Genomic DNA, 576,716 nt, shown 5'->3' on the forward strand with positions numbered 1-576,716 from the left:
ACTCATTTTGGTATTCACAGAAGGCACTTACTCATTTCGGTATTCACAGAAGTTAGGAGTAAGCCTGGGCGTTGAACTACGCTCCTTTCGCGGAGCTTGCAAAGTTTAGGTAACTTTGCGATTCGCGTAGAGCGTGAAGTTGAAGATTGCTACACAATCTAGCACGTAGCGTAGTAGTTTTGCTTCCTCGCGCGCTCAATATTCATTCTCGCGCACGCGGTAACGTCTTACCGTGATTCTGCGATCGTCAACTTGCTTTTCTGTCCATTTGAGATTTGTAATATGGCTGCCCAAGCCCGCGAGAGTGTGCGAACGCGAACACGTCATTTGGGCGCGCGAGCTGACTTCCGGCGGCTGTCTTGGTAAGATCGCGATCCCGAACATGCAAAAACTACAATCTGGCGAAGAATATCTCTCGAGCTTCATAAAACCTTCTCTAAAAGGATACTTTTGCTCAGAAAAACTCCTCAGATTGTGATTTTGCTGTAGGCTTTTGTGTAAGGAGGAGTCCTTTCATTTTTTTAACTCTTTTTTTCAAGACGAAGGAAGTGCCCCTAAGTCTACAATTTCCTGTTCCTGTCCAGCAGCCTCCTCCCAGTGCTTTGTGCATGTGCTATTCACTTTCATTTGGATTTGGAGCTGGAAGGATCACTTTTTGTGTCTGTCTGCTGCATCATACCATTGGATTGGATTTATTTGAGGACTTTTTGATTTGAGATTTAATTTACTACAAGTAAGTTGGAGAATTGGTGTATTTGTTTCATTGGGGCTTGTTTGTACCTACAGTTTTTCTGGGATTTGCATTGTTTTTAAAAATTATTGTTGTGGCGGGTGGCCTGTACTTTCAATAGGGGCCTAGTTGTTTTTCTCTGCAATTTCAGCCAGTAGGGTATCCATGGGTCCATGTTTCGTGGTGTCGGTAGAATTTCAACATCATGTAGGGCATGGATGGCATAGGAATTTGAAATGCTAAATGTGGCTATGGTGTATTTCACTGTTGGTGTGTGTGTGTGTGAAATACCTTTGTTGGATGTGTGTCCTTGATGTGTAACTTCTTTGCAATCCTTTCGTAGCCCTGTTGATTTTCATTTTTGTATTAAAGCTGTGTTGTTTAGCAGGCCTCTTTTGTCCGGTCATATATTATAGGCCTGCTTCAGTTCATTGTTTTCCATGGCCTGTTGTGACTGTGAGTGCCCATGTGGCTTGTGGCAATTTTGTGGTGGTAGTTTAGTAGTGTGTGCTTCTTTTTCCATAAAGCGGTACAAAAGGGGGTGGTGATGAACGGAGCATCAGAACCAATCAAACACTCACACCAGTCAACAGATCTGGGTTTGATCCATCACCGTTCTTTTTGCATAAAGGCCTGCATTTCTTTTCTTTGTTCCCCTTGGCTTATGCTTGTTGTTGTTGTGTCCTCCTGGCCATGTGTGTGGCGGCCATTTTGTGAAGGCAGGCATTACATTGACTGTTCCAAGCTTGTGGCCTAGTCTGCCAGTACCGACAACACGGACTTACAGTTTTCGTCATTTTCGCGCTCTCAATATACGTGTTCGTGCACGCGATAAAGCCTTTTTGTACAGTTCGCGATCCCGAACACGCAGCATTTGCAATCTGGCAAACAATATCTCGCGAGCAACATAAATCCTTCTCGAAAACGCTGATTTTGTGCATTTTGCTAAAAAAACTCCTCAGGCTGTCATTCAGCTGTAGTTTTGGAGCACGGAGTCACTTTTATTTTTTTCAAAATATTTTTATAAGAGGAAGTAAGTTCCACAGACACTACAACTTCCTGTTCCTGTTCCTGTCCTTTGTAATCACTTTTTGGTTATTATTGTGGTGGGTGGCCTGAGCATGTGTGTGGCGGCCATTTTAGGAAGGCAGGCATTGTGCTTTTGCCATAGGCGTACATTGACTGTCTTCCATTTCTTGTTGTTGTGGGTGTGTGGCGGCCATTTTGTGGAGCCATGCAAGCAGTGTGCTTGCTTTTGCCATTCTATTCCAAGCTTGTGGCCTAGTCTGCCAGTAGGCCCAGAGGTAGTCATCCTCAAATCTTTGGTGCATTATTAAAATTTACAGTTTGTGTTGTCTGTTGATTTTTTTTTACACCATGGATGGCTTTGGATTTCATTGCAAAAGGTGTTTTTTGGGGTGGGATAGCAGTTTTTGGGTGTGTGTTAAATAAATAGGGCTTTTCAGCCAGTAGGTAACCCTAGGGATTCAGCTCGCGTCCTTTCGGTAACTCTGCACAGCGCGACAACGCGGACTTACAGTTTTCGTCATTTTCGCTTTCTCAATATACGTGTTCGCGCACACGATAAAGCCTTTTTGTACAGTTTGCGATCCCGAACGCGCAGCATTTGCAATCTGGAAAACAATATCTCGTGCGCAACATAAATCCTTCTCGAAAACGCAGATTTTGTGTATTTTGCAAACAAAACTCCTCAGGTTGTCATTCTGCTGTAGTTTTGGAGCACGTAGAAGCTTTTATTTAAAAAAATATGTATTTTTAGGAGAGGAAGTAAGTCCCACAGAGACTACAACTTCCTGTTCCTGTCCTTTGTAATCACTTTTTTGTTATTATTGTGGTGGGTGGCCTGAGCATGTGTGGCGGCCATTTTGTGGAGGCAAGCATTGTGCTTTTGCAATAGGCCTGCATTGTCTGTCTTGTATTCCTGACCTTTTCTTGTTTTTGTGAGTGGCCTGGCCATGGTGGCGGCCATTTTGTGGTACCAGCCACTGTGCTTTTTCCATAGGCCTCCAAGCTTGTGGCCTAGTCGTACAGTAGGCCCAGGGGTACTACTCATCACGGGTGCATGGAATTTAAACAACTGTTTTTGTGTTGTGCGTTAAATTTCAACCTCATGTATGGCTTTGGATTGAATTGTAAAATGTGGGCTTTACTTTTTTTCGGGGATACATTTCACTTTTTGGGTGTTGTAAATAAATGCCTTTAGTTTTTATGTGTATATGTTCGTTGATGTTGCTCCCTGATGCTGCATCCATCCCATAAGATGCACACATTTTTATTTAGGGCAAACAGGCTACACTACATTTATGTTTTTGTTCTTTGCTATTCTTCTTCCTGAGTATACACATTACAAGTACACCAGGAGTCCTGGCCTTGTCAGTCTCTTAAATGGCTATACGGTTGTTGTTCATTGACTTCATAAAATTTAATAATTGTGACCACCCACCAGACACTAAGAAGTTATATATTATATTATTGATGTTCTTCTGGCTTTTTTGCTTTTAGGTGCACAAAAGACAGAGGAGGTGTGTCATCATCATCGACCGTTGTGGTGCCAGACCGACGTCCTGCTGCTGTACACGACGTGACGTGTGAGTGACCTGACCAGGCATCGCTGCAACTTGTGCAACTGAGTGCTGTTTTGACATCTGAAGAAGATGCCCCCAAAGAAAGCAGGTAGCAGGTCCTCCGGTACAAAGAAAGTTGCCATGGAGAAGAAGGAACAGAAGAAGAAGGAAGTGTTACTTAAGTCTGGTGTGCCTCCCAAAACCTTTTTTGGGACACCAAAAATGACGCCTGCAGCAGCGGTGTTGGGGGGCCAAGCTGGGGGCAGCACCTCCACATCAGTGGACCCAACCCACCAACCCAGGCCCAAGCAGATGAGTGTGGAAGAGGTAGCCAGCCTTATGGTGGAAAGCAGTGATGCTGAGCCTGAACTAAACTTATCGCTATCTCAAAGAAGTACACAATCAACGCAGAAGGGAACACAGCAGATAAGTGGTCAACAGCCGCAACCACCGCCTGTAATAGTAGCTGTAGTTCCTCCCGAAGTAGGGGCAGTTCAGGAAATTGAGCCTCATGCAAGGAAAAGGAGGGTTAGTACATCAAGTTCTTCACCAAGCCCCCCTTCTGATGATCTAGATGCCACTTGGAAGCCACAAACTTAGTCTGAGAGGGAAACACGTCACAAGAGCAGGCATGGGAAAAGGAAGGTTCCAGAAAGCCTTACACTTATGGAGGTTGATGTAGAAGAACAGGATGATGATGATGATGAGCCAGTCATCACGAACATCACTCCCGGGCCTGAGGAGATGGAGACCAACATTTTTACACTATCCAAAATGGCTGCGAGGGATGTAGCACGCATACCTCCAGCACAGGTAACACCAACACGACCTCCAGCTTCCATATTTACATTAGCAAAGGGCCGGCAGCATCCTCCATCCAGCACAAGCACCACCTCAGCAGAAGTAGGTAGTGGTACTGCACAGAGTCAAATTTAACACACACCCTCCAGTTCATCCGGCATTGGAAGTGGGAGTGGCACCTCCAGCAGGAGACAAAAGTTAAGCTCCCCAGTGTGGGACTTCTTTACAGTTAGCGGAAAGGAGGAGAACATTGCTATATGCTCCGTTTGTCATTTCTCTGTTAGTCGTGGTAAGCTTGGTACAAACTATGGTACCGGAGGCCAAATGACCCATCTGAAAAAACACCACGCAATCCAGTGGGAGGAGCACCTTTGTCGCATTAAAACTGGAACCATTGCTGTTGGGCATAAACGAGTAGAAAGTCCGTTCACGGTGGAACAGGAAGAAGCGGGAGACATTCTCTGTGGTAGTGGTACACAGAGTAGCCCTGTCCCCAGCACTGCAGCGGTAACGCCCACATCCTCAGCCACATCTCATTGGCACAAGAGTAAGAGTCAGCCTGAGACACCAAGGAGTACTGCTGGCCCAAAAAGTGCGACGTTGACCACAGGAAGGAATACCATGCAGCCTACCATTCTTAGCATGTTTACTAGGCCGGAGGGGCAGTACGAACCCAACCACCCAATAGCACGTTTGTACAATGCGAAGCTGGCTAAAATGTTAGCACTGGACCTTCTCCCTTTTTTCTTTTGTTGAAGGGGTGGGTTTTCTTGAATTTGTGACCACCATCTGCCCAAAATGGAAAGTTCCCAGCCGCTACTATTTCGCAAGAGTTGATGTTCCAGCACTACATCACGACGTGCTGGAATTGCTTGGAAAAGTCTTAAAACAGAGTGCTGTTCAGAGTATACACCTGACAACAGACATGTGGACCAGTTGCCAAGCCACTGATTACATGTGCATCACTGCACACTGGGTTTGTTTTTCGGGTGTTAAAGATAAGATATCTGACGGTGTTGTTGACACCGCTGAGATTTTTAAAGACACTCGCAAACATGCAACTGTAGCCATGTTTGCTATGGAGAAATCTCATACTGCTGCAAACATTTTGGATGAGTTTAACAGCAAGGTGTTTGAGTGGCTGCGACCAAGAGGGCTTACCATTGGTTTTGTTGCCACGGACAATGGCAGTAATGTAGTTAGGGCCATGAAAGATGGTGGCTATTTCAGGGTCCCATGTTTGGCACACTGCATTAACATTGTTGTTCAAGACTTTCTGAAAAATGAAAGCAAAGTCAGCAGCTTACTGACCACCTGCAGAACAATATGCACACATTTCAACCATTCTTTTAAAGCCCGGAAGCAGCTGAGGGTCATTCAACGTGAGCATAAAATGCCAGTCAAAGCACTCATCCAGGAGGTGCCAACACCTTGGAACTCAACGTATTACATGCTTGAGCGCCTGTTTGAGCAGTACATACCACTTAATGCTTATGTCATGAAAAGGTCAGGAGATCCTACTGTGAAAGGCATGACCGTTGAGATGGCCCAATGGGACCTCGTCAAATGCCTGACAGAGATGCTACTTCCTTTTGAGGTCTTCACACGTGAAGTGAGCAGGGAGGACTGTACTATGGGCCAAGCTATCCCATTGTTGTACATGCTATAGCAAGAGCTGAAGGAGGTGTCAGAAATGTACGCAGGTGTGGATGACAAAGTAGACGCATATTATTTGGCAGACACCTTAGTCGCTCGCTTATCTGACAATACAAGGATTCAAAATAACATTGTGTCACATCCACATTACATTACTGCCTCAATTTTGGATCCACGTTACAAATTATTGCTGCGCAGTTATGAAGTAATTCCTTCTTCAGAAGTGGATGTTGCCCAGTACAAAACTTTGATAGCTGAGGAAGCCACTGACTTTGAAAACGAACCGATCTTAATTAGAGGCCCGCCTCACCCCAGGGCAGAAAAAGTACTGCAGGGCACCCAGAGTCAAGTTCTACTTCAGAGGCCGAGAGCAGTGTGTTTGCCTCCCAGCAGTCAACAACACTGCCAACAATAACATCAACAGCACCAACAGGATCATCAGGCACATTTAAAAAAACGGCAGGTGATTTGTTTCTACGGAAAGGGTTTTGTACGGCCATGACTAATGCAAAGGCAAAAGAGGCCAAGCAAATCGGAGCACCCCTGAACATTGAGCGGATGGTTCAGGCCTATCTAGATGACACAACAGAAGTCTTCATGGAGCAAAGCCCAATGGTGTATTGGTATGGGAAAAGAAGCCAATGGCCAGTGCTCAGCAGGCTGGTGATAAAGTATGTGGCTTGCCCTGTTGCAAGTGTCTCTTCAGAGCGTAATTTCAGTGCTGCTGGTGCCATTGTTACTGTCAAAAGGACCAGTCTCTCGCCCGAAAGCGTTGAGAGGTTAACCATGATCAAAATGAATCAACACTTTATACCACCGGAGTACAAAATACGTGAATCACAGCAGGAAGAGGAGAGCGACTTCGATGACATAAGTAGTGGGTTGTTAGACGTACTTCTGTCGGAACCACCAGAGTTTGAGGACGAGCTCCTCTTCCCTGACAACTAGGCTTTCAAATTGTTCTCCCTTCCTTTATTTGTGTCTGACTGTGTATCTGTTTTTCTGGTTCAAAATCTAATCACAACAAATCCATCAACAGTCTCCTCTTTTTATTTCCCTATTGGAGTTGCACGTCTGTGCATAACTGTCCACTCCACTCCTCAGGGTCCTGCTCCATCTTCCTTACTCTCCCTAAATACATTTCAAGCAAGCCAGACATTGGATGGAGATGGAGAATAGTACAATACATGTTGCCTCTAACAGTCCCTCCATAAGAAGTGAAACGTGACTCCAGCTATATTCCGTTTTGTTTCCAAGCCAAAAGAAACTCATCATTGACTGTCAGAAGACTAGGCAGGCATCAGATCTGATAGCCAAAGAGAACAGCAAGACAGGTAATGAGTGATTATTGTGAATGATGGCATGCATTGCATTGGATGCTGGCTGACTACGAATGAATATGCATGAAGTAGAACTATACTAGTTTATCGACAAAGTAAAAGTGACTCAGGTGAGGTGACAGTTAATGTTTCCTTGTTGTTTAATAACCACATTGTACTCCTACCACTGCAGGTGCCGGCCAATATCCATTGCAATTTTGTAATATGGAATATATTATAAACGTAATCAGTCACTACAGACTGAGTTGGTGTCGGAGAAATACGTACCACACGGTCATCATCATGATGCTGCTGCGCGAGCATACTATCTTTGCACACAGTCAGTTGGATCGGAGATAATTGATGGAATAACTGCGTTTAATGGGCTGACTTAAAAGGTAAACAGTTTGAACAAGAACCACAGCAGACCTAGGCTACATGTCCGTGTAGTGGTGTGGACTGGAGTGTAGTGGTATGAGGGACAGTGGCTAATTGATTTAGTCACTTTATTTGGAAAATGCTAGGTTGCTGCAGTGCATATGACATTTATCTGGCTCGGTCAAAATGTAAGTAAGGGGTAGGGTGCCTGGCCTGTGCCGCGGTTCTCCTGTTCTGTGGCTGTGCTGGCTCCAGAGTCCTGTTCCGTTGTTGTTGTAGCTTAATGCTGTAGAGTAGACACTATTTATCCTATCCAAGCTGCCTCAGTCTGAAAGTGTTCTCTCCAGAGTCTTGTCTTCTCTTCTTGCAATCCACTGTAATTGAGTTTATTGTTTTAAATGCAGTAATTTTTCAATACCCCGTTTGTTTTTCCATCTACACTTACAGGCCGGCATTTAACCTGTGCTATAGTGGGAGAAACAACTCACACTTACCTTACCAATCTGCATCAGGCAGGCAGTGGTACCCAAGATTGATGTGCGGAGTGTTCATGGAAGGGAGGATCAAGAGGAATGATGAGAATGATGCAACTCCACATTTGGACCAGGATAATACAGTAACTTTAGTATCATTCTTCATTCGTCTTTAAATTTATTTGATTCCTTTTTTCTCTTCAGTCATTACGACTGTGTGTTGTGGTTTGTTTGGTAATTGATCCCTACAACTATTTTTTCATTTCCTGTGCTAGCTTGAAAAATAAAAGTAAGCCCGGTACAGCATGTAATTTGGTTCGGTCTGAGCTCTGAGGGCGGCAGACAGGCAACGCAAATTTCATATAAATAATTTCTTCCCTGTACTGTCTCATTGGGTAATAGTAGTAAGTACAACTCATTATCATTAACCATCAAGTTCTCTTCCTCAGCATGCATGCATTTGCTTTTTCTCACTTTATACTTTGATTTCTTTTATAATGGATCATGGTCGTCTTACAAGATTGTGTTTTACTTTTGTTGTGTCCATGCATACTGTCTGTTTTTCTTTCTCAATCCTTTCCCAAAACCCCACTTCCCATCCATTCATCAATCCTAACCCTCTTCCCCCGGGCTGTGTGATTTATATTGAGGTGTGATGTGACTACATTAAATGTACACCAACAATTGATCACACGCTTGCTGGGGCAGATGTGGTGAAAGCAACATTAATTGAATTTCAACTAAGGCAGGGCAAGGATCTTCTTCTACTTGCCCACCCATGCTGTAGTTTACTTTGTTCTACTACTCCTCCCACAGTCTCTCAGTCAAGTGACTTTCTCTTTCTTTTTTCAAATGCTATTGCCAGTGTCTACTACTACCACCACAATAATGGCATCTTCTCCGTTCATTTGGGAAACCAACCATGCAGCCATCAGTGTGCGGAACTTCATCATCAATCACAGGTAAGATAAGTTTGGTGGGAGGTATGGACTAGGAGGAGAGACTGACAGTACTATTATGACAATTAAAAATAACTCAGTGAGGGGTACTGCATCTATCGGTTTGTGTGTTACAAAATAGGCAGATCTTTTAAATCATACACTGACTGTGGGCATGCAGCAGCACGGAAACAAAGTAACAAACCATGTAACTTAGATTGAATTCGGAAAACAGTAACCCACCACAAAACATTAACATCGTATAAGTAAATAGTATACAATTTAATATCCCCTAACAAAAATAAACTATCCCACTCTGACCTAACCCACCCCCCTCCCTAACCCCAACCAATGTCCACAACGAAACGAAACGAAAGTCCAAGAGTCCCAATGTTCGAACGAATCCCCAATGGCCAAAAACCTACCCACCAACAAAAGGAATTAAAAAAGGGGCAAGTGACAAGGTCCTCTATAGTCGGCGGGCCTTCAGGTGTTTGTGCACCAGGATTTTGACCCGCTCCTCTAAGTTCTCCTCTAAGCGGGCCATCCGGCGGAGCAGGTGGCGGCGAAATGCCCTGCAGTTACATGCAGGGTGGGGGGCAGCAGTGGTTGAGACGGAGGCACGGCGGCGGATGGCTGCCGGACCACGGCGCCGTGAAACTGGAGGCAGGGCCTGACTGGGGCCTGGGGCATTGGAGGAGGCTGCAGCTGCAGCCGCCTCCTCCTCCTCCTCCGCCTGAGCCACCAGCCGGCGATATTCTTCGCAAATGGCCTCCAGTTTACGGCGCCGGGCCCTGGCGGCCAACTCCTTCTGAGATGGTTTTGGTGTGGATGTGGAAGGAGTATCTATATCAAGAAAGAAAAAGAACATGTTGTAGCCAATATACTCTTAACAAAACAGAAACACTAAAATCATTCAGCACATAGTGTCACAGTATAACTAGCAAGCACGTTCATAACATTTGTGATTTGGTGGTAAGTATCTCTACTCCTACTTCCTTGGACTCTAACATTTGTGGGAGTTTCCGACATAATAATCGTACTATGTACTCCGGTACACCAGTCGTGTTGTTCTTATCTGTAGTTTAGCGCAATTACATAACCTTGTTGTAGCCGGCATGCCAGCTCAGTCAGCTAAGCTTGCACCCAAGAGAAACAGATATGAGCCACATGATGCAGACTCACGTTAGTTTTATTTACTACTACAGTCTGCAGGTGGGGAAGCTCATATTATTGTATGACGCCTTACGGCCGGTGGCACTGGCCATACTCTGTCTGTTACATGAGGGCAAATGAACTATTTCACTTACACCCTGCCCTGGGTACTACAAAAAAAAAGGCTGATTATTTATCTGATCCAATGATCATTGCTTATATTCATATTATAGATGGTAATACGACCCTCAGGTCAGTAGCAGTCGGTGGTGGGAGTGCTGCCGGGCGGCGACGTGGGAAGGTGCAGGGTGGGGATAGTAAACTATGGATTAAGCACAATCACAGGTAATTAAACAATACATTAAAAAAAAAAATTGTTGCACAAACTACATCGCATTCGGCGGTGCAGTGCGCACAATGAAAATAATGTTATTTATTTTTATGTTGATTACCTGTATTTGGCAATAATACACAGTTTACTCGCCAGTGCCACCCACCCTGCCCCTCCCCATGTCACCACCAGCCAGCACTCCCACCACCAACCGCTACTGCAGAGGGTACTTTGCTTTCATTGATTGTGTAACCAATAACCATAAACAACAGATAGGCCACCCTTTGCAGGCTGGCTAACCCAATCGAAAATACATTAATAATAATAGGTAGGGAGTGGTCCCCAGAGTGGGAGGAAGGGGCTTCCGCTTGATTATATATATATATATATATATATATATATATATATATATATATATATATATATATATATATATATATATATATATATATATATATATATATTACCTACTGGCGATAGCCAGTAGGTAGTTATAGTTAGGACCACGTTTCCATAGGAAAACCTCAACATTCTATTTTGAATAACTTTGGCGCCGGTCGACGAATCCTCGCAAATTTTTCAAAATAGGTGGGGCGCTACGCTCCGCTCCTACCCTGAAAGTCTCGGGGGGATCCGTCAAGCGGGGGCTGAGATAAAAGGGGGGTCCCAAAACGCGTTTTTCCCATGCATTTTTCCATAGGACCTTTAGAACGAGCTACAGCCCGAACGGCTGAACAGAATTACTCAAAATTTGGCAGAGAGGTAGTCCCTAGGTCAAGGAAGTGCCTTTTGTAGGTTTGGTGTAAATCTGTTCAGTAGATTCTGAGAAAATAGCCTTTAAATCAATATATATATCTGAGCCAGCTTACGGTACGCTTACCGTACGCTTACGGTAAGCGTACGGTGGCGTGCGCGAGCGCGATTCTGATTGGCTCTTAGATCTTAGTAAACATTCGAATCGGCCGAAACCAGGAAGCGGCGGCCGCCATTTTGTCTCTCGCACTGAGAGTGATTTTTAAAATATCAAGCCCAAAAACATGTAAAGGGGCTGTTTTGACAACTCCCTCCCACATAGTCATGTTGAGGGAGTCCCCAAACATCCCCCAAGTGCAAAAACGGTTTTATTTTTTTTTCGGCAATTTCGCGGGGTACGCTTACCGTACGCTTACCGTAAGCGTACGGTAAAAAAATAAAAATAAAAAAAACACTATCCACACTTACCCCACCCCCTGTGCTTTTGGTGGCCGAAGGCCACCAAATGTACAGGGCTTATGTTAAGGGCAAAAAACACTATCCACACTTACCCCACCCCCTGTGCTTTTGGTGGCCGAAGGCCACCAAATGTACAGGGCTTATTATAAGGGAAAAAAACTTAGCATTTAAAAAACCTTGCAAATTCACTGAAAAAACCATAGGTTTCACACATGTTATAGTTAGCGGAAATTTTACTGATAAAAAACCAGTGAAATTCCCCCGTTATAGTTAGCGCAGGCAACTATAACTCACGCGACTGCAATCTTCTGCTGATGACATATGTGTCTTTATGAAAAAAAAATATTTGTAATATATGTATAGCTAAAAATGTATGGAAGAAGACATGGGCAAATAAGTGTCTAAATACAGTATTAGCATCAGCAGAGGATTGCGGTCGCGTGAGTTATAGTTGCCTGCGCTAACTATAACGGGGGAATTTCACTGGTTTTTTATCAGTAAAATTTCCGCTAACTATAACATGTGTGAAACCTATGGTTTTTTCAGTGAATATATATATATATGACGTGCTTGCAAACTACTGCAAGTCTACTGTACTCTGATAATACTACCTATATTCCCCTACGCTTTGCTACAGTGGCGCAGTTTCTTTTACATTTTCTTCAAAGTAAGAATCTCCAGTGACACTTTCCACCTATACTGTCTATTGATGATAGTACATCCAGGCATACATCCATTAAAGTAAACGCTTATCTTTCTTTTTCACCAACAACCACCTTGCTTCCGCTCCTTCCTTGCTTGCCTTGGCTTTGAGTTTGAATTTGAACCAAACACCGCTGATTCTTGCTATCTAGCACTATCCACCCATACTGTGTCGCCCACCCAGGCAGGCATTCTCTTTCACCTTCCACCCATCCTTCAACAACCCATGCATCTGATCTGATTACTATCAGCCACCTATGCATGCTTCCAACAACATATCCTTCTCTGCCAGTCAGTCATATTATTTATCTCGCCCGTCCTTCCACCCTTAGTTCTTTCCCTCTTTGTTCAACACATCCATCAAGGTCATCTGATCTGAGTTTGTCTTCTCCATAAAACCTTCACAGCTGATTTTGGAGTCAAATAGAAGAGGCCATTGGTTACTCAACTCACGCTGCTAATGCTAAGTAAAGGGTGTCTTCTTCAACCATTGTATAATGTTCACTACAACTTAATAAGTCGCACAGTACAGTGAAATAGTGAACACACGTCCATCTAGTAGTAATGTCAAGAAGTAATGAATATAACTTACCGCCGCCGGCCACTGCTGCTGGCTCCCCCCTGTCTCTTCTGCTGGTGCCGCCAGTTCTCCTGCCCCCTCCGGAATGGCCGCATCGCCGCTGGCCCCGCCGGCACTGGTGGATGGTAGTGTGCCTAGAAAAAAACATCACACATTTTTAGATGCATGGAAACCTCCCCCTATTTTAATAGTGTTCACTTGGAACATTAAAAAAAAAAGTTAATCCAACATACATCAGCACTAGACAGTAAGTACAGTCAGTAGACAGACACTAGTAGTGATATGGTTCCTAGGGTCATCTAGTCCTACTCTACTCTTTTGAAAGTTAGCCTGAGCCATGTGTAACCCTTTTAGATTCATCATGTCGACTACTACTCTTTTGGCGCATATTTAATTATACCTGCCAGCTTATTGACTTGTGCAGTAGATGCCTTTGAGGCCACTTGACTGTTGCGTACAAGTGAAGAGGTCGAAAAACAAGCCACTTATTGAGTTTGTTTAGTCCATATTGCTTAGCCATCACATACATGTTACACTTTTTGCCATGACTGCAAAATGCTTGCATTCACCAGTATACTATCTAACAGCTAACGCGCAGCATTTTTCTCATATAATAGGCGGAAGATTCCCTTCTACAGACCAGAGATTCACAGAGCTTATTATGATGCAAGATGATGTAACCAGTATTTCTACGTTCTACGGTGAGGGGTCTTCCAGAATTCAAAAGATCTTGGCTCTTGTTCTTGTTGTCATGCACTTGTAAATGTTTACCGTTTTAATCTTAGGCTTTTTGCTGGCTTATTGACTATGGCTGTAGTAAATTAAATTTCATATTACCGATGTACAGGGTTTGTTACTTGTTTCAAATAAACCTTTTGAACTTACACATAGACTCTGTGGTATTTGGTGTGGTGGGGTGGACTTACACAAGTGAGTGAGTAAAATTGTGTTATTATTTTCTGGGTTGTCTGTCTCAGTCATCATCAACATTGTATATCTTCTTCGTGGGGGGGGGTCGGGAGTGGGACCCTAATGTGAGACACTATAGCTAGTCGGTCAGGGGATCGTGGGTTCTTTGGACTGAGGTGTGATCAGTAAGGTCCAATCTCCCATCACCAACATCCTATTTTGTTGTGCATAGTTCTACATGTGGCTCTGCAGAATCACTAGACAATAGTAGTATCATGTACTATCTGATCAAAAATACTAGTCAAATATCTGGTTGGCCACTTTGTTTGTGGCAATTGTCAAAGCCTCAACATTGAGAAGACTAGAAGAGGACAACCCAAAGGACAGGACACAGTGGCTAGAGCTATTGGTCAATCAGAGTTTTATTATTCCAAAGAAAACCTTCAATAAAGAGTGGGCAACTGTGCAAGCTTCGCTACAGACAGAGTAATAATAGTAATAGTAGTAGTAGTAGTACAGAGAGTCATAGCAGAGGCAGTTAGAAGCAACTTAGTTAGAGGCAGGGATAAACAGAATTTGGAAACAGATAGTCAAGGTCAAAGAAGTAAGCTTTTGTAAAAAATAGAATTAGAAAGTCGAACCATAATTTATAGTTCGGAAAAAAAAAGATGCAATAAAAGTTAGGGAAATCTAAATGTCAATATCACCACTGAAGGACTTACTGGGGCCAGAAGCAGGAGCCTCGGTAGAGGGGCGGTCCTGTGGTTCCCCCGCCGAATTCGACCCCGTCTTCTTGCCCCTGGGTGGTGCTGATGATCATGTAAAATATAATAAAGAAAGAGACAAACATTAAGGAGTGCTGTGAAACAAATAATAATAAATCATTTGGAAAAATAAGTCAAACAATATTTTAGGAAACAACAATTGCAATAAAATTGACCTATCTAATCAGATGGATCGACTACTGGCTTCTTCCTGCATTCACGGATCGTCTACTTATTTATGAACACTCCAGTGTTCCATAATCATTCTGATTACAATACGAAGCCTAGTAAGTACCACCTGACCTACACCACCTATTCCAGACGGGCCAATTGTTCACTAAGTCTGCATTTCCATTTTTTTCAGCCATCAAATGCATAGATGAGATGGAGAACACATGCATACATTTGTGCATACAAACATACAATAAATTGTGGGTTGGTTGCATGATTCTGATCTAGTTCTGCTACTGACTGACCATGCTAAGCCTACCACTCACTAAACAAAGTACAAAAGGTTCTACGGAGGACTGGGGTAAGCAGCACTCAGTGACAGAGGAGGCGTCACGCAGACCGCATGATAAAACAATTTTTAAGTTAACTAATACTAACAAACTAAACCTAGTATCCAATATCCATCCACCACTATTTCACAGTAGGACAATGGAAGGACTAGAGTCTCTCTAGCAAATCGCATTACCTAACTTCAGTTCTGTAAAATAAACTCTTACATAATCAGCACAAGCTAGCGCAAACTAAGTTGCAAACAAGTAAGAGTACCACCGAGCACCTGGGTCCTTAAATCAAAGAAGATTTTGCTTTTTGGAACGTAATTTACCAGCAACGCTTGGCACGCAGCAGTAATCTTGTTGTTTGTCAAATTTAATTTATACACAATAAGTTACTCACCAAGCCCGACGACCTCGACACCTTGCAGGTCCAACAGGTCCTGCTCCCGGTCCAGGATGTCGGACCACCGGTGGGCTAGCTGATTGTGGGTGCGCCGGACCCCAGAGCACCGGAACACTGCCCGGCGCACCTTCGCCCACCGACGGTGCTGCTCCCGGATAGCATACCCGGAGCCGGGCCTGCCGCCTGCTGCCAAGGTGAAGGGGAGGTGGCGCTGGATGAAAAAAACAAGGGCGGCCACCTCCTCCTCCCCAAGCAGTTGCCGGGCCTGCACCCCTGCAGGACGCATTCTGCCGCAAGGCAGGCGGCCCTTGTCTGCTGCTCCTGCAGGTCCCTTGCCCTTGGCACTAGCTGTGCCCTTGGCCATGGTTCTGGGGTGGGTGGGAGGCAGAAAAGAAAAGTTAGAAGGGGAAAAAAAGTTAGGGGAAAGAAGAAAGAAAGAACTTTATAAAAGTTAAAAAAAAACAGTAAAAGTAGACATAAAATGCAAAATATAAACTTAGGCAAAGAGAGAGATAGATGAGAACTTAAAAAAAGTCAGAAAAAATGCTTTAAAGACAAAGGATTGCAAAGATAAAGGGAGGATAGAAAAGTAGGCCCAGAACCATAGCATAGTGTGAAAAACAAGATGGCCGCGCCCATTCGCGACCGCGTGGGTAAGTTTGCGTGATATTTCTCGCGAACATGCACTATTCATCGCGAACAAGTAAAATGCGCTCCTGAACACGTCAATGCACATCGCGAACACGCTATCCGCGACCCGGAACAGGAACAGGAAATAAGGCATCGCGAGCGGGCGGGACAATTGAAAAACAAGATGGCCGCGCCCATTGGCGACCGCATGGGTAAGATGGCGAGATATTATCCCCCGAGCATGCAAACAGCTCCCCGAACACGCTCCCCGCGCTCCCGAACAAGAAAAAGCCATCGCGAACGGGCGCCCCAAGCAACTACGCAAGCTGGCGAAGCTACGCGTAGCTCGCGTAGTGCAAGTACATCTTCGCGAAGCTTCACGAAGCGCGACTACGCGAACTACGCCCAGGGTTAGTTAGGAGTCCTAACTTTAGGACTCCTAAATGCCTTCTGTGAATACTGAAAGTCTTAAAGTTAGGATTTTTTGGTATTCACAGAAGGCATTTAGGAGTCCTAAAATTAGGACTCCTAACTTCTGTGAATACCGAAATGAGTAAGTGCCTTCTGTGAATACCAAAATGAGTAAGTGCCTTCTTTGAATACCAAAATGGTAGTAAGTTTAGGATTTTGTCTTAAAATATCCTTTTCCGCACTCCAGCGGCAGTCCACGCACCTGCTAAATTACAATGGGCAAACATAGCCCATTTTTCGTCTGCTGCGGAGTTACATGAACCGCCAGAAATTTGCCGGGCACAGGCCCTGCTTACTACATTGTGCACAGGTTTTCCTGCATCTTCTCCGCTGCGGTGACTTTCCTGGGACATTGCAGTGATTTCGCGGTTGATGGGTGACCCCGATGCGGAGGGGTGAGTTTCTGACAGGTAGGACATGGGTGGAAACACTGGGGGATATGTTCCTGTCCCCACCAGAGTGTCTGATGTGGACAGGAACCGTGTGTCAGCACAGGAGTTGTGTGTTGTTTTTGTGTGCTGAGTTGTGTATTTGAGTACCTGTGGCGTTGTCCGCGACGGTGTATTATTTGCTGGTAGTGGATGACGTGCAGCAGCGGAAAGTCTTGAAGAGCTGAATCCATAGTGGTCAGGACCAGGTGGAGGGGACCGAGAGTCGGGTTTCGCTCTCCACTGTCATGCTTCCGCTATCTGCGGGTGGGTAGATTCTCCATTGCGGTGTGATGGGCTGAGTGTGGCATCGTGATTTGTACAGTGGACGGGAGAAATTTGCACCCGCCACCGCGGCAGAGGGAGCCAATAGAGACACACCGCCATGCGGAATAATGTTCCGGCCGCTGTACAAATCACTGGACCTGGGAGAGAAAGGACCAGCTGAGGTAGAGGCATCAGTGGCTGTGTTTGCAAGATCTGGTGGTAGGCTTGGGGTGGCCTTGACTTTTCCCCTCCATCCCCTGTTGTCCAGGTGAAACCCCTACTTTGCTCTCCTGTCCCAGCTTCACATGGGTGTGGGTGGAAGTTGACATTGTGGGTGAATCTACCTTAGAGAGCTTTTTGTGCTGATTCTTTGCAGGCACCAGCTTCACATAAGGCAGGGCAACTGTGTGTTTGTCTTTGGAAGCAGGTGTGGGGATGGGAGTGCCCTTGGATGGGGGTGATTTGGATGACTATGAGGTTGAGGCCTGCTTCTTGGCCCCTGAGTGTCATGTGAAGGGCTTTTGCCTTTGCGCTCCTGTATGTCTGTTTTTTGTTTTGAGGATGGTGTCTGTGCTCTAGGCCGCTTAGAGTGCTGCTGTTGTGTGCTGCGTGTGGAGTACTTGGCGCCTGAGGGCTATGGTTTGTTGTCACTCTCGTCAGGTGGTGCCCCTGGCAGGGTGGCTGCTAAAGGGACTGGAGCTGGACTTGGAGCCTGTGGCAGCTGAATGGTTGCCGTCACTGTGGAGGACAAAGACTGGACAGTCCTGTGTAGCCCAACCACATCAGAATGAATGCCCTTCATGAAGGCAGCTACCTGTGCCAGCTTCTTGTCATGATCCTGGAAGGCATTCAGGAGAGTAGTCTGACCCACACACAGCTGGTGCAAAAGGTCCAGCACCTTCACACTGAGGGCAGCAGGGGACACAGGGGCAGGGGCAGCGTTCCCTGGGGGAAGGTCACTCTACCCTTGTTTGGGCTGCGGGCACAGCCAGCACCATTGATAGTAGCTGGGAGGGTGGGCACTGGACGATGTGTGGTGGAAAAAGAGGCAGATTTTGCACTCCCTGTGCCCGCCAACATCGAGATGATGTTGAGGTTGGTGTTTCTGGGCGTGATTCTTCAAGGGCACGCCTGTCCCCCTCCGAGGCGCTGGTCACATCAGTGTCAGTGAGCTCATGTGTATCAGTCATGCCAGAAGCTTCACCACTGGTGTCCGTCCCCTGTCCTTCCTTGCCCTCGGTAGATGCTGCAATAGACAGAGCCGTAGGTTCAGTATAGTGCCATACTCACAAACATCATATGCAAGCAAAGCACAACACTAGAATATAATACCCCCATGTTGTCCACCACCCTGTGCAGTCTGCATGTGCAACCTTAATGCAAAACTCAGAAGATGTATGGAAACATGCATAGTTGACATTAATGACCCATGTGAAGTTCACACAGCCAAATTGCTGGCTCATGCCTCCTTGTGACCTAACATACTGATCTCTGTACGCATACCTACGTGCCTGTAGGTGAGATAGATATACATCTCCAGATGTTGTCTCAGTCACATATAGAGTCACTTTAAGGGAAAAACACAGATACTGACTCCAAAATGTCCTTTTACAATGGCCATGAGCTAAATATGTCCACCATGTTATGCTTTGAAGCACAACGACCATTGCACATTGGTGTCAGATCTGTAGTTCTCACAATTTCCAAGTCAGGCACTGTACACATCGACGAAAGCACACTAAGATGATGCACACTGCTGTTCGCTGCCCGGTGATGTCTATGGCGCCCATAATGCAGCAGATGTCATTAGGCCACATCTCATCTTGCAATGTCAAGGGCCATTGTATTAAACACATGAGAAAGTACATGCAGCGAAAAAGCATGACAGGTGCACTCAACACAGAGGCCACTTAGAAGCCATTGCATTACACTAGAAACATCACAGAGCTCGGCACTGGCTCAGGGTTGTGATACATGCAGTCACTCACACCCAAAGTCACCCTTCGCAGAATACTCACCCCCAACTTGCTGCTGATGGGCCCTCAAACGTCCATCCAGCTCTGGCTGTGTCACTGCCAAGATACAGGCCATTAGTGGTGTCATGCTCCTGCGCGTCAACCTTCCAGTCCAAGGGAGCATCCCCAGCATCATCTCTGCCATGTTTTTGCTCAGCCGGCAGATGCCATCCAACATCTTGTAACAGTGTGTGTGCCATCGGTTGGAGACACACAGAGCCCACACCTTGCGTGCAATGGCCCTCCATAAGGAATAACGCTGGCAGACTTTAAGCTGCAGGCATGGAAGACAAGAAGATGAAGTTTCAGTGACACTGTGTTATGTACCACTGTGTGTCAGTACACGAGCATGCAAAAACATAGCACACAAATACAGAAATGTTGAGCTGAGGCCTTACAGCATAACATGTAGTACATTTGCATCAGATAACCGCATAGAAATGTATGCAGGTATGAGAATGGACACAGTACATGGCCATCACATACACATGCATAATGCCAGCACAGAAAGCAATGTGAAGAAGGCCCTCATCTGTGATGCAGTATGTGAGTGAGCAAGACATACAATACATTGGAAATGATGTGTCGGGTCATACTCGCTGTGTCCAACACTACACACCCCTCAATGCCCTTGGCCTGTGAATGGCTCACTGTGTCACGGAGGTCACATTTAGGGACATGAACTTACATTCTCACACTCTTCTTACAAGGTCTGTCTTGTGCAATCCTCAGGCCTAAGATAGCTCAATGAGAAATAGGGTGGCAGACAACACATATGTTTCACTCTGTCCATTTACTGATTGGTTCTTGTCAAATAGAGCAGTATCTGTGCAGGCCAGGGGGACTGACATTGAGGTTACACGTGAGCCATCAGAACATTCACATGCATGTACAATATGAGAGGGCAAACAATGCCTATACATGCGAGTCACAACACATAATGAAAACAATGGAAGGATGATATTTCCAAAGTACATTAATGTGATGTGTCAAAGGTGAATTTCCACCAAGAGTGTTACCCTCAGGCATTTGAGTCTTGTGTATAATGCATACATATCCATGGTGGCAATATGAAAATTGTACACACATCCTTCAGTACCCTCTGGACGAAACACATTTGTAATGTCACAAATGAGCATGTGAAAACCTCATGGACTATGACATCCATTAGCACAGGCAATGTTTGTTCAGACGTCCACTGTCCAATCCAGCAGTGTTACTGTATAGCTGCAAAAACACTACATGTTCCTCCCAACCTTATATGCAGCCATGGATCTGTGTAAATAATGCTACACACCCCATTTACCTGAAGTCAGCATGCTAGGCAGTGTATCACACAATTACAGTACCCAGTCTCAGACCAACGTTTGTATTGTCATTGCTGAAGAAGGGTTGTAGAAATGTCCATGTTGCCATCCTCCTCAAAAACTCAAGTGCAATATTTACTAGGCCATGTATGGAGCATCGTGTCTAGAAAATGAGGTTGCATGCACATTAACTTGCACTCACAGGCACATACTACAGCAGAGCAACATCATGTGAGCACTCTTTGCACTCTCAAACTTTCACTCTGAAACTCTTACCATTACATCAGGAGCACCATATAGCCTCCCATACTGTGAAAGCACCTCATCCACCAGGACCTCCAGCTGCTCTGTGGTGATGGGACGGGCCCTGATGTTCTCAGTTCTCGCTATCACTGGGTCCAGGAGACAAGAACAGCAGCAGTTGTTAGTGAAGAATGGCAGGCAGCAGTGTCTGGATGCAGTGGAAATGTGTGGCTCTCTCCTACACATATATAGCCCCCTGGGGTTGTTTCAGTGGTACTCAGCTGCTGCAATTGGTGTTCCAGGTCAGCTATTTTCAAATGTAACCAATGACCTGCCCCGCGGTGGCGGTGCACACCTACTACGATTTTCAAAAGTGTATTTCACTACCGCGATTGCGGTTCCAATTGGCTGCAAGGGCATGGGCATTGGCAGTGTCACACCGCTGGCCCAGGCGGTGGCTACCGCAATCGTGCATCTTTCAATTGTACCCAATGAATGGTCCCGCGGTGGCGAAGCACTCCTACCGCAATTTTCAAAAGTGTATTTCACTACCGCGATTGTGGTTCCCATTGGCGGAAGGGGCATGGGCATTGGCGGTGTCACACACCGCGGGGCCCAGGCAGATGCTACTGCGAATTGGCGTTTTCAAATTGGTGCCAATGACCGTGATTGAAAGTGGGGGTGCACGCTTAACGCACCTATGGACACATCATGCTGTAGCAATGGCAATGGCCTGTTCTCAACATTGAACAGCAGACACTTACTATGAATCATGCCACCAGATAGTTAAATTCAATGTTAGTGTGACATTTAACTCAATGATGACTACACATGCTTTGTCAGTGCAGAGGATTACATGCATTGGCATGTATTCCCTCACATGTCACTTATGATGTTGTTGTGCATGTACACAGATCTGTTGTGTGATGGACTCTCAATTATGTAAACATGTCAATGTGTGAGATGGTTAAGAAACCCACAGTAATGATGGACTGACTACATAATGTGACTATTTCACTGTGTAGATTGCTGAAATCATGTTGATACTTGATCTTTATGCACACACTGTGCTCATTGTGTTGTTAATGTGTGCCCTGTCCGCTAAAGCGGCAATAATGTTAACGCCGTTTCTTGATAATATGCCCCTTAGTTAGTAGGCAGAATGAATGCGCCTGTCCTGACACTGTCGTCCTCACAAACATGTTAAAAAAAAAAAAGGTTCACGGTTATCATTTCGTTTATTTACTGTTTTTTCAGACTACGTAGAGAGGGGCAGGTTGTGTCAGCGTTGCTTAGAGAGAAGCTCAAACATATCATAGAACAACAACATACTGTATTCATTGAATCCATTGTGTAGATGATGCATGGGCCATTGTTACAGAGAGGTGCATTATTCATTTATGGTGACCTTGTACCCTTGAGCAATCCACTCGTGCAGGTCTTTATGTAGAGTCAAAGACACTGGGTGCCGTCAATGTAAAGTAGCTCGGGGACATAATGTGTATGCTGCAGATCATTTGCAGGTCTCTAGCACACTGACCCATGATGCAGAATCGCTCTTTCATCCTTCCAAGGTCGATAAAAAGGCACTCCATTCAGAAGGCGTACGTCCAGGTCTTCCTTTTGGCATCTCTTGTCATTGCCATTGCTATCCCACATCAGAAGGCTCAATAGGGCAACTTAGAGAGCTAAAGAGGGAAAACGTCGGCCGTAGGAGCCACAAAAACTGTCTTTGGTATTTGAAGACTTTTTTACATTTTTGTAAATCGACACAATCAGTGGTGCTCTTCCAGTAGACACGTGTGACCTCATATAGACCACGGTTGTCCCATTTACTCTGTCTCTTTTGGTTTGGGCAGCAAATTAGACACCTCTCTCACCCAACATCAGAAGCACCCCCCCTCCCTATTCTGGAGGGTTCACTGTCAGCAATTACTGCTTGCAGAGCATCCTTTCTTCCTTCCATTCTCAACTCATCCAGCCACCAAACTCCCTTCCATGCACTCTTCCATATTTCCACCCTTCCATTCATCCTTTGGTTCCAGCAGTCTTCCAGTCCTATTTTCATTCATCCATCCTTTCACTCGTCCTTCCATCTTTCCAAACCTTCTTTCAGCCTTCTTTGTTTCCTCTTTTCTTCCAACCCCCTTTCCGTCTGTCCCTATTTTAATTCTTGCTTCCACACTTCCTTCTTTGCACCCTTCTTTTGTTTCACACTTCCTCCCACTCTTCCCTTCACATTTCTTTGTATTATCTTTCCATTCATACTCGTATCCTTCCTCGTTCCTTCCTTTTTTCTCTTCCTCATTTCACCATTTATATTTAGCAATATTTTTCTTTTCTTCCCTCTTTGATTTTTACTTTCTTATCTTTTTCTGTACCTCTATCTGTTTGATGCCTCTACTTTTCTGGTTTTCCACATTTTATTAATTCAGTCCTCTGTCTCCTTCATGCACTTGGCTCAGTTGTCAGCCGTAGGCCTACATGCTCTTTCTGTTCTGCAAACCTGAAGACAGACGAAGCCCACAAAAGAGTCAACATTTTAGTGCCTTTTCAGCCAATTGGCTCAGTGCAACACCCACCACACCTCTAGCTGCTATAGTAAAGTTTTTAGGCATTGCCAATAGATCTCGCCTTTGGGACCTTATAAGTGTTTAGTTATCCAGCACAATATCTTTGGTGCAACAACATCAACTGTTGCATGGCTGAACACTGATAAGGTCCCAAAGGCGAGACCTGTTGGCTATGCCAATGCTTGTTTCTTATGTAGGAGACGACCAAATGTGCATCATCCATTCACATTGCTGGCAGACATGGAGGATGAGGACATCATAAGTAAATTCGGTTTGGATCGACCTACCCTTCAAGGCCTATGTGCTCAGTTGGAGCCCCATCTGAGATCTCGCAGTACCTATCCGACTTCCGACTGCTTTGACACCAACATGTAAGGTGGTGGCGGCCCTGCATTTTTTTGCAATTGGTTTGTTCCAGTACACGGTGGCCAGCGCAGGTGGGATGTCTCAACCAATGTTCAGCATGGCGCTACGTGATGTACTGTCCACAATGATGACATACAAGGACCGCCACATCCATTTTCCCAGGAGACATGAATTGGCAGCTGTGAAGGGTGATTTTATGACCTTGCCCATAATACTAATGTTGTTGGTGCCATTGACTGCACACATGCTGGCCTGGTCCCACCACAGGCATGTGAGCACATATACAGGAACAGGAAGCATTTTCATTCCATTAATGTGCAAGTGGTATGCCAAGCGGAAATGATAATCTCCCATGACTGTGCCAGATTTCCTAGATCAGCACATGACTCCTACATACTGCGTAACAGCATCGTACCATGATGGCAAACGATGGCAAATTTGCATCCGGAGCGTGCGTGGATTGTGGGTGAGTATGCAGAGTCAAGTAGTGTGCTGTATGTGTGGCATGCTGTCTTCAGCTCCAGTTAAATTACAAAATTGGTCTGTGTATCTCACACCTAGGTGACTCTGCATATCCCAACCGGCCTTGGTTGCTGAGCACACTGAGGAATCCCAGGACCCCGGGTGAAGTCCGCTACAATGATGCCCATGGGAGGACACATCGTGTGGTGGAGCGTACTTTTGGTCTTCTGAAGTCTAGATTACGGTGTCCGGACAAGAGCGGAGGTGCACTACTCTACTCTATCCAAAAGGTATGTCAGATCGTAGTTGCATGCTGCATGCTCCACAACCTGGCCTTGCACAAAGATATCCCCCTGCTCCTGGACGATGATGAGCAGCAGATGCCCCTGCCCTGCAAGTCCACACATGTCCAGTGATGAGGATAGTGGAGAGGAGGAAGGTGTCGACCTGCATCAACAGCTCATCAACCGCTACTTCCTTTGAGTGTGAGTGACATTGTAAAACAGTGCCATTGTCTGCTGTCTTTGATGGTAATGATAAGGCCTAGAGGAGCTTTTTGACTGCTGCCTGTTGTTGGCTCTGTGCTGATGGCTGATGTTTGTGGCACAGTGTAGTCATGACCAGCCACATGATGTCTATGTTGATATTGTGTCTCATTGTAATGTGTGCTGGTTTGTGTACCTTGATGACTAGTGTTGTGTACTGGCTGTGATGCCATCACCTGACAAGTAAATGTCATTCTCTTGTGTCTTTCTAGGTCCCTTCAGCCTCTCAATGCCTCGTCACAATCAGAGCATCTGGTACATTGGAATCTGAGTCAACATTGTACATACTGTGATAAACATGGAGCTGACACAAAGACATAGGTATGTAAAGAGTGTTTATTTACCGAGTGTTTGTGACAGACGAGTGATGTTTATAAAAATAGTGCTAAGTGAATTAATGAGTTGTCAGTGATGTTAAACGAGACAATAGAGTAGTCACCACATTGACGAGGTGACACAGTCCAACAGACACCTGCCATCAACATGGCAGTGTGGGTAAGGATAGTCAACAAAGTCAATGTCAAGGTGAACAGAGGTGCCATCATGGCTGGCTCTTTGACTTGCGTTTGGCTGGTGCTTTGGCACGGGATCCTCCCGTGGTGTTTCTCTGATGGCTCATTTTGTATTTTCCAGGGGGGGGCCCTGCTGCGGGCTCAGCTGTGTCTGAGGAGTCATCCTGTTGCAGCTCACCCCTCTCTGTGGCCGCAGCTGAGGTGGTGGGAGTATCATCCTGCGGGCCACTGGAGGGGGTGGGCTGTCCTTTGGGCCGCATGACTGTCCCTCAGAACACCCACCAGCTGGCCCATGAGGTCCACGATTTGGCCCATACCCGTGTCCATGGACCTTAGCAGCAGGTGGAGCTCACGCACTTCTTCCAGAACCCGGACCATGTGTCCCTGGGTTTTTTCGTATGCCCCAAGGACTTTGGCGATGTTGTCCAGGGCTTCGGTCCCAGTGTTCTCTCGATTTTGTACCCCAGTTGCCCTCCCACCTGCCCTGCTGTCCCAGATATGTGGCGTTGCCACTCGATGCACCCGCAGACTCTCCCTGCCCTCCTCTGATTGTGTGATGGTGTTGGTAACCACTGAGGCAGGGAGAGTGTTGCAGGCAGCACTGGTGGGGGTGTTGATGGAGCTGGTCGAGGCCGCACAGGTCGTTGCAGCTGGGGTCAGCATGGTTGTTGTCGCTGAGGTGGTGGTGGTGGGGACAGTGGGCGCCTGGGACGTGGTGCACCCTGGCAGTCCGGACGGGCCAGGTTCGGGCTCCTCATCGTTGAAACGTATGGAGTCTGCATCTGAGAGTCCATGTTCCGAGGGTGGAGACTGGCTCTGCAGGTCGGTGTTGCCTTCTACAGCAGTCAATTGTTGATCCCCTGTTGAACAGAGGTGAAATGGTCATTGAAGTGCACCCCACAAGCTTGGTGTTAGACGTTTGGATGTTACATGTGATACACCACAAAGTTTACATTGATATCACTTTGTATGGCTGCAAGGTACTGCACAAAGAACAACAGAAGTGCCAATAGTGATACCTATTCAAAGGAAATTATTCTCAGGGATCACACATTGAAATCAAACATGTTCCTCAGACCTCTTTGTCCGTCTGAATTAATCAAAATGTATTTATCCAAATTACATTTTTAACGGATATCACAATTACTAAAGAATCTTAAAACCATTCAAAATCTTTTTTTCAACATTACACTACTTTCATCCATCAATTCAAATGAACTTCTTGCAACCATTCGCCAAATAACTTACAACCCACTTCTCTCCATTCATTCGACATCCAAACATCCTTATCAAACAACACTATCAGTCACCACTCAATCCAACAGCCAAATAACCAAAACAACTATGCACCAAAGAACAATTCTTAGGTGATCTCAAACACAATACTTGTTGTACACAGGCCAAAGGAACACAATATTAACAATATATGCATAGAATCCAACATAAATGACTCCAAATTCTTAATCCTTTTGGCCCCAAAACTCGGGTCTACGCGTTTCGAACCCCCTTGACTCCCGGGGGAGTTGTAGTGCAGGCTTCCCACCCACAAACACCCCTCCCTGTTAAGATGGCTACCTACCTGTTAGGTGAAGGTGAGCAATGCAATGGCTGACACATACCTCTGGCTGGGGGGGAGTGTTCCATCCTGCTGAGCTGTGGGATAAGGGGGCCTGGTGGGAGTTGTAGTGCAGGCTTCCCACCTACTAACACTCCTCCCTGTTAAGATGGCTACTTACTTGTTAGGTGAAGGTGAGCAATGCAATGGCTGACACATGGTTGTGGGTGTGGAGTGGAGTGCTCCATCCTGCTAAGCTGTGGGACAAGGGGGCTTGGTGGGAGTTGCAGTGCAGGCTTCCCAACCACTAACACCCCTCCCTGTTAAGATGGCTACCTACCTGTTAGGTGAAGGTGAACAATGCAATGGCTAACACATGCTTCTGGCGGGGGGGAGTGTTCCATACTGTGGAGCTGTCGGACAAGGTGGCCTGGTGGGAGTTGCAGTGCTGGCTTCCCACCCACAAACACCCCTCCCTGTTAAGATGGCTACCTACCTGTAAGTTTGTGGAGAGCAATGCAATGACTGACACATGTTTGTGGGTGTGGGGTGGAGTGCTCCATCCTGCTGAGCTGTAGGACAAGGTGGCCTGGTGGGAGTTGCAGTGCTGGCTTCCCACCCACAAACACCCCTCCCTGTTAAGATGGCTACCTACCTGTAAGTTTGTGGAGAGCAATGCAATGGCTGACACATGTTTGTGGGTGTGGGGTGGAGTGGTCCATCCTGCTGAGCTGTGGGACAAGGGGGCCTGCTGGAAGTTGTAGTGCTGGCTTCCCATCCACAAACACCCCTCCCTGTTAAGATAGCTACCTACCTGTAAGTTTGTGGAGAGCAATACAATGGCTGACACATGGTTGTGGGATGGAGTGTTACATCCTTCTCAGCTTTGCGACTAGGGTGCCTGGTGGGAGTTGTAGTGCTGGCTGCCTGTACACATGCCCCCATGGAAATATTGCTAGCTACCTTTAGGGTGAATCAGAGGGAGTAAATGTTGGATCTGTGAGACATGTGTTGGGGAGAGTGTGGTGCACATGAGTGCATTTGGGTCTAGGAGGTGTCGCTTTGTAGTTGTGCAAGACAGTACATAGCAGTGTATTGTATACATTTGTTGATACTTACCAGCCTCCACTTCCCCGGGTATTAGTGTTCATAAATAATAACTAGACGGTCCGCGAATCCCGCAATACTACTATTCGATCAGATTAGATAGGTCAATTCTACTGCAATTGTTTATTCCAAAAATGTTTTTTTGAGCGTTTTCTAAAATGTTTTTTGTTTCACAGCACTCATCAATGTTTGTCTCTTTCTTTATTATATCTTACATGATCAGCATCCAGGGGCAAGAAGAGGGGGTTGGTGGGAGCTGGACAACAAGACGCCTCCCAGGGCCAGGACCGCCCCTCTACTGAGGGCTCTGCTGATGGCCCCAGTAAGTCCTCTCCTCCTGTTGTTAATATTAATAATTATATTTCCCTATTTCTGTACTACTATGATTTGATTTGTATATTTATAAAGCGCGCGATTGCCCTGGGCGTCTTGGCACTAGGAAGATGCAGAGACACAGGGATCTGCCGAATCTATGTAACTAGCCCGTGTTGAATAATCAAGTTTTTATCTCTTTCCTGAATGAAAGCAAAGATGGGCTGTTCTTGATTGCTATTGGAAGCATATTCCACACCCTAGCTGCGTGCAGTAGAAAGCTTCTTCCCCCCCACCTGACCTGTTTGTATTTTGGCACCTGTATAAGCTTTGATTGGCTGGATCTCAAGGTTCTGGAAGGCTCATACAGTTTTAGGCGGTTTTTCAGGAACTGCGAACCCATCCCATGCAAGGCTTTGTAGGCCAGACACAATGATTTAAACTTTATTCTTTTTCCTATTGGGAGCCAGTGGAGGGATTTTAATCTGTGAGAATTAGGCTCAGATCTGGGAATGTCCAGTACCAGCCTGGCTGCTGCGTTTTGGAGTCGTTGCAGTTTAGCCAGATGCTGGACCTGTATCCCTGCATATAGAGCGTTCCCACAGTCCAGCCTTGATAAGGCCAGGGTTGTTACAACTGTTTTACAGGAATCATGGAGAATGAACGGCAAGAGTTTCCTTATCATTTTCAGGATGAACCAGATGTTGGATGCTAATTTGTTTGACTGTGCACCGTAGGATAGTTTGTTGTCCAGAAGGACACCTACATTTTTTACCTTATTGACTGGGGATGAGCAATTACCTAAGCTATCTGGCCACCAGTCCTGGGACCAGATTTCCATGTCTGTCCCCAATATCATGACTTCGCTTTTGTCCCCATTTAGCTTTAGGCAATTGCTTTGCATCCATTAATTAACCTTTTCCATGCATATTTTAAACTTGTCTGTCGTCATTTTGGCGTTGTTTGCGATTGACACCACAATTTGGGTGTCGTCAGCATAGGAGACAGGTAGGAAACAACAGTTCCTTATTATAGCTGCGAGGGGTGCCACGTACAAGTTGAATAGAGTGGGACTTAACGAGGACCCCTGGGGTACACCACATCGAGAGTTAAATGGTTTTGATTTAGCCTCTCCCAGCTCCACTGTGAACGTTCTGTCAGACAGGTATGAGGCTAACAGAGTTCGGGCTGACGCATGAACTCCTGAATCTGTTAGTCGGGTCAGGAGCGTATCATGGTTTACAATGCAATACTACTGTATTAATCTGTCTGTAGCTATGCTTGCCCAGTTGGCCATTCTTTATTTATTTATTTATTTATTTGTTCAACCTTTATTTTTATTTAAAAGGTTTTAAAACTCTGATTCCCCAATAGCTCTAGCCTCTGAGTCCAGTCCTTTGGGTTGTTCTCTTCTAGTCTTCATAATCTTGATAGGCTTTGATAATTCCCACCAACAAAATGCCCAAACAGATATTTTACTATTTTTGATAGGATAGGACATACTCCTACTAGTGTGTACTCTACTCTAGTACCCGATTTGTACTAGTGATGTATATGGAATATATATAACTATTTTTTCAATTTTGCTAGTGAAAAAGAATAAATAGGGGGAGGCGTATATGGCATCTAAAAAATGTGTAATGTTTTTTCTAGGCATACGGACCACCAGTGCCGGGGCCAGCAGCGGGGCAGGTGACGCCAGCCAGGAGGGAGCAGCAGATGCAGCAGCTGCCACAGGGGTGGGTAAGGGAGCAGCAGTGGCGGGCGGTGGTAAGTCATACTTATATTCCTTACTTATTGATAATAATTACACACTCGCTGCAAAGGTGTACAGTGTATGCTGAGATTGAGAGACTAAGTTGTTGTGAACAACAGTTAAAGACACCCTTTACTTAGCATTAGAGCAATAGCATTTGCGGTGGGAGTAGTAGTTGAGTAACTAATGGCCTCTTCTATCTGACTTCAACTCAGCTGGGAACATTTTAATGGAGAAGACTAAGAGTCAGATGACCTTGATGGATGGGTTGAACGAAAAGGGAAAGAAGGATGAAAGGAGGAAGGTCGGGCGAGAAGGATACGTGCCATGTGGGGTACATGCATAGGTGGCTGATAGGAAGGAATCAGATGCATGGGTGGTTGAAGGATTGGTGGAAGGTGAAAGAAAAGATGCCTGTCTGGGTGGATGAAACTGTATTGGTGATAGCAAGAATCCTCCGGGATTTTTCATGGGTCAAACTCAAAGGCAAGTAAGGAAGGAAGGACGTATGGGTTGTAGTTTAACCCCTTCTGTGCCACGCCCTTTCCCCCTCCTGTGCCGGGCGTTACATTAGTGGGTGGGGTTCATGACGAGATAGTCTCGTCATGGGCACAGCGCGACCGTGCTCCATGACGAGACTATCTCGTCATGGGCACTGAAGAGGTTAAAAAACAAAATAATAAATGTTTGTTGTTGAAACAAAATAAGGTTTGTTGAGAGGTTAAGAAGAATGATAGACATGTTTATTTTGAATGGATGGATGGCTGGATGGTATTCATCATAGCATAGGTGGGGACTATCACTGGATGAAGATTCTTTGAAGAGAATGTAAAAGGAGATAAACCGCGCCAGAGTAGCAAAGCCAAGGAGAATAAAAGTTGTATGTTCAGAATACTCCCTTGACTCACAGTAGTTTGCAAGCGCAGCATATATTTTGTGTATGCATGTTATCAAGCGCCTCCCTCCAACTCCGAGGCCCACTCACTACCTCTGTTAATTTATTTTCGACTGTTTCAGCCTGCCATTGGTGGCCTATTGACTGCATGGTTACACAATCAATCAAAACAAAGTACCTCATGCCGTCCCACACATATATATAAGCAATGATCATTTGGATAAGATATCATCTACCTTGTTGTTTTAGTAGTCAGGGCAGGGTGAAAGTGAAATTGAGCAGTTGCCCTGGCCTTGATGTAACAGAGTATGACCAATGTCACCCATAATAGAAAAAATAAGATGATTGTGTAGTCAGCTTCCCCACCTGCAGACAGTAGTAAATACAAATAACGTGAGTCTGCGTCACAAGTATGTTTGTCTTGGGCGCAAGCTGACTGAGCTGGCATGCCGGCTGCAACAAGATTACTTAATTTAGCTAAACAAGAGAGAAGAAGACAACTGGTGTACTCGAGTCCATAGATACCACAAATGCTATGTCATCTGCTTGCTAGTGCTACTGTGCCACTATGTGTACAATTAATTTTGTGTTACTGTTTTGCTAATAGTATTGGTTACAATAGTCCTTTTTCTTTTTTGATATAGCTACTCCTTCCCAACCAAAAGCAGCAAAACCGGAAGGAGTTGGCAGCCATGGTGAGGTGCCGGAAGATTGAGGCTATCCGAAATTAATATCAGTGGCTGGTGGTGCTGGCGGAGGAGGAGGCGGCAGCAGCTGCAGCCTTCTCCAATGCCCCGGGCCCAAGCCAGGCCCCTCGAGTGGTACGGCGCACCATTCAAAGCACCGCTGTCAGTCATGTTATTAACCACTTGACTACACTCGACTCGACTGAGTCAACTTCACCACTACACAGACATGTAGGTCTGCTGTGGTTGTTGTTGACTTGTTTACCTTTTATGCCACTTCAAGAAACGCGGCCCCAAGCTATTCCATCAATCATCTCTGATCCGACTGACTGACTGCAAAGAGTAATGGTCATCAGCATCATGGTGTAGTGTACCGAGTGATTCCATCCAGATTCCATATTCAAAAATTCAATGGATCAGCCTGCAGTAGAAGTACAATTTTGTCATTAAACAAGAAGGGAAACATTGACTTGAGTCACTTTTAGTGTGTAGATTAAATACTAGTACACTTTGACTTTATTCATGCACAACAACAACAACACAAGCACCAATCACTCAGAGTCAGGGTCCAATGTATGCCTTCATTACCTGTTCCTTCTCATCTTAAGTTAAGGGGCAGTCCCTCTCGGCTCGGAAAAGAAGATAGCTATATAAGTCATCATGTTCCAATTCTTTTGGAGGGACTCGACGAGGCAACATTTCTTGTACTATTCTCCATCAAATGTCTGGCTTGAAGGAAATGGATTTGGGTGAGTCAGGAGGATGGAGCAGGACTCAGAGGAGTGGAATTAAATGCACACAGCTGCAACTCCAATATGGGAATAAAAAGAGAAGACGGTGGTGATGGATTTGTTCTTATTTGAACCAGAAAGACAGAGACAAACACAATAATAAAAGTAAATAAAGAAGAAACAAAGTAACAAGTTGAAAGCCTAGTTGTAAGGGAAGTATAGCTCGTCCTCAAACTCTTGTGGTTCAACCAGAACAAGGTTCAACCAGAAGTAGGCAGTCATCTAACACACTACTTCCGTCACCTAAGTCGCTGTCTTTATCTTCCTGCTGTGATTCATGTATTTTGTAATTCGGTGGTATAAAGTGCTGATTCATTTTGATCATGGTTAACCTCTCCACGTTTTTGAGCAAGAGACTGGTCCTTTTCACTGTTACAATGGCACCAGCAGCACTGAACATACGCTCAGAAGAGAAACTTGCGACAGGGCAAGCCAGATAGTTTATCGCCAGCCTGCTGAGCACTGGCCAGTGGCACATTTTCACATACCAATACACCAATGGGTTTTGATCAATGAAGACCTCTGTTGGGTCATCCAGATAGGCCTGGACCATCCGCTCAATACTCAGGGGTGCTTTGCTGTGCTGGGCCTCTTTGCCTTTGCATCAGCACTGGACCTAACAAGCCCTTGCTGTAGATACCAATCCTGTGCCGATTTAACTGGGGCTGATGTTCCTGTTCTTGCTGTTGTTGGTGACTGCTGTGAGCCAAACACACTGGCCTCAGGCTCTGAAGTTGAACTTGACGCCGGATGCCCTGCTGCAATACTTGTTGTGGGTTGGAGTAGCGGGACTTTAATTACCAGCCGTTTATTTTCCAAGTCACTGGCTGGCTTAGCTATCCAAGTTTTGTACTGGGCAACATCCACTTCTCAAAAAGGAATTAATGTCTTAGTGTTCAGTACTGACTTGTACCGTGGATCCAGAATTGTGGCACAAATGTAATGTTTGTCTGACACAATGCTAGTTTGCCCCCCCTGTATTTTCAGCTAAGCGAAGGGCTAAGCTCTCCACCAACTCATATGCTTCTTTTTTTTCCTCCACACCTTTGTACAATTCAGACACCGCCTTCATCTGATGCTCTAGCATTTGCAACAATGGGATAGCTTAGCCCATAGTACAGTTCTCCTCGCTGACTTCACGTCTGAAGAGCTCGAAAGGAAGTATCATCTCTGTCAGGCATTTAACTAGACCCCATTGGTCCATCTCAACGCTAGTCTTTGCATGACATAGTCAGTGATTAGTCTGTACTGATCAAACAGACGATCAAGCATGTAATAAGTTGAGTTCCGACATGGTGGCTCCTCCTGGATGAGTGTTTTGAGCATTCTATGCTCACCTTGAATGATCCTCAGCTGCTTCCGAGCTTTAAAAAAATGTCTGAAATGTGTGCAAATTCTTCTGCAGGTCTTCTTTTTTCAGAAAGTCTTGAACAATGATGTTAATGCAGTGTGCCAAACACAGGACCCTGAAATAGCCACCAGTGTGCATGGCCTTAACTACTGCCATAGTCCGTGGAAACAAAACCAATGTTACGCCCTTTTCGGTGCAGCCATTCAAAGACCTTGCTGTTAAACTCTTCCAAAATGTTTGCAGGAGTATGAGATTTCTCCATGGCGAACATGGCTACAGTTGCAGGTTTACGAGTGGCATTAAAAATATCAACAGTGTCAACAACACCTGCCGCAGATTTCTTTTCTCTAACCCCCACAAAAGAGATCCAGTGTGCAGGGATGCACATGTAATCAGTGGCTTGGCAACTGGTCCATATGTCTGTTGTCAGGTGGATATTGTGACCAGCACTCTGCTGCAAAGCTTGTACAAGCAATTCCAGCATGAAATAGGACCAGCTGTAAACCTTACATTTCGGACAATTGGCTGTCACAAATTCCAGAAAACCCACCCCTTCCACAAAAGAAAAAGAGAGAAGGTCCAGCGCAATTTTTTTTGCCAGTTTCGCATTGTACAAACGTGCCGTTGGGTGGTTGCATTCGTACTGCCCCTCCTACCTAAAGATGCTGACAATGGTAGGCTGGATTTTTTTCCTTTCTGGTGCCGCTGATGCAGGTGACTTTTTGAACCCAGTTAGGCCCAACTACGTACTTTTTTTCATTGCGGTACTCTGTTTCCCTGGTGTCTGAGCCTAACTCTTACCACTGTGCCACTGAGATTTTGCTGAGGCGGATGAGGATGTGGGCAGTACCACTGCACTGCTGGGATCAGGGCTACTTTGTGTACCAGAGAAAATGTCTCCCTCTTGTTCACCTTGGACCGCGATCATATCTTCTTCTGCTTCTTCATGCCACCAACAGCAATGGGTGCAGTTTTACTTTTTTGGCCGCTAAGGTGCGCCTCCCACTAGATCAAGTGGTGTTTTTTCAGATGTGTTGTTTGGCCTCCGGTACCATAGTTTGTACCAAGCTTACCCCGACTAACACCTTGTCGACAAATTGAACATATAACAACGTTCTCCTCCTTACTGCTAACTAAAAAGAAGTCTCAAACTGGGGAGGTGAACTTTCTTGCGCTGCTCGAGGTGCCACTTGCAATGCCGGATGAACTGGAGGGTGTGCCAGGAATTTGACTCTGTGCAGAGCCAGTACCACTACCTACTGAGGTGGTGGTTGTGCTGGATGTAGGTCACTGCCGGGTCTTTGCAAGTGCAAATATGGAAGCTGGAGGTTGTGTTGGGGTTACCTGTGTTGGTGGTATCCGTGCCACATCCCTCACAGCAACTTGGGATGGGGTAATAATGTCGGTCTTCATCTCCACTGGGGCAGGAGTGATGTTCATGATGACTGGCTCGTCATCATCCTTCTCTCCTACATCTACCCCCATAACTCTAAGGCTTTCTGGAACCTTCTTTTTCCCTAGCCTTGTTGCGTGGCATGCCTCACTTTCAGACTGAGCTGGTGGCTTCCAAGTGGCATCTAGATCATCAGAAGGGGGGCTTGAAGAAGAAGTTGATGGACTAATCCCCTCCTTTTCCCTGCTGGGGATCTGGAAGACAATGGATCTTCTAAAAGAGTGGCTTGCTCTTCTTCTTCCTCTGCAGAAAGCTCGATTTCCTGAACTGCCCCAACTTCGGGAAGAACAACTACTATTGTGGGCAGTGGTTACAGCTGTTGTTGCTGCTGTTGTTGCGGCTGTTGTTACCCCCTTATCTGCTGAGTCTCCTCCTGCGTTGATTGGGTACTACTTTGCGATAATGATAAGTCAATTTCAACATCACTGCTCGTTGGCATTTGCACAATTAGACAAACTGCCGCTGCAACACTCAAGGACTTGGGCCTAGGTTGGCGGGGTGAGCCCACTGATGCGGAGGTGCTGCTCCCAGCTCGGTCACCGGACACCGCTGCTGCAGGCATAATGTTTTGTTTCCCAAAAAACATCTTGGTCGGCACACCAGTCTTGGTAAGTGTCACTTCCTTCTTCTGTTCCTTCTTCTCACTGGCAACTTTCTTGGTACTAGAGGACCTGGTACCTTTCATTGGGGCCATCTTCAGATGTCAGCAGGATGCAGTTGCACAAGTTGCAGAGATGTCACACGTCACATGACGTAGTGCGCAGCAGGACTTCTGTCTGGCAGTACAATGGGTGATGATTGCACCTCCTCCTCAGTCTTTTGTACACCTAAAAGCAAGGAAGCCAGAAGAACATCAGTGAAATGTTGCATTTGTTGCTGTGGTTCAATTACTACTAGTACAAACAAACAAATATAATATATAACTTAGTGTGTGGTGGTCACACTTGTTAGTGTTATTTTATTAAATGTTATTGACTCAGTTATTAAAAAACAACAAAACAACAGTGTAGCCATTTGTGAAACTTTGACGACAAGGGCTTTCATGGCATACTGTCTACACTCAGGAAGGATAGGAAAGAAGAACAAAAACAAAAACACAAATGTAATGGAAGTGGAACCTGTTTGGCATTAATTTGCGCATCACATCATTCAGGGAGCTGCAGCTGGTAAAGGGGATGGAAGCAGTAAGCAAGAGGAACAAAGGAAAGACATGCAGGCCTATATGGCAAAAGTAGCACACTACTAAACTACCAACACAAAATGGCCACCAACTAGGGGTGGGCGGAATTCGCGAAATTAACTTTCGCAAATTATGGCGAAAATGCTAAAAATCTCCGCAAACATGCTGGAAATATCGCGAAGACGCAGAAGTTTTTTTCCCGCCTGTTCACGGTATTTTATGCGTGATCGCGGGTCGCCAACTTACCCATGCGGTTGCTCACGGGCGCGGCCATCTTGTTTTCACTTGTCCCGCCCTCTCGCGATGCTTACTTCCTGTTCCGGGTCGCGCAATGCATGTTCGCGCCCGTTCGTGGTAGATATTTCCTGTTCACGACTGCTTTTACTTGATCGCGTTGCTTTTTGCTTGCTCGGGGAGAAAATAATATCGCGCGAACTTGCGCACGTGGTCGCAATGGGCACGGCCATCTTGTTTTTCACTCTAGTGCATGGTTCTGGGGCCTGATTTTCAATCCTCTCCAAATCTTTTCAATCCTTTGTTTCAACCCACTTTTTTTTTATCTTTCTTATTTATTATTTCTCTTACTATTTTCCAGCTTCTATATTTTTGTTTTTTGTCTCCTTTTTTTGTTTTTTAGCTACTTTTTCTTTTTCTATTGCCTGCTATTATTTATTTCCTTTACTTCTTTAATTTTATTACCTTTTCTTACCCCAGAACCATGTCTAAGGGTAGGGCTGGTCGCCGTCGCAGCCAGAGCCGAGACCGCCTTCCTTGCGGAAGGCGGCGCCCACAAGAGGTGCAGGCACGGGCCTTATTTGGGTAGGTGGAGTTGGCTGCACTGATTTTCTTTGTGCAGGGCCACCTCCCCTCAACCCTGGCAGCAGGTGGCAGGCTTGGGTCTGGGTACGGCCTCCGGGAGCGTCGGCAGCGGTGGGGGAAGGGGCGCCGGGCAGTGTCGCGCTTCTCTGGGGTCCGGTGCACCCAGGCGCAGCTGACGCACCGGTGGTCTGACATCCTGGACCGTGAGCAGGACCTGCTGGACCTGCTAGGAGTGGAGGTCCCGGGGCTTGGTGAGTAACTATTTAATTATTACTACTTTGTGTATGTTCTTCTGCTCTGTGTTATATATTGCGAATATCTTTTTTTTCTTCCAACCAGCTAGAATTTTGCTGCTTACATTCCAGGTTAATTACGTTTAAAAGTCTTCTGTGATTTTTTATTACACAGGGGCTCTTCTGCGCTACTACGAATCTTACTTGTTTGCAACTTTGCATTTGCGCTCGCTTAGCGTGATTCTGTACGAGTTTATTTTAGAGAAATTAAGTTACGTAAAGCTACAGTGACTCTAGTCCACTCCTTACTTTGTCCTGTCACTAATAGATAAGGGCGGATTGATACTTAGGTTTAGGTACTTTGTATAGGTTTCTAATTTGCTAGTGGTATGCATGATGCCCCCTCAGTTACGTGACGTGCTGCTAGTACGGCAGTCTTTATTAGAACCTTTCTAGTTTGTTCAATGAGTGGTGGTAATTGGCTTAGCACTAGCAGAACATCAGCATCAATCAATCAACCCAAAATTTGGTGTATACAAAAAATGTAGTCATGTGTCCTCCATTTGAACATATGCATTGTTGAGGAATAAAAGAAGTGGAAATGCATACTTAATGTACAATTGGCATGCCTGTAATAGGTGGGCTAGGTTGGGTGGTACGTCGTACTTAGGCTTAGTTGTAACTTAGTATTCTGGAATCAGAATGGAAGACTGAATTACTGTTGATAAATAATAACTTAGGTAGTCGATCCGCGAATCTCCCAATACTACTTGTTGACCAGATGAGATCGGTCAATTTAGTTATTGCAATTGTTGTTTACATAAGTGTTTTTTGACCATTGTTGAAAAATATTGTATTTGTTTGACACCATCCATCAATGTTTGTCTCTTTCTTATATCTTTCCTGTTCATCAGCACCCAGGGGCAGACAGACAGGGAGTGGGGGTTCGGTGGAACAACAGTCCGAACAGCACCAGGAGGACACCAATGAGGGCTCCTCTGCTGGCCCCAGTAAGTCTTCTTGTTTTTAATAATATTTCTTATTCCATAACTTTTACTGCACCATATTTTTACTCGAACTATTGTTTCAGTTACCAAATGCAATTTTTTAACCAACAATTATCCTTTGATCTGTACGGTTTCAAAAATCTTATCCCTGCCTCTGCTATGATGACTCTCAGTACTACTACTACTAATACTATCAGTCTGTCTGTACTGTAGTAGCTAGTCTTGCCCAGTTGGCCAGTGCCACTCTTTATGTGAAAGGTTGTAATATAAAACTCATATTCACCAGTAGCTCTAGCCATTGAGTCCAATCCTTTGGGTCGTCGTCTTGTACTACTTCTAGTCTTATTGATCTTGAGTCTTTGTTAATCTTGAGGCTTTGAAAATTCACAGCAACAAAAGCCCAACCAGATGTATTACTATTTTGATGTGATAGCCTATAGGACATACTACTACTGTTGTAGGGATCTTGCACATACACAGACCTTTGCACAAGAAAATAGGATGTTGGTGATGGTAGGTTGGACCTTCCTCACACACCTCAATCAGAAATTCAGCACCCACCACAATTCTACTGCTCGACTACAGTACTGTCTTGTCATAACTATTAGGTCTCCGAACCCTCACCCCAAGATACCCAACAAGTAGACAACCCAGAACATAACACACCCAACCTCTCAGTCGTGGAAGCAATGCACATGCACACCCTTACTTTAATTTGCTCACTCGTGTAAGTTAGTCCACACCAAATGCCTCCAAGTCTATGTAAGTTCAAAATGTTTATTTTGAATTGAGAAGCTCTGCACATTGTTTTATTATAAAATGCAGCACCAACCGGAAAATCAATAACATTAAAACTATAAACATTGTTACACTTATACAGTTGGGAATTAAATCATGATAACTGAACAGTGGTGGAAGGCAGCACCACCATCCCCTAGGAATTTTAGTTTACATACATTTATAAATGAAGATGTGAGTGAAGGGACCCCTCACCTTAGGAGAACCTAGTACTGGTAGTTGTTGCATCATTCAGAAGCTCTGCAAAGCTCGTACTGGTAGTTGTTGCATCATTCAGAAGCTCTGCAAAGCTCTGGTTCGTAGAAGGGAATCTTCTGTCTGCAATGCGAAAAATGAAATGATGTGCGTTAGTATATTGCAACTTGCAAGCATTTCTCAGACGTGCCAAAAAGTGTAGCATTTATGGCTAAGCAATATGGACTAACAGTACACCAGTACTTCCTAAAAAAGTGACTTGGTAATGTTTTTGTTGACCGCTTGTACGCAGCGCGTAGACTAGACAGTAGCAGTGTGAGGCAGGTCATGTGGGCTCAAAGGTGTCTTATACAAGAAGCTGCAAGGTAACGTCACATGTGCAAAAATAAAAGACACAAAGGTAAAATGGTAGCTTGGCTCGGGCTAATTAAGCAAAGGCTACAATGACCATATATAACTATTAGTGTCTACTCTACTACTACCTGATTTGTACTAGTGATGTATGTTAGTATTAACTCCTTTTTCAACCTTGCTACTGATCAATAGGGGGGAGGTGTATATGACGCCTAATAAGTGTAATGTTTTCTAGGCGCACTAACGACCACCATTGCCGGGGCCAGCGAAAGCGACGTGGAGGGCGAGGATGCGGCAGTTGCTGCAGATAGCAACGGAGCGGTAGGGATAGTGGCAGCACCAGTGGCGGGCGGTGGTAAGTTAGATTCATAATCCTTAACTATTATTGAACTTGACAGTACACTCACTGCAAGGGTGTACTGTATGTATATGTATACTGTACTGTTGAGACTTAGGGCCCCATTAGGATGGCGGGCGTATTGCCCCCGCCGGGCCGGCGGTATTCACCGCCGACACCACAGGGGCAAACCTCCCGCCATCCCTGTAGAAAAGAGTCAGACCCCCCCATATGTCGATCAGGCGGAAAAGGGTTCAATATGGCGGTGGTGTCTCTCTGAACACACCGCCAGCCATATAATCTGCATTTTGGAATGCCTTTGCATGGCGGCATTGCAGAGTATGCTTGGGGGCCCCCATGGAGGGTACCTACCTATGCTATAGTACCCCCCCTGCCTTTCAAAGCAAAACGTGACAGGCTCTGTGCGGGGCCCATCATGTTGTGCTTGGAAAAGCAGCACAACATGTATTCTTAGCATTGCTTTCGGCACCGCCAACCAGAATGTAAAAAAAACAGGATGCGCCCGCCACTGTGCCAGGCCACTTTTTAGCATGGTGGGTAGACAAAGTCCGCCCACCATCCAATGTCGTAAGTAAGTATGAGTTGTTGGGGACGTTTGAAGAGTGAACTAGAAGACTAGAATGCCTTTAATTTGCATAGGTGCGGGAGTATTGAGTAACCAATGGCCTCATCTATCTGATTTCAACTCCGCTTTGAAAGTTTTATGGAGAAGAGCACCTGGTGCACTGTTCAACTAAAAAGTGAAAGACGGGTGGAAGTAAGAAGGACAGGCGAGGTTTAAAATGTTATGTACTACTGTGCTTTATAGTGCTACTCTAGCATGCCACTATGTGTATAAATAATTAACTTGTCTTACTGTTTTTCTAAGAGTATATTTTACAATTGTCTTGTTTTTTCTTTTTGATACACAGCTACTCCTAAACTAAACCGCAAGGAGTTGGCCGCCAAGGCACAGCGCCGGAAGCTGGAGGTAATCCAGCGGGAATACCGGCGGCTGGTGGTCTTAGCCGAGGAGGAGGAGGAGACTGCGGCAGCAATCCAAGCCTCCTCCAGTGCCCCGGGCCCCAGCCACCGCCCTCCAGCGGTACGGCGCCACCGTCTGGCGGCTGCCCACCACCACCGTAGTGCCATCTCCGGTGCCCCACCCCCACTGTGGCTGCAACTGCCGCGCCCTCAGACACCGCGTCGCCCGTCTAGAGGACCAGATGTGTGTCCTCCTTGAGTCCCGCCCCACACCTTAGTCCCTGTAATTGTAGATGGAAAACCAAAGGGGATATTGAGAAACAAAGTTGAAACAAATGCAGAAGTTATGGTGTAGTGCAACAAGAACACTTTCCGAGGTGGCATGTATGCATCATCCCTAGTCTAGTCTGCTTCCAGCATTGACCTTCAACAATAACAGGAGAGAGCAGGCCCACAGTGCTTAGCAGTAGCACATCCTACATTAAGACTTTAGAGTACTTTTTTTTTTTTTTTTAAAGAGTTGGACAAAGGCAAAGCACATTATCCATTCCAAACATAGCATTTTACAGTTTAAGTTAGTAAATCAATGCACCGCAGCCATCCCACCGTTACACTCTATTCCACTTCTACAGATATTTGGGTCTGCTGTGGTTGTTGTTGACGTGTTTACCTTTAGGCTTTTAAGTTTATGCCACTCATGAAACGTCCTCCTGACTTCGTCATCATCTCCGATACTTTTACTGACTGACTGTGAAGATCGGCCTGCAGTAGTGTTGAAAGAGACCTCAGCTAGGCCTACCAGTGCAAGGGGTTCGCCCTTCTCTGCACAGAGTCCTCAGACTATTGGGAACAAGTTGGCACAGAAACTGGAATAGAAAATACAAAGTTTAATAAACCTTCATGAAGTCGAACCACATTCGCCCAGCACCCTGTGGTGCTGAATGAATGTAGCACACAGAGTAGAAGAACCATGGGTCTTTTATACCCACACAGGGGCTCAAAAAGAAGGCGGTACAAGCACACATAGGAGAGTTATATACATAGATGGTCATACAGGAATGCACAGTCAACAGTAACGGAGGAGCTAGCAGTTGCAGACTCTGGTAGAAACAACCTGATAGTTACAGACTAAAAACAGATGTATGGACAGTTAGATTCTTCTGCACATGTGCAGAGTAGCAGTGTCTAAGTATAACCAGTCCTTTAAACAGAGCACAAGGGTGAACAACAGTGAAAAAGGAAACAGCTCTTGGTGAGCACATGGCAGACAAAATGGCTGTCAGAAATACAAAATGGATTCCACAAAATGTACAGGATAGCCTCTAAATACCAGATGGATTCCGCTAACGCTAATTTAATCGCAGCCAATTCACGACAGTAGAAGTAAAATTGTTATTACACAACAAGAGTAGAAATATTATTAACTTGAGTCAGTCTTTAGTGTGTACAGAAAGATAGATTACTACTACACTTTGACTTCACTTTGTGCACAACAAACAAACAACGAAAACACAAAGACCAATCGCTCAGAGTCAAGTGTCCAATGCATGCCATTAATTGTCATTACCTGTTCCTTCTCATCTTAAGTTAACGGGCCGTCTATTTCGCCATCATCATGATGGACGGTGCTGTTGTGTCATCATACTCATTGCGCAGATATAGTGAGTCCCCTTCCTGTATTGAATTAAAAGCAATTTCTTATTTGCAAGAAGGGGAAAATTGAATTCACCTTGAGTTAAGTTTAGTGTGTTCTGTAGAAAGTTGATTAGTGGCAGTGCACAATTACATAAATTCATGCACAACAAACACAACAAAATCATTCAGTCTGCGACTCTGCGTCCAATGCATGGCATCAATCATTACCTGTTCCATCTTATTTTCAGTTAATGGCCAATCTCTCTCGGCTCTTAAAAGGAGGATAGCTATAGTAGTCATCTGATTCATGCTCCACTTCTTTTGGTAGGACTAGGAAAGTTAGCTTTTTTTCTTGTAGTATTTTACCATCATCCAATCATCATTCATGAGGGCAATGGATTTGGGCGGGAGATTCAGTATGATGGAGCGGAGGAGCTGGATTCGGAGGACTGTACTGTCAAATTGCAGACACCTGAAAATTGTATATTAAATAAGAAGAGTAGAAGATGGTGGTAATGGATTTGTTGTGATTCACAAGTTTGTAACCGGAACGACAGACACACAAATAACAGTGGGAAAAAAGGGAGGAAGACAGTAAGTGCAAGCCTAATTGTCAGGGAAGTTTAGCTCGTCCTCAAACTCTGGGGGGTCAGCCAGTAGTAGGTAATCATCATGTGACACACTACTTCCGTCACCTGAGCCGCTGTCCTCATCTTCCTCCATTGCTTCATGTATTGTGTAATTCGGTGGTATGAAGTGCTGATTCATTTTGATCATTGTTATCCTCTCCACGTTTTTGGGCGAGAGACTGGTCCTTCTCAATGTTACAATGGAACCAGCAGCACTGAAAACACTTTCGGAAGAGACAATTGCGACAGGGCAAGCCAGATAGCTTATCGCAGCCTACTGAGCTGTGGCCATTCAGACCTTTTCCTATACCAATACTGCAATGGGTTTTGATCAATGTACACCTCTGTTGGGTCGTCCAGATAGGCCTGGACCATCTGCTCAATGTTCAGGGTTGCTGCTGGTAAGCTTTCGTCCTGTTTTTTTCTGTGCATCAGCACTGTGCTTATTAATGCCTAACTTTACATACCAATCGTGTAATGATTATACTCGGGCTAATGATCCAGTTATTGTTTCTGTGGTCGATAGTGATGGTGAGTGTTGTGATCCAAACGCATTGCCCTCAGCCGACAAAGTTGCACTTGATCCTGCATGGCCTGCTTCAGTACTTCTTGTGGGTTGATCTTGTGGGCTTTTAATTAGCAGCCGTTCGTTTTCCAACTTACTGGCTGCTTCAGCTATACAACTTTTGTAGCGGGCAACATCAATCTCGGAAAAAGCAAAGAATGTCTTCAGTCCAAATTTTGCACGTGGATCCAGAATTGTGGCACAAATGTAATGTTCTTGTGACAAAATTTTATTTTGTATCCTTACATTTTCAGCTAAGCGCCGGGATAAGCTCTCCACCAAGTCATGGGCTTGCCTTTTGTCCTCTACACCTTTGTATGATTCAGACACATTATTCAGCTGATGCTCTAGCATTTGCAATAATGGGATAGCTTGGCCCATTGTACAGTCCTCCTTGCTGACTTCACGTGTGAAGACCTCAAAAGGACACAGCATCTCAGTCAGGCATTTAATTAGACTCCATTGCTCCATGTCAAGGTTCATGCCTTTAACAGTAGCATCCCCTCTTCTGTTCCAGACATATTCATGGAGTGACCTGTACTGCTCATACAGACGATCAAGCATGTAATACGTTGAGTTCCAACGTGTTGCCACCTCCTGGATGAGTGCCTTGACTAGCATCCTATGTTTACGTTGGATGATCCTCAGCTGCTTCCGAGCTATAAAAGAATGGCTGAAATGAGTGCATATTCTTCAGCAGATGGCCAGTAAATTGCTGACTATGGGTTCTTTTTTCAGAAAGTCTGGAACTATAATGTTTATGCAGTGCGCCAAACATGGAACCCTGAAATAGGAACCAAGTTCCATGGCCTTAAGTACATTACTGCCATTGTCTGTGGCAACAAAACCAATACCAATCCCTCTTGGACGCAGCCATTCCAAAACCTTGCTGCGAAACTCGTGTAAAATGTTTTCAGCCGTATGAGATTTCTCCATGGCGAACATGGCTACAGTTGCATGTTTCCGAGTACCTTTAAAAATCGCAGCTGTGTCAACAGCACCTCGTGCAGATAGCTTATCTCTAACCCCCACAAAAGAGATCCAGTGTGCAGTGATGCACATGTAATCTGTGGCTTGGCAACTGGTCCACATGTCTGTTGTCAGATGGATATTGTGAACAGCACTCTGCTGCAAAGCTTGTCCAACCAATTCCAGCACATCATGATGTAGTGCCAGAACAGCAATTCTTGTGAAATAGGACCGGCTGGGAACCTTCCATTTAGGGCAGATGGCAGACACAAATTCAAGGAAACCCACCCCTTCCACAAATGAAAAAGGAAGAAGGTCCAGCGTTAACATTTTAGCCAGCTTCGCATTGTACAATCGTGCCGTTGGGTGGTTGCGTTGGAACTGCCCCTCCAACCTAAACATGCTCTCAATTGTAGGCTGGATTACTTTCCTCTGTGGTGCTGTTTTTATTAACCCACTAAAGTTCAACGACACAGATTGTCTCATTGCGGTACTTGGTCGCCTTGGTGTCTCACTCTCAGCCTGACTCAGAGTATGGCTCTTACTGCGGTGCCACTCTGATGTTACTGAGGAGGATGTGGGCGTTACCACTGCACTACTGGGGACAGGGCTAGAAATGCCTCCCTCTTCTTCACCTGCCACCACAATAATATCGCTCCCTGATTCATCCTGACCAACTTCAATGGGTTGAGTTTTTCTACTTTCTTTTAACTTAAGTAGGTGATCCTCCCACACAAAAGTGTGGTGTATTCTGAGATGACTTGCTTGTCCTCCGGTATCATAGTTTGTACCAAGCTTACCACGCCGAACACCTTGCAGACAAATTGAGCATATAGCAACGTTCTCCTCCTTGGCGCTAACAGAAAAGAAGTCCCAAACTGGGGAGGAGAACTTTCTGGCACTGCTGGATGTGCCACTTTCAATACCAGATGAACTGGAGAGTGTGCTTGAAATGTGACCCTGTGCACCTAGACTGTGACTTTTAATACCACTACCTACTGAGATGCTTGAGCTGGATGTAGGTCCCTGCCGGGCCTTTGAAAATATGGCAGCTGGAGGTAGTGGTGGTGTAACCTGTGTTGGTGATATCGGTGCTACATCCCGCTCAGTAGCAGCCTTTCTGGATAGGGCAAGAATGTTGGTCTCCAATCCCTTTGGGGCGGGAGTAATGGGCGTGATGACTAGCTCGTCTTCATCAACATCATCACCCCCCTCTTCTACATCTACCTTCATAACTCTAAGTTTTTCTGGGACCTTCCTTTTCAGAAGCATTGTCTTGTGGCGTATATCACTCTCAGACTGAGCTGGTGGGAGCCAAGTGTCATCACGATCATCAGAAGCGTGGCTTGAAGAAGAAGATGATGGACTAAGCCTCCTTTTCCTTGCTGGTGGTCTGGAAGACAAGAGATCTTCTGAAACAGTGGTTTGACTTTGCTCCACTTTGTCTGCAGGAAGCTCGATTTCCTGAAATGCCCCTACGTCAGGAGCAACAACTACTATGGTGGGCTGTTGTGGCCGCTGCTGTTCTTGTTGCGTCCGCTGCTGTTCTTGTTGCGACTGCTGCTGTTCTTGTTGTGACTGCTGCTGTTCTTGTTGCGGCTGCACACTGATCTGCTGAGTTTGCGCCTGCGTTGTGTACTACTTTGCGGTAAAGACATTTCTTCAACATCGCTGCTCGTTAGTAGACTGGCTACCTCTGCGACACTAAAGCCCTTGGGCCTAGGTTGGTGGGGTTGGACCGCTGTGCTGCTCCCAGCTTGGTTCCCGGACAACGCTGCTGCAGGCGTAACTTTGTTGGTGCCAAAAAAAACATTGGCCGGCACACCACCAGTCGTGGTTAGTGGCACTTCCTTTTTCTGTTCCTTCTTCTCACCGGCAACTTTCTTGGTACTGGACCTGGTACCTTTCTTTGGGGCCATCTTCTTCAGATGTCAGGCAGGATGCAGATGCACAACAAGTTCTGGTCACACGTGGACGTGATGCGCAGCAGGACTTCTGTCTGGCTGGCAGTACAACGGGTTGCCGGGTGATGCTGATGACACCTCCTCCTCTGTCTTTTGTGCACCTAAAAGCAAATAAGCCAGGAGAAGAACATCAGTGAAATGTTGCATTTGTTGTTGTGGTTCAGTTACTTAGTACTGTACTAGTGCAAACAAAAGATAGTCTAGCCATTTATGACTTTTTTTTAACAAGGGCTATGTTATACTACAGTGTACAGTCACACACTACACTCTCAGGAAGGATAGGAAAGTTAATGATAACCACCAAAATAAAAATGTAATGGAAGTGGGATGGACCCTATTTGCCATTAAATTGTTTGAGCATCTCAGCATCCATGGAGCTGCTGCTGGCAAAGGGGGTGGATGGATGGAAGCCAATAGGAAAACCATGCAGGCCTATGGCAAAAGTAGGACACCAATAACTCCCAGTCCAAACACAAAAAAAGGCCACCACCCACATGGACACTCACAAATCACAAACAAGCAGTGGGCCTGGGAAACACCAGGAGCTGACAAAAGGCCTATAAAAGCCAGGTAAAGGATACATGCTAAAGCACACTGCTCTGCCTTTTTAATGCAACAAAATGGAAATACGAACATTCACAGGCCCCAAAAAGGTCTGCAGGGTGCATGCATTGCACACCAACACACCAGACACATACAACAAAAGCATGTCTTTAAGACAACCAACATCAGAAAGGCCACCCCAAAAAAACACACTTCCCCAACTCAATCCAATGCCATCCATGCCCTAAATGATGTCTAAAAATTCAACAGACCACACAGAAAACACTTAATTAATAAAGCTGTGGCTACCTGCTCTGATCCTAGTGGATGAAAAAGCAGGCCTGTTGGCAGACAAGGCCAGGCAAGCTTGCAGACCTAGGCTTCAAAATGGCCACCAGCCACATGGCCAGACCCAACAACATCAGAAAGGCCACCCCAAAAAAACACACTTCCCCAACTCAATCCAATGCCATCCATGCCCTAAATTATGTCGAAATTCAACAGACTACACAGAAAACACTTGATTAATAAAGCTGTGGCTACCTGCTCTGATCCTAGTGGATGAAAAAGCAGGCCTGTTGGCAGACAAGGCCAGGCAAGCTTGCAGGCCTATGCTTCAAAATGGCCACCAGCCACATGGCCAGGCCCAACAACATCAGAAAGCCCACCCCAAAAAAAACACACTTCCCCAACTCAATCTAATACCATCCATGCCCTAAATGATGTCTAAATTCAACAGACCACACAGAAAACACTTGATTAATAAAGCTGTGGCTACCTGCTCTGATCTTAGTGGATGAAAGCAGGCCTGTTGGCAGACAAAGCCAGGCAAGCTTGCATGCCTAGGCTTCAAAATGGCCACCAGCCACATGGCCAGGCCCAACAACATCAGAAAGCCCACCCCAAAAAAACACACTTCCCCAACTCAATCCAATGCCATCCATGCCCTAACTGATGCTTGAAAATTAAATACATTCAAAAAACACCAAAGGAACAGTTGCTTCATCATGCACACACCCATGAGGCCATGCCCATGACTAGCTCGGGCCTACTACTGACTACTACTACCCACAACATTTAAAAAAAAAGGAATGATGATAGTTACCAAATATAAATTGTAGTTACAGCAACTGCAATGCCCACAATCAAACAGACACAACAACCACTTACTTGTAAAATATCCTATTAAAAAAATCCTCAAATCCAATTGCAATGATGCAGCAGACAAAAAGAGTGATCTTTCCAGCTCAAAATCCAAAGGCAGAATGAGCAGGAGATGGACAAAGCACTGGGAGGAGCCTGCTGGACGGGAACAGGAAGTTGGAGATTCTGTGTCACTTCCTCCCTCTCCCCACCTTTTTAAAAAAGGACTCCTTGCACAAAAAAGGACAGCCAAATGTCAATCTGAGGAGTTGTTTTCATCCAAAATCATCATTTGCAGAAGGTTTCATGATGCTAGAGCTGATATTCTTCTCCAAATTGAAAATTTTACATGTTCGAGTTCTCGAGCTTCACATTACTTCCGTCGGATGTCGATGGCGTGTCGAAAATGACTTGATCGCGTTCTCTCGCTCCCTGTCGCGTTGGATATGATGTGTTCGGGGTCTCTTTCTCCTTTTCGCGTTTCGATTAGACGTGCCTGCGTCCTCACGCTCTCGCTCGCGGTGTAGAATGACGTGTTCGAGATCTCAATCTTCTCATACTCGCGCGGTGCATGATCGCGAGAAGAATGACGTGATCGCGCGACAAATGACGTGATCGTGCGACAATGCGAGCGCGAACTGTTGCGAGACAGCGCAAAATGGCTACCAACAATCCAATATCTCATGGAGAACGCAACCGGGTCGGGAAAACTTGTCAGCGAACGCGGGGATTCAGGTAAGGCGATCGCGCGCACCCGAGCATGTATTTTTTTACAGCGCGAACAAGAAACAAATTATCGCTAAGCTGCGGAATGTGGAAATTTTGACATTTTCACGCTTTCCGCGGAACGCGAAAATGCCAAATTATCGCAATTTCCGCGAATGGAACGGAATTTTGGCCCAGGCCTACTACCAAGCACATGGTCACTAACAGTCACAAGCAGGAGGCCTGGAAAACAATGAACTCAAGCAGGCCTATAATAGCCAGGCAAAGGAGGCATGCTAAAAAACACAGCTTCAATGTAAAAATGCAAAAACAAAAATACACAGGGCTAAACAAGGTTTGCAAGTTACTCAACAACCACACCACACACATACATCAAACACAGGCATTTATTTAACACACACCAAAAAAGTTAAATACCCCCAAAAAACACATTTTGCGAGTCAATCCAATGCAATCCATGCCCTAAATGATGTTTAAATTCAACAGACACCACAGAGACAGTTTTTTCATGCACCCATGAGTAGCTCTGGGCCCACTGGCTGAAAGGCATATATTGGCAGACTAGGCCACAAGCTTGCAGGCCTATGGCAAAAGCACACTGACTGGCTCCACAAAATTGCCGCCAGCCTCATGGCCAGGCCACCCGCAACAACAAGAAAGGTCAGACAGACAATGCAGACCTATGGCAAAACCACACTGCCTGGCTTCACAAAATAGCCACCAGCCACATGGCCAGGCCACAACAACCAGAAGCATAGACCAAGAGGAACAAAGGAAAGACATGCAGGCCTATATGGCAAAAGCAGCACACTACTAAACTACCACCACAAAATGGCCACCAGCCACATGGTCACTCACAGTCACAACAAGCAGGAGGCCTGGAAAACAATGAACTCAAGCAGGCCTATAATGGCCAGGCAAAGGAGGCATGCTAAATAACACAGCTTTAATGCAAAAATGCAAAAACGAAAATCCACAGGCCTAAACAAGGTTTGCAAGTTACACAACAACCACCACACACACACATCCAACAAAGGCATTTATTTAACACACACCAGTAAAGTGAAATACCCCCCAAAACACATTTTGCAATTCAGTCCAATGCCATCCATGTCCTAAATGATGTTTAAATTAAACAGACACCACAGAGACAGTTGTTTCATGCACCGATGAGTAGCTCTGGGCCTACTTGCTACCCACAATAAATTAAAAAAAATAGTGATGAAAAGTACAAAAAATTGTAGTTGCAACTTGCAATGCCCCAATCAAACAAACAACACCAATTCTCCAACTTACTTGTAAAACCTCAAATCCAAAAGTCCTCAAATCCAATGATATATAATGCTGCAGACACAAAGAGTGATCCTTCCAGTTCCAAACCCAAATGAAAGTGAACAGGACATGGACAAAGCACTGGGAGGAGCCCGCTAGACAGGAACAGGAAGTTGGAGACTCTGGGGTACTTCCTTCCCCTTACAAAAATAAATAAAAAAAGAGAAAGGACTCCTTACACAAAAAAGTACAGCCAAATGTCAATCTGAGGAGTTTTTTCCATCCAAATCATCATTTTCGAGAAGGGTTTATGCTGCTCGAGAGATATTCTTCTCCAGATTGCAAATTCTGCATGTTCGGCATCGCGAGCTTCACCAAACTTTCGCCGGATGTCTGATAGCGTGTCCGAATGACATGTTCGTGATCGCACACTCTTGCGGGATCGCGCGGCCGGCTACCAAAATCTCGTGGCGAACGGATAGGAAATTTTGCAGGGATCCCGGTAAGTCACTGCCGCGCACGCGAAAAAGCATTATGAAAGCGCGAACAACCAAAAAACTCTGCTACGCCGCGGAGTCTTTGGTAACTCCGTGTTCTACGCAGATTGCGGAGTTGCGGAAAATCCACAAGCTCCGCGAGCGGAGCGGAGCGGATTTTAACACCCAGGTTTAGTATGCAGATGCACATTGTAAGAAATTGGGTTGCTGGTTGAGAGGGGTAAAACTCTACTCAAGCAGAAACCACAATCCTTGACAGGGTGAAGTCACAAGCACACCATAAATTCACCTGTGCTCAACCACCTGGTAGCTTTGGCACAGAGCAGTCAGGCTTAACTTAGAGGCAATGTGTAAAGTATTTAAGCAACAATTCAAACAGTAACACAGTGAAAAAGCACCACAAAAGGATCCCACACCAGAACAGATCACATCGTACCTCACGAGTAATGGGAGGAGGCTACACTAGAAAGTTATTTGTTCTACGAGATATTTCTTTTGGGCATGTGAATTGCACACAGGTTTTTGAGCAAGGACAATGTATAAAAGAATTGGAATTTGTGTGGCATAGAATAGAGTGTCAGAGTGGATCAGAGTTTAATGGAGTAGAGCATCATACAGTAGAGTATCCTGGAGCGCAGTTTGATAGAGTGGAGTGTCATTGAGTGGCCTAGAGTGAAATGGCATAAAGGGCTGTGATGCAAAGTAGATTGGTTTTTGAGTCAAGTGGTGTAAAGTGCATTGGCGTAGAGTGTGGTGATGTAGAGTAGAGTGGCGTACAGTGCAGTGGGGTACAGTAGAGTGGTGCAGAGTAGAGTGCAGTGGCATAGAGTGAAATGGCATAGAGTGGAGTGGCACATAATGGAATAGTGTGGTTTAGAGTGCAGTAGAGTAAAGCTGCATAGAGTGGAGTGTGCAGGATAGAGTGCAGAGTGGAGTGATGCAGGATAGAGTGCAGAGGTGTAGAGTAGAGTGGCGTAGAGTGCAGTGACATAGGATAGAGTAGTGTAGAGTGCCGTGGTGCAGGATGGATTACAGTGGCATAGAGTGGAGTGATGCAGAGTATAGTGACGTAGAGTGTAGTGGTGTAGAGTGTAGTGGCATAGAGTGTAGTGGCATAGAGCAGTGCAGAGTAGAGTGGTGTAGAGAGTAGCAGCACAGAGTACAGTGGTTGCAGTCTTGCAGAGTAGAGTGTTATAGAGTGCAGTGTCATAGAGTGCATTGGCATAGAGCAGTGCAGAGTAGAGTGGTGTGGAGAGTAGTGGCACAGAGTACAGTGGGGTAGAGTAGAATAGAGTGGCATAAAGTGCAGTGACTTAGAGTGCAATGGTGTGAAGTCGCGTAGCATGCAGTGGCATAGAGTAGAATGTTGCAGAGTAGAGTATAGTAGAGTAGTAGGAATAGAGTACAGTGGCGTAGAGTGCATTGATTTTGAGTAAAGTTGCGTAGAGTGCATTGGAGTAGAGTACAGTCTTTTAAAGTAGAGTGGCATAGGGTAGAGTGGCATAGCATAGAGTGCAGTGGCGTAGAATGCAGTGGTGCAGAGTGGTGTAGAGTGGCATAGATTACAGTGGCATGTAGTGCAATGGCGTAGAGTAGATTGTTTCAGAGTAGAGTGAAGTGGCATAGATTGGAGTGGTGCAGGGTAGAGTGGAGTAGTGCAGGGTAGAGTGCAGCAGCATAGAGTACTGGCATAGAGCACAGTAGTTTAGAGTAGAGTTGTGCAGAGGAGGGTGCGGCAGCATAGAGTGGTGCAGCATAGAGTGCAGTGGCATGGAGTGGAGAACCACAGAGTGGAGTAGAGTGGCATAGAATGCAGGCCATGGAATGCAGTGCTTTAGAGTATATTGTTTCAAAGTAGAGTGATGTGGCATAGAGTGGAGTGGTGCAGGCTGGAGTGGAGTGGTGGAGGATAGAGTGCAGTGGTATAGAGAAGTGGTGCAGAGTGCATTGACATAGAGTACAATGACATAGATTGCATTGTTGCAGAGTGTGGTGGCATAGAGTGGAGTGGTGCAGGCTACAGTGGAGTGGCCTAGACTGGAGGGGTGTAAAGTGCTTTGGCAAAGAGTGCAGTGGTTCATAGTAGAGTGGGGTAGAATATAGTGGCATACATTAGAGTGGTTCAGAGTAGAGTAGAGTGGCGTAGAGAGAAGCTGCATAGAGTGCAGTGGTGCACATTCGATTAGAGTGGTATACAATGGACTGGTGTGGAGTGTAGTAGCGTGGAGTAGAGTTCAGTGTCAGACAGTGCAGTGTTGCAGAGTAGAGTGTCATAGAGTGTAGTGGTGTAGAGTACAGTGGCGTAGACTGCATTGGTGTAGAGTGCAGTGGTGTAGAATGGTGCAGAGTAAGTGACGTAGAGTGTCATGGGGTAGAGTAAAATGGCATAGGGTGTGATACTGTATAGAGTACAGTGTTGCACAGTAGAATATAGTGTCATACAGTGGTGTAGAATTAAGCGGTATAGAGTGCAGTGATATTTTATGGTGTAGAGTAGTATGGCGTGGAATGCAGTGGTGTGGAGAAGAGTGTTTCACAGTAAAATATAGTGGAGTACAGTGCAGTGGTGCAGAGTAGATTGGGATAGAGTCAGTGCTGTGGAGTATATTGGTTTTGAGTAAAGTGGTGTAGAGTGCAGTGGCATAGAATTCAGTGGTGTAGAGTTTAGTGGTGTAGAACAGAGTGGCATAGAGTGGAGTGGCATAGAGTGAAGTAGAGTGGAATGGTGCAGAATAGATTGCAGGGGCGTAGAGTGTAGTCGAACAGACTGTAATGGTGCAAAATTGAATAGAGTGGCATAGAGTAGAGTGTCTTAGAGTGCAGTGTTGTAGAGCGCAGTGGTGCAGAGTAGATTAGAGTGGCTTAGAGTGGATTGGCATAGAGTGGAAGAATACAGAATAGAGTGGTATAGAGTGTAGTGGCGTACAGTGCATTGGTGCAGAGTGCAGTAGAGTGGTTTAGAGTAGAGTGGTTCAGAGTAGAGTGCTGTGGCATAGAGTGCAGTAGCATAGGGTGTAGTGGCATAGAGTTGAGTGGCACAGATTTCAGTGGATGAGAGTGCAGTGTTTCAGAGTAGAGTGACGTAGAATGAAGTGATGTAGAATGAAGTGGTGCATAGTAGAGTGGAGTGGTGCAAGTTAGAGTTCAGTGGTGTAGAGTGATGTAGAGTGTAGTGATGTAGAGTGGCATAGAGTAAAGTGGTGCAGAGTAGAGTGCAGGGCAGAGAGAGCACTGGCATAAAGTGCAGCGGTATAGATTAGAGTGGGATAGCGTTCAGTTGCAGAGAGTGCAGTATTGCAGAGTAGACTGTCATATAGTGCAGTTGTGTATAGTAGAGTCACATGGAGTGCATTGGTGTGGAGTGCAGTGACATAGAGTAGAGTCGTGTAAAGTAGAGTGGCATAGAGAGCATTGGCGTAGAATACAGTAGTTTAGAGTATAATAGAGTGGCATAGAGAGCAGTGATATAGAGTACAATGGAGTAGAGTGCATTGTGTAGACTGCAGTGGCGTTGAGTGTAGTAGCAATGAGTGCAGTGGCATCGAGTGCAATGGTTTTGAGAAGAGAGGTGCAAAGCAGAGTGGAGTGGAATAGTGCACAGTGGCATGGCGCAGAGTGGAATGGAGCAGAGTAGATTGTTTTGGAGTAGAGTGGATTATTGCGTAGTTGAATACTGTGGCATAGTGTAGAGTGGCATAGAGCGCAGTGTTGTAGAGTAGGTTACAGTGCATTGAGTGCATTAGCATAGAGTGCACTGGCATAGAGTGGAGTGGTACAGAGTAGAGTGAATTGGCATGGAGTGCAGTGAAATAGAGTGCAGAGTTGAAGAGTATAGTGGCACAGAGTGGAGTGGCATAGAGTGGAGTGGTGTAGAGTGCAGTGGCAAAGAGTGCATTGGTGCATAGTAGAGTAGTGTGGGGTAGAGTGCATTGACATAGAGTAAGGTGTTGTAGAATAAAGAGGCATACAGTGAAGTGGCATAAAGTGGAGTGGTGCAGAGTAGAGTGCAGTGACGCAGTGTGTAGTGGCGTAGAGTGGAGTGACATTGTGTGTGGTGTGCAGAGTAGTGGGGGGAGAGCAGATTTGTAATTAACAAAAAAGTGGCGCTGGTTCTTAATCAATGCACAGATTAAATGTGGAAAGCATGGTGAAATAACGTATTTAGAAATTCACAAAACCGTAAAATGTTTATTTACTAGTACTAGGGCTCCATAATAGCTAAAGCAATGCTGCTTGAAAAATAAGTTTGTATAGAAAAGGCTGAATGCACATAAAAAGTTTGCTTCTTGACCACACCATGAACTTTTGTATTAATGAACAAATAGTTGCTTATGTAGTTTCAAGCATTCTTGCAGAATGTTTCCACATATATAAAGATTCTTGCTACATATGTATATATGTATGTATGTATGTAAGAAATTTGTAAAGCGCAGGCATCACCCCCACATTTTTGTCGATTAATGGGGTAATCAATAGTTCAAGCATTGAATTGCCAAGTTTAAAATGTGAAGTTGACTTTCTCACCCATTTATTTTCCCCCTTTATGATGATCCCACAGAAAATGTTTCTTTTATTGAATAGATGTTTAAATTCTTACATAGTTTACTGGTTAGAAACTGTTAATAGAAATGTAAATAAAATGGTACATATGGGAGAAAGCCAGCCTGAATTAAGTGGACTCCATGTGAAGGCATAATTGATAATGTATTATTGAGAGTGTAACATTATCATCTAAGGACCATTGTATTCGTGTGTGAAGATGAGGAGTGATCCTGTTCCCAGGAGAGCATCGAATGCTGATTGGCTGATGAAAGGATGAGATGTGAAACATGTTACAAATCTATGAAATGTGAAGTCTAGAATAGTGTGTGTTTCTAGAATATTTTAACACTCCTTTCCACCAATTTCGTTTGCCTGATTTCCCATTTGCCCAGACCCAGTCCATATTGCATTGAGACTCTACTGAGTTTCTTAAACGACTTCTTATGGGAAGTACTCCCTTTGATACTTTTGATTTATTTGAATTGATTTATTAGAATTGATTTAAATTCTAAAGCTTTATGCTTTCTCTCACTCTCTCAATTTAGAACCCTTTATGGGCTCTGACTAACTCCACTTTCTGCTCAATTCTTAGAAAAGCGATAATTCCTTTATGGAGTGCACTTTGATGCAATATTTTGACTGAATTGATTACAATTATTGATTTTATATCTCTATCATATATTGATTATTGGGATTAATCTGATTTTAACTTGTGACTTTCAATAAAAATGATGGGCCCGAGTCACAAAAGTAATCTGAGACAAAATCCTAACTTTGCGACTTTCGGTATTTACAAAAGGCATTTGGTAGTAGTAAAGTTAGGAATCCTAACTTTACTACTCCTAAATGCCTTTTGCGAATTCCGAAAGTCGTAAAGTTAGGATTCTGTCTCAGATTACTTATGTGAATCAGGTCCGATATACTAAAAGTTTTAATTATTAACACCTGTTAAACCATTTAACAACTCTTGGTATTTATTAAATCATTAGAATAGTTATTGTAATTATTGTTGATGAAATGTTTTAACCCTCTCCTTCTCAGTCACAATAACAAAAGTTCATCGCAAGAGGTGACAAAGCGGCGTGGGTTAGGTCTGTTGATGGTAAACTGTGTGTTTTAATCCCTGTTTCCACTTTAACAAGTTTGGTAGCCGTGGACAGCCTATGCTATGAGAAGAAGAGCAAATTAATTACCCTGAATTTGAGTAATGCTCGAATCTCATCGCACAAAGCCCAGAACCTGGAGACTAACAGAGGTGCAGTTTCGAAGACAGTTGCTGTATTGGAGGTGTAATTCCTGTTGATATTGTCAGTGTTGCAGTTGGATGAAATATTGATGTTTATGTGTTCATTGTGAAGAAGTTGAAGAGGTTATCTGGCTTGACGTAGCCTAAGAGGATAAATAAAGATATTGATAAGATGTAGAATACACTTTGTGGTTTTGTCTAATAGAGATTTGTGGTGTAGGTCGTAAAGTATCGTAGACTACATAATTGAGTTCGGGATCATAATGAATAGTTGTGAATGTACTAATATTAACTGATTTTCAGCAGAACCAATTGTGTAAATGGCAAAGCTGCATTGATTAGGTGATTTCCCACTGAGATGTCATTTGTATGTGTAAAAATTCTAAGGCGTGAAAACCTTAATATTCCAATTGTTGATTTACCTTTTGTCTTCTTCAAAAGAGTAGACAAAGACGTTTATTGTTGTCCGCTAAAAGTTGTTTAAAGTTGTAGAATTGTGTGTATGTGAGAACATTTTAAAAGGAGGGTGAGCAGCTGTAAGGAGTGAAATCATACATCATAGTGTGTCACACTGTGATTGGTTTGTTGGTGTACTGATGCGCTGTGATTAGTTGGTGATGACACAGAGTGCCATGCTGTTTTAGGGTAAATTGTACATGTAAATGGATACTTGTATAGCGCACTACTCACCGCAAGAGTCTCAAGGCGCTTGTACGAATACCGCTGTGGAACCCATCCTGGCTTTCCCTGTGAGGCGTCCACTCCTGGGCACCTCCAAGGTGGAGGCCAGGCATCCTTAGCGTTGTGGGGGCCGTTGTGGAGATTAAGCAAGCTATTGCCCAGAGTTGCAGAGTGGGACTCCATGATTGAAATAGGCACCGAGGCGAGAATTATCAGGTCCATGGAATTTTTTTGGATCCCAAGACCCACCGAGGCGGGGAATTGAACTCTGGTCCCGGGATAGACCTCTGCATCAGGGTCTGCCGCTCTAATCATTGAGCCACACTTCTCCACAAATTGCAGTGCAGGTGATGCATTGAGGTTGGTTAAGAGTCTTCAAGTATTAAAGCTTTTACAGGATTGGAGAAATGAATTCTAATGATTATGGAATAGAAAAACATTTGCAAAGTTTAATTATGTTGTTTGGCATCTGTTGAATATCTAAAAACATTAAATGTTTTAAAGGTTTGAAGAGCATTGTGAGTGGTGATGTGACAGTTTCTGTATGGTGAAGAGGCGCCTCTTGAAGGTATACCTGCACATTATAAGACAGCAAATGTGGGCTTGCAAACATGTTTGCCTCTTTATCATTTGTGGAAGATCACTAAAAAGGAAGGTCCTTTGAGTTTTCCAAGTTATGGTACATTTAAATTGGCAGTAATTCAAAGATTAAGGGAGAAATTATACGAGATTAAGGGCCAGATGTAAGACTTCCAATTTGCGATTCGCAAATTGCGTCGCTTTGCAACTTGCGAATTGGAATTTACAAGAGAGTCTCAGACACTGTTTGCAATTCCTAATGGGGGTCACAAATTGCCTACCCCATTAATATTTATGAGGCAGGTGCAATTTTCAACCCCATTGGGAATGGCTAGCTCTCACAGGGATGGTGGCCTGCTGGGGTCAGTTGACCACCATGTCTGTGATTGCTTTTTCAATAAAGCAATTTTTTAGGTCTCGCCTAGCGGTGCAGCGCATGCGTTGCTCGCTTTGCGAGGCATGCAGTATACACTATAGGTGAGGGAAGCCCCGCCCACTCCCCAGCCCACTTTTTCATTGGCTTGTGGCTTTTTCCTTTCTAAATGCTGACTTCTGATTAGTTTAGAGGCTGCTAGTTCTGCCTTATGATGGCTATGTCTCCTTCCACGGCTATTGGCCCCTTTACTGCATGTTTCCTGAGTACTACTTCGCAGTCGATCATTAATTTGGGCTTCTTTTTGGTAGGATGGTAGTTAGTTTTGGGCTTTGTTTTAAAGGGGATTGGGCTTGTTCCTCTTGTGAAAGCTGCTGCTGCTACAGTGCGCTCTGTGTACAGGCAGCATGGTTAAAAGGCACTGGGCACCTGGTGATTTGTAAATTTAAAATACTCCTCACTGCGCCCTCTTTCACTTTTAAATATTGAGTGTGAGGGCAGCCTTTAGTTTAAAATACTTAGTCTGAGCCCGCCTTCATTTCTACATCTAAACGCGACGGTCGCCTTCACTTATCCCACCATCACTTTTATTTCTAAGTGTCACAGCTGCCTTCACTTTTAATTATTAAGCGCGACGCACTCCTTCACTTTTAAATTGTTAAAGCATCCGAGGCATTCTGGTATCAACTCACATTACATTCATACATGGCCGTGAGTTTTGCTGCCTCCAAATCACGCCCCGGTTTGCAGCTCCCCATGTTTGGGCTTCTTTTTGGTAGGATGGTAGTTAGTTTTGGGCTTTGTTTTAAAAGGGATTGGGCTTGTTCCTCTTGTGAAAGCTGTTGCTGCTACAGTGCGCTCTGTGTACAGGCAGCATGGTTAAAAGGCACTGGGCACCTGGTGATTTGTAAATTTAAAATACTCCTCACGGTGCCCTCTTTCACTTTTAAATATTGAGTGTGAGGGCAGCCTTTAGTTTAAAATACTAAGTCTGAGCCCGCCTTCATTTCTACATCTAAACGCGACGGCCGCCTTCACTTATCCCACCATCACTTTTATTTCTAAGTGTCACAGCTGCCTTCACTTTTAATTATTAAGCGCGACGCACTCCTTCACTTTTAAATTGTTAAAGCATCCGAAGCATTCTGGCATCAACTCACATTACATTCAAACATGGCCGTGAGCTTTGCTGCCTCCAAATCACGCCCCGGTTTGCAGCTCCCCTTGTTTGTGCGCATGCTTAATATCAAAAGCATGCGCACAAGGTTTGGTCGTCCAGAGCCTCCGGCTGCAAACAAGTAAGACTGACAGTCCTCCCACAGAAGAGCAGCGTTAGTGCTGTGAAGTGCTTCGTGTTCATTTTTCGGTCCATGTACTGTCTGTAAATAAATATAGCAGGATCATGATCTAGTTTCAGCACGGTGCCCTTTCACGAGCACCGCGCTGGTTTTGCTTTCTTTCTAGTGTCTCTCTCTTCACTCGCTCCTGCACCCAACCGGTCTCGCATTTGTAAGCATTAGAGATATTGACAATGCTACAAAGGCAACTCAGAGGGAGGCTTGGTGGGGAAATGTTATGGTCCGGTGCTGGAACAGCAGAGGTGGGTTTTTAAAATTTTTTTTTTTTTACTTCTGCCAGCGCCCGTAGGCTCCTTTAAAAGAAGAAGCAGGGAATACGGACAGTTGAGAGTGGATGTGGCTTAAGAGGCGAGCTGCGTGATTGGACCTGGGGGACTAGGTTCGAGCTTAGCATGCTGTGATTCTGGGCAAATTCCTTAAGCTCCCGTACCTACCAAAACGAGTGTGTCCTTGTGTAACGTAACTGGTGCACATGTAAAGTGTTCTAATTGCTTCAGTTCGAGTTCGAGTGTGTCACGCAGTTTGGTGCTTTCTTTCCCTCCATATTAAACAATAGATGTTTCAGCACCCAGGCTAATGTACTACATAGCTAAATGCATATAAGTCCCCAAAGGCGAGACCGATGCATTGCAAATGCTTGTTTTTAAAATGCAGCCTGTTTTCCTTAAAGGAAAACGGGATGCATTTAAAAAAGAAAAATGAAACGTTACTGTTTCATTTTTTAAGAGTAGGCAGTGGTCTGTGGGACGGCTGCCTGCTCTTAAAAAATATTGTCAATGCCAGTCACAAAGGGCAAGGTACCCTGGGGACCCCTTCTCGTTTGCGAGTACTCTGCGGGTGTTTTGCAGCCGCAATGGGAAGATCTTATAAACAGTTTAAAAACATCATGGAAAGTGATTTATTGTATTTGTGACCGGTATTAATAAAGGCGAAACCCAAAACGCGTCTGCTGTCCGATTTATTAAAGGCATCTATGGAAGTCCCCATGAGACATGAGTGCCCGCTCTTTCCTTTGGGAGTGTTCTTGTATTTTGTCTTTGTGAGTCCATCCTCATGTTGCGGTGCACCCGACCGACGAGAGTTTGGCTGCTTTTGGTGGAAAGGAGAAATGGAGTTTATGGAATGCGGCCAGAACCGCCACGGCATAATGACGAATACAAGATGATCCACGACATAAGAGTCAGTGGTTATTTAACCACGGGGAGAGCAGTCATTGGATTGAGCCCTATGGATGCCATTTTACTTGGAAACACGATCAGTGGTATGGACGAGGGGAGCAATAGAGACTGAGCAGAATGATGATTGTGGGTCAACAGGAGTGAAAGGTATGCCCTCCGCACTACGAGTAACTGCATTATGACATCTGATTCATGAGGAACATTAGGGGCATCCCATACAGGGCCCTATCAATAAGGGAGAACTAAAGTGCCATGGTCGTGTGTTGGCAATTCAAGGTACTGGGGCGTTTCTTTGACATTATGAACTTATGTTTATAAAGGCAGGGCATTAATATTTTGAGAATTATTGCAAGAAAAACCAGTACTGCTATTGAGCGGATATTATAAATCACACTGAAACATGGCAGCTGTATAAATTGGTATTCACCATGGTAGAAGTGTAGTTCTCTCTTTATTGCCCTCAACAATCCTCCAATGGGAAGATCTTATAAACAGTTTAAAAACATCAGTGATTCCTTTTGTTTGTGACCGACATTGATAAAGGTGAAACCAAAAACGCTTCTGCTATCGGATTTATTTAAGCAATCTACGGAAGTCCCAATGAGTGCCCACTCTTTTCTTTGGGAGTGTTCATGTGTAATGTCTTCGTGAGTCCATCCTCACATTGTGGTGCACCCGACCAGCGAGAGTTCGGCCACTTTTGGTTTCAAGGGGAAACGGGATATAAGTACCTACTGTGGTCCGTATCCATTTTTGTGTGGGATTAACGGTGAGACGGAGTTTACTGTATATATATATATATATACATGTTGATATATATATGTATATACATGTTTATAGATACATATACATAGTGTAACACTATGGATACAAATATATATTTTGATTTATATATATTTTTAAGCTACTATTATAGAAAGCATACGTATGTACATATATATATATACATTTAAATAAACATAACAAATATGAAAACACAAGTGCAAAACATTAGACTTTATTACCAAATTAATTCAAAATATAAAAAATGTAAGATTAAAACATTATTAAGAATAGTACAAAAATTAGGAAATATCTATGTATAAACAAATAATATAAAATTAAACAAACAAAAATAATAATACTAATATATATATTTTAACAATTTAAAAAATAAAGGGGTCATTAGTCCGCATGCCATCGTATCGGATTTTGGACCTGCTGCCTACAAGGCGGCCTAACCACAATTCGAATAATGATGCGGCCGCCACCACGTCGGTCACATCACCTATCTTTTGTATTGTGGTAGGGATGCTGTCAGCAGCCCCCGCCGCAATACAAAAAATATGGTGTGTACATGACCCTGTACTACTTGGCAGGTACCATGCAGTGCCTGCCACATGGTTCAGGGTTATGTATGGGGGCACCATAGGTGCCGCCCAGGGCACATATCCCAGCCCCAGGGAATAAGGGGGGCCCACTACGGCCCCCCAAAATTCATTTCTGCCAGTCATTTTGCGGCGGATTGACCGCTGCGGAATGACCAGAGAGAAGGGATATGATAAACCCTGCAATTCATGGAAACGAGGTGAGTCCGATGGGTGGTCGGATTGACCCCGCCTGTCTGGACTGTGGCAGTCGGTCTTGCCGACACCCACACTTCCCCTGCCATCATTATATGGTGAGGGAAAAACGCTTAACGATGGCGGAGGGACTGTCACCGATAGCCTGCCGGTCCCTCCACCATCGTAATGAGGCCCTTAGTATATAAATCAGAAAATAAAACTTACACTATACCCACTTCAGTCAGTGCAACAGTAGGGAAAGCATTGGACTTCTGAGGGATAAAATGTACTAGTTCCACTCCAATCTGTGCAACAGTAGAGAGAAGGTTGAACTTCAGAGGATTGCATTTGCTATTCCCACTCTAGTCTGTGAAACAGTAGGGAAAGCATTGGAATTCAAAGGGCTAAAATGTACAATTATCCCACCCCTAGTCTGTGCAACAGCAGGAAAAGTGCTGGACATCGGAGGAGTTAAATTTACTATTCCCAATCCAGTCAGTGCAATAGTAGGGAAAGCTTTGTAATTCAAAGGGGTACATTTACTATTCAGTGCCAATACCTTAGTCGTGGTAACCTTCGTCCTGATAAAGAAGCATGTTCGGAGGTCCTGCCTGGAACCGCGGTGGAAGGGCCCCTACCAGGTGATCCTCATCATGAATACTGCAGTTAAATGTGCCGGAATACCAAACTGGGTGCACACATCACATACCCAGAGAATGAGAAATCTGTATGAAGAAATAGTGATCTATGAGCCAGGGACTAGAGCACTTGTGGCAGAACCATCACAAATTGGACATTGTGAGAAGTAATTCGGCAAGAGGCACAATAGTGGGGAGGAGAGATGGATGAAGAATGACAAGCAATCACACCAATCTAGGTACCTGTGGTTTCACATAGTGACATTGATTTCTCTGACAAAGAAAAAGAGGTAAGATGACAGCCTGAAAGAATTGTCGAATCAGCACCAATACAAGCAAGCAATTTGGGTGAAGAAACATGTACTGGAACGAGAGGAGTCTCCCGTCCTGAGCTCTGACCAACTCAATTTTCTGCTCGATTCTTAGAATAGGGATTCTTTCTTTTATGGAACGCGCTTTGAAGCAATATTTTTACTGAATTGATTAACCAGTATTGATTTTATATTTCTGTCATATATTGAAGATTGAGAATAATGCAATTTTAACAAGTGACCTTTAATAAAGATGATCTATGAAAATATGTCATTCATAAAACCCTTGAAACCTTAAATAACTCTTGTTATTGACTAAAATAATTGGAATAGTTATTGTGATTATTATTGATGAAATGTTTTAATCCTATTCTCAGCCACAACGGCAAATGTTCATCACAATGAATGACAAAGAGACAGGAGTTAGCCCTGTTGATGGTAAACTGTGTCTTTTAATCCTAATTTACACTTTAACAGTGGTAAGTGGTGTGGATTGGTGCAGAGTAGAGCGGAGTGGGGTATAGTGGAGTATGAATAGTGTGCTAGTGTACTGGCATTACAGATAGACCATTTCTTCAATTGAAATGACCATTGCATTTGCACAGACATACAGTTTGATTGGTAAAGGTATACAGCGCACACTTGATTATGTGTATTGTTTTGATTTGTTTTGATCATATTAAAATATTTGTTCCCACCACACTTCAGAATTACCAGAAAATGTGCATCATTTGTTCATTCCTAATTATGATATATTCTGAATTATCAGCACAGTCCATTTACAGACATTTAAATTTGTTGTGTGCTAGTAAAAAAAAAATCCCTCGTACAGCCTTCATCAAGCACACCCTCAGTAGCCAGGATGAATGTCAGATAATCCTCTCACTTTGAATTCAGAGAAAGAAAAGTAAACACCAATCTCCCTGGAATGTACTGCCTTAAATTTGACCTCTATCTTTAAATGCACAGCAAATGTGACAAGATAAGAACACGCACATATTGTATTGTTGCTTATTATTATTTTAAAGTACCAACCTGATCACTATATCGGTCAGTCAGTCAATAGGCTTTATTTCGATAAAATCTTATCTTAAAAAGCAGTACATACTATATGGTGAAAAAACAAACAAAAAAACAAAGCCATAACAATACAGTACAGTCGATAAAATATACCATAAACAAATGACATTAATAAGTTACCTTGAACACACAGATTTAAAAACCTCCAATTAAACAATTAATTTAAGCCTTCTTCATCTGATCACCCACGCCCAACTTAAAAACTTTGCCATGGCACACACGATTAGGGGCCGTGAATCTGACTTCAATATTCTCAAGGCTACCATATAGTGCCTAGTACCCAACTCCTTACATAATGGTTTTAACCACCTAGATCTAGGCGCTTTGTAGGCAGGGCACTCAAACAATAGTGGGCAACCTCTGCGAACAAAAAACACACAAGGGACTAGTTTGAGCCGGGATTTTCCAGCGGGCAGTCAATTCTCCGACAGGTAGAACCCCAATTCTAAATTTAATATACAAGGCCCTGTCTCCGGATTTAGAAATTATGTCGAGATAGGGTTCCCGAGATGACACATCCTTAACCAAGAAGAATTCACTGGAAGATCTACATAAATTTGGGTTAGAATTGTTCCTACCCACTACCCAATTCCCAAAAATCTTCTTCAAGGTGGATTTGGGAGGGGCAGACCTGGAATACCATGACTCCCAGAGACCCAATTCCCCCAGCAAAAATTTAACATCCCTTAACCACCCAATTTTTGACCAGCCAGGCAGCGATAAAATCTCCCTCAGCCCATCTGCATAACTCACTAATTCAGGGACTCTCCATAGGCGAGCCCAGAGGAGCAAGGGGCGAACCCTGGCCTGATCACTAATAGAGCGGCAGCCCATATCCATAAATAGAGGTAAGGACGGGGTACTATATGGGAGGGACAACAAATCTTTCAGAATTTTACTCTCTGAACATGCTAGCAGGTCAGTGTTCTGCAAACCCCATAGCTCAGCACCATACAGGGCGCACTAACCCCTCTGGCTGTGTAGATGTCCAACACAGGAGCGATGGGTTTTGAGGTGGATAATCATTGCTCCTTAAGAAGAGCCCCTATCACCCTTTTATGACTCAGCAACATCTTCTGGAGATGGGAAGTCCACCGCATAGTATCAATGAGACGGATACCAAGGTAATCAAACTCCTTGACCCTTTCCAAAGGCACCCCATTTAAAATTGGAAATTTTCCAAGTTTCTTCGGGGGATTAAGGATCAGATATTTAGTTATATCTGTATTAATTTGAAGACCCCTTTTCTCACAAAAAGTTTGGAAACTGTCAAGGAGGCTTTGTAAGCCCATCGGGGATTTGGAGATGAGCAGGGTGTCATCGGCGAATAGTAAGGTGGGTGTACTCCTGCCCGCCAGGGATGGTGAATCGGTAGGATTTTCCAAAAGATGCTCCACCACACCGTTCACATACAAAGTGAACAGAGTGGGAGCAAGCACACACCCCTGGCGGACACCCCTATTCACCGGTATTCTAGCGGTCTTCTCCCCCTGCTTGCCCCACATCACCTGTGCAAAATTTCCTGTGTGGAGCTTCATTACCAAGGATAATAAATATGCGGGCATTCCCATTTCCGACAGAACCTTCCACAAACAGCCCCGAGGGACAAGATCAAATGCGGAACGTAAATCAATAAAGGCAAGATACAAACTGCCTTTACCCAGGACAATCAATTTCCAATACAAGAGCATCAATCTAAATGTCTGCTCAATAGTCCCGGTGCCTGATCTAAACCCAGCCTGTAGGTCTGAGAGAATTTTCATGTCATCCACCCACTGAAGCACTCTCCCCAGAACCACCTTCCCCGCCACTTTCTGGGAAGAGTCAATTAGGCTTATGGGCCGGTAATTAGCTGGGTCGTCCCGTCCCCCCTTCTTGAAGATCGGAACGTCCTCAGCACCCATCCAAGAATCAGGAAGTGCTGCACCACAATATGAAGCATTTAATAGTGAAGAGATAAGTAACCCCCATTCCGTTAAGTTAAGACGGAACAGATCCCCCGGTATCCCATCTGGGCCTGAAGCTTTGTTGGAGGCAAGAGAGTTAATAACCTTCTCCACCTCCTTAGGCGTAAAAGAAACATCTTCGCTCGAACCAGGAGGGCTCAGAGAAGGTAAGACAATCATCCCACTGGTATCGTCCTGGGAGGGAGAATAAAGTTTGGAGAAATGATTAAACCACATCTCCTCAGAGATGTTACAAGTTAACAGAGAGTCAACCGGCCTGTTCCTCAACCTAACTAGGTCCCAAAAACCCCTCGAGTCCCTCCCAGCACTAGCCATTTTCAAATCACACCAGAACTTATCGTCCCACTCTTTCTTAGCGATACTGATAGCATACCTATATTCCATTCTAGCTACGCCAATCAACTCAGAACTCTTGGACTACACAGCTTCAATTAAAACCCTTTTCGCTCTCCGACATTCCTTGGAACACCATCCATAGTTGCCCCCAGATTCCCTACAGACTCTTGTTGAAGAACCCTTATTCCGTATCACAAATAACTCTCCCAGGGCTTCAATAGTGTCACAGAAAATGGAGGAAACTTCAGGGTAGGTCAGGGGGCCGGTTCCTAGTCCTAACATAGCCTTAGTCAAGGTCAGACCTATTTCCTGAACCTTCCCCTCGTCCAAAATGACCTTTTGCCACTTAAGACGCCTCCCACAGTTTGCTGGACAGATATCCCCAGTTGACCGGAAAACTGGAACTTCTTGAGAGCGAATACGGGCTGACAGCATAGGGGAGAGTGACAAAGAAAGCGGGTTATGATCGCTGTCTATAGATGGGAGGACAGCCATGTCAATCATGTGAACCCAGAGCTTAAGGTCCAATAAAACATAATCTATTCTAGAGGAATGGCCGACCCTGTTAAAGTATGTGCTCCACAGCGGTCCGAAGTTGTTCTGCCATTTGCCACCCTTAAACCATATTCCAAAACGAGGGCATTAAGCTGCATGGCCCGTTTGGTCCACCTTTTTATAGGTGCTATTGCTAAAGGTGGGATATTTCTCTTCAGATCCTCCTCTGCAATACCCAGAATGTCATCTACAGCAAGAGGCTCAAAGGTGCAATTAAAATCTCCAGCAACCAAAATATGCATATCAGGACTACACCGAATAAGTTCATCTTCCAGCCCTGATATAAGTGGCGATGACATACCACTATTACCACCTCTAACATAAATGTTGAAGATTTCCAGGGACCGCCCTCTGTGCGATCCGGTAAGCGAAATTCTCATTAAATCTGGGGACTTAGAAACCCTAGACCTAATCTGGAGGCCCAAGGCAATACTGACCCAGATGAGCAGGCCACCCGAAGGGCGACCTCTCCCTGTGATAGAGGAAATTGCTGGAACAAAATAGGTGGCATAGCCAACCTTATAACAAGGCTCCAGACACCAAGTCTCTTGGAAAATACATATTCCAAAAGACTCAATGAGGATATTCCAGTCCGGAAGGTCTAAATTTCTGGCGATGCCAGCTATGTTCCAGCTAACAATCCTTAAGTCGCCTTTGGTTTTATCTTGAGCCACTTGCAGATGTTGTGGGGCCATACTGGGCCCAACACACGACTCACATATTGTTCCCTCAGACCCTATCATCGTACAATTGTTCTCTAGATGGCAATAATCCGGTACAGCCTCATTCAATAAACCAGGAGAAGGGGAAGACAAAGGAGCATAGGGATTAGTAGGCACCATTGAACCCCCTAAATGCATCAGACTACGGCTTACAGGAAAAACAACTGGAATAGCAGCCCTCCCCGCAGTATGCAAGACTTTAGGTCAACAGCCCCACCTCTGCCAACGAGAATCTGTACCTGAAAACTTTGAAAGCAAACTATGGGAAGGAAAGGTGGATTGAGGATACAATTTAATTCATTAATTTTATGGTCACTATATATATTTGTGCAATAGATAATGGTACACTGGACAATAGCAATATAAGATTGATACTCAGTTTGCATGCAATGTATACACAGAACCTGCAATTTGCAGATGAAATTAGTAGCAAGCAAAGTGCATGGTAGCACTCTATGTGGAGTTGCAATACACTCTAAAAAACTAATAATAAAATAAAAAAAGAAATGTAAATTAAATGGGGTCAATGAAGGAGGAATAGAAAACTAAAGTACTGGCTCACCAGACATGGTTCTGAAGAATAGTTGTTTTCAGGCAGATGTGAACACGTAATCAGGCAAAATGTTGTCACTCAGAGGGTAACAGAGCCAATAGCTGAAGTGGGTTGACCCTTGCCCATGCCATGTGGTGGCATTGATGGAAGCGGAGTGAGCATGACACCCCAACAAAGCAATGTCAGAAAAAGCCTGACCCAAGGCCTCTTGATGTATGTATTTATGTGTATACATGTTTTTTTGTCAAGAATTCCTGTCATGCGAGGGGAGGAAAACGGTAACCAGCGAAAACGGACTACATCTCCCAGGATGCTTAGCGGTTGAGAGGTTATGTAAACAGGAGAGCTGTTACATAACTCAAGGAAAACACGCCCTTATGTAAACAGGAGAGCTGTTACATAACTCAAGGAAAACACGCCCTTATGTAAACAGGAGAGCTGTTACATAACTCAAGGAAACACGCCCTTATGTAAACAGGAGAGCTGTTACATAACTCAAGGAAAACACGCCCTATAAAGGGAGGAACCGGGAGGTACAACGCTGTCGGATATTGTGTTTACACCGACGTACCTGCTTAGTGAAGAGCAGTGTTCCGGAGTGGTGCTCCAGTAAGGCAAGAACGGAGGTAGGTCGAGTCGTTACTCCCTGGGCCGTGTCTTGCCCCATCGTCACCTGTGAAGGACCCGGAAGCTCTACCGGATAACCATTGAGCTTCGCTTTTTGACTCGGCTGAGTCAAAGCGCAGTGGCGCTTTTGCTGGTTGGAGTCGTACCTCCCAGCCCGACCAGAGATACAGGGACTGCCAGCTGTAACGCACACCAGGAGGTGTTTTCCGCGTTACAGACTCGGAAGTCCACAGGATCGATCGAGCGGCTGCTCTCGGTTCAGTCTTCTTTGCTTGTGATTGGGGTATCGGTGACGCATCACCAGGAGGTGACTCCGCGTCCCGGTGCAGTCTGAGGAAGAGGTTGAGCGGCTGCTCCCTTCAGGTAGAGACCCCGGCTGGGTGTTTCCCTGACTCCTCGATTCTCCCCAACACTCTTCGTGCCCCTCACAGCCTACCGATTGGCATTGTCGGCCATTTCATTTCTGTCCTCTGTTGGCATACGCCGGGATCGGCGTATATGCAGAGGACGGTTAGGACCATCCGTGCTGTGGGCTGGTAACGTACTTAGCCTGGAGGATTCCAGTGACTATAACCTTTGTTTATTCCTTGTATTATTTTTGCCTTCATTAAAATAACTAAACCTTCACAAGTGGTTGCGTTCTCATTATCGTGTCTGTTAAACGATCCTGAGACGTTCAGGGCGTTACATTTTTTTATTATTGATTTGTTGTTAGTACAAGAGCATTGCACACAACTAAACCTTTTTACCATCCTGAGAGGGTCTAGCAAAGATTATCCTAAGCAAACCTTCTACCCCCCAGATTTTTTCAAGGGGGTAATCACCACTAAAGGCCCTGTCTGTTATGCTAATCTTTGAGATTCCATATAGCAAAATTCCTATTGGCATGCTTTAACAGGGTGAAAAACAACCCATCTTTAAGGCCTATTGATTTGAGATATGGTTTTTATAATCAGTAAGTCATCCCTACTGATTAAACCATGACAGAGCAGACCTTTAGCACCTGACATAGCATTTTCCAATGGAAACGGCAGGCCTATATCTTTCAAAAGTGGCTTGTCGTCAGACCCAAGCATTAGACATACAGTCATAAAAGTGCAAGTATGTACAAAGTTACTATTCCAACGGTCTTATGGTGACTTGATATGGATTTTAACAGTGAAATTCTTCTACCCCAGAGTTTGACAAAGGTATACCCAATACTAACATGCTTTCCTTGTAATAAACTGTCAACTGTGAGGCATAGAGAACTTTTCTTGGTGATCCGACTCAGGCCTATAGCCTTTATCACTGGTTTGTCATCTTTTTAACCAACTCAGGCCTAATGTACTGAGCATAATCTTTCCCACTATGCAACCATTAAGACTACAGTTATGAAAGTTATAATATCTACAAAATTTCAACAGAAACAAATAGCACCCTCCTATGAGGGCATAACAAGGATTATCACAGCGCAAAATGTCTACCACCAGGATATACCAGAGTGGGTGTCTAATACCAGAAAACGTGCGTAATATTGTAATCTGTAAGGGCCCGATTCACAGAACTAATTTAAGACAAAATCCTAAACTTACTACTTTTGGTATTCACAGAAGGCCTTTAGTAGTAAAAAAGTTAGGATTTTGTCTTAAGTTTGACTTAAGACAGACTTAAGACAAACTTAAGACAGACTTAAGACAGACTTAAAACAGACTTAAGACGAACTTAAGACAAATTTAAGACAAACTTAAGACAGACTTAAGACAGACTTAAGTTTGGATTTTGTCTTAAGTTTGTGTTAAGTCTGTCTTAAGTCTGTCTTAAATCTGTCTTAAGTTTGTTTTAAGATTGTCTTAAGTCAAACTTAAGACAAAATCCTAACTTTCCTACTACATGCCTTCTGTGAATACCAAAAGTAGTAAGTTTAGGATTTTGTCTTGAGTTAGTTCTGTGAATCGGCCCCTAAGATTCCATGCAGAAATGCTGCTTTACAGGAAGCCACACAATATAATATCAATCCATCCTTGAAGGCTTATTGGCTTTAACATGCACTTTTCACAACAAATTTACAAGGCCTACTGCCTTTGCCATAGCCTTTTGTAATAAACAGGTGAGACCTATGGCACCAGAGATAACTTTTCCCAATTGGCAAAATCGGCTCATAACCTTTGTCATTAGTTGTTCATCATAAACATCTCAGGCACACTATACTGAGCATACACTGTTCCACGAGGCACCATTACAGTAGGCATACAGTACTGTGCTCCTCAGAGTGCCTAGTAAGGATTATCACAGTGCAAACTGTCTACCCCCACAATTTGACAGCGGTGGTAACCAACACCCAACACCCAAAACCCTTCCCTACTACAGTAATTAGCGAGATTCCATTTAACAAAATTCCTCTATATGGGCTTTAACACAGTGCAATAACAATTCTCCCGAAAATGACTATTCGTTCTATTATGTTTTTCATAAGAATACATCAGGCCTACTGCCTCTGCCATAAATTTAATAAAAGGGTCAGGGCTACAGCCTTGATTGATGAATTGGCATTGTAACCGGCTAAGTACGGCTATATTGAGAATAAGCTTTCCTGCAAGGCAAAAAGAGGAATGAATGCAAGCACTTTTTGTCAGTGAAAGTGCAAAACTTCTGCTTAGTAAAATGCTGTACTCAAGAATATCAGCAAGTGGGCTTAGGTAAAGTCTCTCTCACAGGAGAGCTTCAGTATGCTCTTTTTCTGATGATCACATACGTTACTCCAACAGCCGAGATGTCAAGCAAACCTATAACAAATCAAATGCAATTTGCTAGTATTTGTGTGCTTGCAAACGCTAAATTGCAATAGCATTGTAAAGGCAATATGCATGAAGCAAATTTCATTTATTTCCCCACTACTGTTACTTTTCACCATCAGTATTGGGCCCTGTCATTCTTTTTTTAAATAGATTTAATACATTGCTTACTACTATAGGCAGACAAACACCGGATTATAAATGTGAACATTTGAAGATATATTACTTAAATATCTGCTATTTAGAATGTGAAAAGTGCAGGAAAAACCTAAAATCTGAAAAAATTATTGTGAACGTGTACACTAATATTTATCATTTAACTGCCAAAAATAACAAACCCATTTTGATTAGTGTACAATTGTACTGAATGAATATAAAAATTTACGTCGGTTTAGAAAGCACACAGTTTAAAAAATCTTAGGAATTAATATCCCTGACACACATCTTAATTAGGATCCATTTGTGCGTTCTGATGGTAGGATTGCTTTTGCATTTACACACGACACTCCCAACATCCATGTATCATGAAACCAGAGTCTCTATTTCCATTAAACATGGTCTCCGCAGCAAGCTCAAAGGGTTTGTGAGCATCAGTACCTGTACTTGCCTGCTACATGCAGGAAGTGACTGTCAGGCATTGCCAACCGTCCTCCCACCTTACAGGATATGAGAGGGTCTCTACTGTGTGACCAGTTTATTGAGGCTGGGCTACCTCCTTGCCTGGACCCAACGGGCCTATTTAAAAAGTGAAATTTATACATGGGTACATCTATATATGCAAATGTCCTCTTACACTGCAGAAAATGTACTACTTTTGACTATTTTCTATTTCCGAGTGTAAATTTACTACAAAGTGTTGACTTTCTTCTCTCCACTCCCTGAAACCAGAGGCAGAGCCTTATTTACAAGTGTACTGCTAGTAACTTTTCACTTGTAGGCAGGGATCTCTGCCATCTTGGTGGAGATCTCCACCACTGTAGTGGACCTCTCTTTATATGGCAAAGTATAGAGGAATTTTAAAAGGTGTATAAACCTTTAAAAAAAATTGAAAACACATTTGTATGATGAATATCAATGCATAATAATTGTATATATTTATTTTAAATATAGAAAAAATAAAAATGCAACAACACTAGTAACCTAAATTTGAATTAAATAGTTATTTAATTCAAATATATTAACATAACTAACATTATTTTTATATGTACAAAAAGTACCAACAAAAGTTATAAGGTTATATTTATTTATTAGGTATAGAAGTACATGAAGTTATGTATAGACTTAATTTAAATCAATGTAATTGTTTTTGTATAAAAAGTTACATTATATTTAAAATCAAAAGAAGGTTATTAAACTATCTTTTTGATATTAAATCATATTTATATATGTTTTTTTAAGTTGAAATAAATGTATGTATGGGAGGGCGTTACAGTACCTGTGAGTGGCCATGTGTGGTGCTAGACTACGCTGGAGAACATTCATAACTGTTTTGTGGCCTTTTGGGCTGTAGTAGGTTTAGAAGTGTAGTTTGTGAATAAACCCCTAAAGCTGTCACATTTTGAAGTGGATATTCCCCATTGTCCCACCACTCCTCAGGTTCCTCCCACATTTACTGTTAGTTGCAAACTTTCAAGTGTGGAGACTTCCACATGGAAAAAATAAGAGAGGTGGAGGTTTGTTAATAACATTTTATAGTAAGTAGTACTACTTTATGGGCCCGATTCACAAAAGTAATCTGAGACAAAATCTTAACTTTACAACTTTTGGTATTCACAGAAGGCATTTAGGAGTACTAAAGTTAGGATTCCTAATTTTATTACTCCTAAACTGAGAAAAATCCTAACGTTATGGCTTTCAGTATTGACAGAAGGCATTTAGGAGTAGCAAAGTTAGGATTCATAATTTTACTACTCCTAAACTTAGAAAAGTCCTTACTTTACAACTTTCGGTATTAACAGAAGGCATATAGGAGTACTAAAGTTAGGATTCCTAACTTTAGTACTCCTAAATGCCTTCTGTGAATACTGAAAGTCTTAAAGTTAGGATTTTTCTCAGTTTTGGAGTAGTAAAGTTAGGAATCCTAACTTTAGTACTCCTAAATGCCTTCTGTGAATACCGAAAGTCGTAAAGTTAGGATTTTGTCTCAGATTACATTTGTGAATCGGACCCTATGTCTTTATGTACTACAAAATGCACTTGGGAATCGGGTTCAACGTGTTTGTACCTAGTGCATGGTACTCCATGAAACTCAGTTGAGCTCTCACTGAATGAAACCTTGGTCAGTGATGGCAGTGCTTCAAGTTACATAAATAGCTGCCCCTGCTGCCCTGCTGGCCTACTTCCCAGATTACTGCCATTCTTCTTTTATTTGTCATGCTTCTGGATGCTGTAAGCAGTGTGTCTCCAGACTAAGAAAGAGAAATTCAATAGGCATCAGAATAATACAAGTGAGTAATTTCAACACCATTTTTCACTGCCAGCCTTAAGCATGGGCAAGCTGGGCCCAGGTTCAGGTCACCGACCTTGAGCCAGATTCATCGAGCTGTCTGCATAAAGTTCATGCAGCAGTCTCCCTCTGAAATGGCTCCAGTGACTCAATCCACACTGCATTCCATAAAGTTTCTTCACATGCAGGCCACAGATGCCCCATGTCAGCATTCTCTACCCATCACCTCTCCTTCACGTTGCCCAGCCCCGTGGTCTTGTACCTACAATTTGGCACCAGCAGGAATGAGCTGAGCTATAGGTGATTCAGGCAAGAGAACAGAGGAGTCGGAATGTTTGAGTAATCAGCCAAGACCTGAAAAATAAATACGAAAGGATCCCTGTTGTTGTGTTTTATTTAGGAGCTGTGAGGAAGTCGAGGTCAGGCAGGACAGCAGCCAGCCAGGTAGGCAGTGAAGGACTCAGTCAGGAGCCCTTGAACCTCTATAACTCTAAATTCTAAGGGCCCGATTCACAGAATTAACTTAAGACTAAATCCTAAACTTACTACTTTGTGGTATTCACAGAATGCACTTACTACTTTTGGTATTCACAGACTGCACTTACTACTTTTGGTATTCACAGAATGGATTTACGACTACTAACTTTACGTCCGCACTCGGGCCGGAATTTCCGGCCCGGAGGCGGGGCTTCCGGCCCGGAGGCGGGGCTTCCGGGCCGGAGGCGGAGCTTCCGGCCTGGAGGTGGGGATTCCGGTGGGTGGCGGGGATTTAGCCATGGCCGAAATCTCTACCTCCGGGCAGGAAGCTCCGCCTCCGGCCCGGAAGCCCCGCCTCCAGCCCGGAAGCCCCGCCTCCGGGCCGGAAGCTCCGCCTCTGGGCCGGAATTTCCGGCCCGAGTGCGGACGTAAAGTTAGTAGTCGTAAATCCATTCTGTGAATACCAAAAGTAGTAAGTGCAGTCTGTGAATACCAAAAGTAGTAAGTGCATTCTGTGAATACCACAAAGTAGTAAGTTTAGGATTTAGTCTTAAGTTAATTCTGTGAATCGGGCCCTAAACATTTATTTCAAAATTGAATGCAGTTAATGGTTGCACCTTGTTTATCTTATATATCAAGTTGTAGGCAAAAGCAGGGGTGAAATGTGGGCACAAAATGGGCAGCAAATCTGAGTTTACCCATTTAATACACCTGGATTTTTTGCAATTTTTATAAAACACCTGGTTTTGGTCTTTTTGCTGTGGTTCTCTCACTATTTGTGTCTCACCTACGGTAATCAGATGGTTAATGGTTTGTACATGTTTACTGCCAGTGTTCGCCTTTGTAGATAAGCCCGCTGCAGTGCAGCAAGTGTACGGGGCACTTGGCTGTTTACACGTGAATACGTGTGCACATGCATGTGTGGGCTGCACGAATATATGACGTTACAATGCTAACAATTACAATGCATGCTTTTACAAGGTGGTTTTTACAATGCAACTACCATTACATTGCATGATTTTACAACGCATGCCATTACAACGCATTTTTTAAAACTACCATTACAATGCAATCCATTACAACACATGTAATTACAATGCATACCATTACAACGCATAATACTTTTAGGGCAACAGTAGGGTAAGTGTTGGATAATGTAGGGGCAACAATTACTATTCCCCCTCCAGTGAGCGCAACAGTAGGGTAAGTGTTAGATAGAGTGGGGGTAAAAATTACAATTCCCACTCCAGTGAGTGAAACAGTAGGGAAAGTGTTGGATAGTTTAGGGGTAAACATTACTATTCCCATCTACCCCAAAACCCATACCCACCCTAAAACTAAAAACTCTCCATTACTTACCATATAATGCGTTGTAATGGTATGCATTGTAATGGTATGCGTTGTAATGAAATGCGTTGTAGTGACATGCGTTGTAATGGCATGCGTTGTAATGGCATGCATTATAATGGCATGCGATGTAAAGGCAGTTGCATTGTAACAGTTGCATTGTAAAAGCAGTGTGATGTAATGACTGCGTTGTAATAGATGTTTCCCGGGCTGCGCATGTGAGACTGCAGTCATGCTCAGCCCGGTAACTGCGCACAGGTAGCCTGGTGCAGAGGGGACTCTGCAGGGGTTCATATTGAACTGGAGTAGGCCTTATGACATTAGGGAAAGTCAGTATGGTTTACTGTTTTGTCTGCAGTGACACCTTATTATATACATAGGGGGAAATCTGTCTTAGAGAGCATTTTTGCTTCCCTTTGCCCTACAAAGTTAAAGATTTCAAAATGGGTGAAACATGTCTGGCAAGATGGATTATGCAAGTCCCAAGCAGATATATGTATATCTTATGGGTTGTCCAGAATGTTCTTATTTCTCTATCTCAGCTCAGGATCAGAGCCCAGGCATTTTGTCGCCCTGCTGGGCAAAGTTAATTCCATTACTCCCCAGCAGAGGCCTCTAAACACAAAAGGAGTAATTAACAGTGTTTCCCTCAGCTCCCAAGGAGTAAGGGGTGGGGAAGAAAATCTGTATCTGTTAGTTACCTATCACACTGTACCAGGGCTGGAGCAGCCCAGGCCCACTGAGGAAAGGAGGAAGCCCAGACAACTGGAGCCAACACAGGAGGAGGCTTCTCTTGGAAGCTTTGGCGGGAAAGGTCCTAGCAGTGATGTCAGCGAGGGGCTGACAGCTCCCAGTGGAGATGTGACCAGTGACTCTTCAACAGCGCCATTTTGGATTGTCCCAGCTTGCTGTGCAGGAAAGTTGGGACTGGGGTGAAGAGGTGATGTGGCACCCCAGATTGGACTGAGGTTTCTGATTTCTAGAACCTTCCATCCTTATTTACAAACTCTTGCACACAGGATTTTGTGCCTTTTTATGTTGGACTCCGGACACTGAGATTGCAACGGCAACAGCAGTCATGGAATACTGGAAGGAGAAACCCCAAGATGCCCTAAGTGACTAAGGACTCTGACCTAGTTTACTCCAGTACCAGTGGGTCTCTCCAAGGGCCAGGGAGGCTGGCTCCTTAGACTCCCTGAGGACCAGTTGGGTGAAAGATCTGAACCTCTGAGGCCCAGATGGAGTAGAGGGGCACGAGAGAAGAGCTGGCACAGGGAGCCGGTGGAACCAGCTCACCACAAAGTACACCTCCTTGGGTGTATCAGGGCTCTACGTGGGAGGATTTCCTTAATTGCTGGGAGGACGCAAGCGTGGGGCACCTCCACTGTTTCAACTTTAGTCCCCTATCTCCCTGAGGGCTGGGCTAAAGTGAAGGGGAGCCCCCCACACAAATAGATAAAGGGGTCTGGGACCCAATCACTGTCCCCCCAGGCAATGAAGAGTGGGGAGAGCACTGTTGTATCTCCTCCGCAGATATGGAAGAGGCACGGGACCCCATCTTCAGGCCTCAGGAAAGCAGATTGCTGGGGAAGCACTGTCATGACCCAAAAACGATGACACGCTCATTCCTGCTTCCTGTGTCTGGGGGGAGCGGGACGGCCACCACACTCAGCATACCTTGCCTGAATGGAGCGGGCTGGGCAAAAGCACGCTGCTGGCTCTTGTGCCACAGAGGAGGAGCTGGCCAGGCAGGGAGCTGGCAGTGTTAGCCGGTGGGGGGGCTTTCTGAGCTGCTCCCAACGGTTTGGCATGCATGGTGCCCGAATATAGTGGGTGTATTGGGGACCGGGCACACCCCAAAAAAAAAAGAACAAAAGGAGGTGCACAGTGGTAGGCCAAGTACCAAAAAAACAGGAAAGCAGCTCTGCCCTATGCAGTGGGAGAGCTGTTCATTAAATATTCACCTCTCCAGAGGAAACTCAGCAAAATCCCCTGTAGGGATTTCTGATCAGCATATTTTTTTCGTGCCTTGCAGTAGGTCCTAGGATGGCAGGGGACCAACACTATTAAAAAGGAGGTGTGGAGGGTGGGGCTGCAGGAGTGCAGCAGTTTCCCCCACAACATTTTTAGAGACCTGACCCTATGTTTCTGGAGTCACCAAAATTATAAACCTCCCCAGGATTTTCAGCAGTTTTTAACCACTTTACAAGGCTGTAGTGAAAGAGTGATGATGGTTAACATTTGGCGTGTTTGTTTTTTACCATGGTGCACCTTTGATAAAGACAATAGGCTTATTTTATTTAGAGTGCTCCCCACACATTGTCATGTGCTGTCTGGTATAGGTGGGGAGTACTGTGATTTTGAAAGTCATAACCCTTCAGGAGTAAAATGCGATTTCATAATGTCATTTAAGGAATTATCAACCTCCCTTTTCTATATATTTCTAAATTAATGCATACTATTTGGTAGTAGAGCGAGAGAGAGTGTGTGTGTGTGTGTGCGTAATATAAATGTACTTTACCTTTCCTAAAGAAATAGGGCCAGCGAATGGGGATTACTAGCCACACCACTGCCCCTGTGTAGGCCTTTGGCTGCTCTGCTTTGCTACCCTGAGAGAGTCAAGCGCTACATTGGGGTGTTTGGTTCCCAGTAAGGGGAAATTGTTGACCTATTACTTGCACAAGGCTCACATCCTGCACAACTAATAACCCAATTTTCGACAATTTGTTTCCAGCCAGGGCGTGGTCTGAGCAAAGGCTAGCCCTGTCTGCTGTCATTAAAGATAAAAATGCAATTATTGCAAAAAGGTGCACTACCCTATTACAGAAACACTTGTATCCAAAGCGTCAATATTACAATGTTGTATCGTTTTTAGCCGCAGATGGTGCTCATTCTGTATCTGATATACAGCTCTCATATATGTGGTCCTAATGATTTCAATGGTACACGAAACTGTGGAGTTTGTTTTGGTTGCTTTCCCCGAGTGCCACTGTGATTATCTGCTGTGAGCATTTTAATCTTTGTAGAATTCACTGGCACTAGAATAGCACAGTATGTTTACTTTAAACTGTACGGATACAATCAGCGTCACTGCCAATACATTCATGGTAGGGCAATGGTTTGAATACATTTGCTGTTGTTTGTGGAGCATAAGCAGCAGAGAGACGATGTTGTTTATTACTGTGGAAGATGAAAGATTCGGCTGACATCCAGGAAGCCACTTCATGTCAAGAAAGGCACTTCATATGCATGGGTAAGTGTTTTCTTCTTCTAATGACTTTCTTGTCATTAACCCGCTCAAAGTTTACGATGCATCACATGTTTTTGGCATTTGCACTTGGTGTTTATTTTTTATCTGACAGCTGCAGCGCATTACGGATGGCACGACCAAAGAAATGGTCCAACCCACTCAGCACATTGAGGACAAGGAGTGACCTTGAATCGCCTGGATAAATGAACTGATATATGAGTTGATATTTTTATTGCATTTTAAAGGTCACTACTTTATGTGCCCTTTCACTTGTTAATAAAATATAAATATTTGTAAGTTGAGATATTTTTCCAAAAAGAGGTATGAACCAAGAATGGAATATGATTTTAAGATGACGGAGTCATCCAAGCCATTGTCCAAATATCTGCAATTGTGAGAAAACACAAATGTGGTGCACAGCCACGCTTTGGGATGGGGTTTAACCGCTCTCTTAGGGAGTTTTTTTCTTTCCTCACTGAGAGTTTATGTTCATATGTGCGTTTGTGTCTGAACAGTTGTATGAATGCCCTCTATTTCTGCCTAAATTATCCAATTACATTAAATCTCTTTGTATATAATGTGAGACCCTCAATTCAGTTTCCTGTTGGATGTGGATGAGAGAAAATTGTATTTTATCATTAGTGACTTCTCTTTACTGGGCTGAAATCTAGATTGTTATAAATATACATTTTACTTTTAATCAGGCAGGCTGACTTCAAAAGGATCATTACACAATGTACATTACGGCAGGTGGAAAGTACTCAATAGGTCTACAACACGGTTTGTCCCATCTGCTTTACTTTTGCTAGAATTATGTATAAATAAATAAGTGGTTTTGTATACAGTGCTTTATGACAGCTGTAAATACGAGACCTTATTGTCACTCAACTTTTAATGTTGAGCATTGAAAATAAATTTAAGTTTTGAGGTCGTAACTTTACCATCGAAGCAATTTGACAATCAATGGGCCCGATTCACAGACAAAATCCTAAACGTACTACTTTTGGTATTCACAGAATGCACTTACTACTTTTGGTATTCACAGAATGGATTTATGACTACTAACTTTACGTCCGCACTCGGGCCGGAAATTCCAGCCCGGAGGTGGAGCTTCCGTCTTGGAGGCGGAGCTTCCGGACTGGAGGTAGGGATTCCGGGCCGGAGGCGGGGCTTCCAGGCCGGAGGCGGAGCTTCCGGCCCAGAGGTGGGGATTCCGGCCAGTGGCGGAGATTTAGCCATGGCCAAAATCTCCACCTCCAGGACGGAAGCTCCGCCTCTGGGACGGAATTTCCGGCCCGAGTGCAGACGTAAAGTTAGTAGTCGTAAATCCATTCTGTAAATACCAAAAGTAGTAAGTGCATTCTGTGAATACCAAAAGTAGTAAGTGCATTCTGTGAATACCAAAAGTAGTAAGTTTAGGATTTTGTCTTAAGTTAATTCTGGGAATCGGGCCCAAAGCCTTTTGCAGGTTAAAACATGGGGTAAAAAATTTATATATACCGAATAGTTAATTTGGTTAATCTGCACGTCAAAATATGCCAGCTAGCTCCAAGGAGCCCCGACCCAAGAGCATTCTTCCTCTGCATAAAGCCAGTCCATAGAGCTGTGGTTTATCTTGAGTCTCCGGCACTGAGGCCGCGCGCTCTAGGAGTGTCGGCAGCAGTTCATGGCACCCTTCTTCCGGATTACTTCTCCCATCTCATAAGCCCGTTTTATGCCATGCAATATTGAGATCTCACTGGCTGAAGTGAAGGGCTGGAAAGACTTTACCCAATACTTGGTGCGTTCCTCTTATGTGACTTCAGTAAATGTCATGGAGATTCATATTTTTTCAACAGGAAGCATTAAAATTCACTCCTTCCAATCACAAGCTGTCTTTGCACCATCCAATAGTTGAGCTCCTCAAATGATTTATTTGCTAAGAATTGCGCATGTTCCAGTTGTAATAATCATTTTACAGGAATTCTACAGTATTGCAATGCCAAAATTCTTAGATGCAAGAAAGAAAACTGAATTTTGAAAAGATTTGGGAGTGGTGACCTGCGGACCACCCACCAAAACAAATCCACACAGCAGGTATATAAACGTTCCAGTTACTTCACTCTAGGATGATCACATTTAGACAATATGCTAGCCAGGGACTCACACTAGCATAAAGACAGTATCAACCAATGCCTTCGGTTTCACCAATCAAATTCAATAGGTTCATATGATTGTCTCCCTATAAGTGGATTAAACCTACAAATGAAAAGCCCTACTGCCCAAAACAGCATGGTGAGCTCATCTCTTGTCGTAGTGATACATGTTTTGTGATTAATAGCTGAGGTCACTATTAAACGTACACTCATAGAAAAGATCTTGTTAACTATTGCCCGGTCACAGCTATCATTCAAGAGCAATACTAAGAAGGGAAGTCATTTAGTAATTTCAGAGGCACCATCTAAACTGACACTCCCCCCTCGTAGGGTAATGAAAAATGCAACCTCCCCACGCGGTGTGGGCGCTGTGTGAATGTCTGAATGTCTGCCTGCAGTTGGGTTCTGCATTTCACTTACATCACATGAAGACTTTAAGTCTGTGGGCTGAATGCCGAACGTGTTAGGCTTCCCATGGAATTGATATTTTTGTTCAGTCAGCGAAGTAGATGATTTCAACATTAACAAGCATTGGCAAAGCCAATAAGTCACACCTATGCGAGAGCAGCACAGAGTGTCATGGAGTGGAGTTGCGTAGAGTGGAGTGTTTTGGAGTGTTGTAGAGTGGCATAGAGTGTCATAGAGTGGAGTGTCGTGGTTTAGAGTGGAGTGTTGTGGATTAGAATTGAGTCTTGTGGGTTAGAGTGGAGTGTTGTAGAGTAGAGTGGAGTGGTATAGAGTTGAGTGATGTAGAGTAGCATAGAGTAGAGAAATGCTTCGAATGGAGGGGCAGAGTGGAGGGCCAAAGAGTGGAGGGGCATAGATTGCTGTGGCTTAGAGTGGAGCAAAGTAAATTAGAGTATCATGGAGGGGCATAGAATAGCCTAGCATAGAGTGGAGTAAAGTGTCATAGAGTGAAGTGTTGTAGAGTGGAGTACAGTGGAGTAGAGTGGAGTGGCTTAGAATGGAGTGGTGTAGAGTGGAGTGGTGTAGCGTGGAGTAACATAGAGTGGAGCAGCGTTGATTGTCCGAGTGGAGTGGTGTAAAGTGTCATAGAGTGTCCTGGAGTGGAGTGGGCTAGAGTGGAGTGCGTAGAATGGAGTAGAGTGGAATGGAGTAGAGTGTCACAGAGCCAAAATATCAAGGAGTGGAGTGTCATAGAGTGAAGCGGAATAGAGCAGAGTGGAGTGTCACAGAGTGGAGTAGAGTGGCCTAGAGTGACGTGACACAGTGTCATAGAGTGTCATAGAGTGAAGTCGCATAGAGTAGAGCAGAGTGGAGTGACGAAGAGTGGAGTAGAGTGTCATACAGTATCGTGGAGTGAAGTGGTATAGAGTGGTGCAGAGTGGAGTGGCTTAGAGTGGAGTAGCTTAGAGTGGAGTGAGGTAGTGTTTAGTGGCATAGAGTGGCATAGAGAAGAGTGGCATAGATTGGAGTAGAGTGGCATAGAGAAGAGTGGCTTAGAGTGGAGTAGAGTGGCAAAGAGTGGAGTATATTAGACTGGCATAGAGTGGAGTAGAGTGTCATAGAGTTGAGTGATGTACAGTGGCAGGGAGTGCTGTAGAGTGCGTTGGTGAAGAGTGGAATAAATTGGAGTCGTGTAGTGCAGATGGGAGAAGAGTGTCATAGCGTGTTGTGGAATGTTGCATTGTAGAGTGGAGTAGAGTGTCAGAGTGGAGTAGAGTGGAACTGCGTAGAGTGGAATATGCATGGTGTGATATCACACTGCCATTACAGACAACACATTTTCAGTTGAAATGGCCATTACATTTGTACAGACACACAGTTTTACTGATAAACTATACAGTGCATACATGATAATGTGTGGAAATGGCATCACCAAGTGTACTAATTTGTTTTGATCATATCAAAATATTTGTTTTCCAGCACACTTTAGAATTACAAAAATAATTTGCTTCATTACTGCTTTTCTAATTCAGATATACTCTGAAATATTTGCACTGTTCATTTACAGACATTTAAATTTTGGTGTGCACTAGAACAAATAACATCCTACTTCCTTTCATCTCACATGGGTACCCAGCAAGCTTACCACATAAATCCTCTCACTTTAAAGTCAGAGAAAAAAAGGAGACAGTAAGCTCCCTCAAAAGACAGAGCCTGACATTTGACCTCTGTCTTTGAAAGCACAGCAAATGTGACAAGATAAGAACAACATTTAAAGGACTGTTTACAGAAAGCGAGCACCTGTGGATGTTTTAGTGGAAGAATACAAGAGGCCCTGGCAAACAGGCTATGCTATATTAGATGGACTAACTCAAGCTGGACAGCCTAAAATGGTTAAAGGCAGCAAACAGAAAGCAAGCAAATGTGACTTACAAACCACAAAGCCAATTATGAGCAATGGGCTGAATACATTCCCAGGTAAGCTTTCTGAAAGTCCCCTAGATGGCCTCTTTAGCAAACCAGCAAGCTGTGCTGTCTGGTAAGTTTGACCTAAAATGTAGTGCCCTGCCTTCTCTTAACTTTGTGATTTTTTGGGGAAAGACATCTTGTTTCTGCTACATTTTACATGTAATAGGTATACTTATTTAACAAAGTGTAGTAATTATTTATCATAATGTACAGGTGTTCCTCAAATGAATCTAAAGTATTAACCTTTGATGGGAAATGTAGGGGAGAAGGAGATACCCATAAAGAGGCGTTATTGTGCAATATGATACGAGGAAATCTAGGATCAATCTCATCTTCTACCTCCTTTTACTTCATCATCACATTTGAGAACACCTTGAAATACATCAGTTAAGGATGTGCACTGTACAAAACGCTCTCTTGAATTTACTTTAATAGGCATTAATATTGCTCAATTCAAAATAACGACTTAGGTTAAATATAGGGTACACATGACAGCTGTCTTGCCTCTTGATTTGCTGATGGCATTGTCATCCTGTTGGTCACTTTTAATAAATGCCAGTCAATGCAATAATACAATCGAACGTACTGAAAGGAAGCGTTTCCACATCTAACAAAAATTCACTTTTTTGAATCTTGAATATTCTGTGATATATGTATACATGATGGGGTATATTCACAAGAATGTGTGATAACTGCCGCAAGAGTAGCTTAACGCAACTCTCAACATTGCAGCCTATCGCGGGAAAATTACGCCGTGCCAACCAAGTATTCACAACGCGGCAGCAGCATGCGATAGTCACCAGTTAACGCATCAAATGGCTGCACAAAAATCAACTCCATGCCGCAAAAATGCGAAACGCAAAAAATCATGCGATGAGGCCAATCGCTGTACAAAAAGTAGCAAAAACCAGCCACAGGCCTGCAAATCCCACACGTCTGACGGGAAAATGCACCATTAAAACCACAGAAACAACACACCTGAAACAAGCCAAAGCACATAGCAACATGGATGCACCCTGACCAAGCGCAGAGGCCTACGCGAACCCCACAACCCCCACAGACCACCAGCAAGGAACAACGGGGACGGGAAGGCCAAGGAGAAGAGGGAGAGGAAGACGGGGTGCAGTCCGCATCAAAACCAGATCAGCGTCACTGTGGTGACAGAACACTACCATCACTGACTCACAAGTAGACCACCTGGAATGCAGTCGGAGTGCCGAGGAGGCCAATCGAGGAGGCCAAGAGGCGCTGGCATGATGTGACAACCTAAACCAGGCACAAACCCGCTGCCAACAGGAAGGCTGCAACGGTGACAGGAGGTGGCAGTCCTGCACCACAGGAGGAGCTGGAGGAAACTGAGGCCACAGTCATCAGTGTGGAGATGGTGCAAGGAGTAGGGAGTACGGACACAGCTCGAGAGGACCTGACACAACATCAACAGGCTGAGTAACGACCAGGAACTGGGGGGACAGGGGGAGATGGGCACAATGGCACACATGCACAACGAGGTGTAGCACACTGCACACCCACAATTACCCAGGATCATGTCCCTGATCCCCTTGGCACACTGCAGCACACACACATAGATTGAACAGCACACCCACATTGACGGCAACATGGTACAATGCGCAAAGCCAACACTCCAGAACAGAGGACACAACTGGCTCCACACATGCACAGAAACATGCCTACTACATCTGACAGAGCAGGAAACTGTGAAATGGAAATATACGCGTACAACCTCACATCTGTCATGTATTCCAAATGTACACTGTCCCGCAGCAGTATTCAGCACCTCCCAAACAGTCACACTATACATTGTCATACTGCCTGCATGTAACCCAGAACAATGCGCCAACATACATGTCAACACAATGTCAACGTGCATCTCCCCTTCACATTGCAGGGGGGCACACAACACCTCCAGCAGAGCACAGAAGACAACACATCTGCGATGCCAGAGAGGACCACCACACCTTCGACACCGACGTCCTACAACAGCCCATGGACATCCCACACAACCCACCAGCAGGACCCGGGCAGCCAAGCTACTTAGACCTTTATTGGCTACATTTATTGGCAGGGCCACATGTACAGTGACGCCGGTGCTGGATGTGTGTGGGGTGAGTGTAAGCCAGCCCGCATGGAGTGCTTGGTGCTGGCAACCACTTGAACAGTGGAGACCAGTACAACGGAAACTGAAAACACCTGCATAACAGAGTCAACTACTGAGCAACATGGAGGGAGCCGGAGAAAGTCCAGAGGACACCCAACATGCAAATAGAAGTGGCTGTGAGTTGGAGTGCACTGAGGTTGGGGCACTACAGCTGAGCGTGCCCATGTGAAGAAAAAGTCTCGGATTGTGTTTCTTCGAGATATTCCTGATGCAGATGCAGTGGGTGTGTTAGACCTGCATCATCTTCCTCATCAATGTCCCAGGTCTCCCACACTGCTTGAGGTGACATTGCTGTACAACCTCTCCACAGCACAAAACTCAATCAGTAACGGACGATGGCTTGCGGTGCACTTAGTCAGTGGCACTTAGAGTTCCAAGCAGAGTATCAGTCTGATGATGGCATCCACGACAGGTGTGAGCAACTCCGTAAGTCTGCCAGGACCACCGTTTCGACTCTGGCAGATGGTGTTTGGAGGTGGTCCTGCCGGTGGTGGCATGTGCCTCCTCCGGTGGTGCAACGTCTGGGTCGGTCAGGACTCGATTTGCTGTGTGAGCAGTGGTGGACCGCAGTTGAGGCAGGAGGCAGCGGACAGCGCAGGGCCACACATGGCATTGATAATGACCCTAAGGCCATCACCTCAGAGGCCATCCAATATCTCAAAAGAAGGGGTCCTGGACCTGACCAGCACAGAGTTAGTGGCCCCGGATGCACTGCAGTCGGCACAGGCACCCGGCCACGGGACAATGACTTGAGGTGCAGTCAGATGGGCCATGCGACCTGAGCGGGTCCTCATCAATGTCCGAGGTGTATGTTGCGGAGGGTTGCGGGGGACAGATGAAGGTGCCCTCCATGGCATGATGCAGAGGGTGGAAGCTGTCCAGAAGCAGCAAATGGAGGGGTGGAATGCCACGGCCTCATTTTCACCACAAAGTCAGTATCACCGCCATGATGGTGATGACAACCCCAAGTCCATGGGCTCAGTCGCCACCAAAGTCCAACCAGAAAGTGTCCATAGGTCTCGGGGAATAGACATAGTGGCACCAGGGCTAAAAGGGGATGCAGTCTGCCATGAGGCCTGTACAATGACATCAAGTCAGCCATAAATAAATCAAGGCTGAATTTGAAAGTGTGTGTGACCTATTCAACCGCAGTGTAGGCCGGGGGCAGCGGTCAGCAAGGGCCCACAGCCACGTGTCGTTGGGATGCTATGCACATGGTTACTGCCTCCTGACCGAAGGGAGTTCAGTGAAGTAGAATCTTAATTCTTGTGCGTACACGGACATTGTATGATCAAGACTCAGTTCCAAATGTGTGACCTACTTGTCCGTAGTGTCGGACGAAGGCAGTAGTCAGCAGGAGACAACAGACATGTGTCAGAAGAATGTCATGCACAGAGTTGGTGGCACCACATCGAAGGGAGTACACTGATATAAAATCTGCAATGAACATATGTACACTTCCATCATGTAATCAAGACTCAGTTCCAAATGTGTGACCTACTTGACCGTGGTGTAGGCCAGAGGCAGCAGTAGAGTACGTCAACGAGCAAGGACTAAAGCTGGCCTGTGTCGTGGAGGCCGTGATGGTCTGAGAAGGCTGCCAAGGTCACAGGCCTCGGGCGTGGAGCTTGCGCAGGCATGTGGTGGGCCCTCCTTGACACACGCCGGTGTCGGAAGGTGATCAGTGTGGCCTGGCTGCGCAGGGGCAGGCCTGATGGGTTCGGGGTCCAGCGGGCCGGGGTACGGCAGGCGCACAGGATCGCAGGCAACTCCGCTCACGAGGACGGTGTCGGCCTTGTGGCGTGGTGAGAGGCGCCGCCCTGGCAGAGACGTTGGGCTTTCCGGAAGAGGACCACGCCCAGGGTTAGGTGTTTTTTTTTCACAACCCTATGCTGGCCTGGAGTACGCGGGTCATCCCACTCCGCTCACGCTTACGGGGGCAACATAACAGGCAACATTTCTACGAACTCCCCCACTGGCTGGGCTGACATGGTTGCATCCACTGTCCACTACACTCCATACACCAGAGGTGTATGTCACCATGGATATGTTCTGCATACTGCGGTCTGTCCAGCATATCTCCACCACTCTTGGCATTGTGTACTTTCCCAATCATGGTTCTCCTGCATCCTTCACACATGCTTTGTTGCCACCTCTCCCCACATTCGGCTATTGTGTGGCTGGGGTGACATGCCATTGATGGCTCATGTTCACGGCTTGCCCAGGTTACTATTGTGAGTTGTTCTGTCTTGTCTGGTGGGTGGGCATGTTGTTTTGCATGTTGTATGTGATTTTGTGATCTGTGCATTGCCAGGGTTGTGAGTTGCATGGTTGTGGAGTTGAGGTGAGTGGGGTGTTCATTTGGCACTTGCCAAGGGGCTGTGCATTTCCCTTGGTGCCATCCTAGGAACGCTGGTGGCTGATGGACTGTTGAAGGATGGAGGTATCATGCACACTGGCTGGGTATTTGGAGGCGAGATTTGTGGAGGTTCCACGGTGTTCAGTTGTTGCCTGCACATTGATGTGAGACGTGTGCTTTCTGTTGTGGTGATTGTGTGCAGTGTCACCAGGGGGCACTGGTAGGACATGTGTGCTGTGTATTGCCCCCAACACGTGCGTGCATCCAGCTATGGCGTATGGTCCTTGCTTAGTCTCCAGCGAATCCTGTGCATTGTGTTGGATGTATAGGGACTGGGGTACCAGGCTGATGGTGATGTCCAAAACAGGTGTGAGGGACTTGGATCTGGCTGGGTGTGAGACTCCTCCGACTCTGGCGGGTGTTGGTTGGGGGGTACCAGGGGCCAACAGGTGCAGCACAGCCTGCAGCTTTGTGTGGTGTGGGATGTTGATTTTCCGCTGTGTTGGGGCCTGTTAGGTGATGATGGTCAGAATGCGTACGATGGTTGTCCTTTTGAGCCTGTAGTGGGCAATGACATTGTCAGGTGTTGGGTCCGTGAGGGTGGTGCGTTTCCTGGGGGTCCGCTGTCTTTGTCTGCGCTGCCTCTGCGGTAGCCCGGAGGGGGGGTTACGGGTGGGGTCCTGGGGTGGTGGTGATGGGTGTTGTGGCCCTCTTGGGTGTCCAGACCGCATGACCAGTGGCTCCATGGCATCTGTTGCCCTTCCAATGTGGCTGTGGGCTGGGCTCCCTTTTGTGGTGCAGACTGTCGTTCGACTTTGCACCAGGACTGAGCAGGTGTTAGTTTCCGGGTGCTAACGCGCTTTATCGCCTGTTTTGTGTTCTTATCGCCAATCTGGCTGGCCGTTGAGAATGTTGAGGTGTGGTATTGTCGCGGCTTTTCGCACGGAAACGTCTACTCTGCATCTCATTAGCGATAGTTGCGGGGGTCATCTGTGGCAATGTTTTTGCGGCTGCTATCGTGAGTATACTGGTGCTGTGGGCTGTTAACATCATCTTGCCAAGGGGGGCAATAAGTTTATCGCAACTTTGGCTGCGATAAAGTGCTGTTAACTCGGCGATAGATCCTTGTAAATATGCCCCGATATTTGGTATGTGCAACATACACTGATGTTTCAGCTCCTGTTATGGCTGTCAGATACATTAGAGGCCCTTGACGTGGCTCTCCCTAATAATTTGCTGGCTTGTCCACTGCAGTTCCATGAATCAAGCCCAAAATACTGATTTAGTGGAACAAAAAGTTTATTAGGTACAGATATCAGTGCATCTCTTGTGGTATGCACCAAGATCTGCACCTCCCACAACCCAGGCACCAACCCTCTAAAGAAATGTTGCACTTGGATACGAGTGCACACAAATTAATTGTGCACATGTAAAACATTTTGCACATGGTCAAATGTATTTTCTCAAGTAAAGCATGTGCACTTATTTCTCCATGCTCAGTAGCACAAATCAAGAATAATCTATTCCAAATCTGCACCTCACAATTCAATCTTCAAACGGTGAAGGTTGTATCTTTTCTTCTCTATCTGATCACAGTACGCACAGAAATGCTCAGACTTCCTTACGTTTCTATTTTCTAGTGAATATAAAAAGAAACAAGCAGAAATTGAAAAATTATCATCCCATGACTGGAATAGAGGAAAAATGTGGCCGCTTTTCTTGTGTCTATGTGCTGTCAACTAAGCCCCCCTACCCCACCGCCCCGTTGACCTACCGCTAGTAAAATTCAGAATGTGCAAAAATAACTTATATCAACTCAAATGAAGTCACATCGCTCTTGCTTGTGAATGATGAAAGGCAGGCCTAGTTGGCTCTCTTCCATCCATCATGCATTGTTTTTTTGCGTGCCTCTGCCTTACGACCAAAATACATCCAAGATGTGGAATGGGCCTAAAACGTAAAGAAATCTATATGATCACTCTTCATATCCCTTTTCTCTACCTGGCCAAGGGCACCTGGGATTACAGCCAATGGTACATTTAGGTTCAGTTACAGGATCCTTCTGCAGGCATAGATCCATAACACTCTTTCATTCAAATTACTAGTACAAGAGAGCTCTCCTCACCCCTTCCCCATCTGGTAACACGTATGAGAAAGGAACTCCCGAGTCTCCTCGGTGATCAGTAGTTCACCAAGGCCCGACCCCCTCCTGAGGTCAGTTTGCGGATGAACGTGAGCATTTTTGGGCAGTGAGCCTCCAGTAGCAGCACGTCTTCATTTGTAACAAATTTATATGAAAATCCAGAGCCTTTCCAAAAACCCACTGCTACAGGTCTACAACCTAAAGGACTTCCTCAGCCTCCTTTGATAATACGTCGAACTGCAAATAATGATGCACTATCAGTAGCCTGTCAGTGTCTGCTCGGCCTAAACTGCACCAATACAGATAAAGCTGTCCTTTATAGCCTGTTGACAGATGATATGAACCATGCCGCAGGATATCTGCCTGCCGTGCACGGGGGCTGATGCCAGTCACATGCTGATATGATTCTCACATGCCAGTAGCATTCCCAAAGATTTCCCAATGGCGACCTTCAAACATGTTACGGACGACGAAAGGGGAATCCTTCCTTAGGAAGAAAGGGGGTAATAGACCAGACCCTTGCCCCACCAGTCCCTACAGCCCTGGAGTCCCTTGAACATAGCACCAGACAGTACAGCAGACACCAGGGGGCCACGGGCAAGGTGGTCGTCCCTTGGTCGGACTCCACAGGAAGTCCAGTCGGCTTCCCAATATCTCGCCATCTGGTATCCACGCAGCAGTCTTAGGGCTTCCATTGCCTCAAAGTCCTTCATAGGATTACTGTTTGGGACTTTTAGGAGTAATGGGGCCAGTGGCGCAAAATTAACAATCTCAAGCAAAATGAAACGTGCACCAAACTGCCATACAAATCATACAAGTCTTCTGTAAGTCGTAAGTCCTAACCTTCCTCTTTTAAAGATTACATTTAACTACAAGGCACAATTCGGGAGCCCACCCACTATTGTCACAGAGTAATTCGTAGGAAACACATTGACTCTCTATGCTACTTTGATTTAAAAGTGGTACTACATTTCTATCTTTTCCTCTGTGCTGGCGTTCTTTTGGCAGCCTAGAACCAACACAGGGACCCGTGCGCCACGGTTCAAAGGGGCCTGCTTTACATGCAGGATTATTTGGGTGCAGAAAGAAACACATTCCTGCACAAAAAACAATCCAGAGTTGTATATTCCTCTTTCTGTGTGTGCTACAGAATGGAATGCAGTACATATAGGAAGAGGAAGTAACTAGGAGAAATTAGGATGTTTCGCCTTGTTACGCCTCCCTGGGAAGTCAAATCATTTTGGCACATTCCCAGGTTTACTAATTCTGGAATGCGTCAAAAACCATGGGAGTTGCTTGGGAACACCCATGCAACACCCATGGAACGTGTCTCTAGCGCAGAGTAATTCAATGCAGCGAATTACTCTGCATTGCTTTACTTCACATTCATGGAACCACTCAGGGCTACACGAAGTGGCCTTGCGTGACTTTATAACTCTCAATTAGGACTGACATCGCTCTTTCACCACCTTGCGTGGTGCAAGAGTGATGCAACTCTGCTCGTAAATGTAAAGGTTTGGGCCCCAATTTTACGTCAGGGGTTGCATCACCTTTTTGGCACAACCCTGACACAAAATCTCAATTGTTAAATCTCTTAATGAGTTCAAACGTACTCATGATGATAGACCTGCTAAACATGTGGGAGGTGATAAGAGCTGATGTCACTTCTTGGGATGTCATTTCCTTTAAGGTAATGGGTTGTGATGCCACTTCCCATGATGTAACTTACTGTGATTCCATGTGTAATGCCACTCGCCATGATGTCATGCGCTGTGATTGTATTGTATACAGATTTATATAGCGCAGAGAAACTGTAACCCTACGGGTATCCAGGCGCTCTGACCAGGCGAGATGTTAATTGCACGGAGAGGCAAAGTCAGGGGCTTCATGCTGCTGGGAAAAGCCAGGTCTTAAGGCTCCTTCTGAATTCTATCAATGACTGCGTCTGTCTGAGAGCGGGTGGAAGTGCATTCCAACTTTGAGCTCCGGCCACCCTAAATGCCCTCCCTCCCAGTCTGGCCCGTCTGAAGCTGGGCTGTGCCAGCAGGTTGGCCATGGATGACCGCAGCTGCCTTACGGGGGAGTACCAGGCGAATCTTTCCTGGAGTGGAATCGGGCCTGTTCCATGAATTGCCTTGTGCACCAGGCACAGAGATTTAAAAAGGACCCTCTCTCTGACGGGTAACCAGTGTAATTCTCTTAGTGCCTGGGTGGAAGATGAGTCGAATTTGCGACCAAGTGCCAGCTTAGCAGCGGCTGACTGAACTCTCTGTAGCCCCTGCAGAATGTATTGGGGGGCTCCGAGGTACAGAGAGTTACAGTAATCCAGTCTGCTGAGGATGATGCTTCTAACGACCGTGTTACGGGAGTCTGCAGGCAGCAGCGGAAGAACACGGCGTAGAAGTCGCAGCAGACCAATGCAGGTGCTGGAAGTTTTACTAGCCTGTGAAACCAGCTGGAGGTTATTATCGAATAGAACCCCCAGTGCTGGCTGGCGTCAGTGGAGCTGAGTCCGGGGCAAGCCTGAAATCCACTGGAAGATGTTGGATCTGTTTCGTTGGTGCGAAGAGCAGCAGTTCAGTTTTGTCTCCTTTGAACTGCAGGAAGTTTCTCCGTAACCAGTCCGTGGTCTGCCTCATGCAGCTTTGGAACTGCTCCAGAGAAACCGCCTGTTTACCTTCCAGGGAGAAAGCCAGTTGGGTGTCATCCGCATAGTTGATCAGCTCCTCCCCGTGCGCTTTAATGATGGAAAATAGCGGTTGTAAATATATATTAAACAGGATGGGGCTGATGCTGGAACCTTTTGGGACTCCAAAGTCCACAGGTGTGTTCTCTGAGACGAATGGTCCCATAGTCACCTTTTGATGCCTTCCCATTAAGTAGGAGCGAAGCCACTGTAGTGCCTGGCCTCCCACCCCAACCTCCGACAACCGTCCCAGCAGCGTATCATGACTCACGGTATCGAAAGCGGCTGACAGGTCTAGGAGCAACAGAACAGCGGTGCTCCCTGTGTCAGCTCGCATTCGCATCGAGTCCAGCATGGTGACTAATGCGGACTCGGTTCCGTGGCATGGGCAGAAGCCGAACTGGTCCTTGTCCAGCAGGCTGTTGGCTTCAAGATAACTCAAGAGGAATCTGCTCACCGCCTTCTCCAAGATTTTAATAGGAAACGGGAGGAGAGAGATAGGCCGAAAGCTGGCGGGAGTAGATGGGTCCAAAGTAGATTTTTTAATAAGGGGGGGAGACCACGGCCTGTTTCCAGCCGTCCGGGACCATACCCTCAGCCAACGACTGATTGCAGATCTGGCGCAACCAGGGGAAGGTCTGATAGCCGAATAGTTTCCAAGCCTTCTGGGGCAAAGGGTCGAGGGGGGAGCCCGACGAGATGCTGTATGCCGTCTTAATGAACGACTCCTCCGAAAAAGATGGAAAGAGGGTCAGAGAGCAGTTCCTGCCTGGTTTCTCGTGGGTCGTTCCCTTCCCAGGGTCGTCGGTCGCTCTATCAGTGCCCCTAAAGAGATCCGTTATCTTCGTCACCTTGTCCTTAAAATAGGTGGCAATCTCATCACATAACCTCTTGGAAGGTATAACTTTGTTTTCAAGGCAACTTGGGGCCGATAAGGAATTCACTATTCTAAACAGTTCCCTCGCCCCATTTGGGGCATGGGCTATGGAGTCCGCATAGAAGCTCGCTTTACGGTCCAGGATGAGTTGCTTATATCTGCTCTGTGCAGACTTCAGCTCCATTTTATCCCTGACAAGGAGCCCCTTCCTCCACTTCCTTTCGGCCTGCCTACAGAGCTGTTTTAGCTGTCGCAGATCGTCGTCGTACCAAGGCGCTGATGGCCTGCTCCTGATTCTTATCATCTTTTTCGGGATTATCTGGTCCAGCTCATTAGTTACAAACTTATGGTAGGCGTTATAGTTTGCCTCCACCGATCTGGAGGCTAGGAAAAGGCTGACTGTGGGAGGAGTCAGCAAGAATCCAGTTTTAGTCAGTTTGACCCAGTTTCTACCCTCTCTGTACATTGTCATGGCTTCAGGTTGGGAGAAGGTAGCTGTTAATATCAGCTTAAACTGAATACAATAGTGGTCTGTCCAGATAAGCCGGAGAACGTTTAGAAGTTCAGCCTCCTCCTTATTGGCAAACAGAAGATCCAGTATATGACCTTTTTGGTGGGTGGGGCATGTGATTAGTTGGTGGAGACCAAGGCCATAACAGGTAGATGTCAGGTCTCGCAGCTGGTTCTTGGTGCTTGCGTCTTCCCGCCAATTAAAGTCACCTAGGACAATCATTTTGGAATGTGTGAGAGCCAAATTGGTGATTATATTCAGGAGAGGTTGCATAGGAGTGTGCATCCCCGGGGGCGATAACAAAGCAGACCTGTAAGTAAGTTTCCTCTGTCACTTTGCAGCGAAAAGGCCATTGCCTCAATCCCCTCAAGCACTTCCGTTTGTAGCAGGATTGGACGAAGTTTCTCCCTATAAATTAGTCCTACCCCTCCGCTCTTACCTCCCTGTCTAGGTTTGTGTAGAAACTTAAAGCCCTCCGGACAGGCGGAGCTAATCTCCACTGCTGCGTCTGTCGTAGCCCATGTTTCTGTGAGAAAGAGCGCATCCAGCCGCAGATCTTCTAGTAATAGTGCAGTTTCAATGTGATGCTTAACTAGTGATCTGCAATTCAACAGAGCACGGTTAAGGGTGCTCGGCTCCTTCAGGCGTTTATTACCTGTTCTAGTTCCTAGGTTGGGGGAATGTGTGGCGCTCATGTTCTGAATGGGTACGGTGTGACCCATCCTCCCCCCTATCTCCAGGAGCTGTGATCTGGTATACCGATGGTGTCCCGTCACGTCACTGGCTAGGTCCTGAGTCGTCCTGCGCTCGTCCGTGGCGCGGACGGTCGCAGACGGGCTTGCCTCTGGCGCGCCTCCGGCGCGCCAGCGGCGCGCCCGCTGCGCGAGCGCGCTGCGCGAGCGCGCTGCGCGCTAGCATTTGGCCTCTTTTATGTCCTGCTCCCTTGTAATCCTGGTGCCCCTAGCAATATGGCGCCTGGCTGCAGCCTTCCTGCCTGTCCTAAGATGGCGTTTGGCACGGTGTAGGCGAGGGGGGTCCCGCTCAAGCAGCAGGTGAGAGGGTGTATTTTTTAAGGTGCGAGTATGCGGATGTGCCAGAAGATAAAATCGTTTTTCTAAAAGTACATATAATCACACAGTTAAAATCAGGATCGGACCTATGGCAAAAAGCCCCGTGTAGACTCAGTGCAAAATAGCAATAGTTAGCAGCAAGGAAACAGAATCTTAAAAATGATTTAACAGCGGCTGCCCCCGAGACGGCCTCTCGGCTACTCGGCAGAGTGCGTCTCGTCAATGTCACGCACCATGGTTTGATTTCCATACTGTCTAACTTGGTTAGACCTCCCGCTTCCTTTTTTAGGACTTGTGCCCTCTTTAACTATATCTCAAAAATAGGTGAGTCAATCCTATATTATAACTTCATGCTCACCACTCTGAAGTACTGTACCCAGTTTTCCATTTTATGAACACAAATATATGTCACTCGTAGTGTAACTTTTATAGCGTATACATAAAGTGCATGTGCACCACTTCGTTAGATTAACTCTAGTTGCATATGTGTAAAGTTCGATATGCCTTTTTCAAAACTTGTCATGTGCAACAGCATAGTCTGATGTTGTTGCACCCAAAACAATGTAATTACGAACTCAAACATGGTATGATGCTCATAGACCAATATCTATAGAATTGCAACGTTTGATATGTTTCTCCTAGATTAACTGTACATGTACCAGTATGTTTTGATCATTGATGTCTCACTTTTCCTCTCCCCGTAGCCCTTGGTAAGTAATCTCCCACTGAATGATTAGAGCACCCTAGAATATAGCAGAACAAAAACGCTGCAGCAAATTAGGATCACTTGAAACCAACCTCCTCTTCGACACACAGGACACAAACACATTGTCAGGAAATATATCAGCATCCGAGTCACACATTGCATCCCGCATTCTTTGAAGGTACCACTGTAAACAACCACCACGATTCCAATACAACTATAACTATTTACAGCAATGTAAAGACAATATCCAGGCAGACCACTGCAAGCTTCCTCTAGCCTGATTACCAGTTTCAAAGCTTTGTTCTCCAGTAATGATCTCGGTTCGACCTCTGACCCCATACTCACAAGCCTCGATGAAAGCACTCCCTACATCACAGGCACTGACTGGCAAAACACACAAAGTTAGCTGTGAACACAAATTCTCAATTTTAACTACCCACCTACACAAGCCTAGATACGGACATTCCTTCCATAGAAAAAAGAAGGCCGTAGTCACAAGCACTGGCAAAACACACGCTTTTACCAGAGAACAAAACCCCTGCATTACAATCACCTTCCCGCTTTTCTGCTTTCCTCTCACCTTGAATGCCACATTCTAAATCCTATCACAACCCTACCAAAGAGAAGACTTCAGCCTCGCACATAATAACTCGCACACCCACCATTCTGATGAATACCTTACACTTACTCAATCCCCAGATTCACTTCCTTCACTGACGTTTCCATATAAACTGAGTCAAATCTGTGAACTGTCACACCATTGGTATTGCCAAACAAAACACCAGTCAATGAGGAGGTAAGTGTAGTCCTGAAACAGCTATCCCTCTTCAAAGACCTCGTCAATTCTCGGGTCAAGTGCTCAGAACACTCAACTCACAAACAGAAAGTTTCATTCTTTACTCTACCCAAACCTAAACTCTCAACCTGTCTACAGACCTCAATTGAACAGCAGCTCCAATCCAAACAACATTTCAGCCTGTTTCATTGATGGATACTCCCCTCTTTATGAACAAAGCAGTAAGTGCATTAAGTGCAGCTGCACTCAGGAAGAAAAGACATTGATGTTGCCTTATAATCAGTCATAGACAGATAACCACAAAGAAGAAATGCAACAAAGCTATCAGAAATAACCTTATTCACATAAACTGTCTTCCTTTGCAGAATAACAAAGAACCAAGCATCTGCCTTCAAGAAGCACTAATAAACTGCGGCTCGAATTTGGCTCAACACATCAGAATCCATGATTTGGTCCTAAATTAGAAAGTTGAACTGTTACTGACTTGATGAAACTGACCAAACATCCATTGAGTAAGTCTCCCAGAAGACCTCACCCTCAAGTGCTTAGCTGCATGCTGTCTCTAGTTACTATATATGTTTTGGCCCCAGGGGATAAGATCACTGAGGCCAATTAAGCCTCGGGGAGGGGACTGCACACTCCCCTTTGCCTTCATATATATGTTTTGGCCTCGCCCCAGGGAATGGGGAGTTTGAGGACCCATACGTGGCAAGCCACAGCAGTTCACCCCCCCCCAGAGGACGTCTCGCTGGCCCAGATTTGTGCAGGTTCCCAGGATCGGTCTTCAGGTGTGTATCCCTTCCAATCCACTAGGTAAAAGAGCTTGCCGTTGACCCTTTTGTAGTCAAGAATTTTGTTGACCTCAAATTCGAGATGCCCTTGCACTCCCAGGGGAGGTGGTGGTGGCAATGGACATGAGGTTTAATAGGGAAACGTGAAACTCAGGAAGAAGTTGGTACTCAGTAGGTAAGTAACTGGGTTTATGATCTTCATGATTTGAAACTGGCCTACATGCTGAGGTTGCAGTTTACGTGGCCCTTCCAAATGTAGGTTTTTGGTTGCTAACCAAACAGTGTCTCCCATAGCATATAGTGTTTGAAGACGTGATGACAGTCAGCTTGTTGCTTCATATTGTCTTTACAGCAGCATAGAGTCTCTTGAGCTGAGGGCCAGATGTCAGCTAGGTGTTTATGAGGAAGTTGAATGACTGGAATGCAATCTTGATCTCTGGAACTGTGCAAGAGAAGAGCCTTCTGATGACATCCCAAGTTACAGTAAAAAGGAGACATACCAATGGCTAAATGAATATTATTGTTGTATGCAAATTCTGCTATGGGTAAAGCCTGAACCTAGTTCATGGTACAGTTTGCTAATAAACGATGCAAATATTGTTCCATATACTGATTGGTCCTCTCTGTCCATCGGTCTGAGGGTAGTAGGCTGAGGACAAAGGCTGTTGAATCATGAGAGATGTGCGAATCCCCAGCCAAACTGTGGAGATGAATTGACCTCCACAGTAGAAAATGATTATTGTGGGTAAACTGTGGAAGAGAATGCATGTTGGAGAAAAACATCTACGAGTTCTTTTGCTGAGGGGAGTTTCTTCATTGGAATACAAATTACATTTGTAGATTTATACAGCGTGGCTCATCACCCATGAGGGTATCCGGGCGCTGTCCATGTGAACGGGGAAATTAAGTGATTTGCTCAGAATCACAGGATGATCAGCCAACGCCGAGTCTTGAAGCCAGATCCCCAGCTATAAATACAATATTACCTACTCGCAGTCACCAGTAGGTAGTTATAGTTAGGACCAAAGTTTCCATAGAAAAAGCGTTTTTTGTTTTGCCAATAACTTTGGTGCTGCTGGACGAATCAATACGAAATCTACACAAAATGTCCCCTTTTTAGTTCAGCTGCTGTGCTCAAAGTTTCAGAGTGATCCGTCAAGCAGGGGCTGAGAAGAAAGGGTGGTCCAAAAACACATTTTCCCCATGTTAAATCTATGGTGATTTGCCATTTTTTGAACTACAGCCTGAACTGCTGAATGGCATTACACACCATTTAGCAGAAAGCTAGATGTTGGTACAGAAATCGTGACTTTTGTGATTTGGTGTTAATCTGTTCAGTAGTTTCAGAGAAATTAAAGTTTTCAAAATATGGATATCTGGGGATGCGAGTCCTTACAGTGGACTTGCAGATCCCACTAAAATTTGACTGACTGCCAACACTTCAACCAGGAGTTGTGGCAGCCATATTAGGACTCGGCTTGAAGCTGAATCCCCCCAAAAAAGTTTACAAAAAAGAAAAAGGGGCAGTGTAAGAATACCCTGACACCTCAAATATGGTTGGAGTGTCCCTCAGGGACCCCACTGGGATAAGAAAGCATTTTAAAAAAAAATTTCTGTGGACTCACGAGTGAATCCACAAATCTGTTGCAAATTTTGTTTTAAAACATAGCATAGGCTTCCGAGCTTCATTTACTATAGGCCAGGGGCTTTATGAAAATTAGGGAGGGGGGCTCACGGGCCCCCTTTCTGGGTTATTCAAAGCCCCTGGGACATCACCTCCCTGGGGCAGTGATCTGATTATATGCAAGAGAGTCTCACGGCTCCCCTGCTGCACTGGGGACCGCCACCTCCCCGGGGCAAAGAAGCTCATAAAAAATAAGGTGGGGGAGGCTCTACCACCACCTCCCCAGAGCAGTAGCTTTGCCCCACCTCCCCAGGGCACATACATTAATTAATTTAAAAAAAGCATAGGGCCTCTCCCACTGCTCCGGGAACTGCCAGCGCCCCAAGGCTAACATAAATAATAATGCGTGGGGGATCTGCCAACACACACAGCCATGGGGACCGCCACCTCCCCGGGGCACAAACACAGTTATGAAGGGGGGTCCATCGTGGACCCCGGCCCCGGAGACCACCACATTCTCTGTGCAAATGTTAACAAAGAAGGGGGTATACGTGGCCCCCCTCCAAGAGCCCTGCATGGCCCTGCAGACCGCCACCCCCCAGGGCCAGCTCCAGCAATGTCCTGGGGTGCCCACACTGGGACATTGCAGTTTGATATGGCATGCTCCCGCCATGCCATAGCAAACAGTGCTCCACTTTGAGCAAGCAAGAGCATTTTGCTCTTGCTTGCTCAAAGCGGAGCACACTTTGCTATTACACACAGGGAGCTGCATGTCAGCAGCTCCCTGTGTGTTAAAGCAGTGCCAACTCCCCCAGGAGGTGGGGAGCCGGCAGCGACCGCGGGTGCATTCAGGCTGCCTAAAATATAAAACAACTAAAAGCTGGCAACTCGCTGAAGGCCCCCCTTTCTCCACTACTCTGCAAACACGCCTCCTGGCATGCTCCTGGTTGGGGAATGAGGTCCCCTTGGCTACCGAGTGTCTTTAGGGGCCAACAAAACCTCTTGTTACCTCCAGTAAGTCCTACACAGTGGGATTGCTCAGAGGTGGTCGAAGACCATGCCCCCTTTCTCTACCACTCTGCAAAAGTGCCTCTCAGTGCACTGGTCGTTCAGGGGTGAGGTCCCCTTGCCTCCTGAGGGCCTAAGGATTAAAGTGTGTTTCCTTCCCCAATGAGTAGTACGCAAGGAGGCACGTTTGCAGAGTGGTGGAGAAAGGGGGCATGACCCCTGATGTTCTATTAGCAATCTTCCTGTGTGGGTCTTACTGGTGTTAACAGGAGGGCTAGTTGACCCCCAAAGACCCTCAAAAGCCAGGGGCCCTTCAAACCCCTACTAGTAGTGCACTAGGAGGTGTGTTTGTAGAGTGGTGGAGAAAGGGGGCTGGGCTTCCAACCAGCTTTCAGGAATCCCACTGTGCAGGACTTACAGGAGGTACCAGGAGGGCTTCTTGGTCCCCAAGGACTACTAGTTAAAAAAAACATAGAAATTCACTGAAAAAAGCAACGGTTACAGGGATGCTATAGTTAGGAATTAGTATTCAAAAAACCTTAGAAATTCACTGGAAAAAACCAAAGGTTACAGGAACGTTATAGTCAGAAAATGAAATAAAGAAAACTTAGAAATTCACTGAAAAAAACAAAGGTTACAGAGATGTTATAGTTAGGCTCAGGTTTCACTCATACAAATCCAGAGAAATTTAGCAGTTATAGTTAGCTGAGCTAACTTTAACTCACGCCCCCACAATGAACTGCTTATGACCTCACTTATTACATCACTCATGACATTGTCAGTGACATCACTGATGACATCTCAAATGACATCACTGATGACATCATCCACAGAATCTCTGGGGCATCCACTCACACACTAACATAACCATTCATACACCCACTCCAACTTCCACACTATGATTCTCAAAACCATTGACACACCCATACCAGTACTTACACACCCACTCACTGATTCATAGATCTATACTCACATTCACTCAGCCATCCATACAGCCAGATCAGTGGCAACATCCAAAATGATGAAATCCCAGGACTTTGGGAGATTTCTGTAGTTTGTAATAACCCTACTGGAGATGAATGGGAGATGAATGGGTGGATTAATTTCTGGCACAGGTAGGGCAGGAGTGCACGAGGGTTTGCACATCTTTAGACAGTGTTTCCCACCAGAGCCATTTCTTACAACGTTCCTTGGTTTTGGCTTCCCCTCGGTGTCCCACCAAAGGAGAAGAGTGGCAACATTGTAGAATTTGTTGATGTAATGATGATGTGGGCATGTACAAGCATTCATTATGATAGAAAACAGCCCTCTTTGATCAAGTTCAGAGGGTGTAGCAAACAGGTGCGACTGTGTTTCTTCTTGTATCTGTTTCTGGACGTTATCTGACTTGCAAAGTCCTATTATTTTGTCACTGGGCAGTCTGGGTAAAGCAGGATGGGTAGCCTGACCTTCAGCGAAGGTTTTCTGCATTCTGGATAGGGAATCTGCTTTTGCCTATTTTATTACTGGGCAGTAGGTTATGATAAAGTCATACTCACATCTGACGAGGAGTTAACGCTCTTGAAGATCTAAAGAATTGTAAATTTTTATGATTGGAATAGATGGTTATCATATGGCAGGCTCACAACAGATAATGACCCCATTCTTAGAAAGTGATTTTTATAGCCAAAGAGTTCCCTCTCAGCTATAATGTAGTTCTGTTCTGCCGGTAGTACTTTTTAAGAAAAGGAAGCTATAGGATGTAACTATCCCATCTACTCATCCCTTTGTGAGAGTAACCCTTCTAACGGCAAACTGAGAAGAGTCTGCTACAACAAGGAAGGGTTAGGCCAAATTCAGATGGCATAGGATAGGGGCAAATGTGAATTTTTTCTTCAAAATCTGTAAGGCCTTATCAGCTACAGGAGACCAATGGAAAGCTATTCCATTTTTATAGATTGTCTATAAATGTTTGCAAACCCCAGCAAGGATTGAATGTCTTTTATGTTGGTGTACCTAGGTCAGTTTAAAATTGCCTCCACCTTCCTTTTATCCATTTGAATGCCTGTTGGAAAAATGAAGAACCCTTGGAATTCTACTTGGTGGGTGAGGATAACACATCTTTCTAACTTGGCATATGACGGATTTTCCCTTAGTTTTTGTAGAACGGCTTTCACATGAGAGATATTTTCTTCTCCATTCTGGAAAAAATTGCAAATATTATTGTCATCGACAATGACCAATATGTCATGAAATTCCCGAAGCACTTCATTAATAAAAATCTGGAATGCAGCTGGAGCATTACAGAGACCTAAAGGCATAACATAATATTGTAATAAACCAAACTTGGTCTTAATGATGATTTTCCATTTGTCTCCTTCAAGGACATGGATCAAATGATACGCTCCACGCAAGTCCTGTTTGGTGGAGAATGAAACCTTTTTAATTTGGTCCAACTGGACTGGGATCAGAGGCAAAGGGTATCTGATTTTAACAGTTACATTGTTATGGGCCCTGTAATCTATGCAGGGTCTTAATTCCCCATTTTTTATTATAACAAAGAACAATGGGAAAGAGACTGGCCGGCATGGTGGAATGCCAAAAAAAACACAAGCCAATAACTTGACCAAGTACTCTCAAAGATGATAATTTTCTAGTTCCAAAAACGCATAAATTAGATTACAAGGCAGGCTTGCTCCAGGCACTAGGTCGATTCTGCAGTCAAATTCCCTATGATGGCTTTGACCTTGTCAAAAATGTAAGTGAATTCCTGAATCGGATCTGGCAGAGTTTCAGTAGCTTGAGATTGATTCAGAACACAAACTAAAGGGCAGCCTATTCTGTTGCTTCCTGAAAACAGGATTGTAGACAGAAACTGCAATCTAAGGTGATGGTTCTAATAGACCAGTAAATCCTGGGGTTATGTTGCTGGAACCTTTGAGCTCCCAAAATGGCTCCAAATATTGGTGTGCCTATGAGATCAAATTGAAGAGTCTCTGAGTGTCTATTGTTGCAGATTAAAATCAATGGTTCCCATTGATAAGTGATTAGACCAGAAGACAGTTCTGGGCCATCTACATCTCGCACTGGTTCGGGTACACCTTTTTGAACTAAAGAAATTTCTAGCTGCTTAGCTAAAAGAATATCTAAGAATCTACCTGTGCCCCCAGCTTCCTATAGCAGGGGGAAAATGTTCCACAGCTGATTGGAGCGAATCAGGGTAACCTTTATGGTGAAATGTCTTGGGGTTTGTGTTATTGTGTTGGTGAGATACTGTGAAATCATGTTAGATGAATCATTCAGGAAGTCAAACGCTTCCCTTCCCTAGCCCACTACTTTTCCACTTTGGAGCTCAAATGATTAGTGATCGCAGCTGTCTAGGAGTCTTGCATTTTACTAGACACTCCCAGGCAAAGTGTCATCCTTTTCCACAGAAGAGAGATAGGTTCAATTTACATCTCTTCTCTTTTAATCGGGGGACAAAGGGCCTCGTACCCCAAAATTCAGCATGGGTTCGGGTCCATCTGTTGTCTTATTCTCTGTTGTTTCTTCCTTATCCTCTCTATAGACAACCACCCTAGGTTCACCTAGAGTCTTCTCACCTTTCCTCTCTTTGAGTAGATGGTCAAGTTTAATGACTAAAGTAATAAAAGCAGGACAATTCTCCAGGGGTCAACAATCTGGGAAAGGATATCTTTCCAATTTCCTCTTAACTCTGTATAAAATAACAAAGTTTGCTTCTCCTCGGGTCAATTGGCTTCCAAGACCAAGCAATTGAAATTGGTACCATAATTAAGGAGGTCCTTATTGCCTGTCACAAAGCTAAAAACTCATTATTGCTGGCTTGTTTTTAGGTATGCTATGCAAAGAGCTATTGCATTTGTTCTTTGAACATTGGAAAATTATATAGAATCAGCTCATTTTTCTCCCCTAATGGGATTGATCATTTGAGAATGCATGAGGTTGGCAAATAAATTGTTGTGGACTTTGTTTCAGAAATATGTACATTTTAGCACTATCCCCACTGAAACGCTCTGCAGCAGCTAGTGGTTGGGATTAAGAGTAAGGACTGTTATATTCACAGAAGCACTGCTAGTACTTCTGGTGGAATCCCCTGGAGAAACTAGTCCTCCTGGTGGCCTAGTGTAGGTGGGTGAATGAATGGATTTTGAATCTTAGGAGCTGCCCCTGGACCCTTTTCCTGAGAGGCTGTATGTGGCTTGTAGTTCACAAGTTCTGACTCAAGCGCTTGATTCCTTAATTGCAGTGTTTGAGGTTCAGCCTGGATAATTGCTATGACCTGTGCCATACACTCCACAGTAGGGGTCTGACTAGCAACGGAAGGAGCCTGGGTTACATCGCCATAGGCTTGGGGATTAGAGGGCATGTTAGAATCCATTTTCGCTTGAGCAGAATCAACTTTTATGGGCTTGGCTTCCTGTCAAGAACCACTCACCTGAATGGCAGGCACTTGCGGGAGAAAACAGATTCCACACAGTCTCTGGTTAAGCAACCCTCAAAACACAGATAGCCACGTATACTGGCTGTTGCTTCCTGGGGTTTTAGGAATGTCGGGATTGGGGTAAACCTCTGGTTCTTCCTGGTCCAATCTGAATCACAATTGGCCCTTGTTACCAACAGTGAGGACTGACTAACTTACTCTAGGATTGCCCTTTCTTGAATACGTTATCTATGTAGGAAACAGCAAATAAATGCATGTTTTACTCTGCCAAACATTCAACAATATATATTCTTTACAAGTATTGTTTTATGCACTCTCAAATTATTCACCACACTCATCAAATCTGCTGTTTTGTTGGTATTGACATTTATTCTCCCACCTCTATTGTTTCATAGAGTATAAGAGAAGAAATGTATTTAAGCTCTTTTTAAATAGTCTTGTAGTTCTTGGGAAGGCTTCAAAACAAAAAGAGAGTAAGGAAAAATAGGAAGGCTACTTGTCCCATTCCCTGGGTAGTCACTGAATAAACAAATTGGACAAATCCTTGGTAGGTGTAAAGGTCATAGTTCGTGACCTATACCTACGCAGGAGGAGCGTAAACAACTGTTTTTTGTTTTAAGAAACCCCTCACCCACCTATCTAGTAGGTGGCATGCTTCATCATCGGGGTCCAGCTGGATTACCGAGTGTAATCCAGCTGTGCTTTCACGCCTGAACTACAGCGGAGCAGGTTTTTTTGTGTAAAGTGTACAGTGCTATGTGCAGTGAAATTATGTGCTAAAAAATGTCTCTAGGAAATTCCCTTGTGAAAGTTTTATTAAAAGGGTCCTAGGACATGAGTTAAAAAATATATTCACGATATACTGGAGGTTTTTAAATTGAACCTCTATATCTTATTTATTTAAAAAGGGGGGTGTAGGTCTACTAGTTTCAGCCTTCAAAAAAATGTTCAAGAGGCCTTCGTCAGGACCATAAGTGCGTGACCCAAAAGAGGGGGCACATAAGTGTGAGTATCAACGCATGCCCTACAGTGCGTTGTGAGTGTAGTGGGATCTTGTTACTTACAGATCCTATGCAGCGTATACCTGTAACGGAGAAAATGCATGGTAAAACTTGTATTGTCACATTTTAATGCTCTGTCGGTATATCATGCATGTCTTACTTGTGTAGCGCTCCTATGTGCGTAGAGTAGTGGGGACTGGTTTGTAGGAAGCATCATGCATGTGACTTGGTGGTAGCATGCATGATGGCTATTGGTAAATAACCAAGCGTGGCTACAATGTGCCCCGGTAGTGTTTGGTAGATAAAACAACTACCAAACTGGTATATGAGAGTGATGAATACGTTTTGTGTGGTGGTGAACTGTCGATAAATTTCTTACTTATGTACTCAGGATACATTACGTTTTTTTGCTCCGAGAAAAGGTACGCGTTATGGCACATCGTGTGGTGCTTTTTAAGAAAATACGTAACTCGTGATAGCGCATTATAAATCCATAGAAAACATACAACATGGAGAGACATACAGGACGTGTTAACTGACAACAAACATAGGAATGGCCTCACTTTAGTTCAGTAAGTTAACTGCCTCATGGATCCGGTTTACAAAGGTAAGCCCGATTTTTAGACCCTGAAAAAACAACAAGGTGCCAGGGAAAAAATTTGCGGGAAATATTACGGGCGTTGAAATGCAGAAAGTTAACCGAGGACGGACTCGTGTCCTTTCGGAGGGTGATACCTTGATTTACTCACATTTGTCTCCGAGCTGTGGGACCTCTACACCTACGTTGTGGTCCGGATCCCGCCGTTGTGGGATGCGGAAGTTGTGGATTGTACCAGTAGGAGGTAGCGATCACGTGAGAATGTGAATGTGTATGTGAGGCTAGTGCGCTAACCTGCGGCATTAGTGGCGCACGGCACATGCGCATTTTGGAGTAATTGACAGATACCGCTGGTGAATAGTTATTTCCTCGCTCTAGTGCGCTGACCTCCCTGGGTTGGAAATGTGACTTGGAAGGACAAGCGCACTCATGTTTAATGAAAAATGGAGGGGTGTGAATAAATATATATATATTTTTTTTTTAACAGGTTATATGGTCAGGTTAACCGACAACGGGGCATCACACTAAGTGCAGTGAAATCTTGTTTTGGGCAATCTAGATGAATGGGCACTTATAGAGTCTAATATTAATATTTGATCGGACAAATGGCAGGTGCTTCTAAAGTTGTTGTCTATAACCTCTGACAGGTGTGTTAAAATTGGGGTACTCTGAGGTTTATACAGATAATTTGAGTGAGTATGATTTAGCCAGAGAAAAAAAAGACTTGTTGAATGAATAACATCGCCTGACTATTTTCGCTGTATGCTATTCCATGGCACATTATCATTCAGCCCATTGATATGTGTTGAGAGTCTATATACCCAGTGTTGTTCCTTTTATAATAACAGATCTTGTATGTTTCTTATTTCTGAGTCTAGTTGTTCTATGACAACCCAGGTCATATCATTGGTAGTGTGTCCCTCAGTTAGGAATTGATCTGTCAGTTTTGTGCTGTTGCGCTCGCAGAGGATATTGCTTCGTGGTTCACATATTCTGGTCTTTATTTTGCGACTTGTCATGCCTACGTATCTTAGTTGACATGGGCATGTGATAAGATAGACCACATTTTCCGAGTTGCAATTAGTATGTCTTCTGATGTTCCATATTTTTCCTTGTTACAGATGTAGGACTTTAGTTGTTTTTGTTAGGTGGCAGACACTGCAGTGTCCACATGGGTAATGACCTGTGACGTTTGGTAGACCCCAGGCGTTCCGCACAGTGTTGTTTGTTGGGATCTGCTTTTTGGGGCGTGTAGAAACCAAACTGTCTCGTAGGTTTTGTGACCTTCTGTAGGAAAAAAGTTGTTTTTCCCATTGCAATTTGCCAGACGTAATAATTCTCCAATTACTCTGGATCAGTTTGGCGACTTTGTTTGAGATAGCATTGTATGTGGTCACACAAGTCAGAGGGGGTGTGGATTCTGTTTGTTCTCTGCTTTCCAGTAGGCTTTTCCGGTTCTGGTTTCTAGCTCTTTTTTGGGCTTTCTTGATGATAGGGTATCCTCTATTCCTCAGTTTTGAAGAGAGGGAATCTGATTGTGATTTGAAAACTTTTATTTCGCTGCAGTTGCGTCTCAGTCTGAGATATTGGCCGTAAGGCAAGTTTTCCCTCAGTGGTCTAGGGTGGAAACTTTCAAAGCGTAATAGGGAATTTTTCGCCGTTGGTTTGAAATGAGTTTTGGTGCTCAGACCCCCATTGAGTGCCTCTATGTCTAGGTCCAAGAAAGTGATGCTTTCTCTGCTTATGGCATGTGTGAATTTTAGGTTGGGGTCCAAGGTGTTAATCCATTCCAAGAAATGATGTATTTATGTTCAGTGTTGGACCAAATTAGGAGGACGTCATCTATGTATCTCTTATAGAATGTTATATCATGTTATATCATTTGTAAAAGGTGACTGAGAATTAAGAATATGTTTTGCTTCAAAGTTTGACACATAGAGTCCGGCCACACTCGGCGTTAACGTGCTGCCCATTGAAGTACCGTATTGTTGTAGAAACAGGGTGCCTTCATATTAAAAACAGTTATCTTTTAGTGCTAGTTCAGCACATTCTAGGACAAATGATTTTGGGGTCTTGTAGTTCCATTCTGTGTTGTCAAGTGAGGAGCGTAATACCTCCAGGGTGTCGTCTTGAGGTAGGCTGGTGTATAAGCTTTCAATATCCATGCTTACTAGGATAGATGTTGTGGGGTTGAATTGAAGGTTATTTATGTGGTTTAGCAAGTCTTTTGTGTCTTTCAAGTAAGCAGGGGTTGCCTGGACTAGAGGCTGCAGAAAAAAATCACAAAAGCGGGACAGTGGTTCGAGAAGTGATTCCTGAAACAATTAGTCTCCCCGGTGGGGGAATTTTGTTTTTATGAATCTTTGGGATTGTATAGAAGTATGGTATCTTGGTACCCCCTGATGTCAGGAAGGATGCTTCTTGTTTGCTGATGTCTCCATTCGATTCTGCCTCATTTACCAGTATGTGTATTTTGGTCTTGAGGGTGAGGCTTGGATCATGTTCCAATTTGCGGTAATTTTTTGTGTCATCTAGGAGGCATTCAGTATGGTAGGAATTTTTGTTTTGTAAAACTATGCCCCCTCCCTTATCTGCTGGTTCTATGATTATGGCCTCATTATTTTTTAGTTCTTTTATGGCGGCAAGCTGTTTGGCACTTGTATTTTTGAAATTGTTATTTTCAGTGGTATTTTCAATCCCATTATAGATAGCTTGTTCAAAGGTTAATATTTCCACTGGAGTTGTATGTGGTGGTGGGTTGAAGGTAGATTTAAGCTTAAGGGTGGTATCGCCTTTATCCATATTCTGTGATTGTGTAGATGGCTGGTTCTCAAAAAAAGCTTTTAGTCTTAGCTTCCGAAAGAATTCTGATAACTCTCAGTGAAGTTTGTATTTGTCAAGTTTGGCAGTGGGAGAAAAACCTAGGCCTTTATTGAGTACTTCTTCCTCTGTTTCTGTAAGGATATGATCCGACAAGTTCGTGACTAGTGTCTGTTTCCACTCGGTCCTGCCTGTGGTTCCTTTGTCTTGCTTCGTGTGTTGGCGCTCGGGTTCAGATCTTCTTCCCAGTGTACTTGTCCTCTTCTGGGTCGTCTCCCGCGTCCTCTCCGGCCTGATCCTAAAAAAGGAAACCGTTGATTGGGGGTACCGTATTGTGGTGGTGGTTGAGAAAAATGGGGGTTCCAGCCATAGAGCATAGGGGGACCCATCTGTGGTGGTATCGGAGGGAAATGGCCCTGGTAATTCATGTGTCCTCCTTGATATGTGTTTGGCCAGGGTTGTTGCCCTCTACCTCTTTGTCTGTTCTTGTAGTTCCCATTGTTAGATCCGTAGCTCTCATTACTGGATCCACTACTGATGGAGGATTCATCATCTGTGGAGACTGAGTGAGTAGATCTGGTAGGTGCTTTGTACTCAGCGTCTGAATATGGGTACGTTTTAACAAAAGATAATTTTTTTAAATCCTTTTGGAACTGATGGATCTTGGACTGGGTCAGTTCATCCTTATATTCTGTCATTTCTTTATTTACTTCATCCAGTCTTTTCTTGAATGAGGTTAATGTGGTTTTAAAGTGGGTCTCCGTTGCCTGGATATCGATCAAAATTGCGTCAGATAGTCTTTTAGCTGTCTGAATTATTAAAATAATCCAGTCCCTGGTGCAGTGCCAGGCAATCTGGGCCCAGTCTCTTCGGAAAGCTGCATCATCTAGGAATATGCGAGGTGCATTGGTCACAATTAATCCTTTTGGAGCTGTGTTTGAGCGCAAATACTCTGTCAATATTACGCCATGTAGGATTGTTCTGATGCGGTTCTTCTTTTTTTCGGTCAGATTATCCCAATCTGCACTTTGTGAGATGGTTTTAGCCACATTGAAGTCTGCCATAAGTGGTGAGGCTGATAGGATGTTATTGACATCTTCGTCAGTAAAAGTGAGTCCCGGATTTTCAGCGATGCTGTAGGATAGTTCTTTTGAATAATGCTTGAGTTAGATTTTAAATCGTATTTGTGGATGAGAAAATTAACTCTCACAGCTGCACGCTGTCATAATACTTCAAAACAAAAAAAGAGTAAGCAAAAATAGGAAGGCTACTTGTCCCGTTCCCTGGGTAGTCACTGAATAAACAAATTGGACAAGTCCTTGTAGGTGTAAAGGTCGTAGTTCGTGACCTGTACCTATGCAGGAGGAGCGTAAACAACTGTTTTTTGTTTTTAGAAACCCCTCACCCACCTACCTAGTAGGTGGCATGCTTCATCATCGGGGTCCAGCTGGATTACCGAGTGTAATCCAGCTGTGCTTCCACGCCTGAACTACAGCGGAGCGGGTTTTTTTGTGTAAAGTGTACAGTGCTATGTGCAGTGAAATTATGTGCTAAAAACTATGTCTCTAGGAAATTCTTGGGAAGGCACCAAATGTCTGAAATAAGTCTTTCATAACAAAACAAATTATCCCTTGTTTCCCATTAGGTTTAGTGCACTGACCTTCTTTTCCAGTTGAAGAGCAAGGTTGAGTTCTTTTTCTAAAATGTTCTTGCTCCTTTCTTTCAGATTCCAATCAGAGGAGCAACCCAGGGGGGTTGATGAACAGGGATTCCCAGCAGGAAGTTTTGGTGAACTTCAAGCATGTAAGTTCTTCAGCAATAGCTGGACTGCAAGCTCCTACTCGGAAAGAAATGCTTGAAGCCAAGCAAAGCAATGGGGACGAGGTGTGGTATTTATAGGCTGTATCCAAAGGCCACACCAAAGATGGTGGCAAAAACGTACAGGAACTGGAATTCTCGTGAGATTTTAGCATGAATACCAGATGCTTCCAACACATGGGCAACAAGGAAAGAGGGCCTGGGGGATATTGCAATGAAACTGAGGACCTCTTGTAATGTAGATGGGATGGCAGGGCCTAAGAGGGAGCATATTTCAGTTCAGTAAGGTACCAAGAAGAACCCTCATGAAGTAGGTGGTACGTGAGGGCCTAAGGTGGGCAGTACTGGGTCTGGTGCACTCCAGGACGACAAGGAGATTCAAGGGGTCAGCAAGGGAACTAGACGAGGAGGAACCATGGAACCGAGGAGTTCGGTGAAGCATATGGGGCAAAACCACAACACACACAGCCCCCCTCCCCTTGTCAATTCATTTTTGCCCCAGGGGGTGGGGTTCCCAGGGCCTAATTAGGTTCCAGAGGGGGACTGTGTACCCCCTCCTTTTTTACCGCAGAGACTCGGGAGGGGAGCCACATGCCCCCCTTAACAAAATAAATTCATACATTGCACCCCATAGGGTCTGGGCCACCCTGGGCTTTTTCTAAACCTAGCAGGTATCCAGCACTTGTTTATTTTTTATCCACAGATTTGTGGATCTGCAAATGGTGGTAAAAGAAACCAAACATTTTGGCCACTGGTGGGGTACCATTCCGGTTATCAGGGTATTCCTACGCTGCACTTTTTAGGATTCAGGACTCAGTCCAGAGTCTTAAGATGGCTGTCACCACTTCCTTGTTGATGTGGCGGCAGATAATAACATCTCAGCATGAGATCTGTGGGCCCCTTAGATCCTCTGCGAGATGTGATATATACAAACTGTTTGAACCAAAGTTTCCCTAAAACTACTGAACGGATTTACACCAAAAAGCATGGTTTCTGAACCAAGGTCTAGCTTTCTGCCAAACTGGGTAGAAATCTGTTCAGCCGTTTGGGCTGGAGCTGTGTCTAAATTTCGTATGGAAAAATGAATGGGGAAAATGCATTTTGGGACTCCCCTTTTTCTTGAAAACACCCGCCCCCCGCCCCCCCGCCCCACCCTTGAAGGATGCCCCCAAAACTTTCTAGGAAGGAACTGAGGTGGAAAAGGTTTTTTTCTGAAATGCTTAACAAAGATTCGTCAAAAGGTTCCAAAGATATAACTTAATCAAAAAATGCATTTCCTGTTGGAACCCGATCCTGACTCTAATCTGAGTGCCCCACCTGCAACTATGTCTGAATCACTGGTGCTGATGTTTGTTGTCAAGTGTATGCCACTAAAGTGGTTGATATAGGCACAGAGCCACCATGGCTCTTGAATATACACACCATTTGCAATAGTACTAATAGCATATACCTGATGACATGCTCTTGTGGCCTCAGGTATGTTGGTATAATCACCAGGATGCTCCGCCTAAGGATTTCAAAATACTGGAGTAATATACAGTGTAAATGAAAGATGACCAGTATAGCCAGCCACTATCTGGAAACTGGCCACACTACTGATGATTTACCCTGGGTAGTCTGTGACCAGATTACTGAAACACCATATTGCAGACCCATCTCTGAGGCACTGTTCATAAGAGAGCAGAGATGGGCCTATCATCTTGACATGCACCACCAGGGACTTAATTATGAGATACCGTGGCATACAGTGCACCCGTAATACTCTGGAAATAGTACCGCCGCTCGGAATTCCTGATGATCATAGTATCACTTATTAGTAGTAAAGTTTAGTGGATGACCAATGGAATGAGATTACTATCTTTTACCCCCTCTTTTAATCGCCTCCTTCAAATTCCCCACACCCGTATCTATCATTTGCACCGCTGCACTACCACCGGGTTACGATTAGATGGTACTTATTATATCGCCCATGCAGACTCCACTGTGGTGTTACCTTAACCGGGCAGCCAATTGCTGTCTCTCAGCTGGTTAACCTGGGCTGCAGATAAGCGCTGCTCAGGGTGGCTCACTAGGAGCACACAAGCCAGAGGAGCGAGTGGTCTAGCCACTCCCTGCCTGAGGACATCATCACACTACTACGGATGAGCTTCATTATGAGTCTATTTCTTACAAACATGGGTACCTGCACGATTGTGTTCCGAGGCTTCATGCCTCTAGTTATCACCATCATCATATTTGTTTACAGCTTAGGGGCACTTGTGAATCCAGCATTGGCTCACATTTTTACAGTCGAGCCTAAGAGATTAAGTTGTTCTGTTGTGGGATTGAGCATAAGCGTGCATTGTTTGCCCATAAGCGAGATTGTTGAAACCCCAAAATCTTGAGTTCACATCATGTTGGTTTACTTTGATGTTGTTGGTGTGTCTGTCTTGACAATAAATGAAGGCCTGACTTTATGTTGTAGGTCCCCTTTTTCCTGTTTCTTTTTAAAATATTTTTTGTATACTTCGGAGAGTGTTTGTATGTTCAGTTGTTGAGCAAGGTGTGAATACTTATCAATGACTGCGATTGTTCTGGTCCTGACGAATACCGAGCAACTTTATTAAGGCAGAATAGCAGCAGAAACATGTTTATCTGTCAGAAACTGGGTTCAATATCAACCTTGAGTTCCTCACACTATTTTAATATCCCAACCCAGTCGTGTCCTAAATAAAGTTTTATGCTCTCGTCTGTGGTTAGGATTTTAAATCCGCATTCACTTCTTATATGGACTCCCCAAGCATTTTAGTTCGCACTGTACACTTTTTTCACAAAGAGCTCTTGCTTTATGCTGATTAACCCAATCACCCCCTTATAACAACGATCGGGCGAGCGTAGGTTGGTCGATGGTTAAGCATGACACCTGCGTGGGTGTGTGAGGCCATACTTTCAATTAAAATAAATGATTCTCTTATCTCAGAGGACAGGCCGACACAGGACTATTGTGAGATTCTCCTACATTTGACATACTCACCAATAGCCTTACTAGTGTTAGTGTTTTTTGTTTTCATGAGTGTTGGCGCCCCTTTTTATGTCTGTATGGTTGTTGTCATGGTCGAACAGAGGCGTTGCCTGTGGATTGAGCTACCCTCATAGTGGTGAAAGGCTACTGCTGTTGCCAGAAGGTAAGTGGCACAAGCATGGTGGTGGCAGCGCACTGTGCAGTCTTCAGTAAGAGTAAATGGGCCTTTTTACCTGTGTCAGTGAAATGAAGCCTACAGGCTCATTTCTGTACAGTTCTGCTGCTTTGTGCTTAACTCACCCTTGGCCTACATAAAGTTAGCATGTAGTACTGTGCAGCGCATGTGTGTTGTGTTCATGGCCTGGATGTATGTGTGCCTGTGAGCAGTACAATACTTGGAAGATTCTAGGTTCTATTTTGGAAGACCAAGAGGTGTGGGGAGTTGGAGGAGCATGTGGAGTTAAAGAATCCACCTAGACAGATTTTTTGATTCCTTTGAACTGACTGAGTAACTGGCACTGGAGAAAGAAGAGCCAGGCTTTTCATCACACTTCAAAGGGTGCACCTTGATTCAGGGAGAGGTAACGGTAAAGGGGACAGAGCACATCTCAGGAAGGAGGTGAGGCTGACAAGAGAATCATATAGAGTAAGTCTGGGGCCCCGGGATAATCTTCTGATGCACATATCACTATGGCAAATATCCAGGTCTGAGCCTGTCGTCACTCTCATGACCTGCGCTGTGAAGTTATCAGGTTTGAAGCTAGTCCTGCTATGACAGACTGCTTTCTGGATGAAGGGCAAGTCAGAAAAGTAGGCCCTTCAAAAGGAAGCAGACCCCTAGCACAAACCTCAAAGATTCAGACCCTAAATCACATTTGGTGTCTGTAAAATGACTACAAGAAAGGGGAGCTTAAGGCCCCCAAAATTGTCAATTGCCAAGCAGCAAACTGGGCAGGAGGTGAGTAGGAGAAACTCTGCGAGGTTTCAGCCTTTGCCCAGGGCTGGTGGCTAAGGACTGCTGGTCTCCCAGCTGAGTGAGGAGATATCGCCCAGGAAAATCCAAGGTCACCTGCCCCTGGAGCCTGGAGCACCAGTGACTGCCTGCTGGCCAAGGTCAGTGCCAGAATATCTAACCCCACATATTCCAGGCATATAACGTGAAAAACAGAAAATTACGGAATACTGTACGGATTGATTTAAATACTATATACAGCGATCACAATAGAACAAATAATTATCAATGGGCACAGTTTTTATTCTCCTATTCAAATTCTTATATTCATTGTATAAAGTCTACCTCTGTGGCTGCGAACATTCCGACCTGAGACAATTTAAATGGGTCTCTGACAGCGAAGTAAAAGGAGAAACTGTTACATACGTTAGGCAACACAACAAACAAGCATTGGCATAGCCAATAGGTCTCGCCTTTGGGACCTTATAAGTGTTTAGCCATGCAGAACATTATCCTCCAATGGCATGCACACACACTGAGCATCTTGGCATAATTTTAAAACTTTTCTTCTTTTTTTAAAGTCTACACGAAACGAGAAATGTTAAAAGTAATGTACATGCACGAGGTGCACTGGAATGAAGATTAGGTGGTACTCTACCCACTTCCACTCTGTATCCTGTGCTTATGGCTTCCAATTAATGTGCTTATGGCTTCCAAGTGATGTACTTATGGCTTCCAAGTAATGTACCTGATTAAGGTGAATTGGCACTGAATGAAGATAGTGATACTCCTCCCCTTACACGTTTGCTAACACTGCCTCCCTAAAATTGCTTTGCCTGCGAACACTGAAAGATGATACAACATGCCAGGGTCTCAGGAAGGCTTGCTAAGCTGAGGCATAGTCAATTTAATAGGCAGGTTTCACTCACTGAAATGGCCCGGTCTGGTGCTTCACATGAAGCGCGACTCCGGCGGCTTTATTTTTAGCACTTTATATTTAAAATATGAGAAAGACCTGGCTTGATTGAGGGTGCATGAACAGGTCGCATTAACAAAAATTATAAAATAAAAAAAACAAGTGATCAGGTTGCTGTAAAATTAACACAGCGGGAAATATGGTGTTTCACAAGATAAAAAATGTAGGCAAATGACACTTTTCAGTAAAGAGGATGAAAGCGGGTTCAGAGTTGCACTGCATGTATGTTAATAAAAACGTGCATAACTACTATATTGACAAAAAATGGAAATGAAAACGCACGTGAGCGTATTCCGAGTTGCACTACATAAAAAACGTAAGTAACTTTCCTGGTGATAAAGCGTTTCGTTAACAAGCTGTGTAAGTATCTCCCTGAGTTGAAACATAAGAATGCTTGAGGATTTTTAACCATTTAAAGGAAGTAAAGATACAATAAAGTAACAGAATAGTAAGTCATTACGTAAAAAATGTACTTGAAATGTCATTAGGAGATGAGGGTTGGAGGCGAACAAGTGGGGGAAAGAAGGGGGAGGCTTTTTGTGTGGAAATGAACACGGCCCTGCGGCGGCTACACTGTGTCATGTTTGGAATTACTGATAACAAAATTATAAACACTATTTATCAGCGTTGGGAGCCTTTGAGAATGCAACCAATGATTAGTGCTTATCTATCTAAACCGGATTTCCATCGTCTGCTGCATTGCACGCCTAGAGCAAATGTTGTGTGCAGCGGGCGCTGAACAACCCCCTCACCCATGTGAAAATGAACAAGTTCTATAACTCACTGCAAAGAGTTAAATGCCCCCCAACAAATATTCATGACTCACAGAATGTAGTGAATAAAGCAAATGCAAGGCTAGAGACATTGTAGGCAGTGTGAACACGCAGGCATGAGATGAACAACACCTCCATACCTGCGAAGTGTTAGGTCCCAGAAGCTGCTATGCTTCTCTCTGTCATGCCTATTCCTAATGCTGATATGAAACTTTTTGATCGCAGCTCCTGGAGCGTTTTGGGACCGTTTCATGTGACCGCTAAAATCACAATATGCTGTTGAACAGCGGCCACCACTGACAGCGGCATAAATTACAGCAAAGTAAATAAAGAGGTGGGCAAGCCGCGCAGAACAAAAGAAAGGCACGTGGCGGCCATTTTTAAAGATGAAGATGCCCCCCAAAAAATCCAAAGGCACTGGAGCATTTATTTAATAATTAAAATGTATGAGCACATAAACACGTCATCACTTCCCTAACTGTGCTACTAGATTGCATTGAACAGCTCCACTGTCGGTGCCCCTTAGCTGAGACTGCAGGGAGGGAGTGTACGCACTAAAAGAACCTCTCTCTCGTTCTGCGTGGTTCGTGGCACAGGAGGACGTTAGTTAGGAAGAAGCTGCAGCACAAGGTTACTGCGACTGAATCCTTGGTGCCGAGGAGCATGCGTGGGCTGCTAACGGGGGCTGATGGTGTGAAGGGGGCTTAATAGTCTGAAGCAGAAAGGTTAGGAACTCGAAGGGAATAAAGTTAAATGACGCAAGGGAGGACGAGTTTGCTGCTCTCACCAAGGAGCTGAACCTGTACCGTGAGCAGTTGCTGGAGTGCAAGGAGGAGATCTTGGAGCTGAAGGCTGAGCGGAACAACACGAGGGTGAGTCACAAGGAGAACACAGGGCTGGCTGATGAGGCACGTGCCACGCTGCTTGGAGATTACAGGCCCGCGCGCCGGGGGAGGTCGCCTGCCTGGGAGGCCGTACTGCTGAGAGATCAAGGGGCTGCTGTGAGAAGGAAAGAGGTGCGACAAGGAAAGGGTCAGTTTTACATTAGTGAAATCAAATTTAAAAAAGCAAGTTTGACGAGGAGAGGAGGAGGCAGCAGGGGGAGGGGAGAGAGGAGGGGGCCTGCGCCTGTTTCCCTTGCGGGAGCGAGCAGAGGGAACCATCTGTTTGAAAGTTAATTACAAACAGATGGTTTCAAAGCTCACTTCTGCAAGGGAATCGCTAAACATGCACGCATTGCCATTGAAAACAATGTAATGCGTGCACGTTTTTGGGCGAAAAACCAAATCAATTTCAAGAGGTCTCCTCCTATGCAGTGCATGCACACTGCGTAGGCGAGACCTAAAAAGAATTACAGTATACTGCAACAGCCCGCTAGGGATAAAAAAGCTAATTGTCCAAACTCCTTATATTGGGTGGTTAAGGTGAGAGTATGAAATTCAATCCACTTCGAGGTAGTAGCACCGTCTTAGGATTCTTCGGGACAACCTACTTTACTTGCTGCTTAGACTGAATCAATTTAACAGTGATATGAACGAGGTTGACGCATTGGCCATTCTCGGGACAAAGGAAGATGTGTGAACTCGAGCTTAGATATCAGTCAAAGCAGTTCTCAGGAGAAGTAACCAGCCCAGAAGATATTATGAATAACTCTGGGTGGGGAACTCCGCTCTGACAGCTGAGTTTGCGGAGTTTTGCCAACACGGCTGCGAGTGCGTAGTGGGCACAAAATCTCTGAATTCGCCATGTGGAGGAGTTTCCACCCTGCCACCCACCCCTAGTCCTCCCCTTACCTGGAACTCGGCGCCAGGCGTTGTCCGTGACCGGGCTGCCTCCTCGGCGCAGGAGGATTCTTCTCCTCCTGTGGGCTGTAAAATGGAAACCCCTTCCTGCAGGACGGGCTCGCATGCGTAGTCCTCATGAGTCCTGCAGGAAGGGGTTTCCATTTTACAGCCCACTGAAGGGGAAGAAGAACTCCCCTGCGCCGAGGAGGCAGGCAGGCAGCCCGGAGTCAGGCAGATCTGCTGGCAAAGGTAAGTTTGGTGTGGCAGCAGGGCAGAGTGGAGCAGAAATCTACTTTAGGCAACTCTGCGGAATTCCACGTAGTGCCACTCTGCCAACTCTGTCCACCCCTGATTATGAAATGCCTAGTCCTGATATGTCGATATATATCCACGTAAAAAAACAGATATCAATTTTCATGAAAGGCAGGCTAGTTGTGGGGGCTGAAAATTATCATGGTTTGCCATTTATATTAGCCTTTTTGCTTGGGTACTATTTGCTGGGCACGACAGATACCTATCTTTCATGAAAATTGATGACAACACTGTGCATGCCGGGGTCACAAGTTATAAGGGAAGCCATGGCTTTACCCCAGGCCACTAATGGAACGTTTGCGCCCGCAGAAAGGGCTTCTGCAATGCAAGAGTAAGAGTAAGACTCTCGCAATTTAAGAAATCACAATTTATTGCGATTTCTTAAATTGCGATTGCATTTAAGGAATTGCAAATTGAGATTCCTTAAATGCAATGCATGATGAAATCGCGAATTGCGATTTTCCTAATAAGGGTTGCAAATTACCATCAATTTGAACTTGATGGTAATTTGTAAAAACTTTGAAAATTTGTAAAAACTTTGAAAAATGCACTAAAGTGCATTTTTCAAAGTTATAGGTTACACACACACATGCCGTTGGGGTATGTGTGTGCGCAACATGTGTGCACAGATCAATTTCAGGGGATGCAACAGGGTGTCCTTTTGACACCCTTGCACCCTTGAAATTTCATGCACTATTTGCGAGGACCTATTGGGTACTCGCAAATTGCACATGCAATTTTCCATTCTTTCCCATGGGCCTGTAGGCCCATGGGAATGAATGGGAAGGCATTCCTTAATTGCGGCTCGCAATTTGTGAGTCGCAATTAAGAAATGTTTGGGAATCGCTAATTTTATAGCGATTCCTCCATACATAGGCTTTTGCAATTTGTTAATTGCGATTCCTTAATAATCGCAATTGAGGAATCGCAAAAGCCTACATTGACGCATGTGCCCCATCGGTTGCTATCTTTTCTTTTGCAAATATCACAAACCGTCCTTCAAGGTATCTATCATAAAGGACAATTAAAAATTCAAAGTGGTATACTCAGTATATCACAACAAGCAATCAGTGACACAACAAATACATGAATATCATGTATGCAGAAACTACTGTTAGAGAATATGTGTATATACATAATACCTATGACATAGTCGCATTATTTAACCAACAAACGTATATACCAATATGTGCTCAGTGTGAAAAAGTGAGCACACAGTGCTGGTGAAAGATTAACAGACCAAATTGGAAATCAAACTAAACATAACGGTGACAGCCTAAAACTTAATTCCAATGGGCAGCAGTACTAATAGAGTGAATAGAAACCAGTTCTATTGAACTATGCATCAGGAACAGTCTCACAGACCTTTTTATATCCGTATGTGATGATGGCTCTTTTTACCCTCCAATAGTCATAAGGCAAGTGGTATTTTACACGGTGGCCATCTTTAAAAATATGTGGTTGAAGTGCTGATGCAATCGGGTGGTCCAGACATAATAGAATGTCTTGGGCTGCGCATACATGACTAAGGCTGTGGAGCATGGGGATTGTAGTCTGGAGAATGATTCTACAGAAGTACGCGACCCAAAGTGGACTAACATGGCCCCTTCAGTCCTTTAACCAGGGGAAAAGAGGAACACTTTGTGCTATGCTTTTCCAGCCTTTGCCGCGCATCCACAGCATTAGACATAGGGGCATAATAACAAGAGGGGGGATAAAATTATCGCCGCTTTAGCATCCGTATTCGGCTGAAAAGCGGCGATAATTTTATCGGAATATTAGCAAGGACACACTAGCGCGTGTTTCCGTGATTTAGCACCCGCTTTGCATCACATCGTTAATGAGATGCAAAGTAGGCGTTCCTCAATTGACTACATGGGAAAATATCGCGAAGGCAGCTTCGCGATATTTACAACAATGCCCCGGCCGGTGTAGCTATAAACAATATCGCGCTAACCGGCCATTAACGCTGGATTTTAATGTCTGCTAAAATCCAGTGTTAGGCATACTTTGCATGGGAGGTGGAATGTGGGGTTACGACCACAGGGTCGTATCAGCAAGGTCATCGCTGTTTTGCAGGGAACATCGCTGGTTTTCCAGCGATGTTGGGACATTTCCCTGCTATCGCTGGAATTTTCATCGCCAATGCGCTAAGCGTTGTAAATACAGCGCTAGCTTGGCGATGAATTCCAGTGATAGCCGGCGATAGGGAAACTCGCGCTAGACGCAGCCAGCAATAACTATCGCTGCCGCTTATTAATATGCCCCATACTGAGGTGTCCAGGCCATGTTCTTGCATCAGCATGCCCACCACGCCTCTTTTCATGGCATTGTATCCAAATCATCCAGGATATATTTTTAGTCATACCTGGAGCACCCTCTAATAAAAGGAATTCCTTTAGACTAAGGTATTTTATTATCTAGATCCCTGCTTTATCCAGGCATAAGTTTTCTCAAGAACTCCCTCACATCATGAGGTCAAGTCCGTCCTGGTGGCATCATCTTACCAGGGTGGTGTGGGGTAGCCGATGATGAAATATGTCACATACAATGTGTGAGGCTTCCTCATCCAGATAAGCTGGTTTTACCATTTGATAATAGGGTTCAGATGGGATGCCAAAGTAAAACCTATCCCCTCCTGCACACCACTTTTAGAAAGTTACCTTTTCCCTGCCTAAAGCCTCTGAAAGGGCCATTTTCATGAGCCCCAACTGACATTCAAGAGCTGAACAGCCGCCTTTATGAACTGAGACAAAGGATTTGGGTGTAGAGAGATGTCTGTTTCTCTGCCAGGATGACCAATCTGGGCAGTGCCCAGGAACTTGATTAACTTTAAAAAGGTCTACCCTGTCACAGGAAAATGTTAGCTTACACATGGGCAGGGCCCTTCTTTGTTCCCTCAGTCAGGCAGGCACCAAACCCTGTTGGAGAGAAGCTGCCCCCATAACTGGATTAGAGTGACAACAGAGGAGGAGTTGCTCATGTCCGTGTCCACAGCTATGGGATGGGCACACAAATTCTTCACAAAGGGAGAAGGGTTGCACAATCGTGTGCACAATGTTTTGCAACGAGGCACACAAGAATTGCTGCAAATGTGGGTATGGTTGCCTCTGCAAACTTTCATATAATTGGTTAGGGATGGGCCAGGAGTCACTCCATCCACTGGCAGGTGCCAGGCATAAATATGCACTCACATAACACTCCTCAAAATACTTTCTAGACCTGTGGAAGAACAGAAGAGGGCTGAACTTGTTGTCTGTGACCAGAAAAGTGCCTAGAATACTAGACCTGCTCTCCCCCTTGTATCCAGAAGAAAGAAGTGGACTCATAAGGATGGTGTATTGTTTATGATACAGGGACACAGCAAGCTACAAGAGGCTTTTCCTGCATCTGCCCAGCTGACCAGTTCCAACAGGACCTGCACTGGACCCTACTGTTGACCTCTGCTGGAGTGAGTCTTGACCCCCAAGTGCTGGCCCAAGGATCCTGCTGATTCCTTTGCTAGTGTTAAAGTGTACTCCTCCTGGCATATCCTGAAACCTGGGACTTATGAACATTTTGGCTTCAAAGACCTTCTGGAAGACCAAGACCAAACTGCCAAGCCAACCAGACAAATGGGCATTGCTGCTGGGCTAAAGATTCAGGTTGCTCATGCTTTGAACTTTTCCACTGCAGCAAATCTGATTCACTGGGACCTCACGGAGAAGGTATTTAAACTTGTCAAACCCTCTTCAGCTATTACCTGCAGCTTTGCCCTGCTTGAAGAATCAGAGCTCCAAAAAAGTGACTAAGTCGTAACGTAGACACCTTCACCGGGTGAAGGCACCAAAATTATCCGGCTGGCTAGGGACGTTCTCTGGGAGTGAAATTCAAATTTCTCCTGCTTGGAGCTTCACTGCCAAAAATAAATGACTTCACCGACAACTTGTCTAGAGGCTGTTAGACGACGTTGAGCACTATTCAGCAACAGCCTGCTGCCTTGCTCCGCTGAGGTTTTTTGAATTACATTCCAGAGACTAAGGGGTCTATTAGGATGGCGGGCGGATCGCCACCGCCCCTATGGCGGTGGCGATCTGCCCGCCATTTCCATCATTTCCGTCCACCAGCCTAACATTTCCCCCTGCCATATTACAATGGTGGTGGGGACCCAGACGGACGGAAAGACCGCTAGTTTGCCGCCGGTAGGCAATCTGCCCGATTGCCTACCGGCCAGAAAAGACCTGCAATATGGTGGCGGTGCCATCCATATTACAATGATGGCGATCTCATGCCTTTCCATGGCAGAGACTCTGCATGCACAAGGTGGCAGGCACCACTCGGTGCCTGTCACGTTGTGCATGAAAATGCACAACATGCCCTTTTAACATTGTGGCGGGTGCTGAATACAGCACTGCCCACCACAATGTTAAATATACATGATGCGACCGCCATGGTGGTGGTCGCATCCTAATTGGCACAGCGGAACCGCCGCACCACTGGTGGCTGGTCCCAGCACCACTAGGGTGGCGCCATCCTAATAGACCCCTAAGTCTGAAGATGCAACTTCCAACCAGATCAGACCTGGTTTCTGTACTCGACCCTCGCTTCATTGCGGTTGACCTTAACTTGAGCCCAGGTACCAGGAAAGTGCAATCAGATGACCGTGGTTGGTGCTTTTTGGGCACTATTTTGCACCTTAAACTTTTAAAAATGCATTACTCTGGTTTACCTTATTGGATTTTTTCTGTCTTGGTGTCATTTTATTTGTTAAAATGTACTCTACTTTTCTACATATGTGTGGGATTTTTCTTGAGTTGTGTTTTGAGTTTATATGGCCTGGTACTGCCTAAGTCCCTTCTTGTACTATAAACCCCAGATCTACCTCGGTTGAAAAGGAGCTCCCTCCCTCCCAAATGCAAGCATTTCAAACCACACTAATTTTTGGATTAAGGGGAGTGACCCCCTGGCCGTATTTATTACATACAAAAACATTAATTATTAATTTACATTTTTACACTTTACGCAGAAAGTCCAGATACATTGATAGATACATCCCAACGTAATCTAACAATGCATGTACTTTACTTTCTGCGTGTCTCCTCTAGAGCCTACGGCAAAGTCAATGACGGGCAGCCCCAGAGCTTGCTAAAGGTACTACTCCACCAGAGGAGGCTTGCGTAGGGGGTACAGCTTATCGGACGGATACTTTCCCCCAGGTCCCCCCTACACCCAGCGCCTTAACCTCCATAACGGGGGCGGCAGTTCTACGTACTTGCGCCCTGATGCGCATGCACGTGCGAGGGTGGCCACAGGCCTACTGAAAAGAGTGACTCTCCTGGCCATCGCACACCGACAGCCTACTGACCGGCTGTCACTGCCCCTGGAGTTACATGATGCTGGCTGCTCAGGGCCGAATACTAGGCTTACCAATCATGACCTTACCGCCACAGGCCTGCATAGTTGCCCGACTATCTGGCCTCCCCCTGAGCTCACTAGGAGGTCATGCCCTGAGGCCCGTGGTCTCCAGCTATGAAAAGATGTCTTCCATAAATGCCCATGAACCCCGTCTTGCAGAAAGAACTGCTCACCTCGAATATACCCATGTCCTATGGATTTTAATTTTGTCGTCCTGAACAGTTAATCAAACTTATTGTTGACCCGCTTTACTGCATGGTTCAACGCCCAAACTGATTCACCTCCCCTCCAGTGGAACATTGGGATCATGTGAGACCAGACTATGACTGCCTCGGGGCACTGTCTTGCCAACCACCCCATCTTGCTAAGCAGTTCCTCAACTAACCGTCGTCGCCCTAGGCGAGCCAAGTCGTTGCCCCTGAGGTGCAGGATCCAGATCGCTGGTGGACCCTTACTTTGTTTTAAAGCGCAGTTCACCAGGTCCCTGAATTGCCCCACGCACAATCCACACTGCCCATGAAAGACTATCTTTGCTCCTAACTTACGCACTCTGGCCTCGTGAGCCCCTGAAAAGTAAGTTTGTAAACAACACACATAGGAGTGGACAATGAGCCAAACTTCCCACTGTTGCGGGCACCAAGAGTGAACGTGGGCCATGACCTGAGCCGCCCGTTCCTGTACTGTTGACTGCCATTTGACCGTGGCTTCTTCTTATCATCATTGTGGACAGATGCAGACTTCTCCCCTGAGTCACAGGATGAAGAAACTGTAAGCGAACACAAAATTGAACAATGGTCAGTGCACCGCTATATCTACTGGTTAACACATCCACACAATGTGTTGCATAACGTAACCGTGTATCATTTTTGCGAGCTTCTTAGTTGATCTGTTCAGACCTATTGGCCTCAGCCCATCTGGCTGTGCCCCTTGCAGGCGCTGCCAACCCTTTAAAGCCTGGCGCACCACGAAATTCTTTGTGGGATCCTTTTTTCCTCTTGTCTTTGCAAAAAAGGATATGGCCATGATGTGGCGTCTAACCCCCGCTACTGTGCGCCCCTCATTCCTCAAAAAAACCTAGATAAGTGACCACCGCACCCGGGTCAGGCCATTTCTGCTCCCAACTTTCCCCCAAAAGCTGACAAAAAGACCAAAACGCCCCTTCATACGCTCTCCTGGTCCTTTGTGTTAGGCTAGCTGCCACGAGGTCCGATAACTGGGGGCACCAAGCTGCCAAAGTAGTTCAGAGAAAGGCGTTGGGTGTAGCGCTGCCTCTGGGAGGTGGGACCTGAAAGCCTGCATTTTAAAACGAGACAATGCATCCGCAGCATGATTTAATACATCAGGCACGTGTTTAGCTCTAAAAAGTGAATTCAATCTCATACATTGCAACACAATTTCTTCTAAAAGTCGCAGGATCATGCTGCACTTAGCTGCTTGGTTATTGATGCATTCCACCACGGCCATGTTGTCTGACCAAAATATTACATACTGGTCTCTCAATTGCTCAGGCCACACAGCCAGTGCTACCAATATGGGGAAGAGCTCCAGGAAGCTAATGTTACTTGTGAGTCCTGCATCCCTTCACCACCCTGGTCACCGCTGTGCAACCCATGCAGACCCCAGAATGGCACCAAAACCCTCACTGCCCGCCGCGTCTGTCATCAGACCCTCTTCGGAGCTGGACCTAGGTGGGCTAGGCCACACCACTCTACCATGTAAATCGTGCAGAAATGCCTTCCAAATGAGCATGTCCTGCTTGACCTCGTTGGATTGTCTAGTGTGATGGTGCTTCTCTCTGAGGCCAGACATGGCCTGTGCGATGGAGCGAGAAAATGGGCGTGCCATGGGGATTATGCGAAGTGCAAAGTTCAATTGACCCACTACTTGTTGTAACTGATGCAGAGTCCCCTTCTCCTTTGCTAAGCACTGCTGTACCGTTGCCCTGAAATCATCAACCTTCTCCTCAGGCAACCAGGACACCCCCTGGACAGAATCCAACTCGATTCCCAGGAATTCTATCCTTGTGCTAGGGCCCACCGTTTTGCTGGGCGCCAATGGCACCCCGAACTCCTGCATGAGTGTGCAGAACCCAGTTAATGCATCCCCGCACTCCTCTGATTTTGGTGCCCCCAGGAAGAGAAAATCATCAAGATAATGCAACACCCATTGGTGACCCGTGCCCTGCCTGAAAGCCCACTCCAAGAATGAGCTAAACTTCTCAAAATAGGCAGAAGACACTGAACAACCCATTGGCATGCATTTGTCCACATAGTACTGTCCTTGAAATTGGAAACCTAGAAGGTGAAAATCCACAGGGTGCACAGGCAACAGACGGAAAGCGGATTCAATGTCACATTTTGCTAGCAATGCCCCCTGCCTTAAGTGCCTCAGCATATCCACCGCTTGGTCAAAAGATGCATATTTTACACTACACAATGTGTCAGAAATTGCTTCATTCACAGAATTCCCCTGTGGTGCTGATAAATTGTGTATTAGGCGGAATTCACCTTTCACTTTCTTGGGCACCACTCCCAGGGGTGAGCATACGAAATCCGTCATTGGGACGCTATCAAATGGGCCTGCCACCCTACCCAGTCTGATCTCCTTCTCAATCTTTGCTGCTGCAATATTACCATTATCCCTAACTGATAATTGGTTCCTGCAGCATGCCACCCCTTGTAACCCTGCGCCGGTATCCTAAAACCGGTCAGGAACCCCTCTCTGATAACTTGTGCAGCTTCCGGGCACTTGTAAACGTTTAACCAAGGAATCATGGCACAAATGTTTATGGGGGGGCTAGCTAATTCTAGTGAAGTTCCTTCAATCCTGCTTCCTGGCACCTTTCTCCCTGGACTTTTTGAGACACTTTGACTCGGGATGTGACGCGTTACCACAGAAGCCACAATTATGTTTGAACCAACATGTGCCGGGAGCTCTGTTACAGGTCTTTTTATTGAAATCAAAACACCCCCCTTTTTTTCCTGTGTTTCCCATCCTCCCTGCGGCACCCCCCACATTGCCTGAGGGGCCTGCGCGAAAGGGCTGAAAGCTACCATTCTCTGGCACTGGTCCCCGGGAGCCCTCTGTCTGGCCCTGCACCAAATGCCTCAAATGGATAAACATGTCTGTCTGATTCCACCTTAAAGTTGGATCATGTGCCTTTGCCCTTCTAAATTCTTTATCATATTGTTTCCAACCATCACCCACCTGCGAGGCCTGCGCTACCGTTATCCTGTTCTGGTAGCACGCCATTTCTGACCCCATTTACGGGAAACGTTCCAGCATAATTGCTGTGTAAATGGTAAAGGCCTGCACCCAATTTGCCAAATTTTCCTCAACTCTGTATTTCATGGCCACATTCGCCCATTCCCGGGGGAGCATCCACTCTTTGCTTTTCCTATCTTCCTCCCTGTCTGCCTCATCTATCAACAATGAAAAAATGTTAAGATACACCCCTTTCCATATTTTTTCCTTTGTCTCTTGAGACAAATGGCGCCCCAACTGTTCCCTAGACTAACGCAGTTCTCCCAAACCTAGTGGCGGCAGGGTTTTTATCATACCTGCTGCTGCAGTGTCAGCTGGCTTCTGTGCTTCTGGGATCGGTGGCATGCCCACCGCTGCTGGACTTCCACCACCAATCACCAGTCTTGTCCCCCCAGGCATTTCTGCTCCTGTTGGTACTGCCGGCGTTGTCCCTCCTGCCGGTACTACTGGTTCTGCACTTGGTTTTGGCTTCCCCATCTGAGACATTATTTGTCTTGCCTTTTCGGTGGTATTGCCCCGCTGCCTGATGCCCCTGCTGCTGGCAGCCAGTTACCCACTGTCTCCAGCCATGGCAATACTGCCACTAGGTTGGCTAGAATATCTGGCTGGACCGGCGTAATTCCCCGCGTGCCTTCCACTGGAGGAACCCCTGGGGCTGTGTCCCTATAGGAGGAACCCCTGGGGCCTGTGGCTGTGTCCCTACTGGTACTTCAGGGATAGGGGGAGTCTCTCCGGTACCCAGCGTGTCTGGCGTGGGAACAGCAAGTTGGGATGCACTCTCTTTAGGGGCATTCCCTGTGCCACCCCTGGGCCCATTACTGCCTGACTTGGGCCTACTCCTTTTAGCCACAGACAGAGAGTACAGTCTAGGAGGTACTATAGGACGCCTGGGCCTCCCTCCCCCCAGACAGTCAACTTTGGCTTGCAATCGCGTCAGGGCCTGCCCCATAACCTGAACTTGTTGCATTAAAGCCTCCAACACAACATCCGTGCCGGACCGCTTTACAATCCGTCTCACCTTAGGAGCCATTGCGCCCCACTAAGCGCACTGTGCAATGGATGACGCGCAACCCCCCTGCCCACTGATCTGGGACACTGCCCAAATCCTTACCTGACAGTAGTTGCACAGCACCACCTGCACCGAAAGATACTCTCACCAAAAAATGCTTAGCAGTTTAGGCTTGCCGGTGTTGGCGCCCTCGCGAAAGAGTTCGACCCAGCTGTACTCCAGACGATTTCTGAAACAAAAGAGACACAAATGACCAGTATCGAGACACACAACTAGCTGATGCACTGCAGTGACTGTTAAAATGACCCCCAAATGTTATATGCAGTGCAGTACTAGCATTTGTGTAATCAGCAAAAACTTGCCTCTCCTTGCTTGCGTATGAGCGTAGTTTACGTTTGCCTACACCTCACTTGAAAGTACAGATGCTTTTAATAAAGCAAGATATATTGAAATACCAGCAACTGAAACACTCAACCTTGAGAGAAAGAGTCTAAAACCTTAACCATTCGGCCACAGCGACTCTGCAGTAATTGAAAACACCTGACTATGTGCAGAAAAAACGGTATGATGAGCGTCTAAACTTGCAAAAACAGCTGATGCCTTTTAGCGCCGCTGGCGGTACAAAAAAAGAACGCACCCAATTACAATCCCCGAATCCTGTAATACAGTGAGACACCAGGGATTGAACACTTACGTTCGAGAGTAAGGGTCTAAGACCTCCAGACCCTCCCGTTATGCTGCGGCCAGTATCCCGCTGAAATGCGCAGCCGAATCCACCCGTCCGCACAACAAATGCGCCTATTATCGTAAGCCCAGTGGTGCCAGTACACAGCTGTTACCGTGCCGCAGATAACGCCTGCACCTGAGACACCAATGCCGAACACTTAACTGATGTCTCAGCGATCTGCTCTTCCACTGGAAGTGCCGGAAAAGATTCTCCGAGGCACTCGCCGCCGCGCCACCGACAGTTCCCTTTCCGATCACGGGACTGATCCGATAGTTCCCTCCTGGTCACGGTCGCCTGAAATCGCTCGAAAGACGACCTGTAATGGAAAAAACAAAACGAATCAAGGGGCCGCTGGTGGCTCGGGTACCCCTCGGTGCAGCGGGAGAAAACAAGAGACTGCTCTTGCTCCCGCTGCCCCTTTTTAAAGGGTGCCAGGGGCAAGCCGGTCTAAACCTGCCTGCCCCACGTTGGCCGAACACGTGAACCGGAAGCACCTGATTTCATGCCCCCGGCCAAATAACCCATTGGATGGTTCTGAGGTGGGGTCGGGCCGCGTCATCAAGTGGCGCGCGACCCCCACCCCCCCCCTTTCCTCTTGGGAACTGACCGGACCGCCATAGTGGTGGCGCACGCTAGTCATCGTTCGCCTGGCCGATTACTGCATTAATACTTTTCACAATGTATCTACGTTAAGCCTGTGTTCTCTGTCCCACAGCTACCAGGGGGTTGAGCACATGTTAATTTAGTGACTTTACTTCGTCATCCTGACAAGGATTGTGGTTATTGCTTAAGGTGGGTCATCACCCCCATTAATTAATGCCCCCTATTACTTACAATAACTTTCCTATATCCTGGCTGTGGAAGGTTATATTGTAGGCACACTGCGCTTAGTGCAAGCACTGTTTAAGCACTGCAAAATATATACTTCAGCCAAGAAGAAATTAGACATTTTGTCTAGTATTCCCGATTGCATCATTTGGAATTAGCAGGGCATAACCATCTTACTCTGGGTCCCACCTGCCACAGTTCTAATCGTGCCATGCTGAGTTAGACAAAAGTCTTTCTGGCTCGAACTGCAAACATGAGTACATGTGTCCCACACCTTACTGTTCGGAACCTTGTACCCCCGCCCCGAATCACCAGACCTTAGTCTAAAAGAGGAGCTCTGGAAGTGAGTGACAGCTCAATGCCATTATTATGAGAAGATGGCAGACTGTGAGGCTCCATTAGGGAGACTCAGAGCGGAGATCCACCAGCCAAAACTGGGGTTTTCACGGGTCAGAATCTTGTTTCCTTCCATGCTTCACAGCGCTACATATGACGATATACTATATAGCAGTGGGTGAGGTACGGTGGAATTTGATTATGGAATCTGCCCCGTGCTGATGGCGTAAAAAAAGCAAAGCACACACCAGGCGCATACCAGCACATTTTACCTACATAGTTGGACTGCTAGATGTTAAAAACAGCCCTATTTCAGAAAGGCATGTATACAATCTCCGTGATGAAGGGATCCGCCATATTTTAAAAGGATGTACAGCGCAGGTATTTCATGTTATCCAGAGAAACGATATTTCATATGTTATGACTTACAACTTTAAGATGTAACTAAGCTTTAGATCTCCTAAGAGGTAATGCACTACAGGATAAATACACTGGCATTTCTCTCCAAATGTTATCTTCAGTGTTGCTTGGACACTCGATGTAAAACTTTCAAAAATCTTTAAAGACATCTGCAACTGATGAATAAGCGGATCAAACATGTATTCTATTCCTTTTTGTTTAATATTAATGTAAACCGAAAGTCCTTCGGCATAACTTTTTATTTTAATATGCTGGAAGATAAATGGCCTTCTGTTGGCTTCTTCAGTGATAAATGTAAGTGTTTTTAGATTGATGGCTCGGGTTCAAACATAGGACACCAAACAGTGGTTGTTGTAAGACTTCTGTGGTCGGGCAGCTGGCATGAGCCCGACTTGTGTGGTAAATGCATGACGCATTTCGGGGCATATTAACAAGGCGGCGATATGAAATTATCGCCGCTTTTGCGTCCGTTTTCGGGTGAAAAGCGGCGATAATTTCATCGCCTTATCAGCAAAGACACGCTATCGCGTGTCTTGCTGACTTAGCGCCCATTTGCAGCACGCCTCCGATCGCATCGCTAATGAGATGCAAAGGAGGCTTGCCTGACAAGACTCCCTTGGGAAAATATCGCAAAGGCAGCTTCGCGATATTAACAAGGGAGGGTAGCGATTTTTAAAATCGCGTTAAGTATGCCTTAACGCAGGAATTTAACGTCTGTTAAATTCCTTACTAAGGCATACTTAACATGGGGGGTGGATTTTGTGGCTAAGACCATAGGCCCTATCATCTAGGATATCGCCGTTTTCCACCATGGAAAACGGCAATATCCCAACTATCTCTGGAATTTTTATCGCCTCGGCGATGTGCGTTGTTAATAACGCGCAAACCGGGCGATAAATTCCAAAGATAGCCGGCGATAAATATGCAAGCGCTAAGCGCGCTTTGCGATATTTATTGCCGGCCCTTGTTAATATGTCCCTTCGTTTGTTCATTACTACTTGTCACATAACTGGGACACAATGAGGGGAACCACTGATGCATAGCAATGAATGAGAGACCCACATTACCAATGTGCCTTGTGTGTGCAATGCTATCATTACTTTTGACATGAAGACACCAGTGACTCCAATGAGTTGCGTCAGGGAGTAGTCAGGCACAAGGAACCTGAGGGCCACATCCTGCCTGGAAGAGGACAGGAAGTGGACGTAAGGAAACTCTTCACCCTTTCTCAGTAAGGTATACCAATTTTCTACTCCTTTTAATTTGGCTTTATAAAGGGTGTTGGCCTGAGCTAGTGGTTTCCCACATGTCAACATGTTATATTTATTTATACAATTTGAAATCTGTAGATATTCTAGAAACCCCGTTTTAGTTGATTATCTGATCTATCTAAGACCTCTTGCCAAGTAATGAGTTTCTGTGCGATAAGGAAGGAACCACAATCCTTCCATCTCTTGAGCTTAGTGGAATGGATTTGAAGCCCAAAAATCTTACACTCCTCTAATTTCAAGAAATGAAAGCCAACGAACCCAACCTGTTTAAAAAAGGACTGTAGTCTATAGGAGAAATCCTGGATAGTCTTACATCGGGTCTTTTTTGGTAATTTAACTGTTTTTAAGAAAATAGGGACTTGCGATCCTGCCTCCTGTATCATTCTATCATAAAAAAACATATCTAGCATACCATTAGGATCCAATAAACGCACTGAGAGATCCAGAATCGCTGCCATGTAGTAAGCACGAATAGTTGGTAGCGATTGACCCCCTTGAGCGGTTCCCAGCTGTAATATAGGCTGCTTAACCCTTGAAGCTTTCTTATTCCACACAAAATCCCTGATCATTGAGTCAATCTCTTTAAAGAAATGGGAATTAAACTTTAACGGTACATTTATGAAAAGAAAAATCAATAAGGGCAGTATAGACATTTTAATAAGTGCTACGTGGCCAATCAAAGTTAATGGTAAAAGAATCCAGCTATCGAGCAAAATTTTAATTTTAATTTTGTTACGCATCGCTGAATAATTCAAACTAAATAATTGATCAAATTGATTGGAGACATAAATACCCAAGTATCTAATAGGATCCGCTTTTAGGGCTTGGGATTTTAAGTTTAAGGGTAAAAAATTACAATCCACATTCAGTGTTAAAACCTCAGTTTTGTTTTGATTTATTTTATATCCACCAATCAGCTGAAATTGCTTGGATTCGTGTAGAGCCTGATAGAGATTTAGTTTATCGGGTTGTAGATATAGAATTGTATCGTCTGCGAATAATTTTATTTTCGCCATTCCTACTATTGGTGATTTGATTTCTGGGTTTCCACAAATTCTTATTGCTAGCGGCTCAATAAAAAAGGTGAACAAGATGGGGAACATAGGACAGCCTTGTCTGGTTCCTCGATTTATATTAATTGCCCCTATCGTATTGGCATTAACCACTACTCGGGCTTGGGCACCTTGATAGATGTTATTCAGCATATTAATTATCCGGACAGGAAAGCCAAATTTTTGCATGCCGATAAAAAGTGCATCCCAGTTTACTAGATCAAATGCCTTTTCGGCATCGACCATTGTAACTAGAGTTGGAATTTTATTATTTGTAGCAAAATCGAGGGCCTGGATTAAAAACCCGGTATTTGAAGACATAGACCTCCCTGCCACAAAACCGGACTGATCGGGGTGGATTAAAGCCTGGGCAATCGGTGTAAAATGTTGGGCCCATATTTTCATTAAAATCTTGAAATCCGCATTGAGGAGGCTAATCAGTCTATAAGAGTTGACATCTTTATTGTTCTTTCCTTTTTTGGCGAAACTAATGATGATAGATTCCTTAAAACTAGGAGGAACCATGCCTCCTAATCTAACTACATTAAATAATTTAGCCAAAAAAGGAGTCAACTCTTTAGAAAAGATTTTATAAAATTCAATTGGGAGCCCATCAGCTCCACAGGCCTTCGCCCCTGCTGTTGATTTTACCGTATCTGAAATTTCTGCAGCCAAAATATTGCGTTTAAGTTGATCAGCTAACGGGCCGGGTAAGATAGGAAGATTTACTTCATCAAAATATTTGTGAATTAGGTCTACCCCTACCTCGTATTTTGTAGAGTAGAGCTGTGAATAGTGCTCCATAAAAACTTGAGCTATGTCATCTTTGTCTTTAATGATATTTTGGGTCTTTGGGTCAATAATTTCAGATATTAAGGCTTTCTCTTGTTTAGTTTTTGTTTGCCCTGCAAGCATTTTTCCCACCATCTGACTCTCCTCATATACCTGTTGTTGGAAGGTTTTGGAACTATTAATTTCTTCAATTTAAAAAAATTCTTTTAAAGCAACCTTTGTCCTTTTTAACTGTGAGGCAGCATCTCCATTCCCCTGAGGCAGAGTATCTCTCAGGCTCATAGCGTTGTTTACAGCCTGTTGGAGTTGGTTATTCTTTTCGTGCCTTATTCTAGACTGTGCGGCAGTGGCGCGCGATAATCTGCCCCCGAATGGCTGCCTTAAACCAACCCCAAACCGAAAAAAATTCTGCAGTACCTTCATTTATACTGAAAAACTCCAGTATCCACTTTTTAGTTTGAGCCACCCAGTTAGGATCTTGGAGGAGTAGACAATCCATCTGCCACCTGGATTGAGTCTTTGCTCCCCCTTCAATTTCCAGCTTTATTGTAATAAGGGAATGATCTGAAAATGAGTTGGCCCCTATAGCGGTGTCTAAAACCTTAAAAGATCGTGATAATAGAAAGAAATCAATCCGAGTGGCCGTGTGAAATTGATTAGAGTAGCAGGTAAATTTTGCAGTAGTGGGGTTGGATTTACGCCAATGGTCAATCAGTAAATGTTCCTGCTTCAAGGCCTCCAGCACTTTCTTTGTTTGGGATTTAGGTCTTTTTTCTTTTTATTCGAGGTGTCTTTTTTCAGATCTTGAATAAAATTGAAGTCCCCACCCAAAACTATTTTTCCCGGGACCCCCCTGAGTAACTCACTGATCTTTAGTAGGCCTGGGCTAAATTTCCATTCCGCTTGCGGAAATTGCGATAATTTGACATTTTCGCGTTCCGCGGAGAGCGCAAAAATGTCAAAATTTCCGCATTCCGCATCTTAGCGATAATTTGTTTCTTGCTCGCGCTGTAAAATAATATAATAATTACCTGAATCCCCGCGTTCGCCGACAAGTTTTCCCGATCCGGTCGCGTTCTCCACGAGATGTTGGATTGTTGGTAGCCATTTGCGCTGTCTCACGACAGTTCGCGCCCGCAGTAATGTCATTGGTTGCGCGATCACGTCTTTCTGCTCGCGATCATGCACCGCGAGAAGAGTGAAAACAAGAGGGCCGCGCCCGCGAGTAACCGCATGGGTAAGTTGGCGAGCCGCGACCACGCAGAAAATACCCCGAACAGGCAGGAAAAAAACTTCCGCATCTTCGCGATATTTCCGCTTGTTTGCGGAGATTTTTAACATTTTCGCGATAATTTGCGAAAGTCACTTTCGCAAATTCTGCCCACCCCTAATCTTTAGTAGGGCTGAAATATCATCGATTGTCGGGCCATAGTAGTTTATAAAATTTAGGATCATCCCATTAAGTTTGGCCTCAACCCAGAGCCACCGCCCCGGGGGTCTCTCCGAATTTGGCCAAATTCCCAGGGAAGACTACAGCAAAAATACATAGCAACTCCTCTTTTGGCCAGACCGGCTGAGGCAAAGAAAGCGTGTGAGAAAAACCTGGGAAGATATAACTTGGGAAAATTTGTTTTTAAATGGGTTTCCTGGAAAAATAATACCTGGGGCGAGAAAGACACTAGCCACCTTTTTAAAGCTCCATATTTTGATTTGTTTAGTATCCCATTAACATTGATGGACATAATGCGGCACATACAAGTCATTTTTACCCTAATTGCAATTGAGTAAGGATCAACAAAAAAATATCAAAAAGAAAATGCTTAAACATTCTCAATTTCCTGAAAGCTTTCGCTCTAATGCCCCAGCTCCTGCTTTCTTTAAAATTCTCTTTTAACATTCCTACTTTCTTAAAAGCTTTTGCTCTAATGCCCCTGCTCTTTTTACTGCTACAGTCTTTTAACCTCCTCCCACACCCCTCTCAAGCCACCCCTCGGGAGAGGTGTACCAACACGCTAACCACCTCTCGCTCACCCTACTACCTTTGAGGGTGCCATGAATCTGCACCCCAGGTGACCACCCCCCTCCCCGGGAAAAGAAAACCATTCTAAACCCAAGATTTCCTTCAGAAGATCCTAGGAAAGTCCTAAGCTCGAAAAAAAAGGAGAAAACAGAAAAAAGAGGAGAAGAGAAAAAAAAACATCAAAGTGACGATAAATAGAGAAAAACATTCAAAAGTCTATTGATTAATTGCAGACTTGAAATTTCCTTGACTAGATCCTCTGCCTCTTCTAGGTTCGCAAACATATGGGATTTCCCCCTAACAAGAACACGCAGTTACGACTGTTGAGCAATTGACGCCTGTGCGCCTTGAGCTTTAAAAAGGAAAAGCAACTTGACAAATTCTTTGCATCTACGAGCTGCTGCTGCTGACATATCGGGGAAAATTCTACAGTTGGAGGGTTCATTAACCGGAAATTGCCTTTGTTGTATGGCTTTGGACAGGATCCTCTCCTTTATACGAAAGTCCGTGAAGTTAACCAAGATGGTACGGGGGCACTTGTGCTTGGCAAAGGATGGAAAGGAACTCTGTGGGCCCTAGTAATTGTAAGATCCCCGCTAAACTCAGGGAGGACTTAATCCCTAATAAAGGATTCCACCCATTGCGGTGTTTGGGCTCCTTCCATTCTCTCAGGAACTCCCACTATACGCAAGTTGGAATGGCGTGAGTGATTTTCCAGCTCCTCGAGCTTATTTTCCAGTGAGCTCCTGTCTTTAGTCACTTCGCGCACTTTAGTAAGCAATCCAGTCATCTGGTCCTCCAATTGAGAGATCCTAGATTCTGCTTCCTGGATTTTCACTGGAAAACAAGCCACTGCATCTTCGATCTTTCCTAGGCGGAGATGTAGAGAAGCAATCTCATTCTCCTGAGACCTCTTCATATCTCTTATTTCATCGAGGATAAGATTGAGCAGTGTTTTGATATCTAACTGTTTGGTGGAGACTGTTTCAGTTAGATCATCTATTCGAAACTAAAAGCTAAAACTTGTGGAGTGTCTGAAGCCTTCTGTACCTTCTGGCTAATAGCCGATTGTAAGGTTTTTGAAATATTTATCTTCTGAGTTGGAGCCTTTTGCTGTTGTTGCTGTTCCGAAGGCCCTGGAGAGAGTGCCAGGTTGGTGCCAATCGAAATCTGGTTCTGGACCGGCTGAGTAAATAACTGCTGCACAATTTCTACAACAGGCGAGGGGGCGGTATTCAGGGAATTGGCATTCAATTCTTGTATCATGGAGGTTGGAGTTTGCGAATTTTGGTCGGGAGGAGGCGCCGAAGAGGCAGAGGAGGTAACGGGTGAAGATGATGAACTAAGATCCAGTGGGTACTGGCATGGGCTGGCAAGATCAACGGCCACCGTCTGAGGTGAGTTAGACTGGGGAGGGGGTGGTTGTAATAACTTTTTCATAAAGAGGGGAAACTCCTTAACACTCTTTCCCTCCTCTTTACTACTTCCGGCCATTGCAGAGTTATCCACTTTTGGTTTGCCCGTCTCGCCGATCTCCGTTATAGGTACCGTGGGGGAGATTCTGTCTCCTTGGCTTGTTTCGGTGAGCTTATCCACCACCTCATCTTCTGAGCTCTCAAAGCTGGAATTAAGTTCTGGGCGGTTTACCGAAAGTGCTGATCTTCCTGCCCCCGCAGACAACGCCTTAGTCTGTTCCTGTGCCAGGCGGGTCTCTTAGCCTTAAGGCCAGTTGCTGAGACAACTTTGGAGACTTGGTTGTTTTGTTTGTTATGTCTCCCCATAGTTAAATCCTGCATATGAATGCACGGGGTGAATATGATACCACTGCTAGACCAGGGCCTCTCCCCTACCTAGGATGAATTATAGCTGCTGCTTATTCACTTAAATTTTACTTTCAAAGCCTTTCTTTATAACAGACTTAGCTTCCTCTTAGCGCACCATATCCGTATCTGCGCTAAATCCACTTTTCGGCACCGACCCCTCACCTCCTCACCTCCCAGCCTCCTCACCTCTCTTTTCTCTCGTCTGCCGCTTTCTTCTCCAGCTGCCCAGTCAATAAAAGCCGGGTCTTACTTGGCACCTCTGTAGTTGATTTGTCCCTTGTAGTTTTCTCCCTGATGAAATGTATTGGCCTTAGCCTCTGCCTCACCCCCCGACAACTGACAAACAACAACGTCCACCTCCAAAATCAATTTCCAGGTCTAGAATGCCCTTCGCGTCCGTTTTTGCCGATTTCGCCGTTTTCTCCGTTTTTCTTTCTTCCGCACGGTTTTTACCGTGAATCGGGATTTATCGAGGGTTTTTCCTTTCTGCTCTATTTCCAGGTAGGAGTTTTCTTTCCTGACATTCACTTCTGCTTCTCTGCCGCGTAATGTCACTGAGCGGCAATCTGCACAACAGCGCCCGAGGACGCCGAAACTCCTTCGCTATCCTGCGCCGCCATTGCCGGTGGGGCAGTGTGGTCACTTATGGCTGGACGGAGGCGTGTTTCTCCGTCATAGCCCTAGCTCCGCTCAACTGGAGTAAATGCATGGAATGATTCCTTGAATGGGTTTTTCAGTAAAATTACAGGTAAGTTACTTTTGAGATTTCTTTTCTTACTCAGAGTAGTATACCTGGATACTACTCTGGGACATTTCCTGTAAACAAGTAAATAATATCGTTTTTGTTAGTGCAATTTTAAAGAATTTCTTAAGGTTTTCAAACTCCACACTTTTCCAAGAAAAAAACAGTCAATGTTATCCTAAGGAGGAAAATAGTGTTATCGGTTTTGAGGTAAGTATTTGGTAGTAGGAGTTGAGGTTCTGGGGGTAGACTCAGGGGTACCCCAGGGTCAAGGATGCACTTCAGTTACACCCTCAACGGCACTAGGGCGGCCGGTTGTAGAGTGCGAGGCCCAATCTTATCCAATGGGGGATAGGGGGCCTCTGGTTGGTGGCTACTGACAAGCAGGCCACTCAGTTGTAGGAGCAAAGCTCCTGGACTTTAGCTCTGGGCAAATGGGGAAACAAAGTAGCACCAAAGTTGAACCCTGAGCGGCACTAGGGCGGCCGGGTGCAGGGCGCGGTTTCGACATCGGGCGTCCTGTTGTTTTTATTGGGGAACCTCCGGTTTGCCAAGGCACTGCAGCCTTGGGGATGAAGGACTCCTGGGTGCAACCATCACTTCCAGTGGTAAGTTGGGAAGTTAGGGGTTGGTTAGGCACTGTCGGTTTGGCCACCCAAGGCCGTGGGGCATCGGGTACAGGGGTGCCTTTTGGGGTCAGATCTTCTTACCAGCTCCTGGTCGAAGTTGGGGGGACCTTCTGGATTTAGGCTGCAGGCATCGGCTGGAGGCTTGAGGCAGGTCAGGGGTTGCCAGATATCGGGTCAGGATCGCTGGGTTGACCTCCTCATTGCGTTTGCCCACTCGAGCTCGGGCCTTGAACGGCGGGTGCTGATGAACAATTCCAGTGCTCATGGGAGACAAAGTCTTTGGAGTTGAAGGCAGGCAGGTCCTCCGGGGTTTTCGAGGTTGCTGGCTGCAGGACACACCAGGATTTCGCAGGAGCGGGTTCGAGGTGGAGACAGGCTAGTAGGGCTGGGGCCAAGTCAGTGGGCATCTTCCTCTTGTTAGCTGCTGCACTGCTGTTCGGTCCTTCTTTTCTTCTCCTTGTAGTTTCTTCTTGTCTGATGAAGCAAGGTTCAGGGGTGCCCCTAAATACTAGATTTAGGGGCATTACAGGTAGGTAAAAGGCAGGGACCTATGGGTCCCTTTCCTGGGGTGGGTACACCACCTATTATGCCACCCACCAATGGGAGAGGGGCATGAGCCTGTCCCTGGTTAGCTGAGTCCCTCCATCTGCAAGAGGGCAGCGACCGAGAGATGTGCTTCACTTCGCCTCCCCCACCTGAGGGGTGGAGTTGACAGAGGTGGACACACCTCTCTTCCTCACTTGGTTTTCTCACCGATTCTCCCGCCCAAAGTGGGGGTCAGAACCAGTGTGGACCAGTTGCTGAGAGAGCATGTGGCCTGGGGAAGCTCACAAAGGCGGCAAGCATTTGAAGCTTCCCCTTCGTGAACCCTGCCCGTCCTGGGGGAGGAGGCTTGGCACCCTGTCTCAGGATGTGCAGTGTTTCAGACCCCAGAGAGCAGCAGGATCTCAACCCAGGGGTCCAGAAACATGTCTGGTGGTAGCAACTGAAAGCAGCCACTCAGCCCGGACACTAGTGGTAGGTCAGTTTTCAGGGGGCATCTCTAAGATGCCCTCTGTGTGCATTTTTTATTCAATCCCATACTGGATTCAGTGTGGGTTTAATGTGCTGAGAAGTTTTATACCAAACTTCTCAGTTTTCAGTGTAGCCATTATGGTGCTGTGGAGTTCGTACTGACAAACTCCCAGCACCATATACTCTTAATGGCAGCACTGCACTTACAATGTCTAAGAATGACCTTAGACCCTGTAGGGGTACAGGGCTCATGCACCTGTACCCTCACCACTGGTATAGTGCACCCAGCTAGAGGGATGACTGATCTATGCCAGGGCAGTGGGTTGTAGGCATGGCATACAGAGATGTGTGCCATGTCGACTCTTCACTTTGTGCTGAACTAAAACATGTAGCCTGCAAAGGCAATGTGTGAGTGTAAGGGTACAGGACCTCTAAGGGTGGCACAATAAGTGCTGCAGCCCTTAGAGGCCTTCTCTGGCCACAGTGCCCTGGGTACCTGTGGTACCATTTACCAGGGGCTGACCTGTGGCCAGAGATGCCAATTGGGTTTAGGCTTCAATGCAGTTTTAGGGAAAGAACATAGTCCCTGGGTACCTGATTAGCAGGAGCCCAGGGCACGCTCATTCAAAGCACATCAGCAATTCAGCATAAAGTGGCAGCAACCATTCAGAAAGAGGGCAGTTTCTCCCAGAATTTAACATATTTTAATTTCACTTGTTCAAGTAATTTGGATAGGCTGTTTTAAAATGTCAAAGTTGTTCATTGAATCACAGGTACAAGTGTTTTAAAATATAATTTTCAAGTTTCTGATAGTTTCTCAAGTATTCTTCTGCTCTTCAGCTGATTTGTTGTCTTCTTCAAACAGAATATGGATCTTGTGTTTGAATTTAACAGTAAGAAAGTTAACTCAGCAGGTAGTCATTTCCTTATATTTGTGGTAGCTTAGCAGAAGCATAGCTCATTTTCTGCGCGGCCAAGTTCAAATTGTTGACAGATGTGGTCATGCTCTGCTTTCCCTATCTGCCTCTGCCATTCTCCTCTTTTCTCCTTCAATCTGTGGTTGCTTGCATTGTTATTAGGGTTTGAGTTTTTCACTGTTCCAATTTACTTTGCTAGGGTGCAGTTTCAGTTTAGCAGCTCACAATATTCCACTGTTCTTTGTGTCTCTCTTTGGATGTCCCAGTGGGTTCCTTCTTTTAATGTATGCCAAGGCAATATGTGTATACGTTCAGCTAGTGACTGAAAATGTGGCTCTCTGTGTCTGGCAGAGATCTCCATCAGCTAACAGGAATTTTGTTGCCTCATTTTGTTGGTGTTGGACCTGGCCCTTTTGGCAGGTTCACCCCTAAACTTTTTGCATTTATCCTGGCCTTTTTCCCTATGTAATGTTAGTGGTTTTAGGCCTCTAGGCACTTTAGCACTGTGTCCCAGTGTAAAGTGCGTGCGCTCTGTGTTACATTTAGTGAGACTGGCCTGCCCTCCCATGGGAATGCATGGGGGATATGTGTGTCCATGGTATTTCCTGATGTGAGAGGAGTGCAGGGGCGAGTTTGGTATGTGCTAACTCGTGAGAATAAATGCTGCACAATGGTGTGCGCAGATTTATTGTGACTGGTGGAGAAATGCCACTTCTAGAAACTGGCATTTCTGTGTGCTGTGTGATGTAAATTGCATGTCTGGCTTGTGATTGACAGGAGCTGAGAGGGCTGGGGAATTCCAGGAGCCAGGGTGAGTCTGCCCGGTGGTGAATGGAGAGATCTGCATGCAGATGGGAGGGAGGAGTTGTACCTGGGACCTGAATGGGGCTGGGCCTTCCCTTCACAATGCTGGCTCCACCTCCTGTGGTGCGTCTGATATCCCTGGCCTGTCCTGTGAATAGAGAGGGGATCTGAGCAAAACAAAGTTCTCCAGAACCAGTTGTATCTGGTTCTCTCCTCGCCCTACAGTTTTAGACAAAGGATTTAGCTGTATAAATAAGGGGCTGTGACCCCAAGTAAATGTTCTTGTTCTGGACTTGAATCTACCAGGGGCATGCTGCTGCTGGGGCTCAGGGGAAGGCTTGACTCCCTGGGCCCTGTCCTGCCTCTGGAGGATTTCCTGGGACCCTGCTGCTTTGCTTGAGTCTCTCCAGGACCCTGAAGAAACTTTGGGGGCTGCCCCAGCACCTTGTGAGTGCTGGCTTTATTTGTAATGCCCCTGGCTCTTTCTGCGCTTTATGTTCCTCTGGGAGCGCTTTCTCTTCGCCCTGCAGCACTGGGCTGCAACTTATTTCCTGATTACCAGTGCGCAGGTGCCCACCATGCATCTTCGTTTTACTTCATCAATTAATGCGGGTGCCCACCCCGCTTATGGGAGCCTAGCGGGTGCCCACCACGCATGCTAACTTTATTTCTACACCGAGGGAGCCTACCCCTCATTGCCGAGCCGAAGGTGCCGCCGCGATCCACGGCCCGCCTGGTTGTGGGCGGGGCCTGCGGACGGAAGCGGAAGAGGCCAGGGCGTGACTGGCATTGGAAGACCTGGGCGGGAGCCTACCCCGTGCCGGGACGTACCGAAGAGAATGCCGGCGGAAGCTGGGCTACAAGAGAGAAGGACGGGAGCCTACCCCGCCTCCTCGAGTGGCCATGACAAGTCCCGGGTCCCAGGAGGGGGCCCGGGTGAAGCAGGAAGGCAGCAGAGGCCGCCGATGGCAGCGTGGGGCTCCCACGAGTGAAAGGGAAACCCCGCGCCGCAGGAGAAGTGCTGCCGGTCCCGCAGCACAGGAGAGAGGAGACCGGGTGAAGCTGGAGTGAGGGAGGGGCCTCGCGGGTTCCTCCACCCGACATCCTGATGACACCGAAGGAAGAGGAGCACCAGAGGAGGAGTCCCCAGCAAATCGGGTGAGTGGGGCTCCTCCGGTGTCCATGATGGATCGGTGCCGATCGAGGCACCGGACCGGTGCTTAAGGGCGTCTGAGCGGACCCGCCATTGCGGGCCGCTCCAACGCTGGGCGTGTGTGTTTTCAAGCCCATGGGGCTCCAACGAGGCGGACATGTGTTTTTTTTCTCTAAGAGCCTGTGGGTGACCCCAGCGAGGGTGTGAGTTTCTGTGGAGACTCTGTGTGGGGCCAGTGAGGGCCCTGTGTCAGTCAAAGCGGCCCCATCTAGCAGCGGGCTGCTCCAGCGTGGGGTACAATTGTTTTTAGAGCCTAGGTGGCTCCAACGATGGCACCATTATTTTATAGAGGGCCCAGAGGGGCCCAGGCTTTGCCCTGTGTGGGGGCCACATTGAGTCCAGCGGCACAGTGGTGCCCGCGTTTTGGGCTGTTCCCAGCTGCCCTGCGAGAGCGCAGGCAGCTGCAACATTCTTTGCGCAGTTATTTGAGAGAGTCCCTGAGAGGGACAGAAGGGGCACAGAGGTGCCAGGCCTTCACCATCATTCACAGCTGCCCAGCAAGTAGTGGGCAGTTGCACGTTTAGGCACACAGTTCTTTGGGGGCATGTTTTGAGTTAGGAGTGAGACACACTCCTTTGCCCCATGCTTTCCCAGCTGCCCAGCAAGTAGTAGGCAGCTGCAACGTTTAGGTCTGCGCAGATTACGCACCCTTGACTTTCGCTGCTTTTGCAGCGTGCCTTGACTTTGGGGACACAGGGCATTTGAGCCCACTTTCTGAGATGGCCAGTTGGCCGGGGGGGGGGAATTGCTAGAATTATAAGGCTCCAGGCCCTACTGTGATTTTGGGTGCTAGGAAATGTAATGTATGTAGAATGATTTACGCACCTGTATTGATACCTCTAAACGTGTTCTATGAGTATGAGGTTGGTTCGCATATGATGGTTTATGCTAGTGAGAGTTATTCCCTAATGTAGTTATGCTTAGGAGGTTAGGGTCTAATGTGTTTAGACTTGTCAGAGAATTGCATAATGTGGTTATGTTGATGAGGTTGGCGTACAATGCATTTGGCGCCTTATGTGATACTGTGCATAAAGTAGTTTATGTTACAGGCTGATGCTAAGAACAGTGATTCCCAGTGTTAGCAGGTTGTATGTTTATGATCTGCTGTACTTTTACTAAGTTCGCTTTGTGATGATTCTGACAGTGGTCCATGTGGCCCTGTCATGTGTACATAATCCCTTGTAAATATTGCCCAGTGCCAGTTGGCATAGTGTATAATATATGCGTACTATTCTAATGTGTTATGATAATACAAAGGCTATTTTTATATATAACCTTCTGTGGAATTTCTTTTGTGGTGGGCCTGGGATGTTGTTGCTGTGTGCGTGCGCAAATGCTTTACACATTGCCTTCAGGAGAAGCCTGACTGCTCGTGCCAAGCTACCAAGGGGGTGAGCAGGGGTTATCTTTGGCGTGTAACTTCTTTGCCCTGACTAGAGTGGTGGTTTCTGCCTGGCTTTGGCGCACGCCTTAACCAGCCAGAAATCCCATTTCTAACAGTTGGATATATAGTGATTTCATTTGAAGAGCTACACTATTGTATCTTTATTTGAGAGGTATCTGATATTTTGCAGCCTGTTTTTATATTTGAAACAGTAATGGAATTCATTCTGGTTCTACAATACAAGCCATTGTTTGGGAATTCCTATGGATGTTCATTATTTGATTGCAGAGCAGTGTGCATATGTTTTTAGTTATTTCTGTGACCCACTAAGAATAGCCTTACGATTACTCAGGCCCCAGATTTTGCTGCTGTAGGAGTGTTGCTTTACGAACACTATCAAACATTACAATACAGAGATCCCTAGGGGTTCATGCCTTCTTGGAACTTCGCTTTTATGAAACACTTATGAATCCTTTTCTTTAAAGAATGTTTGTCCTGTGATAGTTGTCTAAGGTATTCATTGTAAATTTAGTCCATGCAGGAGTAATTGGCGCATGTTCAATATTTTAAATGACTATGAACTTGCATTGGCTTCAGAGGTTAGTGTACTAGTAGGTTAAATATCTCTTCTAGATGCTGTTTTGTTGGGGAAAGCAGAACATGGACATCTGTATAGACCAGTCATCTAGATGTTGTGTATATAAATTAATTAAAGTTGAGCTAAGGCACTATCCCTTTCTCACACCTTGTTTCGCTATAAAGGAGCATATCTCTCAAGAGCAGTATCGTGCTCTGGTTGGGATGCAGAGCCACATGGCAGTGGTACGTGGCAGTGAAAAGTGCTTTTGCCAAATAGAAAAATCAAATTTTCATATATTCAGAAGTCATCCCTAAAGTTTTCCTAGTAAGTTCACTAGCTATTTTACTATGTAGGACTTGCTAAACATTTCCCTGAACAACCTAGATGCGCACACATATTTATCTTGTATCTCCGCATTGGAAAATACTATAAAAATGCTTCAAAGTTATTTTCTACTCAAGTTTCAAAATCTGATTTAATGGCAAAATCAGATTCTTGATAACATAAGTGAAAAAGTACTTTTGTAAAAATATTTTTTAGGCTGACTGAGCAAGGACTGGCTCAAAACCAGTTTTGCCACTCACAATACCCCTGAACTAGAATACACATACTTGGCTGGGAGAGTTGACAACTCTGGCTCAGAAGACAATAACCTGTCTCTGAGCTCAGGAAGAACAAATGGGTGTTAGCTGCTGAAAGCTCAGCAGATATTAGAAATCTGAGAATAGATAGGAGCAGTTTTCAGGAGGAAAAAATCAGCTTTAGCACTACATCTTTTGACTGGGATATGCAGAGAGGGATTCTTCTGTTCATTCCAAGACCCTTTCCAGACACCCAGGCTTCAGACACAGGAAGAGAAAGAACCAGTTTTGACCCCATCAGGTAGGAAGAGAGTTTGTCTAAATATGTGAGTGGCTAAGGAGCTGATTTCAGGCCTGCCTGCTAACAGATGATTTCTGCCACCTTAAAACAAGGAGAGTTTAGTTACTTTAAAATTAAGTAAAAAAAAGCACTGCAAAAGGAGGTGGGGGGTTGTAAGAAAACAGTTGACATTGGGTGGTAGAATTTCTCCAACCCGTTACTAGTGAAGAGGATAAATCTGGCTCCTCGATCACCACCTCCTCAGAACAGTCCTACACCTGGGAAAAGTCTGGCTAAAGAAGAAGACTCTGCTTGAAAAAGACACTCAACTTCCTCTGGAAGAAAAGGGCTCTCTTAAGGACTTAATAATTCAAGTACACAAGGATCCCTGAATCTTGCGGGAACCCACAGACTGGAACTGCTCTCCAAAATTCAAGTAGTTGGCCTCCTGTTTGTTTGCTTGACAGACACAAAAAGCAGAAGGACTCCTAATTCCAAAAGGACCCATTGGACCACTAAGGGCTAGACACTGCAGGAGACCAAGCTGGAGAGAAACCTGGTAACTATATGACTGTTCTGAGGATCTAGAGGGTATAGGAGTAACCAGAAGGAGCTTTCTCAGCACGTTGACACAGTTGGGGTTAAGAGCCAGATATACAGAGCAGGTTTTTGGTTGCATACACTCTGTTTCAGAGTTTGCAACTGCAAACAACTTTATAATGTAATTATCCAATTTAAGGAGTTATTAAACTTTTTGCTCCCTCATCCCCTCCTACCCATACTCTGTTGTCCGTTTGTTTCCTCATCTCCTTCTACCCACTCTCCATTGTCACCTTGCAGGCCCATCCCTCCAGCCCACCTTCAATTATCAGCTTGCTGCCCATCCCCTCCAGCCCACCCTCTGTTGTCAGCTTTGTTTTCTCCCCTTCCCATCTTGCCCAGCCATCATTGCCAGATTGCTTCTTCATCCTCTTCTGTCTAACATCTGTTATCAGCTTGCTTCCACATCACCTCCCGCCTACCCTATTGCCAACTTGCATCCCCAGCACCTCCCACCAAACCTCCATTGTCAGCTTGCTTCCTCATCCCCTCCTGCCCATACTCTGTTGTCTGTTTGCTTCCTCATCTCCTCCCACTCCACCCTCCATTGTCAGCTTGCTACCGCAATCCCTCAAGCACACCCTCTGTTGTCAGCTTGTCACCCGTTCTCTCCCACCAACCCATCATTGCCAGCTTGCTTCTTCATCCTCTCTCGCCTAACCTCTGTTGTCAGCTTGCTTCCCCACCACCTCCTGCATCCTTCATTTCCACCTTGCTTCTCCAGACCCCCCCCCGCTCACCCTCTATTGTCAGATTGCTCCCTCATCCTCTCCTTCCCATACTCTGTTGTCTGTTTTCTCCTTAATCTTCCCCATCTCCTCCAGCCCACTCTTCATCGTCAGCTTGCTAGCCCATCCTCTCTAGCCCACCCTCTGTTGTCAGCTTGCTTCCCTATCCACTCCCAACAACACTCTGTTGTCAGCTTGCTTACCCTTTCCTGTCTACAGGAGGCTATCAGAAACTGATCAAGATCTCACTCCTCTCCCCCAATGCTTTCCCCCTGAGCAATCTGTCTGGAAAAAAGACAATAATAGTGAAGGTTTTTTTCTAGCAGCACTAATGTAGCCAATACATTTTTTTAGTAGAAAGGGGAAATAGAAAGGGCTTGCAGCCCACCCTTCATCCTCCTCTCTCTCAACCAAGAGGTATTATCAACTCATTTTGCAGCAGAGAAATCCACCTTCTATGTTATATCCTCTTGCTCGCTAAAGCTTACCTGATTGGGCATTTTTGATGCCTACCTTACATTCCCTATCCAAACCTTTCATTGTGAAATGTTTTTGTTTATCTTGTGGGCAGGGAACAGCAATTTAGATGACTATCGGGTGGCTGTGGTCAGCCTCTTGGTGATTTATCTGCTTGGCGCATTGCCCTGGGATCTTACATTGCACTTTGGCAGAACCTGGGGCGGGTTCAGAACCATCATACTGTCATGCACTACACTTCCCGGAAAGTTTCCCTTAAGCAGTGGAAGAACTATATGGTCAGCTTCAAGAAGTCAACAATCCCCTCTACTGGGAGACCCAGTACTTGGGTTTCTTGATGAACACTTGCTCTGGTCAGCGGCACAGCCCTTTTTCTAAACAAGCCAAAATCACATTAATGATCTAAGCGTCTCTCAGATCCATCTATTTCCCTTTGATTAAGCTGTACAACACTACAAGGAAAGGAAGAATAAAGCACCTACTAAGTAAGCCAGACAGAAGAAGGAATTTATAAATTATGAGCTGTTTATTGGGGGATGTAGATTTGGAGGGCACCAAACGGGAACAATGGAAGCAGATAGAAAGCTTCAGCAATACAGACGGGGAGGGGTCATATGAAAAACATTCTAACAAAGATACCATAGTTGAAAGGGTGAACAGTCTGCCTCTAACACCTAATGTGGTTACATCTGCAGTCTAAGGCCCTAATAAGTCAGAATGTATAACTTGGGATCGTCACAGCAAAAAAGGACGCTCTTTCTCTGAGTACAGTATGAGAGCTATCGCTCAGAAAAAAATAAAAATATGATGACTAGCATAATTGTACTGGGGGTATGAATGCAAACAAATCATGATCATCTCCTATGCCAAATCTGAGATAAAATTGTTGGATAAACAAGATGTGCTTCTGTCCTGATGTCCCTTTTGGGCCCACCTTGATTCTCCCTTAGTTTAGAATATTTTAATTTTTGGCTGCTTTTTCTAGCACAGTCGCACTTAACACTTTTTTTTATCAACAATAATTTAGAAATGCATTGTACATATTGCTTTGTTATTCTGTGACTCTTCTTGTGATATCGTCTGCACGTTTCATACAAGGTCATATAGAATGCATAACACCTTGCTCTACTGTTTTATGCTCAGTCAGCTACAGCTCCTAACGTTTAAGACATAACGCGGTAGCCCAGCTTCATGCGATCTCGAACTCAGCCTACAGCCAAGGGTCCCCCTCAAGATTAATTTCTTTTTCCAATCCTCTTCAGCTTTTATAAGGAAGCCCCCTGTATGACCTTCAGGAACTCTGGTTTACTTTTTCATCGATATGCTGAAAACACCCAAATATACCTGAAAGTCTCTTCCAATGGCTACTGTGATATGTTGTCTCTATTGTAAAGTGCTCTGATGCCTACTGGCCTAGTCTGCGCTGTATAAAATTACAAAATAAATAAATAAAAGTATGAAATACAACGAGGTCTTCAGTTCCCTTCTGTGTGCTAGGGCTGTAGTCTGGATCGGCCTATCACTGCATAGGCCCCAACATAGGGGCTACTGATACAAGTGATTTTCCAAAATGAGTTCTAACAGTGACAGAGACAGACGGGGGAACCAAAAGCAGCCCGGCCAGAAATGCTCAAACCAGCCCTGCTCCCTTCATATTTCTCTTTCCATCCATCAATTATCTCTATCTCCTTTCCTCCTCTCTCTCTTTTCCCTTACTGATTGCTTTTTCTCTACTTTCCCACTCTCTCCGTATCTTTCTCCCTCTGTTGAAGCCTCCCCTTCCTTCTGCAATTACCCTCAGGTAGCGTGGGAAAGTGACAGAGGTACCAGGAGCAACCCTGGGCTTTTCAAACCAACCTCCAAGGCCTACAGACCACTAGTGAGATGCCTGGTGGAATAAAAGACCTGTCCAGCCCGAACAGAGTCCCATGATAGAAACACAGCTTGCTCCCGAGCCCACGGCTGACGCATCGGGAGGGCAGCTGGGGATCTCGGCCCTGGGTCCTGTGGTTTTAAAGGCTCACGCTCTTGCTAAAAATATATATTTGTGAAATAAGTAAGAGCAGGGCAGGCCTGATTTGCTCATTCATGATGAGGCAGACAAAGCATTCTAGCCATTAGGTGGAGACTATACTTTATGTTCTCTTTACCAGAGAACATTTTCTTCTGGTTTACAAAATGAGAGCCAGATTGAAGCCCCGCAAAAAACCTTTTGATCAGGGCCCAGCAATATGTCTGACAAGTTTGCCTGAAGCTCCTTTGATAAGTTATTTTTCAAGGTCTTGCCCTTTCAGTCTTGGATTTACAGGCATAGTAACTCGACAAGCCAATCAAAGGTAGCAATGAGAGCAGATGAATGTATGGATGACACCCACAATGATCAAACCAAGAACCAGCTTATATTATTGGCTTTACTATTCAACCAACAGAATTTTGAAAGAAAGAAATGTCCAAATCCAGGAATGACTGCAGACGTGGTTTGAAAAATTCAATATGCTCTCAATGATTAGTTTGGAGAAATAACGCACAGGCAGATTAGGGAGTTTGCTATGGATCATGACACCCTTATTTGCAGCCTGTCTTTCCTATATGCAAAAATATCATAAATCTGGATTTCTGACATTTTGAATGCTTTGTACACTTTTTCCCAAATGGCCCGAATTTTAGCCAGCTTTCTTGGCAAGGAATGTGTTCACTGCCCAATTAGTATCTCTAGTTCGGAATACAAATAATCAGACACCAACAATGCAATTTTATTTTCTCTCCCGTTAGTCTCTATACAGTGGATGGATTTCCGAGGGCATTTTCAGGTGATGACTGATTACAGTTCTATTTAATGGTTTAGGAAACCTGGTTAAGTATGAATTATTCTTGTCATATAATAAAGAGCATCTGCTTGCAACATAAAATTCATTACATTAAACAAACTACTTTAATCAATAGATATATTAAGTGTATAAGTAAGAATTGAAGAAGAAAGTTCATTGAGATTACAGCAAAAGTTAATTTGTGCAAAAATTTAACCCAAGTGCTATTGTTTCATGGGTATAATATAAGATTTCACATACATTAAGAGTGCATAAACACCATGCTTAATTTGTAAAAGAATAAGTGCCAGCACAGATTTTTAGGTCTCGCCTTGGCAGCGCTTGCACTGTCTCGTTGACACATGCAGTATACACTATAGCATGGAAGCTTCGTGGAAGCTCCGCCCACTCTCCACTCATCATTTTCATTGGCTTGTTTCCTGAATAGTACCTTCCAATTGGTTGCAGGCTTGTTAGTCCCTCCTTATGATGGACATGTCTCCATTTGTGTCCTTCCACGGCTACTGCCTCCTTTACTGCACAGACTACTTTCTTCCCGTGCCTCCACCCCCTCCCTCCGCAGTCTCATGCCTTCTCACGCCCCCCCATTGCATTGTCAATGCTTGTTTTATTTGTCTCTTCCCACCCCATCTGAGCTCTCCATTTATTTATTTATGATTAATACAGCCCACGCCGAGGCTCTAACCCTGTTCTCCAGCTCCAAAGTCAGCAGCGTTATCTGTTGAGCCACCTCCTCCCTTCAATTCTCTGCACCGTTCGTTTCAGTTGTTTTCAGAGGCTACATGTAACCATTATTTGAACATTTTTTAATTTGTCTCACCCCACACCACTCCAAGATCGCAGTTTATTTATTTACGATTAGGTGACACAGCCCACACTGAGGCTTCGAACCCTGCTCTCCAGCTCCAAAGTCGGCAGCTTTATATCTTAAGCCACCTCCTCGCTTCAAGGCAAGCTCCTTAAAGGGGTGTTAGAATCCGGGTTCTCTGATTGGCACAGGTAGGTACTTGTGACAAGCAGGGAACCTTTCCTCTAGTCAGGGTAAGGGGTTACACTACTAAACAACCCCTGCTCACCCTCTAGGTAGCTTGGCGCGAGCAAACAAGTCTTATCTCAGAGCGTTATAGGTTAAAGGATTTGTGAACACATACAGTAACCAAGTGACAACACTACAAATGGACACCACACAGGTATTTAAATTAAAAATAAGGATTCTTTATATAGGATTATCACAAGACTATTAAACGATTAAAAATACACAATTCGGTTGCTTAGTTGGTAGAAGATTGCTTAGTTTCTCTTAAGTTCTTAAATGCGACACTTTAAGTCAATGTACCTTAGATGTGACACGCAGGGCAACGAAAGTGTTGCAGCGATGCAGATGCGTTGAAGTGCTTGGTGCAAAAGAAATACAGACGGGATCTTCCAGATGCGTTACGCTTCTCCGATGTTGCGAGAAGGCTCGACTCGATGTGTCAGCTACAGCGGCGTCACCCTTGACGAGATGCGACGACAGCGGCCTTGGCAGCGGCACTCTTCTCCGACGTTGCGAGACGCTTCCGCTCGATGCGGTGCTGCAGCGGTGACACCCCTTCTGCGAGATGCGACGACAGCGGCTCCGACGGCGGCACGCTTCTCCGTGGATGCGAGGCGCTTTTTTGGTTGCGGTGCAATGCGACAACTACGATGGCTGCGATGGCGACATGCTTCCTCCTCGATGCGAGACTCTTCTCTCGATGCGGTGCAATGCGACAGCTACGATGGCTGCAATGGCGACACGCTTCTTCGGCGTTGCAAGACACTTCTGGAATGATGCGAGACGCTTCCGCTCGATGCGATGCTGCAGTGGCGACGCTCTATGCGAGAAGCACGCTTCTCTTCCTTGCGTCACGCTTTCAGCTCCTTGTGACACGCAGTCCCTCAGAAGGCCCAACAACAGCAGCAGGCACTTCCAAAAGACTCTGGGGAGCTGGGGGTGAAGTCCACTGGTCCTGGGACTTCGTTCAGGGAGCAAGCTCAGTTCAAGCCCTTGGAGATCTTTTCAAAGCACGAGTTGAAGCAAAGTCTTTAGTAGTCTTTCTCCTCTCCTTCAGCAGCAAGGCAACCACTGCAAGCCAATCCCCCAGGTCAGGGACAGTTACTCCCCCTACAGCTTTCCCAGTTCCTTCTCCTCTGGCAGAGGTTCTTCTTGTTTCAGCAGGATCTAATTTCTTGGGAGCAGGGTCCCAATACTTATACCCCTAATTCCTTTGTTCCTCTGGGGTTGAGGGGCCTTTGCCCAGTCCAAACCAGTTCTTGAGCACTCTGTTGACATGACTCTGCCTTTCTATTCAGGGTGCAGGGCAGAGTCATCAGCCGCTCCGCAGGAGGTGGAGCCAGCATTGTGGTAGCAGAGCACAACCCTATTCAGAGCCCAGGTGTACTCCTCCCACTCATCTGACTGCCAATCTTCCTATTCACCACCAGGCTACCTAGCCCTGCCCCTCTGGGTTTCCCCAGCCCTGTCACTCACACAACCAGACAGGCAGATACACATCATAGCAGAGGCGGGCTGAAATGGTCAAGCAAGCAAATACCGACTCTCTAAAAGTGGTATTTGCAAACACAGAATATTAAAGTTAACTTTACTAAAAGATGTATTTTATTATTCTGAGTTCAGGCATACTAAACTCGAAATTCTACCATGTTCCCTGGGTCTGTTAGGATCATAGAATGTAACAATTCTAACAGCCCATTCTGGCCTATGGAGAACAGGTAGCCTTACAATAGTGAAAAATGAAAATGGCTGTAATTCACTATTAGGACATGCCACACACATCAGGGCTTGTCCTACCTTATGCTTACAATGCACCCTGCCCTTGATCAAAGACCTCGTGCCTAATGCATGCATGACTGAAACAATAGACGGGCACGGCAAGATGAGCCTTGAGCGGGGCCATCTGCCTCTGCCGTGTCATTTCCCCTATCATAAAAGACACCCTCAAAGAAACACGTATCCTTTGTGAAAGCTTGGGAATCCCAGGGTCACAGAGCGAACAAGGTCCGTTCGCTGGCTACTTGAGGGCAAGAAACAAAATGGATGCCGTATCTAAAATGGAACCCGAGGGTTCGGATGGACATACCTAGGAATGAGACGATCCGTACATAGTAGCGTAGCGAAAACGCGTACACCCACTAAACTCGTCATTTGCGGTTCGTAGATACTAAACTCGACCATATTCGAACACACCCGGAAAATGTCGTTCCGATTCACACGGAACCTCAACAGGGTCAAGACTGATTTGCATATGGCCATGTCTGAACTGGGGTGGCGTAGTGGGCAAAAGAACGATGGATTTAACCCAGATCTCTTGACTGGGGGAGAATGTCTGCATTGTCAGCATTCCGTCCATCATTTGTTTGTTGTAACGCTTTTCGCCCTAAGTGGGATGGGTATTCCCAGACGTGGGACCCGTGCTCACTACGCCACTGGAGTCAAGCTATCCTGGCTGATGACGGCTGATAGCCAGAAACCGGTCCTAGGATGCTTGATTCCGGTCCAGGGAAGACATGGCTTGGCAGTTCGGGCTGGACTGTTCCCATGAGGCACAGGGTCAAGACTGATTTGCATATGGCCATGTCTGAACTGGGGTGGCGTAGTGGGCAAAAGAACGATGGATTTAACCCAGATCTCTTGACTGGGGGAGAATGTCTGCATTGTCAGCATTCCGTCCATCATTTGTTTGTTGTAACGCTTTTCGCCCTAAGTGGGATGGGTATTCCCAGACGTGGGACCCGTGCTCACTACGCCACTGGAGTCAAGCTATCCTGGCTGATGACGGCTGATAGCCAGAAACCGGTCCTAGGATGCTTGATTCCGGTCCAGGGAAGACATGGCTTGGCAGTTCGGGCTGGACTGTTCCCATGAGGCACAGGGTCAAGACTGATTTGCATATGGCCATGTCTGAACTGGGGTGGCGTAGTGGGCAAAAGAACGATGGATTTAACCCAGATCTCTTGACTGGGGGAGAATGTCTGCATTGTCAGCATTCCGTCCATCATTTGTTTGTTTTAACGCTTTTCGCCCTAAGTGGGATGGGTATTCCCAGACGTGGGACTCGTGCTCACTACGCCACTGGAGTCAAGCTATCCTGGCTGATGACGGCTGATAGCCAGAAACCGGTCCTAGGATGCTTGATTCCGGTCCAGGGAAGACATGGCTTGGCAGTTCGGGCTGGACTGTTCCCATGAGGCACAGGGTCAAGACTGATTTGCATATGGCCATGTCTGAACTGGGGTGGCGTAGTGGGCAAAAGAACGATGGATTTAACCCAGATCTCTTGACTGGGGGAGAATGTCTGCATTGTCAGCATTCCGTCCATCATTTGTTTGTTGTAACGCTTTTCGCCCTAAGTGGGATGGGTATTCCCAGACGTGGGACCCGTGCTCACTACGCCACTGGAGTCAAGCTATCCTGGCTGATGACGGCTGATAGCCAGAAACCGGTCCTAGGATGCTTGATTCCGGTCCAGGGAAGACATGGCTTGGCAGTTCGGGCTGGACTGTTCCCATGAGGCACAGGGTCAAGACTGATTTGCATATGGCCCTGTCTGAACTGGGGTGGCGTAGTGGGCAAAAGAACGATGGATTTAACCCAGATCTCTTGACTGGGGGAGAATGTCTGCATTGTCAGCATTCCGTCCATCATTTGTTTGTTGTAACGCTTTTCGCCCTAAGTGGGATGGGTATTCCCAGACGTGGGACCCGTGCTCACTACGCCACTGGAGTCGACCTATCCTGGCTGATGACGGCTGATAGCCAGAAACCGGTCCTAGGATGCTTGATTCCGGTCCAGGGAAGACATGGCTTGGCAGTTCGGGCTGTACTGTTCCCATGAGGCACAGGGTCAGGACTGATTTGCATATGGCCATGTCTGAACTGGGGTGTCGTAGTGGGCAAAAGAACGATGGATTTAACCCAGATCTCTTGACTGGGGGAGAATGTCTGCATTGTCAGCATTCCGTCCATCATTTGTTTGTTGTAACGCTGGTACCGGTGGGGCTGGTGGTGCTGGCAGTGTCACAGGTGCTACTGATGATACCAATGGGGCTGGTGGTGCTGACAGTGTCGCTGGTGCTGCTGATGGTACCGGTGGGGCTGGTGCTGCTGGCAGTGTCGCTGGTGCTGCTCATGGTACCGGGGGGGCTGGTGGTGCTAGCAGTATCGCTGGTGCTGCTGATAGTACCGGTGGGGCTGGTGGTGCTAGCAGTGTCGCTGGTGCTACTGATTATTCCGGTGGGGCTGTTGCTGCTGTTACCAGTAGGGCTGGTGCTGCTGGTACCGGTGTGGCTGGCAGCGTCGCTGGTGCTGCTGATGGTACCGGTGGGGCTGGTGGTGCTAGCAGTGTCGCTGGTGCTGCTGATTATACCGGTGGGGCTGTTGCTGCTGGTACCGGTGCTGCTGGTACCGGAACTGCTGGCAGCGTCGCTGGTGCTGCTGATGGTGCTGGTGGTGCAAGCAGTATAGCTGGTGCTACTGATTATACCGGAGGGGCAGGTGCTGCTGGTACTGGTGCTGCTGGCAGCATCGCAGGTGCCGCTGATGGTATCGGCGGAGCTGTTGCTGCTGGTACCTGTGGTGCTAGCAGTGTCGCTGGTGCTGCTGATTACACCGATGGGGCTGTTGCTGCTGGTACCTGTGGTGCTGGTGCTGCTGGTACTGGTGCTGCTGGCAGCGTCGCTGGTGCTGCTAATGGTACCAGTGGAGCTGTTGCAGCTGGTTCCGGTGGTGCTGGTGGTGCTAGCAGTGTCGCTGGTGCTGCTGATTATACCGGTGGGGCTGTTGCTGCTGGTACCGGTGGGGCAAGTGTTGCTGACTGTCCTAGTAAAACCAAAACATAAGAGCAGAGGGCAGAGAAGCAGCGATGCCCCCCCAAGAAAGAGTAGCTGAAGGTGTCTCTTACAGTGAACCCATGGGCCACAGTAGTGACACAGCTGGCCCCAGCACCGGAAGTGTCTCCGGAAGCAGCACTTGCATGGCTTCTGATGAAACGTGGAACTCGAGACTGTGAAGCTTTTTAAAAGGACCTGTTTGGTAATATCTGACCTCAAGGAGAGACGGGCAGCGGACAAGAGGCTGCTCAGTGGGCGGGGCACAGTATATGTACCCCTGTCCCCCCTCCCACTACCGGAAGTGGCCGGCCGGAAGTCCCCCTGGTCCCACGCCCAGGGAAACTAGGAGGCCGACTCCAGTGCCTTCCTGTGGCACTAAGGCGGCCGCCCTGAGGGGCCACTGCGTGGCCCCCCGGACAGCCTTGACAGAACCGAGAGGAAGCGCCAGGAAATGCAAGGAAATGCTTGACGTTTTTTTCTTGGTTCAATAGTTCATGTCTTGCTCTTCCACGAGGTGTGTTAAATGCCCTTCCGAGCAAGGCTGCCGCTCAGCGCTTTTAAAAAACTGCCTTGTATGGCGCCAAGCACAGCTCCCTTCTTGGCGCTGCTGGCGGGATCAGCGGCTCAGTGTGGGTTTTACAAGATCCCTCAGATGCCTCTGGACATTGGGGCAGACACCCTCAGCTGAATCCTGTAGAATGTACTTCGCGTGAGTAGATACGTCTGAAAGGAAACACCCGAAAGGGACCCGTCTGGAGTCTCGTTTTCCAGAACCGTGGGTGCTCGGCACCGGCACTTTCAAGTTATGCAGTGCTTGCTACCTATAAATTCTCTGGTGGTCTCTCAATCCATCGGGCATGGAGCCAGCGTTCACCCTCCTGCCTCCTCTCACCCTCCTGCCTTCTCTCACCCTCTTGCCTCCTCTCACCCTCTTGCCTCCTCTCACCCTCCTGCCTCCTCTCATCCCCCCGCCTCCTCTCACCCTCACCACTGATCCACCCAGAGCTCAGGGAAGGCCCCCTTACTACATAGCTTCCAGCGTGCCAGGGATTAACCCAGTGCCCAGCCTCATGCCAGGCAGGGCATACCCACCCAAACATAGTCAGTGAGTGTTTCAGGCTCCAGTCTGATATGGAAACCTGGGAATTGTGCAGCAGTGCCAACTCTGATGTCTCAAAGCACTAGAAAGCCACGCTGGTGCCACAGGCTGTGTACCATTCAAATGCTAGAAACATTATTTCTCCCAGCCTGTAAATAGTGTTGCTGACACCCATCTCCAGTAAGACTGGTGCTACGAGCCTCTTAGGGATAAAAGCAATTGAGCTAATGCTAATACCTTTTATTTGTGTTTAGAAAACCTACAAGCAGTGCGTAAACACGCAATTTGTACTTATAGTCCTTGCTTACGAGAAGCAAGGCTGGCAGTAAAAGGGGCACAGTTACTGCCAGCCTTGCTTCTTTTAAGCAACGACTATAAGTACAAAGTGCGTTTTTACACACCGCTTGCATGTTTTTAAAACACATAAATAAAAGACATTGCCATTTACAATGCTAATAGCTCAAACTCTCGCAAATGAGAGACTGATTGCATTGCAAATGCTTGTTCTTCAGGGGCCTGCAGTGGGCGATACTGAATGGCAGGGGTGCCTAATACCACCTAAAATCTTTTTAATCCACCACCAGACACTCCCTGCCCATTAGATTCCTTATTTCTCCCTTTGCACGCTTTCTTCGTCTTTCTTCTTTAACCCTCTATCTCTTGCTCTGTGTCTAAGTCTCATGAGAAAAACTATGTGCCAGTCCCTAAAAAAGAGTGCCTGTGGGCCCCACCTGCAACCACTGGCTCAAATAATGGCCTTCTCTTAAAACTCCTCTCTGCTCATGGAGCTTGTGAGGTTTGTAAACTCTGCGTGCCGCATAAAACGCACAGTTACTGATAAACTCCGCACTCTCCAATGGAGCGGAGATTTATTTTGTTAGCTCAAAACGTCCATTTGCATGCGCGGGAGCAACTTGCCGGGTGCTTGCGATCGCCCATGAGATTTCAGAGCCGTTCGGGAGCACCACGAGATTTGCTAGTTGGCCGCATTCTCCCAGGAGATTTTGAGGTCACCAACACGTCATTCAAGCACGCCAGCGGCCTCTGGGCGGATGTTTTCTGACTTACGGATCTAATGCGGCTGCAATCTGGAGAAGATTCTCTCCTCGAGAAGCGTCAAAATCATCTTGAAATTACGATTTGGAGAAAAAAACCTCCTCAAATTGATGGTTGGCATTTTTTTTTTTTTTTGCTCCAGGCAAACTTTTTTTTCTTAACTTTTTTTCTCAACAGGATGCCCCAAAGTTTCCAACTTCCTGTTCCTATCCAGCAGGCTCCTACCAGTGCTTTGTTCCTCTTCTGGTCACTTTTCATTGGGATTTGGAGCTTGAAGGATCACTCTCCTTCTCTCCTGCAGATATACCATTAGATTTAAGGCCTTTGTATTTGAGATTTCACAAGTAAGTTGAAAAACTTGTCTATATGGGTGTTCTTTGTGTGATTGAGGGCACACACCTGGATTTAATTGCACTTTTAATCGATTTTTTTAATTTATTGTGGTGGGTGAGCTGCATTTTCAGTTGGGGCCTAGTTATTTTTTTGCCTGTAATTTTTTATCTTTTATAAAGGAAAATGGTGCACACTTCATTACAGTTTCTCCATGTTTTTTAATACATTTGCAATATTGATTTAATTCACTATGTTGCCTAGTCTGCCAATAGGCCTTCCAGCTCGTAGGCTTCGTGTCAGTTATGGGTGCATGAAGCAACTGATTTTTGGTGTCTGTTGAATTTAAACATCATTTAGGCCACTGATGGCATTGGATTAAAATAAAAAAAATGTTTTTCCCCTGCAAACTGTGTAGGTGGGGTAATGGCTTTGGAGGATGTGTATTGTTGTTAAGATTTTTAGCCCTGTTAATTTTCATTTTTAGCATTGCTGAATTACGGCTGTGTTTTCTGTAATACCAATGTCTCCTTTGTCTGGCCGGTCTGTGTGTGTTTGTTTGCAATAGGCCAACATTTGCCTTTATTCCCCATGCCATGTGGACAGGGGCCATTTTGTATAGTAAGTGTCCATAGACCTGCATGTGTTCTTTGTTTTCCAAGCCTCCTGCTTGTTTTTGTGACCATGTGGCTGGTGGCCATTTTACATAGCCAGCCACTGTGCTTTGCCATTAGGCCTGCATGTGTTTGTTGTGTGACCATGCTGGTTGTTGTGCTGGTTGTTGTTGTTGTGATCATGTGGCTGGCGGTCATTTTGAGTAGTCTAATCCGTGTGGGTACTTGTTCCTATGTGGAGACGGTATAGAAACGTTAAATAAAAGGTGTGGTTGTGGGTGTCATGCTTCATCATTGGGCGTTTTAGTCCTTGTGGGGCCGGCGCTACAATGCACCACGGGTGTGTGGGGTATAATGTGTAAGGTGGAGAGTGTGATCTTAAAATTACATAAAGGAAATCAAATTCTACGATAAAGTTCTAAATCTACTCAAAGATCTGGAGCACCCACCGGAGCAAGATCTACTGGTGGCCTTAGATGTAAAAGCATTGTACATTAATATCCGTCACGATGCCACCATTGAGGTTATGGAAACCTGCCTACTGGCTAAAACACACTGGGAGTCAGATACTCCGGTCAAATTTATTGTAGAATGTGCAATCCTAGCTTTGAAAGCAAATTTCTTCCTATTTAAGGATCAAATATATCATCAGATACAGGGCACGCCTAAGGGGAGCACCTTTGCTCCTAGTCTAGCTTGCCTTTATGTGGCTGACGTCGAGAACAAACACATAACTGCAGAGTCCAACCCCTATCATGACAACATCAGAATGTGTAAACGATTAATTGATGATATATTGATCCTGTGGCATGGCGAGATAGGGACATGTGAAGCATTCTGCACCTGGATTAACAGTCTCAATCCATATCTATACTTTACCAGTACCATGTAAAAGAAAGCAGTACCATTTCTAGACCTGCTCATTTCCCGTATTGATGGTGGATTGTCAACCGCTATTTATAAAAAAAAGCTACATATCGCAACAGTCTCCTACTTTATGAGAGCCATCATCTTAAAGCACTTAAGGATAATCTCCTTTTCAGTCAGTTTCTTCGTCTAAGACGCAACTGCGATACCCCCCCGGAGTATGATGTCCAAGCTAAAAAACGTTGTACTAATCTAACCACCCAGGATTATCCAAAAAGAATAGACAAACAGGCATATAAAAGGGCCAGAAATTATCATTGTGAAGCCCTACTGGATGCATGGAATAAGGAGATGAATAATCCTTTTACCTGTGTGATGACTTTTACACCTTCATCCAACAAGATCCAGAAGATCATAAAAAAACCAGTGGTCAATTCTCAAAAGTGGTACCCTTGATATTCCAGAACCCAGGTTCGCTTTCAAATGGACGCACAATCTAAGAGATCTATTGGCCCACACACGCCCAATGAAAATGAAGAAAACTACCCAACAGACCCTTTGGGGGTATACCTCCAATAAAAGGACACTACGCATGTGGAAACTGCACAGTGTGCAAACCGACTAAAATAAGCAAAGAGATCAACCTTGGAGAAAATTGTCCATGGGTTCAGAGAGGACATACCAATTGTAATACAAGGAATTGTATTCATCTCATTACCTACCCATGCGATCTTCAATATGTAGGGATGATCACCAGACCTGTCAAAATGAGAATCACGGAGCCCCACAGCAACATCCGGTGTACGCTCATCACTACAATGATGTTCACACACTTTGCGAACATCAACCATGCTCCAGATGACATTAAATGGACAATACTTGAGGCAAATGACCAGTGGGACCAGCGGTCTCTATTCATGAAAGAATAACGGTGGGTGTTCCTTCTTAAAAGCCATATACATGGACTAAATGATGACATCCTGTGGCTTGATTGTAACATTTAAAACTACCTGGGACACTTTTCTATGAACTCAGAGCCAGATACCGAGGTAGGGCGCACACCATGATATAAGAGGGCTAGAGTCCCCCCTATCCACACTTCATTTCAAGAACAATAAATCTGTGCCATCACGGACTCCTGGGGCGATCATGAGCATTTTTAATGAGTAAATGACATGGCAGCTATTGGAGGTCCCGACCACCTAGGTTCAGATACCATAGCCATTTACCTTATTTAGGATAGCCTGCCAAGTATACAATACCAGAAAATCCTGCAGGTTTTACCTCACAAGACTACCATAGACTACCTAGGTTCAGATACCATAGCCATTTCCTTTAGTGGGGGCAGTTTGACAATCAAAAAACATCAATAATATTGAAGAGGTCACCTCACATGCATACTATAGACTACAATAGAACCCCATCCCCTATTAGCTAAATACCCTGATTGATTTAAGATTCTCCCAACTACTTCAACATGGCCGCACTATATGCCCCGAGCACCATAGTCACTTTTATTAGCTTGACCATATACTACACCGGACTGTATGCGAACCTATGTTCTGACCACCCCGGTCTAGACATCGCAGCAATCCAGCTTACTGGGAGTAGTCAAACCAGTATTACATGGAATACATCTCAATTTACACAGACTATCAAGATCAACATAAGATCCTCCATAACAATTGCATCATGGCTACTATTGGAGATATGCCAACCATTGTAGTGAATTAACAAAAATTGTCCTTATATAATGTCAGAAATTTCAGAGAGCCCACTGATTAACGTGAGCTCTGAAAAATTATGAGATCCCTCTGACCATCTCAAGATGGCCGCTACCAATTCACGTTATCTCCGTAGAATATTTTCTACAGAGAACAAAGCCTCTCCAAGATGCCCACCACCATACGCCCTAACCACCTTGGTCTCACATGTACCCACAATGCTTTTTGAAGCAGAGAGTACTTCTGGGTCTCTGCTGCAGGTGAGCCTCTTTAACCGGGCTCTCTGTACTTAAGCAAGCTCTTTTGGCCATGCACTTCATCTGCAGGCAGACAGGACGAAGGGTAGGTGATGGGCTTCTGACCGCGCATGAAACTGTGAGCATGATATTGATTTTGGAGGACAAAAAGTGACACGTGAGTACGTAATTGGTGAAACTATGCATTGACCACCTCCGTCTTTGATATTATTCTTTTACAGAAACCGTAATAATGTTGCTGTCCCCTGCCTTGACCTAGGGCACATTATGGCCTATGAGTGGGGGTAAGAAATATACAATACATTTATATCTGTAACAATAACACTGTATGTTGTGAGTTCCTGTTTGTGTAGTCTCTTTTTTATATTTTTTAATAATGTTTGCTGTTACACAGTGATTTCACGAGTGATTTAGGCACTAGTGGCACTCGCCAATAGAAGAGCTAACGTAGAGCTCAGACAACACAGCATGGCACTGCATGATACGATGATATGCAGACACCATATGTGCATAATATGTGCTGTCCACTATCAAACATTGATTATTTGGATATTTCAAGTCATTTCCCTATATCTTTCTTCTTTCCTCCAGGTTGATATATAGATTTGTACTGGGTTGAGCATGACATAAATACTTAGGATCTACTGTATCACTACCAGGGATTGAGTATAATAAGACTCTAGATACCTACCCGAATTCAGGGGTAAGGAACATATTTTTGGGTCCTGAAGAAACGCTGGGGATCCACTACTTGACCAACATAGCATGAAACATGTCGACCTCAATAGTGAAACCTTGATAGTTCACTACAAAAACACTCACTGAGTAGTGGCGTATCACACCCTTGTGCACACTACAGCATCTTAGTTTTTAACCTTACCAAAGGGTCTCAGAATCAAACTTGATCTCCTTTAGGTAATTTTAAGCTCACGCTCATCACCTATATTATACCCCACACACCCACATGCACCATCACGGCTGATACAAGAAAAGATCTCCAACAAAAAGCCCTCTCATGGGGCCCGTTGGGTATTGCAGCAACGGCCCCACGAGGAGTAAAATGCCCGATGATGAAGCATGACACCACAAGGCTGTGTGAGGGCAACACTTCCAAATAAGGAAGATCCCCCTGGAACCATATATTCCAACCACACCTTTTCTTTAATGTATTCTATACTCTCTCCACCTAGGTACAAGTACCCATACTGATTAGACCTGTCAATTATAGTGAGGAGCACGGGTTCTGGACCTTAATCTGGCTCCTAGTTCCCCTCTTTTTGATTCATGGTCATTTTGAGTAGGCAGCCAGTGTGCTTTTGCCACAGGCTTGCGTGCCTTCTCTTTGTTCCCAATGCCTTCTTGCCCATGGTTGTTGTTGTTGATGACTATGGGCCAGATTATGATGGCAGTCTCGCCAGACAGATTATGATCTGACCGCCTTGGAGGCGGTTGGAAATATACCTCCTAGCATTGAGGCTTGTGCTGTGGGCCACAAAAGGGCAGCAGCACAAGCCTCAATGCGACAAGGGATGTTTGTAAACATCACTGCACCATGTGACAGTGACCCTGTGGTGCCTGCCAAATGGTGCTGGGATGTTTAGGGGAGCACCATAGGTACCCCCCCAGGGCCCATGGTGGAGGGTCTGGGGAAGGGGGGCCCACTAGGGGCCCCCAAAAGTCACTTTCCGCCAGCCTTTTCTTGGTGGGTTAACCGCAATGAAACGGCTAACAGAAAGAGACATTGTAATCCTTAAGGCCACCATTGTAGGGATTGCAGACCATCCGATGGTCTGGGGAGTCTCCTTGAGCCCGCCGGATGCGTGGCAGACGGTCTCTCCACCCACCCACCATCCACCACCATCCGAATGCGGCAGGCGGTCCTGCGTGGGCCGATAGCGGTGGGGCTCCCACTGACGGAGGCGGTCCCACCGCCATCATAATCGGGCCCTAAGAGGCAAAGCAGCCATTTTGTGCGTCCAGCTAGTGTGGCCTTTAGCCATTCGCTTGCATTGATGGTTGAGAAATGCGATAGCAGTATAATAAATTTTAAATGCATGAGATTAATTCCACGTATTTAATATTTATAACGTTTTTACTTTTTAAAAATGTTGTTCTTTCAATTCGAATGTTTTTATTTTTTTATTTACATTTCTTTATTTTGATTTTTGAAATTATTTTAAAAAAAGTATTTTAATTTTTTTAATTTTAGTTGTTTAAAATTGTTTACATTTTAATTTTTTAATTTTGTTAAATTACATTTTTGTAAAATGTTAAACTTTTTTGTAACCATTTTCATAACATCTGGCATCACTGAATCAATTCCTGGGCCCATGTCTGCTATAGATGTACACTGCACAACAGAATTCATTGTCTAGGAATTATTCCATTATCATAATTTGTCAGCTGCACCTCCCTGAGTACCATACCCCAAGTGATGCACATAAAGCAAACATTTACATCTGTACGTTGTTGTTGTTGCACTTTCCTATTCTTCCTCAGTGTACACAACAAACCATTAAAGTTTATGTGGGTATGATTTTACGAATGGATAGTGGATGCACTGTATTGTTAATTATTTATATTAACTTAAGTAACCAGTCGTCACACTAAATAATATTGTTGTTTGTGCTAATAATTAAACTGTAACAATGCCAAGTTTCACTGATGTTCTACTTGCTTTTTTGCTTTTAGGTGCACAAGAGACAACATCACCTACAATACTGCCAGACATGATGCCTGACCACACATCACGGACATCTCTTCAACTTGTGAAGCTAAGTGCCACTGCCACCTGACAGCTTTAAGATGGCCCCAAAGAACGGTGCTACTGAAAAGTAACCAGTGAGAAAAGGCAGGAGCATACCAGCACTGGTATGTCAACCCAGAAGTTTTTTGGGGGAAAAAAACCCTTGCCTGTCATACGGGCCTCAGGGGAGCAAGCTGTGAGCAGCATCCCCACATCCGCATACCCACCCCACCCCAACCTAGGCCCAAACCCATGTCTGTCACAGAGGCAATTAATCTACTCACAGCAAAGCAGACGAGCAGAGAGATTGAAGTTGGTTTATCTCTTTTGCAAAGTAGTACCCAATCATTGCAGGAAACTCAGATAAATTGACAGCAACAACAGCCACAGCCACCACTAGTAGTTCCTCCTGACGTAGGAGCAGTTCAGGAGATTGAGCTTCATGCTGAGGAAGTAGAGGGAGTCATTTTTTTAGAAGATCCATTGTCTTCCAGATCTCCTGCAAGAAAAAGGAGGGTTAGTCCATCATCTCCTTCTCCAAGTCCCCCTTCTGATGATCTAGACACCACTTGGATCCCGCTTCAGTCTGATAGTGAGACATGCCATGGCTAGGAAAAAATTTTTTTTTCCTGAAAGCCTTGGACTTATAGATGGAGAGGAGGAGGATGACTAAAAGCCAGTCATCATAGATGGAGACCGACGTTGCCCCATCTCAAACTGCTATGAGGGATGTGGCACCACAGATACCACCACCGCCACCAGCTACCATATTTGCAAAGTCCAGGCAGTGACCTACATCCACAGCCACCTCAGTATAAGTAGGTACTGCAGAGAGACAAATGCCAAAACGCCCACCTTCCATCAGAAAGTGCACCTCCCCAGTTTTGGACTTCTTTACTATTAGCAAGAAGGAGGTGAACATTCCCATACGCTCCATTTGCGGAGCAAGTGTTAGTCGGGGTAAGCTTGGGACAAACTATGGTACCGGAGGCCAAACAACCCGTTTGAGAAAACACCAGATGATAAATAAAGTACATACCTTTGGATGGCATTACACATCGCTTAAATAACATGCATATATAGGCAGATAAACACACCTATGAGGTAATCATTATTCAAACATAGACACAGTGATATACGAGTATTCAATGCATTTCTATGCTGTAGGTCAATAGTCAACATCCATTAATTCAAATATTTCTTTATGTGCTTCCTCTACTTCTTGTTATATTCTACGATAGCTCCTGCTCTGTGGAAGGTAGAACTTTGACTGCAGAAATTGAAAGAATGCTCTTACTACACAATTGCTGTCCCATGGAGCAACAACACTGAACACATCACAAAAGTACACCTATTGCTATAAAGATCCCCATTAGTCCTTGAACTAAGTCCTTCAACCATCCTGTTGGTAGCCATGACCACAGCCAGGATCAATTCCCAGAATCTGTAATGTTCTTTGCTCCACTGAATATTTGAACCACATGCTCAATTTGTGCAAAATCCCTTGCTATGTTTTCACTTTATTAAAATATATAACAGAAAGAAGAATTCAGTAAAACACACAGTCCTCCTTGTTGTAGGGTCAGGAAGGCTAGTGCAATTCTATGTTGAATAGTCATGGCAGTCACAAAATTAATTTCGACCTGTAGCTCTTGAAGTGCATCTCTAGTTGCATTGTTTACTATGGCTCACTCAGCAGATATGTTGACAATATAATTTCTAAGTTATATATACCATATCCAGGAAGAAATATATGCATTAGCTAACAAAATAGACCTTGTATAGTCTTCACAATAGGTGCATGTATATCTCTCAGAAACCTATGGGCAAAATTCCCCAAATGTAATGGTTCATGTGCTGCAACGTAGGGTATGACTGAAATGCTTGGTGTAAGATATGAAATAGTGCACATTCCTTCCCAATGATGAAGAAGCATCTTGCATACTGTATGTTCAATGTGAGATATTTACTGGGAGGCAGGCCTACCCCCTCAGGAAATGTGTTTTGAAATTGATCACACCATTTGCAATCAATCCATTCTGAAATTATAAGTGTAACATTTGCCCATGGTGCCATGTAAGAGCATCAAGCTGACCATAACGGAGAATCTAATATTTTAGAAATCACAATTGGTGCTACAGTATCATTATTCCCTGTCTCAATTAGTGGGTCATATAAAAGACCATCAGGTGTTATTACCAATGTCTCTCCTTCTGATAGTGATAGTCAACTAATATACAGTGTGGTTGACTTGGTTCCCTTGTACCTTAGTGGTCCAGTTCCTACTCACTAACTGTTTGTCCCATATATTCCAATTACACGTGGTATTATCAAATTCCAATATGTCAGTAAGTTGCCACTTGCTAAATTTCGTAAGTATCTGGAAGCTGGGTTACATCCTGAAACATGATGCTTAATACATACATAAAATGCATGGTCTTTAGCATTGTCTTTCACCACAGGTGACACTTGGTATTGGGCCTGAATACTTAGCAGCAGAGTACAGCGAAGGCACCAGTCTATCCTTCTTTCACCACAATCCCATGTAACATTTGCCATAAGGCAACCTTTTCCTTTGCTTCTATTTCTGTATAGGCAAAAGGTGATTTGTATAACTCAACAGGGTCGCTGGGATGTCTGGATAGCTATCTACAAATCCAGCAATCTTGAAGACCTAAAACTTGGGCTACTTTCTCATGTACTGCAATGAGGGGATGGTCACCTGGTCGTCATAATACAGGTAGCACACACATAATTAGGGAATTCAACAATATAGTTGGCACTATGTGATGCGTTCTAGGGAACATGATAAAATATAGATATGTAAGTCAAAAGCCAATAGTATATATCAGAATAGTGTCTTTCTGTCACTCAGTTCTAGGACACTGTCTCTATGTGTCAGTAATGCAAAAGCGCATAGTGTGCTGTCATCTGCTTCTCTTGCTGTCCGCTATCATCTTGTCTAGGGGCGGTTTCCTGGACCTGCCAATGCGGTGTCCTCTTGAGTGTATTTTTCTGCAGGTGCAGGCCATTACCTTTCTTCGAGACTTTGTTGTGTGCTTCACTTAGTAGCATCAGTTGGTGTCACTGTCCCTGTGACACTTGGTGATGGGCCCTCGGCGCGGCTCCTAGAAGTGGTCTGGTCTGTGTTGCCCTTTTCTGGTATGTTGTGCTTCTCCTCCAGTGACAGATGCTCAATAGTTACTGGTGCCTCCATCTGAGGCATTGTTGGTGCAGCTTTCTATCTTGTCCCGTGAATCCACTCAGGACGTCTTTCCACTTTGATCGCTGTCCACTGTCCACACTGCCAGGAGTACGAGGTGTGGTACTGTTGACCTTTAACTAAGAGAAGCATCTTTATGTTTCTCACCATTGCCATGTCTCCAGCTTTAACAGGGTGTTTGGGCTCTCAGGATGGATGGGGCAAGGATTCCTTCAAATGGAGATGGTGATGCCTCAAGACTGCTGACAACTGTACAGCGTAGTCAGACATGTTTTCATCAGTCCACAGCAGTGCTGCTTGGGATGCAGTGAGAGGCAACCTCACCACCAATTACAAAGGCCACACCGTCAGTACTTCATTGGGAGACAAAAGAGTCATTTCAGATGGTGTTGCTCAGTTTGCATGTAGGACTAAAGCAGAGCATCAGGTCATTTAAGACCTGCTGCATCAGTTGTCTTTGCTAATTTATTTTTTATTGTAGAGTTCATCCTCTCAACCTGGCCTGAGCTTTGGGGGTAGTAAGGGGCATGCAGTTTCCACTCTATTCCCAAACAGTCACACATATTTTGCCCAACGGCAGTCACAAACTCACCCCCTCTGTCTCTATTTATGCCCTATGTGACCCCAAATCTGTGTATGGTGTCTTTCATCAAGCATTGCACAACAGCTGTTGTTGTTCCTTGGGGGAAATGCCTCCACCCATTTTGAGAATTGATCCACACACACCAGAAAATAAATAATTCCATTCTGTGGCGGCCCATAAGCAAAATCATTCTGTACATTGGTAAAGGGACCCTGTGGTACTGGCAAGTGATCATGTGTCGCAGGGGATAGACCTTTAGAATGTTGGGCAGAGACAAGACATTGAGAGCAGAGTTGGGAAGTGAAAGCTGTTATCCCTTGTGTAAACCACCCCTGTATAATGATTGCATTCATTCCCCGTTTTGCCATGGGAGTGGGTTCAAGCGCCAGCCTTAAGGGTAAGGTACATATTGTGTGGGTCCACAGGCCTCTCATCACAGTTATCCCACAATCCCTCTTCACTTTACTCACATCCAGCATCAATCCACACTCTCTCCTCAACTGGTGTTGCAGACCATTGTGCTTCCTTCACATTCACTAGCAACAATTGTCTTTGAATGTTTTGTTTTTTGTTATGATTTGGCCATTACAAGCAAGTCTGTACTGGATGTAACATGCTCTCCATCGCTGCTGTGTCAGCCATAGTGCTTCCTCTTGTGATCTCAGTATTAGCTCCTGTGTGAGTTTCACTATCCTATGGAGTAGTAATATTGCCTTTAAAAAGTTCTTTACTAAAGGATCATTTTGAATGGGAAGCCCTGCAGCAGTTATGAAACCACAATATTTCCACAGTCAGTGTTAATTGTTAACATTCTTCCCTTTAACCAGGATGCATGCTCTTGTTACAGCATACAGCTCAGCTTGCTGGGCAGACATGCCAGGTAGCATAGATGCACTTTCAACTATGGTGTTACTGATTACAAAGCATACTACTCTGTAATCAGTGCCTGTTAGTCTGTTTGAGGAACCACCAGTGTACCACTCATAGTCTGCCTTTTCTAATGGTGTCTACTGTAAATCTGGTCTTGGTGTGGTGCATGTTTTTATAACCTCAACACAGTCATGGTCATATGTCTCATCAGAATCACCTCTTGCAGGCAATAAGGTAGCCAAATTAACAGTTGGGAATCTTTTAATGGTGATATTATTGTTAGACAACAAGGTTACCTCATAACCCGTGTGCCAGGCAGCCGAACAATGTTGTGTTTCTGCAGATGGCAACAACAACTGTACCGAATGTGGCACATAAACAATACAAGGAGAGTCCAACACAATGGGAGCCATTCTTTCTACCATCACAGCTACTGCAACCACCGCTGTCAAACAAGCCACATGTCCAGTCACTGCTGAAGGCTGAGTCACAGAGTAATACACCACAGGTATTTCTCCAGAGCCATGATGCTGTGTCAGCACGTCATTTGCACTGCCATTTTGCCCTGACACTTAGATATAGAAGGGCAGTTTGCAATCATGCAGCTTCATTGCTGGCACAGTACACAATGTCAAACAGTTTGCAAGTTCATTAGTCCACACAACGTTGTTGGGTGCATCTTTTAGTGTACATTGTCTCAAGATGACATCACAGGATCTCTATTTAGGGATCCACTGGTGGCAGTAGTTCATCATCCCCAGGAAGAATATCATTCATTTCTTGGTGAGGGGGGTTGCATCCTCTGAATCTGTGTTGTTCTGTCAGGTGTGGCAAACCACATAACCCAGTTAAGTCACTTCTTTTTGGCAGTAGTGACATTTTGCCAATGACGCTTTGTGTCTTCTCTCCTTAAGGTAGTTCAGGAGAGATGCAGTGTTTTTTTCACAGGCCTTGAGATGCCACAAGGAGGTCGTCAGAATACTGCAAGATGATGCTACCACCTTCTAGGTGTAATTTGTCTAGGTTTCACTTTACTGCCTGCGCATAGACTGTAGGACTCTCAATGAAGCCTTGAGCTAATCAAGTAAAAGTGTATGGTGATCCCTTTACCCTGAAGGCAAAGAGGGACTCTAATACTGATAAATGCAGAGGAGAGATCTATGACCAAAAATACTATACCTCTACAGGTATACTTCTACAGGTATAGAAGATAATATAGTGTTGTGTCAGACAGCGCTAAGGGAACCACAATGTTGTTTATCTGGCATAAATCCTGTATCAGCCTATATTGTCATGTATTACCCTTGTGCAGTGGAAAAATAGGACTATTACAGGGGCTAGTGGTCTTTGTAATGATACCCTGTAGAAAGAGAGACTCAATCATAGATGTATTTTCCTCCTTTGCCTGAGCACACAGTCTGTATTGATGCATATAAGATAAGTTTTTCCTTGAGTGTCACTATGAAGAGTGCATGTTTTTAACAGTGTTGCCTCATTTGTTTTGTTTTTCCTAAACCTGAGTTCACTTTTTCTAGAACCTTGTTTTTAGTCATCTGTAAAGCTATATTTCCTTCCAGCTTGTCAAAAACTGCTGTACTGTCATTTCTTAGCGTGCACAAAGCCCAACACCATCCTTCACCATCTCCCAACTCATACACAACACCCAATGGAAATGTAAAAGCCTTTGTTCTTGTTAAGTCTTAAAGTTGTTTTGCCATGGGGCCTAAATCTATAGGGTAAAAACCTGGCGCTGCAGCTATAGACATGTTTCTGAAGCTGACACTTGAAATACTCTACCTTCCTGTGGTCCTAGCCTAATGCTCACTGCACACCCTTCCTTGCCTACATACAATATGTCCTCTAGCAACCACATTGTCCAATACAAATGTTTGTCCACTATGTAGGTGTGCCAGTTAGGCACTGGCCCTGTGAAAAATACTGCAGTACAGTGTACAGGCCCTGTTACTAATGCCACTTGTACTATATGTGTGACCAAATCAATTTCAATGTCAGGGCTGTACTTAGACAGTTCTTGAAACATGTATTTATAGAAATCTCCTTGTCACAGAGTCCATTGGTATCGTGTTGGAGAGAGAGAGACAGGGGGTGCACAAAACAGAATTCTCACTTAATTTTCGAGCAGTTAGCACTCTATTAGCCAATTCTGACCTGCCCTCAGGTACTTGTAAGTAAATCCCATTTTGTGAAAAATATAATGTTGCATGCAATTTGCAGAGGAGGTCTCCCCACAGAAAATTGATGGGCGCACCTGGTGACAAGAGAAAGGGATGGGTAATTTTATAATCATCAACAAATATTGGTAGGGATTCTGTTAACTCTTCATGCATCAGCTTTTCATTCACAGTTACAGTGATCACCTATTCGCCACTACTGGGACCTAAATTGTTTCTCACTGCTGGGAGGGTCATGCTGCTATCAATTAGGAAATAGATCTCTTTACCTCGTACCTTAATTGAAAACATGGGATTCTCCTTGGGTGTGTCTGATACCTTCATCATAAAACACTGGGCTGGGGTTTCTGCAATTTGGGTCACCGTCTCTCTCTCTCCACGTTGTCCTATGCAGATTCTTGTCGTCCCCCGGAAAGGGCTCTTCAAGGAGTCCTGTGTTGCCTTGATATCTCTGGGCATGGGTGGTGCTGATGGCTAGATCTCATCCCTGTCAAACCTGTCATTCCTCTTGTTTCTGTCATTTATATCATACTTCTCCTTTCTCTCATTCCTTTCATTTCCCCATCTGTCTCTCCTGCCTCTACAACTTCTATAATTTAGGCCTCAGTGCCTGTAATTCCCACAAACATAACACTAATCCCTACTCTGGTCTCTTCTCTGGTATGCTCGTCCTCCATCCTATCTTTGCTGGGCCGCCTGGTACTACATTCCCTCTGGGCTTTCCTCTATTTGCACTTAATGCAACATCATCCCTTTGTCATTTTTAGCTGTGTCCTTTATCCTTTGATATACCAATCAGGTTGGCGCAGTAAACATCTATGGGCCACAGAAGGTAACAATCCATTCATAAGTGTCTGAGTGGCTAACACTTTATATGCCTCTGTAGTGCACGGTACCCCTGCACTATTATCCCATGCTTCATTGCACCTTAAAATGCAATCACCAACTGACTCACCTGACTTCTGCCATGTGGCCATAACCTTTGAAAAATCACCATGTTTTACTGCTAAGCCATTAAATGTGTCCCTTACAGACTCTAACCAATTAATCATCTTACATTCTGTGACATTCATATTATTAGTCAGTACTGTCCAATCTCTTTCATGTGTAATTTGGAACACACTTTTTTTTATAAAAGGCCATCTGCTCCTGTATCCAATCTTCAGTAATATTTCTACATCTCTAGGGAGGGGGATATGGGGGATGCATATTTTATGAATTCACAATATTTCACACTGTCTGTGAACGGGTCAGGCGTGTCCTTAATCATCTGAGCTGCCTCCAAGGGGCCATGACTTTAACATAGCTGTGTGTATCTCACAAAAGGGATCAATGGGAAGTACAAGCAACAAAAATAGAAATATCCATCCTATACTACTTCCAAGAATCATACTGCTCACACAGAGTATAGGGTAGCATGGTGCACAGGGAACTAAAGAGGATGAAACAGATATGGGGGCACTACTAGTGTTTAGAGTATAAACTAAAGTCAGATAGGGCAGAAACATGTTGACCGTAACACAGGGTGAATATCCATAACCCTGTATCACTATGCTTTTAACCTCTATCCACTCAGACACATAAATAAAGTTGTAGGGCCCGATTCACAGAACTAACTTAAGACAAAATCCTAAACTTACTACCATTTTGGTATTCACAGAAGGCACTTACTCATTTTGGTATTCACAGAAGGCACTTACTCATTTCGGTATTCACAGAAGTTAGGAGTCCTAACTTTAGGACTCCTAAATGCCTTCTGTGAATACCGAAAGTCTTAAAATTAGGATTTTTCTCAGTTTAGTAGTAGTATAGTTAGGACTCCTAACTTTAGGACTCCTAAATGCCTTCTGTGAATACTGAAAGTCTTAAAATTAGGATTTTTCTCAATTTAGTAGTCCTAAGTTTAGGACTCCTAACTTTAGGACTCCTAAATGCCTTCTGTGAATACCGAAAGTCTTAAAATTAGGATTGTTCTCAGTTTAGTAGTAGTATAGTTAGGACTCCTGACTTTAGGACTCCTAAATGCCTTCTGTGAATACCGAAAGTCTTAAAATTAGGATTTTTTTCAATTTAGTAGTCCTAAATTTAGGACTCCTAAATGCCTTCTGTGAATACCGAAAGCCTTAAAATTAGCATTTTTCTCAGTTTAGTAGTTGTAAAGTTAGGAGTCCTAACCTTAGGACTCCTAAACTGAGAAAAATCCTAATTTTAAGGCTTTCGGTAATCACAGAAGGCATTTAGGAGTCCTAAAGTTAGGAGTCCTAAACTTAGGACTACTAAATTGAGAAAAATCCTAATTTTAAGACTTTCGGTATTCACAGAAGGCATTTAGGAGTCCTAAAGTTAGGAGTCCTAACTATACTACTACTAAACTGGGAAGAATCCTAATTTTAAGACTTTCGGTATTCACAGAAGGCATTTAGGAGTCCTAAAGTTAGGACTCCTAACTTCTGTGAATACCGAAATGAGTAAGTGCCTTCTGTGAATACCAAAATGAGTAAGTGCCTTCTGTGAATAGCAAAATGGTAGTAAGTTTAGGATTTTGTCTTAAGTTAGTTCTGTGAATCGGGCCCGTAGTGTTCCTAGTGAGATAGTTTTAATACACTTTTTGTTGCACTCTGCCCCTCACCTTTCCCTAGAGGTATCAATACTTTAAACCACTTCTGCTCCTTTCCTGAGGGGAAGTCGTAGACCACACTGGGTAACTTGCGGTCCCGGTGTGTGGAGGGACCCAATGATGAATCATGTCACACCCGGGTGAATGAGGGTTCTCGTCCAAACACTAGTAGTGCCCCCATATCTGTTTCATCCTCCTTAGTTCCCTGTGCACCATCTTAACATAGCTGTCCTACCCAAAACTTTTTTTGGTGCAGTTATTTTAGTGTTCAATAGTATTTCATCAGTAAATGTGTTCTCACCCTTTCCTTTTAGAGCCTGTGTGCGTGCCCTTGTAAGTATCAGATGTTCTCTGTTATATATCATACCCTGAAGTTTATTAATGGAGTGTTGTATTTCCCCCCTATGAGTGTTTTGCTCCTCCTGGATCTTGTTTGCCTCCTTCCTCAGGTGAGTTAACTGCTTGTGCTCCTCCTCAATGTCATTCTCTTTTGGACTTAGCTCTAATCCTCCCTTAGACCAAAAGTCAAAGTTGGAGCCAGGGTTTTAAAAGCATATGGCATGTTGTCTCCAAATGATAGGCATCCATTCAGGAAACCACATTCTCTGCGGCTAGGTGGCATGTCAGAGACCCTAGTTAAATCCCCTTCCAGGAATATAGGAAAATAGAGGGCATGTTTTGGAGCGAGTGTCTGCTTGTGTGTGTTATGTTTTTCACAGTGTATGTAGGGGCTTGGAAGCGATGGGAGACAAAAGTTGTTTGAGGAGGGGCTGACAAATGAAGTGTAGGTGAAACAGGCTCTGCAGAATGGATGCTTTGTCCCACTGTCAGGTGACTACTCCCACAACCGTCTTTACATTCAAGCCTGGAATTGAATTTACTACTGGCATTTAATCTCTGTCTTTTTTCCTCAGTTAACAAAATCTCCTCCTCAGTCAATATACTCCCCTTTATTTGGTCACTATTTCTCCCTTCTCCCAACTTGACAAAAAGGCCTTGAGGTTCTGCTGCATTGAACAGTTTCTTCACTTTATTTATGTCAACTTGCCTTTGTCTATGTGTCCAAATGCACATCAGAGTGGCCCATTCTAGAAGTAGTGGCGTTTGGTATGGCTTTAACCCCATCTACTTCACTAATGTCAAGCCGCAGTGTTTGCACAGTGACAAAAAATGTTGCTCTGTTAACACACAATTTCTTAGTTCTAATAGACATTAGCTATATGTGGTGGGCAAATTCTTCCCCAAGCCTAGCTCCTTTATATTAGTAGGTGCCATGCACTCATTGTTCATCACTGCCACTGAAGAACAGTCCCCAGACTGTGTCCTAGGAGACTGTGGTGGTTTTGCATTTCCCTGGCCTTTTTTCTTTGAAAGGAAAGCTCTCTTATTATCAGTTGGAAGCCACTGCTGCAAACAATCACTGATATCATGTGAATCCCTTGACAAGTCACTTCGTAATTCTATTGTCTGGGCCAAATATTTAATTTCATATATCTCAAGACAACCAAATTTAGGGCATTTCTCATTCCCAGTCAATGTCCATACTAGTACAGAAAATTGATTTACATGTTATAGACAATTTTATTTCCTCAACTGCCTGAGATGCATACTTATCTGGTGGTAATTTAAAACCTTTCTCTCCTGCCAGCTGTTCAAACTACTTTTTAGTCTTTTTATGCATACGGGGGCTTACCAGCATCCCGTTTCCTTTAGAATTTCCGTTGCCCATTTGTGCCCTTTCAATCGAATATGTACTTACACCCTGAAAGATAAACACAACAAATGTATCCTGCAAGCAAAATATGTTAGGTAGTGGTCAGAGAGAGAAAGGAAAATCCACAGCTGTTGACTATTCAGAGACAAAAAATAAAACAGTTCACTTATTCAATGCAGTAATACAAAACTTCACATATAATTCAAATAAGCATTCCAAGGAACACACAGCTGCATTATTGATCAATAACCAGTTCTTTTTGTGCACATTTCAAAATCATTTCCCTGTGTTCTGGCACCTCCTGATAATCAGGTGCTCCTGTCGCCCTACTATGGAAGGGTGCCCGTGCTGAGATTCCCAAATCCTCTTCAGCATAGGCTCTTTTGTGTGGGTTATGCTTCCCTGTAGGGATCAACCACTACCAGCCAACTTACTGGCACAGAGTAACTCTCATTTAAATCCTCAGTCTCCTGTTTAATGCCAGAGAGGAAGGGAAAAATCTGCTTTATTGTAAGCGCTAAAGTGTCATGGCGGCAAGATACTAACTCTAACTGGTGGGACACTTCACGCATCTGAGTCATGGCACCAGTTGTCAGGGAAAGACTCTTGCAACCCTCCCAGGAGCGACAAAAGGAAACACCAGACACAGCAGTTGTTCGGGAACAGATGAAATGTATTTGTAGGTACCAATGCTTGTTAAGGAGAATGGCAGATGTACATTCCGTCCACTGTCTTACAATCACTCTCCTTCTCCCAAGTTATCAAGGTGTAAGAGTTATATACTGTACAGAAATGCCACACCAGTAGAAACCAAAAGAAAGCCCAGTGCACAATATGGGCAAACATGTAGAAAATAGAAATGCAGCAAAAGAGAGCATAAGGTTGTGCCAAATATAACATGTTGAAGTGCCGTACAAGCAAAACATAAGAAACAGATGTACAGTGTACGCAGCTTAAGCAAGCTATGACCTTGCTTGTGAACTGTCCTGACAGCCTGAACTAATGTGAGAGACAGGACCGGCATGGAGGCCTCGGAGTGGTTTGTATGTTCAGCTGTTGGAGAGGTCAGTGTGAGGGCCTTGGTTCAGGGCTGGAATAGAACTGTGGAAGAGGGGCTGGTGTGCCATGGAAGACCTAAGCTGCAGCTCCTAGTAGCTTGTTCAGGGACAAAAATGGGATAGCTCAGTAGGTTTGAGATAGTGCGGGAGAGAATTGGAACTAACTATGTTATCTATTGCGCTACATACTTATGGATGTATATTTTTCAACCGACAATACCACACTGTGGTGAGATGTGTATTGCTCCCAGAAAGTGGACAAAGGGCTCTGGGCGTGAGGTGGTGGACTCCTCTTTTGCCAGGATGGCCTGGATGCTCTGCCCAGCCAGCCCCTTCCTGAGCTTCAAAGGCTGCCTACCTTGTCACTAGCTGATGAAGCTCACATCTAGGCCTGCCTGCCCTTTGTCTCTCTAGTCAGGATGTCATCAAACCCAGTGGGGATGAAGGAACTGACTATAATTGGTTTAGGGGCTGTACACTGTCTAACTCTCCAAACACTGGCTGGCTCTGGGCATAAATGTTGAACCCACCGACCACTCCTCAGTACACTCCGGGACCTATGGAGATCAAAAGAAGGACTGCCCTACGGTCTGAAACCTAAAGGGTGATTGGACCTGCTTGCCTTGAACCAAGGACCCCAGAAGGGACTCCAAAGGTCAGTTGGTTGACCTCCTGTTTGAGCTGCAGGGACACAACAAGCTTCCAGAGGCCTTTCCCTGAAATTGCCCAGCTGACCAGTATGAACTGGACCCTACTGCTGGCGTCTGGTGGGGTGAGTCCTAGTCCAGGTACTGGACCCTTGGCTGGTGTTAGAGTGTACTCCTCCTGTCCCCAAACTGCAAGATCTTCGACTTGGAAACGTTTTGACAACTTTCTGCCTAGAGAGCCTTTGTTGCTCTGCCTGAGCGAGCTGGTTTTGGACATCTGACTTCGAGAATAGTTTGTAAGTCCGAATGAGAAGTTGTCACCGAGACTGACACTGAACTGAAGCTGATCACTGTCGAGGCCTACCTAAGTACATACTCCAGACTTTGCACGCTTGGAGCTTTCCCTTCTTTATTGACAACCATGGCGGGACCCCGTGCTTCATCAACCCGCCGTCTGCAAGCCCAGCTTCAGACCCAGCATGCATCTTGCTCCATGAAAAATCTTCAATAAGTACTTTTTCTCTGTAAATGTTTCAAAGTCTGAAAGTAAACTTTCCACCAGGATAAACCTGGTCCTTGTATCTGACCCCAATGTTCAATGGCAGTCAGCCTTAACTTTTGACTTTGACATGTTCCAGCGTGACCAGAAAACAGTGCTTAGTGCTTTGTGTTTTTGGTGCTATTTTTCTTTTTATTTAATTCATATCGCTAGTCCTACCTATTGAATTTTTGGTGTTTTGGTGTCATTTCATGAATTAGAATATTCTTTATTTTTCCAAATGGGGTTAGGATTTTTATTGTGTTGTGTTTTTGCTTTATTACTGTTTGATTACTGCATAAATACTTTACACATTGCCTCTAAGTTATGCATGATTGCTTTGTGCCAGGTCACCAGACGTTTAAGCACAGGTGCATTTAGTGACCACATTTTTCATCCTGACTGTATTTATTTTTTGAGTGGGTTCTTACCCCCCTCAACTAATTCTCCAGTTTTTTACAGTATATTTATTGAACTTAGTAAACACTAAGGGGCATATTCACAAGGATCTATCTCCGATTTAACGGCACTTTAGCGCAGCCAAAGTCGTGATAAATATACCTCCCCATTCACAAGCCGGCCCAAACAGCCGACAGCACCAATTTTCCTGCATTAGCATCCGCAACAAACATCGCCACGGATGACCCCGGTAACGATTGCTAATGAGATGCAGAGTAGGCGTTCCCGAGCAAAAAGCCATAACAAAACCACTCCACAACATTCACAACGACCAGCCAGAACTGTGATAAGAACACTAAACAGGCGATAAGGCGCGTTAGCAGCAGAAAAATAACACCTGCTCTGACCTGGTGCAAAGTCGGATGACAGCCTGCACCACAAAAGGGAGCACAGCCCACAGCCACACCGGAAGGGCAACAGATGCCATGGAGCCACTGGTCATGCGCCCCAGACACTCAAGAGGGCCATAACACCATCCGCCACCACCCCAGGATCTCAACCCCCACCCGGAACACCCCCCCGGACCACCACAGAGGCAGCGCAGACAAAGACAGTGGACCCCCAAGAAACGACCAGCCACACAGACCCAGCACCTGACAATGTAACTGCCCACTACAGGCCCAAAAGGACAACCATTGTACTCATCCTGACCAACAACACCCAACAGGCTGACGGCACTAACACAGCGGACAACCAACATCCCACCCCACACAAAGCTGCTGCCTGTGCTGCACCTGTTGGCCCCTGGTACCCCCCTGGTACCCCCCAACCAACACCCACCACAGTCCTGGACATCACCATCAACCTGGTACCCCAGTCCCTATATGTCCAACACAATGCGCAGGATCCGCTGGACACCAAGCACGGACCATACACCGTAGCTGGATGCACGCACATGTTGGGGGCAATCCACAGCACACATGTCATACCTGTGCCCCCTGCTGACACAGCACACAATCACCGCAACAGGAAGCACAAGTCTCACATCAATGTGCAGGCAACAACCGAACACCGTGGAACCGCCACCAATCTCGACTCCAAATACCCAGCCAGTGTGCACGATTCCTCCATCCTCTGGCAGTCCATCAGCAAACACCATTCCCAGGATGGCACCAAGGGAAATGCACAGCCCCTTGGCAAGTTCCAAATGAACACCCCATTCACCTCAACTCCACAACAATGCAACTCACAACTCTGGCAATGCACATGTCACAAAATCACATACAACATGCAAAACAACATGCCCACCCACCAGACACTACAGAACAACAGTTCCGTGACCTCTGCAGCCTCTGCAGACCATCGCTGGCCCCCCGACGCTGGCCCACATAACTCCTTCCTCATTCACATACTACACCGGCATCCTCTTCGGCCCAGTAGGCCCCATATGTGAAACTGTGTCCTGAGTCCTGACCTCAAAGGGGCAGTGGCCACAGCACCAGACCCCCGATCAGTGAGGCATAGTTCCACATGGGCATCTTACTGCAGCCAGCGACATGTGGTGCCGCTAACCCTCTTCAACACCAGCCGGTGACACGTGGTGTCCACTAACCCTGTTCAACGCCAGCCGGTGTCACTTGGATGAGGGACCAGGACTACCCTGCAGACCTGTAGGTCCCACATCCAGCACCTAGTTGGGAATCACGAATGGCAGAGTCCACACCAGTGCTCACACGGAGAGGAGTAAGAGGAAGGTGCGGCGCAGTCCAGACGAAAGCCGGGTCACAGTCACGGAGGTGACCGAACACTATCAACAACTGACCTGGTGCCATCAACCCTGTTCATTGCAAGTCCGCGTCCCGTGGTGCCACTGAACCTGAACTATGCAGGCCGGTGGGGCAATCCAACCTATGCCGGTGACACTCGGTGAATGGCCCGTGCTGACCGCTGCCTCAGGCCTACACCGCGGTCCAGTAGGTCACACATGTGGAACTGTGTCTTGGGTAAGATGTGGAGGAATCCACACCATTGGACATGCCTCATCACAGGCGGCATCCTCTTACATAACTGGTGCCACTAACTCTGTGTCATGGGCACCATCTGGTTGGACCTTGGTGGCGTCAGAGCCCATGGCCTGGTGGTTTTATGCATCTTCTTCTGGCTGGACCAAACTTGGTGTCAGACATGTGTCAGTTCCATTCATCTCCACCATAGTGCCTGTATCAGCGTGGGCCTGCCCTCTGCATCCTGCCCTGGGGGTACACCTTCCACTGTCCATCGAGACACTCCGCGACAAGGCCCCTTGTCATCCCGTGAACCTGCTCTGCACCCATGACCCTGCCCCGGTGCACTGCAAATCAGTGGCCCGTGGAAGCAGGCCCGTGCAGGATGCTGTGCATCCGGGGCTACTAACTCTGTGCAGCACAAATCATGGGGCCTTTATGGTTGAATGGTTGTGTCCTTTACGATGTACACTGTTGTCGATTTCTAACTGCTCCAGGCAGCCCTTGCCGGCTGGTGTGCACACACCCCACACACATCCAACACAGATGTCACTCAGTAAGTGTGCCTGATAATAAATGTGGCCGTGCGCACGTGCCCATAGCTATTCACACCATCTGAGCAAGTGTGTCCGTGTGTTCATTGTGTCAGCATGATGGGCACGGGCCCTGCAACATCACAGTTAGCTGTCTTCTGCGGACGTTGCCATGTCACCTCAGCGTTGGCAGTGACCCTGCACATGTAGCCACGCAGCTAACCCCTTGCATGGCTGCATGTGCTGGTTCAGCAGGGGGAGCAGGGTGTTGTCTGGACCTGGCCCGGTGCAGGAAGTGCAGTAAGTGTGTCTCTGTTTTGGGGTGTTATCGCCACCAGGGTCACAGTACATGATGTTGCAATGTGGCATGTACCAGGAGGGCGGGCCCGCAGGTACGGGGACATGTAGGAGCGCAAGAATGCTCAGAATCTTGGCACATGCATGCCAGGTGTGATGTGTATCAGTCTTGCGGATGCATGAGTCTGTTGCATGGCCTCATTCGCAGAGCGATCCCATTCAGCCATGGGCTGACACCTGTGTCCGCCCTGTCCGGACCATTGGCCTACACCCAAGTGGACACACACCTTCGAAGGCCAGCGTTGCGGTGTTATTGGTATGGCGCTGGACATGCGCAGGCAGGCATTAGAATGGTGTCCCATAGGAGTGCACGTGATGCAACCGTGCAATGCACACAAGTGTGGGTGCCCATGGCAGGAAGGAGAAGCTGTGTGGCAATGTGACACACAGTGAGTCTGCTCATGTGCATCGTGCTGGGCATATCATCCATGATTCCCAAGGTCGCTGATGTCCCACCACACCCACGACCGGCCTCTGTATGTCTCCTGTATGCATGCAGCTGGTGAAGTTACTGTAGGGATGAAAGGTCCTTTGTCTGTACTATCAGGCGGTAGCACATCTACAGCTCCGAGCAGGAACCTGAATGTGCCCAGCACTCCCTGACAGATACGATAGCATTTGCTTGCGACTCCCACACTACGCACTGCCCGACGTGAGACCAATGTGTACACATCCCACATGCAGTAGTCCTTGTTCGTAGTTGGCGTGCGTGAAATGGCCTTCACACGTACTTCCACGCCACCCAAGGCCTGCACCCATTGCACACAGACACTGCTCATTGGACCGAGCTGTGCCATTTCATCCACAGGACTGTCTCAGGGCAAGCCAGTGTTGTTTCAAGCAGAGCCACTGACGCAATGGCAGACCATCCCAGACACATGCTCGACTCCAGTCACATGGAGCTGTACCGTGCACTTCTGCTGCATGTACTGGGGGACCTGCTCTTGGCAGTGCTGCGGATCAGTTACTGGCTGAGCTTCCGCCTTGCGCACGTCACCTGCGTGCAGCCTGTGTTGCATTGTTGCTCGTGCATATTCGAGTGGTCCATGGATGTCTGCCTCTCCAACGTAACGGTAGCTGACCTGGATTACGACGTATGTTTGTGCCCCCTGTTGGCCCACAACAAGGAGTGTCACCAGGATGACCGCTTATGGCATGCATGGATGTTTGGCATGCAGGATGGAAACTGGACGTGGGAGATTGCACTAGTCGTCGTGTGCAGTGAGCACATTGAGCCACTATCCGATTGGGCTTTGGTGCACATTGGGTCCAGTGGTTGGAGTCAGCACATCTGTCCGGGTCAGCTGATGGATTACGTCGAAGACATTTGGAGATGTTGGCCTACGACACTGCACTCGCATTCATGGACGAGTGACAAGGTACCTGCAGCCACAACTGGATGTGAGCCATTGCACGTGTCCCGACACATGGTTGCATGTTGTAGATATGGTCACATGTCCCAAGAAGACAGTGGACATGGCTGCATTGGCCAGGACTCATGTTCCAGGTGCAGACAACCAACGCAGGTTGGCACTGACTTGTGTTGGTGAGGGACACTCTTCGAGGTGCACATAGGCGCTTTCCTACATTCCTCATTCAGACATGCTGCTGCAATTGTCTGCATATCATGGCACTTCTCTTGGCCATACTGCCTCGCACTTGTTGATAAAGTTTCCGCACTTTCACTTGTCTCCAACTGTGTTGTGTCTTGATTTGTATGCCAATGTGTGTGTCACGGACTCTCTGGCTCCCTGCCATACGTGCATTGCTACCCCATCAGGACTGTGTGTTTGTACTTGTGCATTATCATGTCCCTGTTTCGTGCTTTGCCAGATGCATATGGCCATTTACCGGCCACAGGCGGGTGCACTTGTGTCCTGTGTTTGGTTGTACACAAATTGGTGTTTGTACCACATTGTGTTGGATGTTGGGGTGCTCTGCTTCCTATGTGTGTGTGCTGCATTGTGTGTGAGATGTTCCTTCAGCTCTGATTTGGCTCACCCTTCTCCCTTTCAGGCGGTGTTGTCTTCACTTCTGTGCTTGTTCAGTGGCGTGACATTGCCGGGTTGTGTGACTTGTGCTCCTGGTTGGTGTTGTTACTCTTGGGCATGGTTTGTCTGCAGTTGTGCTGTGCTTAGCTGTGCATGTGTGCCATTGTGCCCATCTCTCCCCGTCCCCCAGTCCCTGCTGGTTCCTCTCCCTGTTGTTTGGTGCAGTTTCCGGTCCCCAAGTCCTGCCACCATCTCCAGACTGATGTGGTGGACACCATTTCCTCCATGTCATCCAGCTCCTGGTGTGTTGCGCTAGATTCCCACCTCCAGTGTGCATTGCTGCCTTCTTGTTGTTGGCGTGTTTCTGCTTGTTTGTGCCTTTCGCATCATTGCTGGAGTTCTGCAATTGTCTTCCTCCGCTCTCAGGCTGCATTCATCTTGTCCAAGTTGGCCTGCCTTGTACAATGTTTTGTTGCCAATGGGTTTGGTGGGGTTGTCTGCTGGCCACCGCCATCACACCTGAACTTGGACGGACCATAAATGCCTCCCTCACGTCCGGCATCTTCCCAGACGACTGGAAGTGGGCGGAGGCTAAACCCCTCCTCAAGAAGCCCACGGCCGACCCAAAGGACCTGAAAAACGACCGGCCTATCTCTCTCCTCCCTTTCACAGCCAAAGTCACCAAGAGACTCGTGAACTCTCAAATGACTACCTTCATCGAAGAGAACTCCATCCTAGACCCCTCCCAGTACGGATTCCGCAGTAACGACAGCACCGAGACTGCCCTCCTCGCCACCACAGACGACATCCTCATGCTACTAGACCAGGGGCACACCGCGGCCCTCATCTTTCTTGACCTCTCAGCAGCCTTCAACGCCGTCTCTCATCGCACCCTTGCAGCCAGACTTCAGGACGCTGGGATACAAGGAACCGCCCTTGACTGGATCCGATCCTTTCTCCTTGGCAGAACACAGAGGATCAGACTCCCTCCCTTCCTCTCCAAACCCACCGACATCAACAGCGGAGTGCCCCAGGGCTCATCACTCAGTCTCGCGCTCTTCAACGTCTACATGGCTCCCCTCGCCGCCATCGTCAGACAGCACGGGCTCAGCATTGTGTCCTACGCAGACGACACCCAGCTCATCCTTTCACTCACGAAGAATCCTGACGACACCAGACTCTGCTTCCAGGAGGGAATGAAGAATGTGGCAACCTGGATGAAGGACAGCAGCTTAAGCTGAACTCGGAGAAGACCGAGGTCCTCATCCTCGGACCCTGCAACTCCGCCTGGGAAAACTCCTGGTGGTCGTCCGCCCTCGGAAACCCTCCCACTCCTAGACACCACGCACGCAACCTCAGCATCATCCTCGACTCCTCCCTCTCCATGAACCGCCAGGTCAACGCCGTTGCTTCCACTAGCTTCAACTGCCTGCGCATCCTCCGCAAGATCTTCAAATGGATCCCCCCCGACTGCAGAAAGACCATCACACACGCGCTCATAACCAGCAGACTGGACTACGGCAATGCCCTATACGCTGGAATCAACAGATCTCTCCTTCACAGACTCCAGACCATCCAGAATGCCGCTGCCAGACTCGTCCTCGGGACTCCACGCCCTGAACACATGACTCAACACCTAGAAGACCTCCACTGGTTCCCTGTCGAGTAGAGGGTCACGTTCAAGCTTCTAACACACGCCTACAAATCCCTCAACAACATCAGACCCAAATACCTCAATGAGAGACTATCCTTCCACATACCCAAGAGAAACCTACGCTCCGCCAACCTCGCCCTGGCAGAGGTCCCCCGGATCTGCAAGAACAGAACAGGCGGGAGATCTTTCTCCCACATCGCACCCAAGACCTGGAACGAGCTCCCCGTGAACATCAGACGCTCCCCAACCTTGCACACTTTCAGGACGTACCTTAAGACCTGGCTCTTCGACTGATACAGAGCTCCTCCGGCCAGCGCCTTCAGAACCTCGCGGGTGAGTAGCGCGCTTTATAAACCCCTGATTGATTGATTGATTGATTGGTTGCCTCCATTATGGTTGGCTGTTGTTTTCTGTTTGTGGTTAGTGTTTTTATCTCCATCGAGGTGGTTGTATTGTCCGCGTTTTCGTCGGACTATCGCATGCTACCGCCGTGTTGTGAATTCCACGTTAACAGGTGTTATTTTCCTGCGATAGACTGTGATGTTGAAAGTTGCGTTAAGCTACTCTTGCGGTAGTTATCACACGTTCTTGTGAATATACCCCTAATTGAATAACCATCTGTGCACATGGAACACAAACCACAGGCCTTTGGGTTAAACGGAGCGTAATATGCAGACATGGACTAAAATCCCAGTTTCACCACCTCCCCACTTGACCAAATAGCATGATCCCCGGTCTATCGCCTTACTTCACTATGCATCATTTTCCTTAACGGTCCAGTTTGAGAGAACATTAAGTTATTCAGTAGAGCTACTGCGGTCTGCAAAAAAACCCACATAAATATGCTTAATAAAACTTACTTTCTTCTCGTTTAATAACAATGTAGACTATATAAATATCAAAAATGATAGACACATTTTGGATAACAATTGGACGTTGCCGGGGCATAGGGGTATTCTTGTCTGCTTCCTATTGAAAAAAAATAATGCTTCCAATAAATGTCACTGAATTCAGTGATATAATCATATATACTTGAGACACCAAGAAATGCTAAAAGGTTATATTTTTTGCATTTTAGTCTTTATCATATTTTTTAATTACGCTTGTTGCCTTTTTTTTTTAATCTTTTGATGACTTGGTTGTACTTTGACTCTCAAAGTCAACCTAGAGCCCTGGCTTGCCTCTCTGCAAGGATGTTCGTGTCCATTCCAGAAACTGACTCCCCTATACACTTGTCTCCAACCACCAGCAATGCATCGTTATTGGTACGTTTTAGCTCGTATTTTCTTTCTTAACATAGACCTGCTCTTGCTAACAGTGATTTATTGCAACATCTAAACATGCATTCATGTTCTTTGTGATTACCGTCACTCACTGCCCCAAAACACTTTGCACTGGTATGTTTTGTAGACAGATGGCTTCTCGGTGTTTTTCAGCGTAGGTGTGATTTGTTCAGAAGCTGTTCTTTTGTGTTGGTCTCATACCTATCTAATGTCTCATCCGTGTGGCTGCACAATTATGTTCACTATACTTTTAGACGTAATGAGTTCACAAATAGAAACATGCACATATCTGTGGAGGGTACACTCTTGAAGGACTGTCAGTGAACTTATCCTGTGAGGGTTTATCTATGGCACAGGAAGTCCATTTAATTCGACTGGGCGATAGAGAAAAGAGAGGCAAGAACAAATTCTAAAATGACGTCAGTAAATAGAGCTGTACAAAAGAGCATAGCTTGGAGTAGAATTGCTTTTGGGGTCGGTTTTTTGCAGCGTGAACTTCGCATAATATGTCTCGTGACAGTGTCACATGATAGCACTATGCCTGACGAAACAGACACCAGTGCCCATCCTACTCTTCTGCATCTTCAACTTTTGCATTCATGTTGGACATTAAGGGGCAGATTTACAAGCCCCTTGCGCCACTTTTGCGTCACTTTTAACATGGGAAAAGTGATGCAAAAGTGGCGCAAGGGGCTTGTAAATCTGCCCCTAAGTTTACAGTATTCTGATTTGGAATTTGATTTTCCAGTATTCTGATTCGGAAATTCATTTTATAGTATTCGGATTTCTGCTTTTTGCAAAGCATCTCTCGACAACGCAATGGAAGTTAAATATGTAAACAATGTGCTTCTATTTCAGAACATCTTGCAGCTCTTGCCAAAGCAGGAGGAACCACCTATCGTGTTTCGTTAGATGCAGAATGAATAGGTTACGTGACATCACTTCCTGCTGCGGTTCCTTATCCCACACTGTGTGTCTGATCTGATCCTAACCCAGAATGCAGGTTCGTCTATATTTTCAAAACACCAGTTATTGTTAGTTCCTTCGGGTTCCTGCAGCACTGGACCATCCCATTTGTCAAGGGACATGTCTGCAGTTCCTCTCCATCCCTTAAGAATGCAGACTTGTCCCAAAGACGTTACTGCAACTTCTGCGAGATTGCTTAACTCCTGCGGCCATGACTAGGCAGTGTCTATGGCTATTTTGCTGCAGAGGACCCGCATTGCACAGCCACGTCTATGTTGGGATTTGGGATGTGGATGTGGGCACAGAATATGGATTGCCATTATTTGTACTACACAAGCTCTGTTAGTGGACTCAGGCGCAGCTCACGAAAGACTTGATGCTGGCATTACTCACCCCCCTGCCTTGCAGCCCTAGCTACAACGACATGCTCTCTGCATCATCACACCTCTGTGATCTCCTGAGATTGACAGGACCACTATGGGCCTACATTATGGCTCCTTCAGTGGCAGGTATGGAACTATCGTTGTTGCTATCATCACAGACTGAATATTGAAACCCTTCCTCACCTCATAGAATCTGTACAGGTTGAATTCCAGGGGGCTGTGGACAGGCTCGGTTATCACCAACATTGCCTTTTCTCCATTAGTCCATTGAAACACCCCCATCTTCCACTCTTGCACTCAATCACCCAGTTACTGACCCTTCTCCCACACTGAAATCCACTGCATCAGCCTCACTAACATACATTTGACTCCACAGTCTGCCAATGGCCCTCCATCCATTCATGCATTCATCCATTCATTTCGTCATGCATACCCTGAGTCATTCTGTAGTAATCTGCTTTTAATGTAGTGCATTTCCCTTGCCCTGCTGTTCTCCCCAGCTATGTGATGTCATGTAGAATGTTGGGAATGTTGGGACGGTTAGAGTGGCAGTTGTGGAAGATGGGCTGAGTAGCCAGGAGGCTGCTCCTGGTGGGGCTTACTTAAAGACTTACTTAAGAACCTGTAAGGACATAACTATGGAATAAACTACAACTACAAGATCCTGTCTACGAGACTTTCCTTTTATTTCTACACATTCACTCTGGAATCGGTGCTCTTATGCTCACATTTATCCACTCACTCATCAACACCACCACACATACAAACAATCAGTTAAGAATGACTTTAACTTATAAGGCAGCCCTATTGGTTTTGCCAGTGCTTGTTTGCAGTACTCTTAATATGGGTTTGGCGTGTTTCTGAGCATTGCTAGTGTTGACAGGAAACGAATTAGGGCAGGAGAACATCCGAGATCTACCCATCAACATCCAACCTTTCCAGACTGGAGGCCAGCTGCCCCTGATAAAGACTTTCAAAACAACTCTGACTGAAAATCTGAACTCGCATCTGAAAATATGTTTGTGCGTTTGCGGAGCCGAGCCTCACCACAATTCCAGGTGCTTTGGGCTCCAGCAGACTTTGTTATGCCAAAAGTAGTCGCGAAGCCAGGCTTGAAAATTAAAAGCCTGATATACAAAAAAGAAGCTCATAGCACAATTTTTGAATTACTCTGTTACCAACCTCTCCCTTTGCACTGCAAGGAAAGTACAAATACCTTATACCGCAAAGAAAACAAGAAGCAAACGGTTGCCAACACTCCACCTCATTAATATTATATGGGTGTGAATCCTCGTGACATACAATGGGGCCTGTTGTGATACTGCTATGGAGGCCGCATGTGACAATCGACCTCCTTCATTGCAGTTGCAGAATGGCTACTTTAGGTCGAGCCTACAGTGCTTGCGCTATCAGGCGAGCTGTTGTAGTTACTTTGTGTGGTCTGACTCCTCCCACGCTTTTGGATTGGCTTTTGTGTGTGTCTTTTTAAAATCGTGGCTTTACAAATGGCTATTGGTGAGTGTATGTCCCTCCTTTTTTCTATTGTTCACTCCCTTGGTATGGGATGGCACAGGCGTCTGTACTGAAAATGCTCTACGTCCGAACCGGGAGGCTTTACATTTTTCCTGAACCAGGAAACCTTCTGCACTTCATCCATGTCTCTCTATGTAACTCCCTGACACTCCTCCTTCACTTCACTTCACATCACTTCACTTCACTTCACTCCACACCACTCACTCTACGCTACACCACTCTACACCACTCCACTCTATGCCACTCCATGCCACTCCACTTCACTTCACTTCACTCCACACCACCCACTCTATGCTACACCACTCAATGCCTCTCCACAACTCTCTATGCCACTCCATGACACTCCACTTCCCTTCTTTCCACAGCACTCACTCTATGCTACATCACTCAATGCCACTCCACGACTCTCTATGCCACTTCATGATGCTCCACTTAGCTCCACTCCACAGCACTCACTCTATGCTACACAGCTCCATGACTCTCTATGCTACTCCATGACACTGCACTTCACTTCACTCCACACCACTCACTCTATGCTACACTGCTCTACGCCACTCCATGACTCTCGATGCCACTCCATGACACTCCACTTCACACCAATCACTCTATGCTACACCACCCTACGCCACACTACAACTCTCTTCGCCACTCCATAACACTCCACTCTACTCCACTTTACGGCACTCCACTCCACACTCCTCTATGCCACTAACTTTTATCCATTGTGAACAGAAGCTACGCTGGTGTATAACACGGCTGAAACATATTGGCAAAGCCAATAGCTCTAGCGTAGGTGAGACCTATTGGCTTAGACAATGCATGTTTTAAATTGAAGCACCTTTCCTTTTAAGGAGCAAGGGTTCTATTGAAATAATAAAACAAGCATTTTGTTAGGAGAGCATGCAACTGTTCCCTGGCCTGCTCACTGCTTTTCTCAATGCGTCAAACTGCATCCGCAAAGGAAAAGCTGTTCCATACCCACATCATCTACTTTGCGGATCCCACATCATCTCTTTTGAAGAAGCAATATAGCACCAATGCTCTGCGGTTCCAATCATGTTCGGAAAGCATTGTTACACATTATTATGAATGATGGTACTGCAAATCTAATTAATAGATGAGGAGAACAACGTTTGTTTATGAACACAATATATATTTAAAATTACTAGTACCTACTTCCCCAGCCATTCCTTTAATTATGGGGACCTAGAATAACATGAACTGTTGCACTTGCAGACGAGAGAGTTGTTTTGGTACCGTCATTGTCATCAATGACAAGGGTAATGGGTGGTGCAAGTTGCAGTGGTCTCCTGGCCAGGGACCTGGCACTTATTATTTTACAAATTAAGCACTGGCTGTCTAGCATCCTTTCGGCCCTGCCCATAGTCAATGACTGGCTATATTCAGACACACCCTACTGTCTTCCGTGCCCACGCTGCACAATCCTGTCTTCTGCCTGGATTGTGGTTTAACATCTGTTTCTGATAAGCACTTCTCTTTAAACACACCATTGTCCATTCTTAATTCCTCCTTCTAAATATAAATTAAATGTTACCAGATCAATGAAAAATCCCTACATAAGCACCAAATTGACATCCTCAATTTCATCATTAGTCATGAATCCCTCATCTTTTCCTAAAGGAAACTTAACTGAAACTTCCACACCTGATTTCACCACCGTCATATCCTCGAGATACTCCATAATCAGGAAGGACTGTGCCCATGAACAGGCGATCATAGTTCACAAATCCCACCCGGACTTCACTCTACCTAAATCCCACTCAATAGCACAGAATGCCTATAATTCCATCTTGTACTTAATGCAACTTCCTCTCTGTCAACATCTCCAATACATCGCCTCAGCAGCCTAAGGTGTAATTTCTGCCTAGAACTTGCTGAATTTTTAGCTCATTTCCTTATGAAAGGCGCTAACTTCATAGTTCCTCAAATTCTATCTAGACTCCACATTTGAAGTGACTCCATCTCACTTCCTGTTTTGCTCAAAGTCTTATATTTCACATAGATGGTAACACCCTCTACTCACAAAGTGGGACACACTCTTCCAAATCAACTGAACGATAAAATTCGATTTCTGCCTGAAGTGTACTGGGTGAAGGGCACTAGGACCCTGAACTGGACAGAAGGGCAGGAAGGCAACTGGACACCACTTCCGGTCAGGGAGTGGACAGGCAGTCTGGGATGAGCAAGGCACGAGACAAGACGTGCATGTGGGCAGGGAACAAGAGTAATAAATAAACACCAATTAAGCCTACCTGGTCTCCTGCGTGGTTCATCAACAACAACACGACAACTGGCGTCGAGAGTGGTGGGACATCGAAGCGTCACCAAACGTGTGCACCGCGGTCCCTCGTAACCACCAAGGAACGGAACCAGGAGCCCACCCTGGTCCGCCCGATGCAGGAAAGTACGATCAGCTGAGACGTCCGGAGCCCACCCGGTCGCAGGAAACAACGGAGCCAGGAGCCCACCCTGGTCCGAGCACGGAAGTCAGAGGAATCGCCCAGCCGCAGAAGAGATGCAGTAAGGGGCCACCCCCCACCTACCTGAGGCAAGCAGTGAACCGAAAGGAAAGTGAGGGCATCACGGTGCACCCAACCGCATCCTTGCTGCCGCTGCATTCTGAAGAGCCCCGCTTCGCCCGTAGATTTAAAGACAAATTTCGTGCGAACGTGGGGGCCATCTTGGGGTCAGGCGAGAACAGCCAATAAGCACGTAGGAAGTCCCGGTGGCCTTTTTGAAAGGTCAGGCACAGGAAATCTCGGTCTCGCGAGATCCGGCGGCCATCTTAAAGACAGGCAAATAAACCAATAGAGAAAGAGAAAGGCCGGGAGGCTATTTTGAAGTCAGGCACAAGCCAAAAGGGTGAAGACAAGTGAAAAAAAAAGGAACAATAAACAAATAAAGAGAAACACAAAGGTGTATGAAAGGAAATAGAGCACAAAGGGGTAATAAAGAAGAGAAAAGAGAACAAAATAAAGAAAGTGAATGTAAGGTGATAATAAAAGTGACAATACAGAGAATAGAAGTACCGCTGTCGCCATAAGACAGAAAGGGATTACAGAAAGAAGGCCTGCACAGGAGCAGCACATCAATAAAGAAATGGTTGACACAGAAAGTGAAAAGAAGAGTCCACAAGCAATATTTAGAAGACCGCTGCCATTCAGCTTATCGGAACCATAAGCTGGCATCAGGTGGGAAAGGTGGATTAGGCAGTTCGAGCGCTACATGCGCGCCACGGATGTGGTAGACAGCAAACACCTGGACCTCCTTCTGAATCTCACAGGGGATGAAGTGGAGGTTTTGCTCAATAACATTTCCCAGCGAGCAAACAGCGACATACAAAGGGGCAATACAGTGTCTCACAGCGAAATTTGACCCGCAACGGAACATTGACTTTGAGAGATACACTTTCAACACAGCGTGTCAGAGAACAGAGGAGTCCCTTGATGACTTGCAACACGACTGCGGAAACTGGTCACATACTGCGAATTTGACAAGTTCGACAATGAGCAGGCAATACGACTGCACATCATTGAAGGCTGTCAGTCTGTAGAGTTCCGTGCACGTGTCCTGAAAGAACCAACAACACTGGAAAAGATACTGGCCATGGCTCGCGCGGAAGCGAGAGCAACAGCATATGCCAAGGAGATGCAGCAGGGGAAGGAGAAAAGAGTGGAACAGACGAATCGCGTCTCGGGAAATGTCAAGAAGAAAGAATACCCGATGGCCTCGCCCGCAAAGAGAAATGAACAAACATCATGCTATAGGTGTGGACTCGACTTTCCACATGTTGGTGTGTGCCCGGCGATGGGCCAGAGAAGCAGGAAATGCAACAGGGACAATCATTTCACAAGCGCCTGCATGAGCAGGCAGTTCAAAAGCGAGCGGGGCAGAGCGGCGAGACCACGGACGACCGACAGCCGGTATGCCCGGCACATGGAAACGGCAGTTCCTCTGATGAGTCGGAAGAAACAGCAGCACCTGTGAGTGTGGCACGACTATATCTCATGTCCGATGCCCCTAAGGCAGACCAAGAACCAGAGCACATTCATCTCATAGAGAAAGATAAAATAAAGAAAATGGCAACCTTGGACATTGAAGTTGGACTGCATAGTACTCCGTTCGTACTTGACAGCGGGGCCACGTGCAACATCATGTGCATGTCAGAGTATGTTAAAATGAAAGTGAGGCCGCCGCTATCACCATCCACGGTTGATGTGTTCACGTGGGGCTCCAAGAAGCCGGTAGAGAACATGGGGAAGTTCACAGAGACGCTAACGTACAAGGAAAGGTCCTGCCAAGGAGAGGTACATGTGCTGAGAGGTGACATCCCAACACCGCGCCTACTAATCAATGTCACGGCGCAGGTGATGGGTCTACTGGCGATGACATACCACATGTCGGAAAAAGGGAACATTCTGCAGGAACATCCGGCCCTCCTAAAGGGCCTAGGAAAATTGAAAGGGAAACAGAAAACATTGCACATCAACGAGGCAATCAAACCGGTAGCACAACATCATCGGCGAGTACCCATACACCTACAACCACAAGTAGAAGAAGAAATTCAAAGTTTACTGGCCCAGGACATCATTGAGCCTGCAGAAGGGCCGACGCCATAGGTGTCTCCGATAGTGGCAGTCCTGAAAAAGAACACCTCCAAGATTCGCATATGTGTGGGCATGAGGGTACCGAATATCGCAATCGAGAGAGAATGTCACCATGGGGCCACATCTAAACGAGCTGATCAGCTGTCTCACGGGAGCCTGTAAATTTTCAAAGTTAGATTTGTGCAAAGGGTACCACCAACTAGAGCTGGACCAACAGTCAAGATACATTACCACATTCTCGACATGGGCCTGTTCCGCTACAAGAGACTGAGCTTTGGCATTTCGTCGGCTGCAGAAATATTTCAAGAAACCATAAGGCAGGTGATAAGGCCGGTGAAGAACAGCTTAAACTATAGTGATGACATTCTAGTATTCGGGCGGTCAGATGAAGAACATGATAGAGCACTGCATCAAGTATGCCTACAGCTGGAACAAGCGGGACTAACATTGAACGCAGACAAGTGTGAACTGGGGAGAAGTGAATTGGTATTCTTCGGACACATTTTCTCCAAGAAAGGGATGAGGCCGGATTCCCGCAAAGTAGAGACATTGAAAAACATGAAGTCTCCCAAGGATGTCGCAGAAGTGAGGTCATTTCTAGGGCTTGCCAGCTACTGTGCTTGGTACATCAAGGACTTCGCCACGGTGAGCACACCGCTCCGAGAGTTAACAAAGCAAGGTCAGAAGTTCTTGTGGTCCCAGGAGTGCAGCTGGGCATTTGAAGCCATCAGAGAGGCCGTAATGACTGTAGATTACCTTGCCTATTTTGACCCGTTGCTATGCACGGAGCTGGTGGTAGATGACAGCCCAGTGGGGCTAGGAGCAATACTAGCGCAGCACCTGCCGGGGAGAGATTCACCGAGAAGGATTGTTGCATATGCAAGCAAAAGTTTGTCTGACATTGAAAAGGCATACTCTCAACCAGAAAAAGAAAGCCTCGCAGTGGTATGGGCGTGTGAACACTATCACATGTTCATCTACGGGAAGTCGTTCACCATCATCACAGATCATCAGGCTCTGATGACAATTTATGGTAATCCAGTAGCGAAGATGCCGCCACGCATTGAGCGCTGGGGCATAAGGTTGATGGACTATGACTTCAAAATTGTGCACAAGCCGGGAAAAGAACATAACCCAGTTGACTACATGTTGAGACACCCCCTACCACGGTCACAAGAGACTTTATCAATGGCTGAGGAATACCTCAATTTCGTACTGAAGCAAAACACTCCAGCACCAATAACACTAGCGGAACTAGAGTAAGAAACAGCCAAAGATGCCCCCTTGCGGCTGGCCAAAGAAACGACAAGGATGCAGAGACACATCAATAACAATTGCACCTGGGGAGAATAAGTACACAAGGAGGAAATGCTGGCACTAAAGAAAATACATGAAGAACTATCGGAGACAGAAACAGGAATAATGATGCGAGGAACAAGGATAGCGATACCAAGTTCACTAAGAAGACAGACTGTCAACGTGGCACAGAAGTCACACCGCGGAATGGTGGCAACGAAAAAGATGCTAAGGGAAAAAGTATGGTTCCCTGGCCTGGACATAATGGTGGAAGACACCATTGCGACATGTCACATCTGTCAAGTAACAGGGCAGCCAGCTAACCTGGAACCGTTACAAATATCAGAACTTCCTAGGGCAGTGTGGACAACGTTGGCGGCTGACTTCTTTGGGCCACTAGACACGGGCAACTATCTGCTCGTGATCATTGATGAGTACTCACGATTCCCCATAGTGCGACACTTGTCATCAACGTCAGCAACAGTGACGCTACCAATCATGGATGACATATTTGCGGCCTGGGGCTCCCCAGAAATACTAAAAACAGACACTGGTCCTCCATTTTCAGGAGAAGAGTTCAGAAAGTTTATGTCCTACCTGGGCATTCATCACCGGAAGGTAACACCGCTGTGGCCACAGGCGAACGGCATGGTGGAGAGGTTCATGGGGAACATCAAGAAAGCTGTCCAACGAGCAAAGCTGGCGCAGATCTCTGTTGGACAAGCATTATGTCAGGTTCTACGAGATTACAGAAACACACCACACAGCTCCACGGGAAAATGTCCGGCTGAGTTGGCACTGGGGAGGACCAGCAGCACAAGGCTACCACAGATAGAAGCAGAAGGGTCACCAGAGCACAGCAACATTGCAGCCAAAGACAAGGAAGCAAAAGGAAAGATGAAAGCATATGCAGATGCAAGGCGTCATGCCACCCTGTCACACCTCAAAGAAGGAGACGCAGTGGTAGTGCGTCAGAGACAGCAAAGGAAGTCTGACAGCGTGTTCTCAAAGGAACCTCTCACGATCATAAAGGTGAAGGGCCCGATGATTACGGCTGTGTCAGAACATCACCAAATAACACGGAACAGTTCTCATTTCAAAGGACTGAAGACCTTGAACGAAGGTGGCCAAGATACTGCGACTGGAGGAGATGAAGCGATGAATCACAACGGTAAAGGAAAGGTCAAGGACGAAGGGCGAGCGGAAGAACTACCGGAAGAGACTTGTCCGAGAGAGCGAGGAGAAGGCCAAAGAGACTTATTGCAGTGAGGAATGCATACGTGTCGTTTCCTCACTGTGAGCTATCTCTCCTGTCTTTATGTTCTCACTATCTCTGCAGTTTTCTTTCTCTCTTTTTCTTTTTCTCTCTTTTTCTTTTTCTCTCGCCTCATTTCTGTGTGACAAAAGGGGGAGATGTAGTGGACTGGGTGAAGAGCACTAGGACCCTGCACTGGTCAGAAGGGCAGGAATGCAACTGTACACCACTTCCGGTCAGGGAGTGGACGGGCAGTCTGGGATGAGCAAGGCATGAGACAAGACGTGCATGTGGGCTTGGGAACAATAATATTAAATAAACACCAATTAAGCCTACCTGGTCTCCTGCGTGGTTCATCAACAACAACACGACACTGCCTCCTTCTTACCCTAAGGTGCACAATGCCCTGCCTCGCCTTCCCAAAGTGTCTAACAAGAATACCGTCCGTAATCATTTCTTGAGTATGCTACTGAACCAGCCATTCCAAGTACCGTGTGCATACTTCATATGCCATCATTTCAATTCTAGTAGCTTAAATATTGCTCCAACTCCTACCCATAGAGCATATTCTTTCACCTAAAAGGTAGCTACTACATTTCGCTTGCAAGCAGACTTCTGTCGAAACCTCTGTGCAGCCCACAACGAATTCCATGGAGTGGCACCTGGCCAAATGACCAATGTCTCACATCCTGCAATCACCAGAAGAAGCATTATTCATCACATTTTTCTTCAACCAAAGGCACAAAATGTCAATAGATGCCATATTGATGCCAAATTATTAACCCTGGGCGTAGTTCGCGTACCCGCGCTTCACGAAGCTTCGCGAAGCTTCGCGAAGATGTTCTTGCACTACGCGACCTTCGCGTAGCTTCGCGAACTTGCGTAGTTGCTTGGTGCGCCCGTTCGCGATGGCTTTTTCTTGTTCGGGAGCACGGTGAGCGTGTTCGGGGAGATGTTTGCATGCTCGAGGGATATATCTCGCGATCTTACCCATGCGGTCGCCAACGGGCGCGGCCATCTTGTTTTTCAATTGTCCCGCCCGCTCGCGATGCCTTATTTCCTGTTCCGGGTCGCGGTTAGCGTGTTCGCGATGTGCATTGACGTGTTCGGGAGCGCATTTTACTTGTTCGCGATGAATAGTACATGTTCGCGAGAAATATCGCGTGAACTTACCCACGCGGTCGCGAATGGGCGTGGCCATCTTGTTTTTCACTCTATGCTATGGTTCTGGGCCTACTTTTGAATCCTCCCTTTATCTTTGCAATCCTTTGTCTTTAAAGCATTTTTTCTGACTTTTTTTAGTTATTATCTATCTCTTTGCCTAAGTTTATATTTTGCATTTTATTTCTACTTTTACTGTGTTTTAGTTACTTTTATAAAGTTCTTTCTATCTTCTTCCCCCTAACTTATTTTTCCCCTTCTAACTTTTCTTTTCCGCCTCCCACCCACCCCAGAACCATGGCCAAGGGCACACCGAGTGCCAAGAGCAAGGGTCCTGCAGGAGCAGAGAAGGTCCGCCTGCCTTGCGGCAGAATGCGTCCTGCAGGGGTGCAGGCCCGGCAACTGTTTGGGGAGGAGGTGGCGGCCCTTGTTTTCTTCATCCAGCGCCTCCTCCCCTTGACCTTGGCAGCAGGCGGCAGACCCGGCTCCGGGTACGCTACCCAGGAGCGGCACCGTGGTAGGTGCGCCAGGCCGTGTTCCGGTGCTCTGGGATCCGGCGCACCCACAACCAGCTAGCCCACCGGTGGTCTGACATCCTGGACCGGGAGCAGGACCTGTTGGACCTGCTAGGTGTCGAGGTCGTCGGGCTTGGTGAGTAACTGATTGTGTATATTAAATTTGATGAACAACAAGATTACTGCTGCGTGCCAAGCGTTGCTGGTAAATTACGTTCCAAAAAAGCAAAATGTTCTTTGATTTAAGGACCCAGGTGCACGGGGGTACTCTTACTTGTTTGCAACTTAGTTTGCGCTAGCTTGTGCTGATGCTGATTATGTAAGAGTTTATTTTACAGAACTGAAGTTAGGTAATGCGATTTGCTAGAGAGACTCTAGTCCTTCCATTGTCCTACTGTGAAATAGTGGTGGATGGATATTGGATACTAGGTTTAGTTTGTTAGTAGTAGTTACTAATTGTTTTATGCAGTCTGCGTGACGCCTTCTCTGTCACTGAGTGCTGCTTACCCCAGTCCTCCGTCAAACCTTTTGTACTTTGTTTAGTGAGTCATAGGCTTAGCATGGTCAGTCAGTAGCAGAACTAGATCCGAATCATGCAACCAACCCACAATTTGTTGTATGTATGTATGCACTAATGTATGCATGTGTCCTCCATCTCATCTATGCATTTGATGGCTGAAAAAAATGCAAATGCAGACTTAGTGAACAATTGGCCCGTCTGGAATAGGTGGTGTAGGTCAGGTGGTACTTACTAGGCTTTGTTAGTATTGTAAACAGAATGATTATGGAACACTGGAGTGTTCATAAATAAGTAGACGATCCGTAAATGCAGGAAGCAGCCAGTAGTCGATCCATCTGATTAGATAGGTCAATTTTATTGCAATTGTTGTTTCCTAAAATGTTGTTTGACTTATTTTTCCAAATGATTTATTATTATTTGTTTCACAGCACTCCTTAATGTTTGTCTCTTTCTTTATTATATTTTACATGATCATCAGCACCACCCAGGGGCAAGAAGACGGGGTCGGAGTCGGCGGGGGAACCACAGGACCGCTCCTCTACCGAGGCTCCTGCTGCTGGCCCCAGTAAGTCCTCCAGTGGTTAGATTGACATTTATATTTCCCTAAATTTTACTGCATCTTTTTTTTCCGAACTATAAATTATGGTTCCACTTTCTAAATCTATTTTTTACAAAAGCTTACTTCTTTGACCTTGACTATCTGTTTCCAAATTCTGTTTATTCCTGCCTCTAACTAAGTTGCTTCTAACTGCCTCTGCTATGACTCTCTGTACTACTACTACTACTACTACTACTATTACTATTATTACTCTGTGTGTAGCGAAGCTTGCACAGTTGCCCACTCTTTATAGAAGGTTTTCTTTGGAATAATAAAACTCTGATTGACCAATAGCTCTAGCCACTGTGTCCTGTCCTTTGGGTTGTCCTCTTCAAGTCTTCTCAATGTTGAGGCTTTGACAATTACCACAAACAAAATGGCCAACCAGATATTTGACTAGTATTTTTGATCGGATAGTACATGATACTACTATTGTCTAGTGATTCTGCAGAGCCACATACAGAACTATGCACAACAAAATAGGATGTTGCTGATGGGAGGTTGGACCTTACTGATCACACCTCAGTCCGAAGAACCCAGGATCCCCTGACCGACTAGCTATAGTGTCTCACATTAGGGTCCCACTCCCGACCCCCCCCCCACGAAGAAGATACACAATGTTGATGATGACTGAGACAACCCAGAACATAATAACACCATTTTGCTCACTCACTTGTGTAAGTCCACCCCACCACACCAAATACCACAGAGTCTATGTGTAAGTTCAAAAGGTTTATTTGAAACAAGTATCAAACTCTGTACATCGTTAATATGAAATTTAATTTACTACAGCCATAGTCAATAAGCCAGCAAAAAGCCTAACATTATAACAGTAAACATTTACAAGTGCATGACAACAAGAACAAGAGCCAAGATCTTTTGAATTCTGGAAGACCCCTCACCGTAGAACGTAGAAATACTGGTTACATCATCTTGCATCCAATATGCTCTGTAAATCTCTGGTTTGTAGAAGGGAATCTTCCGCCTATTATATATGAGAAAAATGCTGAGAGTTAGCCGTTAGATAGTATACTGGTGAATGCTAGCATTTTGCAGTCATGGCAAAAAGTGTAACATGTATGTGATGGCTCAGCAATATAAACTAAACAAACTCAATAAGTTGTTTTTTTTTCGACCTCTTCACTTGTACGCAACAGTCAAGTGGCCTCAAAGGCATCTACTGCACATGTCAATAAGCTGGCAGGTATAATTAAATATGCACCAAAAGAGTAGTAGTCGACATGATGAATCTAAAAGGGTTACACATGGCTCAGGCTAACTTTCAAAAGAGTAGAGTAGGACTAGATGACCCTAGGAAGTGGAACCATATCACTACTAGTGTCTGTCTACTGACTGTACTTACTGTCTAGTGCTGATGTATGTTGCATTACATTTTTTTTCAATGTTCCAAGTGAACACTTAAAATAGGGGGAGGTTTCCTGGCATCTAAAAAATTTGTGATGTTTTTTTCTAGGCACACTACCATCCACAAGTGCCGTCGGGGCCAGCGATGCGGCCATTCCGGAGGGGGCAGGCGAACTGGCGGCACATGCAGGAGAGACAGGGGGGGATCCAACAGCAGTGGCCGGCGGCGGTAAGTTATAATCATTACTTCTTGACATTACAGCTAGATGGAAGTGTGTTCACTATTTCACTGTACTGTGCGACTTATTATTATACAACGGTTGAAGAAGACACCCTTTACTTAGCATTAGCACTGCAGCGTGAGTAGAGTAACCAATGGCCTCTTCTATTTGACTCCAAAATCAGTTGTGAATGTTTTATGGAGAAGACAAACTCAGATCAGATGACCTTGATGGATGTGTTGAACAAAGAGGGAAAGAACTAAGGGTGGAAGGACGGGCGAGATAAATAATATGACTGACTGGCAGAGAAGGATATGTTGTTGGAAGCATGCATAGGTGGCTGATAGTAATTAGATCAGATGCATGGGTTGTTGAAGGATGGGTGGAAGGTGAAATAATGCCTGCCTGGGTTGGCGAAACAGTATGGGTGGATAGTGCTAGATAGCAAAAATCAGCATTGTTTGGTTCAAATTCAAAGCCAAGGCAAGCAAGGAAGGAGCGGAAGCATGGGTGGTTGTTGGTGAAACCAACTAAGTATGAGAGATATAAAAAAGAAGGATAAACGTTTACTTTAATGGATGTATGCCTGGATGTACTATCATCAAGAGACAGTATAGGTGGAAAGTGTCACTGGAGATTCTTACTTTGAAGAAAATGTAAAAGAAACTGCGCGACAATAGCAAAGCCTAGGGGAATATCGGTAGTATTATCAGAATACAGTACACTTGCAGTAGTTTGCAAGTACGTCATATATATTTATATATATCTATATTATCAAGCGGAAACCCCTTCCTCCCACTCTGGGGACCACTCCCTACCTATTATTATTAATGTATTTTCGATTGGGGTAGCCAGCCTGCAAAGGGTGGCCTATCTGTTGTTTATGGTTATTGGTTACACAATCAATGAAAGCAAAGTACCCTTTGCAGTAGCGGTTGGTGGGGGGAGTGTCGGCGGGCGGTGACATGGGGAGGGGACGGGTGGGTGGCACTGGCGAGTAAACTGTGTATTACGGCCAAATACAGGTAATCAACATAAAAATAAATACAATTATTTTCAAGGTGCGAACTGCACCGCCGAATGCGATGCAGTGCATGCAACAAATATATTTTTTTAATGTATTGTTTAATTACCTGTGATTGTCCTTAATACATAGTTTACTATCCCCACCCTGCACCTTCCCACGTCACCGACTCACCGCCCGGCAGCACTCCCACCACCGACTGCTACCGACCTGATGTCGTATCGTATTAGCATCTATAATATGAATATAAGCAATGATCATTGGATCCGATAAATAATCAGCCTTTTTGTAGTACCCAGTGCAGGGTGCAAGTGAAATTGTGCATGCCATTTGCCCTCATGTAACAGAGTATGACCAGTGCCAACGGCCGTAAGGCATCATACAAAAATATGATCTTCCCCACCTGCAGACAGTAGTAGTAAATAAAACTAACGTGAGTCTGCATCATGTGGCTCATATCTGTTTCTCTTGGGTGCAAGCTTAGCTGACGGAGCTGGCATGCCGGCTACAACAAGGTTATGTAATTGGGCTAAACTACAGATAAGAACAACATGACTGGTGTACCGGAGTTCATAGCACGATTATATTTATAATGTCGGAAACTCTCACAAATGTTAGAGTCCAAGGAAGCAGGATTAGAGATACTTACCACCAAATCACAAATGTTATGAACTGTGCTTGCTAGTGATACTGTGACACTATGTGTTGAATGATTTTAGTGTTTCTGTTTTGCTAAGAGTATTGGCTACAACATGTTCTTTTTCTTTCTTGATATAGATACTACTTCCACACCCACTAAACCATCAAGGAAGGAGTTGGCAGCTAGGGCCCAGCGCCAGAAACTGGAGGCCATCTGCGAACATTATCGCCAGCTGGTGGCTCAGGCGGAGGAGGAGGAGGAGGCGGCTGCAGCTGCAGCCTCCTCCAATGCCCCGGGCCCCAGTCAGGCCCTTCCTCCACTTTCACGGTGCCGTGGTCCGGCATCCGCCCGCCGCCGCGCCTCTATTTCCAGCACTGCTGCCCCCCACCCTGCATGTAACTGTAGGGCATTTCGCCGCCAGCTGCTCCGCCGGATGGCCCGCTTAGAGGAGAACATGGAGGAGCGGGTAAAGATCCTGGTGGACAAACACCTTAAGGCCCGCCGACAATAGAGGACCTCGTCGTTTGCCCCTTTTTTAATTCCTTTTGTTGGTGGGTGGGTTTTTGGGCGTTGGGGATTCTTTCGGACATTGGGACTCTTCAACTTTCGTTTCTTTTTGGACATTGGTTGGGGTTAGGGAGGGGGGTGGGTTAGGTCAGAGTGGGATAGTTTATTTTTGTTAGGGGATATTAAATGTTATTCTATTTACTTATACGATGTTAATCTTTTGTGGTGGGTTACAGTTTTCAGAATTCAATCTAAGTTACATAGTTTGTTACTTTGTTTCCGTACTGCTGCATGCCCACAGCCAGTGTTTGATTTAAAAGATCTGCCGATTTTGTAACACACAAACCGATAGATGCAGTACCCCTCAATGAGTTATTTTTAATTGTCATATTAGTACTGTCAGTCTCTCCTCCTAGTCCATACCTCCCACCACACTTATCTTACCTGTGATTGATGATGAAGTTCGGCACACTGATGGCTGCATGGTTGGTTTCCCAAATTGACGGAGAAGATGCCATTATTGTGGTGGTAGTAGTAGACACTGGCAATAGCATTTGAAAAAAGAAAGAGAAAGTCACTTGACTGAGAGACTGTGGGAGGAATAGTAGAACAGAACACAAAGTAAACTACAGCATGGGTGGGCAAGCAGAAGAAGATCCTTGCCCTGCCTTAGTTGAAATTCAATTAGTGTTGGTTTCACCACATCTGCCCCAGCAAGCGTGTGATCAATTGGTGTACATTTAATGTAGTTATCACATCACACCTCAATATAAATCACACAGCCCGGGGGAAGAGGGTTAGGGATTGATGAATAGATGGGAAGTGGGGTTTTGGGAAAGGTTTGAGAAAGAAAAACAGACAGTATGCATGGACACAACAAAAGTAAAACACAATCTTGTAAAACGACCATGATCCATTATCAAAGAAATCAAAGTATGAAGTGAGAAAAAGCAAATGCATGCATGCTGAGGAAGATAACTTGATGGTTTATGATAATGAGTTGTACTTACTATAACTACTATTACCCAATGAGACAGTACAGTCAGGGAAGAAATTAAAATTTGCCTTGCCTGTCTGCTGCCCTCAGAGCTCAGACCGAACCCAATTACATGCTGTACCGGGCTTACTTTTATTTTTCAAGCTAGCTAAGAAAATTAAAAAATAGTTGTAGGGATCAATTAACAAACAAACCACAACACACAGTCGTAATGATTGAAGAGAAAAAAGCAATCAAATAAATTTAAAGACGAATGATGGATGATACTAAAGTTACTGTATTATCCTGGTCCAAATGTGGAGTTGCACCATTCTCGTCATTCCTCTTGGTCCTCCCTTCCATGGACACTCCGCACATCAATCTTGGGTACCACTGCCTGCCTGATGCGGATTGGTAAGGTAAGTGTGAGTCGTTTCTCCCACTATAGCACAGGTTAAAGGCCGGCCTGTAAGTGTAGATGGAAAAACAAACGGGGTATTGAAAAATTACTGCATTTAAAACAATAAACTCAATTACAGTGGAGTGCAAGACGAGAAGACAACACTCTGGAGAGAACACTTTCAGACTGAGGCAGCTTGGATAGGCTACATAGTGTCTACTCTACAGCATTAAGGTACAACAACAACGGGACAGGATTCAGGAGCCAGCACAGCCACAGAACAGGAGAACCACGGCACAGGCCAGGCACCCTACCCCTTACTTACATTTTGACCGAGCCAGAGAAATGTCATATGCACTGCAGCAACCTAGCATTTTCCAAATGAAGTGACTAAATCAATGTGCCACTGTCCCTCATACCACTACACTCTACTCCAGTCCACACCACTACATGGACATCTAGCCTAGGTCTGCTGTGGTTCTTGTTCAAACTGTTTACCTTTTAAGTCAGCCCATGAAACGCAGTTATTCCATCAATTTACTCCGATCCAACTGACTGTGTGCAAAGATAGTATGCTCAGCAGCATCATGATGATGACCGTGTGGTACGTATTCTCCAACACCAACTCAGTCCGTAGTGACTGATTAAGTTTATAATTATAATATATTCCATATTACAAAATTGCAACGGATATTGGCCGGCACCTGCAGTGGTAGGAGTACAATGTGGTTATTATTAAACAACAAGGAAACATTAACTGTCACCACACCTGAGTCACTTTTACTTTGTCGATAAACTAGTATAGTTCTACTTCATGCACAATTATTCGTAGTCAGCCAGCATCCAATGCAATGCATGCCACCATCATTCACAATAATCACTCATTACCTGTCTTGGTGTCCTCTTTGGCTGTCTGATCTGATGCCAGCCTAGCCTTCTGGTAGTCAGTGATGAGTTTCTTTCGGCTTGGAAACAAAATGGAATATAGCTGGAGTCACGTTTCACTTCTTATGGAGGGACTGTTAGAGGCAACATGTATTGTACTATTCTCCATCTCCATCCAATGTCTGGCTTGCTTGAAATGTATTTAGGGAGAGTAAGGAAGATGGAGCAGGACCCTGAGGATTGGAGTGGACAGTTATGCACAGACGTGCAACTCCAATAGGGAAATAAAAAGGGGAGACTGTTGATGGATTTGTTGTGATTAGATTTTGAACCAGAAAAACAGATACACAGTCACACACAAATAAAGGAAGGGAGAACAATTTGAAAGCCTAGTTGTCAGGGAAGAGGAGCTCATCCTCAAACTCTGGTGGTTCGGACAGAAGTACGTCTAACAACCCACTACTTATGTCATCGAAGTCGCTCTCCTCTTCCTGCTGTGATTCACGTATTTTGTACTCCGGTGGTATAAAGTGTTGATTCATTTTGATCATGGTTAACCTCTCAACGCTTTTGGGCGAGAGACTGGTCCTTTTGACAGTAACAATGGTACCAGCAGCACTGAAAACACGCACTGAAGAGACACTTGCAACAGGGCAACCCACATACTTTATCGCCAGCCTGCTGAGCACTGGCCATTGGCTTCTTTTCCCATACCAATACACCAATGGGCTTTGCTCCATGAAGACCTCTGTTGTGTCATCTAGATAGGCCTGAACCATCCGCTCAATGTTCAGGGGTGCTCCGATTTCCTGGGCCTCTTTTGCCTTTGCATCAGTCATGGACGTACAATACCCTTTCCGTAGAAACCAATCACCTGCCGTTTTTTTAAATGTGCCTGATGATCCTGTTGGTGCTGTTGATGTTATTGCTGGCAGTGTTGTTGACTGCTGGGAGGCAAACGCACTGTTCTTGGCCTCTGAAGTAGAACTTGACTCTGGGTGCCCTGCAGTACTTTTTCTGCCCTGGGGGGGGGGGGCCTCTAATTAAGATCCTTTTGTTTTCAAAGTCAGTGGCTTCCTCAGCTATCAAAGTTTTGTACTGGGCAACATCCACTTCTGAAAAAGGAATTACTTCATTACTGCGCAGCAATAATTTGTAACGTGGATCCAAAATTAAGGCAGTAATGTAATGTGGATGTGACACAATGTTATTTTGAATCCTTGTATTGTCAGATAAGCGAGCGACTAAGGTGTCTGCCAAATAATATGCGTCTACTTTGTCATCCACACCTGCGTACATTTCTAACACCTCCTTCAGCTCTTGCTCTAGCATGTACAACAATGGGATAGCTTGGCCCATAGTACAGTCCTCCCTGCTCACTTCACGTGTGAAGACCTCAAAAGGAAGTAGCATCTCTGTCAGGCATTTGACGAGGTCCCATTGGGCCATCTCAACTGTCATGCCTTTCACAGTAGTATCCCCTGACCTTTTCATGACATACGCATTAAGTGGTATGTACTGCTCAAACAGACGCTCAAGCATGTAATACGTTGAGTTCCAACGTGTTGGCACCTCCTGGATGAGTGCTTTGACTGGCATTTTATGCTCACGTTGAATGACCCTCAGCTGCTTCCGGGCTTTAAAAGAATGGTTGAAATGTGTGCATATTCTTCTACAGGTGGTCAGTAAGCTGCTGACTTTGCTTTCATTTTTCAGAAAGTCCTGAACAACAATGTTAAGGCAGTGTGCCAAACATGGCACCCTGAAATAGCCACCATCTTTCATGGCCCTAACTACATTACTGCCATTGTCCATGGCAACAAAACCAATGGTAAGCCCTCTTGGTCGCAGCCACTCAAACACCTTGCTGTTAAACTCATCCAAAATGTTTGCAGCAGTATGAGATTTCTCCATAGCAAGCATGGCTACAGTTGCATGTTTGCGAGTGTCTTTAAAAATCTCAGCGGTGTCAACAACGCCGTCAGATATCTCATCTTTAACACCCGATAAAGAGACCCAGTGTGCAGTGATGCACATGTAATCAGTGGCTTGGCAACTGGTCCACATGTCTGTTGTCAGGTGTATACTCTGAACAGCACTCTGTTTTAAGGCTTTTCCAAGCAATTCCAGCACGTCGTGATGTAGTGCTGGAACAGCAACTCTTGCGAAGTAGTAGCGGCTGGGAACTTTCCATTTTGGGCAGATGGTGGTCACAAATTCAAGAAAACACACCCCTTCAACAAAAGAAAAAGGGAGAAGGTCCAGTGCTAACATTTTAGCCAGCTTTGCATTGTACAAACGTGCTATTGGGTGGTTGCGTTCGTACTGCCCCTACGGCCTACTAAACATGCTAAGAATGGTAGGCTGCATGGTATTCCTTCCTGTGGTCAACGTCGCACTTTTTGGGCCAGCAGTACTCCTTGGTGTCTCAGGCTGACTCTTACTCTTGTGCCAATGAGGTGTGGCTGAGGATGTGGGCGTTACCACTGCAGTGCTGGGGACAGAGCTACTTTGTGCACCACTATCACAGAGAATGTCTCCCTCTTCTTCCTGTTCCACCGTGAGCGGACTTTCTACTCGTTTAGGCCCAACAGTAATGGTTCCAGTTTTGATGAGACGAAGGTGCTCCTCCCACTGGATTGCATGGTGTTTTTTCAGATGGGTCATTTGTCCTCCGGTACCATAATTTGTACCAAGCTTACCACGACTAACAGAGGTATGACAAACGGAGCATATAGCAATGTTCTCCTCCTTTCCCCTAACCGTAAAGAAGTCCCACACTGGGGAGCTTAACTTTTGTCTCCTGCTGGAGGTGCCACTCCCACTTCCAATGCCGGATGAACTGGAGGGTGTGTGTTGCATTTGACTCTGTGCAGTACCACTACCTACTTCTGCTGAGGTGGTGCTTGTGCTGGATGTAGGACGCTGCCGGCCCTTTGCTAATGTAAATATGGAAGCTGGAGGTCGTGGTGGTGTTACCTGTGTTGGAGGTATGCGTGCTACATCCCTCGCAGCCATTTTGGATAGTGTAAAAATGTTGGTCTCCATCTCCTCAGGCCCGGGAGTGATGTTTGTGATGACTGGCTCATCATCATCATCATCATCCTGCTCTTCTACATCAACATCCATAAGTGTAAGGCTTTCTGGAACCTTCCTTTTCCCATGCCTGCTCTTGTGATGTGTTTCCCTCTCAGACTCAGTTTGTGGCTTCCAAGTGGCATCTAGATCATCAGAAGGGGGGCTTGGTGAAGAACTTGATGTACTAACCCTCCTTTTCCTTGCTGGGGATTTGGAAGCCAATGGAACTTCTAAAGGAGTGGCTTCCTCTTCTTCCTCTGCATGAGGCTCAATTTCCTGAACTGCCCCTACTTCGGGAGGAACAACAGCTACTATTGCGGGCGGTGGCTGCGGCTGTTGACCACTTATCTGCTGTGTTCCCTCCTGCGTTGATTGTGTACTACTTTGAGATAGCGATAAGTTTAGTTTAGGCTCAGCATCACTGCTTTTCACCATAAGGCTGGCTACCTCTTCCACACTCATCTGCTTGGGCCTGGGTTGGTGGGATGGGCCCACTGATGTGGAGGTGCTGCCCCCAGCTTGGCCCCCCGACACCGCTGCTGCAGGCGTCATTTTTGGTGTACCAAAAAAGGTTTTGGGAGGCACACCAGACTTAAGTGACACTTCCTTCTTCTTCTGTTCCTTCTTCTCCATGCCAACTTTCTTGGTACCGGAGGACCTGCTACCTGCTTTCTTTGGGGGCATCTTCAACAGATGTCAAAACAGCACTCAGTTGCACAAGTTGCAGAGATGCCTGGTCAGGTGACTCACACGTCACGTTGTGTACAGCAGCAGGACGTCGGTCTGGCACCACAATGGTGGATGATGATGACACACCTCCTCTGTCTTTTGTGCACCTAAAAGCAAAAAAGCCAGAAGAACATCAGTCAAAAGATCCATAATATATATAACTTATTAGTGTCTGGTTGGTGGTCACAATTAATACATTTTATGAAGTCAGTGAACAACAACAGTATAGCCAGCCATTAAGAGACTGACAAGGCCAGGGATCCTGTTGTATTTGTACTGTGTACACTCAGGAAGAAGAATAGCAAAGAACAAAAACATAAATGTAGTCTAGCCTGTTTGCCCTAAATAAAAATGTGTGCATCTTATGGGATGGATGCAGCATCAGGGAGCAACAACAACGAACATATACACAAAAACTAAAGGCATTTATTTACAACACCCAAAAAGTGAAATCTACACCCGTAAAAAAGAAAAGGCCACATTTTACAATTCAATCCAAAGCCATACATGATGTTGAAATTTAACGCACAACACAAAAACAGTTGTTTAAATTCCATGCACCCGTGATGATTGATGAGTATTACCCCTGGGCCTACTGTACGACTAGGCCACAAGCTTGGAGGCCTATGAAAAAAGCACAATGCCTGCCTCCACAAAATGGCCGCCACACATGCTCAGGCCACCCACCACAAATAACCAAAAAGTGATTACAAAGGACAGGAACAGGAAGTTGTAGTGTCTGTGGAACTTACTTACTCTCATAAAAAATATTTAAAAAAAAATAAAAGCTTCTCCGTGCTCCAAAACTACAGCTGAATGACAACCTGAGGAGTTTTTTTAGCAAAATGCACAAAATCAGCGTTTTCGAGATGGATTTATGTTGCTCGCGAGATATTGTTTGCCAGATTGCAAATGCTGCGTGTTCGGGATCGCGAACTATACAAAAATGCTTTATCGCGTGCGCGAACTCGCATATTGAGAGCGCGAACTGACGAAAACTGTACGTCCGCGTTGTCGCGCTGTGCAGAGTTACCGAAAGTACGCGAGCTGAATCCCTAGGGTTACCTACTGGCCGAAAAGCCCTATTTATTTAACACACACCCAAAAAATGCTATCCCACCCCAAAAAAAACCTTTTGCAATAAAACCCAAAGCCATACACGGTGTGAAAAAATAATTCTACACAAAATTTAAATTTAAATAACGCACCAAAGATTTGAGGATGACTACCTCTGGGCGTACTGGCAGACTAGGCCACAAGCTAGGAACAGAATGGCAAAAGCAAGCACACTGCTTGGATGGCTCCACAAAATGGCCGCCACACACCCACATCAACAACAAGAAATGGAAGACAGTCAATGTACGCCTATGGCAAAAGCACAATGCCTGCCTTCCTAAAATGGCCGCCACACACATGCTCAGGCCAACCACCACAATAATAACCAAAAAGTGATTACAAAGGACAGGAACAGGAAGTTGTAGTGTCTGTGGAACTTACTTACTCTCATAAAAAATATTTTTTTTAAAATAAAAGCTTCTCCATGCTCCAAAACTACAGCTGAATGACAACCTGAGGAGTTTTTTTAGCAAAATGCACAAAATCAGCGTTTTCGAGATGGATTTATGTTGCTTGCAAGATATTGTTTGCCAGATTGCAAATGCTGCGTGTTCGGGATCGCGAACTGTACAAAAATGCTTTAGCGCGTGCGCGAACTCGCATATTGAGAGCGCGAACATGCCAAAAACTGTAAGTCCGCGTTGTCGCGCTGGGCAGAGTTACCGAAAGTACACGAGCTGAATCCCTAGGGTTACCGACTGGCTGAAAAGCCCTATTTATTTAACACACACCCAAAAACTGCTATCCCACCCCAAAAAAAACCTTTTGCAATAAAACCCAAAGCCATCCATGGTGTAAAACTAAAAAATCAACAGACAACACAAACTGTAAATTTAAATAACGCACCAAAGATTTGAGGCTGACTACCTCTGGGCCTACTGCCAGACTAGGCCACAAGCTTGGAACAGTCAATGTAAGCCTATGGCAAAAGCACAATTCCTGCCTTCACAAAATGGCCGCCACACACATGGCCAGGAGGACACAACAACAACAAGCATAAGCCAAGGGGAACAAAGAAAAGAAATGCAGGCCTTTATGGAAAAAGAAGCACACATAACTAAACTACCACCACAAAATTGCCACAAGCCACATGGGCACTCACAGTCACAACAGGCCATGGAAAACAATGAACTGAAGCAGGCCTATAATATATGACCGGACAAAGGAGGCCTGCAAATGCTAAACAGCACAGCTTTAATACAAAAATGAAAATCAACAGGGCTACGAAAGGATTGGAAAGAAGTTACACATCAAGCACACACATCCAACAAAAGGTATTTCACACACACACACACACACCAACAGTGAAATACACCACAGCCACATTTAGCATTTCAAATAATCCTATGCCATCCATGCCCTACATGATGTTGAAAATTCTACAGACACCACGAAACATGGACCCATGGGTACCCTACTGGCTGAAATTGCAGAGAAAAACAACTAGGCCACTATTGAAAGCACAGGCCACCCGCCACAACAATAATCTTAAAAAACAATGAAAAACCCAGAAAAATGTAGGTAATACAAGCCCAAATGAAACAAACACAGCAATTCTCCAACTTACTTGTAGTAAATTAAATCTCAAATCAAAAAGTCCTCAAAGAAATCCAATGGTATGATGCAGCAGACAGACACAAAAAGTGATCCTTCCAGCTCCTAATCCAAATGAAAGTGAACAGCACATGCACAAAACACTGGGAGGAGCCTGCTGGACAGGAACAGGAAGTTGTAGACTCAGGGGAACTTCCTTCCTCTTGAAAAAAAGACTTAAAAAAATTAAATGACTCACCCTTACACAAAAGACTACAGCAATATCACAATCTGAGGAGTTTTTCTGAGCAAAATGATCATTTTAGAGAAGGTTTTATGAAGATCGCGAGATATTCTTTGCCAGATTGTAGTTTTTGCATGTTCGGGATCGGGATCTTACCAAGACAGCCGCCGGAAGTCAGATCGCGCGCCCGAATGACGTGTTCGCGTTCGCACACTCTCGCAGGCTTGGGCAGCCATATTACAAATCTCGTGGCGCTCGCGAACGGACAGAAAAGCAAGCTGGCGATCGCAGAATCACGGTAAGACGTTACCGCGTGCGCGAGAATGAATATTGAGCGTGCTAGGAAGCAAAACTACTACGCTACACGCTAGATCGCGTAGCAATCTGCAACTTCGCGCTCTGCGCGAATCGCGAAGTTGCCTAAACTTCGCAAGCTCCGCGAACGGAGCGTAGTTCAATGCCCAGGCTTACAAATTATGCTTCTGTGCAGCGAGAGACGTAATGCTCACACTGAAGAGAAAGAACTAATCAATTTAAGAATAGGCATAATCAAACTCTAACAACCCAACAATATAAGCTTATCCTAAATATAGGCACAAACTAAGACATGGTGGTCCACATATTCATTTACCAAATTAAAAAACTACACACATGCATATAAACATATTAAAGCTCTTCAAGTCCTTATTAGTTCTTTTCGGGTTCATAAAAGCCCTACAAGCTATACAGATCACAGACTTCAAACAGATATTCAGAGCAGCAAAGCTGTACATCTGTGCTGCTGCTCAAGAAATTGTTGCTGCCTGGGGTAATGTGCTTTTCAACAGCAGCATTTTCATTGACTTTTTTTCTGCTGATGCAGTGTTCGGTATCTGTGCTACTGCATGGACCATTACTTTCTCTGGAAATTGCATCACTTCCGGCCTCCACACAAGTGTGCTAATGGTAACCCTGGGGTTCGGTGGAATTAGCAATACCTACATGGTCATCATTAAGGGTGGGCAGAATTTGCGAAATTGCCTTTTGCAAAAGTTCACGAAATGGCAAAAAATCTCTGCGAACACGTGAAATTTAGCGTGCTTGCGGAGATTTTGGGCTGACTAATGCGTTACTGAATTTGAGCTTCAACTCGGGCACCTGCTTTATTGATATCTGTAAGTGCTTCCTGTTGAGGTTTAATTTTTGTGACAGGAGCATCGTGCCAGAATGAATACTGCTGTGCATATTTACCCAAAAAGATGCCACTGTTTTGTGCAATACCTCTACTAAACTGGAGTACTTTCTACTGGCTAATCAGTAAGTGCGACCTCGCTGGGTAAATGTATAGTGCTTTTCCTACACTACAGCTGCATAAAGGGCCAGAAGAGTTGTCTCCCATGACCATGTGTGACGTTGCCACCGCGCCGACGGGCGCCGGGGTCCCTCGAGTGAGCTGTCCATCATAGTGGGAGAAAGGGCGGGAAGACGTTGCACACCGCTGGCGTGTGGGCTGGGGCCAAACGGGCGGGGCTTCTATGCAGTTCACATGCCTCTTGTTTATAAAGGGCCAGAGACCGATCAGTGCAACAGATGAGGAGACAGAACCTCCTGGTGTCAGGAACTACACGGGGATTGTGCTCGAGAAACTCATGGGTGCACAGAGCTCCATCAAGGATTACAGCAAATTGTTGACGGTAGATATGGGGAGAAAGCACACCTGCCTAGCCTCAACCGTGCTCACAAATCTGTGGGAGAAAGCACACCTGCCTAGCCTCCACCATGCTCACAAATCTTTTGTGCTGATTAATGCGTTACTGAATTTGACCTTCAACTCGGGCACCTGCTTTATTTATATCTGTAAGTGCTTCCTGTTGAGGTTTAATTTTTGTGACAGGAGCATCGTGCCAGAAGGAATCCTGCCCTGCATATTTATCCAAGAAGATGCCACCGTTTTGTGCAATACCTCTGTTCAACTGGAGTACTTTCTACTGGCTAATCAGTAAGTACTACCACGGTGGGTAAATGTATAGTGCTTTTCCTACACTACAGCTGCATAAAGGGCCAGAAGAGTTGTCTCCAGCGACCATGTGTGTCTGTAACTTTTGCCACCGTGCCGATGGGCGCCGGGGTCCCTCGAGTGAGCTGTCCATCATAGTGGGGAAAGGGCGGGAAGATGTTGCACACCACTGGTGTGTGGGCTGGGGCCAAACGGGCGGGGCTTCTATGCAGTTCACATGCCTCTTGTTTGTAAAGGGTCAGAGACCGACCAGAGCAGCAGATGAGCAGACAGGACCTCCTGGTGTCAGGAACTACACGGGGATTGCGCTCGAGAAACTCATGGGTGCACAGACTCCATCAAGGATTACAGCAAATTGTTGACGGTAGATATGAGGAGAAAGCACACCTGTCTAGCCTCCACCGTGCTCACAAATCTTTTGTGCTGATTAATGCGTTACTGAATTTGACCTTCAACTCGGGCACCTTTTTATTTATATCTGTAAGTGCTTCCTGTTAAGGTTTAATGACAGGAGCATCGTGCCAGAATGAATCCTGCCCTGCATAGTTCCGTTCCTCCGCGGATCGCGAAAGTTTCGTCATTTTCGCGTTCCGCGTGGAACGCGTAAATGTTGAAATTTCGCAATTTTCGGGAGCGGAACCAAAATTGTCGCTCACCCTTAGTCATCATGTCAGCGGTGGTATCAGAGATCCACGAATAAAACAATATAAAAAAACAACTATGATATTTGTCTCAAATTTCTCAATGAGTAGCTTGGTACATTTGTACAGTGCAATACCGAACATGGTTGACTGGGGCTTAATCATTTCAGATTCTGAAAATCTTCCATGATCTTGCGGCAATGGGGGGGAGCTCTACTGTAATGTAAACGCTCCATGGCATTACTCATTTCTAGTGACCCTCTGAGCTTTTTAGGCCCAGTGTGCACAGGGCACATACGTACAGTAAATAGTAATCTAAATAATTAAACTTAGCAGGTATAGGAGATTTCTCAGGAGGCAAATAACATTTGCAATGAGTAAAGAGAACAGTTAAAGGGAGATGGATACAAGCCATGACATCGTCAGCGGCCAAATACCTGTGGGCTATCGTATTCTCCATCACGTTACTTTGCTTTTCCAAGTTTTGGCAAGAAGAATCAAAGAACTTTAGGCAATTTTTGCAAGAAATAAGGGTAGTGCCAAAATTACAAGCACAGAAGAAACTTTTGAGTCACATATCAAATAATCCGTGACAAAGCGTAGAAGGAATTAATGTGTGGTACAGTCACCATGAAGGAAAATGAGGCAGAACTGGAAAGAGCACAGCAAGCCAAGTTAGAAGCGCAAACTCTTAACAAGAACATGTTCCTGATTATATGAGGACAAAGATCCCTTTTGTTAGAAGTGGGGTGAGGTACACACTTCTGGCTTTTTTATGACATTTGAACTGAATCAAAACAAGCATTTCAGAGTGGGCACTCCTAGCCACATGACACAGTTGGCCCTAAATTACTTTATAATGGATTCATTCCTGTGTTTGGGAAATTGGGTAACTGGTTAAGGGGGTGGAACCTTACTCAAGCAGAAATCACGATTTCTGTCAGGGTGAAGTCACAAGAAACCCCCAAATAGACTTGTGCTCAACCTTCTGGTAGCTTGGCACAAAAACAGTCAGGCTTAAATTAGGGGCAAAGTATAAAGTATTCATGCTCACTTCAAACTGAGATAAAGTGAAAACACAACATACAAATAAATCCCATACCGATTTAGAAAAATAAAGTGAATTTTAATAAATTATTTGAGAGCAAAACAACAAAAATCTAATCAGTAGAACAGGAGAAATACAATTTTAAAGATTTAAGTGAAAATAGTGTCTAGAAGGACAAACCATCAACTGTGGTTATCTGGTCGTGCTGGACTGGGACAAACAAAACAATACAAATGCAAGCACTGATTGTTCTTTCGCATGACCATTTATCACTGACAGCCGGAACTATTAAATAGTTTTTATTTTAGATACTTTTTCCTTTTTCACTAATATCTTTTTTAGAGAGTCACATTTAAACAATTATGTACAAAAATTACAACAACACAACCACACTTCTTAAAGAAACATGCAAATATACAACAGTCCAACAGTCTGGACTCATCTCATCAATTTCATTCGCACCAATTCAATCACCCACAAGCTTCCTACCACACTGGTATCATACCACACATACACACAACTCAAACAACTACCCTTGGTCTCCTACCACCTTTATCACTTTCTTAGACCAAAGTGCCACACCAATCAACATACAATTTTGAGGTGTTTGGAATTTCCTACCTCCCTGGCCCCAGCTTGTCTGGGGGCACAAAACACTAGTATCAAATCTTTTGGGAATGTGCTCAGGCAAAGCCTTTGCAATGTGCAAGTGTGGTAGGTGACAGATCCTTCCCCTCGTTAAGTCAGAGATGGCCCATCCTGACAACACCTATTCCCTCTTTGCCTCACTGTCTGGGAGCAATACCCAAAGGCCAACGGCTAGAGACACCTAATTATGTGACTCGGGATACAAGCTGCATGCACCAAATGGCTGGGACAAGAAAAAGTCAACTTTCTAAAAGTGGCATTTGCATAATTCTGACTTAAAATTTGACTTTACCATTAAAGAGGGTTTTTTTAATTGCTATTCTTTAGACACCAAACTCAATATTCAGACTTGCTCCTAATTGAAAGTTATCTATTATTAAATGTTATAAGGTAACTGTCACGGCTGCTGCGGTAGAATATCTGGCAGTAGGGGGAGCAGTCGAGGCAGGGGACGATGTCTAATCTTCTATGTTCCGCAGCATTGATCCATCCCCCCAGAAGACCGCGCAGGTCTCTGTCAGGTTTTCTCAAGTGCAACTCAATGAAAGCTGCACTCGAGAGATCTGCAGTGGCCACAATGGCTTAAAAATCCATATATTAACCTTTGTTCCTCCGACACCCTAATTCCTACTTCTTCCAACAGCGGCTGTTCCAGATCCTTGATTTCATTCAGCAGCTGCTCCATGAATGTACAGTCTATCTGAAGATGATTTCTGCTTCTGTTATGCCTCTCCTGTAGAACCTGCAGAGATATAAAGGGTAATAAAGGTATACCAACAGCTGACTGCTCTTCTGAATGAATGCATGAATGAATGAATGAATGAATGACCAACTTATAAAGGGCAAAACAAATGCCCAAAGGCATCAAAGTGCTAAGATGGTAAGGTGCAATGCGTGCAAAGAATGTTGAATATATACTCATCGTCAAGTGCTGCGCATCCATGAGCCTTGTGGGTGGTGCTATTCATACTCTGCAAAAAGAAGGAAAAGACTATTATTTATTGCTATTTCACTCACATTGGCATTTAAAAGACAATTATTTATCGAAGACTTGTCTCTGGATCTTATTGGGACATTGCTAATTCACATTTCAAATGGGATTGTTTTTGCTAAACAGTTAAGGAATTATGTAATTCTGTTACTGATCTGCCTCAAAACCTTTTTCCCTTTGCTGTTTAGGTAACTATTGAGTGTCATGGTGTTCCAGTAGTAGTGATATTCTGGTTCTTTATTTTCTCTGTCTCATGTATTTGCTTCATTCTCTCCAGATTTTTACTGCATTATCAGGGATTCCAGCTGCTAGATTTAAAGTCAGAGGTATTAGGAAAGAGCATATACTTACCAGTTATGTTCTATGGAGCTGCGGCCTATCCTAATGGGCTGAGCGGGTATGGCCCTTCACCTTTTGGCGACCATAAAAAGTGTCTGTAAGGCTGACCAAAGGTCAGCCTGATAGACACTCTTTATTTTCAAGTTAGGCAGTCAGAAGCTAGACATGCACTAAATGTGCAGGCTCCTGGCTGCCTGAGGTGAACTTTTCCGGACTGAAGAATTCACTGCTCCTGTGGGTGTGACCTCTTCAGCCTGGCAAAACACCTCGAGGGGGAGCATCACTGATTGCCTCGGACCTGGGTACGTCAGTTCAAAGCCCTGAAGTGCCTAGGATTGAGTGTCAATAACTGACACCTCGTCAGGGAGGGGTGGGGTCAGCACTCTCACTGACCCCATCCTTCTCTGTGATGAGTGAGGGACTGATGACTTCTGTCACTGGCTGACCTCCATGGATATCCGAGGCAGAGCACTGCACAGGTAAGTGTATTTTTATTTTTAATGGTTGGTGCATGAATATTTTGGAGTGAGTGTGGTGAATGGATGTGTGAGAGTGTGCGTTCATGTGTGAATGCTTGAGTGAGTGTTTGTGTGTTTATACCCTGACCGCCCCCCCTTGCTAAAAGTACAGCCTGACACTGGTTCTGTGCTTATCAATGTTCATACTTGAAAAGGTGAAGGTCCTAAATACCACAACACTAGAACACTGAACAATTCTGCAGTGCAGAGAACCGATGCGGTCACCTCAAAGGGACACTAGGATGACATCTTTTTGGTTTTTTTCTCCACTTCCCCTTTCCCCAGGGTGCTGTTATAGCCTGGGGTTATATCATATCTCGAGTGGTCGTAGGGCTTTGGTGGCACAGGGAATCATCTTTTGATATTCACATCTCACTCCCACAAGATTGAACAGCCAAGACGGAATTGGTTGTGCCTAGACACCACAGTCACCCAATGTTATCTTATGGGATGGTAGGCCTTGCAGTTGCGAAAAATGAATGTAAGAGTTTTACCCTACCAGGACATGTCCAACTTAAAAGTACATGTCCAACTTTTTAAATGCACTGCACCCTGCCCTATGAGATGTTTAGGGCCTAACCTAGGGGGGACTTATATGTATTAAAAAGAAAGGTTTAGACCGGGCAGGAAGTTTATCTAGCCAGGTCAACGTGGTGGTTGAAAAACTGCACTCACTGGCTGCAATGGCAGACCTGAGACATGTTTGACAGGCTACTTAAGTGGGTGGCACAATGAGTGCTGCTGCTCACTAGTAGCGTTTAATTTACAGGCCCTTGGTACGTGTAGTGCCACGTTACTAGGGACTTATAAGTAAATTAAATGTACCAATTGGGTGTAAGCCAATGTTACTATGTTTTAGGGAGCAAGGGCGTTAACCTTAGCAGTAGTTAGCAGTAAAATAGTGCACAGAGTCCTAAGGCCAACAAAACGAGCAACAAGATCCGTAAAAAATGGAGGACAAAAGCAAACAGTTTTGGGTAAGACCATCATAAAGCTGACGGGTCTAAAACTGTATAAAAAGTATTTTTTGAAATTAGGGTTCCTCAACTGTTTTTTTGTTTTTCATCCTCAATGCAGAAGTTAAAACATGTATTGTTTTCCTCTGGCAGAAGACTGAAGATGTCTTAGTGCAGAGGTCTCCAACATGTGAGTCCTCCCACTGCCCCGAAAGGGTGTCTGAATTATTGGGGAAGGAGGGTGAGGAGCATTTACCACGCCCCTGTGAAACTAAGACAACATTATGCTCAAAACAGTGCTGTGTTATAAGTGGAAGAAAACCGTGTCATCAGCAATGCTTTTGTCTTGTAGGTGTCAAAGCAGAGAGGGACATCTAAATAACCCTCTAAGTCCCTCATGCTGTGAATACTTTTACACTGGTGGAGAGACAGGGCTGCCAACAGCGTGTTGGCAATCACATATTTGATTCCATTCTTAAAAGGATAACTAAAATGTTTGATCTGTCACATTTGCTAATAGCTGTCAATTTTATACAATTATTATGGGAAATTATGTTTGTCATTCTCAGTGGGGCCCAGAGAATTTTTTATATTTTTATGGGGGGAGGTTAGAGCATTTAAAAATGTGAAGACCATTGGCTTAGTAAAAGGGAATTTCAAAGTTGAACAATTCATAACTTGACTGTGAAAGGCTTCCCCTCTGCCAGTTTCCTCCTTCCTAGGGTCTCAAAGCAATCCACACAGAGGACCAGTGGAATGCCATGTTTCTAAAAAATGTCAAAGGTAAGTTTCTCACTACATCCTACCCCACAAGCGCCTGAACATTCAGAAACAGGTTGTGAGCACGATACCTTTTTATGGAGAGTAATTCATTTCTGATACATTTTTATAGTGTAAGTGAGCATGCAAGTGGAGGTGCTCCCTTCAACGGTGTGGAATCATTTATTGTGTTCCACTGTGGATTTAACTGCAAATTAAGCAGTAAATACAGAGCAATTGACTATTAATAAAATCTTGGAACCTGGTTATATTTTGCCTTTCAACCTCTTGCTGAGTCTAATGAGAAGCGGCCTCATTATTGCCCTGTCAGTTGCAGAATATAACGTTTATTAGGACTGCAAAATATGCGCATTTTTATTTGCAATTGTAGTACATTTTTCATTCCCAGTTGCTTCTGATTCTGTAGTCCTGCAAATCATCATCCTTTTACGACACTCTAATGGTCTCCAGCATTAAAAAAAACAAAAAACTTTTCTGGGAAGGTTACATGATATCATTCTGTAAACTCCTCTTCAGTAAATACAATAGACTTTGACATCTGTTTCCAGAGGTCAGAATACAAAGAATATGTTGGTTCTACTGTAAATGGAGAATGGAGAATTAACGGGAAAGGTCACTTGGATTTGCCAAAATACTTTCAAACCCGCAAAGAGATTTATCTTTTTCAGCATTCCAAACAATCTTCGCTTTCAATACTCGCCATGGCAATAATTCTGTTCTAACTCATTCATGGTCGCCCTGCTCTGAGCTCGTTTTGCATGATTTATCGAACGCACGTGCTTCCTCTTTCTTCCCCTCTTTTCAACCTCTTCAAACAACTTCCAAATCATTCTTGGAATCCTTCTCTCCCACGACCATGAACTCATTGTTTAATGTCCCTTGAAGACTAAGGTGAAAATTGAGTAAGGCATTTAAGTTTCACTTCTGGAATCCCATTGGGTGCCATGCGTCAGACCTCTGGTGGAGTCGGTTGTTATCCTATCCATCCATGATTTATTACTAGGAACACTATGCGATTTGTCAGGGCTCCTATGCATTTTTAGCTTTTCTCCCCTGTAAATTAGAACAAATGTGATTATGTAAACTTCTTCCCAATTCTTTACTCCCTGCGTACCTCTCATTAAGACTTGGTACTTTGATTTCTCAATTAGTTGTTATTTAGAAAGCTTATGGCTCATTTTGTAAACATCGAATATTTCAGTGCAGGAATTACCCAAATACATATTTGAATAGGGGGGGGGGGGGAATTTGCGAAATATGTGTTTTTGTAATTAAGCGAACCAAAGCAAAAATGTTGGGAAATAATGTGAAAGGCACATTTGGCATTAAGTGCTGTATTCTTTGCGTCCATTTTTAGATTTGAGGATATACTGCACACGTTCTGATCGTTCACGTTGTGCCCATGATCCTGTGCTAAAATAGCATGGTGTAATTTTGGGAACTTTTTATAACAACTGTTACGTGAAAATTCCCAAAATTGCATAAGATTATTCTGGTGCAACTGAAGTTTCGCCTGGTCGAATTTTTACCTGCATCTTGTCCTATCTAGTATATAAAAACAGTTCACCAACTGTCTATCATCTCTCACTGGTTGAGCACAACGACTGCCTAGCTTTGAGTCCACCTCATGTCTGTTTCTCAGGTCATTCACTGTAAGGGCTCGATTAAGAGTTTCAGCGGTGCGAGGGTGGGAATAAATCCACCGCCACGCCCCACGCCGCTGAGACTCGCTGCCACTGTGTAGTGATGAAGGTCCACACAGGAAGGTTGTGACTCAGGATGTTTTATTCAAGTAGTTAACATGTAGTAAAGTTCAGAACATCAAGTAGGTATGTAGTAGATCAGAGCCGCACCAGGAGCTGCCTTTCAGCTGCTCAGCCCATGACCAACTGTCACTTCACCTCTCTGCGTCCCAACATTCCGAGGCATCCTCAGACTCCAACATTCTAATGAGTCAGAGCACAGGCACTGGCTGAGCAGGGGTGGTAAAATACCTTACAATATAAATGCAGGATACTACATATATCCCTTTTCCTTCCAACAGAAGAACAAATGCCAAATATGATAAAAGATAATGAGAGAACAAAGGACAGTTAGCAAGGAAGGAACAACAGAGTGAGAGAGAGTACAACAAGGAAAAGAGCAAGCAAAGCAGAGCGAGGAAAAAGATGGGAGAAGACAAAGAGGTGAAGGTAAGGTCTAAGTGAGAGAATGGAAAACCCATCCTCAACCACAACAAAATAGGAAGAAGGAGACAGAGAGAAGAAAGGGAGGAAATACGAGATAGAGAGAACAAAGGACAGATTGCAAGGAAGGAACAATGGAGTGACAGAGAGTACAACAAAGAAAAGAGCAAGCAAAGCAGAGCGAGGAAAAAGATGGGAGAAGACAAGGAGGTGAAGGTAAGGTGTAAGTAAGAAAATGGACAACCCATCCTCAACCACAACGAAATAGAAAGGAGACAGAGAGAGATAGAGAGAACAGACGTGCCAAAGGCAACCCCCAAACATACCCACTGGCCAGGCAGGCAGGAAAGGAAAGAAGAATAAGGCATGACACAAACCGGACACCAGCCTACACACCGACACAAAGAGGGAATAGCGGATCTCCTCCTGAACAGGGAAGGAGAAGAAAGAAAATGAGAACGAGGGAAGGCTGGAGACAAAGCAAGACAACAGGCAAAGTAAATCCAGAATCCAAGGAAGAAAATTATGAATAACATCACCAGGAAAGCTGGACGTAAGAGAAAACGGAGAAGAAGAAAAGAAATACAAAAGTGCAACTGATCCTCTCCCAATTTTCAAAAGGACAATAGAAATCAACAAAGAGAGTAACATTGTGTAAAAAACAGCAATGTGACTAAATGTAGAAAGGCAAAATCAGCCGATGGGACTAAAACCCACGACCGTCCTCTACTTCTATGCAAGAGTGTGAGGAGCACTGAAAATGGGATTGTGACCCATAGTGTGAAAGCCCGTGAAGGGACAACCCCTGTGTAGAGGTCACATGTAGAATAAGAATAGGACAAAGACCCATAAAACGCACCCTGTGTGAGGGTAGCGATGTGAGAGTGAATGGGACTGTAACCCATGTAACGGTCCCCTGAGTAAGGGAGAAAACCGTAAGTGGCCCATGTAGGCATGTGTAAAAATAGCTAATGAGGCAAGAACCTATTGCCCTCCCTGTGTAGGGAAATGTACAATGTGAAATAATACACAAAAGTAAAATGCACAATGAGCCCCTGTAGGTGATTGCCCAAAGTCCATGTGAGAAGCCCATGAGGCAATTCTAATGAAGCAGAAGGAGGAGTGCCCTTTGCCATCCCTATGAAGGGACACGTAAGGTTTAGGACGTGCATGTGTAAAGTGACAAATGAAACACTGAGAAAAAAAAATACCCAGAGACAAAAAGCATGAAGCACAGTTCCAATGGTGGGTAAGTATGAATAAGACAATCCCCACCATAAATGTTTCAAAAAATCCAGTAATAAAATGCGTAAGGTGGGAACACAGCAAAGCATAGATTAGTCTTAAAATACAACTCACTGTGGGCCGGATTCACAGAACTAACTTAAGACAAAGTCCTAAACTTACTACCATTGTGGTATTCACAGAAGGCACTTACTCATTTTGGTATTCACAGAAGGCACTTACTCATTTCGGTATTCACAGAAGTTAGGAGTCCTAATTATAGGACTCCTAAATGCCTTCTGTGAATACCGAAAGCCTTAAAATTAGGATTTCTAGCATGTTTAGGGAGAAGACGGTCTACTGCTCTAGAGGTCGCCCCCGGAAGTGGCATGCCATCTGGGGGCGGTGGAACCAATACAGGGGGGGAATATGTCTTGCCCCGGAACTGGAACCTCCCGAGGAACAGCTTTCCCCCTGACCTACTTGCCAGCACAGTTTGGTTTTAGTAACCGTTCTGGGCCTCTGCTGTTCCCCTTCTTCCTCCGCACACAGTCTTATACTTAGTAGATGAGTGGGGTCCGGCCTCCCCTGGGGGCTTTCGCCATGGGCTTTCAATGTTCTGCCTTGCTGGGGTTTGTTGTGTGTTTTTTCTGTGTTTATTTAAAATTGGACCTTTGCATTACTCGTTGAACTGTATTGGGGACACGTCACTGTATCTAACTTGCAATGCTGCCGAACCTTCGGGCTGTCGGCTGAATAGCTGTGTCCTGAATTTCGAAATAAAGGTTTTCAAAAAAAAAAAAAATTAGGATTTCTCTCAGTTTAATAGTAGTATAGTTAGGACTCCTAACTTTAGGACTCCTAAATGCCTTCTGTGAATACGAAAATGGTAGTAAGTTTAGGATTTTGTCTTAAGATAGTTCTGTGAATCGGGCCCTGTAACATTAATTTGCTAACTAGAAAGTTCAGGGTGTGAGTGACACCGTAGTGCTGTGGCACACCCAAGAGTACATAAGTTAACCAGAATTGCGGAGATAAACAACAGCATTCCTTGAAAAGTATGTGGCTCATAGTCTGGCAGCACAGTAAAGAAAAAACACACGTCTTGTGACACCAACAAAAGAGTCTGTAGTGGGTTAAAGAAATTACTCCCACAAGCTGTACTCACTGTGTTTGCCACCAGTCTGTATGTGGTAACATCCAAACAATGTAGGCAAGATCAGCTAGAGTGCAGCGCTGCACCGGAAGCCAAAGTCACCGAGAGACTTGAAGATCTAGAAAATGTGTGCGGCCCCCAAGCGCAAGATGGCGGCACACACGATATGCCGTGCAGGGTGGCTCCCGGCGCGCTAGTGCACTCAAATTGTGTCCTCAGTCAATACTCCCGCATTGGAAGAGCTGGAGTAATCGAGAGACTCAACGATGCCTGCTGCGCACCTGCCAGTATGAGGTAAGATGTATGAGCTCGTGGTAAACTGCCAAAAAAGAACCGGTCATAACGTCCAAACAGATCTTTGTTAAAACGGTTGACACAACTACCACAGAGTGAAGGATTCTTATGCGGCACGCACTAGGTGGGTAGAAAAAGATTGCAAAACATAAAGAAAGTGCAAAAATGTCAAGAGACTGTAACGCACTCTCAGAGGAGAGGATGATGCCAAGTCTTGAAGCGAGGCACCACCGTTAGCTAGTTGCGGTTGGCGGCCAATAATTCGACAGGTCCTTGTATTTTATGAGGAGAACTGAGATGTATGAAAACTCACCACAGATAGAGCGGCATACACACACAGCAGTTCCCTCAGATTCACTGCCACTTCACTCATCGCGATGTGGAGAGTTAGATGAAACACAGTTCAGTGGAGAATGGCACAAGAACAGCAAAATGACTCCACTATGTGTCGCATTTAAGGATTTCATGGGGTAAATTGGGTAGTCCACAACGTCAGCAATAGTTTAAGCACAATGCTGAAGGCACACTGTGAAGAGATTAGTACCCAACTCATAAACTCGACATGACCACACATTTCAGCCACTCGTTGTACCATTCCTCAGGAAATTTTGCATAATGTGCTGAGGATCACACAATGTAGCCTGCATAAGTCACAGTGTCAACGGCAAAGTTAACTGTCAAACACATAAGACTCTCTTGATGAGCTCACAGTAATGTGCATGCAGTCCTTTCTCGACAACATGTTCTAACCACCGTTTAGAAATCAAGGTGAGGAAAAGAAAAACTGTCTGAAAGTCGTTGAAAGCATAGTACAGACACACGCAGAACTGGGTACAGCAAAGTCCATAATAAGTAATGTTGAACAAGCACAGCACGCCTGGGCTAGGGCTGGCCGATGGTGAGGCCACTGGTGGGGCTTAAAGGTGTAGTGCTTAATGCTTACTTGTTTCTTGTTGTCTTCTTTGGTTTCTTGAGAGAGACTTGTTTCTTCTTTGATGATGTCAAAATTGTTCTGTGACAAACACCCATGTTTCTTCCTCGCAGTTGATCGTTTCCTGTGGATACCTCTACGTGTACTTTTTCTTGTAGTTCCTGCTGTATTCTCAGTAGATTTTGCCTTCTCCTGGTCCACTTATATGTCAAGTACCTGAGATCTGCTTGTAACTGTAGGTTCGTCACCTCGTCGCCAGAATATGTAGTGATGAAGGTCCTCACAGGAAGGTTGTAACTCAGGATGTTTTATTCAAGTAGTTAACATGTAGTAAAGTTCAGAAGAACATCAAGTAGGTATGTAGTAGATCAGAGCCCCAACAGGAGCTGCCTGCCAGCTGCTCAGCCCATGACCAACTGTCACTTCACCCCTCTGAGTCCCAACATTCCGAGGCATCATCAGACTCCAACATTCTAATGAGTCAAAGCACAGGCACTGGCTGAGCAGGGGTGGTAAAATACCTTACAATATAAATGTAGGATACTAGACACTGCCCGGCAGATTACAAGTTATTTGTAGTCTGGTGGACAGGGAGCATGGTGTTTCCAGGCCGGTGCCTCTTTCAAAGCCCGTGGTGTCTTTGAAAAAGGCACCATAATGGGGAAACATCTTCACAATGTTCCTGCACGGCGTGGACTGGAAAGTCCATGGCGTGCAGGAACTGTTGTGCATGCACACAGAGGGGCACATGTTATGCCTCTCTGTGTGCATGCACAAGCGGAGGAGGCACAGGGGGGCCCTAGCCTTTGTTTCCTCTCCACCAGGGTTGACATTGAGGAGGAACCTCCATGTCACTCCCAGTGGATAGGAAACTCATAATATGCTTGGTGGGACCACGGCGGTCCCTCCAAGCATATTGTGACCTCTGATCGTGCGCGACCTCCAGGGAACGGCAGTCCTCTGAGTGCGGCAGTGGTTCCAGTGCTCCCCGTCTGCCCAAATCGTAAAGATGAGGTCGGAACTCCAGTGCGGGGGTGGCTGGACCACCACCACTGCGCCACCACGAGCCTGGCGGTCCTCGGACTGCCAGACTCGTAATAAGGCCCTAACTGTTTCAAAATGTGCTCTCCTGAAAGACGCTCCAGTATCTTGGGTCATCTAGTGGTTGGCCAAGTTGGCAGCTTCATTATTAATAGACACTGCAGGAGCGCAGGTTCCTGAAATCATTTGACTTGATGAATTTTGACTCCTCTGACTCCTCCATGTAACTGCCTTGCTGTTTCTCCCACCTCCCTACACTTACTGCCTTTTTACCTCACTCTTCAATGCTCTTTTGCATCCCTGCTTTCACCAGCTGACACTCATTTCCAATCTTTCTCTTCCTCCTTTCGCCCTTTTTAGCTTTTGTCTATTTTCCGCTGTCAAAATGTGTCGTCCTTCATTCCACCAACCTACACATATTAACCGAAATGGCTGTCTGATAAAAATCATCATGGATATAAAAATGCAGACAGTATGAATTTAGAGCCTAATGACCTCATTGCATCTCAGACGTTTTAGAGTCAAGTAGACAGAAGTGCCCAAACAATAAACTGAATGCAAAGGAATCCAGCTGAAATGGTCACAGGAGAGCATGATGATAATGGTGAGTCAAGCAAGTAACACAAAGGGACGATTCCCTGATGACATTTTGGTGGAGAATGAAAATGAGAAACATTTTCATTTGAACTTTGGTATGGGCAGCTGAGCACAAAATTGACCAGGAAAAGATCCAGATGAAAGTGAATGTCACGAGGACCACACACCATGACATGGATGACCCCCAAAAGCAGTGGCACGTTCCTATCCTGTGTCAAAGAGAAGCTTATGATCAATGTTCATGACCACAACAGAACGTGTGAAAGCCCATGGCAACCACGGTGGTCACAGGAGAGGGTACACTGCTAATGTCAGAGGCGCAAGTACTTTCTTGTGTGGACACAACTGCTGTCAAACCTATGGGCCCAGCAGCTTCCATAGCCGGTGACTGTGCCACTTCTTATAATAACAGAGACAAAAGTTTCTGGAAATGTGCCGGTATTCAACAAGTTCATGTGGGGCTCAATCCAAGACACGGGGTATTATAATGATACATGAAAGCAAATTAAACAGATACTGCAATGGCCACAGACACCTCGCATCGTAAATAAAAATAACAGTAATGAAACATACATTGTGCATATATGCTGGGCATGCCTCTGAGTGTCACAAAAAAGGTAATACTACCTGTTGCAAATGTCCTCATACAACCCCAACAATGGAACATGGCACCATGGCGATAGAGGGCTTCATTCCAAAAGAAGCAGTCCCACATCCTGCACCAGAAGAGCAGAAGCATGAAGTGGTCAGACGGAAATCAGCACCCTCAGGATGGTACCTGACCATGGCATCCTGCTGCAATGAACACTTCCAGGTTGCTGAGCAATTTTAAACTTCCAGTGTTTCGAGCATCAATGCAATAGATATCTCTGAATATCATTCGAAGGCCTAAGGAGTCATATGGCTTCAGCTTTCATAGGTACATACTCTGACAGAAAGTATACCCTTCAGCACATGCATGAGGCGTCGCAGGGAATTAGGCAGGTTTTGATAAGTATGACAATGAATGCTCCAATTGCACACCTTCATAGAAAAAACAAATGAGCACACACTACTTTTGTGTGTCAAGCAGCCAACGCACCTCCCATCTGCAACAGCCACACAATCAATGCTGCTGAGGATTTTGTTGGGTAAAAAGATTGGGAAAGAGTGTGGTTTCAGGGTTCGACTGTCATTACTAGGCTTGCTGTAGCAACATTTGTAACCCATGACACTGCATCCACACCAGCCGAGAGGGAGGTTCCCATCAGAGCACTACACCCTCTACACTGCCAGTCACCATGACCCACTGCACCAAATTCAAAGTGACCAATGGTGCATGTGTTGGTCTATTCACGCAAGGTGAGGCAAACAATAATGCCCTGCATTTTCAGTTAACAAATTATTTAGGGTTATCTTTGATTTTGCACAGTTTAACATATTTTGGTGAATTTGTACCACCAAAGCTGTTGTCATTGAGCACATGTCCATTTCGACTCACGTATAATTTGATCAATTGTGCATATGTAAGAGAAACAACATTATTCCTTCATATCTAGAAAGTGAGTGCAAGTCATTGATTACACTGCATTTCCACTTACCTCAGAAATAGTTTCATGAAACTTCATTCCTCATAGCACATTACTCCATGAATCCATCAACCTGATCACGCACGTATGTTTGGGAGATTTTTGCATCCTACATCACATTGTCTATTACAGTGCCTCGTGCATGATTATATTGTGCAAGATAACACATGAAGCTCTGATTTTGTTCAGAGATAAAGTGCAATGCATTACCAGGCTTGTGAAAATATCTAAAAAAGGATGCAAAGAATCCAAAGCCATGCACAACCACACTTGCTATCCTTCTACGTACACTGTTGCACTTGTACTGCCAGCACGTGGAAGGTTGTAAGAAGGCTGCAAGGTTACTCCAATATATACTATAAACACTGTTACTTCAAAAGGAGAAAATTGACATTAAATGTGTGCAAGCAACAGATGCTCATGTCAGCTCTTGCTAAGAAGCCATCCATCACCAAGTCTTCCAGCCACTGATACATTGGTCTGTGAAAGAAAATACAGGAATTATATACACTAGCAGATTATCATGCCATCATGATATTACTGGCATGACAAACAATATGCATGTCAATTGAATATTAGCTCTGAATATTTCTATCTATATGTGTTCTACTGTGGCTGGAAGGAGGAACATGATATATTTGTTGTCTAGAACTCCAGTAACATTGAGAAAATGCGTAGCATTGTAAAAGTCCTCCTTCACACTCTGCACCTCACAGGTGACTCAGGGAAATTGATGTGTACTTTTCTGTTTGTAAGCATGGTACTGATGAATTAGTGGAATGCATGTTTTTGTTTCTGGTACCACCATTTGCCACACAGAATTATAGACCTTTTTTATAGGTAATCATACTTCAGTAGGCTAAAAATCTGTTTTGTCACCTCGAATATCTTACCCAATGTATGTACCTTTGTATCTTCTGTATTTTGGCAAATCCTTCATTATAACTGATTGAACGTGCATTCTGCTTAACAACGCCGAATTGAACGTTGTTGATGATCTTCTTTTTCAATCTGGGATTAGGGCTACCCTAAGAGCCTGTTGAACATGCACAGGCTTTATTTGCAGCCATCAAATCTAAGAGTAAAATTGTATATTTTTGTTAGAAAAGTATATCAACTGATAGGCAGTTTGCACATTATAATTGTCCTAAATCACCCATAGACGTGTTCTAGAAATGTAGAAAAAAATGTCTATCTCTTTAAGTTGCTCTCTAATATCTAATTCAGGGAGTGGGGCTGATTGATTTCAATAAAATTAAGGGGCAGAGATTTTTTTTTATCTGAGGTAAATGGTCGCTGTTGGATTTTGTAATATATTCATAGATGAAAACTAGATGTAAATTATTGTGTAATCTAATAACATTTAAACACCTGTGGCACAACTGAGCGAGGACAGCTAGAACATCTTAATATACCCTGTTGTTCACAGAGTTCAATTGGAAATCTTCAAAAGGACAAGATATTTAAGGCCTTCGGAAAGTTTGGATCCAGAATATTCGAAATCAGATCAATTTCCATGGCAACGCTACTGATATAAGAATGAGGAACTAGAGAAGCATTACATACTCTGATATAAGAAACAACAAGACATTGGACAAGGATCCAACAGAGTTCACCTGTTACATGAATCAAGAAGTTATTGGTTAGGCAAACAACGAAGTTCCAAAGTTCTCAGATTCTACAGACTAATAATTATTGTTTACGTTATTATTCAGTTGTAGGTAAATATTAATCAATATTATTCTGAAGTGTTTGTTATAGGGGGTACTCCAGAAGCTCATAAAGGGATTTGTAATGTTTCCTTCACTTTGCTAGAAAGATAGATTCAACAAATACAGCCAGCCCTCTTTATGCCTCCTTTGCTTCTACATGCCTTTGTAAAGAATAATTCTGAAAGTGCACTTCACTGGTAGTTTATTTAAAACATAACATATCAAAATGAATCAAAACAACTAAGAAATAGCAACAACACAGAGTTATAAAGTTGCCTATTTTAAACCACCCATATTTCAAGACAATAGGAATAATTCAAACATTAAATGTATGCCATGGATACTTAATAACCAAGCATAATCCTTTAAAACCTGTGAAATTCCTATTTTAAGAAATGTCATGATTATACTCCCGTCATTGGTGTCTGTCAGATTATTTTTTTTTAGAACAGAACCTTCTTAAACTTCTTTCAGCAACTGAGAGGCATATTTTAAAAGTGACAGTGGAAACTAAAACAACTTCCCAATGTTAATTTCAAATGTATAATCTAAAATGACGCAACATCACATTAATACCTGTTGTCAAAGGTTTTCCAAGATACTCCGGTAAACAAGGAGAAATACAATCCATTAAAGTATTATAAAGATGATATATTGCATTCTGCCCAAGATCAATCAATTTGATATACATTGATTTAATAATACTTAGCCTGAGTATTATTTAAGTTAATTACAGATTTCTTTCCTTATTTCGAAGCACATGAATCTTATTTTCCTCTTCAAAGATATAGCTGCATTCAATACTTTCAATACTTTAGTACTATGTTTGATAAGAGTTGAGGAAAATGCTCCTTTGCTTGATTGACTCTGGCCAAAATATCTGAGTGAGTAGTTCTCAAAACTATCAGCATTACGTATTTGTTTTGGCGAAATCTGTACCTGGGTACTGGAAATATTAAATAAAGTTGTTGAAAAACTTTGCAGCAAGGTATTAATAAATATTATGCTCTCCTTGTAACAAAAAGATTAGCCTTAAAATGATAATAACGCCTCAGGTGATTAAAAAGGGTATTACTCTGTGTGCATGGATATGCATGCCTACCTCTACACAACCCAATCACAAAATTAACTGATGCCTGAATTATTTAAAGAGGAAATGTGTTTTTATTATACTTTGGAGTCTCACTACTCTTTGATTTATTCTTATGTCCAATCAGGGAGAAATACCTACAAGAAGGAAACAATTGATAAGTGTGCTTTGTGGCCATTTTCTTTTTGGACCATTTATTGAAATATTATATTCAAGGTTTTAAAAGATAACTATACAAATGGATAACCTTAGCCAGAACATGTTCATCAAACAACTTACCAGCTATAATCACATCAGAGAGATGATCCTAGGAGAACATCAATAAAGAAAGGAGATCATTCTTACCATGATTGCTAAATTATTTTCACCAACTTTAATAGAGAATCATAAATGGGTAAAACGTCCGGTAGCCTAACAAGAAATGACCAAACTTGACACAGAAGGTGCAGTTTAAAATTTGTTTCTGTAATTTACTTACAATCAATTTGACAGATTGGCACAGAAAGCTGTGTATCAACAGCATTAGCTAAGAAATCAGAATGCTGATCAATTAGTTTGTAGTCAGTTCAATAATTACAGCCAAAGATCATAAGAATGCTTTTAAAGAAAATACTAAAATAAATATATTGGCTCAATTTATACTTAAGTGTAAGAGTTGTAAGATCATATTTGTTATGTGAGCATTTAGAAGGATCCAATCACGCCTCAAGCAGAATACACCATTTAATGCGTCTCGGAAATCAAGTATGTGATCAGCAGTATGATAGACGTACCATAAGAGAAGCCAAAAGGCTACTAAGATCCCTTCCATTTGGTGTGTGAATCAGTGTAGCAGTAGGATTGTACCAAATCGCTCGAAATTGCACCTTCGCGTCGTAATATAATTTTTGCAAATGAAATTCCCAAAGTGAAAAAAACTTTCAGTTTGTGAAGTTTGTCCAGTGGCACTCCTAAACTTCACAAAGGTGTCTACTTTTCTTGCCGCTATGATAGGAGAAATGTCCCTTAGCATGTCAGGTCAGGAACGCCCACTTTGCATCTCATTAGAGATGCAAAGCTGGGCATTAAGAATTTGTACGCTAATGCAAGGTTTCACGCATTAGCGTGACCTTGCTAATTAGGCGATAAAATTATCGCCGCTTTTCGGCCGAAAACGGCCGCAAAAGCGGCGATAATTTTTTATCGCCGCCTTGTAGATATGCCCCAAAGTGCGGGAACACCTGGTCTGATTTTCCTCAGTGTGAGAACACAAGCAGTGAGCAGAGTGGGGAGCATGCACTCTATGTCTATCTGAGGCATAGATTGCAAAACTACTAGCAACATCGGGTCCTGAGATCAAATCACCTGAAATTGCTCAGGATTCCTCATTTCCTTGGGGGCAGGATGGGCTATAGCGCATTCTCGGTCAGTGCTGTGAAGCTCTGGAATGCTACACCTCTCCACCTCCGCATGACAGAGCCAGAACCGACCTTCAGGAGAGCTCTAAAAACCTGGCTCTTTAACCTCTCATAGTTCCTCTTCTTGTCTCTTCTCGCTGTGAATCTGCAACCCAGCACCGGGACACCTCCGTTGGAAGTAGCCGTGAGCTTCATAAATTTTCATTTAATGTCAATGCCCTCCTCAGCATGCCAGGAGCCTGCTTTCATCACTCTATGACCCGTGCCTATCAAGCCACCATTACCCATCCAGTTGCCTCCTGCCAACAGCAGGTGATAATTCAGAGCATTAATCTCCCCCCAATCAGGCAAGACCTGTGCAAAAGTACCTGATAATTTTGGAGATGGCCAGTTATTCCCATTCTGAGGAGTTTAACTCATGATCCCTGTTAACTCATTAAAAAATGCCAGCCACAATCATCTAGCACAGGTATTTCCCCATCAAGTCAAATAGGAAATTAGTAGGGAAGCCTGCTGTGCAATGTGCAGAATACAGAACATGCAGTGTAGCTGCACGTGTGCATTCCTATGGATTATTGTACAGCTAATGGGTCATCATTTAGCGTAATAGTACAGAGAGAATAAGTTACAATGGAAGGAGGACACAAACAAGCAAAGTATCTTCTCCAGCAATCCCTCTTGGAGGACCTGGAACAACATTCTCCTCCTATGCATCAGAATGGCACAACCCTCCTCCAATTTAGAAAAGAGCTGAAGACACACATTGTAAAAGAACACTACATCATAACACTGTAAAAAGTCTACTTGCATTCTCAGAACCAAACACACCTATTATCTTTATGACTGTATATTTATTTACAACCCTGAGCAGTGCTCCAGGGCCTTTCAGCTAGGTTTGCCCTATACTGCTCCTCTACCTTTCAGCCTAGGTTTGCCATATACTGCTCCACTACCTTTCATCTAGGTTTGCACTATACAAATTCCACTTACAGTACATACATACAAACATAAAATGAAATTGAACAGATGACTTTGTAAAAGGGTGTTTTGACAAACAATTGATTGAAGAAAAAAAGAGAGTAGGGAAGGAAAAGATTCAGTGAACCCGGGCTTTTTCTTTGTGAGGGACTGTTAAATGTGGTGCAGACCAATTTTGAGGATAGAAGCCAGCATGACAACACAGATTTCTTTTTAGCTTGTGAATTGTGAAGAGGGGAGTGATTATCAAGCTTCTCCCCTCTGTCTCTTAAAGGTCACTATTAGCTTGTTCAACACCCAATTTCTAGACTGATGCTGTTGGTGTATGGATATTTTTGTAACACTGGGGTGCTGATGTCCAGCATCCAGTGTATGTGGTCTGACCCCTAAAACCATGTACAGTTGGCTAAGCCCTGATTGACATATTTAACTTACCTATGAATCCCCAGTATATGGTACCCAGTGTACACATGGACAGTGAATAAATGTTACTAGTGGACTGGAGTGCCTATTGTGCCACTACTAAAATGACAGTACAAAGCATATCTTCAGGCATGCCCTGAAGCCTGAGTGTGCAGTTGCAAAACTGCAAATTTGACCTAGCAAAGTAAATCCAATGATAGGCATAAACATTTCTTTTAAATACTTATAAATCCATTTTAAGGCAGACCTTAACCCTTTCTATGCTCATGAGGGAGCAGCTCCGCCATGAGGCATGTGCTCATGATGGAACCGCTCCGTCATGGTACCCACCCACAGGGGAAGCACTGGTGCTCACCCCATGGGCAGTCCATCTACCCCCTCAAAGGGGAATGGCAGCGAAAGAGTTTTCACTGCCACCCCCTGAACCCCGGGCAATTCCATGACGTCAGTTCGCACTGCGCGCGTCAATGTCATCAGGAAGCCCTGGACACGCTGGAAGCCTTTTGCTTCCAGGCGTCCATGGAGCACGGTAGGTGTTCCTGCTCCGATGGGGGGGTTTCTTTACCCGTCGAGGCATCAGGGGAGAGGAAAGAGTTTTTCCTCTCCCTTGATGTCTCTTTGAAGGGCATGATCGCGCACAGCATCACGATCGTGCAGCATAAATGCCTCCACTATGCACCAGGGATATTTATTTGACTGCATGGAAGCGGCCCCTTGGGCAAGGGTCGCTTCCAAGGGGACATCATTAATTTGGATGTTAGATCGGCCATTTTTTGGGGGGTCAGAAATCCCCACTATGCACCAGGGATATTATTATTAATGCATGGAAGTGACTCCTTGGGCAAGGGTCGCTTCTCAGGGGTCAATATTATTTTGGATGTTTTTCTGCCCCCCTGGGCTCAGATCCGCCCGTTTTTTGGGGGGGCAGAAATCCCCACTAGGTACCAGGGATATTTTTTTGACTGCATGGAAGTGACCCCTTGGGCAAGGGTCACTACCAAGGGGTCAATATTATTTTGGATTTTTTTCTGCCCCCCCCCCCCCCCCTCGGGTCAGATTGGCCAATTTGTTTTTTGCTAAAGCGGCGATAATTGTATCGCCTGAGTTGATGATGTGCCCCCATCTCTGTACCTGAGGCAGAGGAGGGACTGGAAGATTTAGGCAGTGAGTTTTCTGTCAACGAGGAATCATTGGATGATGAAGCTACTCTCAGTGCGGATGAAGCTACTCTTAGTGCGGATGAAGTGCCTGTTTTAGAGGAGGACATGAATGAATGAATGAATGAATGAAAGGAAATTTGTAAACGCGCAACTAAGCCCGAAGGCATCAAGGCGCCTTTTCTTTTCAGTTGTTTATGGACGATGTATTTTTGGCAAAGGTTGTTGGCAGACTAATTTGTATGCTGAATAGTATTTGAGAGACAACAGTGGCAGCCTTAGGCCCCACTCTAGAGCTACCCAGTGGACTCCCACAAATCTGTATGAGTTGAAGAAGCTCTTTTTTGATGGGCTTGCTTAAGAAGCCATCAATGTCTTCATATTGGTCTACTTGTCCCCTGATGGCAACAGCTATGTTTCCGGCAGTCATGAGTCGTGATAGGTAATTGCTTTTGCTTCGGATGCTGCATTTTGTTGGTAATGGTTTAGTATTGCCCCAGATCACCCTGATTGTGACCGTCTTTTTAAGATTCGGTCTGTCATTGATCACTTTGTAGATTGATTTTCTGAGATCTATGCTCCAGGGAAAGAAATAGCGGTGGATGAGTCTTAGGTCTTGTTCAAGGGCCACTTGGTTTTTTGGCAATATCATCCTAATAAGAGGGCACGCTATGGAATTAAGATTTATATGGTGTGAGACAGTAGTACTGGATATGTCTCTACTTTCAGGGTGTACACGGGTAGGGATTCCAAGATTGACCCCCTTACTTTCAGTATGTATATTCCGATAGGAACATTAACAAGATTCAGTACAGCACACAGGTATTAAGTTAAACTACATAACACTCCCCTGTCCTGTATCATGTAATTTCAGTGTCCTACAAACTTTTCCCCAGCCCTGAGGAAAACCTTCCATCAAATATTTCCTTGTCCCACCACGAAGGTTGAAACATGTCGGCACGCACTCTCCTGAGGTCAAGAGCGATCATCTTCAAATATTGTGTTAAAGGACTGAGAGTCTAAGCTTAATTAAGATGGCCTAGACAAGAATTACTACATCTGTACTCTGATCTTTTCAGGACCATATACTATAGTAGTGTCGAGGAGACAAAGTAGACAGGTACCGATACATATACAAGTACAGTAGGGCATATAAGATCTATCATATGGAATAATTGGTTCAGTCCATAGGATAATTACAATATTCAGTTTTTCTGTGTTTGTGACATGTATGTAATGTTCATTTTGTTTACTGTTCAGAATGTATTAATTAACTTTTTTGTGTGCTGTTTTTGAATGTATCATATCAATCTCTTGATTTACATTCGTGCTTTCTTTCTAACAATGTATTAATTCTTTTTTTTGTCTTTCATGTAAATAGGTCACTGTGCTATTTCATTGTTCCTTTTAATGACAAAATGTTTGATATAGCCAATTTATATGGCATATGAGTATAGATTTGGTATAACCCATTCGAGTTGTACATTCTAAATTTAAAGAAAAGGAAAACGCTAGTAAGTTGTTACGAGAATCACATGAGTAAGCATGGTTCATGAATTGAATACACTCGGAGATGATGTTTGGATATTTCCTTTGTTGACATATTTATCGATCTATGGTCTGAGAGGCATCCTTTTTGATGTAATATATCCTTGATTTCAGCCTCTTCAGTCCTAAACGGAATCACACCCCTATATGAGACCTTGATTGAAAGATCGCCACTTTCCTGATCACATTCCTCCCAAGCCCTCAAAAGACTTTCCCAGTTGGAAATGTAGAGTCTCTTGGCGAAGAGAGAGCAGAAGGAGACTCGTGTGTTCTGCCCCGAGTGTCGTTCTAACCCTGCGCTGTGTGTGCCTTCTTGTTTTAGAATGTACCACATACAAAATAATTTTTAGGAGCATCCATGAGTGGTAAAGTGAACTGCCTGGTCTGTATTGTTTTATATTTTTTGTTCAGTTTCAAGGTTGTCATTTGTGCAATGTATTTAGTTTCAGATTTTGTGTTAATAGATTTGTATCTATTTACAATTTGTTTATGTTTCTTTTTTGTATAAAAAAACCCTAAATGTGATGGCAGTGTGTGTAGGCTGGCGCTTGGTTGGTGGTGTGGGTGGACTGGCACTTGGCTGGCGATGTGTGTGGACTGGCGCTCTGCTGGTGGTGTGAAAGGACTGGCACTTGACTGACAGTGTGTGTAGGCTGGCGCATGGCTGGTGGGTTGTGTGGACTGGTGCTTGGCTGGTGGTGTGCGTGGACTGGTGCTTGACTGGTGGTGTGTGTGGACTGGCGCTTGGCAAGCGGTTGTGAGTAGTGACTTGCTGCTCGTCACTACACACACTTCTAGCCAAACACCAGCCCATGCAATCCGTCAGCTAGTGTGTTTGCTATGTCAGGCATGTGGGCGTGTGAAAGTGATGGGCCCTTGAATGGCGCTGTCTGCTGGTGTGAGTGTTGTAATGTGATGGACCCATGGCTGGCGCTGTGAATGGTTTGTATGTATCAGACATATGAAAGGTGTATGAGTGGCCTGTAAAGAGGTTGGTGCCTTGTCGTGGCTTTACAGCTCACGAGCTGTGAGTCAATGGTTCAGTTTCTCATCCTTTCAATTATAAACAGTGCATTTCATTTTTGTGAAATCTCTTGTTAATACAATTGTATATACTAAACCATCACTCACCCTCATGCCAAATCCAACCGGTATGTATGTGTACTTAAGGAATAGATGGTTGTGCAGTAATATTTGTCTTTTCTGTCTTTCTCAAGCAGGGTGTACCTTGTTTCTTTTTGTGAATGTTGTAATGTGTTTTTTCCGTGACTGGTGGTGTGAATGGTCTTGTGTGGTAACAGAACCTGGTGAGAGCCAGACAAGTCACCCCATCCTGGACTTTCCTGCGTGTCTAGTTTTAAAAAATGTATGGGTTTGCTAGGTTTCCCTAGGTGCCGGCAGAGCTAGGGTTCAAAATCTGCAGCTAGGCACTTTGCAAAAAAAGGGGCAGTTTTCACTGTGAAAATGTGGTGTGTCCAGATTGCATTTTGGGCCATTTCCTGCTGCGGGCACTAGTCCTACCCACACAAGTGAGGTACCATTTTTCTTGGAAGACATTGGGGAATGTGGGGTAGGTGGAATTTTGTGGATCCACGTAGATTCCAGTACTTTCCACCTCAGAAATTATAGGAAAATGTGTTTTTTTTTACAATGTTTGAGGTTTGCAAAGGATTCTGGATAACAGAACCTGGTGAGAGCCAAGCAAGTTACCCCATCTTGGATTCCCCTGGGTGTCTAGTGTTAAAAAATGTATAGGTTTGCTAGGTATCCCTAGGTGCTACAGCTAGGCACTATGCAAAAAAAGGGTCTGTTTTCATTGTGAAAATGTGGGTTGTCCACATTGCGTTTTGGACCGTTTCCTGTTGCAGGCACTACACCTACCCACACAAGTGAGGTACCATTTTTATCGGGAGACTTAGGGGAATAGAAAATTGTAGAGCAACTGTTATTACATATTGACTTTCAATGCATTTCTGCCTTCCAAATGTAAGACATTGTATAAAAAAAGAAGTCACTTTGAAAAATGTCCTATAATTCACATGCTGGTATGGGTACCTACAATTTCGGAGATGTGCAAATAGCTACTGTTCTAAACTCTATATTTTGTTCCCATTTAAGAAATGCATAGGTGTCTTTCATAGCAATTTTTCACTGTTTATAGTTTCCCAAATGAATTCCTATATACCCGGTACACAATAAAAGATCCTTGCAAGACACTGCTCAGTTATTGGCACTGGGTTCCTTGGGTTCTTGGTGAACCTACAAGTCCTATATATATTCCCACAACCAGAAGGGTCCAGCAGATGTAACGGTATATTGTTTTCAAACATATGTCATACTTAGTAGAAGTTACAGGTGAAAACGTTGGCACAAATGGCTGTTTTTTTTTACTAATTTTCAATTTGTTCTATTTTTAACTGTTAGTTTCTATACAAAAACCTTGAAGGATCTACACAAATGACCCCTTGCTGAATTTAACATTCTGTCTACTTTTCAGGAACGTATAGCTTTCCAGGATCCATCATTGCTTTCATATCCATTTTTACCATTAACTGGCAGAAGGTTACAAGCACAAAAAATAGCAAAAATAGGCTATGTCACAGAAAAATGCCAAAACTGTGTAAACATTTTTGGTTTTCTGACAAAAGTCTGCTTGTCCCTGAAAGCTGAGAAGAAGTTGATTTCAGCACCACAACCCTTTGTTGATACCATTTGCAGGGAAAAACCAGACGCTTTGATCTGTAGCCCTTTTACCCATTTAAAAAATAAATAAATAAAATTAGCTGTATTTTGGCTAATTTCTGGGTCCCCTCCAAGGGAATCAACAAACCCTGGGTACCTTTAAAATCCCCATGATGTTGGAAGAAAAGGACGCAAATTTAGCATGGATACCTTATGTGGTCAAAAAGTTACAGGGGCCTAAGCACAAACTAACCCAAATAGCCAAAAAATGCTTAACACGGGGGGGGGGGGGGAGGAGGGGAAGGTCTAGCAGCGAAGGAGTTAAATGCCCATGGCGCAGGGTGCATTGTATTTTTAAAAAAAGAAGGGCATGTATACTTACGTTTTACATGTCTTGGCACTGAAATTTCTATAAAGTCATTTTGCCCTACGTCAAGACTGGCTCTCCCATAGAAAAGCACTGGGTTACATCATAATGCCTTATAGTGTGCAACTTTAGGTTGGAACTATCGAAAGCCATTATTCAAGGACTCAAATTAATAGGAATTTAAAATCCAATCTGATATTAGAGTCATATTTTAAATTACTATTTTGAAAATGCAACTTTTTGAAAGTTGGCATTTTTCTACCTGAATCCTCTGACAACTCTTTCAAAGATAATCCTCAGCTGTCACCTGACGGCCTGCTGGGGAAGTAGTCTTAGGAAATGGAACAAAAGGACCTTGGCTGGGGGATGTGGCCACTAACTGCACCAGCTTCAAAGGGGAGGCCCCTCTCAAAGGCAGATGTAACTCAAACCTAGGTCTTCCCCTGCCATTGTCCAAGTAGCTGGAATAGTGCCAATCCCAGTGTAGAGGAAAACCTGTCCCAGAACTGGTTTTTCAGGAGGTGTTCTCATTTCCCTAGACACACCTCATTGATATGCCCAGAACTCTGACCAAGGGAAGAAAGATTATGCCATGTTGAATTTTGGCAGAGCAGGCCACTGTGGGATTATTTATGGCTAACACCCCCCCCCCCCCAGGAAGTTATGCCAAAGTGGGTAGGGTTGACCCTGGTAACTTTACCTTATTGGTTAGGGAGTCACTACCACTCACAAGCAATTGCCAGGCATTTACGTGGCACCTTTGTGTGCCTTCTTCAGAACACTGCTGAACCTGAGGAAGACAGAAGAAGGACTGCACATGCTGAACCCTAACTTCAGAAATAGGACTGCACCTGCTGTAACCTGTGGAGAGAGATCCCATGGGTTGGACCTGCTCCCACTTAAACCCAGGAGAGAAGAGTGGACTGCAAGGGCTAGTTGGTCTAGGCTCCTGTTAAGCTCCAGGAACACAGAAGCTGCAAGATGCCTATGAATATGCTGAGCCAGCTGAACAGTTTCAACTGGATTTTGTGCTGTACCTTGCTCGTGGCTTCCGAGAGATTGAGTCATAACCCTCAAGTGGTACCCATAAGGTCTTGGACCCTTGGGCCACGAGATTGCAAGACTGGACACTCAAAAACTTTTCCCAAACATTTGCCCAAAAAACTTATGGCCAGTAGTGGATCACCACCGAGACACAGACGCTGATGTTGAATCATCAGTGGGAGTCAGCTTCCTGGTTAGCCCCTCTGAAAGAAGTTTGACTTCCAGAAAAGGTATTAAGTCTGAACGCAGAGGGATTCCACTGAAACCGATGTGAGGAGCAGCTGACCGCTGACAAGACCTTCCTGGGCACAGACTTTGGACTTTGCCAGATTGGAACTTTTCCACCATCAATAACAAGAGTCTCAAACTTACCGCCAAACCGAGGTTCAGCCAACTGACAACATCAAGAACCACATCAGATCCAGCCTGCAGCCCTAACCATCAATTAAATGTTTCTCCAGAAACATGACTAAGCCAGAAGGTAAACTTTCCAGCGGGATGAACCTGGCCCCTGTATCCAATCTGCAATCCATTGCGGTTGGCCTTAACATTTTACTTTGACCTGTACTATCGCAACCAGATACCTGTTAATGTCACTTTGTGTTTTTTGGTGCTAAAAACATCTAAAACTTTGAAGAAATCGTATTTCTGGTTCCCCACATCTGATTTTTGATGTTTAAAAATGCTCTCTATTGTTATAAATTGCAGTGTGATTTTTATGGAGTTGTTTTGTCTATTTATGTTTGTTACTGATAAATATTTTACACTCGTTTAAGTTATGCCTACTTGCTCTGTGCTACAGCAACCAGGGATTAGGCTCAACTTTATGCTACGGCAACCTGCCTGGACCTAGTAGAGGATTGTGCCATTATTACTTGGAGAGGACAATTATCCACTTCAACTAATAATTCACTTTCTCACACACCCCAAATTTTATTCAGAGAGAGATTGTACACACTTCAAGCATACTTTACATTCTTTAGGTTCTGGTCAAAACATTATCAGCTGCTCTTTGCTGAATTACACAGTTGAATATAGGCATTTGTTTTACATCTGCTTTAAAGGTTCTCATAATAAAGATCTTAAAACAGGGAATTCACTTTATAAGGATGTGATAGTCTCCCATTGAGAACAGTCAAAAAGGATCAGGTCACTTAATTGTTTTACTTGCTGATTTTAACGATCTGATGGTTTGAAGGAAGGTAAGTTTATTTGCAAGGTGGAAGTAGTACCAATGTACATTTTACACAGAATGATGTGCCTAATTCAGTAATCTTTCCACAACCAATGCAACTTACTCCTGTTGTCAGATACATGAACACATTTTCTATGTTGTTTGCCAATGATACCTCACAATTTTATGCCACTTGCAGCCTCATCAATGTTGTTAGAGAAATGTCTAGAGAAAGTGATAATGCATACTAGTCAAGTCTGCAACTGTTAGATGCTCTCTCCTTCCAGTGAAGGTTTAAGTCTCATAAGAAAAGGTAGTCATATTTTATTTAAAGATGATGTAGGAAAGAAATGTTAGGACCCTGCTAATCTATGCTAGTAGAATAAGATGTTTGTCCTGGTAAACCCCAGTCGTTCTACCATGTTAACCAGCTTGACTGCTAAGCGCAAGATAGATGAAATGGCTTAAGTAAGCCCATGATGGATGATAAGTGTCTATCATAATAGGTCAGTTTTCCCCCCTTCTATTGGAGGCAGCTGCCTGGTAGCAAGGTCTTCTATTTCTCAAGGAATGAGTGTAGCATGGACAGAAGTAATGGGCAATTTAGTGATCTTGCCTATAAATTTTGGCAAATTTAGAGAATTGTGAATGTTGTAAAAAAAAGTATAAATGTTTTGTTTGAGACTGTCGTACCTAAGTTTACCCAGTCTTGTGGCTAGTTGCACCTTCCTAAGTGAATAGGGCATTAGGCTGCAGAATTTGTGTTTCCCCACCGTTGCTGTTGAAACGCAATAAATGCAATAACCATTACTTAGCAATGTCATCTCTTTTCCCTGCTTCTGAACGTTGTTCCCTTGGACTTTTGGAAAAAAATTAAAGGAGATGGAGTTAAGTACCATCAACTTTCTTGTAGGACACAACAGTGGGAAAAGTACCTGCTGCATATGGGCTCTCCCCCACCCATGCTTTTGACTGTACCAGCTTCCCAGTTTAGAAAAGTTGCAAAGTTGTAAGGCCACTACATTTGCACTTTTCTACAAATGTCATTAGACAATTTTCACTCTGGTTCAATAACATTTAAAAAAAATCTGTATGTAGCAGTTGCAAAGTTTTAATAACTTACTCCCTATTTCTGTAAAACCAGAAGCAGGGGAGGTGTATAAATGGTGGAGAGACAAGCTGTCTAAGAAAATAGATCCTAGGCAATATTTCAGGCCAACTGCAAACAAGTTGTTTTTATCTTCTTACTTAGTCTCTGATATGGAAGTGGCAATCCTCAAGTGGGGCAAGGTTGCCGACTGTATGTTTGAGTACTGCATATATAGTTTACACATTGCCTCTAAAGTTTAGCCTGACTGCTTTTGTGCCAAGCTTCCAGATGATGAAAGTAGCTGGGGCAACATAAAGCTTTGGTCCAGCACTGATACACCTTTGTCCGGTAAGTTTGGCAAATTAGTCCAGGTCCCCTGTTGGTTCTCGGACCAAAAAGTTGGCAAAATGTATTGAAGTCCCAGGTTTCAGGAAATGTAAGGAGGAGTACACTTTGAAACCGTCCAAGGGTCCAGAAGCTTGGGAACAGCACTTCAAATAAAAACTCACTCCAGCAGAGTCCAGCATCTGGGTCCAGGGTAGGTCCAGTTGGAACTGGTCAACTGGGCAGTTGCAACCCTGTCACTCTAACATAAGCTCAGCCAGCTGACCTTTGGAGTCACACCTGGGGCCCTGGGTTCAAGCAAGAAGGTCCAGTCTTTCTTCAGGTTCTTCAGACAGCAGGGCAGTCCTTCTTCTAATTCTTCACAAGTCTTGGAGTATTCTGAGAGAAGTACTTGGGGTGCCAATGTTATGCTCAATACCAGCTTGTGGGTGGTTGAAAGTCTTGGCCACATCCCAACCAATGGAGTAAACGTTTCTAGAGGTGACCCTACCCATGTTTGCAGCACTTCCTGTCTGTTTTACTGTAAACTATCCAACATTGCTCTTCTTTACTTAAATCCATCATATCAAAACCCTTCTTCCTTTGGTCGGAGCTCCCAGTGCCCACTCAGAGGTGTGGCTTTGATAAAGGCACATCCTTTCTTTTGGTCAGTCCCAAACAGTACTGGGGCAGCTCCTTCCTCTCACTGGGTTTGGATGCAAGATGACAAGCAACTAAAAGTGAAGAGGGAATACGTATGAGCTATATCTGTTAGTGACAAGGTAGGCACTGTTTGAAAATCAGGAAGGGACCTGTGCACAACCCCCTGCCACCCTGCTCCAGGAAGAAAAACACTTCTCCACACCCAAGGCTTTTGTTCACTTTGTGAGAGATATACACATAACACCAGAAGAGACCCATTAACCCCTTGTATGCCCATGACGAGCTGGACTCGTCATGGAACACAGTTCTTGTGTGCCCATGACGAGTCCAACTCGTCATGAGGCATTCCTTTGGAAATCCCTCTGGTGGGATTTCCTTTCACTAAAAATAGCCTTGGGAGCTGGGGAAGAGCTTCCCCAACTCCCGAGGCCCCCCCTGCATTCAGTGTAATAACGATCGGCGCGCACGTTGCGCCAACGTCATTGCACTGAAAGTGAAACTGAAATGAGCCAAGAGGCTCATTTAATTTTCACTTTCTACGTGCTCAGGGGGCTATCTCAGCCCCCTGAGCACGTGGAAAGACGGGAGAGGTATCGTTGGAAAGGTGAGAATCTCCCCAGTGGATCCCTGCTTGGGGATCGCCACAGGAGGGCGATTCCCAAGCAGGGATCCACCCACTAGACACCAGGGAGTGGGGAGCGGCCCCTTGGGCAAGAGCCTTTGCTCACCCCTGATGATTTTTGCACTATTTAGTCTTTTTGCCCCCCCTGGGGGGCAGATGGGGGCAGTAGACCCCATCTGCCCCCCGGTGGGGGAAAAAGCCCACTAGACACCAGGGAATAAAAAAAAAAAAATAGGGGTGGGGCCTGCCCAAAACAGGCAGGCCCATGCCCCCACCCCACCCCCCAATTATTACAGTCTTTCTGCCCCCCGGGGGGCATATGGGGCATTGGCCCCTAATCTGCCCCTTCGGGTGGGCAGAAAGCCCACTATACACCAGGGATTTGTTTTTAGTTTTTTTTAGGGTGGGGGCTGCCCGAAATAGGCACGCCAGTGCCCCCACCCACCCGCCACCATTACAGCCTTTCTACCCCCCCCCGGGGGGCATATGGGGCATTGGCCCCTAATCTGCCCCTTCGGGGGGCGGAAAGCCCACTAGACACCAGGGATTGTTTTAGAAAGTAAAAATAAGGGTGGGGGCTGCCCAAAACAGGCATGCCCATGCCCCCACCACCCTGCAATCATTAGTCTTTCTGCCCCCCTCTGGGGGGCAGATGGGGCATTGGCCCCTAATCTGCCCCTTCGGGGGGGGGGCAGAAAGCCCACTAAACAGCAGGGATTTGTCTTTAGAAGGATTTTTTTAGGGTGGAGGCTGGCCGAAACGGCCACGCCAATACGCCCACCCACCCGCCACCAGGGATTTTTTTCGCGCAATTTTATTTAGGGTGATGGATTTTATTTAGGGTGGAGGCTGCTCGAAATGGGCACGCCAATGCCCCCACCCCCGCCACCATTACAGCCTTTCTGCCCCCCCCCGGGGGGCAGATTTGGCAGTAGCCCCCAATCTGTCTCCCCCAGAGGGGCAGAAAGCCCACTATCCACCAGGGATTTTTATTGTGCAATTGTTTTTAGGGTGTGGGCTGCCCGAAATGGGCACGCCAATGCCCCCACCCTCCCCACACAAAAATTACAGTCTTTCTGCCCCCGAGGAGGCAGATGGGAGCTGTAGCCCCCAATCTGGCCCCCCATGGGGGGCGCAGAATGCCCACTAGAAACCATGGATTTTTTTGTTTTATTAGTGTAGGTGTAGGGGCTCCCCAAAATGGGCATGACAATACCCCACCCCCAGAGAAATTCCAGTCTTTCTGCCCCCCCCCAGGAGGGCAGATGGTGGCAGTGGCCCCTGATCTGCCCCCTGGGGGGGCAGAAAGCCCACTAGGCGCCAGCGAGTACGCAGGCTTTTTTATGCGTTGGGGTGGGGGCTGCCCAACATGGTCATACCAATGCCCCCACCCCCACAAAAAATAGCCACAGTCTTTCTGCCCCTTTAGGGGCATAAAAGGATGAAACCCCCTTCCCCGATTCCCCCCTAGGGCGGCAGAAAGCCCACTGGGTTCCGAATTCTTTTTAGCAATGTGCATACCTGTGACTTTTGGGCCCTAGCGCAGTTGGCACATAGGCAAACCTAGCAAACCTGTACATTTTTTAAAACTAGACACCGAGGGGAATCCAGGATGGGGTGACTTCATTGGCTCTCACCAGGTTCTGTTACCCAGAATCCATTGCAAACCTAAAAATGTGTCCAAAATAACACATTTTCCTCACATTTCTGTGGTGGAAAGTTCTGGAATCTGCGTGGGTCCACAAAATTCCACCCACCCTGCGTTCCCCAAAGTCTTCTGAGAAAAATGGTACCTCACTTGCGTGGGTAGGCCTAGTGCCCGCCTCAGGCAAGGGCCCAAAACCTATTGAGGAGACATCAAAATTACCTATCACAAAACAACCTAGTTTTGCAAAGGGGGTCCCATGAGTTTTTGGCCCCGGGCTTGGCGGCCATCTAGGGAAACCTACCAAACCCACACATTTCTGAAAACTAGACACCCGGGGGATTCCAGGGAGGTATGGCTTGCGTGGATCCCCCAACGCTTCCTTACCCAGAATGCCCTGCAAACCTCAAATTTAGCTGAAAAAAATCACCTTTTTCACACATTTTTGTGTGGGAAAGTTGTGGCATCACCGGGCTGACACAAATTTCCTACCACCCAGCGTTCCCCCGAGTCTCCTGATAAAAACGGTGCCTCACTCGTGTGGGAGGCCCAAGTACCCGCGACAGGCAAGGACCCACAACGTAGTGAGGAGACATGAAAATTGCCTACCTCCTAACAACCTGGTTTTGCAAGGGGGGTCACCTGGGTTTTTCGCCCGGTGCTTGGCGGCCACCTAGGGGAACCTACCAAACCCACACATTTCTGAAAACTAGACACACGGGGAATTCCAGGGAGGTATGGCTTGCGTGGATCCCCCAACGTTTCCTTACCCAGAATGCCCTGCAAACCTCAAATTTAGCTGAAAAAAATCATCTTTTTCACACATTTTTGTGTGGGAAAGTTGTGGCATCACCGGGCTGACAAAAATTTCCTACCACCCAGCTTTTCCCCGGGTCTCCCGATAGAAACGGTGCCTCACTCGTGTGGGAGGCCCGAGTACCCGCGACAGGCAAGGACCCACAACATAGTGAGGAGACATGAAAATTGCCTACCTCATAACGACCTGGTTTTGCAAGGGGGGTCACCTGGGTTTTTGGCCAGGTGCTTGTCGGCCACCTAGGGGAACCTACCAAACCCACACATTTCTGAAAACTAGACACCCGGGGAATTCCAGGGAGGTATGGCTTGCGTGGATCTTCAACGTTTCCTTACCCAGAATGCCCTGCAAACCTCAAATTTAGCTGAAAAAATCACCTTTTTCACACATCTTTGTGTGGGAAAGTTGTGGCATCACCGGGCTGACACAAATTTCCTACCACCCAGCTTTCCCCCAGGTCTCCCGATAAAAACGGTGTCTCACTCGTGTGGGAGGCCCAAGTACCCGCGACAGGCAAGGGCCCACAACGTAGTGAGGCGACATGAAATTTGCCTATCTCAAAACGACCTGGTTTTGCAAGGGGGGTCACTTGGGTTTTTGGCCCGGTGCTCGGCGGCCACCTAGGGAAACCTACCAAACAAACCCACATAATTCTGAAAACTAGACACCCGGGGAATTCCAGGGAGGTATGGCTTGCGTGGATCCCCCAACGTTTCCTTACCCAGAATGCCCTGCAAACCTCAAATTTAGCTGAAAAAATCACCTTTTTCACACATTTTTGTGTGGGAAAGTTGTGGCATCACCGGGCTGACACAAATTTCCTACCACCCAGCGTTCCCCCGGGTCTCCCGATAAAAACGGTGCCTCACTCGTGTGGGAGGCCCAAGTACCCGCGCAAGGCAAGGGCCCACAACGTAGTGAGGCGACATGAAAATTGCCTACCTCAAAACGACCTGGTTTTGCAAGGGGGGTCATCTGGGTTTTTGGCACGGTGCTCGGCGGCCACCTAGGGGAACCTACCAAAACCACAAAGTTCTGAAAACTAGACACCCGGGGGATTCCAGGGAGGTATGGCTTGAGTTGGATCCCCCAACGTTTCCTTACCCAGAATGCCCTGCAAACCTTCAAATTTAGCTGAAAAAAATCACCTTTTTCACACATTTTTGTGTGGGCAAGTTGTGGCATCACCGGGCTGACACAAATTTCCTACCACCCAGCGTTCCCCCGGGTCTCCCGATAAAAACGGTGCCTCACTCGTGTGGGAGGCCCAAGTACCCGCGACAGGCAAGGGCCCACAACGTAGTGAGGCGACATGAAAATTGCCTACCTCAAAACGACCTGGTTTTGCAAGGGGGGTCATTTGGGTTTTTGGCCCGGTGCTCGGCGCCCACCTAGGGGAACCTACCAAACCCACAAATTTCTGAAAACTAGACACCCTGGGGATTCCAGGGAGGTATGGCTTGCGTGGATCCCCGAAACGTTTCCTTACCCAGAATGCCCTGCAAACCTCAAGTTTAGCTGAAAAAAATCACCTTTTTCACATATTTTGGTGTGGGAAAGTTGTGGCAACACCGGGCTGAAACAAATTTCCTACCTCCCAGCGTTCCCCCGGGTCTCCCGATACAAACGGTCCCTCACTCATGTGGGAGGCCCAAGTACCCGCGACAGGCAAGGGTCCAAAACGTATTGAGGCGACATGAAAATTGCTTACCTCAAAACGACCTGGTTTTGCAAGGGGGGTCACCTGGGTTTTTCGCCTGGTGCTCGGCGGCCACCTAGGGAAGCCTACCAAACCCACACATTTCTGAAAACTAGACACCCGGGGGTTTCCAGAGAGGTATGGCTTGCATGGATCCCCCAATGTTTCCTTACCCAGAATGCCCAGAGAAATGTGGGGAAAATGTGTTTTTTTGGGCAATTGTTTAGGTTTGCAAGAGATTCTGGGTAACAGAACCTGGTGGGAGGCAGTCAAGTCACCCTATCCTGGATTCCCCTGGGTTTCTAGTTTTCAAAAATGTATAGGTTTGCTAGGTTTCCCTAGGTGCCGGCAGAGCTATGGTTCAAAAACTACAGCTAGGCACTTTGCCAAAAAAAGGGTCATTTTTCACAGCGAAATTGAGGTGTGTCCGCGTTGCGTTTTGCGCCGTTTCCTGTCGCGGGCCTTAGGCCGACCCACACAAGTGAGGTACCATTTTTCTCGGAAGACTTTGGGGAACACGGGGTGCATGGAAATTTGTGGATCCACGCAGATTCCAGAACTTTCCACCAGAGAAATGTGGGGAAAATGTGTTTTTTTGGGCAATTTTTTAGGTCTGCAAGGGATTCTGGGTAACAGAACCTGGTGGGAGGCAGTCAAGTCACCCCATCCTGGATTCCTCTGGGTGTCTAGTTTTCAAAAATGTATAGGTTTGCTACGTTTCCCTAGGTGTCGGCAGAGCTATGGTTCAAAAACTACAGCTAGGCACTTTGCCAAGAAAGGGTCATTTTTCGCTGCAAAATTGAGGTGTGTCCACGTTACGTTTTGCGCCGTTTCCTGTCGTGGGCACTAGGTCGACCCACACAAGTGAGGTACCATTTTTCTCGGAAGACTTTGGGGAACGCGGGGTGGGTGGAAATTTGTGGATCCACACAGATTCCAGAACTTTCCACCAGAGAAATATGGGAAAATTTGTTTTTTTGGCAATTGTTTAGGTTTGCAAGGGATTCTGGGTAACAGAAACTGGTGGGAGACAGTCAAGTTACCCCATCCTGGATTCCCCTGGGCGTCTAGTTTTAAAAAATGTATAGGTTTGCTAGGTTTCCCTAGGTGCCGGCAGAGTTATGGTTCAAAAACTACTGCTAGGCACTTTGCCAAAAAAGGGTCATTTTTCGGTGCGAAATTGAGGTGTGTCCATGTTACGTTTTGCGCCGTTTCCTGTCGTGGGAACTAGGTCGACCCACACAAGTGAGGTACCATTTTTCTCTGAAGACTTTGGGGAACGCGGGGTGGGTGGAAATTTGTGGATCCACACAGATTCCAGAACTTTCCAACAGAGAAATGTGGGGAAAATTTGGTTTTTTGGCAATTTTTTAGGTTTGCAAGGGATTCTGGGTAACAGAACCTGGTGGGAGGCAGTCAAGTTACCCCATCCTGGATTCCCCTGGGTTTCTAGTTTTCAAAAATGTATAGGCTTGCTAGGTTTCCCTAGGTGCCGGCAGAGCTATGGTTCAAAAACTACAGCTAGGCACTTTGCCAAAAAAGGGTCATTTTTCGCTACAAAATTGAGGTGTGTCCACGTTACGTTTTGTGCCGTTTCCTGTCGCGGGCACTAGGCCGACCCACACAAGTGAGGTACCATTTTTATCGGGAGACTTAGGGTAATTCAGATTTGTAAAGGAACTGTTATTACCTATTGACTTTCGATGCATTTATGCCTTCCAAATGAAAGACATTGTTTAAAAAAGAAGTCATTCTAGAAAATGACTGATAATTCTCATGCTAGGATGAGTATTTCCAATTTCGGAAATGTGCAAATATCTACTGTTTCTAAACTCTATATTTTGTTCCCATTTCAGAAATACATAGGTGTCTTTCACACCAATTTTTCCATGTACACATTTTTACAGAATAATTACTATATACCCAGTACATAATAAAAAACCATTGCAAGTTGCTGCTCAGTGTTTGGCTCTGGGTTCGTCGGGTTCTTGGTGAACCTACAAGTCCTATATATCCCCACAACCAGTAATGTCCTGCGGATCTAACCGTATTTTGCTTTCAAAGAGCTGTCATAATTAGAAGAAGTTACAGGTGAAAACGTTGACACAAAAGGCTTTTTTTTTCAACAAATTTTCAATTTATCCTATATTTAACTGTTAGTTTCTATAAAGAAACCTTGATGGATCTACACAAATGACCCCTTGCTGAATTCAGAATTTTGTCTACTTCTCTAAAATGTATAGCTTTCCAGGATCCATTATTGCTTTTGTACCCATTTCTACCATTAACTGGAAGGAGGTCGAAAGCACAAAAAATAGCAAAAATAGGCTATGTCCCAGAAAAATGCCAAAACTGTGTAAAAAATGTTGGGTTTCTGACAAAAGTCTGGTATCCCCTAAAAGCTGGGAAAATGGTGATTTCAGCCCCATAAACACTTTTTTGATAACATTTGCAGGGAAAAACCCAAATGCTTTCATTTGCAGCCCGTTTTTCCCAAAAAAACCAAACTTTTGCTGTATTTTGGCTCATTTCTGTGACCCCTCCAGGGGAATCCATAAACCCTGAGTACCTTTAGAATCCCCATGATGTTGGAAGAAAAGGACGCAAATTTGGCGTGGATACCTTGTGTGGTCAAAAAGTTACAGGGGCCTCAGCGCGCACTACCCCAAATAGCCAAAAAAGGGTGTGGCACAGGAGGGGGAAAAGGCCTGGCAGCGAAGGGGTTAACAGCCAGGTGATATTGGACACTGGCAGAAAGGTACAGTTGGCTTTGGCACAGCAATGAGAACTTTCGAAAAGTTTAATTTCTAAAATACTAATATAAAATCTGACCTCACCATTATGTTGCAATTGAAATTAACTAATAAAATGAGTCCCTGTATCTCGGTTCTAGCAGTTCCCAAACTGAAGTTAAGAATTATGAATTGTTATAATATAACACAGCGTTTTCCTATGAGAGGACAAGTCTTGCCACAGTTAAAAATCAACTTTATAGGTTTTTTTACTGCAAGGTCATGAAAAACATTAATTATACAGTTCCTACTTTTTAAGTACCTATTAGCATTTAGAGAATAGCTTCAGGGAGCCTTATGAGTACTAATAGGAAAGATTTAGGCCTGGCAAAAAGTGTTTTTGCTATGGCAAAGTGGCAGCTTAAAACTGCACACACAGGTTGCATGTGCAGGTATGAAGGCATGTTTTATAGTACCCCTTTAGTGAGTGACACAATGAGTGCTGCAGCCCACTTGTAGCTTTCAACTTAAATGCCCTGGGTACATGTAGTACCATATACTAGGGACTTATATGTAAATTAAATGTGGCAATTTGGTTTATGCGTATCTTACTGTGTTTAAAGGGGAGAGCACAACCACTTTACCACTGGTTAGCAGGAGTTCTAGGGCCAACAAAAACAGGTTCAGTTAAAGAAGGCAAACATTTGCTGGAACACTACACAAAAGATGGTCATTTCCAGCATCCATCCTGGAACAAGGTTATGCCACAGCTTAGTGTCCTTTTGATATTCTCAGCAGTACAGTAATAAATTGCATGCTTCTGGGGGAAAAATTAAGGCAATATCTTGTAAGTTGAATCTGTTATGCTGGGTAAGGGTGGTCCCTTGGGGAAGTATGTGGTTTGTTAGTATCCAAAAAGATGTATTGAGAAAGCATGAAAAAAATAACTTAGTAGACGTTTGATAATATAAAATACAATATTCATATTCATCATTACCTGTCATTAGCTCTAATTACTGTCTGAAAATGCCTGTTGTCATAATATTTTGGGTACAGTACAAATCTTTTTAACTAGTCAACTTTTGTTATTTCCTATTCAACCGGAAAAGGCTGAAAAATTATTTCTGATCTTCAGCCATCTTTTTAGTAAATCTCTCAGAACGCAAAGTTCTGCATATTTCCTTCTGTTCTTCATTTAAAATTGTAATTCCAAAACCATGGGAAATGAGCAGCACGAGTAACCACGCAATGAAATGTGTTTATATAATACAACAAGCTCTTTCCAATAAATATGTTTTAAAGTTATTGTTCTGGATGTTAGGACTTAAGTTAATCAAATTACTCTTCTTGAATTTTTTTAAATTAGTGATTGTCAAACATTCTGAAACCCTCACCACAGCATTAATCCAATGAACTCTTCACCAGACTTGACAAACAATAAATCTATCATTTACATTTTCTCTCTCTTTTTCTTCTCTTTTTTTCCTCCCTCTCACCATCGTATTTTTGCCTGCCTTCTATTACTTCTCTCATATCTTCTTCCCAAAGCATCTCTTGTATCTTTCATCTAGTTATAATCATCGTCATGTAGCTTCCGCTCGACTTTGGGACTGATTATGACTACAGTGGTCCGATAGTCAGCCATAGCCATGGTGGTGGTGCGGCCACCGCCGGTCCAACTGCCCTATTACAAGTTCGATGGTCAGACAGCATTGGACCTGTGATTCCTCCAGGGATCAGATATCCCTGATGGTGTTGCACTGGTCTTGGAGCCAACCATGAAAACTGTGGCGGAGAGGACACAAAGTGGGCCCTACAGGGCCCATTATTGCCTCAGGGCTACAGAGTGCATGCAGGGGGGCACATGTTGTGTCCTCCTGCGGCATGCACCCCATTTCCTGCATGGCATGAACTGCAGAGACCATGCAGTGCAGATACAGCCTTTGACACTCCCATTGCCGGTGCCTTTTTTCATAGGCACCACCAAAAAATCGTCCGCCTGAGACAAAAAAAGTCGTAATCTGGCAGGCGGTGTCAGTACGGCTTTGATGTGTGAGTGCTGGACAGACGTGTGGTGGCCCCGCTCCCACACTGCCAAAGTCCTAATCAGGCCCTTTGTGTTTTCCTACTTCACCTTTACCTCCACCCATTCCAGTGTTCCAAAACTTCCCTATATGTTGCTTTTTAGAAGACTTCTTAGTAAGTAAAGTGAAATACAAACTGTGCTTTAAGAATATGTATGCTATTGGAGACAAATTAAGGAGAGAGCAAAATATTATGTATAAAAAAACATCACTGTGGCCTGCATTCTGAGTATAATGTTAACTCTGTATGTAGATATAAGGCATAAATTAACAATTCGAATTGGCTTCTCCCTATGAGTTAATAGGGGTCACACGTTAAACTCCCCAGAATGAAGGAAAACCTGCACAAGAATTATCGGGTCCTGAAATAAATTGATCAGCTTAGGGCAAGAATAAAACATATGGAGGGTATCAGCTGATTTCAGCCCGAACCTCTTACATTTCGCCCCCTTCCAGATACTCCATTTGGCTAGCTTCGCAGGTGTTTAATAGAGGTCAAAGATGGACATGAAATCCTCCTCAGGCTCCCTGTGAACAGCACCTTACTTGCCAATTCCCTCTATTCCTAGCCTGTCTTCCCACTTTGCAATCTGCAGATCAATATCATCACGGGTTCTCAAATCAATATCTCGTAGATTTTGCCTAGACGAGACTTTCCCGTCAATGCTTTAACCACTGGTATTTTATGTGTTGGTCCTGCGTCTTTGATGTTTATAGTAAGAAAACATCATAATTGTAAATATTTGAAAATATCTTCTCTAACTGGCCCAAACAACGTAATTCTGAGAGGGATAACAACTGCCCTTCCCTATAGAGATAACCCAAAAATGTAATTCCCTTTGCCTCCATCCAAACATTACTTGATCTGGGAAGATTGACGGGGGGAGGATGCTTGCTGCCATCAATGGCATGTAGATATTTACTTTTGAGATGTTTAATTTGCACTTCACCTGCCTCCATACTTTATGGGCTGCTTTTAAAATTTCAACTGTTGTCTTTTTATAGTAACCAGATTTGGGGTGCCAGTCTCTGGAGGCACATTCCCAGTGATGGGAGGGATGCATTACTGGCCATAAAGAAGGAGGACAGGATGAGGTATCCCTTCATCAAGGATGTCCTTCACAGTAAGTATGGTTTCACCCTTCAGAAATATAAGCAGAGGTTTAGAGACAGCCAGAAGCTTCCCCACCAGTCCTGGGTGGATTTCAGGAGTCACTTTTGCAAGGCACTGGATGGTTGGGTGAAAGACAGTGAAGTAAGTGATTACAAAGGGCTGTACAATCTAGTTACCAGAGAGAACATGTTCATTCATATTTTTACTGTGCTGTGCAAACACCTAGTGGATAGTGAGCACTCTGACTTAAGGGAGCTTGTTAAAGAGGTGAACCCAGACTCAATACTATAGTTCACAAGAAGGTATCAAGAAGAATTATTCAGAAGAGGGTTAGGTCCAGCCTGACACACACACAAGGAGCGTGGCACGGCCCCCTGTCATCACGACAGTGCTAGCGGCCCTCCTATGGTCAGCAATGGCCTCACCAGTGCGTCTTTGGGTCTGCTCCTACCTGAGTAGGTAACCCCTCACTCTATTGTCCTCTCTCTACAATTGGTCTGCTCCCTCTACCATTTCCTCTTTTCCAAGGCCTTAATACCCTGCCCTTTGGGAGAGTATCCAAGGAATTTTGTTTTCTGGGGTGCCCTGGCCAACCGCCCCACCTGTCATTATATTTGCATGTAGGAGCTCACTGCAAAGGATGCAGTCCAAGGGTAAGTCAGGAATTAACCACCACCCTTCTCTGAACAATGACCCTTTCCTGTTCTGGGGATAGCAAAACCACAGATTGCACAGATTCGCACTAATGGGCATTCCTCACCCTACAAACCTCTCCTGGCACATATTGTTTGGTGAAAGTCAGCCTGTCCACTCACACGGTCTGGCTGGCACCTGCATCCCTCAGAGCAGTGGCAGGAGCCCTGTTCACTGCAATACTATGGAACCGGTTCCTACCCACTCTCAGAGACCCCCAACTTACCACCTGCATCCACTTCCCAACTAAAGGTCATTAAGACTTTCGCTGGTAATACTCTCCCAGATCTATAATAGTCACTAGAGTGGAGCACCCACGGGTGTTAGCCTTTGGTCTAGGGAATGAGGCATCCACCCCTTCTGTACCTTGGCTGCTGACAGTCACAGCATGTATCCCTCTCAAAGGGTTTCTTTCCCCCTTGAGTACAAAGGGTCTCTTTCCTCTTTAGGTTTCGAGGGCCCTAAGGAGGTCTCTTTTTTTAGGTATATTGCTCCCCTCCTTCTGTTGTTCAATCCCCCTTTTCTTGTGGTCATCCCCATGGAATATCCTGGATATGCCATGCCTACCCATTCATCAGCTGTCTTACCCAGCTCTCTAGGGCTATACAACTTACTTATAGTATGTTCCTTGCCAATCAAACTATAAAGCCCATCATAAGACATAACCTTGTAACTTTTTATCCAGCCGTCTAGTGCCTTCCCTGATATGTCTACAAAGTCCACCCATGTCTGTTGTGTATCTTTGTGTGTGTCTATGTATTTTTGCCTATACCGGTCAAGTGTGAGTCGGAGCCTTTCTGTAAGGGCATCCTTCATGTGATTGTAGGATTCAGCTACCTCCCTCCTCTAGAGTGAGGAGCCTGTCCCTCTCCTCTACCAGGACCAGTACCCACAGTAAGGGACCCAGCTTGTGCATTCCTAAAGCCCTTTCAAAAAAGACAAACCATTGATTAATATCGTCTTCTACCACAAAGCTAGGAACAATGACCTGGGTAGACAGGGGTTGTGTGGCCCCTCCTTGCCCCCCACATATACCTCATTTTCACTGACACCATTTTCTTTGGGCCTCAGGCCCAGTCTGGCATTTTTATCCTCCAAGGAGTTTCTTTTCTTCCAATGTCAGCTTTTTTCCTCAGAAGCTAGGGCTCTTAGCTTGGCTTGCAGTTCCCCTTCTGACTGCATCTCACTGGCCTCCAGTTGGCAGATGGCCAGTTCCGAGGGACTTATGAGAGAAGAGCCATCTTCACTGCCAGCCCTTGCTGCCATCCTATTGTACCTCCATTTGTTCTGAAGATGCCTCTTCCTCAAAGGTGGACGTGGCTAGGCAAACGTCTTCCCAGGCCATGGGTGCCTTCTAAAAATCTCCTCTCCTGGCATTGTGGCTCCATTGCAATTCCCTACCTCTGCACAGGGCTCTTTGCTCTGCTACTTTGAGAGAGGGCATTCTAAGCAGACCCAGCTCCTTGCTCCCTTTAGACTTTCGCAAGGTGCAAAAATTGGAATCAGTAACATTTAAGAAAAATCAGACATTTTCCAATTAAAGACGTTGGGCTATATGCACACATTTTGGGGAATTCCTAATTGTGGTTCTTTGTGAATCGCAATTAGGAAAGTCATGAATCCTAATGTATGAAGCCCATTGAGTTCCATTTAGCGATTCCTAATGGAGTGGCAAGCGACCTACCTCATAAATATTATTGAGGTAGGTCGCAATTTGTAACTCATTAAGAATCTCAGCCATCACAGGGACGGTGGCCTGCTGGGGTCAGACCAACATGCCCTTCCCATTAGTGAATGGTTGCCACCACCCTTGAATAACATGAATCATCTGAAACCTTAATTTGGTCGCAAAACATACTACTGCGATTCAGTATTAGAAAGGGATGCCCTAAAGATGCCCCTTCCAAAAACCAGATTGCTAAACCCAAATTGTAATTCAGTAACATGTTACCGATTCTGAATTTGTACTCTGTACATATATAAAGGCATTTTTGCAGTCAGAAATGGTTACCAAACACGAAAATGCTTTTGTATGTATGGCCCTTAGTTCCAATCAAAAACCATTAAAAAATTGCATTCAGTGAATTTAGGGATTTTAATATTTCTATCTTAGTGACTGAGTGGTACTGCTAAACAGAAGTTATGGACCCCCATTGGAGCACCAATGAGAGAAAGTGGATTATTAGCTGAAGTGAATGGCAGTCCTCTTCAAGTAATACTGTCACTATTCGTTTCTAGGTCCGGTTAGGTCTTAACCCTTAATAACTGTAACACAGAGCAGACAGGCTTAATTTATGAGAAATATGTAAAGCATTTATCAGTACTGGAACAGTTAAATCGTTGAAAACACAACACAATAAATCTTCCACTCCAATTTATAAAAACAGAGGAAATTGTAATGAGCACAATGACAACAAAACAACAAAAATCTCACTAGACTAGACCGGGTCAAAGTCAAAAGCTAAGGCTGACCACCAGGGATGCAGGGACAAGGTCTGTCCCGAGGGAAAGATTACCTTCTGGTATAGTTGGTTTTCTGGAAAATGTATTGTTGATTACTTAGTCAGCAAGTCAGGGTGCAGCTGGATCCCAAGAAGGACTCATTGTTGGTGGGCGACCAAAGCGCAGCATCTTGGTAGGCACCTTGGCTCTGGTTGAACTTTTGAGACTCTCAACAATGAAGGTGGGAAAACTCAGAGCGTGTAAAGTACGAAGTCTGGGGCCAGGAAGGCATTTTTGTTATCTTGTTGCTACTCAGCATTGGTCCCTGTAAAGTTCATCACATTTGGACTTACAAACATTTCTGGAAGTCAGGATCTTTTCAGCTGTGCAAACCAGCAATCTGAGTTCAAGCAGCAATTTGCTGTTGGAGGCTGCTGCTCGACGCCGGTCCGGTGGTAGCCTATGTTTCTTTTTGCAGAAAGTTTCTGAGTGTTCAGTCTTGCAGCTTTTGATGGGAAAAGAGCATAATCTAACACCAGCCAATAGTCCAAGAACTTTTCGGCACCATTTGGGGGTTAGGACTCATTCTCCCAGAAGCCAGCAGCAAATCCCATTGGCAATGGTCACCTGGCCTCCCCAGAGATTTGGGTTTTGAGCAGCTTTTGTGTTCCTGGAGCTAAATGGGAGGCTGGCCATCTAGCCAGTGGAGTCCACTCTTCTGTCCTGTTCTGGGTAAAAGTGGTGGGCAGGTCCAGCCCTTGGAGTTTCTTTCCACAGGTTAAACAGAAGTTGCAGTACTTCTTCTGTCTTCAACTGGTCCCGAGGTGTTCTGAAGAAGGAATTGAGGGAGCCACATTTATGCTCAGTGCCAGCTTGTGGATAAAGGAATCTCCTGGTCACTCTCTAATCAATGGGATAAAAGTTCCCAGGGGTGCCTCTACCCACTGTTGCTGCATTTCCTGTGTGTCTTACCATAAAATATTCCACAGTGGCTCTCTCTACCTTAAACTAATACAGCAGAACATTTCCTCCCTTGTGTAGGGCTCTGGGCACATCACTGAGGTGTATTTTAGGGAAAGGAGAAACTACCCCTGCAAACCAGTTCTGGAACAAGATTTCCCCACACTGGTAATGGTGACACTCTGGGAAAATGGCATGGGCAGGTCTAGGTGTGAGTTGCATCTGCCTGTGACAAGTGACGTCCCTCTGAAGCTTGTGCATTTGGTGGGCACATTCGCAGGCCATCCCTTCAGGAATAGGTCACCCCTCCTCCCAGCTAAGGCTCTTTTTTATTCGCTTTCCTAGGAGTCAAACCTATATCCCAGCAGGCTGCAGGGTGACAGTTGGGGATTAACTCTGGAAAGGCTACTAGAGGTTTCAGGCAACAACACAAAAGATCAGAAAGTGGCATTTTCATAATAGTAATTTAAAATATCACTTGAGCAGTAGATTGGATTTAAAATAACTATTGATTTGAGTTTCTTGAATCAAGGTCATACCTATTTCCAAACTGATGTTCTGCATTATGAGGTGTTTTTCACTGCGAGAATGTGCAAAACTTAAGTACTATTTTTTAAATACCATGTATGTACCCAGACCTGTGGACATTGTGGTCCTACGTTAGGAGTGACTTATGAGTATTAAATAGGAAGGTTTAGGCCTGTCAGATGGGTTATTTTGTCAGATTACATTTTCAGTTCTAAAACTGCACACTTAAGCTGCAGAGGCAGGCCTGAAGACATGCTTTGCCTTGTGACTTCAGTGGTGGCACAATCAGTACTGTAGTCCACTAGTGACATGTAACTTCCAGGCCATGGGTACACAAATTTCCATATACTAGGGATTATACGTAAATAAAATATGCCAATCATGGAATCTACATGATTGTATGGGTCACAGCACATAGACGGGGTAGTGGACGGCATGCCCCAGTTTTCAGAGTCCATACACCAGCAACAAAATCCAGCAAAAAGTGTGTGGAGGAGAGGTGGTCAAACATTTTCTCACAGATTTCAACATTACTACAGACACTGGAATGTTAAATGTCATTTGCCCAAATATTTAAATCATCGAGCAACATAAAATGAGATGATTAGAGAAAAACAAGTGTATTATATTAGTAACAGTAGTCTTTTAAGAGGCGGTGAAGCCAGTAGGACAGTGAATTAGAGAACAGAAGCTGGAACTCTATGAGGAAATTCTGATAGGTGTAAGAGGAATGTTTGTTTGTGCAACCTCAGGAGGGTGTAGATTACTAAAAAGTGTGCCTGTATATACTCTCAAGGGTGCACCTTACCTGAGGCAGGTTGCCAATGTGCAGGTTTTTATAGAGCTGTGTAAAGTTTCCTTAAATTCTCACTATGGATTTATTCCAAACGGTGTGCATGCCTGAAGCTCAATAACGAGGAGAAACATCTAAATTCCTCCTCATTATTTCCTCTTCACATGTGTGCTGCATTTTGCCTCAAAGGACAGTTTTTCTGCAGGAAGTTACTCCTTTCGGCACAAAAAACTATCCTGACCACAATGCATACACTCCTGCACCCTGGTGCAAGTGTCCCTGCGTTGGCGCTAAGCAGCACAAAATGCCCTAGCCTACGGAGAAAGCCAAATGGCACATTTTCTTTGTAGATATGGAGCAGTTCTGCTTTCTCCAGTTCACGAAACACAACACAGCAACTATCCATTCTCCACTGCATGAACCCTTAGAAAATCTGAGCCTAAATCTCAAACACGATGTGGGTTTGAAACTCTATCACAAAATGACACAAAGGAATATCACTAAAGTTTCCTCTCCCGTCAGAAGTATATCCTTAATATATTATAGGTCTTTATTTTCAACAAAACAAAGAGCAATAAGATAAAGATGCACAGAAACTGTTGGTCCTAGCACCTTCTGAGGTCAGCATGTGACCCTAAACAGTTCTTTGCTGCCCCCACAGTAAGGCACTGTACATCAGAATAACTCCGAGTTTGTGAGACAATGTCATCCCATGAGAAAAGATCATTAGCTCTTGGCGGGTATGGACATTCTTTATCTCCCAGTACTCTTACTATGGATTTGTTTACAGCTTCAAATTAATGGAACAATCGCATAAGGCAAAAGGCTATCAAAGCATCAGAGATACTGAAACATGCGTGGCCAGTGCTGGAGCTTTTCAACAGATCTGAATACAAGCGGGGCAACTGGGTAGGGTAACATCCGAGCAGCTGATAATCAAGCCCAGATGCTATAAAGCGCAAATCTCTTTTAGGGCACCAGAGGAGTGGTCCAAAGTGAAATTGCCAGTGTCCAGTTACTGGTGATTCCAGACTCAGATATGGGCAATAGATACCATTTAATGGGAGATCCATTACCGCTCCAATTGGCCTTTAAGTCATAGTTCAAATAGGGGGCCTACTATTGCTTAAAACAGGCTAGCACCCACAATAGAATATCAGGGCACCTAACCTTAGGGTCCCATATTTTGGGATAGGAATATCCCCAGGATGGATCGATTGAGTGTGCAATCCTACCCTGAGTTTCCTTTACTATGAGTCACAGTATATTTTGTTTTTTGTATCAGCACACACAACAATCATGCATGTACACCGAGGGCCTCTAGGAAAATGGATTGAAACCTGAAGCAAGACCCTGTGATCTGGACAGACCCACCCTTCTTTTCTGAGAATGGCTACTGTCATCTCACGAGGCTGAGATGAACTGGCAGCAGGGGCAGCACAATTTTGTAATAGAAAGGGGTAGGCATTTTCTCTGTTACCTTTTATGGGGAGTTGACTGTTGGCCTCTACTGTTTAAAACCGTTTTCAAATTTAATTCAACTGTGAACTTCACTTGAGAAGGGGATGGATTATGTGTGTCTGCTCTAAAAGTATGAAAATCAGTGACCTTGAAATGGATCACTGACATAATGTCGAAGTAAACAATATTGTTTGACCAAAATATCGTCTAAAAGATATCGCTTACCAAAATAACGTGTACCTATACTTATAAAGGTAAGTACAAACATTTTGGAAAATAAATATTGCTGACAACAATATTGTCATAAAATAAACAAAAATACCGATTTTTTAATATAGAGTTTAAAGTCATGTGAAATATTTTAATATATATGTAATATAATTTTAATCAAATATATTCCACTAACATTTACTACTATATATAAATACTTACATAGGCATATGAACACATCTATATGTGATTGTATTTATATAAATATATATATAATATAACAATGAATACAAATATTTATTTTACTTTACATTATTTCTGCAAATTTTAAATTAATATCTACATAAATATAATATATTTAATAAAACATTTGTATACCTTATCCAAATTTGTTAATAGTTTAAAGAAATTATTATTATATATATAGTGTAGTAATATTCAAAATATCAATAAAATTAATATATAATGTATGTGAAAATGTTACTACATATATATATACATATATATATATATGCATATATGAAGGCAGCTCCTCCTGGGAATCTCGCCCGTAGTTGGGTGGTGCGTTAAGCCGGTAGAGCTACCGCCCGCAAAATTTGATTCAAAAGTATCCGCAAATAAGCAACGCACTCTCAGCAGCAGTAACGAGTTTTATTCACACTGTTACGCGTTTCGAGAGTCTAGCTCCCTTGATCACACAGTGAGCCACCGTGACACAGTGCTACATAAGTATGTAAGCATATTAGACATAGTTAAAGGACTGCCGATCTTCTACACATTCGGCAAAACTGACTTTGGCGGCCATCTTACAACGGATACAGAATATATATACATATGTTTTCAACACTCAAGTGCACCAAAACAAGTGGCAAATTAGAGATAATACTCAACATTTGCCACTAATTGGCTTCCTGTTTACTGTGTGGATACACTTTTTTACATTAATAAGTTCAAAACCTGCATATTTAGCGCGTCATAGTGACATATTGTCAGATTGATGCCAACCTCATTTACCATAGGAAATCCGACTTTGGTGGCCATCTCTCAACAGGTATAAATACATGTATTATCAACAGTAAAGTAAAGTAAAAGAAAATCAGAGATAATACTCAATGTTTTCTACTGACTAGCTTACTATTCTATTACTATTTTCTATCACAATTGCAAGTACATACATATTGACCAGAATTCATTTAACGCGTCATAGTGACAGATGGTCAAATTGATGCCCATAAATTCCTGTATGTATACTTGCATGTTTCGACTGACGCTCTTGTACTGTAAATACAATACTCACACCATAGTGGTAGTAACATGTAGAAAGAAAGAAAAGCCTATAGCCTATGTTTCTATGTCCTGGCTAAAGACCGGCATACCCACCCACCTTAACTCAAAATCTATTATACGTACTTAAAAGCAAATAAACTATATTTGGTAATAATACAAGAAAAACTGTGAAAAAGATATATGTGAAAGAGTTCTTTCCTTATCTACTCATCTCAGGAACTCTTTTCTTGTAGATACGAAGAAAAGGGTAAGCAGCCCGTGAAGTGCTCGTAGAAATACAAAGCGGTACAAAAGGGGGTGGTGATGGACGGAGCATCAGAACCAATCAAACACTCACACCCAGTCAACAGATCTGGGTTTGGTCCATCACCGTTCTTTAGCCCACTCTGCCACCCCAGTTCAGACATGGCCATATGCAAATCAGTCTGACCCTGTGCCTCATGGGAACAGTCCAGCCCGAACTGCCAAGCCATGCCTTCCCTGGACCGGAAACAAGCTTCCTAGGACCGGTTTCTGGCATTTCAGCCGTCTTCAGCCAGGCTTGCTTGAGTCCAGTGGCAAAGTGAGCAAGGGACTCACGTTTGAGCATACCCTGCCAATTTATGGCGAACAAAGCGGTACAAAAGGGGGTGGTGATGGACGGAGCATCAGAACCAATCAAACACTCACACCCAGTCAACAGATCTGGGTTTGGTCCATCACCGTTCTTTAGCCCACTCTGCCACCCCAGTTCAGACATGGCCATATGCAAATCAGTCTGACCCTGTTCCTCATGGGAACAGTCCAGCCCGAACTGCCAAGCCATGCCTTCCCTGGACCGGAAACAAGCTTCCTAGGACCGGTTTCTGGCATTTCAGCCGTCTTCAGCCAGGCTTGCTTGAGTCCAGTGGCAAAGTGAGCAAGGGACTCACGTCTGAGCATACCCTGCCAACTTATGGTGAACAAAGCTGTACAAAAGGGGGTGGTGATGGACGGAGCATCAGAACCAATCAAACACTCACACCCAGTCAACAGATCTGGGTTTGGTCCATCACCGTTCTTTAGCCCACTCTGCCACCCCAGTTCAGACATGGCCATATGCAAATCAGTCTGACCCTGTGCCTCATGGGAACAGTCCAGCCCGAACTGCCAAGCCATGCCTTCCCTGGACCGGAAACAAGCTTCCTAGGACCGGTTTCTGGCATTTCAGCCGTCTTCAGCCAGGCTTGCTTGAGTCCAGTGGCAAAGTGAGCAAGGGACTCACGTCTGAGCATACCCTGCCAACTGATGGCGAACAAAGCGGTACAAAAGGGGGTGGTGATGGACGGAGCATCAGAACCAATCAAACACTCACACCCAGTCAACAGATCTGGGTTTGGTCCATCACCGTTCTTTAGCCCACTCTGCCACCCCAGTTCAGACATGGCCATATGCAAATCAGTCTGACCCTGTGCCTCATGGGAACAGTCCAGCCCGAACTGCCAAGCCATGCCTTCCCTGGACCGGAAACAAGCTTCCTAGGACCGGTTTCTGGCATTTCAGCCGTCTTCAGCCAGGCTTGCTTGAGTCCAGTGGCAAAGTGAGCAAGGGACTCACGTCTGAGCATACCCTGCCAACTTATGGCGAACAAAGCGGTACAAAAGGGGGTGGTGATGGACGGAGCATCAGAACCAATCAAACACTCACACCCAGTCAACAGATCTGGGTTTGGTCCATCACCGTTCTTTAGCCCACTCTGCCACCCCAGTTCAGACATGGCCATATGCAAATCAATCTGACCCTGTGCCTCATGGGAACAGTCCAGCCCGAACTGCCAAGCCATGCCTTCCCTGGACCGGAAACAAGCTTCCTAGGATCGGTTTCTGGCATTTCAGCCGTCTTCAGCCAGATCTGTTGACTGGCCGCAGCATTTACTGCGGGGGGTCACACCAGGTACTGCATTATTATCCCTGTGATCGAGAGCGGATGATTGCGAGTCGCCGAGACACGCCACTTGGTGTTTGGCAGCCCCTCACTGTATGGGTTGTCACTTTGGACTCGATGAACCAGCATGCTCCTGTTCTCGAATACAACACGGGAGGCAACACAGCCAATAGCAGAGGCGGGGAGTAACAACTTGAAAGGGAGTGACCTGAGATCGCCACAAGACCTTGAAATAATCCCCAGGTGTGAGGCTCTTTTGGGAAACAAGAACCGGCACTGAAGAAAGCACAAAGACTCGCTGAAACGCGTCTGCCTGGGTTTCCTAAAACTTTGCTTTTAATTTTGGCAGAATAAATCCTGGATTGTGTGCCAGCATATGTTGGGCTCATTCTTTTTGAGAGTGGGCAATGGTTTCTAATATTATGTCAGTATGCTGAGCACTGGCTAAACGGCAGGCCCTCCCGATCTGGTGTGACGCGCAAAAATCAGCACTTTTGGATTTTTGTATAGAACTACAGCGCGTCACCCCCCCAAGTGGTTATAACAGCATGGACTGAGATGTACTACATGGGGAGAGAGGCCGCAGCATTTACTGCGGGGGTCACACCAGGTACTGCATTATTATCCCTGTGATCGAGAGCGGATGATTGCGAGTCGCCGAGACACGCCACTTGGTGTTTGGCAGCCCCTCACTGTATGGGTTGTCACTTTGGACTCGATGAACCAGCATGCTCCTGTTCTCGAATACAACACGGGAGGCAACACAGCCAATAGCAGAGGCGGGGAGTAACAACTTGAAAGGGAGTGACCTGAGATCGCCACAAGACCTTGAAATAATCCCCAGGTGTGAGGCTCTTTTGGGAAACAAGAACCGGCACTGAAGAAAGCACAAAGACTCGCTGAAACGCGTCTGCCTGGGTTTCCTAAAACTTTGCTTTTAATTTTGGCAGAATAAATCCTGGATTGTGTGCCAGCATATGTCGGGCTCATTCTTTTTGAGAGTGGGCATTGGTTTCTAATATTATGCCAGTATGCTGAGCACTGGCTAAACGGCATGCCCTCCCGATCTGGTGTGACGCGCAAAAATCAGCACTTTTGGATTTTTGTATAGAACTACAGCGTGTCACCCCCCCAAGTGGTTGTAACAGCATGGACTGAGATGTACTACACGGGGAGAGAGGCCGCAGCATTTACTGCGGGGGTCACACCAGGTACTGCATTATTATCCCTGTGATCGAGAGCGGATGATTGCGAGTCGCCGAGACACGCCACTTGGTGTTTGGCAGCCCCTCACTGTATGGGTTGTCACTTTGGACTCGATGAACCAGCATGCTCCTGTTCTCGAATACAACACGGGAGGCAACACAGCCAATAGCAGAGGCGGGGAGTAACAACTTGAAAGGGAGTGACCTGAGAACGCCACAAGACCTTGAAAGAATCCCCAGGTGTGAGGCTCTTTTGGGAAACAAGAACCGGCACTGAAGAAAGCACAAAGACTCGCTGAAACGCGTCTGCCTGGGTTTCCTAAAACTTTGCTTTTAATTTTGGCAGAATAAATCCTGGATTGTGTGCCAGCATATGTCGGGCTCATTCTTTTTGAGAGTGGGCATTGGTTTCTAATATATATATATGTGTATATAAAACATACTTACATTTTTTCAGAAACACAGAGTCAGGGGCGCGGGTTTTAGTTAGCTCAACTAACTATAATGGCCGAATTTCTCTGGTTTTGTACGAGTGAAATGTCCAACTAACTATAACGTCCCTGAAACCTGTGTTATATATATATATGTATATGTGTGTGTGTGTGTTTAAAAATAAAAAGAATTAATGAATTTACATAATTATCAATTGCGAAATATTTGTTTTTCAATTATTAATTAATTAACTTCCCACACTGTACACCTACAAACCTTGCAAGTCTGCACCTACACTATCACAAAAAATATAACGTTTCCATAATTTAAATATTTAAAATAAACTAAATAATTCATTAACAATTAATAAATAATTGTTAATTAATTAATTATTACCTAATTAACTTCCTACCCTAAACCCCTGCAAACCCTGCATCCCACAACTAGAATGTAACTTAATAAATGGGTTTCACACAATTTACTTAATTGATAATCAAATATTTAATTAATTAACAATTAATAATTCATTGCTAATAAGTTATTACTTAATTACCTTCCCACCATATACACCTACAAACCCAGAATCCTGCAATTAAAATGTAATACAAATTAATAAGTATGGCACAATTTACATAATTGATAATCAATGAAATAATTAATTTATAATAAATTAGTAATTGTTAATTATTACTTAATAAACTTCCCACCCTATACCCCTTCAAACTTAGCAGCCCACACCTAAAATATAACGAAACTATATAATTACTATACAATGTAAATAATAATTAAATAAACATTAATAAAATAATAAATAGTTGTTCATTAATTATGACTTTATTAACTTCCCACCCCATACCCCTACAAACCTAGCAACCTGTGCCTAAAATATAACCAAAATAAATCACTGTTACATCATTTGCATACTTAATGCCCATCACTTAATTTTAATTTTAAAATTAAAGTATGAATAGATTTTGCTTCATTAACTTCCCACCGTATCCTGCAACAAACCCAAAAACCCGCTACAACACTATAAATTACTATTAGCAATTAAATTACAAGTTTTAATATCACTTAAAAATTACAAACTAACGGGCAGATTTATGTTTCCTGGCGCATCCCTGCAAATCAGCAGGGATGCGCCAGGAAAGATGCGTCACGCAAGTTTACCCTTGCGCCACCACAGATGCGCCGCATTTACAATGCAGCGCATCGTGGCGCACGGATAAACAGATGCGTGACGCATCTGATGGCATAAGGGCGGCGCATTGCTGGAGTCGTGTCGCAAGCACGACGCAACTCCAGCAATGCTCAGGGGCTGCCCATACCTAACATGCTGCGTCATGCCTTACGCCTGCTTCAAGTAGGCATAGGGTTTTGACGCAGCAGCGTTGGAAAAGTGACTCAGTGAAATCTTGTAGATCTCACTGCGTTACTTTTCCGAGGCTTTTTCCGACGGAACGCCCACCCTGCATACATTAAATCTGATGCAGGTTTAATGTAGCGCAGGGCTTTACAACGTGACGCATCTCCCTAGATGCGTCACGTTGTAAATAAGGCGCAACATGGCGCATGGTTTACGCCGCCGCTGCATCACAGAAGTGACGCAACGGCGGCGTAAATGTCTCGCAAGGGGCTTGTAAATCTGTCCCTCTATTTTAAAAAAAGTATAACAATAGTAACACATAAAATCAATTTATAAACTAAAACACTTTACAATTATGAAAAAACAATACGTTTACAATTATATTATAGAAAACGATATTCTTAAAAACATTATTACTTACCTAAAAAAAGCGATATTTTTGGCAATATATTTTTGCATCACAATATTTTTGTCACAATATATTTTTACGATATTTGTCTATCCAGATATTTAAAAGTCAATAATTTGTTCAAACACCCCTAAAGCACATATACTGTGATTACCTGCATAAAGACAGGAATCTATTTTGGGACTCCCATGGGTGCCTGTCTACCACAATAGCAGCAGGAGAGAACCTCACAAAAAGGGATGTGATTTGAAAGGTCACGGAACATTACTGGGTTGCACTGACATGGAACAGGTTTTTATGAATAGAGGAAGGTAGACAGGCATTCCTTTTGAAGAACAGGGACAGCTCATGCCTCTTATGGCATCATTCTTACTTACAGTTGTGTTGTAGACAGTTTTGTGTAGTAACTAGGCAGGGAAACACCATTCTCTTTTGCGCCATTGTTTTACTGACTGCCAAGGAACACCCAGCTTCACCCCACTTGGAGGCAAATCAACAGAGCAGAGATGTGGTTTGGGTGCCCGTGTGAACAGAAACCATTTCCCTGAAACCAGATTTCACCCAAAGCAGAGTGGCATTCAGAAAGGGATACATACTGGATAGAGTTCTCGGGACAATGTACCAATGTCAGCATGCACAGCTCCAAGGAGGAGGTGCACAGCAGTGTGAATAGAGATATCTTTTGAGCTGCAGGGCAGGAATATCAGATGGCAGCCTCCTTACCAATTCAGTGATAGATTTGTAGAATCCAGAATTCTGCTAGAAGTGTGTTGGACCAAATCCTTGAGGGAAGAAGTGAATTACGATGAGTACCGCTACATGAGGAGAGCTGTAGGGAAAATAAAGATTTCAGTCTAGCCAGGAAAGATTGGTGGAAAGATGTGATATGAGTTTTAGAAGATCATAGCATGTAGATGCTGAGAGGCATGACGGGAGGAGTGGTACTGAGAGGAACTATGGTGGCCTCTACGCTGTCCCTGAAGAGCCCTGTGTGCATACCACTCATTGCCTCCACTTTTGGCCTTGAGCTGAGCACATTTATGCTCTGGCTTGGAAGAGCTAGAAGTGCTGCCATATGGCTTGAGCTTGAATTTCTTGCAAACAGCATGTAAAATGTGCCCAACTGTTGCAGGGGTGTGCTCCCAGCGATACCTGCTTTGACAAGCCCCTCTTGTGTGACTTAGGCATTGGAAACACTGTTTTTGGCCTGCTCCAAGACCAGACCCCAAAGTGTAACCACTACTTTATGGCAGGTTCCAGGGCCAGACCCCAAAGTGTAACTACTCTCTGTGACATGTTGCCCATTTAAGGAAAACTTTGATTTTCCCACTAAGAATTTGTGTGCCCACATAGCATTCACTGCCAGAGGATGATGGTGACGGCCACCATGGCACATTTGAGGTTCCACATAGAGGGCTCTCACTTACCCATACACCCCCAAGACAGAATTATCAGTCCTCAGGGATGTTCTCCATTTGTTTGCATGAAGGTTCTCAGAATCAAGAAAGCAACACAAATTGTAAGAAGCCTACCTGCTTTATTAGTATGGTGACCTTCTGTTTTACTTTTCATGTGCATCAATTTATCTGTGTAAAGACTAAAGCAACTTTACTTTATAAGACCAGTTACTGATTGGACATTAATGTATTAAATGTTTTTCACACTGTGCGCAGTTCTGATTCTGTAGCCTGCTCCCCCCTCCTCCTACAGTAAGCAATGAGCTGCTCTGCTTTGCTATCATGTGAGTGTTTCTAAAGGGGTTTGACTCATACTCAGTTTTTGTGCAACAGCAGGGTTACCCCATGACAGGAAAGGTGAAAAGTGCCAAATATCTAAATTTGAGGACAGTACCCTCTATCATCCCTGTGTCCCTGGAACCAGTTCTCACACCATATCTCATGAACAGATGCTCCTTATAAAACAATTCAGGTGATGGGAAGTCAGGAGAACTGGGCCAATACATTGTGCACCTTGGATCCCACTTGCAGCTAGGGGAACTGTGGTGTAGGGTCAGGGCTCAACTGCACCTTTAAACCTTAGATTATAAAGTGATGGTTCAAGTGATTCCAGAATTAGAGTGATTACCCTCAGCCAATGGACTACTACTGCAATACGAAAAATGAAAGTAAAATCCCCTTCTCTTTCTCTGAGGCTGAAAATGGATCAAGATAACCTGCCCCAAAGACAGAAAGCTGCCTCACCACTGGCACAGTTATGTAGTCATTCATGTAAGTCCTCAGTCCTTTGGATTTTCACATGTACTTTAGTTCAGACATGGTCAAATAGAGTATACAGTCCTCTTGCTATATCAACAGCTTGCTTCTGCTTGAAGCATCATTCTTGCAAATCTTCAATAAGAAGTGCACTCTTTCTGGCCAGGTTTGCTTAATTCCTCACTGGAAAGTCCAACAGTATTCTGCTCAGGGCATGGCACAACAGAACAGTGACTAGTGTCCTGTGCAGCAAGCATAGGTGTGTTGGTCCTGGTCATTCAAACCTATTTTCCTGAAAGCAGCTCTGGAACACACTCTGAATCCAAACTGAAGACAAGCAACTGACACTGGAGAGCCTTAGAATGTAAAACCAGGACCAACGAAAAGGTGTACCTCAATTAAACATCATAACTCTTACCAATCCAATTGAACATGCTCCTGGACATTTGTTCAAATGAAGGTGAAGGAACCAGTACTATGTGGATTAAAGAGATGTATTTTCTAGGAAAGACATACCAAATTCCCCAAGTGAGGCCTCTCCTTTTTCAAGGCTGTTCTTAGCCCAAAGGGGAAACCACACATGGCAGGCATGATTTGGATTGCATCAACACAACTTTGGCTCCCTGACCTTGTGTAGGATTTCTCTAGAACTTCTAAGAGCAGATGCACCCTAGGTGGAAAATATGTGCTGGGCGCTGCTTTGTTTTGAGACAAGGTTCTGTGCCAAAAGTAGATTGCATCCAGAAACTACACATGGAATAAGCAGCTATGTGGTCTCTGAGGTGCATCCTCAAAGTCTGCTTTAAGCAGAGGGAAGGTAAAACGGTCTTAACCTTGTGCCTCGCATCAACATTGTATGCTTCATGTAATCCATCCTTGCAGAGCTCACCATTTATACTGCACACATTTGCCATGCAAATGTAAATGCAATCATATAACACCCTCACACATGGAGAAGTGAGATGTCCCTGTTATGAGGAAGTGCATGAACTATCGAAAGCATCACTAGACACCTTGCTCAGGGTTACAGGTGCAATGTCATCTGCCCTTGTCTGCCAAACAGCTCCTAGAAACCGTCAGCCTCTCCACAGCCTGGTTTGGGGATAGAAGTCACCCCCAACTATAGGTGGGGTTACCTATTGTGTGTAGTTGCACAAATTGTTCTCAAGTGTCCTGCTTTATAATCAAGATGATCCACAAAAAATGGTAGGGCATGAAGACTCAAAATGAAGACAGTATTTCACAGGTGAATATTCATAAAAGACTTTCATCCCAACAATAGCCTCTTAGGCTTTTGGCACACAATTTTGCCCAGTTTTACTTTTGCATCACTCAACTTGCATTTAGCTTCTTTTAAAAAAACACTTAAGACAAGTCTTATTAAAGTAGTAATCATGGGCATTATTAAGGTATTGTTTCATGTAACAACCAAAGGAAAGTCAGAAGCTTGAAAGATCCACAAACTCCTGTAGGTCCTTGTTTTCCTTACAGTTCCTTCTCTTAATCATCGCTGCTTAATCACAATACAAGCCTTGAAGATTACAGAGAAAAGTAGTTTTAGCTTACAAACTATGGGTTAGTGTTTTAAAAGTCACTTAATTATGGATCCAAAATGAAGCCTAGGGCTGTACAACTATCAGATTCTCTGCTGAATGCTATTTAATATTTCATCTTTTTTTGGATCCTCTACAACTCAGATGGGAATTTTCTGTACTTGCAGTATCGTATTATAGTTTATCTCTCCTATAACCAAGACATTTGTCATGGCTTTTTATTCCAGATGGCACACAATATGGATTTTAATGCTACACAAATATTGTTTATGGCCAGCTATCCAACATCAGTTTAATAACAAAAGAAGGCCCATAATCACTCATTCTTCCTAAAATCTGCTGCAGTTCTAAACTTTTTCTTACTGTGAAAACAATATGAAATGGAATATCCAACAAAAACATGTATCGTCAAATTCAACAACTCTGCCTAAAAGCTGTCATCTTAACACAGGATCCTGTAATTACCATTACAAGGGGAGTATATCTAATTAAAAAAAATACGTCTTCAGTTTAAGTTTCAGATTTAACAAAATCCTACACTAAAGAACGCAATTGACATTAGGAGAATAGAGCCCACTAAATTTACAAAGACCGTCATTTCCAGTCTTTGACAGCATCAGAGATGATTAGTCTCTTGTTCTTCATGAGATTGAGAGCTACTGTAGGGAATTTGGAATGTAAATGTACGTGCCCATTAGCAAAATATCCTTAAATGGAACAAAATGTACTATGAAATATTTTAGTCTTTTGGGAGTTGCTAACAGTGGGCCCGATTCACAGAACTGACTTAAGACAAAATCCTAAACTTACTACCATTTATTCATTTTGGTATTCACAGAAGGCACTTACTCATTGATGAGTAAGTGCCTTCTGTGAATACCAAAATGAGTAAGTGCACTTACTCATTTTGGTATTCACAGAAGGCACTTACTCATCAATGAGTAAGTGCCTTCTGTGAGTACCAAAATGAGTAAGTGCCTTCTGTGAATACCAAAATGGTAGTAAATTTGGGATTTTGTCTTTAGTTAGTTCTGTGAATCGGGCCCAGTGTTACCACTGTAGCCTCTTCTCAGCCTGGGTACCCGCTAATGAACACCCCACACACAGAGTTGAGTATTACATGTCTTTATTCTGCTGCAGGCAACTGTGAACTCAATATTCTAAAACAAGCTTTCATTGCAATGCGCTTTGACGCCTATGTCACAGCTCAACGGAGTCCATTAGGAGCCAAAACGGGTCAGTTCTGAATTCTCACAAGACACTACATCTCCCTCTCTGTTAAATAAAAAATAAAACATTTTTAAAAATCACCCCCCCCAACATAAAAATATAAATATACAATCATATTTCTTCAATCAACCTTCTGGCTCTTCAATTATTTGGCCTGATCTGGTTACTGGAAACTTAGAACTGTCATCTTCACTGTGGGAGTTCTTTGAAGATGGTGAAGAAGTAACAGCAGCCACTGGGTACTCAAGTTCAGTCTTTCTTTTACCATCTGTATCAGAAGGCTGGTGAATCAAATGCTGAACGTGAGAAGAGTCTCTGATAACAGACTTTCCAGGTCGCAGGGAAGTCACCATATGTCCCTTGTGTGGAAATGTGGATTTTCCTGATCAGTTATGTCCCCTATCTTGGACCCCAACGATTCTATGTGCATGTCACAAGTACATGTATGTTCCCTCCAGTTCCAGTTTCCAAGACGCAAACATATGTGTGTCTACCGTCGACATGTTCTCTGTCAGATCCGCCATCAATGGGCTGGATATTCAATTCCTAAGTATGAAAAGCCACCGACTTTATATGGCTAAGGTACTCCATTTTTACAGTTCAGGCAAGTAGGCCCGATTCTTTCCTCAAAGCCTTTCCCTGCTCTCTGTCTCTGACAGTTTCAGCTTGAGCTCGCATCTGTATCCATGAACTTTGTCCTACTCCCTGTGCAGCTAACGGTGCCTGCCTCGGCCAGTTTTCGCCTGCCTGCCAAGAAGCTGTATTTCACCTTCGAATTATCTAGTTTGCTCTTCAGCCGATGCATTCCTGTCTAGTGATTTAGGTAAACATTTCCTTTAGCTCACAGGCAAAGGACTCAGCCTTTCCGTCCTCCTGCAAGTGATTCATAGCCCTGTTGCCATGGAAAGTTTTCTGCCCCTCGCTTCTCATATAGACACTTAGACGCTTGTACACGCACATACTGTTAGTATAGAATAGATTCTGTCCGAGAGTCCTTCCTTGTGGATAACATAGTTCTCTAAACATAGGATGTTAGATATGATTTGGGATTAGGTTGACATGACCCCCTAGACTTCTCGTCTCCACATGTAGAGCTAAATGTCAAGTCCCCTTCACCCCCTAGTTGCACGTCAATCACACGTCATGCTGCTGCGCACGCATCCATGTTAAGTATTATCGTATAGATCCACCTATGTAAGATAATCAGAGCCAATCATGTTTCTTTTTGCTCCTTATTACGCCTAGTTTCAATTACGTATCACTATGTTAATTTATCTTATCAATTGTTACGCCTTTTTGCACTTGTTTCATTGTAAATGTATGACCTATAAAAGTTACTTCTTGTCAATAAAGTATTGTACTTCACTTCCTGAACCCTCGTGGTGACGGAACCTGAAGGCCGCGACTCGAGTCGGCCATTTTGGATGGAATAAAGCCCATTTAGAAAACCTCTTATACCACGGATTCTGCCTCTTGTTATTCTGAGCTATTTTACTTTATTTTAAAGATTCCGTATGAAATTCAGTTTCGGTAAAAAGAATATTTACCACATAATGGCGCCCGAACAGGGACACTTTCTCATCTCACGCGCCGGCGGTGCGTTGCAGGCCCGGTCTCCTGCCACAGCTGGACGGACCATAAACGCGTACCAGCAGGATTTCCTGTAAGCTCCCTCCGGTCAAGCGGGGGCGACTGAGGCTGCGATCAACCCAGACGAGGCGGTGAGAAGTGCGAAGTATCCCGACCAGAGCCTAGCTGAGAGAGCAAGATCCGAGGTATACAGAAGCCCACCAGGTTTTTCGAAATCCCGATGTCCAGAGGGTCCGCTATCCGCAGTCATCGAGTCCTGTCCATTCTCTGAGGCCTTCCGTTTCAAGGAGCTACTCGGTGAGTACCATCGCCGAGGAGGCGTGTTGACGCGCACATAGGTTGTGCCGGTCAAGACGGATTTGGGTACACAAATCCGGTCTGCACTGTTTAGCAGTGTATATGTACTGTTTAGCAGTATATCAAGTATTCCGAAGTATTCAGTTATTGTCAAGAATTCAGCGTGGTGATTAGTTAGGCAGACTGTCATCATTGTCGGTTATTGTTAAAATGTTTAATGTTCAATGTTTAAAGTGTTCAAATGTCTTGCATATTGTGGTATGAATGATTGTTCTTTGTTCGCTGTTCATTATTGTGTTTTTCGTATTAAGTGAATTCAAGAGTAAGTATCAGATCAGTTGTCAATATGCCGCTCTTCTCGAAGTTAAGACAGATTACTACCAGAAAAGGGGTGCTTGAAGAAGCAGTTCCTATTCCTCCTAGGGACACTCCAGGGCATTTTATGTACCACAAGCATGGCTTAGATGCCATATTGTTTCTTGATCTATGGGTAGATTATACCAAGGGATTGCCGGAAAGTCAAAGGTGGCCCGCAGCGGGAACCTGGGATGCAGAGTGCATCATGAAAGTGGAGGAAGAGTTATGGAAAAGAAAGGTCAGACAGTCACAGAAAGACGCTGTTGAGTTATGGCGTAAAGAATCTCATAGACGTACAGAAAAAGCACGTAGACAAGAAGAGAGGAGTAAAGAAAGTTCAAATAAAGTTCAAGAAAATCTATTAATTGAGGAAGGTATCCGAGTGAAGTCAGAACAAGTAAATAGACAAAGAAATGCTCTTATGAATGGTATGTATCCCCTTCTAGCCGAAGGACTACCAAAGGCTGTTCCAGGGATGCCAAAAGACTTGCCACCCCCGTTATTTCCAATTAAGGTACATCAAAAAGGGCATCCCAGAACCGCAGAAGATGTTTTTCTTTCCTCATATCTAGACGACACAGCTCCCGAGTATGCTAACGCCACACTACATAGACCGTCTGGCGGAGGGGTTCAACGTCAGGATCAGGTATCCGACCCCGTGCAACAGCAAGTCCCGATACAAGCTTCGGCAAGCACATCTGTCCCCGCAGTCGATTCTACAGTGGTATCGACACCCATAGTTGCTGTGTCACGTTCAACGAACCCATTCACACCCGACGCCCCAGATGGGGCCACGGGAGGTGCTAGCAATACCTTTACACCACCCAGAATAAATAAACTTGTCTTTCAAGAATCAGCGCATTCACGTACACCTAAATTCGTAAATGAACGTACGCTTAAGGAACTCCTTGTAAATTGTAGATATGACCCGGTGGTTGGTAAAGAGGACGAAATGGTCCTGGCATCATTACGCATCAGGCGAGCCGCAGAGTATTTAGCAAGGTTACCAGGAATGACTACGCATCTAGATAACATATACCATTTTGTTCAAACAGGACGAGATCCAGGATGTATTAACAGAGCTATGGAATTCCAGAAAGTAGAGATACAGGGGGAACTGTTACGTTTCCTCATAAACAGTGTGATCAGAAATCAAGACCGTCCGGGGGTAGACCCGAATGCAATGCTTATTCTTACAAGATGGAGCCAGAATATATCAGAAGGGAGACACGATAAGCAAAATTGTATAATAGCCATGTGCCGAAAAATCCGTAGAGAAATAGAGCGTATTCATGAAGAAAGATTGGGAACAGACGAGTTCGAGCAAGATAAAGTGTCCGAATCAGGGAATTCCGCAAGACAGTCAGAGACCATAGCCTATGTAGGCAGAGGAAGATCTTGTGAAAATGCTAGATGTTTTTCTGATCCCATACACTCTGTATGCCCAAATAATAGCAGAACGTATCCGACGCCTGTAATAAATCTGAAGTCTCCTGAACATTTGTTTCAAGCCGCAGATAAAATATTACGAGAACGAAGGGGTTACCACCTCCTCGATTCCATGGATGAGCAAGAATTAGCCAGATCAGCTGTTCACTGGATTGACAGTCCTGAAAAATACGGTGATGAGACCGTAGCACACACGTTTTTTAATCTCAGTGCAGACGAACAACGTTTAGCTGGAATCTATATGATTCAGCAACTCCTTATATTATATAAGAGCCAACATGCTGACCCTGGTCCTTTACCTGATATATTAACGGAACTACTCACGAACAGATGGAGAGGTTCTAGTAACAAGCTAATTAAAGAGATATTAGTGTCACGTAAACAGTATGTCCTTTTTGTAAATCCGGATTCTCTCTCGCTGCCCCACAGAGAAAGAACGCCGTACTATATGGATAGACAAAATCCTTTACGAGAAGTGCACCCAATAAAAGGCGAAGACAATGAGTTTCACCGTGTATTTGTTTACACACCCATATCAAAAATGGAACTATTAGAAATGAAGAAAGTAGTACCTAGTCATGACAAAGACCCAGCGGGTTTCCACCGAGAAATTAAAGACATGTTACTAATGGGAGAGTACACCTTTCCTGATATTATGACGATATTAAAGGTGCTTTTGCCTGCTGGCATCTATGAAAAACTGAAAGAAAAAGAGTGGGAAGTGGGAGACCAAAAGATAGACTGGACAGCATTAGCAGAGGAAGAAAGGGCCCGAACTGCAGGTTCAGGGCTCGGGGATAAAGTTAAACTGTTACCAGGTTTACTAGTACAGGTACTGCCACGTCTATTAACTACAAAAAAGGAAGATTGGGGTGCAATCACAGCCTGCAAACAAAAGCAAGATGAAGACACAAGCGATTATTATGCTCGATTTGAAAAATGTTTTGGTATAAACAGTGGTATAAAAGCAAGTAGTGACTCATATCCACATTTATTTGTGACAAAATTAGTGGAAAATGCATTGCCTCCAGTGAAGAATAGAATATTGAAATTCGAGAGTACCTGGCAAAGTAACACTCCGTCACAAATGCTACAAATGTTACAGTATCATCACAATAGAATTAGGGATGAACAAGAACACGAGCATAGACGCATGAAGGATACAAAAATGAAAATGCTAGTTTCTCAGACAGTACCAGCAGAGGGTCACAAAAAGGGTGTGACACATTCTGGTGATTCTGCAGCTCCTGTAAAAGGAACCTGCAATTACTGTAAGCAACTAGGCCATTATGTACACGATTGTCCAGTCCTGAAACGTAATATAGCTACAGGTATTGCAAAAGAGAGACCACGATTAGTTAGACAAGATCAGAATGAACAAGGAGCTATGCAGCATGGACAGTCCATGCCAGTTCAGCAACAGTCCATGCCAGTTCAGCAACAGTCCATGCCAGCCTCACAACAGCCCATACAGTTTGTGCCAGCTGCACCACCGTTGCCTGCTACTGCCACACAAACCACAACACGACAAATGTATCAGACTGCACAATATGAATATCCTGAGTATCAGCGTTACGCATGAACAAGCCTAGAGAGGGAAGTTGACTTACCGCTCATCGAGATTCCTGTAGATCAAGAAGGACCGTATGTACATAGTGAATTGTTAGGTCAAGATAGAAAATTCTTACTCGATACAGGGGCAAGTCGAACAACTATAAAACGTAGTGAAGTTCCAGGGGCACCCCTCTCAGGCTCTCAAAATGTTTCCCTTGGTTTTTCAGGAAAACCTATTGTTAATGAAGTATCACAGCCTCTCCCACTTACGATAGGACCTTTGACACGAACTACAGATTTATTGCTTACTAAATCATGCCCAGAAAATCTGTTAGGAATTAAAACTCTGAAAGCACTAGGAGCCATAATATGTTGTTCTCCGGAAGGAGTAAGGTTGTTTCTACGTGATTTTAAAGGTCACTATGTGTCTAGGGACATGGATCCCCGACTACAGACTTTACCAGTACATCTATGGGCACAAGGCCCTACGGATGTTGGCTGCATGAACATTACACCATACCGAGTCACATTGAAAGCAGGAGTGGTACTACCACGAATGCGACAATACAAGTTACCGCATGATGCTGTAGTGGCTTTGCTGAAAATCATTGATGAGCTAATTGCCCAGGGAGTAGTTGTAGAAACAGACTCCAATGTATGTAATTCACCGATAATTCCGATTCTTAAACGAACTGATCCTACTGCCCCACCAGTATACCGATTGGTTATTGATTTGTGTGAACTAAACAAGTGCATTGTACCACAATTTCCTGTGGTCCCTGATATATCATCATTATTGACAGCAATTGATTCCGAAGCAACATTCTTTACTGTAATTGATCTCAAGAATGCCTTTTTCAGCGTCCCAATAGATCCGGAAAGCCAATATTTGTTCGGATTCAGTTTAAATGGGCGCAGCTTTAAATTCTCACGCGCTCCCCAAGGATTCACAGAAAGCCCCAGCATCTACAGCCAAGCACTGAAACGAGAACTTGACAGTATCCACATGCCAGTCAATACTGCACTGCTTCAATATGTCGATGATCTGCTGATCACCGCGAGAAGCGAACCTGAATGTGAAAAGGCTTCTCTGACAGTTTTACATTTTCTAGCCGACAAGGGGCACAAGGTGTCTCCTTCTAAGCTGCAATTCTGTGTCCAGCGAGTTATTTATCTTGGTCACTCGCTGTCCAAGGAGGGAAGGCAGCTTACACCAGATCGCATCCAGTTAATTGCTAACATGTCAATACCCCAGACACAAAAGGAAGTGCGGGCTTTTATAGGCCTCACTTCATATTGTAGGCAGTGGATCCCTCAGTACGCATTTCTAGCAAAACCACTCATTCAGTTAACCACACAGGAGGCAGCCACATCGACTGTTCTCCCTTGGACTCAGGAACATACACAAGCTTTTGAAAGCCTAAAGGAAGCTTTATGTCAAGCACCTGTTTTAGCAACACCATGTTATAGCAAACATTTTACACTCTTTGTTACAGAACGTGAAGGTACTGCCTTGTCAGTACTCACTCAGGATCAAGCAGGATCACGCAAGCCATGTGCTTATTTTTCCAGTACATTAGATCCCGTAGCTCAGGCTTTGCCTGCATGCCTGAAATCAGTGGCGGCGACAGCTTTAGCAATCAGACAAAGCGATGCCATAGTATTAGGACATCCATTGACAGTACAAGTACCACATGCAGTAGAGGTTCTTGTGAACCGAACACAAACACAACACTTGACCATAGCAAGACTTACCGGTTATGAACTGACATTGTTTCAACCACACATAGAGATCCGACGGTGTAATACATTGAATCCTGCTACACTATTACCTGTAATTGGAACAGACCCACTAGCTCATGATTGTGTTGAAATCATTGAAATAAAGACGAAACCTAGACAAGACTTGACAGACGTTCCATTGTTAGATCCAGACCTGACGTTGTATGTAGACGGATCGTGCATGAGAACAAGTACAGGAGATTTAGTGGCCGCGTATGCAGTCACAACAGACACTGAAGTTATTGAGACAAATTGTATAGATACTTTGTCAGCCCAAGCAGCAGAACTTATTGCTCTAACACAAGCCTGTATTCAAGCCACAAATAAGAAAGTTAATGTATACACTGACTCACGTTATGCATTCGGAGTTGTACACGACTTCGGCGTACTGTGGCGAGAGAGAGGTTATTTAACCTCCCATGGTGCCCACATTCAGCACGGACCCCTCATTCATGCCTTGTTAGACGCAATACATCTACCCACTGCTATATCGATTATGAAATGTAAAGCACACACGAAGGTTACTGATATCATTTCTCAAGGCAATGATTTAGCTGACAGAACAGCTAAACAGACTGCTCAGAATCGCACATTAGACATGACAAAGCCAATAGTTCAGACACCAACACAGTGTATGACAATTAAGGATCCCGCACTTGACGTAATTGACATACAGACACATGCTACTGCAGAAGAATTAAAGAAATGGACTGAACTAGGAGGGATCCAGACAGATCAGGGATGGATGACGAAGGAGAAATCTGTATGGTTTCTTCCTGACTCTATGGTCCAAGCCATTATAGCTACAATTCACAGCCCGGCGCATTTAGGAGAAAAAGCTATGCTAGATAGCATTCAACACATTTGGTTCAATAAACATTTACGAGCAGCAGCTAAACAAAAGGTCCGTACCTGTATGATATGTTGTCAGTTCAACCCGGGAAAAAGTGTTCCCGTAGAACAGGGTGGATTCCAGACTCCTGATCATCCTTTTGAAGTGCTCCAAATGGATTATATCCAGATGGAACGATGTCGAGGATTCAAATATGTTCTTGTAGTTGTCTGCGCTCTCTCCCGATGGACTGAGGCGTACCCAGTATCAGATTACACGGCCCCGACTACTGCCAAACAGTTAGTTCGAGAATTCTTCCCACGGTACGGGCTACCACGTGTTGTATATTCAGATAACGGCCAGCCTTTCTCATCCGAATTAATGAAACATGTCTCACTTTTGTTGGGATATCAGTGGAAATTCCACTGTGTCCGACACCCCGAGGCAGCAGGTCTCGTGGAACGACATAATCAAATTTTGAAAATCAGATTGTCTAAAATATGTAAGGAGAAAGGTGTTGACTGGATAGTAGCCTTACCAGTTGCACTATTTTACATAAGAATGGTAGCACACTCTCGAACAGGGCTATCCCCGTATGAGGTGATCTTCGGAAGGCCACCAAATATGTGGGGGACGCCTGTACCACGTAAAATAACTGATGTTAATTGTAATATGCTGACAGATTACCTGGCTTCCTTGATGTCTGCACTACAATCTTGTCGTTCACAGGTAGCTGCAGCTTTTCCTGACAACACTGAGGTGAAACCCCATGACGTTGCTCCGGGGGATCTGGTGTTTGTGAGGATTTTCGATCGGAAAACCCAATTGGAGCCCAGGTGGAAAACACCGAAGCTAGTCCTGCTGACCACAAGAACAGCCGTGAAAGTGGAGGGCCGCAAAGGATGGATACATTCCAGCCATGTTAAGAAATTTCATGGACTATCCTCGGATATAGACACTGTGCCCTGCACTCCCTCACAGACTGATTCAAAACTTCCCTTTGTTGAAAGGAATGACTCTCAGAACTATAAATTAAAACTTAGGCCCAAACAGTCGAGCAATTTGATTGTTTAAGTCCTCTCCAAGGTGAAGCGGTTGAATTGTCTCTGACATGTATCCCTTGGACCTGAGTAGAGAAAATACCAGAGAAATGTTGAAACGACAGGCGTATTGTAAATCACTGCGTAGCTACTGTGTGAGGACGTTATTAATTCTGTTTTTATTGAGTGTTTTAATAATCATTACGAGTGTGATTTTGCACATATATCATCCTATTTCTAGACATGTTTATAATATTACTGCTGAACATTCTTTTAGTGACCTACCGCCACATGAATTATCTTATAGACTTGCGCTGCGCAATAACACCTTCATTAGTATGTTACATCATTCCCATCAGACTAGTAATGCCACCAATTGTTGGGTGTGTGGCCGACTCCCTCCCTATCAGAATAACAAAGGAGTTCTGCCTTTCTTTCCACATCCGTTCACACACAATGGCTCCTGTGGAGCATGGTTTAGTTTACTAAATTCCATAGACCCAGACACAGCAGTTTATCAACAACATTGGATATGGGGAAATCTGAATCTAATTTTATTCAAAGTCTGTCACCCTAATAAGGAGGGTCACCCCAGTAGAACAGGAACTGATTTAGAAAATGAAGTGTATAAATTAGGTAATTTTACGCCTAACCTCATGATTTTGAACGTCAAATCCGAAGTTGAATTAATTCTGCCCACTATGTCAGTATTTCCAGTTAAGGGTGAATTATGTGTGAGAAAAGTTGGTTCCACACACATGGGCCATAGCAAATGCGTTACTACAGTAGAATATAGTGATCAAGGGAAATCTTCATTTAGAGCTTCTCGCCATTCTTACTTTATATGTGGTCAGACGGCATATATGCGTCTGCCTCTAGATTGGGATGGTACCTGTTACATAGCATTCCTTTTGCCACCTGTTTTCCTAGCTCCCCCTGATTATTATCGAAATGTTCATTTAGTACACAAAAGAGAGCGTAGAGATCTCCCAGTTGTCGATTATACTGAGACGGCATGGGACAAGTATGTAGATTTCAATAAAGGTATCTTTCCCTATATAGGTACAATATCAAATAGTAAGCTGATACGCAGACTCACCAAGACTCTTGAAGCTGTAGTAAACGAGACTATAGCCGCCCTAGGCAATCTGACAGAGGAACAATCAGTGATGAGAATTGTTGTTCTCCAGAATCGTCTTGTCCTTGACGTCATCCTGGCCGATAGGGGCGGAGCTTGCAGGGTCATCGGATCCAGCTGCTGCATATTCATACCAGAAAATTCGCCATCTGTATATAAAGCTATAACACGCCTTCATAAGATTGTAAGCCAGATACACGAGAATCCAGGCACTTGGACGTGGTCCGGGTGGTTTTGGAGTGTGATATCAGCCTGGGGATGGAGAGTTCTATCTTTCCTAGGTATTGGCCTTTTTATGCTCTTCAGTTGTTGTTTATGCCTACAATGTGGACCAGCTATTTGTGGTCTGTGTGCCACATCATGCATTCCATATCAAAGTTCTCGTTCAAAATGCCGGAAAAAGAAGGAAGAAGAAATGATGCTCCATGAGCAAATCGATGGAATAATGAAGATTGATATCTCTTGAAGGGCAAGTAGGGGACAAGGAGGGAATGTGGAAATGTGGATTTTCCTGATCAGTTATGTCCCCTATCTTGGACCCCAACGATTCTATGTGCATGTCACAAGTACATGTATGTTCCCTCCAGTTCCAGTTTCCAAGACGCAAACATATGTGTGTCTACCGTCGACATGTTCTCTGTCAGATCCGCCATCAATGGGCTGGATATTCAATTCCTAAGTATGAAAAGCCACCGACTTTATATGGCTAAGGTACTCCATTTTTACAGTTCAGGCAAGTAGGCCCGATTCTTTCCTCAAAGCCTTTCCCTGCTCTCTGTCTCTGACAGTTTCAGCTTGAGCTCGCATCTGTATCCATGAACTTTGTCCTACTCCCTGTGCAGCTAACGGTGCCTGCCTCGGCCAGTTTTCGCCTGCCTGCCAAGAAGCTGTATTTCACCTTCGAATTATCTAGTTTGCTCTTCAGCCGATGCATTCCTGTCTAGTGATTTAGGTAAACATTTCCTTTAGCTCACAGGCAAAGGACTCAGCCTTTCCGTCCTCCTGCAAGTGATTCATAGCCCTGTTGCCATGGAAAGTTTTCTGCCCCTCGCTTCTCATATAGACACTTAGACGCTTGTACACGCACATACTGTTAGTATAGAATAGATTCTGTCCGAGAATCCTTCCTTGTGGATAACATAGTTCTCTAAACATAGGATGTTAGATATGATTTGGGATTAGGTTGACATGACCCCCTAGACTTCTCGTCTCCACATGTAGAGCTAAATGTCAAGTCCCCTTCACCCCCTAGTTGCACGTCAATCACACGTCATGCTGCTGCGCACGCATCCATGTTAAGTATTATCGTATAGATCCACCTATGTAAGATAATCAGAGCCAATCATGTTTCTTTTTGCTCCTTATTACGCCTAGTTTCAATTACGTATCACTATGTTAATTTATCTTATCAATTGTTACGCCTTTTTGCACTTGTTTCATTGTAAATGTATGACCTATAAAAGTTACTTCTTGTCAATAAAGTATTGTACTTCACTTCCTGAACCCTCGTGGTGACGGAACCTGAAGGCCGCGACTCGAGTCGGCCATTTTGGATGGAATAAAGCCCATTTAGAAAACCTCTTATACCACGGATTCTGCCTCTTGTTATTCTGAGCTATTTTACTTTATTTTAAAGATTCCGTATGAAATTCAGTTTCGGTAAAAAGAATATTTACCACACTTGGTGGACATAACGTGAAAATGTGCAGCATCATATGGAACCTCAGATTTCCTCCTTCGCAGTTGGCGGGCAATCACTAGATCTCCTGTCTTAAATTCAATGTTCTTTGCATGTTGCCTCTTGTCAGCATAGGCATTAGTCTATTCTTTATCAACCGAAAAGTTCATTCAAGTTGTATTATCACCTTCTTCTCTTTTATTAGTCCATTGAGGTAACTTGGTTGTCATTGCTAACCCAAACACCAAAGTTGCAGGGCTTTCGCCTGTGGTCGAGTGAGGTTCTGAACAATAGGCTTTTAAGGTGGAATTCAACACACTATGCAAATTGAGCCTCTCAAGGGTTGCACTCAGTGCTGCTTTCTTTAGCGTACTCATAAAACGCTCAATGAGACAAAGTTTGACTGTTCCGATGCTTCACGTTCAGATGGTTCAGAAAATCCTTGAATTCCCTACTGTTGAACGGCAAACCATTTTCAGACTTCAGAATGGTTGGAAACCCACCCCCCCATGTTAGAAAAAATGCCATCAAGTCTCTCAATAACTCGCTCATGAATTGTAGATGAGAGATCCTCTATTAATGGACATTCACAATTACCATCAATTGATGTCCATTGGTGAGTGGACCCAAAAAATCAATGGCTATTCTCTCCCATGCATGCATGGAGAGTTCTGACATGTTAAGAGTATGTGAGAAATGTTCATATAAAGACAGTTACATAGATGACAGGCCTTGAGTTCCTTTTCAACCCTGTCATCTAAATACGGAAACCAGACTTGATCTCAGAGAGCTCAATTGGTGGCAACAATACCTCAAACGTCCTTCGTGAGCCACTTTGATTATCTTCTGTTATAAACTCTCCGTAATTAGTATTCTTGATTCTCACAGTATAACTCCTTCCTGAGTTATCGACGGTTCATCTTTAATGTTTTTGTACTTTTAGTATTCACCATAACTGGTGAGAGGTCGAGCATGACGGTTCCACTACTGATGTGTAATTATATCTTTCAACTCCAGTATGTCACTATCATGGCTCATGGCAGGGATGATCTGGGCTTGCGATATGGTAGCAGACATATTTGACTTTACAATGAAATTAATGTAGGCTTCATCCATCTTGGATAGAGTGCCTTTATCTTGTATAGACATTATGGAAAAGTAGGCAGCAGGTTTTTGATCCTTCACTGGATGATGTACAATGGTGTAATCATACACTTGTAATCTGAGGCCACACCATTCGATGCGAGGAGGCATCTTGGCTTTTGGATTGTTAAAGAAAATCAATGAAACTTCATGATCAGTTACCACCATAAAAGACTTTTCATACAGGAATACATGGAAATGTTCACAAGCCCATACCATGGAAAAACTTTCTTTCTCGGGTTGAGAGTAAGCACGTTCTGTTTGGGACAAACGTCTACTGGCATATGCCACAATATTCCTTTAAAAGGAACTCAAAAAACAGGAGTAAATCTGTTAACCAAGTTGAGACCTGGGTAGAATATGTAGCCTAAGACAATGTCTAAACCGGTGATCATTAAGGGGGACAATTACAAAGTGAGTAGAAATCACTCCAAGGGGGCAGATAAGGGAGACCACAAGAAAGTTCAGTAGAATATAGATTATTATTCGCAAGGAGTTGAATGAGCACTACAGTACAGTTTTACAGAAAGTAATCATAACACACAAGTTTGCACTGAACTTGCTAGTGACGGTGAATGACACAGTGAGACAGGGGTGAAAAAGCTGTGTGAATTATACCCACTTTGTAATTGTCCCTCCTAATGATCACCGGTTGAGATATTGTTCTGAGGCTACAATATTCCTTAGAGCGTGTGGATGTCCGCTGTGCTTTGCCAGCATTGCACTTAACCTAGTGGGGCTAGCGTCAACAACAACCTTGGTGTGAAGCTTTGGATTGAAGTAGACCATTTCTGTAGCAGTTTCAATGGTTTGTTTGATTTTCTTGAAACTTCTCTCACATTCCTGTGAATGAAACATTTTTCGTCATTAACTTTCGTGAGGGAGCGTTTACGGTTGCAAGTCTCATATGCATCTTGAACAGTAACTGGTTATTGCAAGAAAATAACGAATCATAGAAACATTTTGTGAGGGATCAGCATTAGACAGCGTTTGTACTTTAGCAGGATCGGGTGTCATACCCCCATCAGAAAAGGTTTGGCTAATGAATTTTAATTTAGTCTTGTGGAACTCACACTTGTCTTCATTCAAAGTCAGGACTGCATCAGTCAGTAAGCAACATACTTGAGTGAGAGCTTTATCATGCTCTTTTTGTGTAGCTCTGAAAATCAATATGTCATCGCTGTAGTTGAATGCATCCACAACCGGCTGCATGGCACTTTGAATGACGTCTTGGAAAAGTTCTACAGCTGATGACACACCAAAACTGAGTCTTTTATACGAATAAATGAATGAAATACTTTTATTGTATAATTTCTTAAAAACATTGCAAATACATACCTGTAACATCAGGACTGTTAACACAAACCTCGGGCATTTTGTAAACAATTACTCAGTGCAAATAAAATACCATGCTAATTGCCCTCATTCGGGCCAACAAAGTGGCCTTGACCCACCTACTTCAGCTTATGAGAGAAAGTTCTGGTATTAAAACCATGCTTATACAAGCGGCATTCCAGTCAGTACGGAGACTCGTAAAAGGTCCTTAAAATGTATTCTATTAGTAAAAAGCTAAAGAGCCATTAAAAGCCAAGCTCTCCCCTTGCAAATTTACATAGGTTGAAAAGTGCTAGTGCAATATCAATCACCAAAATTGTGAAGTAACTGATCCCCAGTTAACATTGACTCTAAGTCTCAGCCTGAGTGATAGTAATATGGTCCATCCCCACGTTAATAAACAATAGTAAACAATGACTGTGCAAAAAAAGGAGAATAATGGTTATCCCTCTTCAGGGGAACCATATGGTGATGGCCAATCCTGCCATAAAACACCAAGCTCTCCTCTTGCAGGTTAACATAGCATAAAAAGTGCAACTGCAAAACCAGTTGGCAAGATTATATATAATTTATCCCTGCATTTATAAGTGATGTCTCTATATCGCAGCTTAAAAGGCACTAATGCCTTCAATGCGTCCGTTTGATTATAGTGCACCATGGAGTTGCATTCGGGTATGCTGTTACCAAGTATGCCCTACAGCCTCCAGTCCCACCTCTGTCCCAGCTTTTCCACTGGTTTATCGTCAGTACCGCACATTAAGATCTAGGGTTGACCAATTTCAACAAGGCGATTTGCATCTGGTTTGTTTCATTCAAATCCCTTTGGGTAGCACTCATGAATTTAAACATTTGGCCTGGTCCGAGAGCACTTTACAAGATAAGAGTCTAGAGACTGCCTCTGCACATGTTCTAACCCCATGCCTTATGACCATCAGTTTTAGCAACTTCTGACGATGTTGGAGTAAGGCAGGACAGCAGCATAAAAGATGTTCCATGGCCTCTGCTCTGTAATTGCACATCCTGCAGTTAACACTCTTCAGCAAGGATTTCCAACCTGGATTTAATTTCTTTAGTGGTAATAACACTATTCAAGCCCATTGGATCTCTTTCAGACATTTATTTCCTAAGGAGCTGTTCAGATAAGACTGAGATGTTTGCCTCGTATGACTTCATTAGGCCCGAAAACACACCAATGGCCTTGTATCTAGCTATATGTTCTCTTGATGGCTGGAAAATTCGTTTGTTTATTGCCTTCTGTATTGCTACATAGTTTACTTCCTCTAGGGACCAACTTGATATAGATAGATCCAGCTTTACCACCGCATCAAGTAAGTGCTTTTGCCATGGGTTATCCCCCTTCAAATATTATTTTATGTACCTCCTTTAATGATCCTTTTTGGGCGTGCAGTGTCTTAAACCAGTATTTCACCAGGGTGCTAATACATTCATATTTTTGATGCACCAGACCAAACTCAAGCCAAATCAGGACATTACGTGTGTATTTGGGAATCCCAAAAAGTATTTTATAACACTGACACTGTGCTTTTTTGTCTATCATCTCTATTTTCCCCCAGAAGGCCTGCAATACATACGCTGCTACTGCAAGCAGTTTGGGTTTTGTGACTTTTCTCATCAGTCCCGTAGTTGGGCTATGTAATTTGCCCTGTAGTTTACACATTGCTTAGATGGTGGCTTGTATTTTAGCCTTTGTAATCAAAACAGACCTACGTGTGCAGAAATGGTCATAATATACCTGCAATCTTCAAGTTCCAACTGATGATAACCTTTATTTAAATCAAGGTGAGAGAAGACCTGTGCACCAATGTTGACTATGAAAGATAAATTTTCAGTCAAAAATGCCAAAAAGTTGGTGAAACCATAGATAAATTTGCTCATCAAACACTGTTAGTTCAATGAATTTAATGATGAGGAAGTTATACGACTTAGAGTTATGGATGGATGCTTGTCAGATTAATTCACATGGCGAATACTGAGAGAAACTCTTAGTCTGGAGCGAGTGTTTATGGCTGCCAGAGCTGCGTTATCATGTCAACAATATGTGGACTTGGATGTTGTTCTCGTTCAATTGCCTTGTTTTCTTGACGCAGATCAATGCATAGGCGTACAGCTCCTTCAGTGTCCTTTTTGGGCACCACCATATGGGGGAAACTCATGGCGTTGGACCAGTTGAACAATCAATAATGTCATGTTTAAGTAATAATTCAAGTTCTTTTTCAACAGCTTCTTGTAAATTAAAAGCAACTGGTATATGTCTCTGAGCAACAGGCTGGACATCGTCAGTAATGTGTAACTTTACTTTCATAGGGGCTGATTCACAGGACTAATCTGAGACAAAATCCTAAACTTACTACTTTTGGTATTCACAGAAGGCATTTAGTAGTAGTAAAGTTAGTAGTCCTAACTTTACTACTACTAAATTCATTCTGTGAATACCAAAAGTAGAAAGTTTAGGATTTTGTCTCAGATTAGTTTTATGAATCGGCCCCATAGTCTTTAGCTTTCCCCAACCATGAGATAATGAAATAAATTGACTTACTATTTTCTGGTGAGTATTCAGGGTGAAATTCACAAAAATCTGCCCTATATCAGGAGCGGTACTGAAGCTGAGTAGACAGGCACTTGCTGCTGTACCTTGGACCACAGGGATGGTTGTTTGCACCTTCGTTTTCTTGTGTTTCAATGTTGCTACAGATTAACCTTGACTTTTTGTGGGTGTCGATGCAGCCCAAGTATACACTTTGGTTTTCTATGGTGTACGTCGAGGCAATAGAGACAATCCGTGATATTTCTTTTCAGGCATTGTATTTATCGATGCGCCACTGTTGATGATGAAAGTTATCGAGCAGTCATTTATTTTTTATGTTATTTTTGGACAAGGTTTGTATGACATTGGTGCTGTAGCATGTTAACTTTTCTTTGAATGACATTTTTCCTCGCATGTGGCCAGTCCGACATGCGTTCTTTTCTCTGAAGTGAACATTGGCATGGCGAACCGTCTTCCTCACTGTCACTGGATACTGAAGTGGACGAACTGTTTGACTATGATTTAGATGACAATCGACTTCGTTCAGTGTCAATTTTCCTCAATTGAGGTCGCCGCTTGGCCTTGTGGGCTTGTGTTCTGGCGGCCATTTGGTCTTTGTGCCATGACGCACCCACTTTTTCCTTCGGTTAACAAACTGTTACAAAATGGTTCTCTTTCCCACAGACTTTACATATCTGTCCAATGGTGGGACATTTACCTTCATTTGGAAACAAAAATCCACATCAAAACATAATTTCTTCTAACTTGCAGACAGCACTTTGTGTCGTTCAGTCTCTTGCTTTAGCTTACTTTTTATGCTCATAACTAATTCACCTTGGGCACCTCCCGCCTCCTTATCAGTGGCTTGTCTTTCAGCACGCTCCTCAGCTCTGGCAGCCATAAACACTCGCTCCAGACTAAGAGTTTCTCTCAGTATTCGCCATGTGAATTAATCTGACAAGCATCCATCCATAACTCTAAGTCGTATAACTTCCTCATCATTAAATTCATTGAACTAACAGTGTTTGATGAGCAAATTTATCTATGGTTTCACCAACTTTTTGGCATTTTTGACTGAAAATTTATCTTTCATAGTCAACATTGGTCCTGGAATGAATTTTAGATTAAGCGTTTATTTAATCTGAAAATATGTAGTTTCTTCGTTACCGTTTTTTTTTTTTTATCAATACTTTCACACCATCACCAACAAGATATTTTAGAGACTCTTTTTGTTATCAGTCTTTTCAAGTGCATCAATGAAATCATCAAATATCTCTATCTATGCCAATATTTTGCTTTTTGGCAGTATCAAAAGGTGGTGGTGGTTTCAGGCACGCAACAGAATTGTAGACCAGTGTGGAAGTAAGGTGTTCCTGAAGGCTGTTATTGCTCAGTGTCTCTAAGACCTTGCAATGTACTGGCTTCTGACTCATCTTTAATGAGAGCTGGAGACATAAGTTTCGTCAGTCATCTGAAAGATTTCACTATTCCGAGAGTCATTCTGGACTTCTCATTTTCCCATAAGCTGTGAAGTTGTTCTGAACCCCACTCTGCAACTTTGTGAATGAACTGCTTCAGGTATGAACGGCTCTGTAAGCATAACCCCGAACACTTCTTCTTGAGCGGACTTAACTGAGTGCAGTACTATGGCGACTCTCTTCAGGGCATTCAGTAGTCATTTATTTATTTTCGTTTACATGTCAATTCACATTTTGTAACACCTGATTGATCTCCAACATGCATCGCTTTTGTTCAGAGCGTTATTTTGCAGGTTATGATTATCAGCAGCTGCGCTTCTTAAACCAGGTTTAATCTGCTTACAATGTTAATCACTCCATATATTGAATAGTTTTATCTTGAGCAGCAGCGTGGTTCCATTATGTATGGCTTGACCAGCAGGTTCTCGACCATCAATGTGCAAATTCTTTGCAACGCTTCCGTTGTCTTCACTTGCTTCACAGCAGCTGGAGTTGCTCTTTGACTCCACATGCTTGAAATGTCGACTCCGTTCTTCGACAATGACACATGTGGCACACACAAGCAGTTTGCTTGGACCACGCGAACTCTCTGGGAGAACACGGTCATTCTTCAGGTTACTTATCCCCTATCTCGTTGGCAATTGTAGCATCTTCCCAGCCTGGGTACCCACTAATGAACACGCTACACACTGAGCTTAGTATTACACGTCTTTATTCTGATGCATGTAACTGTCAACTCAACATTCTAAAATAAGCTTTCATAGCATTGTGCTCTGACACCTACGTCACAGCTCTGCAGAGTCCTTTAGGAACCAAAAGGGTTCCATTCTAAATTATCACAAGAAACTACAACCACTTGCTTTCTTTTCATGATGCATCTGGTAAATTAGCCTAGAGCTGCCGAGTAGTGTCACTGTCAATACCTGATGCATAATTTAAGTAAATTCTAATTCCTAAAGATGATTTTCCTCATTCAGATTTGAAATGAATAAATCCACTAAGATGATGTAGGGGCCCAGTATGAAATTAATGTTAGCAACAAAATTAAAATGGCTTTTGAAAGGATCTCAAATTAATAATTATGTTTTACATATTTCAATAAGATGTTGGACTTGTCCCTCACAGTCTCCTTGAATCTAGAGGTTTTGCATGGTTTTCCATTCCTGGGAAAATTTGGTTTCTTTTTGAATTTATATTTTCCTAGATGGCTCAACAACTTTTAATCTTGAATGATGCTTTAATACAACGTGTTCTGAGAATAAGATAATAAAAGTAAATTAAGCATAATTATTTATCTATTAAAGAGTTTTGTAAAGTGATGTGTGCTTACTGTTTGCTACATCAGTGCTCCTATAGTCCAACGGGGTCAGGTAAGCAATAAAGTCCAATATTGTTCAAAGAGAATATCTTTGCTGTGTTTAGCTATGGTAAAGGCAACCATGAAAGTTTTAGTTTCAAGAGTTTCATGAAGGGGGTGTAGCTGACCGGGTTTAATTCCAGAACGTCTGCCTCTGTGTTTTTCCTCTTGAAGGATTGTTGGTTGATCAGGTAAGCAAACAAAGGAAAAAATGGCTCTTGTTAGTGAGGTGTCAGTTTCTGCAGGTATTCAGGACCTTTGTCCCAGTAAGTTTTGTGGACAGTGCAAAAGATCACAGATTTAATCCTAGCTTAAATTGAACACTAGCGGAGGCTCTAAGTTAAGTTTTGATGTGGTCTTCTACTTAAGGATGTTATAGCGCATTCAAGTTGCCTGATTCGGATGTCTAAGGAGCCAAGCAAGGAGTTTCTTGGGGAGACCAGAGTAGATTATGCTGTAAGAGATAAGGTGTGCCAGGACCAGGGCCTTCAGCAGCCGAGTTCTGTGGTCAGTATGAAGGTGGGGGAGGGTTTGTCAGAAACAGGAGAGCTGAAAATGCACATGCTTGCCTACTGTGTTTACTTGGGGTGCAAAGGCAGGGTCTGGGTTGAGCAGGCCTCTGATAGTCTTACTTCTGGTGAGGTGGATGAGACTATTCCACATACTTTTGGCAAGTCAAAAGACAGTAGTTTGTCAAAGTGTCATTGGTTTCTTTATGTTAACACTGTTCATGCTTAGAAAGCACTCCTTCAATCAGTGGAGCACATGGTATAACCCTGAGGTAACTTTGACTGGTTCTGTGGACTGTTATCCAAGTGGAAGTGAATTTATGCTTGGTCAGCACACAATGTGTGCCTAGGGTCATAGGTAGATACTAAAAAGAGGACACACAAGGATGAGTCTTGAGTAATGCCACAGATTACTGGGCATATGAAATACTCAATAGTTCTCAATCTTACCATTTGTCGACGGTTAGTGAGAAAGGATTAGATATGTTAGGCTGGAAGTTGATAGATGCTAGCCAAATGTTCAAGGTTTTCCAGTTGTATATTACATTTAATATTGTTAACAATAATCTTATTATCCTATAGTTAATAGTGTTACAGGCATCAAACAAGTAGAGGAACATTTGTATTGTCTCCTGTTGGCTATGGGGATTTCTCCACCCTTGTTGGTTGCAATCCTTATTTATGACTGTGGAGGTAATAGTTTAGTTCTGAAGTTGTAATGTCAGTTCCCTTTTCATGATTTTGTTGAGTTAAGGGAGGTTAAACACATGCTCATAGTTGCCATATCTTCAGATCAGCTAAAGGTTTTTAGCAGTAGTTTGATGGTGGCAGGAAGGTTAAACACGCTTCCTTGTAGAAAGGAGGCTTTGAATATGTCAGTCGTATTATGTCAGTCACATCTCCACCAAGGGTGAGAAAACTGGTTGTGTCATGTGGCTGAACAAGGGACTCTAGGGCCATTATTAGACTTTATCTGGATTTTGAACAAATTAAATGAGGAATTTGTTTAGGAGTTCGGAGGGTGTGAAAAGGTGGGTTCTGGACCTGAAAAAAACTCATTTTTTTTGTTGCTTTTGGAGCATCTGGCTTTTGTACATCTTCTGTGAGTGAGTTTCTTAAATGGAGTTCACCCACAGTAAGTTTCCCTTTAACAAAGGGTCAGCGGCTATGCATAAATTGGATAAAGGGCTCTCAAAAGGTTGCACAGAACAAGGTTCACGTGTCTGTGTTCACATGAAGAGGGTGAGAGTGACTGCTTACCTAAATCAGCCTGGTATATGCACATAGGTAGCACTGTTGAGCATAGGGCTCTTATTAAATTGGGTCTAGCCTGGGTATTATAATTCAATTGGGGATCCAAGATTAAATGCTTTCTTTCTTTTATGTTGAAGTGCACAGTCTGTAGTATTGAAAATGATTTCATATCAAACATACAAAAGGTCCTGAAAGACTACTATTATGCATACTTCACACAGTATTTTGGACTTAATTTGTAAAGAGACTAAAATTTCTTCTCCACTCTCGATATTCAAATCACCTAAATTAGTTAGATATAATGTTTTGAGCTGTTTTTTTTAAAAACGCGATGTTATGCTGAAAAGGTACTCACTCTCCCTCCTGAATTTAATAACAAGTCAAGTCAAAAGCTTTTATTTCGGTAAAATACCATAAAAAGACATAAATGATTATTTACAATAAAATTGATTAGAATATACAATGCGATAGAGTACAATCCATCAAGAACATTATTTTTAAAAATAAAATTGCAAGCACAGTTAAAAACATTATTACTAAAGGCAGAATAAAACAGTATCCCTGTCCCAAAATAATCTCACATCTCAACATTCTTTTACTGTAGCGCTGATATCATCTCTAAGGACAAAGAGTTAGCTAACAATTTGTATTTTTTAGACCTAGAAAACCACATAGAGAGAAGAAATCTAGCCGTCGCAAACACTATCAGAGGAGTAGTGTCATACTTAAGGATTCTAAACACCTCCTGGTAGTCCCTGAGTCCCCTGGAGTTACAGAGTTGGAGGATCCACTTCTTCCTTGCCTTAGTGTAGAGCGGGCAAAAAAGGACAACATGCAACTCTGACTCACAGGTATCAATACATTCAGGGTACAAGCTCGTAGAGTAGGACACGTTAGACCACCTATGTGTAAAAGCCCTCAGTGGTAGCGAGCCGTGTCTAAACTGAATGTATATTTTCTTTGCCAATGGGGGTTGGATAACATCCAGGAAAACTTCAAAATGGGGACTGGTCTTGATGTCGAGGAAGGTGTTAGTAAGCCTACCCAAAGAGGAATGTAATAGAATTCCCTTCCGATACAACTGTAGAGCCTCAATCAATGATTTCTTGGTTAACGAACAGCTAGTCGCTTCCGGTGCAGACCACAGGTCCCCCATTCCTATAAGATAACAGAGATTCTTTACATATGTAAGCCAAGGTATTTTCCCCAAATTCCCCCTTGACAAGAGATCACCGAGATCATGCCTATAACTTGCAAGCTCGGGTGTTGACCAGAGCCGTCTCCAGTACAGGAGAGGGCGATTCAGGGCGATCTCTTCAATAAGAACTAGGCCTAGATCCCATCTCAGGGGAATTAAAGGGGTACTCACAGGTAATTTCAGGAGTCGTCTAATGAAGGAATTCTCAGTTGAAGTTAGCGGGGCAGTACTACAATATCCCCAAAGCTCAGCGCCATAAAGCGCGCCCCCTCTAGCTTGGGATTTATAGATTTCCATAGGGGGGCCCAGGGGTTTAGCAGAGGTATTATTGAAGACCTTCAGGATACCCTCCACGGATTGTGTTAACTTCAAATTGGCCTTCGCCATATGGGACCCCCATTTCATTTTATCATTAAGAGTTACCCCCAAATAATCAAAGGTAGATACCCTATCCAGCTCTACGCCTTCCATCTGAGGACGGGGACATTTAGCTGAACTAGAGCTGAAAACCATGAATTTTGTTTTAGATAAATTCAATTCCAGATCCCTTTTTTTACAAAAGGAGCAAAAAGCCTCTAAGGAACGCTGGATGCCCATGAATGATTTAGACAACAGGAGCATATCATCCGCGAACATTAGGGCAGGTATTTTACGCCCGCAAACATTGGGGAATCCAGATTAGTGGCACACAAAAGGTGCTCAATCAGCCCATTAATAAAAAGGGAAAAAAGTGTTGGGGCCAAAACACATCCCTGCCTCACCCCCTTTCAACCGGAAATCGATCAGAGATTTCCCCACATCTCCCATATCTCACCCTTGCATAGGCGCCTTCATGCATACGTTTGAATAAGTGGCAGAGATAAGGGGGAGCACCCATCTCCCTTAATAGGACCCATAATTTCTCCCTTTGGACCATGTCAAATGCGGACCGAAGGTCCACAAAAATCAAATAGAGATTACCAGCACCCATAGCGACTGTCTTCCAATAGATCAACTGTAACCTAAACAGTTGATCAATGGTAGAAACCTTTGCTCGAAAGCCCGCTTGGAGAGAGGTTAGAATTTGATGGTCCTCCATCCAAGTCTGTAGTCTTGTTAAAAGGACTCGGGCAAACAGTTTCTGTAGAACATTGATCAAGCTTATGGGGCGATAATTGGCCGTGTCCAGAGGGGAAGATTTTTTATGGATGGGTATAATTTCGGCTCCTAACCAAGTATCGGGGATCTCAAGGCCCTGCAGAATAGCATTAAAGTAAACCCGAATGTAGGGGGCCCAGATTTTTATTTCGCTTCGATACAGATCACCAGGGATCCTATCGAGCCCCGGGGCTTTCCCCACAGATAGGGTACTAAGGGCCAGCTCAATTTCCGAGAGGGTGCAGGATCGACTTTCCAAATCCTCATAATCAGGATGAGCCACAACAATATCATTTGGCTGGATTGCTAGGTCTAGTCTACTGCTAGTATTACCCTATCCAGCTCTACGCCTTCCATCTGAGGACGGGGACAATTAGCTGAACTAGAGCTGAAAACCATGAATTTTGTTTTAGATAAATTCAATTCCAGATCCCTTTTTTTACAAAAGGAGCAAAAAGCCTCTAAGGAACGCTGGATGCCCATGAATGATTTAGACAACAGGAGCATATCATCCGCGAACATTAGGGCAGGTATTTTACGCCCGCTAACATTGGGGAATCCAGATTAGTGGCACACAAAAGGTGCTCAATCAGCCCATTAATAAAAAGGGAAAAAAGTGTTGGGGCCAAAACACATCCCTGCCTCACACCCTTTCAACCGGAAATCGATCAGAGATTTCCCCACATCTCCCATATCTCACCCTTGCATAGGCGCCTTCATGCATACGTTTGAATAAGTGGCAGAGATAAGGGGGAGCACCCATCTCCCTTAATAGGACCCATAATTTCTCCCTTTGGACCATGTCAAATGCGGACCGAAGGTCCACAAAAATCAAATAGAGATTACCAGCACCCATAGCGACTGTCTTCCAATAGATCAACTGTAACCTAAACAGTTGATCAATGGTAGAAACCTTTGCTCGAAAGCCCGCTTGGAGAGAGGTTAGAATTTGATGGTCCTCCATCCAAGTCTGTAGTCTTGTTAAAAGGACTCGGGCAAACAGTTTCTGTAGAACATCGATCAAGCTTATGGGGCGATAATTGGCCGTGTCCAGAGGGGAAGATTTTTTATGGATGGGTATAATTTCTGCTCCTAACCAAGTATCGGGGATCTCAAGGCCCTGCAGAATAGCATTAAAGTAAACCCGAATGTAGGGGGCCCAGATTTTTATTTCGCTTCGATACAGATCACCAGGGATCCTATCGAGCCCCGGGGCTTTCCCCACAGATAGGGTACTAAGGGCCAGCTCAATTTCCGAGAGGGTGCAGGATCGACTTTCCAAATCCTCATAATCAGGATGAGCCACAACAATATCATTTGGCTGGATTGCTAGGTCTAGTCTACTGCTAGTATTACTAAGCGAATAGAGGGGCTTGAAGTACTCAAGCCACACCTCCTCGCTAAGATTGGGGGTGATGGCAGACCGGCTTTCTGCCGAACCTGTTCGTACAAGATTCCAGAAGGCCCTCGAATCACGGTCTTCAGTGCCTGCTTCATACTTTGCCACCTTAAATCCTCCCACTCTGATTTTGCTTCTTTGATCAGATTTTTATAATAGGCCCTCGCAACTCTAATGCTTGACTGAGTACCCTCTTGTACTTCCCTAATCAAGGCAGTCTTAGCCAACCTACAGGTTCTGTTATACCAGTGGTCAGTCTTTGGGGTCCTTGGCCTCAGTGTAGTAGGGCTATAGAAAAAGCCAACCAGGCCACCAAGCAGTTTATTATGAATGTCCTGCAGGTCTGGGAAATGGTTCTGCAAAATATCACCGTTAGTACTCAGAAGGTGGGAAACCTCCTCTAGGGAGCAAGCAACGCTGCCTGCGGTATAACTCCACAAGCCTTGCCTCATCGGTCACAACCCCTGCCCACCTAATGCGTCTACCACCTGCAGCAACACCAGATTCTCGCTACTTGGTAATACTGGGCCCAGAGGAACTGAACGACCACCAATATTGGTTACCAGTTCTAATGACAGTAAATTGTGGTCGCTATCGACCCTAGGTGTAACAGAAAAGGCTGCTAGATGACCCCAAAATTCGACATTCACCAGGATATAGTCAATTGTCGAGCAATTCCCGAGTCTATTAAAGGTATAAGAACCCGGAACATCGGGAAGGAGTCTGCCATTACAAGCCCTCAGGGAATGAAGAATAACTAACTTATTAATCTCAAGGGCCAGAGGCAAAAGACGTTTTTCTGGGTACATAGTACAGTCTGGGATTTTATAATTTTCATCCTCATCTCGAGTAGCTGAGGGAATCCCTAGGAGAGGTTCAAAATGGCAGTTAAAAATAAAAATCAGCACCTATTATTTTATGGGACAAAGGTGGAAGAGAACATAGGATAACATCTAAGGCACCCAGAATCGATAAACCCAACTGTACCGGATGAGGACGCAAGTAGACATTAAGTACTACCAGCGAATATCCGGCAGGGAAAGTAAGTAACAAACACAGAATATCAGGGCACTGTGAGTCTATGGTCTTAATTGTGCAACCTAGGTGAGTTGCCACCCAAACAACTAGCCCCCCCGAAGGTCTACCCCTGCCCCCTTGAATCGCAGGGACGAAAAAGGACGCATAGCCCACCCTCACTGGAATGTGCCGTAGCCACGTTTCTTGAAATAGGCAGATATCATGTTTGTCCACTAGCTCTCCCCACTCTGGATTAGAAAGTTTGGACCCCAAACCGGCCACGTTCCAGGACCCTACTAGAGGTCTGCGTGTATCTACATGGGGGGACTGACCGCTAGAGGAACACAAACGGTACAGCAGTGGGGGGCAATTCGGTCTGGAGAATCAGACTCAGAGGGCCCTTGAATAGAGCTATTGCTTTGGAGGGACAAAGGGATGGAGATAGGTCCCATCCCGGTTCCATCTGCTACATTAGAAAGGGCCGTCTCCACACTTGAACCACCCCTGAGCAGGCCCCCTTTCATAAGCAAATGCCTTCCTTCAATATGCCTCAGGGATGATGGTCAATCCACAGAGCTAAGTGCATCAAATCGGTTAGCAACCGGGATATTAAAGTAGGAATTATGGGTGTCTTGGTGAAAATAAGGTAGTTCCACAGGGTTTAGTGCACAGGGATAGGTGTAAAAATATCCCAAGTGGCAGGTATCAATAGAACCTAATTTAGACTTCCCTCCCAAATTCAATATGTGACCAACTACTCTAGGATCTCTAAAGTTAATTAGGACACAGTCCCCACCAATGTCCTTAGGTCTGGTCCCCAGCCAGCAAACCCTGCGAACAAAAAGGATCTCCCCCCGGCCTACACCATTCAATGGTCTGTTTTTAGATAACCAGTGAATGACTTTATTTTTTAATTCGTGATATGTTTCTCCCTTGTCATTTGATAGTGGAGGAACTCCTGTAAGCACGGCCACATAAGGTGAAGCCTCGGGGGGGAGCTGTGGATAAGGAGAGGAGTTAACCGGGCCCAATGTGCCTAAGTTCCCACCCGAATTAGATGGTGGCCTACCCACACCCAGGCTCCGTATAGAATAGTCCTTATTGCTGGACAGTTGATTGCAAGCTACTGGATCAATAGGAGCTCTGGAGTTGTTAGAGGGGATAGAGGGACCACCAAAAGGAGAAGGAAGAACTGGCAACACCGAGGGCAACTGAGCTAAAACAGGTAGAGTGAGAGACAGCCGCCTTTCAGTGTTCAGGGGGCACCTGGCGGCCTTTAGAGAGTACCGGCGCTGCCAGGCGTCGTCATCCGCGTGCGCCGAAGCAGGGGATGTTGGGGAATGGAGTTCGTGATGGCCGTTCCCCTCACGGCGGCGTAGTTCGTGGGCAAGGTGACAGCCAGAAAGCCCGCTGCAATGCCGTTCCCCTCACGGCTGGTAAATAGTGCTGAAGCAAAGAGCGCGTCCCGCGCTGCAGGGGCACCTGGCGGCCTTTAAAGAGTACTGGCGCTGCCAGGCATCGTCATCCGCGTGTGCCGAAGCAGGGGATGCTGGGGAATGGAGTTTGTGATGGCCGTTCCCCTCACAGCGGCGTAGTTCGTGGGCATGGTGACAGCCAGAAAGCCCGCTGCAATGCCGTTCCCCTCACGGCTGGTAAGTAGTGCCGAAGCAAAGAGCGCGTCCACTGAGCGATACTGTCTCTAGATTCAGGATTAATATGGGATCAGAAACTATACATAACTGGGCCAGATCTGGTTCATAACTTTATCGAACTTTGTGAAAGATGGGACATGGCTGACTCTTGATGAGATGGCTATCTTAATCTGTGGAAACTTTCTTCTTATGGGTTCATATGTTTTACTGTATAAGTCTCTGGCTCAAATCGAATTAACGCAGAATAGTCAATTCTCACACTTAACAAATGATCTTTTCTGGTCCCCACTTTTCCAAAAACCCCGGAAAATGGAGAAGAAGCCTTGCGCAAAGCAGGGAGGAGGATGTGAGCGCCAAAGCAATTAAAAAATGTCAGAAGTATGAAAGTCTTAAATTGACTCATAATTCTTGGAAACTTTACGGTCCTGAGAGGTGCAAATTGGCGACGAATGCTTTTTTTAGTAAGTGGCTTCTATATTATACCCCTGCAACTATTGCTATAATGTATAGTAGTGCGTCGCCTACTTGTTTTAGATGTACTCAGTCGGACCTGGCTAACTGGTCCCATATAATGGCCTTTTGCCCTAAAATTAAGATATTTTGGAAAGGAATGTTCTCTTTGCTTTCTCTTCATCTAAATTTTACGATCACTAGTTATGAAAATGTAATTCATTTTGGATTTGATCCAGAGCTTAATTTGGTTAATTCTCTGGCAAAACTTCTGTATATAATAGTAGCAGTTGCTAGATCACTGATTCTTAAGTATTGGAAGACAGAAACAGTTCCAACTGTAGATGAGTGGTATCAAAAAATTAAGAGAGTCAGGAAAAGTGAATTTATATTTGCTCAAAGGATTGGGGCATTGCGTAAATTTACTAAAATCTGGGAATCCTACTTTGATTGAAATTACTCGATTGATTATGGTAGTTGAAATTCGATGTTTGTTGTTAAGAATTTTGATTTCTATGGTTTTTTTGTTTGCTCTCTGGGGATATACTGTATTGATTGTGTTGAATGGTTTGCCAAGTACTCAATAAAAAAAACATACAAAAGTTGATCAGAGGAATGCTAGCAAACTGTCAATCAGCTGGAAATCACTTGTGGTACCATTCCAACCCATCCTTTTTCTGCCCACAATGCAACCTCAGATTAGACCCAGTCATATGCAATTCAACCTCGGTCCTGCTCCAATAGGAAAAGTCCACCATGAACTGCCAAGCCAGGTCCTCTCTGAATGAGAACACAAGCACCCCAGGGCTGATTTCAGCCAAAGTGATTTTTCACTCAGGGTAAAATGTTCTTTTTGTGTGTTTTGAAAATGTTTTTATTCTTAATTGCACATGCATAAGCAATGCAGCACATACATGTAACGTTTGCCATCATGCCTCTAAGGGGGGGGTCTTAACACTTTCATTGGTAGGTACATATGTAAACTTTGCAATTCAAAAGCCCGAAGAGCTCAGCTCCCTTCTCCACCCTCTACCAGCAACAATTTTCAGGGAATCACAAGGGAAGACAACCACATGTGTGGTGAGGTCAGCATTATAGACGTAAACATCACAAATGGGATTGCAACAAGTAAATAAATGATGGGTTCCATTCAGGGGCATTACCCGGAGAGCCAAGCAAGAGGAGAATAAGCAGTTGGGGGAAAGGGAAGGAGACTCCACATGCCTCACCCAGGTACATAACCAGCCATGCAGAGCTTCAATCAACATATCATCAGAGAGCAACTGTGGTCCAGGTCCACGGTGGCACCTCGCTCCAGATGCCCCAATGCCACCACCCTCTCAGAATCACATCTATGTCTTCCTACATGTTCAAGATCACTCCAGGGATGTGGAAGCATGGTCCCTAGGGTTATCAAAGACATCCAGCACTTCTGTCCATAACGGGGCTATCAGTCGTCTTCAAACCCCTCAAACCTCCTCCCTGTGGAACGCCAGGCCCTCCGCTTGAGTCTCATACCTAACAACCGTCTCCCATCTCACTAGCACTGGACCAACTGATGACTTCCAGGTCATGGCAATTTGCCACTTTTCCAAAGCCAGGGCCAAATCTAGGATATGGTTACCCTGTTTCTTGGAGCCAGGGCGGGGCAATAAACCCAACAAGCGCACCTCTAATGTGCACGGTATGGCTTGGCCCAGTGCTTCACCCATCCGTTACACGACAGCAGTCCAGAACATTTGTACATGCATACAGATCCAAGCCATGTGGCGGAAATCTGCCTCTACCTGGGCGCAGCGCTTGGATTCCCCCCCATATATCACAGTCAACTTTTTCAGCGTAAGGTAGGTCATATTGAAGTAATTGAATTGTATAACCTAGAACCAAGTGTTTCTAGAAACTCTCTGTGGGTAAGCTAGAATATTTGCCCATTCCCCATCTGATACTTCCCTGTCCAGTGTTTCCTCCAATTTCTGTCAGAGGTGTTGTAGGGTCTTCCTGCAAACCTGTTCAGTGTGCTTTTTAGCCATCTAACCAAATGTTTCCCATTTCCCAGGGCATCAACAGTTGTAGAATGGTATGGGTCCGGGTTTCATCTCCACCCATTCCCCAAAGAGCCGCAGCTGTCCGGTGGCAACATCTCATAGGTTTGGAATTGAACAGAGGCAGGTCAAGGTTCTCTACGAGGACTTTCAGCAGCATCAATGTGAGGTCTCATAGCAGTCACCAATTGTTACCAGGCCCACCTCTGTCCATGTTGCCTAGTACGCCGTCGGAAGAAGATGTTTTTTTTTCAAAAGTGACAATTAAAACATAAAGTTGCCCCTAAAGTAAAGAAAATCAAATTAATTATGCATTCATTATTAAAAGCGATATATAGAATTATTAAAAGTAATGTAATTTAATTTATTAAAATGTGTTATGTAAATTTTCAAATGCAAAAACAATTACAGTATTTTATTATTAAATTAAAGCTATATTCTATTTTAATAAGTTATTTTAACATTAAAGTATATTTATTATTATTTTTAACTACTTTAAGATTTTTTATTTCAGTTAATGTTATTTCAAATCGGGCTTATATTTAAGTCTCTGCCTCAATTTTTTTCTTTTGAAGGGTGTGCAGTACCAGGGGTTGGCCATGTGTGGAGCTAGGTTTACTGCCTTTTTAGGCTGAGTTTGCGCTAGCCCGTGCGCTCTCACTTGCGAGACTCTTGTGGTCAGTAATGGATTTGGAACCCACCTATTCCTTACCATTTATTGTCATCATTGTCACTCTTCTGTGCTGTTTTCTCATTGCACAGCGCTTGGCATGCATCACCTTATTTTCTGTCTGTGGCGTACGGACCAAGTACAGATTAATTAGCTGTGATTAATGCCCCTCCGCTGGACATCTGCTGCTCTTTGAGAACTATTTGCCCTATTATGCGGTCAATACCGGCTGTTTCATAGCCCTTTTCCAAAACCTATCCCTATCCCCTCCCTGTTTCTTTTCAACTCCCACCTGCCCTCCTGTTCCAGTTTATTTTCCCCTCCCAACCACCCTACTGTCCCTGTTTCTTTTCCCTTTCTGACCGTTTAAAATGTTCAACCACTGGAGGGGACACAGCAAGCGAAGTGCTGTTGATAGAGAGTACTGCTCGGGTAGTTCTTGTCAGCAGAAATCTCCTCACCAACAGTGGTCTTATATCCACCTCAGCCTCGAATACCACTCACTAAACAGAATAGGTAAGATTCTGAACACCATCTATTTGGCTGTGGTGATGTGCCTAAATGCGCTTAGAGAAGGTACGAGGTTTGACTATTGATAACAGCAAGTTTAGCTTTAACTGCAGTAGAATATTTAAGGCATTTTTTTTTTCATTTGATTACAGATTTTGATCGCACGCAGGAATTTGGTTTCCATTGTGAGTATTTTAGAGAGGTTTTTCCACGATCGTGGAGGGTACTTGATGTACTGTCAGCGGTCTATGTGATAGCAGTTATTTTTTCACCTTAATTTATTTTTCACCTTATTTCTTTACTTTAATTTTTCTTTCCCCATATGTCACGCAATGTTATTCTGACTATTATTAAGTGGATTAATGAAGATTAAGTCTTTCCTTGTATTATGTGATGCTTTCCGATTTATCGTTAGATTTTCAGTGTATAGAAAAAATTCTAAAAAACTTTGTTTGTACTTATTTTCATAGAAAAAAAGGCCAGAAGAAGGGCCAATTCAGGCGCGAATTGCATTGGGCAGCTCGACAAAGATTGGAATGAATTTCCTGGAATTTTATTATATTAAAGAGTTTATGTTTATGGACTGCAACAAACTGTTTTAATCCATAAAATGTTCAGTCTAAGAAAAAAGAGTTTTTCAGTGTGATGTTAATTGGCATAAAGTCTCATTGATGTGAAAATTTAAATATTACATGTGTAAATGAAGAGTTATAAAGTGAAAAATAAGAGTGTGAAAAAAAAATTCTTGGATGGTAACTTCACCATAGCAACAGTGCAAAGTGGTTAAGTCCTAGACACTCCTGACAGGTTGGTCTAAGTTAAGGTACAGTTCAGACAACAAGTGCCACCTACTGTAGCACGCTGCTTCCAAAACAGGTTAGAGATTAGTGTTTATTTCGATTAAACAGTCTTGAAGGATGGCGCAGATATATTACCTTACATTGAAGCATAGCAGAAAGACTAGAAGATCCAATTCTGAGGTAGACAGGACCCTGTCTACAAACAATAGGAAATATATGCATGTCAATGTATTCACACTACCTACCTGTGAGATGTAATTTGTTTTGTATAAATAGTACCCTTTCTATGTACATAGTGGATTCCTTGGCGTACACTGAGACAGAGAAGCCATAAAATATTTATCCTGAATGTCTCTATAACTCCTGTACTGTCCGCACTGTATGAATATGATGTTTATAGCAATGTATTATTCACGGTATATAGACTGCACTGTTTTTTATTCCGTTCGCTGTATATAATTATCACTCTGTCATTTTTATTGAAAATCCTGTCTAGAAATATGGAACGACACTATGTGAAATAGCGTCCTACATGAGGTGTTAGTATATTAATTATCAAATTGATGACATAAGAGACCATTTTGAGAAAGCCATCCTTACGAGTTTAATTCCAATATACACTGTGAATGTGATGATTGAAGCAAATTGAGGCGGCACTACGCCTGGTGTACCGCCTACCAGCAATAACACCTTCCCCATAACTAAGATGTGGTTCGTATAGCATGTCCCTGGATCTCTATCTAGTCAGAGTCTGCTAGATCACTCACCCACTTATACGAAATTAACAACACATAATAAAATAGAACATGTTACACTGTATACAGACAAGGAAGGTGAGTTACACCTTTCCTTAGTGCAATCCTGATCAGTCTAAGATGGCTGCCGCAGCTACGATACTTGGTATCCTAGCAACGCGCCACTTGGCGGTTCCTGCTGCAGGTCGGCTACAGTGATTAACATCGGGCAGCTCTGCCGGCTCGCACACTGGAGTCTATCATGACTAGAGCAGTAAGGTGACACCAAGTAAGTAATGCGCACTTGATATTTGCAGTTTTTTCACCTTAACTGGAGTATCCATGCCCACAATCATATACCATTATATTACGGCGTGGATCATCGCTATCAGCGTGAATTAAAATGCATGGAGCCAACTTGTGGGTTTCACTGGTAGAATAATCCAGTCATCACTGATGATACAACGTAAATAGAGACATTTGGAGCCATCGCTGTGGGTTCTACCGATAATCCGATGTGTACCAGTTACACTTGGTGAACATTACAATGTGAGTTGGCTCCTATTATCACCTTGGTGTGCACAAATAATTACAAACGATAACACTACTAAAAGAGTGTATTCTCTGATACAGGTCCTGATAACTACTGTTCCTGTACTTCGTGTCTCAAACTGACATTCTGGATCCTACACAGATATCTATCTGTGCTGTACTAGTAAGCCATAGTACACACACCCTATAAGCCCTTCTTATTCATCATTTATTTCCTTACACCCGCAATTACATCCTTTCCCCTTCTCAGTACCCAGAAACACAGTCCTGAAGAGACCCCGTATCTAGAGAGGGGCGAAACGCCGTCGACACCAGACAAAAGAGAGAGCCTTAATTTAATTATTAGTATTGTATTAAGCTCATCCTTTTGTACTTTACCAATAACCTGTTTCCCAGTTTTTCCTTCACTATGTCACACAGTACTCACTAAAATAGGTTATGGTCACTTCAATGGGGTTCACAATACCACTCCGAATGTGCAACGATGTGGAAATATTTCAATGACCTTTATATAAGGATATACGTCTGTGGTACAGACTATAATTGCATAAAAATATAGCTACTTCGGCAGAAGTTAGGTATACCTTAAATTAAAGGTGTGTGGGCTTTTTCAAATGCATATGTGTGTATAGAAAATTTGGTACAAGTAATACTGTGACTCGATGGAGGGTCATGAATAAATAAGATTAATTCTGACTATGATTTAATCAGAGCAACTACTTTAGTTGCAGATTGTGTACTGATCAAGATAAATGAGTTCCTCGTGAACATTGTTTTGTGCTTTTGTACTTACCCAGCTCACAAGGACGTATGGGTTGCTCTTGTTATTTAAAATAACTATCCGAATAGCAGCATCAGTGAAAACATGTTTTGTGATTTGGACCAGGAAGCTCACATCTCTTGCACATCTCTGCCACAGTTTTAAGCTGATTCATCTTAAAAATAGTTGAAGAGCTGGAGCAGTGTTACTTTACCACCTTAGAAAGTAGTTAATAGTGCTTGTTAGAGACTTTAATGACATGTACTGAATTGGGCTGGAAATTTAGCAGCATTTTGACACCTTTAAAAGGAACAATAGAACATAACGCAGTAACTAGCATACACAAAGCAATGTCACAACACAATTAAAATATCACAGAGCACAGCACAACAAAACAGTGGAAATATGAGCACAAATCTGGCAGCATTTTTGACATTGTTAAAGTAAACAACAGAGCAGAACACGACTTACACAAAGCAACATAACAATACAAAATCAGAAAATCACAGGGCAACATACAACAAAATGCTCAAAATGTGAATGCAACCCAACAGCCACAAGAAAGCACAATATTACATTACAGTAATGCTGAAGACAGCAAACAAAATAGCACAACAAATCACCACCACAATAAAATTCCATACAACAGAAATGCACAAACATTCTTGTCATACTTTATAAACCTTCAAACCTTGAAACCTCAACTTCAATAATATGGTGGCAAAAGGTATGTCCAGTAAGGACTATCTTACCTATCACCATTGACATGGAATAGCGCCAACAGAAAAGTGTTTTGCAATACGGCCACCAGATTCATATGCTTTTCCTGCATATCCTTCCAAGAGTATATCCCCTTTACATGTGAAATAATGCTGACATTGATGTGTTACCGTTAAGGCCTTGCCCATTCAAACAAGAATTTGCAATGCAATAGGTTTCGCAATTACGTGAGTTTGAGCTATTGGCATTATAAATGACAATGCCTTTTATTTTTGTTTTGTTTTTAAAACATAAATAAAAGGCATTGACATTTACAATGCCAATAGCTTAAACTCGTGTAAATGCGAGACTGATTGCATTGCAAATGCTGATTCCCAAAACCTGCTCTTAGTGCTCTTCAGCATGCTGCTGAGTGCTCTGGCAAAGTATGGGGTAGAGAGATCTTATGTCAGCCCCCAGCTGTGCTGGGGGATGACCACGCCCCTCAACCTCCTGGTTAGGCCTCACTCTACTACAGGAAGTTGTACCTGAGACAGAGTGCCTGTGCCCAGTTCCAGCATGGGATCCATTTCATAGGCCAAAACAGCAAGTTGGGAAGCTGAGATGTCTGCTGAACTTACCTGCAACCCATGTGGCCTTGTGTGGGCTGGTGAGATTCTCTACCTGGCTGTCTGAGACTAGCTTGGATCTTGAACTGCATAGTGATTCTGAACCCTCACTAGCAGAGCAGCTTCTGTCATTGTGCCTCCATAGGGGCGGCTCCTCCATTAGGACGGAGGAGAGTCGCCCCACTGCTTTCTCGCAGTTCGAGAAGCAGAAACATAAAATGGAAAAACTACCATTTTATGTTTCTGCTTCTCGCACTGCAGAAAGCAGAAAGGGTTGTGGGCCCTGACTGTTTGGTAACCAGTCATGAGCACTCTCCCTTTTCTCTATGTAGGCTGCATGCCACCTACATAGAGAAAATGGCCTCCCCATAGGCGCCCGTCTGGGCACCGTCTCCACCAATCACTACGCTGCCATTGAGGCATTGCGATTGGCTTAGGGGAGGCGAGGGAGGCTGCCTGTGGCTGCTTCCTGTTCAGGAGAGCAGCAGGAGAACGCAGGACCCGGTCAGGAGATGAGGCGGCGTGAGACCCGGGAAGGTACGTTTTAAAAATGTTTTTAATTAAACCCGGCCCGCTTTCCCCCACTAACCCGCATGACCCTGCCAGCGAGTCATGCCAGCCACGACTGTGCCACTGCAGTTTGTCTTCAGGACAGACACCATTCAGTGCTTGCATTTTCTCCGTAAGTCCATGACTTCATATTGTGATGGAGAGATCAGTCCATTTAGCTGTTGGGCCAGAGAAAGTTCAGTGCAGCTAGGAGTCTTTTGTAGAAGAACCCTCTCCCTCTTCTCTGCAAACGCTCTACTTTGAGACTTTGGGCCATATTCTCAAGGAGCTATCTCCGATTTAATGACACTTTCTTTAACGCAGCCAAAGTCGTGATAAATGTACCTCCCCATTCACAAGCCGGTGTAAACAGCCTACAACACCACTTTTCCGGCGTTAGCATCCGCAACAAACATCGCCACGGAAGACCCCGGCAACTATCGCTAATGAGATGGAGAGTAGGCGTTCCCGAGCAAAAAGCAGCAACAACACCACTCCACAACATTCTCAACGACCAGCCAGATCTGCGATAAGAACACAAAACAGGCAATAAGGCGCGTTAGCAGCAGGAAATTAACACCTACTCAGACCAGGTGCAAAGTCGGGCCACAACCTGCACCAGACAAGGGAGCACAGCCCATAGCCACACATGAAGAACGACAGATGCCCCTGAGCAACTGAACATGCAGCACGGACACCCAAGAGGGCCACAACACCCACCGACACCACACCCAGGCCCGCAACACCCCCCCGGACAAAGAAACTGCACACCAACACCACAAATTCCAAAACAAATATTTTGCCTGATGTCGCACAAGCAGGAAAATCAACATACATGCGTGGCCAGAAAATGGAGAATCAGTCATACATCAATGCAAACACCAGCACAAAACACCATTCAAACAAAAGCCAAAACAACCATTCGGATGAGTCCTAGCGGGTCCTCACTCGACAATCTGTAGTACACAGCCTGGATGACAAAATCCAAGAGAAGGTGTGCCATGCGCCCAACAAAGGAAAGAGAGGGAAAGAGCGAAGAAGAGAGACGGAGTGAGATTGCACAAGCAGCACAATGCCTCTCGGGCACCTGGCTCCACATGCCAACATGTGTGTGTGTATCGCCATCTGTACACCATGAGCCCAAGGCCTTGACCCAATCTCAGCGCCAAAGCCACATCACATTCCAAAAACACAAGTAGTAGTCAGACAAACATCAGGGATGAAAGCTCCATTGTTCCAATGCAGAAAGCGGGAGGACACCTGCACCTCTGACCTTGGTCCTGAACGCGGCTGGAACACCGAGAGAGATGCCAAGGCAGCTGGGGACGACTCGCACACCAAGCATTGCACAAATGAACTAGCTGACTTATCCACACCCCACATACAGAAGCCCCTGCCTGAGGTACCCCCGCATGGGATGCCCTTGACACTCACAGAAACAGCAACCCATTCTCCCCAACGTTGCACACACATTCAAATCATTACTCAGAGCTGTGGCATATCCTCCACACAACTGCTGCAGTTCAGAAAAGTGCCGGTTCCACAAGACGCACCAACGCAAAGGCAGGCCATCCCAGGCACATGCACAATCCCTGTCACGTGGAACAGTACTGTGCACATATGCTGCATTTACTGGGCGCGGCAGTACTGCGGATCAGTTAACGGCTGAGCTTCCGCCTTGCCTACGTCACCTGCGTCCAGGCCTGGTTCTACTGCCGAACATGCACATTCGAGTGTCCCATGGATGTATGCCTATCCAACACAACCGTAGATGAATTGGACTTTGACTTGTGTCTGCACCCCCTGTTGCATCATGAACAGGAGTGTAACCGAGACAGCCGTGCATGGGATGCCTTGACATACTGCGTATGTATTGGCAGTTGTGCATGGGAGATTGCACAATTCCCCGTGTGCAGTGACCACATTGAGCCGCTCCACTATTGGGCTGTGTTGCGGATTGATGAAACGGCGTGGGCTGAGCACACCTGCCCGGACCAGTTAATGCATTGGCTCACCCTGATGTTCCTTGAACACGACAACGACGTACTATTGGAACACATTGCACATGAAGCTGCACGGGCATTCATGGACGAGTAACTTCGTTCCTGCAGCCACATCAGATTGTCGCCCACAGCACAGGTCCCAACAACTTGTTGCATCGTGGGCAATGCTCACATATCCCACCACAACAGAGGACATGTCTGCCTTCGTCAGGACTCTGGATGCATGTGCGTGAAACTATGCGTGTGTACACACACCTGTGCAAGGTGATGCAGGTCCATGGTCGGAGCAACACAGCATCGTTTGGTAATGTTGCCAATTCGGACACACTGCTGGGGGGAGAGTACACACATGTCAATGTAGCATGACATGTGAACCTGTCAGACCCTTTCACCTGATCACTGTCAGCAGAGCAGACAATCTGTGCACTTCGATGGCAGAGCACTATGCAGATTCCATGGGCAGTGTGTCGTACCCCCTCACACGGGGCAATGGGCAGACGCCAAATAACACATGACTCATCCAGCAATACAAGGTGGGCTTAGAGCGTTGCTGTCCGTGATGATTGTTGTCCATTTTTGTCTCACCATTTTCTGAACTTTGACATGTTCCCATGCTGCGTGTAAGTGTCTTAAGCATGTCCCTGCCTGTTGTGGTCGTTGCCTCGTCCGTACTGACACGCACATACCGTTAAATTCTATGCCACTCCACTGGTGTCTAACTGTGATGTGTGTTGATTAGATTAGTGTGCCACAATGAGCATCGTCCCTACACAGGAAGGAACTGACTGACGCATGTGCAATGGGGGTGACTCCCTTTTGCAAGACCCACCTCTGTGAGCCAGAAATTGTTTTGGGACAGGTGCTGGCCGGCCTGTGCACTTATGGGACTTCAACAATGTGAGTATGGTGTCCAACCTCTGACCATGTGGATCAATGTCATATATCATAACAGAATGTATCCACACAGATGTGTGTGAGTAGGTATGCGACGTGAAGTTCTGTTGTCACATGTGATATAGGACACCACTCCTGGCCTGCTACCGATTTGGTCATTCCTACACAAAACCCTATTTAATACATGGACTTGTGCCTAAGGTGGGGGGTTGTGAGATTGTTGTTGATGTGCAATGGGGACACAGCTAGTACTCACCTTCACAGTCATCCAATTGGCCATGTGTCTCAGGGATACACATGTGCATAGATGTCAGTTACCAGGGTGTACCTTCATGTGCCATCATTGTCCCTACATCCAGCCATACTGCCATACGTGAGTGAACATAGTCATGACACATCTGTGTGATTTAGCATGTTTTATTCACATTCAGGTGATTGACGGAGCTGGAGCTCCACATGGCCATCAAAGCCCACATTACATGGAAGCCCAGTGGTGGGCCAACCAGAGTCCTTTGGGGATTGAAAAGTGATTAGGAAGAGGGGGAGTGCAGTCCGCAGCAGGATTGCTGTGTAATTGTCCAGCAGTGAAGATATGGCAGTCCATGTCGGGGTCCTGGTGAATATCACAGAGTGTTCCGGGGGTCAGTGGGAGGTTTTGTCCCAGGGCATGATGCATAGGGCAGAACCAGGCAGGGACAGGCCTTATGGCGGTGATGGATGCTACTGCCTCCTTCCTCACACAGTAGTTACTATCCCCACCTTACTCCCCTGATACGGGTTCTGTGTCCGGTGTGTCCGGTGTGTGTGGTGGGGTAATGGCTGCATCACTGTGTGCCACTGACACATCAGACTGCGAAGGTGATGGGGCAGCATCAATGTGTGCCACTGACACATCAGGGGTCTGAGCTGTGTGTGTCGATGTTTCCGCTACAGTCATCTGGGACAGGCTCAGTGGCAGCAATGGCAAGATGATGAACTGCAGGGCATTAAAGTTCCAAGCTACTACTCGCTGGTGTCCAGCCGTGGCAGCCATACTTCCAGCCTGCATCTGCTCCATGGTCTCCATTGACCTCCGCATCTGTGCCAACTCTGTGCTGTCATCGCTGGTGCCTGTCTGACCAGACAGTTCTTGTATTCGATTAATGGACCCAGCGAAGTCAGCCAAGGTCTGTGGTGGAGCATGGTGCATACCGGGAGTGTCTGATATGGACTGTACATGGTCCCTGATGGGACTCAGACACCCACGTATGGCATCGAGTTTGGCTGCCACGAGCTCGAAACCCACCTGCAGCTGTTCAGCCAACTCCACCTGGCAACCCCACACACGCTGTTGGAACTCCATGTATTGGTCAGGGGGGTCCTGGGAGATAGCCGTGGTGGTGTGTGTTTCCTGCTGTGTGGTCTGTGCAGGTGGTGGGGTCAACTCGGGGCAGCTGGCCTGCCCTGCTCCTGGGGATGGGGTGCAGAGGCTGTCCATTATCCATTGGAGGGTGTCTTGACATATGTGCAGGTTGTCCTCTTCATCATCAATGATGGGAAGTGTGGTGTGCTCTGCAGGAGGTGTTATTTGTCCCTCTGCAATGTAAAGGGGAGATGCAGGTTAACAGAGTTACACATGTATGTTGAAGATTTGCAGATGTTTACATTCATACTGCATGCCAATGTACATTGTGACTGTTTTGGTAGAGCTGGCTATTTGATGGCAGTCAGTGTGTTTTTTGACTACATGACGGATGTGTGGTAGTACCCGTACATTATCATCACACAGTGTCAGGCAATGCCAGATGTGAGTGGACAGTTACTACGCACATGCGGAACCTGTTGTGAGCCCTGTCCTGTGGTGTTGGTGTTGCACTTTGTACCACATTGCCGTCATTGCTGATGTTCTGTGATTGCTATGAGTGTGTGCTGCATTTCGGGGGAGTTGCCCCTGCAGCTCTGATTTTGTTTAGCCTTCTTCCTTTGAGGCGGGGTGCCTTTGAATTGTGTGCTTTTTGGGGAGCTGAATTGTTTTTGACTTGGGTCATATGTGCTCTCGGACAGATTGTGTGGACTGGTGCATTGTTCATCTGCTGTGTGTATTGTACGGCATGGGTTGTGGGTGCACGTGGATATGTCAGAGTGTGACCTGTGCTGGAGCGAGTAATGCAAAATTTTGTATACCCACCCCATTTTGCATGTTGTTTATTAATCAGATTAATTAATTAATTATAATCGTACTAATGGTTTGGAGTGATGTGGAAATAACTAACCAACCTTATTAATGATCAAAATACACGCAGGATTTGCATCTGCATGGCCTAATTAATTACATGAACTAAATTTCGTACGCATACTAATGATAGATAAATAGAACATTGCATGAAATATGTTGCTTCAGTGATGTAATTGTGATTCGTGCTTTATTTTGTAAGTATAACCTGCAATGAGTGTCGCTTTTGCTAGATAAATACATACACATATGGGTATTAGCGAGGGAGTAACAATTAATTAGTCATTTTTATGTACTAATTACATTTTGTGTTTCTTTGCTTAAGTTGTCCATTTTGGCCTGCCAAAAGATGGCTGCTTGTGGTGCCTAACCCGGTTGCCAACGCTGAACAAGGCTTGGGTGAAATGCGCCTGCGCTAAAGAGGAGCAACAAGGGCCCCGTCCTGACCCCAGGCAAGATGTACTTATCAAGGCCACTGGGAGCGGTGCCAACGCTACAAACAAAAGACTTTACAAAAGAACCAGAACCAGCAAGTATGCTGACATCATGGACTAAACCTTATGGGAACAGAGAGGATGATCCACGATTGTCCAATCAGCGAACTTGGATGCCCAAAATGTGTTACTTTTATCATCATTTTTACTATAAATTATAGTAGAATAGAGAGGTGAAGAGACTTAGAGATCCGACGGTCGCTCCTTCGATTTCCTGATGATATGCTGACGGAGAGGACGGTGACACTGCAGGACAGCTGTTAGCCCAATTCTCTGACGGAATGAATTAATGCCCAAATTCCTGATGAACTTTACCTGCTAAATTGATGGGCATAGATTTGCGAGACTGCCAGATTTGACATAGAGGACGACTTTAGCCAGAATAGGTAAATATGAATGGCAACTTGATCAAATGAATGATTTAATCTGCAATATCAATATAAATTTGGATTTGAATAACTTCAGAAATGAGTCGGGTTGTTTGTTCATTGAAATGTGTTAATGTAAAGGTTAATTAGAGAATTAGGGTTTCACTAAATACATCAACTAACAGATCCATCCCGGTCTTGGGAGGATAATACCAAATGTGGAAGTCTAGGGCCTAATGAGTAATAGAATGGTTTCGTAAGTGTGTTGCTCATTAGGGTAAAGTGGTATCTTCCTCCCTCATTATTCAGTGCTTAAGAGGATAATCGCCTCTTGCACGGACTAATGGTAAGTGTGCGTTGGTGTTATGGGCCCCACCAGCCAATGTATAGATAGTATATGTGTTTGTGAAAACTATTGAGTCCGTGACAGTAGGGAGGGAGTTTGCACTCTGCGCTGGAACAGTTTTTGTGGTAGCAGAATGATGGTTTGTTATTGTTTGGTTTAGTGATTATTGCTTGTACATTGCTTATTGATTTGGTTATTGATTGGTAGTGATTTATGTACTAACACTCTATGTTGAGTTACGTTGAGTTATACGTTGTATGCACGGCTTCTGGGATGTAGGAAGTCGGAAGTTTGTAACGGTTCCGTAGTGGAGCAGAGGTAAGCGCTGCTCTCGGGAAAGACGGAATTGTTGTTGCCCTGTAGGTACACAGGGGAAACGTCTGACAATTGAAGTTGCACGGCGCATTGTCTGGGTTCGATTTGGTAGCATCGTCGTGTGTTGCCATTAGAGACGTTTTCTGTGTGAAAGAAGTGTGTATGATAGCGAAGGTTACCTGTGAAGTTCTGGTCTTAGGTACCAGGGATCCAACTGGCATTCCGATAACGCTTATCACTAGAAAGGTAATAGGTACTCTCTGAGCTTGTTAGAAGGACAAAGGAGAGGTAAGCGCTGCTTTGTTAACATATCTCATAATTCTGTAGTAGGACAGACTGTTCGCTGTTCCCGGGAAAGACAGGATTCTGTATGAACGTACTACATTTTCTGGTGTGAACGAGTGTGAATGCAAAGGCATTTGGGTTGATTGCGAAACTCTAGGTTTATTTCTCAGGAGCATTGGGTCTCCAACTATGTGTCTTAAATACTAGAGAAACAATTAGCTAATGCTTGTTAGAAGGGTGAAGTAGAGGGAAGTAATGATTCCGTAGTATGGCAGAGGTAAGCGCTGCTCTCGGGAAAGACGGAATTCTCGTGAGAAAGGTCTTTTTGCTGTTCTTTGGTTAGCGAAGTGGACAATGGAGATGTTGCTATGTTGTTACTAACAGAAGTGTAATTGAAACAAAAACTTACTGAGCGGTTTTGTAAAGGAGGGGTGGAAAGAAGCAGGAGCAGGAGCTGCCGCAGCGGCTGCTGACGTCAGAACGACCGCGCTGGGATTGGACAGTCGGTCAGAACTGTGAAACGCCCCGGATTGGTGCGTTAGTGTACGCCGCGCTGGGATTGGAGAAGAAACAGGGTGACGTAGACGCTCCTTATTGGTGCGTTAGTGTGAGTCGCGCTAGGATTCGAGGACTGTGACAGTGACGTGGACGCTCTGGATAGGTGTGTTAGTGTGAATTTGCGCTGTGATTGGATAAATTAGTGCTACAGTTGTAAAGAGGGACTAGCGTTGCGTAAAAGACAAGAAAATGTATTACGATCCACCAGAAAAGGAGAAAAAGACCTGGTTAGGGAGAGTTACGAAGTGGTTTAAGAAAGACAAACCATTTAAGACTAGGAAAGGACAGTTACTTCCTCCACCGAAAACCCCTGCATCCTTTATGATTGCGAAATATGGGTATCATACTTGTATTTGGTTGGATAACTGGGTAAGATACACCAAGGACGACGGAGTATTAGCTTTTCCAGAGCATGGTTCATTTAATTTGGCTGTTTTAAGAAACTTTAGGGAAAAAATGACAAATTTGGAGCCAAGACCTAGACCGACACAGTTTGAGGCTTTAACCGAATGGGAAGACGAGATGCATGAACAAGAAAGAAACAGAAGTGGTAGAGGCTATAGGTATTGGTTTGGAAGACCATACGGACATGAAACGCATAGTGACCGAATGAAAAGATGGCGAGATGCGAACATGACTGAGGGTGTGTTCCCTGTAAGAACTGTAGGAGAGAATGAAGGTCGAAAGTGTGCAGAAAAGAGGCATAATTTGGAATCGAGAGGGTATGGAGCGAATGAGTTCTTGATGATATGTTTTACAAAAATCCACCACCGTATAGACCAGAACCAGAAATATTAACCCCTTCGCTGCCAGGCCTTTTCCCCTCCTGTGCCACGCCCTTTTTTGGCTATTTGGGGTAGTGCGCGCTGAGGCCCCTGTAACTTTTTGACCACATAAGGTATCCACGCCAAATTTGCGTCCTTTTCTTCCAACATCATGGGGATTCTGAGGGTACTCAGGGTTTGTGGATTCCCCTGGAGGGGTCACAGAAATGAGGCAAAATACAGCAAAATTTAGTTTTTTGGGGGGCAAATGGGAAAAACGGGCTGCAAATGAAAGCATCTGGGTTTTTCCCTGCAAGTGTTATGAAAAAAGGGTTTATGGGGCTGAAATCACCATTTTCCTGGCTTTTAGGGGATACCAGACTTTTGTCAGAAACCCAACATTTTTTACACAGTTTTGGCATTTTTCTGGGACATAGCCTATTTTTGCTATTTTTTGTGCTTTTGACCTCCTTCCAGTTAATGGTAGAAATGGGTACAAAAGCAATAATGGATCCTGGAAAGCTATACATTTTAGAGAAGTAGACAAAATTCTGAATTCAGCAAGGGGTCATTTGTGTAGATCCATCAAGGTTTCTTTATAGAAACTAACAGTTAAATATAGGCTAAATTGAAAATTTGTTGAAAGAAAGTGCCTTTTGTGTCAACGTTATCACCTGTAACTTCTTCTAATTATGTCACCTCTTTAAAAGCAATATACCGTTACATCCGCTGGACATTACTGGTTGTGGGGATATATAGGACTTGCAGGTTCACCAAGAACCCAACGAACCCAGAGCCAAAAACTGAGCAGCAACTTGCAATGGTTTTTTATTATGTACCGGGTATATAGCAATTATTGTGTAAAAATGTGTACATGGGAAAATCGGTATGAAAGACACCTATGTATTTCTGAAATGGGAACAAAATATAGAGTTTAGAAACAGTAGATATTTGCACATTTCCAAATTTGGGAATACTCATACTAGCATGAGAATTATCAGTCATTTTTTAGAATGACTTCTTTTTTACACAATGTCTTTCATTTGGAAGGCAGAAATGCATCGCAAGTCAATAGGTAATAACAGTTCCTTTACCAATCTGAATTACCCTAAGTCTCCCGATAAAAATGGTACCTCACTTGTAGGGGTAGGCATAGTGCCCACGACAGGAAATGGCTCAAAACCCAACGTGAACACATCACATTTTCACAATGCAAAATTACCCTTTTTTAGCAAAGTGCCTAGCTGTAGTTTTTTAACCCTAGCTCTGTCGGCACCTTGGGAAACCTAGCAAACCTATACATTTTTGAAAACTAGACACCCAGGGAAATCCAGGATGGGGTGACTTGACTGCCTCCCTCCAGGTTCTGTTACCCAGAATCCCTTGCAAACCTAAAAAATTGCCCAAAAAAACACTTTTTCCCCACATTTCTCTGGTGGAAAGTTCTGGAATCTGCATATATCCACAAATTTCCACCCACCCCGCGTTCCCCAAAGTCTTCCAAGAAAAATGGTACCTCACTTGTGTGGGTCAGCCTAGTGCCCGCGACAGGAAACGGCGCAAAACGCAACGTGGACACACCTCAATTTCGCTGTGAAAAATGACCCTTTTTTGGCAAAGTGCCTAGCTGTAGTTTTTGAACCATAGCTCTACCGGCACCTAGGGAAACCTAGCAAACCTATACATTTTTGAAAACTAGACACCCAGGGGAATCCAGGATGGGGTGACTTGACTGCCTCCCACCAGGTTCTGTTACCCAGAATCCCTTGCAAACCTCAAAAATTGCCAAAATAAACACATTTTCCCCACATTTCTCTGGTGGAAAGTTCTGGAATCTGCATGGATCCAAAAATTTCCACCCACCCCGAGTTCCCCAAAGTCTTCCGAGAAAAATGGTACCTCACTTGTGTGGGTCAGCCTAGTGCCCGCGACAGGAAACGGCACAAAACGTAACGTGGACACACCTCAATTTTGTAGCGAAAAATGACCCTTTTTTAGGCAAAGTGCCTAGCTGTAGTTTTTTAACCATAGCTCTGCCGACACCTAGGGAAACCTAGCAAACCTATACATTTTTGAAAACTAGACACCCAGGGGAACTCAGGATGGGGTGACTTGACTGCCTCCCACCAGGTTCTGTTACCCAGAATCCCTTGCAAACCTAAAAAATTGCCAAAATAAACACATTTTCCCCACATTTCTCTAGTGGAAAGTTCTGGAATCTGCATGGATCCAAAAATTTCCACCCACCCCGAGTTCCCCAAAGTCTTCCGAGAAAAATGGTACCTCACTTGTGTGGGTCAGCCTAGTGCCCGCGACAGGAAACGGCACAAAACGTAACGTGGACACACCTCAATTTTGTAGCGAAAAATGACCCTTTTTAGGCAAAGTGCCTAGCTGTAGTTTTTTAACCATAGCTCTGCCGGCACCTAGGGAAACCTAGCAAACCTATACATTTTTGAAAACTAGACACCCAGGGGAATCCAGGATGGGGTGACTTGACTGCCTCCCACCAGGTTCTGTTACCCAGAATCCCTTGAAAACCTAAAAAAGTGCCAAAAAAAACACATTTTCCCCACATTTATCTGGTGGAAAGTTCTGGAATCTGCGTGGATCCACAAATTTCCACCCACCCCGCATTCCCCAAGTCTTCCGAGAAAAATGGTACCTGACTTGTGTGGGTCGGCCTAGTGCCTGCGACAGGAAACAGCGCAAAACGCATCGTGGACACACGTCAATTTCGCAGTGAAAAATGAACCTTTTTTGACAAAGTGCCTAGCTGTAGTTTTTTAACCCTAGCTTTGCCGGCACCTAGGGAAACCTACCAAACCCACACATTTCTGAAAACTAGACACCCGGGGGATTCCAGGGAGGTATGGCTTGCATGGATCCCCCAACGTTTCCTTACCCAGAGTGCCCTGCAAACCTCAAATTTAGCTGAAAAAAATCACATTTTTCACACATTTTTGTGTGTGAAAGTTGTGGCATCACCAAGCTGATACAAATTTCCTACCACCCAATGTTCCCTCGGGTCTCCGGATAAAAACGGTGCCTCACTCGTGTGGGAGGCCCAAGTACCCGCGACAGGCAAGGGCCTAAAACGTATTGAGGCGACATGATAATTGCCTACCTCAAAACGACCTGGTTTTGCAAGGGGGGTCACCTGGGTTTTTGGCCTGGTACTCGGTGGCCACCTAGGGGAACCTACCAAACCCACACATTTCTGAAAACAAGACACCCGGGGGATTCCAGGGAGGTATGGCTTGCATGGATCCCCCAACGTTTCCTTACCCAGAATGCCCTGCAAACCTCAAATTTAGCTGAAAAATGCACCTTTTTCACACATTTTTGTGTGGGAAAGTTGTGGCATCACCGGGCTGATTCCCCAGGGAATGCCTCATGACGTGCTGGACACGTCATGGGCACAGCGCGACTGTGCTCCATGACGTGTCCAGCACGTCATGGGCACACAAGGGGTTAAGTCCAAGTGCCCCAATGAGAGAAACAGTACGAATTATAAAAACAGAACCAGAATCACTAAGCTTGAGAAAAAACAGTGATACCGGGGAAATAGAAAAAAGATCAGAAGGAAGAAAAGATGGAGAAAATTCAGTAGAATTAGCAAAAACAACTCTGGAATTAACTGAGAAAATAAGAGAATTGACCAAGAATCTAGAAGCCGTAACTGTTCCAGTAACAATAGGTCCAGTAATGCCTATTTTTGAAAAACAGAAGGACAGTGAGCATTGTTTGACAGTCCCTTACAGAAATAGTAACCCAGTGGAGCAACCAAAAGTGAGACAGAATGAGAGTCCATGGAGACAGACTATAAGTTTAATGGAACCGAATTTTACAAATAATCCATTTGTAGATCAGAACTGTGCAGAGAGACCTATGACAATGATTGAGACAGTGTCAGAAGCACAAAATGATTTTGGAAACCGAAGTGTAGAAAAACCAGTAGGACCATCAACAGATGAGTTAAGTGAATGGTTAAGAAGCTTGCAAATGAAAGACAAAGAATCCCAATCAATTGATGTGGCCAAATTACGAATGGTATTGGAAGAGTTAATCGTAGGGACTATCCCGACAGAAAAATTGAAAACCTATCAGGATGAAGAATTGTTATTTTTATGTAAAAGCGCAACCTGGCGAGCGAAAAACTTGCATGAAAGGTTGGAAGAAGTAGCAAATGAAATGGGCATTGATATTGAAAAGGTAAAAGCTTTGCAGAAACCTTATCGAGTAGAATTCACTGAAAAGGACATTGAGAACATAAACACCACAGGACGAATAGGTAAAATTAAGGACATAATAATTTTGCTGAGAAAATGGGGAGAAGTGGATAAATGGAGAAGCAGGTGGTATAGAAAACGCGATGATGCCTCAGATAAGACATTTTCAGCCTTTCCTGTAAGAGAAAAGGAGAAGGTAGTGACAGAATACCCCATGAGAGAGATTCCAGGAGGAGGATATGTACATGTCCAATGGACGAGACAGAATATTTTGTCATTTATGAATGACTTCCCTCGACTACGCGAAAAGCCCGTCGAGTGGTACAGACAGGTAGACAGAAAATTGTCTAAAGTATTATGGATTGATTTGAATAGTCTGTTTGACATAATAGTACCAGCAGACCTATGGTCAGAGTGCAAACTGATGATAAACTGGCCAACTAAGGAATATCCACGGGATCCTAAAACAGGAGCACCAGACCCCGAGGTAATGAAGAAGTATGAGCAGGTTATGGTATTTCTGAAAAATAAAGTGTCCCCCAAAGAAACAGACTGGATAAAAATTGATCGAACACACCAGGAAAGTAAAGTGTCAGTGCATGAGTACTATGAGAGGCTAATACAAGCTTTTAAGCAGTTTAGCGGAGATGAGAATCTGAGTGAAAAGGATTTGAGCCATTTTGTATACATATTTGTATATGGTTTACAACCAGAAATTGGTGATATGATTAAACAGCATACGGTAGACTGGCAAAACAAGAAAATAGATGAAGTATTGAGACATGCTAAATACTTCAGTGATGAAATTGAAGCAAAACAGCGAAAGTTGAAGGAGAAGGCAATGTGGGCACAGGTAAAGGTGGTGGAAAGACAGGAAGCACAATTGGTAGAACAAGCAGGGACCAAGCCAAAATTTAATAATGGGAAGTACAAAGAGAACATTGAAGAACCTAAAAAGAAATTTCCCTGTCATAATTGCGGCAGGATAGGGTATTGGAAATCCGAGTGTAAGTTTCCTCCGAGTACTAACAATGAAAATCCATCATTGAATCCACAGGTGCAGCATGAGGTGAGTGGTCAACTGCAGCAACAGCAGCAAGTTGTTCCCCCACAGAATTAGGTGCCAAAGCCGCGTTTTCCACAGAGCAGATACACACAGAAGTATAGTAGTGAATCGGGATTCTACAATGAAGAACAGGTAAATAAACTGCCGCGCGCTAGCGCTGTTTCGCAGTATTGGCTGCAACGTGATGAGAGTGACGCAGAAGAGGGTTATTGATGGTGCCGAAGGGAGGAAGAAGAGTGCGTACTTGGCGCAACTCTAGAAGTAGACCAGACAGGACCTTTTGTAGATGGGAGGGTTAATGATGAAAATATTACTTTCCTAGTGGATACTGGTGCTACTCGATCAACTGTTAGATCAGCTGATGTAAAGAATCTTCCTCTCTCGGATGAAACGATCCAAGTTGTGGTGTGTCCAACAGGCAAATTAAGACCTACCTTACAGAACCAGTGAAGGTTAGCATAGGGAAATTTTCAGAAATGCACCGATTTGTGGTGTGTGACACAAGTCCTGTGAATTTATTAGGTAGGGACCTGTTGTGTAAAATGAATTGCACTATATTTTGTACTCCGGATGGAATAGCTTTTGAAACACCAGATGATGATGTATTGTATAAGATGACCCTAGCTAACAGAGAAAGTGAAGTTACTGAAACATATGCTGTATTCATCCCTGACGAATTACCAAAAGAACTGAGAAACTCTGTAAAAGCAGAGGTTTGGGATTTCACTGGAGAAGATGTAGGACTAATGAGAAATGTAGGTCCAGTTAAAATAACTGTAAAAGAAGGAGTAACGTGTCCAAATGATCCACAGTACAGACTGACACCTGAAATAATTGAAGGTGTAACTCCTATAACAGAGAAAATGATCAGACAAGGAATCCTGAGAGAAATAATGAGTAGTCCATGTAATTCACCGATAATGGGACTGAAAAAGCCTAATGGGAAATTCAGGATAGTGCAAGATCTGAGAAAGGTGAACAAAATTGTGGTATCATGTTGTCCCATTGTACCAAATCCATCAGTGATTTTGTATCAGATTCCCCATGATGCAGAATGGTACACAGTAATTGATCAGTGTCATGCTTTCTTTTCCATCCCATTGCACCATGGCAGTCAGCAAATTTTTGCATTTCGGTTTGGTGAGCGTATTTTGGCATGGTGCTGAATCCCACAGGGGTATACAGAGAGCCCCTCAATATTCAATCAGTTGTTAAAAAGATCTTTGGAGAGTCTAGAAATGCCAGAAAATTCTGTACTGGTACAGTATATTGACGACCTTTTGGTGACATCAAAAACACGTGAAGCCTGTGAGGTAGATACAATAGCCTTACTGAATCATTTTGCAGATGGAGGACTTAAAGTGTCACCTGCAAAACTACAGTTTTGTAAAAAGGAAGTGCAGTATCTGGGACACAACATTGAGAAAGGACTAAGGAAAATAACAATAGACAGAATCAGAATAATAAAAGGAATGAGAGCTCTCATGACTCAAAGAGAAGTGAGAATGTTTTTGGGAATGGTAGGGTACTGCCGTCAGTGGATAGGGAACTTTTCCTTGATCGCAAAGCCTTTGGTGCGATTAACGAGAAGTGATGTAAAAGACCCCCTTGAATTAAGCAGAGAAGAATTGGCAGCATTTAGACAATTGAGAGATGGTTTGTGTGAAGCACCTGCATTAGGTATGCCTGACTATGAAAAAGAATTTGAGTTGTACTTCAGTGAGAGAAATGGATGTGCACTTTCTGTGTTAACCCAGAAACATGGAAAATTGAGAAGGCCAATTGCAAATTTTTCATCAATGCTAGATCCAGTAGCTGTAGGTTTACCTGGATGTCTGAAACTAGTGGCTGCAAAATGTCGAAGTCTGGAGCAGAGTGAAGGAATTGTGATGGGCTATCCATTGAAAGTGTTTGTACCCCATGATGTAGCAATTCTGTTGACCAGGAGTCGTACTCAGTATATGACACACAGTCGGCTGACTAAGTATGAAAAGGTCATATTAGGTGCAACTAATGTGAGTCTTGCAAGATGTGTGAATGTGAATCCAGCAACATTGTTGCCTGATAATGAGATTGTGGAGGTAAGAGATGAAGATGATCATGATTGTCTGGATGTACTTGATTTTTGTACCAAACCACGACCAGACATAAAAGATGTACCTTTGCCAGAAAGTGATTTTGTGATGTTTGTTGATGGGTCATGTTTGAGAACAAATGAAGGAGTGCTGAGTGCAGCGTATGCAGTATGCACAGTCGCAGCAGTAATTGAAGCCTCATATTTGAAAGAAGTGAGATCAGCCCAGGTAGCTGAATTTGTGGCTTTGACTAGAGCATGCAAGATTGGGAAGAATGTGAGAGTGACTGTGATAACTGACAGCCAGTATGGCTTCGGAGTCGTCCATGACTTTGGCCAACTATGGCTACAGAGAGGTCTCCTGACCTCGAGTGGAACTCCCATTAAGAATGCAGAAGTGGTTGGAAAATTGCTTGAGGCGATACAGTTGCCTAAACAATTGGCTGTTGTAAAATGTGCTGCACATAGTCAAAGTGGTGATTATATTGCCACTGGGAACAGGTACGCCAATGACATGGCGCAGTATTGTGCTCAAAATCAGAATTCGGTCAATCGGGCTAAGGAAAGAGTAATGTCTTCTTTCTCATTGATGTTCACTAACATTGTGGGAACTTGGGAAGAGGTAAAACAATTGCAGGATGAAGCAGGAGATGAGGAAATGAGACAGTGGGTAAAAGCAGGATGTGCCCTAAGGGAAAAGGATCATGTGTGGGTCTATCGAGATGGAAGACCAGTTATGACTGATAGCATGATGTCTACCATGGCACGGAGGTATCATGGCCAGGGACATATTGGACGGGATGCTATGATCAGGTCATTTAAACAGACCTGGTATAATGCAAAATTCAGACTTGTGGCAGAGAGTCTTTGTCAGAGATGCTTAATATGTCAGCAGTACAATCCAGGCAGGAAGACAGTAGTGAGTCTGGGAACAATAGGTCGAGAAGGAGGGCCTTTCACCAGAATGCAGGTAGATTTTATTGAGATGCCTCCCTGTAACAGATTGAGTTATGTTTTGGTAGTGGTCTGCCTATTCTCCAGGTGGGTGGAAGCATTCCCAACAAGAAGACATGATGGGTTGACAGTAGCCAAGCTACTGTTGAGAGAATTCATCCCCAGGTTTGGGTTCCCAGTGACAATTGAGTCAGACCGAGGAGGACACTTTCAGAATGAGATTGTAGGATTAATTTGTGAAGCATTGAATGTACAACAAAAACTACATTGTACCTACCGACCAGAGGCTTCTGGTGTGGTTGAACAGATGAATGGAACTATCAAAAATAGAATAGGGAAAATGTGTTTGGCCACAGGTATGAAATGGCCTGATGTCTTGCCTCTGGTGCTCATGACAATTAGGGCCATTCCAGACAGAACTACAGGATTGAGTCCTCATGAAAGAATTATGGGACGTGCAATGAGGCATGTGTTTATACCAGTCAACAAGCTGATAACAATTTCTGATGACATGGTGTTGGAAAACTGTAAATGCCTGGCTGACGCAGTTCATTCTGTGATTCATCAGGTTGGACCAGATGCCACCACACTTGAAAAGAAGCAAGCCCATGATCTGAGCCCAGGTGATTGGGTAAGGATAAAAGTCCACTGAAGAAGAAACTGTCTGGTTCCAAGGTGGGGAAAACCACGACAAGTCATTTTGACCGCAACCACAGCTGTGAAGTGTGCTGGATTGAAAAACTGCATCCATGCCAGTCATACATTGAGAATTCCAAATCCAGTGGACAGCACAGGAAAAGAATACTTTGATGAATCAGAATCAAGCACTGAATCTGATGAAGAAGGGTCAAAGACACAAGGAAACTCTGAAAGGGGGGAAACAGAACAAAGATCAGCTCTAGTCCCCAGAAGTGTCGCTCTGAGAAGAAGATTTCAGATTTCCGAATCCAGCGATTCTGAAAACGAGCAGGAATTGCTTGTTCGCGATGCTTTTTTCCTGTTCACAGTTGCTGTTTGCGTGCTCGGGGAGAACTATCTTGCGAACATGCATTTTGAGAACGCAAACAATAAAAAATTTCGCGAAGTCGCAGAAAGTAGAATTTTGGGCAATTTCCCGTTCTCCGCGGAACGCGAAATTACCGAAATTCCGCAAATTCCGCGAGCGGAACGCAATTTACCGCCCAGGCCTACCGGAGACCCGAGGAAGGACAGAAGTAGGGAAAACAAAACAAGTGGTGGACAAGGAAGTTGCTGAAAAGACAAAGCAAGTTGAGACAGAGTCTGAAGAGAGTGAAAACGAAATACCTGAAAGTCGAGTTCTGAGAAAGAGAGCTTGGAGGAATGAAAAGAATGACAAAGGAAGTAAAGTAAAAAGAGTCGCAAGCGATGATGTTTGGCCCAATAAAATAAGGAAACTAAGATACAGACTGACACAAGTAAATTCACCAAGAGCTGAAAAGGTGAATGAAGTGACAAGTCAAGAGAAATCAAAAGAAAACGAATTAACTGAAGACAAAGAGAGTAGAAGAACAAGGAAACCTAACCAGAAGTATAAGTCACCAGAATGGACGTACGTGGCACTGCCTGAACAGGGAGAAGAGGCAGATAGTCAAGGAAACCCAGAGGAGACTGTACTAAAAGTGGTTGAGGATGAAATAGAATCAGTAATCCTGAGAGTTCTCTTGTCCGACATTGGAGAAGAAGAAACGGAAGTTCAGGAAAATCCATACTTGGAAGACGAGAGGAGAGTGAAGAACGATGAGATGCCAAACTAAATAAGTTAAGAAAACTATTGATGAAGAGAACAAGATATTGAATTAAAGATAGAGACTATTAGAACCAAATAGGTGTTAGAACCTTAGGTTAGAAAAACTAGTTGTGAAGTGAAAGAGGCTAAGTCAAAAGACACGGTCCATTTTAACAAAGATGGCTAACATAGAAAGTAGTAAAGGTAGATGTACATTCATGAAAAGATGGTGTAAAATGTGTTGTTGTTGTACAGGATTATTAATGCTTTTATGGAGCATCCTTGCTCTTGTCATTTCCTTTAAAGCAACTATAGACACTTTAGATGGACATAGTGAGAATAAAACTAATATAGGGAAGATTCCAAAAGTAGTTCCAACTAGAATAGAGAAAAATTATTTACATAAAGACAGGTCAATAACAGATTTTTCTAACAATGTGTTTTCAAAATTATTGTATGAATATGTAAAGACAATGGACGTACGGGACTGCTACGTATGTATGCAGTTACCTGCATCTGTTTCTGAGGGAGTGACATATCATCACCTTCCGGCAACGTATGGTATAACATGTAGTGTAATAGCTAGTTTGTTTTATGAGACAGGAAAATTAGAATATTATTTTTCAGATGTAGATAACATTTATGCGCAAGTGCCTTCTTATAATAAATTGAACAAAGTAAAGCCTGCTAAGGTATTAGGTGAATTCTTTTTGGAAACTAATGAACTAACATTAGAGTATATTTTTAGAAACAATTTAACATGCAGTTTGAAGAAGGAGGAAAAGACATTTCTAGACATGGTTGAGGAAAGAAGATTGAAAATGCAAAAGAAAGCAGCAGAAGGGAAAGTGGAGAAAACAATCTGGGATATAGGGAAAGAAAAACATTTGAAAGGAGAAGCTAGTCCAACTATAGCTTTAGATTGGCCTCAGAAAGGGACATTTTGCATTCAAAGGAATCAAACGGAGTATGATAATTATTTTCTAGGTAATAGTGAGTGCCATGATACATAGCGAATCATGGGTGGATGGGGTTTTAAAGCTGGAAAAGATCCAGTCTTTCCTGGATTATATTTTATTTGTGGGAACAGGGCATATTATCGTTTGCCAGACCATTGGTATGGCACATGTTACGTAGGCCTGGTCTTTCCAAAAATATTTCATATGGATAGAGGAGAAGATGGTGTACATAGCTTAAGTAATCATTTAGCTAGGACCAAGAGAGAATCTTGGGCAGAAATTGTAGGTGATATTTTTCAGGCATTGATACCAGCATTGGGAATAACTCTGAATGCAAACAAAATTAGAAAATTGTCAACAGTAGTGGATCGCTTGTCAACAAGAACCGCTGGAGGATTTTTATTGGTTAATACTGAAATGGTTGCCATGCGTGCTATGGTAAAGCAAAATCGACTTGCCCTTGATATTTTATTGGCAAAAGAGGGTGGAGTCTGTGGAATGCTGAAAGTTCAACATTGTTGTACTTACATTCCTGACGAAAGCAAAGATCTGAAAACTTATATTAAGAATATTACTAAATTGCATGATGAACTTGCACCACTGGAGGTTGAAAGTGTTTGGGATAGAATTGGTAAGAAAATAGCTGCTATTAAGAATTTTTTAGTACAATTAGGTAGTACACTTATAGGTAAAATATAATTTCCATTAACATGTGTAATCTGCATAGTTCTAATGATAAGATGATGTTGTATGTGCTGTAGGAACAAGTAATATAAGAAAAGAATAAAAAGAGAAAATTCAAAAAGAAAAGATAAGAAACAAGAAAGAGAAATTGAAGAAATATAATTGGAGGAGTGGAAGGAGAGTATGTATGAATCAGTAAAGAGAGAAGACGAAGGTGAAACTGAACTATGATTAGGAGCAAGAAAACATTTTAAAGATTCCATAAAGACAGAACAAAATTTTGGGTGGTGTGGTGATAAAATCACCAAAGGGGGGATTGCTGGAGCGGGTAATGCAAAATTTTGTATACCCACCCCATTTTGCATGTCGTTTATTATCAGATTAATTAACCCCTTCGCTGCTAGGCCTTTTCCCCTCCTGTGCTAAGCCTTTTTTGGGCTATTCGGGGTAGTGCGCGCTTAGGCCCCTGTAACTTTTTGACCACATTAGGTATCCATGCCAAATTTGCGTCCTTTTCTTCCAACATCTTGGGGATTCTAAAGGTACCCAGGGTTTGTGGATTCTCCTACAGGGTTCCCAGAAATTAGTCAAAATACAGCAAAATGTTGTTTTTTTGTGAAAAATTGGAAAAACGGACTGCAAATGAAAGCTTCTAGGTTTTTCTCTGCAAATGGTATCAAAAAAGGGTTTGTGGGGCTGAAATCACCATTTCTCCAGCTTTTAGGGAATGACAGAATTTTGTTGGAAAACCAACATTTTGTACACAGTTTTGGCATTTTTCTGGGACATACCCTATTTTTGCTATTTTTTGTGCTTTCAACCTCCTTCCAGTTAACGGTAGAAATGGGTACAAAATAAATAATGGATCCTGGAAAGCTATACATTTTTGAAAGGTAGACAAAATTCTGAATTCAGCAAGGGGTCATTTGTGTAGATCCATCAAGGTTTCTTTATAGAAACTTACAGGTAAATATAGGAAAAATTAAAAATTTGTTGAAAAAAGCAGCATTTTGAGTCAACGTTTTCACCTTTAACTTCTTCGAATGATGACATCTCTTTGAAAGCAATGTACCGTTACATCCGGTGGACCTTCCTGGTTGTGGGGACATATAGGACTTGTAGGTTCACCAAGAGCCCAACGAACCCAGAGTAGAAAACTGCGCAGCATTTTGTAATGTTTTTTTTTTTTGTTCCGGGTATATAGCAATTATTGTGGGAAAATGTATACATGGAAAAATCGGTATGAAAGACACCTATGTATTTCTGAAATGGGAACAAATTACAGAGTTTAGAAACAGTGCATATTTGTACATTTTCGAAATTGGGAATACTCATATTTGCATGACAATTATTGGTCATTTTTCAAAATGATTTTTTTTTTACACAATGTCTTTCATTTGGAAGGGAGAAATGCATCAAAAATCAATAGGTAATAACAGTTGCTTTACAAATCTGAACTACCCTAAGTCTCCCGATAAAAATGGTACCTCACTTGTGTGGGTAGGCATAGTGCCCACGACAGGAAGTGGCTCAAAACCTAGGTTGAACGCACCACATTTTCACACTGAAAATTTACACTTTATTTGCGAAGAGTCTAGCTGTAGTTTTTGAACCCTAGCCCTGCCGGCACCTAGGGAAACCTAGCAAACCTATACATTTTTGAAAACTAGACACCCAGGGGAATCCAGGATGGGGTGACTTGACTGCCTCCCACCATGGTCTGTTACCCAGAATCCCTTGCAAACGGAAAAAATTGACAAAAAAAACACATTTTCCCCACATTTCTGTGATGGAAAGTTCTGGAATCTGCGTGGATCCACAAATTTCCACCCACCCCCCGTTCCCCAAAGTCCTACGAGAAAAATGGTACCTCACATGTGCGGGTCGGCCTAGTGCCCGTGACATGAAACGGTGCAAAACGCAACGTGGTTTTGCAGTGAAAAATGACCCTTTTTTTGGCAAAGTGACTAGCTGTAGATTTTGAACCCTAGCCCTGCCGGCACCTAGGGAAACCTAGCAAACCTATATATTTTTGAAAACTAGACACCCAGGGGAATCCAGGATGGGGTGACTTGACTGCCTCCCACCATGGTCTGTTACCCAGAATCCCTTGCAAACGTAAAAAATTGACAAAAAAACCACATTTTCCCCACATTTCTGTGATGGAAAGTTCTGGAATCTGCGTGGATCCACAAATTTCCACCCACCCCGCGTTCCCCAAAGTCCTACGAGAAAAATGGTACCTCACTTGTGCGGGTCGGCCTAGTGCCCGCGACATGAAACGGTGCAAAACGCAACGTGGTTTTGCAGTGAAAAATGACCCTTTTTTTGGCAAAGTGACTAGCTGTAGATTTTGAACCCTAGCCCTGCCGGCACCTAGGGAAACCTAGCAAACCTATACATTTTTGAAAACTAGACACCAAGGGGAATCCAGGATGGGGTGACTTGACTGCCGCCCACCATGGTCTGTTACCCAGAATCCCTTGCAAACGGAAAAAATTGACGAAAAAAACACATTTTCCCCACATTTCTGTGATGGAAAGTTCTGGAATCTGCGTGGATCCACAAATTTCCACCCACCCCGCGTTCCCCAAAGTCCTACGAGAAAAATGGTACCTCACTTGTGCGGGTCGGCCTAGTGCCCGCGACAGGAATCGGCGCAAAACGCAACGTGGTTTTGCAGTGAATAATGACCCTTTTTTTGGCAAAGTGACTAGCTGTAGATTTTGAACCCTAGCCCTGCCGGCACCTAGGGAAACCTAGCAAACCTATACATTTTTGAAAACTAGACAGCCAGGGGAATCCAGGTTGGGGTGACATAACTGCCTCCCACCATGGTCTGTTACCCAGAATCCCTTGCAAACGGAAAACATTGACAAAAAAAACACATTTTCCCCACATTTCTGTGAAGGAAAGTTCTGGAATTTGCGTGGATCCACAAATTTCCACCCACGCCGCATTCCCCAAAGTCCTACGAGAAAAATGGTACCTCACTTGTGCGGGTCGGCCTAGTGCCCGCGACAGGAAACGGCGCAAAACGCAACGTGGTTTTGCAGTGAAAAATGACCCTTTTTTTGGCAAAGTGACTAGCTGTAGATTTTGAACCCTAGCCCTGCCGGCACCTAGGGAAACCTAGCAAACCTATACATTTTTGAAAACTAGACACCCAGGGGAATCCAGGATGGGGTGACTTGACTGCCTCCCACCATGGTCTGTTACCCAGAATCCCTTGCAAACGTAAAAAATTGACAAAAAAAACACATTTTCCCCACATTTCTGTGATGGAAAGTTCTGGAATCTGCGTGGATCCACAAATTTCCACCCACCCCGCGTTCCCCAAAGTCCTACGAGAAAAATGGTACCTCACTTGTGCGGGTCGGCCTAGTGCCCGCGACAGGAATCGGCGCAAAACGCAACGTGGTTTTGCAGTGAAAAATGACCCTTTTTTTGGCAAAGTGACTAGCTGTAGATTTTGAACCCTAGCCCTGCCGGCACCTAGGGAAACCTAGCAAACCTATACATTTTTGAAAACTAGACACCCAGGGGAATCCAGGATGGGGTGACTTGACTGCCTCCCACCATGGTCTGTTACCCAGAATCCCTTGCAAACGTACAAAATTGACAAAAAAAACACATTTTCCCCACATTTCTGTGATGGAAAGTTCTGGAATCTTCGTGGATCCACAAATTTCCACCCACCCCGCGTTCCCCAAAGTCCTACGAGAAAAATGGTACCTCACTTGAGCGGGTCGGCCTAGTGCCCGCGACAGGAATCGGCGCAAAACGCAACGTGGTTTTGCAGTGAAAAATGACCCTTTTTTTGGCAAAGTGACTAGCTGTAGATTTTGATCCCTAGCCCTGCCGGCACCTAGGGAAACCTAGCAAACCTATACATTTTTGAAAACTAGACACCCAGGGAAATCCAGGATGGGGTGACTTGACTGCCTCCCACCATGGTCTGTTACCCAGAATCCCTTGCAAACGTAAAAAATTGACAAAAAAAACACATTTTCCCCACATTTCTGTGATGGAAAGTTCTGGAATCTGCGTGGATCCACAAATTTCCACCCACCCCGCGTTCCCCAAAGTCCTACGAGAAAAATGGTACCTCACTTGTGCGGGTCGGCCTAGTGCCCGCGACAGGAATCGGTGCAAATCCCAACGTGGTTTTGCAGTGAAAAATGACCCTTTTTTTGGCAAAGTGACTAGCTGTAGATTTTGAACCCTAGCCCTGCCGGCACCTAGGGAAACCTAGCAAACCTATACATTTTTAAAAACTAGACACCCAGGGGAATCCAGGATGGGGTGACTTGACTGCCTCCCACCATGGTCTGTTACCCAGAATCCCTTGCAAACGTAAAAAATTGACAAAAAAAACACATTTTCCCCACATTTCTGTGATGGAAAGTTCTGGAATCTGTGTGGATCCACAAATTTCCACCCACCCCGCGTTCCCCAAAGTCCTACGAGAAAAATGGTACCTCACTTGTGCGGGTCGGCCTAGTGCCCGCGACAGGAATCGGCGCAAAACGCAACGTGGTTTTGCAGTGAAAAATGACCAATTTTTTGGCAAAGTGACTAGCTGTAGATTTTGAACCCTAGCCCTGCCGGCACCTAGGGAAACCTAGCAAACCTATACATTTTTGAAAACTAGACACCCAGGGGAATCCAGGATGGGGTGACTTGACTGCCTCCCACCATGGTCTGTTACCCAGAATCCCTTGCAAACATAAAAAATTGACAAAAAAAACACATTTTCCCCACATTTCTGTGATGGAAAGTTCTGGAATCTGCGTGGATCCACAAATTTCCACCCACCCCGCGTTCCCCAAAGTCCTACGAGAACAATGGTACCTCACTTGTGCGGGTCGGCCTAGTGCCCGCGACAGGAATCGGCGCAAAACGCAACGTGGTTTTGCAGTGAAAAATGACCCTTTTTTTGGCAAAGTGACTAGCTGTAGATTTTGATCCCTAGCCCTGCCGGCACCTAGGGAAACCTACCAAACCCACACATTTCTGAAAACTAGACACCCGGCGGCTTCCAGGGAGGTATGGCTTGCGTGGATCCCCCAACGTTTCCTTACCCAGAATCCCCTGCAAACCTCAATTTTTGTTCAAAAAATCACTTTTTTCACACATTTTGGGGTGGGAAAGTAGTGGCATCACCGGGCTCACACAAATTTACCACCACCCAGCGTTCCCCCAGGTCTCCCGGTAAAAATGGTGCCTCACTTGTGTGGGAGGCCCAAGTACCCGCGGCAGGCAAGGACAACAAACGTAGTGAGGCGACATCAAAATGGCCTATCACCAAACCACCTGGTTTTGCAAGGGGGGTCACTTTGGTTTTTGGCCCGGTGCGCGGCGGCCATCTAGGGAAACCTAGCAAACCCACGCATTTCTGAAAACTAGACACCCGGCGGCTTCCAGGGAGGTATGGCTTGCGTGGATCCCCCAACGTTTCCTTACCCAGAATCCCCTGCAAACCTCAATTTTTGCTCAAAAAATCACTTTTTTCACACATTTTGGGGTGGGAAAGTAGTGGCATCACCGGGCTCACACAAATTTACCACCACCCAGCGTTCCCCCAGGTCTCCCGGTAAAAATGGTGCCTCACTTGTGTGGGAGGCCCAAGTACCCGCGGCAGGCAAGGACAACAAACGTAGTGAGGCGACATCAAAATGGCCTATCGCCAAACCACCTGGTTTTGCAAGGGGGGTCACTTTGGTTTTTGGCCCGGTGCGCGGCAGCCATCTACGGAAACTAAGCAAACCCATGCATTTCTGAAAACTAGACACCCGGCGGCTTCCAGGGAGGTATGGCTTGCGTGGATCCCCCAACGTTTCCTTACCCAGAATCCCCTGCAAACCTCAATTTTTGCTCAAAAAATCACTTTTTTCACACATTTTGGGGTGGGAAAGTAGTGGTATCACCGGGCTCACACAAATTTACCACCACCCAGCGTTCCCCCAGGTCTCCCGGTAAAAATGGTGCCTCACTTGTGTGGGAGGCCCAAGTACCCGCGGCAGGCAAGGACAACAAACGTAGTGAGGCGACATCAAAATGGCCTATCGCCAAACCACCTGGTTTTGCAAGGGGGGTCACTTTGGTTTTTGGCCCGGTGCGCGGCGGCCATCTAGGGAAACATAGCAAACCCACGCATTTCTGAAAACTAGACACCCGGCGGCTTCCAGGGAGGTATGGCTTGCGTGGATCCCCCAACGTTTCCTTACCCAGAATCCCCTGCAAACCTCAATTTTTGCTCAAATAATCACTTTTTTCACACATTTTGGGGTGGGAAAGTAGTGGCATCACCGGGCTCACACAAATTTTCCACCACCCAGCGTTCCCCCAGGTCTCCCGGTAAAAATGGTGCCTCACTTGTGTGGGAGGCCCAAGTACCCGCGGCAGGCAAGGACAACAAACGTAGTGAGGCGACATCAAAATGGCCTATCGCCAAACCACCTGGTTTTGCAAGGGGGTTCACTTTGGTTTTTGGCCCGGTGCGCGGCGGCCATCTAGGGAAACCTAGCAAACCCATGCATTTCTGAAAACTAGACACCCGGCGGCTTCCAGGGAGGTATGGCTTGCGTGGATCCCCCAACGTTTCCTTACCCAGAATCCCCTGCAAACCTCAATTTTTGCGCAAAAAATCACTTTTTTCACACATTTTGGGGTGGGAAAGTAGTGGCATCACCGGGCTCACACAAATTTACCACCACCCAGCGTTCCCCCAGGTCTCCCGGTAAAAATGGTGCCTCACTTGTGTGGGAGGCCCAAGTACCCGCGGCAGGCAAGGACAACAAACGTAGTGAGGCGACATTTGGGATAGGCAATGTTGATGTCGTCTCAATACGTTTGTTGTCCTTGCCTGCCGCGGGTACTTGGGCCTCCCACACAAGTGAGGCACCATTTTTACCGGGAGACCTGGGGGAACGCTGGGTGGTGGTAAATTTGTGTGAGCCCGGTGATGCCACTACTTTCCCACCCCAAAATGTGTGAAAAAAGTGATTTTTTGAGCAAAAATTGAGGTTTGCAGGGGATTCTGGGTAAGGAAACGTTGGGGGATCCACACAAGCCATACCTCCCTGGAAGCCGCCGGGTGTCTAGTTTTCAGAAATGCGTGGGTTTGCTAGGTTTCCCTAGATGGCCGCCGCGCACCGGGCCAAAAACCAAAGTGACCCCCCTTGCAAAACCAGGTGGTTTGGCGATAGGCCATTTTGATGTCGCCTCACTACGTTTGTTGTCCTTGCCTGCCGCGGGTACTTGGGCCTCCCACACAAGTGAGGCACCATTTTTACCGGGAGACCTGGGGGAACGCTGGGTGGTGGTAAATTTGTGTGAGCCCGGTGATGCCACTACTTTCCCACCCCAAAATGTGTGAAAAAAGTGATTTTTTGAGCAAAAATTGAGGTTTGCAGGGGATTCTGGGTAAGGAAACGTTGGGGGATCCACGCAAGCCATACCTCCCTGGAAGCCGCCGGGTGTCTAGTTTTCAGAAATGCATGGGTTTGGTAGGTTTCCCTAGATGGCCGCCGCGCACCGGGCCAAAAACCAAAGTGACCCCCCTTGCAAAACCAGGTGGTTTGGCGATAGGCCATTTTGATGTCGCCTCACTACGTTTGTTGTCCTTGCCTGCCGCGGGTACTTGGGCCTCCCACACAAGTGAGGCACCATTTTTACCGGGAGACCTGGGGGAACGCTGGGTGGTGGTAAATTTGTGTGAGCCCGGTGATGCCACTACTTTCCCACCCCAAAATGTGTGAAAAAAGTGATTTTTTGAGCAAAAATCGAGGTTTGCAGGGGATTCTGGGTAAGGAAACTTTGGGGGATCCACGCAAGCCATACCTCCCTGGAAGCCGCCGGGTGTCTAGTTTTCAGAAATGTGTGGGTTTGCTAGGTTTCCCTAGATGGCCGCCGCGCACCGGGCCAAAAACCAAAGTGACCCCCCTTGCAAAACCAGGTGGTTTGGCGATAGGCCATTTTGATGTCGCCTCACTACGTTTGTTGTCCTTGCCTGCCGCGGGTACTTGGGCCTCCCACACAAGTGAGGCACCATTTTTACCGGGAGACCTGGGGGAACGCTGGGTGGTGGTAAATTTGTGTGAGCCCGGTGATGCCACTACTTTCCCACCCCAAAATGTGTGAAAAAAGTGATTTTTTCAGCAAAAATTGAGGTTTGCAGGGGATTCTGGGTAAGGAAACGTTGGGGGATCCACGCAAGCCATACCTCCCTGGAAGCCGCCGGGTGTCTAGTTTTCAGAAATGTGTGGGTTTGGAAGGTTTCCCTAGATGGCCGCCGAGCACCGGGCAAAAAACCAAAGTAACCCCCCTTGCAAAACCAGATTAACTATTGTTACTACAGCGTGAGAATTTTGGAATTATACTGCAAAGAAAATGTGGCAGACAGTTTGAGGTTTACAGGACAATGGGAATAAAAAATATTTTTCAAATCACTAGAGAGACATCACCATGAACTCCCAAGGGTTTTCGACAATATCTACAGTTGGTCGGTTATTCTTACATGGAAAGTGTACCTTGGCAGAGAAACTAAAGACAAAGATTCCTGCACAACCATCTATTCCTCAAACACACACACATACTGGTTGGATTTGGCACGAGGGCGAGTCATGGTTCAGTGTATTAAATTTTATTAACAAGAGATTTCACAAAAATTAAATGCACTGTCAATAATTAAATTCACAAAAAACCAAACCAATGACTCGCAGCTCGTGAGCTGTAAAGCCACGTCAAGGCACCAACCACTTTACAGGCCATTCACACACCTTTCATACGTGATACAAACAAGACCATTCGCACCACCAGGTACAAAAGCAACACAGTACAAAAATCACCAAAAAGGGACAAGGTACACCCTGCTTCAGAAAGACAAATATTACTGCACTGCCATCTAACCCGCAAGCACACACACATACTGGTTGGATTTGGCACGAGGGTGAGTGATGGTTCAGTAGATAAAATTGTATTAGCAAGTGATTTCACAAAACATGAAATGCACTGGTAATAATTGAAAGGGCGAGAAACTGAACCATTGACTCACAGCTCGTGAGCTGTAAAGCCACGACAAGGCACCAACCTCTTTACAGGCCATTCATACACCTTTCATACGTGTGAGACATACAAAACCATTCACACCGCCAGCCGCGGGCCCATCACATAACAAAACTCACACCAGCACACAGCGCCATTCAAGGGCCCATCACTTTCACACGCCCACGATCCAGACACAGCAACTACACAGGCTGAAGGATTGCGTGGAGTGGCACTCAGCTAGCAGTGTGTGTAGTGACCTGCAGAAAGTCACTACTCACACACAGCCAGCCAAGCACCAGTTGACACACACCGCTAGCCAAACGCCAGTCCACGCACACCGCTAGCCAAGCGCCAGTCCAGGCACACCGCCATCCAATCGCCAGTCCAGGCACACCGGCAGCCAATCGCCAATCCACCTACACCGCCAGCCAAGCTCCAGTCCACGGACACCACCAGCCAAGCACCAGTCCGCACACACCACCAGTCCACGCACACCGCCAGCCAAGTACCAGTCCACGCACACCGCCAGCCAAGCACCATTCCACGCACACCGCCAGCCAAGCTTCAGTCCACGCACACCACCAGACAAGCTCCAGTCCACGGACACCACCAGCCAAGCTCCAGTCCACGGACACCACCAGCCAAACACCAGTCCGCACACACCACCAGTCCAAACACACCGCCAGCCAAGTACCAGTCCACGCACACCGCCAGCCAAGCACCATTCCACGCACACCGCCAGCCAAGCACCATTCCACGCACACCGCCAGCCAAGCACCATTCCACGCACACCACCAGCCACGCACCAGTCCACGCACACCGCCAGTCCATGCACACCGCCAGTCCACGCACACCGTCAGCCAAGCACCATTCCACGCACACCACCAACCAAGTGCCAGTCCACACACACCAACAGCCAAGCGCAAGCTTACACACACCGCCATCACATTTTGGATTTTTTTAGAAAAAAATAAAAACACAAACAAATTGCAAATAGATACAAATCTTCTAACAGAAAATCAGCAACTAAATACATTGCACTAACACCAACCTTGAAACAGAATCATATTTTCCAAAGAGTACAGACCAGGCAGTTCACTTTACCACTCATGAATGTTCCCAGAAATTTTTACGCGTGTGGTACGCTCTGAAACAAGCAGGGAGACACAGTGCAGGATGAGAGGGACAATCGGGGCAGTACATACGACTCTCCTTCCGCAAACCTCTTCGCCAACAGACTCTACATCTCCTACTGGGAAAATCTTTTGCGGGTGTGGGAGGAATGTGATCTGGAAAGTGGCGTTCTTTCAATCTAGCAACATCCTCCACCAGTCCAACTCTAGGAACACTTGCCTGTTCCACTAAAACAAGGCTGCCTATTACAGACTCCTGAAACTTAGCAAAAGTCATCTTTGACTCAGGGCAAGAATCCTGGAACACAACAAAAGCATTAAACATTGCCAAGTGGAAAAGATGGATAGCCAACTTCTTGTACCAAATGTAAGCCTTACGTAGAGCAGTGTAAGGTTCCAACCTCTGATCTACTCTGTCAACACCACCCATGTGCCTATTATAGTCTAAAATGCACACAGGTTTGCGCACTTCAGCGACCTGACCCCAAACAGTCACAGGTGCAGTGCTTTCATCATGGATGGAAGTCAGCATGTAGACATCTCTCCTGTCTGTAAACTTCACAGCAAGAAGCTCCTGGCAACGCAACGCACTGCACTGTCCCCGCACAAGCTTTTGACAAACAAGTTCTTTCGGAAAACCTTTACGGTTACAGCGGATTGTGCCACAAGCAAAAGTGTCCACTTTGGCCAATTCCCTGAACAACCGCACACCAGTGTAGAAGTTATCTACATATAAATGGTGGCCTTTGTTAAAAAATCCTCTACCAAGTTCCCAAACAATTTTCTCAGTCACTCCAAAAGTGGACGGACAACCAGGGAGGTTAAACCTAGATTCCTTACCGGTGTACACCCTGAAATTAGAGAGATATCCAGTCCTACTGTCACACAGCATATACAGCTTTATTCCATAGCGTGCCCTCTTACTAGGAATGTATTGCCTAAAAACCAAGCGGCCCTTGAACAACACCAAAGACTCATCCACTGCAATTTCTCTACCAGGGGCATACATCTCAGAAAATCGATCAACAAAGTGATCAAGGACAGGCCTAATCTTAAAAAGACGGTCACAATCAGGGTGATCTCGTGGCAACGCTAAACCATTATCAACAAAGTGCATCATCCGAAGCAGAAGCAAATACCTGTCACGACTCATGACTGCCGGAAAAATAGACGTTGCCATCAAGGGACTGCTAGACCAATATGAAGCCAATGATGGCTTCCTTAGCAAGCCCATCAAAAAAGTTAAACCCAAGAACTTCTTCATCTCTTCAACATTTGTGGGAGTCCACCGGGTAGCTCTAGAGTGTGGCTTAAGACTGGCACTGTTGTCCCTCAAAAACTGTTCGGCATACAAATTAGTCTGCTCAACAATCTCTGCCAAAAACACATCGTCCATAAACAACTGAAAAAAATTTACAGGCAAAAAGTTCTCAGTATTCACTCTAGACCCTGGAACACCAGTAAACTCTGGAAATTCCGGCTGCACCATGCCAGGGGCAACCCAGAGGTCATCACTTTCAACGGGAAGCCTTGCAGCCCCAGCCTGCAGCCCAGATGCCTCTTGCCGCACTACACCAACGGGAAGGCTTGCAGCCCCAGCCTGCAGCCCAGATGCCTCTTGCCGCACTACACCAACGGGAAGGCTTGCAGCCCCAGCCTGCAGCCCAGATGCCTCTTGCCGCACTACACCAACGGGAAGGCTTGCAGCCCCAGCCTGCAGCCCAGATGTCTCTTGCCGCACTACACCAACGGGAAGCCTTGCAGCCGCAGGCTGCAGCCCAGATGCCTCTTGCCGCACTATCGGCACATCAGTCTCCTCCTCTAACACAGGCACTTCATCCACACTAAGAGTATCTTCATCATCCGATGACCCCATACGGAGAGAAAACTCACTGCCAGAATCGTCCCCTGCCTCCTCTCCCTCAGAAGCAGAGTCAGTCTCTGAACCAATATCAGAGGAAGACTCAAACAGCAAACCAACAACCTGCTGAGCAGTAATCCTGCGGCTAGCCATTATACTTACTAAGATAGAAGACTGCACAAACAAGTCAACAACAACCAACAATGTGCACACCAAGTAAGTAAAGAAATGTGTACCTTTATCACAAAGATCAATGTACTCAAAAACTATACAATCCAATTACAAGAGACAGCTGCACTCACCAGAAACAAACTCTGCAGTGACACAGCAAAGACCAACGATATCAAACTAGAAAGAAGAAAAAAAAACAAATTACTCACAAGACAACAAAATACACATCGAGCACCAATGCAAAAAGTTTTTGACACTCAAAAACCAAACATACTGCTATTATTACACCATTTGCAAAAAAAAGACAGGCAGAGAAATCAAACACATTTACATTGTACAAAAATAAGTCTCTTACCAAACTACACAAACAGCAGAACCACCAGCCACAAAACGGCAACGTGAAAAGAAGAAAAGCCTTCACCTAGAACAAAAAAGTAAACAAAAAAAAAACATTACAATTGGAAATCACAAAAAATATAACAATAAACATTATAACATGCTATGTCACTACCCAAATGGTCAATCGGGTTGTGTGCCAGGTGGGGCAGAAAACAAATTGCACCCTGGAAGCGAGGGGTCACTTCTATTTTTATTTGAACTAATTCCCTGGGGTCTAGTGGGCTTTTCTGCCCCCCGTGGGAGCAGAAACGGTGAAAAAATAAAACCGATCTGCCCCCAGAGGGGGCAGAAAAGTCTTCAAAAAATTTAGGGGCCCAAGGAAGCGACCCTTGCCCAAGGGGTCGCTTCCTACAATAATATTTATATCCCTGGTGTCTAGTGGGCTTTTCTGCCCCCCCCTGGGAGCAGAAACGGCGAAAAAAAAACACCGATCTGCCCCCAGAGGGGGCAGAAAAGTCTTCAAATAATAAATGGCCCCAAGGAAGCGACCCTTACCCAAGGGGTCGCTTCCAACATAAATACTAATATCCCTGGTGACTAGTGGGCTTTTCTGCCCCCCCTGGGAGCAGAAACGGCGAAAAAAAAACACCGATCTGCCCCCAGAGGGGGCAGAAAAGTCTTCAGATAATAATTGGCCCCAAGGAAGCGACCCTTACCCAAGGGGTCGCTTCCAACATAAATACTAATATCCCTGGTGTCTAGTGGGCTTTTCTGCCCCCCCTGGGAGCAGAAACGGCGAAAAAAAAACACCGATCTGCCCCCAGAGGGGGCAGAAAAGTCTACACATTACAAATGTCACCAGGAAGCGACCCTTACACAAGGGGTCGCTTCCAAAATAAAAAAAACCACATCCCTGGTGTCTAGTGGGGCATCCCTGCTCCACGATCGCGACGCTGTGCGCGATCGTGGAGCAGGAATGCCCTGTATTGAGACATCAGGGGAGAGGAAATACTCTTTCCTCTCCCCCGATGCCTCAATACACTCTACAAGGCCCCCGCCACCCCACCGGAGCAAACACCACTCACCTTCCTCTATGGACGCCTGGAAGCAAATGGCTTCCAGGCGTCCGAGCACTTCCTGATGACGCCAGCGCGCGCTGTGCGCGCTGACGTCACCAGGAAGCGTGGGGGGGTCGGGGGTGGCAGCGGAAACTCTTCCGCTGCCATCCCCGTCTGTGGGGGCACGATCGGTGCCCCAGGGGGGGAGCGCCAGCGCTTCCCCCAGGGGCTGTCCTCATGACGGAGCGGTTCCGTCATGAGCACAGCCCAACTGATGCTCATGACGGAACCGCTCCGTCATGAGCATCCAAGGGGTTAATTAATTATAATCGTGCTAATGGTTTGGACTGATGTGGAAATAACTAACCAACCTTATTAATGATCAAAATACACGCGGGATTTGCATCTGCATGGCCTAATTAATTACATGAACTAAATTTCGTACACATACTAATGATAGATAAATAGAAAATTGCATGATATATGTTGCTTCAGTGATGTATTTGTGATTCGTGCTTTCTTTTGTAAGTATAACCCGCAATGAGTGTCGCTTTTGCTAGATAAATACATACACATATGGGTATTAGCGAGGGAGTAACAATTAATTAGTCATTTTTATGTATTAATTACGTTTTGTGTTTCTTTGCTTAAGTTGTCCATTTTGGCCTGCCAAAAGATGGCTGCTTGTGGTGCCTAACCCGGTTGCCAACGCTGAACAAGGCTTGGGTGAAATGCGCCTGCGCTAAAGATGAGCAACAATGGCCCCGTCCTGACCCCAGGCAAGATGTACTTATCAAGGCCACTGGGAGCGGTGCCAACGCTACAAACAAAATACTTTACAAGAGAACCAGAACCAGCAAGTATGCTGACATCATGGACTAAACCTTATGGGAACAGAGAGGATGATCCACGATTGTCCAATCAGCGAACTTGGATGCCCAAAATTTGTTACTTTTATCATCATTTTTACTATAAATTATAGTAGAATAGAGAGGTGAAGAGACTTAGAGATCCGACGGTCGCTCCTTCGATTTCCTGATGATATGCTGACGGAGAGGACGGTAACACTGCAGGACAGCTGTTAGCCCAATTCTCTGACGGACTGAATTAATGAACTTTACCTGCTAAATTGATGGGCACAGATTTGCGAGACTGCCAGATTTGACATAGAGGACGACTTTAGCCAGAATAGGTCAATATTAATGGCATCTTGATCAAATGAATGATTTAATCTGCAATATTAATATATATTTGGATTTGAATAACTTCATAAATGAGTCGGGTTGTTTGTTCATTGAAATGTGTTAATGTAAAGGTTAATTAGAGAATTAGGGTTTCACTAAATACATCAACTAACAGATCCATCCCGGTCTTGGGAGGATAATACCAAATGTGGAAGTCTAGGGCCTAAGGAGTAATAGAAGGGTTTCGTAAGTGTGTTGCTCATTAGGGTAAAGTGGTATCTTTCTCCCTCATTATTCAGCGCTTAGGAGGATAATCGCCTCTTGCAAGGACTAATGGTAAGTGTGCGTTGGTGTTATGGGCCACACCAGCGAATGTATAGATAGTATATGTGTGTGTGAGAACTATTGAGTCCGTGACAGTAGGGAGGGATAGTGCACTCTGCGCTGGAACACCTGCTCCTTTACGGATGTGATCTGCACTGGGCCACCTCCATGTCGATTTGTGGGCCATGTCATGTTTTTTGGCTGCTGCCATGCTATCGGGCAGGCAGTGTTACTTGCATAGTCAGTGTGGGTCACAGAGCTGCTGCTTTGCTGGATTCAGCACATGTGCATGGGTCGGTTGTGATATTGGTGATAGGGAGGGGGGCCTCTTTGTGCACATTGTGGACAGGGGCCTACTTGGTGTTTCTATGTGTGCTGCAGTGTGCCAAGGCTATCAGGGACATGTTCCACGATCATTGTGGGTGTCCAGTGTGCTACACATAATTGTGCATGTGTGCCATTGTGCCCATCTCCCTCCGTCCCCCAGTTCCTGGTCATTACTCTCCCTGTTGCTGTTGGGTCAGGTCGTATTGAGCTGTGTCCAGGCCCCCAAATTCTGCCCCCGTCTCCACACTGCTGATTGTGGCCACCATTTCCTCCAGCTCATCCAGCTCCTCCTATGTCGCTGGACTCCCACCTCCAGTCGCCGTTGCTGCCTTCCTGTTGGCGGCGAGTTTCTGTCAGCCAATGGCTGTGCACTTCATGCCAGTGCCTCTTGACCTCCTCGCCACTCTGACTGCATTGACGTTGGTGACGATGGCCAGCCATATTTTCTTTTAGGTTGCCAGTGCCGCAGTGGAGGTGCCAAACAGTTGTTGACAGTGTTCTATTACCTCGTGACGATGATCCGGTCTTCCTGCAGACTGAACCCCGTCTTCCTCTTCTCATTGCCCTTCCCCGAACACGGGGTTCCTGGCTGGTCCTCCATGGGGCTTGTGGAGTTCCGCTTGTCCTCTGCACTCGGTCCGGGTGTATCCTTGGTGCTACGCAGTTTGAATTGGTTTTGGTGTTTTTTTTTCCTCTCTATTATAGTGCATTTTCCTGCCAGATGCATGAGATTTGCAGGTCTGTGGCTGGTTTTCTCTGATTTTTGTACTGCGATTGGCCTCATCGCATGATTTTTTGCGTTCGAGTTTTGCATTTTTGCAGCGTGACGTTGATTTTAATAATGACATTAGACGCGTTACCTGGTGACTATCGCATGCTACCGCCGCGTTGTGAATACTTGGTTGACACGGTGTAATTTTCCCGCGATAGGCTGCGATGTTGAGAGTTGCGTTAAGCTACTCTTGCGGTAGTTATCACACGTTCTTGTGAATATACCCCTTTGTGTTTAGAGAAAGATGGAGATATTAGTAAATAGATTACATTTAGCCCAGTTTTTGGAATGTCTTAGATTACGTGTTTTTGTTTGCTGTGTTCATCATTTATTCTGATTCAGTGTAAATTACAGCCAGTGACTCACTTCTCTTCACTATGCCTCTATGTTGTGTCTTACTTCTATGCACTGGGTACTTTACAAAATCAATACCAGTCACCCCTGATGCTTTGGAACCCCAAAATGTAATCGATACACTTCAGACAATATTGTTAAGGTGAAATAATGAAATTGTATGCTGTACAAAATCTTCTTGGAGCAGGACTTAAGTTCTCACATTTGTATTGATGGTCCATAATCAAACGCTATCAGATCACTTGTAACTAATCTTGCAGACACCCGGCCAAGAAGATGTGTTTCAGACGGTTTGAGTTGTGTTGGCCATTGATTATGTAAAACCAATAAAACTGGAGCACTTTATTTCAGCTTCAAGAAACATTTTTGCGCAGTGGCCAGCTTATTCTCGACGACAATGGTGCCTGAAGTGTGTTAAAAGGGAGTGACACAAACGTGTTCAGAAAGTCTAGCTAAATATTGTGAAGGTTCTACTTTTTTTAGTTTTTGTTTTTTAAAATGACATTTTATAATTAGCATACTCTTTTCACAGGAGACGCAATAGAAGTTAAGATCAATTGTCATATCTTCCAAGTGACTCCATGTCAAGTTGGACACTGTCAGCAAGAACGGTGTTTATAGGACTTCAACACATTGCATTTTGGGACTTGTAGTTGCATTTTACCAACTGTAAATACGGCATGAAAGCCCCTGTATACAAAGCTAAACAGCCCAAACTGGCTAAGGTTGTCTCACATGACATGGATCACTTTTCATGGGTGTGCTTACCCAGAGGGGAGTTTTTACTTTGCTGACTGAGATCCAGAGTGCAATCCCTAACAAAAAAGAGCAAACAATGCCTTTCACCTCTGACTTTAGGAAAAGCACCAGCACTAATCTAGCAGCTGCCTTATAAGCATTTACCCCACGTTGTAAGGCCTGCTGATGGTTCTGCTGTAGCGGGCAGTGAGAGCAAAATCCCCACCCGATATGTTTACCACACAGAAGCGGCCACCATTTTACAGCCATCGTTCCCAGCCTGGCAGACCATCCCCCCTGGTGAAAGGGAGAGGAGCAGTGGCTCAGGGCAGCCCAGCTGCATGTTTACCAGAGTGGATGGCAGGGAGCGATCAGACTTCAGAGGCGGGGAGGGGAGGAAATTTCCAGAGAGATGGACAGCAGTCTCTTTTCCGTCCCAACCCCCGCATTAGAATGCGGCTAACGAGCCTCCGTGGTCGCCGGATTCAAGAGGACCAAAGCAAGTTTAGCATTAGAATGGACAAACTTGTTTTTACCCCACCCCCCACCACCATCCCATAAAACAGGTGCACCATAATTCTCTGCAATCGCCTAGCAGGGGCTGAATGTATATTCCTTCCACACTACAAGAGATTAAAAAGGAGGGGCGCATTTCAGAGACCCTGCCACTAACATTAACCAATTCCTCTTATATCCATGTACTCCTGACTGTCCTCCGGTTGGTTACGTCTCTTCAGCTCTAATCAGATCCTCTCTTTCGTACTCACCGCTTGAAGTGCTCAATTATATTTTCCTCCCGAACACTCTCTGGGAGGTTGTCCACCCAGAGGTGCCTGGTTTCCCGCACCATGCTGGGGAAGGCTCTTGACGCATGCAGGCAAGGAGTGCTAGCGGTGGCTCTGGAGTGCCGACATCCACACCACTGAGTCCAAGATGTCTTCAAGGGCAGTGATGTCTGCCCCAGCCTCTTGAGCTGGCGCCGGGCTCTTCCACTGGACACTCGCTCTCCTCAGCCGCTCACACCCACGCTCACTCTGTTGCCAACAGGTGTGCAACGACTCACCTCGAGACGGTGCCCCTACCCCAAGCTCTCACGCTCCACCACGCACACGCATAGGGAAAAAATATTTGCAATGCTATAGGTCTCGCATTTAAATACGAGACCTATGGCATTGCAAACAAACAGCCGCCATTATCCTTGGCTCTTCGAAAGTGAAAGCGGGCATGGCCCGCTGAATGTAAGCAAAGCATGTTGTCATGCCTAATGTAGGAGAAACTCAATAAAGAAAATAGTACACGTACCGTGTAACAATTAAGTAAAGGCGCCAGTAACCATGGGAGGTTAAAAATGAAGACATGACCGTACTAAGGAGGGAGTAACAGGCCTATTTAGGATTCAGAAGACAGCATTTAGAAAGGACAAAGACACAAGCCAATGAAAAATATGGGCGGGGGAGTGGGCGGGGCTTCTCTCCCATACTGTACTACAACAGATCCTTGCCAGAGCAGCGCTTGCGCGCTGGCTCAGGCTCGACCTAAAAAGACACATTTATATCAAGCACATGAACAGTGACTGTATTCTGTAAGTCCCAGTAATCTTGAGAAGCTAAAACATCCACCAACAAAATACATATGAATACGTGTGTATGTAATAAATGCATATTAGCGTACCTCAGGCCTATGTTTCCCTTTATCTCCATACACACAGCTGATTCACAAAGGCATTTATGAGAACGGGAAGTTATTCTCCTGTAGTACTACTTCACTTACTTAACCCCACACATCAAACATGGAAATATAAAGGGAATAATCATATTCAATTAGTAGAAATCGGAAAACTGCGTCCTTATACTTTTAGTGACAAGGGAATTTGACATTTCGGGGCTGATTGAAAAGGGCCTTTATATGAATGCCCGACTTGAAGTCTTCTAGCTCAACTTCCATTACTCACGGAGGCGCTCGTGAATCAGGGTTTTCTATCAACAAAGGGTTTATGTAAAACCAGAAACCAATGTGTTTTATGGCATCATCTTTAGAAATACGTTAGTAGCAATCTAGTTCATCATCTATCATTTTTGCTTAAAAGTGTTTTTCATCTGCCACCACGTCATTGGGGTCTGAGCTCCTCAGAAAAGAGTTGTTTTTGCATTTATGCTAAAAACCATTAAAGCCTTTATACAATTTTGCAGAAATAGAAGAAACACAGTGATGCTTAGATGTCCAGTTGCAGCTTGAGAGTTTTTGCTCATATCCAATTTGAGTGATTTATAAAGCAAATGCATTTTGGGAATGGGATGAACGGTGTGCTTTTGTACATCCCCTTCGAACGATTAATTTATAGGTCCACACATAAGCTTCATGCCAATGATATCACCATCACCTCAAATCGAGGAGGTCCAGTAATACCTTTGTATCTATAGTTTCTCACGCAGCCTGTACTCAATCATATTGTGAAATGTGGGCTTCAGTGAATGGTGATCACGCATGGTCAGCCACGCGTTCAGTACCTTTTGGCAGAGATGACTGGTGGCATTGTAGGGGTCTAGATTGATAAGCTGTGGAAGAAGGGCGTCAGTCTTGATGTGAGATACAGCTGAACGCCCGCCAAGTTACACAATCTAGCACCTGAAAAAGAAAACAGGTTTCTGTCAGGAGTCCTCAACTTACCCATGTCGTTAGGCATGGGCGACATGTTTCACACAGCATCACCAAAACAATATTAAAGTTAAGAATTCAGCACAATACAATTCCCACACTAAGTAAAAAGTAAAACATTTTTCCATGGTTAAAATGGCACATTGAAGATGCAAACACATAATCATCGCGTATTGTACATTTAACCCATGTTTGGGGTATGAGAAAATTAGGCAGATCAAAGACCGGTCTCTGGTTCTCAAAATGGTCCTTAGAGGGCAGCAGTACATTTGATTTTTGGCTGTAAAACAAACAATGCTCCCACTGGCCCCTTGTTATTGTCCTTTAACGGTTCAGTTACTAAGAAAATGACTTCTGTCTAAAACCAGTCTTACTCACTTACAGCGGAAAATGTCTGGGCTTCCAAAGGCTGTTGAAAGCAAATTTCACCCTCTTCGGAACTTGTACCAAGCGGTTCCATGTCTCCTCTACTGATCCTCTGCCTTCCAAGCACTGACTCTTATGGTGTACCAGACCACTGATTTCAGTAGGAGACAGGCCCACTCCAGTGAGGATCATAGCTAAAAGCCCAGTTGCAACTGGATCTGCTGGTTTTCACATAGGTAGCACAATACACATTGTTTCTTTGGAAGCTCACAGCATTCGGGGTAGTAAATCAACAGCAGTGACATCCCCAAGGCAGTCTCTGCCCATTGGCTAACCGGAGGTCAGCTTCTCTGACTCTCAGATCATAGTTTAGAACGGGGGCTCCAGTGGAAGTGGCATTCTGCTCTCCAGACTCTTTCAGGCAGACTGTGGTGTTACAACAGCAATTTGTTTTCTTCTTGTCCCCTCCAAATTTGGTCTAATTTCCAGGTCATGGGAGCCTCAGTTTATTGGGGTAACATCGAAAAGGTGACCACTGCTTTCTCACATCCTCCTGAGGCTTGAGCCGGGAGAGACGCTGCTGGAATTGATTTTAAAAAACTGGCACTTTTGCACACGAGTTTTTAGCCATAGTCTGGTCTTTTTAACAGTCCGCTGTTGTAGTTTGCTGCTATAATTTCTACTTTTGCACCTAAGCTGCTAATTTTGCTTTTAAAGTTTAATCTTTACTCAGTGTTAATTTGGGAAGTCAGTTACACGTCCTGGTGTTCGAATCCTGCCTAGACCGGGGGGCTGCACTGGCCAAAAGCGGGGCAGCCATTTTGGGGGAAGTACAGTCAGCGGGCTAGTGTTTTCGCCCTTGGCGGTATAATTACAAATGCTGGCGCGAGCGCGCAGTGGACGCACACAGCCGGCGCACCACTGGCGTGCCAAAGGCAAGCTCGTCTACGCCCGTCCGCGCTTGTCCAGCGCTCAGCGCCAGCATCCCTGCATGTTCCGGAGGTGGTAAGCCAATTAAACTACAATACACAAGTAATTATTTACACAGTTTTAATAGCACAGGCAGAATGGCCGGTTGTCCAAACATTAGTCTTGTTAAGGGGTCTCCCTTCTGCTCAACAATATGTCCTAGGTGTAACGCTGTGCTACCGGCTTTATTGCACCAACCAATTAACCATCAAAAACAACTAGTTGGAATAGGACAGACACCTCACAATTGCAGGGGCTGAAGTGCATTATGTTGAACGCTAGGTCCTTGGTAAAGCACAGTGTGTAGTGTGCCAGATTAATTGAGGATGAAGATATAATGCTTGCTTTTATCACAGAATCTTTGACAGATGAGGCATCTGGTCCAGATTTAGTTAAGGCCACACCCCCAGACTATTTTTGTCATACCTTAAATGGGCCAACTTGGAAAGGTGGGGGTCTTGCATTTATTTACCACTCCATCATTAATGCGACTTTTGAAACAGCGTCCATCTCAGATTGTGAGGCATTGGAGTTCTGTTTCTATTACTCCCATCAGGCTACTTTCAAAGGTACCCTCCTTTACAGGCCACCTGGCCTCAGGAGGCTTTTGTAATATTGGTGGGAAATCTGTTGGAAATGAGACTCTGTGCCAGTTCTTATACCTTACTGGGAGACTTTAATTTCCATTTAGAGGCTCATGCAGACCCAGATACGGCGACTCTTTTGGATTTCATGAAAAGTGTACATCTTAAACAGCATGTTGTTGGGCCTACTCAGACGGCAGGGCACACGTTGGACGGGATCTTTTCCAACAACCCGCAACTTTCTTTTACAGGCTTGCTTCCCCTGGTCTGGTCAGACCATGTGGCAGTACATTTTGAGGTCGCCTTTTCTAACAATCATGTGATGCGTAAGCTAGCCAAGAAGCAAAAGGTCTCCAGAGCATGGAATACAATTGAGGCTAAAGAGTTAGAAGATTTGCTGAACTCTACCTCATTTTGTTTGCCTGTAGACATAGAAGAGGCGACTACTCAATACTCCAACTGGCTCGAGGCAGCCAGCAATAAGTTAGCGCTCAAAAAGGTCTTATACTCTAATAGAGTACGGCCCTCCGCCCCATGGTACTCTCAGGAGCTGAAAGATCAAAAACTGAAGAGTAAATTGTTAGAGAGGAAGTGGAGGAAGGGATATAACGCAGCAGAAAAAGAGGCATATAAACAAAGCCTGGTGGCTTATAAACACCTGCTCCTTACAACTAAGAAAGAATTCTTCACCAACCGAATTAATTCTGCCATAAATTCGGCTAAAGAACTCTTCAAAATAGTCACCAGCCGGGAGTACCCTGGTACACCTAGTGTTCCCTCGAATCAGGGGCTCTGTGATGAAATAGCCAGATTCTTTTGTAGTAAAGTTGAGACTATTTTCACCACATTGAACGGTCCAACAACAGATGGAACACTGGGCGTTAGGGAGCGATACTAATCTCGGTCGGGTCTCCATCTGATTTTTGAAGAGTTCGCACCTTTATCCAACAGGGATATTCATAAGTCGCTGATGTCAACTAAATCAGGCTTCCCTTATGGTCCATGTCCAGTGGCGGTTTTAAAACTAGCCCCAGAACCCATTGTTATAACGCATACCGCTATGATGAATGCGATGTTCATGGAAGGACATTTTCCTAAAGCTTGCATCAATTCTACCTCTACTCAAGAAGCCTAACCTGGACCCATAGGATCCTAATAACTTTCGGCCCATCTCGAGTATCCCTCTGCCAGCTAAACTGGTGGAGAAAAGCATGAATGCACAACTAAGCACATACCTACGAGTAGCGCAAGTACTGGATCCAACGCAATACGGGTTCAGATAGGGGCACAGTACGGAGTCCGCTCTCTTAAAATCCACAGAGGAAATCAGGGCCGTACTTGACCAGGGAGGAAAGGCCGCAATGATTATGTTTGACACGGTCCATCATGATTTGCTGATGGACCGGTTGTGGGGGTGTGGAGTCCAAGGTAAAGCATGGGAACTCCTGAAGTCCTTCCTCTCGGACAGCATGCAAACAGTGTCACTCGGCACATTCTGTTCTAAACCCTTCTCACAGCCCTGCAGAGTTCCGCAGGGTTCCTCTCTTAGCCCTACGCTTTTTAATGTTTATGTGCCCTCTCTGGCCCCCTTGATCAAATCCTTTGGATTTGCTCTGACATCGTACGCAGACGACACTCAGATTGTGGTGTCCCTGCTACCAGGGCAAGAGATGGGGACCGCAAAACGATTTCACGACTGCATGGAAGCAGTGGGTAAATGGATATCCCAAAACTGTTTAAAACTCAACTCTGGTAAGACAGAAGTTATTCTGTTTGGCAATGAACCCAAGCTCTGGACCCCAAGTTTGTGGCCAGATTCGCTGGGTGTGCTTCCAATCCCCACTAGGAAAGTAAAAAACTTGGGAGTCCTGATTGATTACAACCTCAATTTTGAGGACCAAGTTAAATCAGTTGTCTCGCTACCACATTTGCTCTTAGAACATGCAAGAAAATCTTACAGTTTCTACCGAAGGAAAATCAATGTACAGTAGTGACTGCATTAACCATGACGAGGCTGGACTATTGTAACAGCCTTTACCTTAACATTCAGGATCGATTACTGCATAGACTCCAACTTCCACAGAACTCGGCTGCCAGACTGCTCACAGGGATGGCTAAATTGCCTCTGTCTCCGGTGATATCAGAAGACTTCACTGGTTACCCATTAAGAAATGGGTGCACTTCAAATCACTCTGTACTGTTCACAAAGCTCTTCATGGGACTGGTCCAGAGCATCTGAAGCAGCAGTTTCAGTGGTATGTCCCCAATAGACCTCTTCGCTCTCTGGGAGCAAAATTGGTAACAGTCCCTATCTCTAAAAAAGCCAGCTGAGGAGGTAGGAGTTTCTTGGCAGGGGCAGCGAAGGCATGGAACGCCCTCCCATTCCATCTTAGAAATTGTACTGATCTACTGGCATTCAGGAAAGCCTTAAAAACCTGTCTTTTTGGCGTTTAATCCGTGGCCTCATATGTGGGTCTCTTTGGGAGGTTTTGTAGACAGCGCCAGGACACCTTCGGGTAGCAGTTTGCGCTTTAAAAATACTAATAACATAACATAGATTTTTACAACACTTCCAGATGATTCCCAGGACACATCATTCCTGGGGTTTGCAACATCGTCAAGTTCAGCTGTTTGAACTCCCTAAGAGTTTGCAGATTATAATAACTTACATTCTTTTCCTCACCAAATAAAACCTACTCAGAGTGATCGTCTATCTATTTTCGCCACTTGGAGTAACTTTCCAGTGTGTCTGAAGGGATACCTGTTTCAAAGGCAGGCGATTAGCCTTAACCCCTCTTAGGACTTACCTATCACTGATCCACTGCTCAGTCAAGGACCCTTTTAAAACCCAGCTCCGTTCCCAAGCCTCCTGCTCTCTCTTGTACTTCCTCCCTCTTGCTCGATCTCTCTCTCTCTCTCGCTCTCTCATACTATGCTCTTTTGTGCCTCATTTCTTTACACTTTGTGCCCCATTTTAGGTATCGCCTATGCAGCATGCATGTGCTGCTTAGGAGGAGACCTTCAGTATTCAATTCAGTTTTTGGCCCAAAAATGTGCACGCTTTGCATTGCTGTCAATGGCAACGCGTGCACGTTTGGCAATTCCCTTGTGGGAGAGAGCTTTGAAACCATCTGTTTGTAATTAACAGATGGTTCCTGCTCGCTCCCGCAAGGGAAACAGGTGCAGGCCTACTCCTCCTTCCCCTCCCCCTGCTGCCTCCTCCTCTTTCAGCGTGAGGAGTGCGTGCTTGTTTTTGTTAGGCACGGGGTGATTAAGTGATTTGCCCAGAATTTTGAGCGTCCCAGCCGAGACTCGAAACCAGTTCCCCGGTCGACCACCCTAGCCGTTAGGCCACATTCTCTCCTCTGTTGCTGCCCACTTTGAAAACCACGAAGTAGATGTTACCCAGCGTCTTTGCTGCTCTGCATATCTGTAAAATAATTCAGCCAAATAAACATACCGCAGCTGTTAACCAAAGGCCACAAGTGCAGCTAGACAACTGCGAACCAAAGTGCCACATGGACACGAACAAATGATAAACTAAGAAATGTGTTTTGGTGATAAACGAGAGAGAGATGGAGCAGTGTGTAAACCAGGGAAGCTGAACTCCAATCCCATATTTTTTTAGTTTTAAAAACTGTGTATTCTTATGCAAATACCATGATTTACAATGCCTAATTTTCATTCAGTGTCAAATTTGAGAGGACTTTGAAGTAATGCGATTCAGGAGGTGTTGTGCAAACAAAAACATCACTCTTATACAGTTATACTGGACAATAATGTGGATCCGTATTTAAAAACACTACAAAGTATATATAAATATAAAGTGCATGTGACAAATCGACTTGTCTCATGGTTCACCAAAAGGCATCGCCCCCAAAGCATGTGTGTTTTGAATGTTTGCTTAGAAACGTACTTTTAGCAAATGCCACTTAATCATTGACGTCATGTATGAAATCAAAACGCATTTATTGCACAGCTTACAGATCAGCCACAGGCCTTCTGTGAACTACGGAGGACCGCTTACTTTGTACCTCCAGGCTGTGACCACTCTCTTTTTTCACATACGTGATGGGTGCTTCCATATTTAAACCCTTCACATACCCAGTCCCATATGCGCGTCTTCCATCTAGGTTCATAGGTGGTCTTACACACCCACCACAGCCAGTTACAGCTTTAATTGTAATCATTCTACATAGCAACAATCTATCTACAGCCTCCTCTCTGTATGCTCGTCTTCTTCACGTTTTCACCAGTGCCATCCTGAGGAAACTGGTTGTTCTCGAGCGGGGCTCTCTAGCCTTTTCTGTAATACATGACACCAGTAGCTGCAAAGCCCCTATCACCAAGGTAATACTATGAGTAACATGTGTGAGAAGTTGGCCTGATATATGCTGTCCACTAGTTCTAGTGGCCACCCTGTATCAGTCCAAACAACCCCTTATTGGTATAGGTTTAAGACAGCCTTTATTGAAAGCTATCCTAGTGGTAGCTATGGAGAGCAGCCTTCAGGCTAAGTCTTGAAGGAATGTAAAGCAGCTTGTTTTACCAGTCTATAATCTCTTGAATGATCAAATGAAAGGACAACCACACCAGGTATATATTTAAAATATATGAATTTAAGATTAAACACCCCCCCAGTCTCTTTATGAGGCTAGAGTTCAAAGTACTTAGGTTACAAGTCAGTAATCAACAGTAATAGCACAAATACACGTTTGGGCCTTAGGGGCGTACCAAACCATATACCAAAAAAGTGGTATAAGAACCATGTCTGAACTAGACACAAGGCCTAGAGCCTGTAGAATCGCTGGGACCCCAAGGAACCACCCAAGGTAGTGACACAGGTTACCCACGGGGACTGTATGCAGTGTGTGAACACAACCGTGGGTTCCCGTTAGCTTCTATGGGCAATGTCGCGGTTGGAAATGTAAAGATTTAGGACACTTAGAATGGACCAAACCCTTTTGGACTTAGGCAGTTCTAGGGCTAGCACCCACGGGAGCACCGGAGTACTCGAGTTCCCCCACCCAGGGAAGCCGGGTGCAGAGGTGCCTTTTGGTGTCGGGTCGCTTTGTCGATTTCAATGGAAGCTGCTCAAGAAGTGCTGCTGCCGTGAAGAGGAGAAGTGTCCGGATGGATTCAAGCCTGGATCGAAGATGGAAGGAACCTGAAAGCAGAGGGGACAGAGTCTGGGTCACTTACCAGTGACCAGGGGCACGATGGACCAATGCCCACAGATATCGGGTGCTTCAGGTGAGTTGATGGGTGTCTTCAGCCATGAGGTCCAGGAGGCGCCGATGATAACCAGGAGCTGGATTCGAGCTGTCCCACAAAGTCTGTCGAGTGCTGCGGTGTCGGCGACCAGATTGGACCCAACAAGCCTTAGCAACGGCAAGTCTCTTGGAAATAGAGAAAGGACTGCGGATCAGACCAGCAAGGTCTGAGGGACTCACCCAGCAAGGGTAAGTCAGGGCACGTCTGGGGCAACCAGGAAAGCCCAAGAAGAAGAGGAGTTGCCTTCGTGGGGACCCACTAGCCAACGGGCTAGCGATCGCAAAGGAGCCTTGAGCGGTAGCACTGGAAACTGGCCCACGGGTCACTCGTGGAGTTGAGGCCAGCAATCTTTGGTGCAGGAGGTGCTCAAGGCTGGGGCTACTCGAATCCCATAGCACAACTTCAAGGATGACCCAGAAGATAGTGTTGCTGCAAAAGTTCATGGTGTCCACGGATCACGGTTACACGTCACCCATGATAGCCACAGGCCTCAGCTTTGCTGTGGACTCAGGGTAGCCTCAGGGAAGTCTGGAAATCTACCTCTGGGGATGCAGAGACTTCAGCGTCCGGCGGGAGCTTCAGAATTGCAGACCAGTCAGTTGCTTCTTTGGTGCCTGCCAAGCAGGGGAGTCACTCCTTGACCCCAAGGGAGATTTCTTCAGACTTCTAAGCAAAGTAGAACGTCGAAAGTCCAGGATATATGTTGCAGAGTTTCATCCAGGGTAATCTGAAGTCCTAGGGACTGGGTTCCTATACTTATAGTAAGTTTAAGGGATGGACTAACTCTAAAGCCCCACCTGTAGGTGGGCCTGGTGAGGGGGTGGTTACACCCCTTCCCCTTTGTCCAGTTTCTCTGAATGCACCCACCCTGACCCAATACACATCTGCCTGTCTGGGGAGATGGTTACACCTCCCTGTGACAGGAAACCTATTGTCCAGGCCTCCCCAGCCGGAGTTTCCCTCAGCAGCAGGAGGCCAGACCTGTGTCTGTGGCAGTGGCATCCATTTTTTGATGCCAGGGCTTTGAAATGTTTTAACCGGGTAGACAAGTCTGAACATGTCTCTCCCTCTAGAAGGGTGGAATGCTACCCCCGCCGCCAGAACTTGCGGGGGGGAGGTAGTATTCCAAGATGTTTGACACCAAACACGACATGTTTTGATGCAGCCATTCCAAAGTTAGCATTTACCGCGAGGTTATAATGCACTTAAGAGTATATGATATGGCTGTATCACAGAACAGCCATAAGGAAGTATTTCCGAAAGCTGCAGAGGGGCTCAGCTCATGCTTGGGCACCCTCTCACACAAAACCAAGCACTCTGCCTTCAGGATTGTCAAGGCCTGCCATAGGAGTGACTTATAGGTTTATATGTGTCTGTATATCTAGTGGATATAGGTAGCCTATTCCACTGTTAGGGGTGCAAGCACCACCTTACCCAGGCTGCAGTAGCAGACCTGTGGTGTCATTTTGGAGTGCTTCCCAGGGGTGGCATAATACATGCTTCAGCCCCTGGTAGGCCTCTGAGGTACCTATGCCCTAGGTACATAGTATACCATATACTAGGGGCTTATAAGGCACTCCAGAATCCAATTAGAAATGTACCTAATGTACATGGAAACCATTTTAGAGAGAAAGCGGATAGACTGGGGCCCTGAATAGCAGGATCCCAGTCCAACTAAGTCATAAACCAGCAAAACACCAGGAGAAATGTGAGGGCAACCATATAGTCAGATTCCACCTTCCTACAATATGTCTCCCCAGTGTCACAAGATTTGTCCTCTAATATCAGATTTAAGTTTATTCTGGCAATGTAACCCTCTTATGAGTTCAGAACATACTCATATTTCCATGTCAAATTTATGCTTTTCAATTTTGGTTACATATATTATTTCAACCAAGCAAAAGCAAAATGTATTAGTTTGGCTGCTACTTGCATATAACTGGAGAACTACCAGCTCTTGTGACTGTATCTGCCCCAACCCTACTAAACTTTGAAAGCACCATGCTTTACAGTACTTTGGTGTGTCCTTGGAATGCGGGTAAAACAAATGCCTAAGCAGAGCTTATGCTATGTGAGCCACTTGCTTGCAACTTTACAGAGATCATAAACTGAGCCACTTTGGAAATACTTTGCAGACGTCAAACTTATACACAACAGTGCACGTGTGTGGAACTGCTCAGCAGTGCACGTTAATCCTGATGCAAAGGGTGAGAGGGGAGTTTATGGTCACTCAGTCCATGGACTCAGATACAGCCACCAAGAAGTGTGGACACTTTGTTATTAAAAGTGAAGCAGCCTTGTTGCTAAAAGTTGGTATTGTTCTATGTAAAGCATACCTCCTCTGCTAAGAACTTCCGGAACTCTCCCACTGAACACATATGCCAGTTCAGCTGGGGAAAATCAGTACTATGTCACTGAAGTATTGGATACCCACCGAGAAGTACGTAATGTACGTCATAAACAGCTTTTCAACACCGATCAGATGTGCTGTGATTCCCAAGCATCCTTACTCCCACTGGTGTAGAATTCATTGGTTCAGGATGATGTAGGAAGAGTTCACACTCTCTGACCATTCATTCATAGCCGTCTTTACTGAGACTGCCATCGAGAAATGTAAATTAAAATGTTAAGTTGCTTATGTAGCACTTCATGCCAGCATGTTTCTAGCATTTGCTATTTAGCAATGAAGGAACAAGCAGAAAAAGTAGGCTGCCCAGGGTCACACACTTTGGTGAAAAGCCAGCTTGCAATTCAGGGCACCAAATGAATCACTGCACTACGTCAGTGTCTTTCTCGTGAATAGGCTTATAAAACTATGTAAACAAGATAGTTTCATGCTCGTATGCAAAAGTTTTTTTATTACAAATATTTTTTTATTTTCAAATCGGTTGTGTTAATCATTGTTCCTTTTTGCTTTGCTTTTCATAGACAAATGCATGTCTGTGGTCACTTGTATGATTGGAGCAAGACCTCTGGGGCTAGAGGGGCATATTAACAAGGGCCGGCGATAAATATCGCAAAGCGCGCTTAGCGCTTGTATATTTATCGCCGGCTATCTCTGGAATTTATCGCCCGGTTTGCGTGTTATTAACAACGCGCATCACTGAGGCGATAAAAATTCTAGAGATAGTTGGGATATCGCCGTTTTCCATGGTGGAAAACGGCGATATCCTAGATGATAGGGCCTGTGGTCTTAGCCACAAAATCCACCCCCCATGTTAAGTATGCCTTAGTCAGGAATTTAACAGACGTTAAATTCCTGCGTTAAGGCATACTTAACGCGATTTTAAAAATCGCTACACTCCCTTGTTAATATCGCGAAGCTGCCTTTGCGATATTTTCCCAAGGGAGTCTTGTCAGGCACGCCTCCTTTGCATCTCATTAGCAATGCGATCGAAGGCGTGCTGCAAACGGGCGCTAAGTCAGCAAGACACGCGATAGCGTGTCTTTGCTGATAAGGCGATGAAATTATCGCCGCTTTTCGCCCGAAAACGGACGCAAAACCGGCGATTATTTCATATCGCCGCCTTGTTAATATGCCCCAGAGTTCATTAATGTGCCTCTACAACTGTCCTGCAGAGATTAGATAATGAAAAATAGAGGTCAAATACTGAGTACACGCTAAATCCTTGGTCAGCATATCTAGGGAAAAATGACAGATGGCCAAATGATACTAGCCAGGAGAACTTTTACCTTGTGCAAGGGCCTGGCTACAATTTTTTATATTTCTCGGAGTTTCATATAGCGCGAACTTGACCCGAAGATATCAGAGCGCTTTACAAGCGTACCAGTTGCGTTACACAAGGACACATTCATTTTATTTTGTTAGGCACAGGGAGATTAAGTGATTTGCCCAGAATCACAGGATGTTAAGCGTCGTTGCCGCGACTCGCACCCAGTTCTCCAGATTTGAGGTCGACCAGACTAGTCATTAGGCCACATCCTCTCCCCTGCTATACCATCATGCAGCAGGTGCAGTGACACCGAGGACCAGAACCCTGAGGGGTTCTTTGACCCTTGACATCTGCGGTATTTTACTACCTCAACAGTAGTTAACAAGCATTGAAAATGCAATAGGTCTCGCCTTTGATTAAATTAAAGCCATTTGCTTTGCTAATGGTATTGTATAGCAAAGCAAATGGCTTTAACTTAATAAAAGGCGAGACCTATTGCATTTTAAATGCTTGTTAGTACTCTTTGTGCCTCTCTTTTGCATTCTCTGGGCTCATTGTGCCTTTTTTTCAGCGCTTTTGTGCCTTGCTTTTCATACTTTTCCCATTATTTTCCTGACCATTTTGTGCTTGTTCTTCATTTTCCCTCTCGTTTTGTGTTACTCTTGTACTTTCTCTGCCCCTTCCGTACTTTTGTGCTGCTTGCCCACTGAATCCTGCCCTTTTCTTATGTCTGTTTCTCATCTTTCTTGCCTTCCTTGCGTCACCCTGGTTGTACTTTCTGTGCCTCTTGTGACACCCTAACCCTACCTGGCTCCCTCTTTCTGCCTCCCACCTCCTGCATCTCCTCTGCCCTACCCATGGCATCATGTGCTCCATCCCCTCCCTGGACCTACTTAATGGCTGCTGCAGCACAGTCACGCTTGTTGGGTGCACCAAAGGCATATCAAAGCACGCCAAATGTAAGCCTGTTTGTGCCAATCAGTGTCTGGACAGCCCTCAGCGTCAGGAACCCTGGTCCTTCCTCAATCTACCACTACCCTGCGGCATACCTCTGAGCAATCATTCCCAGCCACCGTTAGCCGCAATGCTGCCTCGCAGCACACCACAATAGAGAGCTTCACCTGTACTACCTGAAAATTTAGATCCACTCTTGCTCCCATCTCAACACCCTCAACTCCTACGCCAACAGCACCTAGCACACCACTGGTACACACTCTCACTCCCCATCATCCACCACCATAACAACCTCAACTTGTGCACCAAAAGCTCCCAGCACCCCTCTGGTACACACACACCCATACCAACAACCACCCTTAGCACACTGTCCACTCACAAGCATACTACTCAACACCTGTTCACTCAGCAAACATGCCATGGAGATAGGGAACCTACTGAACGACAAACCCCAGATCCGCTCTTCCTCACTTAAATGAGCACAAAGTAAGTGGATTTATTTATTTTATTTTCCCTATTCCGTTGTTTGTCACTTTTCTGTACTTTTTCTCTTAAAAAATAAATATAGACAGGAAACACCATGTCCAATTTGCAAAGGTATTCTTAGTCCTGAAGACTAAGGGGCAGATTTATGTTTGACTTGCGCCTCATTTACGCCGCCGTTGCGTCACTTTTGTGACGCAGCAGCGGCGCAAATCCTGCGCCATGGTGCGGGGTATTTACAACATGACGCATCTGGGAGATGCGTCACGTTGTAAAGCCCTGCGCCACATGTAGGCGTTCCAGGGCAGGTGGGGGCGTTCCGGCGCAGGAACGCCTCCTAAAAGTGGCTGAGTGAAATCTACAAGATTTCACTCAGTCACTTTTGAGCCCATGCTGCATCAAAACCCTGCACCTGCTTGAAGCAGGCGTAAGGATTGACGCAGCATTGAGCGTTCATTTGGCCACCATGCTCCACACTGCAAATAAATATGTATCTAATATGAAAGGCATTTTTCTTACTTAATGAACACATTTTGGGGTATATTATCAAGGACCGAGTTAAAAATTATCGCCGCTTTAGCGGCAGGAAACTGCCGCTAAAGTGGTGATAATGGCCTTGATAATATGCCCTTGTGAATTCATATAGAAACCCAGGTTCCGGTGTGAACATGGGCTTCTATGGGAATTCTCCAGGACGTATTATCAAGCCGATTATCGCCGCTTTAGCGGCAGTTTTATGCCACTAAAGCGGCGATAATTTTAACGCCTTCCTTGATAATATGCCCCTTTATTTCTTCACTTGAATGTCAAAACGTTTCCGGCTTTAATTCATAGGGGCATATTATCAAGACAGGCAGAAAACTGCCGCTAAAACGGCGATAATGGGCTTGATAATATGCTCTATGGAATTCCAATTGAAGCCCATGTTAGATGTGAAGGACTTCTAACCTGAGCTTCAATTGGATTTCCATAGAGCATATTAATAAGCCCATTATCGCCGTTTTAGCCGCAGTTGTCTGCCGCTAAAGCGGCGATAATTTTAGCACCTGTCTTGATAATATTCCCCTTAATTAGTTGTAGAGATGGAATGCCACTATGTACCACGATAGAACGTGGTGAATGGTTGATTGTCACAGGAACATTCGAGGCATAGACTGTTTTGGCTGGAAATATAGCAATGTTTTTTGACATGTCTAAAGTATACAATTTGACATAACACAATAACATACACAAAACAACATGATGCCATAATTAAAACATTACATTGCACATCACAACAAAATGGAATAGAACATAAAAACAGCCGCATAACAAAAACAATCTCATTGCAATAATGCAGCAGAAAAAGTGAGCAGCACAAAAAACAACAGAGCATATCACCCGGACAACATAAGGCTACACAGCAAATGTGCACGGATTTTCTTGTACACTACTACCCCCAGAATCCAGTTTTCATAATACGGTTGTAAAAGGTGTTTAGAGCAAGCCCGACTTTATTGGTGGCAGTCACAAATATTGTGTGACCTGGCCCTTTGCGTTTGATGGTGTGAACGCCCTTAACTGTGATTCTGCTACTGGTCTAGCTTGACCTGGGTGCTTAAACATACTGAATGAACGCGAGTGTAAGAAACAAGTGTTGCAAATGGGTGACATGTTGTGTGAGTGACCGCAGAGCAGGGCTCTCCCCCGCCCATCATCTCTTTACATTTGGCTGCATTCCTGCACCTTTGATTCATTTCAACGCCATTCCATTCACAAGAGGAGTAAATCCGCTGTCACCATACACCGATTTTCCATATAAAAATATCCCATCAATCACCTCTTTGCTCGGCCGACTGCACAAACGCTGTCCTTGTCTGAGTGCTTGGCGCTGCGCTAGTTTGTGTTTTTTGAATTCCCTGTGGTGCTTAGTGGTGGCGGCGATGGTGGTTGCGGGGAGAACCGGATATGTGTTGTGGATTTCTTTCAAACCACGCACTACTGAATGATTAAAAAGAGATTTTCAATCCCCCCCGCAGATAATTACTCACAGTTGCTTGCATCGGTCTTTGGCTCATCTCGTCTCCTGCAGAGGTTCTTGAGGCCGATCATCAGACGTGTTTAAAAGCTTTTTAGAAAGTGGCTTGAGCTGTCTAGACCACACATTTATGTAGCTAACTAAGTAGGTACAGATCACAGATTTCTCATGTCAGAGCTGAAGAACGGGAGATCTAAATATTTTGCTCTTAACTGTTGCTCTCACATACGATTTTCATTCCATGGTAAAAGTGACAAAACAGATTTGCTGAATACAGAAGGAGCTGGATAAGAAGAGTCTTAGGTCGGGGTACTTTTCGATGCCCCCTTGCTAAAATAATGGAGGTTTGAAGGGCGGGTAACCAGAGGAAGCTGTGCCCTTTGGGTTTTTCGGGTGGGGTGATACATTCCATTCTGCAGCACAGATAGATGGAGCAAATCAACATTAATGATTGCTTTTGTGCAGGAGGTTTCCCTTCCTGCACAAACACAATCATCCCTGCAACGCAGGCACCCTTGCACCATGGTGCAAGAGTGCCTGCGTTGGTACACAACTGTTGTTTGTGCACTGGCGCAGGGAGAGCACAGGGGCGTGCCGTATTTTTGTAAATACGACACGTGCCTGCGTTTTTTAAATGACTCAGCTCGGCGCAGCAAATTTGCTTGCAGCGCTGCACCATTTTAATGTAAATATGCCCCTGGGTGAGGCGAGGGGGTCCAGTAAAGCGAAAGTTTCCGCAATAGTGGCAAGTATGTTGAAGTGGAGTGAAGAGGAGGGGGTAGGTAATCTGGGTAGGGAGGGTGATTCTGAAAAGGGCTGGTCAGTTGGAGAAAGGGCATATAAGGCCATGAAAGTCTGTGAGAGGGCAGTGTAGGAAAGGAGAGCTACCCTGGCGACCAGACGAGGGCACTCAAGAAAGGCTGTGGGGGGGCATTTGTGTGAAGAGGGTTGGAGAATGGCAAGAGAGGGGTTAAGGGTTACGAAGGGAGGGCCTAGAGACTGGGGACAGGGCGCAAGTGCAGATGAGGGTAGTGACAGGTCAGGGAATTGGGTTTGGGTACTGGCAGGAGGCAGCAAGGAAAGAGGGTAGTATTAGGGCCGCAGCAAACTGAGCTTCACTACATGTAGTTGGGTTTCGTGTCCAGATGGAGTACCAGACTCAGGAGAGTCCAGGGTGGCTCATATACCCAGAGGAGAAGAGGCAGCATAGTCTGGGCCAGCCGGCATGAATGTGGCGTTAGACAGCAACCTGCAGAGAATGGCAAAGGTTTGGTGAGTCCTCCTTGCAGAGGGTGCGGTAAGGTCTGATGGGCCCTACCCTGCATTGGAAGGGTGAGCGTCTGTTGTGGCTCCCTCTGAAAGATAGCGTAAGCGGGCACTGGACGGTTGGTGGGATGCAGATGTTTTGGACAATCAAGCAAGTGTGCAGAGAGGGGCAGTAGCAGTAGGGGATGGGGACAATGGCATGGTGTTGGATTATGAGGAAGAGGAGGTGAAATAAGTGGGGCTCGATAACAATGAGGCCAAAGGGCATACTGCCAAGTGTGAATGGTTTACAGCGGCAAGGGGAGAGAAGGGGGCAGCTAATAGTGTCTCAGTTCGTTTTTTGCAAGACAACAAGTAAGTGGTAGCAACAGCAGCTCATGGAACCGTGGTTGACACAAGGTTGACATGGCAGTAAACTTTAGTGCCCAGAGCATAATAAAAGCTGTACTTTAAAAAATTAAAAAGAAACATTGCTTCACCTTCTTCTGCTCTGTAATTTTAGAAGAACAGTGATAAGCAGCTATATCTCCCTTGTCCAGAAAAACCTTATCAGAACATCCATTATGATGCATGGCCCATCTGCCTTCTAAAGGGTTTGCTGAAAACTTAGTTTACAGTTCTCTTTTTTTCACTGAGTCCAGCTCCTTCAGAACTCCCTGGTCTGTCTGGACCATTCAGCGTGTCTTATATATTTATACCACTCTAAGGTGGCGCTGAACGTGACATTTTCAACCTGGTAGGTTACCATGAATGTGTCCATGTAAATGTGAGAATGGATATATGAGATAAAACCTCACTGTTAATTCACATGTCACATTGTCCTTTGTGGCCAGTGGCTCCTTCTACAGTGGGGTGGCATCAGGTGTCCCACGTCTAAAAAGAGCTGGATCAAGGTGTGATCTGTGACTCCACTCTCTAGTATCTTCAGAGAGGAGATTAGGGGTGAGCGGAATTTGCGAAATTCACTTTCGCAAATTATTGCACAAATGTTAAAAATCTCCGCAAACACGCGAAAATATCACGAATCTGCGTGGTCGCGGCTCGCCATCTTACCCATGCGGTTGCTCGCGGGTGCGGCCATCTTGATTTCACTTGTCTCGCGGTGCATGATCGGGAGAAGAAAGACGTGATCGCGCGACGAATGACGTTATTGCGGGCGCGAACTGTCGCGAGACAGCGCAAATGGCTACCAACAATCCGACATCTCGTGGAGAACGCGACCGGATCGGGAAAACTTGTCGGCAAACGCGGGGATTCAGGTAAGGCGATCGCGCGCACGCGAGAATGTATTATTTTACAGCGCGAGCAAGCAAAAAATTTCCGGTAAAATGCGGATTACGGAAATTTTGACATTTTCGCACTCTCCGCGGAACGCGAAAATGGCAAATTATCGCAATTTCCGCGAGCGGAACGGATTTTTAGCCCAGGCCTAGAGGAGATGCCCTTGCAGCAGAAATAGTCTGTTTGTGAGCAAGTGCAATGGGGACAAGGGGAAAGGTGTGCTCTCTATCTGTGGCATGTTATCATCTCCAAATGTCCGCCAGCTTGTATTCTTGCATTAGGGCAGTGAGGATAGTCCTGCCATTCCCACTGTACATGTTGGGGTGCCCTGTTCTGTCCAGAAGTGCATCAGAGGTAAGACTCCAGTCTCATCTCACCCTCGTTGTGTGCTGCACTTCACAAAAGGGTTCCCCAATTTACCCACAGGGACTGCGGCAGATAAATACAATCAAAAGAAACTAATAACCCTGGGGGGTTATTTCTGGATATAAATAATCTAATCTTCATTCAAGATATCAATATTGAAGTGATCTAAATGCAAATACACAACCTTAAACATAAACATATTTATGTTTATGGTTGTGATTTAGTAGTTTTTGAACAAAGACACAAGGACTAGGTGCTGACACGTTAGTACTAAGGATGGTCCTTTTGACTTGCTAAAGGGATCCACATTCGACTCTTTCATCATGGATTCGACTTATCCACAAGATCTATCTAGAGTACCTTCTCTTTGCAGATATGCACAATTGGTCCAACAATGTTTTTAGAATTCTATTATCTCTATACAGATGTGATTACTTATGTCCTTTTTATGTGTAGCCTATACTTTTTTTTAAATTATTTTATTTTGTATTTATTTTTATTAAACAGTTTGTAACAAAAGCATACATAGCCCCGAAGAAGGGACCACCGAGACCATTGTAGCCATATATTAGTACAAGCATGTTACATCGTACAAGACACATCAACAAAGAACAAACCCACAGCCCTCCTCCACCCTTCCCGGCACTTTAGTTGGTAATCTTGAACCCATAGATTCTTAAACATCACATATATGTGAGAAATATTAACAAACCCAATTCTCACGAACTCTGGCAGCCCACACAAGTCTACAACAGATCTACTGTAGCTCAGGATGCCCAAGTAGGTACATAGTGAGTGGAGACTAAAAGTCCGTGTAGCCTATACTTAACTTGCTTTTGGGAACATTTGATAATGTGGGTGTTTTTGTAAAATATATTTTGAACTTTAGAATATTATGCATAATATTATATGTTTTCAGGTTTTTGCCCCATCAGCGTTCCAATGTTTGAAAATTAAGTCACAATTCAAGTGCTTTTTTTATTCATATCTTGCATGAAGATTACATTATATAATACAAAAATTAATCCCTAGGCGTATTAGCTTCTTCTCATTGATGTGTGGCCAATCTCAGTAAATCGTCTTTAGAGCACGGAGAAGAATCATTTTTTTGTGGATGTTCAGTGGTGGTGTTCCAACCACTAGTATGTTTGTCTAGTGTTTTGAGCTTTTCAAAAGCGCCCCATTAGTAAGTAGTTTATGTGGTAGTGTTTTTCTGATTAGTATGGCTTCTCCAAATTTTCTAGTGCTTTTGTTGGGTCTAAAGGAGGTCCCTTTTGAGGTTTTGGTGAGGTGCTGCTTATCACAGTTCCCACCTAACCCCTTTTCAGATACTGTGTGGTTAGGCAGGTGTGTTCTTTTCGGTTTCTAAGAATGCACTACTACGAACCAATTATATGCAGTGAAAAACCAATGCATGTAAAGTCCAAAAGAATAGATAATATAAATAAAACTCTTGCCATTGGGATCGGATGCCACTTGGTATGGCCAAGTCAAGGGTATATTACCCATGTTGTTAACAGGCAAGTCTAAATGAAAGGGTCTTTCTTGACTGCTTCTTGGTGGGAGGTCGGACTTTCCAGGTCAGCAGTTTGAGGTCTTTAGGTTCTGATCAACAGTCTTTATTTACTCAGCTACGGAGAAGATAAAAAGTGGAGAGTGTTACAATCAGTGGTGGAGGGACCATTAGCAGACTGACAATTTTTTAAAGGCAATGTTATGGTATGCATATTGGCTACTCTTCAGCGGTGACCTGGATTTATCTCTGTATTTTTAGAGCAAATTGACAGTCTAATTCAGTACTGCCATATCAGAGAGTCTTTGTGTTGTCTCAGATGCCTTGTCTAGTAGCCGTTGGTTCTGGCAGTGGTGTGCTCAAGAATTGGTTAGCATTTCCAAGGGTCCTTGGCTGACTGCCAGTGCATCGATCAAGTGTTCAATGTGCTCCTGCTCGTAATCATGAATCAAGGTGTATTTGTAGTCTTGGACAGGCCAGATTGGCCCAGACACACAGTCTTACTCTTTCTGCCTGCGAGGGCAATAGTGTAGTGACCTGGCAACACTTAAGGAGACATCTAAGGACAAAAACAGCCCCACCCTTTTACTATGTCTGTGCTTTTGTTATGAGTGAAGAGGAAAATATTATTTAATTATTTATATAAGTTACTAGATAAATAGGTGGTAGCTTATATTTATCGATGCAAAAACAACAGTTGATGGACAGAATGCAGAACAATGTCATACATTCACCCCAGTACAGAGATCTGGGCCTAAATCCATCGTTTTTTTTGCTCACCATGCCGTTCCAATTTGAACCCAGCCATATGCAAATCAGTCTTGACCCTGTGCCTCATGGGAACAGTCCAGCCCGAACTGCCAAGCCAGGTCCTCCCTGGACTGGAAACAAGCATCCTAGGACCGGTTTCGGGGTTTCACCCCTCTTCAGCCAGGATAGCTTGGTTCTAGTGGCATGGAGAGCACGGGACCCACGTCTGGGCATACCCTTCCCACTCGGGGTGACAAATGCAAAAACAACAGTTGATGGACAGAATGCAGAACAATGTCATACATTCACCCCAGTACAGAGATCTGGGCCTAAATCCATCGTTTTTTGCTCACCATGCCGTTTCAGTTTGAACCCAGCCATATGCGAATCAGACTTGACCCTGTGCCTCATGGGAACAGTCCAGTCCGAACTGCCAAGCCAGGTCCTCCCTGGACTGGAAACAAACATCCTAGGACTGGCTGATGAGGGTTATGAACCCGAAACCGGTCCCAGGATGCTTGTTTCCGGTCCAGGGAAGACATGGCTTGGCAGTTCGGGCTGGACTGTTCCCATGAGGCACAGGGTCAGACTGATTTGCATATGGCCATGTCTGAACTGGGGTGGTGGAGTGAGCTAAAGAATGATGATGGATTAAACCCAGATCAGTTGACTGGGGGTGAGTGCTTGCAATGTTCAACACTCCATCCATCATCCTCTTTGGTTTTGCTCTCTTTGCCCTAAGTTGGCAGGGTATGCACAGACGTGGGTCCATTGCTCACTTTGCCACTGGATTCAAGATAGCCTGGCTGATGAGGGTTATGAACCCGAAACCGGTCCCAGGATGCTTGTTTCCGGTCCAGGGAAGACATGGCTTGGCAGTTCGGGCTGGACTGTTCCCATGAGGCACAGGGTCAGACTGATTTGCATATGGCCATGTCTGAACTGGGGTGGTGGAGTGAGCTAAAGAATGATGATGGATTAAACCCAGATCAGTTGACTGGGGGTGAGTGCTTGCAATGTTCAACACTCCATCCATCATCCCCTTTGGTTTTGCTCTCTTTGCCATAAGTTGGCAGGGTATGCCCAGACGTGGGTCCCTTGCTCACTTTGCCAATGGATTCAAGATAGCCTGGCTGATGAGGGTTATGAATCTGAAACCGGTTCCAGGATGTTTGTTTCAGGTCCAGGGAAGACATGGCTTGGCAGTTCGGGCTGGACTGTTCCCATGAGGCACAGGGTCAGACTGATTTGCATATGGCCATGTCTGAACTGGGGTGGCGGAGTGAGCTAAAGAATGATGATGGATTAAACCCAGATCAGTTGACTGGGGGTGAGTGCTTGCAATGTTCAACACTCCGTCCATCATCCCCTTTGGTTTTGCTTTGTTCACCCTAAGTTGGCAGGGTATGCACAGACGTGGGTCCATTGCTCACTTTGCCGCTGGATTCAAGATAGCCTGGCTGATGAGGGTTATGAACCTGAAACCGGTCCCAGGATGCTTGTTTCCGGTCCAGGGAAGACATGGCTTGGCAGTTCGGGCTGGACTGTTCCCATGAGGCACAGGGTCAGACTGATTTGCATATGGCCATGTCTGAACTGGGGTGGCAGAGTTAGCTAAAGAATGATGATGGATTAAACCCAGATCAGTAGACTGGGGGTGAGTGCTTGCAATGTTCAACACTCCGTCCATCATCCCCTTTGGTTTAGCTTATATTTATTCTCATCACTGATACCTGTAAACTGGGACACTTTTCATGGTGGTCACACCGCCATGAAAAGTGTGGTGGTGAGGAAGCTCCTAATATTCTTGGTGGTGCCCCAGTGGCACTGCCAGATTATTTGGGGACTCAGACTTCTGTGCCACTACCAGAGATCATGGATCCCTGGTGGCAGCAGTGATCCTGTGGCGGTCCAACCGTCACAGCCCTAATGCGGCGGGCAGACAGCCAGTCTGGCTGTCTATGGACCGCCACCAAGGGTTCGGCGGTCCATTAGGCGGTTGAACTCAAAATAATGGCCAAATAAGTCAGATCACATAGAATGTAGTAAATATACGGTTCGAGATTTACATATTTGTGCAAGTGTTGATTTCCTACATTCTCTAATTTACAACCATTCAAAGGAATCCATATGGAGATGTGTCAGGCAGAGGTTTCGTTCTTTATTCTTGGAAAGATCATGTGATATTCCCATCAGGATACTATTCCACTGTGCGGCTATCTTCATAGTAGAGAACTCCACAATAGGCAACTGGATTCACTGTGTATATATGCAACAACAAAAAAATCCACAGAGAAAAAATATTTTCCCAGTGGAAAAACCCCTTTGATATCCCCTGCAACTCTGAAGGTGATCCATTCCCCTACCACTCTGGAAAGGCTCTGGTCTAGAGTAAAAATCCTACTTTTCCAGGATGGAAAGCAGAGATGAAAAGGAGAAAGAGAGCAGTGCTTGAATGTCCACAAACATACCTTTTGTATGTTGACAAACTTCCAAGGCTAACCAAACTTTGGAAAACCTTTTTCCCTCCCTTTGAGGGAGATTTAGGAGTGTGTCAATCTCTGCAAATGTAAATGTGTTTATGCCTGCCAAGAATCACTTTGTGAATTCCTGACAGGTATAAAACAGGGAAATGTGATTGTAAACTTGGATGTACAAATATCTTCCAAAGTTTGTACATCAGTTTTCTTATCAAAGAAATTTAATTTGTAAATCTGGTTACTAAAATATTTGACTTATTGTCTTGTGGTTTTATTGCTGGATCCAAAAGGGAGAATATTGGTTTTCTAGAATCACACGATCTGGCCTTCCTTGAAAATCTTTCTGGGAAGCTTCTCTGCCTGCACATGCAAAACACATATATTTCCATCCTCCACCATTTTTTTTACTCTGACCCAGGGGTACTCACAAACTTTCTCTTGGGGGCCAAATTTACAGTGTGGTTTGTGGCCGAGGGCCGCACCTTGGGGGCTGGGTCATTGGGGGAGGGGGCGGGGCTAGAGCAACAAAAAAAAACTGTGACCATGAGGTGGAACACAGGTCCCTGCAGCGGACGCCTTCATCCACTGAGCCACCGGACCCGGCATACACATATCTCTCTATCTCCCTCCCTCCCTCCTCCGTCTCCCTCCCTCCTCCGTCTCCCTCCGTCCTCCATCTCCCTCCCTCTCCCTCTGTCTCCCTCCCTCTCCCTCTGTCTCCCTCCCTCTCCCTCCGTCTCCCTCCCTCCTCCATCTCCCTCCCTCCTCCATCACCCTCCCTCCTCCGTCTCCCTCCCTCTCTCCTTCTATCCGTCTCTCTCCCTCTCCGTCTCTCTTCGTCTCCCCCTCTGTCTCTCTCCCCCTCTGTCTCCCTAACCCCTCTGTCTCCCTCCCTCCCTGTCTCCCTCCCTCTCTCTCCCCCTCTCTCTCTCCCTCTCTCCCTCCCTCTCCGTCTCCCTCTGTCTCCCCCCTCTCTGTCTCCCCCTCCCTGTCTCCCTCCCTCTCTCCCTCACTCTCTCCCTCCCTCTCTCCCCCTCTCTCTCTCTCCGTCTCCCTCCCTCTCCGTCTCCCTCCCTCCCGCCCCCTCTCCCCCTCTTTCCTCTCTCCCTCCCTCTCCGTCTCCCTCCCTCTCCCCGTCTCCCTCCCTCTCAGCCATGGTTACCTTTTTCCTTTTACACTCATTATTCTGAAATTAGTGAGTGCTTTTGCATGAAAAGGTAAGGCCATGACTACAGGGCCCGGAAGGGACCCGTTTCAGTGCCCATTGCTTACATTCTTTCAAAACATAGGCAGTATGGTATAAAAAGACCACATTCGTAAACACACAGTCACTGTACACATTTTGTTTTCCAATTCGCCCATCAAGCAGGTATTTCAGTACCTCCAGGCAAGGTGCACTTTCCCACACAGGGAAAACTATGTTGTTCAAAGAGAGAGGAGTAAACTAAAGTATCACTTCACTGGCAAACACTGTAAAGTGGCGCTAATGTGTTTAGGTGTAAATAAATCAATCTGGACCTCTTGCAACCACTCTGTCTTGCTTTAATTAGTTATTTATTTTTCACATTTGGAATGTTTTATTTCTCTCCACCCGGAGGCTGCACTTGTGTCAGAGAAAGACAACGTTTCCAGCTAAAATTTTATTCTTGTTTGGATCCATTTCACAGGGGAGCAAATAAACGAAAGGAGGAAAGAGGGTAATACCCGTTTCTTGAAGTCTCGGTTTTCACTAACTGAGGAGCGAGACAGAATGAGAGGGAAGACTCTGAGGCTTAGATGCCGTCACCGTGGTGTGCGGACAGTTTAATTTATGGGGACTTGGGGAGGCTGAAGAGGATTGCTTCCAGGCGCAGCCGTCTCCCTCGCTTAGAGTGAGGGGGCCCGTGGAGCGTGGGGCCCCCCCGCACCGCAGGGGCTGCGTTATGCCCCTGGCAGCTGAGGCAGCTTCCCTTCCATGGCACACACACAGCCCCACCCGAGTACTTCAAAGGTCTTTAAGAGACCATTTGCATGATAACGAGGCTTTGTTGTATTTCACCTCTTAGCGCCCCAGCAGCTCCACGTGTTTGCTGATACTGTTAAACAAACACCGGTACGATGTCTGCAAGGTCCGCGGGCCGCCAAGAAAGGCTTGCCGGGACGCTGGCGGCCCGCGGGCCGTACTATGAGTACCCCTGCTCTGACCTATTGTTCTTACCTATAATCATTCAGCTTTCCCTTTTCATAATTTCCTACTTTAAACTAGCAAGATCTCTACTTCTACATAGTAAGAAAATTATTTGTTACCGTTTTATCAGAGATCTTAGTGTAAGTGAATTGCAATTCATTTTTAAATAAGTTTAAAAAATTTCATTTCAAAATGAATAGCAATGATAAGTAATGAACATATTCTTAAGGTATAACAATCGTATGTTTTTGACACAAAACAACATGTTTATCGTTGTTTTTCTAGATGTGTGTCCATAAAATTGTGTCCTCCCACAACCCTAATTATAGGTTCACGTAGTATGGTGCAAAACACGTCCCTCTCATGGTGCTTAGTATCTAACATTAGGGTTCCATATACATTGCATCATTTTACTTAATAATGAATTCACCATTAAAAGACGCTGTGTGGTCTACTAATCTAAGGCTACAGCAATTTAAGACAGTTTGTATGCTGTATTATACTCCTGAAAAGAATGCCAGCTGGGGGTGACAAGAAGCTCAATACTTGAGCAATAATTTGAATTGCCCTAAATGTGGTGTATATGGCGCAAATAGTGTACATATGTTTGCTACTTGTCCGCAGTTATTGCCATTCTGGCAGGGTGTTATACAGGTCTGTAAAAACCGCCTTGGATTAGATCTGGCTTTTACCACTAAGGAGATCATGTTGGGATATAAGGGAGATCCTAGCTATGCACGTCATGCACTACTTTCTATAATTATGGTTGCTGCTAGACTAGCCATCTCTAGGGCCTGGATTTCTCCTAGGCACTGCAATGTTGACGAGTGGTGGGCTATTGTTGTGAAGGTTTTGGAGAGGGAAAAGGCCTTGGCTAAAATTAGAGGCTTAAGCTCAATGCGGAGAGTTAATGTAGTTTGGCATAAAATGATAAAAGATTGACCGAATATATTGCGATACCCCATCAGCATTCTATGTTTGTATGTATGTAAGAAATTTGTAAAACGCTGGAATCACCCCCATAGGGGTATCTCCGCGTTATCGTAAAGAGGGTACCCGAGATGCAAAGATCAGACCCGGAATAATTCCGTCTTCAGGAGTTTCCTGAAGCGCTGAAAACTGGGGCATTTGCACAAATCCTCCGGCAAGGTTTCCAGTATTTCGGGGTGAGGTAGGCGACAGTTTTGCCACCTGCTCATATTTTCCTGAAACGGGGGACCACTAGCAACCTTTTACCTTCCGATCTAAGTGGACGGTTCGGGCAGTAGACTTTAAACTTGTCTGCCAGGTAGCTAGGGCTCGTACCATAAAGCACTTTATGGGTGAGACAACAGAGCTTGAATTTAATTCTCTGGCCGTTAGGGAGCCAGTGGAGAAGTTTTAACAACGGCCCCAGGGACGTGCGAAGCAGCTTTTTGAGGGCTAAGCGTGCGGCAACATACTGTCCAATCTGTAACCTGCTCAGAAGGGAATCATTAGCAGATGCTTGAAGAGCATTACAGTAGTCCAGACGCCCAATGATCAAAGCCTGAGTCAAAGTTCTATGGACAGACAGAGGCAACCACTGGAACACTCTGCGTAATAGCCTCAGAGTATGGTAGCAAGTCCCTGCATTAGTCATGATTTGATCCCTCATTGATTGCATGACATCCAAATGGGCCCCTAGATTTTTCACCACAGTGGATGGAGAAGGGGTGGGGCCTAACAGAGCAGGCCACCTCTTGGGAGACCATGATGCTTGAGCCGCTGCAAACAGAAGGATTTCGGCCTTGGCCGTGTTCAGCTGGAGAAAATGTTCTGTCATCCATGCCACACTTTCCGAATGGGATTTGCGTCAGATATTTTTCTAGGTGTTTACTTATGGATTTTTCACTGCGTAAACTCAGCAGTATACCAATCTGCACTTTTTTCAGAGTCAAAATATCTATCATTGAAGTGATGGCATCATTAAAACCCTAAGCTTCTTTGTACTGTCCACATGTTCCTCAAAAACAGGAGGAACAAATATTTTGCTAAAAGAGTCATACGTGACCTTATGCCATCGCCTACGGAGACTATTCAGAGGACATATGTCAGTTTGGTTTCTAAGGCAACTGTTGATCCGAAATGGAATCAGAAAATGATACAACCATATCAGAGGGCAAGGGGGATCAGAAAGTATGAAGGATGAATTCGTGATAATGATGTCCAGGGTATGACCTGCCGAGTGTGTAGGGCCAGAATTGATCTTCACTAATCCCAGGGAGACCATATCGGCCAGGAAGTTAACAGCATCAATGTTCTCACTATCTTCACTATGAATATTAAACTCTGGTAGTAAAAAATGTTTGGAGGTAATAGTGTGAGGGGCAATTTTCTCCATTATTTGTAAATTGAAATCTTTGAGTGGCCCAGGGAGGCAGTAAATAAGAGCTCCCTTTAGATTTTCCTGGGGTGTCAGTTCAATTTTCAATAACAAATTTCCAACGTATTGTCCAACATTGCGTCAATGATTGAAACTTTCAGCCCATATTTGTATATAATAGCAACACCACCACCCACTTTCCCTTCTCTGTCAAGTCTGAGAATCCCATAATTCTCAGGAAGGGCCAGGGCAATATCAGGCATTGAGGATGGTTTAAGCAATTTTTCCGTTAGGAAACCTAAATCTGGAGAATCCGAGCTCACCAGATCCCAGAGTTCCATGGCATGTTTGGGTAGCGAACGTATATTTGCGAAGAACCTCATCCAAGAACACAATCTGTTGGAGTATGGGGTCTAACTTGACTATAGGACCCCCTACTCACCCCTGCCAATCTCTCACTGCCGTTATTATCGACCTATGTAACAGGTGAGATACGAGAAACATCACAACTATGGAGGTGGCAGTACAAGCAGGCAGAGACCTTCAAGATTAGCAAATGTAGAGACATAAGGGGAAGATGTAACACAGTTTTTCACCTGCAGAAGTTGAGAGGATGTATAAGAGTACCTAGAGGCACTTTCTGAGGCCAGACGGGCAGGGTTCCTGGCTCCTGGAGACATCCCGGTGAGGACGGGCGCAGACGGGCTTGCCTTAGGCGTGCCCGCTGCGCGCGTCCGCGTCGGCGCCTTCACCAGTTTAAATGTGGGAAGAAGGACAGCCCAAGAAAACAACTAGTGCGTCACCTCTCTGTAATGGCTGGTGAGAAATGGCCACAAACGGAAGTGCGCTAATGCTTAGCCTAGCCGGTCTTCCCTCCACACAAACAGCCAAAAAAGCTGCGGTGGAACGGGGTGGAGCGGTCTCAAAAAGCAGGTGAGCCAAGCTGGGCTAACTAATCAAGTTAAAAACATTTCTGATATTTAAAACAGACAGTGGAACAGCGGCTAAATTAAAATAAAAGATGACAACATGTGCGAAAGGCAATGTGCAAAATTGATTAATAAATGATTCCCACAGCAGAGGTCTGCTCCCAACTACCTTCCGGTACATTCTCTATGTATGATCTATATGTATTTTTGTTTACCTCTCCTGCGATACGATTATTTGTATTTGTATTGGATCCAGTATAGGCCAATGTATATGTACTTGTTTTGCCTCCCTTGCTTGAAATTCAAATAAAAAGATTTTTTTTTTTTAAAAGAATGAATTCAATCATTTTAAATGAAATTTTCTTTGTGCATATGGCTACTAGTGGAATCTTTCTCTATTACACATGGCACAGCTTGTATGCCATGTTAAGAAAAAATAGATGTTATCTTAGGCATACAAAACCAGAGAACCTTACATCAGGCAGCATAGATAGAGAGCCAATCAGTTCTAAATTTACACTTCTTTTAATACCCAATTCTAGTCATTATGTAACCGAGTATCACAACCACAGTATCTGTTTTTTCAGAAGGCATTTTTTGTTTTGGGTCACTCAGTAGATGTATAATGACCTTCCTCTCTTCTGGACATTTAATATACTATTGGAAAATGGCAAATATACACCATCTATTTCTCTATTTCTGTATTGATGTACCATGATTGAAAATGCCACACAGAGGGTGTGTCAAACAGTGCTTAGGAACTTGATAGTGGATGAAAACAACAATGTGTAACGAGCGAGTGGTTTGTAAGTAATCAGAATAAACAGAATAAAGGTGAAACCTGTCACTATGACACTCTTCTTGCTATAGCATTTTTTTTAGTACCTTTAATTATTACCCTGGAAAATACTAATTGAAATCATTCAGCATCGTCTTTAAATGTTAATACTGACATTAAACAATGAGTGTCCAATTAACCCATGACAACACTGCGCCATATGAGGCTATTCTTTATTCTCTTAGCCTGAGCATTTTACTGAATTTAATTTTCAGTTAAGAATAGCTGCATAGATCAAAACACACATTGTTCCAAAAAGAAAAATATGAAACATGAAAAAACGGTTAGTGTTTTGTAAACTAAACATTTTTATCGTGGAACCTTCCTGCAATGTTTGGAGTTCAGTCGAACAACTTCCCCTCTTTTCACATGTTTAGTAGCAATGCATGATTTAACAGCTGTTGATACAGCATTTACCAGGCCCACTTTTTCTCTCTCAACTCTTAATAAACTTTGTTTTGCTATTCACTTCACTTGGTCCTTCGATGGATCCTGCTCATCCCATTGAGGGGTGAAGGAACTTAGGGTGATCACCTATGGTTACCCAAAGAGGACCCAGAATTTGCAACCAATTTACAAGTTAGTAATCAGATTCAAATATACATCTCTTATGAACATACTGTAAAGGTACAGGATAGCATCTCAAAGTCCTAATTTCCTAAAAAAAAAGTTCAAATGGGTTAGAATAACAATGACTAGCAACTCTGCTGTTGTGATACAGAACAGCAACACCAGAAGTTGATGTTTGGTGAAAAATGTATGGTTACCTCCGTTATGTCTATATACCCCAAGCAAGTCACTGAGGGAAACAACTCAAAAGACTCAAACATTTAAAGAGTTTAAATCAAAATGTATAATAGAAATTGCAATAAAGTAAGACATTAACCAGATGCAGGTGTAGCCTAAACCACACATCAAAGAATCTAGAGAGTAAAGGTTCTTTAAAGTTCATTAGAGAAAGTATCCATGGGGAAAATCTAAAAGGACAAATTTAAAGAAAAGCTCTGCAAGGCATTTGCAAAGCTGTGGTTCAGCAAAGGAGTCCATGGTAAGTCTGTTAGGCAAGGGGTTCCTGCTGTTGCAATGGCCGAGGAAAAGATCAGCAAAGTTCTCACAGCTTAAGCATGGGGTCTGGTCAGAGAGTCTGCAGCAATGAGACCCAGCCATAAAGGTAGGCAAGGGAGTCAGAGTGTTCCCATCCTCATCATCATACTTTCCTCCAGTAATCCTAGTATTACTGTTCATCAGTCCAGCGGTGACACCCACTGTGTCACACCACCATCGTACAACATACATAAGATGATCTTTCATTCACAAAGTGAAAAGTGGTAACATCCAAAGTTGCTCCCAGAGAAAACATGGGTACGATTGTCCATCACAAGACACATAGGGTAATCCACAAAAGGCTATTCATTGTTGGAAGTTTCTTGTGTGCTAGTTACCAGAGTTTGGATTCTTCAGAAAGTATTAATATATTAATACAATGTGTATCAAGTCTCTTTGCTTCTCGTGAGAAAGTACAAGAATGCTACTTAAACAAGAGCTATGATAGGATACTTTTCTTGCAGACATTGTGAGAAGGCACAGGCCTAGACATTAACGGCAAGTTAAATACATTTTAAAGTAATATGAAATAATTAGTATGCAATTTATTCTCTATGGATGAGCGAAGGTAACTTCACGTGTGCATTAGTCAGAGAATCGATATCATATTTTGCTTCACATAATGTTCAATGGTAGGTGCAGTCAATTACTGCAGTTAGGATACCTATTCATGTGACATATGTTCATAATTGAAAATTCTAACATCGTTTTAGAGAATTTGAGAGTCTACACATATAAGGATTACATATGGAAAATTTCAGTTTTCTAACTATTATGAAACTGATTTTGCACCAGATAATCATTATTCACTATTACATTACATTTCATTTCTTTTTGTTTGAACTATTAATACATACAACTCAGATACATAGGACTCAGAATTTATTCTAGATAAAGTCTAATAATGCATTTTAGTTATAACACGTAAATTCTCCTTAATCATTTGGAAATATATATTTGTTAGTTTATTAGGCACATTTATATGATTGTTTGACTAATTCTACAGACAAAGCATGCTTTTATGGTGCTTTTACTATTTTTCTATCGTGATCATTTTCTTTTTCTAAAACGTGTGCAAAGAGCACATTCATGTTTAGGTCTCGCCTAGCGTTGCCGCACGAATGCGCTACCATCGCTTTGTGAGATACGCAGTATATATTGTAGTGTGGAAACTTCGTGGAAGCTCCACCCACTCTTTGCCCATTAGCTTTTGTCTGAAATGCTGCCTTCCGATTGGTTTGAGGCTTGTTAGTCCCTCCTCATTCATCATTTGTATCCTTCCACAGGTATTGTCCCCTTTACTCCTAACACTATTTTCTTCCCTGTCTCCCCACCCCACCCCACCGCCCCCTCCCTCAGTCTGCGACTTCTCACCTCACCTGCGCCCCCGCTCCCATTTGTTCTTGCCTGCCGGCACGTCCGTTTTCATCTTTATTATTGCCACCTTGAAATATGCGAGTTCAAGATGCGTGCTATACAAAAACTTCTTGTGTTTAATTAACTAGATTTTAATAGACTCTAGGCAACATTCGGGGTATGCATGGCAACTGACGCCTCTTAGTTCACAAATGGCATTGTTGTCGGACGGGAGGAGCGGCAGTGTTTTAACTCATGCTTAAAACTAGCACTTTTAATAACTTCATCTCAATTCAGTGCTATAATCATGTTTACTGAGGTGACGCGCTAAAAAAAATCACTCTTTTTTAATTCTGAAGAGACATTATTGCATATTTTCATCATGTTTACTGTATGATTAACATGCCGATCATTTTCACGGCTCGCCCACTGGCTCGTATACGCTTGGCTCGTTTCCGGCTGGCTCTACCTGTTAATTAATATATTTACTCACGCACCTCTAACAAAGAGAGATGAATGCATACATGACAGTGAGCCCGGTAGATGGTAGAGAAATAGACTGGTGCAGACAAACAGACAAAGTCAGTCTCCATTGTCTCTTTGGACCAGCCCCATGTGTACCACTCCGTGCAAAGACATATAATAAGATGATAAAGTAAAAAGGAAAAATAAACGCGCACATTAGTGTCAGCGTAAATCAATTACATATGGTTAGATTGAACGTGTAGTATTTAGTAGTTCATCAAAATTGGCCTCATGGTCTGCCGGGGTGGAGGAGCCTAAATAACCTTGACTCGGCTTGCCTCCGTCAAATTGACCTATTGGATCCCATCGGCGGACCGCATCTTGATGGGATCCAATAGGTCAATTTGACGCGCGTTTATTTTTCCTTTTTACTTCATCACCTTATTATAGGTCTTTGCACGGAGTGGTACACATGGGGCTGGTCCCCATGCGGTCCTGAAGAAGAGATTTAGGGGATAACCTCGAAACATGTTGGCTTTCAATATTAGGGACTATTAGCACATTATTACCTAACTCCTCCCTTTTATTAACCCCCCTTTTTATCCTTTACCAACTAGGAGCACGAAAAAACTCATTTACGCTCACTAGCTAAGTAATTTTTAATTTAAACCCACACCACTCCCCTCTCACTGCACTACACATAGTCTTCACTAAATAGTGCTCCTACGTAACTGTCGCAAGTCGCAGCACGCCCCAAGCAGTAGATGCTTGGGATGGCCCCAATGATGAAGCATGTCACCTAGGGGAAACCTTTGGTGAGTGAGGGGACTCAAGAAAAGTATTTTCTTTTCTCTATTTGAGGTGCCTCTTACTCACTAAGTAGACCCCTCCCTTCCCATCTAGCTAGGTTCTCTGATCCCTGATGTCGGATCTTTTTTTGCGTTATAGGTAAAAAACATTGCCATTTACAATGTCAATAGCTCTAACAAATGCGAGACCTATTTGCATTGCAAATGCTTGTTCCCGATTATTATATGTTTATGTGTCGTGTAAAGAGTGAACAGCATTTAAGCTGCATCACTGTAAATTTCTTTCGATATACTGCAATAGACTCCAATCTGCTTAGCGTGACACATGCAACTAGGAGAGCACATTGACACCCATTCCCTTGAGTTTATTTTCCTTAAAAAATGTTTTGTCTAGACTGCAATTTGTCTCCATTTATTGCAAGGGAACTTACAGGTTACATTTTTATTTGTTTCCTGATTATTTTCAGTCAAGAGCACACATTTATACGTTGTAAAGACTCTTGGTTTTGGCAACAACTCTTACGGGTGAATGTAAATATTTTCTCTTTTGAGATCATGTGACCATTCTTCAAAGCTAACAATTAATGAAGAAGGAGAGTGATCAAGAGCCCACCATCATTGGTGAGAGAGGTGGTCTTTCATCACGTTTGTAAGGCACAGAATTAGATCAAAACGTTCTTTGTATTAGTCCCAACTCCCCTCTGCCATTCTGTCTTCCATGGAATACTTCTAAAGCATGTCTCTTTTGCATGTCACAAGAAAAATGTCACAAATATCATTTATTACAGTATAAGCTCCCGTGAAAACAAACAGTAACCATGTAATAGAGACATCCAACAGCTTGGGTTATCCCGTCACTCAAGTCAAAACACTGGGAGCCTCATCTACACCAATGTGAAATGGCAGGAATGCTCTGTATTTATGAAATACAGTGCATTACTGTCCTTTTCCCCCCTGAACTGGCACACAAAATGCTGCCTAGCGCCAACGTAAGCACACTGCACCATGGTCAAAGGGTGCCTCCATTGCAGGCAGGATTGTTTTTGTGCAGGAAGGGGCACCGTCCTGCTCAAAAACAATCCTGAGAGGAGTTTTCTTTTTTCTATATTGCTGCAGAATGCAGCACACATGGAAAGAGGAAAAAATGAGGGCAAATAAAAATATATCTCCTTGTTACACTTGCTCTGGGGATGCGCAAGGTTTTGGCGCTGCCCCTGGTTTACGTGATTAAGTAAATCTGGGGCAGCGTCAAAATTCATGGGTGCTGCACAGGGAAACCCACCACAATGCCCATGGAATGCCTCTTTGACGCAGAGTGAGGCAAGGCAGCGACTTGGGCTGCTTTGTCTTAATCCATATCTATGTGGCCATGCAAAGCCAGACAGAGTGGCTTTGCATCACGTCATAGATATGATTGAGAGATTTACTGCTCCGGATTGTAAAAAAATGACACTCTGGCAGCGCAAGCCTCTCATAAATAAGCCCCTCGGGATCGTAAAATACTGCAGCTGACTCACTAATTGAAATGTTATTCTCAGCCAAAAGGCTCCCCCTGCATCGGTAATTTGGCCACATATCATTAGTGCCTGTTGAGGCATGGTAGATGCTCTGCTTCATTTAGCTTGTTGGTGTCTGGTTTCTATTTGTAAGCCTGCAGCTTCATCTATGCCAGGTTTCTTAGTGGCAGCAGTAGGCCCTTGATGACTCCTCTGTTTAGGGTCAAACACGCATGTGCATGTCTGAGTTCTGCTCTATATCACTGCTGTGGTCAATTAAAAAAACATTTTGTGCACTTATTTGTTTTCCGAAAATGTCTGTAGTGCCTAATTGCTTGTATTTTTATTTGACTATGGGGTTGTTTCTCACAGTTGAATTTTCTTTTCAAGGTTTGAGAAAGAGGGTTTGGAACTCAGATATTGTTTGATACAAGTAATTATAGACAATAAATTTAAATCCCTTTATTTACGTGCATTTTATTTACATGTGAGAATGTGGTGCAATTAAAACTAGGAACAGCACTGAAAGTAAAAGATCTTAAAACCTTCTGGGATTGGGATACAACCCAAAATGCAATTATAGCACAAATGCGCAAAGGCAGAATGAAACAAAAAATATGTATCTCATTACTCTGGTCATCTTATCCGAAAGGTTTGGACATCCTCAGTCTCTCTTTGACAGCTAATAGGTCTTGTTTTCATTATTATGCACTTTCTTTTCCAACCACCTTTCACCAAAGTTAAAGGGCGGAAGAGAATCTAAGATGGGTTGAAGCTACTTTCTGCAGCATGGCGAGAGGATTACAGAAAAGTGAAAAGTAATGGGTGGAATGCTTGAATCAATTTCAGACACTGGTAATTATTCAGGCCACATTTCAGTTCCTCATTCTTTTGCCCACCATGCCATCTCACGCAGGCACCAGACATACGCAAATCAGTCTTGGCCCTCCTTGAATGGGAACAGTCAGGCGCAAACTGCCAGCTAACGTCCTCTCTGAACACAAGCAATCCCTGACAGTGTTTGGCCTATTTGGGCATCTTCAGAAGATGTAACTTGAATCCTATAGCGCAGAGAACACAGGATGTATGTCTGGGCATGTCTGTCATACTTGGGGCATCACACTAAAAGAAGTGGAAAAGTGATGATGGAATGCTTGAAGTCACCTCAACCACTGGTAATTACTCTGGCTGCATCCCAGCCTATCATTCTTTTGCCCACCATGCATCTAAAAAATGAGCCAGCCGTTTTCAAATTAGTCTTGGTCGTGCTCCTTAGGGAACAGTGCAGCCTGAACTGCCAAAAGGACAGAGGGTGTCTCACTTTCCTCTTAAGTATCCCCCAAGGCACTAATCATGTGGTTTAGTGGTCTGTTTAATTGTTCTATTAACTTGTTAGTTTGGGTGACATAAGGTTAAGAAATACTCATTCAGCCCATGTTTCTTCCACATGGCTTCTAGGTAGTTGAATATGAAGGAGAACTCTTGAACTGAGAACTGTTGTGCTTGTGATTCCTGTGCCCTGTTGTGCTTGGTTGCCGCTGTGCTGCCGTTGTGTTCTCTCCCGTGTGGGTCGCGGACCTTCATTTTGAAAGTTTGACCCCGGCTCTGTATTTGCAGGACTCTTTCCACGCAGCAAAACCCTGGTGGGACTAGTTGTCCCAGGGTGCACCGCCTTCCACTAATCTGCCACAGCTGCTGCTAGGGGAGGCGAGGCCATCGCGCTTTAAAGTGCTGCCTTGCACCACGTATCGCGGGACGCGCGCGGCCGACGACCGGGCAAAGCCCGGGCCAAGGGCGGGTCCGTCCGAGCCCGTCAGAGACTGGAAGAGGCTGGGCTGGGCCACCCCACTAACGTTTGATCTGTAAGCCTCTGTCGTATGAAATAGAAATAAAAAAGTAGAGTTTTAGTGTGTATATTGGTTGTCAGGGACTGGTAATATGAGCAAACGTAAGGCAGAAGTGGGCACGGGGTTGTGGGTACACTTGACACTTTTCTTTCTAGGGCAGAATCAGCATTCATGCACAAGATCCAATTAACTGAGCGTAGGCTATCGCTAGAACCACAAACATCTCTTGGTACTCTTAGCACCAATGCATTTCTTCCCAACCCCCGCTAAACCACACTGATGATACCACACTGTATTCGAGCTAGCTTCCCACAGCACAATCAGATTTAGCGTTACTTATTCCATCCAGCCCGGTTAGTTCTCCCAGTATCTCTATGGTCACCACTAGGGGTCAGAAGTCCAGCCAGGTTACAGGCGGTGAACCGCCCTTAAAAAAAAGGAAAGCTTGTGGGCCACAGAAGTCCAACCTTTTGCCTTCCAGAGCAGCCAAACGTAAGGTAGTTGTAAATGGAACTAATGCCCTACAAACACGCCAACCAATATATGCCCTCCCACTGGTACTATTGATCCACTTCTCCCGCCTAATGTAGATGAGCTCTGTATACGGATAGAACTGAAACTTTCAGTTTTGATCGATCCCCTACTCAAGAAGTTGACCTCGATTGAAGAAAGACTTAATAAAATAGAGCAGGGTATTTTTAGTAGCTCCCCAATTAACTTTAACGGGCGGAAGGTTGGCAGGATTGCAACACAACTGGCGAGGGGAGTTGAAACAGTGTTAAGGGGACCCCTAGAAAATGTATGCTGTCCCCCACCTCCAATAGTGATAACCTCTGAGGTAACCCAACCTACTAATTTACCCCAAGGAGGTACGTCTTTGCCATCGACATCGCAGCAAGGGAAGAGTGGTATTAGTACATGGTCCTCCCAGCTTCATGCTGTTAGTACTCAGAATCCCCATACCTTTTCACACCTCCCCCCGGAAGCTACACCACACACAGTTGTTTTGGCTAATGTTCCAGTGCTCTCTCCTAATGCACGGGAGCACTGGTCAACGTTAAGAAATAAGGCCCTACATTTGCTGAGTAATTGGACTGGCATAAAAAATCATATTTTTTCTGAATTTAAAATGGTTCGCAGAGTACCCTGGGTTGGGAAATCATACAAGTCTCTACCCGGTGACTGTGTGGTCCAAAGCTTAAGGTCGCCAAGCCTGGTCCAGCACATACTGGAGAGGGCCGGGAACTGCTTCACTAAGGTGGATGATATTAACATTGTTCCTTTGGGTTTCTTCTATCAACCAAACAGCGTTTTTAGGTGCAGTGAGAGTAGGGGGGCACCCCAAGCATATGGCCAATACAATTATCTGGTCACCACAAGTAAATGTTTTGAAATCTTCACCTCTTTGGAAGACATAGATTGACTTGGAACATCAGTTTGTCCCTTTTTAATTGGAACCCAAGGCCTTAAGGGCCAGCTAGGGTCTGACTTAGGATTGCTTATTTTTGATCCTGTTGGACCGTCTAAACTTAGAGTCGTCTCAAAGGAGAAGGCTGTATATGCCTGTAGTTCACATATTTCTGGGGGTGCGTGTCGAACAGAGGTGGAAACGAGCACTGGGGTGGGGGAGAAAGGCCTAACTAAAATCCCTCTTGTAAGAACTTCTATACCATCTAGTACTCCTAGTTTGGTAGCTTTGGATAACGATTATGTATCTAACCCCCAAGTAAATAATAGCAATACAACCCAAGGGCATTTAAACCCACACATATCTATAGTTTCCTGGAATATAGCAGGATTATCCTCTAAAACCACCTCAACTGAATGGTCAGCATATATTGACAACCATAATGTTTGGGTATTTCAGGAAACATGGTCCTTGGTCCAAAATCTATCATCCTGGATATTTAAACTTCTCAAAAGCTGCACTGGGGGGACAGAAAGGTAGACCCATAGGTGGACTTACCTGCTGGGTCAGACAGCAAGTGGGTTACATGGTGGAGGAAGTATATATTGATAGTCCAGACATCATGGCCATACGGCTTTGGATGGCGCATGAACCTGATGTTCTGATTATTAATGTCTATGCAAGAGGGCTGCCGGGTGGCAGGGGATCCAACGTAGTTACCCTCCTCGATAGCTTCTGAGAAAGCCTATGGGGAAGTTGTAACTTGATAATAGCAGGCAACTTTAATTGCTCCTTTGAGCCATTGGATTATAATGATGGTAACCTTAGCGCAGAGGAGGATGCACAGTGGAATATTCCGCAATTAGATTTATGCCCCATTAAAAAAAGGACTGAGGCCGCACTACAGTTAAACGGGCTGTTTCTGGAAAGGGGATTGAGGGCAGCTAACGGGAGGTCACAGTCAGACAGAAAGGGAGCTCATACCTTTAACAACGGTTTGAGAAGCAGCCGCATAGATTACATATTTCTTAAAGTAGAATTATGGACATCCTTTTTGGATATGTCGGTGCAGGAGCGGATCGAAAGTGTCCACAATCCGCTGGTACTACTACTACAGGCACCAGGTTTATCTAATTTTAATAATAGGGCTGCTGAGTATGTAACAGCAGAGGCAATGCTCACAAATGACATGAGGAGAGTTAGATGGGCTAGGATCATTGACAATGATGCGGATCTGGAACAGATGAAGGCAATGGTTGCTCGCTCGATAACCGCTCTCCATAATTGAGATCCCCAGGAGGATATTAATTCTATTGTCCTCCAGGTTCACAGAGATCTATTTAAGAAACAAAAAAACTTTTTCATTAAAACTAACAAACCTAGGAAGAACTTCTGCGTAATGGCAGCTTCCTGGTATAACAAATCTTGTAGAGAGGCCTATAAGTTATTATCAAGGGCCATTAGATCAAAAGTTATGGGTGATAGCAAAAAGGTAAGGGCCAGGTATAAGACAACCCAACTACAAGCAAAGAAGGACTGGGATGAGACCCGCTGGCAAGATCTGCTTGCAGCCAGTAAAGGGAAAAACATGGTCCAATTTTGGCAGCTTGTAAAATCGGGCAGTGGCGAACCAACTCAGATACCAATTAATCATGTCGCTCCCGAACTGTGGGCTTCATATTATGAGGCACAGTTAACTGCCACTAATTGTAGCGATGATTTACCCCAATGACCTACTCCAACCACTACTCTATGTTTTACCATTCTCGAGGTCGAATCTGTATTATAATCGATCCCGAGAGGTAGGGCCCCAGGTCCTGACTGCATACAGGCAGACTTGTTTGTGTATGACAAAGAACACTGGGTAACCTACATAAAGATACTTGCCAATGCTATAGTCAGAGGTGCTCCTATTTCCGACACATGGCCAGGTGCTGGAATCTTACCTATATATAAAAGGGGAGATTGTTCACTACCAGGCAACTATAGGCCAATAAGCCTTATAGATTCTATTCAGAAAGTTGTTGCCAGGCTAGCTTTAGGTAGAATTCAGGCCTGGATAGAAGAGACAGATATCCTGACACCACTGCAGGCAGGGTTTTGACCTCACACTAGTACCATAGATCAGGTTTTTAGGTTTGTGCTCATCTATTGGCGGGTAGTTATTATTGGAGGGGGCTCAATCTACGCGGCTTTTATTGACCTTAAATCTGCATTTGATTTAGTCCCTCGTACCAAAATGTGGAGAGCTTTTGTGGATATGGGGATGCCATTGGAACTATTGCCCATTTTAGTAAAACTGCATGATTCAAATTACGCACAGGTTTGCTGGGGAACGCAGGGGAATGTCACAGATAGGTTCCCTGTTTCTAAGGGGGTTCGACAAGGGTGTGTTTTAGCACCCACCCTGTTTTCTTTGTTCATTAACAGGGTTGCTCAGTACTTTTCCACTCACCCTACGGATGCTCCAACATTAGCTGGTATGAAGATACCCGTGCTCATGTTCGCGGAAGATACCTTGATAATATCAAAGACTCAACAGGGTTTGCAGGCTGCTTTATCCAGCTTCAAGGTGTTTTGCCGCAACCATGAGCTAGTGGTAAATGTGGAGAAAACAAAGTTTATGGTGCTCCACAAACATAAAGCTATAAAAGGGATAGTGTATATGAACAACATCCCCTTGGAACAGACCGATGTATTTACATACCTGGGGATAACACTAGGTAGGAAATTAAATTGGAAGCCCCAGATTGATATGCTCGTCCTCAAACAGGTACAATTAGCTGGTGTATTGATAAAAGAGCAGAGGATCTCACAGACCAAGCCTACTGCCCCTGCCCTAAAGATCTACAACTCTAAAATCCGAACCTAAATACTATATGGTGCTGAACTTTGGGTCTTCGAGGACCTATCATCCTTGGCACAAGCCCAAAATAAATTTGTGAGAGCATTAATAGGCCTCCCGCAATCTACACCACTCACGCCCCTATACCTAGATTTGGGTTGCCACAGTATAGACAACTTAGCCCGTTTTAGACCCATAGAATTCTGGAGAAGGCTTTGGACTACTCCTGAGCTTTCTTTGTATGCCAAAGCTCTCTCTGAAGTAAGGGCGTTGGGTTGCTTACGTAAGATCTCTTGTTTAAACAACATAAAAATCACCTTGATTAATATGGGGATGAGCATTTTGTGGGAGGACCCTGCTGACAACTTATTTCCATCGAAAAAAGACTTTAAGGCAGCATACTAGAATATGGTTAAAACCAAGCGTTTTACATCCTTCACGAGGCCCACCCTGGTAAGGGAATTTTTGGAGTTCAAACATGAGATCAAGTTTGAAAGCTATTGGGACCTCATCACCAGACCGAATGATATGAAGTTGTACCACCAGTTTAGGGTGGGCTCACTTCCTATAAAATCACTTACTAGGAGATGGCACCCCCCAACGGATGACAAATGTTTTTCATGTCCAGCCCAAACTGAGACATTAGCACACATTTTGTTTGTATGCCCAGCCTGTAAGTCACCTAGGAGCAAATGGATCAAACCTATTTGTATGAACCTGGGTACAAGATTAGCTATTTAGGCACTAAGGATTTTAAAGACAAACACTCAGGAATACATTGTGATTGCCGTGGCAAAAGTTTTGAGCTGAATGTGGGTCATCCGAGCTAATAAGATGAGGGTATATTAATTCTGCCAGTCTTTCTGTATGAGGTTTTAGATATTATGGTCTGGTGTTGTAGTCCCATCATTTGTTTAGGTTTTGGTAATTGTTATCCAGGAAATTACTCCCTGTTTGTCCCTTGCCGAAATATGGGCCCAGTAGTATTGGCAAAAGATAGGAAGTATTTGTTTGTCACGTATTTCTCGTTTTTAAGTATTTTATACATCCTTATCAAATTATTTTAATTATGTTTTAACACTGTGGGGCATATTATCAAGAAACGGCGTTACAATTATCGCCGCTTTAGCGGCAGAAAACAGCGGCTAAAGCAGCGATAATGGGCTCGATAATATGCCCTAGAGAATTCCAATAGAAGCCCATGTTCTGGTGTCAACATGGGCTTCTATTGGAATCCTCAAGGGCATATTATCAAGCCCATTATCGCCGCTTTAGCGGCAGTTTTCTGCCGCTAAAGCGGCGATAATTGTAACGCCGTGCTTGATAATATGCCCTTACGTGTTTTACATCATTGTGGATTTATCGTAACCATGTTTTTAATAATACATGTTCATATTATTGTGGTTTTTTAAAATGTCTAGATGGTCTTGGAAATATTAGAAAACTTTTGTATTACGAATTTTCCAAGTCACTTTTAATTGTAGATGTATTTTGTCTTTTATGATTGCGACAATCGAAATAAAGACCATATTGATTGAACTGAGAACACTGTCCCGGATACCTGAATCAAGAAAAAATATCATTGAGAGATCTAGTCATTAAAGGGACAGTTATGTTACAATTACTTCACACACTCATTGCAGAATAGAAATTGGTCTGATACACCTCACAGGAACACCTAAAGGGAGGTTCAAAACCAAATTCAGTCACCTCCAGGGCTTACTTGCGTAGCACTGACTTAATGACATAGTGCTGAAATTACAATTACTCCTAATGCTTTCTTTGTTTATTTACAAGAATGGTAGTGTACCACTTCAATATTCTTACAGCTAACTAGCATGTTGCTACCAATGTGAAAATAGCTGATGAAATAGTCCAGACAAAGGAGCGAAGAGTAAAAGTTGTCATATACCACTTTTTTATTTATAGTGAGCCAAGCAGCTACTAAAAGTTAAGTTGATTCATGTAAGGTTGATATTTGCATCAACGCATCTCATGTAACCTTGAACCTTTTCCATATGCTGCACCTTTAGAATGTGTTTCTAACATCCTGTCTTGTTTCACTAGGACATATCACATCTCACACGTCACACACAGGCAGTCTGTCCCCCCTTAGAGAGAGGACAGAATTTACTAATGTTGATGCCTTCTAACTTTTCTTCCTACAGTTCGATGCATTACAGGTGACAGCAGCAGCAGCAATAGCCCTCCCTATGGTAGCACCCAAATGAGGACCAGCATCAAAATGCATTCCTTACACCTGACTGATCAGGTGTGCATTACTGCTATTAATGTCACAACCATGTTTAAGAAATGTTAATTCTTGATTGTTGCAGTAAAACACTTCCTTAAATGTGTCCGGTGACAATGTTCTCACTAAATAGGGATATTGCTGGTAATTGTTATGCTCTACATGTCATTTTATTCTTTGCATGTTCTGTTTTGTCAGCCCCTTAGCCACCACCCATCACCTCCACTGTTACTGCAATGTCTACATTGCTATTTGGACTGGCCTCAGACACCAGACAAATGAAGAATCACAGTTGGAAGACCCTGGTAAGTTAGCATCCAAGTTATTTGGTAATAGTCTATGGATCTCTCTATCTGCCCAAATTTGAGTGCATTGAATATGTGCAATGATGGCACACAAAATACCCCATGTTCAGCATGTCTCGGTAAGGTCTAATATCTGTGGCCTCAGTAGACAACATCAATTTGTGAATATGTCTCTGACACTTGCTCAATCCACCCACGCCCTCATTGCAGACAATCATAGTTTTATATGTCCTTTGTCACAGTACCTGTCTGTGACCTTGGGACATATTCTAATATGTATTTCCATTTCTATCCCATTAACTATCTTTAGTGACTGCACATTTATCAGGTTGCCCATGTGAAAGTCTTTCTATGGATTATCCCCCTTTGATATTTATCAACAATGGCACACATTGTCAAGTCGTTCACAGATGTCATCAGTCACATTGTAAGAACTCTAAAACTAAAAAGTATAAATATTATTTTCTGGAGCTGCTGCATCAAGGGACACATGTCCATAACCACCTACATGCAGCATTAATGAGTAGCTGATGTCACAGGATCTGTCCAGGCAGCAAGCATCCATGGAACAGGCTATTAAGTCACAATCCTATCTCCTGTCTGTGGTCATCTGCCCAGCACCAGATACCCATATATGCCTATGCATTGTCACATCTGCCTATGTCAAAGTGTCATCAGTGGATTAGTTACAATACTATATGGCTTGCTGGCTGAGATAGTATGACTTTTTACCCTCTCAAAAGTCAAAGTTCAATCTCAGAGGATACTCAGAATGATGATAATGCTGTTCAGTCCGCAAGTGGAGAATGACATGCAACCCTGGAGAAAGACAATTTTTCCTCCAAACTGCCTTCTCAGTGACCTCCAACACTGAGATGAAGAGGAGATTGTCGGCCAACAAAGGAGGACTCCTCACAGACCACCTCACCTCAACTGGGGAGAAACAGTGGCCCTTATCCTCCTTGACCTTTCAGCAGTGTTCAACGCTATATCTAACCGCACCCTGATTAAAAGACTACATCTCATTGGAAATCAAGGACATGTCCTCAAATGGATCATCTCCTTCCTCACCAGAAGTACCCAGAGAGTCCATCTACCACTGGTCACCTCGGAACAGAAGACCATCTGACGTGTTCTTCAAGGCGTGTCCCTCAGCCCCACTCAATGCCTACATGACCCCCCTGGCAAATATCATATCCTACGCAGATGTCACCCAACTCATCCTCTCAGTCTGAGAATACCCCCGGCCACGAGAACCAACTTCTGCAGGGGTATGACGAGCATCACAGACTGGATGAAAAACAACTGCCTGAAACTCAACACAAACAAATGGAAGTGCTGATGAATGGCAACAACAACTACCCATGGAACAATGCCTGGTAGCACTCTGAACTAGGACTCTCACCCACACTGACAGACCATGCTCATAACCTCAGTATTATCCTCAACAGCAAACTCACCATGAAAACCCAGATCAACATCTGCCTGCTTTCTCACCCTTAGCATGCTCTGGAATATCTTCAAATGGCCCCCATCAACACCAAACACACTGTCACTCAAACCCTAGTCACTAGCCGCCTGGACTACAGCTATGCACTCTACGTAGGAATTACTGCTCACCTCCTGAGGAGTCTGGATACCATACAGAAGGTTGTGGCCAGACTCATCCTCCACCTCCCCAAATGGACCCACCTCACTCCTAACCTCAAGATACTGGCTTTCCATACAGAAGAGATGCCAATTCAAGATACACACCTACACAACCAAGGACCAGCCTACATCAACCACCGCCTGAGATTCCATCAACCCTCCAGACACCTTCTCTCTGTCTTCCCCTCCCTCACACACACACCTCACATCCATCAAAGCAACAATGGGGGACACTCCTTCTCCTACCTGGCAGTTAAATCCTGGAAGTAACTCCCCCTGCACCTCCAGACTGCAACTTCTCTCCTAGAATTCGAGAAGGCAATCAAGACCTGGCTATTCAACTAATCCCACCCTCAGTGCCTGGATACCCTCATGGGTGATTAGCCACACCTTATAAATCCAGCCCGATTGATTGATTGACTGTTGGTCATCAGTCTCTTGTATCTAGTAGTCTGTTAGGAGCTATGTCAGGAGGAATGGTCTACCATTTATGGCTCAGGGGGTGCAGGGTGCAGAACCCCTAAGCTTTTTCATGCACTACAGGTGACAGAGGCAACAGCAACCACCTTTGGCTGGGCATTGACCAGGGCGGAACGACATTGGATAGGATAATACAAGCCATGGCGGAGTGATGGAACTTAATAAAGTCATTCAGCTTTGAATATGTTCTGAATGTTCAGTAGGAGGTATGTAAGTTCATATTCATATATCCAGAAATGGTCCCAAAATCAATTTGCACCATTTTCATCCTGGTGCGCACATATATATATGCAATAAATACAGGAGCAAAATATGTGAGCTTAATTGTCGACTACTAAAGCATCGAAATCGGTTTATCCAGATTTGTGCGCCTGTGCAAAGGCTTGCATGCACATTTTATACTGCACTGCTGTCAACAACGTTTTTGTAACATGACCTCTAGCTCACCATGCCACATTACAGCCATAATGCATAATTGACTAGCCTAATTTCAGTCTTCTCTTTGTTTCTTGTCCAGTGGTTAGCAGCAACCACACCCAGCATGGTTAGTCAGCCAAACGTCTGTGTGTTTCATGCAGCAGTTTTGCATCACCACATGGAGTCTCCTGTTTCATGAGCTTGATTCCAGCTGGAACATATCTGCTTCCTAATGGAAAAGGTTCTTCCTATGCGGTCTGAGTGCAATCTTTAAGTGGCCCCATTTTCATGCCCAGCGTACTTAGAGAAACGTTTGCCCTCCCGAACTTGGCAGCCATGACATGCTTCTGCAGCACCACCCACAATGGTGATTTTTCATGGTTCCCCTTTGGCACCAAAATGGGTAACCTTCAAATGCCCTGGTGTGCATGACAGCCTCTGTTTTTACTCATAAATATGTTGTAATATCCTCATCTTTAGTGGTACCAAGTGTCATAGTGACCTACATACAGGTTTATAACCCATTTCTGTCTTTTATTTATATGGAAACTCCTCCTAATTGCAAACATATATCTTAGTAGATGCGGGTTTTCAGTCTTCACAATTAAATCACTTCAGAATAAAGCAACATGTTCTTGTTCAAACTTGACTGTCTTGATCAGATTCCAAGCAGCATGGTTTAATTCACCAACAGTGGCTCTAGCTGTGCAGTCTTGGCAGGGTCTGTGACCACATCTGACCAATCACATTTATGTTTCTTTTATCCATGGCATCTTAGAAAGATACAGATTGAAAGGGGACGCCCGTGTTGTTCTTTCATGAACAAGCACGTCAGCCAACGCCAGCTGGCAGGTCTGGGTCTTAATAAGTTTGCTTTTAAAAATGTTGTTCAAATGCTGTGCTAAATTAAATGCAGAACTAATGCTAAACATACAGAATTCCAAAAAAAAGTGAGATGGGATTTAATAGTGGTAGCCTGGTCAACTATTATCACAGCTGCCTTTTAAAAGCATTTGCAGCTAAAAAGCTGGCATGTTGCTACCATGCATCACTACAAACCTCTTGCTGAAATTGGCTTTATTTTATTCTTCGTATGGCATCAGCCCACGTGAAATTGTAAGGATCTTAAAATAACAAGACACATCAGACATTTCAGCAGGCAAGTACTAGGGAAAATATGTTTAGATCGATGCTCACAAGAACATGTATTCGCCCATGTAAAGATTCCCAATGTAAGCATAGGAGGTAGGATTACTATAAATCAAAGCACTACTTTTTGGTCCAATGTGGGTAGTAGCTACCCATATACAACTGCTCAAAGACTGTAATGTGGTTTGAAAATAAAACAAAGCAGAAAGACATCCAATGCAATTGTCATGTAATGCCACTTTGTTGTGGATCTGCACATTATTGTATGTTGTTTGTAAGCTACACTGCCGTGTAGTCGTCAGCCTATTGTGATGTACCCTTTCTTCCAAGTGCTGTGAAGAAACATATCTATTCACCTTTATAGCTTATATTTTATAGTTATAATTCTAGAAGTTTTTTTGCCAGGAGAATTGATTCTAATGAGCATGCAAGCTGATTCCCAAATTTTTTGGTGCACCTGTGTGCGACTTAGATGCAGCCTGAGAATTTGCGTAGGGAAAACGATACCCTGATTAATTTACGAACAAACTATGGTAGAATACTCGACACTGGGGGGTGTTATGCACAAGGAAGTGGCGGAGTGTGTCCTTAGCCTCCTTGGCTTAACGCTGCGCTCCGTCACTTCTGAAATGAAAGGCTGCACCATATTATACAAGAATGTGGTGCAGCCTTGCGTTTCCCCCTGAGATGGTGCTAAGTTTAGCAACTTAGCACCAACGCAGGCACCCTTGCACCATGCTTCATGCAGCACACATGAAAGTGACAACATTGCATTTTTTTAAAGGTTTGTTTATGTACAGGAAGGGACACCTTCCAGTACATAAACAAACCATGGCATTTTTGCTTTTTCCATGTGTGCTGCACAAGGCAGCACACATGGAAAAAGCAAAAATGAGGAGAAATAATGCATTTCTCCTCATTTCGCCAACTTAAAACCAGGTTTTCCCTGGTCTTAATTTTGGCTCTGCCTCCTATGTACGCTGCCCTTGTACATAAGGGGCAGTCTCAAAATCAATGGGTGTTGCGGTGGAATGCATATCGCAACACCCACTGCCTACCCCTTTCATGCTAACCATAGCGTGAAAGGGGACCTTATTTACAAGGCAGTGTTAAGCCACGTTAAGTGGCTTAAGGCTGCCATGTACATAAGGCGCAGCCCCTATCACCACCACAATGTCCGTAAAAGTGACATTGTGATGGCGATAGGGGCTTGTACAAATGCCCCTGGGTTTTCTGACATTTTGGGTTGTGAATTCGAGCATTCGTGTTTTCACTGAACACGAATGCACGCACCCATTAGAAATTCTAAAATGTTACTTGCATTTTCTCACCTTGTACAAACTTTTAAACCCACAGAGTAAACAGATGTGTACAATCCAAGAGTACTCCAACATGTACATTATAAATATTGTCAGGGTAGAGGAGTTCTTTCTCTGCAGTCAAATATATTTTTCTTGGTTGGCAATAACAGAAAATTTTAATTGAATTTAATTTGCACCTTTTAAATAGCCATAAACAGTGGTGCATTTCCACTAGCAGAAAACACGTTGGCATAGCGTCATTTCTGTTCACATAAATCTGACAATCATAGGAGAAAGCCTTTGTGGGGTAGACTTACAACCTTTACAAATATTTCGAAGCTAGGCATGTTGCCACTAGGAGATTAGCCTATGATATACCATGTACAATTTTGTATTTGTTCCAAGCTATGGGTAAATGCCCCTTGCTCTATGCACTCTCCAACTCCCAAACCACTTCCTCTTAACATCTCCCTCTCTTAACTCCCTTCTTTTTCTGAGGTAGAATGCATACCTTCAATGTATACCCAACCTTTGTTTCTATTCATGTTCACCCTACTCTTATCTGTGTTAACTGCTCTCTTATTCCCCTTCTGTTTTTTACAGTCATGGCAAACACTGAAAATAGACACCCTATGCCCAGTCTTAGGTCTGGCCTAGAGACAGCTTTAAATGGTTAAGTATGTATTCACTTCTCACAAGCTATGAATTGGAGACCCCCATATTAAGTAAAGCATTGGTTGTATCCCGCTCCTGTCAGAGTGCTAATAAATGCAATAAACGATTTGGAGGCCACTCCTCAATCCAACACTCAAAACCTAAGGTTCAAAGCATGTAGGCACTGTTGAAGTGAATCTATACAGGACATTGATAGTTATGTGTGCTTGCACTCAGCAGCATCTCTTTTGGTTTGATCAGAAAGGAGCTGAAAATAGGTGGCAAAGATCAACCGTGGCAAGTCCATCATTGTCTGATCACAGAAACATTGGCTTGAGGAACAGTGTGAAGCAATCTTGCATGGAAGCTACATTCATGCCTGCACCTTTTCCTAACTTGTAATTCCCTGCTACAGTCCTTTAATCTCAATCAAATGCCTTCTCTTTGGTCGGAAAGCACTGCTGAATCATCTTGTGATGACTGTCCCTGGACTAACATAACAATTATAGCATCAGTATGCACACATGAGAGCTACAGGATTCCCCACTGATTAATTACTATTAACAGCCAATTACCAAATGCGTTAGAGAAGATTTACCATCGTCTTTGACTAATCAAATTAGTCCATACCATTCAGAAATTGTTGCAAAGGTGATGGTGCTCTCTATTCAGCTGTCTGTGGTTCGATCTCCCGTCCAAGCCCCACTTCCCACTGAGCTTTCCTCACCCAGCCATTAAGGATCATAAAATACGTCTGAAGTGAGTAGGAAAAATCTCCATTCATAAAGATTACTTTAGTATAGGTATTGTGATTTGATTCCGGACCCTTGCCCACCATTCAAGACCTGTATTGTCTGTATTAACTATTTGCACTGGGTTTACATCAGCAGTCAGTCAATTTCCCACCGTGGTTACATCTAAACAGGAGCCCTTCCAGTTGGTGCAGTGCAACAACACTTGCTTGAGAGCTGCTGTGGTCTCTAACGTGCACAACACTTCTTTTCAGCATTCAAAGAAAAGACCTTTAAAAGATTTAAGCAGTTGTATAACCATCAGGGATAACAACCTTACATACTGAATGGTCTCCAGAGCCCCCAAGGCTACATTTAACCCCTTCGCTGCTAGGCCTTTTCCCCTCCTGTGCTAAGCCTTTTTTGGGCTATTTGGGGTAGTGCGCGCTTAGGCCCCTGTAACGTTTTGACCACATTAGGTATCCACGCCAAATTTGCGTCCTTTTCTTCCAACATCATGGGGATTCTAAAGGTACCCAGAGTTTGTGGATTCTCCTAGAGGGTTTCCAGAAATTAAGCAAAATACAGCAAAATTTTGTTTTTTTGTGAAAAATGGGAAAAACTGGCTGCAAATGAAAGCGTCTGGGTATTTCTCTGCAAATGGTATCAAAAAAGGGTTTGTGGGGCTGAAATCCCCATTTCTCCAGCTTTTAGGGAATGACAGATTTTTGTCAGAAATCCAACATTTTTTAAACAGTTTTAGCATTTTTCTGGGACATACCCTAGTTTTGCTATTTTTTGTGCTTTCAACCTCCTTCCAGTTAATGGTAGAAATGGGTACAAAAGCAATAATGGATCCTGGAAAGCTATACATTTTTGAAAGGTAGACAACATTTTGAATTCAGCAAGGGGTCATTTGTGTAGATCCATCAAGGTTTCTTTATAGAAACTAACAGTTAAATATAGGACAAATTAAAAATTAGTTGAAATAAGCAGCCTTTTGTGTCAACGTTTTCACCTGTAACTTCTAATTATGACATCTCTTTGAAAGCAATGTACCGTTACATCCGCTGGACCTTCCTGGTTGTGGGGATATATAGGACTTGTAGGTTCACCAAGAGCCCAACGAACCCAGAGTAAAAAACTGAGCAGCATTTTGTATTGGTTTATTATTATGTTCCGGGTATATAGCAATTATTGTGGGAAAATGTATACATGGAAAAATCGGTATGAAAGAAACGTATGTATCTCTGAAATGGGAACGAATTACAGAGTTTAGAAACAGTGCATATTTGCACATTTTCGAAATTGGGAATACTCATACTAGCATGAGAATTATTGGTCATTTTTCAAAATGACTTTTTTTTTACACAATGTCTTTCATTTGGAAGGGAGAAATGCATCAAAAATCAATAGGTAATAACAGTTGCTTTACAAATCTGAACTACCCTAAGTCTCCCGGTAAAAATGGTACCTCACTTGTGTGGGTAGGCATAGTGCCGTGGGCACTATGCCTACCCACACAAGTGAGGTACCATTTTGGTGTGTTCACGTTAGGTTTTGAGCTACTTCCTGTTGTGGACAGGAAGTGGCTCAAAACCTAACGTGAACAGACCACATTTTCACAATGAAAATTTACACATTTTTTGCAAAGAGTCTAGCTGTAGTTTTTGAACCCTAGCTCTGCCGGCACCTAGGGAAACCTAGCAAACCTATATATTTTTGAAAAGTAGACACCCAGGGGAATCCAGGATGGGGTGACTTGAGTGCCTCCCACCATGGTCTGTTACCCAGAATCCCTTGCAAACCTAAAAAATTGGCAAAAAAAACACATTTTCCCCACATTTCTGTGATGGAAAGTTCTGAAATCTGAGTGGATCCACAAATTTCCCCCCACCCCGCGTTCCCCAAAGTCCTACGAGAAAAATGGTACCTCACTTGTGAGGGTCGGCCTAGTGCCTGCAACAGAAAACGGCGCAAAACGCAACATGGTCACACCTCAATTTTGCAGTGAAAAATCACCCTTTTTTGTCAAAGTGACTAGCTGTCGTTTTTTAACCCTAGCCCTGCCGGCACTTAGGGAAACCTAGCAAACCTATATATTTTTGAAAACTAGACACCCAGGGGAATCCAGGATGGGGTGACTTGAGTGCCTCCCACCAGGGTCTGTTACCCAGAATCCCTTGCAAACATAAAATTGAAAAAAAAAAAACCATTTTCCCCACATTTCTGTGATGGAAAGTTCTGGAATCTGCGTGGATCCACAAATTTCCACGCACCCCGCGTTCCCCAAAGTCCTACGAGAAAAATGGTACCTCACTTGTGCGGGTCGGCATAGTGCCCACGGCAGGAAACGGCGCAAAACGCAACGTGGTCACACCTCAATTTTGCAGTGAAAAATGACCCTTTTTTGGCAAAGTGCCTAGCTGTAGTTTTTTAACCCTAGCTCTGCCGGCACCTAGGGAAACCTAGCAAACCTATATATTTTTGAAAACTAGACACCCAGGGGAATCCAGGATGCGGTGACTTGAGTGCCTCCCACCATAGTCTGTTACCCAGAATCCCTTGCAAACGTAAACAATTGACAAAAAAAACAAATTTTTCCCACATTTCTGTGATGGAAAGTTCTGGAATCTGCGTGGATCCACAAATTTCCACCCACCCTGCGTTCCCCAAAGTCCTACGAGAAAAATGGTACCTCATTTGTGTGGGAGGCCCAAGTACCCGCGGGTACTTGGGCATCCCACACAAGTGAGGCACCATTTTTACCGGGAGACCTGGGGGAATGCTGGGTGGTGGTAAATTTGTGTGAGCCCGGTGATGCCCCAACTTTCCCACACCAAAATGTGTGAAAAAAGTGATTTTTTCAGCTAGAATTGAGGTTTGCAGGGGATTCTGGGTAAGGAAACGTTGGGGGATCCACGCAAGCCATACCTCCCTGGAAGCCGCCGCGTGTCTAGTTTTCAGAAATGTATGGGTTTGGTAGGTTTCCCTAGATGGCCGCCGAGCACTGGGCCAAAAACCCAAGTGACCCCCCTTGCAAAACCAAGTGGTTTTGCGATAGGCCATTTTGATGTCGCCTCACTACATTTTGGGCCCTTGCCTGTCGCGGGTACTTGGCCTCCCACACAAGTGAGGCACCATTTTTACCGGGAGACCTGGGGGAACGCTGGGTGGTGGTAAATTTGTGTGAGCCCGGTGATGCCCCAACTTTCCCACACCAAAATGTGTGAAAAAAGTGATTTTTTCTGCTAAAATTGAGGTTTGCAGGGGATCCTGGGTAAGGAAACGTTGAGGGATCCATGCAAGCCATACCTCCCTGGAAGCCGCTGGGTGTCTAGTTTTCAGAAATGTTGGGTTTGGTAGGTTTCCCTAGATGGCCGCCGAGCACCGGGCCAAAAACCCAAGTGACCAGCGTTGCAAAAACAGGTGGTTTTGCGATAGGCCATTTTGATGTCGCCTCACTACATTTTGGGCCCTTGCCTGCCGCGGGTACTTGTGCCTCCCACACAAGTGAGGCACCATTTTTACCGGGAGACCTGGGGGAACGCTGGGTGGTGGTAAATTTGTGTGACCCAGGTGATGCCCCAATTTCCCAAACACCAAAATGTGTGAAAAAAGTGATTCTTTCAGCTAAAATTGAGGTTTGCAGGGGATTCTGGGTAAGGAAACGTTGGGGGATCCACACAAGTCATACCTCCCTGGAACCGGCCGGGTGTCTAGTTTTCAGAAATGTATGGGTTTGGTAGGTTTCCCTATATGGCCGCCGAGCACCGGGCCAAAAACCCAAGTGACCCCCCTTGCAAAACCAGATTGTTTAGACATAATCATTGGTTTGTTTCTACAGCGTGAGAATTTTGGAACAATATTGCAATGAAAATGTGACAGACATTTTGAGGTTTGCAGGACATTGGGGATAAAAAAAGTTCTTGATTTCACAAGACAATATCTACAGTTGGTTGGTTATTCTTACATGGAAAGTACACCTTGGCAGAGAAACTAAAGGCAAAGATTGCCGCACAGCCATCTATTCCTCAAACACACACACATACTGGTTGGATTTGGCACGAGGGCGAGTCATGCTCCAGTGTATTAAATTTTATTAACAATAGATTTCACAAAAATGAAATATACTGTCAATAATGAAATTCACAAAAAACCAAACCAATGACTCGCAGCTCGTGAGCTGTAAAGCCACGTCAAGGCACCAACCATTTACAGGCCATTCACACACCTTTCATACGTGATACAAACAAGACCATTCGCACCACCGGGCACAAAAGCAAAACATTACAAAATTCACAAAAAGGGACAAGGTACACCCTGCTTCAGAAAGACAAATATTACTGCACAGCCATCTAATCCTCAAGCACACACACATACTGGTTGGATTTGGCACGAGGGTGAGTGATGGTTCAGTATATACAATTGTATTAGCAAGTGATTTCACAAAAATGAAATGCACTGGTAATAATTGAAAGGGTGAGAAACTGAACCATTGACTCACAGCTTGTGAGCTGTAAAGCCACGACAAGGCACCAACCTCTTTACAGGCCATTCATACACCTTTCATACGTGTGAGACATACAAAACCTTTCACACCGCCAGCCGCGGGCCCATCACATAACAAAACTCACACTAGCACACAGCGCCATTCAAGGGCCAATCACTTTCACACACCCACATTCCTGACACAGCAACTACACAAGCTGATGGATTGCGTGGAGTGGCACTCAGCTAGCAGTGTGTGTAGTGACCAGCAGCAAGTCACTACTCACACACAGCCAGCCGAGCGCCAGTCCACACACACCGCTAGCAGAGCGCCAGTCCACGCACACCGCTAGCCAAACACCAGTCCACGCACACCGCTAGCCAAGCGCCAGTCCAGGCACACCGCCAGTCAAGTACCAGTCCACGCACAACGCCAGCCAAGCACCATTCCACGCATACCGCCAGCCAAGCTCCAGTCCACGCACACCACCAGCCAAGTATCAGTCCACGGACACCGCCAGTCCACGCACACCACCAGCCAAGTGCCAGTCCACGCACACCTCCAGCCAAGCACCATTCCACGCACACCGCCAAACAAGTGCCAGTCCACACACACCAACAGCCAAGTGCCAGCCTACACACACCGCCATCACATTTAGGATTTTTTTAGACAAAAATAAAAACACAAACAAATCGCAAATAGATACAAATCTACAAACACAAAATCAGCAACTAAATACATTGCACTAACGCCAACCTTGAAACAGAATCAAATTTTCAAAAGAATACAGACCAGGCAGTTCACTTTACCACTCATTAATGCTCCCAAAAATTCTTTTGCGTGTGGTACGCTCTAAAACAAGCAGGGACACACAGCCCAGGTTTAGAAGGACAGTCGGGGCAGTACATACGAATCTCCTTCCGCGTACCTCTTCGCCAACAGACTCTACATCTCCTACTGGGAAAATCTTTTGAGGGTGTGGGAGGAATGTGATCAGGAAAGTGGCGAGCTCTCAATCTAGCAACATCCTCCACCACTCCAACTCTAGGAACACTTGCCTGTTCCACTACAACAAGGCTGCCAATTACAGACTCCTGAAACTTAGCAAAAGTCATCTTTGACTCAGGGCAAGAATCCTGGAACACAACAAAAGTATTAAAGATTGCCAAGTGGAAAAGATGGATAGCCAACTTCTTGTACCAAATGTAAGCCTTACGAAGAGCAGCGTAAGGTTCCAACCTCTGATCTACTCTGTCAACACCACCCATGTGCCTATTATAGTCTAAAAAGCACACAGGTTTGTGCGCTTCAGTGACCTGACCCCAAACAGTCACAGGTGCAGTGCTTTCATCATGGATGGTAGTCAGCATGTAGACATCTCTCCTGTCTGAAAACTTCACAGCAAGAAACTCCTCGCAACGCAACGCACTGCACTGTCCCCGCACAAGCTTTTGACAAACAAGTTCTTTTGGGAAACCTTTACGGTTAGAGCGGATTGTGCCACAAGCAACAATGTCCACTTTGGCCAATTCCCTGAACAACCGCACACCAGTGTAGAAGTTATCTACATATAAATGGTGGCCTTTGTTAAAAAATCCTCTACCAAGTTCCCAAACAATTTCCCCAGTCACTCCAAAAGTGGACGGACAACCAGGGGTGTTAATCCTGGATTCCTTACCGGTGTACACCCTGAAATTAGATACATATCCAGTCCTACTGTCACACAGCATATACAGCTTAATTCCATAGCGTGCCCTCTTACTAGGAATGTATTGCCTAAAAACCAAGCGGCCCTTGAACAACACCAAAGACTCATCCACTGCAATGTCTTTCCCAGGAGCATAGATCTCAGAAAATCGATCAGCAAAGTGATCAAGGACAGGCCTAATCTTAAAAAGACGGTCACACTCAGGGTGATCTCGTGGCAACGCTAAACCATTGTCAACAAAATGCATCATCTGAAGCAGAAGAAAATACCTGTCACGACTCATGACTGCCGGAAAAATAGCAGTTGCCATCAAGGGACTAGTAGACCAATATGAAGACATTGATGGCTTCCTTAGCAAGCCCATCAAAAAAGTTAAACCCAAGAACTTCTTCATCGACTTCAAGATTTGTGGGAGTCCACCGGGTAGCTCTAGAGTAAGGCTTAAGACTGGCACTGTTGTCCCTCAAAAACTGTTCTGCATACAAATTAGTCTGCTCAACAATCTCTGCCAAAAACACATCGTCCATAAACAACTGAAAAAAAATAATCGGGAAAAAGTTTTCAATATTCACTCTACACCCTGGAACACCAGTAAAGTCTGGCAATGCCGGCTGCACCATGCCAGGGGCAACCCAGAGGTCATCACTTTCAAAGGGAAGCCTTGCAGCCCCAGCCTGCAGCCCAGATGCCTCTTGCCGCACTACACCAATGGGAAGCCTTGCAGCCCCAGGCTGCAGCCCAGATGCCTCTTGCCGCACTATCGGCACATCAGTCTCCTCCTCTAACACAGGCACTTCATCCGCACTAAGAGTATCTTCATCATCCGATGACTCCATATGGAGAGAAAACTCACTGCCAGAATCATCCCCTGCCTCCTCTGCCTCAGATGCAGTCTCTGAACCATGGTCAGAGGAAGGCTCAAAAAGCAAACCAACAACCTGCTGAGCAGTAATCCTGCGGCTAGCCATTATACTTACTAAGATAGAAGACTGCACAAACAAGTCAACAACAACCAACAATGTGCAAACCAAGTAAGTAAAGAAATGTGTACCTTTATCACAAAGCTCAATATACTCAAAAACTATAGAATTCAATTACAGGAGACAGCTACACTCACCAGAACCTACTCTGCAGTGACACAGCAAAAAACAACGATATCCAACTAGAAAGAAGAAAAAAAAACAAATTACTCACAACACAACAAAATACACATCGAGCACAAATGCAAACAGTTTTTGACACTCAAAAACCAAACATACTGCTACTATTACACCATTTGCAAAAAAAAATTCATGCAGAGAAATCAAACACATTTACATTGTACAAAAAAAAGTCTCTTACCAAACTACACAAACAGCAGAACCACCAGTAACGAAACCGCAAACTGGAAAGAGCAAAAGCCTTCACCTATAACAAAAAAGGAAAAAAAAAAATTACAATTGCAATTCACAAAAATATAACAATAAACATTATAACATGCTATGTTACTACCCAAATGGTCAATCGGGTTGTGTGCCAGGTGGGGCAGAAAACAGCAGGAAAACAAAACCAGGATAATCTGTCCCGAGGCAGGGGGGGGGGGCAAATACATATTATAAAAAATTGCCCCCTGGAAGCGACCCTTGCCCAAGGGGTCACTTCCATTTTTATTTAAACTAATTCCCTGGTGTCTAGTAGGCTTTTCTGCCCCCCCTGGGACCAGAAACGGCTACACAAAAGACCGATCTGCCCCCAGGGGGGCAGAAAAGTCTTAATAAAAATTTGGGCCCCCAGGAAGCGACCCTTGTCCAAGGGGTCGCTTCCTTTACGAAAAAAATAGCATCCCTGGTGTCTAGTGGGCTTTTCTGCCCCCCCTGGGACCGGAAACGGCTACACAAAAGACCGATCTGCCCCCAGGGGGGGCAGAAAAGTCTTAATAAAAATTTGGGACTCCAGGAAGCGACCCTTGCCCAAGGGGTCACTTCCTTTATGCAAAAAATAACATCCCCGGTGTCTAGTGGGCTTTTCTGCCCCCCCTGGGACCAGAAACGGCTACACAAAAAAACGATCTGCCCCCAGGGGGGGCAGAAAAGTTTTGATAAATATTTGGGCCCCCAGGAAGCGACCCTTGCCCAAGGGGTCACTTCCTTTACTCAAAAAATAACATCCCTGGTGTCTAGTGGGCTTTTCTGCCCCCCCTGGGAGCAGAAACGGCTACATAAACGACCGATCTGCCCCCAGGGGGGGCAGAAAAGTCTTAATATTAATGTGGGCCCCCAGGAAGCGACCCTTGCCCAAGGGGTCGCTTCCTTTACTCAAAAAATATCATCCCTGGTGTCTAGTGGGGCATCCCTGCACAACGATCGCGACGCTGTGCGCGATCGTGAAGCAGGAATGCCCAGCATTGAGATATCAGGGGAGAGGAAATACTCTTTCCTCTCCACCGATGCCTCAAGGCATCCCAATTTCCCAGCCCCCCCCCCGCTCCACCAGAGGCAAACACGTACCTCGTTCGTTGGACGCCCTGGAAGAAATGAATTCCAGCGCGTCCAACGCTTCCTGATGACGTCGGCGCGCGCTGTGCGCGCTGACGTCATGGGGTAGAGTGGGGGGGCTCGGGGGTGGCAGCAGAAACTCTTCCGCTGCCATCCCCCTCTGTGGGGGCAAGATCGATGCCCCAAGGGGGGGAGCGCCAGCGCTTCCCCCAGGGACTGTGCTCATGACGGAGCGGTTCCGTCATAAGCACAGCCCAACCGATGCTCATGACGGAACCGCTCCGTCATGAGCATCGAAGGGGTTACATTTCCAGGCCCCCTCGTTGCAGCCGTACTGTTTGTTAATCTTGTGCTCGGGCCCTGGTGCTGCAGGATACATCTCTTTTATAGCGGTTGCCCTTCTAGCAATCCTGGGCTGTCTTCTGGGTACACACTCTCTGGGGTTTATGATCGTTCATAAACATATTCACTCTTTAAAATGACATACCAGAAGAGAAGCCCATTCACCGTTGCCCACTAGTCTTAATTTAGAAGGTGAGGACTATAAGCATCAAACTCAGAGTGCCTACACCCCCTGTTAAACACTATAGTGACGGGGCCTTACAAAGAAGATATGGAAGTACCACTCCCTTGAGACTACAGACATGGGGTACCAATAGAGGGTCTCAGCATCTCAGCGTGCACTAGGGGTGTCCTTAAGGTGCACTGATATGCTCTCCCAGATATCTCTTGATAGGGGCTCAATAACCTATTTTCAAAAAGAAAAGAAATGTAGATGAATTTCATGGCAATGAGGAAAGTGGTCTGAGTGTTACAGCTCCACAGATATGTGTGGAATGTTGTCCTTACAGGAGAGCAAAAACATCCGCAGAAAATCCTTTGCAGCTTCTGGCAGCACACTCCTCAGCATATTAGAATTTTCCCTTGTTAGACTCCTCAAGAATACGGCTGCCAATAAGCTTAATTTTTTGCATGCCATTACTGTTAAACCAAAGTAGGCGGGCATGGGGTCAAAGTACTTTTCGTATCCTCCAGTGGTTTTCAATAGTTCTATCTCTCCTCAGTTAATACTGGATGCCTTCTTATGCACATGTAGTGCTATTTGGCACTCACCAGAGAAGAGTATCCTCATCCTTTCAGAGTGTGAGTCCCACAATGATGTTACTTTGTGTTGGACCTGGCCCTTTTTGTAGGGCTATCCGCAAACGTTTTGCCTTCTTTCTCCTATATTTTCTGACCCGTTTTTGCTGGCTCTATGACTCTGGGCACTTTACCACTGCTAATCAGTGCTAAAGTGCATATGCTCTCTATGCAAATTGCCTTGGTGATTTGGTTATCCATGATTTGTATATTTGATTTACTGGTAAGTCCCTGGTAGAGTGCACTGTGTGTGCCTAGGGCCCGTAAATCAAATGATGCTAGTGGGCCTGCAGCACTGATAGTGCCACCCACATGAGTAGCCCAGTAAACATGTCTCAGGCCAGCCACTGCGTGTCTGCAGTGCAGTTTCAAACTGTCATGTTGACCTGGCAAGTGCACCCACATGCTAGGCCCAAACCTTCCCTTTTTATTACATACAAAGGACCCTTAAGGTAGGCCTAAGGTAGGTCCATGGGCAGGGTGCACGATATGTCAAAGGTAGGACATTTACTGGTGTGTTTCACCTGTTCTGATAGTGAAATACTGCTAAATTAATTTTTCACTTTTGCAAGGACTATCTCTCCCATAGGTCAGTGGTTAGTTTGTAAAGTATTAAGTGCAAGTGCTAAAAAAAAGTTTAGGAGGCCACACCTACTTTCCTTGCTCTGCCCACTTCTCCCAGAGGCTGCACCCACTTCCTTTATTGGTTCCACCCACATCCACAGCCTCAACACATCATAGCCACTTCCTCCCATCTTGAGTTCCGCAAGAAGCTGAAGACCTGGCTCTTCACTTGAGCACCTCGGTACCTCAGACCTATACACCTGCCCAAGTGCCTGGATACCCTCTCGGGTGATTAATGTGATGTACAAATCAATATATCATAACATAATATAACATATGGGAAGCCTATGAGAACAACATATAAGTGAGCTCAAATTAGAGAATGTGTGTGATTCTCAAAATGCAGGTTTTGGAAAGGTCATTGAAGGACTTGAGGCAGCTTTGCAAACTAAAGATAATGTGCTTGTACTTTGCTGTTTAAAAGATGGGAAAGGGTGAAGGGAGGAATACATTAAAGAAGGCAGCAACCAATGCAAGCAGGAAGGGTAGTACTGGAGTGAGGACATAAATGAGTAACGGATGAAAGGAGGAGGAAATAAGAAATGAATGTGAAAGGAAGAAATGAAGGAATAGAGGGAGAAAGGAAGTGAATGGGGTGTGATGGATGAATAGAAAGAAGAAAGGAAAGGAGCAAGATAAGCATAAGGAATGGTTGATGATAAGAAAGGAGGAAAGAAGAGGTGAGGGAAGGAGCAGGAAAAAAGAAGTAAGGAAAGAATGGAGGAAGAGGAATAAATGCACCAAGGGAGGAGGATGGGGAATGAATGAGGGTGTAAGGAATGAAGCAAGAATGGAATGAGGGTGTAAGGAAGCAAGAGGGGAAAGGAGGCATGGCTGGAGGTGCTGAGGAAGAGAAAAAGGGAAAAGAAAAAGACGGGACAAAGGAAGGAAAGGAGGTCAGGGGAATGGATACGAGTATGAAAGGTACTGGGTCAAGGAGGGACAGAGAGAATGAGTGTATTATTGCAAAGAAATTGAAAAACAAAAGATTAAAATGCATTTGTGTGCTTAACAAACCATGTATGTTTGTACAGCACATATTCACCAAATGTGGCGTTGATACAGAATTTAAAATGTTGTTATCCAGCTCATAGGTACAGATTTTATCGACCTCAGAAAGATGAAAGACTGAGTTGCATACCAAGATTACAATTTATGACCCTGAGAACAAACATTGATTCCTGGAGTGAATATAAAGAAATGCGCAAGAAGGAAAAACATAAAAGGGAGAGTGAGAAAGGAGGAGAGGTCTGAAGGCAAAGATAGATACTGTAGATAAAGAATGTGAAGAGAAGTAAGGAAAGCAGAGATAGGGAGTGGAAGACTGGAGTGGAAAATTATGAGAATGAAAAAAGGAAAGAGGAGAAAGGAAAGAAGAGCAGACAGAAGTGACCTGCATGAAAAGAGAGTGCAATCGAAAGATGAGAAGGTGAAAAATGATAAGCAGTTAATGACGGGAGGTGGTGATTAGGAGGAAACGTAGGACGTAGGGCAGAAAGTGAAAGAAGAATGGAAAGAAGGGAAGGAGTAAGGTGTGAGGGGTAGGAAGAAAAGCAGATACTGAGGAACAGCAAGAAAATAGTCCACCTCTGCTTTATTAAAAATAGAGTAATTAATTATGTAAAGTTGGGAGGTGACAGGGCTGTATCGTTCCTGGCCTGCCTCATGAATGCATAGCTGTGCTGTTCAAGACAGACAATAGCGAATTAGGGCACCATATAACTGAGTGGCAAGCTGGGGGTGTGCCATTTGCGCATGCACTGTGAGAGCACGGCCTAGTTCTTTCAGAGTGAACACGGTCCTCCCCCCTTCTGGAAGACCCCGCCACCGATTTAAGGCATGATCTGTGCATTGCTTTATGGCCAGAGCAACCCAGTCCCTGGAAGGACGACTCTAGGAGAGCCAACATCGAGGCCAAGCTAAGAAAGGCTGCAGATTCAGAGGTCCCAAAACCCGCGTGCGAAACACTATCGCCTTCTGGCAACCAAGGGCTGGTAAAGTCAACAGGCTCGTGATCTCGACCGTGCAGCGGCAGAAAATGCAGTACAAGCAAGGGCGGTAGGCGAAGCACCCGATTAACAGCAAGTGATGAGCCAAACCAAAACTTTACGCAATGAGGCGCTAGAGCCAAGCTTGTCTGAACAACGAGAAAAAGCGAGCCGAGCAAGTGAGGTGCAGACGCGAACTTTGGGCAAATGATGGGCTGAGGCATGCACTGCCTAAAGAACTGAAACGAAATTTAAGCACACGGGAACTTCAAGAGAACTTTGAAAGATTATGAGTCAAAGTGAACTTTGTGCGTGCAATAAATGTGCTAATGTCAACTTTGAATTTGAATGAATTTGTCTTGACCTCGGAGTGCAGATCGGTTCTCGGGACCACAAAGTATGCTTTATTTGGCAATTTAAGTAAGTTTAATGTCAACAGTCTCAGTGCGCCTCTGGAGAGTGTCAATAATAAAATGTGCCTTTTGTTATAGCGCTTGCTGTGAAGTACCTGAAATATCACATCTTTCTGTCTCACTGAGCTGCTGCGCTATGTGTGTGTGTGTCTCTAAGCCTCTTGCCCCCCAATGAATGCCTGGTGCTCTCTGCCGCCATGGATGTTTGTGAATTTTTAGAGTGTGTGGCCTCATTAACGCAATTCATCTAGCCTGCTGGCTGCGCCGGGGCCGGGCATGAAGCGGCATGCCGACTGGGCTGCAGACCACTTACTTCGGAGTAACTTTTTTAGGGTTAACTACCTGCTTTTGAAATAACATTACAAAAGCAGGGGTTGCAAAGAGCCAGGCTACCCTACTAACTATATCCCACACCCCAGGCGCTCACCCACGCCTCCTGAACCACAAAATCATGGGGTTCCCCGAGAAGGTCTCCCAAGATCGTTTCCAGGGGAATGCTTCCATCCTCTACTCCAGGAACGCATCTGGTGAGTGTGGGTGCAGAGTGATTCTCGGGAGCACAAAGGATGCTTTATTTCGAATTGTCCTTTTTTTTCACAACATCGCAGCACTCCCTGCCGGCCAGCGTGTACATATAACGCCCTTTTACAGCTCTTGCTGCTTTTATGAAGCAAGTAAATCAAATGTATAAAAATTATACCTGTATTGATTGCCGGCGCTCGTATACATTCACTTCTGCTGGACGTTGTATATTGTACAATGTTTATTGGCAGTCCTGCACACTTCCAGCCTGCCGCGCTCCAGCTCAGCCAAAAGCCCGCCTTCAGCCATTCTTCAACGGAAATTAAACAATGTTCCGTGAAAGGCAGGAGCGATCTGCTGCAGTGACATCACTAACGTGATGACGACACGCTCTTTCAGTATGCCTGGCCCAGGGTGGACTTTCTATGAGGACATACCAGGCAGCAACCACAGAAGGAGAGCAGGCATTTATTTAAATAATTACCGGGCCATCGATCTGCCGGAAGAGAGCAATCGTATAACCCGGCCCGGTGAAATAAGTGCTGGTGCTGAGCACCGGAATGCACTGGCACATATTAAGCACTGCCATAGGTTATCATTGGGACTGTCTTGTAACATCTTACAAGTATAACTTTCAATTGAGAAGAGATAGAGATTTGGAGTGTGGGTTCCCTGAACTCAAAATTTAAAAAATCGATCTTTCTGTGAAGGTGGTTTTTAAATTAGGTGTTTGAAAATGACACTTTTAGAAAGTGTAACTATTATATTGGTTGGGCAACCCAACATACCCTTGACGGCTTGGGTAACAAAATATTTTGTCTAGTAAAGGTACCTGCAAGTGAAATGAAACGGCTTTAATATAGCGCATGGCTACCCGGGAGCATCTCAGCGCTGACATTGTAACTAGAAGCACAGCCACCTTAGGGGAAAAGCCAGGCTTTTAGCTGTTTTCGGAAGATGAGGTGGTTGGGCTCCCTATGAAAGTCCAGAGGAAGAGTGTTCCAAAGTCTGGCGGCGTTGTATGAAAAAAGCAGGCCACCACTTCTGGCCTTCTTAATCCTGGGGACAACTGCTAGGTGGAGCTCATAAGGGCGAAGTTTTATATTCGCCCTGTAGGGGAGGATCATGGCTTTATTGATGGGAGGTTCATTCCCTTCCAGAGACTTATGGGCAACACAGAGGGCCTTAACATTGATTCTCTCTTGCACCGGGAGCCAGTGGAGGGAGCATAACATGGGCCTTGCTGAACAACGATTGGGGTTCCCTGTCAGCAGCCTCGCTGCACAGTTTTGTACGACCTGCAGTTTAGCGACCACTGATTTCGGTGCCCCTAGGTAGAGGGCATTGCCATAGTCTATCCTTGAGAGAATTAATGCCTGGATCAACAGTTTTTTTGCTGGAATTGGTAAGAGGGGGAGGACTTTACGGATCATTGTAAGCAAGCTAGAACATAAAGCAGGCATCTTCCTAGCCTGTACTTTAAAAGTAAGGTCTTGGTCTAGCCAGATTCCCAGACTTTTTATCTCTGTTTTTGAGGCTGGCGCATACTAGCCGGCCACATAGTACTTGCTTTAAAGCTTAGAGGGTTTCTGAGAATCATAAGCTCAGTTTTTTCGCCATTAAGTATTAGGTGAGACAGACTCATCCACTTAACAACTTCCTCGAGGCAGGCGCGGAGATTATTGCAAGACTGGTCGGGATGATTCCGTGCTACAACCAGCTGTGTATCATCGGCATAAGTTACTTTATGAATTATAATGTAATAAATCAAATTCAAGGATACAAAACAGTATCCACATATGCAGAATTGACAGACATGAATAAGTGAAAAATATGTACTAGTCACTTGTGTAAATTCCCCATTTCTGAAACCTATTTACAAAAAGAAGAAATGTTTCTTTAACATTAGGTAAAAAATTCTGGACAACGATTTTGTTTCATTGATGAAAATGGATATGCTTGTCGATGTTTCGGTGTTGTCGTGTGATACATCTAAAAGACCATCTTCAGGATAGAAAGATTCTTATGTGGAACGAGGACCCTTCTGTAAAAGTATAATCACAGAAATTGTGTTTGTCAGCTAAGGACATTAAAAAATATATATACAACCGGAAAGAGTGAAAACAAAGATGAATTATTTTCGTGAGCCATAAAGAAACCTTTAACACATAATCAAGCTCATCTATTGTTAAAGTAAACGTTAGGGAGATTTATACATTAGCCTACAGCAACCTATTGTGAAAAAGGTTGTTAAAAACTAGACAACAGTTTAATTTCGGACTTCAAAGTAATTGGTCCAAAGTAGGTGTTGAAATCTGAAGCAAATCTGAAAAAAAGTGTAAAATATTTATCTAATTATGTCAAAAAACTAAAGTCTCTACAGTATAAAATGACACTCATAGATTCAAAACTGTGAAAGTCAGAATATCTCTCTGAGAGATCAATTTATACTTGAGTTTATAACATAAATGGACTAAAATAATTGGATATTGACACACACTAGACATCTCCAAACAGTAAAAAATATAGGTGAAGTGAAGGGATAGGTGTCGAGAAGCAATCTCTCTGAAATTTGGAGGCATTTCACAGGCTGCATCAGTCAAATAATCTTAAACACTTCATTCATTTATATACTTATTAGAGAAAAATGGGTGATCCCTTATTTTTGCCACCAATTTGCTGTGAGTTGTTGGCATATCTTGAAATGAAGCGCTAAGGGACGCATCCTCGAAGTGTAGTATCGCTGTCAAAGCTGGGAGTATCTACCGTGGCGCATAAAAAGAGGAACCAGAGGCACAATGAGCGAAAAGATAGCATTATGAACGTGATTTGTGTCAAGTAAAATATTCAATAGAGCTTACTTGTTATGTATGAAAGCGACATCTTAATTCAGCGTACCGGCATAGTGAATCAAACAGCTGCCCCAAAAATTATTGCTGTTTGTCAAGAAGAGAGAAAGAAAGGAAAAGTCATGTTTATGCATGTGCTCAAGGAAGAACACATATTATTTAGACAACGGTGTACCCATGTTTATGTCTGCACATTGAAATAGACATTTTTATTTTTCACATTTATTGCTGAGATATTTAAAACAATTAGGGGCATATTATCAATGATTCGCATTGAAAAATTGCCAATCGCGATTTTGCATATCGCCGTATATCGCCGGTTCACATCGCCGTGTTAGCGTCGTATTTGCAACGATTTCCAAACAGGCGATGTGAAATCCGGCGATATACGGCGAATTTCAGCAATATCGCCTGAAAACCAGCGATATTACAATTGTGCTAATGGACATGTTGTTAATAGGGAGAGGTGGATGTAACCTTACAGTCCACCTCCCATTATGCACATGGCTAAGTCGAAATATTTGTAGACGTTAGTTTTCCCCGATATCCGCGGTTAGCACACCTTTTTTCTTCCCTAAGAACGGCTTGTAAATACCGCGATGTGCGGTTAGCGAATATTTTCTTGTTGTTCCCTAAAAGGTACGCCTACTTTGCATCTCATTAGCGATGCGAAGCGAGCCGATACCAAAACGGCATGTTAGCACCGCCTTGTTAATAGGGCGATGAAATTATCGCGGCTTTAGCATCAAAAAGTGCCGCTAAAGCGGAGATAATGCCCTTGTAAATATGCCCCTTAGTGTTCAGGTATTAAATCAATGTTGATACACATATCCAAATTATTAATTGACAGTGATGAACACAATTTAAAGATAAGATATCTATCACCTATATTTACCCAAGTACATAAAAATTCTGGCAATCCTCCTGGACGATGGATTGTTTCTGGCTGTAATTCTATCTTTAAACCACTCACGCAATATGCAGACTTTTTTCTAAGACCTTTTGCAATATATCAATATATCAGGGACACCACAGCTGTGTTTAACATTATTCACAACCAACCATTCAACTCTAAGGACAAGCTATTGGTTAGTATGGACATAGAAAGTCTGTACACCAATATACCTCAACAAGACATACTGAGATTACTTAATGAACTTCTAGATTCCAGGCCTCGCCCACACAATGTGCTCACTACAAAAATTTTGGAATGCATTCAAAAATTCATTATGCAAAAATGTCTTTCTCTTTGAAAATGAATTCTATCACTAATTGAAAGGTGCAGCAATGGGAGCAGTTTTGAGGAGCAACACATTAAATGTATCACCAATCCATATCGAGAAAATATCATCAAATGGATGGGATACATTGATGATGTCTTGATGATATAGAAAGGTGATCGTGAAAGTCTATTGACCTTCCATACCTTGATCAATCCATTAAATCCTAATCTAAATTTAACAATGAAATTCGATCAATATCAGATAAATTTTCTGGACCTCACAGTGAAGGTAGATGACAACAATCAAATCTATCTTCTAATCAAATGAGGGAGAATGATGCTGAGACTCATTCGGCTTCCATCCTGTAAGTAGGTAATCAACAGAGAATTAATCACTTGTCCTGTTTAAACCAGGGTCATGGGTTCTCGCTGTCTTTAAAAACCCTCATTCACGTTAGAGCCATTGGTGCGGTATATCTTGATTTTCCGCAAGCGTTATTACATGAAAAGCATCATCATAGGGTCTTTTGTAATGCTTTCCTCCGCCTGGAGGGAGACCAACTGGTATTCACAGTAGTAATTAGTAATGGTGAGAGTGAGAATGAAGTGTGTCTAAAATTACCTCCATCTATCAGAACTAATTTTATTCGGTTGATGATGGAATAAAGCTAAAAAGGGAGGGAGTGGTGCGTAAATAGAAGAGTCACTGTTCTATTGCACCTATTTAAAAACGTGAGTGGACGACATGTTCCAGCCCTTGGGTGCCCTGTTGGGTCTTTGTGCTTTCTCCAGGACCGTGAGATTGTACACATACTGTTTTGTAGTGCGCTGGGGTAAGTAATGCACTTCCACTTATTCTTGCGTGTGCTCAATAGCACTCTGACCTGTTATAGGTGAATTGTACCTGTAACTGGAGAGGGAACAAGACCATAACAAGCAATAAGCGGGAATCAATCTTATTCTTGCAAAATGTGATGCTTAAACATTTACATTCAAATTTAAGTGCCAAAGTACTCCGAATAGTCAAACTGGAATAGTGGGTGTGTAAATCTCATTTCAAAAGAAACATCATAATCATACATATTGGCAGTATCTTCTAATACATTTACCCCTTATTTCTGTGTTTTTATAGCTTTGGGACTGGATTTCTGGCTATGTATTTGTCGACATGTGCGGCGCTCTTTTTGCCTGCTTACGGGTATAGTCAGTGCGTTAGGCGGTTTGCACGTGCTGTGCTTAATTGTTGGGGGTTGTGCGTCTCTTAATGTCCGGGTAACCATGAGCTGACATGGCTTTAAGGTCAAACGCATGTTTACAACTGTCTACTGCTGTATTTTTTGTTAAGTTATCTTTGTTGAGGGTATGGCATTTGCGCAGTTCTTACTCGCAATGCTTAAGTAATGGGTAAAATCGTAGATGTTATGGGAGCTTGCACATCGTGATTTTGTCGGTCACATGCCTTGTATTTTAGTGTACATGGGATATTTACTATTGGGGAGATAGCGCCTACTGCGGTGTGATATTCACCCTGCTCAATGATCCTTGTAAAGGATGCGGTATGTGCGTGGTTCTTACTCGCTGTGAAATGCCATTGTCGATGTAGGGGGAGGGGCGTGCATGCAAAGCAGCCGTTCTGGCAGTTCAGAATTGAAGACGGAGATTGTTACCTTATGTGTCAATGCAAGAAGCTCCGTCGGGGAACGAGCGGCTTGAGAGTTTCTCTACTGGAAGATTAAAAAGAAATAAAAAGGAATAGTAGTTCAGAGTGTGGGGCGCGCTACGTTAGGCAAGTTTTTTTTGCTTGGGGAAGTACCTGCGAGACGTCCTTCTGTCGACTTGTTCTAGCTTTGTCTGCTGTGCCCCGGTGACGGGGGCCGATTGAGGAGTCTTTTATCGCGTGGCCCTTGGAGTCGGCATAGAGACTCCGGTTTCGGTTTTTATGGAAAAAAGTTCTTGTTGTTTCGGTTTTTAAAGGATGGAGTTGCAGTGGCTCGCATGGGCATTTCGCATTTTATGTGCAAGGCTTCATAAATTTATTGTGATGTGATAATTATCTACGAATTCATGGATACTCCAGGAGATTCATTCAGTTTACACAATAGAAAGACTTCCTCGATTATTTCTTATAGAGTGTCTTACATTCAGATGACCTTCTTGTTATGTCAGTGGTCCTGATTTCATGTGGACAGGATGGTGAGCTGTCTAGTATAAGTTTGGCTTGTGTGCCTTGTGAATGGCGTTCTTTTTACAGTGAGGACACATAGCTTCATCATGGTGTGGTACCTTGCTTGTGTTTCTGATATTATTTTCCCTCAGTGTGGGATTGTGTGCCACTGTATATTGTCATTGAGCCCCTCATCATATGTTTTCAGATGGTGAATCCATCTCTGCTCCTTTTCCAAAAGGATGCGTTCAGCATTCTCATTTTTTTATGTTAGAGTTTCCAGGACCACCCACTTTATTTCTTCGGTCGTATGTTTCAGATTGATAAAGTGAGTGCTCATTTTCGTAGTAATTTTTTTACATTTAATGTTACTCCTGTGTTCCACGATTCACTGTTTTATCTTCTGGCAGGTCATGCCTATGTATTTAAGGCTACAGGGACATGTGATCATATAGATCACATGAGTCGTGTTACAGTTCGTATGGTTTCTTGATGTTCTTTTCAGATCAGGTGTCAGTTGTAGAATTTTGGTGATTTTAGTTAGTTTACACACAAGGCATGAGCCGCATGGGTAATGGCCAGTGATTGGTGCAAGGGTCCACGTGTCTGTTATTGTTTCCCTTCTCAGAGTGTTCATCTGTGGTCTTGTGTGGACCAGCAGGTAACGAATGTTCTTCGTTCTTTTATTCGCAAATCTTGACTTTGGCCATTTAAGGGTTCCTGATGTGGAATCCGCCAGTTCTTGTTCACAATTGTTTTGACTGTATTGGATGCCGTGTTGTACGTCATGACGCAAGTGAGTATGTCTTCATCTTGTTTTTTTAGTTAGGTTTCTAATAGGTTGTCTCTGTTTTGGTTCCTTGCTCTCTTTTGGTATTTTTGGATCACTCTGGGTAGTTTCGCACTTTCAGTTTTGTGCTTAGGTCTTTTGCTTGTTTCTTATAGTACTGGATTTTGCTGCAATGTCGTCTTATTTGCAGGTATTGGCTGTATGGTAGGTTTTCTCTTAAGAAATGCAGGTGAAAGCTGTTGAATGAGAGGAGAATGTTCTTTGCTGTAGGTTTGTAAAATGTTTTTTGTGCTGATATTGTAATTTTCAATGTATAATGTAATATCCAGGAAATCCAATTGGTGTCAATCGGCTGTGTATGTGAATTGGAGGAATTTGTCTCTGGTGTTAATCTATCTGTGGAATTCTGGTAAACTGCCCGGGGTGGCATTCCAGATCATGATGACATTGTCGATGTAGCGTTTCCAAAAGAGTATTTTGGTTCTGTAGGGAATCGTATTATTAAGGATGTGTTTGGTTTCAAAGTCACATACATATAGTACTGCTATACTGATGGCAAACGTGCTCCCCTGTCGTGTAGTTCCTATATACCCAATACAGGATCTGCAAGTATGGATAACATAAACTGTGGGATTGGTGGCAGCCTGGAAGTCACGGTCTCCTCTGTCCTTCTAAGCAAGATATGATGTATATATACCCATAGGACTCCCCAGGAGTCCTACCTTGCTGTGTTAATGTGTCAGCCCAAAGGATAATGTCGGGTCTGACCTTTATACAGAGATATTGTACAGGAGATGGTAGTCCTGCTGTGCTTCCAAAAAACCTCATGCATAATGTTTGAGATTCGAAATAGGGAAAACCTGCGTTCTGAATGCAGGGTCATATCTAGGTAAAAGGTCAGTCCCTAAGAACCATTATGTATTTAATGTAGGGAAGAATATAGGTGAAAGGTTGCAATGTCACCTGCGCATATATAGGGCACCTATATGGAATATAACACCCCAAGGAAGTTCCGTGTGTCTGCAAAAAGCGGGTTCCGTTGTCTTTAAAGAAAATTCTCTGTAAGGGCTAGACAGCCGCATTCCAGTACAAAGTGTCTGAGGGTATTGTACTCCTATTCTTTGGCAAACAGGATGTCTTCAATGGTTTGTAGTGTGCTCTGTTGTGGCAGGCTTGTGTAAAGACTTTCCACGTCAAGACCTACAAGGCACATTGTTTTTTCCTCAAATCTCATATCCTTTAGTTGGTTGAGTAGGTCTCTGGTATTTTTCAGTTATGTGGTTTTTTTTGTACAAGAGGTCCTAAATAACGGTCCGCAAATTTAGATAAGGACTCAAGTATAGAGCCTATGCCCGAGACTATTGGTCGTCCGGGTGGTGTTATGTTATGTTAAGGAATTTGTAAAGAGCATGGCTGCCCGAAGACTTCCCAGCGCTAAAGAGTACTGTTTACAAAGCCATATCCATATGGCATCTACAGGGGAAACAGCAGAGTTTTGAGATGTTTCCTGAAAGCGGTTTCATTGGGTAGTATTCTTATTTTATATGGGAGGGCATTCCACATCTTTGGTACCATATGGGCAAATGATCTGCCCCCCCACCCCCCATCTAGCTCTTTTGGCTCTAGATGTCCCAAGAAGCTGTTGCTGGGCTGATCTTAGATGCCTTGTCGGGATATACCTGGACATCAATTGTTTTATTGGGCCTTTTTTGTTAGCAGCCCTATATCCCAGGCAAAGGGAGTTAAACTTCATTCTTGTCTTAATAGGGAGCCAGTGTAGCTGTTTCAGTGCTTCTTTAATAGAAGTGCGTTTGGGAATTTTTACAAGGAGTCTTGCTGCCGCATTTTGTACTAACTGGAGTCTCTTTGTCACATATTTAGGGGCGCCCACGTAAAGTGAGTTGCTGTAATCCAAGCGCGAGATCATAAGAGACTGGATCACCTCAATAATCTTCCTTAGTATTTCAATCAGAGAAAAACATATTCCTGACAATTTCCTGGATTGGCAATCCATCGTGGTGGTGGTGTTCTGTTTTTGTGTATTTTGGGAAGTGAAAAGAAATAGGGAATTCTGGGTGTCTTGGTTTTGAGGAAGTCAGACTCATTTTTGTCGATCCATTGGTTGGTCTCTGCTTCGTCTGTCATCAGTTCAATGGTCCTCTGTAGTCTGGGTGTTGGGTCTGTGTGTAGGATTTTGTAGATTTTTTAGTCTGACAGTAAATCGGTACACTGTTTGTCATAGTTGTCCTTTGTAAGTAAGACTATGCCTCCACCTTTGTCTGCTGGCTTTATGATTAGTCCTTCTTGTTTTTTGTAGTTCTTTAATAGCAAGGCATTCTCGTTTTGATATGTTCATGAAGGGTTTCTTCATTGGTTCTTTCAGTTTCTCCACTTCATTGAACACTGCCTGGTCGAAGGCTTGTATTTCCACTGGTACTAGGTGAGTTGGTGGCAGAAGCTGGATTTCTTCCATAGGGTAAGTATCGCTCCTTGTTGTCTCGGTTTTTTTATCTTTGAAAAATGCTTTGAGCTTTATTTTGCGGCAGAATTCTGCCATTTCACATTGTAGTCTGAACTGGTCAAGAGGTGGTGTAGATACAAAGCCTAGACCTTTATTCAATACTTTCTGTTGATCCTCTGTTAGTCTGTTAGATTCACAATTAGTGAGTTGTTGTACTCAGTCCCGGTCTTTCTTTTGACATGCTGTGTGTTAGGACTTGATGGTCCTGTTCTGTCCAGGTCACTCCGTTTCTTCTTCGTCTGCAGTTGTTGGGGCCTCTCCCTAAAAAAGCAGGCCTGTTGGTTTGTGGTGGTCCCATAGGCAGGGGCCCTAGCATGTATAAATGTATCCATCCTGGGAAAGTTGGTGCATATGAAACATTGGTTGCATATGTTCTCCAAACTGTGGTGTTCTCCATGAGTTTTGCCATCTGCGTGTCAGGCATTTGTTCTGTCCTCTATTACGTCGTTGGTATGGTACCTCGTCGCTGCTCCAATCTGTGTTGTCTGAGGAGTTGCCTCCAGAGGATTCATTATCACTTTGCTGTTCAGGTGCAGTGTATTCCTCTTTTGAGTAGGGGTGCAATTTTTCCAGAGAGAAACGTTTGAGGTCTTTGTCTAGTTTCTGTATTTTATTCTGTGTAATGTATTCTCTGGTCTTGTTTATTTCTTTGTTGATTTCTTCGAGTCTTTTCTTATACAGAAATATGCACCATTGTCTTTAATTTGGCTTCATTGACCTGTATTTTGACTGTCAGGGCTTCAGAAACTATTGTTGCTGTTTATATGATGAGGACTAAATAGTCTTGTGTGCATTGTGGATATTGCCGACCAGTCTTTACGGAAAGGAATATCCTGTAGGAAGATTCTCGGGCATTGTGCACCCATAGGTCTTTGGGGGCAGCGTTGGCACGAAGGTATTCAGTCATGACTAAGCCATGGATGGCTGTCCTGACTTGTTCCTTTTCGGTTTCTGTTAGTTCATCCCAGTTGTTTGATTTAGCTCACTTTCTTGCAGTATGGATGGACCAGATGAGATGGCACCGCTGCGCACTACAAAACAGTATGTGTGCAGTCTCACGGTCCTGAAGAAAGCCCAAAGACCCGACAGGGCACCCAAGGGCTGAAACATGTCGACCACTCACAATTTTAAATAGGTGCAATAGAACAGTGACTTTACACACCACTCCCTCCCTTTTTAGCCTTATCCCATCATCAACCGAATAAGGATAGATGGAGGTAATTTTGGACACACTTCATTCTCACTCTCACCATTACTAATTGCTACTGTGAATACCAGTTGGTCTCTCTCCAGGTGGAGTAAAGAATAACAAAGGACCCTATGATGATGCTTTTCATGTAATAACGCTTGTGGAAAATCAAGATATACCACACCAATGGCTCTAACGTGAATGAGGATTTTTAAAGACGGCAAGAACCCATGACCCTGGTTTAAAAAGGACAAGTGATTCAATCTCCATTGATTACTTACTAACAATCAAATCTATACACCACTATTTACCAAACCAACAGCTGGAAACACACTACTGAAATACAATAGCCATCACCCACAGGCACTTAAAGATTGATTACCCTTTGGGCAATTTCTGCGTTTATGCAGAAATTGCTCTAAAAAGGAAGATTGCTTTTCTGAGGCACAGAAACTAAAAAGAAACTGGAACCTAGTGGCTATCCTGCCAAACTTCTAAAAATATCACTTAAACAAGCTTGGCATAACAACAGAGAGGCTCCCAGGAAGATGGAAAATGACCAACTGAATCCCGACTGGTCTGTGTTTCCACTTTTGGCACTCTCCCGAACAGGATCCCGAACAGGATCAAAAAGATATTTATCAAACATTGGACCCTCCTAAAAAGGATCCTAGAGTTCAAACAAAGACCTCTACATGCATTCAAGAGAGGATCAAATCTAAGAGATCGCCTAGTCCACGCCTATGATACACCCAACTGTAGGCCATATGGTACAACTATCACCAGTGATTGGCAATTTCAAATATAACGTGTGTGTTGCTTGCAGCACAACAAAGACCACCAAAATTTTACCATCAATGGACAACAATTTACAATAAAACAATTTTCAAATTGAAACACAAGTAATGTGGTTTACTGTATCCGATGCCCCTGTGGACTCCCCTACATAGACAAAACCACTCAATATATCAAGAAACGGATATTACAACATCAGTCCCGAATACGATGTAAAGTAGAACATACCCCTATGGTCAATCAGAGAAAGATATGTCTTGGTGGGTCATAGATGTGGTCAGACCATCTAAGAGAACATCAAATATTCATCATGTCCTAACAATAAAGGAGAACCATTGGATTTGTAGAACTGATAATATGACCAAAGGCCTTAACTTAGCTGTTGAATGGCAAACATTAGTTTCCGTGGTCTAAACATCTTATAGCCATGTTGTTAGTAGCACTGGCTTTTTGCTGGTTGATCAAGTCGCTTGAAGTGATTGTAACATTGATGATCTCCCGAATTATGTATAAAACTGTTCTTTTGGACTTATACACATATGTGCAGTAGGTTTCAATTGTGTTCACTGTCAATTTCATAATCTGGATATGTGTATTAACATTGATTTACTCTCTGAAAACTAAGGGCCTGCTTACGATGTCCGCCCGACACTGTTGTGGTCTCGACCGCCGATCGATGGTCCCGACACCGCTATTACAATGCGACCACACATGGTGCGGGCGCATACTCCCATTGCCGAAGCTTGTGCTGCGGCTGTAAGTCGGCCATAGCACAAGCTCCCATAGAGAAATGGAAGTTTCTGTTAATTCCTGCACTGTGTAGCAGGCACCGTGAAGGTGTAGGGATTAACAGGGGGGCACTGTCCCCAACCGTAGGCCACAGGGAGAAGGGGCCCCCAAAGTGGCTTTCCGAAAGTCTGTCAGAAACTGACATTGTAATCAACATGGCAGGAACGCAGTCCTTAGGGATTACGGTGCAGCCTTGGACTGGCCGAAGGACTCCTTGAGACCATCGCAATCCAGCTGGAATGACCGGCCAGTTTTACTTTCGACCACCTGCATTGTAATTCAGTGGTCAGAAGTGAAACCTACGATGTGACTCGGAAAGCCTCTAACTTGGGGTTGGAGGCTTACTGAGTTACATCGTAATGATGAGGCCCTAAATGTTTTCAATGTCTCAGTAATAATTGTGAAAATTGAAAACGTAGATTTCAAAGTACAGACATAAATATGAATACACCGTTGTCTAAATAAGATGTAATCTGATGACTTCCTTGAGCACATGCATGAGCAGGACTTTTCTTTTCTTTCTCTTTTCTTGACAAACAGCAATAATTTTCTTTAACAATATGCATGAAGAAGGCTATTTCTTACGTTTGATTTTAACCAACTAAACTCTATTGTGTCAACTGACATAGATAGATAATATAACTCCCCCTTAGTTACTAACATGCGAGTTAGCCACTTAAAGATGCCTGACACCTTTGTATCATTATTTTAGGCTTCGTGTTGCTCAGATATGAATACCCGCAAGCATAAATATGCTTCCTGTGCCACCAGTAGAGCAGCAGTTTGATTCACGATGCTGGGACGCTGAACTAAGAAGGCGCGTTTCATAAATAGCGTACGATCCATTGAATATTTTTTGTGACACAAATCACGTCCACAATGCTTTTTTTTCGCTCATTGTGCCTCTGGTTCCTATTTTTAAGTGCCTTGGAAGATATGCCCAATTTGACGGCGATACTACACTTCGGTGATGCTTCCCTTACCTCTTAGTTTCAAGTTATGCAGACAACTTGCAGCAAATTGGTGGCACAACTGAGGGATCACCCATTTTTCTCTGAAAAGTATAAAAATGAATGAAGTGTTTAAGATTATTTTACTGATGCAGACTGTGAAATCCCTCCAGGTTTAAGAGATGTTTCTTCTTCAAACCTATGCCTTCAACATTTATGTTATAAACAACACTTTTACAATGTTCCTGCCTGATAAACTTAAGTATACATTGATCTCTCTAGGAGAGATATTCTGATTTGCACAGTTTTGAATGCATGTGTTATTTTATACTGTACAGTCTTTAGTTTTTTGGCATAATTAGATAGATAGTTTACACATTTGTTTTCAGATTGTCTTCAGATTTCAACACTTACTTTGGACCAATTACTTTACAGTCCTAAATTGATCTAGTAAGTTTTTAACATCTAATTTCACAATAGGTTGGTGTAGGCTAATTTATAAATCTCCCAAACTTTTACCTTAACAATAGATGAGCTAGATTGTGTGCTAAAGGTTTCTTTCTTGGCTCACAACAATAAACCATCTTTTTTTCATTCTTTCTGGGTGTATATCTTTTTTTTATAATCTCTTTAGCTGACAAAGACAGTTTCTGTGATTATACCTTTTACAGAAGGGTCCTCATTCCACATAAAAATCTTTCCGTCCTGAAGATGGTCTTTTAGATGTATCACTCGACCAGCATATCCATTTTCATCAATGAAACAAAATCGCTGTACAGAACTTTTTACCTAATGTCAAGGTAACATTTCTTCTTTTTGTAAATAGGTATCAGAAATGGGCAATTTGCACAAGTGACTAGTAGATATTTTTCACTTCAAAGATGGTAATCTCTGTTGCTTCTGTATATGTGAATACTGTTTTGTACCCTTTAATTTGATTTATTGGATTATACATTTCTACAAAAAAAGAACACACCAGTTGTTTCCTTATTTTTGATTTATTCACTCCTGATTACATAAATTAATTAATTAAATTCATAGGTTTGAGGCTACTACTTTGGGCATTCATATGTGATATTGTTAAGTATTGTTTCTATATATCACAATAAAATCCCTTGCAGGCACCTTGAATAGACAAAAAAACAACTTTTAGAAAGCTGGGAATTTTCTTGCTTTACCATCCTGTGCATCTGCCTGCCTGCCTGTGGAATCCACGTCTGGTTTAGACTGACAGTTGTACTGTTTGTGCATTCATTCTAGACAGTCACACAAAGGGAGCCGAGATGTGCCCTGCATATCCTGATTGGGCCTTCCTGAGCTAGAGTGATGGGAGGAGTTGTCACTGACAGCTTAATAGGACTATGCCTGTCCTCTCACAATGCTGTCTCCACCCCCATAGTGTGTATGAAGCCAGGTCAGGGCAAGACAGGATCTGTGCACTACAAAGACTATCCTTTGAAGTATGCCTACTTCAAAGACAGCAAGGGGTTTAAGTATTGGACCACTGACCCCACATTTTGAGAACACTTCTGGACTGAAATTTCTGCCTAAAAGAATAGCTGAAGAAGCTGTAGAAGGAGAACTGCAACTCTGCTTGTTGCTGTGTTGTGCTGGTCTGCTGCTTTCTTCTTCTGTCTGGGGCAGAGGAAGTGTTGTGTTTCGATTTAGATGTCTGTATATAGGTTTTCCTAAATCATGTCCTTATATAGGCACAATTTGTATTGCCCTTATTTAGGCATAGAATCCCAGTCCTTATTTAGGCATTAGCCATGCTATCCAAATACAGGCATGGTCACCTACATCCGTCCATCCCAACGTCACAACAAGTTCTTAGAAACCAGACCCTTAAGCATTTGGGACTTTCCCTAGCTAGGATTATTGATTTCTCCAAGAACTCATCTATTATGCATGAACTACTATTCCTTTGGGGTTCATTCATGACGTCTTCCTCTGCCAGACTTTACGTCAATGCTAACATTCCTAAGCACCTTCCAGGTATAAATATACCTTCCCATACCATGTCAAACCATGGTTCGGCTGCACAGCTTGATACGGCTCACCGTGGCAAGTTCGGAAGTGCTCGAGACCCCGCCTGACGCACTGACCAGACGCTGTCATCCCTGCTCACAGAGAATCCAGCTTCCAGTGTTCTGACTCCCTTCGCGGGGTGTTAGAGTTTGAGACCCGGATAGAGATTCCCACCTCTCTCATTCTGAGGTATGGAGCTGACTAGAACCTAGAGGGACTCTTGGCATATGCAAAACTATAGCATACCATACAATAGAATACAGCACCTACTTCTTACCTTCTACTACTCTTAGGTTAGGTACACTGGGGTAGAACTATTTAGAAGCGTCAAACGAGTATCCACTTTTTAGCCTATGTTATTGATGTATGTGTATATGAATATATGTCATAGCTAGAAGACAACGCTGTTGCAGTTTTATTTCTCCTTACTGCTTATGCTGTGCGTATTATATCTTGCATACTGTCTTGCGATTTTAACAGCTCATATCTCTTACATGAGAAACAAGACTGTTCAATAAATCCTTTTCTTGAAACGCTCATCTATCTATTTCTGTGTAACTCTGAAGAAACTATTGACTGAGTGAAACTGTTATCTGTTGTTTCCACGATTCTGAGACATGTTCCGATTCTAAGGGAAACAAAGTTGTCATGTTTATGCAGTTGCCAGAAACTACTCCCTTCTTGTTTATTCAAGGAGTTTCTAGTGGCCTCTGAGTTAGCTGGCACACAAAGTAATTAAGTTTAATGTACTCATTAAGAGGCATACTGACCTCAGTCCTATACCACAACTATAGTGTATATGATTCCAATGCGCAGAGCCTATAAGGGAAATAGGAACTACACTACAGAAAGACTGGACTGTACTTTCTATCCTGCTTATCAAGGTTCTCCAAGGGCTTGTGTGTGCTTACTCCTGTTGGAAATCTCAGGGCCTTCAAAGACTTTATCTGCAAAGCCCCTGAACTCCTCTACTGAGAGTTCTGACCTGCCAGGTGGTGCCAACTCCTGTTGTGGGCCCTTGGAGATGGTTTTTCTGCTTCAAGAGTTGCAAACCCATGCATCACCCTTCAGCGCCATTTTACACGCTGCAAGCTGGCAGTGCGGTTGAAAAACCAATGCATCGCCACAGTGCAGCCAAAAAATCAACACATCGCCTGTTCGCCACTGCAGCCTGAGTCTAGAGCACAGTGTCTCCGACGTCTGAGACCCCTGCTCCGACTTTGATGCAGGCCATGCAGTATGGCAGAAGGAATCGACTCATCACCTGTCCACGGCTGTGAATATTGACACAGTGCCTGTTTTGCTGCCACATAGACCCAGCTCGTCCGGATTTTCTATGCATCGCACCTGTGTGCCAAGTTTCCATCGCATCACCTCACAGTAAGGAGCCGCCTCTGGAATTCGATGCATCGCTTTTCCTTGCAGTAAGGAATCATCACAACACTTCTCTTGTGTGCAGCAGAACTGACACCTCTATTCCCCATGGACATATTTCTTGTGTTTTCTGATGTTTTCCTCCTTTGCAGCTGTTTTTCATCTTGGCTTTTGACGCATCAAAGGTACTTGGAGCTAAAATCAACGCATCCATAAAGTTCTATGGAGTTAATTGTTTAAACCTTTAAAAAGTGATATCTTGAATTGTGTATGTTGGATTTTTATCATTTTAGTCTTGTTTGGTTTAGATCAAGATTGGTTATTTTTCTAAACTGGTGAGGTGTCCATTTGTAGTGTTTCACTGTGTTACCCTTTGTTTTATGCACAAATGCTTTACACATTGCCTCTGAGATAGGCCTGACTGCTCATGCCAAGCTCCAAGGGGGTGAGCAGGGGTTATCTTCGGTGTCTAATTCCCTTACCCTGACTAGAAGGAACGGCCCCTACTTGAACAGGATGCAAGCCACTGCCAACTAGAGCCCTCCATTACTAACACTTTGGTAACATTTTTCTTCATTACCACCAGAAACGCAGGTGCACGTCCAAAGCTTCCCTGATAGATTTAAGACTGGCACGTTCTGGCAGGAGGATGTCAACATACACCCTGGAGTTGTTGAAGAATAACATCTTAGAGTATCCTGTAGACCTATGTAGTCACTGGTGGGTTCTCTGTCCAATCATTAATGACTTATGGAGAGGCATGTACCCTCTCATTGAAGGGTGATGGGATTCACCTACATGGCACTCAATAGAAAGTAATAGTGATCATAAGGACCTATCCCACTCACTGAAGAGGGTGGCAGCCCTTTGCTTTTTAGAATAGAAGGAGGACAGTGTTGTAGTGCTGGGCACCCGGAGAAGGCTACTGGCTTCTGTAGTGTCCTTCCCAGCCTCCTCACATGCAAATGATCACTCCACACAAGGAGTTTGGTATTAGACATCTTTATTCCTCAGTGTGTAACCGTTAACTGAACATTCTACATTAGGAATTCTATCACCCACACCCACGCACTTACATCACTGTTCTACAGAGTTTGTCAGCAACCAAAAGGGCCCGTCATCTCTAACTAACAAGACACTACATCTCCCTCTTTGTTAAATAAAAAATACAACTAATACATATAAATATCACAACTCAATCGCTCAGATTTAGTCGTGAGGTTGCGGAGACACAGGAGAAATAGCCATGACTAGCACTGGTGACAGAGACACTGGAACAGTTGTTGGGCTCTCCGGATTCTCAAGAGGGTAAGTCTCCCTTCTGACATCTGGAGTTGTCAAAGGTCGAGGCAGGTACTTGAAATGCGAAGAATCTTGTGTAATGAACTTTCCAGGGTGGTGATCTGTCACTATGTGTCCTTTACTAAATACAGCCCTCAGCGGTTCAGCATCAAAAGGAGCATCAGACTTGAGTTTCTGTTTCTGCCTGACAATGACTTAGGGCCACATGCATCAAGGAAAAAAACAGTCGCAAACGGCCAGAGTCCCAGAATCTGCCCCTTGGTGACCGGTATTTTTGCATTTGGGCTGCATCATCCCAAATGCATAAATCACAAATTGCGATTGCATTTAAGGAATCGCAAATTGCAATGCCTTGAATGCAATGCTTGATGCCATTTAAAAAAGCGATTTCAGGGTCTGCTAATTACCGGAAAATTATAAATGATGGTAATTAGCAAAGTTCCAGGTTATACACACACATGCCCTTAGGGCATGTGTGTGCACAACATGTGTTCACATATCAATTTCAGAGGTGCAACAGGGTGTCCTTTTGGCACCCTTGCACCCTTGAAATTGCATGCGCAATTTGAGAGTACCTATTGGGTACTCGTAAATTGCACATGCAATTTCAAATGATTAATATGGGCCTCTAGGCCCATAGAAATGAATGGGTAGCAATTCTTTAATTGTGACTCGCAATTAAGGAATGGTTAGGAATTGCTATGTTTTTTAGGGATTCCTACATGCATAGGCAGATGCGATTCCTTATTAGCGAATCCTTATTTTTCGCTATTAAGGAATCGCAGATGTCATTTTTGATGCATGTGCCAGTTAGTCTCCTCTTTTGAACACAGCGGTGTCTATCCACATAGGCATTCATTTTGCGTTTGTGAGACGAATCAGTAGTGAGAAGTTTATTAATGTCAGTAGATCTCTCAGTGGTCCATTGTGGCAATGTGGTGCCTATGGCTCTCCCAAAAATAAGGATGGCAGAGCTTTCACCCATGGTAGAATGGGGAGTTGACTTGTATGCACGAACGTACACTGAAGAATTGATTTGAGATCAAGCTTTTCTAGCACAGCTCGCTGAACGGTCTTCTTGAGTTTTCTCATAAATCTCTCGACCACACCATTCGCCTGTGGCCAGAGAGATGTGCTTGTTTGATGCATGGCATTTAGATGAGTGAGAAAATCTTTAAATCCTCAACTACTGAAAGGCGGGCCATTGTCTGATTTCAGAATCGGAAGGAACACCCCATGTTGCAAAAATACTTTATAGTCTGTCAATGACTCTGTCATGAGTAGTTGGCGACAGATCTCCCACAAGGGGAAACCAGGAATATTCATCAACAATTACTAGTAGATGATGTTCATTGTCAAGGGGTTCAAAGAAATCAATTGCATTTTTTTTCCCATGCAAGCTTTGGAAGATCAGGGATGTTTAACAGATGCAGGGTGGTCTTAGATGGCAAGCAGTTGCACAAATGACATGCTTGTAACTCTTTTTCAACACTTGGATGAGTGAAGCATACTGGGTCCCATAGAGTTCATATAGTAGCAACAACTCCACGATGTCCCTCATGGGCCGGTTCAATAACTTTTTCTTCCAGACTCTCAGGTATGACAATTCTCAACCTCATCGTAAGATGATGCATTCTAGGGTAACTGAAAGTTTTTCCAGCACATTTTTTAATTTCTGGTATTGAAGCTCATTATGAAGAGGTCGAGTATGTTATCGCCACTATTGATGTGTAATAATGTCTTTGAGTATCAGTAAATCTCTGTCAGTGCTCGCGGCAGCAATGATTTGTCCCACCAATATGGCAGCAGCGGTACTAGATTGCACAATTAAGTTAACATAAGCATCAGCTGATTTAGAACTAGTGCCATGACACTGAATGGGTGCATGCAAGAAATAGTCTGCAGGCTTTTGATCTTGTCCTGGACATTGCACAAAAGTATATTGATACTCCTGCAATCGCAATTCCCACCTGTCAATGCGAGGAGGCATCTTGGCTTTAGGATTTCTGAAAATGGTGAGCAATGCCTGGTTGATCGGTGATAACTGTAAAATGCTTTCCGTACAAGAGCACATGAATGGCACCCAACCACACTGGGCTAGCTTCAACAATAATCTCCGTCTGTAATTTTGGATCACAGTATGACATTTTAGTGATGTTCTCAATTGAATGCTTGATCTTCTTGAAACCTTTTCACATTTACTTGACCATCGAAATGGGACATTTCATTTGTTAAGTCTCTCAATGGGGCACTTACAGTGGCAAAATCAAGTATATACCTCGAACAGTGACTGCCCATACCAAGGAAGGATTGCAGCATATTTGCATCATGTGTGGGAGAAGTGGATGACAAGGCCTGTACTTTATTTGGATCCAGAGTCATTCCCCCATCAGAAAAGATTTGACCAAAGAACTTGAGTTTGTGCATTTAAAGGGATACCTACTTCGGCAAGTATGCAACACACTTGTATAAGACCTTTATCATGTTCCTTTCGTGTGACCCCAAAAGCCAGTATGTCATAACTGTAATTGAAAGCATTTGTGACTGTCTCTATTATGCGACCAATGACATCCTGAAAACGTTTGGCAGCCGATGACATTCTAAAAATTAGCCTTTCATATCTAAATAAACCAACATGAGTCATAAAGTTAGTAATGTACCTGCAATTCTCCTCCAGTTTGAGCTGGTGATGTGGAAATCAAGGTGGGAAAATACTTTAATTCCATTCATCTGCATAATCATGTCAGCAATGTGCGAACATGGATGTCACTCTCTTTCAATCACCTTGTTCGCTTGGCACATATCAGTGAAGATGTGCATGGCTCCTCCACTATCCTTTTTTCAGCACTATCACTGTGGGTGATACCCATGGCGTCGGACCAGTGGATTGCTCAATAATGTCATGTTTTAATAGTGACTCAAGTTCTTTCTCAGCAGCCTCTTGTAAATGAAATTCAATTTGTTCACGTCTTTGAGCAACAGGATGGATGTCCTCATTTATGTGAAGTTGCACTTTCATTGTCTTTAGTATTTCTAGTCCATGAAACAAGGATGGAAACAGATTCAGTACGTCATGACAGGCATTGGCATTGTAGTTTACAGAAATCAGCCCCATGTCAGCAGCAGTACTGAAACTGAGTAAACATGCACTCGATGAAATGCCTGTCAAGACATGATTTGGTGTATGTACTTCTTTTTATGCGTCACAGTTGCTATGAATGAAACATGACTTTGCAGTAGCAGCAAAGCAGCCCACGTATACACTTTGGTTTTCAATAGGGTTGAAAGGGGCACTGGAGACAATTCATCGTACGTTTCCACTGGTATAATGTATATTGACGCACCACTAGCTATGATAAAAGTATGGAGCACCTATTTCACTTTCAGTGTGTTCTTGCAACAGTGTCCAAATGAATTTCTCACTTTCACCTGTCGACCTAACTTCAACTGGCTTTCTTCCTTGTGAGAGGCTAATCCTATATGTGCACGTCGTCCATCAGTCAACCTTGACATCGCACACCCATCTTCTTCACTGTTGCTTTACATTGACAAACTATTAGAAGAGGAATTTGTCGACAATCAACATTGTTCAGTTTCTACTTGCCTAAGCCAATGTTGCAGCTTGACCTTGTGGACGTGGTGGGAACGTCTCTGAAACTTTCTGGCATCCATGTTATTTTCTCAACGTGAGGCAATCGATCTGTCCTCCATTTTGTTTTCTTGATGTGACACACTTGATCTTTCTCTTGCTTTGCAAACCATTACAGAATGGTTCTCTTTCCCACATCCTTTGCATATCTGTCCAACGGCGAGACATTTATCTTCATGTGGAAAAGGAAAATCCACATCAAAAGCACAACTTCTTTTACTTTGGAGACATTACTTTATGGGCTTCTACCTTATATCTGGACTTAATTTTCACACTCGGCGTTAATTCATGCAAATTAAGAATATATGGAGTTCTTCCACCTTGGAGGGATACAGCTGCAACTCAAATTGAGTTAAATATCTATGGGGGTCCACAAAGAAACAGTGACAGTGCAAGCAACTGGAAGATGCAGCATCGAAAATCTCCAGATAATGTGGTCTGTGACTACTTAGAAAATTAAATAATATTAACAGATCAATGCAGTGCATATAAATAAAGAAGCTAAATGTACAAATGGAAATTTTAAAACTTACTGTAAATGTGAAGGAATTTGAAATTGGAATCTAAAAATTAAATGAGTATTCTCAGATTGACTTATGGGAGCAGTGCAAGTTCATCAAACAGCATATAATATGGATGATGAATGGCCACAATTGAATTTAGGAATATGTGTTGAATTAAATAAAATGTATCATCATTTGTGTATTTGTTTGAATGTTTTTTTCTATATTTTTAGTGTATTGTGTTGCAATTAAAATCATCGACAACGCTCAGGCTGGGGCCCTTGGGTAGCAGTCATGACTCAGTGGGTGGTCCCTGGATTCCAATAATGATGCGGAGGTCCCCGGAATCCAAAAGGTGAAGGACCACTGCACTAGAAGATATAGCTGTCATCCCACCTGGGCTGAGTAAGATTCTGTAAGGGTATATAGAGCACATTAACATGTATTATATCACATTACTGTAATATCACTTACACTACATTGCATGGGATGTATTTATTTATTTAACAGTTTTATAAAGTGTCAATCACTGAGAGGTGTGATAGAATTTCACACAAAACAACGTTACAAAGTCTACGGAGTCACAACCTATAGAAAGTCAACAGTTAACATGACTCAAAATGTATGATTCAGACATTAATTAAAAGCTTTAAAAAACAATACAAGAGGAGGAGGGGAGGGGAGAGATGCAGAGAGAGAGAAAGTTTGGAGTAGGAACAGCAGGTGAAGAGAGGGATTGGGAAGGGAAGCTCATGTGAGGCAGGATCAGGGAGGGCAGATACTCTATGAGAAGTGAGGTTGGGAGAAGGAAATACAGTGAAAGGAGAGTTTGGGCGAGGGTAGCTCAGGTGACGGAGGAGCAGGGAAGGTCTCAATTTCAGTGAGTGAGAGCAGTCTGGTGAGGAAGACGAGGTTCAGAAGAAAGCCAGTAGAGGACAGAGTGAATAACTAGGAGGATAGGGGAGGGTGACTCATGAGGAGGAGGGAAAAGCCTGGTGTGAGAGGTAGGAGAACACAGACGGAGGTAGGAGGAGGACAGGATCAATGAGGGGATGAGTGGAAAAAAGGATGAAGGACAGAGTAGGTGAGACTGCAGAGACAAGAAGGGCAGTCAGAGGCAGTGGGAAAGAGAGTGGTTGATGAGAAGTGAAGTAAGGGGGAAGCCTGAATGAGGGAGAGTGACTGAGGAGCAGGAAGGTGAGGAGAGGAGTCAAAAAGAGAGAGTAGGCTAGAAGGGCTAGAATGATTGATGCTGGATTGATGCATTTTCAAGGCTAGTAGTTTATGAAGAATATTATTTTTATTTCTTGAACCCCCTGATGGTTTAGGCAAGGTGGCAAGATGGGGCAAGGAGTTGAGATGGACAGCTTTTTAGGCCTGACAACCCAAACTTTAATTCTAATCTGGCATTGATAGAAAGCTAATGTAGCTCAGAGAGGATAGATAAGGTTTAGTCAATCATCTTGGTAGACTAGACAAGTCTGGCCACAACATGCAGGACAGTTGTCAAGTTGATGAAGGCACATTGAGGGATGCCTGCTAGAACAGCATTGGCAAATTTAAATCTTGAGAGTATGAGAGCTCAAGATACTGATTTTAAAATGGTAGGAAACAAGAGTGGTTTTATCTTGAAGGTGTGCAGGTAAATATTTGCTGATTTGAAGAGATGGATGACAGATCATGAAGAGGGTTGCATTCAAAGTAATCCTGGGCACAGAGAGAGTAGAAAGTAACAAGGAAAACCCGGAATATTAAGATTGTTTATTTAAATATGTATTAAAAGACTTCTTGAACCTGGGAAAGAACAGGATAAATGCTGTTTTTGAAGGGTTAATTTGAGGCAGTTATCAGACATTCAGGCTTGCATCTTCAGAAAAATAAAGTGCTGATGTCATGGACATAGGGGGTTTTGAGGTAGATTTGTGTATCATCCACATATTGGTGTATGTACACCCCTGCATCCTGGCAAATTTGAGACAGGACATCAAGTAAAGGAGTTAGGGAGCCGGGGTGGATCCTTGGGAGACACCTCATAAGACAGGAGTAGCCTTAGAGAACTCGCTGCTAATCTTCACTACTTGAAACTGGTTGGAAGGTAAGAATTCAAATGATTTTGGGATAGTAAATTTGATTCCAAAACACTGATTGAGGAGGAAGAGCAATCATAAATCATTTATCATTTTGAAGGCATCAGTGGGGTCAAGAAGACCGAGGAGGCACATGTCACCTCCATCAAGAATGCAATGAATGTGGTCAAGGAGTTTTAGTGATGCAGTTTTAATGCCATGACCATCCCTGAAACCGGACTGATATACTGTGAGCAGACTGGACTGATGCACTCACTGTCAGCAAGTTAGTTCTGTAGATGTGGTCAGTCAGATGAAGAGAGAGACATTTTTCTAGCACTTTAACAAACAAAGGGATATTAGAGATATAGTGGTAGTAAAATCGGAGGACAAGGTCAAAGTTCTGCTTTTGCAATGAGGGTGATTTTTAATAAATCAGGGAAAAACTCTTGGCTAAAGGATGCATCGATAATTTTCCACCAGACTTCCGCAAAAAAGGAAATGATGTCCGTAATGCGGTTTGGTAGCATGATATCATTGAACTAAGGAGTAGAATAGTTTTGAAATGGCCTCAAATTGTTTCTTTTGAAAATACCTCTTAGAAGGTGCTGTTGGTCTGGATCCAGGCTTTGATTTTAATGTTGAAGTAGTCAAAGACCATATTAGGATTGTTTGGAGTTGAAACAGATGAGGATTCAAAAATGAAGAAAGTTTTGATGTAAATTAATTGACAGAGTGTTCTGGAAGTGCTTGAATAGTCAAGCAGTTGAGAATAGTGGTGATAAGATCTAGCAAGGAGGAGGCTCTTCTTGTTGTCTTTGCTCAAAGTTGTGATTTTGACTAGAAGGACGCGACAATTTAGACATCCTTCATTCATTTTTGTCTTGTGAAAAATACCCCCTCTAGAAGTCAGATCATGAGTGAATCATAGTTGCGATTAAGCCTGTGCAAAGCACTACGCTACCCTCGCGTAGTTTACGAAGTTTGCGCTACTTCGCACTACGCGAATTGCGCGTAGCACAGTGCAAACACACGTAGCGTAGCATAGTGCAGCAGTCATTTTTTGCTTGCTCGCGGTCCTCAACGTCAAGTTGGCGACCGCGAGCAGGCAAAATGACATCCCGGCAAGACTTTTTCCTCGTTCGCGATCAGCAACATCAAGTTGCCGATTGCGAGCGTGGAAAATAAACCTCCCGGCGAGATTCTCAATGCGAGGAGGTCAGGTTTCTCATTGCCAGTGGCCGCTCGAGTAAAAATCTACACGAGTGGCAGAAAACTACAGCTCGCACAGTGCAAGATGCCATTTTCAATGTTTGCACAGTGCCGGATGCTTGTCCGCACTGTGTAACCATTGAAAACAACATCTTGCACAGTGCGAACAGGGTACAACGCAGTTTGCGAAGTGCTACGCGTAGCTCGCGTAGCTCGCGTAGTGCGAAGTGCACTTTGCGTAGCTACGCGTAGCGCTACTTCGCGAACTACGCCCAGGGTTAGTTGCGATGACCTTTTACGCTGCTTTTTGAATGTTAAGGAGACCAAATATTGATAGCATGAAAAATGTTACTAACTTAGGTGTCCACCATGGGTTTAACATCCTCTTGAGGTAGATAAGAGTGGGGGTTTGGGCAGATGAGGGTGATAAGGGAGTAAGAATATTTTATGTACTCAGTTGATTATGACAGAGGAGAGAGGTTCCACCAGTTCACCTCAAGTGGTTGTTTGCAGACATTAAAATAGGGATTAGTGATGATGAGCTTGAGAATACAGCCTTACATCTGCGTGGGAGTACTGGAGAGTTTTTGGTGGTCATGAATGTCACTGTAAGGCTTTATTTATCTGAATACTTAACAATTTTGATTTCCCTAATCAATTTGAAAGTCACCAAGGAAGATGTTGTGGCAGGATGATAATTGCTGGGAGAGTGGTGTAGTCACAGATTTGAGTATCAACTTCAGATATCAGGTTGGGGGTTAGCAGATGATATGGTGATAGAAACATGAAGATAGTGCCAGGAACTGGGGTATTATTCAGTACTGTACATATGTGGTAAAGAGCATGGGTCTTCATTTGAATTTTCTTTGATCATCTTTGTCTCTGCCGGGCTCAGCTTTTGCAGATAGATTTGATCTGAGACCACATTGATAAGAATGTAGAGAGTTTCAAAACTGCCATTTGAATTTGTTTGCACAGGGATCAAATTGAGACTTGGGTAATTTCTTTAGAGATACATTCCAAATTGTACAGGAATGTCACTAAAGTCAAAGGGGTTAATGAGCTAGTGATGAATGAAGATGGAGAGAAGAAGGGTCGACTTTGCTCAATAGGGCTTCCATAATGCTGTTTTCAAGGAGTTCAGATTTTGAAAGTGAAGAAAAAGGAACCACATCGTTAAGGTCCAGTAGAAGGCTGCTGCTACCTCCACAGTAAGCCCTACTCCATAGGCTTGTAGAGAACTGGAAAGCTTTCAAACAATGTTTATTCAGGCATTTGAAGCCAATCTTCAAGGGGCAGCTGTAGCCTCAATTTAAACCCCCAAAATAGCCTGAAGTGCCAACCCCCAAAATAGCCTGAAGTGCTGATGATTCGTAAGGTATTGAAGTCAGAGAAAGTTGCTAACCTGACAAGGCATGCCAGTTTATGGTAAGAGTAGGATGCCTGTAGTCATATGGTGCAAAAGCAACACAACCCAGCATAAATATGGCCCCATGTTTTTTGCTTTTTTTCTAAAAGATGCTTCGAATGGAGCCTGTCTAGTTGTAAGAGGAAGAGAGTTCCCGAGTGCAGCGCCATATTGGTGAAGGAATTACCACCAATTTGAACACTTTTGTACTTAGGGATAATGGCTAGCTTGACTTCAGTTGATCTCAAATTCCTGGATGGAGCATATGGTTTGACGAGCGACTGAGATAGTATAGGCCATCATAAGCTAATCTCTTATAATAATACCAGAGAGCTTTAAATGCAATTATCTGCCTTATTAGAAGCCAATGCAACTTACTCAGGCCTGGCCCGATAGAGGTGCATTTGGGAAGATTCAGCAATAGGCGTTCCGCAGCATTTTGGACAAATTGAAGTCTGCTCAGTTGAGATTGAGACGTTTTCCTAAGGATTTTTAGCTGCCCAAAACATTTCCCAGCTAGAGCGGTGATTTGGTAATTAAAAGATAACTTGTGATCAAACCAAATACGGAGCTTTTTGACTTTGGACTTTGGGAGAGGTAGAAAGCCTAAACTGCTAGGCCACCAAGGAGTGGATCAGGAACTCTGTCTTACCAGTTTTCAATTTTAAACAATTGAAGTCCATCCAGGTGGCAACTTCCAACAAGCACAGGTGAAGAAGGGAAGCAATGTGGTTGCTGTTTCGTGAGAGAATGATAATAAGCTGAGTGTCGACCACAAACAAGATGATGGTAAACCTAAAGCGTTTGATGACATCAGCAAGGGGTGAACATAAATGTTAAAAGAGTTGAACTTAGGGAAGAACCCTGAGGCACTCCTTGAAGCAGTGGGAACACCTTGGAGTGGAAAGGTTTTTGAAAAACCTGAAAGGTATATCCTTGCAAGAAAGAGGCAAGCCAGAGCTAGGCCTTATTGCTAATACCACAATTTCACAATCTCTCAATCAAGATATTGTGGGACATAGTGTCAACAGCGGTATTGTCATCCCAGAGTGTTGACGATGTCTGGACCGAGGCTGCATGCACTATGCATCAGCATCATGGCAATGATCTGGAATTCACATCAGGCCATGAACTCATGCATCTCTGGTAGAGGCAGCAGCCATGTTGAATTATCAGTTTTAATTTCGTTTGTGTTTCACTACATTTTTGCTAAGCACCCATAATACAATGTTGCTGTAGCAATGTGGTGAAAGAGGCTGCACCCTCTGTCAGCCTGTGCTGGCATTTGAGGTTCGACCAATGCCTCCCAATTATTGCTTCCAAGAAACTTGCCACACTCCAGGAAATCAGTAATGAAATCTATTTTTTGCACATTAGTAGAGTACACACCGACACGTTTCATCCATCAAAGAATTGGTCACTGTAAATGAGTCCTTCTTTCAATCGCCTTTTCTATAGACACACCATGTTACCCATAACGAGGCATTGTGGGTTTTGTAGTTGTTCAAGGAAATACATGACTTCATGTAGTTTCCAGCATTTGACTAAAAATATAACTTTATATATTTACAACGTCCCTGTTATACAAATATCAAAACAGCAGTGAATGAAATAATATCACATTCTGGATTATGCACTATTACTAAAACATGGCAGCACAAGATTTCTTCATGTTGTTATCTATACAACTGCTCGAAATTTATACTAAACATTGTTGCGTATTTGATAGTGGTATATTAATGTCCTGCCTTATTTGACTAACATCGTTGCAGCGATGGAAGGCATATCATTACGTGATATTAATGAGACTAGGTAACACAAATAACATCCATTTATATAAATAGGTTCATATAGCTTCCATCATTGCAATGATGTTATTCAAAAAGCACAGGACATTAATATGCCACTGTCAAATACACTGTCTGTGGGAACTTTTTGAGGTGTCCCAGGGCAGACTTGTTAAGGGCTCAGATTGTAACAATCATAGTCTGTTACCACTGGTGTCCTTAGGTTTAATGAAACCATTGAGCCCAAACTGAGCACCGAATACACTCCTTGAACTTGACTCTCTGAATAATGAAACTGAGAAGTCCAAAGATTACTTAGGGAGGTGGTGTGGGGAATAAAATGAATACCTCAATGTCTTTAAAAAAAAGTACTTAACTATTAGCACACATCTCAATACTCTACATAAGTATAAGAAGGCATCAGTTAATACTCTGTACTCAAGTAATATCCAAGCATGTTCCTTGGAGTTAGCCTGTTCCTGTTAGCAGTTCCCATCAGACAGTCCTCAATAGTATCCCTAGTGCAAAGCTAAACTATCTCTAGGACTCCCTCATAGTTATGGGATGGGTGATGTCTACGGGAGGCTGAACTGGCCTTTGCCATTGCTGGTGAATGCTCCCTGTCCTACAGAATTGGATTCTTCCCCCTTTGGTGTTTCCCCTTTTTCACAGTAAATTTAATCTGTTTGAGTCTTGAAAGTGCAGACAAGCCTGCAGTATTTGTTGGTTAGGGGACATTGATTGTGCACTAGGCATGGGCCAGCGAGGGGAGATTGCAGTGTCTCTGTCCAACCTAGCCTAAGAAGTGCATCTCCACACAGCACCAGTACCGGGTGAAAAGAAAGGTGGACCTGGGTTGGGTTGCTCACAGTTTGATAGATCATGTCACTTGGGTTCATTTTTGGGCCCAATTACAAAACTCCCAAATAACATAGATATCTATACTGGGTTGCAGTGGTGAATATTGAGGACTCATTGAAGTTCCTTCCATTATGGTTGTACCTCCTCAGAAAATCAGTTTCTTTCATAGCGGAAGTGAGGGATGCAGTCAAGATTCTCCAATGTTTTTTGCTTCTTGGTAGTTAAACTCATTACAGGGACTTTTCAGGGCTTCAAAGCTTCACTCTTGGCAGAGCAGTGCAGGTCAACCGTTGTGTTGCATTGGGCAGCTTTAGTTCATCCCTCCATGCCTCCTTCGCATACCCTCCTCTTTTGAGCAGCATCTTCCTCATGTAAGGGCACTCCAATGTTCCTCCAGAGCAATTGGCAAGCTCCCTCAAAACAGGATAATGCCAGTCTCTTTTGCAAGCTGATAGAACTCCCTGCATTTCTGGTCTCAAGCATGGCAAGGGGAGTTTGCTTGGTTACCCCAACCCTGGATCACACATAGTTTCTTGGTTGTCACTGTTATGAAGACCAGAGATCCTGTGACAGAAATCTTTGGTCATTTGCTGGAAATGTCATTACCATCTTTATACCAAGGTTGCAGACAGTGACAGTTTTTGTGTATTCCAACAATCAGGTCTGATATCGGTTGTAAGAAGCTCATGTCTCTTGGTTATGTCACTCACCCTGGTTCAGCTATAGTCTTTGTTGTTAGGTCTTAGCAGGAAGATGGGCTGGAGCTGGGAGTCTTCTGTCAGGCAAGACCTAAAATAAGGTTACAAAAGAAAGGGAGGTTGTCCTGCTTAACTGTTAGACTATGGGAGGAAGCCCGCCCATTAATCGTTGTGCCCGGAAAGGTTATGAGAAACTCCCTGAGCTTCAAAGGGGCCTCTGTTGCCTCTACTCCACACCTAAACAAATTGACCCACTACACAGGATCTCTGTAATATCCTGGAGTAGTTCTGCAATTCACATTGTGGTTGGGAGACTCTCTCTAACCTCCATCTAAGGTACCACTGGGATGTAGGAAAACAAAAGGGATTTCTATGTGGCAATAGCCATATGTGCCACACATTCCACACACATTCTCCATGCACAGAACTATTGTATATAAATGCAACATCATGTACCACCTGGATGGGCAAAGAAAGCATTTACAGGAAGCTGGCAGATCGATTAAAACATTTTGAAGAGACAAGTAAGCTACTCTCCCTTACAGAGACAGGTTAAAGGTCCTGTCTTGCCAACACCATCTTATGGTACCACCACGGTCAGTTCTATATGGCCTGGTGAACCACTGGTAGTCACACTCGATAAGTTGAGTGCACATAGTATCACATGCAGACCCCTAAGCCCTGCTCATGGTTTCAATCTGGGTCACAATTAATGACTCCACTGCACACATATGATTGTCATGTGTGCTGAGGCTGAAGTAAATAATCTACAACTCGCTATAAAGAAATTGAGGCAGGGGTGCACACAGTCAGTAGAGAACCTTTCTCTGCCTCACCACTGCAACTTCCATTACTGTTGCTGCTGTTAATTTTCCTTCCTTTGTTGCCATGCCCATTACTGTCACTGTCACATTCACTACAATCACTTTGCTTACAGTTACTTCCCTTGCTATCACTTAACTTACTGTGACTCCATTACTCTCACTGGCATTACTACCCCTCCAATCACTGTCACGTTTCTGACTGTCACTTTCTTTACTGTTGCTTCTATTGCTCTCTATTGCATTGCTATTGTTTCTCTATTGGCAATATTTTGAATTGGAACACGAGACAGAAAGATGGAGACAGAGAAACATACATATAGGCCCATCCTTTGCAGTGGGGCTCTCTCGTTTTGGGGGTATTTCTCTGCTGTGACTGTCCATGATACAATGTGAAGCACATGATACAAATACAGTAAATACTTCCAGCTATCAAAAGCATTGCGTTCCAAAAAGGGCCTGTCTATGTTTGCATAGGTTAATACACTAAAGTCAGAGCTATTGGGTTTACCAATGCTTTTCCAAACATTAAAGGTTTCATATCTGTCTCATACTTTTTCTTTCTCTCATTGCAGCCTTTCTTTGCCTCTGAGTCAAAGACTGGTGATCAAAAATAGGTCTCACTCCCCAAAAATTATTTCCAGTGCCCACCACCTGCAGTCACAAATCAAAAACATATTCACAAACTTCACATTGAATCACAAAATGCTGTTCACAAAACTAGGTGCGGAGTTTTCACCTCCGCTTCTCCTGTACCTATTTGTGCAGAAATCTCTGCCCCGACTGAGGAGTCTCTGCACATGTAGATATATGATTTAGTTGTAAATGTGGGAGGGACATGGGGGAGTGGCTGAAAAATGGGGAATAGTTACAAATAAAGGGGAGGGGTTAAGGAAGGAATAAGGTGAGGTTTAAGGAGGATGAAGAAGGGGTTTAGCGAAGGACATCAACCCCTCCGTAAAGAGAAAGCCCATAGCAATTCATAAACTGTACTTTTATAGGTATTACAGCCAGTAGTAAAGTACTCCAGCTAAGGGCTGGAGTAAGCCTAGTGCCACACATGGCCATTCACTGGTATTGCAACCCCCTTCTATGGACAAGAAAATGGGGTTAGGGTATATAAGCAAAACCTTATAGAAAATAATGTTAAATTTAATTATTTAAAATAGTGGAAAAAATTATATAATTTATGTTAGAAACAATATCTAAAAAGAAGACATTTTTAATTTAATTTAAAAATATTTAACAATCTTTTCAAATTTAAAAATCAATGCAACATTAAATTTGAAAACATATACTACAATTGCTTTTAATCAATTCTACACATCACATTTTGGGGTCTATTATAATGGCGGGCGGATCGCCACCGTCTGTTTGACGGTGGCAATCCGGCCGCCATTATTCTCCGCCCGCCTCCCATTTACTCCCCGCCATATTAGGATGGCGGGGGGGACCCCGGCGGTCTCACAGGAGACTGGGCGGAAAAGGGGTCTAACAGGGTGGCGGTGTCTGCAAGACACTGCCATCCATATTAGCATGCAGACGGAGATGTGCCTTTTCATGGCGGCAATGCGGTCTTTGCCTATGGGGGCCCGTAGCCGGCCCCCAGGTAGTTGGGGGGCTGGGGGTGCACATTGGGGGTACCTGTGGTACCCCCCTGCATTGGCATGGACACAGTGGCAAGCACCGCACGGTGCCTGTCACCTTGTGCATGCCAATGCACGTCGTGCATTCCCAGCATTGTGGCGGGTGATGCTGTGACCACGGCCTGCCACAATGCTGGGAATAGGGGATTCCACCACCGCGGTGGCATCCTAATTGCCGGTGCGGGACTGCCGCACCACTGGCAGCCGGTTCCAGCACCGCTCGGGTGACGGGCAGACAAAAGTCCGCCCGCCATCCTAATAGACCCCTACATATTTATTTATGCATAACCTACATTTAAAATAAATATACACCATTAATTTACATGAATATTTAACATATTTGTTTTTACTGTTATTTAGTTAAATACAATTATTTACTTTCCCCTATATTTTACAATAGGGATACTCCACAGTCATGGAGGAGATCTCCATATATTAAAGTTTAGGGAATAGTAAGAAAGTTTATTAAACTTGAAAACGTTATTTAACACGTTTTTATGTGAAACTTTATTGTAAATGCATGCATATATTTATTTCAATGTAAGAAGAATGCTGCAGCATTATTAACTTAATTTTGAGGAAAGGTTTTAATGAATTTATATATTAACAAAAATAAATGGTTTTTGCTGAAGTTTAAATGAAAAAAATAAAAAAATTCCACCTAAAGCAACTTTTTAACTATGCATTGAGGATTATTAAAAGTGATGGAGAGAAGTATTGAAAAATAATTGAATTGTATTTGATTCAAATGTAATGTTATAATAATGTTTACATTTAAGAAAGGATATTAAAATATTTTATAATTAAATAATACATATGTTTTATTCTATATTTTTTTTAAATTATCTATATTTATACTTTAACTATTTGAACTAATTCAATTTAGTTCAACATTATTTCCTATGGGGATTTATTTTAAGCTCCTACCTCCATTATTTTCCATGGGAGGGTATTGCAATATCAGTGGTTGGTCATGTGTGGTGCTGGACTTACTTCTGTTTCTTTATGAAAGTAGTAACTTACACTCGTAAATTTGGCTCCACCTCGTTCTAGAGCGGGGTGAAGCGTAAGTATACACTTTTGAGTAACTTTACACACACATATATCTTGTGAATAACCAAAAGTTGTAGTTACTGAAAAGTGTAAGAGTAAACATACACATGTACATTACTCACAAGTGTAAGGCACCTTTGTGACTAGCCCAAATAGAGTCTGCGCAGAATTCCTCTGAACTCAATCTGCTGACCGCTGCCATTTTTTCTCTGAAAACGCTGTGCCATCTGCCCCCAAGATGAATACTTACGCTGTTTAAAATAATGGCTCTTAAGCTTTACCTTCTACATGTTGAAAATACATAAACAGGAGTTATGGCACATTCACAATGACCAATACCATAATAAACCTAAATGGTGCCTGCCCTTTCAAGTCCCCCATTTCAAGCTTCATAAACCTCTCACTCAGAGCACAGCATCAGCACAGCTGCTTTCACAGAGGAGTCTCAGGGGCAAGCTCTGTTAGGAAAAAGACGTCACCAGTCTCACAAGCATGAAATTACAGTGGGCCCTCTCCAATGTGGCATATTTTGACTCCTATGTTACATTTGTGGGGGTGAGAGAAACACATCTTTTTATGGTTATGTGAAATTCTGACGCACTCAATACCCATAAGTTAGCATCTCAAATGACTAAATGAAGTGTTAGATTTTTATTTTCCCGTGAAGAATTCTGTTAGCCATCTTCAAACTATTTATTTGAAATATGCCATACAAAGAACAACATAACGAAATTAGAACATTAGACTGTTGAGAGCTCCATTGAGACAATGAAGTAGCTCCGGGCTTATAATGGCTAGTGTATGCCTTCTGCGCCTACATTCCAATATTTGTTTTTCTGTTTTCCCTTTTTAATTTAGAACATTCTAACCTCAATGGCTGGAATGTTCTAATAGCCTTATAGTCCTTCTGACTTGGGCTATATCTGTTGTTAAAGGCCCTCTCCCTCATTATAGGACTGGTTATAAATCGGATTCAGGGCCTTTAATAACTTGCATAGCCCTCTGCAGTGGGCTACAAGGCCATATATACACAAATCAATGATTTTACAAACTCCTTTCATAATGAACTCTTCGATACAGTGGAAAAACTTAGCTTATAATGAAAAAGGATTCTAGTGAGGAACTTGGTAAAATGACTGTCTCCAACGCTGTAGTATCTTATATAGTGCATTTAATCTTGCCATTTCAAGAGCCAGTTTATGACACAAAGATAGCATTCACGCATTCTCCACTAAATAGTTAATTTCACAGCAAATATATTTTTTTTGTGCTCCCAGACTGATTACTACATTCAGACGATAGCCGTAATATTTTATATGTTGGAAGCCACATATTGGAACAGCTGTCCAAAAAATTGTGTAAATAGACAGGTCTTTCTGCAAACGTGTTTAGGTGTGTAAAAAACACTTTGGGCCTCATTCACAAACGTAAACTTACATTTTTGTGTAAGTTAACTATTTGTTTGCTATTCGCAAACTACAAGTTAGTAGTAACTTTACAACTGCAGAGACTCTGCAGTTAGAGCAGAGAACTTCGCACATGAAAATATAGGACATGCGTGTCTTTTTATGTGTGGAGTTCCAGTCCCTTCTGTGGAGTCTCCACATCCATAAACACTGTTAACATGTAGTTTGTGAATAGCAAAAAAAGGTAAACTTGAACGAAAGTGTACGTTTACCTTTGTGAATCAGGCCTATCATTAATGTAAGTTCCGTCACGTGACTCACAGTGTCTGGGTTGGTTGTATTTTATGCTCAAAATGCAAAAAATGTGCTCGCATGGTACAGTCAAATGTTCTGGGTAAGGAACTGGGCGCATATTTAAAAGCTCCTATCGCCACAGGAAGTCACTTTTATTGATTTTTCTGTGGCGATAAGTGCTTTCGCCTTATTCACAAGGCAGCGTTAAGCCACTTAATGTGGCTTAACGCTGCCTTGTAAATAAGGCCCCCTCACACGCTATACTAGCATGAAAGGGGTGGGCAATTGGTGGTATGGTGGACATTCCACTGCAACTCCCATTGATTTTGACACTGCCCCATATTTACAAATAGGATGCTTAGGAGCAGCGCCAAAATTAAGACCAAGGAAAACCAGGTCTTACCCTGGCACAACGAGGAGAAAAGTTTAATTTCTCCTCATTTTTACTGTTTCCATGTGTGCTGCATTGTCCAGCACACATAGAAACAGACATTTTCTCTTTAATTTAATAGAAGTTTCAAACAGCCATTTAAAGATTTTTTAGTGCAAGAAGGGACACCTTCCTGCACATAAACAATCTTCCTGTCAACGCAGACACCAGACACCCTTGCACTATGGTGCAAGGGGGCCTGCGTTGGCTCTAGGCTGCTAAATTTAGTGCCAGTGCAGGATGAAATGCAGGGCTGCACCATATTGTTGTAAATATAGTGCAGCCCTGCGTTTCAGAAGTGGCTGAGTGTGATGTTAAGCTAAGGAGGCTAACGCCACGCTCCGCCACTTCCCTAGTAAATATGCCCCTAGATGCTGGCATTTCAGTGAGAGGCACTCTGCAGAAGTAGGGGATAACTGACCCATACATCTGTGGATACATATTCACATACCTCTTACAGGAAGTTTCTTACTGGAAAAGGCATTTTTTCTAACCTCCACTGTGAAAATTTAGATCCACTGAAATATGGATGCAGACTTTCTCACCTAGTGGAAATTCCATATGCATATTTATTTGCTTTAGAGTGGTCCAAGAAATTATGACTTTCAAAGATTTCCTCAGAATTACTCCTAGGTTTCTTTGTAAATCCCTGAAAAGTCAAACCTCTGCTTGGAACATACGAGAAACACTAGAGGAGTAGCTTTCTGAATTTCTAACTCAGGGCTTTGTAAATCAGGCACTCAGCAAGAAACAGCACATTGGTTAAAAGGTACTTTGCTATGTACACTTATCTTAATGAGCAGAACAGAAACAATTGGCCTGCTGTATCTTGTTAAAATTGATATTGAAGAATATGTACCTTGAATGTTTCACAAACATTTTTTTCTTGGCCTCTGATGGTTTGATTCGAATGACAATTAATGGAATAAAATTTAGTTTAATTTAATATAATTTTATATTGGGTTTTGAAAAGTGCTGCAGACTGGGAAAAATATGGCAAAGACTTTGCGGCATATTTATGAGCGGAGTTGCATTGCTCTTGCACCTGGCAACGTGGTGCAAGAGCGACGCAAGTCCAAAATTAGATTAATGAAGCAGTGCAGGCCACTTTGCGTGGCCCTGACTGGCTTCATAAATCTGAAGTTATGTGACAGCTCAAATCGCTGCAATGCGCTACCCTGCCCTGGGAAGGCATTCCATGGGCATTGCATGTGTGTTCTCATGCAACACCCATGGTTTTCGACGCTTTCCCTGATTTACAAAAAGTGATAGACCAGGGAATGCACCAAAAAGATTCACCTTCTCAGGGAAGGCATAACGAGGTGAAATATCTTTATTTCTCCTCGTTACTTCCTCTTTCTATGTGTTCTGCCTTTTGCAGCACACATAGAAAGAGGAATATGACTCTTGGGATTGTTTTCGTGCAGGAAGGTGTCCCTTCCTGCACAAAAACAAACCTGCAAGCAACATAGGCACCCCTGCGACATGGTGCAAGGGTGCCTGCATTGGCACTAGGTAGCCAAAATGGCGTCCGCGCAGGGACAAAGGTAGGAATGTGCCATATTCTTTTAGATACGGTGCAATGCTGCCATTTTCCTGTCACCCAGCTCATCATGGTGACTTGTTGCGCTGCATCACTTTTCTCATAAATATGGTTCCTTTTGCCTAAGATGTTCGCAACAGCATCAGAGTACCAACAACATACAGGAAATAATGATGTAGAGGTCAGGCCTATTTGCAAAAAAATATTAAATCTGCACTCACAGATTTGATTCTACTTCCAGGGGAAGATTTACTACTTTTGGAATTTACCAATTTCTTTTGACGTGAGCATGGAAAGTTTCGCCTGGGTAGGGGTTGAAACTTGGGTGCATGTGCAGCGGCTTACCCTTTGTTTCCAAATCAGGCTTTCGCTAAATGTTCATTGTGAGCACAGAGCAAAGATGTAGGGGCGCTTCAATTGTCTAATGCCATTTTTCTCTCTCGTAAGGCCTAGGATCCTAGGACCGTAGCGGGACCTACACTTTGTCAAATGGATCTATGGTGGCTATTGGGTAAGTAGATGTGTGTCTTTTATATGACCCAATTTTACCTCTTTAAATTAACCAAGATTAGATAAATTGGACATTTACTGTATGTTCTAGAGTACACTTCAATAAAGATAATAGACGTGTGTTGTATTGCCTAATGCTAATAGTTATTTAATACCACTGTGTACCACTCACAAACACATGAAAAAATCTTGTCATTGAATTACTCCTTCAGGAGTCATTTTGTGTTTGGATTTGTATGTATACCCTGTCTTCTGATGGAATATTGGGTTGCCCTATTGTTGTTGAATGAACATGACTTACAAAGCATTGTTTTCTTTCCTAGGGTTTGTGAAAGTAAGTAGTTCATGTAAGGCTGATGCAATCCTTGACAAGTTCGCTGTTGCGAACGCTTTGTGACTCACCTACTGTGTGATCTGTGTATATTAGTAATGGATTTAACAGTGCAATAAGTTGCAAAATGAGAGGGGAAGATGGTTAGTAGATTTGATTGGATGCGGAGGAAGAAATTAAGTTAACGTTTGGTATAACATAATAGCATCATATCCTCCATTCTGTATATTACTGTAGAAGTATGGATGCACTATATTTGTTTAAAAGCCTGCTAAATGCTGGTCCTTGCTCTATATTTCCATGTTAATATAATAACATCTCTAGGCCCAGAAATAACTGTACTTTTTCATCTATTTCCTCTCCAGCTATTCTTGATATTGGAAATTGACCTATTTGCTGTGTGGTCGATATTATTCCAAAATTAGGAAAACATTTCCAAATAGAACGTTGGATTTTAAATAAATCTTGGAACCTAATGAACTGGCTGTTGCTATCCCTGTGAGGGATTGGCTGAAAATGGTGCTGTAGGGATGACTGCTGATTGTAGTTGATATTAGTGATTCCTGCTGTTGGTGGTGATAATAATAATCGCATATACTGCAAATCAGTCTCTGATCCACCTACTGTACTTTGTTCAGAGCTTAATTTCGAAAAGGTAAGTGCCAGGGCCCAAAGTGTATCACTGAGGATGCAACTGCAGCTTGCAACACTCACTGCGCCTGTAAGTGCTGCAACACGACATTACCATTACCAGTAGCCTGAATGCGCTGCTTTTTTAATGCATTCTGAACTGTTAAACTGATGCGCTCCATTGAAAATAGGCAGACATCACTACCACATGGAGGACTATAGTAACAAAAATGGCAGTGTTAAGAAATCGGGGTCTATTATGATGTGGGGCGGATCGCCCCCGCCCGCATGGTAGTGGCGATCCGCCTGACATCATCCCCTGCCCGCATCCTATTTCCCCCGCCATATTATGATGGCAGGGGGGTACCGCGGCGGATCGGAAGACTGTCTGCCACTTTTCCCCCCCGGTCGACGAGTCGACCGGGCTGAAAAGGGTTGAATATGGTGGCGGTGTCTGCTAGACATGGCCATCCATATTACGATGGGAGCGGGAAGCAGCTTTTCAGTGGCGGCGTTGCCACCACGGAAAGGCATGCGGATTCCACAGTTGGGGGCCTGTTACGGGCCCCCAGGATGTTGGGGGGGTGGGGAGGTCACATGGGGGCTACCTATGGTACCCCCCTGCATTGCATGGACGACATGGCAGGCACCGCGCGGTGCCTGCCACGCTGTGCAAGCAAAGCATTGTGGAGGGCGGTGCTCTGTGCACTGCCCGCCACATTGAAGTGGATGGAGGATGCCATCGCCACCATGGCGGTGGCATCCTAATTGCCGGTGTGGGACCGCCGCACCACTGGCGGCAGTTCCCAGCACCGCTAGGGTGTCCACTCGCCATCCTAATAGGCCCCTAACGTCCGGTGCCAAGCACCAGCAAACATCATCGCAAATCAAGCACCTTCTTCTAAATGGTTAATAATGGTATACGTTGTTGATCTGTATTGTGTGCCCATAAAAGTGGGGTAGATGTATTAGAGAGTAGCCACCATATCTTTGTTAATTGTGATATTTGGTTCTACAGGATCAATTGGTCTATTAGCAATGTACAAAAATATGGATGGATCAATTTTATTAGTTCCTATTAGGTGTTAAATTCATGGATGGCCCTGAATCCCTTTGTCTTGCCCCATGCAGTTGCTAATGGCTGTGTATATTATGACTTGAAATCCAGTCTGCGGATCTCTGCTAATAGGCCATTCACAGAAATGCGTTTAGCTCTTTACAGCTTCTTGAATTCATATTGACTTCAAAATAAGTACCAACTACCATCATGGTGCTATTACCTGATGTGTGTTTATGTTGACCATTAGCGCGCATGCTTTGTCTGCAAGACCTGCTGTGATCACTCTACGGAGAGTAATCCAACCTGCTTCTTGCAATTCATTCAATTCTGTGTCGCTTTTATTTCCTGGCTCCTTATTGGTTATCTCTCCGATACATCATTTCCAGTTTTACACTAGGAGCACTGGCAAACTACAGTTTCCTTACACTGTTATGTGTTCTTTGGGGACTACTTGTTTACCTAATTTCACGCTAGTGTTACTTGCGCTGTTTATTTTTTCGCCACGGCGCCCATTTTACCAGCTGCCACATGCATAACTTGTATATATTTGTGCACCGCGCTTTATATTTTGCACGGCGCCCACTTTTATGTTGTTTTTAAATTACAATAACGCCCGCTTCACGGGCTGTCGTGCATATGTTTTATGAAGATGGGCACCATGCTTTGTTTCACCATGGTGCCTGTGTTTGCAGGCGGGTGCAGAGATTCACACTTCCATGCATGACCGCCTGCTTTTGCTTCCTTAACCATGGCGCACGTCGGCTCTCAAGTGAACTGGAGGCTGGTCCGACCTGGTCTACTGCACCTCACAGCATCTGCTCCACTGCCCGAGACCAAGGACTCCAGCAGTTTACTGTTTGCAATTTTAGGAACAGCGAGGGTGTGTGTTTTAAGTTTCTCGCTGTTTCTTCTATCAAGCCAGATGATTGTGAATAGTAGTACCCTGCTGCTTTCAAACATCTTACCAATGACCCACTCTCCTTTCTAAATGAGCCTCAAAATAGCTTTTGTAAGTCACCACAAACTTTACCCTATCATTCTTCTTCATGGCACCTTCGGAATAGTAATTCAGCCGCTCTCACTCACTGCTTCACAGACTCCATGCTCTTCAAAAAAGCAATCACTTCATTAATTCTGTGTTTTTGTTCCATAGAAATATCTCACTAAGTTATGCATCGGTCTTTGTCTATTAAGGTGATCTAGTCATGTATGGACTGAATGTAACATAGTGAACGTTTCTCAATATATAAAAGAGGAGTGTATTATTCCGAAATAAATACAATTGCATTCAGTGAAGGGGCTTTTGGACCAAGTTCACAGTGGTTTATAGATCTAGAAATTTGCATAATTCACCTTTTTTGGATTCAGTGTAGGTCCCTCGCCATTCTTTTATGACTGCTGCTTATTATAATTTTGATTCTCTTGTACAATCTCTACATGTCCATGGTCGTAGTAGTTCAGCAAATTGTATACGTACACCTTGGGTGATGCACTGGTAACCCCTTAATCACCAGTAGCAGGAGGTCAAGAAGCCTGTGCCTTGACAGTTTGTGTGAACGCTAGTGTTTGAGATTCCTGTCATTACAACACATGAATTATATGCTGTGATGTACATTTTAAGTTTTGCTTTTCTTATGTCCCTCAGTGCAGGTGGTCGAATTGAAGATACAGTTATGTTCCTGGCTTGTTTTAAATTGCATTGCTTCATGCTCGTGTCAGCGCACATCTCGGTTGTCTCCACCCCTCTCTCCTTGGGATACAGAGACACTGCTAGATGAATCTTTTGAGAACATGCAAACATTATTTGCACCCCATGCAACGATCACTGCATGCTCCTTGCGTACAGGAAAGTACATCAAAGGCAGAGATACTTAAGAAGCTTTTCAACCAAACTAAAGGCGCACTCGTGACAACAGCACATTCCTGCAAAATGTCCACCCGAGTCTGAGGTGAGCTGAGCTGTAAAACCTCCTTAGGTGGTACATACTACAGCGAAGACGGGATTACAGGCTCGGGCACAACGAGGAAACATTGATTTGCACAGTAATTATGGAAATGTTCCACAAATGATGTCTTTCATATTCCCAGCTCCGTTTTAAAGTGACCAAACCACGGATCTGCGGGACTTAATCAATGAAAAATTCTTAATGAAAATGTAAAAACAGCGACTCCTTGGAAGATCTGCAATAAGTAAAAGCGCAAACCCTGTGTATACCTTACAGTATCTTAAGAGAATAAGTCAAGGTCAGTACTACAAATTCACTGCAAACAAACTGCGTTATTGCTAAATTCTACCACTTACCTGCATATTTGACATTCTGAACTTCAGCCTTGAGCTTTGATTTAACACTGCCTGCTATTCAGGGCTGCCTTATCAAGGAAGGTGATTTTGCTCAATATGCAGCTTCATGTGATCTTATATTACATTTGTTTGCGAAGATGGATGGTTTATTTCGTGTTTCACCATTCTGCTTGTTTCTGGGGTGAGGCCAGAAAAACCAGGAAGTATTTGAAACAAACAGAAGTCTAAATATCTGTTATCAGTTAGATTCGTACTGTTTGATGATTTAGGTTGGTGGGATATGAAGATGCACTTATAATGTATCTTCAAGGCTCATTAAAACTCACATATAAAGACATGCAGTGTGAAAGCAATTCATCTGTTTCCCTGCTTACTTGACATGACTCACAGACTCACTTGCACTTTCACAGACTGACTCAGACTCTCACACACCCATTCAGTCAAACACTCACGCACCCGCTCAGAGACCAATTCATAAACTCACACACGCACTCACAAACCCACTCACACTCTGACACATAAACACACAGACCCACACAGACACTCACAAACCCACTCACAGACCCAGTGTGGATCTGCAAATTCACAGCAAAGTTGCACAGGGTACTGTACTAAGCACCGCAGTGAATACACAGGAAAAAAGCAACCAAATTGGGCTTTTTCGCAGAAAACATGAAAATGATTTTAAAAATGCTGACCGTTTAGAAGTGTTATAACAAAAATAAAAGATTAAAGGAAGCTTGTGATTTGTTAACTAGAGTAGCATAAGTAAGAGCACGTGGTGAAGGGTAGCCATTTCAGCTGCTTTTCTACTGAGAGTAACAGTGGATTGCTTGAGTTGTCACTGGAAATTTCGAATGAAAACGGATGCTAACAGATATAGAAATAAAACAGGGAGAGCAGCAAAGAGCTTTTACAGGTATATTAGGTTGCAGTATATAAGTGTATATTTAGATAAAAAATGTTGAGTGTACATAAGCTGAAATAAAATGTGTAGCTTCTAGACTCTATACTAGATGGGAAATTGGAAGTGATCTTAGATGAGAACATTAACTAAAATGCAGTGAGCAGGAAAGGAGAAAGATAAATTGCTATACTGAAAGTATAGTATTTTTACTAAGCCAGCATGAATGAAGATGTTTGAAATTAGATGTCGGTGCTTGCTTATAGTATGTAATTTGCACACACTCACACAGTCAGGCAGGCACAGTTACACTCCCACAAAAGCACTTATGTACACACCTCAGATATAGCCAGACAGTGATTGCAACACTCAGTCACACACCCATAAAACCATTCACACACCCATTTACTCACCTATACGTCCACGTTTGAGTACTAGTTCTGCCATAGAGTCTGGGGGGACATTCGCAGAATGCAATCTGCACCACAGGAAGAGTTTGAAGAGCACTAATTAAAAACTCTTGAGAAGGGAGAACCCTGACTGCAGTTGGCCTTATAATATTGGCCCAAAGGGTAGAGGTTGTGAGAAGTAGGGAGAGGAGCAGAGAAATGACTGGGAAAAGGCTCTGGAGGAGAGAGGGGATCCCTCAGAAAAAGAGTTCCCTATTGGATTGCATGAAGGAAGAACGGTCTCCTTCTAACCCAGTCCCCTTAGGACCTCAAGGATAGACAGTCTGAGTGGGATCTGAAGCTGCAGCCAGTATAGCTAGCTGCAGTGGAGAGAAAGTCTAAGGCTAAGAAAACCTCAGATGAGAAAAGGGTCTTGCTGGCTCATAAATTGAGTGTCCATCAGCTGGATTTGAAGGCTAAATCGCTGTTAGAATCTAGCAAAAATGGTGGGAGCACTGCCACTACTGTCTGGAGTGCAGAAGAAAGAGTCCATATACCCAGGAACTTGTTGCATGACTTTAAGGAGGGAGGCGATATAGACAGGTGGTTTCAAGGATATGTTCCAGCTCTATAGGTGCAGAAGATCTCTGAGTAGGATTGGAAAGCTGGCTCTTGGGGTCATATTCCTGGTGTTAGGAGGGATGGAAAAGGGAAAGAAGTTGAGGTATCCCACCATAAAGGAGGCCGTTGTCAGTAACTGTGAATTCACCACAGAGGAGTTCAGGTTGAAATTCAGAGGTAGTCAGAAACTGTGTCCCCAGTCCTAGGAGGATTTCGAACGGCGGAAACAGATTTGGGGGCCCAGAGCGGGCCTCCCCCAATCCCAGGCACAGGGACATGTACCCTGGGGCTACATATCCCTGCCCGATGTGGCAGACACCGCAGGGTGCCTGTCACGTAGTGCAGGGAAGTGTTTGCACCCTCTATTTTGCACCGTGGGTGGGCTGCTGACCACATCCCCGCCACAATGCAAAATATGGATGATGTGACTGCCGTGGTGGCGGTCGCATTCTGATCAGTATTGCAGGGAGGCCGCCTCATAGGCTGCCGTAATGAGGCCCTTTATGCGATTCACTGACTCAACATCGATGTAAAAAATATCAATGTTAAAAATATCGTCTAATAAATATAGACAACAAAAATATTTACTCCTATACTTAAACAGCTAAGTACATAAATATTGACTCAAAAATATCGATGTAAAAAAAATTTGATGTATAAAATATCGACTTTTATATAAATATAAAATAAAATATTATATATTAAATACAATACATATTATATATAATATTAACAAAATGTAATATACATTTAGCCTCTTCTGTGCCCATGACGAGATAGTCTCGTCATGGAGCATGGTCGCGCTGTGCCCATGACGAGACTATCTCGTCATGAAACCCACCCGCGTGGGAAACGCCCGGCACAGGAGGGGGAAAGGGTGTGGCACCGAAGGGGTTAAATAGAAAAAAACAAATAAACTTAATAAAAAAATAAACGCACAAACATTATATTTATACATATATTTACTTTAAAACAATTAGTAAACTATTAATTTATGTTAAAAGTTTTAAATGATATAAAAAATAAAAATATATATTAATGATTTAAAATATTAAAAATGTATTATAAATTAAAACATTAAAGTATTAGAAAAGCATATAAACTTAAATTTCACAATACAATCAGTGCAACAGTAGGGAAAGTGTTGGATAGCAAAGGGGTAAAAAGACTTATTCCCACTCCAGTGAGTGCAAAAGTAGGATAAGTGTTAAAAAGCAGAGGGGTAAAAATTACTATTCCCACTCCAGTAACAGCAACAGTAGGGTAAGTGTTGGATAGCGGAGGGGAAGAAATTACTATTCTCAATCCACTGAGTGCAACAGTAGGATGATTGTTGAATAGCGGAGGGTTACAAATGTTTATTCCCACTCCGGTGAGTGCAACAATAGGGAAAGTGTTGGGTAGCAGAGGGGTAAAAATTACTATTCCCACTCCAGAGAGTGCAACCGTAGGGAAAGTGTTGGATAGCGGAGAGGTAAAAATTACTATTCCAACTCCAATGAGTGCAACAGTAGGGAGAGTGCTGAATATCGGAGGGGTAAAAATTACTATTCTCACTCCAGTGAGTACAACAGTAGGGAAAGTGTTGGATAGCTGAGGGGTAAAATGCACTATCCCCACTCCAGTGAATGCAACAGTAGCGAAAGTGCTGAATAGCGGAGGGGTAAAAATTACTATTCCCACTCCAGTGAATGCAACAGTAGGGAAAGTGCTGGATGGCGTAGAGGTAAAAATTACTATTCCCACTCCAGTGTGTGCAACATTAGGGAAAGTGTTGGATAGCGGAGAAACACAAATTACTGTTCACACTCAAACAAAAATAAATAAATAATATTTTAAAAAAGAACATTATAATATTAATTACATATAACAAGAACCTATACATATTATATAAATAAAATAATAAATACATTTATAAAAAATAATTATTTTAAACTAGAAAATATTTACAATCATAACTTTTATTAAAACATATTTATTTTATTTCTTACCCTATAACACCACACACCACAGCAATAACAAAACATTTCAACATTTTTCATTAATGTATTTCTCTAAATTCCATAATTAATAATCAATACAAAAAATATTATTAATAAAAAACAGCTAATAAACAGTAATGGACTACTCACGCTTTAACACTATAATATCCACAACACACAACTAAATCAAACTATAAATAATAAAACACAATTAAAACGTATTTTTAAAGTAAAAACTATCACTATTAACAAATAATACTTAAAAAATTAAAATAGTATTTAATACCCACCCTTTATCCCTTTAATAATAAAAGCACACCCAAAAAAAAATTACTCAAAATAAATATCAAATAATTAACATTAATTAACAACTATATAATATTTATTTAAACACAAATTACTTCCTAACCTTTACTCTTATAAACACCACAACACACACCTAAAATAATTACACAATTACCATAATTACCAATTAATAAACTAAAATTAATTAACAACCAACTATTAATTATTGATAAAAAATTACTATTCACATTTAACACTATACCATCTCAATTAAACAAATATTAATAAAGACAAAATATTCAATACACTTAATATAATTAAATTGCTTCCCACCCTATTCCCCTATAAACCCACAACCTTCTACGGAACTAAAAATGCAAAATTCAAAAAAAAATAAATTAATAACTACTAAAAATGTAATACATATATTAAAAATACAAACAATTCTTATACAAACAACATATATCACATACATATAAGAAATATACTAAAATACATACCATTAATAAACAAATCATATTTTTAACAACTATATTTTTGCAAACAATATTGAACACTTTGATATTTTTTAAATCGATATTAGTTACCTTAAGTCAATATTCTTGACCACGATATTCTTGCTGTCGATATTTCTGACCCACGAGATTAATGGCTCGATATTTGTGCAACTCGATATTTTTTTACTCGATATTCTGTCTCTGCACCACTTTGTGCTTTCGGCTGTTTTCCTCAGTGTCTTTTGGAATGCTACATGTAATATATTGTTGTATGAAAGAAAGTACAGACTCATATGTGTCTATTCTACATTTAGGTGCCTCTTTTATCCAGAACAGCATATGAATATGAGGACCACCTCTTGCTCGGTACTCTTTTCATGAAAACAATTCACAAATGTTTCCAACAGGTGGATTTTGTTTATTGCAGATGAATGACAGCATTGTTTGAAATCTCTGCTTAAAGTATGTGCAAACATTTGCTGGATCCAAATGTCAAAGTTCTCCTGGTGTCTTGAATTTGATGGCCTTAATGTTAGTTTGTTTGTCTCAAAAAGTCAAGTAAGTCATTCCATGGATATCCTGCACAGCTCAGTGTTAGAACAAGTTGGTGTTCTCAAATTTCTCGATATTGTAATTACTTGCATACACATAGTATGCATTTTTGTTTTGCTTTTCTACAATCTGTATGATTGTATTGTAAGATGCTTCCGAAAATCACATTGTTTTGTGCTTCCTGAAATTGGTAAATAAGTTATGTTATGTTTTTTGTTAATTGTTTGGTTTAATTGTACTGTAATGTGTTTAAAAAATGTATTTGTAAGCTTCCAAAAATATGTGATTTTACCCTTAGAAAAAACATTCTGATGGGATTTCATGAATCATGTTCAAGAGAAAACAGTTTCTCATTATATTACCACAGAGGTTATGGAAGGTGCTCCAGAGGCTATAATGAAAGCATATTTTCTGTAAATTCACACTATCTTCCTCAGCCATATGAAAATGAAGTCCAACATTCTCAGAAAATCATGTACTTCCAACAGGAGCAGGCTGTCAGCTGATTCTCTTGTGTTCTACTGCAGCCTCCCTGAGTGTTCCAAAGAACAACTAGAGAGCTAACAGTGTTACTTATGACAAAACTATCGCACACCTGAATCCATGTTGATTGAATCAAACTGGTAAAACGTAAAACATTTAATTTAGAGAGTAACAAAATGAGGGGGTTCCGTTTTGTCATAGAAATTATGGTTAGTGCTGTAGAAAGAAAAATTTGGACACATTTTAAGTGAGTTCTCAAATATCTTCCTCTTCTATTTGATTAAATCATTCTGACATGCAGACTGAAACATGCCCTTTCAACACCAGTGCAGACATGCAGTTAAATCTCTGTGATCAGTAGCTTTACTACAGTGTTATAGTAAGCAACTCGAGCGCTAACAATCTGAAACTATGCCAAAAGTGTGGCTTATCTGAACGCCATCTTGATGGAATTCAAGTAGAAAACTGAAAGAATTTTTTACTGAGGATATTGCAGTAAATGAAGAAATTATGGAGCTTCATAACAAATAAGTCTCCCAAGATGGCCATCAGAGAAAAAAGAGTCCAATTATAGCACAAATTTCACTCAGTTGTAGCCCAATGACGTAAGTGTGCAAAACACTTAGGGCATCATTAGGAAGTCCGCCCGCCATCCTGACGTAAAAAGGGACCACCTGCCATAAGTGCAGCGGTCCCGTGGGGGCGATTGGGATGCACCCGCCACACTGGCGGGCGCATCCTGCATTTTTAACATTGCGGCGGGTGGTGCTTTCAGCATCACCCGCCGCAATGCCAAAAATGCATGTTGTGCTTTTGCATGTACAATGTGACAGGCATCGCGCATTGCCTGACATGTTGTGCATGCAAATGCAGGGGGGTACCATAGGTACCCCCCCATGTGCCACTCCCATCCCCCAACATCCTGGAGGCCCACAATGGGGCCCCAACTTCAGAAATCCGCATGCCTTTCCGTGGCTGCTGCCTCCCGCCTGTATCTTGATATGGATGATGGTGTCTAGCAGACACCACCACCATATTAAACCCTTTTCCGCCCGTTCGACTCGTCGACAGGGTGGAAAAGTGGCAGACGGACTTCCCATCCGCCCTGCGGTACCCCCCGCCATATTGATATGGCGGGGGTAATGTGCATGCAGGTGTGTTTTATGGCGGGCGGATCGCCACCGCCTTTTGAGCGGTTGCGATCCGCCCGCCATACTAATAGGCCCCTTAATTTGTTTTTTTGCAGTTTAATGTAGCGCAGACTTGATCCGACGATATCGGAGTGCTTTGCATGAGCATCAGTTACATTACACAAGGACACATTCATTTTGGTTTTAGGCATGGGGAGATTAAGTGCCTTATTTATGAAGGCCTTACACCGGCGTAAATAATGCGCCACACTGGATCATATTTACAAAGTGACGCATCAAGGCAGATGTGTCACTTTGTAAACACCTGCACCACATCATACCTGTGTCAGGTATAATGTATGCAGGGTGGGCATTCCCCCTTAAAAAAAGGTCGTAGAAGTGGCACAATGAAATCTATGATATTTCACAGTTCCACTTCTACAAGTTCACAGCACAACAGGCGTAAGGAATGACACAAGCCCTTTTACATGGGACTCACTTATGTGTAATTACACATTGCTGAAGTTGCATCTTTTTTGCAACACACTCCAGCAATGTGTCATTACTACGCCAGTAGATATATCAGGATTCCTGAGGTATCTGGTCAATCCTTGCGACATAGAGTGCTGTGCTATAAATATGGCGCATCCATGGTGTCACAAGAAGGGCGCACTGAAAAGGGATGCATCCCTGTTTTCAAATTGCGATGTAACACTTTTCGTAAATGAGGCCCTAAATGATTTGCCCAGAATCACAGGATGTCGAGCTGGAGCCGAAATTCAAACCTGGTTCCTCAGTTGCAAAGTCTGCAGCTCTGGCTCTAACTTCACATCCTCTCCCTTAAGTGTAACATATAATCAAGTGATCAACCAGATTAAAAAAACATAAAGATGGCAAATGATTTCAAAGTGATTTTTTGCTATTTGAGAATTCAGAAAATATGTCCTTATTTTTGTTGTTAAGAGCACTAACCATAATTTCTATGGGAATAAGACCTTCTCGTGGAGGAGGGTGCAGAGGCAACAAGTTGACCATGCTGGGCAGGCAGGAGGCGCAGTGGCAGCATAACGGCCAACAGAGGGCAGAGTAAAGGGGACTGGGGCAACAAACCAACCATGCAGTCAAGGCAAGAGTGGCTGTGGCAATATAAAAGACAATTGAGGGCAGAAGGAAGAGGCAGTGGCATGGAAGAGGGTGCTGAGGCAACAGGTTCACCATGCTGGGCAGGCAGGAGGGGCACTGGCAGCACAATGGCCCATAGAGGGCAGGGTAAAGGGAGGCAGGGGCAACAAACCAACCATGCAGTACAGGCAAGAGCGGCTGTGGAAATATAAAAGACCAGTGAGGGCAGAAGGAAGAGGCAGTGGTGGTACAACCATTGATGACAACAGACCCGATTCAGGCAGGAGACTCCCAACATTTTTTAGCCCAAAAAGGCTTTCTTTTATCTTTCTCCTGCCTAAAATCTTCCCTTTTTCAATGTATGTAAATGGAGAAAATCTATTCCCTGGGTTCTTTTTTCAAAATCTCACTCTTACCAAGTTCAAAATGTTAGCAAGTAAAGCAAATAGGGTCAAAGAGGGCAGGAGGAATAGGGTAGGGACATGGACTTGGAGAGGGCAGGAGGGAAATGGACAGTTACACTAAAATGCAGGCAGACATCAGGGGCATCAGGAGTTGCATCAGGGGGCAAGCGAGACGGCAGTGCAGCACAATGGACCATGGGAAGAACTAGGGAGGGGGCAGGGCCATTCACAAAGAGCAGAGTAGAAAGAGGAAATGGCAGCAAGCTGACCATACTGTACAGACAGGAGGGGCAGTTACATCATAACAGACCATGAAGGGCAGGAGGGAAGGGATAGGGTCATGACAATGGACTAGAGAAGGCAGGAGGGAGGGGATAGGTGTCTACATATGGAAAATACAGGGTAGGGGCTAGGAGGCAGGGCAGGAGCAGCGAGCCAACCATGGAGGGCATGTGGGATGAGCACTGGAAGCACAACACAACATGAAGGGCAACAGTGAGACTATAATGGCATACACACAGATAAAGGACAGAAGGTGGGAGGGGGTCAGGCTGCAAGCTAACCACACTGGGCCGGTGGGAAGGGCTGTGGCAGCACAGAAGACCATGCATGGCAAGTGGGAGGGTTAGTGACAGTAAAACAGCCATGGGGGCAACAGGAAGGGGGAAGAGGCATGCATAAAGGACCATAGAGGACAGAAGGAAGGGATAGGGGTTGGACCCTGTTGGTTAGACTTCTGGTTGCCCATATTTCCTCTAAGACTTCCTCTTCCCCTTCCACCACTTGACTGGTTCCCTCTGTAATATTGCTGCTGTGGTTGCAATGCTACATTTTGGGGTGCCGCTGCAGCCAATACTGCCCATTCTGTTGCTGTCTTTTTAAATTTATGTTGTACTGGTCTGGCTGCTTCTCTTTCATTTTCAGTCTATATTGGCCTGTACATCTGCTGGTCGCCCCCTTTTTATTATGTTATAAAAGAATATAGTGTTACTTCTTTCATTCTCCCATGCTTTCCCTATCTCTTGACTCCACCTCTCTTTCATTCTATTTACATAATCAGCTACACTTTCTTAAGATTTTCCCTGTGGAACATGTCTTAAAGGAAGAAATACTGGACTCCAGAGAAACCTTCTGGATGTTCCCTTTTAAAATTACTGCATCCAGAAGGACTGAGTAGTACCAATAATACCACCTGATTACTGCATATCTTCAGAGCTCTCAGGACTGCATTGATTCCACATTCCAAATGGAATCTCTCATGATGCTTTTTGAAAATTCAGCTGTGTCATCTGTGCAGCCACTGAGCCATTGAGCAAACCATTGTGTACTACCTAAGCAAATATATATGTACACATATTCAGATCCATACGTATATGCATACACACACACATATATATATTTGTGTATATATATATATATATGTGTGTGTGTATTTGAGATGTCATCAGTGATGTCATCAGTGATGTCACTGACCATGTCATGAGTGATGTAATATGTGACGTCATTAGCAGTGCATTGCGGGGGCGCAGGTTATAGTTAGCTGAACTAACTATAACGGGGAAATTTCACGGGTTTTGTACGAGTGCAATGTCCAACTAACTATAACTTTCCCTAAAACCTATGGTTTTTTCAGTGAATTTCTAAGGTTTTTTAAATGCTAATTTCTAACTATAACGTGCCTGAAACCTATGATTATTTCAGTGAATTTCAAAGATTTTTCAAATGGTAGTTTCTAACTATGCCTACAGAGGTAGGACATGTGAAGAAAGAAGCAAAAGAAATGCAGAAAGAAGCAACAGAAGTCCACAAAGACAAAGAAAATTGCAGGAAGAAGCAAGACATGTGCAGAACGAACCAACAGAGGAGCAGAAAGAGGCCTTGTTACAAAATCATCCTGTGCCCACAACTTTTACAGATGGGTACTGGTGGTAACTGACTCTGACTAACCAGGCCTAGAGCCAGTGCTATGCTAAAAGACACTTAGAATACAATGAAAACACCTACATACACTAGGGAACACTATGCGTTGGGGTACCCCGTGATTAGCATGACCTCCTCTGTAAGGCTCAAGTACATAATAGGGCAGGGGGATTAAAACTATCTCTAACTCAGAGGTGCAGAAAGGTCCCGTCCCCTCGCTTCACCACTGTGCATGTGCGCCCTGTGGAGCGTTTTAAGTTGAGGGAATAAGTCCCCTTGAATCCTGAGGGTCCCTGGGGTCCAACTAGCCCATCAGGTACCTCCAGTAAGTGCCACAGAGCTGCGTTGCAGAGAGGTGTAAAAAAGGGGCGTGGCCTGGACCACCTCTCTGTAACGCAGGCCTCTGGCAATTACTAGAGGTACCTGGTGGGCTAGTTGGCTCCCAGGAGCCCTCAGGATTGAAGGGGAATTAATTCCCCAACTTAAAACGCGCCACAGGGCGTGTTTGCACATGTCACCTCAGGCCCCTCCCTTCACCACTGTGCAAATGTGCCCCGTGGCGTGTTTTAAGTTGGGGGATAAAGTCCCCTTCAATCCTGAGGGTCCCTGGTGGCCAAATAGCCCACCAGGTACCTCCAGTAAGCGACACAGAGCTGCGTTGCAGAGAGGTGTAAAAAGGGGCATGGCCTGGACCACCTCTCTGCAACGCAGCCCTGTGGCACCAGGGACCCCCAGTATTGACAGGGAATTAATTCCCCAACTTAAAACGCAACACAGGGCGCGTTTGCAGAGTGTTGCTTGGAGGGGGCAGGGCCTATGCACAATCACGTTTATTTATTTATTTATTTGTAAGTGGAGCTGTGTGGCCCCCTTTCTTTTAACTTTTTTGGGGCCCTGGGGACCCCATCACCCAGGGCCTGACGACCAATTAAAAAAAAAAAAGAAAATTTATTAACGGGAAGGGGGCCACGTGGGCCCCCCTCCCTTGGCCAATCCCGGACCCCGGGGACCCCATTCCCCGGGGCATGGCCATATTTTTTTTAATTACTATGGAGGGGGGTTGTGTGGCCCCCCTCCTCAGGCCATTTATGGCCCGGGGACCACATCCCCCAGGGCCTGCCTTTGCGTTATTTTTTTTTACAATTTTTTTTAATGATTATTGGGGAGGGGAGCCGTGTGGCCCCCCTCCCTGGCCACTTCTGGCCCCGGGGAGCCCATCCCCTGGGGCCTGGCCACCTCGTTGGGGACTGTGGGGGTAGTCCCAATTCCCCCATGGTCCCTGCCGGCTCCCCACGTCCTGCGGGAGCCGGCATTGTTTTCCACAGGGGGAGCTGCTGACATGCAGCTCCCCATGTGGAAAATCAACGTGGTTTGGATTTTGGAAGAGAGAGCAGTTTTCCTGCTCTCTCTTCCAAAACCCAAACCCCAGTTTGCTATGACAGGGTGGGAGCCGCGAGGCTCCCGCCCTGCCATAGCAAACAGCAGTGTCCCGGGGGTTGGGCACCCCGGGACACTGCAGGAGCTGGCCCTGGGGCGTGGTGGTCCCCAGGGCCATCACAGGTTCCAGGAGGGGGGCCGTGCGGCCCCCTCCCATTACATTGGCTAAGCCCTGGGGAGGTGGTGGTCCCCGGGGCTCGGGGGTCCGTAACGGACCCCCAAATTTACATAATTAGTGCCCCGGGGAGGTGGCTGTCCCCTGGGCGTGTGAAGGGGGCTCTAGCCCCCCCACACAGTTATATGTATTTATTTTTTTAAAGCCCCGGGGGTGGCGGTCCCCGGGCAGCGGGGGGGTTGTGAGCTCCCCGCAAAATAATTAATGAAAGCCCCGGGGGTGGCAGTCCCCATGGCTTGGGTGGGCATTGGAGGCCCCCCACACATAAAAAAATAAAGCCCTGGGGGTGGCGGTCCCGGCCGTGAGCCCCCCGCAAATATTTATAGAAAGCCCCGGGGGTGGCGGTCCCTGGGTCTGCGGGGGTCCCCCTGTGCCCCCACAAATACATCTTATAAATGCCCCCGGGACTTGGCCCACCTGGGGGCTAATTAACCTCTTCAGTGCCCATGACGAGATAGTCTCGTCATGGAGCACGGTCGCGCTGTGCCCATGACGAGACTATCTCGTCATGAACCCCACCCACTAATAAAACGCCCGGCACAGGAGGGGGAAAGGGCGTGGCACAGAAGGGGTTAATAACGAAGCGCGGAAGCCCGCGCTTTGTTTTTTTATTTTCTTTGCCGGATCCGCGGATCCTCCGCGCATCCCGTGATTTCTTTTTTTTTTAAATGTGTTTTTTGGCCATGGGGGTCCTTGTGGGACCCCCTAAGCAGGCCTAAGGGGTCAGGGTGTTTCTACCCTGCCCCCTTTTCTTGTTATTCGCATTTTTTTTCCTGTTTTCTTGTGCCTCGGTTCTACCGAGGCACAAGATGGCTGCCAACACTTCCCGGTTTGGAGTGTTGACAGCCAAATAGCATGAAACTCGTGATCGGGAGGGTGCGAGGATCCTCTGCGGCCATAGATATCACTATCTTTATTTCTTAAATTTCTCAAAAACTACTGAACGGATTTACACCATTTTTAAAAAGGTCACTTTCTGAGCCAAACAGTACCTTTTTGCCACATTTGGTGCAATTCCGTTGAGCAGTTTTTGCTATAACCTTGTCTAAAGTTTCTTATGGGAAATAGATTTTTTGACCTCTATTTTTTTAATTTCTCAGGAACTACTGAACGGAGTTACACCATTTGAAAAGAAGGGCACTTTCTGAACCAATGGCTACCTTTTTGCCAAATTTGGTGTAATTCCGTTCAGCAGTTCGGGCTGTAGCCGTGTCTAAAATTTCCTATGGGAAATAACATGGGAAAAACGCGTTTTGGGACCCCCCTTTTTTCCCGGCCCCCACTTGACAAATCACCCCCAATATTTAAGGATAGGAGCTGACCGGAGCGCCCCACCGGTCTTGAAAATTTCGCTAAGATTCTTCAACCGATGCCAAAGTTATTGAGAAAAGAATGTTACGATTTTCCTATGGTAACTAGGTCCTAACTATAACTACCTACTGGCGACCGCCAGTAGGTTATATATATATATATATATATATATATATTCATTCCTTACCCTCAGAAAAAGCCGGGACACTATGAGCCGCAGTGCACCTCAGGGTCTGAGGCATCCCGGTTTCTTATACCACTCCTCGTGCAACCAAGCACACGTGCACTCCTCTCATGTAATAACGCCAACTCCGAAAATCCTCCAAATAGTTTTAATTTTCAATACATCGAGCCAAACAAAAGCACCCAATGCATTTCGGCAAAGCCGCCTTGCTCACTGTTTTTTTTTGCCCGTGAGCAAGGCGGCTTCGCCGAAACTTGTTGGGTGCTTTTGTTTGGCTCGATTTATTGAAAATTAAAACTCTTTGGAGCATTTTCGGAGTTGGCGTTATTACATGGGAGGAGTGCACACATGCTTGGTTGCATGAGGAGCGGTATATATATATATATATGTATATTACCTACTGGTAGTCGCCAGTAGGTAGTTATAATTAGGACCTAGTTTCCATAGGAAAAGCGTTTTTTTTGTTTGCCAATATCTTTGACGCCATTTGACAAATCTGTGCGAAATTTTCAAAACTAATGGGGCGCTCCAGTCAGCTGCTGTCTTGGAAGTTTCGGGGTGATTCATCAAGCGGGGGCTGAGAAAAAAGGGGGGTCCTAAAATGCATTTTCTCCATATTAATTTCCATTGGAACCTTTGTTGCGGCTACAGCCCGAACTGCTGAATGGAATTACACCAAATTTGGCAGAGAGGTAGGTCCTCTTTGCTTTAAATCGTGTAAATCCATTCAGTGGTTCCTGATACAATAAACAATAAAAAATATCGATGTCTGGTGACTGCAGTGGATTCGCGAACCCTCCTGAGCACAAGCTTCATTTTGATTGGCTGCCAACACTCCAAACCAAGAAGTGTTGGCAGCCATCTTGTGACTCGGTAAAACCGAGTCACAAGAAAACAGTAAAACAAAAGATAAAAAACAAGAAAAGGGGGCAGGGTAGTAACACCCTGACCCCCTAGGCCTGCTCAGGGGGTCCCACAGTGACCCCCAGGGCAAAAGAAGCATTTTAAAAAGGTTTCAGGTTGGGTTTGCGAATCCGGTCAATTATTCATTTTTTTAACAAAGCGTGGTCTACCGCGCTTTGTTTATTTTAAGCCCCTGTGGGGGCCCCGCAGCTCTGGGAACCACCACCTCCCCAGGGCTTTACTGATAATGCGTGGGGGCACGTGGCCCCTGACAACCCCAGGGACCACCACCTCCCTGGGGCTTCATAAAAAACAAAATGTGGGGGGCCGGATGTGGTCCAGAAGGGGGGCCACGAGGCCCCCTCCCCTTTATCATGATTTCTTTTTTAAATAAGCCTGGGCCCTGGGAGGTGGGGTCCCTGGGGCCAGAAGTGGCCCAGGAAAGGGGGGCCACACGGCCCCTCTCCCGTAACATAAATAAAATAAAAAATAAAAAACAAGGCAATGCCTCGGGGGATGGGGTCCCCGGGGCCACTAATTGACTCAGGATGGGGGCCGCGCAGTCCCCCTCCTTTAAAGGTAGTTTAAAATAAACATTAACGTGGCCATGCCCCGGGGATAGGGCTCCCGGGGCCGAAATGAGGGGTCGCATTTGCAGAGTGGTGTAGAAAGGGGTGTAGAAAGGGGGTATGGCCTGTGTCCACATCTCAGCAATCCCACTGTGTGGGGCTTACTGGAGGTAACAGGTAGGCTAGTTGGCCCCTAAGGACCCCCACAAGTGAAGGGGACTTCATCCTCCATCGGAGAGCATGCCAGGAGGCGCTTTGGCAGAGTGGTGGGAAAAGGGGGTGTGGTTTGCTATGAGACCGTAGCAATCCTGTCATGTGGGACTTACTGGAGATAATAGGAGGGGTAGTTGGCCCCCAAAGATGTCCTTGGGGGCCGACTACCCCTCCTGCTACTGCCAGTAAGTCCCACACAGTGGGATTGCTAAGAGGTCTTCGGAGGCAACACACCCCTTTTTCCACCACTCTGCAAACCCGCCTCCGGGCACACTATGGGTTGGGGGATGAAGTCCACTTTACTCCTGAGGGACTTCGGGGGCCAAGAAGCTCTCCTGGTACTCCTGTAAGTCGTAGGCAGCTGAATTCCTGAGCGCTGGTCAGAGGCCAGCACCCTTTCTCCACCACTCCGCAAACGCGACTACTAGTTAAAGAAGCATTTGCAATGTAATAGCTTTCTCATTTGCAAGCGTTAGAGCTATTGGCATTGTAAATGTAAACGTTTTTTACTAATGTTTTTTGGAGTGGAATGGATTACGTTGTGTGTAGTGGAATTATGTGGTATGTTGTGCAGTGACATTATTTGGATTGAAAGTATGTGGTATTTGGTGTATAGGAAGCTCATGTTTTCTTTCTGTACCTCTCCTGCTTCTTTCTGCACACCTCTTGCTACTTTCTCCACCCCTGTTACCCCTTTTTACATCTCTGTTGCTTCTTTCTGCACTTCTCTTGCCTCTTTCTCCACCCCTCATCCCTCTTTCTGCACCTCTGTTGCTTCTTTCTGCACTTCTCTTGCTTCTTTATGCACCTCTGGCCCTTCTTTCTGCAACCTTTGTGCATCTTTCTGCACCCCTCTTCCCTCTTTCTGGTCCCCTTTTGTCTCTTTCTGCAACTCTGTTGCTTCTTTCTGCACTTCTTTTGTTTCTTTCTGCACATCCCTTGCTCCTTTCTGTACCCTTTGTTCCTCTTTCTGCATCCCTCTTCCCTCTTTCTGCACTCCTCTTGCCTCTTTCTGCAACTCTATTCATTCTTTCTGCAATTCTATTGTTTCTTTCTGCATCTCTCTTGTTTCTTCCTGCACCCCTCTTGCTTCTTTCTGCAACGCTCGTGCATCTTTCACACCTCTTTCCTCTTTCTGCACCCCTGTTGCCTCTTTCTGCACCTCTGTTCCTTCTTACTGCACTTATTTTGTTAATTTCTGAACCTCTCTTGTTTCTTTCTGTACCCCCTTGCCTCCTTCCATACCCTTCTTCCCTCTTTATGCACCACTCTTGCCTCTTTCTCAATCCCACTTCCCCCTTTCTGCACCTCTGTTGCTTCTTTCTGCACTACTCTTGCTTATCTCCGTACCTCTCTTGCTTCTTTCTGTACCACTTGTGCTTCTTTCTGTACCACTCTCCCCTCTTTCTGCACCCCTCTTGCCTCTGTCTGCACCCTCTTGCCTCTTTCTGCACATGTTGTGCTTCTTTCTTCTCTTCTCTTGCCTCTTTCTGCTCCTCTCTTGCCTCTTTCTGCACTTCTCTTGCCTCTTTCTACGCCCCTATTGCCGCTTTCTGCACCTCTGTTGGTTCTTTCTGCACTGCTCTTGCTTCTTTCTGCACCTCTTTTTCAAATTTCTGCATCCCTCTTGCCTCTTTCTGCACCCATTTTCCCTATTTCTCCACCTCTCTTGCTTCTTTCTGCACTGCTCTTGCTTCTTTCTGCTCTTCTCTTGCAAATTTCTGCATCCCTCTTGCCTCTTTCTGTACCCCTGTTCTCTCTTTTTATACCTTTCGTGCCTGTTTCTATACCTCTCTTGCCTCTTTCCACACCTCTGTTGCTTCTTTCTGCACTTCTCTTGCTTCTTTCTTCATGCCTCTTTCTGTACCCCTTTTGCCTCTTTCTGCACCTCTCTTGCCTTTATCTGCAGTTCTCTTGCCTCTTTCTGCACCTCTTTTGTTTTTTTCCACACTTTTCTTGCCTCTTTCTGTACCCCTCTTGACTCTTTCTGCACTTCTGTTGGTTCTTTCTCCACCTCTGTTGCAAGTTTCTGTATCTCTCATGCCTCTTTCTGTAGCCTTCTTCCCTCTTTCTGCATCTCTCTTGCCTCTGTCTGCTAACCTGTTCCCTCCTTCTGTACCCCTTTTGCCTGTTTCTGCAACTCTCCTGCCTCTTTCTGCAGTTCTCTTGCCTCCTTTTGCACCTCACTTGCCTCTTTCTGCACTTCTTTTGCCTCTTTCTGCACCCTTCTTCACTTATTCTGTACATCTATTGCTTGCCACTTTCTGCACCTCTCTTCACCTCTTTCTGCATATCTCTTGGATCTGTCTGTACTGCTCTTGCCTCTTTCTGTACCCCTCTTACCTCTTTCCGCACCTCTTTTGCTTCTTTCTGTACTTCTCTCTCCTCTTTCTGTATTCCGCTTGCCTCTTTCTGCTACTCTGTTGCTTCTTTCTACACTGTTCTTGCTTCTTTCTACACCTCTCTTGCCTCTTTTTGTACCCCTCTTCCCTCTCTCTGCAATTCTCCTGCCTCTGTCTGCACACGTGTTCCCTCTTCCAGCACCTCTTTTGTCTGTTTCTGCAACTCTCTTGCCTCTTTCTGCAGTTCTCTTGCCTCCTTCTGCACCTCACTTGCCTCTTTCTGCACTTCTCTTGGGTCTTTCTGCACCCATCTTCCCTTTTTCTGTACATCTATTGCTTGCCTCTTTCTGCACCTCTCTTCACCTCTTTCTGCATATCTCTTGGTTCTTTCTGCACTGCTCTTTCCTCTTTCTGCACACCTCTTACCTCTTTCCATACCTCTTTTGCTTCTTTATGTACTTCTCTCTCCTCTTTCTGTACTCCTCTTGCCTCTTTCTGCACCTCCGTTGGTTCTTTGTGCACTTCTCTTGCTTTTTTCTGCATCTCTCTTGCTTTTTTCTGCACCCCTCTTGCCTCTTTCTACACATCTGGTCAAGTCAAGTCAAGTCATCGACACTTCTATAGCGCAACATATCACTCCAAAGAGTCTCATGGCGCTTGCAGCGGCTGGAAGCGGAGAAAGAGTTGGGGAAGATTACTGGTCGAATAACCAGGTCTTAAGCTTATTTCCCTCACAGTAGATTTATCGGACTGGCTGTCGAGGTGGCGTTACTGTGGCTGACCATAGCCTTATGGAAGGTAAGATAGGACGCCTTGATGTTATGGGAGGTAATTTTTGTAATTATTGTAGTGATACATGAAACTGGCATCTTACCCGGTTTTCACTATTTGTTGTTTAATATAGAGAGCTTTACTACGGGCAATGAAGCATTAATTTATTACCTACTGAGTCAATTGGAAGAAACGGTGATACAGTGCTACCTATAGAAGTGAGGATCTTGGGTTCTATTTTGAAAGTGATGAGCAGTAATACTGGGGTGCATGGGGAGTACTTTGAAAGATCTTTTAAGAAATGTTAGAATAGAAGGGTGTTTGACATAAGTTGTTTTTTTCAGATTGGGAAACTTTTGGAGGAGGAGAATTTTCATTTTTGGATGAGGGATTCATGGATTAAGGATAAACCTCTTTTGATTTCTGAGGTGAGAGGTCTAAAGTTTTAGAATTGGGCATGTAATATGGGCAGAGAGGATCTTGTGAAGAATAAGGTGTTATTAAAACAGGTGCCTTACCCTAATTTTTGTTTGTTTACAGATTTTATATACACTTTGTGTAAGCGATTGCGTCATATTTAAGGGATTCTTGGATTAGAAAATGTATTCCTAAAAAAAGTTTGGATACTAACATTATGAGAGGTACATAGTATAAACCTTTTGAGCAAGATTTTTGATTGGGATGTCAGGGTCAGAATAAAATATCTGCAATACAATGGACATCAATGTTATAACAAGTTGTCTTGGCAATATTTTTTGTGTATTAAAGCAGGAAGATTTGGTGTTTGATTAAATTATTTGTTAAATAGGCAGGTTTCCTGATATGATTTAGTTTATGTATAAAATGTGGGAGAAGGATAGCATGGAATACACACATTAGGTCGTATTATGTATAATACTTTTGGTGGATCCAAGTATGTATTGATTCTGATATCATGTGTTTTGTTCTTTACAGCCCTGCTGATGTCCCATTGGGGACGAAACGCATAGGCTGTTCAATCGATTGATTGTCTTGATTGAGAAGCATTTGGAAAAACAAAAAATATTTGCTTATAAAGGCTTGGAAAAGGAAGCTCGCATTGGGATTGGATCATTATTGGACTACAATAATTTATGGTTGATAGATGTTATAAAGAGTGCGTTCCTTTTTTAAAACAATACTATCAAAGTAGGCCTCTTTCTGCACATCTCTTGTTTCTTTATGCACCTTTCTTCCTCTTTCTGGACTTCTGTTGCCTCTTTCTGCAATTCTCTTGCTTCTTTCTGCACCTTTATTCTTCTTTCTGCACCTCTCTTACCTCTTTCTGCACTTCTCTTGCTTCTTTCTGCACCTTTCTTCCTCTTTCTGCACATGTCCTACCAAGGAAGTTATAGTTAGGGATTAGCATTTTAAAAACCTTAGAAATTCACTGAAGAAATCATAGGTTTTAAGGACGTTACAGTTGGACATTTTCATTTAAAAAACATTTCAAATTAACTGAAAAGACCATAGGTTTCAGGGACGTTATAGTTAGTAATAAGCATTTAAAAAACCTTAAAAATTCACTGAAAAAAACATAGGTTTCCGGGATGTTATAGTTGGAAATTAGCATTTAAAAAAACCTTAGAAATTCACTGAAAACACCACAGGTTTCAGGGACATTAAAGTTAGTTGGACATTTCACTCGTACAAAACCAGAGAAAGTCAGCTGTGATAGTTAGCTGAGCTAACTATAACTCACGCCCCGACAATGCACTGCTGATGATGTCATATATTACATTACTCATGACATGGCAGTGACATCACTGATGACATCACTGATGACATCTCAGATGACATCACTGATGACATCATCTAGTGACTGAGTCTTTTCTACAGTTTAAGAATTATATATATATATATTATATATATATATATATATAAGCCAAAGTGTATTGAAGAATGAGTGGGTTTATGAGTGTCTGAATGGATGATTTACTGGGTGCATGACTGACTGTGTGAGTGAGTGATTAAACGTGTCTTAGAGAATGCATGGGTGAATGACTAATCTGTGTGAATGTCTGTATCAGTCTGTCAGTTAGTGTGTAAGGGGTTGCATGGGTTGGTGTGCAGTTACATGTGTGTCTATATGGGTTAATAATTGGCGCCATTTGATGAATTTTCATGAACTTTTCAAAAGTAGCTTGCCCTCACTTCAGCTGCAGCCTTGAACGTTTTGGGGTAATTCATCAAGCGGGGAAAGGAAAAAAAGGGGGAATCCTAAAACTTATTTTCCCCATGCAATTTCCTATAGGGATTTTAACACAACTACATCCTGAACCGCTGAACGGGATTTGGCAGAAAGTTAGATCTTGGTCCAGAAAGATATCTTTTTGTAATTTGGTGTAAATCTGTTCAGCATTTTTTAAGTACATCCCCCAAAAATGATCAGTGTATCTAGGAGTGCAAAGGATCCGTGGATCCAATAGATGTCATGCTGAGAACTGATTGGCTGCCACTACTTTAACCAGAAAGTGGTGGCAGCCATCTTGGTACTCGGGACTCACCTGAGTCCCAAGAAAGATGTAAAAAACAAAAAACACAAGGGGGCAGGATAGAAATACCCTGACTCCCTAGGCCTAGTCGTGAGGTCCCACAGGGAACAAAAATATATATAGATATATATATATATATATACCACCAAATTTGCCCTTAGACTCCCATGTAGACAAAAGGATTTAACTTCAGGCATAAGGTCTGGCGCTTACACAGAGAATTTTTTCCAGCCTTACGTGTTTCGGATCCTTCCTGATCCTTGCTCACAGGCAACCTCGTGACTTTGAACCAAACAGCTTCTGCACTTTTTTCTCATGCTTATAAAACTTTATTGTCCTCCAGTGGACCTTTAAAGTAAGTTTGTTTTTTAATTGCATGTTGAGAAAGGTAGTGCTGCAATGTTCATTGTTACCCTCCAGTGGGTGGGCAAAGTCACTTTCGGAAAGTGAGAAAACATAAAATTAACATTTTACTGGCAAAGTTGACAGCCCACTGTATGGTGATGAAAATGTTTTAAAGTTAGGCATTAATAAACTCCCACTGGAGGGAAAGCAAATATAGAAACAACCAGCATCATAATGTAGTTGGCAGGTAACCCACCTGAGGGCAATAAAAACCAAAGCAAGCTAAGGTTTCATTTGCTTGTGATGTCGAAATGTGCAACCTGTGATCAAGGACTCGTGAGAGTCTGAAACGTGTAAGGAATAAATGTATGGATTTAAAAAAAGAATGCTTTGCTTTAAAGGAATACCTCACGAGGCGTGCTACTTAATTTTTGGGACAGAAGCAGAGTGATTGATATATATATATATATATATATATATATATTATCTACTGGCGGTCGCCAGTAGATAGTTATAGTTACAACCTAGTTTCCATAGGAAATCTCAAAATTCTATTTTGAATAACTTTGGCGCCGGTTGACGAATCCTCGCGAAATTTTCAAAACTAATGGGGCGCTCCGTTCAGCTCCTACCCTGAAAGTTTCGGGGTGATTCGTCAAGCAGGGGCCGAGAAAAAAGGGGGGTCCCAAAACGCATTTTCCCCATGCATTTTTCCATAGGACCTTTAGGCACAGCTACAGCCCGAACGGCTGAACAGAATTACTTGAAATTTGGCAGAGAGGTAGCCATAAGGTCAAGGAAGTGCCTTTTGCAGGTCTGGTGTAAATCTGTTCAGTATTTCCAGAGAAAATAGCATTTAAAAGCATATATATATGTGGGCGGAGCCTAACCACACATCTCATCCTGAGATCTGATTGGCTGTCAGCACTTCATCCAAGAAGTGTTGGCAGCCATCTTGGGACCAATATACATGATAGCACCTCATTAAAAAGCATTCCAGTTAATAGAAGGTTTTAAGACTTTAGTTACATTATACATCATATGTTGATGGTACCATACTCATTTTAGGAATTGTGGTATGTTCTAAGGTGATTTCACCATGTGAAAAAGCCTTCTACTGGGATACCATGATTGAGAGAAAAATATTTTCTCATGCTTTTACCACAGAGGTTTGGAAGGTGATCTATAAGCTAAACTGAGGGCTTATTTTCTGTAAATTCACATTATCTTTCTCAGTCATGTGAGAATGAAGTCTGACATTCTCAGTAAAACATGTACATCCAACAAGGGCAGAGACTGTCAGTTGAATCCGTTGTATTCTACTGCAGCTTCCCAGAGTGTTCCAAAGAACTACTAGAGCGCTAACAGTCCTACTTATGATACTGTCTTCATTATGACAAAAGTATGGCACACCTGAAGCCATCTTGATTGGAATAAACTGGTAACACTTAAAACATTTAATTTAAAAAGGAACACAATGAGGGGGTTCATTTTGCCATAGAAATTATGATTAAAGCGAAGAAAGAAAATGAGGGCACATTTTGAGTGACTTCTCAAATCCTCTTCTATTTCATTAAAAAATTCTGACATGCAGACTGAAACATGCACTTTGAATACCAGCAGCAGACTTCCCTGGTGAGCAGTAGCTTTACTACAGTGATCTAATGAGCAACTAAAGTGCTAACATTCAGAATTTATGGCAAATGTGTGACACATCTGAATGCCTTCTTGATGGAACCAAAGTAAAAAACTGAAAGTATTTCCTACTGAGGGGACTGCAGTAAATGAGGAAATTAGGAAACTTCATAACAAATAAATCTCCCAAGATGGCCACCAGAGACAAAAGAGCCCAAATGTAGCCCAAATATCACCCAGATGTAGCCCAAATATAGCCCAATGACAGAATGTCCCAGAGTGTTCTAACGAACAACTAGAGCACTAACAGTCTTACTTATGACAAAAGTATCGCACACCTGAAGCCATCTTGATTGGAATAAAGTGGTAACACTTAAAACATTTAATTTACAAAGGAACAAAATGAGGGGGTTCATTTTGCCATAAAAACTATGATTAGTTCTGCAGAAAGAAAATTAGGGCACATTTTGACTTCTCCAATCCTCTTCTATTTCATAAACAAATTCTGGCATGCAGAGTGAAACATGCACTTTGAATACCAGCGGCAGACTTCCCTGGTGAGCAGCAGTTTTACTACAGTGATCTAATGAGCAACTAGAGTGCTAACATTCAGAATTTATGGCAAATGTGTGACACATCTGAATGTCTTCTTGATGGAACCAAAATAAAAAACTGAAAGTATTCCCACCGAGGAGACTGCAGTAAATGAGGAAATTAGGAAACTTCATAACAAATAAATCTCCCAAGATGGCCACCAGAGACAAAACAGCCCAAATGTAGCCCAAATATCACCCAGATGTAGCCCAAGTATAGCCCAATGACAGAATGTCCCAGAGTTTTCTTAAGAACAACTAGAGCGCTTACTGTCTTACTTATGACAAAAGTATGGCACACGTGAAGCCATCTTGATTGGAATAAACTGGTAACACTTAAAACATTTAATTTAAAAAGGAACACAATGAGGGGGTTCATTTTGCCATAGAAATTATGATTAGTGCTGAAGAAAGAACAATTAGGGCACATTTTGAGTGACTTCTCAAATTCTCTTCTATTTCATTAAACAATTCTGATATGCAGACTGAAACATGCACTTTTAATACCAGCAGCAGACTTCCGTGGTGAGTTGTAGCTTTACCACAGTGATCTAATGAGCAACTAGAGTGCTAACATTCAGAATTTATGGCAAATGTGTGACATATCTGAATTCCTTCTTGATGGAATCAAAGTAAAAAACTGAAAGCATTTCCTACTGAGGAGACGGCAGTAAATGAGGAAATTAGGAAACTTCATAACAAATAAATCTCCCAAGATGGCCACCAGAGACAAAAGAGCCCAAATGCAGCACAAATATCACCCAGATGTAGCCCACATGTATCCCAATGACAGAAGTGTGCAAAACACTTATTTTGTGTGTATTTGCAGTTTTATATAGTGCAGACTTGTCAGGTATTGGAGTGCTTTACATGAGCATTGGTTCCATCACACAAGATCAAATTCATTTTGGTTGTAGACATGGGGAGATTAAGTGATTTGACCAGAATCACAGAATGTTGAGCTGAAGCAGAAACTCCAACCTGGTTCCTCAGTTGCAAAGTCTGCAGCTCTGGAAGTAACAGCACATCCTCTCCCCTAGGTGCAACATTTAATCAAGTGGTCAACTGGATAAAAAAACAAAGATTACAAATAATTTAAAAGTTCTTTGTCGCTATTTGAAAACTCAGAAAATGTGTCCTCATTTTAGTTTTTTAGAGCACTAACCATAATTTTGATTCAAATAAGACCCTCTCATATATGTAATTTCTAAAGGAAATACTCTAGGTATTACAGTTTTGATTACATCAAGATGACGTCAGGCGTTCCACACTTTTGTAATAAATATAGAATGTTAGCAATCTAGTTGTTCATTGGGATACTGTTGAGAGGCAGAGGCCAGGGGCACGGACTCTGAAAATTGAAGGCAGGAGAGTGCAGAGGCAACAATTTGACCACATTGGGCAGGCAGGAAGGGCAGTGGCAGCACAACAGACTATGGAGGGCAGTGGAAAGGGGGGTAGGGGCAACAAACCAACAATACAGGACTGGCAAGAGAGGCTGTGGCAATATAATAGAACATTGTGGGCAGAAGGAAGAGGCAGTGGTAGTACAACCATACATGCCAACAGACCCGTTTCAGCCAGGAAACGTCCAATGTTTTTAAGCTCAAATGGGCTTTATTTGATCTGTCTCCTGTCTACAATCACCTCTTTTTCAATGTAACTCAAAGGGGAAAATCAATACCACCGTTTTTTTCAAAATCTCCCTCTTACCAAGTTCAAAATGTTTGCAAGTATGGTACATTGGATCACGGTAGGCAGGAGGAATTGGGGTAGGGACATGGACTCGGATAACAGAGGACAGGAGGGACATGGAGAGGTGCACCAAACTGACCCTACAGGGCAGGCATCAGGGTTTGCAGCAGCACAATACACCACACAGCGCATGCGGGACGGGAGTGCAGCACAACAATCCATAGAAAGCAATAGGGAGGGGACAGGACCATGCACATGGACAACAGAGAACAGAGGGGAAAGAGGCAATGGTAGCTAGCTGACCATAATGGACAGACAGGAGAGAAAGCTGCAGCATAACAGACCATAAAGGGCAGGAGGGACGGATCAGGGGCATTACAATGGAACAGACAAGCCAGGAGGGAGGGAATAGGGGTCTGCACATGGAAACAGAGGGCTGGGGGCAAGGGGGCAGGGCAGGAGCAGCAAGATTACCATGGAGGTCAGACAGGATGGGCACTAGAAACAAGACACACCATGGAGAGCAACAATGAGACTATGATGGCATACACACAGACCATGGAGGGAAGGTGGGAGGGGGTCAGGGGCAGCTAGCTGACCACACAGGGAAGGTGGGAGGGGCCATGGCAGCACAGAAGACCATGCTTGGCAAGCTGGAGGGTTAGTGGCAGCACAATGGCTATGATGGGCAAGAAGGAGGGTGCAGGGGCATGCACAAAGGACCATGGAGGATAGAAGGGAGTGTCAGGACCTGGGCACAGACAAGAGAGTTGAGGGGAAAGGGCCTCACAACAGACTGCGCGGGGCAGGCAGGAGGAGCAGTTGCAACACAACAGACCAGGGAGGGCAGAAGGGTGTGGCAGTAAAATGGACCATGGAGGACAGGATGAAGGGGATAGGGGCATTGCATGTGGACAGGCATGGTGGAGGTGGCAGGGACAGGTTACAGTCATCTGACAATGCTAGGCAGGTGGGAGGGGAGTGGCATCTCAACAGAACACTCAGAGTAGATAGGAGTGGCAGTTCCATGGAACATGGTGGGCAAAAAGGATGGAGCAGGGGGAAGGAGAATGGGAGCAGCAAGCTAAGCACAGAGGCTAAGCAGGAGTCAATGATGGGCCATAGAATTGGGCAATGGAGGGCAGGAGGAGTGGACTGGATCATCATGCTAAATGGAGGGCAGTGGCAGCACGTCAGACCATGCATGGCAGGAGGGAGGAGGCTAGTCCATTGATTCAGACAACAGGGGATAGGGAGGAGGTGGATGGGGCAGCAAGCTAACTGTTCGGCAGCATTTGGTGAGAGCAATGCGCGAGCCTATACAGAAAAAAGATACAAGATCGCTACTTGGCCTGCCCCCTGTCATAGGGCACTTTCGGTGTAATAATTGTGTGGCATGTGCAGGCACAAGTGATGCCAAAGTAGTGTTGATCAACAATAAGGAACATGTGATGCAAGCCTTCTCAAACTGCAACACAAAAAATGTTGTATATGCTGTGACCTGCCCATGTGGAAAAATATATATTGGGCAAACTACCCAGATGGTAAAACTGTGAATTCTACAACATAAATCACGCATTAAATGTAGAACACAGGGAGCTCCCCTGGTGCAGCATTATGTAGAAGCAGGCCATAATGAAAACGACATAGAGTGGACAGTTCTAGCTGTAATTAAGGCAAACAGTAAGAGCGAAGTAGAAATGAAACTTAACCGCACAGAAGCCCGTCTCATTGAAAGGTACCATACTGCGAGTGAAGGCCTAAACGAGAGGGATGAACTATGGGCAGTGATTAGATAAATTGTACATTGAGACAATACTGATGATGATTTATACACGGTTAAGAGAGTTAGGTGGCATGAAATAATTGTGGGCATCAATTAGCGCAGACATAAAATCTGGTGATTATTTCTATTTCACCAAACTAGAATGTACGCCCGGTGTTTTTGAACATGCAGTGCTTTGGAATTACTTGAGGGGTCATGTACGGCTGTGGAGTCCATGGTAATACAATCCGTACCCCCTTTCCGATTGATGCTTTCCAGTTCACTTTGCTTCTGGGATACTAGGCACATGCCTCCCGGGTTTAGAATTCGTACCTCCATTTCTGTAGTCAAGATGTTCCTTAGCATTGGACATAAGAGATATGTAAACTTTTTGCTGTTGGTGATCATACATTTAGATCCTGAGCCGATACCCCTCTTTGTACTTTTTAATCCTTTATTTTAATTTTTCCACTACTGACATGCCGGAAGGGTTGGCTTCGTATTTAGAATAGGTTTGGAAACAACCAAGGACGTATGTTTTGAGTATATGCAGGCTCTTACGCATATTTATGAAAGAAGGATTTGATCCAGTAGGAGCAGCGCTCTGAGATCTACACACCTTTGTATGTCACACTAAAAGTGCCCGCAGGTTGGCTCCGTTACTACGATACAGAAAATAGTCCGCCTTCTGTGTCGGTCCATTTCACGTCCTTTTACCACGTTATGACGCACACAAACACATATACGGCGGAAGTAGATACAGAAAATAGTCCGCTTTCTGTGTCGGTCCATTTTACGTCCTTTAACCACGTTACGACGCACTCAAACACATACACGGCGGAAGTAGATTTGACCAATCTTGCGGTCGCCCGATGCGAAGCAGCAGCACCGAAGCTTGAAGCGGATTATAGCCGGGGAAACTACGAAAGAAATTTTGTAAGTGTAGAGCGAACATGGCTAAAAGATGTTGCCGTTTGGAATCACGCACGTTAATAAGACCATGAAAGCAGGCGTTTTTGCATTAAGTGGCAGTTTGGAAGGCAAGAGTGGGTGTATTAGGTTTCAGCCTAGAGTAAGGTCAGCACAGCTGTTGTGAGCTCATGTAGTTGGGAAGATTATCCTCCTCACGGAGATTCTTGTTTGTTTTATAGTGGATGAAACTGACGGAACTTACTGGACGAGAAATAATAAAAGTCCACGGACATTCAAAATACGGCGAGCAGCGTCTCATAAGCGCGGAGGTAATAGAAGAGCATCACAGTTATATGATTCTTTGTGAGCGAGACGGATGTGTAATTTACTCTGCATACCGGTCACTCGCCGTTTATTTACTTACGCATATGCAATATTACAGGCGCTGAATTGAATAGCTGGCCTGGAGTTCCATATACTACGAAATATTTAAAAGCAGGTACAGGGCTGGCATTTTTTGCTAGGGGCGAGTGGGTCCACTCCAGATCCATGTCCGGCATGTCTTCACAGGTGCCTCCAGGTGGGGGCTGTATCTAATCACGCACCCCCTGTCGAAACACCAGTTATGTGTTGGATTATGTGCGGTGTTTGGTGTCTCACACTGTTCTAGTCTTGAGTCCTTCCGAGCACTGCATGGGCAAATTGGGGGCAGTTGTATTGAATGGGTGTGATAGTGATTTGTTTATTATTATTTTTTGTAGACAGTTTGCAACCCCCGTCCTGAGGAAGCCAAATAATAGAAGGCTGAAACGCGAACGCGTCGACACATTTATTCATGAGGAGTCCACAGATTTAGAAATTAATGGTTCTGGCACTTACATACAAGATTTAGAGAGGAGTAGAACCTCTGACGCCAAGAGGACGACCTCTGATTGTATTACTGCAAAAAGTAGTATACATCGTTTTGAGCAAGAATTAGGGGAATGTATATGTTGTGTATATAAAATGTGTTATATGTTTGATGAAGTTGTATATAGAGGTGTTTTTTGTTTTTTGTATGTCCTAATGTATAATAATCTGTATATATTTTGTGTACTTTTCATGGATGTCTATTGAGAGATTCGCTTCTGAAAAATTATCCAAAAATTGGTGATATAAGTAAATATTTTGTACCAAGATAATTTATTGTTTCTTGTGTATAATTTAATAAGAGATTAATCCCCCCGAGCCCCCCACCCCCTTTTTTGCTATATATTACATGCGTCTTTACCCAGGTATGGGAGGGTCATTTGGGTATGCCCCATAGTGTTCTTTGATACGTCGTTGCACTTTGTTAAGTGCGAGGGTTTTTGAAAAGTTTGAATCTTTTGATGCTTCAGAGTTAGTAGACTTACTAAAAAGAAGTTGAATACGCTCTATAGTACGTTCATGGAAAGAAACTTATTTTGGTTTGAAATTTATGATTTATCCAATACTGTTTGGAATTTGTATCGTTCAGTGTAGCGGAAGGACTGTGAGACACAGTGGATTATGGAACCACACATGGTCAGTTATTCTGAAGAAGAAATGAACAGATTAAAACAAATTCCTTCCCTGTTAGGGGGTGAGGCTATAGGTGACAGGAGTGTAAATTCAGACAAAGGAGAAAGACTGATCCAATTGAAAAAGAAAAATACTAGGACACAGTTACATGCACAGGTATTACTTGAATATTTAAAAACCAACACGATCCCTGTGGGTTTGCAAGTGAAAAACGTCCCAGTGATTTTTATAAATGACAAACCTTATCTAGTAGATTTCAGTGGTATAGGTACCAAGTGTTCACGTGATTGGATTGTTTTATCGATTAACACTGCACTGCGTAATAGCGAAGAAGAGTTAAAGGAAATAAAAAGACTGGAAGAAGAAATCTCTAGTGATTTAACCATCACAGATGCTAAGGCGCTCCTAGAAAGTATTAACAAAACGTTGGTTGAGTTTAAAACACACACTGTTAATTTCAAAACATCTAAACTGAGCAAAGATATAAAAAAACTATAAACATGAACTGGTATACCCATACTTAAAAGAGGACTTCTTCAAAACGAATAATCCTAGTACATTAAATTTACCCTATAAAGGAAGGTCACGCACTAGGTTTGTGACCTTCTCGGATTCATCCTCTGACTCAGATCAAGGAACAGGAGCATACTACCAACCATACCAGCCCTTTTATCAATACCCAAATACCCCTCAACCTTTTTTAGACAGAGGCGCACGCAGGGGGAGAGGTTTCCGAGGGGGATGGAGGACTCCAATGCACCAACCAGCAACAGAACAAAACTTTTTTCGAACACGCCAACGAGGGTACAGAAGGTAGACCCTATCGAAGGAAAGAATAGGGACCAGGTTAATGATCCAAATAGCTTGATGATACCTATCTATAACTTATCCAAACATATTTTAACACCTTGGGAAATGAGAGTCTTAGAAAAAGGACTATCATTTGTACCAATAGTACTACAAAATCCAGTAGACACAAAGACTGAAATACTACAATTTTTACGTGAAATCAGACTAAAAGTATTCTTCGCTCAACAGAATGAAGCACAGGAAATTAGTGTGAGTGGATTAAAAAACAAAATCCTCCTTTTGTCCTGAAAGCGAGATGATCCACGATGAGATCCTGTTTTTTGAAAATCAGATACTAAAGGAAATTGACTACCTAAACAGTAAGCGTTTGACATTTAAACCCAATTTCTCTAAATTTGAACAGATAGCCTTAAAAAATCTAACGAATAATCCCCTGACAATTATAAAACCAGCTGACAAGGGAGGAGGAATTGTGGTATGGGACATAGAAGATTATGATAGAGAAGTATATAGACAGTTGAATAACATCACACACTACCGTAAAATGCTTGACAATCCCACAGGTGCATTGAAAGCTAAGATTCTGCATTTAACAACTAAAGCATTGGAAAGTGGATATTTAAGTAAAAAAGAGTATGAATTTCTTAATGTCACGAAACAAAAAGTACCATTGATTTATGTACTTCCTAAAGTACACAAAAACACTATGAACCCTCCAGGCAGGCCTATTATTTCATCCTGTGGATCGATACTCGAGCCATTGGCGAAATATATAGACACTTTCCTAAAACCTTTTGTCAGTACGACTAGGGCGTACGTCAGAGACACGATGGACCTCATCTCCAAAATAGAACATTGTGCTTTCAATGGAGACCAACAGTTGTTGGTTTCATTTGACATCGAAAGCCTATATACCAACATACCACAAGATGAGGCCATCGTGGTAATGGAAATAACATTAAATCAGAGAATGAGACCTCATCAGGTTCCTACAGAATTCCTGTTGGAGTTAGCGAAAATCTGCCTGAAAAATAATTTCTTCACATTTAAGAATGAGTTGTTTCTGCAAATAAAGGGCGTGGCTATGGGTTGCTGTTTCGCGCCTGAAATAGCGAACCTGGTGATGGATCAGTTTGAGAAATTATATGTCTTCAATGAGACAACACCATTTTTTAACAAGATCCATAAGTGGGTTCGTTTCATTGATGACATCTTTCTTATTTGGAGTGGAGATACGGAGGAATTAGCCAGCTTTCATGACTGGCTTAATGACCGTACACCAGATTTAAACTTTACTAAAAGTGTTAGCAACAAACAAATTAGTTTTTTGGATGTATGGATTTTGGACAAAGAGGGGTTTTTGGAAGTGAGTCTATATACTAACCCAACGGACAGAAATACTTTGTTAGAATTTACATCAGGGCATCCAAGAAGTCTGAAAGAAAACCTGCCTTATGGGCAGTTTCTAAGAATAAGACGCAATTGCTCTCGCAAAGATGACTATTTTGAGAATGCCAACATACTACAAGAAAAATTATGTGCGAGAGGATATCCAAAAAAGCTAGTACGAGCAGCTTTAAAAAGAGCCTGGTTCACACCTAGGGAAAATCTATTGACCCCTAAAAGACATGAAAAAACTGAAAGGATGACATGTGTTTTAACTTTTAATCCCAAAGCCAACAAAGTTAAAAAGAAAATCTTGAGAAATTGGAGACTTATTGAACAGTTCAACATACCCAAGCCCTTGTTTGCCTTTAAGAAAGGTAAAAACCTTCGGCAGCATTTGGTGAGAGCAATGCGGGAGCCTATACAGAAAAAAGATACAAGATCGCTACTTGGCCTGCCCCCTGTCATAGGGCACTTTTGGTGTAATAATTGTGTGGCATGTGCAGGCACAAGTGATGCCAAAGTAGTGTTGATCAACAATAAGGAACATGTGATGCAAGCCTTCTCAAACTGCAACACAAAAAATGTCGTATATGCTGTGACCTGCCCATGTGGAAAAATGTATATTGGGCAAACTACCCAGATGGTAAAACTGCGAATTCTACAACATAAATCACGCATTAAATGTAGAACACAGGGAGCTCCCCTGGTGCAGCATTATGTAGAAGCAGGCCATAATGAAAACGACATAGAGTGGACAGTTCTAGCTGTAATTAAGGCAAACAGTAAGAGCGAAGTAGAAATGAAACTTAACCGCACAGAAGCCCGTCTCATTGAAAGGTACCATACTGCGAGTGAAGGCCTAAACGAGAGGGATGAACTATGGGCACTGATTAGATAAATTGTACATTGAGACAATACTGATGATGATTTATACACGGTTAAGAGAGTTAGGTGGCATGAAATAATTTTGGGCATCAATTAGCGCAGACATAAAATCTGGTGATTATTTCTATTTCACCAAACTAGAATGTACGCCCGGTGTTTTTGAACATGCAGTGCTTTGGAATTACTTGAGGGGTCATGAACGGCTGTGGAGTCCATGGTAATACAATCCGTACCCCCTTTCCGATTGATGCTTTCCAGTTCACTTTGCTTCTGGGATACTAGGCACATGCCTCCCGGGTTTAGAATTCGTACCTCCATTTCTGTAGTCAAGATGTTCCTTAGCATTGGACATAAGAGATATGTAAACTTTTTGCTGTTGGTGATCATACATTTAGATCCTGAGCCGATACCCCTCTTTGTACTTTTTAATCCTTTATTTTAATTTTTCCACTACTGACGTGCCGGAAGGGTTGGCTTCGTATTTAGAATAGGTTTGGAAACAACTGAGGACGTATGTTTTGAGTATATGCAGGCTCTTACGCATATTTATGAAAGAAGGATTTGATCCAGTAGGAGCAGCGCTCTGAGATCTACACACCTTTGTATGTCACACTAAAAGTGCCCGCAGGTTGGCTCCGTTACTACGATACAGAAAATAGTCCGCCTTCTGTGTCGGTCCATTTCACGTCCTTTTACCACGTTACGACGCACACAAACACATATACGGCGGAAGTAGATACAGAAAATAGTCCGCTTTCTGTGTCGGTCCATTTCACGTCCTTTAACCACGTTACGACGCACTCAAACACATATACGGCAGAAGTAGATTTGACCAATCTTGCGGTCGCCCGATGCGAAGCAGCAGCACCGAAGCTTGAAGCGGATTATAGCCGGGGAAACTACGAAAGAAATTTTGTAAGTGTAGAGCGAACATGGCTAAAAGATGTTGCCGTTTGGAATCAGGCACGTTAATAAGACCATGAAAGCAGGCGTTTTTGCATTAAGTGGCAGTTTGGAAGGCAAGAGTGGGTGTATTAGGTTTCAGCCTAGAGTAAGGTCAGCACAGCTGTTGTGAGCTCATGTAGTTGGGAAGATTATCCTCCTCACGGAGATTCTTGTTTGTTTTATAGTGGATGAAACTGACGGAACTTACTGGACGAGAAATAATAAAAGTCCACGGACATTCAAAATACGGCGAGCAGCGTCTCATACGCGCGGAGGTAATAGAAGAGCATCACAGTTATATGATTCTTTGTGAGCGAGACGGATGTGTAATTTACTCTGCATACCGGTCACTCGCCGTTTATTTACTTACGCATATGCAATATTACAGGCGCTGAATTGAATAGCTGGCCTGGAGTTCCATATACTACGAAATATTTAAAAGCAGGTACAGGGCTGGCATTTTTTGCTAGGGGCGAGTGGGTCCACTCCAGATCCATGTCCGGCATGTCTTCACAGGTGCCTCCAGGTGGGGGCTGTATCTAATCACGCACCCCCTGTCGAAACACCAGTTATGTGTTGGATTATGTGCGGTGTTTGGTGTCTCACACTGTTCTAGTCTTGAGTCCTTCCGAGCACTGCATGGGCAAATTGGGGACAGTTGTATTGAATGGGTGTGATAGTGATTTGTTTATTATTATTTTTTGTAGACAGTTTGCAACCCCCGTCCTGAGGAAGCCAAATAATAGAAGGCTGAAACGCGAACGCGTCGACACATTTATTCATGAGGAGTCCACAGATTTAGAAATTAATGGTTCTGGCACTTACATAAAAGATTTAGAGAGGAGTAGAACCTCTGACGCCAAGAGGACGACCTCTGATTGTATTACTGCAAAAAGTAGTATACATCGTTTTGAGCAAGAATTAGGGGAATGTATATGTTGCGTATATAAAATGTGTTATATGTTTGATGAAGTTGTATATAGAGGTGTTTTTTGTTTTTTGTATGTCCTAATGTATAATAATCTGTATATATTTTGTGTACTTTTCATGGATGTCTATTGAGAGATTCGCTTCTGAAAAATTATCCAAAAATTGGTGATATAAGTAAATATTTTGTTCCAAGATAATTTATTGTTTCTTGTGTATAATTTAATAAGAGATTAATCCCCCCGAGCCCCCCACCCCTTTTTTGCTATATATAACTGTTCAGAGAAGGCGGGTATTAGGAACTTTATTGTTTTTAAAATGTGCGAACTTCTTAAAATATGAACAAGTATGCAGCATAATCTCACTTTTATTCAGGAAGAAGAGGACGTTTGTGACTGTGACTCCGGGCTCACTTGGCAGAAACACCCCCTGACCCTCCACCCCCCATCGGAAAATGTAATGCCCGTGAAAAGGGTAGGTGGACGCAGTGTTATATAGAACATAGCCCTGAGAGCACGATTGAAAATGAAAACTAGATATAGTATATTGATTGATTGATTGATGGGAAACTTATATAGCGCAGCTATCGCCCTACGGGCATCTTGGCGTTTATGGTATAAACTATGCACCAAAAATTGTGATATAAGATGAACCGGGGCGTGAAATATAAAATGCAATATATTGTGACTCTAAAGTTAGGTTTGTCTCCTTTCCAGGGAGTAAAATAAAAAGTATTACACATCCGGCGGTGGATGTGTGTTTTATTAACCGTGAGGGGGGTTTCTTGCATAGTTTGGTCGAATTTTTGTCGAATCCCCTTTGAATCCCCTTTGAATGGCTTGGTGTGCGTGTATATGAAATGTGCCCGTCAATAGCTACCCATGTTTGTATAAATAAACGACAAGGGTGTCTACTTGGAGAGTACCCACCGGTGGGGGCACCGGGATTAGGCACGGTAGGGCGTCAGACACGTCAGTGCTTCACTAGCAGTGTAAATACATTCCATGTGGATTCATTCTATGCATACGGTATGTCCAGCATGTCCTAGGTGTTTCTATAAATATATATTTTTTAAAAATAATAAAAAACAAAGGCCGGCCCCGGGGGATGGTGTCCCCGGGGCCATAAGTGGCCTGAGGAGGGGGGCAACGCAGCCCCCTCCTAAAGATTTTTTTTTTAAAAAGGCCATGACCCGGGGGTTGGGGTCCCCGGCGCCGATAAAGGCCTTGGGAGGGCCAAATTAATTTTTTTCAACAAAAACAAATTAGGGTGCGGTGCAGGCCCTGGGGGTTGGGTCCCCAGGGCCAGTAAATTAGAAAAAGAAGGGGGACCACACAGCCCTCCGTCTTAAAAAAATAAAATAAATAAAAGACCGGCGTCGCGCCAGAGGCCACGCCCCCTCCTTGCAGCACTCTTCAAACGCGCCCCATGGCCAGTTGTAAGTTGGGGAATTAATTCCGCTTCAATACTGAGGGTCCCTGAGGGCCAACTAGCCCAACAGGTATCTCCAGTATGCGCCAGGGAGCTGCGTTGCAGACAGGTGTTCTGAGGCCATGCCCCTTTTTACACCTCCATGCAACGCAGCTCTGTGGTGCTTACTGGAGGTACCTAGTGGGCTAGTTTGACCCTAGGGACCCTTAGGATTCAAGGGGACTTGATCTCTCAACTTAGAGCGGCCAAAGGGTGCGTTTGCACAGTGGTGATGTGAGGGGACGGGGCCTGAGGTGACGTGGGCAAACACGCCCTGTGGCGCGTTTTAAGTTGGGGAAATAATTCCCTTTCAATCCTGAGGGACCCTGGGGGCCAACTAGCCCACCAGGTGCTTCCAGTAAGCGCCACTGCTCTGCGTTGCAGAGAGGTGGTGCAGTCCGTGCCCCTTTTTACACCTCTCTGCAATGGCGCTTACTGGACGTACCTAGTGGGCTATTTTGCCCCTAGGGATCCTCAGGATCCAAGGGGACTTAATCTCCCAACTTAAAAAATGGCCACAGGGCGTGTTTACACAGTGGGGATTGGAGGAGACGGGGCCTGAGGTTACGTGTGCAAACACGCCTTATGGCGCATTTTAAGTTGGGGAAATAATTCCCCTTCAATCCTGAGGGCCCCTGGGGGCTAACTAGCCCACCAAGTGCTTCAAGTAAGCGCCCCTGAGCTGCGTTGCAGAGAGGTGGTCCAGGCCATGCCACTTTTTACACCTCTCTGCAACGCAGCTCTGTGGCGCTTACTGGAGGTATCTAGTGGGCTAGTTGGACCCTAGGGACCCTCAGGATTCAAATGAACTTAATATCGCAACTAAAAACGGCCACAGGTCGTGTTTACACAGTGGTGAAGGGAGGGGACGGGGCCTGAGTTAACGTGTGCAAACAAGCCCTGTGGCGCGTTTTAAGTTGGGGAAATAATTCCCCTTCAATCCTGAGGGACCCTGGGGGCCAACTAGCCCACCAGATGCTTCCAGTAAGCGCCACTGCGCTGCGTTGCAGAGAGGTGGTCTAGGCCGTGCCCCTTTTTACATCACTCTGCAACGCAGCTCTGTGGCACTTACTGGAGGTACCAAGTGGTCTAGTTGGACCCTAGGGACCCTCAGGATTCAAGGGGACTTAATCTCCGAACGTAAAACGGCCACAGGGCGTGTTTACACAGTGGGGAAGTGAGGGGACGGGGCCTGAGGTGACTTGTGCAAACACGCCCTGTGGCACGTTTTAAGAGGTAGTTTTAATACCCTGCCCTATTATATACTAGGGGCTTACAGAGGAGGTCATGCTGATCACAGGGGGACCCCAACGCATAGTGTTCCCTAGTGTATGTAGGTGTTTTCACTGTATTCTGAGTGTCTTTTAACATAGCACTGGCTCTAGGACTGGTTAGTCAGACTCAGTTACCAACAGTATCCATCTGAAAAAGTTGAGGGTACAGGATGATTTTGCAACAAGGCTTCTTTCTGCTCTTCTGTTTGTTCTTTCTGCACGTTATCCTTCTTCCTGCACTTTTCTTCGTCTTTGAGGACTTCTGTTGCTTCTTTCTGCATTTCTTTTTTTTCTTTTTGTGCGTTTTTTCTTCTTTCTTCACATGTCCTATCTCTGTAGGCATAGTTAGAAATTAGCATTTAAAAATCCTGTGAAATTCACTGAAAAAACCATAGGTTTCAGGCACGTTATAGTTAGGAATTAGCATTTTAAAAACCTTAGAAATTCACTGAAAAAAACACAGGTTTCAGGGACGTTATAGTTAGCTGGACTTTTCACTCGTAAAAAACCATTGAAATTCCCCCGTTATAGTTAGTTCAGCTAACTATAACTCGCGCGCCCGCAATGCACTGCTGATGACGTCACATATTACATCACTCATGACATGGTCAGTGACATCACTCATGACATCACTGATGACATCTCAAATGACATCACTGATGACATCATCCTTGTGATGGAGTGGCAGACCTCCTCTCCCCCTAATATAACCTTTGATACACACATTCAAAAATAGAAACTAAAATTTTCAAAACAATGGACATACCAATATCAGTTACAACAACCTATTCAGTAATTCTAAGATCCACATACACATCCACTCATTCACCAACAGTCCTATACAGTCACTCATACATGTACTCACTCATCATATGTACTCATACACCTATACATCCTGTTACACAACGCCACTCATCCATAGAGTTACTCACACACATAGTCACTCATGCTAATAAAGAATCAAACATCCATTTACTTGCATATACAGTTATACACCCACCCCCACACTTACTTCTACGGAAACTTACACATACTTAGTCTTTTAAACAATCACTTATAGAAACACATACTTATTCATACAGGAAGTCTTTCAATCTCTCACTCTCACATATACTCACTTATATACACCAATAGTCACATATACTAGTTTAAAACATACGTAGTTACTCTTAAAGACACTATTGAGACAGACATTCACTCACTAACACACCCATGTACACACTTATCCACCCATACAGTCTTGCACACATGCTGTCTTCAACACATACAAACAGTGAGTCACTCATTCATGCACCTATGCACTACGTAATACCCCCCACCGAACCACACAGACACTCAGACACTCATACTGATACTCAAAAAAACAACTAATAACCTACATAGACACTCATGTAGCTACTCACCAACCCATGCAGCCACTTATACACAAAGTGAGAGACTGATACAAATATTTACATATTTAAACATTACTCACTAAGCCATGTATTCACTAAGATACACTTAATCAGTCAGTTATACAATCAATTTTTCAAAAACAAATCATCCATTTAGACACTTATATACCCATTTATTCTTCCATCGACCTTGAGATATACATATATAAAACATATGTAATTTTCAGAAACACACATTCACTGGATGATGTCATTAGTGATGTCATTTGAGATGTCATCAGTGATGTCATCAGTGATGTCACTGACCATGTCATGAGTGATGTAATATGTGACGTCATCAGCAGTGCATTGCGGGCGCGTGAGTTATAGTTAGCTGAACTAACTCTAACGGGGGAATTTCAATGGTTTTGTACGAGTGAAAAGTCCAGCTAACTATAACGCCCCTGAAACCTATGGTTTTTTCAGTGAATTTCTAAGGTTTTTTAAATGCTAATTCCTAACTTTAACGTGCCTGAATCCTATGGTTTTTTCAGTGAATATATATATATATATATATGTAGTGCATGGTGGGGTTACAGGGACATTATAGTTAGGAAATAGAATTAAAAAACATTAGAAATTCACTAAAAATTCAAAGGTTGCATAGACATCATAGTTAGGTTCAGATTTTACATACTAGACTATAGAAATTCAGCAGTTATAATTAAAGTTATCTCAAGTAACTGTAACTCATGCCCTAAGTTATGTATAACTTGTGCCCCCTCCATGCACTACTAATTACTTAACATATTAGATCACTCTTAATATCTACTTTGACATCATTGATAATATCACTGCAACATTTGCTGTAAAATTAAAACTGTGCATGGGGTATATATTTGAGATGTCATCAGTGATGTCATCAGTGATGCCACTGACCATGTCATGAATGATGTAATTGTGGGGGCATCAGTTACAGTTAGCTCGGGCAACTATAACTGCTGAATTTCTGTGGATTTGTGCGTGTAAAATATGAAGCTAACTATAACATTATAACACCCCTTTAACCTTTGTTTTTTCAGTGAAAAAAAAAATATATATATAGGCATTTGCATGGTAAAGGCATCTGCGTGTAAAGGCATGGGTGGTAAACGATATGTGGAAAAGGCATGCATGGTAAACGCAAGTGTTGTAACGTCATACAAACCACAATGCATTTGTGTCCACTTACATCATATGAAATGGGAAACATCCTTTACACCGTGATGCATTTAGAACACTGCCATTACAACGCAAGCGTTACATCGACTTGCACTGGAGGGCGCTATAACCTAAGGAATAGTAAGATTTACTATTCCAACTCTTTCCCTACTGTACGTAGACTGGTGTTGGAATAGTAAATCTTACTACTCCTAAGTCCAGCGCCCTCCAGCGCAAGTCGTTGTAATGACTTGCATTGTAAAAACTGCAATGTTACATACCGCGATCATTTTGATCGCGTTGTAACATCACATATTCTATGAAATGAGCCACTACCATTTTTTTGAGAATGGGATGGAGCCACAAAGATTAATGTTTTTACTCAGGCTCTCCCGGACTGATCCAGGCACCTGAAAATCGAGTTTCCTGGTGTCCATCTGGACATAATTAACATCCCAGAGCGAAGCAGGCTTCTCATCCTCTGCACTCTCCCCTGAGACTAGCCTGCACACAGCATAGCTACACAAAGGAAACATTCTGGGCTGGAACCGCAGTATTTCACCTAGGATTAGAAGCCTGAAGATTTCTCTTGTTCCACTAAAATTGGATTATGAATGGTTTAAATATGCGGTGCTAAGCAATCAAGAAATTGCACCGCTTGCCACTACACATAGACGATCCCCCTTGTTGAAATTATTGAAACCACATGAAAAATATTTCCTGCTCCATGTTGTGAGATTAGACCAGGACTCAGACTTGACTTACATTTTAATAAGCACACACTGACCCACCCACCTCCTCCCACGGCACAACACACCTTTCAAGGGCCCAGTTGAGAGCGGGTCTGATTGTATACAGAGCTGTTTCACAAGCCATCCAGCCAGGTAATGCTGCCTATACTAACTGTCATATTTGCAAATTACGGCTGGTCAGTCCCTCTGTGGTGTTCTCATTGGTCAGGATGGGCGCTAATTTGTTTATTTTCATCAAAGAAATGCTCCTGATCCCCAGCAATTTCTGTAATGTATTTATTTATGTGGTCAGTGGGTGTACTTCGCATGACAGAAGCTGGGCTTCACTGTACTGTTACTGAAGGAAGATCGCTTGCATTCTCGCTACAACTCGTCCTTAAAGGGAGGGGACAGTTCACCCAGCAGGCAGTCAGTCACACCAGTGTACGTGTATGGATTAGATAATTGACAATTACATACTTGTGAACAATGCTGCGTGCATAAAGAGGGTTCAAAAGGCCATTCTTTCTCAAGGTGAACCACTTCGTTAAAATAAAATACTTGGGGAAGCAAGGAATTACTTGTATGGAGAGATTAAAAACTGCACTCTATCCTGACATTTATTTGACCTAATCTACTTCCAAGGTAGCAGGTGTTGACTGAGGCCTAACTTGGGAAGGTGAACAATCGAAAACTGCTCTCCCTAAAGTGTCTGGAGTTATGATTATTTTAAAAACATGAGGTGAAGATTATGATTTTTTCTTTACTGAAAAATTCTAGCAGCATATTACAAATCCAACATGGAGGACATGTTAAAACAGAAGTCATAAAGGCAAGGGCGTAGCTGGGGGGCAGTCGACATACAAGTAGTGGAATGAACTTACTAGTCCTGGTTTTTGCACGTTTAGTAATATAAAACGAAACGTAAAAGAGAAAGATTAGACAAGTGTCAGTATCAATTTCACAGATAACGGTTTCAAGGAAAGAAATGATTGTCAGACCAAGATAAGAGTTATCCCAAAAAGCAAAATACTTACATCTGGGGGAAATCTGAGGCGTATCGATCTAAAATTTCCGCAGCCAAAATTTTTAACAAAATATATGACCTGCAGAGTTAATAAAGTATAAGCATCCACTCTTTCATAACCTCTTCCTAAAGGCATAACAAAAAATATCACTTTCTACTGGAGAAGTAGATATGGGATCAGTTTTTGCCCCACACACACACTAACCCAGTCAGCCTATGATGTGTATTTATAACTAGATTGGGTGGGAGGAGCCCAGAAGTATCTGATGACTGACAATGCCTGTTACCTACGTCCTGTAACATTCCGGCATGCCATGAACCCTTCTGAGCTATGAGTTAGAAATGACCTTACATAATCCACTTTTGAGGGCTAATCCAATGTCTGTGAGTTTTAGAGAAAGTGCAGGATGGAACTCTGGGAAAATCTGCAGGGGTATCCAGTAACTGAGGGTACACACTTGAGCTATCCAAAAGGAGTCAGAGTTACTAAGTTCTTCCTGGCATTCACCACTGTCCTGTGAATTGTTGCAAAGGAATTAAAGGCATAACCTTGTATGTGCCCCCAAATACAGAAGTAAAGCATCCACTTCAGGATCAGGTTTCCAGCTCAAGAACAATTGAATTTTGAAGTTTTAACAAGAAGGTAATCAAATCTATCTGACATGGACCCAACAGACAAACAAGTTTCTGAAACATCACCACATCCAGGGACCAATCATCCATGTCCTGAATGAACCTGGATCCCCAATTTGCTACAGAGTTGGATAGCCATGAGACATATTCTGCCAGAACCATAATCCCCCGGTCCAGAAAAATTGCAAAAATACCTTGACAAAATCTGCCAAACCTTTTGATCTTACACCCGTTAACATTTGTATATACCTGACCACTGACACACTTTCCTCCTGAAGAAGAATACTGCAGCTCACCTGCTGCAGAGCCAGACATTTTAGTGCAAATGAATATCCAACCAGCTCTAAGTAATTTATATGCGATTGAGCCTCTTTGAGGGACTACTTGCCTCTTGCATACACATTTCCCCACTTAGTCCAGCTTGCTTGCATGAAACTTTAACAAGATATCTGAAGCCAGACCAACAATGAATCTTCTATTTCAGGCTTCCATCTTCGTGAACCACGAAGCCAACTCCTCTCTTGTCTCTGAAGAAAGGGAAAGTAATGCTGAGTAAGGGAGGCCTTTGTGAAGATTTAAAGCCTTCAGGTGCTGTAATGCCACTAAAGTAAAGGAAGTGAAAAAATGTCCTAAATGGACGTGGATAAAAGACCTACAGTCCAGACTAACCTCTTTAGAAAGAACTTGACTATTCTCAGCACTCCTCAAATCGCTATCTATATTGGTTTTATCTTCACCTAGGGCAAAAAAAGGAACACATTTATAGAATCAGCCTCCTATAGTGAGCCATCAGAAAGATATTGTCCAAGCAAATTATTAGTCTAATCCTGTGATACCTAAGCAATACCACAACCAGCTTCAGCAGTTCATTGAAAAACCAAGGGTATGAGAGAAGGCCAAAATAGAGAGGTTTGAATTGAGAGTCCTTGCCTTTCCAAAGACATTGCAGAAACTGATGTGTCCTTCAAATCTATCTCCACCAACCAATCTCCCAACTTGAAGTGAATCCCTTACGCAATGAACCCCTTCCATTTTGAGACTTCAGTAAAGTACAAATCTGTTCAACAGATTTATGACTAGTTAAAACCCTTTATTTGATTTTCACACCAGAAACAGATTATGGCAAACCCCAAGACTGAAGTGTGATTTTCTCTATTGCCCATCCCTCAACAGTTCCTGAACTTCCTCTGATATCAAATCCTTCTCCAAAGAAGTAAAACGCATAGGACTGAGAAGAATCAGCACAACAGGCTGAGAGTAAACTTCTATATTGTAACACTGAGTTGTTCACAACAATCATGGGTCTGATGTAATTATACTCCAATTCTAGAGAATCACTGTGCGATGGTGATGTCTGCCCTGGAAATGACTTCCCTTTTGGGGAGTTAGAGGAGTATGTCCACCTCTGCTACTGAATCCTGAAGCATGCCGTACTCTTGGGACATAGAAAGCTGGTCAGAAGGAGCTCTATTGTGGGCCTCCTCTGACTTTATGTGGTATTCCCAAAAGCATGTGGCTAAATTCTTTCTTGAGATTCTTCAAATCTTTTTCCTTAGACTTAAAGGTCTGAACATAAGCAGAAAGGTCCTTACAAAATAGACTTCACATGAATGACTGTTGGCATCTGGGACAGGTTTTTGTTTGACATTTCAAACACCTTTGAGGTCAACCATTATTAGTTAGGGTTTTCTCTTTGTTGCTGCAAAGGCCTCATTGGCATTTTCCAGTAAACAGCTTGCACACTGGCTTCAGCTTATAATTATGGGTAGGTTCATGGTCATCTCTTTACTGCTGCATCTTCTGTAATCTCCAGAACTTGTGTCAAAACCCCAATACATCTAGAAATTTGTCCTGGGAAATTCAAAAAAGCTTAATGATGCCTTTCTTGGAATCACTTCCTTTTTTTTTACAAAAATGAGACTATTACTGGGTCACTATCTGGGTCCTACCTGTTTTATGTGGGAGAATGAGTCTTGGACATCCGGATTGGTATTTAATTTGATTGGCTTTGTCCATGGGTTTACGAATCCAGTGTGCAATAACATCAGAAATAGTGCGGGTAAGGCACCCATTCACCTGATCTAGAATGTGTGATCACCTTCAGGTCAAAGTAATATTTGCGTAAAGTATCCAGAATAAACCCACCCACATTCTTACCAGTGGCAATATTATCACCTTGGACTTGGAAATCCTGAATGTCATCAAATCAACCCCACATCAATCAAATGATAGGTTGGATAAGACTCTAACTCTGTCCCTGCAGAACTGACTGCTAACAGCACCTCCCAAGCCTGCCTTCTCAAGAATTAATAACCTAAAAATGTGACTTTCTTAGGTCTCTTAATAGGAATGACTGGGTAAACCTGATCTTCAGAACATGAAGGGGTAGACTTCTCCTGAGCCTGAGTTGCCTCATGGCTCTTCTACCTGAGAAAGAGGAACTGAATGTCATAAGTGCAAAGGTGGGTAAATAGTCATTGCATCTATAAAAGAGGCTGTTATAAATTGGCCAATAACATCCTGCATTTATTGAATTTCTTCAGTCACTGCTGATTAAACTACTTCCTGGACAAAAACTTGCGCAGCACTGATCAACTCCTGTGCCATATGCCCAAAAAATATGGTATCAGACTCACACTTGACTGAATGGAGATTTAATGAGGGAAAGCTTTCTCTGGGCACTTGTATATCTCCCCTCTATATCCTTCCTGGTAAGAGGGTCTTTCAACAAAAGGCAAGCTGTCTAATAGCCCAATACCAAAGAAAAACCTTAATGGGAAATATTACTATTTCATTATTTGTGTCTATTTGAATAACCACCATAAATGAAGAGGTAACCAACACAACCAGGTTGTGACCCCCTCTAATGAGAAAAAAAACTTCCGAAGGCATTTCTCAATGAGGCAATGCAACAGGAGAAAAAAAACACCCACCCAGAAGCCAGGTCAAATAAAGGTAAAATGCTGTCTGCAAATGTATTACCATGTGTCTCGCGTTCCACCCCCTTGTACAGGAAAATCGGGCCCACACCACGATGTCGATTGTGGCAAGCGAAAAAAGCTGAAATCTCCACAAGAAGGATATAATACAATTGGCTCAGATCCGCAGCTCAGGAGAGACACTTCAAGTTGTCTCGAAACGGAAGCTAATATGTAAAAACAAGGCAAGGGAGTCACTGAGCATGCATATTTCACAGAGTGATGATGATGCTAATTTCAAAGTAGCTTGCCTGGATCTTAGCAACAGGAGTTCTTGCACTGTGGACTGGGTGCTGATTAGTAGTGAACTTGTGAGGCAATTTCACTACTAACATGATGACCTTTATGATTACTGTACTGTAGTTTTCTTTCATCTTGAATTTGTTATATGCTACTAACGTTTTTCAGTAAAGAAGAAAAGTCACAAGCGAGGGTCCAGTCTAGTAGTACAGTTCATCTTCAAAGAGATCTTCTTAAGCCATGTACAAGACGATCACTCCATGTTAAACAATGCATACTGTTATAGCGTTTTGCAGGCTATGTACACTGAGCTGGAAAACAAATAATTGCTGTCAAGCATTTGTGAAACGTCATAACATTTCTCATGTATGTGTATACCACAAATTCACTGTGGATCTCTTATCGCAGACCAACATATGTTTATGGAAGAGGTTATGTACCTGGCCTTACATAATCTCTGCTATTTACCTGGCAGCCATCAAAATAGTGCATAATCTATGCTGTTTAGCCGGCCACATGCTAAACAGTAGAGATAATGTACACATTGATTGGCTCCCAGATAAATAGTGTGAGGTGCAAGTCCTCTGACCTCTTGGTCTCAGAGCTGCACTCTCCCCAGCAGCTCCCCTGTCTGAGCGCACCTTATCCATCTCCTCCTGTTAGGTGTTCAAGGCCTCCCGGGTCCGCATCGTGCTCACTCGCTTCGCTCCGCCAGTTCTCCCTGCTCCTGGTGTGTCTTAATTTTTTCTTCTTTTTTCCTCTGTAATTTCCAACTCCTGCCTTTCTGAGCATTCTGTTAATTATTTTTGGATTAATTGCATTGTAGAGTTGCCCCTTGTTTTTTGTACTTGTGTTTTGTCACTCCTTGTGCTGCAGCCCCTGCGACCCCTCCCCCCTGCCGGTTCCCGCTCCCAGCTGCAAGTCCTTCCCTATTTATGGCAGCTGTTGCGTGGGAGCGCGTGCAAGTCATCTGACCTCTTGGTGTCAGAACTGCACTCTCCCAAGCAGCACTGCTGTCTGAGCTCACCTCTTACAACTCCTCCTGGTAGGTGTTCGAGGCTGCTCAGGTCCGCCTCGTGCTCGCTCGCTTCGCTGTGCCCGTTTTCCCTGCTGCTGGTGTGTCTTAACTTTTCCTTCTTTTTTCCACTGTAATTTCCAACTTGTGCCTTTCTGAACCTTCTTTTAATTGTTTTTGGATTGATTGCAGCGTTTCCCCTTGTTTGTTGTACTTGTGTTTTGTCACTCCCGCCGCTGTGTCCACTGTGGCCCCTCCCCCCGGCCAGTTCCCGCTCCCCCTCCCAGCTGCAAGTCCCTCCCCCTTCCCTATTTATGGCGGATGCTGCACTGTCGTACAGCGGACGTGCCTCTGGCACGCCGAAGGGGCACCAAAGGCAAGCCCGTCTGCGCCTGTCTGCGACCTGACCGCGACCAGTGCTGGGGACCCTGGGTCTCGAGCCATCCACCGCTATGAAGCCTCCGCCCTCATGGCACTCAACACTGGACGGAACAACAACTGCCAGCAGGCCACGCTGAGCCAGACCCATGGCCAGTTCTCGTGCCACTATTGCCGCATGTCCTTCACTACCGCCCCGACTGCCAACACCACTGACGTCCTAAGATGCATCCTCGTGGAAATCTGGAACCTCCTGGACTCACTCTTGCCCGACGTTGCCTTCTTTACAGAAACCTGGACCAATGCCTCCTAGGTCCCTGACATCGCCATCGCCATCCCGGATGGGTACATGATTCAGAGGAAGGACCGCCCCAACCACCGTGCGCAAAAGCTCCCTCTGCCTCACTACCTCCAGCGAAAACTTCCCCGCTGCCGAACACCTGCACTTCAAGGTCCATACCAGCCCTAACTCCACACTCTGTGGCACCCTCACCTACAGGCCCCCGGGTCCTCTTTGCTGACACCATCACTGATCTCATTGCACCCCACGCCATTGCCACCACGGACTACATACTCATCAGAGACCTGAACTTCCATCTCGACAACCCCAGCAGTCCAACTCTGCCAACCTCCGTGACAACCTCGCCAACATCGGACTAAAGCAACTCATCACCACACCGACCCACAGGGCAGGAAACACTCTCGACCCCATTTTCACTGGGGGTAGCAGCGTTCACTTCAGCCACACCACGTAGCCCCCTTGGACTGACCACCACTGCGTACACTTTCTTGTCAACAAACCCAAGCCACCCAAGCCTGCTCCGTGCCCCCCGCGCAGGAACTGGAGCAGAGTCACCGAAGAACAACTCAACTCCACCCTCAAAAACAGCACTCCCAGTGCTGCAACTGATGCTAACCGCACAGCCATGGAATTCCAAACTTGGATCGCCAGCAGATAAGCTTGACCATCTACGCAGCCACAACAAGCAACGCCCCAGAAAAAGCTGCCTGGTTCACCACCGACCTCCAAGAAACCAGACGCACCTGCAGAAGCCTGGAGAAGAACTGGAGAAACAGCAAGAGTCCGGAAAACTACACCACCTATAAGGACGCGATGTCGGAATACCATCAACGCATCAACGCATCAGAGCCACCAAAATAATTTTTATCCACAACAGAATCCTCGCCAACTCCAGCAACCCCAAGGAACTGTTCTATGTCATCCAGGAATTTTCCAAGACCCGCAGCAAAGCCACTGACATCACCCCCTCCCAGGACCTCTGCGACAAACTCGGATTCTACTTCCACCTGAAGATAAAGAACCTCTATGACAATTTCAACGACAGCACACCTTCCCCGCAGTCAGCCCACCCTCCGGCCATGCCACGCCGCCCACCATCTCCGCCTGGGCACCGATCATGACCGAAAAGACCGCCACGACCATGAAAGGCATCCACACCGGGGCCCCCACAAACCCCTGCACACCACACATCTACCACAGAGCCGCCACCACCATTGCACCAATATTACAATGAACCATCAACATCACCTTCGAGACTCGCTCCTTCCCCGACAACTGGAAACGCGCAGAAGTCAGGCACCTGCTCAAGAAGCCCTCAGCAGACCCGATCGACCTCAAGAACTACCGACCCACCTCGTTCCTCCCCTTAGCGGCGAAAACCATAGAGAAGACCGTCAACGCAGAACTGACAAGGTTCATCGAAGACAACGCCATCCTCAACCCTTCTCACTCCGGATTCCGCAGCAACCACAGCACCAAGACCGCCCTACTCGCCGTCACCGACGACATCCACAGCCTCCTCGACCAAGGCCACACCGCAGCCCTGATTCTACTTGACCTGTCAGCAGCTTTCAACACCATCTCCCACCGCACTCTCGCGGACAGACTACACAACACCAGCATACAAGGCACTGCCCTCGACTGGATCCGATCGTTCCTCACCAGCAGAAGCCAAAGGATCAGACTGCCACCTTTACTCTCTCTTAACCCATGAAAATCGACTGCGGAGTCCCATCGGGATCATCACTCAGCCCAACCCTCTTCAACATCTACGTCCGACAGCATGGCCTGACGACACCCAGCTCATCCTCTCCCTCACCAAGGACCCCACCACCACCAGACTCAACTTCCAGGAAGGAATGCAGGACATCGGAGCCTGGATGAACAACAGCTGCCAGCCACTCAACTCCAAGAAGACAGAAGTCGTCGGAACCACCCCATCAGCATGGAACAACACCTGGTGGCTCACCACCCTCTGCAGTCCCCTGACCCCCACAGACCACGACAAAAACCTCAGCATTGTATTCGACTCCTCCCTCTCCATGAACTGACAGGTCAACGCCCTAGCCTCCAGCTGCTATGACACCCTTTGCAACCTCTGTAAGACATTCAAATGGCTCCCCCCCAAGGCAAGGAAGACAGCCACCCATGCACTCATTACCAGCAGGCTGGATTATGGAGACGTCCTCTACGCCGGCATCAACAAGTCTCTACTCCGCAAGCTCCAGACGATACAAAACATCGCCGCCAGAGTCGTCCTTGGTATCCCTCGACAGGAGCACATCAGCTGACACCTCCCCAAACTCCATTGGCTCCCCGTAGAGAAAATAGTCACCTTCAAGATACTCATCCATGCCTACAAATGCCTACACAACACCGGACCCCAATACCTCAACGTCAGAATCACCCTCCCCGTACCCAAAAGAAACCTCCATTCCACCAACCTCCTCCTCGCTGACATCCCACGCATCCACAGAGCCACAGGAGGGGGAGGATCCTTCTCCTACATTGTGGCCAAGACCTGGAACGAGCTCCCCATCAACATCAGATGAGCCCCTTCCCTGAACACCTTCAGGAAGGCTCTGAAGACCTGGCTCTTCAACTGAACGGATCTGCTAACCCCCCCCAACCCCTTGAGACCCTCACAGGTGAGTAGTGCACTTATAATTTCTTTGATTGATTGATTGATTGATTGATTGATTGATTGATTGATTGATTGATTGAATGAAGTAGGTCTTTATTTAGCCAGCCATTTTGAAACAAGGGACAACAAGCAATGGTAGGGTGGTGGCCATGTTGGAATGAGGATACAACATGTGTGAATTTGAATGTAAGTGAATAGACACATGTGCAATAGTTTGTGCAACAGTAAGTGCATGAATTATTTACAGATAAAAAACTGTAAAATAATTTTGAATAAAATATTTATGTAATTTTAATATTCGGATAAGAAATGGAGGAATCAAACTTCAATTTCAGGAGCTTCTGGATATAGCGCATGGATGTGTTGCAGTACAGCCTAGGAGCATTTTGCTGTCTGCAAAGAATAAATGAGTATGGTTTTAAAAGCGTGTTACATAAATGTTTTGTTCACTCATGAAAATACATTGTTTTTTTAATATTCTTGATCCTCCTTTTGATGATTTTTTAGGGCTGGGCTCTTTTTGGGCTTCTTATGAAAGGCCATGTGCTTTAGGCTTCTTTTTAAGCAGGAGGGAGATGTACATTAGGCAATTGGTGCTTAGGGGTACTAGCAGGAGGAAAATTGAGTAATGGGGCATCTGTGAAATGAGGAAATTAAAGCAGGAGACAGGAAAGTAAGTCATCTGAGTAATTTACAGGTGTTCACTCTGCTGCCTATGAATAAATGCACTTGTTCTTAGTATTGACCCAGCAGAGAGGGCGTTTCAGGCATATATGCTTATTGGTACCATGTCATGATGGCCCCTACAGACACACTGACATTTTAGTCACCTGCACAATGTATCTTGGGAATGGTAGTTTTGATTTTAACATGCTAAGTAGTGTTTTAAGTGGGCAAGGCATTGTATCTACTGAGCCCTCATTTCTGTCCCCAACAGGGCTACAAAATCTTTAAGCCAAAAACAAACATCTGGGTGACAGGATTGGAGGCTGTACTTGACAAAAGCCATTGTGGAGGGAGTCTAGGGAAGGAAGGAAAGGAGTAGGACCAGTAGGGGCAGGATGTTGATAAGTAGAAGAATAGGGGCAAGAAGGTGGACCACCAGAAGGACAAAGACGACAAGAGCCACGAGGATCAGGACAAGAAAAACCAGGCCCAGTGAGCCTGAGTAACCTAGCACGGGTACCACAGGTCCATGGCTGTCTGATCTGACATCTCGTGTCCTGACCCTTTTGGATTTCTGATTTGTGTTTTCCTGGTCCTCCTGAATCCTCTCCATGTCATTTTAGTTCTAATGGTACTGGAGGAATTGATCCTGGACCTCTTGATCCAGTTCTCCTTGTTCGGGTCTGCCTGAGCCTGGTAATTTTGGTCCTGGCCCTCGTGGCCACCACTGTCCACTCTTATTACTTTTCCCCACTTGGTAAGCCGAGCTCTAGTCCCCCAGGTTCTAATCCTCATGGTCTGCTTAACCCTGTTTACAGTCCTTTTAGTCATGATACTTTTTATTTCACCTAGTCCCCCTTGCTCTGATCTTCTGGGTGCCCTTGGTATGGGTCTCCCTGGTCTTCCTGGTCCCTGTCTTGTTTATCCTGGTCTCCTGGTATATTTCTTCCAGGTCCTGATCTTCTTAGTCCTCTACAATCAGGTCCTGATCCTCCTAGTCCTACTCCTCCTGCTACTTGCCGTCATGGTTTTGCATGCTAGCCTCAAAACGTATTGACCCTACTTAGTTTGGCTTGCTGTCATTCTCATGTCATGTACTCCTGCACCAAGTCCTTTGAATCCGGGTCTCCTGTTTCACAGACTCCTGGTCCTGGACCTTTTCAGCCCCCTCACCTAAATTCTCGTCCATCATTCCTCCTGGTGTATCTATTCCCCTGGTTTGCCTGTTCCTAATCCTTCTGCTCCTTGTTCTCCTGGTTCATGTAATCCCAGTATTAATTCAGAAATAAGGGGAAGTAGAGGTAAAAGTTAGGTTCACCCTCCACAAATATATCTAGCAAAAAAAAGACTATCTAAACAAGTCAGATAGACAGGAACCTAACTGGGAAAAAGCAGAAGGTGTAGGAAACAATTTGATCCTTGAAGACACCGTTATCCGAAAGAGAAGTATTATCTTTTTCTATAGTCCCCTCACTCACCAGGGTTTCCCCACGGTGACATGCTTCATCATAGGGGTCCTCCCAGTCCTCTACGGACTGAGGCGTGCTGCGACTTGCGGTGTTACGTAGGAGCACTGAGAATTTGGGTAAACTATGTGTGGTGTAAGTGAAGTGGTGGAGTGGGAAAATTAAAATAATCAGCTAGTGGGCTACAGAATAAACTTTATTGGTGCTCTAAGCTGAAAAAATTAAAAACAGGGTAATATGACAAGGGACCCTAACTATGATGGAAAGGTGTGCCTAGCATATTATGAAGTCAACTAGTTTCGAGCTCCCCAGCTCTTCGTCAGGACTACACTGGGACCAGCCCAGTGTCGAGAAACTTGCCACTCCTAGTCAACCTTAATAAGGTGAGATAAGTGTGATGCCACAATAGTAAGGCATGCGTTTTAAAATATATATACATACGTTATGTACGTTGGTATAATGATCTGTAAATCACAAAATCACAGTTAATGGCGAGAAAAATTATATATACATATATATGCGCATAGTGTAATACATAGTAGTAGCTGAAGATGTGAACACACTACACACAGGTGAATGCACACTTCCATGACTGGCGTGCCGCTAAGTGAAAAAAGGAAGAAATGCAATTATTCACTCCATGCCGGCGTAGTGATGGAATATTACCCCGTTTTTAATTTTTTCAGCTTAGAGCACCAATAAAGTTTATTCTGTAGCCCACTAGCTGATTATTTTAATTTTCCCACTCCACCACTTCACTTACACCACACATAGTTTACCCAAATTCTCAGTGCTCCTACGTAACACCGCAAGTCGCAGCACGCCTCAGTCCGTAGAGGACTGGGAGGACCCCTATGATGAAGCATGTCACCGTGGGGAAACCCTGGTGAGTGAGGGGACTATAGAAAAAGATAATACTTCTCTTTCGGATAACGGTGTCTTCAAGGATCAAATTGTTTCCTACACCTTCTGCTTTTTCCCAGTTAGGTTCCTGTCTATCTAACTTGTTTAGATAGTCATGTAATCCCAGTCTCAGTTCTGGTACTCCATTGTCTGGTCCTCATGTATCGGGTCTTCTGGTGCTGGTCCCACTGGCCTTGGATTCCCTATCTCTATTAGTCCCCTGATCCTCCTGTTCCATCCAAGTTTTACTAGCCCCACTGGTCTACTGGTTTACCTGTTCCACCTTGTTCTTGTCAATCTTACCCATATCCCCTCTATCATGGTCTTCCTAGTAACGGTCTTCCTGGATCTGATCTCTCTCATCCCTATGGAACTGGTTCTTCTTGTGGTGGGACATCCATATTCATGTAGTCCTTCTCACCCTGGCATAGGTTTCCCCTGAGTCTGACCATCATGGACCTCCTGATCCTGCTCTCACTGGTACTAGACTTCCTGGTCCTTTATAGACCCTAGGTCATTCTAATCTAGGATCACCATGTCCTGCTAGCCCATGTCCTTTCTGGTCATATTCTTCCTGGTACTGGTTCATTCACTTCTGGCCCATTGGTCCTTCTTGATCTGATCTCTGTGGTCTTGACCCTCCTGTCTCTGGTCCTTCTTTCTATCAGTCTCTGGGTATGGTTGTCTGTGTTATGTCGACCTGGATCTGCTACTCCTGGTCCTGGTCATCCTTGTTCCTCTGGTGCTGGTTGGTGCTCCCAGGCCCTCCTCGTCATTATCGTTTTTGGCCTTCTGTTCCTTCTGCCCCTGGTGTTTCTGTTCCTTCCGACCCTTGTCCACTGGGTCGAGATCCCCCTGTTCCACATCCTCCTGGCCCTCCTGATCCTTCTCACCCTGGTCCCAGTACCCCTAGCCCTGTTTTACCTTGCCCTCTTCATTATCGTCTATGTGTTCCTGGTCCCCATTGGTATTGGTGACCATGAAAGGACCAGAACCTGATGGGCCAAGACTGGGGGAACCAATAAGTGCCAGAATGGACAAAAGGGTAGGTTTATGATAACAAGCACACTAGGACAAGAAGGACCAAGTCGAACAGGACCAAGGCTACGATGGTTGTTGAACCAGGTCCATGAGAACTAAGCCCAGGAAATAACAAACTACAAGGACCAGGACCAAGAGCATCAGGGCCAATGGGCACATCATCTTGAGAAGGATAAGGACTATTTAAAACAAGAATAGCATGACCATGGCGAGGAGTGCAGGGAGGTGAATTCAGCAAGAGAGGCAACCAGAGCCAGAAGGAAAAGTTCTAAGATGACCAAGAAACAAAGGTCTAAGAGGACCAGGAAGACCAGGGCAAAGAAAAACAGGGCCTTAGGTCCCAGGACAGAAGGACCAGATAAGGAGGATCAGGACCAGGGACATCAGGACCTGGATGATCACAGTTTGGGGGTCCAGGCCAAAGAGATACAAACAGAATGGTCAGGAAAATGAGCAACAGGATGGACAGGATGGGCAGGCCCAGGAGAACCAGATAAATACGGATCAAGATGAGTTTGTGTAGAAGCACAATGACAAGGAGCAGGAAGACCAGGCCCAGAAGGATCAGGACCAGATCCGGGATGACCAGATCAAGGATATAGGATAAGGGGGCCAGAATAAGAAAGGAAGATGAGGGGAGCAGTGCCAATAATGCCAGAAGATCCACGACCAGAGCCAGAAGGATTAGCATCAAGAGGACCAAGAACAGACTTAGGTGTGCCAGGAGGACCTTGACCATAGGACCAGGGCCCCGAGTGCCAAGTGGAGCACAAAGACCAGGACCTGGATGCAGCATTTCCAGGGTGAGGAAGATCAGGAGAACCAAACAGCCTGAGCCAGAAAGACTAAGGGGACTGGACCTTGGTGTCCAGGAGCACCAGGACCAAAATAACAAGGCTCTGAATGGCCCAAACAAAGAGAACCAAGATCAAGCGGGGCCCAGAGCATTGGTTGAAGTGAGGACCATGAGAGCAAGGCTCAGGGCCAGGAGGACAAAGATAATCCAAACTAGTAAGACAAGGGTGAAGAGGTGAAGTCCTAAGAGGGCCAGGACATAAGAGGCCAGGTAGACTGAAGGGACCAACAGGACCAGGAACTGATGTACTGGGACTCGGGTGAGAAGGATCAGAAGAACCAGGTCAAATGGATGAGGGTAAAGAGTATCAGGAAAGAAAAGGAAGGGCTTGGAGAAGGGGGCCTGAAAGCACCAGGATGGCCAGAAGGACCAGAACCAAGAGAATTAGCTATACAAAGACAAAAACAAGGAGGACTAGAAACAAAAGGGTCAAGTCTGGTGGGCAAAAGAACTAGCAAGAGAACAAGCGCTGTGAGAGCCAGGAATAGGAAGGCCAAAGCTAGGAAAACCAGACTAAGAGTGAGGAAGACTAGGAGAACAGGACCTGATAATTAAGAGGAGATGACCAGGTAACCAGAGCCAACATGACAAGATCTCTGGAGACCTGGGTAAGAAGGACAAGTGGGACCACAACCAAGGGGAAAAGGAAGCTCAAGTCACAGAGGCCCAAGGGTTACGGGATGTGCCACAAAAGGACAAGCAGGACCTGGAAGAGGAGAAAAAAGAGGACTGTGACAAGGAATGCCAGCATGACAGAAGCCATGATGACCAAGCCAGGTGGCTAAGAACAGGAGGACCAGAACAAGGAGGATCATTACAGAGTGGGTGAGTTAGTCTAGGATGACAATACGCAGGAGGACCAGGGCCAAGAGTATTATGACATGTTGGAGGCAGACCCTGAGAACTAGTTAGGTTGGAGGCATGTGGACTAGGGCCAGTAAGACAAGATGGAGGATTAGGTGGACTAGTAGGTTAGAATAAGCAGGACCAGGAACAGGGCTAGGAGGGCCAGAGAGGTCAGAACCAAGGGGAGCAAGATATGAAGTGCAAAGTGGAGCAGGTGGGCTAGGAACTGGGGTATTTGGACCAGGTTGGTGAGAACCAGTATAACCAGAGGCATGAAGATCAATGGAAGTGGGCCAGTGCCCAATCCAAGAGGACTTAATAAGGAGGACCAGGACCAGTCGATACAGTACCTGGTGCACCACAAGAACCAGGGCAAGAAGAATCAGGATTACCCAAACCAGGAAGTCTAAGAGTGCCAGCTCTGTTGAGAACCAGGACAACAGGGCTAGGTGGATAATGATCCAGCAGACCAGCAAGATCGGGGTGATGATCAAGACTATCAGGATCAGTAGGTCCATGAAAGGTTTATCCACAAGGAAACCATCCACTGCACCACCACTACAGGTGACGCCACCCCGATCATGGAGCATCTCAGCTTCCAACTCCGCAACAATGACAAAACCACCATCCCAGGCACGCTTGCTTACAGACCTCCTGACCCCGCATTACCCATGCATTACAAATCTTGTTGTTGCTGTAAATACAAGGATCAGTGAGAGGCAGGGCCAGAAAGACCAGGGTCAGGAATTACTGCAACCAGGAGCACTAGATCTGGAAGAGAAGGAAAAGGCCAAGAAAAGTATGTATTAGGATATACAGTTTGTAATGATTCTTCCTCATGCTTCTTATACTGCCAACCCCAAGAAACCCCACCTCTTCAGCCCACTCACAGAACTGTTAAGTATTTGTTGAAAAATCAGAGCATGCAAAGTGAACAAAAAGCTGAGACTGTTACCCTCTGACCTCTGAGTGATAGAAGACACTTTCTGATACAGGCACAGTAGTCTGAGGTTGGATCTGAAGGCACAGAAACGGAAACTTGGCAGATGAGTTTAAAGGTGAATGGGTGAAAGTGAGTGTAGTCTGTGAAGAATGGCAAAAAGGGTTTGAGAAAATCAAATGTCTGAAGTTATGAAAAATGGTAATGGCAAACAAAAAGGTTATGGGAATGAGCAAAGGGGAGCTCAGGATCATACGACACCTCTGATGAACAGAAGAGGGGGGGATGGAGGCTATAGAAAGATATTCTCAGATGACACAAACAGGGATTTTGTGTGACCCTTAGATCTTTGCACTGACATTTCATGTCTGTGTATGTGTGGTGGGTATGTAGCAAGTGGATAGTAGTAAGACTCCTTGTGTGATGTAAGTGTAAGTGCATGGAGCATGCATAATGTGTTGGAGAGTAGATACAGTTTCCCTACACAGTGGGTGTGTATTGACTGCATCTCTGTGGATGAACAGTGGAGATGGAAGTGTGGGAGAGTGGAGAAAAGGCTACCCAAAGAACTTCTGTGAAATCCTTTTTAGGAAAGGGCTACTGATTTGTTCTGCCTTAGTGATGACATAGAGTAGATAGTAGGAGTAGGGGGTTGGTCATAGGTTTCTCTTGTCAAAGTTTCTAAGCAGGGCTGCCCTTTTGTCTGTGCCTGATGACTCAGGTAGGCTGATGACAGCTAGGCACTGAGATATCATGCTTGGGTATTTCTTTGTTTTTGTATAGTTCTGCTTGGTGCCAGCATTATTGCTACTGCTGTGAAAGCCATCACATAGCACCTAGGCTGTGTCAGAGCTGTAGCCAGAAAATGATAAGTGGACAAGAATCCCCCCATTTCAGGCCTGAAACCTCAATAGTGGATCCACATCCCCTGCCTGAAAATCAGTATTAAAGTGAAACTGAGAAATGATTGATCTGTAGGTCACAAGAATGGAGGTAACAAAATATTTGTATTTATTCAGTGTCTTACTACTTACAATATTTGTAATTAATCAAATGAATACAAATCTTTGTGAGTTTCAATTCTTCTGTGCCTTTGATGCCTATATGTTTTTCTCTGATTTACTGGAAAAATTGATTAAAATTCCAATTACATTCAGTTCATTGAATTATAGTCTAATTTGACAGAATACTTCCTCTGATGGCCCAACAGAGTAGGGGCCGTCGAAGAAAGGACTGTATACTCTCTACTCTATTTAGAGTAAAACCTGGCTATAAGGGACAGGAAAAAAACATAATATGTCCATCACTCTGGGAGAAAACTCCCAGAGTGTGGGACCACTAGCTTTTTTCTTTAAAAAAAAAAAAAACTCCTGCTTTGGGAGTTTATTTTTTAAAACAAAACATTTTCTAAAACTATGATGGCAGGCCATTATGTCTGACAGTGATGTCCTCCACACGTTTCGTGCATAAACAGGAACTGCCATAATAGCAGTTCCTGTCAATGTAGAGAGTTGTCCACAGTGCCAGCGGTGAACTCTAAATTTGGCAGGCGACGGTCCCTCAGGATGGAGGAGGTATTGTCCTCTGCTATCCTAAAGGGGTTTCCTCTGTCCTCTAAATCAGGCCCATAGTTTTTCTTCCTTCTGTCATGAGATTGGAATGAAGCCTCTCAATTATACTGTGTTGGTCACTTCATAAGGAGTCCTAGGCAATTGCTTCTATTTTGATAAAATCACTTTAAATATTAGATGGCTCTATGTCACTGGAATGCAACATTTCCAGTTCTGTTTTTTGCGTTTACAAATCAATGTTTCCAGGTGTTTTAGTCTGAATTGTTTTATTGAACTGAACCAGAATGAATAATTCCTGAATGCTCTCATTTGCTACAGAAATATAATGATCTGATAACAGGGAGCCTTTTTGCAATCCTATATCTCGTCCTGGTGCCTTCTCATAGCTTTGTGAGTAAGAGTGAATAGATAGCGTAGAAGAGTAAACAGCTTTAAATAGGCTTTCAATGGCTCTAATCTTCTTTATCAGTAGTCACCTCTGCATCATCATTTATGACCTCTGCAGCTAATCTTAAAAGAGTAGGAGCATTTGTGGAGCACAAGACAGCTCCACAAAGGACTCCCCAAGTCGCTAAGTCTTGGCCTATGGTGTAACAGAGTAGCATTTTGTGACAAGTCTATCCAAGTAATTTGGAAACATTCATATATTTGGGACCTACAGACCTATAAGTTAGTGCCTGCATCGAAGCCAGTTTTAGCACTAGAGGCCTCATTTCTCAAAATCCCTGGGTTTGTAACCACAAAAGTGCTTATCATTATACACAAAACCAGATTTATGAGATGGAAATTCTTTTGACTGTTAAAAGGACTATTTCAATTGAAGGAGCCATGTTCCATGTTCTAGATCCGGTCTAGAACTTCAGGTCAAATGTTCTTTTTATCAGCACGAAAGTGTGGAGGGGATAGACATCGTTAGCCAATCAATTATTACAGTTCCAATCTACCATGACTCATAAGAATCAGAGACTCCAGATTAGATTTAGTTAATATATTACAAAGCCAAGAACAACTGGACATAGAGGCACCTCAAGGTGAGGGTGTAGTAATACATCAGAGCTAATATAAAGCCAAATCAACGGATACAGTTAAGGCAGTACAACATGCACAGGATGATTGGTTTGAGAATCAGGATGCAAAAGATGACTGAGCAGACATCAAGATTCCCCTTCATTGGGAGTTTGTGGGTATAAAGCATTAATCTGTCCCTACACTGCCACTAGCATGATATCCCTACATTGCATTTCCTAAGGCAAGGTCCATCAAGGTGTCAGCGTGTGAAGTCTTCCTAAGATGTCTCTTCACATCAGATGGGCCAAGTTAGCATAAAGCTACAGAGCTTGTTCTAAGATGCATTCTCTCTCAAGGCAAGGCAGAGGTCCCCCAGACACTTTCCCTAACTTTGATACATCAATACCACAGGTAGTATCCCAAGATACATTGCAGAATCACACCATCTAGTCAAGTCACCTCTAGGGATGGGCGGAATTTGCGAAATTGACTTTCGCAAATTATCGCGAAATTGCGCAAAATCTGCGCAAGCATGCGGAACTTTCGTGGAGATGCGGAGATTGCTTTTCCCGCCCGTTCGCAAGGTGTTTTTGCGTGCTCGCGGGGAAATATATCTCCAACTTACCCATGCGGTCGCTAATGGGTGCGGCCATCTTGCTTGCGACGCAAACTCTTGCGGGATAGCGCGACCTGCTACCAACAATCCAACATCTTGTTGCACGTGCGAACGGATAGGAAAACTCGTCGGCGAACGCAGGGACCCGGTAAGTCGTGACAGCGTGCGCGAAAATGCATATTTAAAGCGCAAACAAGAAAAATACTTCTGTTTCGTGGTAGGGTGCTCTTTCACAACTCATAGCTCCTGCCATCTTACTATGGGCATTGTGCACTCTTTCATCCCCCAGGGCACTTCACGAAGTAGCTCCCTTTCAGTTGTTATCCATACGCACATGTGATCCCGATCACAAGCTCTTGGTACGGCATTCACTCGCCAGCTAACAGATTCACTTCAGGATGATTCACAGGGCACTTGAATCGCCAGGTCTCTATTGCATGTTTTCTCAATTCTACAGCATGCCAACTTGGACTTCGTCACCCAAACGAGGACCGTTGGCCTCGCCACAATTAGTTATGCTTTCGCACCACTCCTGATTTTTGCTGCATGCTTTCTCCTGCCCGCAGTGCCATGTTCTCCGCCTAATCCCGCCCTCCCCCTTTTTTCCAGGTCCAATTGCCATGGACCAAGGTAAATTGATACCACGCCTCCAATCTACACGGACCTTCGTGTACGGAATACCTACGTGCAGTTATTTATTTCGCTACTGCCCCTGTCTTCCTTCACTTTTCACACCTGCCATTCCAGCATGTATCTAATGGACCCTGACAGGGCGACCTACTCACAACACTCTTCTTTCCTCTCATAGAGGTCCTTTCTGGATCCTCCCCACTGCCATTGCCAACGGGCTGAATCTCTCTAAATCCCACCCCTCATCTGGATTGATTCACAACTACAATTACAGGTACTTATTTCTCCCATCTGTCACCACTTCTTTAACCATTTAGTTGTATCCTGGGCCTCATTCTCTTTTTTCTTTATACATCACTATACTGAAATCAGTAACCATTGTTCTGATGGTGACCTGGAATTGAACAGGTCGAAACGCCGTCGACTACTCAGCATAAACCTTGGCGTTGTTGTGGTCTACCTAAACAGTCCAAACCAAAAGCCTACTTTGTACATAATTCTCATTGTATCGTTGACCGCTCAATTATTTTTTGTATTTTGCCTTATGCCGCTCACGCAGTTTATTCACTCCTGTGTCACTGTGCTGTTCACCGCCAACAGCAAGTTCGGTGCACACTTGTGTGGTTTGGTTACCTATGCATACATTGTACTGTAGTGCTGATACAACTACTTACAAGTAAGATTTTACATTCTATCAAACTCTTCTTGTGGTCTCCCTTTCTTCCCCTTTTCTGAGTGATTTATACTGTCCTTGCTTCTGCCCTCCTTAATGATTACCGGTTGAGACATTGTTTGTTGGCTAAATACTCTACCCCTGTCTCGACTGGATTAACGGGTTTACTCCTGTGCTTCAAATTCATGATATTGAGCAACCGCTGGGTTGCGAGAGTATTTCGGTATAATTCACACATCTCTGTGATACATTATGTGCAACTAAACTACACATTATGTCCTCCAGGGAGACCTCTAACTACACGGATTATTACGTACAATGTATTCTAAGTGGCCCTTCACTGCTTTCACACTCTTCCACTCACCTACCTTCAGACCCCAATACATCTCGGGCATTATTGGAGAAACTCGAGAATCTAAAGAAAAAACAGATTCACACTGATTTGCGTGCGTGCATGCTAACAGAATACCTCAAGTCCGACACAATACCACTAGGACTTCAAATTCGCAATGTACCAGCAATATTTGCACAAGACCCAAAGTTTCGAAATGGTTTTAATCACTTTGCCACCACCTGTTCAAGGCATTGGATGGTACTTGGCATAGACACAGCCATTGAGCACAGCCATAGAGAACTTTAGGAGATTGCTGAAATTGAAAAACTCATCTTAGCTGACACCACTGATGGAGCGCAAAAACCCTGGTAACGGGGAAAGCAAGCCCGTACCGGTATCCTCCCTGCGTCACAGACCTGACATCACACTAACTCATTCACACATGCAGTCATTGGTGGGGCCCATAACACCAACACTCACACTAACCATTCACTGGTCTGCACACAGATGGAGGGATGATCGGTTCAAGCGCTCGACATATGAGGGGAGTACCTAATAACCTATAGGGAAAGAAAAGTTAATTTACAAAATATACATCAATATCCCTTCCACCTACAGATCTCAATCCTAAACATCAAGACACTCCTCCCATGTGGTCAATGGACCAAATAGTTGGATTGGTTGATGGTGATCTAGAACCAGCTAAAACACATTTTAAGATTTAGATCTTACCCTTCTCAATAAACCACAAACTCATTTCTTGTTAATCAATATCTGTTTATCTAAAATTTCTTAGAAGAGTTAAAATTGCATATGGAAAGTTTATATCAGATTTCAATTAAATCGCAGAACATCATATTTACCTAATCTGGCTATGTGAAGTCCTCTAAATCATTGGGTCTGCATATTCAAATTTGTCGTCATTCGTCAAAAAGTTCGAGGTTCTATGCTCAGCACGCTACAGTCTCAAGAGATCAGTAAAGACCAGAGACGTGCAAGCATCTGTCAGTGCCCATAGAATTAGGAAAAGTTCATAGTCATCAGGTAATTGGGCAGCATCCGGACCATTTAGGATTCAGGAACGCAGCAGTCACCCTAAGTAGTAGAGTTCGTGTAGCGTCACCGTCGTGGTCATCGGTTCAATAGGGTAGGTAGGTCCCTCTCTATTCTACCATGTACTTTTATAATTAAATCACGGTAAAAAGTTACATTTCAATAATTTTGTACGGTCGTGATTGGTTGGTTGAGATCGTCCGATGGGGTTTAGCACAGTTTAAGGGGTGAGGTCACGAGTTCAGTTTGTACTGGTTTTTGAGAATGTTCATTGTCTTCTCACTTGGCTGTCGTCCCACCGTGTCCTTGCTTTGGTACAGTAGGATATAGGTCATACAGAGGCCGTAGGCGTCTTTGTCGCACATGCGCTGTTCGCTCCGCGCCTCGTGGGACAGTGGCCACTTCGTCGAGTCGCGTCGGCGGCCATTTTACAATTTAGGCCCAAACGCCAACTTAAGCGAAACAAACACAAAAGAGCAATTAATGCATAGAAATAATAAATCTAATGTTAACCCCTTACTAATCCCTCTATGTGCTTGTATTTCTCTAGCGTATAGCAACATTTAAAGCATTTATATTCACCCTTTTGGTCCTCCTCTCGAGCAACATTATAGAGACATCACAAAAGCTACATGTATCATGCATTATTCTATTTATTACATATACTACTGTTAATATGCATACACAAATCCCACGTATATTTTGTATATTAAAAATGTTGATTAATAAAACATGCAAACTCATTTAATAAAATATTATAGTTAATAGATTATTCAATTAGTGATCTCATGCAGAATAGAGGGGTATACAAAATGTTGTACTACCCACTCCATCAATCCTCTTTGGTGATTTTATCACCACACCATTAAAATTTTGTTTCAATTTGTCAAGAAAGTGTAATGAATTCTTTTTTGTTAGTTTACATCTCTGTTTCTCCAATTTCTTCTCTTCTAGCTGTTTTATACATTCTTCCTTCATCTCTTCTAATTCTACTTCTTCAAATTCCCTCTCTTGTCTCTTATTTTGCCTTTTTTTCAAATTTTCTCTTTGGAACTTTTTCTGTATTGTCTTTCTTTTATGACACAGACATCCTAATCTTAGAATTAATACTATAGAAATCACACAGGTAAATGGAAATAAGATCCTACAGATAAAGGTACTACCTAAGTTTAATAAGAAATCCTTAATAGAAGAAAGTTTCTACCCAATCTTTTCCCAAATACTTTCAACCTCCAGTGGTGTAATTTCCTCATGCAAATCAGTTATATTTTTAATGTAGATTTTCAGATCTTTACTTTCGTCAGGAATGTAAGTGCAACAATGTTGAACTTTCAGCATTACCATAGTTCGCATGGCAACCATTTCAGTATTTACCAATAAAAATCCTCCAGCGGTGCTTGTTGACAAGCGATCCACTACTGTTGATAATTTTCTAATTTTGTGTGCATTCAGAGATATTCCCACTGCTGGTATCAATGCTCCAAAGATGTCTTCTCTGACCAAGATTCTCTCTTTCTTTGAGATAATAGACTACCTAGCTTATGTACACCATCTTCTCCTCTGCTACCTACAAAGTAATTATCATATGCAGTTTGATTCCTTCTAATACACAATTTCCCTTTCTGAGGCTAATCTAAAGCCATAGTTGGACTAGCTTCTCCCTTCAAATGTTTTTCAATTTCAACTGTCTTTTCCTCTTTTCTCTCAGATGCTTTCTTTTGCATTTCAATCTCCTTTCTTATCCAAGAACGTCTTTTCATCTTTCTTTAAACTGCAAGTCAAATTATTTCTAAAGATATATTCTAATGTTAGTTCTTTTGTTTCTAAGAAAAATTCACCTAACACCTTTGCGGGCTTTACTTTATTTAATTTGTTAATCGCAGGTACTTGTGAAAATATGCTATCTACATCTGAAAAATAATATTCTAATTTACCTATTTGGTAAAACAAACTAGCTATTACACTACATGTTATTCCATATATTACAGGGAGGTGATAGTAGGTCACTTCCTCCGATACAGATGCAGGTAACTGCATACAAACGTAGCAATACCTCACATCCATTGTTTTAACATACTCATACAAAAGTCTGAAACACATTGTTAGACCTGTCTTTATGTAGATAGTTTCTTCTTGGATATACTTTCTGAACCTTCTCTATATTAGTATTAGTTTTATTCTCACTATGTCCTTCTATTGTGTCTATTGTAACCTTAAATGAAATCAGTAATGCTAACACTCTCCATAGAAGCATTAGTAATCCTGTACAACATCACATTTTAAACCATCTCTTTAAAAATACACATTTAGCTGTTCTACTTTCAGTGTTTGCAATTTTTGCAAAATGACCAGTGTCTTTTGACTTAGCCTCTTCTACTTCACAACTAGTTTTGTCTAACCCAAGGCTCTAAGCACCTACTTGGTTCTATCTGTTATGTATTTTCCTGTATTCTATTTTCTTTCCATTAGCAGCACTTTTGTCTTGTTCAGTTTGGCATTTGATCGTCTTTCACTTTTCTCTCATAATCTTGATACAGAACTTCCTGAACATCCATCTCTTCTCCAATGTCGGACAAGATAACTCTCAGGATTTCTGATTCTTCGTCTTCCTCAACCACTTCCGTTACAGTCACCTCTGGATTTTCTTGGCTATCCGCCTCTTCTTTTATTTCAGGCAGGGCCACATACGACCATTCTGGCGACTTATACTTCTGGTTGGGCTTTCTTGTTCTTTTGTTTTCGTCCGTTGTACCTATTTTCTCATTTTTCGATTTTTCCTGACATGATACTTCATTCACCTGCTCTGCTCTTGATGAATTCACTCGTGTCAGTCGATATCTTAATCTCTTTATCTTGTTAGGCCAGATTTCATCTCTTGTTGATCTTTTTGATTTACTTCCTTTATCATTCTTCTCAGCTCTCCATGCTCTTTTTCTCAGGACGCGACCTTCTGGTACTTCCTCATCACTTTCCTCTGATTCTGTTTCAACTTGCTTTTTGCTTTCAGCTGCTCTTCTTTCCACCACTTCTTTTAATTTTCCTACTTCTGTCCCTCCTCGTGTTTCTTGCACAAAATCTTCCTGCTGACTAACTGTCCCTTCTTCTAACTGGATGTTGGAATTCCCTACAACTCCTCGGGGGTCTTCCGCAAGAATCTTTCCCTCACTTTCTGTATCTGGCACCTGTTCATCTATTTTTGTTACTTCAGGTGGAATTTCTCTCAGTTTTTCATCAAGAATTTCCTTACCAATAACTTCTCCGATTGTCTCTTCACTGCTTTTCTCTTTTCCGGAGCATATCGGTATCTGTTCAGTCTCTGAGTCTGAGCTGGTATCAGAAATCTGCAACCTCCTTCTCAAGGGAATATTCTCTGGGGCAAATGTCAAATTTGGCTCTGTCTCCCCCTTTTCTCTTGTTCTTACTTCTTCAGCATCCGATTCAGAGCTACTTTCTGACTCGTCATAATATTTTCGTTCTTCATTATCCACCGGATTTGGGATTCTCAATGTGTGACTAGCATGGATCCCATTCTTGATCCCAGCACAATTCACAGCTGTTGTTGTAGTCAAAATCACTTGTCGTGGTTTTCCCCAACGTGGGACTAGACAGTTCCTTCTCCTGTGTACTTTGATTCTCACCCAGTCTCCTGGGCTCAGATCATGAGCTTGCTTCTTTTCAAGGGTGGTGGCATCCGATCCAACCTGATGAAACACAGAATGAACTGCATCAGCCAGCCCCTTACTGTAATCCAACACCAAGTCATCAGATATAGGCAACAGCTTGTTGACTGGTATGAATACATGGCGCACTGCTCTTCCCATGATTATCTGATGTGGACTTAAACCTGTGGTTCTATCTGGAATTGATCTAATAGTCATGAGTACCAGAGGCAAGACATCAGGCCATTTCAAACCTGTGGCTAACACATTTTTCCCATTCGGTTTTTAATAGTGCCATTCATTTGTTCCACCACACCAGAAGCTTCTGGGCGATAGGCACAATGTAGTTTCTGTTGTACATTCAATGCTTCACAAATCAATTTCATGATCTCATTATGGAAATGCTTTCCTCTATCTGATTCAATTGTAACTGGGAACCTGAATCTAGGGATGAATTCCCTCAAAAGCAGTTTTGCTACAGTGATTCCATCACTCCTTCTTGTGGGATATGCGTCTACCCATCTGGAAAACAAGCAGACCATTACTAGAACATACCTCAACCTATTACAGGGCGGCATCTCAATGAAATCAATCTGCATTCTGGTGAAAGGCCCTCCTTCTCGACCTATCGTTCCTAGGCTTACCACTGTTTTTCTTCGTAGATTGAACTGCTGACATATAAGGCATCTTTCACAAAGGCTCTCAGCTACAAGTTTAAATTTTGCATTGTACCACGTTTGCTTGAAGGACCAAATCATCGCGTCCCTCCCTATGTGTCCCTGTCCATGATACATCCGTGCCATGGCAGACACCATGCTATCAGGCATGACTGGTCTTCCATCTCGATAAACCCACACATGATCTGTTTCCCTTGGTGCACATCCTGCTTTTACCCACTGTCTCATTTCCTCATCTTCTGCTTCTTCCTGCAATTGCCTCACTTCTTCCCAAGTACCCACAATGCTAGTAAACATTAGTGGCAAAGAATTCATTTCCCTCTCTTTGGCCCTGTTCACTGAGTTCTGATTACGAGCTAATATTGGGCCATATCGTTGGCATATTTATTTCCAACCGCGATATAATCAGCGGTTTGCACATGAGCAGCACACTTCACAACAGCCAATTGCTTTGGCAGCTGTATCGCCTCAAGCAACTTTCCAACCACTTCAGCATTCTTTATAGGAGTTCCACTTGAAGTCAGCAATCCTCTCTGCAGCCATATCTGGCCAAAATCATGCACCACACCAAACCCATACTGACTATCAGTTATCACAGTCACTCTCACATTCTTTCCGATCTTGCAGGCTCTAGTCAAGGGAACAATTTCAGCAACCTGGTCTGATTTTACTCCCTTCCGGTGAGATGCTTCCATTACTGCTGCAACTGTGCATACTGCATATGCTGCACTCAGATTTCCTTTGTCTGTTCTCAAACATAACCCGTCTACAAACATCACAAAGTCACTCTTGGACAAGGGTACATCCTTTATATCAGGACGTGGTTTGGTACAGAAATCCAATACATCCAAACAATCATGATCCACTTTGTCCCTGACTTCAACATTCTCAGCATCAGGCAATAGCGTAGAAGGATTCACATTTAGGCATCTCACAAGGCTCACATTTGTTGCACCTAATATTACTTTCTCATACTTAGTCAGCCGACTATGTGTCATGAACTGAGTGTGACACCTTGTTAAAAGGATTGCCACATCATGAGGTACAAACACTCGCACAGGATATCCCTCACAATTCCCTCACTCTGTTCCAGACTCTTACAAGTGGCAGCTACTGCTTTCAAACAACCTGGCAAGGCTCCAGCTACAGGGTCTAGCATAGCTGAAAAATATGCAATTGGTCTTCTCAATTTTCCATGTTTCTGTATCAATACAGAGAGTGCACATCCATTTTTCTCACTACAGTACAACTCAAACTCCTTTTCATAATCAGGCATTCCTAACGCTGGTGATTCACACAAACTGTCTCTCAATTTCTTAAATGCTGCTAGTTCTTCCCTATCTAAGTCAATGGGATCTCTCACATCACTTCTCATCAGGCGTACCAAAGGTTTTGCGATCAGGGAAAAGCCACTTATCCACTGACGACAATATCCAACCATTCCAAGAAACATCCTCACTTCTCTTTGCGTCATTGGGGCTCTCATTCCTTTTATTATTTTGATTCTGTCTGTTGTTATTTTCCTCAATCCTTTTTCAATTTTGTGACCTAGATATTGTACTTCTGTCTGACAAAATTGCAATTTCGATGGCGACACTTTAAGTTCTCCATCTGCCAAATGATTTAACAATGCTATGGTGTCCATTACACAGGCTTCTGGAGTTTTCGATGCCACAAGCAGGTCATCGATATACTGGACTAGCACTGAATTCTCGGCCATTTCTAAATCTTCCAAAGACTTTTTAAATATCTGGTTAAATATCGAGGGGCTCTCTGTATACCCCTGTGGGATTCGGCACCAAGCCAAAATACGTTCGCCAAAACGAAACGCAAAAACTTGCTGGCTATCATGGTGCAATGGGATGGAAAAGAAAGCGTGACATAAGTCAATTACTGTGTACCATTCTGCATCATGAGGAATCTGATACAAAATCACAGATGGATTTGGTACAATAGGACAGCATGACACTACAATTTTGTTTATTTTTCTCAGATCCTGCACTATCCTGAACTTTCCATTAGGCTTTTTCAGTCCCATAATTGGTGAATTACATGGACTACTCATAATTTCTTTCAAAAATCCTTGTTTAATCATTTTCTCAATTATAGGGGTAACTCCTTCAATTATTTCAGGTGTCAATTTATATTGAGGAACATTTGGGTTGCTTATTCCTTCTTTCGCTGTTACTTTTACAGGATCCACATTTCTCATCAATCCTACATCCTCTCCTGTGAAATCCCAGACTTCTGCTTTCACTGTCTGTTTTAATTCTTTTGGTAATTCATCAGGGTTGAATACAGCATAGGCTTCAGTAACCTCAGTTTCCATATCTGCCATAGTCATTTTATACAATACGTCTTCATCAGGGGTCTCAAATGCTATACCATCAGGTGTACAAAATATGGTGCAATTCATTTTGCACAACAGATCTCGTCCTAATAGGCTTACAGGACTTGAATTACACACGACAAAGCGGTGCATTTCGGAAAATTTCCCTATATTGACCTTTACTGGTTCTGTGAGATACGTTTTGATCTGTCTGTTGGATACTCCAACTACTTGGATTGTTTCATCCGAGAGAGGAAGATTCTTAACATCAGCTGACTTAACAGTTGATCGAGTAGCACCAGTATCTACCAGGAAAGTAATATTTTCATCTTTTACCTTTCTGTCTACAAAAGGGCCTGTCTGGTCTACTTCTAGAGTTGCGCCAAGAACGCACTCTTCTTCCTCCCTTCGGCACCGTCAATAACCTTCTTCTGACTCACTCTCATCGCGTTGTAGCCAATACTGCGAAACAGCGCTAGCGCGCGGCAGCTTACTTACCTGTTCTTTGTTGTAGAATCCTGTGTCATTACTGTATTTCTGAGAATTTACGCTCAGTGGAATAGGCGGTTTTGGCACCTTGCTACCATTCGGTTGGGTAACAACCTGCTGCTGTCGCTGCGATTGACCACTCACCTCTTTCTGCACCTGCGGATTCAATGATGCATTATCACCATTAGTATTCGGGGGAAATTTACACTCGGGTTTCCAGTGCCCTATTCTTCCGCAATTATGACATGGCCATTTCTTTTTGGCTTCTTCAATATTAAACTGTCCCTTTCCTTTTCAAGTATTAAATCTAGGTTTTGGTCCTGCATTATTTGCTTGATCAATCAGCTGAGCTTCCTGTCTTTCTGCTACTTTTACTTGTGCCCACATAGCCTTTTCTTTTAATTTACGCTGCTTGGCCTCAATTTCATCACTAAAATACTTTGCATGTCTCAATACTTCATCTATTTTCTTGTTTTGCCAATCCACTGTATGCAGCTAAATCATTTCACTAATTTCAGGACGTAGTCCATATACAAATCTGTATACAAAATGACTTAAATCCTTTTCGCTCAAAATTTCGTCACCACTAAATTGCTTAAAGGCAAGAATTAACCTTTCATAATATGCATATACTGACTCCTTAGCTTCTTGATGAGTTCGGTCTATTTTTACCCAATCAGTCTCTTTGGGAGGTACTTTGTTTTTCAAAAAGGTAATTACTTGTTCATATTTTTTCATCACCTCTGGATCAAGGGCACCTGTCTTTGAATCTCTAGGTTATTCTTTTGTAGGCCAGTTTATTACTATCTTGCACTCTGTCCATAAATCTGCTGGTACTATTATGTCAAAAAGGCTATTTAAATCAATCCACAAAACTTTTGACAATTTTGCAAATCTGTCCACTTGTCTATACCACTCGACTGGCTTCTCGCGTAGTCGAGGGAAATCATTTGTAAATGACAAAATATCTTGCCTAGTCCAAGGAACATGTACATATCCTCCTCCTGGAAATTCTCTCATAGGGCATTCTGTCACTGTCCTTTCCTTTTCTCTTACGGGGAAAGCTGTAAACGTTATTTCTGAGGCATCATCTCGTTTTCTAAACCACCTACTTCTCCATTCATCTACATCTCCCCATTTTCTCAACAAAATGATTATGTCTTTAATCTGAATTATTCGTCCTGTGGTGTTCAAATTTTCAATATCTTTCTCAGTAAAATCTACTCGATAGGGTTTTTGTAAATCCTTTACCTTTTCAATGTCTATACCCATTTCATTTGCTACTTCCTCTAATCTTTCATGTAGATTCTTTGCTCTCCAAGTTATACTTTTGCACAAAAAGAGTAATTCTTCATCCTGATAAGATTTTAATTTTTCTGTGGGCATAGTCCCCACTATTAATTCTTCCAAAACCATCCTTAATTTGGCTACATCTATAGATTGAGATTCCCTGTCTTTTCTCTGTAAACTCCTTAACCATTCACTTAATTCTTCTGAAGTAGGACCTACTGGTTTTTCCTCATTACCTCGTTCTAAGTCTCTTGGGGTCTCTGATACAGAATCTGTAGTCATTATTAGCCTTTTAACTAAACCTGGATTTGCTATCAAATTTTTAGGCATACTCTGTTCTGATGTACTTACTGTTTGTCTCCATGGGTTCTCTTCTGAATTTATCCTTGGGCTCTCTGTCTGTTTATTACTGTTATAAGGGACCGTTAAACAGTGTTCATTGTCTTTCTGTTTATCAAAAATAGGCATTACTGGATCTATGGTTACGGGAACAGTTACGGCTTCTAAGTTTTTAGTAAACTCCCTAAACTTTTCGGTTAATTCTAAGGTTGTTTTTGCTAATTCTGCTGAATTTTCACTACTTACCTTATTATCCTGTTTTCTCTCTATTTCTCTAAAAGAATTATTTTTCCCTAACTCTTGGGGTACTGGTTCAGTCTTAATGATTCGCAAAGTTTCTCTCATTGGGGCACTTGGTGTCAACATGTCAGAATCTGGATACGGGGGTGGATTTTTATAAAACATGTCGTCAAGAACATCATCCTCCGATTCGTTCACTCCATTCCCTCCTGATTCTAAATTATTTCTCTTTTCCGTACATTTTCTACCACTAACATCTTCTGCATGTCTAACAGGAAACAAACCATCAGCCATACTTGCACTTCGCCATCTCCTCATTCTGTCATCATGATTCTCCTGTCCATGTGATCTACCAAAGATGCACCTATATCTTCTGCCACTCCTCTGTCTTTCTCTGTCATGCATCTCATCTTCCCATTCCGTCAATGCTTCAAACTGTGTTGGTCTAGGTCTCGGTTCTAAATTCATCATTCTTTCTCTCAAATTCCTCAAAACCGCTAAATTAAATGAACCATGCTCTGGAAATGCCAAAACTCCATCATCTTTAGTGTACTTCGCCCAATTGTCCAACCAAATACAAGTATGATATCCATATTTCGCAACCATAAAGGATGCGGGTGTTTCGGTGGGGGAAGCAACTGCCCTTCCCTAGTCACAATCGGTTTGTCTTTTTAAAATAATTTCTTAATTTTCCCAAACCAGGACTTTTTCTCTTTCTCTGGTGGATCGTAATACATCATTTTTGTTTTCTGTGTATCGCTAGTCTTTCCTTACGACTATTCTGTTGTTTTAACCAATCGTAGCGCGACTCACACAAATGCACCAATCCGGAGCGTCTATGTCACTTTTACGATTCTCCAATCCCAGCGCGTCTCACACTTACGCACCAATCAGCAGCGTCTACGTCACCCTGTAATTCTCCACTCCTAGCGCGGCATACACTAACACACCAATCATGGGCGTCTACGTCACCCTGTAATTCTCCACTCCTAGCGCGGCATACACTAACACACCAATCAGGGGCGTCTACGTTTCCTCCTGGCTAGCCAATCCCAGCGCAGTCTTTCTGACGTCAGCTTTTCTCGCTGTCACAGCTCCTGCTGACCCCTCCTTTAAAATTTATCGGTAACCTTTTCTCACGTTCTTTTTATTTGCAAATCTGTTAGTAACAACATAAAAACGCCACCATTGTCCGCTTCGCTAACCAAAGAATAGTTAATGACCTTTTTCACAAGAATTCCGTCTTTCCCGAGAGCAGCGCTTACCTCTGCCCTACTACGGAATCGTTACTTCTGTTGATAAAGTAGCACATCCCTCTACCTTACCCTTCTAGCAAGCATCAGCTAACCGTTTCTCCAGAATTAAGACACCTAGTTGGAGACGCAATGCTCCTGAGAAATAAAACCAGAGTTTCACAATTAACCTGAATGCAATTTCATTCACACACTTACACACAGAAAATGTAGTTCATTCACACAGAATTCTGTCTTTCCCGAGAGCAGCGAACAGTCTGCCCTACTACAGAATTATGACACTCGTTAATAAAGTAGCACTTCCCTCTACTTTATCCATCTAACAAGCTTAGGGAACACCTATTACCTTTCCAGTGATAATCCTTTTTTATTTTTGGACTCCTGGTAAATAAGACCAAAATTTCACAGGTGACCTTCGCTACCATACACTTCTCTCATACAGCAAATGTCCCTAATGGCAACACACGACGATGTTCCCAAATCGAACCCAGACAATGCATTGTGCAACTCCAATCGTCACACGTTTTTCCCTGTGTACCTACAGGGCAACAACAATTCCGTCTTTCCCGAAAGCAGCACTTACCTCTGCTCTACTACAGAAACGTTACAAACTTCTGACTTCCTACATCCCAGAAGCCGTCAAACAACATAGAACTCGACGTGACTCAACATAGTGTTAATACATAAACCAATACTAATCAATAATCAATAAGCAAGTTACAAACAATAATCACCAAATCAAAACAATATAACCATCATCCTGCTACCAGAAAAACTGATGGAGCGCAAAAACCCTGGTAACAGGGAAAGCAAACCCGTACCGGTATCCTCCCTGCGTCACAGACCTGACATCACACTAACTCATTCACACATGCAGTCATTGGTAGGGCCCATAACACCAACACTCACACTAACCATTCACCGGTCTGCACACAGTTGGAGGGATGAGCGGTTCAAGCGCTCGACATGTGAGGGGAGTACCTAATAACCTATAGGGAAAGAAAAGTTAATTTACAAAATATACATCAATATCCCTTCCACCTACAGATCTCAATCCTAAACATCAAGACACTCCTCCCACGTGGTCAATGGACCAAATAGTTGGATTGGTTGATGGTGATCTAGAGCCAGCTAAAACAACTTTTAAGATTTAGATCTTACCCTTCTCAATAAACCACAAACTCATTTCTTGTTAATCAATATCTGTTTATCTAAAATTTCTTAGAAGAGTTAAAATTGCGTATGGAAAGTTTATATCAGATTTCAATAAAATCACAGAAAATCATATTTGCCTAATCTGGCTATCTGAAGTCCTCTAAATCATTGGGTCTGCATATTCATATTTGTCGTCATTCATCAAAAAAATCGAGGTTCTATGCTCAGCACGCTACAGTCTCAAGAGATCGGTAAAGACCAGAGACGTGCAAGCATCTGTCAGTGCCCATAGAATTAGGAAAAGTTTGCAGTCATCAGGTAATTGGGCAGCATCCGGACCATTTAGGATTCAGGAACGCAGCAGTCACCCTAAGTAGTAGAGTTCGCGTAGCGTCACCGTCGTCGTCGTGGTCATCGGTCAGTAGGGTAGGTAGGTCCCTCTCTATTCTACCATGTACTTTTATAATAAAATCACAGTAAAAAGTTACATTTCGATAATTTTATACAGTCGTGATTGGTTGGTTGAGATCGTCCGATGGGGTTTAGCACAGTTTGAGGGGTGAGGTCACGAGTTCAGTTCGCACTGGTTTTTGAGAATGTTCATTATCTTGTCACTTGGCTGTCCCACCGTGTCCTTGTTTTTGTGCAGTAGGATATAGGTCATGCAGAGGCCATAGGCGTCTTTGTCGTACATGCGCTCTTCGCTCTGCGCCTCGTGGGACAGTGGCCACTTCGTCGTGTCGTGTCGACAGCCATTTTAGAATTTAGGCCCAAAAGCGAAACCAACACAAAAGAGTAATTAATGCATAGAAATAATAAATCTAATGTTAACCCCTTACTAATCCCTCTATGTGCTTGTATATATCTAGCATATAGCAACATTTAAAGCATTTATATTCACCCTTTTGGTCCTCCTCTCGAGCAACATTACAGAGACATCACAAAAGCTACATCAAACTCTCTTGTGTTCTCCCTTTCTTCCCCTTTTCTGAGTGATTTATACTCTCCTTGCATCTGCCCTCCTTAATGATTACCGGTTGAGACATTGTTTTTTTGGCTACATACTCTACCCGGTTCTTGACTGGGTTAAAGGGTTTACTGCTGTGCTTCGAGAGTGATTTTTGTGGACCTGAAATGCATTTTTCCTGGGAACTCTCGCATAAGAAATGACACGCAAGCCTTATAAAACATAAGTATAAAAGGAACACTTTTACTGAGCACTTCTAAATTATCACGTTACATAAGCATGTCAAATGTCCGAATAATTGTCAGCAACGGGTACAATTCTACATGTTAATGTTTTCAACTAAACATTTCTAGTTTCACCGTTAATTTATTCAGGTTACATTGAAAATATCCCTAACACGTCACCTTTTACATTATTAAAGTTCACTTTCTACTGTGCCAGGTTAATACGACAAAGGATTACGTGCAGGTGTGGACTACTCGGAATTATGATGCATACCTACAAATGAAAGAGCAAAATGTGCACTACATCAGTCCCCCCTCTGATGACAATTGTCATCATACCCACATTACAACTCCCTATAGAAAGAACCAACCTAAACACAGATGTTGCAGCCAGTCTCTCCTGTCGAAACCTCTCTAAGCGCTTAAGATTCTCATGGTGACTGTCCTGCAGTCTTTCCATTCTCCTTTCCCTTTCTCGAAGATAATTTTCAGCTCGCCTAGACTGATGCCACTTGTAAGCCTTCACTCTTCCCAACAACATGACATGGATCACAACTATTAATATTGGTTTCAAGATATGCAATGATTTCTTTCCCAAGATTCGCAAACCAACTACCAACTTTTTCAGAACCTTTTCCAACCTTATCCTTACTATGGTCTGGGATATAAGTACAGCACTGTTGAACCCTCAGCATTTTGCAGACTCCACCATCTTTTGTTAATAACACATCTAAAGCAAGACAATTTTGCATAGCCATAGCTCTTATCGAAACCATCTCTCAATCAACGAGTAACAATGACTGAACTGTATTGACTGACAATTTATCCAGTATGGTTGACAACCTTCGAATCTTGACATCATTTATGACTACCCCAAAACTAGGCATCATTGCTCCAAACACATCTCCTACAATCTCTCCTGCAATGGTACCCTGTTTCTCTCTGTACGGAGTCTTCCCTTACAAACTCTTCAAATCATCCATGTGGTATATCTTAGGAGACACAACAGCCACATAACAAGTGCCATACCAATTGTTCAGCAATCGGACATATGTATTTCTCCCACACACAAAGTATACATGTGGCACCACTTACACTGCATCCCGCAAGAACTTCTTAGATCAATCAAAAATGCGTGTTCACATGCACTCTGGCCCACAAAGATATGTGTAATAGCGCGTCTGTACTTGTCGAATGCTAAGCTTCCCTCGCTGTTCCCAATCTAAAGATATCGGACCAAAACTTTCCTTAGCCTTGTGAGCTAACTCTTCCTTGGTCCATTTTAAAACCTCCTCCCTGCTATCAAGTTTGACTGTTAATCTCCTATGTCTATCTTCTACTTGACCTACAAACGTATTTTCTATCTCAGTTAGTGTACAGGTTAAGTTGTGTCTATGTGCATAAGCAGTAACTAAAGAATATATGCACTTTTAAAAAAGTTTACCGGCAAGTAGGAAACTAGACCCTTGTGAAGTGATTTCAGCATAAGTTCGCTGCTTGTACTCGTAGAACTTTATATAGGAGTGCCTAAACTGTATACAGAGAAAAGCTAACTTGCACAATATGATTTATACTGACACATAAGCACTGGAGACAAAGTTTATGATCTGTGAGTTATCTTGATTAGTTGTAGAAATCAGAGGTTCACACCCTTGGTATTTTAGTGTGGATTCCTATAATTGTAAATTGAAAGCATTTTTTACGACTTCAATGTGTTTTAAAATCAGCTTTTATTAATGGGTTGATCTGTCGTGAATGAAAATTGTATGATTTCAATTAATCAAACAATAAAAATATTACTTACAATTATTTAGCCAGCAGTTGACTAACTAATGAGGGTTCTCTACTATTTTCAAGGACGTAGCCAAATAATGTACAATTTCTACTATTTCGCCACTAGACTGGTAAATAGCAGAGAAAATTAACTATTTACCTGGCAGCCAGGTAAATAGCTGCTACCTATGTTTATTGTGTGATAGGTGTCAAGGTTTATTGTTTAGCAATAAATAATGCAAACTGTTCACAATTTAAAATCAATTTAATAACATGAAAATATGTTTAAACTTAACCATTTTACCACAAACAGGAGAGTGGGAGAACATTAGACCAGCTGCATTCTTCCAATTTAAGCAGTCAAACACAACTGGCAACTGGAATATTCAAAGTGTTTTTTAAGTGAGACACTTAGTTGATAATTTGTTTCAGAACGGGTTTCAAAGATAACCTCTAGAATATCCAAAGATATTGGAGTAAACGCCTCACTCACTTATCTTGACATGCTTCATCATCGGAACCTATCCACACCCTGGTAGGATGATACCAATCCAATCCAATCCAATCCAAAAATTCTTTATTTCGGTCATATAGACCATAAAAGACACAATAAAAACATTACAGACAATAAAACATTATTAAGATACATGTGAATAAAAACGACTCTCCCAGCAAGGAATTAGTTAAAATTACATTTAGAAGATTCTTTAAAAAGTTCAAGGAGCTTCAGACAATTTTTTCCTTCTAATCAACCAAATGGCCATAAGAAATTTGGAAACAGCAAACACAATGTGGCCCAGGGTACTAGTTTTCAAAATCCTGTATGCTTGTGCATACTCTCTGAATCCCAGGTTCTTACAGATTGGCGCTATCCAATATTTTCTGGGCCTTTGGTATGCAGGGCACACAAACAAAATATGGGGGTCATCTTCCACATGGTTGTTACAGCAGGGACATATTTTGTCGCCCCCATTTGACCACTTCGAAGTGTATGAATTAATAGGTAGTGTGCTATACCTCCACTGAACATACAATTTCCTTGCCAGGATGGGAAAGATAAAATCCATAAAAGGTTCGAAAACGTAAGAATTTTTGGATTCTAAAAATTGCAGGGTTAAGGTGCCACTATTTTGAGCAGCCGTCAAATGTGCAAGGGACCTGGCTTTATAGATTTGTGCTAGAGCCTTGCGCGAGATTGCACGGCAGCCTCGTGCAGGGTCCACCCACAGAACACGGAGATTAATGGCAGACAGTTCGTTTTCCACGAAGGTGAGCCAGGGGATTTTACCGCTAGAGTTTAAGCTCATGACATGGGTAAGATCCTCCCTATAATGATGGAGTTCGTCCGTAGACCAGAGCCTGTGCCAGAACTTCACTGGCTTTGACACAAGCTCCTCTGCGATAGGGGGGAGACCCATGTCCATTCTCAAAGGCTGGAGTGGCGTGGCACTTGGAAGGGCTAGAAGGCGCCTTAGAAAGCTATTTTCCACTATTGATAGGCCCTTCACCGTTTTATGTCCCCATAGCTCACTGCCATACATGGCCGCTGCCTTGGCCTGGGTCTTATAGGTTTCAAGGGCCGGGCTTATGGGCTTGAAGGAAGAAGTGTTAGCCACTTTCAGGATTGCACCCGAGAGTTGGGATAGTTTAGCCTTGGATCGTACTATCTGTCGGTCCCATGCCAAGTTTTCCTGCAATATAACCCCCAGATATGTGAAGGTGGACACCCTCTCAAGGCTAGCGGTCCCCAGGGTAGGATTAGGCCTAGTTTTAGTTGGTGGGTTAAAGATCATAAACTTGGTCTTTTCTGTATTCACCTCCAACCCATGCTGGTGGCAGAAGAGACCAAAACCATCCAGGATCCTCTGGATCCCCATTGGCGATTTTGAAAGGAGGAGGGTATCATCGGCGAACATGATTGCCGGTACCCTCCTACCTGCCAAACAGGGGGCGTCGTTGTCCTTGACGTTTTCCAGATGTGAGATGACATTATTGATGAATAAACAAAACAGGGTCGGTGCCAAGACACAACCCTGCCTCACACCTCGGCACACAGGAAACCTGGATGAGAGTCTACCATCCTTCCCACACCTAACTTGCGCATAGTTGTTCTCATGCAGCCTGACCAAGATGTTAAGTAGCTGGGGGGGAATACCTAACTTTTCCAACACCTCCCAGAGTTTCCTGCGCGGGACTAGGTCAAAGGCTGACCTCAGATCCACGAAGACCATGTACAATCTCCCGCCCTCGATCCTCACCGTCTTCCAGTAGAGGAGAACTAGGCGGAAGATCTGGTCCATGGTCGATGTGTTTCTCCTGAAGCCAGCCTGCAAGGGACTCAAGATGTCATTTTCCTCGACCCAGTCTAATAGGTGGTTCAGAATGAGGCGCGCAAAAAGCTTTTGGGGAACATCTATCAGGCTGATAGGCCTGTAATTTGCAGGACTCAAGGGGGACCCTTTCTTATAAATCGGAACTATTTCAGCCCCTAACCAGGAGAAAGGGATCGCCATACCTCCCAAGATGGCATTGAAAAGGACTAGAAAGTACGGGGCCCAAATGTCAGGGTGATATCTGAACAAATCACCGGGTAACTTGTCCAGCCCCGGTGCCTTCCCCAGCGCTAAGCCCTCCAGTGCCAGCTTCACCTCCCCCAAAGAAAATTCCAAGGCCACATCTGGCAGGCAGGGGGACTCTACCATCATCCCCTCCGGCCAGAGAGTGGATTCTTGATATAGAGACCCAAAATGAGCCTCCCAGACAGAGGGGACAATATTGGGTTCTACTGCAGACAACAAATCCCCTGTTCCATTGTTTACAAGAGCCCAAAATGTTCTAAAATCTTTAGATTTGAGGGCTCCAGACAGGTCATGCCAGTGATTCCAATCCCACTCTGCCCTTGCGTTGGCCAGTGCTGCCTTGTACTCCCTCCTAAGGGCAGCGATCTTCACCTTATCACTACCATCTTTAATTGCAGAAAGTAGCTCAGACTTCATTTTCCTACAAATGGAGGTATACCAAGTCGGAGCACGAGTCTTTTTCCTTCTAATAGGCAGGGCCGGGTTGAAGACATCTGCGAGGTCCCTTACTAGGGCCTGGTGAATACCAGATAGCCTCTCATTATAATCTGCGGGTCTAGGTTGGTTTATGAGGGCGTCCACCTCCTGGAACCTAGGGAGTGCTGTACCATAGAGGTTTGTTAAAGCTTCTTCTTTCTCAACTATCTTCCCCCATTTCACTCGACGCCTGCTTGTGGTGAGTAATATGTCTCCCTGATCGATTGCAAGATCGGTAGTTGGCGTCCCTAAGGCAGGGGCTGGGTGCTGGATCTCCAAGGAAAGGGCATTATGGTCACTATCTATCCTCAGGATCACTCTAAAATCTAAAACTTTAGGCCACAGGGAAATATCTATAAAAATGTAGTCCAGCCTTGACTCATGGCCCTTTTTGTTGAAGGTGCACACCGAAGGAGTGTCAGAAGGGGTGCGCCCATTACACGCCCTTAGTGCAAAATTCAGGGTGAGAGAAGTAAGTTGTACTGCCAACGGAGACCAGGCTTTGGGGTGAGGTGATGAAGAAGGAGGGACTCCCCAATGGTCATCCTCGGCAGTAAAAGCACCCTCCATTAGGCCCTCCAGGGGTTCAAAGTGGCAATTAAAATCTCCTCCCATCACTATTTTCAGATTGCCTGTCAATTGCCCCAGAAAAGATGAGAGATCAGCCAGAGTGGGAGATTCTTTGCCCACAGCGACAGGTCGAGAGTAGACATTAACAATAGCCCACGTGCTTTTGTCAGGCCAACTGAGGAGCACACACTGTATGTCCGGTGAAAGTGTATCCATACCAACCACCTGGCACCCAATGTGGCTCGCCACCCAGATTGCCAAACCTCCCGAGGGTCTCCCTCTCCCATTCGATCTTGCCGGGATTTCAAAAATGTCATATCCCCTCCTAACCTGAGGCGCCCTGGCCCATGTCTCTTGAAAGAGGAGTATGTCACCTTTGCTAACCAAAGTTTCCCACTCTGGGATATTCACCTTACTGGAGATACCAGCTACATTCCAGGACAGAATGGTCAAACCTGGGCCTTGGAATTGGGGACCAACTTCACTAAGTGCAGACGGGATATCAAGTGCAGAATTACCCAAGTCACCCAAGCCAATGGTAATGGGCGGCCGAATGGGTAATTCAGCGAGCTCCACCAATTGCGTTGCAGCAGCAGATAATGTATTTGGTGGATCCTCATCTAACGCTTGAGTGCTTCCCAATGTGGTCCCTCCGTCTTTTGCAGGGGCCAGGGACCTTTTTTTATTTACGGGATCGGATGTACCTTCCCCCCTGAATGAAGACCCATAGGCAGAAATTATCGGGTGTTGCGGAATGACCCCCCTTATTGGTCCATCTACTAGGTCCAGACAGGAGAATCTATTCTGAAGGACAAGATTACCATGGACAGGCAGTGAATTATACTTGGGTCTGTACCGTGAACCGTCTACGGCAAAGCCCACTCTAGTCCAACTCTGTTCCCTCCCCACTCCTAAATTGGAAACATTTAGATAGAAATGCGAGAGAGACACTACGTCTATGTTGGATTTATCCGGCCTTACCAACCAGTTGCAAATGTACGGAGCAACTAGTGGGCTTTTAAAGCTAATTATGATACAGTCCCCTGCCCTATTTTTGGGGGTAGTTCCAATCCATGGGATCCTTCTGACCATCAGCACATCACCTTTGATGTTAGAAGGGAGGGGCCTGTTAATATTCAGCCAGCTAATTACTTTATTACGAAGTGAGTCCTGTGGATCTCTGATGCCACCAGTGAGCTCAGGAACTCCCACCATAATCGCTGTATAAGGCACAGCCTCGGGGGGCAAATTAACCGCCCTACGTCTACTATTAGGACTCATGGGGCGATCAGTATAATCATTATTGGCTCGCCCCCCACTCGTTGGGAGGGATGGTGTTGGTTGTTTAGATCTTCTAGGTGCCGGAACAGGGGGCCTAGACAGTTGTAAAGGGAGCAATGGGGGAGCATGGCTACTTGTAACACTATCTTGTGCCCCAACCGGGACCTGTATGCTTGTTCCAGCAGTAGACGGTCCAAACCCTGCAGAATCCAGGGGAGCCGTCTGTGCACCTGGACCCAACCCCCTGCTAGGACTGATCCTATTATGTGCATCTTCTAAAGCCTTAAGTCTATCAACTATGGAATCCAATTTTGCAGACAGAGGCTCCAACATGCTCCTAAGGATATCCCTAAAAGAGCCAATCAGAGCCTCTGCTGCATTTGGAGGATTTCCTCCGAATACAAACGGGGCAGAACACCCAGGTACCACTTTGACTAATGGCGGATCTGAATGATCACAGCCAATTCCTGGGGAGATAACCACGGGAGAAGCCGGAATGGCAGAGCTAGCATCTAATATTGGGTTAATTTTATCTACTTTGGCCCTTTTTGCCCCTCTTAGTTTCCTTAACCTTTTCCTTTTTGAAGGGTGGTAGACTCTCCTGCCTACGGGATCAGTTGGCGCTGCAACCTGCCCTTCATCCTGCACTTCAGACATTTCCGCACAATTAATATGCGGAGTGGACTCCACCACCCCCGAGGGACACAGAGACTCACTATCCCTCAATAGATTGGAAGGGGTCCTAAGTTGTTGGAGGACTGTCTCGATTGTCTGGTCAATACTATCCATGAGAGATAGATGGGTGGCATCAAAAGGTGTTGGAGTACTAATATCAATGGATGAAGAGTCCGAGGGGACCATTGATACTGACACATTTTCCACACTTGCCTCAGGGAGAATGACTGGTGGTGTGCGGCCTTTACTAGCCGCAGCACTAGTCTTAGGAAAGAATTTGTCCAATGTGCTAGAGCACTGTTGGGCAGCCTTACTCCTGGATACTCTAGTGGCCATGGCGGACGGGACAGTCAAAGCCACAGGCTAATGGAGTATAAAAATGAGCCTTGGGATGATGACAACGTTAGAGAGGGGGCCCGGTCCGGTCTCTGCCGGCCTCTAACGGCCTAAAATGGCCCGCTCTTTGCCCGGTCTTCGCCCGCGCTGCGATCCGCGCTGCGAATTCGCGTGGACTGAACTAAGTAGTGAAGGGGGCGGGGCTGCCGGAAGAGGAACAGGTGAGCTGGATGAACGGAGCGCAATGCTCCCAGGTCCTCGCAGTCCCGGTGAGTTGGGCAGTTCAAGGGCCCCACAAGCAGCGTAGCGTCCTGGGCAGAGAGAGCAAAAGGAAGACCCAACCTTCAGCGCGCCAGCCGAGCCTTTAAGTAGTGGTAGTGATGAAGCCTGCGAGCGGCACCCGCGCAGCGGGGGCCGCGAGGCGTGGCGTCGGACTGATCAGCGGGAAGAGGAACAGGTGAGCTGGATGAACGGAGCGCAATGCTCCCAGGTCCTCGCAGTCCCGGTGAGTTAGGCAGTTCAAGGGCCCCACAAGCAGCGTAGCGTCCTGGGCAGAGAGAGCAAAAGGAAGACCCAACCTTCAGCGCGCCAGCCGAGCCTTTAAGTAGTGGTAGTGATGAAGCCTGCGAGCGGCTCCCGCGCAGCGGGGGCCGCGAGGCGTGGCGTCGGACTGATCAGCGGGAAGAGGAACAGGTGAGCTGGATGAACGGAGCGCAATGCTCCCAGGTCCTCGCAGTCCCGGTGAGTTAGGCAGTTCAAGGGCCCCACAAGCAGCGTAGCGTCCTGGGCAGAGAGAGCAAAAGGAAGACCCAACCTTCAGCGCGCCAGCCGAGCCTTTAAGTAGTGGTAGTGATGAAGCCTGCGAGCGGCACCCGCGCTGCGGGGGCCGCGATGCGTGGCGTCGGACTGATCAGCGGGAAGAGGAACAGGTGAGCTGGATGAACGGAGCGCAATGCTCCCAGGTCCTCGCAGTCCCGGTGAGTTAGGCAGTTCAAGGGCCCCACAAGCAGCGTAGCGTCCTGGGCAGAGAGAGCAAAAGGAAGACCCAACCTTCAGCGCGCCAGCCGAGCCTTTAAGTAGTGGTAGTGATGAAGCCTGCGAGCGGCACCCGCGCAGCGGGGGCCGCGAGGCGTGGCGTCGGACTGATCAGCGGGAAGAGGAACAGGTGAGCTGGATGAACGGAGCGCAATGCTCCCAGGTCCTCGCAGTCCCGGTGAGTTAGGCAGTTCAAGGGCCCCACAAGCAGCGTAGCGTCCTGGGCAGAGAGAGCAAAAGGAAGACCCAACCTTCAGCGCGCCAGCCGAGCCTTTAAGTAGTGGTAGTGATGAAGCCTGCGAGCGGCTCCCGCGCAGCGGGGGCCGCGAGGCGTGGCGTCGGACTGATCAGCGGGAAGAGGAACAGGTGAGCTGGATGAACGGAGCGCAATGCTCCCAGGTCCTCGCAGTCCCGGTGAGTTAGGCAGTTCAAGGGCCCCACAAGCAGCGTAGCGTCCTGGGCAGAGAGAGCAAAAGGAAGACCCACCAGGGTGGACTCAACCAAAGATTGAATTGGGAGTTCTTAAATTAAATCTAACTAGATAAGCAGGGATCCAACTGAAACTTTAAAAATACCTACAGGTTTCCTTTATTCGTTGGTACCTGGGGTAAAGATAAAAACGTGTTCTTAGGTTTTGTATTGAATGTAATAGTTCAAATAAACCTCTCGAACTTGTGTCAACATGTTTTGGTCCGCTCTAAAAAGCCCAATCGGGTCTGGGGCCTTCGTCAGACCTATATGAAACTGTCCCTGTCTTATTATGCATGCACTCCAAGTTCCATCTGGTTACCTGCTTATCCAGTTAGAGTAAATTGAAGAACTCCCAATTCAATCTTTGGTTGAGTCCACCCTGGTGGTAACATCCTACCAGGGTGTACACGGTCTAGTGTTTCTAAAATAATGTGTTACCACCAGCCACTTCTTGAGGGCTGGCTTCCACACTCACCCCACACCCATCCATCACAGGTGTTACCGCTCAAGGGACCCTGCTAATAAAAGGGGCCAGGAGCACGTACCCAGGGCCAGTACACATTTAAATAAATAAAACGAATTCCTTTGCGCGCGCTGCATCGCAAAATGCGATGCAGCGTGCGCAACGAAATTTGTTTTATTTATTTAAATGTGTACTTACCTCTGTTCATCCATATTCCGGTGTTTACATTTCCCCACCCTGTCCCTCCCCCGCCCCGCCTCACCGCCCCACGGAACTCCCTCCACGGACCGCTATTGCCCTACAGGAGTGGGTTGAACCCCCCAATCCGTCTCATAAACATGAGGCTTATTTATCTTTGGACATGCGAGCAGTAGAGGTGATTATATGAATGTATAGGGCAGTAGAGGGGTGCTATTGCAAATGGTAAAGAATCTACAGTTATGTGTACTTTGTAGTGTGTATTATAAACAGCGTATTGTGGGCATGTACTCGATGTTTGTTGTACTATGAAACAATGGTAAATAAAGTTAAATATAAAAGTGGATTAATCTCCAGCAAAATACCAAAGCATATAAAATAAATAGGTGATTGTTTTCCCAATATTTTTGACTGACCTTATAGACAAAACATTAAAACATTCCTCTGCGAACAGCAGCACTTGTCTGAGGAACCTTCGCCAAACACGACACCGCATACAAAATCTGTTTGACAGACGCGTTCCAAGGCAAATGTTTTCACCTGCGAGCTCAAGCTCATATCTGAGACGCCTGCTCACTGAGAAGTGTCATTTCATTATCGTCACCATCTCTGTGACTTATCACCGTCACCCTCCATAATGGAACGCTCAAGGTGTCTCCGGGGATTTGATTGGCTGACGTGAAGGAAAGTCGAAAATGTTCAATAGCTTCTGGAACCGACTTCACGTTGCACAGCTGCGCGAAAGAGCTTCCCTCGGAGACCCTCCAGGATTTGATTAAGGGTTAAGGAAGCTTGAGCCATACAAATGTTCATTTCATGTTATATTTTTAAAAGCTCGGTGTGTTTCTCTTCTTGTTGCAGGATAAGTGAGCATGGGCGCGATGACAAGATCAGAGTTATTAAACGCTTACTCGGTGCCCTGTTTTTTACACCAAGGAAAACTTGGAAGTTTGTAACTTGTGCCCTGACGAAGTCAAATGCGATAGCTAAACTTTGGATTTAACCTTTCCTTTCAACAGAGAATGTTGTAAAGGTATCACACTTGAAATGATTGGGGAGTAAAGTCAGCTGTTATGACGCATGAAGAAAGAAGGCAACTGCGTCATGGCTCTCACCTTCCAAAGCTCCCAAGTAAAGTGATCCGGACACTCTCTCTACCACTCTTTGCCCGCCTCTACATTTCTACTCCGTCTTTCCGCCAGCTCTCTCCTACCCTCCTCTTCTTTCACCTCACTCCTGTCTCTATCTCCATTCCCTTTATTTCTCCTCCATTAACCTCAGTTCTCTCTCAACTTTAACCCTCTCTTTACTTCATCTTATAGGCGCAGGAAGAAGGGGCGAGTGGGGTGAACCTCGATAAATAATTATGCTGGGGTTTAGAAGGTGAATGAGCAATAAAGATACCTTTAAATGTGTTTACCTTGTCACATTTGCTGTTCGATCAAAGGCAAAGATTAAATATCAGGATATATCTTCTGACAAATTGCCACTTCTTTGGAAACTGGAGAGCACTTTTGTTTCTCCGACTGCGAAGTGAGAGGATTTTATAAAAGTGACCTCCGTGGCAATCTTGCTGGTGTACAGGAGCTGAAAAGATAGTCTGTAGGATGTCGGCATTTCTCTAAAACACAACATTTGAATAATGGTAAATGAACTGTACACATATTTCAGATGATATCAGCAATCAGGGGAAACACAAATGACGAACATTTGTTGTAATTTTGAAAGGTGATGAAAAGAAAGATTCTAATAGGTTCAAAAGAAATCAAGGCACTTCAGTTGGTGATGCACAAATGTTAAATATTCACTAAATCCCGATTTCCACACATTATTGTTTTTGTGCTACGGAATTTTACCAGTAAACTGTATGGCTATGCTAATTTAGTGACCACTTCAATGGACAATGTGCTGTCTGTAAATGACAGTGCACTACCTTGTAAGTGCTGCACAATGCACCCCCAGCTACATATTACACCCTTGATCAAAAACAATACCGAAGCACTCATAGAAGTCCACAATAATATAGGTCTGTTCAATGAAGTGATGAGAAAAAGTTGTGATTGACTTCCGTGTGGTTTCAATGTTGTACATGCTTATAATGGCCTGTTAGAGCAAGCTCAATACTTTAGAATGAGGCACCATATTGTGGCACACTCCATCATCATTCTCTTCATTGGACTTCCTATTCCAGCCTTCAGAACGTCTCTTTGACGAAACACCTGTCGGCTGCCTCTCTGCATTTCAGTTTCAAGAATTGACACAAAGAATGTACAACATTGTGAAAGAAATAAACCACACAGAAGTCAATCCCAACTTCGACTCACCACTTCATTGAACAGAAGTATATCACTGTGGACTTCTCTGAGAGCTTTGGTATTGTTTTTGAACAATTATACACCAAAAAGGACTTTTCCTGTTCTAGTTTTGCACCCCAGGTGGCAGGGTGCACATACCATGGGAGGACCAAATCTTACTACATTGCTTGAATTTTACATTTGAATTCCCGGAGACGTGTGTACCAGCTCTGAATGTGCAGACATTCTGTGCATAGCCACCTATCATGTGTGTATTACAAATGACACCCTCAGCACTCTCCTGCTGAATGGGCACTGCACATTTACTACTCTTGTTTATTTATGTGTGAAGATTGGATTCTTCACAATCCCTATGACTTCAGTGATGTTACATTAATGGGAGCATCCTAACTCTGAAAATTGTTCCAGCACCACTGCCTCACGTCTCTCTCTCTTCATCCCTCTTTACTGTACTCTGTCTACCTCCCTCATGCCTCTCTCTCAGTCCTCACTCTACCTCACAAGTCTACACCTCTCACCTATGTGCTGCTGTAAATTGTCAGTTCTCTCCCATTATAAACACCACTAATGAGAAGTGAAAGTACTCTCCCTTTAGTATCAAAGAAGTGCAGGTACTCAGTTCCTGACAGTACCTGTTCATTTAAAGCGCTGTCTTTACCTCAAATCTCTACCTCACATCTCTTCCAGAACCCTGTTTCTCTTATAATTATAAGTACCTCTCAATTTACCTCGGGTTCATTTGCTCCTTTTCTTCTCTCACAACTTTATTCCCTTCTTGCTTGCTCTTTCTGTATCTGTACTTCTTTTTCTCTATATATTATGACCATATCAATCTCTCATCTCTCTCTACATTTCACACTTTAAACATCCCTCTACCTCACATCTGACTCTCCCTCGGAATCTACTTCACAACTCTTTCTCTACCTCACCCTTACATCAGTATTAATCTCTCCTCTTCTTCTCTCCTGTCTCTCTGCTTAGTGTTTTCCCTGTCGTTCTGCCTCACCTGTTATTTTTACACTTCATTTTTCTTTCGGGCCCTATCCTATGCCGATGACACGCACATTTATTGTGTCTATCTCCAAGGATATGGAGGCAACAGCTGCCAACTGTAAGAATTGCATGGAGGCAATAGCAACCTGGATGGGTAGCAACTACCTCAGACTGAATGGAGACAAGAATAGGGTCCTGATTTTTGGCAACCAGACTTCCATCTGGAATCACACCTGGTGGCCAGTAATATAAGGGGGATTGTGAACGCCGACAGACTCCGCCAAATATCTTGGAGTATTAGTGGATACCAAGTTATCTTTTGATTCTCAGGTAAACCATACAATATCCACATGCCTCTGGATTATCAGGACCTCGAGGAAGACATTCCTTTTTTTCTCTCTGGAAGCACACAAGCAGGTAGTTCCGGCCTTGATTTCCTCTAGGCTAGACACAATGCACTTTATTTGGGAATCAATAAACCACCAATTGCTAAAACTACTGATACCTGAAATTCCCAAACATCAATCAGTCTCAGCAGGGATATCCAAATTGAATTGGCTACAAGTAAAAAAGCGCATTCCCTTAAAGACCTTATTCATAGTTCACAGAGCAGTGCAAATTATCCGACCCAGAGGACTGACTAAAATGTTCGAGAGAACATCCCTTCTAGACTTCTTCGCTCGTCTAGCTACAACCTTGCAGGGCCGTGGCCGCAGAAAATCTCTAAAACTCAGAAACTCTTCGACATGACATCAGTGTTCTTCAGGAACATGACAGGTTTCAGAAAGCCTTGAAGACCTGGATCTTCGCTGTTTAATTCCTGTCCAGTAGTTTTTCCCAGGGATGATAGTTCCTACCTTGGTCCTTCCTTGGTCTTTCTCTTTGAAGCTCTGCTGTTTCTTTAGCTCCTTGATGCCTTTTGATAGTTGTGCGCTTTTTCATTTCAACTCTTCAACCCCTCTCTCTAAATTTCTCTTCTCATCGCTACTTTCTTTGCCAAACCAGTCCATGGGGAGAGGATGTGGTCCGTTGGCTAGACTGCTGACTTTGGTGCCGGAAACCAGAGTTCAAGCCTCGGGGTCGCGTCCACACCCTGTGATTCTGGGCAAATCACTTAATCTCCCCATTCCTGAATGTGTAACGTAACCGGTGCTCATGTAAAGTGCTCCAATAACTTCGGGTCGAGTTTGCGCTATATAAAATCTGCAACAAAAAAATATCTACACCTCACTTCCTATTTTGCCCCTCTCTCTGTCTCATCACCACTTTGCTGCTCTCCATTCTTCTTCAACTACCTCACCTCTCTATCTATCTACATATACCTCTATCACTATCTTACCTCCCTCTCTACCTAACACCTCTGTTTACCACAACAATCTCTCTCTCATTACGTTTCCTTTTCCCTGTGTCTGCCTCACTGCCCTTTGCTCCCTCACTCTAAAACTTTCCATACCTCATCGACTCTCTTTCTACCTCTTAATCCTACATCCCTATATAACTTACTTTTCCCTTCTTCATCTATCTTGCTACCTTACATCTAACTATGCTTCTCTTCTTCAGCTCTTAATAAATCACCTCTTTTTCTGCCTCATCTGTAGCTATACTTCCAAACTAGCTTGACTTCACCTCTTTCACTCTAATGGTCTCCTTGACATGTCTTTTCCCATTCTCGCACCTCCTCCCATTTCCCTTACTCAGCAGACCTGGAGTTCACGGCTTACCTTGGAAATGGTGAACATAGAAAGAGGAGAGAAGGGACCAGGCATTGGGAATGGAATATAGGAGAAAACAATTCGTTTTCAACCAATAGAATAGTGGAAATCTGTGAAGCAGTGTTTTAATTTGCACTATTACAGGGAAAATTCCAACTGTGAAGAGGGCATGTGTGATTACAATGATTACACATAAATGGCTATTAATGCTGCAAATTCAAGCTCTAAATGCCAGGGACGCTGGCAAGTCCATGGACCGGTGGGGCGGGCAACATTAGTTCTGGGTGCGTGCGAGCATGCAGGCAAGGCTAGTGGCAAATAATTAAAAAGAATAAAGTCACTTACCTTGCTTGCTGCACGTCAGACGTCCTCCTCGCTCCGGTCCCTGTTCTGTGGGCTCCGCTGACTCCAGCCACCAGGCAATTCCCCTAACCAATCCTGGCGCTACTCTCAGGCTGGTAACCAGCATGAGAGAAGTGCTAGGATAGGATGGAGCGGGCTGGCTGGACGCTCCTTCCGGCCTTGTAGGCCTGTGCTTTGTCTCCACACAGCTAGGTGGAGAGCTTCAAAGTGCGCATGTCACTTTGGCCGGTGCAGGAGAGCCAGCCAAACTGGCATGCGTACCTTGGAGCGTCCAGCTGGCCACGCTCCTCCAGTTCTCTATGCTGCTAATCGGCAACAGCGGAGGACATGCCCAATTTCTCCCAGCTGGGGGCAGGCTGGCAGCTGCGGCGTGCTAAACGTGAAAAATAAAATGGCAATGAAATCACGCAATGAAATAATTTCATTGCCATTCTATTTTTCATGTCTAGTGCGGCTGCAGCTGGGGGGCGCAACACGCCCCCGCCCTCACGAAGAGACCGCCGCTACTGAATGCAGTGTTGTACCACAATATAGTGGCCTAAATATCATCTGACGAAAATATTGTCCTATTGAAGTTAATAATAGAAAATATGTACAAAAGGGAGTCATATTTTTGTAAATGATAGTTAGGCCACTATATTAATATCAGCCGAGATTCATACTGTCCATATTCTAACCCTAAGTACATATATATCACATTTAAATGCTGTGCACGAGTCCACTAAAAATACACTGAGCCACCTTTACCCATTCTTTCCAACAATGGAAGGAACAGGCTTGATATGCACTTCCTATTTTGGTTCATGTTTATCAAGTAGCATATATTCATGTGACCTTATTTGTTCTTATAGATCAGGGTTTGGTAAATAATAGACACTGGAAAAGTATTGGCCCATCAGCCCTGGTACTGAAGCGTGCTTATCATAAAGCGGATGTGCACATGTAATCAAGAAAATGTGTGTCACAGTGGGAGGGAAATGGGAGAAGTGGGCTGACGAGTTGCCCTCTGCTGATGCTGTGGTGGACAGAGGGAAACTGTGAATAAGACTTGAACAAACGAATGGAAGAAGAGGATTGACCCAAGGCCCCTAAATATATGCATTTATGTGTGTATTTTTTAGTATTGATTTTTTAAATAATGGGAGGATGGGAATACAGCTAAAGCTGTCTCTAGACCAGACATAACAAGCATTGGCAAAGCCAACATGTCTCGCCTATGGGGGAGCTATTAGCTTTGTCAGTCCGGTGGGAGAGGTGAATGGCAAGGCCAGTAAATGTATGGAGAGCAGGATGGTAAATAGTCATAGCGCTTTTTTTCTTTGGTCTGCTGGGAGAGGGGAGAATAAATGGACGAGGCAGGTATGGGGAGGAAAAGAAACAGTGACGGGGTGGATTGAGGATAGGTGAAACAGAGACTGGGCAGGTGGGGAGTAGGGGAAAGATGTACAGGGTGGATGAGAGATGAGAAACGGGAACAGCAGTGAATGGGAGGAGAAAATCAGGGATTTCCTCTATTATCTGCACTTAGGGTATTTCACAGGACCACATAGTTTTGAACTGTGAGTTAATGTAAGCTGGCAAATACACGGGCTTTAAGAAAGCGTTTGTCTTCTTAGAAAACCTCGGACCGTTAGACATAACGTGAATTAATTTGAAAGAAGAAATTGGCCCCAGAATTTAGACCATCGCTTCTTGGTTATTGGTGTAGTGTACACAGTGCAATTATTGAATGGCTCCACCACCTGTGCCCTGTCGTGTACCCGGCGTGCACCATGTGTGCCCTGTCATGCATCGTCCTTCCACGACCACGTGTGCCCTGACGTGCACCCTCCCTGCACCACACGTGCACTGTCATGAACTCTGTCTGGCCCCTGCAAGCTTTGACAATGAAGAAATTGGAGGGACGCTTTGATAAACTCCTGCTACAGATTTATAGTAGAGAAAGAAGGCGCTGCTTCGCAAAACAAGACAAACTGGAACTTTCCCTTTTACAGGGAGACATAATTTGCTTCCCTTGTACTTTAATTATTTTGCAGTGTTTGATTTCTCCAGTAACCAAATTTCATTGTGCACTTAAACGAACTTTCTCTGTGGTACATAAATTATTGCCGAGGCATAACAAAAAAAATAATTTCAGCAGCAATGCTCTAATCCCTTTTATGCCAAACAGCTGTCTGGCAAATGTTGCTTTCCCCATGGCGAAGGGTACTAATTGCAAGAGCACGTGTACCCAGATGCAGTTATGGAAAAGAAAACAATAATTCTGAACCCAGCAGAAAATTAACGTTTTTGCACGTGCTATATTGGTGCAGCTCAAATCAATGAAAGCACACTAGGGGCATATTTACAAGGGGATTGCGCCACCAGACCATCATTTTTGCTGACATTCTGGGGGCACAATGCCCTGCTCCATATTTGCAAAGCGGCGTTGCGTGGCTTAACATCGCTTTGTGAATATCAACTGCTTTCACGCAGGTATATGCATGAACAGGGCGCCCCATGGGTGTTGCTGTGGGCGTTCCACCGCAACACCCATTGCTTTTTGACGCTTCCCCAGATTTACAAGAATGTGTAAATCTGAGGCAGCACCTAAAATGAACGCCACTGAATAGCAGGTATTAGATTGGCACAACAAGGAAAATATACTTTGATTTCTTCACATTTTTGCTCTTTCGATGTGTGTTGCATTCTGCAGCACACATAGAAAGAGCAAATCACCTTCAAAGATTGTTTATGTGCAGGAAGGTGTCCCTCCCTAGGCAGCTTTTTTTAGACCCAGCGCAAGGGAAAACACAGGGGTGCCCCGTATTCTTGTCAATACTTCGCATTCCTGTGCTGACGCAATGCGGCACTGCTAAATTGCGTGCAGCACCGCGCTGTACCATTTCCTTGTACAAAATGACGTGGAACACTCCACAAAAACTACAATAAATGGCTCGGTGTCAAGGTCACAGGGTCCTTATTTAGTTTGAAATGCTAGTTAAGCCATGATTTTGCCAACTAAGTATGCAATCCATACACACATAGTGAAACGTACGGTATGCAGCTATCATGTGGTGTGTCCAGTGGCGGCTGGTGACATTTCAATGGGGTAGGCATAAAGGTTCGGGATCAGTGCCCTGTGGCAGGTGTGTTTCCATAGTCAACATAGTTATATCTATTGTCATCCCTTTGCACATGCGCCTCGTTCACGGATTGCTCAGTCCACATAGTCCAGCATCAAGCAGGTCCTGATCCTGTCAGATTGATATATAAACTGAAGCCTATTGGGGGTTTGCTGAGTTTCTTTTTCAGGGGGAGTGAGGAAGGTCTTTCTCTCTCTCCATTGTGCTCTCTGTACATAGATCTGCCCCTGAAATTCATAACCCCCAGCTGAAAGCAGGTCTCAGCACAATGCATGCAAATCCACTCCCAGGGCAGGAAGGACCATGTGCCACCAGGGGTGCTGCCCCCTACTGAAAGGGGCAGTGAACCCAGGCTATTGATAGCCCTCCTCAACCTGTTCTTCAGAAAAGAAGGAACTAAAAGAAATGAAAGGCAAGAGTATTTTTGCTGTCTTGCTCTCCTTCCCCTAGTTTCCAAACTGCTCATTTAATTAGCAAACGTTGTTTCTTTAGTCTAAGAAGCGCATGAGTTTGTGGAAAAGTCAGTTTAAGGTCTAATTGTTTTTAAGAAACGTATTTTGTATTCAAACTCTTATCTGAATACAACATGTTATGTTTGTATGTTTAATATAACCCAGGCTGACAGATCCCACGCGATGGTGGTAATGATGTAGAATAATCACTAAAGACGCCGGAGATGAAAGCTGTTCGTGCAGCACTGAGCTGGAAATCGCTTTTTTCTTTTCTGTTTAATGTGGTTCCCATTTGATCGAATTAAACCTGTAGAACAATTTATAAAATGGAACAGTAGAATTTGCTACTATAAAACACATACATTCTTGTAGCAGAAAAATACCTATTTTACCAAAATCACCTTCCGAACTCACCTAAAGTGTTCACAAGCTGAAATAAACACAGAATCGTATCGCCTATTGTGACATACTCAACTCAATGTACAAAATATCAACATCGAATCCCACAGACACCACCAAACTTTATTCAGACCAATTGAAACCAGTCGAGGCCGGTATGTCGAGCGAGTGAGGGGAGAGGCGGTGGAAATGTGGTCGTCCCGGGGGGAATGGAAGGCGGGAGGGGTTTGTTTAATTAAAACAAATAAGTGAATACCAGTGTGTCACTTTCCGCCAGTTTGAGTCACTTTTTCACTTTGGAACTGAGCCTTAGTATCTAGCCTAATGGCAGCATGTAACAAATCTGGCAGCTATTTCTGTGGTCTCTCTGTTTTACAGATTTTCTCTCCTTTACTTTTACTCGGTCTTTTCCATTCTTAGGCAACTTCTAAAAGTGAGCCTCATTATGCAAACAGTGGTGCTAGAATTTGTCGTCTGTAAAAGTGGTGAGCTGGATTTGAGTGTGTAACTTGTGCCAAATATTATTTATTAAATTACGACCATCAGCAACAAAAATTCATCATATGCTACTATATGAAGCTAACATCAAGCAGTTACTACGGACTGGGTAAATTCAGGGCGGCTGGAGACATTCGCGGGGGGTGTCAGCTGGGTTGAGGGGGTGTCGCGCGTGGGTGCTGGGTGGGGGGGAATTTTAAAATAAAATAAAATAAAAATCCATTCCTACCTGATCAGGCAGGTCCGCGCCGCCTCGCCGGGTCTGTTGGCGCCTACACTCGGGAACAGCCGCATCACTGCTGGCTAGTGGGTGGCAACCCCTCTCAGCCAATCCTGGCGCTGCCAGCAGCGCCAGGATTGGGTGAGGGCACAGCTTACGCTACGCCCGCCTGCCCATTAGGAGACCGAGGTTTGAGCCTTTGCTCAACCCTCGCTCTCTTAATGGGCATGTGCCAGCCTGTGCAGCCACTAGTGCGCATGATTGAGGAAAAAAACTCCAAACGTCCCCACTCATGTGCACTTGTGCATTGTGCACTGCTGCTGCATGCCTCTGGTGACGTCTGACTGACAATGCATGTAAGTCAACATGACGCCGGACCGCCCACCCCCTTCAGACTCTGAAGGGGGTGGGCGGTCCGACGTCATGCTGACTGACATGTTTGTCAGTTTTCCCTCGTGTCTCTGAACTTAAGTAAACTGAGAGTTTACTTAAGTTCAGAGACACCGAGTGAGCTGCTGCGGGCGGGGGGGGGGGGGGGGCAACGCCCCAACGCCCCAATGGACGCACCGCGCCTGGGTGTGTCTGATTTTCTGTTTTCTATTTTCTAATCTATTTTGGAGTTCCTGATGGCGTAAGTGGAACATAAAAAAGGAAACAGCTGCTAAATTGTACTTTCAGAAAAAACAGAGAGGAACAATTAAAAAAAGCTCTTGCACCAGATATGCTGCAGCACGTGCACGTTTGACGTGTACAATGTCATTCAAAGGTCTACATCTGGCTACAGACGTGCTTCTTTGGATAGCCAGCAAGGGACACCACCAGGAAGGAAGTGGCACTATGTGCAGTGTAGCCAGACGGGGCACCAACTGTGGAAGTGTGGAACCAGGTTGAGTCTCGGGTCACCTGAACATCCTGTGATTCTGGGCTAGATCACCTCATCTCTCCTACCTTAAAAAAAGTGGTGGCTGCTGAATGTGCTGTAATTGCTATGTGTGTGTGCTGCGGTGTACCACGGAGATCAGGGACATGATCCAGGGTCATTGTGGTTGTGCAGTGTGCTACACATCATCATGCATGTGTGCCGTTGTGCCCATCTCTCCCCGTCCCCCCGTCCCCCCCCAGTCCCTGGTTGTTACTCACCCGGTTGATGTTGTGTAAGTTCCTATCGAATTGTGTCCAGACTCCTGACTCCTTGCTTCATCTCCACCCTGATGACTGTGGCCTCCATTTTCTCCAGCCCATCCTGTGGTGCAGCACTCCCACCTCCTGTCGCCGTTGCCTCCTTCCTGTTGGCAGCAGGTTTGTACTTAGTTTGGCTTTTCACATCGTGCCAGTACCTCTTGTCCTCCTCCATAGGCCTCCTCGACACTCCGACTGCATTCACTTTTGTCATATTGTCGTTCAGTGGATAGTGGTGTTCTGTCACCTCCGTGCCGCTGATCTGGTTTTCCTGCGGACTGCACCCCGTCTGCCTCTTCCTCTTCTCCTTGGCCATCCCCGACCACTGGGTTCCTTGGTGGTGGTCTGTGGGGCTTGTGGGGTTCACGTTGCCTCTGCACTCGGCCTGGGAGCATCCATGGTGCTACCCGGTTTCTTTTTTTCTCCCTTTGAGTTTTTTTCTGTTACTTTTTTGGCGCATTTTCCCATATGACGCGTGGGAATTGCAGGCCTGGCGCTGGTTATCGCTGATTTTTGTATCGCGGTTGGCCTCATCGCTACTTTTTTTGCGTTCATGTCTCTCATTTTTGCAGTGTCGCGTTGTGTTTAACGCAGTCATTTGACGCATTATCATGTACCTATCGCATGGTGGCACCAGGTTGAGAATACTACGTTAACACGGCGTTATTTCCAGTGACAGACTGCAATATGCATAATTGCGCTAAACTAAATCTGCGATGGTTATCACACGTTCTTGGGAATATCCCCCATGGTGTATTCCTTTCCTTTCTCCCTGCACTGATGCAGTTTCAGCTGCCTAGCTCCAATTCAGGCACCCTTGCACCATGGTGCTAGGTGCCTGTGTTGTCAGTAGGATTGATTTTGTGCAGGAAGTGGCACCTTCCTGCACAGAAATAATCCTAAGAGGTGTTTACCTCTTTCTATGTGTGCTGCAGAATGTGGGCACACAGAAAGGAAAGCACAAGGGAAATAAAGATATTTCTCCTCCGTATTTATTAGCTTCCCTGGCTTTACATGATCTTGTGAATTTGGGGCAGCATCAAAATCCATGGGTGTTGTATGGGAACACCCACTGCACCACCCATGGAATGCCTCCTGAGCGGTGAGTAAGGCTACACAGGGATATGCGCTGCCTTGCCTTACACCATATCTATGAGACCATCCAAAGCCACTCATAGTGGCTTTACGTGACTTCATAGATATGATTTTGTAATCTGCGCCACCGAAGCATCACAAAAAGTGAAACTCCGGCGGTGCAGGGGGCTTGTAAATAAGCAGCTTAATCTCTAAATTTAGAAGATACCAACCAAATTCAAGTGCCTTCTTCATTATGCATGGTCTAGACTAGGCCTGAGTGGAACTCTGCGAAGTGTCAAAAAAACTCTCCCGCACTCCGTGGAGTTCTGCCAGTGGTGGAGTCTGTTAAGTCGCACTGCTCGCACTGATTGTAGGCACTTTGAGCTTGTCCCATCCTGTAAAATCAGCGTGAATGGCACTCTGTGTTGTGCCGGTGGGCGCTGCTGCTTTCTGCCACTCGAGTAGACATTCTATTCGAGGGGCAGCTTCCTCAATGCAGGCGCCAGATTTCTCAATGCGAGCAGTCGTGACCTTCTGTGGCCGCCCCATTGAGAAATCTTGCTGGGAGGAGATCTAGAGTGCCATTTTTCTTTTGCAAGCGCAAGAGAAAAAACTCCAGTCTGCGTCACTTCGCTGAGTTTTGTGGAGCCTTGTGTGGAGCGTGGTGTGGACAAGACTCAGCAAACTAACAGAATTCTTCACTTACTCATAGTCTAGACCCATGTTGGAAAGGTATGCCTTAATATGTGCCGTTTATCTGAATTCATAGTGATGGAAGACACTCCGATTAGTCACAATAGATGTGAATTAACTCCAGGATGGCCACAGACAATCCAATCAGATGTTGGTGCTGGATCTGCAACTCCTATTTCTAAGTTGAACATAGATTATGAGGTGTGCGCCTAGAGGCAATTTTATTAGTGGGGTGTGCCTTATAAAGAAAAATATATGGATGGGAATTAACCAAATCTGACATAAGCAAGTGAACAACAGATCCTAAAATAGTTTTCTATGGTCTCACAAGTGGTCTATATGCAATCTTCTTATGTACTCACAACGCAATACTAGAGACATCTCATACTCAAGGGTGTGGTCTCAGTCACTACATCAAGAACATATGTTACTAAAGATGGCCAGTAGACAGCCTCCACAGAAGACATGTAGGAGAAATACTTGTACTTAAAAACACCTACATAGGTGGATGCCAGAAAACTCTCAAAATCCCAATATGGAATTGTTCTCAGAAGGACAGATTGTTATCGAAGTCATGAGTAAGGAGTGGTCAACTTAGTTCTCAATCGAGTGAGCAAACTAAGAGCTGGCAACCAGGTCTCTGCCTGGAGGTCACCCAAGGGTGAACACTACAAGGTTATTGTAGTGTCCTCCCCAGGCCAGGAAGAATGCAAATGAACACGCCACACACGGAGCGCTGTAACAGACGTCTTTATTCTTTGGCATATGATCACACACGGCACACTCATTACGTCATAACCTTTAACAACCACACCTTAACAGCTCCCAGCAAGTTACGTAATTCCTCTGTTGAGTTTGCCCAAAAGTGCAGGGGTCCTAGTGCACATAAAGGCATATGTACAAGGGGACTGCGCCACAGGCGAGTCACGTTTTGTGACTTTCCGGTGGTGCAATGCCCATCGCGGTATTTACAAAGCAGCGTTAAGTCACTTTACACGGCTTAATGCCGCTTTGTAAATACGGTACCCTGCGTGAAAGGGGCATGCAATGGTTGTTGCTGTGGGCATTCTATCACAACACCCATTGCTTTTTGATGCTGCCCCATATTTACAAGGTTGGGTAAGTCTGAGGCAGGGGCAAAAACTAACGCCACGCAAAAGCAGGTGTTAGATTGGCGCAACAAGGAGAAATACTTTTATTTCTCCTTGTTTTTGCTTTTTCTGTGTGTACTGCAGCATACATAGAAAGAGCAAAACACCATTAATGATTGTTTTTGTGCAGGAAGGTATGCCTTCCTGAACAAAAACAATAATCCCTGCAACGCAGGCACCCTTGCACTATTGTGCAAGGGGGTCTGTGTTGGCGCTAGGAAGCTATTTTTAGGACCAGCGCAAGGAAAAACACAGAGGTGCACCGTATTCTTGTAAATACAGTGCATTCCTGCATTTTTTAAATGAAGCAGCACCGCGCTGCAAAATATGCCGCAGCACCGAGCATTTCCTAGTACATATGCCCAAAAGTCTCACAACACTACAGCTAATACATTGCATGGATACATTGCATTGACAATATGCTGTTCTCTAGACACTGTGCACAGGGGATTCAAAGTACTGCTTTTAAGCCAGTGCTATATGAAGCCTTTCCGAAGACATTAGAAACCATTTGATGGGGACAAAATGGAGACTACTCAACGAATGTTGAAATATAATGTATTTCAATGTCCCTTGCAAATTTGAACTTATTTTTAGATGGCAGAGCATGTGTTTTCTTTCATCTTTTGGAGCCATGGGCCTGGGTGGAGATTTAGGACCAGATGTACTACCATTTGATTTTGCGCCTCGCACTTGCAAATTGTGAGGTTTAAAATCAAATGTACAATAGTGTGTTTAACACTGTTTGCGATTCCCAAAGGGGTCGCAAATTGTAAGGCTCATTAATATTAATGAGCCTCTCACAATTTGCGAGCCCATTGGAAATGACAGACCCTCCTAGGGATGGTGGCCTGCTGAGCTCAGCAGACCACCATGTCTGGGACTGCTTTTAAATAAAGCAGTTTTTTTCAAAATGCAGCCCGTTTTCCTTAAAGGAAAACAAGATGCATTTAAAAAAAAAAAAGAAGAAACGTTTTTGTTTAATTTTTTAAGTGGACCACTGCCTGCCCTTAAAAATAATTTTGCATGCATTTGCAAATGCATTACCACCTACTTGAAGTAGGTGGCAACTGCACGTGTTTTGCGACCGCAATTATGGTCACAAAACATTAGTACATGGGTTTGAGACTCGCTATTTCGAAGGGAATGCCCCTTCCAAATAGCGAGTCTCTAAACACTTTTTTGCGAGTCGCAATTCATTTGTGACTTGCAAAATTGTGTTGGTACATGGCCATGACAATTTTAGCATGCGCAAACGGGTCACTAACCCCTTTGCGAATGCTATAATTGTTCGTACATCTGGCCCAAAATGATGTGAGGAAACTAAATGGAATAGAGGCCACTATTCAAAATAACAGTGTTGTGTGAAGGACTAGGGAAGACCACATAATGAGGAGGTACAGGAGGTACAGTGAAGGTGTCAGGGGATGATAGCATTTTGAGAGAGCCCTAGCGGGAAAGAACAGAGGATAAGCTTGCTGTTGGTTTTTAAATGTGAGAGAAATTCATAATGGCGTAATTAGGTCAAGGTAAAGTAATCTGGATTCAATGGTAACATCATGGTGAAGGTTACATATATGATAAAAGGGGAAACACATGGCACACAATGCAAGTAATCATGACAGTTTAACTTTTGAGTATATTATTTGGCCACCTACGGGTATAGCATGAACTGTAGTTTGGCAGCCAGAGGAGGATGCTTGAGAGTTTAAGCAAAACAATTGTTTTGAATGTGGCTGCATGCAAGTGTCTGTTTTTCTGTGTCTGTCAGTGTGTTTGTGTGTGTGGGTGTGCCCACCTGCATATGTGTTTGTATGTGTGTCTATGTAATGTGCCTAAACCTGGTATAATGTCGGTCGTTGGATCCCCAAGTCAAAAGGTCATCTTGTATTTCAAACATCTATCTCCTCTAGTTTGAACTAAAGCATCAATCTTCATACTGTGGGCGGTCCTTCTGGGGACATAAATGGTTGATCAGTTCTGGTAAAGAGGAGCACACTGCCTCTACTTGTAGAATGCAGAGAGACATCACGCAGTGCCGTGATACTGTAAAAGCAAGGAGAGAGGCTTTGACTCCTATGTAAAAGGTAATTGTAGGAAGCTGGCTCTATATATACACTACCAAAGTAAGGTATAGTGTGCACAGAGTCCAGTGGATCCCCAAAGGTAGGCAGAGGTTAAAGTAGACAGTACCTTACTCTCTATTTGTGGTAGTGGAGGCGAGCAGTAAGGCCTTATCGGAGGGTAGTGCTAAGCATTTGTTGTACAACTCAGGCAAGAAATGATTTCACACACTCAAGGACTGAACTCTGACCAATTCATTTGTATAAAAATATTATTTAGTTATATTTATTTCCTAGAACCAAGCCATGCCTTGTACAGGTAAGTTTAGGAATACTTTTCAAGCATTCGCACAAATTGGAAAGCACCCTCCGGTGTTATAAATGAAGGGAGGTGCTTTGATGCTGGGTGTTACCGGACTTGGTGGTATGCACTCAAAAGATCAATCAAGGCAAAATACGGTGCATTGGTGACAGACGATACAATCCCATTGATGTGCCGCAGGGGGTAACAGTCGACCAAGATGTTTCGATTGAGATCTCTTAAGTCAATGCACATGCACAAATATTCATCAGATTTGCGTGCCAAAACAATGGGACTAAGCCATTCCGATGACTCTATCGGTTCAATGACTTGTACCTCACATAACCTCTATAGCTCCTTCCTAAATTGCTCTCTGAATGCAAATGGAACATTTCTTTTCTGTGTACACACAGTACATGGTTCGATTTCAGAACCAAAAGATGCTTGAATTTAGTTAAGCATCCAAGCTCATTTCTAAACAACTTGGGGTATTTCACCCTCCATTTGGCTTTCTCAGCATCTTCAGTTACATGTACCTGTTGGGGGTGGTTGGGATCTAACATGATCCCTAACGTTTTTTGCTCACACCATCCCAACAAGGCTCTTCTCCTTTCCACCACATACACTTTGCTACTCATTTCCTTGTTTTTATGTGAGAGTTTGCAGTTAACTATAAAGGGAAGCTTAACACCGCAATAACCTACGGGTGCAATGTCAGGTGAATTCAACTTACATTGCCAACCTTCTCCCATATGTCTTTATCTATTATGGTGTATGGAGAGCACAAATCTGCATAGACCACCATAGTACCATTGATTCCTAACGTGCATCTTGATGTATTGCACCCTTCTTGAATCTCATTAATGGTGTCCTCACATAGAACTAACACCTCACATCAGATGAATCTTCTTCACTGTACTCCCTTATTGCAAGTACTGAAAGTACTGAATGTTTCCAATTATAAAACGAATCAGCTTTACACATATGTGCAAAGAGACCTACTTTTTTGCATTTGTAAAATTTTTCTTTGATTGCTGCACATTTGTCAGAATCAGCGGTATGTCTCATTCTACCACACCTGTAGCAAATACGATTGTGTTTAGGTTGAACATTTTTAACAATCTTATCACCCTTCTTACTAATGTTTTTATCAACTACACAAATTTTACTAGTCTCACCCTTGTCCTTAACTTGGTCCAAATTCAGTTCTTTGACATATCTAGAGGTGTTCTCTATGTGTCTAGCCACTTCTATTGTTTTCTGTAGAGAAGGATCTTTTAGATCTAGTAATCTCTCTTGTATTTTGACATTGCTTGTCCTGTTAATACATTGGTCCCTTATTATTTCTTCCCGTAAATCCTTAAATCTACAAGTTGAAGCAAATGTTCTAAGTACGGAAATGTACTGTTCTACAGATTCACCTGGTTGTTGCGCTCTAGAAAACAATTTATGCCTCTCAACCACTATACTGACTTTCTTGCCAAAATTTTCCTCCAAGGTTCTTACCACTTCTAAATACTCATCAAAGGTGTCTTCTTGTGTTACCTCACCCACGTACCCTTCTTCACCTTCATGGTTCACTTTAATGTGTTTTTAGCACCTTCCTGCCCTCAATCCCTAGATTATGTTTCTACAAGTCCACTTTGCGGGAAGCCATGAAGTCCTCCCCACCAATTGCTTCTAAATAAGTTTCAAATAATTCTAGCTAATCTTCCCAAGGCATTGTAGGTTCCCCTGTATTCTCTAAAAAATTTGGTGGGGCAAGAATAGACGACAAATCCATTTCTATATATCCTTTTGGACTACCTTCCCACACGCACACTGAACTGCCCTAGTATGTTATTAATGACTAAGTTATGACCACAACACTATAATGCACTAACACCTGTAGCTATTTTGCTATCTATTTTGCTAAACAAACAATGTCATAAACCATCCAGTGTTACACAATGTTCATTTGTGAATGTTAGACAGTCACTACAAAAATAAAATAAACATTGTAGTCACTGTAGTCTCAGATTGGTGTATACAACGGTCCCAGTTAAATTCTCAGCCTTTGCCGCTGATTGTGGGCACCGTGCGGGATAGGTGTTCCACTCCTGAACCAGTATCCGAGCTGATTGTATGTACATCAATTGTGAACACCAGCAATCCCTTCGCTGACGCGCCTCAACCCCCTCCGTATTACTGTGTTCTGGCATGAACGCACTGACGTTGTGCCCATCTCTGCATGCTTGACGTTGCCATTGCATTCTTCTTGTTCCGGTTTCCGGCGCGCTCACAGCTGCCTCGCAGAGAAGTCGGTTTCTGGTACGCCCACAGCTGCCACGCGAAGACGATGGAATAATGGATCCCACGCGCTAGTCAACGGACTGCCGGTAAGTGCGTTTGAACAATAACACACACCCCACCAGCACGCACGTCCAACACAGCGCAACCGCTTACCGCCGCCGGGTGCCATCCCAATTTTGTCACTTCCACTGACACTGGGGAAATTCTGGTACTTCTCCCGTGCCCTTCACTGCCGCTGGTGCAATCTCAGCAATTCCCGTGTGCCCTTAACTGCCGCTGGTGCAATCTCAGCACTTCTCTTGTGCCCCTGACACTAAGCAGATCCAAAGTGTGCCACGCACACCATGACGTGTGTACTCAACACATTTCGCTTGTGATGCCAAACATGTTGTTCACAGAAGTGCCTCACCAAGACTTGGTTTAGTCCAAATTTAGTCGCAGACAGAGGTTGCTTAATTCCTAAATCATGCACAATAGTCACTCCTCAATAGTTTGGTCTGCCTTAAGCCATCCAATCCTCGTTGGCACTTTAAAGAAGTGCAGACACTGTAATTATGAGGAAAAGGGTTTATTAGGTGTAGTGGGAGCAACCCCTGGACACGTCCTCATCAGCAACAACGGTCCACCAAGTGAAGTCCAGTCTTCCAGAACACTGGGAGACTGGCAACCATCACTAGGCTACAGGCACAGCTGCCAAGCAAGGTTTGTAAGATACAGCAATGTCAACTCTTCACTTTGTTTTGCACTAACACACGTAGCCTGCAATGGCAGTGTGGGTGTGTGTAAAGGTACAGGGTCTTTTACGGGTGGCAAAATAAGTGCTGCAGCCCTTAGAGGCATTCCCTGGTCACAGTGCCCTTGGTACCTATGGTACCTTTTACAAGGGACTTACATGTGGCCAGAGAGTTGCCAATTGGGTTTTGCAATAGTACAGTTCAGTGAAATAACATAGGCCCTGGGTACCTGGTTGGCAGGAACCCAGGGTACACTCGGTCAAAGTACATCAACATTGGGCAAAAAGTGGGGGGCAACCATGCCAAAAGGGGCACGTTCCTACAGTAATCAGTAACTTCTTTTGGTATTTATGTGTTGGCTGTGGATAGATATCAATGGAGAGTCTGAACTATTTATCACTACTCAGCAATTTCATTTTAATAATGGATCACGCAGTCTACATTTAACTGGTGAAATTACATGAAACTGTGCTGAAATTTGTCTTGTCTTGTGACAGGTGAACACGTAGGGGCATATTTACTAATCTTTCACTTAACGCAGGGCCACAAGTAAAGTTGCTATGCTGCATTGTGATAAAGGGAGACAACATAAATGCACCACATTTACAAAGATTTGGAGCATTCCTGCTGTCTCCTAGCGCTGGTGCAAGGGTGAATGTCCTTCAAGCAGGATTGTTTATGTTTAGGAAGCATACCTTCCTGCACAAAAATGATCCATCAGAGGCATTTCCAGGGGGAGTAAGTGTGCAGCAAGAATAGAAAGAGAAATAACGAGGAGAAATAAAGATATTTCTCCTTGTTATGCCTTCTCACACTTCGTTCAGGGAGGAGGAGCATTTTGGCGCAATCCCATGTTTACTCACCTTAGTAAATCTGGGATTGTGTCAAAAGCCATAGGTGGATACCTATGCTCCACCCTTGGAACGCCTCCCTGATTCAGTGTAACTCAAGGGAGCACTGTGTGATGTCTTGCATTTCTTTTTGGGCAAAATTCCACGCAAACCCACACAAATCTGATTTGCCTGGCTTGGCAAATCTCAACTAACATTTTGCATGGTGGCTGCACCTATAAAGTGGTGAAACCACAATGCAAAATGTTAGTAAATGTGGTCCCTCATGTCTGACTTGCTAGGAACACCATGAAAGTATTGATATGTATGTATGGTGGAATTCAGCAAATTTTAATGTAAATTCCACTCTTTGTCCTTGCTTTTCTAAATTTGGATCCCATCCCCCTCTGGCAATGTCAAATGTGTCCACTATCGTCACTTGTTGAATGAAATAAGGAAACAATATTTATATCCCACCATATTCAAATATCACCAGCTGTCACTGGAAGGTGGGGCAGAGAAAAGATCTCATGAGTTGAGGCTGCAGCTTTAATTGTATGCAGGACTTGTCCATGAGCAGGTAAAAAAAACAAGCTGTAAAGGAAAGAACGTCTCTTCCAAAGCACTGACGAAACTAGTGAGGCATCTCAGACTGGTGGATGTGTGAACAATATATCAGAAGAGAATACAAAAGCATTCAATTTACTTCCAGGTCCATAGAATTTATATAAGGATTGGTATGCCACTCAGAGGGAAAGAGACACAAAATAATTTACTGCACAGGTAGACCGATTTCAGAACACTCATCACTGACACACATGATGCATGGCCTAAATATGATTCCACAGATGTCAATCTTAAGGATCAGGGCATAAGCCCTTTGAGACCAAGAATTTCAGGTATCAATCAACATAGAGGTACAGTTTTGTATCAAGACTAATACGGCGCGCATGAGGCTAGAATGAGAAGCATTCATGTAGAGATTACGTGGGCATGTCTACGGTCAGTGATGAAACAGAGTGTACATAGTTTATGTAAGTATCATGGAGTGGACGGACAGCCTGTGGAGCTAGGCATATGATGGAGCTGAAATTTCATTTTATTTGTAGGGGTGCATTATAACCACGTGATGAACACACCTGCACATAATCTTGCAAATTATATTAGCACAAGGTGTTAGAATTGTGAAACGTATGAACACAAATATGTGAGGTGTTTTAGTTTATGTACAAGTGTCATGGAGAATTAATGTGGGAAATAAATGTAACTAGCAGAAAACATTAACCTGTAAAACTTGTGCTGTGAAGCTGACATTACTCACATATTAAATGTGTTTGACAAATAAGATTTCCTAATTAGTAGGTGAATCTATTAGTTGAGATGCTATTATGATTATGTGAATTACACTGCTGAAAGTGACACGTGCTTATGCTAGCTGAATTCATAGGCCTGAAATGCTAGTCCCTGAAAACTCTTACTTTAGAATTAATAGTTGAATTTCATGTGCACTGCAGAATCTGTTCTTTCTCATGTCCCCATTGCGGGTGGAGAAGCATGCTTTAGGAAAAGTAATGTCTTTGTTTTAGTAGCTAGGCAAGGAGAGAAGGAGTTACAATTACATGTGTTGGAGGGGATAAAAACAGAGACGGTTTCACATGGGGGAAGGCATGGGGGCCAAGGACAAATTGTTGCGAAGATGGTACATGGACATCAAAGTGGAAAAGTACATCCAGAACTGCATCCAGAGTGGATGGTGTGATGCGAGGTGCATTTTGGAAATGCTACCTGTGGATAACTGATTTTTGGAACTAGGAAAAGAGCTCCACTTCTTTCTTTCCTTCGGAGAGTGAGCATCTCAGAACAAGCTCTTCTTAGGAAGACTCCACACACTGACACCTTGAATTCATGCTTTTTGATTCTCTGAATCCTACTTCTTGAACTAATAGTTCTGTTCATGCTGCACTGTCTAAATTGAATGCATGGATTTGGCTTCATGCTAATTCCTTTGTAGTTCTCTACCCTCGTGTTGAGTTATCTCTATGTCTAGTTATTATTGGCTTTGTAATAAATGAACTAACCATAACTAGTTGTCTGTGGATTATTATGCGGTAAGAAGAGCTGTTGTCTATCTGATTGTGTAATAGCAATGTTTTCCCTTACATATCCATGCTGTGAAAAAGAACCATTTGTTTGTGTCTCTAGAACAGGAATAGAACTAATGGGCCCTACCCTTTCACATATACAACACCAGGGGCTGTCTGGCTTCAGGGAATTTCACTAGAAAGAATATAAAGGGCAGTCTAAGAATCTAAAGGCACTGACGGACCTGAGAGTGATTGACTGGATGTCAGCATGAAAGAATACACTAGAGTAGCCATTTGCTAGCCTGGCTCAAAAAAGGGAAAACAAAAGGGAAAACAAAAGAACCACCCTTACTGCGTCGACTGTTTATGGAACAATATGAACATAATTTGTAATGCCTCTAGCCAGATCGAGAGCAAGTAGAGGAGTTCATAGGAGGAACTTAGGAGTCTGATATCGCTCAACAAAGCAGAGAGGTTTCTTGAGTGGTGGAAGATAGCCAAGGCTGAAAGGGTATGTGCCGTAGAAAGACTGAATAGATAGATGGCCCGAGGTAAGATAAGCTTCTTGGAGAATTGTTAAGAAACAAGAACGAGCTGCTTGAATTATTTATCAAATTATATTTTTAATATCATGTTATGTGAATTAAAATCTGATTCATGCCAGATATTCAGCAGGAATTAGAGCCTTTTTCCTTTTATTGTTTCAGGCTCTGAGGATAAACTGGTGGCAGTTCAATCTAATTGCCATAACTGGGTTGAAAGTCAGAGAATTGATGGACATACCTATATTGCTACTCCAATGGATCGCAGACATATTTAGGTACTTAGTGATACAGATGTACCCAACAAATGAGACCTTTGTCAAATATTCTAGGTAGGTTGGATGGGACATCTGCAGCTTTTTGGCGGTTGAACTTCATTTTCGTACTCTAAATGAGGCCCTATGTTTGGCAACATTATAATGGGCACGTTTAATGAAATGATGGATGCTCTGCCTGTGCATAAATGGGTGTGAGAGGTGGTTGTTAACCTGCAACTGGAGAGCAAAGTGTCATGTCCTGTGTTAGACCAGTATGCAATATACCAATGTAGGTGACTGGAAAACATTGGTAGGAATTGGTGAATGCCTGTGCACAGGATGGTTGGAGGAAAGAGCTAATAGGATCCAGGAGGAGAACTTTTGCAGCTATGATCAACTATAGCCAATACTTATACCACAGCATGGGGCATGCTATGGTTTAAAGGCCATTGGTAATCAAGACCATTGGTTATCCAGGCCAGCTGAGTGCAGTACCTGTCCAAATGGGGCTAAGTGGGTAGTATGATCATCAGGCCAATTCAAAAGCCATTGTAAAATCAATACATATATTTTCCATTAAATATGAAAATACAAGACTTCTTTTGTAAAGGTGGAGCATCAGGGTCAGTCAACTACATAAGCTACCTGATGTTAGGTGTGAAGAAAGTTGTACAAAGAGTGGAAACAATGTGACAAAAAAGAATTAACCAGCTTCAAAGTGACTAAGACATTCTCAGTGCTGAGAGCCACAGAAAATGTATAAATATTTTCCAAATAAGAAAATAAATCTTAGATTGGGAGACGCAGAACAAAAATACGTTCCCGGATGCATTGTGGGAAAGGGGAAGAGGAGAGTCTGTTGGAACTTGGTGTGGTAAGGGTGACCTACCACCAGCTGAACCAATAGAGGAGACATGCTGAATACTAGAAGCTATGTCAAAGACATTCATCACCAACAGAAGAACAGAGTACTTAAAATAACCTAACAAAATAGTTTCACATAGATTCCCCACCCCATAATTTCCTCCTACTTTCACTGAAAACCAAGGAGAGTACATCACCAGAGGCAAAATGCTGAATTTCCTCAAAACCACATTTTGATTTTATAAGGTAATTACCTAAAATTACACATAATTACTGGTAATTATGTGAAATGGGTCTCCCTTCATCTTGCGCAAACAAGTGATTGAAAGATACATTTCATGTTAAAAAATAGGATGAAACATCATAACGAGCCCCAAATGTTCATGGCCATTTTGATTAGGAAGTGGCACTCTCACTTCAGCCTGCTCCTGCATAGCTGTGTTCCATTGTGTTTCCCATTCCATCAACCTGCATGCTATCATTTCCTGTCCACCCTCTATTATTCAAACTTTATTTGTACTTTTACACTTATTTCCTTGTCATTGTACTTTTATTTCTTATTTTTTCCCCTTGTTGTTTGTTTGGGCTTTCTGTGACCCTCCACTCATCCACCCCCCATTCCAGTTATAGCAGAGGCAAGCATTGGACCACAGAAGGCCATAGAAACCCGCTGACAAAGGCGCAAATGCTGTGCTGGTGTTTTTCACACGGGTCCACCTCCCTCTCATGTTGGCGGCAGGACGTAGGCTCAGCAAGGGGGTAACACCTGGCAGAGGGGACCCTGTGCTGGGGGAGAGTGTGGCACAGCGTTGGCCGCCGCACTGCCACTGGCTGGACAGTTCACTCCTGAGCTCATAGACCTGGAGCAGGACCGGCTTGGCTTGATGTAGTGGAGTCACGTAAGTTATGTTATGTTAACCCAGCGCTAATCACAGGTGATACAAAGCAGCAGAGGAGAGAAGAGTGAGTGCAACCTAGGCTGAGAACAGCCAGGTCGTCAACTCTTTCTGGAAGCTTAAGTGATTTTGGATGTTTCTTAGCTTAGGTGGCATTGAGTTCCATAAGGCCAGAGTCATGACTTGAAAAGAATGTCCTCCCACTCTGGCTCTTATGGGGTTTAGTGTAAAGGTTAGATTCACATCTGCCGAGTGTATGACTCTAGTAGGTGTATATGATGCATGAAGACAGCTAGCCCGGGTGCTCCTTGCTTATAAAGGATTCTATGGGAGATGCATAGAGCTTGAAACTTGGTACGCTTCTCAATTAGCAACCAATAAAGCATACCTAATAGTTGAAAAACCAAGCAGAATTCCATGAGAGAGAAAAGTAGCCTATCAGCTGCATTTTGAACAACCTGCAGTCTGTCAAAACAGATATTTTAGTGCCCAGATAAAGAATGCTGCAATAGTCCAGGAATGAGATAACAAGGGATTGTAGAATCAGTTGGCGAGCTTGTCGAGTGAAAAATCCCATGATGGATTTGCGACTTCTCAAGTTGCCAAAGCAATAGCCAGCTAGAGTTCTAACTTGTGTTTCAAAGGATAGTGAGCCAGCCATTTGTACACCACAGTTTTTTTTACCACAGATTTAGGTTCTACTAGGTTTAGGTTCTAGTCACCATTGATCTCCCTAGAGATTGGTGTGCCTACACAGCAGGAGGGGTTACGAACAACAGGGGCAACCCTAGAACCTGAACCAGGGGCTAAATAATACCGGAATCCAAACAGTGGTTCAAGTACAACATTAAGAGAAACAAAATCTGAGACATACATAAAAGACAAATTACTGAAGCTCTAAAGCTGAAACAAAAAGAAGAAGAAAGAGGAGAGTAAAGAAGTAGAAAGGTGGTAACCAGCAGGTATAACACCCAAAACCCATGCACCGATAATTACTTTGGATTTGTAAAGTTTATTATCAAAAAGGTCATCCAAAAGGCAATAATGGCGCTCACAAGGTTACACAGAGACACACAACAAAAAATATGTATCCTCTTCTTTTAGAGCCACATATTAGCGTCGACGGCGTTTCGACCCATGGTTAATTAAAGGGTCATCATCAGGACAGAACATGAAATATACGAGCGTCCACAGGTATTCATTGAAAATCTGTAAGAGAATATATGCAGATGTACATGGGTTGCGAAAAATACAAGTAAAAAGAACGGAATCACTCATATGGCCCAAAGAGGTGAACAACAAAGTAAGTCATATACCCGAAAAATACATGAGTGAATAAAAGAAAGAGAAAAAGGAAATAAATTGAAATAAATAAATAGCTGAGTCCATCCGACACCAAGAAAAGGAAGATAGACCTCAAAAGAGTGTATAAGTAAGAAAAAGGTGCATTGGATATAGCACCAAATGGGCCCAAATAATTTAGGGAAAGAAGAAATAAAAAATATAACCTGTATCATCAAAAGTAGTTCATCCAATTTGATAAGGTGCAGCAAGCACCAACCTCCAACTCAAGTACTTCCAAGTCAGAAAATTCTATAAAAATATGAACAGAAAGTAGGAGAAATAAAGAGAAACGACACTGAATAATGTTCCCTTATTACATGTAAAAAAAGGGAAAATTGTTATTGTTTTTATAGAATTTTCTGACTTGGAAGTACTTGAGTTGGGGGCTGGTGCTTGCTGCTCCTTATATATGACTTACTTTGTTGTTCACCTCCTTTGGTCATATAAGTGATTCCTTTCTTTGTACTTGTATTTTTTGCAACCCATGTACTATGTAGATATACTCTTACAGATTTTTAATGAATGCCTGTGGACGCTCGTATATTTCATGTTCTGTCCTGATGATGACCCTTTAACTAACCATGGGTTGAAACACCGTCAACACTAATATGTGGCTCTAAAAGAAGAGGATAGATATTTTTTGTTGGGTGTCTCTGTTATATTTTGAACCATGTTCTCGTAGTCTCCCTCAGCCACGTTGTGTTTGTTTACATGTCATTGTTTATATTTGTAACACTCTGTGTAACCTTGTGAGTGCCATTATTACCTTGTGTATGATCTTTTTGATAATAAACTTTACAAATCCAAAGTAATTATCTGTGCATGGGTTTTGGGTGTTATACCTGCTGGTTAATGCCTTTCTACTTCTTTACTTTCCTCTTTTTATTCTTTTTGTTTCAACTTTAAAGCTTCAATAATTTGTCTTTTATGTGTCTCAGACTTTTTTCTCTTAATGTTGTACTTGAACCACTGTTTGGATTCCAGTACACAGCAGGAGGATCTCAGGTTTATTAGCATTAAGTTTTAGACAGTTGTCGTGCATCCAGCTGGTAACTGCTGTTAGACAGTTTTTAAAATCGGAACTGCCATAAGCTGACTCTGCAGAGAGGAAATAATTAACTGTGTGTCATCAACATAGGACTAAGCCCAGGCGAAGTTCGTGTAGCCGCGCTATGTGAACCTACGCAAAGCGGTAAAAAAAACTCTGAACGCTACACGGAGTTCCGCGAGCATGCAGAGTTGCTTGTTTCGCATGCTTGCAAGACTTTCCCGAAGTTCGGCAATGCTGATTGCGTGTTTGGGAGGAAATATCACACAAAGTTCACCACGCAGTCACCAATGGGCGCGCCATCTCGTTTTTCTACTCTTTGCATGGTTCTGGGCCTGTTTTTCATCCCTCTCCATTCTTTTCAATCCTTTGTTTCTTACACTGTTTTTCTGATGTTTTTCATTTATTATCTATCTCTCTCTCTTCCTAAGCATATATTTTGTGTTTTATTTCTACTTTTACTGCGTTTTTGTACTGTTTTTCTATTACTTGCTTTTTATTTTCTTTTACATTCCTACTTCTTCTCCTGACTTTATTTTTTACTTCTACATTTCCTTTCCCGCCCCCGCCCTCCCAGAACCAAGGCTAAGGCTAACAAGAAGGGGAAGGCCAAGGCTAGTGCGGCCAAGAGCCACCTTCCTTGCAGAAGACGGTGCCCGAAAGCGGTGCAGCGCCGGGCCTTGTTCTCAGAGGTGGCGGCAGCTGCCCTTGTTTTTTTTGTACAGCTCCACCTCCCCTTAACCTTTTCAACAGGCGGCAGGCCTGGCTCCGGCTACGCTACCCAGGAACGTCACCCCGGATTGGCGATGGTGCGCCAAGCAGTGTTTCGCTGCTCTGAGGACTGGCGCACCCCGAACCAGCTGACTCACCGGTGGTCTGACATCTTGGACCGGGAGCTGGACCTGCTGGACCTGCTAGGTGTTGAGCTTGTGGGGCTTGGTGAATAGCTAATTATAGTAGTATTGTGTGTTTTGCTCTGTGTTATTGCGAATATTATTTTTTTTCCAAATAGCAAGAATGCTGCTGCTTAAATGCAGGTAAGTTTCGTTTAAAAATCTTATATTATGTGATTGTTATTCTTCTAGACACTAGACAGGTGCTCAGAGCTACTAATCTTACTTGTTTGTAACTTTACACTCGCTTGGGCTGATTATAGAAGAGAGTTTAGAGAACTTAAGTTAGGTAATGCTAGAGAGACTCCTTTCCTTTGTCCTGTCACTAAGATAGTGGTGGTAGGTAGGTAGTTTAGTTACTTAGTATTAGTTGGTAATTTGTTAGCGGCCCGTGGCGTGACACGTCCCCCATCACGTGCTGCTGACTACAGTCCTTAGTAGAACCTTTTGTAGTTTGTTAGTGAGTGAGCAATGTAGCAACTCATCAGCATATCAGCAGCAACCAACCAACAATTTGGTGTATGCAATATGCATGCGTCCATCTATGCATTTTTGAGGACCAATCAATTTTTATCTCTTTATTATATCTTACATGATCAGCATCCAGAGGCAAGAAGATGACGGGGCCGTCTGAGGCGGCACTCAGAGCTGGAGATGCCTCCCAGGGACAGGATCGCTCCTCTACCGAGGGCTCTGCTGCTGGCCTCAGTAAGTCCTCCTGTTGTTAATATTAATAATTATATTTCCCTACATTTTACTGCACCTTATTTTTCCAAACTATTACTTCTGTTTCCTAATTCTTTTTTTTACCAAATCTTCTTCGATCTATCTATTTCTAAATACTGTTATCCCTGCATTTCCTACCTAGTTACATTTTGTTCTAGTGTCTGGTTTTTTTTTTACGTTAATCTAACTGCCTCTGACTCTGTACTACTATTAGTCTGTCTGTAGCTTGCCCAGTTGGCCACTCTTTATTTTTAAAAAGTTTTAAAACTCAGATTCACCAATAGCTCTAGCCACTGAGTCCAGTTTTATGGGTTGTCATCTTCTTCATCTTGAGAGGTTTTTTGACAATTGCCACCAACAAATTGCCCAACCAGATATTTTACTATTTTTGATAGGATATGATATACTACTGTCTACTCTACACTAGTACCCAATTTGTACTAGTAATGTATGTGGTATCTGTATGTATTGTATTTTCTCAATCTTGCTAGTGAAAATAAATAAATAGGGGGAGGCGTATATGGCATCTAAAAAATGTGTTATATTTTTTCTAGGCGTACCGACCAACAATGCCAGGGCCAGCGGCGGGGCAGGCGACGCTAGCCAGAAGGGGGCAGCTGGGGCAGCAGTGGCAGGTGGTGGAAAGTTGTACTTATATTCCTTCCTTATTGACATTAGTTGCACAGCCACTGCAAGGGTGTAAACACTCTACTGTTGAGAGAGACTAAGTTGTTGTGAACAACGGTTGAAGAAGACACCTTTTACTTAGCATTAGCATTAGCAGCTGGAGTTGATTAACTAAAGGCCTCTTCTAGCTGACTTCAACTCAGCTGGGAAAGTTTTATGAAGCAGACTAAGAGTCATACGACCTTAATGGATGGGTTGAACGAAAAGGGAAAGAAGGATGGAAGGAGGAAGGACAGGCAACATGTAATATATGACTGGCAGAGAAGGATGTGTGGGAAGCATAGGTGGCTGATAGGAATCGGATGCATGGGTGGTTAAAGGATGGGTGGAAGGTGAAAGAACTGATGCCTGCCGGGGTGGGTGAAACTGCATGGGTCATAGGAAGAATCCTGCGGGGGGTTTCATGGGTCAAACTCAAAGGCAAGTAAAGAAGGACGCATGGGTGATGGTTAAAAAAAATTGCAAATGTACGCTGTTGGTGAAAGGTTTGTTAAGAGATTATTTAAGAAGAATGATAGCCATGTTTATTTTAAATGGATAGATGCCTGGATGGTACAATCCTCATAAAATAGGTAGAGACAGTCACTGGATGAAGACAATGTAAAAGAAAAATAAACCGTGCCAGAGTAGCAAAGCCAAGGAGAATAGAATAAGAGATTTGGATCAAAAAAATATAATGCTAGAAGAGCAATGCAATGATAAATGGAAAAACCGCTGAGAAGAGAAACAAGGACTTTTTTTCAAGGTTTTTGATTCAAGGTTGTTTTTCAGAATATTCCCTTGACTGTCGGTAGTTTGCAACCACAGCATATATATTTTCTGTATGTATGTACCCATACACACCCATTATCAAGTGTTTCCCTCGAACTCTGAGGCCCACTCCCTACCTATGTCATTTTCGACTGTGTCAGCCTGCCATGGGTGGTCTATTGGCTTCATGGTTACTCGTCGTCCCATATATAATCACTGATCATTTGGATCAGATATCATCTGCCTTGTTATAGTAGTCTGGGTGAAAGTGAAATTGAGCAGTTGCCATTGATGTAACAGAGTTTGGCCATAATAGAAAAATAAGATAATTGTGTAGTTGTAGACTACAGCTGCCCCACCTGCAGACAGTAGTAAATAAAAATAACGTGAGTCTGCGACACAAGTATGTCTGTCTAGGGCGCATGCTGACTGAGCAGGCATGCCTAAAAGGTTAATTTAGCTAAACAAGTGAGAGAGAAGAGAAAGACTTGTCTACTCCATAGTGCCTAGTATTAGTAATGCCTGAAATTCCCACAAATGTTAGAGGCCGAGGAAGTGGGAGGATACCACAAATGTAATGGACTGTGCTTGCTAGTGCTACTGTGCCACTATGTGTATAATTAATTCTGTGTTACTGTTTTGCTAAGAGTATTTGTAACAATTGTCTTTGTTCTTTCTTGATATAGCTACTCCTTCCCAACCAACCAGGAAGGAGTTAGCAGCTATGGCCCGGCAGTGGAAACTGGAGGCCATCTGCACAGAATATCGGCGGTTGGTGGCTCTGGCGGAGTAGGAGGATGCAGCAGCAGCCCCGGGCCCCAGCCAGGTTCCCCCAGTGGTACGGCTCCACGGTCTGGCAGCCACCCGCCGCACTTCATTGAACCCAGCTGCTCCCCGTGTATGCAATTGTAGAGCATTCAAGTGCCGCATGCTCCTCTGGATGGCGCGCCTAGGTAAAGGAGGTCCTTGAGATTAACCGGCGTCTGCGTGCCCGCTGCTAGAACTCCGTCGCCTTGCCCCTTTTTAAATGTTTTTGGGTGGGTGGTAATTGGGCGTTGGGGAAAAGTTGGGGTTTATATATTTATGGACAATGGCCTTTTGGAGTGGAGATTGGATTGGACTCTTATCTTTGGACATTGGTTGGGGTTAGGGAGAGGGGTGGGTAGGGTGTTGTGGGTTTTTAAATTCATTTATTTTGTTAGGGGAATAAATAATTTATACTTACTTTACTTATGATGTAAATGTTTTGTGGGGGGGGTTATTCCTTTACTTCACATGGTTTCCTTTGCTGCTGCAGGGCCGCAGCCAGTTTTTGATTGAAATAATAATCTGCTGATAGTGTAACACACCAACAGATAGATGCGGTACCCTCACTTGTGATTTGTCCTACTAGTACTGTCAGTCTCTGCTCCTAGTCTATGCAGTCTGCAACTAGACTTGTAAGGGTGTGGGTGTGTGAATTAATGAATTAATTTCCCTATTATTAATTATGCATCCCCCAAAGTTCTTCTCTAACCTGTGATTGATGTCTATTTATACTTAGGCAAAGCGATGGCTGCATGGTGATGATGGTTTGGTTTCCCATTATTATCAACAAGAAAGGTATGCTGTTCCCTCAGGGCGGACAAAGAGAGGGTGGGATAGAGGATGGGGGATCCTCCTTTTCGGAACTAGAGTCCTCACACACCCAGCTAGCTAGGTGTCATGCTTCATCAAATGGACTTGCTCCTTGTTGGGCCGGCGCTGCAACGCCCAACGGGCACCAGAAACGGGGCTCTTTAGCAGAGATCTTTAGTTCCTGCCATTTGGTGTGTGGGTGTGAGGGCCCTAAAAACAGTGTAGATGTGGTGCAAGTGAGTGATGTTAAAAAGGTTGGATAGTCCACAAAAACCCTTTATTGGACTGGTAATTCACCTTCTTAAAAACAAACTGAGTGGCTGCGTTCTGGTTCAATGGTCCAGTGAAGCTCAGCTCAACTCATGTGAAGTGGTCGACCTGTTTCATGCGTAGCGGTCAATACTGATCCATCGCATTTCATCAGGACCTATTCTATTTAAAATCTATCTACACCTGGTGGTGGTGGTGGGCGACAATGCTCCTACCTACCACACTCCTTGGATGCGAGCAGGAGGTCCCGTCAATCCTAGTGGTAACCTAGCTAGTGGCAAGTACTCACTCCATACGGCAATCATTGGTGCTGCTGACACCCGAGTGTCAGTGTTCTGTCCACTTCAGAAGTGCGCTGCTTCACCTCCCGCACGTGGAGCCCCAGACGAACCTGTATCCCGTGATGTCATGGTGGTGGTAGTAGTAGACACTGACAGTAGCATTCGCAAAAATATAAAATGAGACAGCAGTCAGTCGTCTGAGGGAGACTCTGGAACAAGTAGTTGAAGTACAGTACACAAGAAGACTGACAAACAATAAACCATGATGATGATAAGCAATGCTAAAGTGAAAACAAACATAATGGTGGCAGGGATAGCCTAGTACAAGTTACAAACTGAAGTTGACTCGACCTATGAATTGGACAAGAGTAACATTTAGTGCTGGAAGGATGATGAATCAATGCCTGCAATTAATTATGTTGGATTATGTTCCTCTGGAAAACAAATCTACTTGCGAATACTGAGTTAAACTGCATAAATTAAGGAGGAGTGCAACAAGAAAACTTTCATAGGCAGCATGGCTAAATCATTTCTACTCTGTTTCCAGCATCTACAACAACAACAAGAGCAGGCCCGCGGCGCCCACCCAACCTCCACTTAGCTTAGATTTTGAGCCAGACAGCACTGAGCAAACACAAATACACAGCAACATAGCATTTTCCACATTAAGTAACTACATCAATGCACCGCTGTCAGTCAAACCACTACACTCGCCTCCACCACTACACAGACATGTAGGTCTGGTGTTGCTGTTGTTGACTTGTTTACCTTTTAGGCCACTTCATGAAATGCCCCGAGTTATTCCATCAATCATCTCCGATCCTACTGACTGACTGCGAGTATGGTATGGTAATCATGGTGTCTAACTCTGTAGTGTACCGAATGAGTCCAGAATCAAAAATGCAATGGATCGGCCTGCAGTAGTACAATTTTGTTATTGAACAACAAGAAGGGAAACATTGACTTGAGTCACTTTTTTGTGTGTAGATTAATACTAGGAGACATCATGCACAACAACAACACAAACACCAATCACTCAGAGTCAGCGTCCAATGCATTCCATCATTTACCTGTTCTTACGGGGCAGTCCCTCTAGGCTCACAACGGAGGATAGCTATAGTCAGGTACTTTGAAGGGACTCGACAAAGCAGGCACACATTTCACATTTCTTTTACTAGTCTCCATCCAATGTCTGGCTTGAGGGAAATGGATTTAGGGCGAGTCAGGACTGGAGCAGGACTCAGAGGAGTGGACTTACTTCTTCACTGACTGCACACAGTTCCAATTCTGATCCGGCAATAAAAAGAGTAAGATGGTGGGGATGCATTTATGAACCAGAAAGACAGTGGCACACACAAATAATAAAGTAAATAATGTTACTTAGCTATATCTTTTTTTCCCCTTTTTTTGGGGGGCATTAAAGAAAGAAAGAAAGTAACTGGAAATTGAAAGAGCCTAGTTGTCAGGGAAGTAGAGCTTGTCTTCAAACTCTGGTGGTTCACCCAGAAGTAGGTCATCTAACACACTACTTCCATGACCTAATTCGCCATCATCGTCGTCCTGCTTTACTATTTCAGTTATGGTGTAATTCGGTGGTGTAAATTGCTGATTCATTTTGACCATGGCGAACTTATCCACGTTTTGGGGCAAGAGACTGGTCCTTCTCACTGTCAGAATGGCAGTAGCGGCTCTGAAAACACGCTCAGAAGAGACACTTGCGACAGGGCAAGCCAGATAGTTTAACACCAGCCTGCTGAGCACTGCCCATTGGCGGCTTTTCCCATACAAATACAGCAATGGGTTTTGATCAATGTAGACCTCGGTTGGGTCATCCAGATAGGCCTGGACCATCCGCTCAATGTTCAGGGGTGCTCCGCTCTGCTCTGTCTCTTTTGCCTTTGCCTCAGCACTGGAACTAACAAGCCCTTGCTGTAGAAACCATTCCTGTGCCGAATTTGGTGGGGCTGATGCTCCTGTTCTTGTTGATGTTGTTCTTGGTGTTGTTGGTGGTTTTGGCTGCTGTGAGCCAACTGCACTGCCCTCTGCCTTAGGCTTTGAAGTTGAACTTGACGCCGGCTGCCTTACTGTACTTGTTGTGGCCTGGAGAAGGGGGCCTCTAATTCCCGGACGTTCTTTTTCTAAGCGATTGGCTACAGCAGCTATCCAAGTTTTGTAGCTGGCAACATCCACTTCTAAAAAAGGAATCAATGTGTTCAGTACTGGTTTGTACCGTGGATCCAGAATTGTGGCACAAATGTAATGGTTGGATGACTAAATGCCTCTTTTCAACCTTGTATTTTTAGATAAGCGTAGGGTTAAACTCTCCACCAACTCATATGCTTCTTTTTTTTCCTCCACACCTGCGTACATTGTAGACACCCCCTTTAGCTGTTCCTGTAGCATGTGCAACAATGGGTTAGCTTGGCCCATAGTATAGTCCTCCTTGCTGACTTCACGTCTGAAGAGCTCGAAAGGAAGTAGCATCTCTGTCAGGCATTTAACTAGGCCCCATTGGTCCATCTCAATGATCATGCCTTTCACAGTAGCATCCCCTCTTTGCATGACTTATTCATTGATTGATCTGTACTGCTCAAACAGACTTTCAAGCATGTCATAAGTTGAGTTCCAACGTGTTGGCACCTCCTGGATGAGTGCTTTAACTGGCATTCTATGTTCACGTTGAATGATCCTCAGCTGCTTCCAGGCTATAAAAGAATGGCTGAAATGTGTGCAGATTCATCTGCAGGTGGTTAGTAAGTTGCTGACTCTGTGTTAGTTTTTCAGAAAGTCTTGAACAATGATGTTAATGCAGTGCGCCAAACACAGGACCCAGAAATAGCCCCCATCGGTCATGTCCTTAACTATATTACTACCATTGTCCGGGGCCGCAAAACCAATTTTAAACCCTCTTGGGCGCAGCATTCAAAGACCTTGCTGTCAAAGTCTTCCAAAATGTTTGCAGCAGTATGAGATTTCTCCATGGCGAACATGGCTACAGTTGCATGTTTCGAGTGCCATTAAAAATCTCAGCAGTGTCAACAACACCTGCTGCAGATATCTTTTCTCTAACCCCCACAAAAGAGATCCAGTGTGCACATATAATCAGTGGCTTGGCAACTGATCCACATGTCTATTGTCAGGTGGGTAGCGTGAACAGCACTCTGCTGCAAAGTTTGTCCAAGCAATTCCAGCACGTCGTGATGTAGTGCTGGAACAGGAACTCTGGCGAAATTGGACCGGCTGGGAGACTTCCGTTTTGGGCAGATGGCTGTCACAAACTCAAGAAAAACCACCCCTTCCGCAAAAGAAAAAGGGGGAAGGTCCAGCACTAACATTGTAGCCAGCTTTGCATTGTACAAACGGGCCATTGGGTGGTTGCGTTCGTACTGCCCCTCCGACCTAAACATGCTGAGAATGGGAGCCTGGATTTTTTTCTTTTCTGGTGCCACTGATGCAGGTACTTCTTGATGCCAGATGTTGTTAGGCTCAATGCACGTCTTGTTGAGATACTCTTTTGCCTTGGACCCCTTGGTGTCTCAGCCTGACTCTTACTCTTGTGCCACTGCGATGTTTCTGGTGAGGATGTGGGTGGTACCACTGCACTGCTGGAGACAGAGCTACTTTGTGTACCAGAGAAAATGTTTCCCTCTTGTTCACCTTCCACCACTATCGGATCTTCTGCTTCTTCATCCCCACCAACAACAATAGGTGCAGTTTTTTGGCAGCTAAGGTGCGCCTCACACTGGATCAAGTGGTGTTTTTTCAGATGGGCTGTTTGGCCTCCAGTACCATAGTTTGTATCAAGTTTACCCCAACTAACACCTTGTACACAAATGGAGCATATAGCAATGTTCACCTCCTTCATGCTAACCAAAAAGAAGTCCCAAACTGGGGAGGTCACCATTCTGGCTCTGCTGGTGCCACTTGCAATGCCGGATGAACTGGTAGGTGGGCGTGAAGTTTGACTCTTTGTAGTACCTTCTTCTGCTGAGGTGGTTGTGGTGGATGTAGGTCACTGCCAGCGAAATATGGAAGCTGGAGGTGGTGTTGGTGGTATCATTTGTGTTGGTGGTATCCTTGCCACATCCCTCACAGCAATTTGGGATGTGGTAATGTCAGTCTCCACTGGGTCGGGACTAATGTCCATGATGACTGGCTCGTCATCATGATCAAGTTAGTTATCAATGGGGTAAACCAATAGACCACTGGACTCGGGTAAATAGTGGTACACAAAAGAATGGTCACAGTGGAAATGATTCGCAAAATGTCAGAGAACACATATGTAGACAATGCACATAAAATTATGACAACACTGGAAAAAAAATGCAATGAATGACTGTGATTTAATCCATTAAACAAGGGTTGTCAAAAGATCAACGGTTCAGATGACAGAATGTATGTCACAATCTAAATTTTTGTTAAAGCAGGTGTAAATAAAGTGACAAGTGCAAAAGTGGGATCAGTGCAAGTGATGGGCAAGGGGAAGGTAGTGCATATATATACATCCACAATTAGTTTAGATACCTATCCTGCCAGATTTCTGGCAAATACAATTAATGCGACAACATAAACAAAGGATGCAGTTATAGAATCACTGTCAACCAGGTTTGATGTGGAAGAAAAAGAAAAAGT

Source organism: Triturus cristatus, chromosome 2_2 (genome assembly GCF_964204655.1).
Source record: "Triturus cristatus chromosome 2_2, aTriCri1.1, whole genome shotgun sequence".
NCBI classification, from domain to species: Eukaryota; Metazoa; Chordata; class Amphibia; order Caudata; family Salamandridae; genus Triturus; species Triturus cristatus.